This window comes from Drosophila miranda, chromosome 3 (assembly GCF_003369915.1).
Source record: "Drosophila miranda strain MSH22 chromosome 3, D.miranda_PacBio2.1, whole genome shotgun sequence".
Classification (NCBI taxonomy): Eukaryota; Metazoa; Arthropoda; class Insecta; order Diptera; family Drosophilidae; genus Drosophila; species Drosophila miranda.
In genome coordinates this window covers 3,545,705-4,067,770 of record NC_046676.1, presented here as the reverse complement: position 1 = coordinate 4,067,770, position 522,066 = coordinate 3,545,705, and the positions used below count along the sequence as shown (strand labels likewise).

Genomic DNA, 522,066 nt, shown 5'->3' with positions numbered 1-522,066 from the left:
GTTGTGTTGAATGTGTTTGAAGTTTGAGTGTCTTAGGTGTCGATCGAATATACATGTATGTTATTATTTATTATTTATTTATCGTTAACGGCGCTAGTTGGCGCAATATTTATATCGGTATTTATTTATTTATTTATCGGAGTATTTATTGGTCCGAAGCGTGGTGTTATTTATTCTTACTAGTTATTTCTTTGGGTATTTATTTCTTTATTTATATATATTATCTTAGTTTAGGAGTTTCCCTTTTTATACCCGATACTCAAAATGAGTATTGGGGTTTATTAGATTTGTGGTAAAAGTGAATGTGTGTAACGTCCACAAGGAATCGTTTCCGACCCCATAAAGTATATATATTCTTGATCAGCATCAATAGCCGAGTCGATTGAGCCATGTCTGTCTGTCCGTCTGTCCGTCCGTCCGTCTGTCCGTCTGTCCGTCTGTCCGTCTGTCTGTCCCCTTCAGCGCCTAGTGCTCAAAGACTATAAGCCCACTTCCGCCCCCACAAAGGACGAAAATCTGTGGCATCCACATTTTTAAAGATACGATAAAGCCAAAAACGCAGAATCGTAGAGGATGACTATATGTTCTAGAGTGTAAAATCTCAACCAGATCGTATAATTATTATAGCCAGAATCAAGAAAACAATTTCATTCTTTCTCGCTCTGTCTCATGTATGAGTTCAAGGATCTCAGAACCTATAAGAGCCAGAGCAACCAAATTTGGTATCCACACCTCTGTGATATCGGACCTTGACCGTTTCGTGTCCAAATTTCGCCACACCCCCTTCCGCCCCCGCAAAGGACGAAAATCTGGGGCATCCACAAATCTCAGAGGCTATTAAGGCTAGAGTAACCAAATTTGGTATCCGCACTTCTGTTAGATCTCACTATAAAACGTATATCTCAGAATTTCGCCCCACCCCCTTCCGCCCCCACAAAGGACGAAAATCTGTTGCATCCAAAATATTGAGGATACGAGAAAACTAAAAACGTAGAATCATAGATAATGATCATATATATCAGATTGCTGAATCTGGATCAGATCAGATCATTTTTATAGCCAAAAGGAACAAATCAATTTGCACTGGCTACGCAGCACCCGACGTCACGCTGAATGACAATAAAAATGAATTAGATAGACGTAAATTGCATGCTAGGTTAAGGAACTTATCATATGAAGAGCGCTTAAGAAATTATTTAGAAACCAGAAATAGAATATTTTCTGAACTACGAGTGGATGGTATGCGAGCACTGTCGGTGCGGGTGAGAAAGGCGAGATCCCGGTTTAAGCAAAGGCGAGCTATGAGGCGGCAGGTGATTGCTTTAGTAAAGCGTTGTTGCAAGAAAGACCCGAGAGTTTTCGCAGAAATCTCTATAATGGGCGAGTCCGTGCGAGGCCTGTTGGATTCAGGCGCTACACACAGCATGCTAGGGTGTAATGGTCAGGAATTCCTGGAGAAGCTGGGCGTGGAGGCTCGTCGATATTCTTCTATAGTGAAGGTAGCGAATGGGGAAGATCGCGCAATTGTTGGCCGAGTAGAATTACCGGTGAAATACAAGGGAGAGGTAAAAAGATTAACGTTTTTCGTATGCCCTTTCTTGGAACAGGAAATTTACTTAGGGGTAGACTTTTGGCGGGTATTCTCATTGGCTCCTGAGGTGATGGGAGAAGGTCCAGTAGGGGCATCTCACAGATTAGTGGAAGAAGTGCTGGCTGATCAAGTCGCTCACTATGTGGAAGGCCCGGAGAAGGAGATAGTGCAGGAAGAATGGGAGTTGTCAGAAGAGCAAAGGGCAGCCTTGGATCAGGTGAAGGCAGAGTTTCTGACTTTCGAAGCCGTAGGCCTGGGGAGGACGTCGAGAGAGACTCACAAAACTCAGTTGGTGGAGAAGGCCGAGCCTGTGAAGGATCGACATTACCCGCTGTCGCCAGCGATGCAGGAAGTGGTGTGTGGTGAGGTGGACAAAATGTTGGCTTTGGGAGTCATCGAGTACAGTGATAGTCCGTGGAGCAACCGTACCACCGTGGTGCGAAGGCCGGGCAAAAATCGTTTCTGTCTCGATGCCCGAAAGCTCAACAAAGTAACCATCAAGGACGCTTACCCACTTCCTAGCATCGAGGGGATTTTGTCGCGTCTCGATCAGACGATATATATCTCCAGCGTCGACTTAAAATTCGCTTTTTGGCAAATCGAGCTGGACGAGCAGAGTCGACCATATACGGCGTTCACGGTGCCGGGACGGCCTCTGTACCAGTTCCGTATAATGCCCTTTGGCCTCTGCAACGCCGCACAACGCCTATGTAGACTGGTCGATAAGGTGATTCCGGTTGAGATGCGTTCAAACGTCTATGCGTATCTCGACGACTTGCTGATTATAGCTGAGGACTTCCAAACGCACGTGAAGATTCTGCGACAGGTTGCCGAGCGTCTACGAGAAGCAAATTTAACGATAGGGCTTAGCAAATCTCATTTTTGCTATAAAAACATTAAATACCTGGGATTTATAGTGGGAGGAGGAGCGCTGAAGATGGATCCGGATCGTGTGTCGGCCATTTTGCGCATTCCCGAGCCGCGATCTGTTCGAGAATTGCGTAGTTTCCTGGGAACTGCGGGCTGGTACCGGCGCTTTATGAAAAACTATGCTGAGATGGCCGGTCCGCTCACAGACGCCCTGAAAAAGTCGGGAAATGGAAAGTTTAAATTGACGGAGGAGGCAAAACGAGCCATGGGGGAGCTAAAAGCTGTACTCGCTGGTACACGCGGATTTCAAGCGGCACTTCTACATACAGTGCGACGCCTCACATTATGGAGTAGGAGCCGTACTCTTCCAAAGGGATGACGAGCAGAACGAGAGGCCCATAGCGTTTTTCTCTGCCAAACTGAATTGCCACCAAAAAAACTACTCGGTGACAGAGAAGGAGTGTCTGGCAGCCCTCATGGCGATCCTTAAGTTCCGTCCGTACGTAGAGCTTATGCCGTTTACAGTCATAACTGACCACGCCAGTCTCAAATGGCTCATGACCATGAAGAACCTGGATGGTCGCTTAGCTCGTTGGTCCCTTCAACTGCAGGCCTTCGATTTCGGCATAGAACACCGGAATGGAGCGGACAATGTAGTGGCAGATACATTGTCACGCAGTATTGAAGAGCTGGAAGTGGATCCGAGTAGTATCCTGGGTTTTGAAACGGTGGAGTTTGAATCTGGAGAATATCAGGAGTTAAGGAAGGAAATAACAGAGAACCAAGACCGCTTACCTGATCTCCAGATTGTTGACGGCATGATATTCAAGCGCATGCGCTTTGAACGATTGGATGATCAACTGGAGGGCGCCGTCTGGAAATTGTGGGTTCCGAGTTCGCTGACGGTCGCGTTGATAGACAAAGCACATTCAGAAGAGAAGACAGCGCACGGAGGAATCGCGAAAACCTTGCACTTATCGCGTAGGCAGTTTTACTGGCCGAACATGGCGATAGAGGTGCGGGATTATATCCGACGGTGCACCGTGTGCAAGGAGTCGAAAGCGCCGAATTATCGGATGCAGGTCGGGATGGGGCAAGAAGTGGTCACTGAGCGCCCGTTCCAAAAACTTTATATTGATTTTTTGGGCAAATATCCGCGGTCAAAGAACGGTCAGGCGTGGATATTTATTGTAGTTGACCAGTTCTCTAAGTTCACATTCCTAAAGACCATGACCAAGGCCACAGCAAAGGAAGTTGTAAGATTCCTCGTTCACGAGGTGTTTTACAAGTTTGGAGTGCCGGAGATGATTCACTCGGACAATGGGGCTCAGTTCGTCTCGAAAACTTTTAAGGAGATGACCGATGCATTCGGAGTCACTCATATGAGGACGCCAGTGTATTCTCCGCAGAGTAACGCAGCCGAACGCGTGAATCGCACAGTACTCAGCGCGATTCGGGCGTATCTGGAAGACGATCACCGGGACTGGGATGTGCATCTGCCGGAGATAGAACTGGCTATTAGGAACTCGGTTCACGAGGCGACAGGCGTAACACCATTCTTTGCAGTCTTCGGGCAGCAAATGTATTTGCATGGGTCATGCTACAAGCTGGCAAAGCGACTGCGGTCAATCGGCGAGCATGACATATCGCTGCTGGAGGGTCAGGACAAGCGACAACTCATCCAAGAGAGGATTCGCGCTAGTTTACATCAGGCATACGAGCGTAGTAGGGTAAGGTACAACCAGCGAGCTCGGGTGTTTTACGCGAGGCCGGGACAAGAGGTATTCCGCCGAAATTTTGTCCTTAGTGACTTCGGAAAAGGCTTTAATGCCAAGCTCGCGCGCAAATTCATCCGATGCCGGGTAGTGAAGCCAGTAGGAGAGAACGCGTATGCTCTGGAGGACCTTAACGGCCGTCCCATAGGAGTGTACCACGCCAAAGACCTGAGAATGTAGTGAGGTGTGGGTGTGGCCTACATTGGGCGCGGAAGAAGAATGCAGGGCACGCCGGCGTGTGCTCAATAGTGTCCCGGAATCCGGTGGGCATTCCCCTCCTGGGACTGACGACATACTCGTGGTGGTGTTCCAGTCCCACCTGAACGATAGGTGGCCAGGGCTGAGGGCGACGCGGAAGTCCAGGGAGGCTCGATGGTGTATTGGGACATCGGGGGGAGCTGGAGCCGTTACTGGGGATATAAGGAAGAGAATAGGATTAGTTATATGTATTAGTAAGGGAAAAAGGGATAAATAGGAGTGAAAATATTAGAAAACGTGGATTGGATTATGGAAATCGTGGAGCGTGGACGGAGTAACGTCGAAATTTGAAATTGTGTGCTTAAAACAGAAAGTTTGAAGTGAGTACAGAAAAAGCGGGCGATAAAATATGTTGTAATGCAGAAAATTTTACTAACAGCCGGCAAGGAATATAGCCACCAGAACCAGGCCAGAAGGTTTCCTGGAGAGGAACACTGGAGTTCGAGAAAGTCGACTGCAGAGAAGAAGACTGTCCAACGTGAACCTGAGTGAGTTCGTTCCAGTTGCGCGTGTGTGAGCCAAGTAGCGCGGGACGTGTGAAGGGGGAGGGTGAAAGAGGACGATTTAGCTGCCAGGGCGATTCTAGCCACACCGCACGATCGTTGCATCGCCTTCCAGTGCGTGCCACACGTTTGGTCTCATTCACCAAGTAAAAACCCCGAAACCCTATTCACACACACACACACGCGCACACGTATAAACGGACCTATATAAATTTAGGGCTGACCGGCCACGGCCAGCGATCGCCCGCGTCGTTTGAACTTAAAGAAAAAAACATAATCCGCACTTCAAACACCGTTCCACATTAAATGTTATTTTGTTCCGTGTGTTGTCCTTTATTTAGTAATTAGTATTAGCTTAAACCGTTTAACGTAAAATCTTGGCCATTGAAAAAAAATATGTAAAAACACCAACACCTTTCACGAACCTAAATCTGCGATCAGCTGTTCAGTGCCAGAAGATTAACCCTTAGTGGGTGACGCGGGGGTCCCATCAGTCCACCGTATTTGGTCGAGCGATTTGTGGAAAAATATTGTTTATTGTTTATGTCCCGGGGACCCTTAACAAGATCTCTTGGTAGGTTAAGTCTCCGTAGGGGCCCGAGTTAAATTAACTCCCGTAAAACTGGATCCACTCATCTACACATATTCCATTACGTATGGGGGAGGGTATCCCTGTTGGTTGAACGAAATTTCAGCAGTTATTTCCTTGTTTGCCTTTGTGTCGAACGTTTTGGTGTTTCTTAGTGGTTAGTGATCATTTTGAGTATAGCTATTTATTAATGAGAAAGATGAAATTGTCAATTTACGATTATTAAAGCTTGGATATATATTGAAGCATGATGCATTAAATTTAAAATAGAGGGAGGATGCGTGGCGTAAGCCATGGATTAGGCCAGCCGTTACCGTACCAGCAGAGGGTGGCCAAAATGAACGTTGTGTTTGGTCACAGGTAGGGCGGGCGCGCGAAGTGATAACACCCAAGCTTCACCCACTTGATAGCCGTCTGTTTATGATTTTCTTTGTTGTTGTTAGGTTGTTTTTAGTTTTGATGTCCCGAGAAGTAGTATGTCTCCTTTTTTGTCTACATTTGGCGGGCAAGGGGAACTACCCAGCCCTGGGGTCGACAGCTAGCCGGCATTGCCCTCTGGGAAACAAGCCAAGTGTAACAAATGGCGCCCAATTTATTTTCGAATTCGCATGCATCTGGACTGACGCAGGTTCAGGTGGTATTACAACAAATGTCACTCGGGCTGGTAAAGGCAGATGCGGGGAATGAAAAAAAATAAATAAATGTTGTGGAGAAGACGACAGCTCGCGAAGTGCAGTTTAGCTGTCCCGGCAGAAGTCGCTGCTGCAGGCTTAAGGTGAGCGTAAAGCTGGTCCTTAATGGCGCGGGGTGATTGATGCTAGGGATGGATAGACGGAGGCAGTTAACGGATATATAAAATATGTGATAGGGACTTACCAATTACAGTTGAACATTTTGTCGCTATTCGATGTCGCAAGTGAACGTAAGTCACTGCCGTTCAACAAAAAAATGGACAGGGAGTTTGCGACGGACACATTGCCTGGTGGACTGTGATATCGAGTAAATCTGTGATGGAATGTGATATTGGAATAAGTTAGAGTAAGTCATGTAGGTAAATGTTCATTGTAGTTTCGCACCTGTTTGTTTAAAACAAAGCCGCTTTCGTGCTTTTGAACCTGTTGTCTGTCTGCCGAGAGGTGGTGAGGAGTAGGTGGCCCGGGAGTCGTAAAGACAACCCGCGATGCATCTGTTGTCATGGCAGATCGGTATGATGGATGACGGGAACAAATCACAAGCAAAGTGAGCTCATGCACCTTTGTGAGGCTTCTCGTTTATCGGCCATCGCTTAGAGCGATGACTAGAGTAGATGACAGGCCACACAAAGGTGGTGTTCGTAATTGTAGGATATCCGTAGGTCGATTGTCAAGTGGAGCGCAGAAACTGGAGCGGTTACTGGTCCCGGCTAGTCACGTGTCCCCCTCTTAATGAATCTTGTAAGAAGAAGAAGAACTGTTAGGAATTTTTGTTGTTAGGTTTTGTGTTGTGTTGAATGTGTTTGAAGTTTGAGTGTCTTAGGTGTCGATCGAATATACATGTATGTTATTATTTATTTATTCAAATATTTAATTGCATATGTATATCTCGTTAACGGCGCTAGTTGGCGCAATATTTATATCGGTATTTATTTATTTATTTATCGGAGTATTTATTGGTCCGAAGCGTGGTGTTGTTTATTCTTACTAGTTATTTCTTTGGGTATTTATTTCTTTATTTATATATATTATCTTAGTTTAGGAGTTTCCCTTTTTATACCCGATACTCAAAATGAGTATTGGGGTATATTAGATTTGTGGTAAAAGTGAATGTGTGTAACGTCCACAAGGAATCGTTTCCGACCCCATAAAGTATATATATTCTTGATCAGCATCAATAGCCGAGTCGATTGAGCCATGTCTGTCTGTCCGTCTGTCCGTCCGTCCGTCTGTCCGTCTGTCTGTCCCCTTCAGCGCCTAGTGCTCAAAGACTATAAGCCCACTTCCGCCCCCACAAAGGACGAAAATCTGTGGCATCCACATTTTTAAAGATACGATAAAGCCAAAAACACAGAATCGTAGAGGATGACTATATGTTCTAGAGTGTAAAATCTCAACCAGATCGTATAATTATTATAGCCAGAATCAAGAAAACAATTTCATTCTTTCTCGCTCTGTCTCATGTATGAGTTCAAGGATCTCAGAACCTATAAGAGCCAGAGCAACCAAATTTGGTATCCACACCTCTGTGATATCGGACCTTGACCGTTTCGTGTCCAAATTTCGCCACACCCCCTTCCGCCCCCGCAAAGGACGAAAATCTAGGGCATCCACAAATCTCAGAGACTATTAAGGCTAGAGTAACCAAATTTGGTATCCGCACTTCTGTTAGATCTCACTATAAGCGTATATCTCAGAATTTCGCCCCACCCCCTTCCGCCCCCACAAAGGACGAAAATCTGTTGCATCCAAAATATTGAGGATACGAGAAAACTAAAAACGTAGAATCATAGATAATGATCATATATATCAGATTGCTGAATCTGGATCAGATCAGATCATTTTTATAGCCAAAAGGAACAAATCAATTTGCACTGGCTACGCAGCACCCGACGTCACGCTGACTGACAATAAAAATGAATTAGATAGACGTAAATTGCATGCTAGGTTAAGGAACTTATCATATGAAGAGCGCTTAAGAAATTATTTAGGAACCAGAAATAGAATATTTTCTGAACTACGAGTGGATGGTATGCGAGCACTGTCGGTGCGGGTGAGAAAGGCGAGATCCCGGTTTAAGCAAAGGCGAGCTATGAGGCGGCAGGTGATTGCTTTAGTAAAGCGTTGTTGCAAGAAAGACCCGAGAGTTTTCGCAGAAATCTCTATAATGGGCGAGTCCGTGCGAGGCCTGTTGGATTCAGGCGCTACACACAGCATGCTAGGGTGTAATGGTCAGGAATTCCTGGAGAAGCTGGGCGTGGAGGCTCGTCGATATTCTTCTATAGTGAAGGTAGCGAATGGGGAAGATCGCGCAATTGTTGGCCGAGTAGAATTACCGGTGAAATACAAGGGAGAGGTAAAAAGATTAACGTTTTTCGTATGCCCTTTCTTGGAACAGGAAATTTACTTGGGGGTAGACTTTTGGCGGGTATTCTCATTGGCTCCTGAGGTGATGGGAGAAGGTCCAGTAGGGGCATCTCACAGATTAGTGGAAGAAGTGCTGGCTGATCAAGTCGCTCACTATGTGGAAGGCCCGGAGAAGGAGATAGTGCAGGAAGAATGGGAGTTGTCAGAAGAGCAAAGGGCAGCCTTGGATCAGGTGAAGGCAGAGTTTCTGACTTTCGAAGCCGTAGGCCTGGGGCCTTACCCGCTGTCGCCAGCGATGCAGGAAGTGGTGTGTGGTGAGGTGGACAAAATGTTGGCTTTGGGAGTCATCGAGTACAGTGATAGTCCGTGGAGCAACCGTACCACCGTGGTGCGAAGGCCGGGCAAAAATCGTTTCTGTCTCGATGCCCGAAAGCTCAACAAAGTAACCATCAAGGACGCTTACCCACTTCCTAGCATCGAGGGGATTTTGTCGCGTCTCGATCAGACGATATATATCTCCAGCGTCGACTTAAAATTCGCTTTTTGGCAAATCGAGCTGGACGAGCAGAGTCGACCATATACGGCGTTCACGGTGCCGGGACGGCCTCTGTACCAGTTCCGTATGATGCCCTTTGGCCTCTGCAACGCCGCACAACGCCTATGTAGACTGGTCGATAAGGTGATTCCGGTTGAGATGCGTTCAAACGTCTATGCGTATCTCGACGACTTGCTGATTATAGCTGAGGACTTCCAAACGCACGTGAAGATTCTGCGACAGGTTGCCGAGCGTCTACGAGAAGCAAATTTAACGATAGGGCTGAGCAAATCTCATTTTTGCTATAAAAACATTAAATACCTGGGATTTATAGTGGGAGGAGGAGCGCTGAAGATGGATCCGGATCGTGTGTCGGCCATTTTGCGCATTCCCGAGCCGCGATCTGTTCGAGAATTGCGTAGTTTCCTGGGAACTGCGGGCTGGTACCGGCGCTTTATGAAAAACTATGCTGAGATGGCCGGTCCGCTCACAGACGCCCTGAAAAAGTCGGGAAATGGAAAGTTTAAATTGACGGAGGAGGCAAAACGAGCCATGGGGGAGCTAAAAGCTGTACTCGCTGGTACACGCGGATTTCAAGCGGCACTTCTACATACAGTGCGACGCCTCACATTATGGAGTAGGAGCCGTACTCTTCCAAAGGGATGACGAGCAGAACGAGAGGCCCATAGCGTTTTTCTCTGCCAAACTGAATTGCCACCAAAAAAACTACTCGGTGACAGAGAAGGAGTGTCTGGCAGCCCTCATGGCGATCCTTAAGTTCCGTCCGTACGTAGAGCTTATGCCGTTTACAGTCATAACTGACCACGCCAGTCTCAAATGGCTCATGACCATGAAGAACCTGGATGGTCGCTTAGCTCGTTGGTCCCTTCAACTGCAGGCCTTCGATTTCGGCATAGAACACCGGAAAGGAGCGGACAATGTAGTGGCAGATACATTGTCACGCAGTATTGAAGAGCTGGAAGTGGATCCGAGTAGTATCCTGGGTTTTGAAACGGTGGAGTTTGAATCTGGAGAATATCAGGAGTTAAGGAAGGAAATAACAGAGAACCAAGACCGCTTACCTGATCTCCAGATTGTTGACGGCATGATATTCAAGCGCATGCGCTTTGAACGATTGGATGATCAACTGGAGGGCGCCGTCTGGAAATTGTGGGTTCCGAGTTCGCTGACGGCCGCGTTGATAGACAAAGCACATTCAGAAGAGAAGACAGCGCACGGAGGAATCGCGAAAACCTTGCACTTATCGCGTAGGCAGTTTTACTGGCCGAACATGGCGATAGAGGTGCGGGATTATATCCGACGGTGCACCGTGTGCAAGGAGTCGAAAGCGCCGAATTATCGGATGCAGGTCGGGATGGGGCAAGAAGTGGTCACTGAGCGCCCGTTCCAAAAACTTTATATTGATTTTTTGGGCAAATATCCGCGGTCAAAGAACGGTCAGGCGTGGATATTTATTGTAGTTGACCAGTTCTCTAAGTTCACATTCCTAAAGACCATGACCAAGGCCACAGCAAAGGAAGTTGTAAGATTCCTCGTTCACGAGGTGTTTTACAAGTTTGGAGTGCCGGAGATGATTCACTCGGACAATGGGGCTCAGTTCGTCTCGAAAACTTTTAAGGAGATGACCGATGCATTCGGAGTCACTCATATGAGGACGCCAGTGTATTCTCCGCAGAGTAACGCAGCCGAACGCGTGAATCGCACAGTACTCAGCGCGATTCGGGCGTATCTGGAAGACGATCACCGGGACTGGGATGTGCATCTGCCGGAGATAGAACTTGCTATTAGGAACTCGGTTCACGAGGCGACAGGCGTAACACCATTCTTTGCAGTCTTCGGGCAGAAAATGTATTTGCATGGGTCATGCTACAAGCTGGCAAAGCGACTGCGGTCAATCGGCGAGCATGACATATCGCTGCTGGAGGGTCAGGACAAGCGACAACTCATCCAAGAGAGGATTCGCGCTAGTTTACATCAGGCATACGAGCGTAGTAGGGTAAGGTACAACCAGCGAGCTCGGGTGTTTTACGCGAGGCCGGGACAAGAGGTATTCCGCCGAAATTTTGTCCTTAGTGACTTCGGAAAAGGCTTTAATGCCAAGCTCGCGCGCAAATTCATCCGATTCCGGGTAGTGAAGCCAGTAGGAGAGAACGCGTATGCTCTGGAGGACCTTAACGGCCGTCCCATAGGAGTGTACCACGCCAAAGACCTGAGAATGTAGTGAGGTGTGGGTGTGGCCTACATTGGGCGCGGAAGAAGAATGCAGGGCACGCCGGCGTGTGCTCAATAGTGTCCCGGAATCCGGTGGGCATGCCCCTCCTGGGACTGACGACATACTCGTGGTGGTGTTCCAGTCCCACCTGAACGATAGGTGGCCAGGGCTGAGGGCGACGCGGAAGTCCAGGGAGGCTCGATGGTGTATTGGGACATCGGGGGGAGCTGGAGCCGTTACTGGGGATATAAGGAAGAGAATAGGATTAGTTATATGTATTAGTAAGGGAAAAAGGGATAAATAGGAGTGAAAATATTAGAAAACGTGGATTGGATTATGGAAATCGTGGAGCGTGGACGGAGTAACGTCGAAATTTGAAATTGTGTGCTTAAAACAGAAAGTTTGAAGTGAGTACAGAAAAAGCGGGCGATAAAATATGTTGTAATGCAGAAAATTTTACTAACAGCCGGCAAGGAATATAGCCACCAGAACCGGGCCAGAAGGTTTCCTGGAGAGGAACACTGGAGTTCGAGAAAGTCGACTGCAGAGAAGAAGACTGTCCAACGTGAACCTGAGTGAGTTCGTTCCAGTTGCGCGTGTGTGAGCCAAGTAGCGCGGGACGTGTGAAGGGGGAGGGTGAAAGAGGACGATTTAGCTGCCAGGGCGATTCTAGCCACACCGCACGATCGTTGCATCGCCTTCCAGTGCGTGCCACACGTTTGGTCTCATTCACCAAGTAAAAACCCCGAAACCCTATTCACACACACACACACGCGCACACGTATAAACGGACCTATATAAATTTAGGGCTGACCGGCCACGGCCAGCGATCGCCCGCGTCGTTTGAACTTAAAGAAAAAAACATAATCCGCACTCCAAACACCGTTCCACATTAAATGTTATTTTGTTCCGTGTGTTGTCCTTTATTTAGTAATTAGTATTAGCTTAAACCGTTCAACGTAAAATCTTGGCCATTGAAAAAAAATATGTAAAAACACCAACACCTTTCACGAACCTAAATCTGCGATCAGCTGTTCAGTGCCAGAAGATTAACCCTTAGTGGGTGACGCGGGGGTCCCATCAGTCCACCGTATTTGGTCGAGCGATTTGTGGAAAAATATTGTTTATTGTTTATGTCCCGGGGACCCTTAACAAGAGCTCTTGGTAGGTTAAGTCTCCGTAGGGGCCCGAATTAAATTAACTCCCGTAAAACTGGATCCACTCATCTACACATATTCCATTACGTATGGGTGAGGGTATCCCTGTTGGTTGAACGAAATTTCAGCAGTTATTTCCTTGTTTGCCTTTGTGTCGAACGTTTTGGTGTTTCTTAGTGGTTAGTGATCATTTTGAGTATAGCTATTTATTAATGAGAAAGATGAAATTGTCAATTTACGATTATTAAAGCTTGGATATATATTGAAGCATGATGCATTAAATTTAAAATAGAGGGAGGATGCGTGGCGTAAGCCATGGATTAGGCCAGCCGTTACCGTACCAGCAGAGGGTGGCCAAAATGAACGTTGTGTTTGGTCACAGGTAGGGCGGGCGCGCGAAGTGATAACACCCAAGCTTCACCCACTTGATAGCCGTCTGTTTATGATTTTCTTTGTTGTTGTTAGGTTGTTGTTAGTTTTGATGTCCCGAGAAGTAGTATGTCTCCTTTTTTGTCTACATTTGGCGGGCAAGGGGAACTACCCAGCCCTGGGGTCGACAGCTAGCCGGCATTGCCCTCTGGGAAACAAGCCAAGTGTAACAAATGGCGCCCAATTTATTTTCGAATTCGCATGCATCTGGACTGACGCAGGTTCGGGTGGTATTACAACAAATGTCACTCGGGCTGGTAAAGGCAGATGCGGGGAATGAAAAAAAATAAATAAATGTTGTGGAGAAGACGACAGCTCGCGAAGTGCAGTTTAGCTGTCCCGGCAGAAGTCGCTGCTGCAGGCTTAAGGTGAGCGTAAAGCTGGTCCTTAATGGCGCGGGGTGATTGATGCTAGGGATGGATAGACGGAGGCAGTTAACGGATATATAAAATATGTGATAGGGACTTACCAATTACAGTTGAACATTTTGTCGCTATTCGATGTCGCAAGTGAACGTAAGTCACTGCCGTTCAACAAAAAAATGGACAGGGAGTTTGCGACGGACACATTGCCTGGTGGACTGTGATATCGAGTAAATCTGTGATGGAATGTGATATTGGAATAAGTTAGAGTAAGTCATGTAGGTAAATGTTCATTGTAGTTTCGCACCTGTTTGTTTAAAACAAAGCCGCTTTCGTGCTTTTGAACCTGTTGTCTGTCTGCCGAGAGGTGGTGAGGAGTAGGTGGCCCGGGAGTCGTAAAGACAACCCGCGATGCATTTGTTGTCATGGCAGATCGGTATGATGGATGACGGGAACAAATCACAAGCAAAGTGAGCTCATGCACCTTTGTGAGGCTTCTCGTTTATCGGCCATCGCTTAGAGCGATGACTAGAGTAGATGACAGGCCACACAAAGGTGGTGTTCGTAATTGTAGGATATCCGTAGGTCGATTGTCAAGTGGAGCGCAGAAACTGGAGCGGTTACTGGTCCCGGCTAGTCACGTGTCCCCCTCTTAATGAATCTTGTAAGAAGAAGAAGAACTGTTAGGAATTTTTGTTGTTAGGTTTTGTGTTGTGTTGAATGTGTTTGAAGTTTGAGTGTCTTAGGTGTCGATCGAATATACATGTATGTTATTATTTATTTATTCAAATATTTAATTGCATATGTATATCTCGTTAACGGCGCTAGTTGGCGCAATATTTATATCGGTATTTATTTATTTATTTATCGGAGTATTTATTGGTCCGAAGCGTGGTGTTATTTATTCTTACTAGTTATTTCTTTGGGTATTTATTTCTTTATTTATATATATTATCTTAGTTTAGGAGTTTCCCTTTTTATACCCGATACTCAAAATGAGTATTGGGGTATATTAGATTTGTGGTAAAAGTGAATGTGTGTAACGTCCACAAGGAATCGTTTCCGACCCCATAAAGTATATATATTCTTGATCAGCATCAATAGCCGAGTCGATTGAGCCATGTCTGTCTGTCCGTCTGTCCGTCCGTCCGTCTGTCCGTCTGTCTGTCCCCTTCAGCGCCTAGTGCTCAAAGACTATAAGCCAACTTCCGCCCCCACAAAGGACGAAAATCTGTGGCATCCACATTTTTAAAGATACGATAAAGCCAAAAACACAGAATCGTAGAGGATGACTATATGTTCTAGAGTGTAAAATCTCAACCAGATCGTATAATTATTATAGCCAGAATCAAGAAAACAATTTCATTCTTTCTCGCTCTGTCTCATGTATGAGTTCAAGGATCTCAGAACCTATAAGAGCCAGAGCAACCAAATTTGGTATCCACACCTCTGTGATATCGGACCTTGACCGTTTCGTGTCCAAATTTCGCCACACCCCCTTCCGCCCCCGCAAAGGACGAAAATCTGGGGCATCCACAAATCTCAGAGACTATTAAGGCTAGAGTAACCAAATTTGGTATCCGCACTTCTGTTAGATCTCACTATAAAACGTATATCTCAGAATTTCGCCCCACCCCCTTCCGCCCCCACAAAGGACGAAAATCTGTTGCATCCAAAATATTGAGGATACGAGAAAACTAAAAACGTAGAATCATAGATAATGATCATATATATCAGATTGCTGAACCTGGATCAGATCAGATCATTTTTATAGCCAAAAGGAACAAATCAATTTGCACTGGCTACGCAGCACCCGACGTCACGCTGAATGACAATAAAAATGAATTAGATAGAGGTAAATTGCATGCTAGGTTAAGGAACTTATCATATGAAGAGCGCTTAAGAAATTATTTAGAAACCAGAAATAGAATATTTTCTGAACAACGAGTGGATGGTATGCGAGCACTGTCGGTGCGGGTGAGAAAGGCGAGATCCCGGTTTAAGCAAAGGCGAGCTATGAGGCGGCAGGTGATTGCTTCAGTAAAGCGTTGTTGCAAGAAAGACCCGAGAGTTTTCGCAGAAATCTCTATAATGGGCGAGTCCGTGCGAGGCCTGTTGGATTCAGGCGCTACACACAGCATGCTAGGGTGTAATGGTCAGGAATTCCTGGACAAGCTGGGCGTGGAGGCTCGTCGATATTCTTCTATAGTGAAGGTAGCGAATGGGGAAGATCGCGCAATTGTTGGCCGAGTAGAATTACCGGTGAAATACAAGGGAGAGGTAAAAAGATTAACGTTTTTCGTATGCCCTTTCTTGGAACAGGAAATTTACTTGGGGGTAGACTTTTGGCGGGTATTCTCATTGGCTCCTGAGGTGATGGGAGAAGGTCCAGTAGGGGCATCTCACAGATTAGTGGAAGAAGTGCTGGCTGATCAAGTCGCTCACTATGTGGAAGGCCCGGAGAAGGAGATAGTGCAGGAAGAATGGGAGTTGTCAGAAGAGCAAAGGGCAGCCTTGGATCAGGTGAAGGCAGAGTTTCTGACTTTCGAAGCCGTAGGCCTGGGGAGGACGTCGAGAGAGACTCACAAAATTCAGTTGGTGGAGAAGGCCGAGCCTGTGAAGGATCGACATTACCCGCTGTCGCCAGCGATGCAGGAAGTGGTGTGTGGTGAGGTGGACAAAATGTTGGCTTTGGGAGTCATCGAGTACAGTGATAGTCCGTGGAGCAACCGTACCACCGTGGTGCGAAGGCCGGGCAAAAATCGTTTCTGTCTCGATGCCCGAAAGCTCAACAAAGTAACCATCAAGGACGCTTACCCACTTCCTAGCATCGCGGGGATTTTGTCGCGTCTCGATCAGACGATATATATCTCCAGCGTCGACTTAAAATTCGCTTTTTGGCAAATCGAGCTGGACGAGCAGAGTCGACCATATACGGCGTTCACGGTGCCGGGACGGCCTCTGTACCAGTTCCGTATAATGCCCTTTGGCCTCTGCAACGCCGCACAACGCCTATGTAGACTGGTCGATAAGGTGATTCCGGTTGAGATGCGTTCAAACGTCTATGCGTATCTCGACGACTTGCTGATTATAGCTGAGGACTTCCAAACGCACGTGAAGATTCTGCGACAGGTTGCCGAGCGTCTACGAGAAGCAAATTTAACGATAGGGCTGAGCAAATCTCATTTTTGCTATAAAAACATTAAATACCTGGGATTTATAGTGGGAGGAGGAGCGCTGAAGATGGATCCGGATCGTGTGTCGGCCATTTTGCGCATTCCCGAGCCGCGATCTGTTCGAGAATTGCGTAGTTTCCTGGGAACTGCGGGCTGGTACCGGCGCTTTATGAAAAACTATGCTGAGATGGCCGGTCCGCTCACAGACGCCCTGAAAAAGTCGGGAAATGGAAAGTTTAAATTGACGGAGGAGGCAAAACGAGCCATGGGGGAGCTAAAAGCTGTACTCGCTGGTACACGCGGATTTCAAGCGGCACTTCTACATACAGTGCGACGCCTCACATTATGGAGTAGGAGCCGTACTCTTCCAAAGGGATGACGAGCAGAACGAGAGGCCCATAGCGTTTTTCTCTGCCAAACTGAATTGCCACCAAAAAAACTACTCGGTGACAGAGAAGGAGTGTCTGGCAGCCCTCATGGCGATCCTTAAGTTCCGTCCGTACGTAGAGCTTATGCCGTTTACAGTCATAACTGACCACGCCAGTCTCAAATGGCTCATGACCATGAAGAACCTGGATGGTCGCTTAGCTCGTTGGTCCCTTCAACTGCAGGCCTTCGCTTTCGGCATAGAACACCGGAAAGGAGCGGACAATGTAGTGGCAGATACATTGTCACGCAGTATTGAAGAGCTGGAAGTGGATCCGAGTAGTATCCTGGGTTTTGAAACGGTGGAGTTTGAATCTGGAGAATATCAGGAGTTAAGGAAGGAAATAACAGAGAACCAAGACCGCTTACCTGATCTCCAGATTGTTGACGGCATGATATTCAAGCGCATGCGCTTTGAACGATTGGATGATCAACTGGAGGGCGCCGTCTGGAAATTGTGGGTTCCGAGTTCGCTGACGGCCGCGTTGATAGACAAAGCACATTCAGAAGAGAAGACAGCGCACGGAGGAATCGCGAAAACCTTGCACTTATCGCGTAGGCAGTTTTACTGGCCGAACATGGCGATAGAGGTGCGGGATTATATCCGACGGTGCACCGTGTGCAAGGAGTCGAAAGCGCCGAATTATCGGATGCAGGTCGGGATGGGGCAAGAAGTGGTCACTGAGCGCCCGTTCCAAAAACTTTATATTGATTTTTTGGGCAAATATCCGCGGTCAAAGAACGGTCAGGCGTGGATATTTATTGTAGTTGACCAGTTCTCTAAGTTCACATTCCTAAAGACCATGACCAAGGCCACAGCAAAGGAAGTTGTAAGATTCCTCGTTCACGAGGTGTTTTACAAGTTTGGAGTGCCGGAGATGATTCACTCGGACAATGGGGCTCAGTTCGTCTCGAAAACTTTTAAGGAGATGACCGATGCATTCGGAGTCACTCATATGAGGACGCCAGTGTATTCTCCGCAGAGTAACGCAGCCGAACGCGTGAATCGCACAGTACTCAGCGCGATTCGGGCGTATCTGGAAGACGATCACCGGGACTGGGATGTGCATCTGCCGGAGATAGAACTTGCTATTAGGAACTCGGTTCACGAGGCGACAGGCGTAACACCATTCTTTGCAGTCTTCGGGCAGAAAATGTATTTGCATGGGTCATGCTACAAGCTGGCAAAGCGACTGCGGTCAATCGGCGAGCATGACATATCGCTGCTGGAGGGTCAGGACAAGCGACAACTCATCCAAGAGAGGATTCGCGCTAGTTTACATCAGGCATACGAGCGTAGTAGGGTAAGGTACAACCAGCGAGCTCGGGTGTTTTACGCGAGGCCGGGACAAGAGGTATTCCGCCGAAATTTTGTCCTTAGTGACTTCGGAAAAGGCTTTAATGCCAAGCTCGCGCGCAAATTCATCCGATTCCGGGTAGTGAAGCCAGTAGGAGAGAACGCGTATGCTCTGGAGGACCTTAACGGCCGTCCCATAGGAGTGTACCACGCCAAAGACCTGAGAATGTAGTGAGGTGTGGGTGTGGCCTACATTGGGCGCGGAAGAAGAATGCAGGGCACGCCGGCGTGTGCTCAATAGTGTCCCGGAATCCGGTGGGCATGCCCCTCCTGGGACTGACGACATACTCGTGGTGGTGTTCCAGTCCCACCTGAACGATAGGTGGCCAGGGCTGAGGGCGACGCGGAAGTCCAGGGAGGCTCGATGGTGTATTGGGACATCGGGGGGAGCTGGAGCCGTTACTGGGGATATAAGGAAGAGAATAGGATTAGTTATATGTATTAGTAAGGGAAAAAGGGATAAATAGGAGTGAAAATATTAGAAAACGTGGATTGGATTATGGAAATCGTGGAGCGTGGACGGAGTAACGTCGAAATTTGAAATTGTGTGCTTAAAACAGAAAGTTTGAAGTGAGTACAGAAAAAGCGGGCGATAAAATATGTTGTAATGCAGAAAATTTTACTAACAGCCGGCAAGGAATATAGCCACCAGAACCGGGCCAGAAGGTTTCCTGGAGAGGAACACTGGAGTTCGAGAAAGTCGACTGCAGAGAAGAAGACTGTCCAACGTGAACCTGAGTGAGTTCGTTCCAGTTGCGCGTGTGTGAGCCAAGTAGCGCGGGACGTGTGAAGGGGGAGGGTGAAAGAGGACGATTTAGCTGCCAGGGCGATTCTAGCCACACCGCACGATCGTTGCATCGCCTTCCAGTGCGTGCCACACGTTTGGTCTCATTCACCAAGTAAAAACCCCGAAACCCTATTCACACACACACACACGCGCACACGTATAAACGGACCTATATAAATTTAGGGCTGACCGGCCACGGCCAGCGATCGCCCGCGTCGTTTGAACTTAAAGAAAAAAACATAATCCGCACTCCAAACACCGTTCCACATTAAATGTTATTTTGTTCCGTGTGTTGTCCTTTATTTAGTAATTAGTATTAGCTTAAACCGTTCAACGTAAAATCTTGGCCATTGAAAAAAAATATGTAAAAACACCAACACCTTTCACGAACCTAAATCTGCGATCAGCTGTTCAGTGCCAGAAGATTAACCCTTAGTGGGTGACGCGGGGGTCCCATCAGTCCACCGTATTTGGTCGAGCGATTTGTGGAAAAATATTGTTTATTGTTTATGTCCCGGGGACCCTTAACAAGAGCTCTTGGTAGGTTAAGTCTCCGTAGGGGCCCGAATTAAATTAACTCCCGTAAAACTGGATCCACTCATCTACACATATTCCATTACGTATGGGTGAGGGTATCCCTGTTGGTTGAACGAAATTTCAGCAGTTATTTCCTTGTTTGCCTTTGTGTCGAACGTTTTGGTGTTTCTTAGTGGTTAGTGATCATTTTGAGTATAGCTATTTATTAATGAGAAAGATGAAATTGTCAATTTACGATTATTAAAGCTTGGATATATATTGAAGCATGATGCATTAAATTTAAAATAGAGGGAGGATGCGTGGCGTAAGCCATGGATTAGGCCAGCCGTTACCGTACCAGCAGAGGGTGGCCAAAATGAACGTTGTGTTTGGTCACAGGTAGGGCGGGCGCGCGAAGTGATAACACCCAAGCTTCACCCACTTGATAGCCGTCTGTTTATGATTTTCTTTGTTGTTGTTAGGTTGTTGTTAGTTTTGATGTCCCGAGAAGTAGTATGTCTCCTTTTTTGTCTACATTTGGCGGGCAAGGGGAACTACCCAGCCCTGGGGTCGACAGCTAGCCGGCATTGCCCTCTGGGAAACAAGCCAAGTGTAACAAATGGCGCCCAATTTATTTTCGAATTCGCATGCATCTGGACTGACGCAGGTTCGGGTGGTATTACAACAAATGTCACTCGGGCTGGTAAAGGCAGATGCGGGGAATGAAAAAAAATAAATAAATGTTGTGGAGAAGACGACAGCTCGCGAAGTGCAGTTTAGCTGTCCCGGCAGAAGTCGCTGCTGCAGGCTTAAGGTGAGCGTAAAGCTGGTCCTTAATGGCGCGGGGTGATTGATGCTAGGGATGGATAGACGGAGGCAGTTAACGGATATATAAAATATGTGATAGGGACTTACCAATTACAGTTGAACATTTTGTCGCTATTCGATGTCGCAAGTGAACGTAAGTCACTGCCGTTCAACAAAAAAATGGACAGGGAGTTTGCGACGGACACATTGCCTGGTGGACTGTGATATCGAGTAAATCTGTGATGGAATGTGATATTGGAATAAGTTAGAGTAAGTCATGTAGGTAAATGTTCATTGTAGTTTCGCACCTGTTTGTTTAAAACAAAGCCGCTTTCGTGCTTTTGAACCTGTTGTCTGTCTGCCGAGAGGTGGTGAGGAGTAGGTGGCCCGGGAGTCGTAAAGACAACCCGCGATGCATCTGTTGTCATGGCAGATCGGTATGATGGATGACGGGAACAAATCACAAGCAAAGTGAGCTCATGCACCTTTGTGAGGCTTCTCGTTTATCGGCCATCGCTTAGAGCGATGACTAGAGTAGATGACAGGCCACACAAAGGTGGTGTTCGTAATTGTAGGATATCCGTAGGTCGATTGTCAAGTGGAGCGCAGAAACTGGAGCGGTTACTGGTCCCGGCTAGTCACGTGTCCCCCTCTTAATGAATCTTGTAAGAAGAAGAAGAACTGTTAGGAATTTTTGTTGTTAGGTTTTGTGTTGTGTTGAATGTGTTTGAAGTTTGAGTGTCTTAGGTGTCGATCGAATATACATGTATGTTATTATTTATTTATTCAAATATTTAATTGCATATGTATATCTCGTTAACGGCGCTAGTTGGCGCAATATTTATATCGGTATTTATTTATTTATTTATCGGAGTATTTATTGGTCCGAAGCGTGGTGTTATTTATTCTTACTAGTTATTTCTTTGGGTATTTATTTCTTTATTTATATATATTATCTTAGTTTAGGAGTTTCCCTTTTTATACCCGATACTCAAAATGAGTATTGGGGTATATTAGATTTGTGGTAAAAGTGAATGTGTGTAACGTCCACAAGGAATCGTTTCCGACCCCATAAAGTATATATATTCTTGATCAGCATCAATAGCCGAGTCGATTGAGCCATGTCTGTCTGTCCGTCTGTCCGTCCGTCCGTCTGTCCGTCTGTCTGTCCCCTTCAGCGCCTAGTGCTCAAAGACTATAAGCCAACTTCCGCCCCCACAAAGGACGAAAATCTGTGGCATCCACATTTTTAAAGATACGATAAAGCCAAAAACACAGAATCGTAGAGGATGACTATATGTTCTAGAGTGTAAAATCTCAACCAGATCGTATAATTATTATAGCCAGAATCAAGAAAACAATTTCATTCTTTCTCGCTCTGTCTCATGTATGAGTTCAAGGATCTCAGAACCTATAAGAGCCAGAGCAACCAAATTTGGTATCCACACCTCTGTGATATCGGACCTTGACCGTTTCGTGTCCAAATTTCGCCACACCCCCTTCCGCCCCCGCAAAGGACGAAAATCTGGGGCATCCACAAATCTCAGAGACTATTAAGGCTAGAGTAACCAAATTTGGTATCCGCACTTCTGTTAGATCTCACTATAAAACGTATATCTCAGAATTTCGCCCCACCCCCTTCCGCCCCCACAAAGGACGAAAATCTGTTGCATCCAAAATATTGAGGATACGAGAAAACTAAAAACGTAGAATCATAGATAATGATCATATATATCAGATTGCTGAACCTGGATCAGATCAGATCATTTTTATAGCCAAAAGGAACAAATCAATTTGCACTGGCTACGCAGCACCCGACGTCACGCTGAATGACAATAAAAATGAATTAGATAGAGGTAAATTGCATGCTAGGTTAAGGAACTTATCATATGAAGAGCGCTTAAGAAATTATTTAGAAACCAGAAATAGAATATTTTCTGAACAACGAGTGGATGGTATGCGAGCACTGTCGGTGCGGGTGAGAAAGGCGAGATCCCGGTTTAAGCAAAGGCGAGCTATGAGGCGGCAGGTGATTGCTTCAGTAAAGCGTTGTTGCAAGAAAGACCCGAGAGTTTTCGCAGAAATCTCTATAATGGGCGAGTCCGTGCGAGGCCTGTTGGATTCAGGCGCTACACACAGCATGCTAGGGTGTAATGGTCAGGAATTCCTGGACAAGCTGGGCGTGGAGGCTCGTCGATATTCTTCTATAGTGAAGGTAGCGAATGGGGAAGATCGCGCAATTGTTGGCCGAGTAGAATTACCGGTGAAATACAAGGGAGAGGTAAAAAGATTAACGTTTTTCGTATGCCCTTTCTTGGAACAGGAAATTTACTTGGGGGTAGACTTTTGGCGGGTATTCTCATTGGCTCCTGAGGTGATGGGAGAAGGTCCAGTAGGGGCATCTCACAGATTAGTGGAAGAAGTGCTGGCTGATCAAGTCGCTCACTATGTGGAAGGCCCGGAGAAGGAGATAGTGCAGGAAGAATGGGAGTTGTCAGAAGAGCAAAGGGCAGCCTTGGATCAGGTGAAGGCAGAGTTTCTGACTTTCGAAGCCGTAGGCCTGGGGAGGACGTCGAGAGAGACTCACAAAATTCAGTTGGTGGAGAAGGCCGAGCCTGTGAAGGATCGACATTACCCGCTGTCGCCAGCGATGCAGGAAGTGGTGTGTGGTGAGGTGGACAAAATGTTGGCTTTGGGAGTCATCGAGTACAGTGATAGTCCGTGGAGCAACCGTACCACCGTGGTGCGAAGGCCGGGCAAAAATCGTTTCTGTCTCGATGCCCGAAAGCTCAACAAAGTAACCATCAAGGACGCTTACCCACTTCCTAGCATCGCGGGGATTTTGTCGCGTCTCGATCAGACGATATATATCTCCAGCGTCGACTTAAAATTCGCTTTTTGGCAAATCGAGCTGGACGAGCAGAGTCGACCATATACGGCGTTCACGGTGCCGGGACGGCCTCTGTACCAGTTCCGTATAATGCCCTTTGGCCTCTGCAACGCCGCACAACGCCTATGTAGACTGGTCGATAAGGTGATTCCGGTTGAGATGCGTTCAAACGTCTATGCGTATCTCGACGACTTGCTGATTATAGCTGAGGACTTCCAAACGCACGTGAAGATTCTGCGACAGGTTGCCGAGCGTCTACGAGAAGCAAATTTAACGATAGGGCTGAGCAAATCTCATTTTTGCTATAAAAACATTAAATACCTGGGATTTATAGTGGGAGGAGGAGCGCTGAAGATGGATCCGGATCGTGTGTCGGCCATTTTGCGCATTCCCGAGCCGCGATCTGTTCGAGAATTGCGTAGTTTCCTGGGAACTGCGGGCTGGTACCGGCGCTTTATGAAAAACTATGCTGAGATGGCCGGTCCGCTCACAGACGCCCTGAAAAAGTCGGGAAATGGAAAGTTTAAATTGACGGAGGAGGCAAAACGAGCCATGGGGGAGCTAAAAGCTGTACTCGCTGGTACACGCGGATTTCAAGCGGCACTTCTACATACAGTGCGACGCCTCACATTATGGAGTAGGAGCCGTACTCTTCCAAAGGGATGACGAGCAGAACGAGAGGCCCATAGCGTTTTTCTCTGCCAAACTGAATTGCCACCAAAAAAACTACTCGGTGACAGAGAAGGAGTGTCTGGCAGCCCTCATGGCGATCCTTAAGTTCCGTCCGTACGTAGAGCTTATGCCGTTTACAGTCATAACTGACCACGCCAGTCTCAAATGGCTCATGACCATGAAGAACCTGGATGGTCGCTTAGCTCGTTGGTCCCTTCAACTGCAGGCCTTCGCTTTCGGCATAGAACACCGGAAAGGAGCGGACAATGTAGTGGCAGATACATTGTCACGCAGTATTGAAGAGCTGGAAGTGGATCCGAGTAGTATCCTGGGTTTTGAAACGGTGGAGTTTGAATCTGGAGAATATCAGGAGTTAAGGAAGGAAATAACAGAGAACCAAGACCGCTTACCTGATCTCCAGATTGTTGACGGCATGATATTCAAGCGCATGCGCTTTGAACGATTGGATGATCAACTGGAGGGCGCCGTCTGGAAATTGTGGGTTCCGAGTTCGCTGACGGCCGCGTTGATAGACAAAGCACATTCAGAAGAGAAGACAGCGCACGGAGGAATCGCGAAAACCTTGCACTTATCGCGTAGGCAGTTTTACTGGCCGAACATGGCGATAGAGGTGCGGGATTATATCCGACGGTGCACCGTGTGCAAGGAGTCGAAAGCGCCGAATTATCGGATGCAGGTCGGGATGGGGCAAGAAGTGGTCACTGAGCGCCCGTTCCAAAAACTTTATATTGATTTTTTGGGCAAATATCCGCGGTCAAAGAACGGTCAGGCGTGGATATTTATTGTAGTTGACCAGTTCTCTAAGTTCACATTCCTAAAGACCATGACCAAGGCCACAGCAAAGGAAGTTGTAAGATTCCTCGTTCACGAGGTGTTTTACAAGTTTGGAGTGCCGGAGATGATTCACTCGGACAATGGGGCTCAGTTCGTCTCGAAAACTTTTAAGGAGATGACCGATGCATTCGGAGTCACTCATATGAGGACGCCAGTGTATTCTCCGCAGAGTAACGCAGCCGAACGCGTGAATCGCACAGTACTCAGCGCGATTCGGGCGTATCTGGAAGACGATCACCGGGACTGGGATGTGCATCTGCCGGAGATAGAACTTGCTATTAGGAACTCGGTTCACGAGGCGACAGGCGTAACACCATTCTTTGCAGTCTTCGGGCAGAAAATGTATTTGCATGGGTCATGCTACAAGCTGGCAAAGCGACTGCGGTCAATCGGCGAGCATGACATATCGCTGCTGGAGGGTCAGGACAAGCGACAACTCATCCAAGAGAGGATTCGCGCTAGTTTACATCAGGCATACGAGCGTAGTAGGGTAAGGTACAACCAGCGAGCTCGGGTGTTTTACGCGAGGCCGGGACAAGAGGTATTCCGCCGAAATTTTGTCCTTAGTGACTTCGGAAAAGGCTTTAATGCCAAGCTCGCGCGCAAATTCATCCGATTCCGGGTAGTGAAGCCAGTAGGAGAGAACGCGTATGCTCTGGAGGACCTTAACGGCCGTCCCATAGGAGTGTACCACGCCAAAGACCTGAGAATGTAGTGAGGTGTGGGTGTGGCCTACATTGGGCGCGGAAGAAGAATGCAGGGCACGCCGGCGTGTGCTCAATAGTGTCCCGGAATCCGGTGGGCATGCCCCTCCTGGGACTGACGACATACTCGTGGTGGTGTTCCAGTCCCACCTGAACGATAGGTGGCCAGGGCTGAGGGCGACGCGGAAGTCCAGGGAGGCTCGATGGTGTATTGGGACATCGGGGGGAGCTGGAGCCGTTACTGGGGATATAAGGAAGAGAATAGGATTAGTTATATGTATTAGTAAGGGAAAAAGGGATAAATAGGAGTGAAAATATTAGAAAACGTGGATTGGATTATGGAAATCGTGGAGCGTGGACGGAGTAACGTCGAAATTTGAAATTGTGTGCTTAAAACAGAAAGTTTGAAGTGAGTACAGAAAAAGCGGGCGATAAAATATGTTGTAATGCAGAAAATTTTACTAACAGCCGGCAAGGAATATAGCCACCAGAACCGGGCCAGAAGGTTTCCTGGAGAGGAACACTGGAGTTCGAGAAAGTCGACTGCAGAGAAGAAGACTGTCCAACGTGAACCTGAGTGAGTTCGTTCCAGTTGCGCGTGTGTGAGCCAAGTAGCGCGGGACGTGTGAAGGGGGAGGGTGAAAGAGGACGATTTAGCTGCCAGGGCGATTCTAGCCACACCGCACGATCGTTGCATCGCCTTCCAGTGCGTGCCACACGTTTGGTCTCATTCACCAAGTAAAAACCCCGAAACCCTATTCACACACACACACACGCGCACACGTATAAACGGACCTATATAAATTTAGGGCTGACCGGCCACGGCCAGCGATCGCCCGCGTCGTTTGAACTTAAAGAAAAAAACATAATCCGCACTCCAAACACCGTTCCACATTAAATGTTATTTTGTTCCGTGTGTTGTCCTTTATTTAGTAATTAGTATTAGCTTAAACCGTTTAACGTAAAATCTTGGCCATTGAAAAAAAATATGTAAAAACACCAACACCTTTCACGAACCTAAATCTGCGATCAGCTGTTCAGTGCCAGAAGATTAACCCTTAGTGGGTGACGCGGGGGTCCCATCAGTCCACCGTATTTGGTCGAGCGATTTGTGGAAAAATATTGTTTATTGTTTATGTCCCGGGGACCCTTAACAAGATCTCTTGGTAGGTTAAGTCTCCGTAGGGGCCCGAGTTAAATTAACTCCCGTAAAACTGGATCCACTCATCTACACATATTCCATTACGTATGGGTGAGGGTATCCCTGTTGGTTGAACGAAATTTCAGCAGTTATTTCCTTGTTTGCCTTTGTGTCGAACGTTTTGGTGTTTCTTAGTGGTTAGTGATCATTTTGAGTATAGCTATTTATTAATGAGAAAGATGAAATTGTCAATTTACGATTATTAAAGCTTGGATATATATTGAAGCATGATGCATTAAATTTAAAATAGAGGGAGGACGCGTGGCGTAAGCCATGGATTAGGCCAGCCGTTACCGTACCAGCAGAGGGTGGCCAAAATGAACGTTGTGTTTGGTCACAGGTAGGGCGGGCGCGCGAAGTGATAACACCCAAGCTTCACCCACTTGATAGCCGTCTGTTTATGATTTTCTTTGTTGTTGTTAGGTTGTTGTTAGTTTTGATGTCCCGAGAAGTAGTATGTCTCCTTTTTTGTCTACATTTGGCGGGCAAGGGGAACTACCCAGCCCTGGGGTCGACAGCTAGCCGGCATTGCCCTCTGGGAAACAAGCCAAGTGTAACAAATGGCGCCCAATTTATTTTCGAATTCGCATGCATCTGGACTGACGCAGGTTCGGGTGGTATTACAACAAATGTCACTCGGGCTGGTAAAGGCAGATGCGGGGAATGAAAAAAAATAAATAAATGTTGTGGAGAAGACGACAGCTCGCGAAGTGCAGTTTAGCTGTCCCGGCAGAAGTCGCTGCTGCAGGCTTAAGGTGAGCGTAAAGCTGGTCCTTAATGGCGCGGGGTGATTGATGCTAGGGATGGATAGACGGAGGCAGTTAACGGATATATAAAATATGTGATAGGGACTTACCAATTACAGTTGAACATTTTGTCGCTATTCGATGTCGCAAGTGAACGTAAGTCACTGCCGTTCAACAAAAAAATGGACAGGGAGTTTGCGACGGACACATTGCCTGGTGGACTGTGATATCGAGTAAATCTGTGATGGAATGTGATATTGGAATAAGTTAGAGTAAGTCATGTAGGTAAATGTTCATTGTAGTTTCGCACCTGTTTGTTTAAAACAAAGCCGCTTTCGTGCTTTTGAACCTGTTGTCTGTCTGCCGAGAGGTGGTGAGGAGTAGGTGGCCCGGGAGTCGTAAAGACAACCCGCGATGCATCTGTTGTCATGGCAGATCGGTATGATGGATGACGGGAACAAATCACAAGCAAAGTGAGCTCATGCACCTTTGTGAGGCTTCTCGTTTATCGGCCATCGCTTAGAGCGATGACTAGAGTAGATGACAGGCCACACAAAGGTGGTGTTCGTAATTGTAGGATATCCGTAGGTCGATTGTCAAGTGGAGCGCAGAAACTGGAGCGGTTACTGGTCCCGGCTAGTCACGTGTCCCCCTCTTAATGAATCTTGTAAGAAGAAGAAGAACTGTTAGGAATTTTTGTTGTTAGGTTTTGTGTTGTGTTGAATGTGTTTGAAGTTTGAGTGTCTTAGGTGTCGATCGAATATACATGTATGTTATTATTTATTTATTCAAATATTTAATTGCATATGTATATCTCGTTAACGGCGCTAGTTGGCGCAATATTTATATCGGTATTTATTTATTTATTTATCGGAGTATTTATTGGTCCGAAGCGTGGTGTTATTTATTCTTACTAGTTATTTCTTTTGGGTATTTATTTCTTTATTTATATATATTATCTTAGTTTAGGAGTTTCCCTTTTTATACCCGATACTCAAAATGAGTATTGGGGTATATTAGATTTGTGGTAAAAGTGAATGTGTGTAACGTCCACAAGGAATCGTTTCCGACCCCATAAAGTATATATATTCTTGATCAGCATCAATAGCCGAGTCGATTGAGCTATGTCTGTCTGTCCGTCTGTCCGTCCCTCCGTCTGTCCGTCTGTCTGTCCCCTTCAGCGCCTAGTGCTCAAAGACTATAAGCCAACTTCCGCCCCCACAAAGGACGAAAATCTGTGGCATCCTCATTTTTAAAGATACGATAAAGCCAAAAACGCAGAATCGTAGAGGATGACTATATGTTCTAGAGTGTAAAATCTCAACCAGATCGTATAATTATTATAGCCAGAATCAAGAAAACAATTTCATTCTTTCTCGCTCTGTCTCATGTATGAGTTCAAGGATCTCAGAACCTATAAGAGCCAGAGCAACCAAATTTGGTATCCACACCTCTGTGATATCGGACCTTGACCGTTTCGTGTCCAAATTTCGCCACACCCCCTTCCGCCCCCGCAAAGGACGAAAATCTGGGGCATCCACAAATCTCAGAGGCTATTAAGGCTAGAGTAACCAAATTTGGTATCCGCACTTCTGTTAGATCTCACTATAAAACGTATATCTCAGAATTTCGCCCCACCCCCTTCCGCCCCCACAAAGGACGAAAATCTGTTGCATCCAAAATATTGAGGATACGAGAAAACTAAAAACGTAGAATCATAGATAATGATCATATATATCAGATTGCTGAATCTGGATCAGATCAGATCATTTTTATAGCCAAAAGGAACAAATCAATTTGCACTGGCTACGCAGCACCCGACGTCACGCTGAATGACAATAAAAATGAATTAGATAGACGTAAATTGCATGCTAGGTTAAGGAACTTATCATATGAAGAGCGCTTAAGAAATTATTTAGAAACCAGAAATAGAATATTTTCTGAACTACGAGTGGATGGTATGCGAGCACTGTCGGTGCGGGTGAGAAAGGCGAGATCCCGGTTTAAGCAAAGGCGAGCTATGAGGCGGCAGGTGATTGCTTCAGTAAAGCGTTGTTGCAAGAAAGACCCGAGAGTTTTCGCAGAAATCTCTATAATGGGCGAGTCCGTGCGAGGCCTGTTGGATTCAGGCGCTACACACAGCATGCTAGGGTGTAATGGTCAGGAATTCCTGGACAAGCTGGGCGTGGAGGCTCGTCGATATTCTTCTATAGTGAAGGTAGCGAATGGGGAAGATCGCGCAATTGTTGGCCGAGTAGAATTACCGGTGAAATACAAGGGAGAGGTAAAAAGATTAACGTTTTTCGTATGCCCTTTCTTGGAACAGGAAATTTACTTGGGGGAAGACTTTTGGCGGGTATTCTCATTGGCTCCTGAGGTGATGGGAGAAGGTCCAGTAGGGGCATCTCACAGATTAGTGGAAGAAGTGCTGGCTGATCAAGTCGCTCACTATGTGGAAGGCCCGGAGAAGGAGATAGTGCAGGAAGAATGGGAGTTGTCAGAAGAGCAAAGGGCAGCCTTGGATCAGGTGAAGGCAGAGTTTCTGACTTTCGAAGCCGTAGGCCTGGGGAGGACGTCGAGAGAGACTCACAAAATTCAGTTGGTGGAGAAGGCCGAGCCTGTGAAGGATCGACATTACCCGCTGTCGCCAGCGATGCAGGAAGTGGTGTGTGGTGAGGTGGACAAAATGTTGGCTTTGGGAGTCATCGAGTACAGTGATAGTCCGTGGAGCAACCGTACCACCGTGGTGCGAAGGCCGGGCAAAAATCGTTTCTGTCTCGATGCCCGAAAGCTCAACAAAGTAACCATCAAGGACGCTTACCCACTTCCTAGCATCGAGGGGATTTTGTCGCGTCTCGATCAGACGATATATATCTCCAGCGTCGACTTAAAATTCGCTTTTTGGCAAATCGAGCTGGACGAGCAGAGTCGACCATATACGGCGTTCACGGTGCCGGGACGGCCTCTGTACCAGTTCCGTATAATGCCCTTTGGCCTCTGCAACGCCGCACAACGCCTATGTAGACTGGTCGATAAGGTGATTCCGGTTGAGATGCGTTCAAACGTCTATGCGTATCTCGACGACTTGCTGATTATAGCTGAGGACTTCCAAACGCACGTGAAGATTCTGCGACAGGTTGCCGAGCGTCTACGAGAAGCAAATTTAACGATAGGGCTGAGTAAATCTCATTTTTGCTATAAAAACATTAAATACCTGGGATTTATAGTGGGAGGAGGAGCGCTGAAGATGGATCCGGATCGTGTGTCGGCCATTTTGCGCATTCCCGAGCCGCGATCTGTTCGAGAATTGCGTAGTTTCCTGGGAACTGCGGGCTGGTACCGGCGCTTTATGAAAAACTATGCTGAGATGGCCGGTCCGCTCACAGACGCCCTGAAAAAGTCGGGAAATGGAAAGTTTAAATTGACGGAGGAGGCAAAACGAGCCATGGGGGAGCTAAAAGCTGTACTCGCTGGTACACGCGGATTTCAAGCGGCACTTCTACATACAGTGCGACGCCTCACATTATGGAGTAGGAGCCGTACTCTTCCAAAGGGATGACGAGCAGAACGAGAGGCCCATAGCGTTTTTCTCTGCCAAACTGAATTGCCACAAAAAAAAACTACTCGGTGACAGAGAAGGAGTGTCTGGCAGCCCTCATGGCGATCCTTAAGTTCCGTCCGTACGTAGAGCTTATGCCGTTTACAGTCATAACTGACCACGCCAGTCTCAAATGGCTCATGACCATGAAGAACCTGGATGGTCGCTTAGCTCGTTGGTCACTTCAACTGCAGGCCTTCGATTTCGGCATAGAACACCGGAAAGGAGCGGACAATGTAGTGGCAGATACATTGTCACGCAGTATTGAAGAGCTGGAAGTGGATCCGAGTAGTATCCTGGGTTTTGAAACGGTGGAGTTTGAATCTGGAGAATATCGAATTTTGTTTGCTTTAATTTCGTACAAAACATAAGTACGCGATATAATGAATATTTACTGGGCTGCAGGGATCACAAATCAATTTGATTTACACTAGGATTCACACTCTTTCTCTTTGTCGTAAATTTATGATATTTTGTTGCCATTTCGATTTGTGTTTTGTATTTTACTAGCATATGCCACACACTGTCCCAAAAAATATATGTACTATATACAACTAGGATCACGGTTTGTTATAACGATACCTTAACTTATCGCTTGGTTCGCAGTACTCCTTGATAATTAGCTTACATAGGAAAATATGAAATACTATAATTATTGCACACACAGATACCCAAAAGAGCGTGGGCAGGCCGCCCAATTGATGGCCATGCTTGTGCAAAGCAATCAAATGTTGTTCATGGGCAGGAGCCTCGACCACTTCTTTAACATGAATGGCATGATGGAGTTCCTCCATGTGCTGTTTGTCCTCGGTTATGTATAGTATTGCTGTCAGCGGTTCAGTCAGTTTAACTGGGAAGTGTCGACGGCTTTGAGTGAGCAGTACAGGCTCATCTAGACAGCCGCCATCGCAGGCATAGTAACTGCGATCGGAGCGATCCAAAGCCACTTGGATGATCGCCTTATTATCATCCTTGACAATGATGGTGACATTAACATGTGTCTTGTTGCCATAGTTAAGACGTCGAAAGTGGAAGTCCCTGTGCAGGAATTTTGGATGGATATTGCACTCCAAGTGCTGATTGCTAAAGCGAAAGCTCCCAAAACTTAAGACCATTGCTTGTACAACACCTGAAGCACCCGCACGTATGAGATTGTGGCAGCCCTGTTTCTCGAGCGTCAGCATCCAAGAGGAGACCAAGGAATTCAGCTGCTGCAGGGTGGACATCTCCCGCCACAGGTTCTCCGCCTGCAGCGTGTGATAGGAATCATAACAGCCCTCGGCATAGGTCAGGGCCTTAGCTATATCCTCTTTTTTGGCCTAAGAGACGGCCGTGCCCATTTCCTCGAACTCGAAGCAACGCACCTGGGAGAGCACCGCATACATGGTGGCATTGATGCGGTCCCCGTTCAAACTATGCTCCGCCTTGGATGTGCTTATCGTAAAACCTGTGGCCCAGAGATCTGCCCACACATTGATATGCTCCTGGCGAAAGGTATTGATGCTGTACGACGAGCCCGTATTGGCTGCCTTTGAGCCCAGTTTCTGCAGGAGCTTTATCATGGCTTGCGTGGCCTGTTGCTCGTTAGCCTCGACAGTTGCCTTTATCTGCGCCTCAGCAACGGGCTTGGAGTAGTGTATCGCTACGGGATACACAATACGCACTGTTCCCCGCTTGCGGACCTGCAGCTTTGCATCTAGCTGAGGCTTCACAATGCTTACGACAATCAATTTACTGGGATCCTCTGCGACGGGCTGCACAATGCCCGTTAACACGTCCAGCTCGTTGTAGAACACCATACCTGCGGAAGCTGGCTCACTTAGCTTCAGGGTGCGATGCGAAAGCCTGGGCAGGTTAACGCGTGGCATTATCAGCTCGACGTCTTCAATCATGTTGCGAGTATTGGTGATCTGCAGCTCCTGCACGAGGATATTGGGCTGCGTGCGATGTGCGTAGTAGGTGTAGGAAGCAAAGTAGCCAGGGAAGCACTGAAACCGATGCACCATTCCCGTCAGATACTCGACAACGGTTGATTCCTTTTCGACGCCCACACTCTGCTGTGCCACGGACACAATCGGCTGAAAACGGATGGGCAGCTGCATGGCACGACCGTGCTTGATGTTCAGCGACGCATCGTGGGCTATCTCCAAACCGATGTAGCCGTTACCAATATATGGCGTGAAATCGCGCTCGCCCGGCAGCTTCGAGGGCGACACGTGACGAATGTTGGCATCGAATTCATAGTTCTGGAGTATGTACGGTGTCAAACGGTCATCCATGCACACGCTATGGGGATCCTTCTGCTCCGGTGCACTTAGAAATATATAACGAAAGATCGGCGGCAGCATATAGAAAACTGTGCACACGCAGAGGAGCAGCAAAAACAAACGGCGATACGAGGAAAGGGTGCCTTCGGCCAGACGCTTCAGCCGGCGCATCACATCCACCGTCTCGAATTTGTTTTTGGCTGAGCGGAACAACATCGTTATGGGTTGTCGATTGAGTTTTCATTGGAAAATTAATTTTAAACTCATTTGTTTAGGCTTAAAACCTAAAAAAACTTGAATATCAGGAGTTAAGGAAGGAAATAACAGAGAACCAAGACTGCTTACCTGATCTCCAGATTGTTGACGGCATGATATTCAAGCGCATGCGCTTTGAACGATTGGATGATCAACTGGAGGGCGCCGTCTGGAAATTGTGGGTTCCGAGTTCGCTGACGGCCGCGTTGATAGACAAAGCACATTCGGAAGAGAAGACAGCGCACGGAGGAATCGCGAAAACCTTGCACTTATTGCGTAGGCAGTTTTACTGGCCGAACATGGCGATAGAGGTGCGGGATTATATCCGACGGTGCACCGTGTGCAAGGAGTCGAAAGCGCCGAATTATCGGATGCAGGTCGGGATGGGGCAAGAAGTGGTCACTGAGCGCCCGTTCCAAAAACTTTATATTGATTTTTTGGGCAAATATCCGCGGTCAAAGAACGGTCAGGCGTGGATATTTATTGTAGTTGACCAGTTCTCTAAGTTCACATTCCTAAAGACCATGACCAAGGCCACAGCAAAGGAAGTTGTAAGATTCCTCGTTCACGAGGTGTTTTACAAGTTTGGAGTGCCGGAGATGATTCACTCGGACAATGGGGCTCAGTTCGTCTCGAAAACTTTTAAGGAGATGACCGATGCATTCGGAGTCACTCATATGAGGACGCCAGTGTATTCTCCGCAGAGTAACGCAGCCGAACGCGTGAATCGCACAGTACTCAGCGCGATTCGGGCGTATCTGGAAGACGATCACCGGGACTGGGATGTGCATCTGCCGGAGATAGAACTGGCTATTAGGAACTCGGTTCACGAGGCGACAGGCGTAACACCATTCTTTGCAGTCTTCGGGCAGCAAATGTATTTGCATGGGTCATGCTACAAGCTGGCAAAGCGACTGCGGTCAATCGGCGAGCATGACATATCGCTGCTGGAGGGTCAGGACAAGCGACAACTCATCCAAGAGAGGATTCGCGCTAGTTTACATCAGGCATACGAGCGTAGTAGGGTAAGGTACAACCAGCGAGCTCGGGTGTTTTACGCGAGGCCGGGACAAGAGGTATTCCGCCGAAATTTTGTCCTTAGTGACTTCGGAAAAGGCTTTAATGCCAAGCTCGCGCGCAAATTCATCCGATGCCGGGTAGTGAAGCCAGTAGGAGAGAACGCGTATGCTCTGGAGGACCTTAACGGCCGTCCCATAGGAGTGTACCACGCCAAAGACCTGAGAATGTAGTGAGGTGTGGGTGTGGCCTACATTGGGCGCGGAAGAAGAATGCAGGGCACGCCGGCGTGTGCTCAATAGTGTCCCGGAATCCGGTGGGCATGCCCCTCCTGGGACTGACGACATACTCGTGGTGGTGTTCCAGTCCCACCTGAACGATAGGTGGCCAGGGCTGAGGGCGACGCGGAAGTCCAGGGAGGCTCGATGGTGTATTGGGACATCGGGGGGAGCTGGAGCCGTTACTGGGGATATAAGGAAGAGAATAGGATTAGTTATATGTATTAGTAAGGGAAAAAGGGATAAATAGGAGTGAAAATATTAGAAAACGTGGATTGGATTATGGAAATCGTGGAGCGTGGACGGAGTAACGTCGAAATTTGAAATTGTGTGCTTAAAACAGAAAGTTTGAAGTGAGTACAGAAAAAGCGGGCGATAAAATATGTTGTAATGCAGAAAATTTTACTAACAGCCGGCAAGGAATATAGCCACCAGAACCGGGCCAGAAGGTTTCCTGGAGAGGAACACTGGAGTTCGAGAAAGTCGACTGCAGAGAAGAAGACTGTCCAACGTGAACCTGAGTGAGTTCGTTCCAGTTGCGCGTGTGTGAGCCAAGTAGCGCGGGACGTGTGAAGGGGGAGGGTGAAAGAGGACGATTTAGCTGCCAGGGCGATTCTAGCCACACCGCACGATCGTTGCATCGCCTTCCAGTGCGTGCCACACGTTTGGTCTCATTCACCAAGTAAAAACCCCGAAACCCTATTCACACACACACACACGCGCACACGTATAAACGGACCTATATAAATTTAGGGCTGACCGGCCACGGCCAGCGATCGCCCGCGTCGTTTGAACTTAAAGAAAAAAACATAATCCGCACTCCAAACACCGTTCCACATTAAATGTTATTTTGTTCCGTGTGTTGTCCTTTATTTAGTAATTAGTATTAGCTTAAACCGTTTAACGTAAAATCTTGGCCATTGAAAAAAAATATGTAAAAACACCAACACCTTTCACGAACCTAAATCTGCGATCAGCTGTTCAGTGCCAGAAGATTAACCCTTAGTGGGTGACGCGGGGGTCCCATCAGTCCACCGTATTTGGTCGAGCGATTTGTGGAAAAATATTGTTTATTGTTTATGTCCCGGGGACCCTTAACAAGAGCTCTTGGTAGGTTAAGTCTCCGTAGGGGCCCGAGTTAAATTAACTCCCGTAAAACTGGATCCACTCATCTACACATATTCCATTACGTATGGGTGAGGGTATCCCTGTTGGTTGAACGAAATTTCAGCAGTTATTTCCTTGTTTGCCTTTGTGTCGAACGTTTTGGTGTTTCTTAGTGGTTAGTGATAATTTTGAGTATAGCTATTTATTAATGAGAAAGATGAAATTGTCAATTTACGATTATTAAAGCTTGGATATATATTGAAGCATGATGCATTAAATTTAAAATAGAGGGAGGACGCGTGGCGTAAGCCATGGATTAGGCCAGCCGTTACCGTACCAGCAGAGGGTGGCCAAAATGAACGTTGTGTTTGGTCACAGGTAGGGCGGGCGCGCGAAGTGATAACACCCAAGCTTCACCCACTTGATAGCCGTCTGTTTATGATTTTCTTTGTTGTTGTTAGGTTGTTGTTAGTTTTGATGTCCCGAGAAGTAGTATGTCTCCTTTTTTGTCTACATTTGGCGGGCAAGGGGAACTACCCAGCCCTGGGGTCGACAGCTAGCCGGCATTGCCCTCTGGGAAACAAGCCAAGTGTAACAATAGAGAATCGTTCCTATTGCTGAATTTTGATATTCCGTTGAATAATGCTGGCTTACTAAAACCCCCAGCCCTGTCCACATAGTTGTATCCCATTGATGAATAAATTTACTCCCATTTATTGTATTTTGACTAAAACAAGGTTTAAAAACAAACAAGTTAACAAACAAAAAAAATCGCAATGTTGTCACGTCAATTCAGGAGAGCGTGGGATGACAAACATTTCCGCAATTCTATAAAATCCTTTTCCACAGGGTATTCAGAATGTTGCCTGAGTTGCCGACACATGAGTCTGGTCCATACAAATTAATGTTGACGCAACTTTTGTGCTGAATGATCAAGTAAGAACATGTTGCTGCAGCAACAGTTTTTACAAACCATACTATTTGAAGATTTTCATTGGCCAAAAGCAAAAATCGCGTCGTTTCCGATTCAAAACCGTTTCAGTTACGAAACTGGTTCCATTAATGTACAATATATTTGAACCTGTAGAAAACGGGCCCAACCAAACCCAACAATGAAAAAATAAGTTTATAGTAGATATTATACATGTGGTGTACATCAAATACATATTAAAAGTATCTTATCAATACCAAGTCTTAATACCAGTCTAGCAGTCCCCAATAATGTCTACAATAATACAGTCTACAGTTTTCGGCTATTAAAATGGCTCAGCCTGAATGGTATACCATCCAAGGTCCAATTTTTGCCGAACACCATTCTGAATCTGCTCCACCTCCTGAATATGAACATCACGTACATTTCCCGGTGGGTTCACCTTTTGAATGGTTGCGAAATGCAGTTCCAGTCATCACCATCTATCCAAGTACAGTAATTAAAGTACATAATTTAAAAGTATGGAATGGGACTCTTTGTTGCTAGAGCCTCAGAGCCTTAACTGATTTGAAGATAGCAGTTCGGCCATCGATACTGTGGACTGGATACAAGAGGTGCCACCCAAATATAAATTTTTTTAAAGTGAAAAATGGCAATGCTAATTTAATGGATTAATATTGATTGAATATGCCATTATACACCGTTATACCGAAAATATACCTTTAACTAGGTAGTTCGGGTTTTATAAAACATCGAAAATTTAGATATAAATTCTGAAAAAAAATCATACAAACAACTTCCTGCAGAAACAAATATGTACATATAGTGAATGCAGGAATACCATTAGTAATCTAAACGGGGAACTAGTGCGGAGTAATCCTGAAGTGTATATTTTTACGTCGAAATTTAGCTCATAATATTTTCGGGATACAACAGTATATTTAATAGGCTAGCAAAGTGACAAATTAGTGAAAAAAAATTGTTAATAATTGCATATCAACTTTTAAAGAGCAATGTGGTCACGAATATGATTAAAAACGCTTTTCCTGTCATAGCGATTGATAAAGGCTCAAACAAACAAAAATGGCATGTTGGCATTTTAGTAACGCGTTAAAATATGAAAATATACATATAAAATATAGCTCAAGCTATTCTTATATTGCCCGCAGAACGCAGATACAAATATTTTTGAAATTTTTGTTGCGAAACTTTTTAAGCGGAAAATGAAAATAAAAAGGCCCTACTGCAGTTCAGTTTGATTTTTGAATAACATTTAAAAAATTAACTCGATCAGTGCTGAAGTTAGCTTGAAATGGATTTTTCGTCATGGCGTGCGCCTGCCAGCCCACATGATCCTAAAAAAACTTCATAGTCAGAATGAGCGGCTCAGGGCAGCTAATGTTGGGTAATTTACACAAAGGACGAATCATATTTTCACACAAGTATAACATTTTTACTGGCATGTGCCATAGTACCTTTTACTCTACAGAAGATGAAATTATCTCACATATAGGGTTCTAGAAAGGCTGTTAGTTTCAAGCAGAAGTTAGCAATACAACATATATTCACAGGTCACAAAGCATTTATTTTCTTTTAATACATACATTCAGCTGGTCAAAAATCAAAAAACCTGATCGAAAATGGATAACAATGGATAACAGGTCTTCACAAAAATAAAAAAAAAATAAAAAAAACGCGGGGAAAACTAAAAAAAAAATTGTGCTTGCATATGATGTGTTCGGCACAGCTGTTCAACGATTTGGACTTGATTGGACTCCGGGAAATCAAAATTTGGCGGATTTTAAAAGTAGAAAATTTATATTTCGTTACGCTAGATCAGGCAAATCGTCCAGGCTGCTAGAATTGCCCGTGCCCGAGGCTCTGAAAGAACGAGGGCGAAATCGAAGGAAGAGAGAGAGAACGGCTGTATAGGCTGCAGCAATAATATAGGGTATAGCTCACTGACTATAGTCTAGGGATTATTGGCTAATATTAGACCGAACAGAAAGAATGATCTCAGTTAAAGAAAAATTCGACTTTGTTAATTTTCTAATACTAAAAATGTTGTATCGGTATTTTTTGAAAATGTGACGTATTTTCGGTATATTTCTAAGGGTCAGACCGTATATTTTATCCATAAATATTACCAACAACAAACAAAAAATAATTGCAAGGCGGCGGGCAGTTTAATAGCGAAATATAAAAATAAATGTTTATAGTTTGAGCACGTCCAGTTTAAAATCGAAAACTCCAAGATGGGATTCGTTTTGTCGAAATTTCGGGTTCGTATTTGGGCAAAAAAAACTTTTTGCATGCATATTAAAATATGACGTGCCCATGATTCTAATTATAGAAGGAAAAATCAACGGAGGAGGTTCTGGAGGCCCTGCAAGTACAGATCAAAGACCTGGAGAAATACATGATAAATACTCAAGAGAGGAAGCGGAGCTTCGTCACGAACTTTCTAGGAATCACAATTGGCGCATACATCGTTGGTTTTGGATTATGGTGTTGCTTTTACTTTCCACCGACATGGAAAGAGCGCATCGTGTACTTGGTACCGCTGCTCCTGTTCCCCGTTATGTGAGTAATGCAGTGATTTGATGATGATATCACAGAAATGACGCGCCAAATCTCTGATTTTTTGCACTCTAGCATCGTCTTCATGCGGCAGATGTTTACGTGGTACTTTCAGCGCAAGCTCAACAAAAATGGCGATAAGCTGGCCCAGCTGAAGGAGAAGAAGAAAAAGATATTAGAGCAGGTCATGGACAAAGAGACCTACAAGGTAGTGCAGCCCAATATGGCCACTGGATGTCAATTGCTTGTCTTATCGTTCTTTTGTTTAACAGGTGGCAGTGAATCTCCTGGAACGCTTCGGGGACAGGAAGTTAAACCAGTCGTTTAGTCGTTCCACCGCAATGCAGCCTCAACAAACGCCACAACCTGCAGCAAGACTGCCAGGAGCCAGTACGCAGCAGAGATTGTTGACTCCGTATAGCAGCGTCTACCGCAACGTCAACAACAACAATCTAAACAGCTCGACACAGTCGATGACGTCAGCATCTCCGAATGTGGGCGCAGTGCAGGAACTGCGTCGGCGTACGCCTTTTCCAGTGGTAGATCAGAACCGGTCACGCAGCGCAGTGGACCGTATTGTAGACTTCATTGTAGGAGACACTCCGATCCGCTACGGCATGATCTGCAAAGAGTGCGATGGCCATAACGGTGAGAATTGATTTGATTTGTTACGTCCGACACTCTACTGTCGAATTGTGTTGCTCCTCCAATAGGTATGCTGCCGGAGGATGAATATGTTTTCACTTCATTTCGTTGTGCCTTTTGCAATGCTTTGAACCCAGCGCGCAAGAAGCGACCAGTGGCTCCTCGACTCTCACTAAATCAGCAAACACCACCTTCAAACAATCGCATCGATAGCTCCGGCAGCGATTCATCAGATGACTACGACTCTGGTAGCGAAATTATTGCATTTCCCACTTTTTTTCTACAACAGATTTCTTGACAGATAAGGAGCAATTGTCGTGCCGGGTTTTGTTACAAGATGAGCCTTCGGATGACATTGATAAGGAGGATGTTGAGGCCAATCCCAATGTCCAAAGTGCAGCAACTGTGACCGAAATAGGAGCAATGGAGACTGAAACTACTGAGGCTGTAGCTGAGGAAGCTGCTGGAGTGGTCGAGGTCGACAGCAAAGCCGAAGCTGAAGAAGCTGCTGGAGCTGGCGACAGCAAAGCTGAAGAAGCATCAAGCTCCTAATCGATCGCCCTCATCAGCTTTAGGCGCGAGTTGAGCAAAGGTTTTACATGGTTTGCTTAATAGTTTACTAATTTAACACTTTGTTGGTAAGAAAAATGGAAAGATTTACTTCTGTTAGCCTGAATTTAAAAAAATATGTCAAAGTGCAGATATTAAACTGCCTCCTTTTTTTGCAAATCGCATCTAAAGCTCCTTTCAGCCGCTTTCTCTAATGGTAATCAACCAAGCGGCCACGCCACCCACCTATGCATTTGGCTGGCACCACACCCCGAGCTCGCACTGGAGCTGTCAGCTTAGAAGGAAATAGATAATTAAAATCTTGACAAAAATAAGGCGACAACTAATGGCATAATAATTTAAAACGCGCCGGGTGCCAAAAAAGGAAAATTTGAAAACAGTCGCGATATACCCAGCAGTAGCAGCAGCATTAGCACCAGCACCTTCCAATATCAGCTTACAAGCGCGAGAACAAACACATGGATGCTTTTGGTCCAGCCAGGGCTATGCCGCGCTGGGGACTGGCCACAAAGACTGCACTTTGCGAACGGTCAACCATTTGAATTTCGCTGTCTTTTATTTTTCTCTATTCTATTTTTTCCGGGCCATTGATCAAGGCTAACGAGATCGATCGGCTGGCGTTGGAGCAACGTACCACAACGCATTAGCCATACCAGCGTCGACCACCTACAAGTCGTAGAGCAGAACAGGCAGGCGGCGATTGCGGGACTAGACTGGACTGGACTGGCTATGCTGTGCCGCGCCCGCGCAAATTCCTGGCAATGGCTGGCGGCAAGCACAAATTATAAGAATTAAACTAAATCTGTTACACTGTTGCCAACAATTGGGTACGTCCGCCTGTCCACGTCCGTCTTTATAACATGTTCATGCACACATGTGCTTGTGTGTCGTGTTGCTGCGACCTGGGGCAATGGGTGCTGCCTGATTAGCTCAAATTTTGTGTAGCACTGCGGTTTTCATGCCATGTAATTGAGTTTTCAATCGAATTCTGCATCGGCTCTGTGTCTGTGACGTAGCCAGCCCAGGAAGTCGCCGCGCGCGTTGGTGCGTAAGTTGATTCCACCTCCACTTCCGCGGTTCGAGTGGACTGGCGCTGCGCATGCGTTTGTGGAATAGAAATCAGCTCCAACGCCGACAGAATAACGGGTTATGGAAGACAGAATTGCCAAAGGCGAAAGGAAAACGAGACTAGGGATGGAAGAACAAGTAAGGGAAAAGGTCTTGGACTCAAATCTATTTATTGAAATCAACGCATCTGCAGGACATGTACATACTTGGAAATATCATATCATATAGCCAGAGTATAGCCACATATCGCCCAACCCTAGCATAGAAGTGAACCTCAGGCCACCTCTCGAATACGTGTATTATACATTAAGCGAGAAGTAAGATCTAGTGCAAGTTCGCTGCACTGAAACCAGTTTCCAATGACATGGGCTGCTGGCACTGCCTTCCGGGCAGGTAGGCAGGCGTCGGCAGCATGTGGCATGCCAAGGCGATGGCCTCTTACACGATCCTATCCGAAAAGCTCTGAATAAAGTGATTCACGAACTGATCCCCAACATAGGCAGAGGCGAGACAAGGGCCGGTAATAAAAGTAGAAACAACAGCGACTGGCAAATGGCAATTGAAAATTGGCCATACGCCAACGCGCAGTTGTCAAAATACAAAACCAACCCAGAGATTTCTTTTGGCCAAACGGCAAGTTGGGGGCTTAGTTCATTGCTAATGACGGCATGTCTGTAACTCGATATTCATACCTATGTATGTAAATATTATATGTATACATACAATATTGTACACCATTCCTTCATACAATATATCTATGCTACTCGTAGAAGTTTGTCTGCACAAGTATGTGTTCGCACAGTGAGTGCTTAAGCACATTACCTGCATACTGCATTCATGTCCGTCTCTCGAATCGGCGGTACGTACCTCCAGCCGGCCCCGTTCGATTTATTTGTTCGCGCTCTGCAACAAAGACTCATAATAATCTGTTGGGCCAATCAAGTAAAATATGCGCGAGATCAGTCAACTACAAAAGCAACAACCACAGCCCCAGCAATTGCCGCGGCCGGTACGAGCCGCCAATGAAAGTGAAACCGATTCAGACCGAGAGACTGAGACTGAGAGTGAGACCAGACTCGACTCGGTTCTAGCCTGCACCAGCATCCGCTATATAAGCCTGATGGCTGCTCACCGCAGCAACAGTGCAGCGCTGACCAGGAACAGAACCTAATTGGAAGTTTAAGCTATCGACTCATAGTCCAATTTGGTCAAGGATTATTCCCTGCCAGCCAAAACCAATCTCGCGCCACTCGCACCCCCACACAGACATTCGTCCCGATGTTCTTCAAGCTGGTAAGTGGGTCCATACCTCCAGACCTCCTCTTCCAAGAAGCAACCAATCATCTCGGCTCTCATTCAGCTGTTCGCTTCCTGTCTGGCTTTGGCTCTGGCCAAGCCCCAGCATCCACCTGCAGCGCAGTATCCGGCCGGCGTGAACCCGCAGGACTGCCCCGGCTTCCCAATCTGTGATAACGAGCGACTGCACAGTCCCAAATCGCAGTGGGGAGCTCCGCAGAATCAATGGCAGCCGCAGCCACAATGGCAGCCACAACCGCAAACGTGGCAGCAACCCCAGTGGCAGCCGCAGCCTCAAACGTGGCAGCCGCAGCCGCAGCCGCAATGGCAGCCACAGCCACAGCCCTCTTGGAATTCGGCACCTGCGCCTGCTGCAGGCGGAGACAAATATCCCGCTGGTGTCAATCCCCAGACCTGCCCCAACTATCCGTACTGCGACGTGAATGCCGGACACGCTGGCGCTCCTGTGGCGGCTCCTCCGCTGCCAGGCTGGACAGAGCGTCTTTACCCGGCCGGAGTTTCTCCACACGAGTGCCCCAACTTTCCCTACTGCCACTAGAGCAATCTGGGGTGATGAGGATTCTATTGTCCCTATCGTTTTTATCTCTCTTCCCCGCAGCTTCCCCTAACGCTTCGCCCTATGTTCTCAATTAGTGAAAATTGATTGGAAATTCTGTTGTTGGCGCCGAATAAAATGCATGTTGGTCAAAGAATCAGAGCTTAAGATCTGGTTTTCCTCTGCCAGGCAACCAAAAGTGAGAAGTGAGTGGAATGATGCTGAGGCCATTCGCTTGCTCGAGCAAATTCCTGATCTTGCTGTAATATCGGGAGTGGTGTGGTGGAAAACTAGGAACTTCGAGTATCAGCTCGGAGTGCCGCTCTATGTCATGCAACCGGAATGTGGCGTGCTCCGCCCTTGGCTTACAACACGCGTCGTGTACTGGTTGGGCAGACCAAGCGTTGGCCTGCTGGCGGTTGACCTCAGATGGAGCTGGTTGAGTGAGTGCTTTGTGAAAGTCGTTCTTGCAAAACTCCGGCTTAATTGCCGCCTTTAGACGCTGCCCAAGGTCAAGTGCAACTGCAAATTATAATCTTGCATGGGACTGGTACGAAGTGGCCGAATGTGAGATGTGAGATCCAATCCAGAGCGTATACGTACAATCGAATTCAGTTTATTTACAATCATTAACTTAGGAATTGTATAATATTTACAGTCAGGAGGGTTGGGCTGGGTTTTATTGGTTTGGTGGAGCGTTTTTGTGTGGCTGACGACCTAGATCCAGCCGAGTCCATGGTGCGCTGAGCTCCAGCCCTTGTGGTAATCGTGATGATCCTCGTAAACATGATGGACTGGCACCTCCTCGTGATGCACATGGTGAACGGGCACTGGAAGGATCTCCTCGTGGTGGACGTGGTGAACAGGAACCTCCTTGTAAATGGGCACGTGCTTTACCACCGGAACATGAATCTTCTGTACATGATGGTGGTGAACCGTGTGAACCTTGTATGGAACATGGATCGTATGATGTTCGCTGCGAATTGATTGGAAACATGAAAGTGAAATCAGTCCAAGAGCTGGGAGGCTAGACTTGACTATCAGCAATTGGCACTCGTCGTTTCGCGTATTAGCTAATCAGATTGTCAACTTCAGTTGCTTGAACCCTGCCGATCGCAGTGAGCAATGGTCGATTGTCACTTGGCAGCAGGCAGCAGACAACAACCGCGACGATCGATGCTCGGAATTAGCAATTAAGTTAGCCAATTATGGGCGCATTATAATGAACTGAGTGCCAATGGCAGCCTGGGAAATTCCTCTACGGCGGAAAGTGAATCGGATCGTATCGGTGCTAATCAGCCGAAGTGCCATTAGCGTTCGATTGCTCAATAACCGAATGCATATTTCATATCTATCTCACTGCCAGCGTTTAAAAGCACATACGAATCGGAAATAACCATTTTTATCGACTGGTGCTGGTTATTTACGGATCTGGTACGAGTACTCGTATATAATTAGTGGATATACTCACTGTTTACCGAAGAAGCCTGGGCTGGGCGCACAGTAAACCACGGACAATAGGGCGAACATGATCTGAAAGAGGTGCATGAATAGGATGAATGAAGCTTTAACTGGAACTTTTCTGAGTTAATCGAAATCTTTGCGGATCTTCATATCTAAAGATCTTCCAGTCTGGAGTTTTATCATCGAAACATGAAAAACAGAGCCTCTGCACAGTTGTCCTTTGTATGTAGACCTCATCACATCTAACCACTTGTTTCAATCACTTGATGCACTTGATCCTTTCTCACATCACATCCTTTTGGTTACTGAACACTTACGAATGCTTTCAGGGCGGACATATTTGGTCAAATAAAATCACGAACTCTTCTACACTGGAAATACTAGTAAAGTATAATGCGAAAACCGAAGCACTGTCAATGCCTGTCGCTGACTGATAACCATAGGCTGGCGACCCATCTGTTTTATACTCGTACCCCCCAATGCAGGCGCCACAGCCGCAGCAACAGCGAGCCGAGTCGAACCACGGGCGGCGGCGACTGCGCTGCGCAAGACAAACGTGACGGGGACGCATGCGCAAGACAGCAGCAACGGCAAAAGTGGACGACTGTTAACAGATAGGTATGTATGTATGTACGTACGAGGTACATATGTATGTATGTTCATATAAATCTTTTTGACTCTTCTGGCCGCTTCTGTTTACGAGGGTTAGGACCGCGCTGGGCTGACGTCGCGTCGTCTGTCCATGCTTCACTTGCTGGCAAACGACAATGAAGCCGCATTCGGATGACGCAGACAATCGAACTTTGACTGTCGCCGGCAGAGACAATGATGTTGTACTACAGTTGCAGCTCGGTGATGTTTTGTGTAATATGATACAAATTACATTAATTTCATAATCGCGACTATGTGGCCAGGCCTTCTGCCCGCGTGCCGAAGTAGCAAAAGTAGCAAGGAGGGGATTGCATGGGATGGGAAGGGATGGGAAATCATTCCAAGTGAACGACCAAGTAGCACAGCCATATGCAGACATCACTATTGAACGGTACGGGTCACTTAGCGGCCTTCTGAAGACATCAGCACTGAACACCGAAAAGTGAACGTTGGAGAGACGGCATCGAATTGTCACATCGAGGTTGTCACACTAATCCCAGTCCCTTCCATATCAGGTTGAAGACATCTTGAGAGTACGACCTTGAACGTTACAATAACATTATAGTATATGTATGCATACATATGTACGTATGTAATATGGGTCAGCATGGAAATTACAGGAGAGAGAAAGAGCACAAAAGTACATACATATGTATGTACATATTTATGTATGTACATATTTACAATATATAGTCGCATCGTGTGTACATATTGACGTTATCAAATCACGAAACACGTACGAGACGCGCTTCACATAAGATAAATGAAATTAGCAATAAAACGCATTTCGGGCAATTACTTAACGGTAATGCCTCACATGATTTTAACAGGTGTTCGATTCGTAGATTCCCATTCTGTCCCTGATATAACATTAAAGTAGCTAATGCATGCTGAATGCTGCACGCTGCACGCTGCATGTTGCAACCAACTGTTGCAACTCTGTTAACAAAACTGTTAACAATCCCCACTGCTCCGCATGAGTGCGAATCGGTAAAGTTGGGAGCATGAGTGGAGTCTGCTCGGTGGTATGTACATGTAGGCCAGTGTGCCTTTCTGCGTCTGAGGGCGCACGGCGCCACCATTCCCATTCCCATCCTGCCCCAGCCCGCGCTCGGACGTTGCTGCATTTGTGGCAAATTGCTCGTTTCAGACATGGCCAATTGCATAATGGATATTTTTTGTTGTGATAAATACGCGGTGGCCCCTACCGCCCCTGGCCCGTGCGTGTCTATATAGTAGTCGTAGTCGTACTCGTACTCTTTCGCTTTCTGTGGACGCCTCCCGAGTGGCGAATGCAAATACTTCCTGCTGGGTGAGTTTTGGATAACTGCGAAAGTGGAACACCCGATGCTACGGACAGGAGCCCGAACTACTGGGAACTGGAACTGGGGGACTCGGTCATTGTGGGGCTGTGGCCTGCTGGTCAAACAGCTGTTGCAGCAAATGTTGCTGTCTATTTTCTGCGATTATGATCCTACAACACAAGAGCTGGCCAAAACTAGTTTCTGGGGAAAGAGCTTGGAATATAGTTAAAGATTACATATACTCGTACGCGTATGTTATGCACTGCCAAACGCTGATGCTGATCAAGAATATACATACATAAGTATGTATAGATTCATACTGGCGTCAAAGACGAATTACTGGCTAATGCTGTTTTATTGGACATGTTGATCATGGTGGGTGGTCAATTAGCTTATCTGTGATTATACATATTTAAATGGTTAACGTTTTCCACGAATCGGTCACAGTAAACGAAAACCTGATTATTATCTCATACTCATACGTTTGTTTGTACTTATAGTCGAGGCTTACATGATAGGAGAAAGATTGATTTGCAGAAGCAAACGAATTATTTGCAGCATGAATGAGTGGGCGACTACGCATTTTATTTGGTGAATGTCGATCAGCTGGGGCTTCCTGCTGGCCCACATTTGTCAATCAGCTCTTGACAAAATTTATGCGCCCTGGCAGAAACCGTTTACCCAATCGATAAGTATTACATGACGTGGAGGAGCCCCCAGTCAGCCAGCTAGTTGATCGTTCCTGCGGATCCGCCGTCCACCCACGATCAACCCACTCGCAGTGGTATCTGCCGCCAATATCTGTTTTTAGACACGCGCTGCGTATTGAATTTTCACGCAGAAACGCTAGAAACGGCGCCACCAAGTGGCTGCCATTTGCCCACTTGGCAGGCGCAATGCGTCCGTCAAAAGCGCCGATCGCCCTCTGAATTTTGAATGAATTTTGATGCGATTTTGGATTTCGGATAGGGTCGATGTCGATGGTGCCGGAGCTGAAGCCGGAGCCGAGGGACAAATGCCAAGCAAACCTCGGTGCTGCCTGTTGCATTCAAGTGATATGTAGAGCAGCGCCTCCCACAAAATATTCACACAAATAAATTATTTTGCAACATTTGTCTCGTCTGCCAATACCGATACCTGCTTCAATTTGGCAATCTTCGAGAAGTGACCCTTTTTGAGGGCGTGGCCACGGAGAACATTAGCGGCTGCTGTTGCTGTTGCTGTTGCTCCTTGCCTTCAGAATTCCCAAGAATTCATGATATGCAAATGAAAGAACCAGAATGAGCATGAGCTCATTTCTGAAGCTTCCAGCGAATCGAGGAGACTCGACTCCTCTGCCACGATCGTTCATCTTCCGCCAGCGCCAGCGTCGATGTCGATGCCAACAGCGACGCATGCGCACAGACGCAGACGCCGGCAGTGGCAGTGGCAGTGGCGATGGTGATGTCGACGCGCTGATGAAGAACAACCCCGGCCTGAATTAGACGACGCCAGCGAGCATGACAAGGTCGGCACTTAAAGGTGTCGCCAATTACACACCTCCTACAGCAACACCTACCCCTCCACCGCCTCCAGTCACCGGCACCCTTTCGTGCCCTTTGAGACTTTTTTTCGGTGAAAACACACACGAGTTAACGGTTGAGCAGCATCTGCTCGGCATCGGCTGCCGAAGACGAAGCCCAGCCCACACCAAATGCATGTGTGGCCAGTGTGTCCGTTAAATTTAAATTTCTCATCGCTTAGGGGGGCTAACAAAGCGGAAAAGAAAGATTCTCGGCTTCGGGTGCGATTCTAATTCGAGTGGAGTGCTCTACTAACTCCCGCCTTGCAACCAAAAACTCTGCCTCTAATTGCGCGCACACTCGAGCCATAATCACGCAAAGCAGCGTCTGCTTCCGTTAGCACTCTGCAGTTGATAGGTACATACAATATGAGCTCATATAGCGACACAAAAGCTCGAAAGAACTACTTACTGGGTTTCATCGATACTTACTATTCGAAAAGCGAAGCTGTTCGGTAGAAAACCCTATTATGTGCAATAATATGATAGAAAGATGATACATATCTACAAACTGAAGCTGTAAGTAAGTTGGGTTTCTGGGTCTGTGTGTGGGCATCAGAGAGCTTTCTTCCCCTATTCTCTTCTCTTCTCTTCCAGAGTGGACATGACTAATACCAAATACAACAAGAGCATTCGAGCTTCGCTTATCTTTCAGTTTCAATCCTCTTCTTACCATTTCGTTTTGAAACGTTTTTCGAGAGTCATTGCCAACTATTAGGCGGAAAGAAGACGCGGAAGACGGACTCCCAAGCAGCCAGAGGGATGGGCTGAGCTGGGCTGAGCTGGGCTGTCTTCCCCCTCTTTCCCGACTCATCCCCACATCGAATCATCGCCCCAAGTGGGCGCAGCGAGGGCAATGCTAATGATGATAATGATGATGACGATCTGCGGAGCCAAACTCCAGTGCCTCTCGTCTGCCCATGCCCCTCCGATGTCCCACCTGAGTTCGAATCTAAACGCTCCATACAACAAAAGCTTTGTGAGCGCTGCTGCTCTGCCGGTGGCTCTGTCACAGCGCAGCCGGCGGCGACGCTGCCGCTTTGCTTTCTGCTCTTTCGATGAATTTCAAACACAACTAAATCAGAATTTTTATTCGGCTTCAATTGTTTAGCGAGTGCGGATCGGCGGCGAGTTCGAGTCGCAGCGAAAGCAAACCAAACGAATCGAGACGAGACGAAAATCAGAATTGAAAGCGGGTTGCAAAAATATATTCCTAATCCAATGCAAAGCAAAGCAAACCCAGAAAAAACTGAGCTCAAGTCCGAAGCTAGTGAGTGTAGACCGGGCGGGAGAGAGATTTCTTGTCATTAGCCAAAAATACGCAGTGTCAAAGCGCAACGTACCTCTCCATTCGCCCTAATCGCAGTCGTGAAGCGGAAGGGCGTTAAAGAAGCTGACCCGAATCCAGGGCCCCCAGAAGAAAGTGGTTGAAACATTCTAGATACTCGTATATTTTTCTACGATAGTACACTTCGTAAGATTTGTTTTTTTTTTAAATTTTGAGACCGACATATTCGTTGCAACCAACAGCCACAAACCTTAGGACCGCTTCAGTTGGCCTCTAATTAATCATCAAGCCAAGCCATCAAAGTCGCCAAATAAAAATAAAAAATTATTGTTTTTTGGGGTTTTTGGCCAACTCGGGTCGGATCGGCTTGGATCGGCTTGGATCGGCTTGGATGATGACAAACGCTGGATTTACGCATTGATGAGCACTTTGTCATTCGAGTTTTTAATTATTGGGCAATTCTTGTTTCTAACCATTGGTCGAAAGGTCACAGGCACGGCACCCTCTGCCTCTGGAATGGGGTGAACTCATCGTCAAGGAAGTTCCTAGCCGATCCGAGCCGAAGCGCTTCGTTGGAGAGGTTATTGACTCTGGCTATCTCTTTCCCACTCGCATTTACAAGCCGCCCAATACTCATCCGCGTAATTATGTAGATTTAGTCTCTTCCGCAACCGTAGATTCTTCAGGCTTTTCTGCTGAGCCGAGCCCATAAATAAGCGGCAGAGAGGGTCCCACTACAGATCTTGGGGATCTTTTATAATGATCTGCATATTTTGGCAACATAATTAACGGTGAAAGAATGTGAAAAGTAGCGAAACGTAACGCGAAAGCCAGAAACACTCCAACACGAAAAGAAATAAAAATAAAAATAAAAACCACTCTAACACGCGACTGTGACTCTGAAGAAAGGCCAGAGAGAAAGAGGAGAAATAGTCGTAACGAAGAAGGTTTCTACGCGCCTCGCGTGGCTGCCTGTCTTTCAGTTCGCCATCTCCGGTCCGTCCTAACGGTGCGATGCAAACACAATCCTCTACACAGAATTTATAAAGAAAAACCTCTAATAATATAAAAGGAAGACAAGATTGATTACGAATCAAGGACCAAGTGAATCTGTACAAAGCAATACAGATAGGATATCGGTTCCACAAGTGAAAACAATTTCGAGGCCCAATGATTCGGTTTATGGAGAAACAGCACAGGCGGCGATTACTACCGATGCTCAGGACGCTCTACATACTCCTCGGCATCTGGCAGACCGCAGAGGCACTAACTGTCGATAATCAGTTGGTTTCCGCACGAAATGGTAAGTGCGATGACGCGTCGGGAGGGTTGGATAAACGAACCCTACATATCCCTACATAGAAGTACACACATTCATGTTGTAGATATACATAGGTGTAAAAGCTGCATTTCAAGCAATAGGCAGAATATCGTTCAACGCAGGACAAGCGAAATGATCTTAACCCCAATATCACTTAAGAGAAATTCACACCAGAGAAATAATTATGTACCCGGTGAGATATTCGTTAAATATGTGTAAATGTAACAACAAGGGGGAAGAGCTTCCAACCCCTTCAAGTTTATGTATTTGGAGTATTCTCAATACCTATCGATGGAATCAATGAACTTGTCTACCATACTCCCCAATCTGGTTGCGATCGGTTATAGTCATAATGAAATAAAAAAGAATACAAGTTTCACCGCATGCGTGACCATCTCCCTTTCTCTTCTCCTCTCTGCCACTAACTCTCTCCCAGTAAGATTCGTACTGGAAAATACTTGATGGTATGGTTGATATTATATACATATGTATATTGTCTTAAGGGGTCAACGGGGACTGCCGCACACTCGTTGATTGCAGGGAAAAGGAAAAACGAGATTTCCTAGGAATTGGTTGAAATCCGTCCCTTTAAAAACCATAGATCGACAACCAAGCCGTGGAGCATGTCAAAGCCACAGACATCACAATGAGAGTTTTGTTTGTGTGTTTGACCTTTTTGAATTATTCATGACACTCGCACACCGACAGCAACCAAATAGGAGAAGAAAGGAACTTATACGAGTCGCAGATGGGTTAATGGCAGTCAGCTGCGTCGCCGCGGCACGCAATGCTAATACAATTCCAATTTGAATAAAGAACAAAGCTAGGAGAATGGCAAACAATCGGAAAGCGACAATTGCAGAGTCGATAAAACTAACCTACCATAAAGTGGATGAAGTGGAGCATCGCCACCAGCTCCACTGAGTGGTGGCCTTGAAAGTGCAAGTGGAACTTGCTCATCAAATACCCATTTATCTGGTGACGCAATCCAAAGTCCACTGCTAGCTCGGCTTAGAGGAGGGGGATTCCTATTCCTACTCCCATTCCCATTTCCATTGCCCAACTGCAGTTCGCAAGTAGCAACCTTTAAGCGCAATAATTGTTGCATGATTGTGTTTTTATTTGAATTGGAATCGTCGGCAGACTGCTTCGAGCGGATCGCACTGGAGGCGATGCTGCCATTTGAGAAGACCTTCCGCACCGAAGACACCAACTCGCTGAAGATGTGCAAGGAGAAGTGTCTGCAGGCGGGCGAGAAGTGCCAGGCCATCTCATTCGGGTGAGTTCAAGCTGTCACACGGCGATTACCCAATCCCGATCCCAACCTCTTGGTGTCCCTCTTGGTTGCGGCCCTCTGAATTCGTTTCTGTTTGCAGTGTGCATCGACGCGGAAACGGCACATGTCAGTTGTCGTCGGAGCAGTACGGCTCGGGCGGCGGTGGGCGGCCGGGAGGCGTGATTTTCGATCCCGACTTTGATTTGTATACTCGCAAGACGAACTGCTTCGACCTGAGCGACAATTCGATTGCCCCCGGACCGGGTCCCAGTCCCATCAGCCCCGGACCGACCCCGGCTAACTTGCCCAATCGTCCGCTGGAGGTGGGTAACACTCCAGTGCTGATCGTGAACCCGACTCCGCACACGGACGAGCCCCCGCCGCCGCCGCCGCCGCGGCTGCCCACGATCTCTGCGCCATCTCTTCCGCCGCCCCCTGGTCTCGGCGATCGGTTGTACTTCTCGCACGACTTGTATCCCCTATACAAATACCCCGCCCTCTATGAGAACAACTATCCAGCTCCCAACGAAGACGTCTACATCCCAGGCGGCTACGCGGCCAACGCCCCTGAGGTAGAGGACCACTATCATGGCCCGCCATCCCTTGAGAATGAGGAGGTGAGGCCCACACCCCATGGCCCCCCACGCCCCATTTTCGGGCTGGGCTATGGAAACGGCTACAGTTATGGCAGCCCGGAACGGTACACACCACCTACCATGCGACCTCCGAGCGCGTCCTCGGATGAGCGACCACACTATGGAGCCAGGCCGCCTCGTCCTGACTATCCGCCTCCTCCACCACGGCCGTACGACAGCTCCACGCCTCCATCCTACGGACCGCGACCCAGTCCCAGCTACGAACCCCACCGTGAACCCAGGCCGGACTACACTAACCGACCCGATCCGCCGATGCAGTCCACACACGACGGCGACTATGGCATGCCAGGACCCTCCGCCCGCCCTCCACCACCTTACGATGAGTCTCCGCCACTGAGGGACGACTACGTGCGACGCAATGGAAGCGCAATGCGCCCTGGGGACGGGTATGGGGGATACAGCTTGGACGACGATAAAACCATTGCCACCTACTTCAATCCCGATGACTACATGCAGGGGAGCAACAGTAAGTGTGAAACGATGATAATCTGGAAGTTCTCTGGACTGAAAAGGGGCCATGGTAAAATTTCAGAACGACCTATGAGCGACAGAGATAGAGACCGCGATCGCGATCACGATCGCCTCGGTTATCCCATGGATGAGCTGAAGGGTAAGTGTCTAAGTCTGATTTCACTTATACCGACCCGTCCCCAATCCAAATTCACCTACTAATTATCGGATTCGCGCTGTCCCAGAAGCTAACCTACGTACCTGCACTTTCAAATAATCATGTAACAGACAATGACGCGGGTCACTTGACAATTACAAATATATGCTACTCGTAAAATGTAGAACTAACATGGCGCACAGCTAAAAGTCATTTGGTTTTGGCGTCCACACAGGTGACAGACAGTCGGACAGACAGACGGACAGCCGAGCAGCCACTCGATTGACCCACATTCTTTACCTTTTATTCGCCCAACAAAAATAAACCCATTAGCCTGGCAGATTGTCTACTCTCGTCTCTCATCAGCTCTGGTAAAATCGCGTCCGGTGTATGGGTGGTTCGATATTCATCCTCACTCGCACTTTAGAATTTTACGAATTCGCACTCTACAGCAAAGCAAAAGCTCAACAAAGTTTGGACTACTAGGTCACCCAATATGGTAAATACATATGTACATAGATTCATTTGACAGTTGCTCTCTGTATCGGAAGTACAAGACAAGTAAATCAGATGAGGGGAAAGAATCGATTGTGCATACATCGTATGTATGGGAGGTAAGTAAGTATGGGACTCTTCCTTGAATGCTTTTCCAAAATCATATATTGCTTTAGCAAGAGTATAGCAATACAGCAACTCATATCGGTGTAATCTGAAATCCCTAGACAAAATGATCTCATTTCTTACAGAGGGCATTCAGCTGTCAAGTGCAGAAGATTTATGATAGCTCTAAAAATTTCATCAAAGAACAATTCTGCTTAGCCATTTGGCTCAGCTTCCCTTCGAGCTTCCCGAGTGTGACGAAGTTGAGTGCATGAACATGAACTCCACCGAAGCAGCGGGTGGCGGTGACATAACCATATGCCAAGTGCCAAACGAATCCAAGTTCAAATGGCAAACTTGATGACGTTAACATGGTTAATTGCTGTTTCTGTGGTGGCGTGTTCGTTTGTTTTGTTGGTTAGTTAGTTAGTTCACTAACAGATCGTGGGACAGATCGTAATTCACACTTGAAGATTGGAGCACAGCACAATTTGGTTTGCTCGGAGGCGGAAGCAATGCTCCTACACATCAGCGCCTTTTTTTCGGCTATGCCAGGCCATGCCACGGAGTTGTGCAAGAGCAGCACACCAGAAGAGAATTGCACTATGCATGCACTTGAATGGCGATGCAGCTCCCCTGGCATTCATTGTATGCAAATCCCAACCATAAAGCCACAGAACAAAAACACAGAACCCCCCACTCGTGGTGTATACCAGTAGCCAGTAGTGACATTGATTCAGAAACGGAAATGCGCTCAAGCTCTCTTATACCTCTTGTACCTGAGCTTCTGCATGCATATCATATGTACCTGCATATTCTATGCATATGGCATCTAAAATGATTGATGGAATGGAGTGTTGTCTGTAAGCAGGTCTCGCACAAAACTAGACAAAACCATACGTTCAGCTTTGCTCTGGGAAATAGGTTTGAAAATCCTTTAAGACACCAAAGGACCCAAGCGGCGAATATAGTTCGTATATGGCAGGGCACTTAACTGATCGAAATATTCACATCCTTGAACTCGTTTAACTCTTTCTATACTTAACCATTAAACAAGTAGCAGTTAAGGTAGTTTGCTAAAATGTAATATAATAATGTAGGACGAGTAAGTACGAGTATTATGGCATCCCATCCTTGACTGGGGTGTGGGTCGGCGGGTCCAACTGGAAACGCTTGGCTGCATCTTGGATCTCGTCTCATCCATCGCATCTGCTGGCAGATCTGCCCAGGGCAAATCTCATTCATGCGATCTGTACCCTCGTATTTTCATCTGAACCATCGCTGCAGATAAGCAATCTTCTTCCAAAAAAACTCTCATTAAACTAGACTCAAGGCTTCAGACGATACTCACCCACAATGGAGCACGGCATGCGGAGAGGAGGGGTGAAGAATCCCCATGAAAATGCGAAACTTTAACTGAGAGCGGAGCGACAGAGATCAAGAGAGTTTAGCGGAGCGAAAAGCTCAGCTCGGCACTCGTATAAAACCGCAAGCTTGACCACAGCCGCTGTTCATTCGCGATTAGAATCACCGTTGCCGCGTGTCGTTCTGGGCCGGGCCCCGAAATCGTTCTCGTGTATCCGCCGTGTCCTGCATGCTAGCGAGAGGTCATGCTAGCAGGCGGCCTGCCACCGTGCTCCCGCTCTCGTTCATTGTTCTAATCATTTGACATTGCACAGAAATTAATTGGCCCAGAACGCCAGTTACTAATTACGTAATCAGTCATCAGTGTGCGACGCAGAAGCGAGCCAAATTATAAATTCAGTTTTCAATTTTCGAGGCTTCATTGGAATCTGTCTTCCTTAAAATGAGGTCACCCAGACTGGATCGAGTGCCACCGACTCCGGGTCTGAGTCTAAGTCTGATTCTGTTCTTGTTTCTGCTGTATGTCGACGACAGCGAAGCCAAATTTGTGAGTCCCACCAGGCACAGCGACCTGAGCAGCACAATTATCATTGTGGAGGATGCCAAAGGTAAGGTCGGGAGGTTAGCCACTTCGCCCACTCGGTCATTCCACTTGAGGTATAATTTTATTTTGGGGAGTTGTGGTGCGTATTAAAGTAATTTGCATAATTTCCATCGTGGGCCTGGGTTCTTTTTCGTGGAGACGTAGTGGCTGTTGTCTTTTTTTTCTCGAAGATAATCTGTGGCGAAGGCTGATGATATACATGGGTGTTGTGTCCGCCGTGGCACCGAACATGACTCGAACATAATTTACTGAAGCGGCAGCGGATGTGCCGGTGCCGCCAAAAAGAAAAACATGGCCCGAAACAGAAACATCAGAAACATGAAGCAAGCAACCCACTCCCAGCCCCGATCTTGGGTTCTGTCCGCGCTTCACTGACTTTCAGCGTTAAACAGTTTTTCTTACTCGCAGTTGCGTAAAGAGCCTCAGCATCTCCACATCCACCTCCACCTCCGCCTCCATCTTCAACTCCAACTCGAACTTTATTTCCATTGCAGCCTGCTTCCGTCGAGTGTTAGCTGGGAAGCGGATAGCGCCCCACTGGGTGCGTCGCTCCATCTCCTGTGAGCGGGTAGAGGAATGCATGCGGGAGTGCGGCCATGAGAGGAGATTTATGTGCGAGGGCTTCAACTACAGGCTGGACCCCTCCGGGCATGGCCAGGGCGATTGCGAGTTGATCGAGATGCCCTTGTCGCAGATGGATCTCTACTCCAGTGCCAATCGGCGGGACTCGAATCTGCTGCGGCATCCGGACTACGATTACTATGAGAGGGATCGCAATGCGCCGTCTAGTTGTCGGCGCAACGCTTGCCAGGACTGCTCAAAGGGTCCCTTGAGTAGCAATCCCATATACTTGAAGCCAAGCACTGGTCCAGGACCCAGCAGTAGCGGCAGCGGATATGGTGATCGCGATCAAGACCGCGACAGGGATAGGAATCATTTTCGGCCACCACCCCCGAGTAGCTCAGCTATTGACCATTATCGAGGGCCGTTGAGTCCGCCAGGGCCGCCGGGTCCGCCGAGGGCGCCGAGCAGCTCCTATGAGCACCGACCTTTCTCCTCTGATTACCATGGATCGCACTCCGCTTCTTCGTCATCGTCGTCGTCGTCCTCCTCTTCCTATGAGTTCTCCTCACATGGGTCTGGATCCACCAGCTCCGACTATTTTGGACACACACCACCCAGCAGCTACGGAAGCGATCACTCTTATGCAGATCGTCATGATCCCCCTCGCTATAGTCCAGTTCGACCAGATCGATGGGAAACGTTACCGAGCAATTCTGGATACGATGGTTCTGCGTACAGGCCACCAAGACCCGAAACAGATCGAGTCGACAAGTACCGACCGCCCTATCGGCCGGGCCCTGACTTCTCTCCATATCGACCGCATGAGCCAAGCCGTCCTATCCATAATTATCTCGATCGCGATGGATCTAGTGCAGGTCCTAGCCCATACAAGAAGCCCAATAAGTTTGTTCCGTATCTGATCGGGGGTGAGGAAAACTGGGGTAACTATGGCGGCAGCTACGGGGGCAGCTACGGGGGCAGCAACAGCAATAGTAAGCACACCTCCTACTGGGGTCTGAGTGAGTCGCAGCGACGCAAGGACCATGACTTCAACTACTTCCAGCTGGGGGCACCGCATCGCGAGTCCAACTCCGTGCTGGGTTACCCGGGCTCCAGCTACGAGGACGACTATCCAAAGCGGCGCAACGATTACAGACAACAGTGGACACGACGCCCCGGGCCGGATGGTAAGTAAAAGCGAAAGTGAAGGTGGAGGTGGAGGCCTCCCACCGATTGACAAGTGCATGAACATTCTTCGCCCCTCCATCAGAATGCTCGGCGAAGACCAGCGAAGGCTTCCGACTGCATAAAACGGCCATAAGGCACGCCTACAATGTGCCAACATTGACGGAGTGCGAGCGCCTGTGCTCGGACCAGCGGCCTAGCTTTAGCTGCCACACTTTCAGCTACCGGTACAACCAGGCGGGCAGGGACAATTGCATGCTCTGCGACAGGCCAGTCAACATGCTGGATTACTACGTGGACATTGAGCCGGATCGAGACTATGACATATACTCCATGGCGGACGATATGGATGTCTGCAGACAGCCGCTCCGTCGCCACGACAGCGGTGCCCCCAACACGGCGCTCTCCGATCCGCGAAATGCGCGTAAGTTTGCGGAAGGGCCTAGATGACATGACTGATGATCAGCGTATTGATGATCTTTGCAGAGTGTTTCTTCCGGGCCATCGACGCCACGCGGTTCTTCAAGTCCATTGTTCGCGACTCCCTCACCGTGAGATCCGTGGGGGAGTGCGAAATGGAATGCATTCGTTCCACCAAATTCACCTGTCGCGCTTTTGCGTACCGCTATGGCCAACAGAGGCACACGGGCATCATTGACAATTGCCAGCTAAGTGACTGGCCCGTGCGGGACATGGACAAGGAGCGGCACCTCATCCTGGATGCGGCCTTCGACATCTTCGAGCGCGCCAGCTACGGACACGGATGCGAGATTCAGCCCATCGTGGACGAGAAGCACAAGAAACGTGAGTAGTAGAGTCGATCCCAAACAAAGATCCACCTTGTAAAGAAACCTCTCCCATCGCAGTGTGCTATCTGGGCTATGGCTCCCCCGCCAGGCTCCTCCCACCAGCCATCAAGAAGCTGATATCAGTACCTTCGGAGATGGCCTGCAAGAAGGAGTGCATACGATTCAGGGAGACTACTCCATTCAAATGCTTTGCCTTTAGTTACGGGTAAGTAGAGTGGAGGCCGAATGTAGATCCGTATACAGTAAAACCTCTTTCAACCCTCGCAGCTCGCATGCTAGCTCCCATAACTGCGAACTCTCTGACCTCGACCAAACGGAGCTCAAGCTCGATGTTCACTACACACACACCAAGGAGCGGGACTTCTGGCTCTTTGCCTGGAATCCCTTCGACTGGACCTGTCGTGACAAGGTGAACACGATTGGCGGATCGCGAGTGAACAACGATCGACGAATGGACATCTTCCGGGAACCTGGTAAACTAAAGCTATTAACCTGTTGCACCTCCCCCACTCTGTAAATAACCCGAGCGGGCTCCAGATCCAGCTGCTGTTCCAAGGGAAATAGTCTGTATAGCCCAAGTTAGACCTAGTAATGTATTTGTACCTAATATTAATCTGTAAATTAGCTTGTAGCGGAGAATGCTTTGTGTATAACGATTACTAGCATGTACAGTTGGAACCTGACATAACACAAACCAACCAATCCATCATTGCATCAACCTACCAATCAACAGAAAAGACGAATCCAAATACCACCCAACTCTTCCCCGAATACTAACCAGCAGCTTGCATGCCAATTCCCACTCCCTATCTCCATTTCCATATCCATGGCTTTTCTAAATGCACTTCTCATTCGCAAAAGGCGATGTGGCCTGGCGTCATTACACGGTATCCGGCAAACCCTGTCGACGCAGCAGTCCCTGCGAGAAAAATCTGATCACGGGATTTTACTCCTGCGAGACGGACGGCTCTGAGGTTGGCTCCTGGGACTACTGTTGCAAGGCGGATCATCCGTGTGGCTACAGCAAGGGCTTCGATTACCCCTGGTAAGTAAGGGGCGTCCATCTCGCTCTTCCTCCCTCCCACTGTCGGCCTTCTCGCTTCATTCTATACCTTCCAGGTGTTTTGTGGGCGACGAGTCTGATCAGTGGCGCAAGTGCAGCGATCGGTACTATCCCGGCAAGAACGGAACACAGCCGACGCACTCCCACCTTGGTCTGGCCAGTCCCAAGGAGCAGCAAAAGCAGAAGCACCAGCCACACTCACACCAACACTCTCACTCGCAGCCTGCTACAGCGGCAAGCAGCGAATACAGCCAGCATCCACCTCGTCCTGGGGGATTGCAAAGTCTTAGCGATTTTGCCGCCGCCCGCCTCTGGCCCGTCACCTATCTGTACAGCGAGGGCCCGCCAAATGCCACGGAGTTTAGTAACTTTGTCGACTGCAATAAGGAGTCATGCTAAGATGTAGTAGTTCTCAAAGCAGGTCGATGTACGATGTACCAGAATCAGACTTAAGTGATATGTACGTGTACGTGTATACCCAACCAAAGGTACTCGAGCCGCGCGTTGGAGAACGAGACAAAGGAAACTTCTCACAGAAAGTCGTTGTGATCATCAATGAGATTGGATACCATTGTCGTCATATTCAAGCAAATCCAATTAACTTATTAATTTAATTTTCCTTGAATCTAACTATAATGACAGCTTGCGTGCAGGCGCTTTTTTTTTTTACTTATGCATACTATGAACATAAGTTTAGTATGAACATGTATTAATAAAAATTAGCTTTTATGGAAACACTTAGCCTCAATCCCTTCCCACACTTTGATATTTTAGGTGATATTTAGGTATGGTATCTTTCCGCACACTCGGTCGCACACTCTCGACTTCAGGTTGACGTCAAAGTATAGAAAACTAAAAATTAATATATTAATATAATAATATAAAATATTAAGAAACTCCGTCAGGTCCCCGTAGCGTATCCTTCCGACCTCGACTCCGATAGGTATTTGGAAATTGAATTGAATTGAGTTGAATTAATATGTGTAATAGTGATAAGACAACAGCCCATTCCAATGATCCCAACGATTCGTATCGAATTGAAGTCACAGCGGCGGCGCTTGCGATTAGATGATGGCTAGACGATGGCGGTTGTAACGAACTAGGCAGGTGTTGGGTAGTGGGAGAAGGGGGCACGCAGTTATTCCCGGCTGGGATGCTCGTCGGCTGATTGGCGTGGTGATCTTGCCCTCCTCTCACTTAATGCCTATCCTCATTATTACGAAGTTATAATTTGTTCGTGCTACGACGATAGTTAAGGAGGACCTAAAATTTGCATGAACACATAATTGGCCCTTTCTCCGACCTGTCTCCGAACGCTTTTCCTCGCCTCAGATCTCGTTGAGGCTGGATTGACCCTCCCTACCTTGGCCATTCCTAGGTCGCAATTTTTATGGAATAACCCCTCTGCGTTCCTATCTAAAGAAACAAATTTCTAAACTAAAACTAACCCTAACCCAAAAAAAAAGTAAGCATAAAAAAAGATTAAGGAGATTAATAGAGTCTCGATCATGCTCTCGTTGAATACGGACGCGTTCCAACATCGCTGTGAAAGACTTTGCAAAAGCAATAAAAACGGACAAGCCCACTACAGTGGCAACAACAAACAACTTACTTGTGCGAAAACGTTTAAGCGCGCGGTACTCGTGAAACTAAGTGCCGCTCGTGAATCTAAGCGCGCGGTACCAGTGGGAGTAAGCGCCGCTCGGGTTCCTTAGCGCGCGGTACTCGTGTGGGCCCCGTCGCTCGCGGGCCCCCAAAGCGGGCGCGACCTACGGTCAGTGCACGCGCCTACCTACAGACTAGACCTCAACTTCGTCTGGGTTAAACGCCCAAATCTACCTAACTTAAAAATGGAACTACGTTCATCTAAGTCCCTTACTAAAGTCTCTCGTAGCATTAACAAACCGTCAACTGCTGATCCAATGAGTTCTGCTACTGCCTCAGCTCTTAAAGCCCAGCTCACTTCAGAACTGACAATACTTAATTCTACGCAAAAGCAAGTTAACGACCAACGTGCTACGGATGGTCCCAATAACATTCCCCATTACCATGCCCCACAGCCAGCTGACGACCCTCATGTTTCTTGGCAGGACAGAGGAGCTCTCCCTCCTCCAAAAAGAAAACCCCACTCAAGTGAACGCAGTCTCCCAAGTAGTCGAATTCCTTCTTTCGCAAACTACTATGCGCCACTCGCGGACACTGACGACCCAACTGCCGACGGTACCGAAGATATGGACCTCAGCCCTCACAAGGAGTGTAATGAATCCCCTATAACCAAACGCAACCCTCTGCCTCCTCCAATCATCATACCCGGGGTAAACGACATCACAATGTTCTGGTCAATGCTGGATACGTTGGCAAGCCCCGAAAATTACCGTATAAAAACAAGCACTGGAGGACAAATTAGACTCCTATGCAACGACTCAACCACTTACCGCAAAATCGCCTCCGCGTTGATGGCTAAAGGCGTTCTCTGTCATAGCTACCAGTTGAAAGAAGAACGGTCATATAGAGTAGTAATCAAAAATCTTCACCACTCCACCCCAACTGATTATATTAAGCAAGATCTCATGGCCAAGGGGCATCTAGCCCGATTCATCCACAATCCTCTTAACAGAGCGACCAAGAAGCAGCTCAGCTTATTTTTCGTGGACTTAGAGCCAAATGAAAATAATAAAGAGATTTTCAAAGTATCAGACCTCTGCAGACAAAAGATAACTGTTGAGCAGCCACAACGCAAACAGGAGATATCACAGTGTCACCGTTGTCAAGAATACGAACACACCAAAAGATATTGCAACAAAAAATTTGTTTGTGTTAAATGCGGGGGTCCGCATGCCACCATAGAATGCTCAAAGCCACAAGACGTCGAGCCCAAGTGTGCCAACTGTCTTGGCTCCCACACTGCCAATTATAGAGGTTGTAGGGTCTACCAACAGCTTCTATTGAAATTGTACCCACAACCACCACAGTCAAATTGGGAAAACACTCATCAGGCGCAACCTAGGGGAAAGAATACTTCCGGGCGCACCCAGAAAAACTCTCGCTCGCTCTCGAGAAGCAGCAGACAGAGGGACATGCCACGCAACGATATGTCCATTTCCCAGCCAAAAAGTCAGGAATCCTATGCTGAAGTCGCTAGAGGAGCCCAGCACCGATCAAGGAGTATAGCAAGAGAACCAGGAAACCGGAACCCATCCCGTACTCGTACCCAACCAGAATCACCTCACAACACGCCTCTTGAGAACAAGCTAATGAATCTTGCAGATAAGCTAGACCAATTCATGCTAATGCAAAACAGGCTTATGAAAATGCAAGAGCAGATCCTCAACATTCTCTCAGCCACTAGCCTCTCAAAATGCCTTACCGTATAGGTATTTGGAATGCGTCGGGCATAGCCAACAAAAGCCTAGAACTCAAAAACTTCATTGCATCGAATCAAAGCGTTCTTCAAACTAATAGGATACGAACTCTACACTGCAAATCATCCCTCCGATAGTTTCAGAGGAGGATCTGCTATCCTCATCCGCAGCAGCCTCAAGCACTTCCCAATCAACCCCATTACAGATGGCCAAATTCAAGCCGCTAACATGGTGCTAAGCACCTCTCTAGGAGAAACAACTATCTCGGCTATCTACTGTCCTCCTGCTACCTTATGGACAAGTTCTCAGTTCCGCTCTTTATTATCTAGTTTTGGGCCAAAATACATTGCAGCTGGGGACTGGAATGCGAAGCACCAATGGTGGGGAAACCCTCGCTCCTGCCCTAGAGGTCGCGAAATCCACGACTATATAGTCTCAAGTGGAGCCAACATTCTTGCCACTGGCTCTGCAACCCACTACCCATACGACTCCAACAGATCGCCTAGTGCCTTGGATTTCGCTATCTACAAAGGCGTTCCCCATAGATTCCTGCACATATAAGCGAACTTCGACCTTCCCTCCGATCACCTACCGCTTCTCATAGAAATGCACTTATCCCCTGTCAACTACCCCACTAAACAGAAGCTCCTGCACAGTCGAGCAAACATTGAGATTTTTCAAACCCATTTGGAAGATCACATCCGACTTAACGAGAGATTCGAGTCTCCAGAAGACATTGACGCGGCTGTACGCTCGCTTAATAGCCTCATCCAGGAAGCAGCTCTCTCCGCAGAACCACCCACGTCCGAGGAGCGCTCGAACCGACCTGCTGCATCACCTGACCCTCACATCGAAACCTTGTGCGTATCAAGAGAAGACTAAGGAAAGCTTTCATAAGAACTCACGACCCAGACACTAAAGCTCAGATGCACAGAGCGGGCAGAAACTTAAAAAAGGCCCTCGCTGAGAAAAGCAGCAAACACTTCGACGAAATGCTAAAAAGAGCCGATACAACCGAAAGTAGCCAGGTCAATCTCTGGAAACTCACCCGTGGCATCAAGAGGCAGCCACTGTGCAGCTTTCTATTAAGAAACGACAACGGTACCTGGGTGAAGTCTGACTTGGAAAAAGCAGAAGCGTTCGCTAGAAATTTAGAGACCAGATTCACTCCAGCCGATGTAGCACCTCAAGATCACACGCGAGCACTCTCCTGGTACTTAGAAGCGCCCCTACAGATGTCGATACCAACCAAGCCAGTTTCACCTTCTGAAGTCCAAGCGGAAATAAAAGCTCTTGTGAACAACAAAGCTCCTGGGCACGATTTAATAGATGCCCGCATCGCAAAACTGCTTCCACGCAAGGGAGTTATGTTTCTAGTTGCACTCTACAACGCCATCCTTCGCATCGGCCACTTCCCCACCCAATGGAAGTGTGCAATGATTGTGATGATACTAAAGCCAGGTAAACCAACGTCAGCCCTAGAGTCATACAGACCAATAAGCCTACTGCCAGTTTTCTCCAAGATATTCGAAAGAATATTCTTGAGCAGAATGGTGGCAGAAAGCTGCGTCAAGGAAGCTATTCCACAGCACCAATTCGGTTTCAGAAGACAGCACGGGATTCCGGAACAAGTACACAGAGTGGCTCAACACATCCTCAACGCTTATGAAACTAAGCAATACTGTTCAGGGGTGTTTCTCGACGTGAAACAAGCTTTCGACAAAGTCTGGCACAAGGGACTTTTATATAAATTAAAGATTCTACTACCCGCCCCCCAGTATTCAGTCATAAAGTCATTTTTGGGAGAAAGAACGTTAATTGTCACAATCAAGGACGCTATTTCAGACATAAAAATTATCAGAGCTGGAGTTCCACAAGGCAGCGTCCTTGGGCCAATCCTGTACACATTGTTTACACGCGACATGCCGTTACCGCACGTCAACCCAAGCAACTTCCTGGTCGCCACTTACGCTGACGATACTGCTATTCTTTCGTCATCCACCTGCTACAGAGCCGTTGCTGAACAACTTCAAATCTACCTCGAATCCGTGGAAAAATGGGCGAAAAAATGGAACATCACAATTAACGAAACAAAGTCAGTTAACGTAAATTTTACTCTAAGAAGCAAGCACCCACCAGACCTAACCTTCAACGGAAATATAATTCCGCGCAGGAGCAGTCACTGCTACCTCGGTGTCCACTTCGATAAAATCCTAACTTGGGGACCGCATATCAGAGCTACAGTCATCAAATGTCAAAACCAACTCAAAAAGTTTCACTGGCTCATGAACTCAAAAAGTAAGCTTCCCCTACGCAATAAAGTCCTATTGTACAAGGCAACTATAATCCCTATATGGACATATGCCATTCAAGTCTGGGGATGTGCAGCGAAGACGCATCTGAATAAAATCAGAGTCATGCAAGCGAAGGCTCTAAGGGCGATGACAGGTGCCCCGTGGCTTGTTCGGACCACAATGCTGGAAAGAGATCTCCTCATCCCAAAAATTGGAGATCAAATAAACCATCACAGCAGTCGATACAACGATAGGCTCATTAACCATCCAAATGAAACAGCTAGAGGATTACTGCACCCCCAAATCCCACGCAGACTCAAACGTCTCCACCCATCGAACATAAAAAATATAAAAATTTGCTGAATAACACATCATTAAAATGTATATATAAACCTAATCATTAAACTCTTATAATATGTAGTAAGCCAATGCAAATATCACTAATATTAGATCATAGTTTAAGTAAAGCTGATTTCTAATAAAATAAAATTAACGAGGGGGAACGTTGTGAGTTGCTGCGGAGACCGCAACTCTACATTTATACCCGATACTTAGTCAGTAAGGCTCTCCTCCGGCAGACGCCGCTAATATTGAACGACACGACAAAGAGTGCGTGCGAGAGAGACAGAAAATCAGTCTGAGCGTGACGTCGGGCGCTGCGTAGCCAGTGCAAATTGATTTGTTTCTTTTGGCTATAAAAATTATCTGATCTGATCCAGATTCAGCAACCTGATAGATATGATCATTATCTATGATTCTGCGTTTTTAGTTTTCTCGAATGTGCAATATTGTGGATGCAACAGATTTTCGTCCTTTGTGTGGGCGGAAGGGGGTGGGGCGAAATTAAGAGATATACGTTTTATAGTGAAATCTAACAGGAGTGCGGATACCAAATTTGGTTACTCTAGCGTTAATAGTCTCTGAGATTTGTGAATATCCCCAGATTTTCGTCCTTTGCGGGGGCCGAAGGGGGTGTGGCGAAATTTTGAAACAAACTCGTCTCGGTCCGATATCTTAGGAGTGTGGATACCAAATTTGGTTGCTCTAGCTTTTATAGTCGGACAGACGGACGGACGGACAGACGGACAGACAGACAGGGCTCAATCGACTCGGCTATTGATGCTGATCAAGAATATATATACTTTATGGGGTCGGAAACGATTCCTTCTGGACGTTACACACATCCACTTTTACCACAAATCTAATATACCCCAATACTCATTTTGAGTATCGGGTATAAAAAAAAAAGGAGATTAATAAAATGCCTTAATAATAATGATAAGTAAAACGAACAATTATTTCATATATAAAGACTAACAACGGCCAGACCGAAAAGGGGGGAAGAAACAGAAACAGTGAGGGGGAAGTATATAAATTATTTGACTCTCTCCTCTTTACTGTCTTCAGTGGGACTTGAGTCAAACTGTTGAGTCTTTCTGTGTTTTTCTTTTACCCTCACCCGCAGATCCGCATGTCCACGGACGAAAGCGCTTTCCGGAGGAGACTCGGACCTGGAACGAGAAATGCGATAGGGAGTAGAAGCACACAAAAAAAAAACTCACTCTCAAATTCCACTATTTCCTCTCTCCACTTTTATTCTTCGAGCCTCATTTCGCTCGGGTATAAAAAAAAACTTTCTCGGCCCTTTTCTTTTCTTGTTTACGCACGCCCTTTGCGGACTGCCGATGTCTTTTTCACAGAAAAAAAAAACTAACAACAAAAAGATTATTTAAATTAACATTGAACACTTCACAACACCACATCTTATTTTTGCAGATTTCTGCCTTCCCGATCTCTATGGTCTTTCCCTTCCGCAATCGGACTGTTTCCGACGATGAAATCACTCGCGATGCCACTCGAAAGACCCCGCCAAATCTCGGACTGTTCTTGATTGCGCTCTGGCTACGCTATATAGCCCTTCCTTGGCTCGCTCTCCAACTAGATGATTGAGTTCTTTTTCCCCCCAAAAACCACTCAACTCCCGCTAGTGTGTCGTTGGTGCCCGTGACCTTGGGCCTGTAAACTTTTCACTGCTGCTTCGGCTGCTCCTCTGGACCCTTTTTGGCGTCCCTCGGACGCTCGATCTCCTCGACGCCTCGGCGTCTTTGCAACCTCGAAGCTGATCCGGGCCGGTTTTGAAACGAAAATACGGCGACGCGGCGTTCCTCTTTTGCAGTATCCACTGCGCCAATGGCCGGTCCTAGCTTGGAAAAACTAATGCCGGAATGACTCAAGCTTTTCTCCTCCCTCCGCGATTACTCGTTTTTGAAGTTTTTTCTGCTGATGAAGAAAACGAATGCTCGGGTCGAGCGCCAAAACGGGAAGAGACCGAATCCAAGCCCCTCAACAAGCTAGAAGACTCGGGCCTTCTCAAAGAACAAGGTGAAATGCCAGAGAAAGTTGACAATCTAAGCTGTTAGCTCTATCACCCTTTCCTATGCCCCTTTTCGAGTTGCGACACTATCGTTATAAATAGAAACTAGCGGACGAGATGTCCCATTTGCGAATTAAATGATAGGACTTACGGCTCTTTCTCAATGGTCAGCAACCCGATCGCCATTTGTCATAAGCGGCACGGCCTGCACATAACCTTACATTTAAATTGCCTCGAACTGTTGCCTGTGTGCATGGAACTCACTTTAGAATACTAAAGCCTGTACTAAACCATTTCGTTTTCTTCAACAGTAAAATAATTGTATAGCATGAATGCCACCATTGCATGGTGTGCAACTACAACTTGCCATATAATTTCTATTGTTTTATATTTTTAATCTATTGAAGTTTTAGGATTGTTATGGGAATGGGCTCTGGGTTTTTCTGCTTCATTCCAAGTCTTCAGTTCCCTGTTCATCTAGTTGTATTCTGGAATAGCAAAGAGGGTCCTTGAGTTTTTCTGCTTCATTCCTAGGAATATCGATTCCTGGTACAACTTACCTGTTCCCCCCCATACCGCAGGAGGGTACGCTGCCGAGTATATATTGCTCTGGCTTGGTGACGCGGACACCAAGGAAAGAGCTCCAGTACTTCCCGGCCGTGACTCCGGCAATCCCACTCGTCTGCTTCATTTTCAAGTTCGCGTAGAGTTTGATGACTGCGTCGCAGATGATCCTTTTATGATCGCTTTTCATCTCCTTATTCCTCTTGCGCAATTTTTTGCATAACTCCCTCGTTGTGGGGGTGGACAGAATCATCTCTAGCGCGGTAGGAATTGATTACGTCTCGGGCAAACCCCAGAGAGGTGAAAGCGGCTCCAGCGGCGCCGGTGGGGCAGCCATACTCAAGGCGAAGGAGGCATTCGAATCAGAGTCATCGAAGCTGTTGCCTGGGATTTCTGGATGGATACATAGAACGACCATTACATAACATAGCGGAAACACACCTACTGAAATTTGTAAAGAAAGGAGATATATCAAATCTGACAATTGTCAAGTGTGTATTATCACTAGACCTCAGAATTTGCATATGCCAAAATATGCAAAGTATATGCAAATTATGCAAAAAATTTAACAACAAAGTGCTATGTTAATCAAATCAAAAAATAATGTAAAAGCTATTTAGAAGTTAAGGTATTGAAATTTTATTAACTATTTTCTTAAAAGGCTTAAAAGTTATTCGAAATAATTGGTATTGCAATAAACAAGTAAAACTGACGTTTCTCTCCAAAAATTATTTTGTACACGGAAAAACTTTTTTCAACGTGACAGGAAGTAATCTGAGCAAATTTTTATTTAGTTATATTTTTATACCCGATACTCAAAATGAGTATTGGGGTATATTAGATTTGTGGTAAAAGTGGATGTGTGTAACGACCAGAAGGAATCGTTTCCGACCCCATAAAGTATATATATTCTTGATCAGCATCAATAGCCGAGTCGATTGAGCCCTGTCTGTCTGTCCGTCCGTCCGTCCGTCTGTCCGTCTGCCCGTCTGTCCGTCCCCTTCAGCGCCTAGTGCTCAAAGACTATAAGAGCTAGAGCAACGATGTTTTGGATCCAGACTTCTGTGATATGTCACTGCTACAAAAATATTTCAAAACTTCGCCCCGCCCACTTCCGCCCCCACAAAGGACGAAAATCTGTGGCATCCACAATTTTAAAGATATGAGAAAACCAAAAACGTAGAGTTTTAGAGAATGACCATATCTTAAAGACTGCGGAATCTGAATTGGATCGTATTATTATTATAGCCAGCATCAAGAAAACAATTTCATTTTTTCTCGCCCTGTCTCTCTCTAACACATACGTAGCATAGACGGCTTTGCTTGGAGTAAAACATTAGCTACTAGATCTCAGAGACTATAAAAGCTAGAGCAACCAAATTTGGTATCCACACTCCTAAGATATCGGGCCGAGACGAGTTTGTTTCAAAATTTCGCCACACCCCCTTCCGCCCCCGCAAAGGACGAAAATCTGGGGATATTCAAAAATCTCAGAGACTATTAAGGCTAGAGTAACCAAATTTGGTATCCGCACTCCTGTTAGATCTTACTATAAAACGTGTATCTCAAAATTTCGCCCCACCCCCTTCCGCCCACACAAAAGACGAAAATCTGTTGCATCCACAATATTGCACATTCGAGAAAACTAAAAACGCAGAATCATAGATAATGACCATATCTATCAGATTGCTGAATCTGGATCAGATCAGATCATTTTTATAGCCAATAGGAACAAATCAATTTGCAGTGGCTACGCAGCGCCCGACGTCACGCTCAGACTGATTTTCTGTCTCTCTCGCACGCACTCTTTGTCGTGTCGTTTAATATTAGCGGCGTCTGCCGGAGGAAAGCCATACTGACTTAGTATCGGGTATAACTGTAGAGTTGCGGTGTCCGCAGCAACTCACAACGTTCCCCCTCGTTTCATTTGTGACTGGTTCAATTCCAGACAAATCTTCAGCATTTAGATTTAATATATTATTTATTTTTGAAATGATTTTATTTATTAAATTTAAGGCTTATATAAAATATTAACTTAAAAACTATTCGAGCACTAGCTACTAGGGCCTTCAGCTCTGCTGTTTAATTGCTCCTGTCAGATATATTGGTTTAATATACATTTTTCTAAAAATTGGTAAATTAAATTAATGTTTTCAGGTTTAGTATGCTCAAGAAATGCTGAGGGCATTTTATCTTTAAAGAATTCTTTTCTTATCCTTGACCATTTTGTAAAATATATCTAAAAGGTGAGAGAGTGTCCCCACAAGGCGAACGTTTTGCGGTTTTGCCGGTTTCGAATCTCGGCAATTATTTAATTGTGGCAGTTTAAATTTTTGACAGCTTCAATAGTAGAGAGGCTATCTGTGCATATCGTAAATAGACCGGGGGTTTCCTTTGCGTATGGCGAAAGCCTCTGCAGTGAAGACTGAGGAAGGGGAAGGGGAACAACAGAAATAGTTCACAATAAGATCAAATGGTTTCCCGGGTCAGCTAGTACTATATATATTATTTATCATAATCATATATGTGTGTACATACATCCACATTGTCATCCCTTGATGCTTTTATTCTTGCGCGTCGAATATTATCTTGATCTTGAACTCTATGTTGAGCTCGAAGATTTCTTCTGCTCTTGTGTTTCAGAAGCACGAGCTCTGTATACTCGGTATATCTACATATAAGTACAAAACAGTCCATCACTAGACGCAGTTTTCATCCCTAAATTTCTATAGGCCAGACGTCAACGGCATCGGAAACCTACACGAATATACAAAGTAACGGACACAGAACCAAAGCCGAAAGCGGGCAGAAAGAGCTAGAGAGCGAGAGCGCCGACAGCGAAACACATAGGAGGGAAGAAGGACAGAGGCTCGGAATTACCGCTGCCTTAGGCCGACTGGAGTAGCGCTGCCTCAACGCTGCCTCAAAGCTGCCGCTGCCTATAAAATCGAGGCAACGTACAGTTTGTCTCGCATTTATAGAATCTTGTGAGAGGTGAACGAAAATGTATTATATAACGTAACTTTCTTGATAGATTAAGGAATTTACCGTATGAAGAACGGTTAAGAAATTATTTAGTAACCCAAAATAGAATATTCTGTGAATTACGAGTCAGTGGTATATGAGCTGTTGGTGCGGGGGAGAAAGGCGAGACCTCGGTTTAAGCAGGGGCGAACCATACTTGGAGAAGCTGGGCTTGGAGGATCGTCGATATTCTTCCATAGTTAAGGTAGCTAATGTCTGTCCGTCTACGAAAATGTTAATGAGGCCATTCTGAAATGGACACTAGCTACACGCGAAATCTTCCTCTATCTGGACTGTTTATAAGAGAGACAAAGCGAAATATTCGCTGTAGCATTGGGGCAAGTCTAAGATGGTTAGATAAATTAAAAAAAATGTATTTGCTTCCCTTCACGTCCTTGAAGTTCATAACGGGATCAGACTGTTTTTGTAGGATGCGGGAGCAATGCCAATAAGACGCAGAGGGGCCAATTTGAGTCGACAAACGATCAACCATGCGAGCTATAAGAGTACGAATTTCAGGTGAACAAATCGAAGAAAACAATGCAGATGAGCGTGTGAGCATGGCCTGAGATGAACGAAGTCCACAAAGGCAACTAGAACGGAGAGGAACGCGCAGATACATAGTCGACAGAGGTGGAGGAATTGACCAACAAAGCCAAAAATTTAATCAAGCATTTACATCATAATTATTTCTTCGATTAGCAGAACAAGGTTTGCCGGGTCACCTAGTATTATATATAAATATATTAAAGTTACTACATATTACATATAAAAACACCATGACAAACCTCAAAGTGCCCTGTAGATTATGTTCTAAAATGTTTCTTTATTTTCTTATGTTTTAAAATAATATTTTATCTTGTTTTATCTCGAATAATAATTTATCTTTGGTATAAAAATAAGAACGACGTTCACAATATTTAGACATAGTCTCAACGTCTCCGGCTTTCTTTCCGAGTCACGGACCAGTTCAGCTTCCTTCCTGGACCTGCGCTTCCTCCGGACTTGCGTCATAGCTGGAGCATTGACTCTGCCCGAAGGAAAAATGTTCATTTGGATTCGAACAGGGCAGCATATTCATATATGTATAAAGAAAGGATTCTTCTCACTTCAAACCACATTACTCAACAGACGTTCAGAGAACTGACAAGTCCACCATCCATTTTGAATGTACCCAAACCGCACGTTTGTCCTGTCCAATATTAATATTATCGAGCGCATCATTGGAGTCCTTAAAAGCCGTTTCCATTGCTTGAAACGCACTTTAAATTACCAACAAACATTTTTTTGCCAAATTACAAATGTATACTGTGCCCTGCACAACATTTGTAGAAGATGTGATGTCTCAATCAAGGAAGATGTTCGACCATATAGACACCGAAATAAGTGAAAATGAATTCGACGACACTGAAAATGGATCACATATATGTAAATGTATGTATGTACGTAATAGTTCTGACCTTTTCATATTTTTCCTCCTTTATATCATTCAATTTTCTTTATATATTATATATTAAAGCTATGTTTCATGATAAACTAATGGTAGGAAACTAATTATTTCGACAATTTATCCAAAATTTGGAAAAATTTGTCCAAATGTGCCTTTTGGCACTTTCTTCTTTCATTTTTTCGAAATTTTGCTAAATTTAGGTGGACTTTGTCGAAATTTCATTAAGCTGAGCAGCGCAGAGATTGTTGAGATCAATTTCATACAGGTCACACAGCTTTGCCAATTCCCTAACCAATTGCTGTGCGTTGGGCCCTCTGCCTGTAGCTCGAGTTTCCAATTTGTTCTTGTCCAGCTCCTTGCGGATGTTCGTCTTCCAATCTGCTCAAACCTAAAATTGTAGAATTTCATATAGTAGTGTTCTACTTTTTTGAGCAACACATACCTTTACCAACAAAATGCGTCCTTGATTGGCGGCCCAACAACATTGAGAGCGCCGCAAAGCTCTGCACACTCGGTCAACAACTCGGTCGCCCGAGCCAAGTCCGGGTTGTCCCTCATGATACCCACCAGGATTTCATCTTGAAGATATGATTTATGCTTTCCCCTCGAAATAAAGAACAAAGCGAACATACAAAAATTATTTTGTTGCTTTTACATTTTGAAGTCTGAATTAAATGGGGCGGGAAACGTCCGTCGTTACCCATATGTTCTGTTAAGCGCATGTTACAATCACAGACTGCACATTTGTGCTGTTTGCACCACACGAAAATTGTTATTGCCCTGGCCAATTTTTGCATACAAATTTGAAGTTGGGTTAAAACAAAATTGTTCATAAAGAATGCCCAAGTTAAACCACCCTGATGTTACTCAAGTGTCAAGTTGCATCAGTAAGATATCTCCTTTTTTCCTTTTGCAATTAAGTTTCGTTTTGTTGTATAAAAATCCGTTTACTTTTAAGAAAGCTGGCGGATTGTGAAAGGGTGAGCCCCAATTTATGTAATTTCAAAAAGTAAATCTGAAAACTTTTGTGAAAGTGAAAAACGGAGCCCGACTGAATAAAACTTGAATTCGTCAGTATATTTACGGTATATTTTTTAAATGAGACGGTATATTTTGGTATATTTCTGAGGGTCGGACGGTATATTTTAACGAAAAGTCCAATTATCACTGATTCTCAGTGAAATCAGTGATCACATTTTGGCTGATCAAAATAATAGGTACAGTGTCAGTAAATTTTGAATATCAAGTGAATAATTTGAAAATTCTTGGCTTTTTGGCAACTAAACATCCATTTCATTTAACTACAGTCTAATTATAAACAAATAATTATTTTTTTTCTTACAAGAATGGGCCGAAAGTCTTATTGTACAGCCCAATTGGCTCTTAGTCTGAAAAAAGAAGGCCAATCTCTTCAGGCCATTGCCAAATTAATGAAAAGGTCTCATAATTTTGTTAGGTTAGGTTAGGTTCAGGCGGCAGCCTGGGGGAGTGATGAAACCCTCCCAAGCTCACTTGGACCTGTAGAAGGTCCGTTGTGGTGCCGCATGGGCGTGTGCCCCTTCCCAGTGCCTAAAAACCGTGGAGAAACAGGCTGTTGCAAATTAAGGGCAGTCCCATCCGGAGGCTTGGATGAATCTGGACAAGGTCCCCGGTCTGTGAGGAAAGCGGCCCCGAGAATACGAAGACGACGATATACAGCTCGGCTGAGCGCTTCTTCGATCGATATGGCCATGTCAATCTTGAGATTTTACAGGAAACGGTTTGCTGCCATCTCCTATTGGCATTTTGCTCGAACAATTCGTGCGTGAGGAGCCTGCACGTAGCCAGAGGCATCGCTACCTGCTCCCTCTCCATAAGGAGAGGAATTGTAGTACCCTGCCTTGCTAGCTCGTCGGCGGAGTCGTTCCCCTCGATGTCCCTGTGGCCAGGGACCCATATAAGGAAAAGGTCTAACTGATCTGCGATCTCGTGCAGAGACCTGCGGCAGTCATTTACAGTCGCTGAGTTCGACGATATTGAGCCTAGAGCTTTAATAGCTGCTTGGCTGTCCGAGAAAACGCACACTAAGTGCGTGTCTAGAAGTAGTTTGGAGGCGATGGAAATGGCCTCCTTGATGGCTACAACCTCCGCTTGGAACACACTGCAGTGGTCCGGGAGCCTGAAGCAATGACTGATGTTCAGCTCGCTGCAGTAGACTCCGCCTCCCACGCGGCCGTCTAACTTTGAGCCATCAGTGTAGAAGTGAACCGCATTTGCGGGTCCTGGTTCGCCCATCTCCCAGTCCTCCCTAAGTGGGATTGATACCTGGAAAGGCGTCGAGAGGTGATCACTAGGGACACAATAATCTGTCCTCTCTGGTAATTGCGGGTGTCTCGTCAGGATTCCCGAGTGCCCAACCGCGGACGCTTTCCACAGTCTGGCTTCTCTCATTCTGAGTGCGGAAAGTGTTGCCACTTTCTTTCCCATGAGATCTATGGGGAGGAGGTCCAGCACAGTATCCAGGGCTTCCCCTGGAGTAGTGCGTAGCCCGCCAGTTATGCATAGCTCTGCCATGCGTTGAACTCTGCTGAGTTTATTGAGGCATGTCCTTTTGTCTAAGGCTGGCCACCATACTACCGCTCCATAGAGCATGATCGGTCGTATGATGGTGGTGTAAAGCCACCGAACTATATAGGGGGTCATTCCCCATCTTAGTCCGATGGCTTTCCTGCAAGTATAGAGGGCTACTGTGGCCTTCTTTACTCTATCCTCTATGCTCAATTTCCAATCGAGCTTTCTATCGAGGATTAGACCAAGATACTTGGCGTTGTTGCTGAAGATTAGCGCTTCCCCACATAGTCTTGGGGGAATCAGTGCCGGAACTTTGTTCTTCCTAGTGAAGAGCACCAGTTCCGTTTTAGACGGGTTGACGCCTAGACCGCATTTGTCTGCCCATTTTGACATCTTCATGAGAGTGCTTGTCAGGCACTCACACAGCGTCTGCGGGAATTTACCCGAGAATGCTATAGCAACATCGTCCGCATACGCCACCACGCGGCAGCCACCCCCCTCTATCTCCCGCAGCAGTTCGTTCACTGCCACGTCTGCCCCACGGAGGGGCGAGAGGACTCCGCCCTGCGGGGTGCCTCTACTGACAAATCTGGTGGACGTTGACGTCCCCAGTGATGCCTCAACCGTCCTGCATTGTAGCATCTGATCGATCAGGCTCACCGTCCGGGAGTCAACCCCCAGGTCCGTCAGTGCACCCGTGATGGCGGTCGGGAGGATGTTATTAAAGGCGCCTTCTATGTCGAGGAAGGCTACCAGGGTGTACTCCTTACAGTTGAGGGACGCTTCTATGATCGATGTGATCGTGTGTAGGGCCGTTTCGGTGGATCTTCCTTTCCGATAGGCATGCTGGGAGTCTGAGAATAGACTAGGCGGAATATTTACCGTGAGATGCATCCCCAAAAGCCGTTCCATCGTCTTCAGAAGGAAGGACGATAGACTTATGGGTCTGAAATCTTTGGGGGCAGTGTGCGAGGGCTTGCCTGCCTTGGGGATGAAGACGACCTTGGTGTGAAGCCAGGTTTCCGGGATATATCCATGGGAGAAGATTCCCTCGTATATCCTTTTGAGCCAATTAGTGGCTTTTTGTCCAGCGTGAATCAGTTGGGCAGGGATGATGCCATCTGGTCCCGCGGATTTGTATGGTTTGAAGCTTTTATTGCCCAGGAAATGTTCTCCTGGCTTAGCAGGTTCATGATAACACTTGAGGCAACGGAGGGAGCCGCGATGTAGTGTGGTCTGTTTTCATCGCAGCCGGGAAAGTGGGTGTTAAGGAGAAGATTTAGCGACTCATTGCTGGACGTTGTCCATGATTGGTCGGCGTTCTTCAGGTAGCCCAGAGTGGGTGTAGTCTTCGAGAGAACTTTGCGCAAGCGCGAGGCTTCCGAGTTATTCTCAATGTCGCTACAGAACTTACGCCATGAGGCTCGTTTGGCTTTCCTCAGTTCTTTATTGTAAACTGACAGACTGGCCTTGTAATCGGCCCAGTTCTGCTCAGCGTTTTCAGCCTTAGCTTTATTGAAGAGTCTTCGGGAGGCTTTCCGGAGTTCCCTCAGTTTCGGATTCCACCATTCAGGTTTCTTCCGGCCTCTGCTCTTGCTAGAGGGGCAGGATTTATCGAGCGCCTCATTGCAGGCGTCGGTAAATAGTTTAACAAGATGAGTCGTGGCTTCCCTGGAGATCTCCTCCTCAGGTGGAGTCTCAGGGAGAACACGACAGAGGTGGTCTGAGTACCGATCCCAGTTTGTCCGCCTAAGGTTCCGAAATTGAGCTGGTCTCGGTAGTGAAAAAGAGAATACGGTTTCCACGTACCTGTGGTCCGAGAAGGAGTGCTCTTGCAGGACCCTCCAGGATACGATGTTCCCGTGTAACTCATGAGAGGCAAGTGTGAGGTCCAGGACCTCCTTGCGGTTTTAAATAATGAAGGTGGGATCACTCCCCCTATTTAAAAGGACCATCTGAGTGGTCAGTAAATAGTTGAAAAGGTACTCACCCCTTTCGTTGGTGTCAGTGCTTCCCCACTGGCAGTGGTGTGCATTGGCGTCGCACCCTACGATTAGGCCGGTGTCCTTGGCCTCGCAGTCTGTGATTAGCGCCCTGAGCGCCTGTGGAGGGGGGTCTGGTTGGTCGTGACCCATGTACGTGGAGCAGATTCTCAGTGAGCACCCCTGGCCTTCGAGGCTCACTGCTGTTTGGTCTTCATTGCTGAAATTTGGGAGCAAAAATAAGTGCAAATCTCTTTTTGCAAGGATGCAGGTGCGAGTTTTACCTGCGGAGTCAGCTACGTATAGCTTATAGTCAGGAGTCCTCAGACCAGAGACCCTGTTTCCGAGGATCCAGGGCTCCTGAATGAGGACTATGTCGGCTCCACCCTTGGCTAGGTGGAGCAGGAGAGCAGCGCATGCTGCCTTACAATGGTGGAGGTTTATCTGCAGGAGTATCAGTGACATTCCTGAGGTTCACCTCCACCATTGTCCTGTCGTGGTCGCTCTCCGAAGAGTCCAGCTCCTCATCGACCCCGATGTGCTTGAGATCCCTAGTGAGATCGCTCACGTCTGACACGTAGCCATCTAGGATGTCATCCGACACCACTGATGCCACGTCTGACACCGCAGGCTTGATCTCCATACTAGGGATCTCCGGGGGCTCCAGGTCTGGCTCGACCGTCGGTTGCATGCCTTTGGAGTCGGACTTGTACGGTACTACGACTACCTTCTTGTAGCCGTAGTCCACAGCGCCCTCCGTGTCGTGGAGAAGTCTGACCGACTCCTCGTTCAGGACGAGGATGATTTGGCGCCTCTGCCCGTTGCTCTCCTCTACCTTGGCCACCTTCCAATCGGCTGTGGGAAGGTGGGGGTTGCAGACCTGCAGAATCCGGAGAATCTTATCCGGCTCTGCAGGCTTCGCCGAGACCCACGCTCTGGCCCTCGGCTTGCTGGGGATGTCCTCCCACTTCACGACCTCCAGCTGGGCTCCTGGGTAGACCTCCTTGAGCGACGCTACCGCCTTCGCGTAGAGGGCCGCCGAGCGAGCATCTTGGCAGGCGATGGCTTTCACCCTGCCTTGGTGCCACCCGGCGTCCTCACACTTGGGCGGTGGTCCTCCATTCTCCTCCAACTCCTGGAGGAAACGGTCTTGGAGCTCGTTTTCCACGAGGTGCCACTTGTCCCAAGGGATCTGCCCGTCTTTAGAGCCCCTGTCTAGGACTCCAATCAGGATTTTTCCCCTCGCCACCTCGGCAAACGAGCGGTTGCTCAGTGTCTTCGTCCTCTTGGCCTGTAGGACTTGTGTGGCGGTGTCCTCCGCCGAGCGTTGCCGCTTGCTTGGGGCCTTGGCTGTGGCCTTGCCAGCTTTGGCTGGCTGGTAGTCGGGCAGGACTGTCTTGGCCCATCGCCGCGATTCGATTCCCTGGGCAGACGCCAGGAACGCCGGGTCGTCGTTGCCCAGGATGAAGGCCGCACGTCTTTTGTCCTGGAACTTGGGCCTATCTTTCGAGGCAGAGGCGCCGCCTGCCGGGGTTGTCAAGGGGTTCCCGGTCCCAAGGGGTCCGCCAGCCGCGATATCGCTCTGCATGGTCGCCCCCCCGGTAACCGGGTCGCCCTTGGGGCCCCCCGACGTGGATTGGCCCAATTGGCTTTTCGGTCCTCTCCTCACAGCGCCTGCTGCCTCGAGACGGTGGACCGACTTAGTCTCCTTCCCCGTCTTTTTGGGCACTGGTTTCCCAGATGCGTTTGTAGAGGGATGGTCTTTTCCCTCCGGCACTTTAGGAGGAGTGCCGTGCTCCTTTGCGGTGTTTTTTGTTTTTATACCCGATACTCAAAATGAGTATTGGGGTATATTAGATTTGTGGTAAAAGTGGATGTGTGTAACGTCCAGAAGGAATCGTTTCCGACCCCATAAAGTATATATATTCTTGATCAGCATCAATAGCCGAGTCGATTGAGCCCTGTCTGTCTGTCCGTCTGTCCGTCCGTCCGTCCGTCCGTCCGTCCGTCCGTCCGTCCGTCCGTCCGTCCGTCCCCTTCAGCGCCTAGTGCTCAAAGACTATAAGAGCTAGAGCAACGATGTTTTGGATCCAGACTTCTGTGATATGTCACTGCTACAAAAATATTTCAAAACTTCGCCCCGCCCACTTCCGCCCCCACAAAGGACGAAAATCTGTGGCATCCACATTTTTAAAGATACGATAAAACCAAAAACGCAGAATCGGTGAGGATGACCATATCTTCTACAGTGCAAAATCTGAACCAAGGTGACACTGTCATATGCCGAGGGATGCATGGCCGAGGGGGTGCTCGGTCGCTTATATGCGGACTCTGGATACCTGCCGACCTCCAGTTTTAATAAGGCTTCCCGGGGCACGCGGGCTATGCCCCGGGCGACTAACCCCTTCCCGCCTACTCGTGGGATCAAATATGCCAAATTTAAATCTAACGAGGGGGAACGTTGTGAGTTGCTGCGGACACCGCAACTCTACGGATATACCCGATACTAAGTCAGTATGGCTCTCCTCCGGCAGACGCCGCTAATATTAAACGACACGACAAAGAGTGCGTGCGAGAGAGACAGAAAATCAGTCTGAGCGTGACGTCGGGCGCTGCGTAGCCACTGCAAATTGATTTGTTCCTATTGGCTATAAAAATGATCTGATCTGATCCAGATTCAGCAATCTGATAGATATGGTCATTATCTATGATTCTGCGTTTTTAGTTTTCTCGAATGTGGAATATTGTGGATGCAACAGATTTTCGTCCTTTGTGTGGGCGGAAGGGGGTGGGGCGAAATTTTGAGATACACGTTTTATAGTAAGATCTAACAGAAGTGCGGATATCAAATTTGGTTACTCTAGCTTTAATAGTCTCTGAGATTTTTGAATATCCCCAGATTTTCGTCCTTTGCGGGGGCGGAAGGGGGTGTGGCGAAATTTTGAAACAAACTCGTCTCGGTCCGATATATTAGGAGTGTGGATACCAAATTTGGTTGCTCTAGCTTTTGTAGTCTCTGAGATCTAGGCGCTAATGTTTTACTCTAAGCAAAGCCGCCTATGCTACGTGTGTGTTAGAGAGAGACAAGGCGAGAAAAAATGAAATTGTTTTCTTGATGCTGGCTATAATAATAATACGATCCAATTCAGATTCCGCAGTCTTAAAGATATGGTCATTCTCTACAATTCTACGTTTTTGGTTTTCTCATATCTTTAAAATTGTGGATGCCACAGATTTTCGTTCTTTGGGGGGGCGGAAGTGGGCGGGGCGAAGTTTTGAAATATTTTTGTAGCAGTGACATATCACAGAAGTCTGGATCCAAAACATCGTTGCTCTAGCTCTTATAGTCTTTGAGCACTAGGCGCTGAAGGGGACGGACAGACGGACAGACGGACGGACGGACAGACGGACAGACAGACATGGCTCAATCGACTCGGCTATTGATGCTGATCAAGAATATATATACTTTATGGGGTCGGAAACGATTCCTTCTGGACGTTACACACATCCACTTTTACCACAAATCTAATATACCCCAATACTCATTTTGAGTATCGGGTATAAAAACAGGTTCATTGACAGTAAGAGGGAGGAGAGAGAATATAAATGAGCGAAGGATCGATTTGAGAGGATTTTACATGGTTGAGAAGGAGGATTGAGATCGAAGTTAGTTCACATTATCACCGATAGGTGGCGCCACCAAGTATTAAGGATAAGGGACATATTTTAGAATTACCAAATTCGCAGCATGCTGCAGCAACATATGCTTAAGCATGTGCAGCTTGGCAACATGTTGAATTTAAGTTTGCATCATATTACATGTTAAATAAATACTTATAAGATATTTTATTAACATTGAATTGGGAAACAATTTCTGCTATGTTATTAACTGGTCAAGTTAAATAAATACTTATAGGATATTTTATAAACATTGAATTGGGAAAACAAATGTGTGAAGTTTCTGAAATTTACATCCTATAAAAAAACATAGGTTGGAAAACTGGGTTTCTAGATGTCCGTATAGAGGGTTGAATGGTAAGAGAACACAAATTAATGGAGATATATACAGGAGCACACAAAGAATAAAATTATAATAGGAAGACATAAAAATTAATTAAAGCTACTTATAATAAATATACGGCCGTCCCTTATCATTACTACTTGGTGGCGCCACCTATCGGTGATAATGTGAACTAACTTCGATCTCAATCCTCCTTCTCAACCATGTAAAATCCTCTCAAATCGATCCTTCACTCATTTATATTCTCTCTCCTCCCTCTTACTGTCAATGAACCTGTTTTTACGATTGGTCCCGTGTTGCGATTCAAACAACCCTCAAACAGGTAGGTCATCCCTTTGCAATGAATCTAATGTGATAGTTTAGAGGTATTTTTTAAGTGTTTTCTGAAAAACGGTTTCGATGCCCTTGAACCTTTCTACTTTCTCTATAATTTATATTCCTCCTTTGTGTACCTAACACTGTCCCATAGCAAAGCGCCTATATATTAACTACTCACAGCTAACAGCTAGTACATAAACTAGTAATCTTTCAACAACGATGGATGACCTCGAAATCATTTTTATCGATTCCCAACCGGAATCAACCATAAATCTAGACTCTCAGCCGAGCTCCGTAGACCTGTCCTTGATTTTTGGGATTAAGACCCAAACCTATCTCGAGAGCAACTTGACCTGGTTAAGTGACATTAAATGGGATGATGACGACGATGACCCAAGGAATGCAACGCCTAATAATGATAATCCATCATACATTTTCCCGGATGATGACAACATTTTCGATTTAGTAGATAATCAGGATGATGATAAAAGATCTCAACTCCAGGAACTACTTCGGGACGAAGATGATGATGACTTAATTGCTGCGGTAAAATTAGCTGAGGCGAAATTTTAATAATACGAATACATATTTATATAATAAAAATATTTTATGTATTTTTCTAAAAATAATATATACATATGTATATAATAAATATAACACATTTAACCACTATTTATTTTAAATGTTTTCTGTTTTACTTTTGATTGGTTGAATTTCACTTCCTCTTATTACAAGAGAATCATAGGATTCGTTTGAAACAGGTTTCTTCCAAGTGAGGATTACACAAAAAGAATAAGTGGATTTCAGGTAGAATACTGATGCTTTTGAATGAATTTATTGAGTCATTTTCACATCATATTATACTTAGTTGGTAAATTTATGTAAAGGTATTTATATTTAAAAACGCACAGATTATTTCATTTTTGAATATAAATTTTATATTTTTCGCTTTAATTCCATGTTATGCTTAAATAAAATATGCATATTGAAGTCAATTCTCAACCAAAACAGTTCAGTTCCTGGACATAAGTAACATCGATAAAATTATGATTTTGATTTTGAATAACTAAAGTTGTGGATTTTTAAGGTGTGTTTTTTCAGTTCATTGCGGGAACTAAAAGATGTTTTTAAATAACACAACTCGCAATGAAATGTCCTCATTTCGAAGTAAAAGTGAACTAACCTATCTCAGTAGCTTGCAGTTCTTATATAGGAAGTGATCAGCATATAAACAAAAATTCTATGCATTTTGTTCTGTTTATATAATTTTTTCATGTTGACGGTTATATAAGACCGAAAATGTAAATATAATATTTGAACCAATATACAGCAGTGTATCCATAATTCATCCCTTATTACTCAACAACCAATCAGACTTAAGACATCTGGCCATTACAGCTTTAAAACCATTTACTTATTATCACTCAACTACCAATCTGCTCAGATCATATTTGTATAAAATTGAATTAATGAGAGTATAAAAGATCATGCAATCTTTCAAATAATTTAGTATAAAATCATTAGTAGTTTGAATACTATTACTATAATTGTATGTAAGAATATTTAAATCTCTATATAGAAAATGATAAGCACTTAATCAAATATATACCTAGGCTTTCCTAGAATTACTTAACGAGACAAAGCCGGCGGTTGGATACACCAAGGTTGAGGACCTGTGCATAGGATTTGAGTACAAGATCAATGGATGTAAAATCAAAAAATCATCATTTGGAAATAAAGTAGTCCTTTATTTAACTGATAAGGACAACGAACCGCTTTGGATATTTTTACCTAAAAGTTATGTAACCAAATTTTCCACAAAAACGCCCTTTAAGATGTTGAAGGAGCATGGAATCTTACATCTTATATATAAAGGAAAAGAGATGAATAGATATAGCACTGCCCATTTCCAATTTATATGTAAAGAGTAAATAAAGATTTCCCATTATATATATATGTAAGAGAAGAAGAGACAACTATACATGTAAAGACAAAAATAAAGAAAAAGGTTAAGAATATACATATGTAAAAAAGAGATGGCTAGATATAGTACTTATCATTTCCAATACATGGGTAAAGAAAAATATAAGGGAAACAGAGCAAAGACGTGGATGTAAAGAGTCCTGCTCTTTGAATCATTATCAGTAATAGATTCAAGAAGTCAGCTGCAAGATGCATGCCAAACAAATAAAACTTTTTTTAATGCAATTCGAGGAGATAATCTTCGAGGAGCACGTACAAATTCTTGAAAATTTGATGAGCATTTTGGAGGATCTGGAGGAAAAGGAGCTTCAGTACTCCAAGTTTGGCTTTCATTATAAGCTATGCCCCTGGAGTGATGACGATGCAACGGACGGACCTGACACATGCCTGTGTCATACCCTACCAAATAAGAAAGCAGAAGCTATAGACCTAATGTTAAAGTACTATAACTTAAATAAAAGAATGTATCCCAGCTCAAAAATTCAATAAACATCTTAAATGTCTCTGAAATAATATTGTGTTTTATTTTAAACGAATTTTCTTAAACATTTGTATTATTAACTTATCATTATAGTTAAAATCATTTTTCTTAAATTGTTTTAAAAAACAATTTAATGTTTTTTTGCTGCTTTTAAATATTCCATATAGGATACAGTAATGACCGCATGTATTTGAAAAATAACCTTGCAGTGGTTGTTTATTAAATGTAAACTTTATGGAATTTTTTTAAAAATTCTTTATTTTGAGGATATTGACCATATGAATCAAAAAATTCGGCTGAATATTTGTTTTCAAAGTAAAAAGCAACCCAATGAGTTCCTGAATGGCTTGAAGAATCTGTGTTTGCTATTATTAAAGCAGGATATTTCGAAGTTACTTGAGGCAGCTGATCAGAGGGATAAACTCCTTTAAAAATTGTTTTTGTTTTTGAATGCTTGGAAAGCAACTTATCGATTTGCAATGTATTCATTTTTACAATAGAACACGAATATTTCTATGTTTATCAATATCAATCATTGAGTCATATTCACAGTATACCAGACAAGTAACTGCTTCTGTAAGAGGCTCCGAAAATCGTCCTTCAATTCGGATGGCTCCTTGTGATATTAAATTTGAGCATACAGTTGAATTGTGATGGTCTGCAGTTAGGTCAAATGCTAATATAAAACTATTTTTATCAAACATTTCCTTTGTAATTTGTAAGCCTAGATCATAATGTTTTATTCCACTTGATCTGAATAGCATATTATATCCTCTAGAGCTTTGAGCATTTTCAGAGTTCGAGAAATCAAACTCAAGTGCCTGCGATGGTACTTGTACTCCATTAACCAATAGATTAAAGCGTTGCATTTTAAAATGATCAAAATGGAAGGGGTTTAATGCCCGATTTCCAGAATATGATTTGTTTTTTACCATGCAAAAAGCCAAAAAATTGGGAAGCTGTCCAATAACTGCATTGTCAATTGATAATGTATTATTTCCTGGATATATTGTAAATGATTTTACTTGAACTTTGCTGTATGGATAAATGGCATTTTTAGTTTGTAAAACATGATGATGAGCCAATAAAATGCTCGGATTAATAGTTATGTGGTTCATGAATAGTTGGGCCTCCAATATTTTAAGATTTGATTCAGTTTCAGATACCATTAAATAAAATGCTGTTTTTTCAATGTTAAAAGTAATCCTCAAATCTACATTATTTATAAGCAGTTTTGGTTGATTAAATATATCTCCATGAACTTTTCCGAATAGTTCAACCTTATTACTGTTTTGAAAAATATTTTTGAGCATAATGGATCCATCGGTGTTAACGTATCTACCAGATATTAATTTACCATAATTAGGATAATAACCTTGAGTGGCTAAGTGACTTTCACTGGCATCACTACCATAGTTTAAAATCGTTTGCAAATACGATCTATAATGATAGTTATTATCACTCTGAGAAACCAAAATATTATTTAAATATACGGACGAACTTCTAAACATTGAATGCAAAATATTATTCACTACTCCAACATCGTTTCCTTCAATGTTGGTATTATCACTTTTTCTTAGTTGCACAACAAGTCTTAAGTAAACACTTGATAGGTCTCGATATGTTTCCCCATTTCCTAAGCAAACGAATTCAATTGAAGAAGCACTGTCCAACGAAGCTATGGGGTTATATGAAACTTCTTCTGTTCTCAGAATAGAGCTTTGTGTAGGATGTGGCTCAAAGAGATCCAATTCGCTTTTCATACATTCAATATGGTTTTTAGAAAAAATGTCTCTTATAGTTAATTTCTTTGTTGATTTTTTTTTTTGGGTCTCGACTGCGTATTTTTGCTTCCTTCTTTAGATGATAAATGAGATAGTTTTTTCCTAGACCTTCTCTTTTTATTCTTTTTACCTGCCCCATTCTGGAATCGGGTTAACTTATTAATGGCTTTATTTGACAGGTTTTGCAAAGCAATTTTACTTTGTTCTTGGATAATAGTTCTTAAAGGTTTTTGACCAAACTCATTTATTACTGCCTTTCCAGTCTCAGAAGCTTGGTTTTTAATAGCGTTTATCCCCGAAAGCAATAGTGGTTTTATGTAATTAAAAAGACCACTAAAAAAATTCCCAATTCCTCTACCTTGTTGGATAACTCTGGGTGAAACATAAAGACTTCCTATATGATTCAACCCTCCTCCACACTGATTTAAATAATATTGTTGATAAGATTTCGTCATGGTGGTTACTTCTACTCTGAATAAATTTTCATCTTTACAGTATTATTTATAGCATTTATTTTCGTTTTTTAAAGTGAAGGGTAACAAAAATTGGAATTGCTGAAGATTCAAATGGTACTTTATACCCTTTGGAATCGGTAATTAAGATCGAAATTTCTTTTGGAGACCATATTTCAATGGGATAATATTCAATATTGTTGAATTGTATAAGTTGCTCTTTTCCATTATAATGTAATACTCGAAGACATCGAGGTCTTTTATTTCCAACACATCTTGGTTTGATAATGTCAGTGTAAACAAAAATCAACCCATTTTGAAACTGTTCAGACTCTATTGACTCATTTGCATATCGAAATGTTTCTCCATTTACTAAGCTAATAACGAATTCTGTTGCTTCTTCAGATACGATTGAGGTATTCTCAGGCCTGCTTTTTATACATTTATTTAGATATAAGTCTGTAATTCCTACTTCCCAGTCATCGTTCATGTTTTCAGGAATATTTACAATGTTTGTAAATGCACACTTAACGTTATCATGATATACATTTAACGAATCATTACTAAGTAATGTCACGAAAAACTCTGTTACATTTACCATTTTTAGTTCTACGTTCTTTGCAGTTTATTAATTATAGGAAAACCAATTAATTTTGTTTTTTCCAATTTGCACGGCCTTACTGTTTCTAACAGCCCTCATCAACTTTTCTCGTCCACTTACGTATTTCAAGTCTTGAAATGGATTTGGTTCACTTTTATACCTCTTAAGTTTTACTCTTAGCTTTTGCTGTTTATCAGTAAGCTTCACTTTAGTCAATGCTGGTTTTTTTGATGCTTGAGTGTCTAAAAATGAAGTATCCTCAACTTTACGCTTATTAGGTTTTGAGTTGAAAGATTTTTCGGTCAGAAAATCTTCATCCTCGATGTCGTTAGGAAAATCAGAGAACTCATTTGTGATAGAGAGTTCCTTTTTTGAGGACCCATTATTTGTATTGTTAAGCATAGAAGTGTTAGGTTTTACATCTAACCAAACTGACTCGTCTTGTGGTTGTTTTCCAATGCTTTGAGGTGGTGAAAGTGGTTTGTTCTGCGTAGTTCGTATATCCATTGTCTTATTTCTTTTTTTATTTTGATAGTAACACAATTCTTGACGTATTTTAATCCATTTATTAAAGTCACTAGTTTTTTTATCATTTAAAATAGGCAAAAACGTTATATTTATTAAATCGTTTTTCTGGGCATTATTTACCAATTTTTGATATGCATTCGGATGCATTAAAATAACTTTGGTTAATTGATGCTTATTTTTAAGCATTGTTCAATATTTTTCCAAAAATTCCCGAAAGCAATGAACTGATTAAAACAGGTAAAAATCCTCCTTTATGGATGAGAACTTTTCTCTTAAATTTATTGACCGTTTTGGACATGAAATAAGACGTAATGCATTTTTATACTTTTTTAGAGCATATAGTTGCTTTTTTGATATCTTATGATTTCCTCGTAGAGTATTCAACACTATCTCCACTAATGCTTTTACTAACTCAATGTCACAATTACTTATAATTGCATTTCGAAGTTTATTATTTGCCCTTTTGAGCATATACAATAAATGTTTGTTCGCTTTCAGTCGATTTAGATTCTTTTTGTAAACCATTTTCATCTGAAAAGCAAACTGTATACTCAGAATTAAAAATATGTGTACGAAATCTAAGGAGATCATTTATTCCCTGAGTAAGATCAATAAGTAAATAACCATGTGGTTCATCTGTCACCTCCTTATATATTCTGAAGAGCTCCTGAGAATTTTCAGGATAAATTTGTCTTGCTAAGCATTGAAATTGTAGCTTATCTCTAGGATTTTTGAACGCAACGATGTATTTTGTGTTTAGTGAAATATCTCGAGTATGTGATGATTTATGAAATATATTTTGTGTGACCACCCATCATTAAGTCATCTAGTATTAAAAGAATAGGCTCATGATTTTCATTTTCAATTGTTTCGGGAACTCCTTTATAGTATTCGATGGTATTAAAATTTGGCTTAGCATGCTCCTCTCCATAACACCAAATTATTCGATTAATTGAAATGCTCAGCAAATCATTCCTTTTGTTTATTAAATTTTCTAAAAACGTTGTCTTACCAGATCCTGAAGGTCCGCAAATAAGCATTGTAAAAGGATGTATAAATTGCTTACACATTTTTGGGTTATGTTTTATTTATTAATATTTTATAAATGTTTTCTAACATCTAAGATATTCTAATTACGCGTCTCCTGATCGCGCTTTTTGGCGCATTTTTTTTCTAAGTGAGTATCAGATCCGCAATAATTACAATAAACAACTTGTGTGTATCCGCTTTTGTGAGGATCCTTTTCAAACAAACGCTTAAATGAATCCATTTTAAACAACTAGTTACTACAAGTGCTGAATATAAACTGAAAATCTAAACATATGAGTCACTATTACAGTAGATAGCGTAGTTAGAATTTTCCAAGATAACAAATAGCTTAAATAAATTATTTAGAGCACATCTAAGAGGAATTTTTTTGTGGATTCTACAGTTTGTAAAAAAATTTGGATAAAATGTGAGACTTTTTCCTATATCGATATCAATAATATTATTTGTTAAATACTTAGATAAAAACTTTTTTTTAATTTCACCACGTACAATAACGGTGCTAAATCTATTTAGTGGTGAAAGTATTTCACCTAAACTTAAATATGATATTTCACCATCTGACCATTCCAATCCATTTATGGTTTGACGATTAATATTTTGTTGTTTAATCATTTCATTATCCAATTCATTCAGATGATATGGTGGTTCGATATGAAAGAAGTTTGGTGTTACTGTTCCGGTTTGTATAAACGCCAATTCCTTAATAAAAAGTTGTTTATTATTTCCAAAGAGATATTGAAAATCAACTATAACGCTTGAATTCCTGTCGATTGTGTTCATGTTGGTTTGAGATTTTGTAATAAGCTGGATGAGTCGTTGATGCCTATCTCCTTTATATACAGCCCAATTCAGTAAGAGTTCTTAGTTTAACAAAAGCATTCAACCCAAATGGACACGCTTCAATCAAAAAGAATTAGGTCCACTAGAAAGAAGCAGGATCACGAAGTCATTTTCGGTCTCGAATATTATATAGTACATAATTTAAAACTTAAATGCGGTTTTTCAACTACAAGAAAATTCACTCCAATGATATGGATGCAGCAAAGCAAAAAAAATTTCGTCGGTTTAGATAAAGATGAATGGATGCAATTGGTTACATACAAGGAGTATATCCAATTGAAACTTGATCAGTATGATTTTTTGATGCCTGATACAATTATAGACCATCCATTATTGCCCACAATTAAGTGTAATTTTAGATTTCGAAAATCAGATAAGCAGTATGTGTTTATAATAAATCAGTTTGGAAATAAAATTGAATTTGATAGTGAGTCCTGGAGATCGTTTTTAAGATTAGGCATTTTTTTTACCACATTTTTATGTTGGAATACGATACTTAGGCAACAAATTATATACCTCTACTATAATAATATTATTCCTAAGTGTGCAGCCTTACAAAAATTTGATGTTCAACTAGCTGATTTAGACGGTACTTATGATAGAAATGTGCAAATAGATTTAACCCGTTTATGCTTTGAAATTTCCAAAAAAATGTGTAATCAAATAAAACGCGATGTTCTTGAGTATAAGCAAACACTTTTAAATAAGCAATCATCCCAACATAACAATAGAAAATAAAAACTATATTAAAAATGAGTAAGCAACAAGTTTTTAATGAAATACATAAGCCTGCTAGAAGAAATTTCATTCGTCGTAAATTCGTACAAAAGGGAATTAATGACACGTGGCAAATCGATTTAGTTGAAATGATACCATTTTATAAGGAAAACAAAGGATATAGGTACTTGCTGACAGTAATTGACACGTTCTCGAAGTATGCATATGCAGTTCCCGTTAAGTCTAAAACAGCTTTAGATGTTTTATCAGCATTGAAGAAAATATTAAAAATATCTAAACATAAACCTAAAAATATTCAGTCTGATCAAGGAAAGGAGTTTTTTAATGTAGCCTTCGGAGAGTTATTGAAAAAGAATAACATTAACCATTACCATACATATACACACCTTAAGGCATCTATTTGTGAACGTTTTAATAGAACATTAAAAAATCGTATGTGGAAAATCTTTAGTATGCAGGGTAATCATACGTGGATTTATACCTTGCATGACTTACTAAAAGATTATAATAATTCATATCACCGTACTATAAAAATGAGGCTATAGATGTAAACAAACAAAATGAAGAGTTTATTTTGAAAACAGCTTATAATATTTGTAAGGTATTTCCTAAACACAAGTTTTCCATTGGTGATCCTGTTAGAATAAGTAAATATAAAGGTATTTTTACAAAGGGCTATGATCCAAACTGGACAACCGAAGTTTTTAAAATTTTAAAAGTAAAGTCTACTAATCCTGTAACATATGAACTGGACTATAAGGGGGAAATGATCAAAGGCTCATTTTATGATCAAGAACTCCAAAAAGTTAAAGATGAAAATGCTTTCTTAGTGGAAAAAATACTCAGAAGGAAAAAAGATCAAGTTTTTGTTAAATGGTTAGGTTTCGATAAAACACACAATTCATGGATAGATAAAAAGAGTATATTAATATAATTAAGCACGCAAAATATTTATCAGATTTAATTTATTTTTGTGTATTTTTTACATTGAAATATAGTTTTAATTATACACAAATTAAAAAATAATAATATAATGTTAAATTTACTTATACCATATTTTGTGTATTATTACTAGCACCTAAAATATTTTTAATTTCATAGTGATTATGAGCTAATGTTGAAATATTATCAGGTAATATAAATCTTTTGTCATCCTTATAATTTAGACTTATCTTATTTACAATTTCAGTATAAATTTTATGACCTCTACTTCTAATAACTCTCTGTTGTCCATAATAAGTTTTTTTATGTTTAATGCATGTAGTAGTTTAAGTTGCTTGATGGCAACGAGTAACATTTATTTGATAAGTATGTTGGACTTAAAATTATAACAGCTCCAAGTTTTACAAGTATGTTTGTGAATAATTATATGCGTGTACGTCTGATGCGTGGCTGAACTGACAACTGACTGATCTCTCTCTCTTGCTATCGGCTCTCTCAGAGCCGATTACTGCTCTATCCCGACGACACGACGAAAACACGACCGCTTCGTGTCTCTCTCTTTCCTTCGTTTCCTACATTCGGCTGTCCTGACGGACCATTCGCCTCGGATGGGTCTAGCCAAGGTTTCATATATTCTGAAACTGTAGAGGTCTTATAGGGACCCTCAGTATCCCCAATCTTCTCGACTTCGTACCTTCCATGATTCTTTACCCTAACCACCTTATACGGCCCTAGATACTTTCCTTTTAGCTTTAATCCAGTACCATACTGAGTACGCTTGATAGCTACTAGCTCATTAACCTCATACTGTCTATCTAGTTTCCTTTTTAAGTCAAAACTCTTCTTGTTTTCCTGCTGTAACCGTGCAATGTTTTCAACTACTTCCTTTCTAATTTTTTCGCGGTCCTTGTTCAACTCTTCGATAAGTGATTCTTCCAATATTTCTTTTATTTTTGGATCCATTCCTATACGCATGTCTAGCCCAGTCAATATCTTGAAAGGTGTTACCTTGGTACTTCGCGGCTCAACACTGTTGATCATTTGCTGTACTTTTCCTAGATGCTTATACCAACTACCGGAATTACCCTGACACAATTTCGACAACATAGGCACCACTATCTTGTGCATCCTTTCGACTTGACCATTCCCACGTGGAACGCCTGTGGCAATCATTAAATGCTGTATTTTCTCTCTCTCACAATATTCACGAAACAAATTGGACATAAACGCTGCACCCCTATCCGTCACTATTCTGTTCGGATTACCAAAACTAGTCCCCTGAATTTCCAAACACTTAACGACCTCTTCAACACCTGTACTACGTGTAGAATATAACCAAACAAACTTAGAAAATCCATCAACGACAACCAGTATATAATTGTACTGTTTTTTAGTCATTTCCATTGGTCCAACGTGATCAATGTGATACGTTTGTAACGGCCTATCACCCTTGTCTATTGGTTGCAAATAACCCTCACGTTTTCCTGTCTTTTCATTGACAATGATACACTCGACACAACTATTTATTACGCGCCATACTTTGTCTTTTAACTTCGGAATATAATACGACTTTTCAATGATATCTTGTGTCTTTTTAACTGAAAAATGTCCTTGCTTATGTGCTATTGATATAATCTCATTTTCCAACTGAGCTGGTACTACGATGAGCTCCTTATCCGGATCCTTAAACGAAATCTGATTCTGAATATAATAATCCTCATATTCCTTGTCCTCCACAATACTTTTAACAGCCTTAACCCAATCGTCGGTTAGCTGAGCTTCTTTCAAACGATGAGCTATACTTTCGGTCACCATAAAACAAGATACACGACTCAACGCGTCAACGTGCCTCATCTTCGTTCCTGAGCGATGTTCTATAACATAATTAAAATCTTGTAGGTACATGGCCCAACGTGCTACTCTCAAAGGAACGTCTTTCTTTTTGATCGTCATTGTAAATGCATTACAATCTGTGACAATTTTGAACTTTATACCCAAAACGTATACACGCCATTTCGCTAAAGCTTCGATAATTGCCAGAGCCTCAAGGTCATAAGCAGGATATTTCTCTTCACATGGCTTAGTCCTACGGCTCATATATTGAACTGGATGGAATTGGCTGTCTTCCAAACTCTTTTGCAGTAACACGGCTCCATACCCCCATTTTGATGCATCAGTATGGATTTCTGTCTCCAACTTCTCCAACTTCAATGCTACCTTTAGTTGTTCAAACGCAACCTGATGTATCTCCTTAAATTCAAATTTAACATCCTTCCGCAGCAGATCTGTCAATGGTTTTGCAATAACAGCATAACCCTCAATAAACTTTCGGAAATAAGAAGTCAATCCTATGAAACGCTGCACTACTTTTTTATCAACTGGCACTGGGAACTTTTCGACTGCCCTCGTCTTCTCATCACTTGGTCTTATCGTATTCTTTTCTATTATATACCCCAGAAAATTAACCTTTGGTCGTATCAGCTGACACTTTCTCCAATTTATACGTAGCCCATTCATTTCCGCTATCTTCAGTACTTTTCTCAACTTTAACAAACCCTCTTCTATATCTTGACTACAAATAATAACGTCATCCATATAGACTGCTGCTTCATTATTCTTTACCAAATCTCTCAACACAGCCATTATAAATCTGGTAAACACCGCTGGAGAATTTGAAATTCCAAATGGTACATATAAAAATTCGAACTGACCATTCTGAGTCACAAAAGACGTATATTTTTGAGACTCGACTTCTACAGGCACATGGAAAAAACCATTCGTTAAATCCAACGTGGTGAAATACTTTGCACCCTGCAGTTTCTCCAACACTGTATCCATATGTGACATTGGAAAGTTATCGCGAACTATTTTCTCATTCAGCTTTCGGTAATCACAGCATAGTCTCTTGCTACCGTTCTTTTTGGGTACCAACACTACTGGTGATGCATACTCCGATGTACTTGGCTTTATAATCTTCTGAGCCAGCCACTCTTCCACTTGCTTGTCCACGATTTCCTGTTCACACAACGGTAATCGTCTCGGATGCTGGAAAACTGGTATCTCATCCACTAACACAATTTTCATTTTTATCGGCGCATCTACATTTCTCTGAGGTTGGTACTTTCCTACCATACCCCTAACCTCTCTAGCATGTACTTCACTGAGATGACCAACATCAATTGAAAACTCCTTCTCAACTTCGTCAATACTTGACATGCAAATGCCTTTATATTCATTAAACAATTCCACGCATGAGGACGATGCTACCTGATCAAGTTTCTTATCTTTATCCTCGCCACAAACTCTACGAACAAATCTTGTTCCTGTCTTAGAAACTTGCATGTCCACATGATCCAGAATAGTCCTTCCTAAAATGGCTTCAAAACCAATATCCTCGTCTGGAATGACATGAAATTCTACCTCCATTCCAATCTCATCGATTTTCACTGGTATCGAAAAGCTACCAAAAGTTACAACTTGACTATCTCCAATACCTGTTAAACATTTCTCCTGGCCGATCAGTTCAAGATTTCCGAATTTCAAAAATACCCTCCTGCGAATTAAACACAAATCTGCTCCAGTATCAATCAAACCTTGGAATACCAAATTCTCGTACTTAATATCCTTTAATTCCAAATCTGATGGAGTGAAAATACCTGACGGCTTATCAACGACTTCCTTATCTCGAATAATGTTCGTATTCGATCTCTTTTCTTGTCTGGTTTCGACCTTGACATTACAGCTTGCAGCACGGTGTCCTGGTTGGCCACATTTGAAACAACAAAAATCATTTTTGGGACAATCTTTCCTCAAATGCGATTTGTCTCCACACTTAAAACATTTCCTAAAATTCTCTGCCATCGACCCTTTCACCGAACTCTCACTTTTATTACTCAGCGGCCAATTCTTACTCATCGGCTTGGATCCGCCTCTAGCTTTCTGGTAAACATCGATCTGAAATTTAAGCTCCTTTAAGTTTCTAGCTTGGTACAGCATTGCCTTACTTGCCCTAGCGTCTGGTATACCATCCACAAAATATTCGATTAAACTCTCATCATCTAGTTTAATTGGCTTGGCTATCTCCATTAACGCATACAAAAACTCATGCAACGACTCTCCTTTTTTCTGCTGGCGCTTTTGCAACATTCTATGTACTTCTACGGACGACAGTTTAACACTAAACTCATCCAACAGAGTTGCCTTCAACGAATTCCAGTTACGAATATCACGCAAACTACGAACGAAAGATTTTGCTGCACCAACTAACAACTGCTTGGCATAAATGAATAATTGTAATTGACTCCATTGAACAGTAGCTGCGCATTCTTCTAATTCCTCTATCCATTGATTGATGTCGGGGTTATTAGAACCAGAAAATTGTGACACACTACCTTCCACGTCTTTTAGCGTAAACCAAGATTTATACTCTGCCTGTCGCGTACCTGGTTGAACTGCTACGGTATCATCCTCTGCTGTTACTACGGACTCATCCTCTGACTCTTCTTCATCCTCAACTGGAAAGCCGTGATGTATTAATAGTCTATCTTGCAAATCGCGCTTTCGTCCCGTCGTCTGCAACGCAAGCTCTCTTAACTTCTCTCGCAAATCTGCGACTCTCAGTGTCATTATCTCTTCAACTTGCATCGTGACGATTTAAATACAAAATAATTGATATTAGCTTATATCTAAGAAAATGTAATTAAATCAACTTAAACAACCTTATTACTGCTGGCCTGTTAACAATTTTCCAGTTAACATCGATTTCGAAAACGCCTTTAAAGTCGTCACTGTTAACGATCGCTTCTCTGTTAACGCTCACCTTACTATGGGTTTACCCTTGTTAACTCTCGCTTCTGCGCAGAACTTTCCAGACTCCAAATTTGACGCACACACACCACCACATCCAGATCTCGCTTGCCTGTCGATGTCGCTGTTGCCGTCCTCTCTTTGTTGCCTTGCCTTGCTCTCGCCGTTCGCCGATAACTCGTTGTCGCTTCCCGAATCGTCGCTGCTTCTGCTGTTACAAAATGAACTGCTGCTTGTCTTTTCTTGTAGTTGTAGTCTCCGTCCGACGCAGTGCAACACAACAACAATCAATGTTCTTTGATTCTTGCTGTTTGCTGCCGTCGTTTTGTCGCTTCTGCTTCCTTTGGAACGAACGCACTCAGATACACCTTCTTAATCTTTTATATCCAAAACAAACAGTACCTGCACACATACCTGTTTCAAACGATTCCTACTGGGTCAATCTAATAATATGAGGGAAAGGTTACAACCTCTATTCTACCTGAAATCCACTTATTCTTTTTGTGTAATCCTCACTTGGAAGAAACCTGTTTCAAACGAATCCTATGATTCTCTTGTAATAAGAGGAAGTGAAATTCAACCAATCAAAAGTAAAACAGCAAACATTTAAAATAAATAGTGGTTAAATGTGTTATATTTATTATATACATGTAGGAAACGAAGGAAAGAGAGAGACACGATGCGGTCGTGTTTTCGTCGTGTCGTCGGGATAGACCAGTAATCGGCTCTGAGAGAGCCGATAGCAAGAGAGAGAGATCAGTCAGTTGTCAGTTCAGCCACGCATCAGACGTACACGCATATAATTATTCACAAACATACTTGTAAAACTTGGAGCTGTTATAATTTTAAGTCCAACATACTTATCAAATAAATGTTACTCGTTGCCATCAAGCAACTTAAACTACTACAAATTGGGGGCTCGTCCGGGAATAAGCCCAAGACAAAAACATTTGCAAGTGAGATTTGTGCGTGTATTTGGAAATTTTGGCGAACACGAGACTGGTGACACAAGAGATCGGTCGCGGTGCGAAATTGAATTGCAGTCTGGCCTATAAGTGCGAGAGAGACACTTGTCGAAGAAGGCGCATTAGTGTGAGCAGACATTCAAGAGAGCTGGAGCGACAAAACTACGGCAGACGGCAGCAAACACAGCAAGAATCAAAACCTTCGTTGTTGTTGTTGTGCATTGCGTCTGAGAGGCTAGAGCTACAAGGAGACAAGCGGCACAGAGACGACAATCTGAGCGCGTTCGTTCCAAAGAGAGCAGAAGCGACAAAACGACGGCAGACGGCAGTAAACACAGCAAGAATCAAAACCTTCGTTGTTGTTGTTGTGCATTGCGTCTGAGTGGCTAGAGCTACAAGGAGACAAGCGGCACAGAGACGACAATCTGAGCGCGTTCGTTCCAAAGAGAGCAGAAGCGACAAAACGACGGCAGCAAACAGCAAGAATCAAAGAACATTGATTGTTGTTGTGTTGCACTGCGTCGGACGGAGACTACAACTACAAGAAAAGACAAGCAGCAGTTCATTTTGTAACAGCAGAAGCAGCGACGATTCGGGAAGCGACAACGAGTTATCGGCGAACGGCGAGAGCAAGGCAAGGCAACAAAGAGAGGACGGCAACAGCGACATCGACAGGCAAGCGAGATCTGGATGTGGTGGTGTGTGTGCGTCAAATTTGGAGTCTGGAAAGTTCTGCGCAGAAGCGAGAGTTAACAAGGGTAAACCCATAGTAAGGTGAGCGTTAACAGAGAAGCGATCGTTAACAGTGACGACTTTAAAGGCGTTTTCGAAATCGATGTTAACTGGAAAATTGTTAACAGGCCAGCAGTAATAAGGTTGTTTAAGTTGATTTAATTACATTTTCTTAGATATAAGCTAATATCAATTATTTTGTATTTAAATCGTCACGATGCAAGTTGAAGAGATAATGACACTGAGAGTCGCAGATTTGCGAGAGAAGTTAAGAGAGCTTGCGTTGCAGACGACGGGACGAAAGCGCGATTTGCAAGATAGACTATTAATACATCACGGCTTTCCAGTTGAGGATGAAGAAGAGTCAGAGGATGAGTCCGTAGTAACAGCAGAGGATGATACCGTAGCAGTTCAACCAGGTACGCGACAGGCAGAGTATAAATCTTGGTTTACGCTAAAAGACGTGGAAGGTAGTGTGTCACAATTTTCTGGTTCTAATAACCCCGACATCAATCAATGGATAGAGGAATTAGAAGAATGCGCAGCTACTGTTCAATGGAGTCAATTACAATTATTCATTTATGCCAAGCAGTTGTTAGTTGGTGCAGCAAAATCTTTCGTTCGTAGTTTGCGTGATATTCGTAACTGGAATTCGTTGAAGGCAACTCTGTTGGATGAGTTTAGTGTTAAACTGTCGTCCGTAGAAGTACATAGAATGTTGCAAAAGCGCCAGCAGAAAAAAGGAGAGTCGTTGCATGAGTTTTTGTATGCGTTAATGGAGATAGCCAAGCCAATTAAACTAGATGATGAGAGTTTAATCGAATATTTTGTGGATGGTATACCAGACGCTAGGGCAAGTAAGGCAATGCTGTACCAAGCTAGAAACTTAAAGGAGCTTAAATTTCAGATCGATGTTTACCAGAAAGCTAGAGGCGGATCCAAGCCGATGAGTAAGAATTGGCCGCTGAGTAATAAAAGTGAGAGTTCGGTGAAAGGGTCGATGGCAGAGAATTTTAGGAAATGTTTTAAGTGTGGAGACAAATCGCATTTGAGGAAAGATTGTCCCAAAAATGATTTTTGTTGTTTCAAATGTGGCCAACCAGGACACCGTGCTGCAAGCTGTAATGTCAAGGTCGAAACCAGACAAGAAAAGAGATCGAATACGAACATTATTCGAGATAAGAAAGTCGTCAATAAGCCGTCAGGTATTTTCACTCCATCAGGTTTGGAATTAAAGGATATTAAGTACGCGAATTTGGTATTCCAAGGTTTGATTGATACTGGAGCAGATTTGTGTTTAATTCGCAGGAGGGTATTTTTGAAATTCGGAAATCTTGAACTGATCGGCCAGGAGAAATGTTTAACAGGTATTGGAGATAGTCAAGTTGTAACTTTTGGTAGCTTTTCGATACCAGTGAAAATCGATGAGATTGGAATGGAGGTAGAATTTCATGTCATTCCAGACGAGGATATTGGTTTTGAAGCCATTTTAGGAAGGACTATTCTGGATCATGTGGACATGCAAGTTTCTAAGACAGGAACAAGATTTGTTCGTAGAGTTTGTGGCGAGGATAAAGATAAGAAACTTGATCAGGTAGCATCGTCCTCATGCGTGGAATTGTTTAATGAATATAAAGGCATTTGCATGTCAAGTATTGACGAAGTTGAGAAGGAGTTTTCAATTGATGTTGGTCATCTCAGTGAAGTACATGCTAGAGAGGTTAGGGGTATGGTAGGAAAGTACCAACCTCAGAGAAATGTAGATGCGCCGATAAAAATGAAAATTGTGTTAGTGGATGAGATACCAGTTTTCCAGCATCCGAGACGATTACCGTTGTGTGAACAGGAAATCGTGGACAAGCAAGTGGAAGAGTGGCTGGCTCAGAAGATTATAAAGCCAAGTACATCGGAGTATGCATCACCAGTAGTGTTGGTACCCAAAAAGAACGGTAGCAAGAGACTATGCTGTGATTACCGAAAGCTGAATGAGAAAATAGTTCGCGATAACTTTCCAATGTCACATATGGATACAGTGTTGGAGAAACTGCAGGGTGCAAAGTATTTCACCACGTTGGATTTAACGAATGGTTTTTTCCATGTGCCTGTAGAAGTCGAGTCTCAAAAATATACGTCTTTTGTGACTCAGAATGGTCAGTTCGAATTTTTATATGTACCATTTGGAATTTCAAATTCTCCAGCGGTGTTTACCAGATTTATAATGGCTGTGTTGAGAGATTTGGTAAAGAATAATGAAGCAGCAGTCTATATGGATGACGTTATTATTTGTAGTCAAGATATAGAAGAGGGTTTGTTAAAGTTGAGAAAAGTACTGAAGATAGCGGAAATGAATGGGCTACGTATAAATTGGAGAAAGTGTCAGCTGATACGACCAAAGGTTAATTTTCTGGGGTATATAATAGAAAAGAATACGATAAGACCAAGTGATGACAAGACGAGGGCAGTCGAAAAGTTCCCAGTGCCAGTTGATAAAAAAGTAGTGCAGCGTTTCATAGGATTGACTTCTTATTTCCGAAAGTTTATTGAGGGTTATGCTGTTATTGCAAAACCATTGACAGATCTGCTGCGGAAGGATGTTAAATTTGAATTTAAGGAGATACATCAGGTTGCGTTTGAACAACTAAAGGTAGCATTGAAGTTGGAGAAGTTGGAGACAGAAATCCATACTGATGCATCAAAATGGGGGTATGGAGCCGTGTTACTGCAAAAGAGTTTGGAAGACAGCCAATTCCATCCAGTTCAATATATGAGCCGTAGGACTAAGCCATGTGAAGAGAAATATCCTGCTTATGACCTTGAGGTTCTGGCAATTATCGAAGCTTTAGCGAAATGGCGTGTATACGTTTTGGGTATAAAGTTCAAAATTGTCACAGATTGTAATGCATTTACAATGACGATCAAAAAGAAAGACGTTCCTTTGAGAGTAGCACGTTGGGCCATGTACCTACAAGATTTTAATTATGTTATAGAACATCGCTCAGGAACGAAGATGAGGCACGTTGACGCGTTGAGTCGTGTATCTTGTTTTATGGTGACCGAAAGTATAGCTCATCGTTTGAAAGAAGCTCAGCTAACCGACGATTGGGTTAAGGCTGTTAAAAGTATTGTGGAGGACAAGGAATATGAGGATTATTATATTCAGAATCAGATTTCGTTTAAGGATCCGGATAAGGAGCTCATCGTAGTACCAGCTCAGTTGGAAAATGAGATTATATCAATAGCACATAAGCAAGGACATTTTTCAGTTAAAAAGACACAAGATATCATTGAAAAGTCGTATTATATTCCGAAGTTAAAAGACAAAGTATGGCGCGTAATAAATAGTTGTGTCGAGTGTATCATTGTCAATGAAAAGACAGGAAAACGTGAGGGTTATTTGCAACCAATAGACAAGGGTGATAGGCCGTTACAAACGTATCACATTGATCACGTTGGACCAATGGAAATGACTAAAAAACAGTACAATTATATACTGGTTGTCGTTGATGGATTTTCTAAGTTTGTTTGGTTATATTCTACACGTAGTACAGGTGTTGAAGAGGTCGTTAAGTGTTTGGAAATTCAGGGGACTAGTTTTGGTAATCCGAACAGAATAGTGACGGATAGGGGTGCAGCGTTTATGTCCAATTTGTTTCGTGAATATTGTGAGAGAGAGAAAATACAGCATTTAATGATTGCCACAGGCGTTCCACGTGGGAATGGTCAAGTCGAAAGGATGCACAAGATAGTGGTGCCTATGTTGTCGAAATTGTGTCAGGGTAATTCCGGTAGTTGGTATAAGCATCTAGGAAAAGTACAGCAAATGATCAACAGTGTTGAGCCGCGAAGTACCAAGGTAACACCTTTCAAGATATTGACTGGGCTAGACATGCGTATAGGAATGGATCCAAAAATAAAAGAAATATTGGAAGAATCACTTATCGAAGAGTTGAACAAGGACCGCGAAAAAATTAGAAAGGAAGTAGTTGAAAACATTGCACGGTTACAGCAGGAAAACAAGAAGAGTTTTGACTTAAAAAGGAAACTAGATAGACAGTATGAGGTTAATGAGCTAGTAGCTATCAAGCGTACTCAGTATGGTACTGGATTAAAGCTAAAAGGAAAGTATCTAGGGCCGTATAAGGTGGTTAGGGTAAAGAATCATGGAAGGTACGAAGTCGAGAAGATTGGGGATACTGAGGGTCCCTATAAGACCTCTACAGTTTCAGAATATATGAAACCTTGGCTAGACCCATCCGAGGCGAATGGTCCGTCAGGACAGCCGAATGTAGGAAACGAAGGAAAGAGAGAGACACGAAGCGGTCGTGTTTTCGTCGTGTCGTCGGGATAGAGCAGTAATCGGCTCTGAGAGAGCCGATAGCAAGAGAGAGAGATCAGTCAGTTGTCAGTTCAGCCACGCATCAGACGTACACGCATATAATTATTCACAAACATACTTGTAAGACTTGGAGCTGTTATAATTTTAAGTCCAACATACTTATCAAATAAATGTTACTCGTTGCCATCAAGCAACTTAAACTACTACATGCATTAAACATAAAAAAACTTATTATGGACAACAGAGAGTTATTAGAAGTAGAGGTCATAAAATTTATACTGAAATTGTAAATAAGATAAGTCTAAATTATAAGGATGACAAAAGATTTATATTACCTGATAATATTTCAACATTAGCTCATAATCACTATGAAATTAAAAATATTTTAGGTGCTAGTAATAATACACAAAATATGGTATAAGTAAATTTAACATTATATTATTATTTTTTAATTTGTGTATAATTAAAACTATATTTCAATGTAAAAAATACACAAAAATAAATTAAATCTGATAAATATTTTGCGTGCTTAATTATATTAATATACTCTTTTTATCTATCCATGAATTGTGTGTTTTATCGAAACCTAACCATTTAACAAAAACTTGATCTTTTTTCCTTCTGAGTATTTTTTCCACTAAGAAAGCATTTTCATCTTTAACTTTTTGGAGTTCTTGATCATAAAATGAGCCTTTGATCATTTCCCCCTTATAGTCCAGTTCATATGTTACAGGATTAGTAGACTTTACTTTTAAAATTTTAAAAACTTCGGTTGTCCAGTTTGGATCATAGCCCTTTGTAAAAATACCTTTATATTTACTTATTCTAACAGGATCACCAATGGAAAACTTGTGTTTAGGAAATACCTTACAAATATTATAAGCTGTTTTCAAAATAAACTCTTCATTTTGTTTGTTTACATCTATAGCCTCATTTTTATAGTACGGTGATATGAATTATTATAATCTTTTAGTAAGTCATGCAAGGTATAAATCCACGTATGATTACCCTGCATACTAAAGATTTTCCACATACGATTTTTTAATGTTCTATTAAAACGTTCACAAATAGATGCCTTAAGGTGTGTATATGTATGGTAATGGTTAATGTTATTCTTTTTCAATAACTCTCCGAAGGCTACATTAAAAAACTCCTTTCCTTGATCAGACTGAATATTTTTAGGTTTATGTTTAGATATTTTTAATATTTTCTTCAATGCTGATAAAACATCTAAAGCTGTTTTAGACTTAACGGGAACTGCATATGCATACTTCGAGAACGTGTCAATTACTGTCAGCAAGTACCTATATCCTTTGTTTTCCTTATAAAATGGTATCATTTCAACTAAATCGATTTGCCACGTGTCATTAATTCCCTTTTGTACGAATTTACGACGAATGAAATTTCTTCTAGCAGGCTTATGTATTTCATTAAAAACTTGTTGCTTACTCATTTTTAATATAGTTTTTATTTTCTATTGTTATGTTGGGATGATTGCTTATTTAAAAGTGTTTGCTTATACTCAAGAACATCGCGTTTTATTTGATTACACATTTTTTTGGAAATTTCAAAGCATAAACGGGTTAAATCTATTTGCACATTTCTATCATAAGTACCGTCTAAATCAGCTAGTTGAACATCAAATTTTTGTAAGGCTGCACACTTAGGAATAATATTATTATAGTAGAGGTATATAATTTGTTGCCTAAGTATCGTATTCCAACATAAAAATGTGGTAAAAAAAAATGCCTAATCTTAAAAACGATCTCCAGGACTCACTATCAAATTCAATTTTATTTCCAAACTGATTTATTATAAACACATACTGCTTATCTGATTTTCGAAATCTAAAATTACACTTAATTGTGGGCAATAATGGATGGTCTATAATTGTATCAGGCATCAAAAAATCATACTGATCAAGTTTCAATTGGATATACTCCTTGTATGTAACCAATTGCATCCATTCATCTTTATCTAAACCGACGAAATTTTTTTTGCTTTGCTGCATCCATATCATTGGAGTGAATTTTCTTGTAGTTGAAAAACCGCATTTAAGTTTTAAATTATGTACTATATAATATTCGAGACCGAAAATGACTTCGTGATCCTGCTTCTTTCTAGTGGACCTAATTCTTTTTGATTGAAGCGTGTCCATTTGGGTTGAATGCTTTTGTTAAACTAAGAACTCTTACTGAATTGGGCTGTATATAAAGGAGATAGGCATCAACGACTCATCCAGCTTATTACAAAATCTCAAACCAACATGAACACAATCGACAGGAATTCAAGCGTTATAGTTGATTTTCAATATCTCTTTGGAAATAATAAACAACTTTTTATTAAGGAATTGGCGTTTATACAAACCGGAACAGTAACACCAAACTTCTTTCATATCGAACCACCATATCATCTGAATGAATTGGATAATGAAATGATTAAACAACAAAATATTAATCGTCAAACCATAAATGGATTGGAATGGTCAGATGGTGAAATATCATATTTAAGTTTAGGTGAAATACTTTCACCACTAAATAGATTTAGCACCGTTATTGTACGTGGTGAAATTAAAAAAAAGTTTTTATCTAAGTATTTAACAAATAATATTATTGATATCGATATAGGAAAAAGTCTCACATTTTATCCAAATTTTTTTACAAACTGTAGAATCCACAAAAAAATTCCTCTTAGATGTGCTCTAAATAATTTATTTAAGCTATTTGTTATCTTGGAAAATTCTAACTACGCTATCTACTGTAATAGTGACTCATATGTTTAGATTTTCAGTTTATATTCAGCACTTGTAGTAACTAGTTGTTTAAAATGGATTCATTTAAGCGTTTGTTTGAAAAGGATCCTCACAAAAGCGGATACACACAAGTTGTTTATTGTAATTATTGCGGATCTGATACTCACTTAGAAAAAAAATGCGCCAAAAAGCGCGATCAGGAGACGCGTAATTAGAATATCTTAGATGTTAGAAAACATTTATAAAATATTAATAAATAAAACATAACCCAAAAATGTTTAAGCAATTTATACATCCTTTTACATTGCTTATTTGCGGACCTTCAGGATCTGGTAAGACAACGTTTTTAGAAAATTTAATAAACAAAAGGAATGATTTGCTGAGCATTTCAATTAATCGAATAATTTGGTGTTATGGAGAGGAGCATGCTAAGCCAAATTTTAATACCATCGAATACTATAAAGGAGTTCCCGAAACAATTGCAAATGAGTCAATAGAGTCTGAACAGTTTCAAAATGGGTTGATTTTTGTTTACACTGACATTATCAAACCAAGATGTGTTGGAAATAAAAGACCTCGATGTCTTCGAGTATTACATTATAATGAAAAAGAGCAACTTATACAATTCAACAATATTGAATATTATCCCATTGAAATATGGTCTCCAAAAGAAATTTCGATCTTAATTACCGATTCCAAAGGGTATAAAGTACCATTTGAATCTTCAGCAATTCCAATTTTTGTTACCCTTCACTTTAACAAACGAAAAGAAATGCTATAAATAATACTGTAAAGATGGAAATTTATTCAGAGTAGAAATAACCACCATGACGAAATCTTATCAACAATATTATTTAAATCAGTGTGGAGGAGGGTTGAATCATATAGGAAGTCTTTATGTTTCACCCAGAGTTATCCAACAAGGTAGAGGAATTGGGAATTTTTTTAGTGGTCTTTTTAATTACATAAAACCACTATTCCTTTCGGGGATAAACGCTATTAAAAACCAAGCTTCTGAGACTGGAAAGGCAGTAATAAATGAGTTTGGTCAAAAACCTTTAAGAACTATTATCCAAGAACATAGTAAAATTGCTTTGCAAAACCTGTCAAATAAAGCCATTAATAAGTTAACCCGATTCCAGAATGGGGCAGGTAAAAAGAATAAAAAGAGAAGGTCTAGGAAAAAACTATCTCATTTATCATCTAAAGAAGGAAGCAAACAGCTGAAAATCTTGTACTGAAGTCGTGGTATCATGTTTTGTGGGCCTTGTCCATTTTCTTTGGTTTCCCTTTGTTATTAAAGCACTTCAATTTTACCAATTAACTTATTTGTGCACCAGTAACGTAATTATATTCTAAATCGATTGTGTTCATGTAATGTGTTTCTTGTGTGGAAAGTACAACGCTAAGCGTCGTCACTGGAGGCGCACCAAGTTGAAGCTGTAAGCAGCTGATGTAGACGCATTTAATCCTGTGGAAATGCTAAATATCTTTTCAAGAATATAAAATACGCAGTCGAGACCCAAAAAAAAAAAATCAACAAAGAAATTAACTATAAGAGACATTTTTTCTAAATCAAAATGACCACCCATATTGAATGTATGAAAAGCGAATTGGATCTCTTTGAGCCACATCCTACACAAAGCTCTATTCTGAGAACAGAAGAAGTTTCATATAACCCCATAGCTTCGTTGGACAGTGCTTCTTCAATTGAATTCGTTTGCTTAGGAAATGGGGAAACATATCGAGACCTGTCAAGTGTTTACTTAAGACTTGTTGTGCAACTAAGAAAAAGTGAATAATATTTTGCATTCAATGTTTAGAAGTTCGTCCGTATATTTAAATAATATTTTGGTTTCTCAGAGTGATAATAACTATCATTATAGATCGTATTTGCCGACGATTTTAAACTATGGTAGTGATGACAGTGAAAGTCACTTAGCCACTCAAGGTTATTATCCTAATTATGGTAAATTAATATCTGGTAGATACGTTAACACCGATGGATCCATTATGCTCAAAAATATTTTTCAAAACAGTAATAAGGTTGAACTATTCGGAAAAGTTCATGGAGATATATTTAATCAACCAAAACTGCTTATAAATAATGTAGATTTGAGGATTACTTTTAACATTGAAAAAACAGCATTTTATTTAATGGTATCTGAAACTGAATCAAATCTTAAAATATTGGAGGCCCAACTATTCATGAACCACATAACTATTAATCCGAGCATTTTATTGGCTCATCATCATGTTTTACAAACTAAAAATGCCATTTATCCATACAGCAAAGTTCAAGTAAAATCATTTACAATATATCCAGGAAATAATACATTATCAATTGACAATGCAGTTATTGGACAGCTTCCCAATTTTTTGGCTTTTTGCATGGTAAAAAACAAATCATATTCTGGAAATCGGGCATTAAACCCCTTCCATTTTGATCATTTTAAAATGCAACGCTTTAATCTATTGGTTAATGGAGTACAAGTACCATCGCAGGCACTTGAGTTTGATTTCTCGAACTCTGAAAATGCTCAAAGCTCTAGAGGATATAATATGCTATTCAGATCAAGTGGAATAAAACATTATGATCTAGGCTTACAAATTACAAAGGAAATGTTTGATAAAAATAGTTTTATATTAGCATTTGACCTAACTGCAGACCATCACAATTCAACTGTATGCTCAAATTTAATATCACAAGGAGCCATCCGAATTGAAGGACGATTTTCGGAGCCTCTTACAGAAGCAGTTACTTGTCTGGTATACTGTGAATATGACTCAATGATTGATATTGATAAACATAGAAATATTCGTGTTCTATTGTAAAAATGAATACATTGCAAATCGATAAGTTGCTTTCCAAGCATTCAAAAACAAAAACAATTTTTAAAGGAGTTTATCCCTCTGATCAGCTGCCTCAAGTAATTTCGAAATATCCTGCTTTAATAATAGCAAACACAGATTCTTCAAGCCATTCAGGAACTCATTGGGTTGCTTTTTACTTTGAAAACAAATATTCAGCCGAATTTTTTGATTCATATGGTCAATATCCTCAAAATAAAGAATTTTTAAAAAAATTCCATAAAGTTTACATTTAATAAACAACCACTGCAAGGTTATTTTTCAAATACATGCGGTCATTACTGTATCCTATATGGAATATTTAAAAGCAGCAAAAAAACATTAAATTGTTTTTTAAAACAATTTAAGAAAAATGATTTTAACTATAATGATAAGTTAATAATACAAATGTTTAAGAAAATTCGTTTAAAATAAAACACAATATTATTTCAGAGACATTTAAGATGTTTATTGAATTTTTGAGCTGGGATACATTCTTTTATTTAAGTTATAGTACTTTAACATTAGGTCTATAGCTTCTGCTTTCTTATTTGGTAGGGTATGACACAGGCATGTGTCAGGTCCGTCCGTTGCATCGTCATCACTCCAGGGGCATAGCTTATAATGAAAGCCAAACTTGGAGTACTGAAGCTCCTTTTCCTCCAGATCTTCCAAAATGCTCATCAAATTTTCAAGAATTTGTACGTGCTCCTCGAAGATCATCTCCTCGAATTGCATTAAAAAAAGTTTTATTTGATTGGCATGCATCTTGCAGCTGACTTCTTGAATCTATTACTGATAATGTTTCAAAGAGCAGGACTCTTTATATCCACGTCTTTGCTCTGTTCCCTTATATTTTTCTTTACCCATGTATTGGAAATGATAAGTACTATATCTAGCCATCTCTTTTTTACATATGTACATATGTATATTCTTAACCTTTTTCTTTATTTTTGTCTTTACATGTATAGTTGTCTCTTCTTCTCTTACATATATATAATGGGAACTCCTTATTTACTCTTTACATATAAATTGGATATGGGCAGTGCTATATCTATTCATCTCTTTTCCTTTATATATAAGATGTGAGATTCCATGCTCCTTCAACATCTTAAAGGGTGTTTTTGTGGAAAATTTGGTCACATAACTTTTAGGTAAAAATATCCAAAGCGGTTCGTTGTCCTTATCAGTTAAATAAAGGACTACTTTATTTCCAAATGATGTTTTTTTGATTTTACATCCATTGATCTTGTACTCAAATCCTATGCACAGGTGGCGGACACCACTACTTGGTGGCGCCACCTAACGGTGATAATGTGAACTGCCTTCGATCTCAATCCTCCTTCTCAACCATGTAAAATCCTCTCAAATCGATCCTTCGCTCATTTATATTTTCTCTCCTCCCTCTTACTGTCAATGAACGTGTTTTTACGATTGGTCCCGTGTTGCGATTCAAACAACCCTCAAACAGGTAGGCCATCCCTTTGCAATGAATCTAATGTGATAGTTTAGAGGTATTTTTTAAGTGTTTCCTGAAAAACGGTTTCGATGCCCTTGAACCTTTCTACTTTCTCTATAATTTATATTCCTCCTTTGTGTACCTAACATAGCAAAGTGCCTATATAATAACTACTTATGAAGCCCTAAACGAAAAAATTTTGATCCATGTTTTACAAAAAGAAATTGTCAAACATGGAGGTGCCAGTTAAAGATATGGGGCTGCTCATCCTGGCACGGCGTGGGTCCACTTTTCCTGACAACGAACAGAATGGACGCTGAGCAATACATACCCAGATTGGAGACAGTTATGTTACCTTATGCTGAAGAAAACATGACTTTCCATTGGGTGTTTAAGTAATATAACGACCCAAGGCACACATCCAAGCTTTTGACCAAATTTTTTTAGGACTAAACAACAGACGTTTTAAAGTTGCTTCTTAAATTTTCCGACTTAAATCCAATCAAAAGCTTGTGGGGAGATTTACGAAACAAAATTAGCTAAGGTTTCATTTTCAAATAATCCAAAATTATGCGAGGCGTCCAAAAATTGTGGTATGAGACACCTGCCAGACGCTTATTAAAAGTACGCCAAAAATAATTATAAAGGTGACACAAAATAAAGGTGGATACATCGGATATTAACTATTGAATCCCACTTAGGCAACAAAAAAATAATAATAATCAGTTAACAAACTTTTTTCATAACAATACTTGAAGTGTACCTATTATTTTGAGCAGCCAGATATTGACTTTGAAGTACAAATGGATCTATTTTCTTTTATAACATTATCTTAGAATATAATTAAGTTGATTTGATTGCAAAAAAAATACTTAAGGAATAATTGAGAACTAATTTTAAGTTCAATATATTGCATAAAACCGTTTTCTGTTATGTTAAAGTTTACGTAGATGTGTGTACCTATTATTATGATCAAGTGTGTATGTCTGGATAAAATATATATCTTTATAATATACATACATACGTAATATTTAACTTACTACCACAAGGTATAGCTTACTTACAAGTCCTGGGCGTACTGGAAGAATTTTTGCGTGATTCGGTCGAAATCGGCGTCCTCTATCGAAAATCTTTCATTAAATCCCGCTGTAAAAATATTATCATGTTTATTATAACAATAAACAATATACATATTTATATTTAAGCTAACGTTTGCAGATTCATAAAAAAACTACTAAGAAAATCAGTTAGCGCGTCTTTTACACCGTAGTACACATAGCTTCCTGGAGCCACATTCCTTTTAATAACCCCACGTGGCGTGCATTTCAAAGTTCGAACATCTCGTGGTAGCCCTGGAATTTTTTCGGACTCTTGCTAATATTATTTTCGGACATCCACTGACCTAGGCGCTCATTAAAACTGGTTGATTCGAAATTCTGAACTAAACATTTGAAAGATCATTACATGGCTCTGGAAAACTAAAGTCTGCTGCATTTTCTTCAATAATATTAATGTTCGATGTACTTTTATTGATATGCTTCGATTCGCATATATATTTCCGGCATTTAAATGGCATTTTTTATTAATATTAGTACTCCCCTGTGTATAAAAAAAATGGTGCGCAAAGTGAGTTCCAGCGAAAATTGTTATATTCGTTGACGCAGGTTGCCTGATGCACAAGAAGATGGCTTGAAAAAAATATATACACAGAATGTGTAGATTGTTGTCTTTTTGGGGTCTTATACTGCTCCCAAACTCAAATTTTGTGCACTATACTATTAAATAAATAATAATTTACTTACCGATTTTTACTTTTTTTCACTATTTTTTGGACTTAACTCCCCACTTAACTAACGTCCTTCTGCTGCGGTTTTTAATCACAAAATAACACAAAACGAAAAAACGGCGGCGTAGTGCCGGGCCGCAGTTTGACATGTTCGTTCATGTTCTATTACGTGATCCGGCGTTTCTTGCGTATTGTGCCCGTTTTTAAGTCCGATTGTGATAGTTTTGCGGGACTTTGGTCGTTGCACGGTTTTCGTCCGGTAAATGCTCTTTTCTGAGTCCGTCTGCGAGCATTTTGTGAGACTTCACCCGTACCTAGCTATTTTTTCCGTTATGTTTCACTTTTCTGTCCATTTTTCACCCGTTTTTAAGTCCGTTTGTGATAGTTTTGCGAGACTTTGTCGTCACTCGGTTTTCGTCCGGTAAATGCTCTTTTCTAAGTCCGTCTGCGAGCATTTTGCGAGACTTCACTCATCGCTCCCGGACTTTTATCATTTCTAAGTCCGTTTCCGGACATTTTATGATAGTTCCGTTTTACTATCGCGCATTGGTCCACTGGGTCGATGTATCTTAATATTCCTCTTAAGCGGCTCGCCTTCTGTCCATGCTCTAAAATATATTTCTCAAATAATTTAGTAATATTAGGCATTGTCATTGTCAAAAATATAATTGCACTTATCCGCAAAAAGTTTCACGACGACAGCTCGACATCAACTGATTTTTGCGCTTTTTTTTGACTCGTGAGAGAGAGGGAAAAATAGGTCAATTTGTTTGAGTGTGTGGACAAAGATAGAGGGAGAGAAAAACTCAAAGACATTTGACAAAATGTCAACTATTTATATTATTTTTTGTCGTGTTAATGTAAGAATAAACGCTTTCTTCAGGCTGTTACATATATTTTCATTACTTCAATATACCCTGTTTCTCTTTGAGTACCTCGTTCACACTCATACACACACACACACAAAGGTTGCGCGCGGCAATGAGCAAAAGCAGAAAAATGGTAGAAGTCATAAACGCATGAAAATCAAACAATAGGAAGGTAAGTAAAGTATACATTCAAATAAGCCCTGTATATATTTAAGCTTTATTTTAGCATGATCCACCGCCACTGCTGCAACAGCCACTGCCACTGCTACAGCCACTTCCACTGCAACTGCCAATGCCAATGCCAATGCCACTACCACTGACAATGCCACCATTGCCACTGCAACTGCCAAGCCGCCAGTTCCGGGAAAATCCACGACGGTCAGCAAGGTGGCCTAGAGTTTCGAGCCCACCGCTTCAGCGGCGGTATCCACGGAAATAGCTCCTGTCTCTGGGGCAAGCGTCAAGTCTGGCTTAGCATCCGAGCGTACAGCCATCTTTGAAAACAAAGCTGGCGCTGGAGGGCCAGAGGAGGGCAGATGGTGAGTTCTGGTTGAAAACCCTTGGATCAGCGTGTGGTCGCAACTAATCTCATTGTCCTTTGCAGACTGTGCGCTATCAGCGCTCCGATCAGGATTTCTACTACAACCAGGACAGTTCGCTTAACTCGTCGCAGACCTCGGTCGGCATTGATGACTATTTAGATGAGGCTCTGATCGACGACTATGGAATCACTCAAAATGATGACAGCCATGATGACTTGGACAGCCACCTATCGAGGGGCGTAAGTTTTCTCTGTTTCCTCTTTTGTTCCACCTACGTATAATCCGTTTGTACAAAGCAAAGAAAACCCGGCCCCAACGAGTTGCCTTACTATTGGCGATCAGGAGATCATGGACCGCAAAGACCTATTCGACAAGCAGCGGCAGGAAATATTACTTGCGCCAGAGCAGGGGCAGCTCGAAAAAGAGCGCCAAAAGAGCAGGGCCAAAAAGGATTATCTTCAGCAATTGACATTTCAATGCCTAGGAAAACCTCCCGAAGAAGAGAAATCCTTAATCCCTCTTATCCCTAAGAGGACCTATGAAGTACCAGCCGACAGCAGCAGCTCTATTACAAGTAACCGGCCTAACCGGTCCCCATGTCTAACAGACAAAAAATTAATTTGGGCATTAATGTAATGTCAAAATTAGAAAGAAATGAAAAATATGCATTTTTCCAAAGAGCACAGTAATTTTTGATCGAGTTGAGTATACAATTAAAGAAAAGGTTGCCTTTTAACGAGAAGGTTTTTGAACTTCTCTCATTCCTAAACCCTGAAGACATAGTCAATGGCCAATTTTCATGACCTAAGATTTCCTCAACTTATTAAAGATCCGCAGGGTATCGATAGTGAATTTGTCCTCTTAAAAAATGATGAGGCTCTTTAGTTTATTAAAAACGCACAAAAGTCCTGGCCATTTCTGGTATACATTGGGACAAATAAAAGATTTCAACAATGAATTAAAATATGGAAAAATTTTAAAATTTGCACAAGTACTGCTTATATTGCCAGTTTCGAATGCATCATGTGAAAGAATTTTTTTAAAAACAAATACAAGAAATAGATTTAAGAATATAAATGTTTCAAATCTTTTATATGTGAGACAAGGTCTAAGGAAGAACAACGGTTGCGAGAATGTTGAAATGCTGTTAAAAAATCCCAGCGACATCGTTAGTGACGATAGTGATGTTAGGGATTAGTATATTATTAAGACTTTATTATTATTAATAAGTCTTATTAAGACTTAAGATTATTAAATGAAATGAATGAAAAAATTATTTCGAATAGTCCAATCAAGTAGGAAATAGATTCATCAATCGTATAAAATTATGATGGCATGGCTAAATGTTTTATATAGCTAGTAATATTCGACGGAATATCAAAAACGAGGAATATGTAAAATAGAACTTGAAGTCGTCAGTATATTGACGGTACATTTTTAAAATGAGACGGTATATTTTGGTATATTTCTGAGGGTCGGACGGTATATTTTAACGATAAATCCGCGGTCACACTGGCTCCGGAAAACGAAATTAAAAGCGAAAAGTATAAGATTGAAGAAAAATTTAATCTCGAAAATTCGTAGAAATCCGCGATCGTTAAAACTTAAAAACCATGAACGCCTTCCCAGGTACGTTTGCGTTTGACGAATATGGTCGGCCTTTCATTATTTTGCGTGACCAGGAGAGCCAGAAGCGCATCACAGGAACAGATGCCATCAAGGTAAATGAAAACTAGGATCCCATTGTCCCAAGTGGACAAACCTCCTTTTAAAAGGAATGAATTACAAGAAAAGGATTCCAAAAGGTCTTTCCCAGTGAATTGTAGTATTTTCTTCCGCATCAAATGACGCATCGCCTGCTGAATGTTCCAGATGTTCATTACAGCCGGCATTTTTATGAGAGACAGTAAAATGCATTCAGAAAAGTGTTCAACTTATCCTGCCAGTGGAGTGGACAGGGATGTTGGAAACGATTTTTTCCTTCAGCTATATTATTTAGTATAAAATGCATCAAACTGACGTCATTTTGTCAGTTTTGAGGTTAAAAAGCCGCACAGATGTTCGCCGTTAGAACGCCGCAGCGTGCCGCTAGCTGAGTCACGCGCACTGTGAAAACTTATGGTTGGTGAAAGATACGTAATTAATAATCTTTTCTGGGTATTGGTGTTATTTGCAGACGCATATCATGGCTGCACGTCAGATCGCCTCGACTGTGAAGACGTCTCTGGGACCGAAGGGTCTAGACAAGATCATGGTCAGCTCTGATGGCGATGTGACTGTCACCAATGACGGTGCCACTATTATGAAACTGATGGAGGTGGAGCACGAGATTGCCAAGCTAATGGTGCAGTTGTCGCAGTCGCAGGACGATGAAATTGGCGACGGCACCACTGGCGTTGTTGTCTTAGCCGGTGCACTGCTAGAGCAGGCAGAAAGCTTGATCGACCGTGGCATTCATCCCATTCGCATTGCAGATGGCTTCGAGCTGGCTGCTCAGTGCGCCATTAAGCAACTCGATGCAATTGCTGAACCCTTCCCCGTGGATCCTAACAATAAGGAGCCACTCATTCAGATAGCTATGACCACGCTGGGAAGCAAGATTGTGAACAAATGCCATCGTCAAATGGCCGAGATGGCAGTAGACGCTGTTCTCAATGTGGCCGATATTGAAAAGAAGGATGTCAACTTTGAGCTCATCAAGATCGAGACTAAGGTCGGAGGTCGCATGGAGGACTCGATGCTGGTGAAGGGCGTCATTGTGGACAAGACTCTTAGCCACTCGCAAATGCCCAAAGAGTTGAGAAATGTTAAGCTGGCCATCCTCACCTGCCCATTTGAGCCTCCCAAGCCCAAGACCAAGCATAAGTTGGACGTTACCTCTGCCGAGGACTACAGGGCGCTGCGCGAGTACGAGCAGGAGAAGTTTACGCTGATGGTCAAGCAAGTGAAAGACGCCGGTGCCACTCTGGCCATCTGTCAGTGGGGCTTTGACGACGAAGCCAACCATCTACTGCTGCAGCAGGATCTCCCCGCAGTACGCTGGGTGGGTGGTCCTGAGATAGAGCTCATCGCTATTGCAACTGGCGGTCGCATTGTTCCGCGGTTTGAGGAGCTGACTCCTGAAAAGCTCGGATCAGCCGGTCTCGTGCGTGAGATGGGTGAGTTTCGATGCTTGCGCATGTCTCGGACACTATAATTGATTTATGTTTTCACTTTTAGCTTTCGGCACGTCGAAGGACAAAATGCTTGTGATTGAGGAGTGCAAAAACTCAAAGGCAGTCACAATTTTTCTGCGTGGAGGCAACGCAATGATCATTGCCGAGGCCAAACGCTCTATCCACGATGCGATCTGTGTGGTGCGCTCGTTAGTCAAGGACTCGCGTATTGTGTACGGTGGTGGAGCCGCAGAGATCAGTTGCTCCCTGGCTGTGGCCAAGGAGGCCGATCAGCTGTCTACCCTGGAGCAGTACGCATTCCGCGCCTTTTCCGTGGCCTTGGAGAGCATTCCCCTGGCCCTGGCCGAGAACAGCGGTCTCCATCCGATTGAAACGCTGTCGGAATTGAAGGCCAGTCAGGTAGCTGAGAAGAAACCTAGCTTGGGTGTTGACTGCATGCTGACCGGCGATTCGGACATGAAGAGCCACAATGTTGTAGAGTCGTTGAACTCGAAGAAACAGCAAATCTTGTTGTCCACCCAGCTCGTCAAAATGATACTCAAGATCGATGACGTGCGATCCAAGAACGATGGTAGCATGTAGAGAACTTTCTGAGTGCCCTCGCCACGCAACACACATCGATCAGCACCCAGACATAGATTTTTCACACATCCCCTTCGCTTTGCTATTTTCTCACGAACACCCGCGAATCGCCTCATCTACTTATGTTTATCTGTATTAATTGTTTAAATTTATTAATCAACAACTAAATTCTTTTGAAAAGAACAAAAATTATATAATAAAGGAGCTATCCTTGGTACACAAATACACTAAAATTCAACTAAACTTTGGCTCAAACTCAAACTTTCCTGCCGTTGATGCTGGCCAGCTGTTTTCTGTTAATCTGATCAAAGAAGAGCAGTCCGGCCGCCCGCTCCACCGTCTCTGGTGGTACCTGGAACACATTCAATGGGGTGTCGTTGCTAATCACCTTGTTTGGCATTACGTATGCCTCCATGTGTAGTTTGTGATCGGCCGCCTCGCCCACGATAACCTTATAAAAGTGAGTGGGTACGGCAACGGTGTTGGACCCGATGACTTCGTACTTGACATACATTTTGCCGTCATCCTCCTTGTGGGGGAGGTACAGTGGACCCGTGCAGACATACACATTTGAGTAACTCTTAGTTAGCTTGCGCACGTGCATTTCCAGAGAGTTCCACGCGTCGCGATTGAACCCCTGGCCCACCTGGGGCGCCATGTTCGACAGGTAAAAGGTTTCCTCGCAGTGCTTCTGGTGCAGTCTATGGTTGCCAGCGGCAGCCATGTGACCACGATCAAAGCCAGACTTTCTATAGTCCGTGTTCTGTGATCGGAAGAAGGGATGTATGCTCTCATCTGGTTTGAAGTCGCATTTCGAACGATCCACAGAATCGTTTTTTGCCACTGACTCCGCTGTGAGGTGCTCAAACACCCAATGCGGAATACGATTGCGTCGGTCGTAGGAGAGCACATAGTCTGAATGGGAGCGCACGTTGTCCAGCCCTGGAAAGCCAAACTTCATGATCTCCGAGATTCGCGACGGCGTTGCAGTCAGGTTCACATTGGAGGCCACAAGACTAGCGGCTGAAACTGTCCCAAATGTCGGCAGTCCAGGCAAACGCGGAAAAACATCGCTGCTCTGCTGGAGACGTTCTGTTCGGGAGCCTAGGTAAAAAGCTCCCAAGGCAGTCGCACTGAGGGCCAACAAGCCGCGTACTCTAAGCCCACTCATATTAAAATTGTAATAGATAAAACGGAAAATATCAGAAGTTCCCGCTATTGCACAATTCAAGAGATGTTCAACAGCTGACCTAAAATATGCGATACTTATCGACAAATATATATCGGTTCAAGTAGGGATCTTTCGCGTGGCAGCACCCGGTGGAACGGTGGGATTTTTTGACAGATGTGAAACCTCGATTAACACTGGCAGCTTCTACAATCTACAAGCCGTCAAAGAGCAGCTAACGAGCATATAATACACGAGGGGGAACGTTGTGAGATGCTTCCGCGACCGCAACTCTACATTTATACCCGATACATAGTCAGTATGGCTACATTAAAAGACAAGGAGTGTGTGCGGGAGAGACAGAAAACGTGTTTGAACGTATCTGAACGTGTCGTCGGGCGCTGCGTAGCCACCGCAAATTGATTTGTTCCTTTTGGCAATAAAAATGATCCGATCTGATTCAGATTCGGCAATCTGGTAGATGTGGTCATTCTCTATGATTGTGCGCTTCTAGTTTTCTCATATCTTCAATATGGTTACAAAATTTGGTCGATCTGGTTTAATTCTCTACGAATTCTGCGTTTCTGCGTTTTTGGTTTTCTCGTATCTTTAAAATTGTAGATGCCACAGATTTTCGCCCTTTGTGGGGGCGGAAGTGGGCGGGGCAAAGTTTTGAAATATTCTTGTAGCAGTGACATATCACAGAAGTCTGGATCCAAAACATCGTTGCTCTAGCTCTTATAGTCTTTGAGCACTAGGCGCTGAAGGGGACGGACAGACGGACAGACGGACGGACGGACGGACAGACAGACAGGGCTCAATCGAATGCTGATCAAGAATATATATACTTTATGGGGTCGGAAACGATTCCTTCTGGACGTTACACACATCTACTTTTACCACAAATCTAATATACCCCAATACTCATTTTGAGTATCGGGTATAATAACATATATTTATGCTCCAGTTTCAAATTCCGCAAGATTTCTTCGTTTTCAAAACGAAAACATTTTCCTTGATGAAATGAAAAGTAAACGGTTTTTTATAAAACGAAACGAATCTTAATTGTTTGCCTTCTGCCATGACCGAGGACGACCTCACATGCTCAAACTGCAGCGGAAAGCCTGCAGAATATGACAGATCCTCCAAGATCAAAATCACCAACCCGCCATGAACGTCTCTCCGCAAAACCTAGGTGCTAGAAAGGTGAGAAATGTCCCCTCGTTGGCCGTACAGCGTATCCTTCAACAGGCCGGCACTACTCGGCAGAGCCGGATTACAAGCCCACGGTTCTCCTACAGAACCGCAGATGGATACGAACTCCATAGCTCAGGTTCTTATGGAACTGCAGAGGTTAGTAGCGGACCTCAAAACGGCAGCAACAGGTATCCTACAATCCCTCGACGAACTGCGTAACGCAGGTACACCCCTACCCCCACAATCTCTCTGAAAACCATAATGCTGTCGGGCCTGAGGATCGGATTCTGGAACGCCCGTAGCCTGGCTCACAACACTAATGGCTGGCTCTATTTGTTTAACTATACCCAGGGAAAAACTACACGCTCCACGGATACGAGTGTTACAGAGCTGACCACCCATCCAACAATTCCAGAGGAGGAGCAGCTGTATTCGTTCGGAAGGATATTTCCCACTACCAATTGTTCTGTGCAATTGGAGCACATTCAGCTTGCGGCGGTCATGGTTTCATTGCTGCAGCCTATTTGCCCCCATCGATTCCCTGGTCAAGCACTGATTTCGACAATCTTCTGTCGTAACTGGGGTGCAGGAGACTTTAATGTGAAGCACAGGCTTTGGGGCAATCACAGATGGTTGGCGCTGCATGACGCTCTAACCAATTGCTCGACAAAAATTCTAGCGACAGGAAGTCCCACCTTCTACCCACCGTTTCGGAGATCCATGCCCTCCTGCCAAGACTTCTCCATATATCGATCCATATTTCTATTCCCAGCAATCAGCTAGCATCCGTGAAGAGCATGACCCCAGCTCCGACCACCTGCCTCTCGTTGCTACATTAACGACAACTTGTGCCCAAATAATCCTGTTGCTAAAGCCAGGAAAGCCACCGGGAGACCTCAACAGCCATAGACCTTGTCGATCTTTTACAAAATGTTTCAGGGCTGCATCCTACGAAGGATACTGAAGTCGCCGCAGGTCCGAAGGCAACCAGGCAGACCCTCAAGGTGGCAACATTTGCTGTGGCTCTCGGGGGCTAGCTGTGTCTATGATGGCACAGACAATCTACAGCAATACTTCAAGCTGTTTAAAAACTGGGCCTGCCGATGAAATATCTCCATAAACCCTGATAACTTTTAGAATGGGCTCTAGCCCTGGTGTCTTACTGCTTGGGAAACTCGTGGAGCAGCGTAGGAATCACACATACCTCGGAGTTACACTGGATGCACGTTTAACTTTCGACAGTCATATCCGTAGCGTGAGGAGCAGAAATTGTCCAGAAAATGTTCTGGCTAGTGGTATATCCGTAGCCGGGACATCGCCAAGGACCTTAACGAAGAGCCATATTTGTAAGCTCTTAAGCAAACCTAATTTATTTGCAAGGCGTCTTGCGAAAACCAGATACCGGCGTAGGCTGGTCAGAATACACCCAGTCGACCTGCCCATCCTAGAAACCTGGAAATATAATTGCACGCATTTTTTTTAATCATCGCAATTATACCCGATACTCAAAATGAGTATTGGGGTATATTAGATTTGTGGTAAAAGTGGATGTGTGTAACGTCCAGAAGGAATCGTTTCCGACCCCATAAAGTATATATATTCTTGATCAGCATCAATAGCCGAGTCGATTGAGCCCTGTCTGTCCGTCCGTCCGTCCGTCTGTCCGTCTGTCCGTCCCCTTCAGCGCCTAGTGCTCAAAGACTATAAGAGCTAGAGCAACGATGTTTTGGATCCAGACTTCTGTGATATGTCACTGCTACAAAAATATTTCAAAACTTCGCCCCGCCCACTTCCGCCCCCACAAAGAACGAAAATCTGTGGCATCCACAATTTTAAAGATATGAGAAAACCAAAAACGTAGAATTGTAGAGAATGACCATATCTTTAAGACTGCGGAATCTGAATTGGATCGTATTATTATTATAGCCAGCATCAAGAAAACAATTTCATTTTTTCTCGCCCTGTCTCTCTCTAACACACACGTAGCATAGGCGGCTTTGCTTAGAGTAAAACATTAGCGCCTAGATCTCAGAGACTACAAAAGCTAGAGCAACCAAATTTGGTATCCACACTCCTAATACGTTTGTTCCAGATATCACTGTACCTGTATCGTCCAAGCCTCCCTGGTTCTCCAAGTATTTGTCATACTTAAAAAATAATAAATCCCGGCTCTATAAAAAGTACCAGAAGTCGGGCTCCACGTTGGCCTTAGCTCTATACTCCTCCGCTCGCTCTCTGTTCCTTGCCGTCAATAGTCAGTGTTATAATCATTACCTTTCACAATGTAGTAGTAATTTTCGTAGTGATCCTAAAAAATTCTATTCGTTCGTTAATTCTAAGCGCAAGTCAAACGTTTTTCCTCCGTCCCTTCATTACCAGAACAAAACAGAAGCTTCTGCTGTTGGTATTGCAAATTTATTCGCTAACTTTTTCCAAACAACGTACTCGTCTCATATTTACAACGCATCCACTCCGTATCCGTACCAGCTACCTCAAGCTAACAGTATTTTTCTGCCCTTTTTCGAGGAAAGCGTTGTTCTTGAAGGTTTGTCATCTATGGACATATCGTTTTCTGCGGGTCCAGATAAGGTACCAAGTTGCATCTTAAAACACTGTGCCCAGTCCCTTTGCAAGCCCTTGACCTTTCTCTTCAACCTCTCCTTGGCACAGTCTTGTCTCCCAGTAATTTGGAATGAGTCCTACATCATTCCGCTTCACAAAAAAGGTTCAAGATCAAACATTGAAAACTATCGTGGTATCGCAAAGCTTTCCGCCATCCCGAAGCTTCTTGAGTTCCTGGTCACCCGGCAACTGCAACATCTTTGTTGCAGCTTGATATCTCCGTCGCAACACGGTTTTTTCAGACATCGTTCAACATCGACTAACCTTCTTGAGTTTTCTAACCTAATCCACCGTGGTTTTCAAATTGGTTTGCAGACGGATGTAGTTTTTACGGACTTCAGCAAGGCATTCGATTCTGTGAACCATGCTCTGCTTATTCAAAAGCTCTCCTTATTAGGGTTCCCAACGAATCTTCTAGATTGGATTTTGTCCTATCTCTCTAACCGTACTCAACGTGTTTTGTTTTCTAACGTGTTGTCAAATACTGTTAATGTTACTTCAGGTGTGCCACAGGGAAGTCATCTGGGCCCGCTTCTGTTTATTTTATTTGTGAACGACCTTCCTCAAGTTATAACATACTCTACTACACTAATGTATGCTGATGATGTCAAAATCTGTCTTTCTTACTCTGATTGGTATTTGCACACACGCCTTCAACTTGATCTAAGTGAACTACTATTGTGGTGTTCAACTAATCTTCTTTTTCTGAACCTTTCCAAATGCAAACTTATGACATTTTACCGTCGCGCTCCTCATTTTGTCTCATATGTTCTAGGAAATCATGTCCTTGAGCGAATTTCGAGTTCAAATGACCTCGGAGTCCTTTTTGATCATAAGATGTGTTTCAACACCCATATAGCTGCAACTGTAAATAAAGCTAAGGGTGTTTTAGCGTTCATCAAGCGTTGGTCCAAGGAGTTTGACGACCCGTACGTTACGAAACAATTGTACATCTCGTTAGTACGTCCTATATTGGAGTATTGTTCTTGTGTGTGGAGCCCGCAGTATAAAGAGCAGCAGGCTGTTATTGAATCCGTGCAAAAGCAATTTTTAATTTTTGCCCTTCGGAACTTTAACTGCGACTCGGGTAGAATCTTGCCACCCTACCGGTCTAGGCTAAATCTTATTGACCTGCCGTCGTTGCACCATCGCAGAATATGCAATGGCGTAATGTTCGTGCACAAGCTCCTTCTTGGGACTGTTGACTCCCAAACTCTCTTGGGTCAGATTGACTTGGCCGTTCCATCCAGACCTACCCGTACTTTTAGGCCTATCCGTCTACCCATATGTAGGTCTAATTATGCTGATCATGAACCTTTTAGGGTTTTATGCCATAATTATAACTCCCTCTGTCTAACCCTATCCCCTGAACTGTCTCTTAAACTAATTGCATGCAATATTTATAATCATTTAAATTTAGCTAACTTTTAACTTATCTTTTTCTGCCTTTAGTAACTAAGTACCATTATTAACAGATAATTTGTTAATTTAATAAATAAATAAATAATATATCGGACTGAGACGAGTTTGTTTCAAAATTTCGCCACACCCCCTTCCGCCTCCGCAAAGGACGAAAATCTGGGGATATTCAAAAATCTCAGAGACTATTAAGGCTAGAGTAACCAAATTTGGTATCCGCACTCCTGTTAGATCTTACTATAAAACGTGTATCTCAAAATTTCGCCCCACCCCCTTCCGCCCCCACAAAGGACGAAAATCTGTTGCATCCACAATATTCCACATTCGAGAAAACTAAAAACGCAGAATCATAGATAATGACCATATCTATCAGATCAGATCATTTTTATAGCCAATAGGAACAAATCAATTTGCAGTGGCTACGCAGCGCCCGACGTCACGCTCAGACTGATTTTCTGTCTCTCTCGCACGCACTCTTTGTCGTGTCGTTTAATATTAGCGGCGTCTGCCGGAGGAGAGCCATACTGACTTAGTATCGGGTATAACCGTAGAGTTGCGGTGTCCGCAGCAACTCACAACGTTCCCCCTCGTTTTTCCTTTGCTTGTTGTATAAGTTGCTCTAACAGTAACTGCAAAAAACATAATTGTATCTGTGATAACATTTTATATTCAAATACAATATTCAAATTACCCAAAAAAAACAACATAAACAACATAAATTTTACACCATAACTAGGGCAACTTAGCTTGTGCCTTCTTTACTTTTCGGACTCGTGCAAACAGCTGACGTAGTCCGATTCGGTTATTGGAACGTTGGCAAACAAATTTTTTGAAAAAATACATTTCTGTTCATAGCAGCTCGGAACATACGCGGATGATCACAATATCTTTCACCTGAACTGCACTAGAATTTTTCCAGATTCATAATTTTCGTGGATTCAATAGACCAAGAATAGGTATCGGGATCGAGATATACTTACAACAAACTAATCATATGCATAAAATGAAATAGCTAGTCATATCAAATCGAATAACCAAATCGACGAATTTGACTTCCAAACTTGGACATTAAAATACTCTCCACGAGCATTATGAATCTTGGCGAATTTTAGCGCAATTCAGGTGAAAGATATTGTGGAGTTTTTTGTAAGTTAAAAGGATAGGATGGATCTACAAGAAGAGTTCACAACCAGCACTATTTACCGCCGTTTCCCTCAAGGTGTTCACCTAATTAAATAAGGGGGGCTTAAGTGGGCTAAGCCGATTTTGTCTTCAAGGTATATTGGTCAAAATGGGTGGATTTTACCTTGCATGCATTGCGTTTCTGAGCCGTTTTGCCTGTTGTCCATACCCTTTTTTATCTTCCATTATGTAGCAAATGTGTATTTCTGAGTGTCAGACGGGTGTATTTTATATTTTATCGACACTGACATCAAGCAAAGCAACCATTGTGAGGCTATCAAAATCTTCCAAGTGTTTTTGTGGACATCAAGGCAGGTGCTACGTTTTCGTAGGCAGTTTTTCCAACTGAACTGAACAGCGAATTTTTCCGTATCAAAACTTCAGTTTTATATCATTTCAATCGTTCTTTGTGCTTTAAGTTGCAACCATTAAGTGTAAAAATGCCATCAAGTATGAATAATAAACTGTAAGTAATGGTTCCAAGGTGCCATACAGAAGAAAGTGTGCATAAATCGATTTTGTAGTGCAAAATGAAAGATAATGTAAAACAGTGCGCCACGACCCCTTTCCAATTTGTGGCATGTAGCTATGGTTGTAGTGGTTTGTAGTGAAGTAGCTGGTGTAACCTGCTAACAAAATTACGGTTTTGGTGTTGGTTTTTTTTCTTATACACACTCACCAATCTACATAAGTGTTGGTACTTTTTAAGAATGTGTGACGCACACAGCAATAACAAATTAAGAAGAACAATGGAAGAAATGAGTAAAGAAATCTGCCAATCTTGTACACACAAATGATTGTAGCATGTTTCGTAAGTAAAGTAAATAATTCGTTTAAGAAAAACGCCTTTCTGCTTTCTGCTTTTTAACTATGTTTTGCGATATTTATTTTCTTTTCCAGTCATCTTTTCGTGGTCGCCTGCGTGGTTGCCACCCTGTTTACAGCGTCGGTCTTTGGGAGATCTATCTGTTTTCCTGTTTATTTTTTCTTATTATAGTTAGTTCGATTTATTCTAATTCCGTTGTCTGCTTATTCGAGATTATATAACAATTAAGTACTTTAGTCGCCAATCCATTCTGAACAATATGGCAACGCCTCGCACATGCTCCACACATATGCGCTGTTATTTTTTGTTTACTTGCTTCCCTTTCGCTTCTAATTGGAATTATGTGAACAGAAGCAAGCAATTGAAAGTCTCCTGACTTTACAGTTACAGACGGTAGAAGAAACAACAGCACTTAGGCTCCATCAGACTCGCGCTTTTATTATGTCACAAAATGCACGCACACACACGTACAATAAACAAGGGAAAATTCCATTCGATTCGCCATTGCACTTGATGCTTTACTGCGCGTGCAAGCGAGACAGCGAGAACATGAACAGGCAAACAACCAACAAAGAGCTCTCCCGATTTTAGGTCACCGCTAGCCAGAGCCAGCCCAGCGTGTTCGCTTCTAGATGCTTCGTTAAGGGTGTCCGGGGGTGGTGTTTCGATTTCCCGCCACCATAAGCAACCTCTCAGCTTACACGTTTTAATCTAATCATAGGAGCAACAAGTAATCGTTCTTATCGCTCCTGTTGTTTTGGGCCCGCAATAAAATATCGGGCTTCTTTGCTTTGTGACACTGCTTTTGTGTTAAATCTCCACGGTTTGTTTGCATATTTAGCCTCTTTTTATTGCGTCTTAAGCATGTTTGCACTCGGTGCTGAAATTCCCTATCTCGGAGCACAGCACTGCTCCTCCAATATTTGCGGACGCTGTCACGCTGTCATCTGTTTGACAATGTTACACATGCGATTTATCTAGAGATCTAATCTGCATCGGGTTCTACAATGCTTTGTTTATTTAGTTGCTGCACGGGGCTCTGCAGGGACAAATAGCCCATTTCTACCTGCATATGTATGTATCATATTTGTGTGCCGTATTATATTACTTGGCGGTGCCATGTGATTGCCGCAATAGGTTAGTTTTAAAACATGCCTTTGCTGTATCTCGAACAATAAAACGGAAAATGGCCAATGGTTTACCGTTTGCGTGTGTGCAATCTAGACATTGAGAGCCGTAATCGCGTTGAAACTTGTTTATGGTTGAGTTGGTTGTTAAATTTCGATTGAGTTGGCATTGTTTTTGTTATCGCAGATTATTTATATTGATTTGCGCGAAGCGTCGCACACGTGCTGCCGAAAAGCTCTCGCCCCAAATTTGCCACAAATAAATCTTGAGCTTGGCAAAAACAAAGCTAATTTCTGTATTTATTTCTCCGATATTTATAGCTCGAGTTTTCAAGTGTTATTTACGTAGAAGGGCCTACATTTGACGGCGTTTAGCAATGCAAACGTACTTAGAATTATTTCCACATTTTGTATTTGTCATTTCGGGAGGGGACTCTGTTTGACCTTGGAACAGACAGAGGCCTCTATTAAACCTGAGGAAAGTTCTTCGTACCAGCTTCCACTTCAAATAGTATGTGTACCTATTCATCGGCAGCAGGCCATTTATCTCATAAATGATGCCGCCGCCGTGTGTATGTCGTCAGTTGCCAGCCAACGCTCAACGCTGCGCCACGGGAAACAATTCAGCTTCAGACAAGAGAACAAACGCAAACGGAGGGAGAAAACTGAATCCGGATAAGATCTTTCGATGTAAACCCCAAGCCTCAATAAGGAACACCAGCAACTAATCTGTGATAAGAAAACCGTTAAGTGGAAGCCAACTGAAGCTGTGATTGCTTTCCGTACAAATAGCTACGCCAATTGCGCCCAGCCCATCCATCTCCATGACATCGACCAACATGCAGCCAGAGCGCCTGATTCAGTGGTACGTCCAACCCCTTAATAGGTACATATATCATTCGATGGCATTACAGTGAAACCCCATCTGTTTCTATCTTTTTGATGTCCATGCATCCGAGAATTGCATCCAGTGGGATATTACACTGTCACCGCTTCGCCCGCTCCTGTGGGGGTAAGACTCGGAGCTTTCGCTCTGACTGGCCATCATTCTCAATTTGAAATGCCTTGCCAAGTGCGCAGTTTGCCGATTTAATTGGTTGGCGGGCATGGATGAGAAAAACAAAATACTTTGCATATTTCCCCGTATGCCCGGTCAGCCGGCAAGCAATAATACATTCATACATATGTAGGTGGTGTGCTTGTTTGTGCTGTCCCGTTCCGTCCCGTCCCCCTTAATGTTCGACTAACAATCGAGAAGAACACAAAACACGAATGCGAATAGGTGAATAAAGAGAGCTGTCCGTCGACAGTCAACGTACCAATTTAATACTGTCATGGAATTGCTCTCTTTGTATAATATTCGACGTTGCGCAGAACTAACCAAATGTGTTCCAAAATCCACTAACAGTTGTATATCTGTCTGGGCTAATCTGTCTTTTGTCTGTCGTCCCCTCCACTTTTCTGTATAATACTGAACGAATAGTGAAATAAAGAGAGCTATCCGTCGACAGTCAAGTTAATCAGATTGTAATACTGTCATGGAATTGCTCTCTTTGTATAATATTCGAAAAGCGCCGACACATGTGCATAGTTTCGTAACTTGTACTTCGTCCAAACGGTGGCTGGCTTAACTACTTTTCTTCCTTTTCTGCAGGCCACAATAATACAATAAGGCTGGTTTTCATATTCAAGGTTCTTTCTGTATTCATAGCAAAAGTTATCTTCTTGATTCACAAAATACATAGTTTACAATTGTGTTGCCTTTCAACAATTTCGCCCCGCCCGCTAATAATAGAACGCCCTCAACTTAAATATTAGTAATGCATTGTTTGAATCCTTGAGTTGCCTTACAAACCGCCGCGTCCACGTCCGCCGGTGGGTCCGCCTTGCCAAGCTCCACGTCCGCCACCGCCTGGAGCACCAGGTGGTCCTCCACTACCTCGTCCTCCGCCCGGAGGTCCGCCTCTGCCCCGACCTCGAGCTGAAAATCGACCAAACGTTAATAAGCAAACTGAAGTGACGCGCCGCGAGGCAAAACAAAAACCGCCTACTCACCCTGTGCACGCAGAATGGCCGCCTTGCCTCGGCCGGCCGTTCCTCCCAGGCCCTTCCCCGTCTGTTTCTTGAACATCGGTGCGTTCTTTAACATGTCTGGAAGGATCAGAAAACGGATTTTCGAGCCACGAATGTAGACATTCTCCAAATTGCCGGTGCGTCCATCGCGGTAGGTGACTGTAATCTGTGTCATTTGGCAATTCATGTTGTCTTCGGCTTCGATGAGTTTGCCGCGGTACACTTCGCCGGTAATCGTCTCGCAAGTGATTATGTGGCCCTCGGCCTCATGTAAAACCTTAATGGGCACACCGATTGACATTTTTGCGTTATTTTTATGTGTTTTCCGAACGTTTTTAGCTTTTAATTATTGATTTTTCTGCAGTTCGACGCTGATGAAATATTTTTACGAATTTTCTTTTCTCAAACGTTTACGAGACGAGTGTCTGTGTGTGTATGTGTCTGGCGCGGTTTTGACAGCTGCCAGCCGCCATGTTGTGCGCGTGAGCGCAGGGTTGTATTAGCCTCACGACACGGCCCTATCGATATATTTTTATCGTTAGTCAGCCCTCGACTTAGATAAGGGCGCGAGCGTATCTAATCTTTGAAATATAAACACGTACTTGTTAATGCACATACATACGTACTTTTGTCGTGAGTGGAGATTATTAAATGAATTGCTTTCATATTGCTGATACGAGTACTGTCGTTGTGGCTATTACTTTGCCCTCAGCTATTGCGCCGTTAAGCAGTGTTTCTCGCCACCAATTAACTCCAAAATGATTTGGTAAATTTTGCCTCTACAAAATCGACGAAGGCACACTCCATTCAGTAGAGGGACTAAAACTAATTTTTTTATTTTTAATGTGCTCCTCTTCTCGTCCACAGCGACCCAATGTTTAGTAGTATTGTTAGAAGAGATTTTAATGATAGCGGAATTGCCGATGGCAAGTTCCGCACCATTTCGACTTCGTCTTGCGCCACGAACATGTCGAATGAGTCCTACCGCATCTCTCTTGGCGTAGGGCCTCTGTGGTGGTCCTGATGTCCCTGTCCACCACAGAACAGATCACGATAGGGCATCGCTCTTAACGGGTAAGCCCTGCAAATGGTGAAGGAGATTTGTGTTCCTCAGCTGAATTTGTTCATTTATTTCACAGGCTACAGCCGTAAGTCTTCGGTCGACTCGGCTGGTGGCAGCTTGTACGAGGTCAGCTCCCGGTCTTCGTCGCCCTCCTCCTCGTCAGAATGCTCTGACTCGGAGTCGCACAACGATATCCATTCGTTGTGCTCGGACGATGATTGCCAGGAGGTACTGCGCCAGATCTTGCAGCATGACCAACCGGTGCAGATTTCCATCAAGCTGCATGTGACCGAAGACCAGTATACGAATTGGATATCGATTTTGAACCCAGTCAACAACATGCTTTATGTCGCCTTCCCCAAGGATTTACCACCAGCTGGCTCCAAGGAGACCTTCCTCTCCTTGCTGGAGTTTGCCGAGGATAAGCTTGAGGTGGACGGCATTGTAATGGCCATGCGCAAAGACCATCCGGAGCGCACACGTTTGATTGAGGCATTTTTGTTTATGGGTTTTGAGCCAATGTCTAGAAAGGCACCACAGGCCCCACCATCGGCCATAAATGACAAGGATAACTACTATTTTCTCTACACCATCGAGGGGTAGTTCTACGGCGCGAGAAACGATTTCCGAAGCAAACCATAACCTTTACATTATTACAACACTAATATGTATATCCACAAACTGCAATATACGTAGCAGCATCCCCAGATATCACAACATATACATACATATGACCACTGACGACATATTGTCCCCAATGTGTTCAACGAAAGCAAACATTTTATTCAAATCTTGGTGTATATGTAACCGAAAATCGTTTTTAGCTCGTCTTCAGAGCGGCCCGAATTATTGTGGTAGTCGTTCTATAATTTCCACTACTAATCTATTTGCGCAAGCCACGTTAAGAGCAAGCTAAATTGTCGTAAACTATTACATCAAACTATAACCGAAAAATATCCAGCGAAAATGTAAAAAAAAAATTAAAAACTAAAAAATGTAAAAAAAAACAATGTATTAATCATAAGATTATTTGTGAATTAACCAATATTTTTGGATTTATGTTTTCACTTTTTGTTTATATCCATGTTTTTTTTCAATCAGTTTATTTCATTTATTACTTATATTTAACCATTTGGGAATGAATAATACAAGTAGTCCCATGTTTTTTGCATACTATCAAATATTTTATTTATATTTTTATTAACATTTTGTACACCGTTTTGCGAAGAGAATGAGAAACAGCTGCAAAGGAGCACTCAAAGGGAAACACACATATTCATGTATAAGCTAGTGCACCTACGCCAGTAAATACATACTATATATGCAAATACAATATTAATAAAACTATAAATCAATAGATTCAACAAAAAAATCAATCAAATGGGAGTAATTGTTTTCTTCGCACGTTATTGTTCGTATCGATAATAACGCAGGGGGCCAAATACGCAGTAAAATTCTCAAGTGGTTCACTTCTCATTACCTTAATATTACAACAAATCCCGAGTCAGCGCTAACGGGAATACCCGTAAAATAGTCCATTGAGATCGATGAGCCCAGTAGGATTGTCCTCTTCTAGATTGTCCTTAGTCCAGGCTGGGCTTGATTTTCCTTCAGAAGAATTTACTGCCTACGGAACTGATCGATCTGATCGCTGCACCTATGGAGACACCCCCTATTATCAAAAAATGGGGAGGGACAGTTTGTATCTTTCGCTTTGGATTGACCAATCCAAAGACAAAACCATAGCCCGCTGTGAACTAAGAATTACTCATAGGTCTCGTAGTTTCTGGAAGAGCATTCATTTGTATTGTATTTATATTCTTTCTTCCTATTGAAGTGTCGTGATTTATTTGAAGAAAGGAAATCATATCCACATAAAATGGAGCTGGTCATATTAAAAAGTTTTAGGTTTTTTTATAGCTTTTGGGAAATTTACCGTTTGGAACTGCAGTGATATCTTTTAAGCTTTTTCGGATTACCTTCAGATTTCGGCAAGTACAAATAATTTCTAAGCGTCCTAACAGATGAGATGGCCAGCGGGAAAATAACAATATTCTGCGTACATGCGTGCACGCATGTGTATACGAGTATATGTATGCACAAACGGTATACATATATATTTATTTATTTATGTGTCGCTTTAAAGTTTTTAAGCTCTAGAGCAAATTCCTCTGCTGTTGTACATTGGAAAATTCAACGACTCCATATTGTTATATACATAACATGTACATATGTATGTACTCCTCACAGCACATATATTGAGTTTATATGCGATAAAACTCTGACGAGCTCAACTAAAATATATGTACATATGAAGTTCCGAGCAGAGAGTCGTGTATACCGGGGTATATAACAGATAACGATATAACCTGGAATGAAAGAGTTTCCGAAAAATAGTCGAGTCTCGAACGTCAAATCGCTTGCACCACTCGACGCAGAAACTTTGTAAAGCTGACCGACAGCATACACAATATATAGCGATACAATGTTCAAGGAGGTAAGTGTTTGATGTGACCGGGAAAACGGAAAGAGATGGGACGGGACCTTATCTTATCAACATAGATAAGCGTTTGCTTGACTTTCAATCCTTTTTTTCGATTTTTTTTATTTGAATCACTTTGATTGTATTCGATCGCTGCTCCAGATTATTATATTGGCAACGCTTTTGGCGGCCGTGGCCCTGGCCCTGGCTATGCATCCGGTAGAGGAAAACCATCACCATCGTCAGCTGGCCCACCATACTCGCAACGGGCATCTGAAGACAGTTAAACATCATTCACACGATCAGGAGCACATCCAACATGGCAAGCTCGCAGTTCCTCCGATCGCATCACACGTCCACAAGCAGCACACCCAATCCGCGTCACACAAGAAGCCCGGACAGAGTAAGGCAACCAAGTCAGTGCAGGGCCAAAAGAAGCATCGACACCTGCATGCTCCCAGCAATCAACGATCGAAGAACCGCAACCAGTCGCATGATGGCAACCACCACCAGAAGCGCCACTCGGGATCGCGTCGCCATTTTTAGCCAGTAAATTCTTTGTACATAAGATGTATCCATAGGCCACAATAAAGCTGTAGCAGCAGTAGTTGAATTCACGAAAATTTGTTATTTCGCACAACCTTTTTTGAATGCGCGAAGATTGGTTGCGTTGGCTGTGTGTGCCGTAAAAGCATTGGCTGGGAAAAGTCCAAGCAAGTCCCCTGCTCCAGGTGGGGTCGGGGGTTTCAAATGTGTAATTACGCTTGGCCAACCCGGCTTTCTGTTTATGTTTCTTCGGAAGCGCTGGCAGTCTCGAAAGCCAGTTTTGGCGAGCTAAGTGTAGCAAAAATAATAAAGCATATATATAAGATGTTTTGCTTTTATTGCGATTATGCCGGGGCGGTGTTAATTGTTTCTGGGGTCAAAAACTTCATCCCAAATGCCAGTATTTTTGGTACGTTTACACAATTTCTTTGGTTACAATAGCGGTCAAGCCGCTAGTGTTCATTTAAGGGTGGTGTTCATAGAGTAGAGTGGGATTAGCCTTAGCCCCAGACTGGATAAATTGGTGGACGATAGTAAGTTCCGTAGGTGCGATATCTACCGTAGCCGCTGTATCCTCCGTACTTATATCCCCCTCCGTATACAGCGTAAGCTGGAATGGGAGCCGCATAGTAGCCATAGCCGATAGAGTCGGCAGTAGAGAGGTCACCCTCGGACATGGAAATTTTCCTCTTGGAAGAAACAAATCGATCTACGTTGAATTGGTCCGCATAGTGTGGTATAAACTATAATTTTGCACTTACTCCCACAGGTCCGGCATAAGTAGAGGATGCTAAAAGAGCCAGCACTGAAAGCACAGCAAATGTCTGTAAGCGAAACGGAACATAGAATGTTTTACACCCATTTACGTATTTACACCCTTTCCTCTCGTCATCAGACCTTTGTCATTTTTAAAGATTTAACGACCTGTTCCCGGCAAAGCTCTGTTTTTCAACTGTGATTGCAACCAACAAGCTTACAATATTTATAGTGTTCACAACAGTCCGGAGATCGATTTTACACATGATCATTGATTTGGCAAACACTGGGAGGTCTGGAATAGACGTTATCCCAATCAGGGTCATGAAGATACATATCTTGACAAGTTAATTATAATTAATAATTTTTTAGACATATGTATTCTCCGATGGGGCATTAACAAATTTGGCACAATGAATTTAGTACTCAAAAACCGGGTTGGTCTTGTTTATTCTGATTTTATAACAACGATGGCCCGGTTGACAACATTTAAATGCTTGTCGTTCACATTCAAAAAATTTATATTTGGCGCGCACCACTCGAATCCAGTTGATAGTATCGATAACAGAACTTGAATCGGGTAAGGACCTCTTTTACCCGGTTGACGCAAACATGTTGCTAATTCCATGTTCACATACCCTGGGGGAAATGGATGTTATAGAACTGAGAAAATATTTGTCATCCCAGGCTCTAATTAATGCAGAAACTAGTCAGTCTCTGTTTTTAAACGATATTTTGAAATTATTCTTCTTCTTACAGATACCAAGAACTGTTACTGGGATCAGGATTTATAAACAAGAATCTAATCAAATGCATGAATAGGCAAAACAAAAAAAATGCAATCTAAGACCAGGTCTTTATTAATTAAAAATGTTTATACCCTGGTTGACAACAAATGAGTCCAATTATTAGCAACATTGACGTCACAGCACTGCGACTGAAACCGTGTTTTTGTCAAAACAAAAAACATGCAAGTACTTAAAAGTAGTTAATTCTGATTAAAATTGATTCATCAATCATATAAAATGATCTGGGCAAAACTGAGAGATCTATATAGCTGGGAATATTCGACGGAAGATAATAAACGAGTATTTATTGGTGAATAACCGGTTGACAACATTGATAACCGGCAACATTAATTCTCATACCCTAGGGAAAAGGATGTCATAGAGTTGAGAAAATGTCTGTCATCCCAGGCTCCGTAGGTATCAGGATCGAGATAAATATATACAAGATACTAACAATATACATGAATATGTCTAAAGAATATAAATTTGAGAAAAGGTCTTTATAAATTACGATTCATCTTCATATGAAATTAACGAAATAGGGTGTAAAAAAGCTATACACGCATGTCTTCAAATACCAGCAACATTGCGACTGTTTTTTTTTGTTGAACTATTATGTTTATGCCTTTATTTTAGACAAAATACAATAAAAGTAAGTACTAAAAGCTAACCAATTAAAATTATGTGGGCATGGCTGAATGTGCTATATAGCTAGTAATATTCTACGGTTGACAACATTGATTACCGGCAACATTAATTCTCATACCCTGGGGAAATGGATGTTATAGAATTCAGTCTCTGTTTTAAAGGTATTTCAACGATATTTTGAAGGTAGTGGTCCACTTACAGAAACCAAGAATGGGTATCGGGATCGAGATATATTTACAAGACCCTAATCATATGCATTAATATGTCTAAAACATAACAATCTGAGATAATTTATATGTTAATAGCGTTTTAAAACAGCTTGGAAAAACTTTTTCTTCATATATATTAACGAAATAGGGTATAGCTGAGCCCAAACTCCGGTTGGCGTGACATTTCATACGCACATACGTTACATTCCATACTCACTTACGTTGCCACTGTTTTTTTGTTGACCTTTTTTGTTTAAAGAGAGTACTTAAAAGTAGTCAATCAGGTAGAAAATGTATTCATTAACGGCCCAAAATTATGTGGGCAGAACTAAGGGTTTTAGTTAGGCAGCATTATTCAACGGAATAAAGAAATTAAGCAATTGGAACGATTTTTATCTTACGTTTCATTTGTTTGACCTTTTTTGCTAAAACCTTTTTTTACGTAAAATGCAATAAAAGCAAGTGGTTAAAATAAGCCAGCTAAGTACAAAATTGATTAATTAATCAGATAAAATTATGTGGACATGCCTAAATGTTCTATATAGCTATTAATGTTCCACAGAAGATCAAAAATGTGGAATATGTATAATAGTACTTGAGCTCATCAGTATATTTACGGTATATTTTTAAAGTAAGACGGTATGTTTCGGTATTTTTCGAAGTGTCGGACCGTATAATTTTTAACGATAAATCCGCGGTCGCACTAGAAATGGCTGCCGCATTGAAAAAATTTTGCAAAACCGGGAAAATTGTTAATTGTTAATTAATTGTTGGTGAAGCAGTAAATTGAAGGTGTAATCTGGGTAAGTGCCGGTTTGGGAAGAGTGTCTCTTTTCATTTAAGACTAAAATATGTGTTTAAAACCACACCTTTGTGGCATTTCGGCGTGGTGAAAATCGCAAAAGCCGCTGGTGGCGGCGGCATCGACGTTTCGCTCTGAGAAAAAACGTGTACATAAGTACATGTGCATTTGTGTCATACTAAATGTTCTATCCTTTACCGAACGAACAGGACTGGGCATTGGTTGCAACTAAAGATGTCCATTCCGCCGTACATGATACCGCAAAATGCATGGGCCGCTCAATTGATGGCCCAGCAGGCATACGCGGCTGCACACGCACAGCAGGCACAATTGCATGCGCAGCAGCAGATGGCCAACCAGATACAACAAATACCGCCACCAGGAGCACCCTTACCGCCAGCCAGCGGCCATTCTAATGGCATACCAATTCCGGCCGGAGTCCAGGGGCAGTCTGGGCTGGGGCAAATTCCCACGCCAAAGCCGGACATACTTACGGAGGATAAACTGCAGGAGAAGGCGCTAAAGTGGCAGAATCTGCAGTCCAAGCGTTTCGCTGAGAAGCGAAAGTTCGGCTTCGTCGACACACAGAAGGAGGACATGCCGCCGGAGCATATAAGAAAAATTATACGCGATCATGGTGACATGACCTCGCGCAAGTATCGGCATGACAAGCGGGTTTATTTGGGCGCTCTGAAGTACATGCCACATGCAGTGCTGAAGCTGCTGGAAAATATGCCCATGCCATGGGAGCAAATCCGGGACGTACAGGTGCTGTACCATATCACTGGTGCCATAACCTTTGTTAACGAAATACCATGGGTTATTGAGCCGGTTTACATTGCTCAGTGGGGGTAAGACGTAGACGATTTCCTAAATGGGATTTATGCTCATGTCAAAAATGATTTTCTCACCAGAACAATGTGGATAATGATGCGTCGCGAGAAGCGTGATCGTCGCCACTTCAAGCGTATGCGATTTCCGCCGTTTGACGATGAAGAACCGCCGCTGGACTATGCGGACAACGTACTGGATGTGGAGCCATTGGAAGCCATTCAAATTGAGCTCGATAATGATGAAGACAATGCCGTGTACAAATGGTTCTACGACCATCGTCCCCTCGTAGACACGCCGTGAGTTCTATCCTAAGTAAATTGATTTCGTATCGTGTAATACCGCTGCGCCATTCTGACCACCATTCCAGCTATGTGAATGGGTCCACCTACCGCAAGTGGAATCTGTCCCTGCCTCAATTGGCTACTCTTTATCGCCTGGCGAACCAGTTGCTCACGGACCTGGTCGACAACAACTTCTTTTACCTATTTGACCCGAAGAGTTTCTTTACCGCGAAGGCTCTGAACATGGCCATACCGGGCGGGCCCAAATTCGAGCCACTCATCAAGGATAATAATGTTGGGTAACGACGGCATTTTCCAACGCCACATTTTGGTCCTTGCTTAAACCCGTTTTTCCTTCCAGCGATGAGGACTGGAACGAGTTCAACGACATAAATAAGGTGATCATCCGCCAACCGATTCGCACGGAGTATCGTATTGCTTTTCCCTACCTGTACAACAATATGCCGCACTTTGTGCATCTAAGCTGGTAAGTAAGTGGGAGAGAGGGAATGGGTATCTGTGCAACTACTGAATTTGCGCGTTGCTTGAGGCGTTTCCAGTTGAGAACTTCACTGGAAACGTTTCGCATCGCGGTAGATAAACGACACACTCCCAGCTTACTACTAATTTAGCGATTAAAGGGAGTTGCAATGAATATGTTCGTGACGATTGAACAGCATAAATCGTGGCTGCTGATACTTGCATACACTGGAACAGGGCGAGAATGCTTTTAGGATTCTCCGCCAAGATTTTACTATTTCGCATTAATTAATTTCGCATGTTTATGTTTTACTTTCAGGTATCACACACCCAACGTGGTCTACATCAAGACTGAAGATCCCGATTTGCCTGCGTTTTATTTTGATCCGCTCATCAATCCCATTTCGCATCGCAATGTAAATTCCAAGCTGCAGGAACCCCTGCCTGATGACGATGAGGACTTTACGCTCCCGGATGAAGTGCAGCCGTTCCTGCAGGACACGCCGCTCTACACCGACAACACCGCCAATGGAATTGCTTTGCTATGGGCTCCGCGCCCTTTCAACATGCGTTCCGGTCGCTCCCGTCGAGCCATTGATGTGCCGTTGGTCAAGTGCTGGTACAAGGAGCACTGTCCACCTGGCCATCCGGTCAAGGTGCGCGTCAGCTATCAGAAATTGCTGAAATATTATGTACTAAATGCTCTGAAGCACCGAAAGCCCAAGCCGCAAAAGAAACGGTAAGATATATATTTCAATTAAAATCGGTTCCGGAGGGTACAATGCATGAATCTCCTCAGCCGAGTCGATCGATCGATGTTCGTGTTTATCCTTCCGTGAAGGCACCGTTCTTGACAGACTCAAAGCTGTTGCTGGTAGCTAGTCATAGTCATATTCTAATATATATTCTCATTTGTAGATACCTGTTCCGGTCCTTCAAGGCCACAAAGTTCTTCCAGACCACCACGTTGGATTGGGTTGAGGCTGGATTGCAGGTGTGCCGTCAGGGATACAACATGCTAAATCTCTTGATTCATCGCAAAAATCTTAACTATTTGCATCTGGACTATAATTTCAACTTGAAGCCGGTCAAGACATTGACTACCAAAGAGCGCAAAAAGTCACGTTTCGGCAACGGTAAGTTGTTGGGATACTCGCAACTCTATAGGATTCTCTATAGGATATATCAGATTGATTGGAGTGTGTTTTCTGTATTTTAGCGTTTCATTTGTGCCGAGAGATCCTGCGTCTGACCAAGCTCATCATCGACTCCCACGTGCAGTATCGCTTGAATAATGTGGATGCTTTCCAGCTATCCGATGGCCTGCAGTACATATTCGCGCATGTCGGTCAGCTCACTGGCATGTATCGTTATAAGTACAAGCTGATGAGGCAGATAAGAATGTGCAAGGATCTGAAGCATTTGATCTACTACCGCTTCAACACGGGACCCGTGGGCAAGGGACCCGGTTGTGGTTTCTGGGCACCCGGATGGCGGGTGTGGCTATTCTTTATGCGAGGCATCACTCCCCTGCTGGAACGCTGGCTGGGAAATCTGCTGTCCCGTCAGTTCGAAGGACGCCACTCCAAGGGCGTAGCCAAAACCGTGACCAAGCAGCGCGTCGAGTCGCACTTCGATCTGGAGCTGCGAGCCTCTGTTATGCACGACATCGTGGACATGATGCCTGAGGGCATTAAGCAAAACAAGGCTCGCACTATTCTGCAGCATCTGTCGGAGGCTTGGCGCTGCTGGAAAGCCAACATTCCGTGGAAGGTGCCCGGCCTCCCCATACCCATCGAGAATATGATCCTCCGCTATGTGAAAATGAAGGCGGACTGGTGGACAAACACGGCCCACTACAACCGAGAGCGCATCCGACGAGGTGCTACCGTGGATAAGACCGTATGTAAGAAGAATCTGGGCCGCCTCACTCGTCTCTACCTGAAGGCGGAGCAGGAAAGACAACACAACTACCTCAAGGATGGTCCATACATATCGCCAGAGGAGGCGGTGGCCATCTACACCACCACAGTGCACTGGCTGGAGTCACGTCGCTTTGCGCCCATCCCATTCCCTCCGCTGTCCTACAAGCACGACACAAAATTGCTGATCCTTGCACTCGAGCGACTAAAGGAGGCCTACAGCGTGAAGTCGCGCTTGAATCAAAGCCAGCGTGAGGAGCTTGGTCTCATCGAACAAGCATACGATAATCCTCACGAGGCATTGTCTCGTATCAAGCGTCATCTGCTGACGCAGCGGGCTTTCAAAGAGGTTTGTCACAGCAATTTCTTGATCGATTGATCTTCGATCTATAGATTTTGACTTCGATTACAGGTGGGGATTGAGTTCATGGACCTGTACAGCCATCTGATACCCGTGTATGAGGTGGAACCGCTGGAGAAGATCACGGACGCATATCTCGACCAGTACCTCTGGTACGAGGCAGACAAGCGGAGGCTGTTTCCCCCCTGGATCAAGCCCAGCGACACAGAGCCCCCGCCGCTCCTGGCCTATAAGTGGTGTCAAGGTAGAAGCTAGATAAGAAAAAAAGTTTTTATATCCCAGATACCTGGGTATCCAGGAATCCAGACCGTGGGCATTTTGGGTGTGTGATTTGTGGCAAAGTGATATGCATTTGATCATCCCCTTGTTGCAAACCTCACGCCAAAGTTGATACCCACACCTACACTCTCAGATAATGATCATGTGAACTAAAACAGAAACGAAGGTGAAGCTAGCCCTGGCCTAAAGCAAGAACGATTTTATTTTCCTTCATCTAGGCATCAACAATCTTCAGGAGGTCTGGGATGTGGGCGAGGGCGAGTGCAATGTGCTGCTGGAGTCGCGCTTTGAGAAGCTATACGAGAAGATTGACTTGACCCTGCTTAACCGTCTTCTGCGCCTGATCGTGGACCATAATATCGCCGATTATATGACGGCCAAGAACAATGTTGTGATCAACTACAAGGACATGAACCACACCAACAGTTATGGCATCATCCGTGGCCTGCAGTTCTCCTCGTTCATAACGCAATACTATGGCTTGGTTCTGGACCTCCTGGTGCTGGGCCTGCATCGATCCAGCGAGATGGCCGGACCTCCGCAAATGCCCAATGATTTTCTTACCTTTCAGGACGCAGTCACGGAGACAGCACATCCTATTCGACTGTATTGTCGCTACGTCGATCGCATACACTTGTTTTTCAGATTCTCGGCGGAGGAGGCGCGAGACCTCATCCAGCGGTATCTCACCGAGCATCCCGATCCCAACAATGAAAACATTGTCGGCTACAATAACAAGAAATGCTGGCCCCGCGATGCTCGTATGCGTTTAATGAAACACGACGTCAATCTGTTAGTTTTCCAAGTACAAAAATACTTTTAGAGAAGTGTCTTATGTAATTTCTTATGTATTTGCAGAGGCCGCGCCGTCTTCTGGGACATTAAGAACCGCTTGCCGCGCTCTGTTACCACCATTGGCTGGGAAAGCACCTTTGTTTCGGTCTATTCCAAGGACAATCCGAACTTGCTGTTCAACATGAGCGGCTTTGAGTGTCGAATCTTGCCAAAGGTTCCTATAGCTCCAATCCATAATCCAGGTTCAGCTAATAATTGACTTTTCTTCACGTAGTGTCGCACCCAAAACGAAGAGTTCACACATCGCGATGGCGTGTGGAATCTGCAGAACGAAATAACCAAGGAGCGCACAGCTCAATGCTTCCTGCGTGTGGACGATGAATCGCTGGGACGCTTCCACAATCGGGTGCGCCAGATCTTGATGGCTTCCGGTTCCACCACGTTTACAAAGGTAACTATTTTAGACTCGTAGTACTAGAACTGTACGGTTTGGACGGTTTGAACGGTTCTATTGCTCTTCAGATTGTTAACAAATGGAACACGGCCCTCATTGGCCTGATGACGTACTTCCGCGAGGCTGTTGTCAATACCCAGGAGTTGCTGGATCTACTGGTCAAGTGTGAGAACAAGATTCAGACGCGCATCAAGATTGGCCTTAACTCGAAAATGCCCTCGCGCTTTCCGCCCGTCGTGTTCTACACCCCAAAGGAGCTGGGAGGTCTCGGCATGTTGAGCATGGGCCACGTTCTCATTCCGCAATCCGATCTGCGCTGGTCCAAGCAGACGGATGTGGGAATAACCCACTTCCGATCGGGTAGGTTCAATTTGAATGTGTCCAAGTGATGATTTTTTCCTAATGCCTTTGGATTTTCATTTGAAGGCATGTCCCATGACGAGGATCAGCTTATTCCGAATCTGTATCGCTACATTCAGCCGTGGGAGAGTGAATTCATCGATTCGCAGCGCGTCTGGGCGGAGTATGCGCTGAAGCGCCAGGAGGCAAATGCTCAGAACCGTCGCCTTACGCTGGAGGACCTCGAGGACAGCTGGGATCGGGGTATTCCTCGGATCAACACGCTTTTCCAGAAGGACCGCCACACTCTGGCCTATGACAAGGGCTGGCGCATACGCACCGAGTTCAAGCAGTATCAGGTGCTGAAGCAAAACCCCTTCTGGTGGACCCATCAACGCCACGACGGCAAGTTGTGGAACCTGAACAACTATCGCACGGATATGATCCAAGCGCTGGGCGGCGTGGAGGGAATTCTCGAGCACACTCTGTTCAAGGGCACCTATTTCCCCACCTGGGAGGGTCTGTTCTGGGAGAAGGCCTCTGGCTTCGAGGAGTCCATGAAGTACAAGAAACTGACCAATGCACAGCGCTCTGGTCTGAATCAGATCCCGAATCGTCGCTTCACACTCTGGTGGTCGCCGACGATCAACCGCGCCAATGTCTATGTGGGCTTCCAGGTGCAGTTGGATCTGACTGGCATATTCATGCATGGCAAAATTCCGACGCTCAAGATTTCGCTGATTCAAATTTTCCGTGCCCATTTGTGGCAGAAGATACACGAGTCCATTGTGATGGACTTGTGCCAGGTGTTTGATCAGGAGCTGGACGCTCTTGAAATCGAAACGGTGCAGAAGGAGACGATCCATCCGCGTAAGTCCTACAAGATGAACTCCTCCTGTGCCGACATTTTACTCTTCCCCGCCTACAAGTGGAACGTGTCACGACCCTCTCTGTTGGCCGACACCAAGGACACCATGGACAACACGACCACTCAGAAGTATTGGCTAGACATTCAGCTGCGCTGGGGAGACTATGATTCCCACGATGTGGAGCGTTACGCGAGGGCCAAGTTCCTTGATTACACCACAGACAACATGTCCATTTATCCCTCGCCCACGGGTATCCTGATTGCCATCGATCTGGCCTACAATCTGCACTCAGCATATGGAAATTGGTTCCCTGGCTGCAAGACTCTCATCCAGCAGGCCATGGCCAAAATCATGAAGGCCAATCCGGCCCTCTATGTCCTGCGAGAGCGCATCCGCAAGGCTCTGCAGCTGTACTCCTCAGAGCCAACGGAACCCTACTTGAGCTCACAGAACTATGGCGAACTTTTCTCAAATCAGATCATCTGGTTTGTCGACGACACCAACGTGTACCGCGTCACCATCCATAAGACATTCGAGGGCAATCTGACAACGAAGCCGATAAACGGCGCAATCTTTATATTCAATCCCCGGACGGGCCAGCTTTTCCTAAAGATTATCCACACTTCGGTATGGGCGGGGCAGAAACGTTTGGGTCAGTTGGCCAAGTGGAAGACGGCTGAAGAGGTGGCTGCCCTGATTCGCTCGCTGCCCGTGGAGGAGCAGCCGAAACAGATCATTGTGACGCGCAAGGGTATGCTTGATCCTCTCGAGGTTCATTTGCTCGACTTTCCCAACATAGTCATCAAAGGCTCTGAGCTGCAGTTGCCCTTCCAGGTTAGTGCCTAGGATGCGCAGCTACTGACATATGGATCTAACTAATACATTTTTTTATTTTTTTTTTTCAGGCCTGCTTGAAAGTCGAGAAGTTTGGTGATCTGATTCTGAAGGCCACCGAGCCCCAAATGGTGCTCTTTAATCTTTACGACGACTGGCTAAAGACAATTTCCTCGTACACGGCGTTCAGCCGTCTCATTTTGATCCTACGAGCCCTGCATGTGAATACGGAGCGCACTAAGATCATCCTAAAGCCAGACAAGACCACTATTACCGAGGCCCATCATATCTGGCCAACATTGACGGATGAGGAGTGGATCAAGGTGGAGGTGCAGCTCAAGGATCTCATTTTAGCCGACTACGGAAAGAAGAACAACGTGAACGTGGCCTCACTCACACAGTCGGAGATCCGCGACATTATTCTCGGCATGGAGATCAGTGCGCCATCGGCGCAACGTCAGCAGATAGCAGAGATCGAGAAGCAGACAAAGGAGCAGAATCAACTGACGGCGACCACCACGCGCACCACAAACAAACACGGCGACGAGATCATCACTTCCACCACATCCAATTACGAGACGCAGACTTTCAGCTCGAAGACTGAGTGGCGCGTGCGAGCCATCTCTGCCACGAATCTGCATTTGCGAACGAATCACATATATGTCAGCTCCGATGACATCAAGGAAACTGGCTATACTTACATTCTGCCCAAGAACATACTCAAGAAGTTCGTCACCATCTCCGATTTGAGAGCGCAGATTGCGGGATATCTTTACGGCGTAAGTCCGCCGGACAACCCGCAGGTGAAGGAGATTCGCTGCATTGTGATGCCTCCACAATGGGGCACGCACCAGACAATTAACCTTCCCAACACCCTGCCCACCCATCAGTACCTCAAGGACATGGAACCGTTGGGCTGGATCCACACGCAGCCCAACGAGTTGCCGCAGCTATCGCCGCAGGACATCACGACCCATGCCAAGATCATGCAGGAGAACTCCAACTGGGACGGCGAAAAGACGATTGTAATTACCTGCTCCTTCACTCCCGGCTCTTGCTCGCTGACCGCTTACAAACTGACCCCATCGGGCTTCGAGTGGGGCTCTAAGAACACGGACAAGGGAAACAACCCCAAGGGCTACTTGCCCTCTCACTACGAAAGAGTTCAGATGCTGCTGTCGAACAAGTTCCTTGGCTTCTTCATGGTGCCCGCGCAGAGCAGCTGGAACTACAATTTCATGGGAGTGCGGCACGATCCCAACATGAAGTACGAACTGCAGCTGGCCAACCCAAAGGAGTTCTACCACGAACTGCACCGCACGTCGCACTTCCTGCTTTTCTCGAACCTCGAGGATGGTGGCGATGGCGCCGGCGCGGATCGTGAGGATGTCTATGCGTAGGCGAATCGTTCAGGTGTTCGTGTTTTCGTTTTGTGCATACCAACAATTTATGATTTGTGTTTTCAAAATGTTAGCGACTAGGTACATTTCGTAATAAAATTAAATTCTTTTCTCACGAAGCAACATCGAAACGGAAGGAAGGGCTGGGGGTTGCCAAAGTTACCATGGAAATCAGTCGTATTGGTCGGTTGGTTCCTTCTTCATCCGTCATCCGCCTTTGCTGCTACTTGTGCGTATTTGAGTCCATTAACTGTACGGTACGCCGTTTGTATATTGTATACGCTTATGTAAAACTCAAGTTAATACAAAAATAAACTTCTCTTTGGGAGGTTTCTAGGTACGTTTGATTGATTGGTGACCCGCTCGCTCTCTAAGAGCACTTCCACAGCACAATGGCCAGATTGCCGGCGAAGAATAGGTACAGAATGTTCTCTGTTTCATAGGATACCTCAAAGCCGAATCCCTCGCCAACAACCACATGCCAATAGATGCCAAACTTCTTGTCCATGGTCTCCTTAATGATCTTGGCTGCTTGCTGAAACGAAACCAGGCAAACTGTGAAGCTTACCCAATAGGCTTGCCCCCACCACATACCTCGTAGTTTGACGAATACTTCTCGCACGCGGTGATGCTCAGTTCAATGGCCTCCGTTCGCATTTCCTCATTCATGTCCGAGTGCTGCGAGGAAAATCGAATACTGAGGTTAATCTTGCGAACATGCTGTAAGGTTCATTAAGTTGCTCTGCAAACCTTTACTAGAGGATAGACGTGGAGGATTTTCTTTTCACCCTCCTTGCCGCCTTCACCCTCATCGGCCATGGCTTCGATTGACTGAAACTGTCGACTGAACGAACCACGCAAGACTCCTCACACAATCACAGGGCGAACTAATGTAATAAAAATTGAGTTAAATTCCGATTTACATGTGACACTCGACCCAAGGTGAAAGGATGTATATATATATACATATATATATATGTATGTATATGTGTCTACTTCTGTTGGGTGAATGTTTATGAATTCTTGTTTTCGTTACTTGTCACGCCAGCACCAGGCCACTAGGACGGGGCTACTTTTGCTACTATGGCAATTCGTTCTTAGATATTGTTCGGTTCGCTGGCCCCCTTGTCAGGAGCGAGGTTCACTTACAACTGACGATGACTCTCCGGCGCCAGCTCCGAGCTGACGCCAGCTCCATTAACAAAGCTCTGGGAAGGCAACCGCAGAGTTCCGTAGAGTTTCAGGGTGCCAGAGAGTGGAGTGTAGTGTATGCCGGGTGGATGCATTAATAGCGCAGGCAATTTCGGTATGCGCTGCGTTTGCGCCAAGTCTGCATGTTAAACTCTCCCCTGCTTTCCCCCCACCTTGCTGCATCCCTCTATTGTTGCAAAAAAAAAACAATTTCCGTGCGGGTGCCCCAGCTAGACAGACGACGCGGCGTCGGCGTCTTCATCATCTTGGCGGCAACCCCAATTTTCGCAACGTTTCGCAGTGATAGTGGTCAACTAGGGAGAAAGGGCGGGTGAAGTCCCTCAACTGAAACTGAAATTGAAACTGTGCTTGGAAAAACCCACCCTGGACTCCGAAGAGATATGTAAAAGGGAACAGATTTGGTTCTAGATTTATTCAAAGTCCCAATATGGGAGTTCACCGGGATTTATGGAAAAATATTATTCTGGGCCCCAATCTTGGGAGCGGAGCTTAATTGACATCCCAAAACTCCTCGTCCTCGCCGGATAATTGGACCTCATTGAAGCTCTGCTCATCGGCATCATCGGTTACGGAATCGTCGTCCGAGTCCTCTATCAGAACGAATTCATTCTTGACCTGAACTGATTTCTTTTTTAGGATATCGCCAAGTATTTCTCTTGTAGCGCCAGTGCGATGGATGCGCGACAGTAGTGTCTCAATTGGCAGTTTATGTATATCCGAACAGTCGTCATCCTCGCTTTGGTATTTGCAGCATTGCTTAAAATTATTCAGCTCACATTTAACATCGTCCCAGATTCGTTGCTCCTGACTCCTGGTATCCACATGAAAGGGATAGGTGACGGCATGTATGAGCTGGTAGGGACTGGATGTCCCTACATTGCGAATCAGCGGATGCTCTAGCTCCAATTTGAGGATATCCTTGCGTACGAATATCGCTATCTGCGACACATGACCGACGGACTCATAGCCCTTGGGAGGATCTCCCACTCCCATTAGGTCGAACATGTAATTGGGATATTTCTGAACAATAGACATGCACCAGGACTTAAATTCTTCCCGTGTCCATTCAAACTTGTGATCTTCGTGACGAAATCCATTCGGCAGAAGGGGATTGAAGCGCGTAAAGATGACATTATAGTCCGAATTAGGCGTGCTGAATATAGCAATTTTCGGTTGCATGAATCCGAAAACATTCAATGGAATTTTGGTCAACACATCTTCATAAACGTGCTCAATGCTGTAAGTAAATAAATGCGTATATAAAATTATTATCTTCTGGAGCCGAATATTAAAAACGAGTAATATGATGATTGACTTTTATCACTTTATGTCTATTAATTTGAGGTCGCTGATTCTAAAAATACATTCATTTGTTTTGAAACAGCTCTAGTTTACGAGTTAGCTTTCACTCTAAATTCGCTTTTTCATAGCCTTAATTTGCTGTTACTTATTGAAATTTGATATAGCATAGTCTAGAAGTGTTTGTGTGAATAGTCCGAAAGAATATTTAAAGAATATCGTTTAAATGTAACAGAGTTCGTAAATGAAGCTTGAATGAATTACTTTGGTCAGCCGCTGGAAATTAAATATAAGCCTTGGGTTCCGCAAAAAGTATGCAAAACGTGCGTTGAGTTTCTGCGTTTGTGGACAAATGGAAAACGGAATAAATTTAGGTACAAAGCCGCTATTTATGTATATCTAGGACGTTGATATGCAACGACTGCATCTGTCAAGTGGCGATGCAATTACTGCACCATCAAGTGGCCCGTGTGACACCAGCTGTTATATGGGACGTACAATACCTTTGACCACCTTTTTATAAACCCAAGCAGTCCCATGGCAATATTTACCATGGTAGATATGTATGTGTTCAGAAAACTTTAGTTTTACGTCTGTTATAACAGCAAGATCACCCTTTCAAAGGGTTGGATGTAGCATAAGAATTAAGTTATACTTTCTCCACAACCACCTGGACTATTTTGACGTCAATCTTGAAGATCAGGATCTTCATACGATGGAGTGACGCTATCAAGGCTACTGGAACTCACACATGATGGCTGATTATTGTTGGAGCATTCAGAACAGCCCTCCTTCAGCCTTCAGCTGCAAAAAGAAACTTTTGTTCAACTAAAGATCTAAATAAAATAATCCTCTGAAATCATGTAACATAACCCAATCATCAGATATGCTGTTGTGCAGTGTTATTTATGAAGAATAGAAAATATTATGTCTCAATATCACTGCTGTAGTACTAAGTACATCTAATAAGATTATGATGTAAAATGTAAAATGTTGCTACAAAAATTCCAGTAGAAAATTTGTACAAATTTGTACTTGTCATGGAGCTGTCGAACCATCGATAGTGGCGCCACTCGATAGTTTTGAATGGAATGATTTAAAAAATCAGGTAAATAACGCAGCTAAATGGCTTATATCAAACGATTTTATCGTTCGTATGAAATGTGTCGGATTACGCTGGAGCCCTGTCGTATTTTATACAACACAACATTTTGCAACGAAATGCACAAACAGTGCGCGCGGCATTAAATTCATTAAAACTATACGGACTAGCTAAATTATTGTAGTAAATAGTAGTGTAAATATGCAGTGTATTTCTTACAGTTCCAAAGCGATAACAGCATCTGTGTCCCGCAATTCATCCGAGGAATCGGCGACGTTTCCTTGCAGAACCTGCACTTGCAGGAGACTCTGGCGTTTGTTAATATAGTCGGAGACCAATGGGTCTATTCGATTCATGTACTTCCTCAGCAGTGCTTCGTCAATGTCCACCTACGAAAACAGATAGAAGCAATTTCATGTTAAAAGAATTCGCGAATATAAATTGCGCGAATATAAATTTTCTTCTAACTTTTTTGAGTTAAGATTTAAATCAGCAACACTCCACATAGTGAAAAGGATAGTATATAATTGGGGAAATGTTTGTTATCCTAGGCTCCAATGAATGAAGATATCACAAGCTATCACAACAAAATTTTGCAGTTTATTGTCTTTTTACAGAGACCAAGAATAGGTATCGGGATCGAGATATATTTACAAGAAAATATTAATACAAGGTCTAAAACATCTCAATCTCAGAAAAGACCATTACTAATAACGTTTTAAAGCAGCTTGGAAAACAGAATTTGAGTATTAATTAAAAGAAATAGGGTATAAAGAGGATAACATTCAAGACACATTTTCGTTTTATGCTTTGAGCTTTTTTTTAACCTTATTTTAGACACAACCAAATAAAAGAGAGTATTTAATATAAGCCAATCTTGTAGAAAATGTATCTATCACTTGGATACAATATTGTCTTCAGAGCTGAGTTTCCTGGCTAGCTAGCAATATTAAACCAAATATCAAAATCGACTAATATGATTTTTGAATATGGACAAATGTCCGTCCTCCACGAAAATTATGAATCATGAAGAATTCTAGCTCCAGTTTAAATAAAGGGGGTTTCAGTGGTATAAGATCGTTTTTTCATCGGTATATTTGCGTTATTTCTGAGGGTAGGACGGTCACACTGCTGCTCTCTCCGCAACAACAACATGGGCTATAAATAAGGGTATGGACAATAGCCCAAAACAGCCAAGGCAAACTGCAAGGTTCGTACGAATCTCACCTCGCGTGTGAGAACAATATATCTTGAAGAAAAAATCGTCTTTTTCTCTTCAAGGTATATTGGGCAAATGGGGTAGACTTTACCTTGCATGCGTTGCTTTTCTGGGCCGGTTTGTCTGTTGTCCATACCCTCTTTTTCCTTCCATTATGTAGCAAATGTGTAGAAAATGTGTATTTCTGAGCTTGATAAATTTTATCGATATGTTGAAAAAATGTGTAATTACTAAAATAAGCTAAACAATAAAGTGAATAAAGCGATGAACTTTATGTGAAAATTAAACTTGTAAGACGCCGGGCCAACTAAAAATTGTAAGCATTTATTTACGGCTATGCGCGGTACAAACCTACAAGAAATGGTCTTGTAGAGGACAGAGAAAGAAAAGCTACAAAAAAAGAAGAAGAGAGCCAGCAATACGTGAGAAAAATAGCTACTGGAAAATCAATTCAATCGAGTTTGTGCTGAGGAAATCGAGTGGCAGCTATAATATATCTATAACCAATACTCAAGTGAAAAGAAAGAATAACAATATGCTTTAATGCTATGTGCTGTAATGCCGGGCAGAAAAATCAATTTTGTTCTCATTTGTCTGTCCGTCCGTCTGTCCTGTTATTTTTTCCCCATGTTTACAGACATTGAATACAGAATATAAATCTGCAGACTTGCACGCATTAACACATACTATTCGAATAATGAATAAAGCAACATTTCGGACATTTCCGAAAGATATTAAATTATTTGTTTTGTTTGTGTGTACATAATTATTACACACTAATTCAAACGAACACGATGTCGCTGTCTATTTTACATACCACTCTACGCTTTACTCAAATCTCAAGTGAAAAGGCATAGACAACAAGCTATAAAACGGAACTGGAAGAAAGCAATAACATTTTTACGCGTAAATCTAATCAACGTTCCTTAATACGCCTCGCGTAAATCTGCAACGAGACTGAGCTATAGCGTAGTCCGTTTGCAACCAAATCCAAGGAGGGGGCATCGGCATCACGATGGGCAAACGGCTCCCGTTGGAACGCCCACCGATAGACCGCAACATACGCAAACGAAAGCGAGCGTCGGCCAAAACCAGCGGCAGTGTGACGGAGAAATGCCTGCGCCTCAGCGCGGCGACAAATGGCAATGGATATGAGTTCCACGAGAACGACGACGAGGATTCCTCATCGTCGGGGTCTGCTGGCGGTGGTGAAGTGGAAGAAGATACATCTGTGTTGAAGACCCCGCAAGCTCAAAGCCTCCTGTTGGCTGGAGCTAGTTTTGCCAGTGACCACAACCACTCAAACTCAACCGAGTCGCCGCGTCCGGTATATACGTTGCGCCCATCTGTCGTCAATGGAACCATACTGAGGGACGTGCTCTCCAAGGCATGGCGTTTGGGGCGACCCATAGGTAAGTGGTGATCGACGGATTGGGTATAATGCAAATGGAAAGTGCGCATTTTAACTACCATATTTTTCTATAGGCAAGGGAAACTTTGGCGAGATCTTCCTAGCCTCAGAAGACACTGTCTGCCCCGTTAGCTCTGAAAGAGCCAAATTCGTCGTCAAAATTGAACCCCACTCAAATGGACCACTTTTCGTCGAGATTCACTGTCTGATCAACACATCTCAGACTAAGAGTAAGCATTATACACCGTAGGTTTACTGCTTGATGCTATGATCATTGTTTTGTTGTAGAAATAGCTGATGATCACGAGGATGCTGCCAACATTTCGGCTCGTAGGCATATTATTAGCAACGGCCCCCCGTCCGGAATACCCAGCTACATTGCCTCGGGTACACACTACTTTGGAGATGCTCGGTATCGGTTCTTGGTCCTGCCCCGCTTCGATCGCGACCTGCACTCGCTCATTAAAAACTCACGGGTGGAGCAGAAATGCTTGCTGGTCCTCGCTATCCACATAATTAATGTGCTAGAGCATCTTCACGACAAGGGCTATTGTCACAACGATATCAAGGGACAGAACCTAATGATATCCAAGTGCAAGTACCTCAAGCAGCAGGCAGTGCCTGCCGGAAAAGGCAAGGGGGCAAAGAGCGATGGCTACGACGAGCACTACGATGAGAAACAGCAGACGACAGACAGCGGGAATAGCTCGGAGCAGGAGACAACCGATGATGTAGTCAAGTTCAGTGATGGCGACGATGACTACTTCATGAAGAACAAAAAGTTGGCTTTAAAGCAAATTGTGGATGCCGCCCAGGAAGATGAGGAAGATGAGGACTTTGATGATGGCGCCACTTCGAACAGTAACAATAGCAACAGCCTGGACATGTACCACACGCCAGTGAACAAGAACAAGGGAAGCGTGCGCAAGACTAACATCGAGTTCAGCGGCTCCAATCCGGTGCGTTCGTGCCGTCGAGAAAAGCGCAACTCCATGTACGAGGAAATGGTCAAGTCACACTATCTGCGACCCACCAAACGCGTTAGCTACCGCGAGGACTTTAACGAGGATGGCTATCCCATAAAAAATAATGAGGATAAAGACGATCAGTCGCCAGTAACGTCCGATAACGATTCAGAGGAGTTTCTTCCACCCTCGGCGCGACGCGCGACAGCAGCCGTGGGTAAACGAGCAAGGCACGCACAAGCACATGCACAACCATCTTCGCCCTCCAAGTGCTCCATAACTACACGAGCAACGAGACATCAATCGAAACTTAAAAGTGAAATGAGCGAAGGTAGCAAACGGAGTGGAAGGCGAAAGCAGGACGACACCCAATCCCACGCAGAGTATCAGCTTCTCCCCGCCGAGGAAGAGCACGTGTTCCTTATCGACTTTGGCCTGGCCTCAAAATATCAAGACCGCGGTGTTCACCGTCCGTTTATTATGGACCAACGACGTGCGCACGACGGTACCCTAGAGTTCACATCGCGTGACGCCCACCTGGGCGCGCATTCGCGACGCAGCGATCTGGAGTGCTTGGGCTACAATTTGGTGTACTGGTCCGAGGGTTATCTGCCCTGGAAGGATGTGGCCCAGCAACAACAGCAGGAGAAAGTGCACCGTGCTAAGGAGCTCTTTATGACGGACGTCTCGGAAATGTTGCGTCAATTCTACGGCAAACAAGTTCCTAAGTATTTGGGCGAGTTTCTGAAACAGATTGGCCAGTTAGCATACCAGGAGCGTCCCAATTATGAGCGTTATCGCAACATCTTTAAGCGAGAGTTTCAGCGTCTGGGCCATGACCCCAGCCAGATGCGCTTAAACAGCGAAGAGATTTTGCTCACCCGCGTGGCTGTTAAGGACGAAATGTATGGCAACAAGTGCGATATATTTGAACTGAATAATAAGATTTCGACCAACGTGATGCGTAACTCAACGCTTAGCACTCCGTTCCAGGAGCACTCGATAACAAATCGTGTATCGCCCAAGAACCTGCGATCCAAGTCGAGCAAGAAGAATGTGAAAAAGAAGTTCTCATGGGCGGAGGTTATCTCTCAAGACCCCGATCAAATAGCCCGCGAACGGGCGGCCAAGGAGTTTGAACGGGAGGAGACCATATGCCCCTTGCAAATGCGTCTTCCTAAGCGCTATGAGGGCAGGCCAACCTATGCGATACTGACGGTTGAGCAGAGTCGACGCGATAAGGGACTGGTCGTGCAGGAACACAACGAAGGCGAATGCCATGATGAAGTCGATGCATTGACTCGCGAGCAGGACCAGGAGGAGGAGGAGGAGGAGGAGGAGGATAATGATGCAGCAGAAAGCACTGATGGAGAGGTAAATTCTGGTGGCATATAAAAACATTTATTTTTATGTTTTATCATTTTTATCTTTATAGCAGTATGCAGAGCAAGGCACGTCTGAGGAGAGCGATTACTCTGACCATTCTGAGCAAGCAGTTCGTCGACGCGTCGGGGGGGGAGCCTGCCGGAAAAGAACCAGCAAGCAAACCCAAACACAGCAGCTGAAACCCAACCGAGGTGTAGCACGTAGTAACAAAAATATAGCCTCGGCTAAATTTGCCGGCGGTGCTGTTAGCAAATCTCGGTCTACGCCGTTGTCAGCAGTGGCCAGTAACAAACGTGGCTGCGCCACACGCAAAGAAAATGCCACTGTGGCCTCTGCCACCGATGAGGTGGAGCGCAAACTGAAGTCAAGGCGGTCGCCAGAGGATCGACCCAAGCAGCGGCGCACGCGCCGTTGCCTATATAAGACTGAGTCAAAAATTGGCGAGCACGATGTAGAGAACAACTCGAGCTTGTTGGAAGTGCAGAATCTGTACAGCGAATACGATGATGAAAACAAGTACATCAAAAGGCGTAATGTCAACCCGTCCAGGCATTCTCGCAAATTATAGAGCTATAAATAGGGACCGACCGACCAACCGACCGACCGACTAGGCTAGGGGGACTTCAAACAAAGAATTAGAAAACTAGCAACCTAAATTCGTTTTCAAGTATTTTTAGTGGTTAACAAGGCACTACCCGATGCCAGATGAGGTGTTCAGAGGAACAGAACAAAACCTAATCATGCTAATACACGTGGACACCACTCGTCATGATTTCTAATTTTGGTTTTTAATTAATTAATTTGTTATCTTTAAGCATTCAGATTGGTACGCTCAGGCAGTCGGAGCAGAGCTATGAGAGCATCGGCTCAGCACAGCTCGGCTCCATGCGCAAGACGTTGTTGAATTACCCATTATACGATGTTGTAAAAAATATATGTACGGACAAAAGGTGTGCAGAAACAGTGCACCGTTTGGCTCCACATGGCCTTGATAGCAAATCATTCATGTATTGAATTTTTATTTGCCACTTTTCCGTTATTGTTAGGTTTCATTTCCCATTTTCCCTATTACATTTAAAAGGTATACTCTACTCAATAAAGTATTTAATATATATATATAGATAAAGGTTATTTCGTAATTATTATGATAGCAGTCTAAGATAGGATACAGATACAGCCGAAGTAAATAAAATATAATCGTGTTTCCTTAACAATTTCCCTAAAAAAACGCCACGCTTTTTTTACGCTGAGTTTCAATGCTTACCAGAACTATATTTTCAATCGTCTCAATTCGTCGTAGTAGGGGGAAGAACCGGATTTCAGAACAGCCAAATTCGACCACCTTCGCGATTTGATCCTGACATCCCATTAAAATTTGAATTGCCGCGCAGTACCTCTGCTCGTAAACTGGCGGCACGAAGCTTATAGTTTTCTCCGTCATTGTGGTGACCGTTTTGAATTCCCCGCAAGGCAGCTTATATGAAAACATTGTGCGTCTTCTATTGGGGATTTGTGTTTGGCGACTTCGATTGATTCACGTGCTAATCTTCGTTGCAATTATATTATGTGAAATGTTTTGAGGTATTCCTTCTTTGTCCTGCTAATCACTTGGTCGCGAACGCGTTGAGACGATTGATTGTTACACTTCCAATTACAGGTCCAATTCTGCTCATCTATTGGTCGTATTTCACTACTGTAAATGTCGGTATAGTATGAAAGCAAAAACACAACTTTTAATTTGCGTTGGCGTTGGTGTGATATGTGATCGCATGTGATAATTTCACAGTATGAATTTATCTGCTGCTGCGCTGCCGCCAGTTCGATGACAATACATACCTCTCACTCTTACTGCTTTTCCCGTAATGTTTTTATTTCTGGTCTCACACTTTTCTAGTGTTGTCATATGTGTGTTTAATCGGTCCGGTTAGAATAGTGGAATACGACCATTAGGTCATACGGCCAGGAAGAACATCAGCTATCGAAATTGGCTATCGAAATTTGCTAAATAAAAATAAACTTGATTTCGCAAGATGCGGTATAATTTGTTTTCAAGTGCTTTAAAATTGCTGAATAGGACTAAAAGCAATCGATGTTTGCTTACAAATGGACGCAGCTTGTCCAACGCCACTCAATCCGACGACACATCGTCCAACCCTGCGCAACTTCCTCCGCAGGAGAGTACGAAGAATATCAACAAGTCAGTGGATCAGCAGATGTCCCTGCACATTGCTGTGATTGGAGTCCCCAATGTGGGCAAGAGCACGTTCATCAACAACATAATTAACCACAGGGTATGTCCCACATCCGCAAAAGTACATACCACCCGCAAGTCGAACACGGCCATTTGCACAACCGGACAAACTCAGCTCGTGTTCTACGATACGCCCGGCTTGGTGACCCAGCGGGAAATACGGAAGCACCACTTGGAGCAGAGCTTTAAGAGCTCCTACCGGCATGCCATTCAGCATGCGGACGTCATCGCCGTCATGCAGGATGTCTCAAACAGCTGGACGAGAAAGGAACTGCACCCTACTGTCTTGGACACCTTGAAGGCCTACGCCAACCTACCCAGTTTCCTCGTGCTGAACAAGATAGATGCCCTTAAATCGAAGCGCGTGCTCTTGGACCTGATCAAGACTCTAACCAACGACACGCTCTCCGGTCAGCGAACTGGCAAAGGTGCGACGCGAGGTCTGGCAGCCGCTGCCACGGGTCAGATGGCAGAGGGAATTCCGCTAAACAAGCGACAGACCACTTGGGATCACTTTGATAATGTGTTCCTTGTCTCAGCCATGACAGGCAATGGCCTGAATGAGCTTCAGAACTATTTGATTGGACAGGCATTGCCAAGACAATGGAGATTCGCTTCGGACATTCACACAGATGCCAGCCCCGAGGCGCTCATTGTAGAAAGTGTTCGTGCCCGTTTGCTAGACTACTTGCCGCAGGAGATACCCTATAACCTGAAGTGCGAGCTAGAGTATTACAGCTTGGAGAAACGTATGTATACGATACAGGAGAAGTTCCATATAAAGTACGATTCTCATTGCAGATGTTGTCTACACGTCCGTTCAAGTACAATGTCCCACTGAACGCATTGAGCGGCTGATATGTGGCGAGTCCAATGGGAAATTGCGACAGATAACTGAACGTGTGACCTCCGATTTGGTGGAGATGTTCGGTCAGGCGGTTTCCCTGACCATTTCCACGGCCTCCAAGGGCAAGTAGACCGGCCGAAGCTAAAGAATACCTGTTGTTAAATTTTACTTTAATTGTAACGAATATATAAAACTTAGAGCTCATAATAGTTTCAAGTGTGCAACCAATTTATCCAGTTCAGCAGCTGGCGCTGGTCCCAAGCCCAGAACCGTCGCCGTTCCCGGTTCCAGCTGTGTTCGGCCAGCATCTTTCACCAGAGCAGCAACGACGTTCGCCTCCTGCGCTTGTCGCTCCAGTCCATTAAGTTGCTCGAAGTTTTCGACCCGTAACACTATCTTCGGTTGGCCCATACGACACCAACGCTGCAGAACAGCACTCTGTTCGGCTGTTCCGTTAGCCGCGTTCTGGTAGCACATGACGGCAGCGTGTGCACATTGGGCCGCTGTTTTGCCTTTGGTCATCTTAAGATCGCTGCGCACGACGAGCGCCAGCTTGGTTGGTTTGATGAACTTCTGCAGGATGCTACTTGACGTTGGCATACTTTTTACTCTGCTGGTCGACGTATTTTTGCATGCAGGCCCTGAATTCTTTAACTTTGTCCTGGCACGCACGCCAGTCACCGGTCTCGGCTATACACTCCTGCACCTTGTAATGTAGCTCAATGCAGCCTGTTTTCTTGAGCATCAACTCCACGGGATCCTTTTCTTCAGCGGCGGACATGGCGAGTGTTACATCTCTCCCTCAAAAATATAAAAATATATACTGACGAATTCGAGTTCTATTATACATATTCTTCGATTTTGATCTTCCCTCGAATGTTACTAGCTATATAGAACATTTAGCCATGCCCACATAATTTTATAGGATTGATGAACCTATTTTCTAATTGATTGCTTTATTTTAAACACTTGCTTTTATTGGATTTCTTTATAACGTTGAAAATTAAATTTAATAGATTGATGAAATTGAGAAAACATACCATTATATACCGATATACAGTAAATATACCGTCTCATTTTAAAAATTATATTGTACATATTCCTCGCTTTTGATCTTCTGTCGAATATTCCCAGCTATATAGAACATTTAGACCTGCCCACATAATTTTATCCGATTAATGAATCAATTTTCTGCTTGACTGGTTTATTTTAAATACTTGACTTTGATCGTTTTTGCCTCAATTTTGGTTCCTCAACAACAAAATAGCGTCTCGTATGATGAAAAACCGAACTTAGCCCACTTAAGACCCCTCTATTTAAGTAGTTCAACTACTTAAGGTAAATGGCGGAAAATATTAACGATTGTACATTTTTCTTAGGGATTCATGCCATCTTTCCTCTGAACTGAAAAACAACGATATCTTTCACCTGAACTGTGCTAAAATGATTCAATTTTCATTATTTTCGGTGGAATATTTAAATAGCCCCTTGGCTTGCAATAGGTTAATCGTTCTCCGTCACGATTGGAACCCATATTCTCCCATTTTTATATCCCGTCGAATATTACTATTTAGATAGAACATTTAGCCATGCCCACATAGTTTTATCCGATTGATAAATCAATTTTCTACTTGACTGGTTAATTTTAAATAGTGCATTGGATTTTGTCTAAAAAAAAGGTTTTAGCGGAAAAGGTCAAACAAAAAAAACTCGAGAGTACGGCTAATTCTGTTTTTACACGGTCTTTTTTTAAACGATTCGTTCGTTTTCATTCGTTTCATGTTTTCTATTTTTGAACTGGTATGGAAACCCTTTTTACACTTTGTTGTGGCGGACTCGGGAAAGAAAGTTTAAAGACAAACAAAACTGTTTTGAAATGTCACATCAAGGTAAATTTAGTGATTTTTGAAATCACTTCGACGCTATAGACAAGAAAAAGGCAAAGTGCACGTAATGCAAGTCGGAGTTAAGTATGGTGGTTCACAGAGCAATTTGACACGGCATTTTAAGTTGAAACACCCAGCTTCTATCGAAAAAATTGAATGGCAAGGAAGTGGAAGTACTGAAGCCAGTAATTCTGCCGCCACAACATCGTAAAATAAATTTACGAAGTTAAAACGTCAATGAATTGCATTTAAGCTTAAAACTAGATATTAGACTATAAAATTTAACTAAGAACAAAAAGACCAATGAACCAAAAAGAAGGTAAAAAAATTAAAAAGTATGGAAGTATGAAATGCGTATGGAAGTTGATATAACTTCTTCTTAAATATACCTTTGAAAATGAAATTAAATAGGTTGATCCTTTAAAATTTAACTAAGAACAAAAAGACCAATGAACCAACAAGAAGGTAAAAAAATTAAAAAGTATGGAAGTATGAAATGCGTATGGAAGTTGATATAACTTCTTCTTAAATATACCTTTGAAAATGAAATTAAATAGGTTGATCCTAGGTTGCGAATTACAAAAAATTAAATAAAATTATTCTTAGCTAAAAATCTATCGAGTGTCCTATCGCATGTATTTTGTGTTATCGATACTAATTAAAACTTAATTATAAATGTTCGAATCTTTGATACCCTGCAGTAAAATACCACAAATATAATAAATTGTTTTTTGCATTGATCTTATTTAATTGGTTATTTTTGCTATTAGAGAATAGATGTACTAACTGTGAGGATGACTGATCGCTCACATTGCCTGATTTGCTCTTATAGCCGCAGAGTTAGTTTGAGTAAAGACTAGTGGACTGGATGAAATAAACGACTTGATATTTGTCTGTTTTTGTCCTATTAGTTTCGAGTATCTTCGGATACAGTTGTATCCCAGATTTATGGATAATTCTCATGGGAGGCGGCCTGTCCATTGGCCTCGAAGTGGATTGAGTAAATGTTTACCCTCACAGCGAATCAGGTCAAAGACAGTTGACCAGACGGAACACAGCCACAGCTGGACAAATATGTGGAGGGCTGAGCAACTGTAAGATCTGGGTGCTTATAAATACGGCCTGATCGATTAGTAAGATAGTATCAGAGCTTAATTAAAGGCTTCTTTCGTTCGCAATCATGGACATGTCGGTGTTGTGGCTGTATCTGCTCCTGGTGTCCGTCCTGATGTTGTTCCTGGTGCCCACAGCCGAGTCAACATTCCTTCTCTGGGCCTGCATTTTACGGCTAAATATCTGTCCATTCCGCACCACCACCCCAGCCACGGCTTCGTCTTAATTGACTATGATGGAGACATGATGGAGACAGGACCCGTCAAATTGATAATCGATTATCTTTCTATAGATGCTAGCTATAAATAAATGCCAAAATCTATCGAAATTCGTTAAACCGAGCCAACTTCAAATAACTGTTAATAGACTAAAACTTGATAACTTTATTCTAAGCAGTCTTCTTCGCAGTGTCCTTCAAAACTTCGAGCTTATATCACCCAGGACAGCTCCTTTGATATTGCCATAATAGTCCCCAAAGTTGGTCCATGTGTAGTTGAAGTACATAGGACTTGCCCTGGGATCGTCAGGTTGGTTGGACGGCGGCACAGCAGTGGAGTTGATATGCTGGAGCTCCGCCATCAATAAATCGAGTACCTTGGGATATCTGAAAGAATGAAGGTATTGAGGGACAACCGAACAAGTACAGCAGATAGTTTCCAACTCACTGTTCCGCCAGATTGAATTGTTCGCACGGATCGTCGCGCACATGGAACAAACATGGGGCTGAAAATGCGGTCGCCACACAACTGGTGCCCTGAGTCGATTGCCCTTGGCAGGTGACTGTGGCAGCCTCTCGCAGTCTCTGTTGATCCGCCCGACTTGGAAGCATTTTCAGGCCAGTCATTGCTTTGCCACTCCTACTCTTGAGCACCAGGTTCCAGTCGTAGAGATGGGGATCTCGCTCCCCACCAGGTCCGTACCAGCCATCCCATCTTCCATTGTAATTAGTGCCCTGGATCATCTTCCAGTCGCCGACCGTCAAGGCGGCGCTGCCCCAGATGTCGTCGATGTTGTGGAGCACAGTCTTGCGCGGTGATGGGTAGGCATGGACCAGCGTCTGCCAAATGCTCATCCCATCCAAACTCTGACTGAGATTGGCATTGGCCAGAGCCGGTATGCCTCCAGCCGCCTCAATCAGCGTCGGTAGCCAGTCGCTGATGTGCATGGTCTCGTCGACAACGCGCTGCCTCTTCTCGAGAAGCGGTGACCAAACGAGACCTGCGGCTCTAACGCCTCCCTCCCACAAGGTGTTCTTTACGCCCCGCAACGGATAGTTCGAGGCAAAGTTCAGGTTGAATCCCTGGGCCGGACCACCGTTGTCCGAGGAGAAGATAATGATCGAGTTTTCCAACATATTCGACTTTCGCAGCTGGTCCACAATCAGGCCAACACTCTCATCCATTTTGGCGACCATGGCTGAAAGCGAGAAACCAAAACAACGTCGCACCATCAGGACTAGAGGTACTTGCGATCGAAGCACGAGACTCACCGGCGTATCTACGACGCTTGTAGTGGAGAATGTGGTCCAGCTTCATCACATCGTCGTCTGGCACCGGCAGTGGATTGTATGGATTGCCCGAATGACCTGCCGCATGCGCCACGTACAGGAAAAGTGGACCTTTCGCTGCGTCATGGTTGGCTATCACCGAGACGGAGTGCTTTGTTATCACATCTGTCGTGTACTGTCCGTGCAGATTGTAGGCTACATCCGTTCCGTTGCGCATGTCCAGCCCCCACAGGTTTTTCTCGACGGCCGTATGATCGTTGTAGTCATGATGGCCGGACCAAAATCCTACATGGCTGCTGAAGCCCCGAAACAGTGGCGTATACTCGAGTTTCCAATGTCCCAGATGCCATTTTCCAGATATGTGAGACGTGTAACTGGGGACCAGAGGGATCGAGATAAGGACAAGAACGTTCCGGGGATAAATTGCAAAGGACCTACCCCAAATCATTTAAATATTGTGGTAGAATCTTTTCCTTGAGTGGCAGTCCACGTGGCTCAGCCGCATAGAGCACCGTATGCTGCATACCTATCCAGGACGAAGGGATGGATTGGATTGAATAGTAATATGAAAGGACTTGGTGCACATACCCGTATGTATGGGATATTTTCCCGTCATTAGTGCGGACCTCGAGGGTGTACAGATCGGAGCGACATAATAACGATTCAGAATGATGCCCGAGTAAGCCAAGGCATCGATATTGGGAGTGGGAATCTGTGCTGAACCATGGAAGCCCACGTCGTTGAAGCCCTAAAAGTAGAGATAACCAACAGATAATTATTCGATTCAGGTTAGGATCAAGGGAACTTACTAAATCATCGGCCAGAATGAAGATTATATGCGGCTTGGGCGGATCATTGGCCGCCTCGGAGGTAATCAGCATGGGCAGCACCAACCATAACAGCACCAGAAACAGCATTGTTTGCGTCTCTGAACTGGAAGATCGGGTGAGATGTGCCGGCATTAGATGTCATTTGCTCACTAATTGATGTATTGCAGAGATTCGCTGTGTTCGAGGGTTCCCTTCCCCATCAATTAAAATCACGAGTACGGTACGCGACGATCTCAATTGATCGCCCCAGTCTACATTTTCCACTACGTATCGTATTGAGTGTGGCATTGATCGTCGTCCGGCGAACTTACCGTCACAGTTCGGGGAACGGGAATGCAACTGAATCAGCAATTGGACTGGGCTCGATGTCCAGTCTGGTCTGTTCTAGTTACTCCCAATGCCACACTTCAGCTGAAGCGACGCCTAATTGATTTGGTGACAGATTTCATGGCTGTACGAATGGGAATACGATTGTCTCTGCCAGTTGGAACAGGAATGGCTGGTTATATACCTGCCGCACAAATTTACATATCTGCACAGCACAGTCCAGAACAGAACGGCTTCTGAAGACTGAAGTCAGGTCCCATCCAATTAGCATGTGAATTGCGTTGTGTTGTGTCGCTGCTTTTACCGTTAATGGGTCAAATAAATGCCACACGGTAGCACCAGCAGCGTCAGCAGAAGAAGCAACAGCAGCTGGCTGCACAGTAAACCAGTGTGTTCAAATTAAAAAACCAAATCGGAATGAAAGAATCGGATTGATACGTCGATCTTTAGCTCAGGCGCTAAGGCGCTGCTAATGCCCATGCCCCAGCCGCAGTGAATGAGAGTGTATCTAGTATAGTGTTCGTCAAAGTTCGTTCACCACTAAAGCATAAGAGAAATTCCTTTATAAAAAATTATTCATGAGCGAGTGTTTTGTTTGTTTTGGTTAATATAGAAATGGTAATGAGGGTTTTTTTGTTGGTTGCTATACCCTTTAAAAGGGCATTATGGAATTGATCAGACATTTGCAGTCCAAATAACGAAGCATTTACATATATTTCAGCTGACATATGAACGAACGGTCATAAAAAATTCGTTGTCAAACGAACAGTCGAACTTCAAGGGTATATAAAATTCGGGACTTGGAAATGAGCTTCCTTACAGGCTTTACTTAAGAACTTTTTGCTGATCACTTAAATTTATGAATAAGAAGTCACTTTCGTTTCACATTAAAATTGGTGTACACCTTTCCAATAAAGCTTCACGTTCGCATTTAATTTCATTCACATCCAGACCAGACCGCCGCAACCGTTTATTCAAAGAGTTGGATCTGGTTCATGCGTGAATCCAAATGAGCTATGTTAACTTAACAGCTAACCTTACAGTATGTATGTGCAAAGACGCTCCCAGTTCATACAACGAAAAATTATCCCAGACATCCCATAGGCCTTCGGCTCTGGGAGCTTTGAGCTCTCTCATGGAGCGTTCTCTCTTTGCATGAGTGCATTTGAATGATTGCGTGCGGTAGGAAGAAGCGAATTATATTTTGTTTTCGTTTTCTGGGCTTTAGAGTATTAGTAAGCTTTAAAGAAGCAATAACTGTAACTGTTATTTTGAATATCCCTTAAAGGCTAATTTAATAAACGGATATTCTTTCATAATTGTCTGCATATTAGAATAATTGGAGCAATGGATAAGTAATCTGAAATTTGATGCGCAAATATGACACGAACATTTGTATAAGCGCATGTATCACCCGTAGCTGAGCCGAGAACTCCCAACAATTCGAACTTTAAAATTACCATCCCTACAGCACTGTTATCTATTATGATCATACACGGGGTTCGTATGCATGATGCAAGCGCAATCAATATGTTTTTTATCTCCTTATAAATTAATAAGATGACTACTTGGTATAAAAATACTGAGTTATAATATTCAATCGACTTTCATTCGATTGCCTTAATGCGGTACAAATTTGTCTTCATTGTCTTCTTAATTTTTTCAACCGGCTGAAACTTTTACGCTCCAAGTGAGGGAGGCCAGCTGTTGTCTCCTAATAAAACCATTTCATTCGTCGACCATCGATTTGGACCTTTAATTCGTACAAACACACATTATAGTTAATTGCATTTATATTTATATTATTATAGTACATAGCTCTCACTGGTTTCAACGGTGCATGGGATGAAAAAAGCACACTTAATTCAACTACAAACTCATAGCCGGTTATCCTTCACTACAGCCAGACGACTTTTGAAATATCCAGGCCCAACACATTTAATGTTAATGATACTAGATAGATTCAGTAGACAATGGAAAATAAATATAAACTAAACAGGACATCAATTCTTATGGAAAGCATCCAATCACCTAATGCTTTTTGTTTGTATTCAACAGTCCCACAGGGTTGGGAACCTGCCCTAAAGTATTTCAAGGTCCACGTGTCGAATTTCCGGAAATTGTGTCTACCAGGGGAAGAGAAGTGGATAGCTGTTGATCAATTTAAAAAGTCTTTTCAGTGTAACTTACCCGCAGATTCATTTCAATGCGATCGATCTCACCGCCCATCAGGTCCACAATGTTTTCGCCATGGGCGAGCAGGAAGGTCTCCAGATCGTCCACCTTTTGGAACCCACGAACAGTCTGAAAACAGAGAAGAAAACTTTACAAGAAATGATTAAAAATAGGTCAGGACAACGCACCGTTAGTAGCTTGGCGAGATCCTGCTTGTCCAGATACGAGCGCGTCAACTCGCGACCATCAAAGTCAAGCTCAGCCTGAGGGCAGATCCATGGAATTCAATAAAATGTCAGCGAAAATGAAGAAGGTCAGGGTCTCACCTTATAGCGCACACGAGCATTACCAATGTCAATGCCCTTGACATCATAGATGGCTCGGATCATTACATCAGCCTCCAACGCAGTGTTGATCTTCTCAAGACGGTCGGTTGAAATGGAGACACCCACCAGAGCATTGGCATTGGTGTATATAATGAAAGAGGCCACAGCGCCCAGAAGACCGCCAATGACAAGCGATCCTGCGGCGTCAAAAATAGGTGAGCCCGTATAGCTGCTCAGTCCCATGCAGGTGCCGGCTACTATGACACCAGTCACGGCAGCAGCATCCTCGCAGAGCACCACATTCACGCAGGGATCCTTGCCAGAAATAACTGATCAGTGAAAAGATATACATATGTATGAGAAACTAGCCTCCAGATGAGTAAGGAAAATGCACACCGTATTCCTTGAAGCTCACGTTATTTACACGGGCCGCACGCTTCAACTCATTTATGGCAACCATCAGGGTAGCTCCTTCGGAGACCAGCGATCCCATCAGAATGCAGTAGACCCAGAAGAGATCGGCGATGGGCTGTGGATGGAGAATGCCCTCTATACCATGATAGATGGACAGGCCACAGCCGACACAAAAGATGCCCACGCCTGAGATCAGCGAAGACACATAACGCATGTTCATGTAACCATAGGGATGGTCGGTATCAGGACTCTGCGAGGACTTGTAGATGCCAAACGCGAGTATAAGCTGGTTAATAAGATCCGCCAGCGAGTGAATGACCTCGGCAAACATGCTATGGGAGCCACTGTAAAACCATCCACCTGCCTTGAAGAGCAAATTAGCTGCATTGCTGGAGGAATCGAGTATGTAAATCGTTTATGTTGTCAAGCAATTAATTAATTCTTACATGGCAATTGCGGTGGCGACTACTTGAGCAGATTTCTCTGACTCTGTTTGATTATCCATCATAATTTTGGTGCGAGAACCAATCTCCCGACGATAGTCGCGCAGGCGGCGTTTCACAGTGAACAAATCTGTCGGACCATCCATTTTTAGCAATACTCTATTAACTTGACAAATATGTACAGTGAGACAGGAAGGCACTTACTCTGCTGGTACTGTTTGCGCTCTACCTCGCGCTTGAGACGCTCACGCAGAAGGTTCTCCTTGGAGCCCCATACTTCCACAGCTTTTGCCTCGACATCTCGTCGCCAGTAGACGGTCATGGGAGGCTCTTGTTCGTAGGGAGATCTCCTCTTGATCTTCGATAGAGACTCCAGGTCAGCAGCCGTTAACATAAAATCTGCAATTGCTCTTCCAGGAGTCACAAAGTTACGCTCTAGTGAGGCGCGATAATCAAAGCGAGCGCGCTTTGGTGTGGGTGTGACGGCAGGTGGAGTCTCTGCAGGTGGTGGTGTTGGACAGACCTTGGTGTCCTTAACAGGTGGCGATGACTTCGGAGCAGATGTGGGGGAGCTATGCGGGGTTTCGGATCCCGTGGTACTATCGGCTCCTCCTGTTGCACTTGCATTGGACTTTAAATTAATGTTCGTTGTGTCGGATTTCTCAAATACAATCTCATTGATCTTCGAGTCTTCAATTGTCGTGCTAATGTTTAGGATCCCCTTGGAAGTTTTCACCTCGAAGTTTTTTGTTTGTCTAGCATTCGGCTTGGCCTCAGTCGTCTCCTCCTTCGATTCTAGCGCCTTCTCTTTTTTAGTGGAATCGCTGCCTCCAGCAGTACACCGAAACTGGATGAACATGCCAGGACGAGTCCACGCTTGGGGCCTGATGAGTTCGGAGTCATTTTGCATCCAACTTTTGCCGGAGTCACGTCGCACAGAAAAGTGATTAATAGCTCTGCTGAACTGCTGGTGTCTTCGCTGCAGGACCTGCACGCCGCGAAACAGCATCCTGCTTTTCGCAGCAATGCTCTGAAAATACAAATACAATTTACAAATTCTTGCATGCTTCGATTATGGTATCTTTTCTTCCACTTACACGGCGCGCTATTTCAATATCACACTGACTGACTTTTGCTTTAATTCAGATGTTGTCTATTGTTGGCGTTATGATTCCACTTTAACCAAAAATCTACCCATGCAGAGCTACGAACAAAGCTTATCTGTACGAACTCCTTGTGATGCTAAAATTACGTTGTTCCAGGCGTCTTCAGGCGTCTTCTGAGCCTTGAAATTATACTTAAATTTTGTGATAGATTAAAATTAACAAATTTTTTACAAATTTAACCCGGAGATAAAGACAATGATGCTATCGATACAATATCGAGTGTGTACGATACCACAGTTCATACAACGATACATATGAACTGTTACCGCTTTCCAGCACTAGCGACCACAGCTGTTTTTGCCGGTTTTATAACAATCTTTTTCCGTTCCGTATTTTTTTGCTATATTCTGTTAATAAGATGTATCTGATAAATAAAATTGCCAGATTTTCCCGCCAGATAGCTCGCCCCCTTGTGGCGGCCCGAAATTTGGCCGTTGAGGCGCCATTAGAAGGCGGTAATGAAGTTTTGATCGAACGTTTGGAAGGTGCACAGAAAGGTATTACAGTACTTGGTCTCAATAGGCCTGCCGCAAAGAACTCTTTCAGCCGGCGAATGGTTGATACCTTTGGCGAAATATTGGAAGAAATTAAAAAGGATAATGGTTCGAGAGTGGTTGTCCTACGCAGTCTCACGCCGGGCATCTTCTGTGCTGGCGCTGACTTGAAGGAGCGTAAAGGTACAAATTACAATCAATGGAATTTTAAAGATTTTCAATAGTGTTATTATGATTCCAGGCATGTCCACCGAGGAAACCAGCGAGTTTGTGTCGAATCTACGAAACCTGTTCATTAGCATTGAACAATTGCCGATGCCCGTAATCGCCGCATTGGATGGCGCTGCTTTGGGGGGTGGTCTGGAAATGGCTCTGGCATGCGATATACGCACGGCAGCTTCAAATACCAAAATGGGTCTGGTAGAGACTCGACTGGCCATAATCCCTGGCGCCGGGGGCACTCAGCGACTTCCCCGCATTCTCTCTCCCTCGCTGGCGAAGGAACTTATTTTCACTGCCCGAGTCTTGGATGGAAGTGAGGCCAAGGAGCTGGGTCTGGTCAGCCATGTTGTAAGCCAGAACGAAAAAAATGATGCTGCCTACCAGCAGGCCCTAAAGCTCGCCGAGGAAATCCTACCCAACGGTCCAGTGGGTGTGCGAATGGCCAAACTGGCTATTGACAAGGGTATGCAGGTCGACCTAAGCACGGGCTACTCCATTGAAGAGGTCTGCTATGCTCAGGTGATACCCACAAAGGATCGCCTGGAGGGACTCGCCGCGTTTGCCGAGAAACGCAAGCCCGTCTACAAGGGAGAGTAAATGGAAATGCCACGGTCCTAACGTTAAGCTGAACAGTGCATTTATAAGTTATTCTGCTATTGTCGTAGACACACACAAACACATGGCCGAGCCCAATTTGCTTGGTTTTATATAAATCTAACGATTCTATCGAGCTGCCAAATAACTTGAATTACGGTAATTATCCAGCTATTTTTAAATCGGTCCGCTGACGCATCTCCTTTTGTTCATGCCAATGCTAATTACAGCCATTAAATACCACCCCACCGATTGACATCTACTTCTATTTCCATTGCATCCACAGCATGGAACTGGAACTGGAAATGACATGCAAAGCTCACCTTGATCATGTTGTCGCTTGAGCTATGCGGAAACAGATATTTCTTTGGAACCTCCCAAGTTCACAAATCATTTAGAAAGTATATATGTATTGTTATGGGGGGCCATAGATATATGTATGTACAAATCATACGTAAGTACGGGTCTGTAGAACAATTTCTTTTGTCGCTTGAGTCCGGCAACTGTCAGACTAAGGGAGTTGCTATTGCTGTGCCTGCATTTGTTGAATACTTTGTAATTTGCATAATGCAAATGCATAATGCGTACTGCTCTGACTCGTCTTTAGGGCGTGTTCGACACTTGTTATTTTCGGGGCCCGCTCGGACAAAGGCCGTTTGTCGCCTGTGGCAAGAAGCAATGAAAAATACAGCGAAGCCACAGCCATTACTGAAATCACTTTTTGAAACAAATAAACAGTGAGAATCTCAAGATGAGGCTGCAACCGGTTTCTCCACAGCATGTCAAGGAAGTTTATTTTGGCCGTCTCATCCCACCTCCACTAGCCCACATTTCTGTTACATCACAAACACTGACACCACCCACACATGATAGCCCAGAGAGCATCAAATTAAAATGCGGTGCGGGTGTTTGACATCGGGCAAGGTCAGTGCCGTTGATCGTTGCGCTGCTTGACATAGCAGCAGCAGCAGCACCGACAGCACTTCGAATCCATTGAGATCTGAAACGACAATCTTTAGAGCTAATGCCAAGCGCAGTCTGCATATTAATTAGTTAATTACTCAGCGCTGAACTCGTCCGATCTGAGCCGACCCCAAAAACAGTGTCAGAAGGCAGATCCGGAAATCAAATGCGGAAGCACATCAGTATATTAATTGTGATTATTCATTACCATGAGCGATAATAAACACAATACGAATTGGATTTTTTTTGTTGCGAATTTTTCGCCGAACAGTCTGAAATTTAATGTTGTTTGTAATTTTTCTCAGTTGGTCAGAAAAAGCGTGATTGGCATTGTAATGAAGGGGCAGATGGAGTCTTACATTTTATATTTGGGGGATCTTGGGATTAAACTGAATTACACTGTTTCCAGGTATTTGAGCAGCGAGTTGTCTCACTTGAATTAGATTGATGGGAGAGATATGTGTTCAGAAGCTGAGCGCTATATGTACGTATGTATGTAGATGTAGTGGAAAGGGTATTCTAATTGAGAATCCCCGGCAGGCCCCGGTAATACCTTAAGAGCCCACCCATCTAGCTTTCACAACCGGTAATTCTCCATTAATGTGATAAAACTTTATCAAGCTCAACCGAGATTGTCAATACGGACAGCCACTGTGGTAAATATTTTCAAAATTCACTACGCTCAATCGATAAGGAATCGTTAAGTCAACATTGCAGCGGCTAGAGCCGAAGCTCTTGACCTGTTTGCAATGGTCTTGTCTTCTCTTCGATCCACAAGCGGAACCTTTGAGCTTATCAATTATCCAAGGCTTTCCCATAGCGTGCGTATACGCAACATGACTTTGTCGTACGTCAAGAAGAACATTGTTCCCAAGCAATATAAGATTGCTCTGCGTATAACAGGTGTACTTTTGTGGCGTGTAATTAAAGATACACGATAAACGCTGTTCAATAAAGTCCCATGTCAGCTCCCCAGCTAGTGGAGAGACATTGTTGAGGGTATTAGATCATACTTTTAGTAGTACACTAGGGCAATTTCAACTTGAAATTTGTATTTTAAATGCCGCCATAAATCTGGGGCATGTGACAATCAATTAGGACCGACAATATTTGAACTCGAAAAATTCCAAATGCACATCACGTGAAAAATGCATTTCATTTACAGTCTGTGCCATAGCAGAAAATTTTCCACTGCCCCACTGTATGTAACTACAGCGGTTGACGACGAATTGGTAACGAATCTAACACATAATGCGGTTATCTAATCTAATCGTTATCTACTGATCCACCTAAAATTGCCGAAATCGGATAAATATTAGAGACCTAACGAAGCACGTTGTTTCCTTATTGGTTTATCCTTCCTAATGCCCGCACTTTTCTGGCATCGCCTAAGATCTGAAATAACAGATACGAGTATCTCTAGGCATCTAGAGAGGAAAAGAGTGGTTTCAAAAACTTATTTCGATTGTAAGTTTGACTTGAAATAGTGGCCTTATAAGCTTACTTTGACTCTAATTTGTTGTCTAAATCTGTAAGCAACCTGCCAAACAACAACAAAAATCGACGACAAGCCACTGCAACACCAATAAGCTACTTGAAACGAGTCAAGCACCAAGCCCGATGATCTGTCTAAAGGAGCAGACTGCAGAAGCGGGGAGGGAGAGAGGCAACCCCTAACCAACTAATAGGAGACCAGAAAGCGGTTCGAAATATCTCACAAATTCTTGAGTTTGCTAATGTTAAATGGTCTTGATACTGTCGTTAGTTGCTAGTAAACTGGTGTGACGAAATATGGACAGATTGATGGGTAGATAGATAGATGGGTGGTAGGCTGCAGAGTGGGCAGACTGTGTGTCTGTGCTGCATACAGGGTGAGCCACAGAATGGAGCATGACTTTGGACATTTCTCGGAAGAAATCCAATTAGATATGCTGCTGGATACCTGTGTTCATAATGTGGAACCAATCAAATTAATACTACTCGTATTTGGCATATCTCTGACCACATTCCTGAACAGCGTGTAATCTTCTTTAGATAAGGAGGAGTTTTACATCACCCACTTGTCCTCTGCTTACTTCTACGGCGCCTTCTACGGCGCCTCCTCCAACAGCTGCACGCACCACGCTGCGTATGAGTAATGGGACGAAGGCAGACCTGTCTGGCAGCCGAATGCCCAAATCTGAATGATGTGTAGAAAGCACCAGTACGCACGCTCAAACACTCGCACCGAGAGAGAGAGGCCGACTTCGCCCCACCTGCGTCACGGTATCGTTTATTGCCCATTGCGCTAATTGCACCAACCGACTCTCCTCTCCCATCTGGAGTCTCCAGTTGAGCTCTCGGCTGGCGGAATATATCTGAGTGTTCGGGGGGCTTATACATGTAGCCGCCACGGCGACGCCGCCGCAGCAACAAATTCAAGCACAAACATTGGCTTAATATCAGTCACTAAGCGATCGCCCGACTGTTAACAACATAGGCAGAAAAAATAGCTTGGAAACAAGCGTTTAAATATTACTTTGTTATGGTTTGATCGTGCTTGTTTCTCTTGATTGCCTCTGCAAATTCGCGCCATCAAGCACATCGCAGGCGAAAATTAACGCGTCGGTGTGAAAACACTTTTTTGTGAACTTTTCGTGTCAATGTTGAAGGCGACCTGTACCCCTTCCCACCAGCTAAACTAAATAAAGGAATTAAAAATAAATTACAATTAAGTTTCATAAACCAGCCAAAAGGTAAATATCGGGAGAATACCTGCCGAAAGTTGAGCAATTACTTTTTTGCCTTTTTTTGTTTGTCGCGTTATAATTTAGTAATTATTTATAATTAATTCCTGCACATCAACTTAGCTATCGGGAAATTATAATTGATAATTATCAGATGCATGTGACACGGAAAATTACCCTAAGACCAAGGCATTCCAAGCTAGTGGGGGCATTCCTGGAAAATTTCCTGCCCCCGCCTCAATTGCCAGTCATGGCAGGAACGGAACCCGAGAACAAATCATTTCACCAAGCTTTTATTTCGCGCCTGTGATAAGAGCCGAATTGGATGTCATAAAAGATTATTGACTAAGTTTTATCTTGGCAGCTACCTTACAGTGCCGCTAGTGCAATAAACTTCAAGTTTTATTCAGTTTCTGACAATGGTATTCCTCCCTTGACATCCCCCGCGGCTGTCAGTCAGAGCTGGCGAGGCAAGGCATTATCTCATCATCGCTCGTCATTATGATTGTGATTACCGATCGAGTACCCAATCAATTATTCGGCTCGGCTCATCCGCTTTGCATATCGAAAGTCGGTGCGATAAGGTCGCCAGCAAAAAGATTCGAGTACCTCGAACTGATCCGCCTTACAGCCATCTCGTCTGACACTGAGTTCCTTTCCCACTCACTAAGTATCTCGGGCACAGGCGCCCCTAGCCCCATGCATGCATGTACATATAATATATATGCACATATGAATGGTTGCATTGACAATCAGTCAGTCGTCAATCCGGGCGGACAACGGGTTTTCTTTTCGCTTCTTCTTTCGGCACGTGAAGCGAACGCGCAAGCAAAACAAAGCAGAAAACACACAGAAGCAAAACGAAACAAAACAGCAAAAACAGAAAACGTCAAAAACGCAACCAAAAGCTGTTTTGGCTTTACCGGAATCCATTGACCCAAAAGAGATCCTATAAACACTCAATTCAAAATTGCTGTAACCAATTAACGGCCCTTAGTCGGCGATACAGTACTTGAGAATGAGCAGGGAAGCAAACTCCGAGCGAAACTGGGAGAAACCCAACGGTGCTGCAATCGAGTTTGTGTAATAACGGCGAAGGCCATTCGGGAAACAGATAGACGCGAGAGGAGGCAGATGGGGTCTGCCATCTTTTTAGGACAAGAAGATAAAAATATACATCCTCGTATAATTTGACATAAATATCTGAGAATAAGGCTTTGATAAAAAGGAGCAGAATCTTAAAATAAATGTCACACATACTCGAATACACACTCCAATGGTTGGCGTTGGCCTCTTTCATTTTATACCTTCTGCAAATAATCTTTTAAAAGGAGGACCTGAATTATCCCTGAATTTTTTTCAATTGTATGGAAGAATAATAGGGAATAAGGGAATAAAGAATATTTCAATTTGACTTGCAAACACATACAACACATATATACAGAGCCCGATTTGAAAGAAATTTCACCTGAATATTCAATAAGCAAACAGTGGACAAGGAGCCCTAGGTTAAGTTAGGACTCAGATTCATCCATGCATCCAGAGGATAACAAAAAACTATTTTTGCTGGCTGAACTAAAAACCGCTTGGCAAAATCGAATATTCATTTTCGAACACAAAAAAAGGAACAACTAAAAATATCATTATTGCATTGATCATTAAACACTTTTAAAGAGGATGTTTTCGGGGGTTATTGATGCATATCTAATCTCAAACAAAATACTAAAATTATCTATGAGTTATTTAGATAAAGTGCTTGAGGAGAAATCAATTAGACATCGGCTTAAAAATGCATAACTATTTGATCCATGCCTTTATAGATCGTACTAGAGAAATAATTAACATTTACATTTACATTTATTGCTGATCAGATCCCAGACATGTCTAATAATAATGATCTAATCCCACTATCAAAATACATGTACATATATGCACATATGTATTTAGTTGTTTTGTTAAGATTTGTGTTTTGATTCGGCATCTACTTGTCTCTAAAATTTAGAAGAGTTTGTATCTGCATTTTAACCTTATGTACCGAGACGGTATGCACGATACGAATATGTTTTATATATGTACATCTAGATATGTATCTCAATCTGTGCATCTGTATCCGTTGGATACGGTTCGACCGGTACGGTCTAGGTATCATCCATTGGTTGCCGAATTGCCGAGCTGCTGTAAGGCACAGGCACAGGTACAGGTGGTACAGGCAGGGAAGAAATCGGTTGCTATAGGATAGCGGTTATATCCAGCAAAGACATCGGGCAGAATCGGCAGAATTGAACATTTTATTGCCATCTGGCTGGGATCACGTAACATTTTCCGTTCGATAAACAACTTTGAACTTATGGCAAAAAATAAAAATCCAATAATCTGCACAATTCTATGTCGGTTATACAGATGTGTAGAGATGGTATGGGTATGCCTATATAGCAGGCTAATTTCCGAAGCTGTTGAGCTGAGGATCTTTCCACTCTTTCTTTAACTTGCGTGGAAACAAAGATTATACAAATTAGCATATAATTTGTATAGCAAACACTCGAATCGAAATCTTTGCGTATTCCGTTTCGCTCATTAGTGGAACCTTAAAGAAAATACTGCTTCAGTGCCAGGGCACGAAGGCTTAACTTACCCAATATATCGATAGCTGATTAGCATGATCATAAATTCTGATTCGAGTTTATCTCCATAACTCCTAGTGACGCACTTAACACGAATTTGAATTAAATTATAGATCTAATGACCCAACCCAAGTAATTGTCCATAAAGCTAATAAGCGACAACTTTGGGCCGACTAACGACTGTGATAGCCAGAGAGCTAATCAATGGCCACATGTCCTGATATGTATGATTTAGTATCGATTAAGTGGAGCGGGCGCGTGAGGTCGTATAACTGCCCCCCAGAAACACAATTAGAAGTCGATCATAAAAATTTACCGTCGAGTTGTGTGCCGCTCCAATAAATGGGAATTTCATCGAGAGAACAACATATAATATTCGATCGTAACACATGCCATAGGCATCCATGGGTATGCATATCCCCAGAACAGTATGAATTGTGCTGCCCCTATTTTTGACGACTTCGAATAATCTTATCGGGCGACATAATAACAATAATATTAAACACGCCTTACTCTGATTACCGATTTCAATATTGTATGTATATATTGTATATTTAAACATTTTAATCGCTAATTCCCCAGAACGAAGTCCAAGTTTTTAGGGATAGCTGAGTTAGTACCGTTCATTTATAGAGATACCATGTGTATTTCATTGATGAGTCCTATTGCCTGGGTTTCTCTTCGTTCCGGCTCTGTTCTGTTCTGGCCAGCAAATCAGGTGAATGAGTTTGTTCTCGGGTCAGGTTCGGCTCAGTTTGGGAACGATAAGGTTATCGGGGAGTCATTTATAATTGATTTTAAAGGTAGCTTTGAGCATTTTATTATTATAGGCATTTGGCGAGTATTTGTTGTTTATTAATTATTGTTGCCTGTCTTGCTTTAAGCCGTTATCATTTTGGGACATTGTTACTCCAACCTTTTCCGACACTTTTCGGCGCCGTGGCACCAACTCATGCCAGGCCCACTCAAAAGCATTCCCGTACCTCATACCCGTAGCCGCTTATTTGAACTGATTATTCAGTTGCTTTTGGCCAGAGGACGCGTTCGGTCCTCAATCGCTCAAGATCTTTTCGGACCGTACTACGCTAGCTGAAAAGTAAGTTCCCGGACTCGAGGCTCCCAATAAGGAAATAAGGAACTAGGACTAGGGTCAGAGAAGTGCATTTAAATATTTGACAAAATGTTTCTTTAATTTAAAAAAAGTCTTTTAATTATTCCGGTGTTGCTTCAAAAAAAGTGTTACATTCTATATGTATGTGCCTTTAATACGATTACTTACAAATCCCAAGCGAGCACATTCTTCACAGTAATGGGACATGACAGATTTGAAATACTAGTACATACATATACGTGATATACGCCCTCTGATTTTTTAAATAGCATGCAATTATATTCTTGGGCCGAAGATCTGCAGATGTATTCCATATCACACATTGGATCATACCTCCTTCGATGCCATTTTCTAAAACATACAGTTATACATATAGTCTACGCACATATGTATGTACCATTTTAACTATCATATCATTCGTGCTTCTGTTTTGTGTCAATTATATCGTATATTCTTGGTCAAAGGACTTTTAACAAGCCATTTTATGAAAATTATTTGGAATAGATGAGTTCCACTCCGGAAACTTTTATAAACTAATTTATGAGCTAGGTTACTGCGGACTTATGGTTATTTATACCCCCATAAAATGTTGTTGTCCTTTGGAACAAATCGGAGGAGCCAACAACAATCCCATGCGCATTAACAAAGTATTGTAATTGTTTCATAAATTTTAATTTATAGTATAAGAGAGACGGAAAGGCTTATAAATAACACTCTGCCATGATTACGCTAATCTTAACCCACTCACAGAACATAGTCAAGTATTTGGGGGAATTCAAAAAATTAAATGACTCCATTGAGCGCTCAGATACGATATCGGGAGGGGGCTACCACATACCGCTGATTTAGAATCGCCTTTATGGCCAACAGTCAAAGTGAGTGAAATTATAGGCGGTCTTTAGGGCCATATGGCTATAGAGCCATAAAGCAAAATTTTATGAATGCAGTCCAGTGTTTTTTATTTGCGGACCCCCAGCCCCAGGCACCGATTCCAGTCGCTGGCGATAAAGATCTGCTCGTATCTGGAATCTTTTTGCTAAGGCTATTGTAATACTTGAAAGCTCCAAGCTGTCGATAAGATACGAACGGCATGCGCCTAGCAACCCTTCAATGGATTAGCACAAGCTGCAAAAGTACGAACGAAAGCGAATCTCGTACCGGGGGTCATTGATAGTCGCCTACTCGTGTCGATTCATCATGTGATTGAATTCCCCGTAATTACGATCAATTTCTCATTCAATTTCGGTATCTCTGTGCTTGTAGATGACAGATAATGCAGGATTTAAGCCAGATGCGGAGGTGTTTGCTTCGGCAGGCGACAATCCACCCGCCTATTCAACATCAACATCAGCGATCTCGTTAAACGACTTCAATTCGAAGTGAGTACTTGAACTCTCTGTAGATCATCTAGTATCTGGACCTTAAACATTTTACTCTCTCTTTTTCGCATGCAGAGCCAACTTGACAGAGAAGAATCAGCTCGCACTCTCCGAGGATCCCTATAGTCCCTTTGAGCATCGCGATCCAAAAGGAGCCAGTACTGGAGGCGCTTTGGCACATTTGCTCAAGAGTTCCCTGGGCACAGGAATTCTAGCCATGCCTATGGCCTTTCACAACGCCGGCCTGGTCTTTGGAATGTGCATGACGCTCATCGTTGGCTTCCTCTGCACCCACTGTGTTCACATATTGGTAAGCAAATCGATCTAAGACTTAGCACCTGATTTAGGCTGTTGACTTAAAAAATTACCAAATAAACCATTACCAGCCGAGCTGACGTATTTGTGAGTTCGCTGAAGTAGCTCAAGGTGCTGTCCCAAGTCATCTGTCAATGGAATTTGAAAGGCCTTGATAAGGCGTGCAACAGATAGTCCACTTACTGTATTCCACACCTCTGGAAGCCAGACATACCGCGATATGGTCTAATCAGAGAGAGATAAATACAATTTATAATTATATCAGCAATCAAGCTAAGTTTTATTGTTGATTTTATTTATGATCATGCATTTCCGATTATCGCAAATCCTTCAACACATAACTTCTCAGAATTTAGACGTACTTCACTTTCCAGACAGTTGTACAAAACCGAGTGCGACTAAAAATCACATTCAGATGCCAAGAAAGCCCAAGTCACCGGTCTATACATATTAATAATCCACTTGAGACATACAGATTTATAGCACAAATATTTTGTACAGTCATTTTTAACCTTTGTCTGTCTGTTTAAATAATGTTTACTACTAAGAGATTACTTTAACTCTCCAGATAGAACCGATGCTTAGCTTTCACTCCGTAGGATATAACGCCAGGTACCAGGCTCTCCTGTTAGCACTCCACCTTGGATTAGCCTTTTCTATTCAAGTTCACTCATGATAATAATCAATAATAGAAACAGAATACCTGGTTTCGATCCAACTGGTTTATTTGTGATATGAAGAGCTTATTTATCGTATATTTCTTTATTTCAGGTGAAAACTTCGCACAACATTTGCCGCGATGCTAAGGTTCCAGCTCTGGGATTCGCTGAGACGGCTGAGAAGGTGTTCGAGTACGGTCCCAAGGGCATGCGGCCCTATTCAAACTTTGCCAAGTACGTAGAAAAGTCAAATCTCACTGCATTAAGCAACAAAAAAAATTTGACAATAATGTGCATTGTTTCAGGCAATTTGTGGATGTTGGCTTGATGGCCACCTACTATGCGGCGGCCTGTGTGTACATCGTGTTCATTGCTACCTCCTTCCACGACGTCATCAACTTCGACTGCAACCTGAACTGGGATGTACGAATCTATATTGCCCTAACGGTTATTCCGTGTCTGTTAATCGGACAGATCCGGAATCTCAAGTGGCTGGTTCCGTTCTCGCTGATGGCCAATGTGTTCATTGTGATTACCTTCGTGATTGTCCTGTACTACATGTTTGACGAGCCACTAGTCTACTCTGATAAGCCGCTGATCGCCCCGGCCGCGCACATTCCCCTCTTCTTTGCGACGGTCATCTTCGCAATGGAGGGAATTGGTGTAGTGATGCCCGTGGAGAACTCAATGCGCAAGCCTCAGCAATTCCTCGGATGTCCTGGTGTTCTTAACACGGCTATGATAACTGTGGTCCTGCTCTACGCGATCATTGGCTTCTTTGGCTATGTGAGATTCGGGGACACGGTCCGTGGCAGCATCACGCTCAATCTGCCAGAGGGCTCCTGGTTGGGCGACACGGCCAAGCTTCTGATGGCAGTGGCCATTCTGTTCACCTTTGGGCTACAGTTCTACGTGCCTAACGAGATCCTCTGGCGCAAGATCAACCACAAGTTCAGCCCTGAGAAGCACAACATTACACAGATCATGCTGCGCAGTGGCATTATTCTGGTGAGCGGAGGCGTGGCCGCGGCTATTCCCAACCTGGAACCGTTCATCAGCTTGGTGGGCGCCGTGTTCTTCTCACTGCTAGGCATCTTTGTTCCCAGCTTCGTTGAGACCGTTTACCTTTATCCCGATCGTCTGGGTTGGTGCAATTGGAAGATGGTAAAGAATATTATTTTGGGCATTCTGTCCATCCTAGCTTTGATTGCTGGTGCCGTGGCCAGCATTGGGGAGATCATTGAGATGTACAGCGGCGATGACTAATGGGATCTCTAAAGTTCCCATCCCACCCATCGTACATGGACGATGGACGATGGACGATGGTAGTATTAAATACGATGCAGGTACCCCTACAGATGGAATCGAAAACTGAGACAGAGAGATGAGAGTTTGAGTTCAAAGCGCAGTCATCTAGCTCCGCCCCGCGGCGACAAGGCGGTGTCGGAGCCAATGCCGATGCCGCTGACTGCATGAATAAGATGATATTAATGTTTAAGTCTTTATGTGTGTGCATGTATAAGTGCCTCGTGACACCAAAACTGCTAAACTGCAATTCATAGAATTTATAAATGTTATTATGTTAAGTCTATAAAGAGAATGCTTCTGAAAATGAGATTGAAATTGTTTCCCTCCTCCGTTTACTTTCTAGAATAAAGGTCGGATAATCTGTTCATTGATCTGATGTTGCAATATATAAATATAATAATTAAGTTCTTAAAATCAAAGTACAAATACGTGGAATAGAATACAGCGGCGCGCAATGATATTATAGTTGAATTGTTGAATGCATATTTGTTGTGGGCTGTGGTGGCTGTTGGGGCAACTGAACTAAGAGCTACGTTCATACATATCTATGTATTTGTCTATGCAGAGTGAAATATTAAGTAATCTGTTGTCTTTGCTCTGGAACTGCAACTAATGATTGGAAAAGCCAAATCTCAAGTGAATATCTTGCGATCGTACATTCCGTTCAGTACCTTTTTTACTTCTTCTTCTTCTTGGAACTGCTGCTGGTGGCCACCACATCGTTCTTGCGCTTCTGATTGGCCTTGGGCTGGGGCGTTGGTGCTGGAGTGCTGTTGTGGCTTCCACTGCCACTAGAAACGCTGCCTTTCGGCGTCTTTTTCTTCTTCTCGGCGCGTTCCTTTTCCTCCAATTCAATATTCTCGCGTTCGATGAGCGTAATCAAGGTGTTGCAACGACGTTGAAGTTCGAGAGCTGTGCGCGACTTGATAAACCAATCGAAGCGGAACTGCGGCGATGCTCTGTCAAATTGCATCATATAACAAACAATAGAATAAGTAAGAGTTTCAGATTTTGCAGACTTCTCCACTTACCTTATAGCCGCTCTCAGCTCCTCGTAGACATTCTCCTTGTCAAAGCCAAGCTTGTGCAGCATGCAGACCAGGAAACGATCTTCGATCTCGGTATAGTTTTTCCCCTTGTTGTTGCCGTATTGCAGACGCAGCTGGTGGAAGGGTGCTCGATACCTTGACATCTTTAAAGAGATGTGATATTCATTAAATGTGATACATCTTTTACAAATAAATAAATCATCCGACATACCTTTTGATCCAGGGCCTTCTTGATCGACAGCCGTCGCTGAATCTTTCCCTCACCTCGCTCAATCTGTCCCATAATTCGTTCAATGTCCTGCAGCTCTGTGCAACGCTCCCAGAACACGGCGTTGTACTCAATAACCTCTTCGGGAGTCTTGCCCTCCACGTCCTTGGCTATATTGTCAATGTCATCACGTCCGTACTTCTCGTTGGCCTTGATGAACTGATTGAAGTCCCTCTTGGTCCAGGCCGTGAAGCCGTGGGAGAGAAGGTTCTCTTTCTCGATGATTTCGTCTTCGGTGAGGGGCTCGGCCTCGTCAATCTTTCGCTGTTCCTCCCTCTGAATTTTGTTGGCTTCCGAGCCGAGTTCTGTATTCTTGGGCACCTTGTAGTTGACAGTCTTTCGGAAATAGTAGATCTCTTGGTCGAGCAGCTCGAACAGGCGGGGCGGAAAGAACTGGAAGTCCTGGACAATAGGTTGCTTGGGTGGGCGTGGGGCCTTAGGGGCTTTGGGCTCGGAGACGCGGAGGGCTTCCCTGAAATAGGCGTCCACGGCATAGTTCGCCTTACGCTCACGTTTCGGTGGTTCAATCCAGTTTCCAAGAGCGTTCTGCTTCTGCTTCTCACGCCAATCCTCGCCCTCAAACTGATAGACAGACGAAGTGCCGGCCTCGCCATTCGTGTCCATGGTGAAAGTTCGCAACGAGCTCTCTCCCATGCTATCAAGTTGGGCCTTCTGCTCAGCCGTTTTAGCCTCACCGCGCTCCAGTATGACATCGATATCCTCGTCGGTGATGTCAGTTTCCTTCGAATTAAATACTTGGCTGGCTCCGAATCGAATAATATTAAGCATTTCATCTTTGTTAATTTGACTGGAGCGGTTGTCAACAAGGCGGCCACCCTGAATGACCATTTTGTCCAGCCTCAGCTTGACCTCGGCCCTCTCTACGATCTTCTCCTCTACAGTGCTCTCTGTGATCAAGCGAAAAACTCTCACTTGCTTCTTCTGACCGATACGATGTGCACGATCCATAGCCTGCAAGTCCATTTGGGGATTCCAATCGGAGTCATAGATGATGACAACATCGGCGGTGGCCAGATTAATGCCCAGGCCTCCAGCTCTTGTGGACAACATGAAGACGAATTTTGTACTATTCTCCATATTATATTCCTGGATCTGTCGGTTGCGGTCTTCGTGAGGCGTTTGACCATCCAGCCGACAGTAGTTATAGTTCTTCCAATGGCAATAGTCCTCTAGAATATCAAGCATGCGGGTCATTTGGGAGAAGATCAAAACACGTGATCCCTGTTCCTGGAGTTTGGGCAAGAGTTTATCCAGAATGGCCATTTTTCCAGAATTGTAAACCAGATGAGTGTCCGTGGTATATGGAGGGCCCGGCTCGGCTCCATCAAACAGATAGGGGTGATTGGTGCACTTGCGCAGCTGCATGAGGATATTTTGCAGACGCATCTTCTCCACTTTACCAGCTCCGTTAACAATGTCAATGTCCTTCAGCAGTACCTTGGTGTACCAATCTCTTTGCATCTTGGAAAGACCAACGAATATCTTCATTTCCTTCTTGGGCTTCAGACGCTTCTCCACCTCGGACTTTAGACGACGCAGCAAAAAGGGTTTAAGCACGGCATGCAGTCTCGTGATGAGGGCATCATCTCCCAGGCATGTGTTTGTGTTGAACCACTCATCAAAGTCCTCCGCCGAGTTAAATACATCGGGCAAGAGAAAGTTCAACAGGGCCCAGAGCTCGTGGAGATTGTTCTGCAATGGGGTACCGGTGATGAGCAGCCGATTAGCTGTTTTGAACTCCCGGAGTATCTCCGAAAGCTTGGATTTCTCGTTCTTGATGCGATGCGCCTCGTCAATAACCAGATAACGCCAATTGAACTTCTTGAATACGGACTTTTCACGTATGCACATCTCGTAGGATGTCACGCAAACATCCCACTCGCCCGGCATCAACACATCACGGATGAAAGTGTTGCGAGTGTCTTGGTCACCAATCAGGCAAACGGCCTGCAGCGATGGACACCATTTCTTGAACTCATTCACCCAATTCTGTAGCGTGGACTTGGGAACAATCACGATGTGGGGACCAGCTTGGTTTCTGCAGGATAATCAGAATGCTCTGAGTACTTTTGAAGCGTAACACATTTGGATAACTCACTTGAAATGTTTGAGATACCCAAGAAGAGAGATGGTCTGTAGGGTCTTACCCAAACCCATTTCATCGGCCAGAATGCCGTTGATGCCATTCTCGTACAGTGAGATCATCCAGTTGAGACCACGAACTTGATAGTCGCGCATTTCGCCACCCTTAATGTACGTAGGGGAAGCATCGAAACGAAATAGTTCCTTTGTAGCCGTATCCTCGGCCAACAGCTCTTCATCCTCCTCCTGCTCTGTTTTGCGATGACGATGACTACAGGGACAAACAGGTGGGCATAAGTACGCGTAAAGAAATATAAAATTATATGCATTTACTCAGCCAATTCCTTATCCTTATCTTTATCCTTATCCTTCTCTTTTTCTTTATCCTTGATCTTTTTGGGTCTGCCTTTTGGCTTTGTGGGACTCTTGGCGCTGTTTGTCATGAAATGGGTGAATATTTCAGCAGTTTGTTTTAGCAGAAAATCGAAGCGCCGACTCCGGTCGGCTTCAATCTTGTTGTCGAACTCTGCCTCCTTCTCCCCCGAGGAGCTGGTGGCCGCATCGGAAGTGGTTTCATTCTGCGGAAAGGCGAAGAACAATTATAGAATATTCTACGCTTCACCGACACCGCCTATGTCGTCACTAATCGTAAATATATTGAATTTCACTCAGCTTTCTACTTACAGAGTTCTCCTCGGTGGCGTCGACGGAGGCAGCACCTGTTTTGGACATTTTCTTAATGCCGGTGTGGTGCCTTTCTTTAATGTTCAATTAAAACTGTCCTTGCTTTCGCAGTGCACAAAAGGTTCTCGTCAGTTTGTACTGGGTACGTCTGTGCAAACTGCAAATTGTATGGGTCATTGAGTTACGTTATAGAACCATTTATGCAATTACGTTCATATAATCTGCGAAAAAAACACTTTCTTGAACACAAAATACACAAAAAACGCGCTTACATGCGATTTTTAGAGGGAAGTTGGCGTCGCCGGGTTGTATATATTTTTATATCGATATATGTTTAAGTGATATTTCTTTGGTTGAAAAAGATCGAAATCGGTATTTTTGTGCGATAGTCGGAACGTCTCTGAATTCGAAGGAAAATTTAACGATGTCCTTATATTTTTTACTGTTTGGGTACTGTAAATGTAGAACAATGGCATTCCATAAAGAAAACCTAATGGTTATGGTAATGATGATGCGTCGGTATTGGCTGGGAAGTTTCCTCTTGTAGGTGTCCATTCTCTCTGGAGCATCATCATTAGCAAGAGAGGCGGGCAAGGTGAGCAGATCGACTGAAATCACCTCATCCTGACCATACATCTCGATTATTTCCGTTCCCATACACGTTAAAAAAACTGGTATGTTTCGCCTGCTGAAACTTTTGCTGATATATTTGGCAGCTAGAATGGCAATGGAATGTATGACATAATATTTCCAGTAGATGTGCACCATATGTCAGGTGTAATGACGTATTTTCCAAATGATAAAACTCAAATCGATCATCTATAGGCCTATAGGCCGTCGTCCTCACGATAAATATTTTGTTTTTTCATACGTGGGAAAGTCCATCCCAGTCTCCAGTCGAGCAGCAATGCTCCAGTAAGGCAAACCACATAGGACGGCACTGCTATAGAACGTTAGCAGTGTTGACCGGGTGGCGATCTGGAATGGCACGAGAATCGAGAATTGAGTATTCGCTACCATTGTGTCGATTTGTTCCTTATTGCATCAGTAATTTGAAATTTCCACTATTCTCGTTGTAACCAGCTACGATGGCCCACTAGTGTCTGTATATAATTATGTTTATTTCTAGGGATCTTAAAAATACAATCTACATATGTCAAATATAACCAATATATTTTTTACATATGAAAAGTAGCTTAACTATGTTTTGCTGGTATTTATAAGAGATTGGTTGAGGGCATAATTTAAATATTAATAATTTATTTAAAAATATACAAGTTTACATACAATTCCCGAATTTTACGTACAGAATGGTTGGCCTAACAGAAATATAAATTAAACAATGCAATTTGCTTGATTAAAATTAAAGAGTTCAACAAAGCAACCGTGCCATCGTTCTCATTTTTTTTGAGTGCACACACACACGGAATGAAATGCAGCAAAGTATCAAAGTTGGTTTTGTTTGGAATACATATAATTACAGCCGGCAAATTTTCCGGCTTGCCGGCTTGCCACAACGCTGAACTGAAGTCGAATACAGAATTCGGCCCAAATCGAAGCTTTCCCATTCATTTCCCATTCTAGAAGTATAATAGCGATTCAATTTCTAACTGAAAACAGTTGTGCAATCTTGGAAGCATGACATTTCATAAAGTCATAGCCTATCCTAGCCACGCTCTTTATCGTGCTGGTGTGATTCGGGACCGCCGCCGTTGTGGCAACAGACAGATCGCTCTGATGGGCTGCAAACGCTCCCGTTGCTCCCGCTGCTGGAGAAGCTGAATGATGGACACTCGATTGGCTTTTCGGGAACATTCTGCGAAGTACGTAATCAAAGCCATTAGAAGCCTTGTTGCTGTTCGACTTAAATCGTTCAATGCCAAAGGCCCGAATGGCACGTGAGAAGCCAAGAACTTGCGAGCTGATGTAGGCCCGACGAACGGCTAGTGTGCTTCCATCATTCTGCTCGGTGTAGGTAACGATTTCATCGACTCTCTAAAAATCAAACATGTGATTTCACGTTCCCTTGCAAGAACTAGCAAGTGTACTTACCATTATCTTCTTCATGCCCAGATTGCGGGTGAATGTGGTGAAGGTCTTCCCAACCGGATCCAGCACCGAATCCTCAACAATCTTGACCGGCACATTGTTGTAGAACCGAGATCCCCATTTGGGCACCGGATTAGTCTTTGAGAGCAATCTCCGCGAGTATAACTTGCCATCCCGTACCTCCCGTTGGATAGTGTCTTCGGTGAGGACGTGTGAGCTGGAGGGATTCGGGTAGCGGTTCCAGTAAGCAACTACAACATTCTTCCAGCTGTAATCGAAGACTGCCTCAGTGCGGTAACTGGACGCCGTGATGACCATGACGGCGGCAATCAATTGATAAGCCCGCTCGTCGGCGCGTGCCTTACCGAAAACAAAAGTGAATTCCTCACCAATTCACGCCGGACTGCGTCCCTGAACTAAAATAAAGAGACAAAAAGAGAAAATCAATTGCATTCGCATGTTGCAGTTATAAATAGCAATCGGCAAATTGACAATTGCCTCGAGCATCGGGACCTACCAGCCTTTAGCCTTTGGTGTGTGCACAGCTCCAGAGTGCAGTGGGGGACCCCTTTCTTGGGGCACGATGTGGTTTTTGTTATGAATAACTCGTCCCCTGCCACTTTTTTTAGGCGCCCACAAGTCTGTGGCAAGAATTTTGTTGTGTAACTGCGTCACAGACAGGCTAACTCGAAAACTGTTCCAAAGGCCACTGCTGTCACACTTAGTGATGTAAAAAAACATCGAGGCATCGAGCATCGATGTTTTTCTGCCGATGTTTACTGATATTTTCCGATGTTTTTGCTGATACCGATGTTCAGTGATGTATCGATGTTTTGCAAAACATCGGTAGCTTAATTTCATATCATTGCGTATTTGTCTTTTGTAAGCAGCAACACAGCAATGCCAAAGTAAGTAAACATATTTGACTTAAAATGAATCAAATTTACTATAGATGGTATACATTTGTTTAAATATGAAACTGCGAACGCCGTTAACATCATTCGAAGGCAACCCGTTGTGTGTTTGGGAAGGGTACTGTTCAGTCACAGACATATACCTTATTAATATTACAGAATAGACAGTACAATCTCATACACAAATACTCATAAATACAATTGTCCATGTCACTTCATGTCAATGAATATGACGACACGAAATTTACCTTAGCAACTAAGAATAGACAATTGCACTTGTAAACTCGAACCCACCAAAAAGGGTGAAGCAATAAACTACTATTTACTCTATTGCTGCCAAGTAATGAAATGAAATGTAACCACCGCACAGAGTAAGGGAACCCTATCTAGGATACCCACTCCGCAGTCCAACTGGTTCAAGTTCTAGTTGCGACGACCAAACTGTAGACGGTTTATATACCGAATACAACCCAGCTTCCGACAACACAATTTTGTAGTTTTAAGATTTTTTGTATAATAATAACGCAATAATAATAATATAAACAAATGGGAAAGTTTTCAAACATCGATACATCGATGCATCGAAGAATAAATCCGAGGTATCAATCCAACATCGATGTTTGATTTTGATGTTTTTATTCAAATTTACATCACTAGTCACACTTTGCAAGAGGGAGTGGAATTATCGATATCGGAATAGCATAAACGTTCACCCTGCTGCTGTCACACATCTTTCAACTTATATTGATCGCCTTTTGTATTGATAAGCTGTCACACCTTGTTGTGCTAGCACACCGTGTAAAATTAATCTAGAAATATCTTATAGTGATTGATCTGCCTTATAATCCAGATCGCTTGAGATACATTTTATTTAAAATTTCGGAAAATAAAATCTAGTTATTCACAAAAATATTAATATTATATATATCGTATATCGATATCGATAGCTACTAGTTTTTCTTGTGCAACAAAAAAACAATTTGTTTTTTAATTGTTAAGTATAGCAATTTAAAATGCCGGTGGATTGGTTTGGTTATGCATATGCTGCGACAGTTGCGGCGGGCGGCATCATGGGCTATGCCAAGGCAGGTGAGTGTTTTCGTCGGAAGAGCGTAGTTCTGCCACAACATTCGTTTTAATGGGCCATGTACCAACCTCCTTATCTCTTTGTCATTTCACCAGCATCGATTCCTTCGCTTGGAGCTGGCCTTGCATTTGGAGCTCTACTCGGCTATGGAGCCCATCTAAATTCCCAGGATCAACCACGCCCCATGCTCCAGTTGGGCACGTCCCTGTTCTTGGCTGGGCTAATGGGTGCCCGCTGGAATCGTTCTGGAAAACTAATGCCTGCCGGCGTTGTCTGTATGATCTCCGTGGTTGCTCTAGTGCGAAACCTGGTGTCGTACAACCGCTACTTGCCGCTGCCTACAAGCTCTAAGGGCGCTTAAAGCGATCTAAGCTGGATTTCCAGCAGCTCGACTTGCCGGAGATTTTCAAATAATTGTTCCATTATATGTACTCATTCTTGCGTTATTTGATTAAAATTTTTTATTTTGGTGCTTGGACCTATGATACTTAAACATGGGGAGTTGTGTCATTTTCGAAAATAGCGATAAGATACAAGTACATGTTGACAGACCGGACGAAGAGGAGACCTGGAAGACCAGGACTATTCCAGAGACAGAGGAACAAAGAAGTACGAAGGGCCTGGGGCCGCTGCTATGGAGCTACCAGACGACACATGCATGATAGGGTTTGCCGAAGACGTTGCCCTGTTGTCGGTCGCAAAAAACCTGAAGGATGCGGATGGAATGGACAATCAAAGAGTGGGTCAGCTCCTTGGGGCTCCAACTGATCGACCACAAAACTGAAGAAGTCCTGCTGAGCAGCCGAAAAAGAACGGAAATAGTGGTAATAAATGTAGGAGCATGCAGGGTAGAATGCCTGAGAGCCATCTGGGACCTGGGAGTGATGCTGGATACACGCCTATGCTTCCGTGAGCACCTAAATCGAATGAGCATAAGAGTGGCGAAGCTGAAAGGGCACTAAGCCGGATAATGCTCAATACAAGGGGCCGAAACAAGGGGATGGCTCCTACTGCATAATGCCGGTCATTGCCGGGTCATTACCAATCGACCTGTTAGCACGAGAAGCTGCCGAAGTCTACACCGAGCAAAGGAAAGCCACTTAGTCGGCACAAAATACAGATTTTATCCGACGTCGGGAGCGGCACAAGATAATTGCCGAGTGGCCATAATCTCTCATCCCAATCGTAGAAGAGTGGTGCACGAGAAGGCATGGATATGTGAATATCTATTTGACCCAACTTCTAAGCGGCCATGGTTTAAAGCGGCTTTAAACCTTCACCGATTTGGGCACGAAAGCGACAGAGATTGTCCTGCCTGAAGAAATGGATCTCCAGAGGATGCGGAGCACATACTCTTCACTTGTTCCAGGTTCGAAGTCGAGAGAGAAAGGATGAAGGAAAGCTGTGGTCGAAGGCTGACTGAAGAAACGTTGGTGGGGATACACGAAAATGGGACGCGCTGTGCAACTATGCGTAAACTACGCGAGGATGCGCGAGTCAGAAGACGGCTACCAAGAGGGTTATATAGTGCCCTGCGGCGCAATGCCTCACGGTCGTTCGGCAGGAGCTACTGGCAACAAACCTTCTTATCTTATCTTCCCTATAACTACTGTCTACATATTGCATATTATTTCAAAACTAAAATTTTTCGAATCAAACGACTATTTTTTTAATTAAAAAAAATAAAGATCCAGTCCGGAGGAATAATGGCATCACCCTTACTATGCAATATTGGTTGACTTGACCTTGACCCCAGAAAACATTTCCAATGGAACCTGATTCTGTACGCATTGAAATATTTTAGAGAGCTATTCTTACTATTTTTATATCCCCACTTTAATCAAAGATGTGCAAGTATTTTCATGTACAGATTTATTTATTTTATGTACATACATATATGTATGTACATATATTTAGGCATACATTTTTGTTTCGTTTTGTGTGGGTGTGTGATTGATAAATGTACAGTTTCATTTATTAGCTACAACTAAAACTTATTTTGTATATATTTTTTTGTATCAAACATTATACTACGTAACTATAAAGTAATGATTGTTTAAGAATGTACGTCTCTAACAATTTTAATACAACAATGAAATGGAATTTTAAGTTTTCTTGTAGGCAAAGTGCGGCAAGGTATCAACGGACAATTCTCCACCTTTTTAAGCAATTTTCAAACAAAAAACGATAAATATATTTTAGTAAAGAGTACAAATTATATGTTTATCACATTGGAAAGTGGGATTATAATTATTTTTGTTCGTCTTGTTTGATGATTTGCTCAAAGAATAATTTAAGTAGTCTGCCAAAGTTGTGCGAATGAAATGTTTAAAAAAAAAAGGGTACTATTTTACAAGAATTCGCAGTAAATTAAATTATACCGAATCATTACATAATATATGCATGTACTGAGCAAAATTTCATACGCATTTTCGTATGAATATTCAATTGCTTTGTTGCGTTGGCGTTTAACAGACAATATTTTAAATTAGTTGTGGCTATATCTAAAAACAATCAATAGTTTTCCATTCAAATAATAATAATAATAAATTCTAGCTAAAACACATTTTAACTGCAAAAACTTGTTCCAATTTCGATGGCAGTGACTGTTACTAACCAATTCCAATTGCTGCCTGTACAGCCGTCATTTCGCTAGAACGGAAACAGCTTCCAGTTAACCACTATTTTGGAGAGGGGTGGGAAGGGGGAAATAAAAAAATGGAAAACGTAATTAGTGAAAATAGATCTAAAGCGGCTATATCACTTTTGTCGGGCGTGCAGAATCAATGAACATTTTCTGGATTTGTTTTATATTGTAATATGTATGTAAATATGTATGTATATTTGTTGCAGACGCCGCCATTTTGAAGTGTGGGTGTTGTATGTGCGTGTGTATTATTTATATTTCAGTTTTATATTTCCAATTCCATGCGCTTCCATTTGCCAAATTACTTTTTGTTGCACTCTCGCCTTCTGCAGCTTGATTTTTAGTATGCAAAAATGCGTTTGGTTTTTATTATTCTCTGATTCCATGCCATTTGTTGTTGATCTAATACTTAATTGCTACAATTCTATATATTTCCAATATTTCGATATTCCTTTCAATATGTATGTTCGAGTATGCATGTGTGGTGGTGGTGTGAGAAGGAGAGCGTGTATGTTTGTGGGTTTCTATGCTGGTATGTGTGCGCATGTTTAAATGCCAATTTGTTCCTTTTTGGATTTGCTTGTATGCATGTGTGTATGTGTGTTTGAGTGTGGGCGTGTGTCGATTTTGGAAAGATAGAGGCGAGAGATACATATGTATACCGGAATAGCAAAAAAAAGTATCAGCGATGAGATTTTGATCTTTCAAAGAAAGTTTGATGACAGTTTTTCTTCAAGCATGCTGTATGAGGTTCTGACTATGTGTCTAATGCAAATGTACGACATTGTTTTCATCAAGTTCTGACTGGTATCGGTCAAGGATGAAGAAGGATTAAGAGTCGATAATTCTCGTTTAACTTGTTGGAAATGTAGGAGCTAATTAAAATATTATATTTCATGCAAATTCAAGGAATAATAATTCAAGAACTACAACTGGGGCCACTGACTAAGCGGTCCCTATACTACTGAGTTAAATGTTTGTTTCTTGCAGATGTCAGATATGATCGATGCAATTTCCAACGCCAAGTGCTAAAAATATATTCCATGTTACAGCTAAATGGCTAATAGCCAATTACGTATGCGAATAGGGAGCTTCAAATGAGTATTGTTTATCATTTAATTTTCACTTATTCCTACTCCCATGTCGCCCTTAGCAACCAAGGTTATATTTTTGTATTTATTATAGGGCAGGCAGCGTAAAAACGGAAAATACTTTATAGCAAAGCTTTAGACTACTGCTAAGGAGGAAGTTAAGAACCGGATTGAATGCTGGATTGGTTTGGTTTGGCTTACCGCACGTAAGAAAAACGAATCGTTTTCGGTATCGGTATCGGTATCGGTATCGGTATCGAATCGGTCGGTTTGGCATATACATGTGTACATGTGTGTGTTGCGTGTTGCTTTGTTTTGTGTGTGTGGTATTGTGGACGTTGGTCGTTGGACGAACGACGAAGGACGAAGGAGCCGTTGACAATGTATGTTGAAAGGTTCTTGTTTTGGTTTTGGCAAGCAGCTGATCAACTGTGTTTTGGCTAGCAGTATTTAGTAGTTTATAGTAAGTGGTAGCAGAGTTTCTTGTTTGCCTCTTTCTCCGTATCAGCATCTCTGTCACTTTCTCGCGTTCACTTTATGGTTACATTACATGACTCGTGTGCGGCGTATTAGTTTTTGTGTTTTAATTTTGGGTTTCTTGGGCACAGCTGTACTTTCTGTTGTACTTGGCGCACTGTCCAACACCGCTGGCAGATTATTTGTGGTGTCGCCAATGTAGTTTGGCCTTTGTTGTTGTTGATTTTGTGGATGAGGTTGACTACTACTAATACTCGTATTGCTACTACTAGTTTTGTATGCTTTAATACTACTCCGAGTTGGCGTACGTTTCAAGAAGGCGCTGCCATCAAATTTGTCTTCTTTCTGCTGTGACTGCACTTGCGGGTGTTGCGGGTGTTGCTTGTTTGTTGAGCTGACGGATGAAGAGACGGATGTGATTGTGCTGGTGGCAGTTACTGCGCCGTCCAGTGTTGGTAAATGCAATGCTTGTAATTTTTTAAAGTACGCATCGAGAAATGATGATGTTGTTATCCCTTTGGCAGTTGTTTCTGATGTTGTTGCTGATGTCGTTTCTGCAGCAGTTGCTATTGCTGTTGTTGCTATGGTGGATTGGATGGGGAACTTACGTTTTTGCCGCTCAATCGCTTCATTGCTCTGAATGCCGGCAGTGGCTTCATTTTCCTCATCGGTTGGCTGTTGCTGTTGCTGTTGCTGTTGCTGTTGCGGCTGCCTCTGGTTCTCTTCGCTGGTGTTCTGTTGGTGTTGTTGTTTTGCTCCGTTGCTGTTGCTGTTGCTGTTGCTGGTTACACTATAATTTTTAATTTGTTTTTGTACCAAAGGTATTTCAACTATCGACTGTTGTGTTTGTTCTGTCTGTTGTGGCTTTTGTTCTGGTTTCAATTTTGTTGCATGTTGTTGTGTTTGTAGCATGTGTAGGTAGTATTCAATTTGTTTGCGTAATTCATGTGTGTAGACTTGGAAAAGATTCGGTGTTTGTGTGGTTGTTGTTGTTGTTGTTGGTATTTTTGTCGTAGAGGGAGCAGAGGGACCGCTAATGCTGCTGACGCTACTGCTGGTCCGCGTCTTCACCAAAACTCCGTCTTTCTGAAGCCATTGCCTCTCAGCGTCGTACAACGGCAAAATGCGATGCAAGTACCCAAACGCTTTCGCCTTGGGTCGCACTGTGGTCGTTGTCGTCGACTTCGTTGTAGATGTCGACGTACCAGCAGAGGCAGCGGAAGCCGAAGCGGCGTCCGAGCTCTGCTCGACTTTATTATCCTGCTGCTCCTCGCTACTAGTGGTGCCCTCATCCTGCTCTTGCTCCTCCTCATCATCGTTCTCGTTCTCATTCTCATTCTCATCTTCTTGCGACTCGGCTTCCTCGCTACTACTTTCAATGTCCCCCGTTGGCTCAGAGGTTGCATCTTTTTTGCTGTCGATTTTACTACGGTTGCATTTGTGTTTGGTGTTGTTGGTGTTTTAATTTAGTGTAAAGGTGTAAAGGTTTGTTCATTAAAATTTGTTTTTCTGTGTATATTCGTGTATGTACTTTGTACTCTAAATTTTTGTGTTTTAGTAAGTAGAATGCTTAGCTTACACAACAAAACTACTAAGGAACAGTCTTCTCAATAAACAAAACCAAATAAACTTTACTCACTTGTAGACTAAACGATAGTTGTTCCCATAGTCGGGGATGATGTTGGAGGGCAGAGGGGTGCACCGACCATCCAGACAGTGCTGTGTAGCGGTAAACATGTTTGGGTTAGTCGGGCCAAAAGCAGAGTGGGGCTATCAATCACAGGTGACTTAGGGGGACTTACATAACCGTTACCACAGGCCGAACCCTCCGCAGCGGGTCTGTAGGCCACGCAGTATCCCGTCTGGGCGTCGAAGCAGAACAACTGGGCACAGACGCGCTCGTCCTTGAAGCAGGCATAAGTTCCCCGGTCCCGCCGGCATTGGGCATCCAACGAAAGCAAGGTGCCTGGCAGAGAGCGTCCCAGAGCGCTGTCCTCGTGTGGGGCGTTGTGCAGGCAGGTGGCCGTGTCTCCACTGCGAACGAGAAAGAAACAGAGCCAAGTCAAGCACAATCTTCTTATCCTAGCCGTTCCTAAGATCCACTCACTTGAGAAAATGATGAAAGCTCTGGACCGTACAGGCGGACCATCTGAATCCGCGCTCAGTGTGGCGCAAATCGGACATAATGTATCCGTCCTCCCAGCGACAGCGCTGGGCGCCCGGGCCGCCTAGGTAGCTTGGTGGCGGCGAGCCGTCATGGACCGCTCCCAGTCTGCGTGAAAGAGCAAGAGACACATTTTGATTGAGGAGCGTGGACGGGTGGGAAAAATGTTAATTGATTAATTGCAAGCCGAATGATGTCAAACGGAAATGCAAACGAGTTTCAGTGACCAGTTTCCAGCAGCGGAAACTATTCGCTTTTTTTTTTAGTTTGCTTCTGTTAATGCTGGACAAGTGAACCCCAAATACACGTCTTTGATCAGGGACTTGGGATACTAAGTATTGAATGAATTGAAAGTTGTGCAGAATGAGTTCCGCTCGCCGGCCGGTCAAGGAAAGCCGCTAGGAGTACAATCGCCGCTTCCTATATTGCATATACATATGTATATATGTTCGTCTGGGACTACTTACAAGTGTCCCACTTCGTGGGCAGCCACAATGATGCCGCTGAAACCGCCGGTGTCTTCAATGATGGCCACGCTGTTCACCTTTTCCAGTCGCTTGTTCACTACGCAGGCACCGCCAACGTAGGCGAAGCCTTTTCCGAAAGAAAATACATGAAGAAAATTAGGCAATTGTTTTGCGGGCCATTTTCACATAGTGTAAATTTTCCTTTCTGTCCAACAGGAAGTTGACAATTTCCTTAAGGCAACGTCGCTGAGCTGTCGCAGTTATTAACCAAAATTATGATGTCTTGTTGCATATCGGCCATTTGTTTTTACTCTCAAACATAATTTTCTTGTCCGTAGACAATAACTGCAACAGCTGAGAGAAGGTCTCGAATTGTTATTCGATGTGTGAGAGCGATTACGTGTAAAATTAGTAGCTAAAACTGCAAAACTCCAGCTTAGATATGATTAGCCCATAACCAAAGTGGTGAAACGTTAGTGGTAGTATATGGATTTATTAGTGTTATTAACAGAAGCCCAATATAACTAGTTTGAAAAGTAATTTTTGTTATGCTTTTATCAAAACAATAATTAACTAGTTTGAAAAGTTATTTTTGTAATGCTTTTATCAAAACAATAATTAATTTGTATGGCAATTTGTGTCTTGCATCAATTCGTTCTATTGAAGCGCTGCAGTTAGTAGTATATTCATATATTTGTCTATGTTAAACCTTTTTTCAATTGTGGACTTTCTATATACTTTATTCATTAAACATCGTTGATACTTTTCATTCATATTTATTATTTATTTGTCAGCTGAAATTCAATAAATTGGTTATATTAACAGTTAAAGAGTACGCTTATGTACATATGTACATGCAGTTGACACAGAAGACAGAGAAGAGTTCGATAAAGTATATAGCATTTAGACGGAAGCCGACAGAAGATCGATAGCAGTGGGAAAGTTGTACAGTCTTAGGAGGGCTGAAGAAACCGCTGAAGAAAGGCTCAGCGCACATGTACATGTATGTATGTGCATACACATGTATGTATTTATTGATGAAAACATTTACAAAATGTATAGTTCGATACGGAATGCTTTAAAGAAATATAATTTACACAGAGAAGAGGAAGAACTGCAAAGATATCGTTCGCCAGCGCATGCGCACATTTCCTTGTTCTTGCTTCCGCACAGCAGCGATTACTCGAAAAGCGCTCGTTTAGCTCGCTTTGCCGGAAAGAGAGAGGTGGAGCAGTGTCAGAGGCAGAGTGGGTTGGATAGAGGAGGAGGGTGAGAATAGAGACAAAGAGACGTGCATGAAATTCATTAAATTTGCTTGATATTGTTGATGATGGAGCGACGCATTTTGGGCTTGGCGGGGACCGCCTTTAATGTTACTTATTTTAGCGCGTTTGCACAGCTCGTTGTGCTTATTTTTTGCATTTGCCTGTACAGATACATACATAGTAGATGTTGGCTAACGAAGTGAATGATAGTTGTGGGGTCTTTACCTGCGGTACCGCGATTACATTCGCCATAAGCGGAGGTGCGACGGCACATATCGAGTCTGCGGGCGAAAATTGTTCAAAAATGCGTAGAAATTTTAGATTTGGTTTCGGTTTCAGTTTCGATTTGAGGTTTCTGAACCATTTATTTCATTATCTCCTCTTGGCCGTTGATCGATTGTTGTTTTGTCGATCGGGGGGCGTGCCAAATTCGATATTGATTGTTTGCGCAAGCACACATAGCTTGAGCATTACTTAATATCGTTTCAAGAGCGGAGAAAGGGCCACGAGAAAAATCTATCTTCGACGCACCGAATCCTGAAGCAAAGATCGGTCTCAGAAATGTACGCAATACTCGTATCCCAGTTTTATAGATTCCAATCCAACTGCCGATAGGGAACCATTCAATCAATGCTGCACACTAATTTAGGGATTAAGTCTTCCATCTACCACTTGTTGTCTACAAATGATACCACATGGAGGCCTTTCCAAGTTGGGCGTAAAAAGTATATTTAAACGCTAGTATTGATGTAAATATATGATTCAAAGCGCAAACCAATGCAACCGTGAGCCAGGTACTGATATAAGATACTCGTACTAAAGAAGTCAACCGGTTTTACGATTAATGCCCGATCCGCTACTCAAATTAGTTTAACGCTTTGGAATTAACTATTTTTTTTACTAGTATGTTGTGTGTGTGTGTGTGTGTGCGTGTGTGCGTGTGTGTGCGTGTGTGTGTTGTGTAGTGGTAGTAATTTATTAAGACCCACACGCAAATTTAGGTGACTTTTTTTAGTGTGTCTTGTAGCTGGGGAGAGGTGATAACCAAAAACTAACTCAAATATGTTAAACACCCGTAATGACAATTGTTCTGAGTGTGTATCTTTGTGTACCAGTGTTTGTGTGTGTGGGTGTGTACAAGTCTAGGTCTAGTATTTTCATGGTATCTCTTTACCCGCTGTGCCCTTGGTGCAACGACCTCCTTTACGCCTGCGACACATATCATACCTAGACACAGGAAGACATTATAGGAATGTATCTTTAGGGGATATGTATGTCTCTAATATAGTTAATATACTAATAAAGAGTAAAAGGGGAACTGCGGATAGCTGCTCAGAGAACTCAGAGAACTGCCGTTGATCCTGCAATGAAAACCAAAACACAGGGCGACAACAATGACGGATCCCCCGAAGCACTTACTTAGTTATGGCCACGGCGATGTCGTAGACTGGCAGACGGCGCTCGCGAAACAGATATTTGCCCATGTCGGTGAGGGCGGCAGCCGAGTCGATGGCATCCCGTCCCACTCGATTGCGTTCCAGATAGGGGGTGGCATCGCGGCCCTGCAACAGTCAGAAGATAATGGTAAGGTTGGGGGTATTTTTATTGGATACGGGGATGCTGAGGAGATGCTGAAAGGTTAATATTCAAACCTTTCAAAGTTCTTTGAAAGTTCAGTTAAAAATTTACAGTCACTCCCAGTAGCTGACATTTCAGCTGGGCGAACCGTGAAATAATCTGTACCTCAGCGCCGTCCCGATGAAGACTTGGCGACCCCCATTGGATAGAAGCCCCCAAGGGAAGCTCCACTTTCGATTGCGCAACCGATTTGGCATTTGACTGAGAAAAGCCGCACAAATGGAAAGAGCTTCGAGCAACATATGTATTTATGGCCCATTTGTCGGTGGAAATGATGTTGGTGGCTACACTCGAAACGGAAATCAAGTGAACGTGAAAAACGTGCCGTTAGTGCTGTGGCAGCGATAAGGCCGTTGCAGAAGACGATCATCGCCATCATTGGGGATGACGATGTCTGATTATTGGCAAAGTCAAAGTCGTGTGGGTTTTCTTTCAATCGTATTGCATCTGATTGTTGTTGGAGGCAGGCCACTGCACACAGCACACAGCACACAGAAAACCAGTTGCAATTGTGCGTTGCATAATTGGGAGTTGGTTGCAGTTCGATTAATTTCATCAGTTACATCCCAGGGCAACTTTCAGTCGGCGACTCGTGAATGTACACATACTATACATAGTACATATGTACACACTCGTACATTGCAGATATCGTGACTAAAGGGGCGTTGTGAGATTTACTGAAGTGACAGCTACATAAATTATAGTAACACAATTGTCAATCATTTTGAGCCCTAGGCAAATCAATATGTTAATAAAATGGCTCCACGGCTAATCGTGTATGTGCCAGAACCAGTTGCAGTCGCAGCTCCTTCTCCCTGGACGGAGGTACTCAGCGTGCAGGTGATAAAACCAAAGTAAGGTGACAAACAGAGCCCGACTGACACATTTGATTTGCAGCCATTTTCCAACTGTACAGCAATCTCACAGATTGCTCACATCTGTATCTGGGTATCTGGGTATCTGGGTATCTGTGTGTCTAAGCCGGAGGACTGCAGCCTAAGCTAGAGCATTTTGATAAATTACCAACTAGTCGAGTAGACAGCAGACGGCAGACAGCAGATGTCTAGGAAATGAACAGAGTCTGACAAAGTGATCTATAAACAGACAACCGCAAACAATAACAAAATATTCAAACATCAAACGAATTCGAACGGATTCGAGTCTGCGAAGGCATCAGTATTGCCAAATAATATGCGGAATGTGTCCGCTCGATTGGGTGTATTTGTATCTGATAGTTTAGTGGGATTGCCGTGTACTCGTATCTAGTATCTATCCATTAAAAGCCCGCACTCAATGTCGGCTCTTTGCTGCTCTATTCCCATTCCCGCTCGGGTTTTGGACAAGATGACAGACTGATCAATTCCGAGTACGGGCACGTCGTGCTCCCCCTCCCCAATAATGAACAAACATCCAAAATGAATATTTGGCAATTCTTCAGACGAAACGATCAAGAATTTTAAATGTTCCGTCTCTGGCCTTGGGCCGAGTGGGAAAGGCAAACGCATGGGGTCTACGATTCGACTCGAATTTGCCAAATTACAAATAATTATTACAGAATTACATTTTGAATAGTTTATTAGAGCAGTTTGTTGCCAAACGTGAAGATGATTCATTGAGCAGCGCACCTTGGGATCAAATCTCTGGCACAGCAATTGCAAAGGAATGGAAAAAGGGTTTCGAATGTTTTAAACGCATGGGCATTTCACTCTAAAGATTTCCCAAATCCTTCACTGTTCAATCCACCCAAACATGCAAACTAGTAATTATACATTATACATTTGTTGTGCCCAGTCCCGGCGAGGGGTCTCAACGCGCCTTGTTCCCAGACTGGGCCACACACGGCCATCAATGTCACAGAAGTTGGCCTGGAAAAGACAGCCAAGACTGAGCTGCCGACTAGCACTAGACTGCCCGATGCTCGTACATAGAGTGTCTCCTATCCAGAGAGCCAGCGGGAAAGCCGTCGGACCATGGATGACCTGGCACATCTTTGATTACGGATTGCACAATTCGAGTGGCCACTGCGGCCCCGACTCTGGGGCGGCACTCCACCACGAACATAAGCCACTAGCTTACTTGGGAGCACCGACTTTTATATACCCTGTGCAGTAAAAAATTACACTCGGAAGGCCTAGCAGCTATGGCGGTCATCTGCCCATCTTTGAAAGGAGAATATTTGCACAATTTCGGCGAAACAGTTTAAAAACTGAGAGAACAGTTTGTACGAAAATAGACGGAATGTGATCAGGATATACTTCGTGTGGAGATGATTCCTAGTGGATTTCACAAACTTCTGACAAAGTTTAAAATACTCTCTTCAAGGATACAAAAAAACATTTTTCAAATAATCAGATTTGAAAGCAAAAGGCAAAAAGGCAAAAAACGTATCAGAGAAACTGTCAGTAGGACCTAAAATGTAACCAAACCATGGCAGACACCCAACCGGGACCGGTTTGCCTTTCCCCCGAATAAAAAATTACATAGAAAAACACATAAAATTAAAAATAAAATAACGTTTGTGCGACAGTTTCGCAACAGCCTTTTGTGCGTAATTAAAAGCAAAATGTATATTTTAATTTAATTTTCCAGCCGGTCTCGGGTGCCTTTCTCTGGGCTGGGCTTATAAGTCTTTTATAAAAACTGTCAATGGAATGGTCTGTAATTTCTATCATTTCGCAAGGCTTGCTAAACCATCTGACTGGGAGGTGGACGGTGTTCCACTAAAAGCACTCACACCCACTCACACACCCACTAAGCCCCTTCGATCCCCTCCTTCCAGCGACACTCGCTTCGGCTTTCGGCGCCCACACATCGGATACGTTGGACCTGGGCGACAGGCGGCCGATTGGGGCACCACCCACAGAGTCCGACAGGCTTTTGGGTCAACCAATGGGGATAAGTTTTCATTTTCAATACCCTGCAACTGTGATAAACTGGGCTTGCCGCTAGCAGGTAGGGGGTCCTAATCACGGAACCAAGAAAAAGGGATAAACTCAACTGAACTCTGCCTATGGATATGATCGATTGTAGATATGTACATTTGGCTTATGTAGACGTCCTCGTAGAGTATTCCCGGCAAGGGCTTTAAAGACAGAGTGTTTGCCAAAGGGGACGTTTTACTCTATTTTTTATTTGGTTTTCTTTGTGTCCAAGCTTTGCTTCAAGTTTCCATTTGCATTATTGCAATTTATACGTTTGTCAGGCACTTGCATTTTCGGCTACCGGCACTCTATACGAGTTCATATATTGTACCATATGCGAGTGGGGGAGATTTTCCCTGAAGCCAACATCTGGTCAAGACTGATTGTCCAGGTCTGGTCCGAGCCTGGGCCTGGGCCTGGTCCTATCCCGGTTTTCGCAGCGGCACAAGCTTCGTTAGCTGAGGAATTTGTTATGACAACTGGCAAATATGAGAACTGGCGAAGACAACAAGACTATTTCCATATATACTTTTTATTTGGGGCCTGCTGGGTGTGTCCCTCATGCATTGTTTGGCATTTCTGTGGCACTCTAGATAAAGTCACCGCGATAAGAGGGAATGGAGAATGTTTATTGGCGTCTCGAAAGTGGATGGGGATAGCCAGACGAACTGAACATTTTTGTTCAGGGGAGGTCTGAGAGGAAGTCGGAAGAGGAGTGGAGGCGAAGAATCAGATTGACTTCTTTTCTCTGCTGAAGCGGATCCATTAATCAACCGAGTGGAATTCCCTGGGCTGATAGCCAACTGCAGGTGATCATAACAAGTCATGGATATAGATTTATAAAGCCAACACTATATATCAGATCAGATCAGATCAGCTCAGCTCAGATCCAAGCCAAACCGAACCGAACCGAGTGGAATTGGCGTGGGGGTAGCTCTCAAGTCGGCTACCGACTGGCCTGAACTTTTATCAGTGACATTTAATTAACATTTTAATTAATTGCGGGCAACTTTCCGTTAGAAGTTAAACAGCCTCGCCCCTTCTTCTGCTGGCCCGGCTTACTGCCTGTACAAGTGTCGAACGCACTGGCGCTGCGCTTGCGCCACAATCATATTTCAATTTCAGCCAAGTGGCAGCTGCAGCGGTAGCGACAATATTGCGTATACGCAATTTATTAGGTGCGGGTCGTGGTTGTGTGGCGCTCGACTTTGGGTTGCGCAGTGCTGGGATTTGATAGGGGAGATTGAAGTTGTGAACGGCTTGATTCATTTCATACACCCCTTCATACCCAGCTGTACTAAAAATACTGTTTAATATTCCCCTGGCAAACTCAAATTTGAGTGCCTGCCACTCGATGAGAATTTTCAGACTAGCCGCTGGCGGATCTCGTAGCTGCGTTGCAACTCGATCTAAGCTCATTGTTCTGCCCCTCATTCATGGGTAGCACAGAGACTAAAAAAATGCCGGCACGTCATTAACTAGGCTGAACTGCAGTTGCTGTGGGCTGTTCTTAGCGCCTTGTGCAGTTGAGTTACGCAGCCCACGGCTTATTAATGTGGCAACGTTTTGTTGTCATTTTGTTGCGGCTCTATTTTCGTTTTGGGTTTTTCCAGCAAGAATCAATTAATCGAACAACTCTCATAGAACTGGCAGTCCGCAGTTGTTGCCTAAGTAATTCTCTTAGTTATTTGTCAATGAGTGATTAATTTATGTGGCTTTGGGTTGCGGTCTTTCTGTTAAATGGCTTCAAAATTTGAAAAGCCGCTGGGCGCTTTGTCTCTGGCATTGGGGTCAAGTTGTTTAACTTTTCAAAAATGTTGCTCTAGAGCACGAAAAAGTGAAGGATGCCCAGAGTTCAGCCCCCAAAAACCCTTCCGACTAAGTGTCACACACGTTCAGGGGATTAGTTTGGAGTCCTTGCCGCATTCGGCCACTCAATGTTGGCCAACATGCCTCGGCAGGTTATCGGACATGGATATCCCATAATTTGTTACCCAACCCAAATTCTGAGTAATTATTCGAGCCCAGTTTTTCGCAGGTTGGACTGGCCAGAGCGCAAATGCAATCCAACATTAATTAGCGTAGCAAAAAGTGCTTAGCGACGACTTCCCGACGACATACACGAGCATTTACGGATACTCTTGCTCGAGTGCACGGAGAAGAGGAAGTCATGTGTGTGTGAAATTGGGCAAAAAGGAGACCAAAATGTGTGTACGGAAAAATCTGATCTGAGTCAACTGCGGCTAAGGCCGAATGCAGTTAGCTTAGCGTGGCCCATTAGATTATGCAACTACGGCCAACACGCAGTACTGGCACTGGTGGCACTGGTGGCACTGGTGGCTGTTGCATTATTTATGCGGTCTGAAAATAATTTTTTGTGGCTGCAGAGTCGGAGTCAGAGTCAGAGTCAGATCCATAGCTAGAGCCAGAGACAGAGCTAAAGCCAATTGACGTACTTAGGGTAACCCGTCGACATCGTTGTCTCCTCGATGGCCTGCTCGTTGTTGTCGTGTGGGCAGCCGCTTGATGCAACTTGTGGCGTCTGTGTGCCGCAGGTGCCTCTCTGCCGATGCTATGCCTGTGCCTGTGTCTGTGCCAATTTTCCACTTTCGTGTGCCGCACTTTCGAGCCGTCCCACTCTCCCTCGATGGCTCCCTCTGTGGCCACGACAAATGGCTGTGGCTTCCTGAACCAACGCCAAACTGATTTGTGTGAGAAAGTCTAACCAGGCGGCAGTCTGGGTCTCAGATTGAGACAAAACGAAACGAAATGGTAGCAGAGACACGATGCTATAATGTTGTCAAAGTGTTTTATGGTTTTGCGTTATGCAATCAAATTAGTGGACTGTTAATAAGTGAAAGATGTTCACAGCGATCTATCGCTGGCTGCCTGGAAACGACAGCCAAGTGTTGGCCTTCTTTGGTGAGCTTTTCCTCTTATGAAATGCACACAGAAACTGTCCTATTGAATGTGGCTGTTACGTGTCCGTATATTTATTCCCAATACGATCTTAAACCAAAAAGGGAAGAGAACGTCGAACCCTAAACGTTCTGTTCTACTCCCAAGAGCATGCCCATTCACATCTAGAATGGATAGACCTCATCTTTTGGAGAACCGTTCAATGATACCAATATCTGTCCCCCAACCGGGGCCTGAGGAAACTGAATCTCTGAAACTCTTGGCCAGCTCGATTCGCGGGCCATAAAGCATTCTGTGGCTAATTTTTAGAAAAACATTTAGCAAGGCTTTGGAGCTGGCACGAGTGTGCCTCAAAACAAAGCCAGGAAAAAACTTGTTAAAATTTGTTGGCCGAGCTTTTTGCTGGCTACGGCCAAGCAAATAGCCAAATTGGTTGTTCACATTTTTTCCAACGAATCGCAGCGCATGCGTTGCATGTTTTGTTTCCAGCCAGATCCCAGATCGTGACCGTTCATTGGAGTTGACTCGGGAATTAGCTGCCTGGGTCGGGGTGGAGAAGAGCTGCTCCAATTTGAGAGACCGATTTTGGCGAGAGGTTAAAGTTGAGCTACCAAATGGATTGCTCAATTAGCCAAATGAGAGTGGAATGGCTGGGATTGTGTAATGAGCTGGCTCGAGGGTTGTGCCAGGGCATTGGATTGCCGTTAAGTCGTACTTACCCGGGAGATGATGATGCCAGCGATGCTGATGCGTATTCTGGGGCCCTTCAGCAGGCGGTAACGAAGATCGACGCCGTTCCAGAATGAGATGAAGTACCGCTTGACCTGCGTTTGGGAATAGGGAGGAGGCTAGCATTAGTCAAAGCTGGAGAACGGCGCTGCTGAGTACTCGTATCTATCAGCTGCGGTCCAGTCACATTCATCCTATCTGCTATCTGCTTTCATCTGGGCCGCTTCCCGGCCGCTGGCGAGTCTTGCGGCAGATTCTCGCGGATAAGAGCGCACCCAGGTCGGGCAGACCTATAAATCTCCACTGTGAGTGATGTGCATAATAATCAAATTTTGTGCGTCGGCTTCACTTCGAAGTGAATCCGAAAACGCAGAGATAGAACCACTGAGAACTGGCGATGGAGCACATTCGAGCCTTTTTGAGCTCCAAGCCGGTTCCAGAATCAACATTATGGTGGAAGAAATCTCAATTACCGCACTATCCCTCCTACATTGTTCATTAAGATCGTTTGCACGTTCTGTTCTGTACCATTTCTGTTCCATTTTACCTGTGTTCTTTGTGTCTGAAATACTCGTATAATCCTAATCCTAATCTGGACTCTCTGGCCGCTTGGGGCACCTGGATCTGGATAGGCTCACAGCCAGACCAGACCTATTTGTCATTATATATTCCATGTATACACATGTAGCTAACAAACCACCAACTGGCAGACCAGGCAACAAAGAGACACAGTCCAAAAAACAACTTTTACAATCTTCAGACTTCGAAATCCCCCGCGGGCTGGGTTGCGCTGGGTGCGACCGTATCGGAGTCGTGGCAGCGCCACGCACACGCGGAGACAATCCCAGCTGTCTGCAATCGCGGACAACTCCATTCGGGCTCTGACTTTTTAATTTCATTTTTCTGCACCCTCGTGCCTCTGGAGCGGCTCGCCATCGCTTACGCACCTGCAAATTATCGCCGCCGTGGAGCCGATAGCCATCGTAGTCGACGATAACCAAGACTTCGGGGTAGATGATGTACGGGGCCTGGCGCCGGGAACGGGTGCGGGTGCGGGTGCGGGACTCGGCGGTCTGGGGCTCCGCGTCCAGGACGCCCTCATCCTCGTCGTTGAGGTCCTCGAAGTCGGGACTGGTGGGAACGCTGCGCCGTTTGCGCCGCTGGCGCCGTTGCAGACGCTCGAGCTTCTCGCTGGCCAGCAGATCGTCGGGTTCCATGAAGGCTGCAGACGAAACGAAACCGGAAAACGTAAATTAAGCAAAATTAACAACAATCGAGTATCGGAATGTCTTTATTATGATATAAGAAGCTGGCAAGTCAGGTAGCCGAACATTTAACTGTATTTAGTATAATTTTTGGGCGCATTTCACAAAAGCCGACAGTGGAAATACCCGTATTTCCAATAATTATTATTTTTGATTTCTGAGAATATCGAATATTGCACGGTGAGGAAAATCATCCATAAAGTACATGTTTTTATAGTGGAGTTTTTTGGCTGGAATTTTGGCGCCACCAACCGGAGGGTAAATGCATTCAGCGAAGGGCGTACTGTTACATTGAACTCTTAGCTTCGTACGAGTGCTTCTTTTGTTTTATGTTATTCAGCCGCGAAGAATCTTCGAACAGGAAATGCTATCGGCCTCACGTTGATCTCAACTTGTTGCCGCGGCCCGCGATTTATGGGCCACGGCTTAGCGGAGTGCTTCTATGGCTGCTACGGCTTCCACGGGTGAATGCGCCCATTAAGAATGTACAGTGTGCCACACAGGGGCTCGGGTCAATGCTGCCCCAGGAACCATCCATCACCCAGACTTACCGAAGTCACTCAGTTGATCTTCTGCTGCGCTCGCCTCCCGCTTGTACACAATGTGGTGGGCCTCCTCCTGGCTGGGACTGAGCTCGTGCGGCAAGGGCTTAATCACCAGGTCGTGACCGATGCTGCCCTCCTGAAAACGACAGATTGGATTGGGGAAAAGGTGATCAGTAACGAACATGGCGAATAAATCAGGGAATTAGTCCAATCAATGATACTTGTAAGGCTTTAGATACACATACATATATACATACATATGTATAATTCAAAGCGGAAACGTTGTGAGGCGCGGCAAGGGCCGCGGTATTCAATCAGTATATATGTACATCTTTACACAACATATTTTATATGTCGATTATAAGATTTGATCCGATGGTCTGGATCATAGATGCGGCAATCTGGTAGGTAGTTTCATTCTCTATGATTCTGGGTTTTCTGTCTTTCTCGTATCTTCGGAATTGTTGATGTCACAGATTTACGTGCTTTGTGGGGGCGGAAGGGGGTATTGAAACGAATTTGGTTTTGTTTAACATCACAGAAGGGACATCTCTTATAGTCTCTGAGCACTAGGCGTCAAAAACGATGGACAGACGGACATGGCTATATCGACTCGACTATTGATGCTGATCAAGAATATAAATACTTTTTGGGGTCAGAAACGTTTCCATCTAGGTGTTGCACGCATCCACTTCCACCACCCATAGTCTTCTTTGAGCATCAGCTATAAATATGTGTGAATATGTAGATGCAATATAAATAAATGTATCCACCTTCCTTTGGAATTCAGTATATATGGTTTTTGTATCCACGCAAAAATCATATTATGTATCTTTGGTTTAAGTAAGTTAAGCACATACGTTTCATTCAAATTTGTCAAAGAAATCGCAATATCGAATCCATTTTGGGCCAGCCGTTAGACATTGACAAGTAAGCGCCGTATAAATAATTTATTACACTTATTTCGCTCAGCATTCTTGCTCCGTAGTCCCCATAGAGGTACGAGTGCATATGAACGCCAATATGAATATGAGTTGGCTTTGAATGACTTTGGCCAAGTCATAAAAATTAGCTGCAATTTGCATAGTTGCACATTTTATGCAAATAATCTGCGATCGACGATAAGAAATGTTTCCACACTCTTTGAGTTCTCGGGTTCGGTTTTATCGCCTCTGTAATTGCAATGATTAGTAGAGGGTAACAGAGTGAGCCAGACGGCAATATATACACGTACACGTACACGTACACATACACATACACATACACGTACATATGCATAAGTAGACAAAGACGCGGAGACAGACCTTGAAAAAGGTTAGCTACTTGTTTGGACACCCGAATGCCTTCGATTCAATTTGCTTATGAGTTTATTTCAGCTTTAATTGGCTTTTTGTTTATCAATCATCGATTTGCCAGAGGCCCAGCGACCATTGGCACCCACTCGGCACGAGGTGGTCCAATTAAATCTTGGAAATAATCTCTACATGCTATAATTAAAGCATTAGCTATGAACTAGAGCTGCTGCGAGAGGTTGCCCCCAGCTGAGATCATGCCAAATACAAAAGGAAGTGGAAGTGAGAGCTACCTGAGAACTGAGCTGAGTCAGCTTTAGATAAAGATACACTTTGATGACTGGTGTTGGGATACAGTGCTAGATGTACACCCTACATCTTTTAAGCAAGTTTGGGCCCAAAAATGGCTAATCAGGCACACAATGATTCGACTTCGCTCTCAATATATGTATGTGTATTTGACTATAAAATACAAAACGGCAAAGTTCAATGTCCCGCAACCGCGGCTGCGGCTAAATGTCAACAACGGCGACAGCACAACAGCAACTTGTGCCGAAAACAAATTGCAGGCAAAGCCAGGCCACAAATTGCCATTGATGACATGAGCCAGTCCAGGCCAGACCAGGCCAGGCCATGCCGAACCGGGCCGGGCCGGGCCAAACCGAGCGGTGCGAAACCTATCCAACCCAACGGCTACAAACTCTTCAACTTGAATGCAGTTGGAGCCTCGTTGGGAACTTGAATTATGATAAATATTTGAGCTGGCGACACTTGAATGGCTGTTGGCACACAGTGCGTATGATCAATGTGCGAGAAGCAGCTCCGGCCTTCGCATTGACAGCGAGCCGAAACGAAAGGATTGCCTTCCTTGTCCTGCAAGAGGCCACTTGTTGTGCGTGGGAGTAGGAAAATTCATTTCAACTCTGCATACAAATAGACAGACCTGTGGAGGCCAGCATCCTAGTACCGTCTACTTACTAGCATATCCCCGTAACATTCATAAGTGTGTAGCAATAAGTAACTCTTAATTTTCGCATTAATTCTGTCTTGGGCAACACTGCTCGCAATTATTTTTAAGTTTATTTAAGTTTTATTTGGCATTTGGCAGATCTTTTAATTTATGCGGCTGGCTGCAAGTTTTCTCGGCATGTGGCAATTGGCCTAATGCTGGCTAGCAAATTTTTCGTGTTTCGTGTTTTCTTTTGGTTTTGGTTTTGTTTCTGTTTTCCGCATTTCCACCAACAAGTGCAAAAACAGAAACAGAAACAGAAAAACAACCGCCAGCTAAAGTGTTTGGGCGTGTGCTTTATTTTTCTCCGACTTACCCAACGCTTTTTCACTCGGCCTGAGTTTGTCCCGCCGTCAGAGTTCTGGTTGGTACGCGGTACGTGGAACGTTATGTAATTGCCAAAATGAGGCAGGCTCTAATTTTCAAATGCCTGTTGCCTTGTTGCCCAGCTGCCTTGAACGCAATTTATGCGAAAAGTCCATTAATAAATTACCCCTTCCTATTCCCGACCCGATTCCTTCGCCGGGCCCAAGCGTTGAGAGTTCGGCTAAGTAATTGGCTTTTAATTGTGACGGAACACACCCGTGAAATCTCTCTCTTGGGTAATTGAAAGCGACTGCGAGAGATCTGCTATATGCAGGCATATCTGTTCAGGCCAATAGGAAGTGATTTTGCAATTAAACTTCAAGTGGATGGGGATTTCCTAGTGGATTGATTAAACCAAGAGTGTACTCGCGTTTCCCAACATTGGGTGCAGAAACTTCTCCCCCTCATACCCAGCTCTGTGTAGATTACTCATGAGTCATGACCAAAGGTGGATCGCAATTGAATGCCACTATCCAGCCCGGCGGTAAGTGCAAGTGCTGCAGGCCAAATTTCAAATGATGGGGAAAGCCAACAGCTGATTGCGGGAGAGTGAGGAAAATGGGTGGGGGGAAGCTGCGAATTGCTTTCAAATCACGCAGCTTACACTCTGCAGATGGCTTCGCGGCTTTCGGGTGGCGGCTCTCGATGCTTCGCCATCGGCTGGCCCCAAAATAAAGTTGTCGGAGTTGTCTTATTTATGTAATCACCCCCCCGACACGATAGTTGTATCAAGAGGAGGAGGGTCGATGTGGATATTACGTTGCCGAGTGATTTCTCGGTTTTGTACCTTTCGTACACCCCGGACAAGTGCGCGTATCTGTCAGATACAGATAGATACTGTTTGAGTGAGATTGACACTTGCAGAAACGCCCACAGATTGCGATCGAATGGCGGTGAATTTGATTGATTTGTGATGATATTTTCATTAGGTTTTGTTGTCTGCCGTTTTTTCCCAATCAAATATAAATTATTCTACAACATTTCGGTTCAACCATCGGGGCTAAAAACGAATAGAGATTGCACAATGTGACACGCCACAAAGAGTTCAGTGAACCAAAAATTTACTTACAATCAAAATTATCACCTTTTGGTATTTGTTTTTCTGGCTTTGCGGCGCTCGCTGCTGCTGCTGCTGCTGCTGCTGCTGTTTCCTCTCTGCCCAGAGCGTCGAAGCGCTCAAATGTGCAAATATCCGAATTCGGCAGACACCAGAGCCCAGACTCCAGCAGCAGCAACCACAGAAATGGCAATAGAAAAATCACTTTGTGGTTTGTAATTTTGGGAAATTAGCATAATTTGTGCAAATTCATGACACGAACAGTGGGGTGGCCCGACGCGAGGCCAGGGGAAGGAGTCGCAGTCAGAGTCGTCATTATAGTCATGACTATTGCGGTTTGTTGAGGGGTATTGTGGCTGGTGTTGGTGTTGCCAAGAGCTGGCTGCCACTTGCCACTTGCCACTTGCCACTTGCCACTACCACTACCACTGCCACAGCGGGTCATAAATGCCGGGAGACGTCAGAAAATGAATATTAATTGAAATAGAAGGCGTCTGACGAATGGCTGTTGTTAAAAACTGAATTGTTAAACTGAATTGAGTTGACTGCGTTTTTCCTTAATTCATTTTCTTAATGTCTATAATTGATTTTTGGGGCTAACAATTTTGCGTTTTGAATAAATGTCCGAATTGCCCGTAGACTTAAGCTCTGCTATTTGCTATTTGCTATTTGATATTTGATATTTTGTTTTTCATTATTTATACAACTCCGATTCAAATGCAAATAAACACACATTCCAAAGGATTTACTGTATTTACGAATTAAACACCATTTATATGAAAACATAGTTCGGCAGTCGAAAGCCTTGGTTTGTGGAAATATTCGTAGATTCTGGTCTTTCAGATGCTGATCTCGTCACGGCGGCATCAATGAAAATGCGTAAGAAAAAATATCAGTTGAGGTGTGCTGTTGGTTGTTGTCTTTTTTGTTGGCTATCATCTTGGTCAAGGTTAGATCTAATCGGCTCTTAAGATCGCTGTTCAATGCGATTGCATGTAGCCATAAACTACGGCATCAACAATGAGAACAAGAACAGGCACTAATACCCATATCGCGGGACATAGAGACAGACAGACACACAGAGATAGAGATAGAGATAGAGATAGAGATAGAGAGAGAGAGAGAGAGAGAGAGAGAGAGAGAGACCTGCCACGGGTGCCCCAACTGTGTTAACAGTTTGTTTACATAAAGCAGCTCGTTAAAAATATTCCGAGCCCACCTTCAGGCAGAAACCCACTCGGCTCGATATGGATTCAGCAACTGTATTGGCATCTGTACCTGTGTCTGTGCCTGTATCTGTATGGGTATCTGTATGGGTATCTGTATGGGTATCTGTGGTCAATGAATATTTATAAAAGAATCAAAAAGCAGCAGAACAGCAGTGGCCACCGCCCATGGTCAGTCTGAGCCCCAGGCGGAGCTCTAAGAACCTGGCCCACACAGCGGCTCCCAGCCGAATGCAGTCAAAAGCAATCAAAATTAATTTGCTCACAAAATGTATCTGCCACTAGAACGCACTTTGGTTCTTGCCTCTTTTTTTCGGTATACGCGTAATTTGTTCTGATGCCTGGTGTGGCGCTGGCAATCAGGTTCAATGCGAACTGGAGACAAGTCAAAGTGCGCTTTCAAGTTGCCGCTCCAATAGCTCCAGATACTTGCAAACGCACACGAGTGGTTCGATGGATCGGTGGCTGAGATGCCTGAGGTGGCTGGGTAGCCAGCCGGGCGTATGGGCGTATGGGCGTATGGCCTAATGAAGTTCGAGTCGCATGTCGGAGTCAAGTGGAGTCAGCATCAGCATGTAGATTGACTGGTGGACTGCTGTCCGACTGCAGGTTGTCCTTGCACTTAGAAGTTTCTCAAAAGTGAAGGCCTCTCAAGGTTATTCTCAAGGGTGTGCGACATTTTGGCATTCAGTTGGCATTTAGTTGGCGTTTAGTTGGCTGGGGTTAGTTAAACTGAGACTGAATCCAGAAGTATCTTCCATTTCGTTGCTCCCCTCAAATGATTAATGATATCCATTGATCCGCTTAATTGAAATTGGATCGCCATTCCTCCAAATTGAATTGGGTGGCTACTCCCCGTCCACGTCCCCGTCTCCGTCCCCGTCGCCATTTGTGCCCCAAATTTGGTTATCTAAAGCGTGAAAATTTCAGGCCCGTGCTCGGCAGCCCCTGTCCCCTGACATTAATCGGCTTATGTGATCTGCGATGTGTTTGTGAATGCCCAGACGTAACCGATATGGCCGCTTATTAATATGCAGCATGCAGCAAAGTCTTGGAACAGCACCCGCCTGCAATGCTGCTATCGCCTGGTGCTTGCCACACCAAGTGGCACCAATTAAAAAACATTTTCCGCGAGGAAATTGCAGCCCCTGCCCCAAAATAAACGTGGCGTTCGATTAAATAATACGAGTACGAACGGAGCCGGGCATAATTGAGAAGCGATTTGCTGGCCGCTGTTCGTCCGAGCTGTGCGTACGCACATTGCCAATAGAGTTGACGGAGTGGAGTGAGCACGACAGCTTTCGTGTCACGCTCTCATCTCTGAAAGTTGGCTGGACCCGGGGGAAACCTCTTGGGATCCGAAATCTGCATGTGATCGGCCAACTGAAATCGTCGGGCTGCTGCCTCGGACTTATGAATATTGGTAACACGCTCGTTGTTATGTCGACTCGATTTAGTTTCAGTTTTATTACATTTTCCTTTCCTTTCGGACAAGTGAGCCGCGTTCCTTGCGGCTATCGGGTAACCAACATCGAAACCCGAAAGACTTGAGCAACCCGAGCAGCCAAACTCGTCAGTGGGGGTTGTGCCGTCCACATGGGTATGTCCAGGGCGGGGCAGGGAACAGCGTTTTGCAAAACTATTTTGCATTCGTTTGCAGAAACCGCTGCCCCGAGTCGCACCAAGTGCTGGAACGCACGAGCAGCTCTTTGAGTTGTAATCAACCGAGAGTCAAAAACAGTGGCCGCGGACATAGCCATCAGCTTGAGTAACATTTGAAAATGCCGTCGTCCCATAAATTGCTGTTCTCAATTGACGATCAGAGGCCTCCCCGCCTAAATGTCAGGACGGCCGCAAAAGTCCCATAAATTGTGCAGGCCTAACACTTGGACGCGGCTGCCCGAAGCTAATGCAAATCAAATCGGCCAAATCAGCGGTCAGCCAGCTACAGTATTAGTATTAATACAGAATTTCCATTCAAGAAGATCAACTATCGCACAGACACACTCGCCAGCGAACACTCAACACACTCACTCTGTGTAAATATCAAGGCTAGCAATTAGCTGGGAGCTGAGCTGAGCTGAGCTGAGCTGAGCTGGGAAGGTGAGAATACCCCAAGCCGAAGAAGCTACCGCAAGATACCTCGGATAGAAACTCGTTTGGCACTTTGGACATGAATGTTGCTTAATGATGACGACTGCGACTGCTGTCTAATAGAGTCGGCCCAAGCGCTGCCAGCCGATTCCAAATGTCGCCTCACGAGCTGCTGCCAGCTCCCCAATAGTTCTACGTGTTGTCCCTATTGTTGCCATGCCTGTTTGCTCAAATGGCAGTACAGTACATGATATTTCAATCGTTGGCAATCGGTGGCCAAATGCCAAATGTCAAATGGTCTAAAAAAGAGCAGCGCATCGCTGGGAGTGGCAGCTGAGGGTTGCCCAAACATCTGCAGCTCAGGACAGCATATTAAAAGTATAAGTTCTCTCTCCTCGCACTGAGCGTGTGTAAAACCATCTTTACGTCGCACTTAAGCCCAAACTTCAATCAAAAATCGAAATGCACAGAAGACCTTCTTTTACCTGGGGCGCAAGCAACCCAAAGAAATTTCGAAAGCTCATTAATAGGCAGATGCCTATCTGGGGTGCCACAACCGACCATTGCATAAGCGCTCCGGCCACGCCACCTGTGGAAGGGCCCCTTGGCCGAAGTGCATTTCAGGGCCAAATTCTTCTGAGCACAGTGTGATTAGCAGACAAGAGGCAGCATCAGATACTCGTCAAACATCGCATTCATCAGCCACACGCACCGCATCGCCTAGCATCGCAATTAGCATTAATCAAGCTGGGTTACAGAAAACAGATGCTTTATTTATTCGAGGTACCCAAGATGGTGTGCCAGAAAAGCCGGAATTATAGTTTGTTCGGTGCTGGCTCCTTTAATTGGCCAAAATAGCTAGCCAAGAGCCCTGCCCCCGAAGTAATTGTCATCAGTTTTTCGGTACATGCCATTTGGGGACTCCTCTGTACCCGTGTGTAATTGACCATGAAACTACGGGCAATATTCGCCTCTAAGTGTTTCTCTTTTGTTTTCGACTGTTTTTGGTGCCACAATCTTCGGGGATTTTGATTCAATGTCAGCATTGATTAGGTCAAAATTGGCCACGTTACCTCGACTGGCAGTGGGTGGCTCAGATAATGGATGCGGCCAGTGAATCGAGTTGAATCATACTGATGTTCAAGTCCAGGTCAGCTGAGGGCATTCGCGGCGACCTTCAACTTCTGGCATGTACATGTATAAATCAAATTCGAGTTTTATTTTCGGGTCTCTTTTCCCACACACAGCACATCAAGATGATGGAATACCTTCGGTTGGAGGATGCATCGTTTACAGTCCCGTATTGTGGGAACCGCTTTGACCGAAGCTCGAAAAGAATCTGAGGCTGTCTTCAGCCCAATCTTGGTCTCTTCATAGGTTCAGTGTACTTTTGGCTGCTGTACCTTCCCTCCAGACCCCCTTCCGATATCAAATTCGAGTACCTTTCGAGTACCTTTCGAGTACCTTTCGTGTAAAACTACTGTAGGAGATCTGAAGTGTTCGGTGAAAACGCTTTGCAATGGGCTGAAGGCAAGTTCGTGTCTGAAGTCTTTCGTACAGTGGCTGCGATTGATGCACCATTGATAGATTAACTATACTCGAACTTATCGTTCGTTAAGGTGCACAAGTATATTCTGGAGTGCCGGAATCTGTGCCCAATCTGAAAATGAAATCTAGTTTTCAATCACGCTTTTTGAAACACCCTGCGCAAAATATTTTAAATACTTCTGTTGAGTTTGAGTTTGAGTTTGAGTTTGGTCTGTGGTAACAATTTCCTTAAGTAAGACGCACATTTTTTGGACAAAGTCTCTTGCGGCGGGCCTAATTAAATGGCCATAAACGTAGGTGAGTGAATGGGGGAGCACTGCGCAGCAGCAAGTTTATTTGTCGGCATTGTTTGAATAGTAGTCCAACAGACGAACAAACGAACAAACGATCGAACAAGCAGAAATATTACGCAATTGTCGCTGCCTCAGACATCTTCTGACGGTTTCTCGTTAATTACAAGCCGGTAACGGCATCTCGATAGTTTTGAGGCCCGTCCGTTTAAGGTCACATCAAAGCCGGAAGACGGCGTCTGACTCTGGCTATGGCTCCGGCTGGGGCTCGGGCTTGGGGTCGGACAGCGGCTAGCGGCTAGCGGCCGGCGGCCGGTGGCCAGCAGCTGCTGACACAGACCCCAGACCCCAGACCCAGCTGCGTTTTCTGCATTTTGGCCAATTGCGAAACATTTTCACCGGCTTTTGCACCTCGAAATGTCAGCGAGCAGGCATTTTTCATGCTCACATGAGTGCTTGTGTATTTTCTACATATTATTTATGAATTTTTCTGTGTGTCAGTCAGTGCTGCGGCAGCGGCAGCGCCAACAGCGGCTTCAACCTGGTCTGGCGCACTTGGCCATAACAAGTCGGTCAAGTCGGACCGGGCCAGAAGTTGCTGTTTGACCTTTTATTAGCTGTCTGTAATTATGATCAAAAATACATTTTTTCCTACCCAGCTTTTGTTTAACAAATTGAAATCCAAGCAGACGCTGTCGAAGCCAAAAAGTCAAAGAAAAGGAGTCAAAGAAAAATCTGTGCAGAGGCAAAGTTGAAGCCCGAAGACGCTTGGCGATGATTGTTGTCTATTGGCCTTATTGTCTGTCAAATTATTTGTTGGTCATTTTATGATTTGCTGCCCGTTTGTTCGTCTGATTATTAATTTGCTTGAATTGTGACATTCAGTTGTGCAATTCTCCGTGCAGGGAGCCTCAAAGGGTTTCTTTCGGTTCACATAACCAAAATGGAATGGATCCGTTCTCTCGCCCCCGCATAAAGGAAAACATCCTCCACACAAAGGCCGGCAATTAAGGCCTACTTCCTCTCCATGCCAGAGCTTGTGCTGATCGCTGGTCCTCATTTCCGCTCGGTTTAAATGTTAATTGCCAATTGTCTCATAAAAGAACGTCAGCAGAAGCACTGGAAAAATGAGGTATACAAATGGGACTATAAATTAAAAGACAATGTCTCTCAGCGATGGGAATTATATTACGCTGACCTTCAGCCGTTTCAGCCAGGAACAATTATTGCCGATCAGTCTGGGGCGGGCACGGAGTCGGAGACCATTCACTTAAAATATAGTCGAGATTGATATTCTGTGACTCTATCGGCACATTTATGCGATTGTTCTTATTCAGAAACATGAGCATTTATGGTGTAATATATCTTGGCCTTATCGCCCATACGCCATCGCAATTTTCACTCTTGTTAAATGGGTTCAAGGTGCGCGACGACAGCAACAGCAGCAGTTCTTTCCTAGAAGAAAACGAGTGTATTTGGCTGGGGGGAAGGGTTGATTATTTGGATGTACGTACGTACATCTGTAGTAATAAATACGCGAGCAAGGAACCAATACAGCATGTCCGATGGAGTTTGGTTCTTCAGTGCTTATGATCTACCATCCAATGTCACCTCTTAGATGTGCGATTCCTAGGTACCCGCCAGTCGACCCAAGACCCCTATTGCCAGATTCGACTTCGACGTTTGCAATTCACATCTACAGCTGCCGATTGGCCTAAACCGAACGGTTTTGCGGCGATAAATTAATGCTTAATCAGCAGAAATTGTCCAAATCCGCAAATTATCCGCCATCGTTCTGAATGTCCGACCAACGAGCAGCAACCAACACCAGCGGGCGTTTAATTGTAATGCTCGAACATGCTCGGGCTGTCCAGTGCAGCTCCAAAAGTGACCACAACAATGGCCGTCTGTCATAGCAGAAACAAGTACGTAGCAGAACGAGCACGTACAAGTACGAGTGCGACCAGAATAGAGCCCACGAGCACAAGAACAGAATCGAAACCAAATCGGAGGCAGAATCAAGAACAACTTAAGAACAAGCCTAATGGCCTGCGCTAATTGAAATTCCTGTGGCACGTCTCTCGATCGGATCGGCGTACTGGCGGTGTGACCTTGTGGGGCGTGTTGGGGTGGGTGGGGACTGTTGATTAGAGACCACTTATTAGAGAACACTTACCATTATCAGGTCGCCCGTTTCCATGTGGCGCCGCATCAAGATCGCTGCCATGTTCCGCTCATCCTGGAACACTTCACCAATCTCGTCTTTGTGGTGCTACAAAACAAGAGAGAAACAATTTGATACATATCATTTTGGTGAAAATAATGTCGTATCGAGCGTATAATCGTATAATCGAGCTAAGACTTGATCGCTCGCCCATCCCTGCAAGGGACACCTCATGTATGCCTAGCAAACCTTTTGGCCGGTCAGGCAATCTCTCCTTTTCCTCAAGTGGCCTCCCTCAAGAGGACTGCCTGTTCATTTTCATTAGTGGAAAATTGTAGAGAAAATTGCACACAAACGTTAGTCATGGGAGATTTCCATCGATTAAACGTGGATGTTCCAGTTTAAAAATGCGTTTTATTGAAAGGATGCTCCGATGGCGAATTTAACGGATAAATGTCCTTTTATTTCTCCTCAAAGAAGAGGTCTTTCCAGCGTAAAGAAATATGATTAGTCTATTATTCGTAAACTCTCGCCTAAGATATTTGAACATTTTTTTGAAGGTCTCGCCATTCCTGGCATACCAATCTGTGCACTCAGGCCCAGACTGCCACAGGTGGCCGCAACGAAAAACTTAAAGCAGTTTTCGTTTTGGGTTTTCGTATAACAAATGTATGGTTTGTTGGCCGCCGACCAGAGCGGCGCTGACCAAGACAAAACGCGTGGTTAGCGGCTAAATTTAATTAAATGCAGCTCTGGCCGGGCACGGAGAGAAAGAGAGTGAGCAGGAGGAGCGGGGAACTGGCGAGGAGCGTGGGTAGGCAGCGGAGCAGCAGTTGGCCGAGCTTTGATTAATGCCAGTGGTCAGAAAATGTGACGCCTCAGCATGCACGTCACTCATACGCCGTGTGTGCCGTTGCAGAGTCTAGAGTCCGGACTGACCATGAAAACGGCGCTGCTGGCCGGGCTTAAAGCCTAAGCTTTTGACATTTGGCCAACTGCTCTGGTTTCGATTCTGCAAATGTTTTTTCCAATCCTTTGACATCGAAGTTCGTTCTGTGTTTTCTTTTTTTGTGCGCTTGCCATTCAAGTCGATCGCTGGTCGAACGAGCATACCCCGGGGATATTAGTCTAGTATTAGCATAAATTTTGATTGCGGTGGTTTATCTTTAGTCGCGCTCCGGCCAAACTAATTAAATGAATTGCCGCTGCGTAGCCGGGCCAGTTCCAGGTCGGTTCCATTCAGTTAAGTTCTCTAATAAATATCGAAATAAATGTAATCTGACACTTGACATCAGCATCAGCATCAGCATTTGGCATTGGACTCAGTTTCAGACTCAGACTCGGCATAGGTCCACCATAAACTTGTCTTGCCGGCACTCTATCAAATTACAGACATAAATCATAACTGCCCCCTCAGCATAGAGCGTACTGTACAGTTACTAATCGCCGTATGCCGCCTGAATGGAGCAGCAAATGCAGCAAATGCATATGGAAAAGTAAGTCAAGTGCCAAAATCGAAATAAAAGTTAATGTCAGAGTCAGAGCCATTGGCCTTTGGCAGCGGCAGCGACAGCGACAGCGGCAGCGGCTATCGCCTGATGGGAGCTGTCGAGCATAAGAAATACTCAGATTAATCTACACGCTTGTTTGCCAGAGGTAACTCACACCTCAGAACTATTTCAGATACGCTAATACTCGTATGTATCCAGATGATCTCTCATTCGAATTTTCGGCCCAGGGCGCCTCCAGGTAAAGGCTCTGCCGCATGAGGAGGGGGAGTGTTGAGGGAGAGAGTTGAGGCATCGCTACATTTCGCAAAGAGGCAGCCTGTCTTCTTTCTTATCACTTATCCTTCGGACCCAGTAGCCAGAATTCAATTCATTCCGCTATTGCCTTCCCCGAAATGCGCTCGAGTGCGACAATTATTTATCGCTTCGATCGAATTACTGAGCTGTCCAGAACGGGGCGTGGCACTTGTTAAGTGACCGCCAAAGCGTGTGGACACGCAGCGGCAACAACAAATTCATGTGCAGCAAGCAGTTATGGCTTAATTTGTTGTTGCTGCCCAGCAAATGCTGGCTATTTTCTAGTTGGACACGACGACCTTGTGGAAAATAAGTTCAAAGCAACAAGTGGCAAGTGGCGACCCCCACGCCGCATACACTCGACTCGTAGACGTATGGCATATTGTACAAGACTCACGTATTTCGGCTGCCATGAATCCGAATCCGAGTCCGAGTCCGACTCCGAGTCGGAGCCGGTGCCGGTGCCGATGCCGGAGACCAAAAAGCAGCTCGAGTTGTCAACTCTTTGGAGCCTGGCCAAGTGTTTTGGCCATATTTATGAACTGTCAGTCGGCCACTTATTGCTCTTGACTCTCGACTTTGCATGGACCAATTTCCTTTGCCCAGCTGTGTGCCGCATGTGTGCTGACAATTGCTGTTCTCATTTTGACTTATTTTGTTCTCTTGCGACTGCAATTTTAATTAGTTGACTTGCATATTGTGAACTGTTGGCTGTCGCGCGTTTTTCCGTTTGGTTTTTTCAACTTTTCTACTTCGTTTCGATTGCAATTGAATCGAACCTACACTCACACTTACTCTTTTGACATTCTTGGCGCCGTAAATTGTTTAATTGAAAATGGCGACAAGACATTATGTAGATCGTTCAGCTCTGATTAGGCGGTGCCAGCAGAAATAATCTCCTCGCCCCACTTCATTTCCATTTCAGTTGATTTCAAATCCCAAGGGTTTTGCCAGTGGTTTTGCCTATGGGCCTACTTTTCATTGTGTGGCTCGTTACGGAAGAGAAAAGAAAGACACTTTCAACTCTGATTGAAGCCCATAGATGAGAGATTGTGTTTTTTCTCAGCTCTGAATGAATGCTGCGAGTAGGTGTCTTCGGCTTGCAGAATCGATTGGAAGTGAAGTGATTCACCAATGATGAATGATGTTTGAATGCTCTTTATTGACAAAAAAAAAAAATCACCTACTCCAATTCCTTGGAATAAAAGTGGTAAGATGGTTGTGGCGCACTGGAGCATCTCCCACTCTATAAAGTATTCATATGTATGAATGTACGAGTATGTACATATTTCTATGAGAACCCAAACATCTCTCTCTCTGCCGCTGGCTCTTTGTCGTTCAGACTCATAGTCGTAAAAATAACCCCCACCCCATCCATCCAGCATCCAGCTCTGAAGACACGTTCGGACTTCTGTGGTCTTCCTACGGATGGATATAGGTCACCAATTTATTGGCGAGTTGGCTACAAATAGGCTTGTGATAGAGAACTGGACATTTATAGGGTCTCGAAAAAGATATCCAATTCACGACCAATTTGTTTTAATCCGATTTTAGCGGCTACGAAAATAATTGGTCTCTAAGAGATCCACACAGCATTCATTCCTCTGCGCCAATCCATAAAATACATAATTTAAGCTCCTCTAGCCCCAACACTCCTCGCCTGAAGCTGAAAATGAAAGTAAAAGCCCAGAAACTGAACCACTTCCTGAGTGCCGCTTTCGAGTATACTCGATTTTTTTGCCTTGCTCTTAGCCATTTTGTTATGCAAATTAAGCCGAATAGTTGGCAGAAGAAAGACACAAATGACCCGGAGCAGCGAGCTTGGCAAAGTGAAAATTAGCCCCTGAACTCTTGTGGCGAGGCGAAAAGCGGAGAAGAAGGTTAAGGCATTAGTGCCAGGCCCTTAACCGAAGACAGCGCTAATTTCCCATTGTTTTCCTCTGCGGAAGGTGAAATGAAAGCGCAGGGCGTAAAGACTTTTCCGACTGTACGCGTATTCGTCGGGAGCCGAAACCGAACTGCTTTCGGTAATCTGGGCGCCCCCTACGCACCGCACCGCACCATACCATAAATCCGCGAGCCATTTAGCCAAGTTAACTGGCAATTAACGCATTAGACGACTTGTAGGCGTTTCTCCGCTCAAGCCGTCTGTTCGCTGTTTGCTGGCTTGCTGTTCCCGTTCGTTCGCTTTTTGTTGATTTGTTTGACGTCGTTACGCATACGCCGCATTGGTCGCACTGGCCGCATTGGAGCCTCAAAGCTTAGCCATGCGTGTGTGTTTGGCTGCCTGATTTGCTTTGGCAGTTATCCAGTTTATTACGCACCATTATGCACTGCAGACATACATATATCCGATTCGAGACCAGCACCGAGGCAAAATTTATTTGTTTTTATGGCGTCGGCTCTTGACGCCGATACAATACAATGCCAAGGCTGGGGCGGACCATTATTTGTCCATTATTCGGTCAATTAAGTATCCCATTGAGTCTTTGGCTGAGCTGAGATCTCCTGGATGCCTAGAGGACTGTGGGAGTCTGTCACTGCCACACTGGCACACTGCCCAAGCGAATCGGGTAACAGGCCTCCTCAAATCCCGCTTTGATCTTTCGCCAAACGAGGCCCATATCTGGATGAGGCTGCAACCCTCTAATGGGGAAGGCAAAAGGGAGCGAACAGGCTGGATGTTGGCTACAAAGCAACAAGCCGCGCAGAGCTAACATAGCTGCAACATGAGCATAACAGGAGCAACAGCAAGAGCAACCGCAAAAGCAACGAAAGGAGGGGAAAATGTCAGGCCACGGCAACAACTTGGCAACCGCATTATGCAACCGATTGTAGCCGCAGCCGCACAAACAGAGAAAGAGGTAGAGACAGAGAGACAGAGAGAGACGGAGAGAGAGAGAGCAGTTAGCTCTGAACTGCTTTCTAAGCCTCCAAAGTCTTTTCTGCCAGTTACCCCCTCTCTCTCTTTCCTTGTCAGTTTCTGCCCCTGCCACTTCTGCTGATTTTGCAACTTGCATCACCCGCGCATTCAGAGAGAGACAGCGAGAGAGAGGGACAGAGAGAGAGAGCGAACAAGAGAATGAGGGAAAGAGGGAAAGAGCGCCAGAGTGGGCTAATTTCAAATTCATTCAGCGGCCAAATCGGCCAAATCGGCCAAATCGGCCAAATCGGCCAACTCATTAATCATGCTTCTGGGCCGCCGACAACAAGTTGGAACCGTTTTGCAATGACAACGATACTCGTACATGTTGAGTGCAACTGCAGCAGCAGAGGAGCTGTGGCATGGGGCAGCCACAAATGCCTTTGCAGTTTCATTAAGGAGCAACTTACACACACAAGCCTTTTTTAATTATGCATCAACTATCTACGAGTAGTTGCCATTGCCAGCAGCCATCAAAAGTACATTTGGAAACCTCAATTCGTTCGCTTTCGATTCGCTGCGACTCGCTGGTGGTGGGTGTCTGGTGCCAGGGGAGGCAGGATAGAATTGGGGATCGCTTTTGCGATTTTAGCGCTCGAGTTTGTTGCCCAAGTCTTTCATTTGTGCTCCGACTTTATGGTAATTGTAAGGCTATACAATCCGACTACGAGTCGGAGCCCGAGTCTGACTCTGAGTATGAGTCTTGGGCCCAATGGCAGGCTGCCAAGCCTAAGCCAAGGGGGCACAGTCCACTGTGGGTCCACCTAGAGATAGGTATCGACTACCTTGAGTACCTTGCGGTCATGTAAGCCCAAATCAATTGTCTTCCGTCTGTGGTTTGGGCTGCGAGGGAAGTTGATCTGTGGGAACAAGTAGACAATCTCTCGATCTCTTGATGAAGCGAAGTCTTCGTGCTGAATACTTTAATTTGGAATTCAAGAAGCCCTTGTACTTGATTTTATTTCGAAACAGCTCTTAGCTGCGTTGTTTCTATGTTCAGTAGCAAGTAAGCACTTCCTTTCGAAGATTTCGTTGAGCGATCTCACGGTAAGGGGATTCCTTCTTCGATCCACTCATATTTTGGATCCTACTTGGTTCTGTTGTCCATCTACTTTCTCCTACGTATTTTCTTCCCACAACTTCTAGTGCACAGTTCCTACCTCCATTTACCCCACTGAGCGCTCCCCTTTTTGCCAGTTTCCATTCCGGGCATTCCACCTTATTTTCGGTATTTTGTGGCTGTGGCTGACCTTTGTGCGAGGCCTATCGCAGTCATCGATTGAATGCGGCAGTGGGAGTGCCCGGCAACGCCTTGTGTTTGCCTTTTGGTTTCGTTGCTCGTAATGCGGGAGAGGGGGAATGGGAATGGGAGTGGGAGTGGGAGTGGGAGTGGGAGTGGAAGTGGGTGTGGGAGGGACCAGGTGAAGGTAGGGTAGGCAGGGGGGGGCTTAGTTCGATATAGCACTGTGCAACAGGAGAAATTTCTCCGCACGAAATGGCTTGGTTTTGCGTTCGAGTGAAAAAGAGATTGCTCTCCGAAAGACTGTAATTATTTTTTCGCAATTAACTTTTTACTGCGAATCGATCAACAGAAACTGTATGCAAAAAATTTTCCTCACTCGGAGGTCGTTTCCGACCAAAATAAAGTAGAAACTGAGTCAGTTCTTGGGACCAGATATCAATGTTATATTATTTTTGGGTGCTTTTGCGGTTTGCCGGCAATGAATGGCCGACAGACAAAAAACACAACAGAATGCCAGAAATTAGAATAAATGGTTTTTCTTGGGCATTTTTTCGGTTCGCTGGTGCTCGGAAGGTCTCTGACAAAGTGCCGCCATTACCAAAAAAGAGCCAAAAAATCCAGCATGGAAAACATTGAAATTGTTGTAGTTATGTGGTCTATATCTTGGGGCCATTTGTTCGAGGCCTGACTGCAGCACGGCAAAGCACGGAAAAAACCCAAATACAAATAATTGCCAAGTCAGCGATACTCAGAGGAGAACAGAGGCCTTGCGTGGGTTGCCCAATCCAACATGCATCAAATACTGAAATAATACTCCTGCAGCTTGATTCGTTTTAATTAAAAGCAAAGACAAATCCCCAAAAAGAAGTGGCGGCAACATCGTACAAATCTTTCCGCATTTCACGGCGAGAGGCTTAACACTTGAATTATCACACATAAATCACAAAAAACAAAAACTAGGAAAACTGAAACAGCTTGAAAAAGTCCAAAGCTGAACAGACCACAGCCGCAAGAGTTCGGTCGGCGGGTTCATTTCTTTTTTCGTTTTGGCTGTCGTCTGACATGACATTTCACTTTCATTTCCGAAGTCTTGCGTCTTGCATTCAAAACTATTTTGTATGTGCTATCCTTTCCCCTCTCTGCGCCCTCTCTCCCCGCCAGCCACCCTTTCCCTCCAAGCCAACTGGCAATAAATGGTACGATCAATGGCATCGATTGCGCTCCATAGGAACACGCCCACAACACAGCAGGCAGCAGCCACAGCACTGGCATGAATAATGGACGACTGGGTTGCAGTACAATTACAGTATGTGTACAGGGCCTGCGGTGCCAAAAGAAAGTGAACTTTACTCGTAACTCCAGAAAAGTCACGTTCATGGCTCAAACCCAATGTTTGCAAACGAATTCGACTTGTATGGCACCTTGTAGGTGGAATCACCTGCTCTTAGCCATAAGTACATATACACAGATATATTTCTGAAAAGATCTTAATTGGGAACAATTTGAAAGAGAAATCCAGATCAAGGAACAACCTTAACGCGGCTCTTGGAACCGACTGAACCATGCTTTGTCCAACCAATTAATACCCTGTCTAGTTACCCTGTATCTAATTCAATCTGGAGATTTGTTCTCCCCAACTGAAACCTGCTCAGAAGTCATTTATATCCAAATCTATTATCTATACACAACTTAAGGTTCTCATCAACGGCATGATAATGGTATACCCTCTTCTGTTCAATACGAGTTGATTGATAAGTTGATTCCTCAAGCTCCTCAATGCTCCTGGCACACACTTGGACAAAAACCATACGTGATTAAAGCCAATCGGAATACAGACTAGGCGGATTTCCTAGGCGGATAATTTGTAACATTTCGTTTGTAATAAAACTTGTGTACACTTTTCATTCACACAATTACGTATAACAAATAAATTTAATTGCATTTGCGGTCTGAACAGTTTTGGTAGAGACACAAGAAGCGCGGCCTGCGTCTAATCTCTTTATCACTTGGCCAATTAATTTTGATTAGATACGAGTATGGGTACAGGCGCAGGCGCAGGCGCAGGCGCAGGCGCAGGCACTGGTATAGCTACAGATACAGATACAGATACAGATACAGATACAGGCAATAAAAGCAACGAGTGCCAAAGAAACAAAGGAGAGGCAAACGAAGAGAAGGAAAATCAAAGAAAACAAAACGAAATAAGTCTTTGGACGAAGCGCAGCTTGAAAAAGAGAGAAGAAACAAAAGAAACAACAGAGTAAAAATCTGCCTACCTCAAGCGGAAGTATGGCGAATCGGCAAATCAGAAAACGTACAAAAGCAAAAAGTGACTATGATCATTTTCTTATGTTACCCGCCCGCCGTGATGCAATCAATGAAAGTGCCGCAAAGACAGATACAATACGTATGAGGGGGAAGTGTGCAACAAGGCAATATGCCAGCTATTGGGGGCAGGGAAGCCAATGGCAGAGATTTCGAGTGAAATGCAACTCGGACTCACCTCCTCCTTGGGTATCTCCTGAAGGTCGAGGCCGTGGGTGGCATTGGGCTCGCCGCCCACGCTCCACATCCGCAGCTGGTGGGGCGTGTCCTTGAAGAGGCCCTTGGTTGGGCGCAGGGTGAGGTTCAGGTGGTGTCCGAAGGCGCTGAAGGAGACGTTGTGGGACTGGATGGCGCTGACATCGAGGCCGGACAGATGGTTGCCCCCCGAGGCCATGGCCTGGTGCTTCAGCTCGCTGTAATAGGAGTTCTTGCTGAGATCCTTTTTCACGTGGTGGGGCGGCAGGGCTGTGACCGCCCTACGGCTGTCGGAGATGCTGCGCCGCTGGCGCTGGTGGGGGTCGTGGTGCAGCAGCTGGACGACCTCATAGTGGGGCACAGCGTCGTGGCTGTCCACGTGGAAGACGGACTGCAGCTGCTCCGGCGACATGTATTTGTGCAGCTGAAACGACAAGGAGAAGGAAAACACTTGAGTTCGGTGAACAAAAATGCGTGCCCCGGGCAGTGGCAACAAATTGTAGCAATTGTTTGATGGTTAATTGAAAAATTATCAATAATTCAATGCAATAATCAAGTGTTTGTTGATCGTTGTTGAAACGGTCTCATGCGTTTATTCGGCTATTCGACTATTCGGCCTGTGTTTGCATTGGGCCGCCCCTCAAGTGCTATCTGGAGATTAACGACTAAGCCAAAGCCAAAGCCAAAGCCAGAGCCAGAGCCAGAGCCTCGGCTATACTCTGAGTATTCGTCTTCAAAAACTGGGTCAGGGTCAATGCGTTGTTTGATAGATTTCTCATAAAGTCACACACATGCTTTATGTGCTCGGAGTATATCTAAGTATTTCCGAGTCAAGCGAACCGCCAGAAACAGAAATTGAAAAAAAACAACAATCTTGTCCGTCTTGCGTGTACACTTTTTTCTTCTTATTTTTTGTATCTATATTTCGATTGTATTGTGTGGTCGCCAATAGTTCCCGAAATTGCGAAATGCAATTAAATATAAATTAATTTCATATTGTTATTAATGGATTTTCAATTTGTGGCCATTTGTTATTGCCTATGAATAGTCGCTGGCATTCACAGAGCACACTCATTCTGAAAGAGGATAGTTCTCCTTTCTGTTGGAAATCTGAGAGAATTATTGAATTATTATTGCTAAATGAATACTCATTCATGTCCGAGACGAATCATCCTATAGATACATATGTAGTTCCCCTGCCGTACGACCGAAGATAGCTCCATGCAACATGATTATAGCGTAATTCCAACTCAATCGATCCGAATGGAGCCTCGCTCAGAGCTATGCAAATCTTCACTGCATTCCCGCTTTATTTATCTGCCAAATCTGCATCTCACTTGCGACTACAATCAGCGAATAATCAGATCTGTTACAGGGCCAGAGCGGGGCTGACATTTCCTTAAAGAAGCGGTCAGAACGGCCCGGCAATGACAAAAGTCCAAGACAGCGAACTTCTTGGCTGGGCTGCAAGCGGTCCGCAATTTGGTCAAATTTCTTGCATTTATTTAGTCCGAAATGGCCCAAAATGAGTCAGAAATGGAGCTTAAGTGACGGCGAATGCAGACTCAAAAACCGAAGATGCAGACAAGGTAAACGAGATATAAGACTCACTTCTACAGCTACTCGTTCGCTGAGATGCCGCTGCTCTTGGCCATAACGGTACGGTCAGCATAATGATTCTTGTATAATTGAAACGCGAACCTCCGCAGTGGGCTTCCACTTGGAAGCATCATTTGAGGCAGGCAGGTGAACAAACGCCAGAAGAAAACCAAACGCAGGGGACGCAAACGCAGACAATGCCAAAGAGTTTTTACTTTCATTTGGAACGTGTTTCGACCACAGACAACAGTCGCACATGAGGCCAGGAGCCGAAGCCAAGCCAGCCAGCCAGCCAGCCAGCCAGGCAGCCAGGCAGCCAGCCAGCCAGCTGCTGCTGCAAATGAAGCAACTGTGGCCGCTACTGGCGAAGTCGTCGTTGTTGGCCCATTGAAAGTGAAACTGAAGCTTGGAAAAGGAAAACAGCAGACAAAAACGATGACGCGTTGAGCCACTCGTTGCCACTCGAGTGAGATTGTGATTGTTGCATCGAGTCGAGTGCAATCTTTGGTCTTGAATGCTCCGTTCGACACTAGGGCTCTTGGCCAGCACAACCAAAAGATGTGGAAAGTTTTGCACCTGCAACGAATTATCCAATATTCTTCAGTGCTCTCGCTAAACGATATGCAAATCCCGCTGTGCGGAACGGGAACGGCACCGGCAACGGCAACGGCAACGGCAACGGGAACCACACCCAGACACCAATCAACACTTAGCTCTGGCCCTTGTGGCCAATTAATTGCAATTAAAAACAAATGAGCCAGAGAAAAACTTCGATCAGCAATTACGAATTATGCAAAAAAGGCGGCATCCAATGAACAAGATCAGCCGCGGCGATTAGAGAGCCAGGGACGGAGCTCAGCTGGGAAGGGAACCCTGGGGAGCCTGAGGAAACCAATGAAGGAGCTCTGAAGATTTTTGGATAGTCCTGCACTACAGGTACTTAACATACACTCGAATGATCATGTTCAAATAAATTCAAATAAAATCTATCATTTTCAAAAATAACTGAAGCAAGAGCTTCAGAATGGTGGCAGACCCTACTGCAACTTGTCATCCGAATCGATTAGCTGGCAGTTTTTCAGTTGCTATTTGCGATCTGCGATTTACGATTTAGTAGATGCCACAGTCAGCGGCACCGGCACCGCCACCGACAGGCGCTGTTTACCCACCGATTTGTCCAGGCATAGGTTTGATTTTATTTTCGGTTTTTGCCGAGTGCAATGACGGATATTGTGAAATTGTTGCTGTTCGTAATTTGTACGGCTGGCTGTAGCGGAGCGGTCGAAGCGATGGCGATGGCTGACTCGGGCAATTACTGAAATTGTGTGAGATTACTCATACGCCCGGCAGACCACTCGAAGAGCGATACTCGCATATAACCGGCATGACGACGATGACGCCGCGACGGCGATGGCTATGGCTATGGCGATGGCGATGGCGACCAAGTGCAATCACAGTCAAGTCAAAGTAAAAGGTGTAGCCGCCATATTAACGCAAAAAGTGTGCTTCAAATTGGCTCTGGCTGAGGCCAATACACTTTTTATGGCATATGGCATATGGCCAGCGCCAGCGCCAGCCCCAGAGCCAGAGCCAGCACTGGCTAGAGTTGGTGTAAAAGCCACATTCAGTCTGTTGCAATGGTTTTCCTCTCTTTCTAGCCGGTCAAAGTCAACACCACAGCACCAGCAACAACCCCCAACTCGAAAAACAATCAAACAACCGATCGACGCACGAAAGAGTGTCACTCGACCTTTCGGATAGTCGCACACAAAGAAATTATTCACTTCAAAAGCAACGGCAACGGCAACGGCAACGGCAACAGCAACAGCTTGAAGATGGATCCGAGGACTGCGCAGGGTTGAGGGTTAAGGGTTGAGGGTTGAGGGTTGAGGGAACTGTTAACCATCCACCAAATTGCGATCGTGTGATTGGGCTTCGCTTCTTTCCATTTCCTTGGGTGTGTTGACCTTGCCGCCACGGCTGACAAGCGGCGGAAATTAGCAACTGCTTCTGTCGGCGCTAAATGTTCAGTACTTTCGGGTTTCCCCTCCCCTTCCCCCCCTTGTTTCGGGACTTATGGTTATGTCAAACATCAACAGAGTGTGAAAAGTTCAGGGTGTTACGACACCGCCGGCATGGATGGGTGGGGGGGGGGGGGGGGAGCGCACACTGAAACTGATGGCAATTTTGTGTCTACAAATATACTGCACACTGTACTGTAGGCCAGATCGACAGAGTGCTGAGTTTTTGGATAAGTATTCTTGGCCTGTTGTAGTTACAGAAAAGGAACGTACGAGTGTCCGCTGTGTAGAGCAAATAATTCAACTTAAACTCCATCAACTTCATTGTTTGTACGAATTTCGGTTCAAGCTGCCTTTCATAATCGAATATTTGACGTTCCGCTTGCGATTGCATAATCTCTTTATCTGTCGGCAATTACTCATGCACTGACATTCCACCCACCTCCACTCAGACACACACACGGACACAGTGGGGGAGAACGTGACCCCAGAACGGGACAGACACAGACACAGACGGAGACGGAGACGGAGGCGCAAGCCAAAGCCGAAACGCAACTCGAGCCGTTAAAAGTATCAGACAACTGCAGACTGAGACAAGAAACAGTGACAGCGGCAACAAACAAACCAAAAGCAAAGAATCGCAGGAGGAAGGCCACATCCTTGCGGACGCTGGAGCTTTTCATATCCTTCCGGATCCGTAGCTACGATTCGATATCGATGCAGCTTTTCTGAGCTGAGAGCTAAACCAACTAATACACATACATATGTACATAAGTAATTTGTATGATAGTACTATCAGCGATATATTTTCCTTGTTGGTTCCCTTGCCAGCTGCTCCGATTAGTTAGTGACTTATTTGCATAGAAACAGACAGACAACAGAATATCTAAGCTCTAAGCCCACTTTTCGGTACGGTAAAGCTTCCTTCTGTGCGTGGTAAATATCACAATCGTAATACCCTCTGCAAGGGTACTCTCATGAAGACAAACTGCAACGATCCTGCAGCAGGCACAGCGAATCGTGCCCTGGATGGAGCAAGCGACGCAAACAGTTCTTTATTTCACAATTAAAGGCTTAATTTATTTGGCCGGCCATTGATAGCCTCCGCCACGGAGGAAGGCGGAATGGGGTTTCTCATATATTTTTTCCTCATTTCTGACAGCACATGAAACATTAACAAGATCTGCAGCAGCAACAGCGGCTGACTCATGCATTTTGCTCCGATATTCTGGCTGTGATTTGCATGTTTTGCCTTGCTCGGCTGGGGGTCTCGTTACTTCAGTTTGAATAAGTTTGAATACTCTTCACGAACTTGTAAGGGAAAGCCACAACAAGAGCACGATTCTTATAAAAACATACTATCTGTCAGCTTTGCAGTATTTGGCTGAGGGAGCGTCTTTCTTTTTTCTGCATTTGGCATACGATATGTACATATTTTAGTGGAAACGATCGTGCTGCAAGGGTATGCCGTGCTTCGGCAGCCGAAGCTTGTTCTTCCTCCTGGTCATGCTTGGCTGCCATTTGAAGGGCCTCGTCATAGTTTTTGCTGTTGCTGCAGCTGTAGCTGTAGCTGTAGCGTGTCAACTTTAATTGCAGTGGAAGACGGAGACGAAGACGGAGACGGAGACGGAGACGGAGTCGGTTATGGGGCATCATGTTGCAAGCGCCGTTTATGTGACTACGGCAAGGCTATGGGTCGATGTCTCCACAAGCACGAACTTGCTCGGAAAACCAGCCAGAAGAAGTGATTAAGAAAATCTCTGCCAAAGCAATCAGCCATCGGGTCCATATGTAGATCAGCAAGGCGATAGTTGAGTCATCGAGAGCCGTCAATAACCATAGGGCTAGGGCTTTCTACCTCCAAAAAACACCCCAACGACGGCAGAAAAGTGAACGAAATAACAAAAACCACAGACAGACAAGCTTGAAGGGAAAGAGAGGGGGAAAGAAAGAGAGAGAAAAGAGATACTTGAAATAATTACAAGAACTTCTTACGCTTGACCTTGGGATACCGTTTTGTGGGCAAAGCTTTTTTTTTTCTTTGAGACAAACAAAAGCGCTGACCTGAGTCGGATTTCAATGAGACACTCACACAGACGCGCGCTGCCGTTGTGTTGGTGGCGGGCGAGCAGGCGAACGAGACTCTCTTCGGGTCGGTCCGCTCTGTTTTGTAATTGAATTAATGCACAGAAAATGTTTTGTTGTTTCTTGAAATGCTAATTACGCACAATGCGAATGACAATGAAGCCGCCGACTGGGGGCCGTTTGTTGCGGGGTTTTTCTTCGCTTTGTTAGCCTGTTGACTGTGGTAAGTGCCCCCAAAGGTTATTTGTATCGCATTGAATTGATTGATGAGTTCTGGGACTCGGCCTGAACGTGATCCGAGGCACTCGGCGTGCACTGGGAGTGCTGCTGTACTTACGTCTGGCTGGGCCTGGCATATCGTGATCGCCAGGAGTAGCGCTGTGATGAGGCCTAGTGTAGAGGACATTTTGCTGGGCAGCTCGCCTAGAGTGTGCTACAGTGTTTCCTGAAAACTGCTAACCTGAAAATGTAAGAAGTGGCAAAATCGATTAATAAACTGATTAAATAAAGGGGCGTAATCTAGTTGGTTTCTTACAATTTCTCCTTAAAGTTTTCTCCTTCTTACTTAAAGTGGTACTTCCCTTTTCGTACCTTATCCATTCTCTTCCACCGATTGCGGCATGCAAAACCTATTGAAAATTTCTGCCTTCCACCACCCCTGCTCTCTTGAACCACCCCCACACCTTTTGGTCATGCTCAAATGGACATTATTGCATTAAGCCAAGTACAGTAAGTACATGCCATCATCGACAGTGTTCGTCAACTGTTGCAACTGCATCGCTTCTACGAGTATGGCTGTTCAATTAATAATTGTATTTTTAGTAGCAAAACCTAGTTTTCGGACCCGTTGGCCGAGTAATTAATGGTTGCATAAAGCCAAGAAGCAAGCAGCAAGAAGCAAAAAGCAGCCTCGTGACGGTAAAACAATCTTGAATCGTCCGGCCCTGCTGATAGCTAATGATGCTGCTGTTGCAGCCTTTGCACATCCGCCCCGGCATCAAATGCGGCTAATTGTCAATAATGATGCAGCGATGCGTGGCAGGAGGCAAACAGCATCCCATTCCATGCCATGCCATGCCATGCCATGCCGGGCCATCGTATCCAAACCTTTTGACAAACCGACCAAGAAAACAAACAGAACTGACCAACAACAACTCAAGCAGCAGCAGCAGCAGTAGCACTGCTTCAGCAACTGCGATTTCATGTTGCAACTTCTCGGCGGCATTTACGACAAATTGCATGACATTTTATTTGCCCGCTTCCCCCTAAAGGTTTTGCACAACTTGCATGCAAATGATGCAAGATCTCTCATGGCCCGAATTCAATACAAAGAAAGTGTGGGCCCAAGTATCATTTGATTTTCCCCTCTGCCCTTCACCAGAGAAAACACAAACGATAAACGGAGGGGCGTTGGACATGGACTGCCACAGGCTACTGCTCTTCCGATTCTGAGCTCCAACCCAAGGTTAGAGCGAGAGTCGGAGCCAAAGACCTACACGTCTGCAAGAGAAAGTGAAATATCCCAAGTATTTAAGGTATTATTTCTGTTGATCACGAAAGAAAGGAACAGGAAAGAACAAAAGACTCAGGAAGCAAACTTCTTTAGTGCAAATATAACCATTTGCATTGCTGAAGGAAACCCGATACCGAGGTAAATCAGGTGCTCAATCCATGAACAAAACCAACCGAAAGTCGTACTACGAAAGTCGTAACCCGAAAAGTACTTATTTTGATTTATTAAATTTATTTCAGAATCATACTGTATCTATCCATCTATCTATCTGTATTGTGTCGAGCCATCGTTCTGGGTAGACTTTCGCGCAAATATGAAAATGAAAACAATTTAAAGGCATGCTGGAAGTCAACTCAAGTGTAGCTAATGAACACCGAATTATTGGGACTAAGCCCGAGGACAAAACGTGACGTTTACTAGTACAGTATCGCCTGTATCCAAGTTCCAAATAAGACAAGAAACAGAAACAGTTATGGGGTAAACAAAGGCAAGGTACTCTGCAGAAGCGGCTCAAGATGGCAGGCAGCTCCATTGAGTCGATCATTTGCATAATTAAGGTCGATTAGGGTCGAATCATTCGCCATATGCGTGCATGCATAGATCTGAGTCGCAGCCAGCTCAAGGTTATGGCTATGGCAAAACTATTTTTTGATTTGTATTCAATCTTGCATAATTGCCGCTCATATTTTTATATAATTGCTGGCATATACCTCCGCAAAAGGCGGAGTGAAGAAAAGATACGCATCATCAAATGTCAACCAGCTTCAAACAGAAGCAGAAACAGCCTTCCCCAAAAGTGTGGAAATGGAAATGGAATTGGAACTGTGCCAAAGACCATTGAAAGAGACAACAGCAGCCGCAGCCGCAGCCGCAGCCGCAGCGAGAGGCAGAAAGCAAGTTGCATCGTCAGCTTCCGCATAATTATGCCACCGACTACGAGTCGGCCAGCACTCGGCCATATATTTCAGTCTTTTTTCACTTTTATTTTTCGGCTGGCTTTTACCCCAGCGTCAGCGTCTGTTTCGGCTTTATGGGAATTTTTTTGTGTGGTTGATGGTTTTGGTTTTGGTGTTGGTTTTGGTTTTGCTTTTGCTTTTTCTTTCAGCTCCCTTGCTTTCTTAATGAATTTGCTGACACAACAATCTGCAGCGGGGCTGTTATATGTATGCGAGTCCGTCGCTGGCTGTTTCTGTTTTTAAGGGGCGTCAGCGTTTTACTTAAATTGACATTGACAGTCGGACTGGGCCAGCACCTCTCGCCTCCAGTCCCTTTCTTTCTCTGGGCCACGCCACCTTTTTCCCCCGCTCCAATAGACAGCTGACTTTCAGTTAATTCGGCTGCTGCCACCGCTGCTTCTGTTGGCGGATAGCCATCGTTTCAATGGTGAGCACCAGGGCCATTGACGACTACCTGGTGTGATTAGCTCTGCATTTCGCTTGATAATGAACTTAATTGATCATTTGCTACCTCGCACTAGTTCTGTCTCTGGGTCTGGGCAGAAACACCGCCCCCCAGCAGGGCGGATGAGCAATGCTGATCGGAATTAGCGCACTCCGCAGTTCAATTTCCCAAACCAAGACCCAAACCATTCCATACCCCACAAAGGCGACAAAACAAAGTTCAACTGTGCACATTTTGCACAACAGATAATATATGTTTCTCAGCTATGTACGTATGTATTTTGCAGACACAATTCGCTGCCAGTTGCAGACGGCGATTAAGTGGAGGTGGAGGTGGAGGTGGAGACGGAGACGGAGATGGAGGAAGAGATTACGTAAAATGTCTGTGACCTGAACTTTTTGTATTTGATCAACATTTTCAGCCTCTCTCTCTCTCTCTCTCTCTCTCTCTCTCTCTCTCTCTCTCTCTGTCTCTCTCTTTCCCTATCTCAGTTTTTGTGAATGTGTGTTTGGATAAGGGCGAGCGAATCTTTAGACCATTGTCTTGATCATTTTTATTAAACAATGGATGTGTGCTTTGGGAACTTGTACCTTGGGTCGGGTGTTGAAAATTTGGCCGACAACATCAGAAGCTGAAGAAACAGCTGTGCAAATGTTTTACATTGTTGCCCAGAAGCAAGAAAAAAAGCGAAACCTTAAAATATATGCTAACAAAATATTTGAATCTGTTTCTTCTGAGCACTATCTGAAGTCTGAGTTCGCTGACTGAAGTCATCAAAGATGTTGGCTTCCAAACCTGTTGCAGGGCCTTGGCTTTAGATGTTTGGAAATCTTTTGGCCGCAACATCTGTTTTCAGGCAAACTATTAATTTATGTAGATTATGCTCCTAGCCAAGAGAATCCACCAAAGAGAGCATCGTAAGCATGGGCTCACGCATAGCGGACCATACAGTGCGTATACGTAATACCATTAATTCAAAAGAAAGAGAGAGAGAGATAACAGTAAATAAATGCCTAAACCTGTTTGAAGAGATACTCATTAAGGGGCCATTAAAACAATGTGCAAATATTGAAAAATTGCATGAAAAAATGACGAAGAAGAAGAAGGCATGCAAAGAGAGGCAAAGTTGCGTATACGTAATATGGCAAAAATAATTAAATTTCAAGATGCGCAGGCAATGACAGCAGAAAAGAGGCAAAAACTAAGAAAAAAACAACATGCTGCATAAATCAATTATCTGGCCAAAGAACTGGCACCAACATAATTCGCACATTTTTTTATTTCGCTTTCAAAAATTGTCGGAGTTTCTGAATGAAAAATTTTTTGTGGCGGCTTATGTTTCGAGCTGCATTTCTCGCTTGCTGTTGCAATTACCGCTGCTCTTGTTATAATTTTCCAGCTGTTGTTACAACATGCAACAACAGCAGCCTAAGCTGATTGCGTGCTACGTCGACGTCAACACCAACGTCGCTGCTGCGGTTGAAGCCGGCAACTATCGGAAAAGTTGTAAACCGCATAAAAATGAAAGTGAAATTGAAATTGAAATTGAAGAAGACGTTGCCAGAAATGTTTGACTTAAGTTTAGATTTGATTTCATTTTGCTTTTGATTTTTTATTATTCCATTTTCCATTTTGTCTATATTTTGTACATTTTTTAACGTAAGCGTAAGCTGAACGGTTTTTACGGAAAATTACACATTTATATTATATTTGTATATTTTTAATTGATTTTAAAGTTGAAAAATTGGCACATTTCCTGTCTTAAGCTTGAATAAAAAATATACACTCGCAATATAAATAAATTTAGGCTTTGAACAAAGAATAATTTATCGAATATAACGCGAAGCTTGTTAGCTGATTAAATTATTTAATTTCTTTAGTTTCTATTGAATCGTTTGAACAAGACTACAATAAATACATCTCCCACTAAATAATAGCATAAAACCCTTTGGGGGGGGAAACAAATGCTTTCTGTGCAAGTGCAAAACAAACAAACTTGAGTACATTGACTACCCGGAGCGGAGCAACAGCCACTATTCCATATACGTATGTTAAGCAAATATGAGTAGCAGCAAACACTGACTGCTGAATGAATGTTGAATGGCAACAAAAGTAAAAATACGAACCAACAGGTTACTCGAGTTTCGTCTTCGAAACACAAGTAAATTAATGCCCGAAACAAATTGCATTTAACCCCTTGTGATGAATGAGACCTGCACTGGGTATTCAAAACATACCGTACATATGTACTATGCATGTACATATATTATATTTATATGGAATATGTCTCAAGAAACAGATTTATATAGAGACGTGTTAGGGCTGTTTGAATGACTTCCAAAGAATACCAATAGCATAGAAAGTTGCAGTAATCCCCCGTGGTCGACGGCCACCAGACAAAGGCGGAGGCAAAAGCTCAAAGCTTCTTTCTCTCTCCAGCTGGAGAGCTCGCCCGCTCTGCCACTCTCCAGCTGACTCTCTTGCACAGTCTTTCTCTTTGTTGAAATCAAAAACTGCAATAATTGCAATAGCAGAAACAACATTAAGGAGAGCAAAGCGTAGCGGGCAATAATAACTGTAGCAATATTACAAAATCGCGTTGGTCCGAGGCTCGAAAAGCACACCGAAATACCAATCCATACACCAACAAATACACACACACACACAGACACACACCACCGACAATGGGATAATAAGCCTACAACAACAGTGTGGCACGAAAAGTTGTTTCAGCGAAATAAAAAATATATAAAACAAAACCAGCTCCACTCAACCTCCACTGGAAAACAAGCCCATTTTGTGGGCCCAACTAAAACAAAAGTTTTTGTACATGTACTGGGTATGTATGTACATACATACATAAATATGTACATGCATATAGTATATCTGGGCTCCCCTCCCCGGAGCCGGATCCTGCTCTAGAGGTCTTGTTTATCCCACCCTCCCATGCCGATTGCTTACCAGAACTGTTGTTTCGCCCTCTGCGTTGCACAGATACGAGCATGTTCATATGTATGTTTGTAAAGATTAACGTATGAATCTTTGGAGTTCCATTCGGAATCCCCTCGGAATTGTTCTTAAAGATTGTACGAGTGTATGGGTATGTTCTCGATGTAGAAAAGTTCCATTGCCCTTTCCGAAGAAATGTATTTCTAACAGTTACCATAACGTTTTTTGTTTGACTAAGCAATTAGCAGGTCCGTCCATATTGGAATCGAAGCTCACGTATGAAGTAATAACTTGAACCAAAACTTGTCTGTAAATTAGTAAAATCCAACCAGGCAACTTTTTATTATATTTCTTATATGTATATCAAATTTTGATCCCCTTTTTGACTAATCTAGCGTAGTGACATGCCAGAGGAGATGTCCAGGAGGGTAAGAAGTCTGAGAACAGTGAAGAAGATCATGTGATGAATGGATTTGGATCTTACAAAAAGTACATACTAGGTAAAGGGTTAAATACATTTTCCTGAATAAAAGTATCAAAATTTTTACGATTACTTTCATCGATTTCACTTCGATTTCCGCATTTTTGAATCGGGTCTTCGAGTCACACCAGAATGGTTGTTCTCTATTGGTCATAAATTCCCTTGCTATCTCTTTTAGAACAGATCGAACTGGGAAATATTTTCCCAATAACTTACTGTATATTACAGCCTATTATATCATATTATGTCATATACCATATTATTTAATAGTATCTCTGAACTCACCTAAGTTTGTTTCTGTGTTTTATTTCTGGCAAAACCAGAGCTCCGAACCAAACTGATTTTTATTTAATTTCTAAGTTTTTGCAGCACTCTCATATGCAGCCACTAAGCACTGTGATTACCTGGTTGACTTGACTCAAGAACTCTTCCAAAAAAAATTTGAAAACGAATTTGCTACGAAAACGATAGGACAAACGCGCGACGATAGACAGAAGACAGCAGCGGAAGCGTATCGAAATCAGAGTCGGAACGGAACCGTGGCCGTAGCTGGAGCTGGACCTGGAGCCAGAGCCGGAGCACAGAACACACGCGAACGCGAACGGAACGGAAAGAAAGACGAGCAGCGATTAAGCTGGAGGCGGTCAGTGGGCAAAGATTAAATACGGCGTGAAATTCGCTCGCCAGCGGATTTTTTCTTGTTAACTTATTTGATTTTGTTGCTTTCTGTAAGCGAAATATATTTTTCACTCAATTTCGTTTCATTGTGATTGTATTGCTTTTATTATTACCTCTCAACCTTCTGAGCAAGCAGGCGGGGCAGGCAGAGCAGCAGCTCAGAACACAAAAAAAAAAATATAAACAATACGAGCCGCGACTTCAACAGCGACAGCGGCGGCGGTGAGAGCGACGACGACGGCAGCGAAACAGACGCAAAATTAAAAGCTGGGTGCGAGCGAGATGGAGTCGAAGATAACTTTAAAAGCAGATTCACTTTTTTGTATGCTTTTTTGCACAATTCGATTACGAAAACGGGTGCTAAGACAGAGATAGGGAGAGAACTTGACGCGGAGCTGCTGCTGGACGGGGACTGAACTGCACTTTAGAGCTCTCCCTTGACGTCACTTTTGTCACTGCACTGAACAGAACTCTGAATGGGATTCTGAATGGGATTTCGGGAGTATCCGTACAGCAGCGATCTGCGTAACCGTTAACTGTTGAATTTTTGTGTTTTTTTTTTTTTCTGTTGGTTATTTTGTCTTAAAATGTTTGTGGCCGTCTCGGAAACTGGTCGGCGCACACTGAAGTTAACGTTCGCTTGGGCCGCTCGACGGAGTCCAAAATTGATCCAAAGCTGACTGTGCAAACGGGACAGCAATAGCTACGCCGCTACGCGAGAGACAGACAGAAACTGAGAGTGGTGGGGAGCTTTGGGCCAAACCGTTGATCGTGGCTGGAATGGGGCTAGACGACACGCTGGCTCAAGCCAAAAGCCTTGAAAGCTTTCAATGAAAGCGAAAACAGAAAACACTTACATTTTTCGTTCCATAGTTCAAGCTTTGGACTCTGGCTTAGCTTTTGAGTCAAAGTCTTGAGTGAGACTCGTCATTCTCTCTTTTGAGTTAAGCGTATTGTTGCTTTTGCTGCTGCTGCCGTTGCTGCTGCATGATTAATGTTGTAAAGATTTGTTTCAATTAATCTTTACTGGGGAATCTTCACATTGAAAATTTAACTCCAAAACAGTTGACGTTGTTTAATTGGTGAACCAAAAGCAATATTAATTCAAAAACTGCCATTAAGGCATTGGCATCTCTGACACCTACTCCAGGAAGAACATCCCAGTCGTGCTCTACGGCTAACGGTAGAACCAGTGAGTACATATGTACAGTACATATGTACATGTACATATGCATGTATAAAATAAGAGCGTCATATCCGAAGAAATGGCAAATGAATATTCATTCATATGTACATAAAGCCTACACATATACAAAAATGTTCCAATGAGAGTTCTATAATCAAGGTTCAACCTATATTTTTGGATAGATAATGGGCTTCCTTACAATAACCCATTCAAGCCACTTCTCGTTCTCTTTGAGAAACCATCTAATTATGATTAATAACCAAGGTAATCGATAACAAAAAGCATGTTTCTGAAATCTTTTCATTCAAATCAGGTTCAATGACAGAGGTGATGTGAAATTATTTATGGTTACATTGATAAAAAAACACACTTGACTCCCACGTAAAGATCAACAGCTAAGGCATTCAAAGTGGGCCAATTAAAAAGGTAATTGTCACACATTGAGAGATCGATGTGAAGATCTCAATGAGCACAGTTCCGAGTGCACTGCAGGCACAGTGAACCCTCGACGCCGCGACACCGCGACGTAAGACCGGCAGCAGCAGAAGCAAATGGCTGTGTTTTCATTTTAGGTGAAACGGCAATGAACCGATCACTTGATCGATAACAACAATGGAGATGACTCAACGTCAACGTCTGACCGCATGCACACGGGCTGCTCCAGTGGCTCCGCTTCACAGCATGTCTTACAGGAGATAACCCCTCATTTGCATGCAAAAATCCACCATTATTACCATTATTACATTATACGAACCCAAGCAGAACACGTATCTCCGCTGAAATTCGGGTATAACATTTCAGGCGACACTTACCGCGGAGACAAAGATACGAATCTATTAATGAGCTGTGAATTCCTCCCCCATCAACACCACAGCCCCAAAGGTTTAACAGGTTTCGTTTTGGCAATTGAACCCATTACTTTTATGTGGATTTCGTGTTAATTACCTTGCATTCGTTGGCATTGTCTTAAATTCACGGTGTTTATTGGCCTAATCGCGCCTTTCTCACAGCCCGTCATCACATTTCATTTGACTTTATTTCCATTGCATAAAATACATTACTTGACACATTTTCAGGCTCTAAGCAATTGTTCTCCCTCCGTTTGTGGGTCTCCGAATTATTGAACCCGAAACGGCGGTTTCTTTTTTTGGTTGTGGGAAGTAGGAAGCACGGTGATGAGACTAAATCAGGAAAAATGTGCGGTTTATGAGTAGAGCAAGCCCACAACGGACCCAAAACTGCGAGAAAACATCACTCCCATGTCACTCCAAACATCACAGCCGATGTGCAATAACTCTCTATGAATGAATGGGCCTCAGTGTATATTCTGATAAAAGAATAACAACCTGTACATATGTCTTTCCCTGTTCTCTTCTGGCCATTTTGAAAAGTAAATGGGGGGAACTTTACAGAAGCAACACCCAGTCAGGCACGTTTATTCCCAAAGGTCCATCAGCCCCGAAACATAATACATATACATACCTAATACTGGTCTGTCAATTTTGTATGCCTCCAGCCGGGCATTAGTCCGTGTCAAGTCATGGGGTCAATGTCAATTGGCTACCATCCACAACCCGAAGCGAGGGAGGGAGCGGGGGCTAGTTATTGGGCAACCGCAGATGGGAAACTCATGAGAGATCCAACTTGTTGACCCCCTTCTCCCTCGATGTCTGAGCCCGTAGTATCGCCATCAAATAATATGTATATTAAGAGTTAACAAGGCGTGAACATCCGAAAATGAAACATACACAGCATTAAAAGATCATAAAAAAACAACGAAACCAAAATCTGTTAAAGACCAATTCCATCCAAATCTGAAATTTATGACTGTTCCCTAGTAAAACAAATAGAGAAAAGCGACACAAAAATTTGCATAATTTTCAACATTTCATACAGCGACGGATTTTTTGGATATATGTAGGTTTGGAAACAGATCCAAATCCGCCAGCGAAAAATTTTACGAAATCTTCAAACAAAAGGTTAGCTTCATTTAAATGATGTAATACTAGTCGAGCCAACTAAGCAAACTAATCAGGTTTGTGAACAAAATCGATTGAATCAAACTGAAAATACGCATGAATAGCGAGCAAGTGCAGCGGACTGCAGTCCGTTGAATTGTTCATTGTTGAATTTCAGAGGCAGCCGTACCAAACTACAAATAATTGCACACAAAATCGATTATATTATTATTACCATTATGTTGGGTAGAAAACAGCTGGCTACTGACTGCCAAATGCCCAATGGACCAACTAAAGCGTTTCGGTTAAAAAGGCGCCGCCACTAATACGTACAATCTGGCTCACAAACTGGGTCTGAACCTCTCTTTCTCTCTCCCTGTGTTCCATATCTCCGTCGCGTGCCCCTTTGGTTATAGTTTTAGTTTGATAGTTTGCCAAACAAATCTATAAATATGCATAAAGCACGCTGGGGGTAGACACACACATGGATTGGCTTGGCTCCTGGTCTTGCGAAAGCCCCAGCCACTGCTCCAGGCACTACTCCAGGCACTGCTCCAGGCACTTAGCCAGATCGGAGCCATTACATTACCACTCCGCGTCGTAGCTGATGTCTGAGTGTTGGCCGCAGTATTCGATTGCTCTTAGTGCAGAGCTCTAGGAAGTGACAAGGAGTTATTTGATTGTTTTCGTTTTTCGATTGCGCTTGCAATCATTATAAACTATTTTGAGTTGGAAAATCATTAAATCATGGCAGATTTGAGGACTGTGGTATGGCTCTTGATGCTTCTGTAGCTCGGATGATGTTTAGGGAGTTGGGGACCAGCCTAGAAAATATTCAGAGGCAATTGCAGTCGCTGCGGAGTGCTCGTCCATGATTCATTTTTTGGGACTTTACAGAAGCAGCTGCCATCCGTCGAGTCTTTCCATTAATCTTCAATGAGAAAAGTTCATTGGCAGGACGAGGCGCCGCATGCTAATTGATTCCTGAAACAGCGCCCCAATCCGATGATGATCGGTAGCAATTTGTTGGCCAATGGCCTATCATGTAATTACACATTGGACAACCAAATTGTGTTTGAGAAATTTGTTGAAAGCTGAAAACACACATGACCCGAGTGTTACATTGCTCGAAGTGTCACATCCCTCGGACCCCATATCTCTCCCCTACCAATGATCGACTGATTAATTAAGTCGAGAGCACAAAATGCACACTCAAACAAAAGACTGAAGCAACGAACTTGCGGCGGTCGACGCGTGTGATGGCTTTGGACAATGATTTGCACTCAACGGAATGCTGCTGGAACAATTTTAATGCAATTAGCACACTATTAATCTTGATCAGAATCGAATATCCAACGAACTTGCCATAACAACTGGGCAGGTAATAACGCAGTCACCACTCCCTCACCTTTCCCCCATTATCCTCACCAAAAAACGATTTGTTTCAGTTTTGTTTATCGATCATTGAGCTCAGCTGGACTTTATAAGCTGATCTGGCTGTGAGGCCTCCTTCTCTAAGCAGATTCAGTCAACATTACTGGAATTTATTGCCTCCAACAATTTCCTGTTGATGCATTTCCTTTCATTAGCAACAATTTAATTCAAATTAAAGAATTTGCTCAGTTGTTGATTGACAGGAAGAAAACTTTTGCAACCACTAAACCCATACAGCTTTAGATTTGCTTCTGGCAACGCGTCGTTTTCAGTGATCGGAACATACTCCTAGCCCTAAAGAGACCAAAGCCAGATACACACATATGTTCATATGTATGTATAAATGGTTGATATTCATGTTTACAAACTAATTTAATCAGACGACTGCACCCACGTTCCAAAAGTGTCATTAACTTCAAACCGAAGTTCCTTAGCCTTTTGGCTGAGTTTTCGCCGAATCGGACGAGCAGCTAAGACTCATTTAAATTTGGGTTAATCAGCGATAAAGCGCGCATTGCCATCGCCAGCATCGAAAACCGGCCAAACAGAGTGCGAAATAAATATTTACATTTACATATCTTGTAAAAATAACAATAATAAGAATCTTCAATTAATAAATCGGCTTTGTCTCGCACTGCTAATTGTTCGTCATTCATTTGCATGATCAAATTAATTGGCGGCACTTATGCAAAAAAAAAAAAAACAAGAAACGAAAAAAAACCAGAAAAACACTTCCTAGGCAATGTGCGGGACATGACAGATCCCAAAAAGATGACACCTCTCGAACGCGGCTCGGTTCAGCCCGGATCACCTTAGAGCCAAAGCCACTTGAATTGAGGTTCAAGTTTTTGCAATTGACCCAAAAATTAATTATGCATGCAAAATGCTAGTAATTGTAATCTATACGTAATGTTTCGCTCCCTCTATGATTGTGTTATTTCCGTCAACATTTCATTTCGTTCGTTAGATACAATTTGCAGTTGATTTCAATTGCTAAAAAAGGTCTTTGATTTGTATGGGAACCACTGCTGATTTCTTTTTGAATACACGGTCCAAATGTCATGAGCGTTCAACGGTGGGCCAAGGCTCAGCCAAAATCTGCAAATGTCTTCGAACCTTCAAACACCCAAACGAACCATTTTTTTGTTTGTTGATATTTACATACATATACATATACATATACATATACATATACATATACATATACATATACATATACATATACATATACATATACATATACATATACGATTAATTACCTAATAATAATATCAATTTCCACGGGCAATGAATATTTTAAATCGAGGGCCTTTTGTTCTGGATCAAATTGGAAGAGTTTAATTTTACAGTCCTTTCTGAACCAATTAAAATGTCATTTAAGATTTATATGATTTATAAAAATTTGTCACGTGTCGCAACCTTTAATACATATGTATGTACATACAAACAAATCCAACAAACCTAATCCCAAGGGAAGAACTCATAAATACTTTGAGTGGAAACAATTTTATTATCAATACAAAGAGACAATCAAATTACGAATTAATTTTTTCCCGCATGTAAACGAATTTATGGCTAATTTATAAATTGGTTTAATGCACTGCCGTCGATTTTTATTGCAATTTGCATCCAACTCATATTTTTCACCACATTAACGATACTCCGTCAGTGTGAAGTAAACCTTGACCAAGGCCCGTTCCTGGCTATCAAAACTGAATGTAATGAAGAGGGCATAGTCCCCAGATGGCAGGGGCAGCAGTTCCAAGGCTTTGACCGGGAAACGAAAGTGTTCCAGCATAATTTCAGCCTGCAGATAGGCCATTCGACGTAGAGTTAAAGTATAATACAATATATTGATAAATAGTAAATATATCACTGGAATCAAGCAACTTACAGGAAGCGGGCACCGGTTCACATTGGTTCGATTGGTAAAACTGTTGAATATGATGTTGACAAAGGGGTGATTCCGCTTCTCCAGATACTCGCACAGGTCCGACTGACAGATATTGTACAGGAATGGCTTATACCCACTGGCCCGCTTCAGCAACTGTATTCGCATCTGTAGGAAAATGAAAATTGAAATTACTTTGCTTATACACAGATCAGCGAGGCTTTGTAATGTCAGAACTGTCTAAATAACATGTAATATGTATATCTAAATCATTTGCTTATTTGATTCCGACGGCGTAAAATATATACTTGTTAAAATTTTCAACGAACACATTTTTCAATAGGTATGAAACGCCACTGAATTCAAGCAAACACAAGTCAAAATTATTCAATCATATAAATCGTTTTTATACATTTTTTTCTAGCATAAAAACAACGGAAAGAAACGCAAGATGTGTGTCTTCAGCTGTGCAGCGTGGGTTCTCTTTTACATATACGGGACCATTTGGCCGGCCTTTTACACATTCAAGGCTGTGTCGAATGGCACTCAAAAGGACCTCACGGCCTGGGCTAAGTATTGGATTGTGAATGCCTTCATTGCAACCTTCGAGGTGCTGGCCGATATGTTTATCTCGTGGGTTCCACTGTATGGCATCACCAAAATGACGTTGATGTTTTGGATTGGTCACACGGCGCCAGCTGCCAATGTGTGGATTTTTAATTCGATCCTGGGTCCATTGCTCTTCAAGCATCAGAAGCAGATCGATCACTTCTTGCAACGGGGCAAGCAGCAGATGCTAAGCGAGTTCTTCATTTGGGGAACGCAGATTATCATCCGCAGCCGAAAGACCGTACTGCCCGTTATCTTCGGCGTTTTTAAACGCTCCGGGAATTCCATTGGAATGTCGCAAGAGGCCACTGATGCAGACGGTTTGGAGGAATGCGAATTGTCAGATAACCGGGAAGCTGTCCCCAATATATATCCTGACCCCGAAATGGATGCTGAAAAACTGACTTTATCGTCAGCCGTAGGCGTAGCCGGTACACCGGTGGCTCACTCGTCTAAGGATTCATCTGGCGAGCTGGATAAGAAAAATGGCTTGCCTACGGAATCGTCCGGGACCTCTCTAAGCCGCGGCCAACGCAAGCGTTTGTTGCGTTCCTCCAATACGAAGAATGAAATTGAGGATCTACCGGCAGTGCCAATTCCAAATGATGAAGGTAACGAAGAAACAGAGGATCTGCTGGCCAAGTCACAAAAGGAGGGCAATGGCCAGACATTCAGACAATTTTTGAATCCTCGAAGCAGTACATTTTTATCAGTCAAAGCTTTCTACGCTATTCAAGCACAGTACCTAAAGTGAGAATACACACTCTATACTATATACTCTTTGGGTATAACTAAGCACGGAACATACATACACATGACCGCTATTGGGGTCACTTGTTGATGTCGTTGAATACCTTTAATTGTCGATTTCCGCACACCGTTCAATCGTTGTACACAATTATTTCAGATCAAATCGTCGTCAAAATGTTCGGTACTCATTCAACCAAAACAAAAAACTCAACTACGCAGAAACACACAATGTGAATCAAAAGCTAATATCAAACTCACCGAAACTGGACGCTTAGGCCAATGTAATACCTTGGCGATCAGGCTCATCTCAACCACATCCCTTTTTACTGCATAGAGACGGCACCGCGAAAAGTTTGCAAACTTTTCATCAACAGCAAAGCACTGGACATTTGTGAACTTGGCAATACCACGGACCTAAGAAGATCAGATCCGTAAATCGAAACATAACCAGAGGTGAGTGCTCCAAACTTGCCTGGAGAATGTGCCAAAGCCCAATCCAAACGAAGAGGTGGCCCCACAAAGTGGCCATAACCGAAGACAGGGAAAAACTCTTTATGACTGAACCAATCAGTCATCAAAACGAATGTGATGTGCCATCGAAAACCAATTCATGCGAGAAATAAAGCTGATACAAATCAAACATTATGGGCAATTATTAAAACCATACCAGATAATTACATGAGCTTTGCTTTGCTCTTGAAAGTGTATTTAAACAAAAACATATTTTTTAGGGAGAGCTTAAAGACTAGGTTTGTGTGGCTGTGTGACTGAATTATGGAATAGTGTTGAATGACTGGGAGCCTAATCACTGCCCTCATCTTCCTCTTCATCATCGTCCTCGCTGGCATTGCTTGCATCGTCGCTATCCTCCCCTTCGCTTTCGCTTTTCTTTGAGTTCTTATCCTTGTCCTCAGCGGTAGATTTGTTTTTCTTCTTTGGGATTTCCTTGACCTTTTCCTGATCGTCGCTGGTGGATTCATCATCGGAAATGTATTCCTTGCTCTTGAAGCCACTTCCAGAGGTATTTGCTTTCTTTGATGGCGATGGCTCAGATTTGCGTTTCTTGGTTGCCTTGCTGGTGCCTCCTTTTTCGTCCTCACTGCCACCACCCGCTCCGGACTTGTAGTTGCGCATCTCTTCCTGATAGCGAATCTTATCCTTGTTAGCGGCCTCTTCCCACTTGGACTTGTCCTTGAGCTCCTTCCACATTTCGCCGCCCTTTTTGGCTATCTCGGTGACTTTGATGCCCGGATTTTCGCGCTTAATGCTTTCACGGGTATCATTAAGCCACAACATGAAGGCGGAAGTCCCTCGTTTGGGCTTGCCGGTATCCTTCTTCTTGGTGGGTTTTTTCTGGGGAATAGACAAATATTGAATACAGTTCGCATTAAGATGTGATTTTTTACAATTTTCTCCTTCTCCTTATGTGTCTTCTCCTTTTTCTCGTTCTTTTTTTCCTTGTGCTTCTTTTTGGGCGAACCATCAGTACCACCATCTCCTCCGCCGCCACTAGCGTCACTGTCGTCGTCCGAATCATCCTCCACATTGCTATCATACTCCTCGGCCACGTCCGATTCGTTTTCGTTGGGTTTAAAATCCTCATCGGTGGATTCTTCATCGGAATCATCGCCGTCATCATCTTCCTCCTCTTTTTCTCTGGCCTCGGCCTTGAGGCGGGCTAGGTAAGCATCGGGCTCGTTCTCATTGTCAGAATCACCAAAGTCTACATCTTTGTAGCCACTCTTGTCCTTGCCCATATTGCTCACATGCAACTTCTTCTGTGTGATGAAGTCAAAGAGCTTGGCATACTCTTCCTTCTCAATGGACGAGAATATGTGCACCGTTCCGTTTTTCAGGGTGACTTCAAAGTCAAAGGAACGCGTGGATCCTCCACCGCGAGCGAAATTCACTGAGCTAATCTCCTCAAAGCGGATGTGCAGGGGCGGCTTGTGAATGTAGATGAAGCCACGCTCAAGGGGATACAAATAACCAGCGGCAGCCTTGAAGGAGCAGCCCACAGCTGCCGTGCCCGAGTGGCCTATGAAGTTTCCCGGCCCTGTAATCTTGCGGCCAATTAGCACCTTCATCACCTGGCCCATCACCTCGTACACTGGCCCCGACAACTCCTTCTCCAGCTTGCCTTCGTATTTGTCACGCAGCTCGGCCACCGAAAACGGCAGTTCAATGGTGGTCTCCTCGTCGGGTGCGAAGAGCAACACCAAATAATGATACCGCGTCTGTCCTTGCTTGATGGGAGGATCCAGTGAGAGCACGAAGAACATTTGCCGGCTGTCCTTGTGTGGTAGCATGAACAAGCGTAGCACCGAGTCCATGGGTATCTTGTAGTCAAAAGTCTTGCCATGCAGCTGAAAGAAAGTCGAAAAGATCTTGATGTCGTAACGACCGCGAGGTGTTAGAATCTGAATCTCTCTAAAGATGGCGATGGACTCGCCAGACGCTGAGATGACCGAAGCCTTGCTCATCACATTCTGATGAAATTTCTCAACTGGGTCATCATCTGCTGACTCCACAGCTGGAATGTGAAACCTCATCTCAAGGAGACCGACCGGGGCATCATCGTTTTGGTGGAACTCCAAAGTGACCTCATTCTTGCCAGTCACACACTGAGACACATGAGAGAGCGGCACCTCAAATATGGTCTTCGAGTCCTTATCGAAGCTCAAAACGGAGCCCATGAATCGAGCCGTGCCCCAGTTCCAGCCTTTGACACACATCTCCTTCTCCACCATTTCCTGCGAATAGGCATCCTTTATGAATTTTCCCAGTTTCTCGTGCTCGCTGTCCCGAAAGCCTGTGAAGCGATGCAGCGCACCGCTCTTGGTGAACACTCGTAGTCCCCAAGTACCCACAAATTTTTGAGAATTAATTAGATCAATATCATCCACGGAAATCTGCTCCACCTTGCCTGTCTTGTTATTTTTGAAGATAATGTTCTGGTCGGTAAGCTTGAGACGACCAGATGACTATCATGGGAAGGGATTAAATAAGTCAGACGAAATGTGAAAAAAAATTATTACATTTTTGCGACTCACCAGGACGCCGCGGACCTCGGCATTTATGTCGTTGTACTCCAAGGAATCCGTCATGTTTGATTCCCAGTGCACGATAAACTTAAAACAACAAACTAATTACACCAGCAGGGGAAATTCTTACAATTATATTCTTGACAAATCTAACACGAGCAAACGCCGCCGGCAACAAAATAACACTACTACCTACGCGCTCAATTTTAGGTTAGACGACGCTATCAGTGAACTAGTTTGAAACAGTGATGCGTGAATTCGCTTGTGAAATATGACATGTTCGCTTATATCAAATATCCAAGTGTATCACTGTGTGTACAAATATTGTTTATGCCAGGAAAATTCGATGGGCTATTGAATGGATTACATGTTAGAAAGTCTACTAATTTTCAAAGAAATCTATTTGTATTTTATTGTACCTGCTCATGGTAGTTCAATACCGAGTCAGAGCTGAAATGATGTAGCTCCCAGTTATTCATGTGAACCAATATCTTGTATCGATAGTAGTATCGATGGTAGCTCGATAGTTGCACGTTCACATTGTTTACATCGCGCCTCTTGCGAAAAATTAATATTAAATTAGAAAAAAAACTTAGTCCAGGGTTCCCAGCTATGCAACGTGGTAAAATCTCCTTTGGGAAAATCCAATTAAACATCAATCAACCTCCTGACGGGCCAAATGCAGATGCGAATGAAGACGGAAAAGAATCTGGCAGCAGTGGCGGAGGCGGCTTCAAGAAAATGGACAAACAGCAAATGATTCGACAAATTGAAGATGTCGCCGAAGATTTGGAGAGTCAGCACTTGAAGGAAGTGATGGGCATAAGTGGGTTTGGACGCAAGGCAGCCCAAGTGTTTGACATTAATGAGCAGATAGCCAAGGCGAAGATCACACGTCCAGGTGTGGAGAAGAAGAGAGAGGTGCCTGAGCAGGAGGAAGAAGATGTGATCGGGCCATTGCCACCGGCAGCAGTCGAGGACTCAAAACAAGGCTGCAAGGATGAAGCCACAAATAAGGTCGAAGACTCCGATGACGACTGCTCTTCTGATGAGGATTCCGATGATGAGCAAAGCCTCTCCAAACGTATACCCTACACACACGAGGTCCAAATGCAGCATGGCTCACGGGCTGTCTTGGCCCTGGCAGGCGATCCTTCTGGTGCCCGCTTGGTTTCCGGTTCCATAGACTACGATATGTGCTTTTGGGACTTTGTTGGCATGGACTCAAGCATGCGGAGCTTTCGGCAACTACAGCCATGCGAGAACCATCCAATTCGATCCTTACAATACTCAGTGACCGGGGAGATGATCTTGGTCATCTCTGGCAATGCTCAGGCCAAGGTATTGGATCGCGATGGGTTTGAAAAACTAGAGTGTTGCAAGGGAGATCAATACATATCGGACATGTCCCGCACAAAAGGCCATGTGGCGCAGCTGACCTCGGGCTGCTGGCATCCCTTTAATCGGGAGCAGTTCCTCACGGCTGCTCTAGATGGAACACTCCGCATTTGGCAAGGCTTGAAGGCCAAAGAACAATGTCAGGTTATCAAGACGAGGGCAATTGGAGGCCTTAGAACCAACGCCTCCTCCTGCAACTTCAATAGAGATGCGACTCTGATAGCAGCCGGGTGCGTGGACGGCTCCATTCAGACCTGGGATACACGCAAAATGTTTGTGAACACAACCCACTGCGTGCGAGGGGCCCACCAGAAAGGCGCTGAGATTACCTCGATTGTTTTTTCATATATGGGCCAGCAGTTGGCCACCAGGAGCAACGACGAGACCATGAAGTTGTGGGATCTGCGAAAATTTAAGCAGCCCCTGAACACTTGGAACAATCTGTATTCTCGCTACGACACCACTGATTGTTGTTTTAGTCCAGACGATCGGTTGTTGGTCACTGGCGAGTCCCTCCCGAAGGATCAGGCCGAAGCTAATCTCTATTTCTACAGCACCAAAAGCTTCCAGGAAGTTCAACGTATTCCCGTGTCGAACTCGCATGTGGTTAAGACGCTCTGGCATCCAAAGCTAAACCAGCTCTTTGTGAGCTGTGGAAACGGCACTATTAAGTGCCTGTACGACGAGAAACGCAGCATACGAGGCGCAACGTTGTGCGTGGTCAAGACACACCGCAAGCGGCAGCAGATGGAGATGGTGGGCATTTCGCAGATCATCACTCCTCACGCTCTGCCTCTGTTCCGACAGGAGAAATCCCGTTCCTCCCGCAAGAAGATGGAGAAGGCCCGGATGGACCCTGTAAAGTCGAAACGACCGGACTTGCCCATCACCAGCGGACAGGGTGGTCGTGTGGCAAGCTCGGGTGGTACACTCTCCTCCTATGTCATTCGCAATCTCGGCCTGAGCAAGAGAGTAGATGATGATCAGGATCCTAGGGAGGCCATTCTTAAGTACGCCAAGGATGCGGCTGAAAATCCATACTGGATAGCACCTGCTTATAAAGTAACTCAGCCTAAGGCCATATTCTCGGAAAAACTGCCCACAGACACAGAGCCGTCTACAAAAAAGCCCAGGACGGAGGCAGACAATTAATTAGTTACTAAGTAATGTAAATAAACCTTCCATATTTCAAGTTTAGTTTAACTTTTATTTGTACAAACTTATGAACTAGGTGCACCTGGATTGATCACACGGTCACTTCCTGCAAGCGATAGCAGTCCGAGGCGATTTTCCACTTGTCACCTTCGGCAGTTACAATGAACGCCTGCTGAAAATAACGGGTCGGCTGGTCTTGATACTTAACAGTGCCGCTGGCCATTACCAAGTACGTTAGCTGAATGCCCACCGCAGCATCTAGTATGGGCTGGGCATCCAGGGTGTTCATCTGATGGCTAGACGAAGGCAACTCCAGAAAATAGCGCTCGATCATTTGACGTCCATTGGCTCCATTTCCATTCCAGCTAAAGACTGCATTGTCAAGGTACAGACGTCCTAATTGCTGCAATGCATTATTTTTGTTGGTAATTTCGCATGGCATTGAAAGGCGTGAGCAACTGAACTTACATGGCGACGATTGTCGAAGGAAGCGTAATAGAGGCGCGTGAAATCCTCGGCTGTGTGAGCACAACGTTCAACTTTAATCTTTAGTTCCTGCAAACAGATTTATTAGTCAATTATTAGTTAAATATTTTACTTATAGCCGGCGCAGCCTTACGTTGTTCATCTTGTTGTTGTTGCTTATTTAGCTTGTTTCTATTAGTACAATTAGGTGTTTTGGGGGTTAAGCATTTATCGTTAAAATATACGGTCAGACCCTCAGAAATATACCGTAAGTATACTGACGAATTCAATATCTATTATACATATTCCCTCAGCCCTGCCCATAATTTTATCCGATTAGTGAATCAATTTTCTACTTGTCTGGCGTCTTTTAAATATTTGCTTTTCTTGGATTTCTTTATATCGTTGAAAATGAAATTTAATAGATTGATGAAATTGACAAAGTATATCATTATATACCGATATACCGTAAATATACGATCGGTTCAATTTTCACCTCAAAAAATACCAACAAGCATGTGCATTGGCTAAGTGTGGCCAGTTTATGGCATCGAAAACACTTACATCAATATGTAGGGATTATGTAGAAACTGTGTAGTTGCCATTTAAAAAATTAATTACAAAATGGTATTGGATGAAAAAAAAATGCGTATAACATAAGTGGTCATGAAATGCTACGTAAGTGTGTAGATTATTACGTAAATTGAAGACTTTTTGGTTGTCAACAGGTGGTATTTACATTTTTATATCCTATTTTCTTGACTGAATATTAAAATACTGTTTCCCGAGCTGCTAAATTTAGTTTAGATAGCTTTAAAACAGAGACTGTGCGCTTAACAGGACATGCAAAATTGAAACAATATCGTTAAACAAAATTTGCTAAAAAAGGGGCACCTTAAAACAAAACGACTTTTTATAAATTTGTGTATCGAGCTAGTAAACGGCAGAGAAGTTATAGCTGTTGTTCTCGTTGCGATAGATCGATATCAAAAATAGCAATTTTAAAATTCCCATTCGTACTCGGCGCGTTCGTTTTTATGTAAATTCAAATGATATATGGGCATTTCCGCGGTGAGCGAGCGTACGCTTTTGATGTAAAAAAAAGGTGGAAAACAAACATTTTTCCCCCGGTTTTTAAGCGGGTCAATAGAATTTTGTAAGCTCTATCTTCAGTACAAAAGAGGGGGCTTACCCCATTTTTATACCCGATACTCAAAATGAGTATTGGGGTATATTAGATTTGTGGTAAAAGTGTATGTGTGTAAAGTCCAGAAGTAATCGTTTCCGACCCCATAAAGTATATATATTCTTGATCAGCATCAATAGCCGAGTCGATTGAGCCCTGTCTGTCTGTCTGTCTGTCCGTCTGTCCGTCTGTCCGTCCGTCCGTCTGTCCGTCCCCTTCAGCGCCTAGTGCTCAAAGACTATAAGAGCTAGAGCAACGATGTTTTGGATCCAGACTTCTGTGATATGTCACTGCTACAAAAATATTTCAAAACTTCGCCCCGCCCACTTCCGCCCCCACAAAGGACGAAAATCTGTGGCATCCACAATTTTAAAGATACGAGAAAACCAAAAACGCAGAATCGTAGAGAATGACCATAACTTTTAGACTGCGGAATTTGAATAAGATCGTATTATTATTATAGCCAGCATCAAGAAAACAATTTCATTTTTTCTCGCCCTGTCTCTCTCTAACACACACGTGGCATAGCCGGCTTTGCTTAGAGTAAAACATTAGCGCCTAGATCTCAAAGACTATAAAAGCTAGAGCAACCAAATTTGGTATCCACACTCTTAATATATCGGACCGAGACGAGTTTGTTTCAAAATTTCGCCACACTCCCTTCCGCCCCCGCAAAGGACAAAAATCTGGGGCACCCACAAATCTCAGAGACTATTAACGCTAGAGTAACCAAATTTAGTATCCGCACTCCTGTTAGATCTCACTATAAAACGTATATCTCAGAATTTCGCCCCACCCCCTTCCGCCCCCAAAAAGACGAAAATCTGTTGCATCCACAATATTGCACATTCGAGAAAACTAAAAACGCAGAATCATAGATAATGATCATATCTATCAGATTGCTGAATCTGGATCAGATCGGATCATTTTTGTAGCCAAAAGCAAGAAATCAATTTGCAGTGGCTACGCAGTGCCCGACGTCACGCTCAGACTGATTTTCTGTCTCTCTCGCACGCACTCTTTGTCGTGTCGTTTAATATTAGCGGCGTCTGCCGGAGGAGAGCCATACTGACTTAGTATCGGGTATAACCGTAGAGTTGCGGTGTCCGCAGCAACTCACAACGTTCCCCCTCGTTTAATTTAAATTTTTAATATTTTATTATCGGGACAAAAGTATATGGAAGTTTTTTAGCCTCGGTTGAAATTTCCACGGAAATGCCCATTTTGTGATGCTGTGGTACAAATGTACATATATGTATGTATGTATGTATATGAGCGATTTTCATACTACCCTCCTCATATTATGGTTAAAAATAGAATCATCCACCAACATGTAAACGCTTCTTACTATTAATTGATATTAAAAGATTGATTTGAATATCAATCGACATATATCTGGTCAATAAAATTCAATTTCCTAATCTTGAAATAGAAAAACAGTCGATATCATTAAAACGAACTTTATTCTCTAATCATATATGATTTATTACAAAAGAGATACAATTTAAAGCAGATTTATCACAACTTGAAAGGATACCGTGAAGACTGAAGATTACCGTGTTGGAATGACTGAGGAACACTGGAAAATCGATAGATTTAAATAACTACGAGGCACTAAGGATAGAACTAAGAGTACGCCAAATACTATCTAAGCAAACTAATTGTAATCTTAACAGCCCTGTATACAAGCTAGCCCCCCTAGGAGTGATCTATGCACTTTCCGCTGCGTTTTCTTTTAGTGGTTGCAGGGGCAGGAGCTTGACCGTCTTGTAGCCACGGTCCCGGCGGAACCACAGCCAGTTGTTGCCATTAAAGTAGTCCTCGATGTGCTCTAGGCTGCGACCCTTCGTTTCGGGCTGAAATAGGCACATAAAGATGGTTAACAGGAAGCTGGAAAAGCCGAATACCAGGAAAACCCCTCGCATCTTTAACAACGACTGCAGAGCAGGGAAGCCCTTGGCAAAGATGAACAGGGCCACATTCATGGAGGCAAACACTCCGCCCGCCGTCCGACCACGAATCCTGGCCGGAAACAGTTCTCCAATCATGATGCCCGGCATCACCATCAGCGCTGTGTTGAAGACGATATAGCCCAGGAGGCAGCCACCAGCCACCAATACATCGTACGACATCTTTGGGTGACCCACTCGAGCATACATGAATCCGCTCAAAGCCAGGCAGAATACGCCCGAGCCGATGCCCGACAGGATCATAATGCGACGCCTCCGCACAAAGATTAGGATCGCACAGAAGATCATGCAGCAGACGACCCGTACAGCAGCCGTCCAGATCGCAGCCTGTTTAGAATCAAAGTCGGCCCCGAACTCCGACACAATATCGATGGCGTAAAATATCACAATGAAAGTGCCAGAGAACATCTGCAGTAGCGAGAAGACAATCACGATGACCAGGGGCTTAATAGCCACTCGCTGACAGCACAGCCTGAAGATATTCTCGTTGGTCTTGGTGGTGGCCCGCTCCTTGTCCAGGCGCTGCTTCATATCATTCACCTCCTTCTGGGCACTAATCTCGCTGCCCCTAAGGAAGGTTAGGGCTTGCAGGGCTTTCTTCTCGTGCCCGTTGCGCAGCAGCCAGGACGGGGTCTCCGGTATGCAGTAGATAGAGACCACAGCAAGAAACGGCAGTACGTTGGCACACCAGGCCACATTCCGCCAGTACATAATGGAACCCAGCGAGTAGACGAGCAGTATGCCGCAGGAATACGCTACATAGGGTGCTCCAATAAGCAGACTTCTCAGATTGGGTTCCGCTGTCTCGGCTATGTAAACCTGTGGAGTGGAGTTGACGGTTATTTAATATTAGGCAACTTAGAAGACAATAATTCTATTTTCAACACAAAAGGAAAACAAAAATGCCAATTGTTAAATTGTAGACGTGACCCAACTAAACCCTGACCCCACACAAGAAGAAAAACTTTTGCTGGTCGAGGACAAACAAACAATTTGATCAAATTGAGGGTCACAAAAGCATCAGCATAATAATCACTGAATCTAAATCTCAATCGTAATCTTCCGAATGGGGGAACTCTTGGATGGTAATCATAAAATCGTAAATCATGCCAGCAAACCATTAATGAAAACGAAATTCGCTCGGACGACACACACGCGCAACAGTCGACGCCCAAGAGCCATCCATCCCATTCCCCATCGCCCACCCACCACTCCGATGACAACAAAAGCATTATTGTAGACTAAGGTCAAGAATCCGGAACTACAGCGGTTGTGTGTGCGGAAAGATTTTGCTAATGCAAATGATGCGCGCGCCATTTCAAGTCGAGCATGATGAATGGGAATGATAGCGACAACGTCAGCGTTTATGAGTCCGACTATCCTTATCATTTTGGCCGCAAGATAAGTCACGGACATATCCATAAGGTACGAGTAAATAAATAAACAGCCGGCTTACATCGCATTATCATAGACACAATGGGGAACCGACCAGAGAATCCGCGACAATAGACGCTAAGTGAGCAATTGACAGCCAAACTTGGACAACTTGTCAGCAGCTGTCTTCTCGCGCTGTATGTGTGGGGTGGGGTTCAAGGATGAGCCATTTACGGTTAATGGGTCAGTCGAACATGCTCGACTTGTGTCAGGTATTATCACCGGGAAAAGTGAATGAACTCAAGAGAGCAGTCTAAATGAATCATACATAAATGGATCACTCACCTGTCCTGGTCCGCCCAGAATGCCAGTGGCAAAGCCGCACAGAAAGCGGGCAAAGATCATAATCTTAACGCTCTTGGCTGTGGCCAGCGTGCTCCAGCCTAGGAAGAGGGGAATCACCGACACCAGCAGAGTCTTGCGACGTCCCAAATAGTCAGCGAGGGGCCCGGACAGCAGCGAACCAAAGGGCGTGGCCAAACTATGGACGCTCGCTGAGGTTTTGGAGAGACAGGTAGAAATATATTAGATCGTAACCCGAATAGAAAGACAGACTCGAGATAGCCAAAACTTTGTTTGTCTTTGCCGATTAATAGTCAATCTGTTTAATCGCAAATATCTTGTCGCAGCTTGTGCGGCTGATTTTCGACTCAACATACCTATCCATGAGCCTGTGTCGACATCTATTGGTATCTCTGTGGTATTTCCATCACTCAGCTGGGGCAGCAATACCGCTGAGAATCCAATGGGCATGCCACAGCCGGCGGACAGCAACAAGACCGCGCAGGTGGCCAGAACCTGGTGGAAAAATGAATCCAAGGAAAATGTCAACCAAAAAGGAATCATTCTATCAAGGTCTCAGATGGTCAGGGCATCAATGCAACAATGTCCCATGCTTGAAACGTCTTGCACAACAATTGGCTTCAATGGAAGTTGCCCCACAGACGCCACACGCCGTTTGACGCAGCGGCGCTGCTGTTGCATGAGCATGAGCAGCATTTTTGATTTCTGGTGATAGTGATAAACGATCTCTCAGCTGATTCTTGATTGCCTTTGAACCTACATATTCAACTCAATTGTGATGCGGGCACGCTAAACACGGACACGCTGAAATTGAATGGCATTTCAGTCCCAATCGATTCTATTCAATTAGAGCGCCTTCATCACATGAGCGCCACATGTGGCCCCCACAAAAAGCGTTTCTAATCATTGAGTGAAGAAAGTTCAGTTCAATTGGGTATCTTATCATTTTGTCCTTCAGAAAATATATTGTATCTGCCGAGCATTCGCATGTCTAGGCCGTGCCGAAATGATCTTTGACAAGGGACTGACAAGATTATAAAATAAATCAGCAATAAAATAAAAAGGTGTAAACTCATCCAAACTTTGTCATTTATAACGGCCTGCTCTTTCAGCTTGTTCATTAAACTTCAACCCTCTGAAACCCAGAGTCACATCATCACGGTCTTTATTAAATCAACTCACCTGATTTCTCATTCCCCTTCGATTAGCCTGCTCGTAGTCCTGCTCATCGATGGTAGACAGCTTCCTAGAGTTTTGGTGGGCCAGTTTGCACTGGAAATCAGCTCCAGGCACGACATGATAGGCCAGTTTGTTCGGCATAAATTTACTATATTCGTCATCCCTGTTTTTGAAATAGGGAGGGTACGAAAGTCGTGGATTTGAATTCAGTGCAGATATCAGTACAATGTACATACATAAGTAAGATGTTAAAAAATAGGGTAAGCGGAAGTATCTTTGGAAGTCCGAGTATCTTTCAACTCTCTCCAAAGACATGTTCAGACTTCAATTACCAATTGATTTGTCTGTATGCCCCTATTGAAATGCAAACCGAAAAAGCAAAGAGTTTTCTATAATTTATTTTACAGATTTTATGGCAGCAATACAAAGCCTAAACAATTGGTTACACATTCATATATAGTATTCTCAGGTCCCTTTGTTCAAGGTCCCCCATTTTCCATTTCCAGCTTAAATTGCCATAACAATTGCAATTATTGGCAATTTCATGGGCACTTGGGGACAGCCTACAGCCCTACGACTGTCTGGTATGGTCTGTAATCGAGGCCATGGTAATTAGAACGCTTTTTACACGCCACTCGAATCGATCAGGTTGCACTTCCACCTTTTTCATTTGTGTTGTGTTCGCCAATTAATCCGGAACGTTTTATTGTTTAATCATTCAGTCGCTATCTCTTTCCAGCGCGAAAAAAGGGAGCGGATCAAAGAGAGGAAGAGCTGGTGAGATAAGCTCGCTTGAGAGAGTGCGAGTGTAACGACTCATGGCTCGCCTACGTCACAAATGTAGTGTTTGAGTTTGTTTTGACTCTTGCTTCGCGTTGATAATGCAAAATAAACGATAAAAAGCAACTCGGATTGGTGTTTATTATTATTCGATCTCTTTTGAATTGTTTGTATGTTATTTTGAGCTCCAAAAATATTCGCATGTATGGAATGGTATGGTATTGTTTTTTGATCAAATAAGTGTCTGGTGCCAAGGTCCCTATGAAGTCACGTAGAATGAAGCCGTAGCAGTTTCTTTTATTTTTGTTATAGTTTTTCATAAAATTCACAGTACGAAAATTTGTTTACTTCCTTTCTTCCCATACGTACAAACTACAAGCCTTGAGCAACTATTGTAAGACTAAGTTTTAGCACTGGCCACACCATAAATCGGTTCTTCGTGATACGCATAGAAAAATATAAGTGGAACAGCACCTTTTCGCCAAAATAACGAGCAAGAGGCAACAAATTTTCGGTGTACAGATAATATTGCATTATCGGAATGGTAAATCGTCAGACTTGACTTTGATTAAGGAAGTGTCGACAAAGCCGAAGGTTCAATGTGCAAAAACAAACTCCAGACATTGAAGCACGCCACATATGAGGGGAAAACAGAATACTTTCAGTTTTAATTGGTTTCAATGACACCTTAAGAAGCTTCTTGCTAACAAAGTCATTTTTTAAGCTTCGGATGATGGACTTTCTATTCTAGGTAAACCAGTTAAATCGCAGTCAGTCAGGTCTGTTTGGTTATCGGTTTTTTGATGTGTGAATTAAAAAAGTTTCTGTACGATGTTAGCCAATAATAGAAAAGATACAGTCGCCCACTGTTGACACCGAAAATTAGATAATTGATAACAGCTCACACGCAGTAAAATCGTGTCGCGACATGTGCAGCCCAGCCATTCAATCGATTCAAGCTCAAGCAAATTACTATGCTATTGCTTTATTGGGGCAACAAGCCAAGCCATTCGATGATGCTACGTCACTCAATCAGGAATGGAAATCAATCCTCATCATCGTCATTTGAGCTTCGGGTAGCCATGGCACGGATCCGACCCACCCGCCGTATGCGTAATAATAATTAAATTGCATCGCATAATGGGGTAGATAAGATAAGGCGGGCCAGAAGCGTGGGAATCTCGTTAATTTTCTTAGATGAAATTCTAAACGAAGCCACTGGGCTTATCAACCAATTATATGCGAGTAATTTCTGGGGTACACCAAACCAATTAAGGAATTTAAGGGGAAAGAAAAAGTTTGTGCAGATGTTGAATTGCACAATATTCTGAAATTATTTTATTTTATCAATTATTATCAATTATCTTTAAAGGAAAGGAAGCCAGCCCATTAAGGTTTTTAAGGTATATTTACAGCACCAAAACTCCTACGGCTATACCGTGATAACGTCTTCTCGTATATTGACAGATGATTGATCTGGTAATCGTTCAATCTCCCGATCGAAACAGGCTTTGATAACACCAGGCAGACACGATTCGTTTTACATACTACTAAATTTATGGAAAACTCGAAGTATTTGAAATGAATAATTTACTGGGAAGTACTTTACTTATCACTATGGATAACCGAACCATTTAGCACGTGTTTCTGTCTGTAAAAAACGCTACTATCTTATCGCATTGCTAAAAATGTACAGCAAACAAAATTGTTTATAATCATTGCTGAGCCAATAGATAGGGTATAGTAGAACTGAGATCTGTCCCTCTGAAGTACGACTATTTCATTGATCAGCCAAGAACCAAAAAACGCATCTGGCCGACGGAAACGGCGAATTTTATCGATAAGACTACTCGTCGAAGGGGGATTTCACATATGTGTGTACACACGAGGGCCACGCCACCCACATTCGATGAGTTAGCTCTGAGTTAGGAGAACCTTATCAATGGTGGAACAAAATACGAGTTATCTCAGACCTGGCCCTCCATCCGTCTGTCTACCTGAACCTGGCAACAGGTGAAGGCTATACCCGGTAAAAAGAACCGAAAACTTGTTTTGTTTCATACGCGTAAAGGTTTAAAGTCGAATGATGTATTTTTAGCTGGCCAGACAGAAAATTCTCATAGTTCTGATGAATATGCAATATGCATGGCACAATCGATACGTATATTCAATATTCTTTTGTTGTGTTTGGCTTGTATTACCTTTCGACGCTCATTTTGGCGGACAAGTGGTATTCTTTCTAATATGTACTTATGTAACTTGCACTTTTCCAGTCCCGATTTAATACGCCCGTTTCTAAAACATTTGTTTAACAAAGAACAACACGCGATCGGTGTTATAGTTTTCTATCGATGGGACAAACGAAAAAAAAATAACAGAGACACACTACACGGACAACAGAGAGGCACTCTGATCGCACCTACAATTTTTTTTGATTTGAGCAAGTGGTTCAAAAACAGCTTTTATTTATGAGAAGCGCTTGCCCGATCGCGACGATCAAAACCAGTGCTGCTACTTTAGCATATTTCAGGCTACATCTAGCTTTACGACGTGGAATTGCTTATAAAATTTTCGCAATGCTTATACATATGTATGTATCTATATACATATAAGCAATTTAGCATTTTTTTAAAAGAAATTCAGCTTTCCGAGCCTTTTAATCCTCTTTCCAGATGATATTGCGGAAATATTTAGCTTTATCTGTTTTTAGTAAATCAAAATGTCCAAGCAAGGCTTGCTGTATAATATATTTTTTCGAATCTACCTTTTAGTCAGTCTTAAATTCTGGCAGCACTGATCACAACACGCACACATGCAGGCCGATCAAATTCGCTCTCTTCTCTTTTCGCCAACGCTCTACGTCACATTATTGACAACAACAGCAATATCAACAGCTGATCTAGCCGACGACACCGTCATAACGGTTATTGTGCCGCGCGTGGGCTCCCGACACATTAAGTGAGCGCAACTTTAGAGAAAGAAAGCTTTTGCGGCCAAGCAAAGACCACAACCAGAACGCAGATTCGGGCTATTTTTACTAAAACCAACTGAAATTAACAAAATAGAACCGCATAGAAAATAGAATCCAGCTCTATATAATGGCTTTAGTATGATTTCTAATCAGGGACCTCTCTTTAGTGGAAATGATGTAAGTAGTAGAGCCAATCTCAAGAAACGAATGCAGTATATCTTAGAAAATCCTATATATCCGTTAAAAGTTTGTGTAGTCTTGAATATAGTACATATGCAGGTAGCATATACTTTGTATACAAATCTTAGTTTTTGGGTTCGGAAATGCTTCTTTCTGTTCGTTTAAACCATCTAATTCAACCTACCACGCCGTCTTCAAGATTATAAAGGTAAGGAAAAGGTGAGGTCGATTCTCCCGTTGTTCCCTCCAAGTTTCAGTTCCTGTGCGCCATAAGCTGTAGCTGCCAGATTAAACTTGCCCCAAGGTGCAGGTTCTGAGACTAAAAGACGAGTAGAAATCAATAAAAATCGTGCATACGTTCCCTGTGTTGCTTCTGAAAAGTGCACAAGAGTCATGGTCAAGGTTCTCTTAACCAGCTGTATCTCACTCTCTTGCTATCGTTTCTTCCTCGTCTTTCAGTTAGCACCCACACAAAATGAGCAAGTGAAAAAAGTGCCAGAGCGGAGAGCACTAAGGACACACGCGACAGGACAGCCAATCGAAAACAGCCCGAGGGTCCAATGAAGCTGAATAGGAAAAGCTTTTCATTCATAACAGTACACCCGGCAACAGACACAAAACGACGACAACAAACGCAGCAGCCGCCTGCTGAAATGGAGCGATGTGGAAATACTCGTATGTCGGTACTTTGAAAATTTCTATAGATAAGTCGCCCATTCAAATGGGAAAAAATATTGTGCGACTCAGCTGCGGGGCATGAAAGTATAGAAACTATATGAAACTGAGCTATTGTTTTTGCCACTTTCTGCTGCCACGGAGGTATGGGCTTCCGTAATCGGCTTACGCCGTTAGAGATTCATCTGCGGCCCATTTTCAATCATGCGCATCACACTCCACAGAGTTGAGCTTCTCATGATTCCTCCTGTTTCGTGTTTTATTTTTCTATTTCCATACATTTTTGCTTGGATAGGCTGTTGTAGCTGGCAGTGCTTTTCAGCTGTTTCTAATTTGCGCTAAGCTGGAACGCATGGGACGTACTCTCTCGTGGTTCTCTCTCTCTCTCCCGGAGGCAAAGCGTTTTCAGTGCCTAGGTCGAGGCAGCCTTATCGTCGTAGTGGGTGTGTGTGCGTGTGTTTGTGTTTGAAGGTCGCCGCCTCTTTCGGAGGCCGTCAAACAGTTATGTTATTGGCCTTTCCAGCAAAAATACCCAACTATGCAAAGGATGACGGCCACTGTGGGAGGATCATAGCTCATTTGCTGGTAGCTGTTAGTTATATTACCTTCCCACTACAAATAATGCATGACATTCAATAAAGATATTACCTTTTCAGATGATTTTGGGTTCGTGTTTACAACAGTGATCAGATGATTTGACTATGGTTAGGTATCATGTTTCTACTGTTCTTAGCGTTTAAGCGTAGTAGTTTTGCCCAATCTTACCAAATAACGCATTGTTGTGCCGGAGCGAGTTGCCTGTAACGTTTCAGGGACGCAACTCCCACAACAAAACGCGGCAACAAGAGGCATTGCAACGTGCCACGCGCACGGATTCACCCCGCCCACACATTCATAATTAAGTGAATTATTATTCAAGGACCAATTCAGTGGAAAGCCCCTTCCACCCACAAAGAGAATTGAGAGCTTAGCGCTGCATCGCACTCCAGCAGCACTGCCAGTCCCAGTCCCAATCCCCATCCCTACCCGCTCCGATCCCCGTTCGCAGTAAATCAAATTGCAAATCAAAAGCACCGCCCAGCCGCAGCAATACATGTTTATGGCTAGTGAGAGCAGCGTAGAGCTTTCCCTCTCAAATGCACAAAAGCTCTCTCCCTGCCAGAAAGAGAGCGAATACACCGCCCACCTTGCCCAATGCCAGTAGTTGGGTTGTCGTTAGTCCTGGCTGCTGCTGGGGCTTCCGTTTCGATTTAAGTCGCTTTTGAACGGTCCGCCTGTTTGGACGTTTCCCTGTGGCTATAACAATTTCGAGAAACGAGGAACTAAGTCTTACAAAAACAACAACACGAACCACAAACTCTACTGCAACAGCGTTGCAACAAAAATCGTTTAAGCTCGCAGCAAAGATTCTACAGCACAGGCCAGCAGAAGCTTAGAAAAGAAAAAAAAGACCGAAAAGTTTAATTGTGTAAGTAGCGTTTAATGGAAAGTTGTATATACTCGTACTCGTATACGTTTACGTATTTGTATTCGTATTTGTATAACTGTGAGAGTGGGCCATAGCCTTTTTTTTTTTTTTATTCATAGTAAAAATAGGATATATATATATAAAATATAAGAATATAAAAGTTAGGGGCCATAGCCTGTTCTGGTGCGTGTGTCCTTCGGGCCTTTTGTGCGATTGCTTAACCCAGAAAATATTTAAAACAATTAACAAACAAATCGTGACGAGCGTAATGAAAGCTACAGTCCGAGCTACGGTCATCGGTGCACGGTCCGCGGTCCTGGGCTGACGTTGCCAAACCTAATTAAATGAGATCGAATTGCGCAGCCGGGCCATTCTGTTCACCCTTCACCTTTATTCTTTGTTCCCAGCTAACTTCATTGTCTGGTCAATTATCTGGGAATTCAGCTTTATTATTGTATTGCTACACTGGCCAGTTTCAGGCATGGATGGATGAGGCAGGTTCCAGGAATGGCCAAATGGACATGAAATATCGCACAACAATTCTGCATTTCTGTAGTATACTTTTTGGAAAGTTGAACAAATGAATCAATCCGAATGATTCAGAATTAATCAGTCAGGTATTTATTCAGAAAAATTTGTAAATTCATTTTAAACGGAAATTCGTGCTTTTTGTCATGCTTGATTAATTTCCCTTAATATCCATTATCGTTCCCTGTATTTCAATAGGTTTGCGAATTCCATGTCATGGGCCCGCCCTCAGCTGCATCCCATTTGGGTCTAAATGTATAGTTCGGGCTTTGCAAACTTTTGCCACAAGTTGACTCTCCTCCCTACTATCGCTTTGAGGGAATGCAATGCCCAGCCCAGCCCAGCCCCCCCAATGGCATCCTCCAAAGTCCGCCCCTTGCCCCGGGCCATTCGCTGTGGCCTGAATGAACGCAAAATTAATTCCAGCCTCCCCCTCCACCCGCTCAATTCCTAGTGGGTTCACGGCTTTTTCTGGCAGAAGCTCGGTTGCTCGGTTTTACTGCCTTTCTTTCTTTCTTTCTCTGTCGTTCTAGCTCTACCTTTTCTTTTTCCTTATTTTGTTGTTACTCATTGTTATTGGAATGTCTATGTCGGGATTTTGTGTTTATTGTTGTAGTTGTCGTGGCTTTTGTACTAGTTATTGCTGTTGCTGTTGTTGTTTTTGTTACCTTAGAATCCTTGCCCTTGGCTTCTGAGCGCTCTCATCTCCTCTTCTGGCTTTTGTTCCCTTCCTGTGTGCCGTACCGCCTGGCTTCCTTCCTGTTCGACATGAACGTGCGTTGTTTCCTTCTCTCGCAAGCGTCTGTTCTGGCATTGGGCTGTCCCTGTCCCTGTCCCTGTCCTTGTCCCAGTCCCTGCTGGCGTCCTGTGCGTATTTGCTTCGACTTGAGCTCAAGTTTACTTCTTTTTTTTTTTTTTCGTATTTATGCAAATGGAAATCAAAAATAATAAAAACCATACCTAGTTATGTATGATATGGCTATACATTAACTTAAATACATATGTACATAAACAATATACATATACATATATATATTCATCACATTCAGTTTGTTATGTAATTTAACGTTCGTCCATTTTCGAAGCGACTCATACGATGCTATTCTTTTTAATGCCATTTGATAGTACATCTTACATTATTATTTATTATTTATGTATGTATAAGGAAGTGCAATAATAAAAATAGCTAATAATATACATATACATATAATAATAATTAATATTTAAAAATAATTGAGAGAACCAATCAAGTTCAACCCAACAAAATATTATTTTCATTATTTCGATTGGACGGTGTGTGAGAAAGAGAGAAAGAGAGAGAGAGAGAGAGAGAGAGGGAAAATTGACTAATCGGATTATTTGTATTCATTAATGCGGACGTGCGGGAAGTAGAGACGAACTCGAGAAGTGGAAAGCGAAAGAAATGTTGAACCAAGAAGGGTTAGGGTAGCCTGCTGTAAATGATGATGAACTTTGACCTTTGTGGAGTGGGCCGCTCGCACCCCTCCGACTCTCTCTGTTTCCCTCTGTCTCCATCGTCAGATGTTGGTGCATTTTGACGACAATGCAACTGCCGACATGTCTGTTTCAGTATCTGTGCCAGTACGAGTATGAATGTCTGCATGTGTGCGATTGAATTAGTTATTGACATTGCATTGACATTTATGTCCTTTGAAGCGTGTCTCGTTCGAGGCAGAGGGACGATAGTAAAGGGGGACAAGGGGCAGCCATTCACATGTATGCAAGGATATACGAAATCTGTATGTACAACTACTACCAAGCGAATGTTGCATTGGGAAATATATATTGTGACCTTGACTCCAAATTATGCAGAAACAATGTTTCCTAACCAAGAATATAACTTGTATATAGTATGTAGCAGAAGGTGGTTGTCAAAGTGTTTGTCCATTTGCTCAACATTCGGCAATCTCCTGGAACTGCTGAACGATCAGGCCGTGCAGTATTCGCCCGGACAGCTGGCATTCGTGGCAGGAACAGCTCTGAGTGCTGGTTACATGCCGATGCTGTAGGGCGGAGAGCTGCAGGGTGCCCTGGGCGTTCAGTCTGTGGCGCCTCTTTAGGGCCCGGCTCTTCCAGTACACGCAGCTGTAGATGATGAATGCTGGAGCGCAAAGCGAGGGTCGGGGAAGGGTAAGGAATGTTAGGAAAGAGATTCTGCTGTGCTGCAAACTCACCCACGCCCACAACGAGAATGTGCAGCAGCAAGGCCATGAAAGCAAGTCGAACAATTTGCTGATGATGCACCAGCTGCTCCAGCGGGACGTTGGAATCCGTACTTCTGCCACTGTTGCTGTTGTTGCACGGATGGCAATTGACAGTGATGTTGTGCAACTGCAAATGCAAATCCGGGATGGGTTCGGTGGAATCTGTGCCATTGTCAGAGCCATCCACTTGCAGCAGCTGCGTCTCATTTAGCCAGTCAAAGTCTTTCGAGGAATTTATAGAAAAGGAAAACTACCAAACCAATTCAAACGCATTTCTCTCGGGATTCCCAGAAAACTTACCCGTGATGTTGTCACTGGCTTTGCTCTTGCACAGTCGGACACACAGGATGAAGGGCACCAAAAGCACCCACTTGGCAGTCTTCGTGGCATCCTTGTTCATTCTGCTGTTCAACTGCTACTAAACGACCCATAGACTCGCTAATCCATTCCCGTACTGACCTGGCCCACCAGCCGCAGCCCATTACATCTAAAACAGCTGTTACTGCGCAGAGACAAGGCGTTTAAAACAAATTTATCCAAACTGTTTCCAGGTGCCCAACAAAGCGCCAGCTCACTCCAACTTTAGTCACTACAAGTTGCGCTAATTCTTTTTCGAACGCTCGCTGCACAAATTGCAAGATCAATTAAAAAGTAAAAGTCAGGGACTAAAGCCCATTGCCCGCACAGTCAGGTAAAGGGCTATCCGCTTTCAGCTATCCACCACAAAATTGTATGGCCCGTACCGACTCCGACCTATGTAGTGTGGCCTGGATCGTGCCGTAATGCAAAACCCACGGTCATTGTGTTAATGGGATGTGATTCTTCTTGAATCACAACGCGAACGCTCATTCTTTTTTAAATGGTTAAGTTAAGCACCGGTCTGATGTCCATGCCGCCCCTTTGGGGATGTCTGAAAGCAGTAAATCTGCCATTTGGGCCCTGCTGCATTTGCCGTAAACCAAATAAAACTATACCACTGGTGCTGAGAGATTACATTTCAATTGCAAATTTCGAGCGAGTGCGAGCAGTACACTCGCATTTGCTGAGCAATATACAAACAGCCATGCGCATGCAGATGCAGAGGAAAACCCACTCAGGTACAGACAGACTCGAAATTATGTGAATGTATGCAAAGGGGAAAACCGAAAAGAAGGTGCCGAAACTTAAGTGAAAAAACAGCGAACCGAGATATGAAGCTGTTTCCAGACATTAGTTCACTTTTTCGCTGTCAACCCCCCATCCCCATCCTCATCCCCATCCCCATCCCCATCCCCATCACAATCCCATCTTTACTCTTCGCGGCAGCCCCTTTCTATGAGTATTTTCTTGTTTTCCCCACGTTTTCCTCTAGCTTTTCCGTTTTAAATTCAGAAATTCAAATGAATTGCATTTGGAGTCCTCAAGGTTCAGTATAAGCAGAATCTTTATCCCATTAGAAGTTGTGGAAAGCTCGTTAATGGGAAATCTGTGTAAATGCTAATTCTGAAAATATCGGAAATATCAGAACTTACGAAACTTTACGGCTCACCATTGCTCTCATATTTTGCACAATTTAATCAAATAGTGATTTAAAATTTCATCTTCCCAAGAGAAAATCACTTGAAATGCCTCATAACGCGCTTTTTCATTGTGATTTAGCGCTGAATTTGCGATTACCAGGAAAATGACAGCGAAGGGCGACAGACGATGAAGAAGGCGATGAATATTTAATGAGGTGACGACGGGTAATCCAAGGTGTGAGTCAGGCTGCCTGACAAATGAGGAAGATGTTATCCGGTTAGAGGGACGGGAGTAGATGCGGTACATTTGCACGTATCCCCTGGGCTCTGACAATGGTCAGGCTGCTCTTGGCCAAATAAATAATCGATGTCGTTGGCTGACACCAGATATGGCAGCGGCGTGAGACCAAGCTCGGTATTGCCGCTCCCGAAACGACCATTGGAGGCTTGGTTGTCAAATAATACGGCGATTTAACAACCAACACTTGCAAAAGACTTACCCGAGCAAATAGCACCACTGATTGCTCAATTGTCGTTTTGCTGCTGAATGCAGATGCAGATGCAGATGCAGATGCAGATGCAACAGAAAATGGTAAAATGCTTACAGAGAAAAAAAGATGAACAGCTTGCTCTACGTGCCCAGGCCTGAATGAATACAAATGCTGGCCAACCACTGCATCATAACAGAACAGTCCTCAACCCTCTCCAGCACAGGGTCGTGGCATGTCCATCCCCCTCTCCTTGTTTGCTGTTTGTGGGCAACCTTCGTGTGGATCAAGTTCAAGTGCTCTGGGCTTGCCCCTTAATAATTGCCGAGACTTGGGCAGCAACAGCATCATCATCGTGATGACAATGAAGGTCTCTCGCGCCTCGTGTCTCGCCTTGGGTGCCAAGCCGAAAAAAATGTAACTTTCGCATAAAAACATCAAAAAGAAAAAAAGGCGGCAAATGCTGCGAGCGAATAGCAAAAAGTGGGACGGAAAATTTAGAACGCTGCTCATGTTAAATGTTCGCTACAGCTACAGCTACAGCTACAGCTACAGCTGCAGCCCCGACTGTGTTGCACATTGCCAAGGTCATTAGATGCAACTCCCCCTTCCACCAGCAGCCCGCCCCTCCACCCTTCTCCCGAGCTCTCATCAAGTGTAAATAAGCGCGAAAGCGGAAGCTCGAAATCATTTTCACACTCGAATTGACCAAACACTAACAGACCGCATTCAGAGCGGCGGGGCGAAGCGGGGAAGGATTGGAAGGGGAACCTTCCCCGCACACGTCAAGAGTAAAATAGTTCCACACTGATTTTTGATTAAGTATGATAAATAACCTGCAAGGATTTTTAGATTTTCCCAAAGATTCGAACTGAAACTTGTTTGGAAATATGTATCCGCAAAAAGCACATAGTAAAACCAAAGCAAAACCTTAATAAAAACCAGAAAGGAAGCAAACTTCGCCGCCCAACTTATACCCTTTAAGCTCCAATATTCACGTTTTTATTCGCACATACCAAAGAAATACACATACGTGGGTCTTTCCCAAATTCGACCTTCGCCGTAGTGGCCATCGCCGATGACCCCTTTTGCTCTGGACGAAACTTTTCCCACACTTCACACATCACACTTCATTTTTCCCCTTTCACGTCCCACGTTTCACGTTAAAGGGTAACTTTTTCTCTTCCGCTTGCCACCTCTCATTGTCAGATCGAGTGGCGAGTTGTCTGCCAAATGTTTCAACTGTACACAGGCAAAATCAACAAAAAGCTAAATGTTTTCCAGTTGTTTTTGTGTTGTAGCTGCATCGCATGCCTCAATCTGCCTCCGGTAATTACAGGACTCATTAGAAACTATTTGCTAAGCCAATTCCACAAGCAACGGAAACGACCAGTACAGAACTAGAATTTGGTCGAATAAAGCGAAAAGTGGGAGAGAACCGGCTCACCGGAGAACCGATCAACCACCACGAACTTGTTAGAGTTTACCTCTTTCATTATTAAAGGCTTTCAATGTAACTTACAGACGGATGTTATTTACACCGACTTTAGTAAAGCATTCGACTCTGTAAACCATTCCCTTTTAGCGCATAAACTTGACCTTTTAGGGTTTCTAGCTATCTTTGTTCTAGGTCTCAAAGAGTCCTCTTCAAAAACTCCCTCTCTTTACCAGTAAAGGTTTCTTCGGGAGTACCACAAGGCAGCCATCTAGGCCCCTTACTCTTCACACTCTTTATTAATGACTTACCTTCAGTATTAACATACTCTCGAGTACTTATGTATGCGGATGATGTTAAACTCTGTGTCCAGTACAAGGACATTTCATTTCATTCTCGCTTGCAATCCGATCTCAATAACTTTCAGTCATGGTGTTGTGCAAACTTGTTACACCTTAATGCCTCAAAATGCAAAGTTATGACATTTCATCGTTCTAGTCCTTTGTTGGCTCCCTACACCCTATTTGGTGGTTCTCTTGAGAGAATTACCCTGGTGGATGATCTGGGTGTTATGTTAGACCCCAAGTTAAAGTTTTCCGAACACATTTCTACCATGGTAAATAAGGCCATGGGCGTGCTTGGGTTTATAAAGAGGTGGTCAAAGGAATTTGACGACCCCTATATAACAAAGACTCTCTATACCTCGCTTATTCGTCCGATCTTAGAATACGGCTCCTGTGTATGGTGCCCTCAGTACAAAGTACACCAGGACCGTATAGAATCAGTACAGAAAAACTTTTTACTCTTTGCTCTGCGGGGCCTTAACTGGGATGCGGGTGTAAGACTCCCATCTTACTCTAGTAGACTACTATTAGTAAACCTCCCATCCTTAGTTAACCGTAGAAAAATGCTTGGTGTGATATTTATGCACAACTTGATCAGGGGTGACATAGACAGCCCTGATCTGTTGAGCCGCATAAACTTCACGATTCCTATTAGACTGACTAGAAATTTTATACCGTTGTTCCTTCCACTTTGTAGATCGAATTATTCCTTGCATGAACCGTTTAGGGTCTTATGCTCGGATTATAATTCCCTCTACCATATTATATCCACCACTAATTCTCTTCCTCTTATTAAATTATTAATCCTTACACACCTTTCTATTAATTAGTAACTGTAGTGGTATTTGTACTTTGATTGCATGCTTAGTTTCTTAGTAAGTTTAGTACTAATTTTCCTCGAATGTTAGTCTAATAGCTATCTTTCTTGCATGTTCGCGTTCGGTTCGGCTACGCACCGCGCGTCATGCGGCAGCGCCCCTCGGTCGGTTGGGCGGGAGGAGGGCTGCGTTTTGCCTGGGATCCGCGCGTAACAGCCTTCTGCTGGTGTCACACGGGCCACTTGACGGTGCAGTAACTGCATCGCCTCTTGAAAGATGCAGTCATTGCATGTCAACGTCCACAAATAGTGGGAGAGAACCGGCTAGACTTCTTAGTTTTCCACTGACCATAATTCAACCTGCGAAAATTGCATTTTGGTTTATTACTTTTATGCCCTATCTGGCAAGTTGCGGGAGGTCACCATCACCATCATTAACGCCATTAACCAGCTAGCTAGGTTAAAGATAAATTCGACGGCCTAATTACGAGGCTGTCAACAAATTGTGCTGGGGAAACAACAACAGTAGCGACAGACAGCTGCAGCCAAGAAAATGGCACATAAAAAGAAACACACAAGAAACGTGACCGAGCGGAATACCCGGAATACTGGGCAAAAGCACACCATCTCATCCTCATCTCGATAAAACACGCTGTTGTTGTGGGCACACTATACATATACGTATACGCAATATTTGTCAGTTCGCCTGCATGTACATATGTACATATGTACATATATGTATATACGGGCACTATCATATTTGTATGAGTCCCGGTAAATGTGTGCGTGGGTGACCAACAGCAAGTGCCATTGACGACGCGTTAGTTTTTTGAGCGCTCGGTCAAAAATTTGTGCAGTGGCTAAGACGTGACTCCGATTTTGATTAACGTTGATTAACGTTATAAAATGTACACAGACTTGTGTACATGTGTATGTAGGTGGATACCGTTCAATCAAAAATGATTCTTGCTTTAACTTTGAGGGGTTTCGTCTGTCCGTCTTTATGAGCACCTATGTAGGTCTCAGAGTTTCTAAGAGAAGACTCGCAATGAAGCAAACCCTCACGGAGGGCGAAAATCGGTGGCAAGGACAATTTTGACGATACGAGAAACCTTTAAAAACCCTTAAAATCAAAATCGAACTTGTAATGTTTCATTCTCTAGTATTTGTTATTCATTATTCTATATTATTATTGGAAACAACGAAATCTGTGTGTTAAATATTTTGTGTTCATTATTCCCATCAGCTGTCGCTCATAATCGCGCCACTTAATGCAGTTTATTTAACTAGCTTCTATTTTAAATGGTATTCAGATTGATGTATTCTCTCAGTAATGAAAGTTTCCCTCACATAACTTTACTGAATTTTTACTCGTACAGCTCTGCTGCAACAATTTATCGAGAGAATCTGCCCGTGGAAGCTCGGCCGCAGGGCAAGGCAAAGGCATCAGTTTGCCTAAAAGTTATAATTCATGCAGGAAATCGCATTAATCACAGGGAACATCTAGCAGCTGAAGTGGAGAACGAGATACAAATTTCTACGGACTATAAAATCAAAAACCCATCAGCAAGAGGAAATAGAGCAAAATTGGGGCAGAGAATAGAATGCAATTAACGGCAGCTTTGCCCGCAGAGACAGTAGGAAAAGCAGCAGCAGTTTCCACAGCATCGACAAGCTCATTGAGAAAATTCATCTAAGCAGCTCTGCGCGAAAAAGCAAACCACTCGAAAAGGACAGCAGTAAACCATGGACAAGAAATCGAAGAGTAAAGCTAAAATGAAAGGTCTAAAGCCTAACAAGGAGTCGAGCACTAGGCTGGATGTGGATCTGTGGGAGGTAAGTGGCAGTTGGAGCCGATATTCCACATTTCGCTATAATCGTTGCCCAAGCTCTTAGTAAAGATGAGAGCATCGAACTGCAGCCTCATCCGTCCCAGATAAACTTTCCGACTCGCCGACTTGCCAATGCTAAGATATGAATATTTTAATTTAAAAATTAGGAATTTATATTTTTTAAGTTATTTTTGTTGGCAACTGATCTGAATGGACGGTACTTAAATTGTGCCCCATCAGTACTATATTTTTCTGAAATAAAACTGCTTTTATCTGATAGACTTGGACTATATTAACAGCTACTCGGAAACTCAAAGGCTTATCAAAATTGCAAGTTCCTTCACAGCTAGCTGAAAAATACTCAAGTTATGACTGTTCGGAGTATATATATTTACGTTTTTTCGATATTTGGAGCTCCAGGTCTATCAGGAAAAGTCTATCGATTTCATTCATAGAGTGTTATCAATTATGATTGGTCAATAGGCAAGACTGAACCCGCTGAACTGCGACAATTGGCGGCGGGCCAAACGGTTGGCGGCTGTTCCCTCGACTGTCCCTCACCCCCAAATCCAAGTCTGCAAAAATATTATTTTTTGTGCTGTTCATTTCAGCAAAACGAAGATCGCTTCACCACCATCGACATTCCGGGACCAAAGGCACTGGGCAAGAAGAGCGCTGCAGAAGCGGTCATCGGAGGCGGGGGCGGAGGCGGAGGCGGAGGCGGAGGAAGAGGAAACGCACCAGTAGCGGGAGCAGCGGTGGGAGCTCTGCCCTCTGGGGTTGTCTGCCCATCTAATGCAACGGCCTTGGCCAAGGACGTTGTCTCAGCACCGAAGGCATCCAAAGCAGCCGCGCAAATGAGCACCACGCCCACAGCGTTAAGCATTGCTGGCTGCGCCTCTGGCACTGCTCTGGTCACACTCGATGCCGCGCTCGTGGAGGCTGCCGATGGCGGGGCAGAGCCGGAGCGCGGCAATTGGAGCGGTCGCTTCGACTTTCTACTCTCGCTTTTGGGCTACTCCGTGGGCTTGGGAAACGTCTGGCGCTTTCCCTATCTGTGCTACAACAACGGCGGAGGTAAGTGTCACCGATGCTGACACATACATATGTAACATTCTTCTTGTCCTCCGTCCCCTTTCGGGTAGTACATATTGCTATTTTTGAGTTTTTTTATAACTATCACCGTTAGGATATACTACATTTCCAACCAGGTATTGTAAAGTACTCTTAAAATGGAAAAGAAGAATAAAATGAATGTGCTTTTCCGTGTTTAGTCCGTGTGACTGACTATTGGTTACGATACGTTAGTATGGTTCTTTCCAATTGAAGATTGAGTGAAAAGCTCTCATAAGTTAAGTGCCATACCATTCGAAGGATTGTTAATTAGAAAAGTCTTCTTTCTTAATTAAAGGTTTTCGAAGCATCGGCCAGCCGAAGCGCGCATTCATTGCTTGATCGTACTTGTTCACATCTATCTGTTGTATCCTCTTCAGGTGCTTTTCTGATTCCCTTCACCATAATGCTGGTGATTGCGGGGCTACCCCTAATGTTCATGGAACTGTCGTTTGGCCAATACGCTGCTTTGGGACCAGTGGCCGTATACAGGCGCTTCTGCCCTCTGTTCCGCGGCCTAGGTACTGGCATGATCCTGGTATCGGCTATTGTTATGCTCTACTATAACCTAATCATTGCTTGGACGATATTCTATATGTTTGCCTCCCTGGGCACCACGCTTCCTTGGCAGAACTGCGAGCCGGCATGGAGCACGAAACGTGAGTATCTAAACTCCCTCTGGGGCTGGGGCTGGGGCTGGGGATGGGACTGCGGCGGGTAAGTGGATAATACGATGGTTACAATTAATTAATAGCCCAGGCCACTCAAGACAATAACAAATGGAACAATAAGTGACAGATTCTCATCTTTTGTTACGTTTTAGGTAATAAATTAACCAAATTGCAAGCTGTCAAAAGTGTAACTTTATATTTGTTTTGCCTCAGTTCTGTTCTTGTTTCTTTTTTCATTTCGTTTTCCTGCTGGCACGTGGCCTGGCTGGAAAAACACATGGCTTCGGGGCAGCTGAAAATGGGGAAGGGAATGGAGGGAGGTGCGCATCCAGGAGACATAACAGACAATGGGAATGACATACATATATGTACTGTGCGTACGGATAGAGATAAACGTAAAGCTAAACACAAACACAAGAAATTCAAGTGAGACTTTAGAATAGTTACTATTTGAAGTATACAACAAATTGAGTTTTTAATTTATTTTAAAATTCGATAATAGTTGGAGATAACCACTGATTGGGATAATACCTACTATGTACATATACCTGTGTATGTTTGTATGTTTTATATTTCTTCATAGGTAGCTTTAGCAATTTTTGTTCCAGACAATCAATAAAAAAAGATACTTACAAGATCTTGACATAAGGCAATTGTTTCTGTGCTTTCGCCTGCTAGTTCATTCATATTCTGGCAGAGGAGTAATATGATAGTGACAACATGTTTTCTTCTAGTCGTCTGTCCGTCTTTTTCCCTTTTCCTGATGCAAATTTGTTGCTCATTTTGAAAAGCTTACTTTTAAAGATATACATATGTATTATTGGAAATATGCTTTTACATAATTCAGTAATTAATGTCGGACGATATAGCTACATATAACTACAAGTATCATACGCATCAATGGACCTGCAAAGGTATCTAAAGTACATATGAAAACAGGCATGCATGTACATATGTATTTCTTTTATCTCATGAGCGCATAGGCTCATCGCGTTTGATTTCTTTGCACCGACATAGACTCTCAGATAGAGTCTTTAAACCATCCTGCCACACGAAACGCATAAGTCTTCCACGAGAGTTGAACACTGGCAGAGTCCGAGAGAGCATCGGAGTTTTATGGAGAAGAACAGAGCATAAGCAGACATTTTCTGGAACTTTGGTTTATAGTTTGGGTGTTATTTCTAAGTTTCTGATAGTATTTTTAACGTTTATTCTTCCAAACAAACATTCCTGAACAACACACAGTTTTATATAATTTAAATATACCATTGAGAAAAGGAGAAAAAGTAACTATCTACATACTGGTTCCTGATCTATGATCCGGGTATGAAATATTCCAGACAATCTCCACTTTCGCTTCTCATCTTTCGCTTTGCAACTATTCAGTTCGCTTCTTTTGCGTGTTCTTGTTTAACCTTTCTATGCGCCTTAGTCCCAGGCCATTGCACACACACAAGTGCATGCAAGCATATACATACGTGTATTCCTGAGCATAGTATACATATGGATATGTATATGTATATGTATATGTATATGAATGTACATAGAGCGCACAGAAACTCAACTGGCTGTATCTGTTTACCTGGCAGCAGGAACAACAATAACCATCGACCGATGCCATTGAAAGTTTTACACGTACACATCATACGCACACAAGCAGAGGACACGAACACCAGCAAATGTGCACACACACGAAGAGCGATGATTTAATACAAGTTTGCCTGGGACAGGGACACTGGGGACTGGGAACTGGGAACTGGGAACTGGGAACTGAGGACTGCTGACTGGGGGCTATTTCAGAGACTGAGAATCTGAGTCGGGCTGAGGACTAACATTTCTCTGGAGAAATTAGGAATCGATAGAAAGTGGATCTCTCCTGCTCTCCCCTAACTCGGTCCTATTCGCCGTCTTGTTCTCCATGGAACGGCAGCTGAAATCGTTAAAATGACACACAATTATGTCTTAACTGTTTTTGACATTCAATCGCCAGCTCTGGAAGAACGTACGGGAAAACCTTGGTACGGGCTCTCTCGCTTGAGCTCTTGAGATACAAGCAAGAAAAAGTCGAATGGGGCAGAGAGGGAGACTATAGACAGAGACAGAGACAGAGACACAGACACAGACACAGACACAGGAGGGGAGAAGGGGCTAGAAAGAGTGTCGTAGCAGACACGCAATTTCTTAAGGATTTCATTTATTGACACTTTTTGCGTCTCCTTCGGGTTCGCCTTCGCCTTCGCCTTCGCTTTCGCATCCATCCACCCACTCCCCCCACTGTAATCCATTCAGAGCATCTCTGACCTGCTCGAGAGAGCTCTGGCTGTCTTGTCGCTGTTGTCCTTGTCTTCATTCAAGTCTGTTTTAGATGACAAATGTTTACGTTTGGTGTCATGATTAAAATGTGTTTAACTTTGTTTGTCCATTGATTGAAAGTCTCAAACTCATGATCCGCCTCTTGTCTAGCTCTCCAAACATGTCTCTCTTCTTTTGAGTAAATATTTGGATACAAATACATATTTATGTATGTCTAGAGTATATGGTGTAGTAGATCTGCCTAATAACGTGAATGGGATAACATTATGTTGAAGAAGAGTAGAGGAGGGGGATAAGAGAATATTTAATTCTTTGACTGGAATACCTGATAATATCTCTTTAAATTGAAGCGGAAGATTGCTTAGATGAAAATAAAGCTACCAATATCTGAATCCTAAAGACTTCTTTCTTTACCATTCCGTACTCTATTCTTACGACATCCTCACTAATCGCTTCTCCCCCCAAGTGGCCCTTAAGCTTAAAGGTCGTCAAATTTGAGCCCAACGTTCAGTGCCACATGCGGAGGGAATTCCGGCGTGTAAATAGGGGATATGGATGTGGGTGTGCCACACCAACACACATGTAGACACTGTAGACACTGAAACTGTTTGGAACTCGACGTTTCCTGCATCCCTTTTTTCCCTCACTCAAATAAAATGCTCCATGATTCGTATGTGTGTGTGTGTGTTTGTGAGTGTGTAATCAAATTAATTGCAGAGCAAACAGATTCAGACAGAAACAAAATTAAACGGCTTGTAAACACTTTGAAGTTCTGCCAGCTACCCCAACCCAAGCCGCAAGAAGAAATTGTTCACATTTTCTATTCTGGATTCTGATGGATTGATGAATACAAGTTCGTGTGTGTGTGTGTGTGTGTGTGTGTGTGTGTGTGGTTAAGGGGGGGGGGGGGGGGGGATCTGAAAATCCATCAAACTTTTAGCTATAGCCCAAGTTTTGGTTTGAGGTCCGTGCTTGTCACTTTATCTAGACTTATCTGGTGACAGCATTGCGTATGAGTAACGTTGAATGCCTGAAAGCTGGAAAGGTCCTAGTAAAGCTACTTTAGAAAGTAGTCCAGTCCATGTTGTATTTTGGAGCTACTTAAAATCTAAAATGTTAGGGCGGAACCTTGAAAGCTCCAAATTAGATTCAATGGCCCACGCGTGCGCTCAGCTACTCATTTCTGTGGTCAACTGCAGCTCCGCTCCGAGCTAACTCATCGCATTAGCACATCACACACAGCGGGGTAAAAGGGGCCATTTGGACTATCTCGTGCTGCCCAATCCTGCCCAGCCTGGGCCCAACGTAGGCAGCACTTTTATTTTGGTTGATTACATTTTTTTGCACCATCACCGCACACAGAAGTCAAATGTCAGGCGCTGCTGCTGACAGAGCCTTGATATGTAATTTGAGAGCTCATGCCATGCGGAATAAACTTTGTTAAGAGGAAAAATTGGAGAAAATTGACCAGAACTAAGTTTGGATATGGAGCGAATTTAGATCAGATCGTGAACAGCCCGACAACAGAATATACGACGAGTATGCATTCAGTGCATATGATTATGGCGACATTTTTCCGGCAAGCCTTGTGTTAAATATACATTTTTAAAACCAAAAAGGCTTATGTTTTCCAGGTTAAGCAGAGCTGTTATAAGAAGGACAATTACAGAAAAATTCGTCCGAGTTTGGATAGAAATTATCCCGTTCGAGATTCGGCAGAGAGGCTCCCGTAATGGCAACTCTCCAACTTAGCAAAATTCCCAAGCCCATTCCAAATTCAAGTTCAAATCATGTGGAAAAAGAAAGCCAAGGGTCGAATACTGGGCGGGCTGTGGTTACAGCCTGAAGGTCATCCCTTTTCGACAAACCCTCTCACCCTCCCAGTGCTTTTTTATGTTTCCATTGTTGTCGGACGAGCAGTGGGGTAAGTCATTCATTGACCTGATGTTGTTGGGACTGCCACTGTCCCTTGCATGCTTTTCACTGATTTGCTACTTTGTCCTTTTAATTATGTAGCCGGACATAAAAAGTTGGACCTTGTGCCTTTCTCCTATGCCAGCGACAAATAGTTCATAAATATTCAAACGCCTTTGCCCTTTTCATGCATAATTCTGGAGCAATGGGAGGATGGTGGGATGGGAGCTGGGGGATGGGGGATGGAGGATGGGGGATGACTATCCCGCCTGTTCAACTTGTTGACAGCTTAAGCCTCTTCCAGATTGCTTCTCGTATGTCCAGGCGGATCAGTGCGAGGCCACCAACGGCACCTACTATCTACGCACCTGCTACAATTCAACCGTGGCCGAGGAAAATAACATAACGACCCTGGCCGTGCATGCTCTGAAGCGTCCACCAGCCGAGGAATACTTTAAGTGGGTCCCCTAACAGGATTTCTCTCTTCCTTGTTTTAAAGTGATTTCCCTTGGATTTTGCAGCAATTTTGTGCTAGGTCTGTCGTCCGGCATCGAGGAGACGGGCAGCATTAAGCCCTCTTTGGCGGGCTGCCTCTTCATGGCCTGGGTAATTGTGTTCCTTTGCCTGTGCAAGGGTGTGCAGTCCTCCGGAAAGGTTGTATACTTCACCGCTCTCTTTCCGTATGTCGTTCTGGTCATACTGTTTGTGAGGGGTGTAACCCTTCCCGGCGCCAGTACTGGCATATTATTCTATCTGACACCCGACTGGAAGCAGCTGGCCAATGCTCAGGTAGGTATTGATCCATAGCACGGACTTACATGACCTTCATTGTCTCCTGTTCTCAGGTGTGGGGCGATGCGGCGGTGCAGATATTCTTTGCCCTCAGTCCCTCCTGGGGTGGACTGATTACCCTCTCCTCCTACAACAAGTTCTCCAACAATTGCTACAAGTAAGTAAACCATTTCATTACTAAAGCATGAAGAGGAATATTCAATCCCGCCAGGGACTCCATGATCGTGGCTTTCTGCAATATTGCCACGTCGTTCTTTGCTGGGCTGGTGATCTTCTCTATCATTGGCTTTCTGGCTCACGAGCTGGATGTGGATGTGGGAAAAGTGGTGGACCAGGGTGCTGGGCTGGCATTCATTGTCTATCCGGAGGTCGTGACCCGACTGCCAATCTCCCCGGTGTGGTCGGTACTCTTCTTTGTAATGCTTTTGACCCTGGGCCTGGACTCGCAGTTCGCTTTGATGGAAACCGTGACAACGGCGATTTTGGACAAGTTTCCCAACCTGCGTCACTCCAAGATTTGGGTGGTACTGTCGGTTGCTATATTTGGGTATATCGGCGGGCTCGGCTTCACCACCAACGTGAGTATCAAACTGGTCGACTATCACCTCAAGGATCTAATATTTTTGATTTTATTGGTTTTTAGAGCGGCATGTATTGGCTTCAGCTGATGGACAAATATGCAGCCAATTGGTCTGTCCTACTCATTGCTATCTCGGAGTGCATTCTTATCTCCTGGGTGTACGGATCACAGCGTTTCCTCAACGACATTCAGGGCATGATTGGCAAGAGGTCCTGGTTGTGGAACACTTTCTGGGGCATCATGTGGCGCTACATAACCCCAGCCACTCTTTTGGTGAGCTTCTATTAGCGTTCGGTCTGAGAAACTTTATTGAGCTTTGTTCCGATTTCAGTTTATCCTGTTCTTCAATTGGGTCGAATACAAGCCGGCCAAGTATGGCCACTACGTCTATCCATTGTGGGCTGACACTGTGGGCTGGATCATCGGACTTCTGCCCGTGTTTATTGTGTTCCTGGTAGGTTTTCAGCAGATCTGGAAGGCTCCCAAGCACCTCAGCTTCCTGGAGCGTATCAAGTTTCTTCTTAAGCCCACCGCCGAATGGGGACCGGCAGGCAGACCCTGCGTCAACCTGCATGCCGAACGTTATCAGACCCAGAACTACGATGGTGTGACCAATGCACAGATCCTGGTCCATGGCGGCCCCTCCGATGTGCTGGCATACGAGGATGCCGAAGCTACTGCCAATGGCAGTGGCAGTGGAAATAACACCCAAAACGGCTACTGCGACGAGGCCATGCAACTCTGAGAGCGGGTGAAGGCATCCTCGTCGACGGTGGTGACCGTTGATGTGGATGTGGATGTTGATGTTCTGCCACTGGCAACGGTTGGCAAGCTGCCAGGACCAAGCATCTTGAAGTCCTCAGCGAAATACAGCAGCATTCAACAGGCGGTAGATGAGAATGGCAGGCACAGGGGCCAGACTCAGACCAGTTCCAGCAAGAAGCCACTCATCGTAACAGATACGGAAAAAAAGGAGAACAATCAAAAAGGTGAACAAAATTTGGCTAGCACTACCAAGGTTCTGTCTACTGGCACCATGAGCAGCGGACGTGAATGCATCACCATGTCCACATTCGCAGTGGCTGGTGAGAAAGACTCAAAGAAAGTAAATCAGCCGACACTTGGAGCTGTTGGGTCGGTCAAAGCGTCCATAACATCTGGTGGACCTCCCTTAGGCTTGAAGCCCATGGCTTCTACTGTTGCATCTCCCACATCTCCACCTGGAAATGTCTGTGCTGCTGTACCTCAAGTCAGGGCATCACCGACAGCAGCTATATACTCTGAAGGGGACGGAGCTCGAAACAAAACGACTTCATCAGTAGCGGTGGGTGCTTTTTCAGTCTCAGGAAGGACACAATCAACTCTTGGTACCCCAGAGATAGCTAAACTCAAAACAACTAAAGCAACTCCTGCTGGTATTGTATCAGAGGACAAGCCTAAGGCAGGGCCAACTATAAATCCCTCTGGAACGAAGCCAACTGCATCTTTGACAGCGGCTAAGCCAAACACTACAGCTTCATCGACAGTAAACGTTAGTGCGGCCAGCACCACAACAGTCAATGCCAAAATAAATGCAAATGCAGCTTTAAACGATCAGAAGACGCAAGCTGCCGGTATAACTGTGACGACAATTACACAGACAGCTGTTTGTGTTGCCAATGAGAGAGCGGATCCATCGCCAATTTCTGCCAAAGGAATGCCGATTTCAGTGATTTCAACAACAACAACTTTAGCGAGTACAGCAGCTGCATCATCAAAACCCCAAACAGTAAGGGCTATACCAGCGTGTAGTATACCAGGCGCCACAACACCAGCTACATTTGCAGCCCCAAAAGCAACAGTGGCAGCTACTCCCACAGAATCAAATCCTGCAGTAAAAGCTCCTGCCAAGAGCACTGCTACCAAGGGATTATCTTCAAAGCCGACTGCAGGTGCAACAACAGCCACGCCAAAAACAGCACCTCCTTCTTCATCAGTAACTGCCAAGCTACCCGCGGTCTCGGCGACCGACCCAAGGGAACTATCATCTGTCAAACAATCGGACATAGCTCTAAAAACAACGTGCAGCCCTGCTGCTTCCGATATTGCCCCACAAGCTAAAAACAAAGTCAAAACCATGAAACCAGGCACTGCGAGGCCAATGGCTACAAGTCCTACGAAGTCGACAGTCAAGCCAACAAAGCCAGTATCAACCAGTCCCACAAAAACAATAAGGGGAAAATCTGTAACTTCACCTGGAACCTCTGCTAACACAGGAGCATCAGTGGGAACCGCTGGTAAGACAGGAGCTTCTACCAGTAAGACCACTAGCAGCGGCAAAGCGAAAGCAAATTTATCAGCATCAACTAGGAAATAAGCAGACGAAGTGATCTCGTATTCTCATAAAACTAAAAATAGGTAAATGGGATAGAATGAATCTGTTGAGATCATACTATTGCCCAATATCGAATACTATTTTTATAAGTATATACTATATGTATGTATGTATGTATCTAACGAGCTAAGCAAACAAATTTTGTTAGCCCAACGGCAACCTAACCATATATGAATGTTATGCGTTTAGATGTTTATACATATATGTATGTAGATAATCGGAAAGAAAATATTTTAGAAATCTTAAATTTGGATTTAATTTTACTTTTGGGAGACAGGCAGAAATTAGGATGAATATGAACGGAGATTTCCAACGGGAAAGACAAAACAGAAAAACCTTCATGTTTCCTATGAGAAAGTACCTATTTATGAGAATTCTGTTCCTTAGTGCATACCTAATGAAGATATAATAGCATGGAGCGGAGATGGATGTGGATGTGGGTGTGGATTTGGAAAGACTTGATTGCCATTACGAACAAGTTAACGTAGAATTTAGTAGGCTAGATGAGGGAGATGAGATGAGAATGTCCTGTAGTTTGTTTATACTATGTATGTTTATATGGAAGTACATATGTACTTTCAGTACATCCATACAAATATATGAGTGTGCGAATTTGGAACCCAATTTGATAATGAAATCAAACGAAATTAATAGCAATGTGCAAAAGCAAACGTTTAAAGTTTTTAAACAAAAACAATTTATATAAAAATATACAAATAATGTAAAAATAAGAAAGCATTTCTTTGTTTGTGTTGTTTTATACCACAAATATTTTTAAAAATATTTTGGAAAGATCGATCAGACGGAGTAGAAAGGGTAACTTTGTATTTTATATACAGAGCTCCTGTATTGTATATGTATGCACATTGTACATACATATACTCGTATGTATCTCATAATCTCTGTAAATGTATATCTAACTATACACTCGCTGTACCCCATGTTTTCTTAGGCCTAACTAAATGAGAGACTCATGTACCTAAATGAAAATGAAGTTGCATCAGATCCAATCGATTTGCGTGCAGTTGTATGATTAAGAAACAAAAATATAGTTATAAATGTTTTATGTGTGCGAATTAGAGATACTAAACTAAAATCAAAATGCTCATAGAAAAACAGAACAAAAATAAAACAATAACTATTACTACAATTCAAGAATTTATATAACCATTGTTGTGTATTCATGTTTGAAATGTAATTTATTAGTTGCCCAATTTAACGGCAAAGAAACGATATATTAAATAAAATATACAAAATAAATAGAAAAATATATACACATATACATAGATATATATTTATATACATATATGTATGAATATTATATAAACATTTGCATGTGTTTATATGTATCTGCCTCTGCAGCTATTTATGGACAAAATTTTACGTTACGTTACATTTGTTTTATATATGTACTGATATTATTGAAATCTTCGTGTTATCCATTCTATAATCGTAACAGACATTTTTTTGTATTAATAATACATATATCATTTAAAAGTCAGCAATTTAGTTGAGTGTGTCTATCAATGTATAATTTTATTGATTAAAATACCTCTACCCGAAAATCCCAAAAAAATGTGTGATAAATAATTTGAACAAGCTCAACATAGTTTTCAATTTTACTATGTCAACACATTTTAGTCGTAAGTCATGGAAACAGGAATATTAAAGTAAACATTTTTGTTACTTGGATCCTTTGTTGTTGTTGTTGTTGTTGTTGTTTTGTTAGCGCAGTAGCTGTGACCCAAGCCTACATACATATGTACCTAGAACTTTTTTTTTATCAGACACATAACATAAGGAGAATATATGTCTATATTTATAAGTATTTACAGATGAATAATACATTGATGTTGCATGTTTGTTAATTGACATGGATGTGTACCTGTGACAAAGCCCAAGATTAAAATCTAAACCAAAACCAAGCGCGAATAGAATTATTAACAATAATATATATACGAGTATACATATACTGAAATGCATAATGGCTGTCAAAAAATATGAAAAGGCAATTATATATATTGTAAATAATATATTACATAATTAAAAAGATAATATCGAAAATCAAAAGCAATTTGCTCAAATCTTAAAAAGAAGAAAGAAAAACCAAATTCCTGTCAATTCAGATAAATTGTTTGTACATTATTTTTCATTATGAGTAGAAAATGTGGTGATGTAAGAAAAAAAATGTGCTACTTCCCAAAACAGAGTATATTCATATTTATACCAATTTTTTGGCCTATCAAGAGAATAGATATTGAATAGAATAGATATTGAAATGCATGTAACTTGATGGCGTTCCGAGTACAAGTAAATTCGAAATATTCATATCGATATCGACGTACCCACAGAAAAACGTGTAACATTTGTAACATCCCACCCGCTCAATGTACAATGTCTTGAAAGGGTCTTGAAAATGTGCATCGTTAAAGCTAATATACACATATGTATCCTATATTTTGCTGTTTCGGTAATCAAATATATATTATATATGTTATACGATGTTTAAAGTGTAAGCAAAAATACATATACTCCAATAATGCCAAACCAAAACGAAAAATATAATTTATAATGAAAATTAATAAAAATTAATGGGTTTTAACAAAAAGAAAAACTATTAATGGGTCAAGGCGCACAAGCAGAGGGCTGTAAAAACAAAATATGTACAAGCAGTGTCCTTGAGTCACAAGTACCGTTGAAGGACATTGCCGATTAAAGATTTTGCAAATTCGAATTATCGGCAGGAGATCTACTAGATCGGGTCTACAACCTTGTTTTGTCTGTAATTTGTTAGGACAAGTTGGCATGAGCGCTGGAGTTCCCAGCAGAGTAGGGAAAATTCCGGAAGGACCCTCTTAACTCTGTTAAAAGCGAAATAGTCCTAATCCAGGTGCCTGAGACAGTAGGAGAGAAGGCCTGTGCTACAAGTTACAACTTACAAGCTACAATCAGCTCAAAATAAGTGCAAAATCCGGCGACAACACGGCGGCGAGCTTTCAAGAGCTGGAAAGTCCTAGAGGACCACTCCTTCTCAGACCACAGAGCCACAAACTGTTGACTATATTTATCCAAATATATAGCACAACCTTGGCGGAGCTACTCCCCTCTAAATCACCAATATACCCAGACACACAACAGGTTCACGGAAGCATGAATCAAGGCTAGGCATGAAACAAAACCTAGGGTAGTCTGGTGGTCAAAGCAAGTAGATGGCCTACTCAGAAGATGCAGAACTCTTTTTCAACAGAGTTAAAAGTGATAACTAAGAGTTACACTGGTCAGACTACAAAGCTAGTCTACAACTACTTCAGAACTTGCTAGGCTACAAAAGATCCTCTCAAAAGCAGCTCTTTGGTGGGGTATCTCAAAAGAATTGGTGTAACATGGACAAAACTAGGCTAAAACTGACAGCACCTATAAATACCAACATGGCTACAACATCCACGGAAACGGCACTCCATGAAGTAATCTCTCTTTCTCGACAGCGAGGGAGCCTTTAACAACGTCGTACCAGAAGACAGTACGGAAGCCCAAGCGAATCTGTGAGTAGACCGTCACTTGGTGATACTCATATACAGGATAGTGACATCATCGATGGGAACCAAAAGGTGGTGTCCGTCTCACCGGTCCGTCTCGGTTGTATTATCCAGCCCTTGTTCTTTAGAACGTTCCCTTAAAATAATATTAATAGAGGGAACCGAAGAAAGAACAAAAAAATAAAAGAAAGTTACATAGCCCCTCCCATCAGGTAACCAATCTCTACCAAAGAATTTTCGCACATGTGGCTAATATCAGTTAAATCTGTTAAGGGGGCATGGTGCACATGCCAAGACCGCCTCAATATATCAATTCGCGTGCCAAAATTTAATAAGTGCTCTCCAGAATGAAGCCCTGTTTTAAGACCCAACATTTAATTACTGTTACATACAGTTACAGTTAAATAACCCCCGCTTGCATGCAAGTTCGTTGCAGCGATAGAGAACCAATTATAAGCCACCAACAAGACTGATTGCTGATAATAATAATATTTCAGTTTTGCATTTAAATTTTCTCATCGTCATACATATATTTACAAAAAACCTATGCATATATGTATGTACATATATTCTTTTTCCTATACATATAGTTGATCAAACCCCTAGCATCAAGCTATTATCGTGTTAAATCGTTTTATGAGAAGTTCGGAATTTTTGAATAATGTGCAATCATTGAGACGGCACACTTCCCAAGTGATGGCTCAGTAACTTCGATGGCGCATATCCTCACAAAACGCCAGACGCTGACAGGCTGTAATATATGATTATTATAATGAAAATACAATGAAGATTAGTTGATATTTAATTGGAGTAAAGTAATTACAATGGGGTACTGGGAGGAGAATATATTAAGGCTTAAGGACTAACACGGAATAAAAGAGCAGTGTTTACATGTTTGGGTGGGTAAACTCGAAATAACAACACCTGAATCCGCGCGGCTATACATATGACACAATCGACTGGATTTCTGTAACCCCTAACGCCAGGTTGGCGTTATCTTTTTTATGTGTTTAACTAGAACAACTAAAAGATCCAGCCCATCCAAATAGCCCTGGGCGAAAGATCCCCCATAGCTAGCCATGATCTCTAGAAAAGTTGACTAGTTTGTAAAACGCGTCACAGCAACCATCACACTAGAAAACCGCGACCCATTACACACAAAATTTGGTTTCTCTGCCTCTGAGAACTGGGCGTCAAGAACATATATCGGGTCAGAAATATAAATGCCAGCCCACCCTTACCCTTATACGCCTATACTCTTACTCGTACGTTACATAAATGTTCAAAATATTGTGGAGGGAAACAAGGATGATAGTTTTCCCACGGATTTGATAACCGTTACGGGCACCGAAGGCGAATTCCCACCTGTTCAATCAATCTACCTCCTCTTGCATTTACGGCATTAATTATTGTAAAATTAACCCGGCCAAAGAGAGGGGCACCCGCCGCTCTCTGCGATTCATTTCAAAAACGCATTCAAATTCGAATTTTGAGTCTTTGTCTCCGGGCGGTCTCGAACCTATGTCATCAAAAGAGTCTGCGAGACTTAACGCGCAGCACCAAACAGGGCTCTCCACAAAAATCGGAAATTTGTGAATTTTGTTGAGCAAGCAGTTCACACTTAAATAAACTGCTTGCATTAACATACCCTTTTGGTCAATTTGAAACTAGCCGCCAACATTTTTTTTAATTTTAAATTAAATTTGAGTTTTCACTCCATTCAATCCAGTCATAATTCCATTTTCATGGTTTAAAATGTGTGTGTTAATTGTTGATAGTACAAAAACTGTTTATGACTTCGTACGAAAACATTTGGAGCTAAAGATAGCAGCTAAGATGAGACGTAAATTGTTCTTTTTTCTGTTGTTGATTATTCTAGCAATGGTTTTATTTATGACGAAAGTCAGTGCCAAACGATGGGCTGATGGAGTAGATGGAGTGTGTGCCTAATCACTTTTTATAGTGTTAAATTATAGCAAGCTTAGCGATAGTTGATTCAAACAAGTAAATTCATTATTTTTGAGCTACCAGCTGATCTCAAAGCGTAGAGCTCTGAGATACACTACACACAATGCAGGCAGCCGAAACTGAGGTTTGCACATACCTATCTATCAAATGTATACCTCAAAGTATTAAAATTCAACTAACTAATCGCCAATTCCACAGCCCAAGCGAACCAAGAGTTATATTGATGAGGTATACCGACTTTTAGAGGAAAAGCCAGGGGTTGAAGAAATATTAATCATGAATCGTTCCGGTGTGCCGATCAAAACGTCAATGGAACGCCAAGACGCACTTCAACATGCCTGTCTTTATGAGAATTCGCGTGAAAAGTGTCAGGCATTTCTATCAAAAATGGAGCCAGCACAGCTCCTGACCATGCTGCGAGTCCGTACCAGATTCCACGAGGTCCTGCTAACACCTGATGGCAAGATAACCGTTTTGGTAGTGCATAATCCAAAGGATACACATCTTAAGGTTGAGGATCTAAATCGTCATTCCTCCAATTTTTAAATAATTACTCCTACATATATCTACGTTGTTAGCCATCCAACTTCTTAGACGTAAAACATTCTTCTCACTTTGTGAGCCCAAACACAACAAACTGTTGATTTATGTGACTACCTGAATATAAATGCAATCAAATAAGTAATAAATAGTCCTCAGAGCTTCAGCTTAAAAACAAAATATATTCCAAAAACAGATGACATTTTCTGACCAACAGAACGTAAATATATTCTTGTACTCGTATTTCTAAAACACATTTCATTTTCATACTCTTCAGTATGTACAACATAAACGTTAAGTTCTTCTAGAACTAATGTAAAATATTCAATTTGGTTGTCTGTTGTTTATTTAAATGGATTAATCCTTCAATGGGAAACACATCAGTGCAGATTTAGCTTGGACAACGTCAAGTCATTCTCGTCAATAGGGGACACCGATAGTTTCATTTTGTGCTCCTTGGCCATTTTGGATAACATTACAATGTCCGAGTTTATATAGGCACCCCGCAAAAGTCCCACCGACGATTTTTCGGAAGTCTCAAGCTCCTTCACAAGTTCTTCAACACTGGGATTACATTTGGTTTCATCCTTTACTTCTTTAAACTTCTGGCCTGACAACGCACGAGTCCAAATGTCCTGAGATGACTCTTTGTATTTTTTTATTTTCTTGTCCAGGTCAGTAATCTTAGCACTGATCTCATTGTTATCGGGCTGCTTGGCTTGAGCCCGCATAAAAATACACCGAGCATCCTTATATTCGCCTAAGGCGGACAGGGCGCAACCTTCCTGGTAGAGGGCCTTACAGGAAGGCTTATTTTCAGTGAGACGCCGCAAGGCTTTCATCGTGATGCACACGCGTTTGGGATTATGCAATTTATTGTAGCAGATCATCAAGTTTTGCTGGAAAAGTTTTAAAAAAAAACACATAAGTGGGGATGAGCCACGACGCTACAAGTTGCATAGTTACATTGAGAGTGATCAACAGAGCGATTTGCTTGCGCTCATCCTCATCATTGGCTAGGCGGCAATAGTTTAGAGAGGTTACCGCCCGCTCGAAGGCAGTGACGGCGTTGCGGTAGCGAAAGCGCTTCACACAGTCCTTGCCATGCATGTGCATGTCTAATGCCTTGGGGTAAACTATTGCAAACTTGTCCCGATCCACAGCGGCCATTGACGCGAAGGCATCTGAGTCCCCGATCAATGTGAAGTCAAGAACTTCGATTTTGAAAAGTCCATCTGAACGTGGTTTAATGCGCGGCGGGCAGCCTATCTCGTGAAACAGCAACTTATAGGATATAATAAACTCGGCTTTTTCATATGGGCGCATGGTAAGTACAGCAGCCTGGAGGCCTTCTAGCACATCGCAACCGGCACCGGTCACAAAATATAATTTAGTTCGGCGCATCAATGAGGAATCAAAAGGAGAACTCTCGCCTTCCCAATAACCACTATAGCGCACAGCGACACGTGCCTTGTCTGGCACCAGACCTCGGCCCTGGTGCCCCTCACGTGTGATGCGCTTAAAAATGTTCTCATTGATCGGCTCCATCAATTTTTTGAGTTCCTCAAACGATTGGGTCCATGGAGAAGCGAGCTCTTCTTCATCAACATCTGGAGCGTTATCACAATCTTCCATTTCGTCGACATTAAAATCATCATCGCCAGCCCCAAATGGCGACTGTTCTACCTCAAATTTTGAGCCAGAGCCAACGAGTTTTCTAGAAGAGTAAGAGGCAGCGTCTAGGTAGCACATGATTGTGCAAATGTATCAAATTTCGATGCTTACCCAAGTTGCAGTGGTTCCTTGAGCATTTGAGTGCAATATGAAAAATAATCTTCCATTTTTTCCACACTTTTTCCCAACTTTAACTTGTTTGGGTTAATTACAAAAATGCGCGCTAGGCAGTGACACCCTCAGAAATATACCAAGTATATACCGATGAAAAAACGACCTTAGCCCACTTATGACCTCTTTAATTAAACAGGAAAACTGCGGAAAATAATACTGTTTGTAAATCTTTTCTCTGAAATTACAAAAAAAAAAAACACACACACACGATACCTTTCACTTTCTTTATTTATGGTGGAATATTAAAAAACCGCCTTGGGCGACAATGGGTTAATCGTTCCGTCGAGGATGGGAAACCATATTTCTCGATTTTGATTCAAGATATGCTAATTTTAGCTACTCCCTTTTATTGAACTTTTTATATAAATAAAAAAATGTTGTAACGAAAAAGGTCGAACTGCCCACAAAGTTTTTTTTCTACACGATTAGCTACTTTTAAGTACTCCTGAGTACATATTTATGTAGATGTGCCAGTTCATAGAACGAATAGATAAAACCACACCATGAAAAACCAATAATTCATTAAACATTTCTAACGCCCCAAATCTGTCTGCGTATTTGAAAAGTAATTAAAAAATTTAATTTTGTAGTCTAGTATAATTAGAAAATCTTTTACCGTTTCTAGTCGCAGGCGACGGATAGAAGTGATATTTATGTGGGGAGTGCTGGTTCCGGCCAAGTGTTCTATGTACCCTGTAACGAACTTGGCTGGTGTCGGGGAGTGAGAGAAGGAGGCACGCGGATATTCCCGGCTGGGAGGCTCGTCGGCTAGTTGGGGTGGTGATCTTGCCCTCCTCTCACTTAATGCCTATTCTCATTATTACAAGGTTATAATCTGTGCGTGCTACGACGAGAGTTAATTTGGACCTAAAATTCGACTGAACACATAATTGGCTCTTTCTTCTACCTGTTCCCGAACGCTTTTCCTCGCCTCCGATCTCGTTGAAGCGGATTGACCCTCCCTTCCTTGGCCATCCATAGGTCGCAATTTTCACGGAATGACCCCTCTGCGTTCTCATGGGGCTCTCAGGGGCATCTGGCTAGCCGAAGGCAAACAAAAACTATATTCTAGAACATTATAAAATTTATTGAACCCTACATAAACAAATTTCTAAACTAAAACTAAACCTAACCCAAAAATAGGTACGCATAAAACAGATAAAATAGATGGAATTTCAAAATGACTTAATAATAGTGATAAACAAAATGAATAATTATTTCACATATAAAAAGATTAACAACGGCCAAACCGAAAGGGGGGAAGAAATAGAAACAGTAAGGGGGGAAGCATATAAAGTATTTGTCACTCTCCTCTTTACTTGTTCAGTGGGACTCGAGTCAAATCGTTCGAGTTGAGTCTTTTACATTTCTCTTTCACACTCAACCGCAGATCCGCATGTCCACCGACGAAAGCGCTTTCCGGAGGAGAATCGGACCTGGAACGAGAACTCCGATAGGGAGTGGCATAAAGCACAACAAAAACTCACTCACAAATTCCCACTTTCCTCTCTCCACACTTACTTTGAGCGACTCATTACATTAAAAAAAAACTTTCTCGCCCTTTTTCTTTTTCTCGTTCGCGCCGCCCCTTGCCGACTGCCGATGTCTTTCTCAAAAAAAACTAACAAAAAAAATTATTTAAATTAACATAAAACACTCGACAATACACATATTATTTCTTTTCAAATTTCTGCCTTCCCGATCTCTTCCCGACCTTCCGCAATCGGGCTGTTTTCGACGACCACTCGCGCCGCCACTCGAAATCTCAGACTGTTCTTGGTCGCGCTCAGTCTGCGCTATGTAGCCCTTCCTTGTCTCGCTCTCCCACCAGAAGATGGAGTTTTTTTCCTCTTCCAAAAACCACTCAACTGCCGCTAGCGTCGTTGGTGCCCGGGTACTTGGGCCTGTAAATTTTCCACCGCAGCTTCGGCTGCTCCTCTGGACCCCTTTTGCGTCCCTCGGCCTCTCGATCTACTCGACGCCTCGGCGTCTTTGGATCCGTGAAGCTGAACCGGGTCGGTATTGTAATGAAAATGCGACGACACGGCGTTCCTCTTCTGCCGTATAAACTGCGCCAATAGCCGGTCCTAGCTTGGAAAAACTAACGCCGAATTAACTCGAGACTTTCTCGTTTCTGAAGCACTTAGATAAAAATATATTTTTTTTTTTTCTGATAAAAGAAAACGAATGCTCGGGTCGAGCGCCAAAACGGGAAGAGACCGAAGCCAAGCCCCTCAACATGCTAGAACCTTCGGGCCCTCTCATAGAACAAGGGAAATGCCAGAGAAAGTTGACAATCTGGGCTGTTAAATCTGCCCCTTTTCGTGACCTCCCAAACCTAGCCCATAGAGGGTGTATGCTCTGCCACGGCCATTACGGTGCCGACCACTAGATGGCGCTGCGAACTAGCTCTCTCGGCTGATCCAAGCGTTACAAATACCCCCTGCCGAAGATCTGACTTAGTGGTATCACACAAGTCGGATCCCAAACTGCGCGGATCAGCTATTGTTTTAAGTCTTTCGCGTGGTATCGCCCAATAGACCGTCCTTGCAGATCCTCTAATTCATAGTAAGCATACCCTATTTTCTTGCGTATTCTGGCCTTCACATATGCTGGGCCCAGTTTGGCACTATAGCCAGCCTGGAAGTTACTTTGCTTGAAGTTCTTTCTGAACACCTCTTGGCCCACTTGATACGAAATCTCTCTTGATCTCAAATTGTAAATCCGTTCGTTTTTCGCCCTTTGCTTCTCCATTATCGTTAAAGCCTTGCTACGTACCAACTCTAACGAATCCTCCTTGGAAAACACTAGGGATTTATCCTCCAACAATCGAAGAGCTCTCAGAATTTTGTCTGTTTCCCCGGAGCTAACGAACTGTTGCCCAAATACCATATAATACGGCGAAGTTCCGAGGCTGGAATGGACCGCGGTTCGCAATGCGCAACAGATACTGCTCTGCTCCTCGTCCCAATTTTTCTGATCTGCCCTCACATATGAGCGAATGGCGGCAATTACCGACCGGTTTACTCGCTCTGACGCATTCGACTGCGGAGAGTATACTGCTGTGGCCGTATGTGATATCTTGTGCGCCTTGAGAAACTTCTGGAAAACTTCCGACTTAAATTGAGAGCCATTGTCCGATACAATGATCTCCGGAAAGCCAAAAGTATGAAACAGATCTTGCTGCAGATACTTGATCACAAGATCAGCCGTTAGTTTTTTGACAGCTTTCAGAAAGACGAACTTTGAATAGTGATCTAACACTATAAATATACCAATGTTCCCGTTTTTTGAGCGTGGATACGGGCCTAGAAAGTCGACGTATAGCTTTTGGAAAAACCTCTGCGACTCAGGTGCCACTCCCATCGGGGGTCGATGGACAGAGTTCGGTGCTTTAGTAGATTTGCACGTGTCGCACGCGAGTACATATGCTTTTACATCTTTGACTAAACTTGGCCAATAGAGAAACTGTCGCACTCGCTCTAAAGTCTTATGAACTCCCCCATGCGATGCTAAGGGATGGTCGTGAGCATTGGCTAATACCTCTGGAATAAGACTCTGTGGGATCCATAACTTCCAGATAAAATTATCATGAAGAGTACTCCCTGTGGCGAAATCACACTTCCTGTACACAAGACCTTCGACCACCCTCAGATCCGGCAGGTTAACGTCATTGGCTTTTATTCTGCTTGCCAGTTCTACATACTCGGCGGACTTAAAAGCTGGGGACTCGAGATCAACTGCTTGACCATAACCAACATCCACGGCCGCCAAATCTTCTTCATTGACTCTGGACAAGGCATCGGGTACAACATTTAAACGACCACTGCGGTGTTCAATTTTGAAGTTAAAGCCCTGTAACTTTAATGCCCATCGGGCTAGCCGCGAATGTAGATCCGTCTGAGTTATGAGCCATTTCAGAGATGCATGATCGGTGATAACCGTAAAATCATGTCCTTCAATGTAGGCTCTGAAACGGTTGATGCAAACGATTGCCGCCAGACACTCTTGCTCGGTCACAGAATAATTTCTTTGCGCCTTATTAAGTTTTTTCGACACAAAAGCTATCGGAAATTCGTCTCCCTCTGGAGTCTTTTTAACCAAGACGCCTCCAACTCCTGATTTGCTGGCATCGCAATGCACAAAGAACGGCTGGTTGAAATCCGGACTGCGAAGAACTGGCGCAGAGCACAACAATTTTTTAAGTTCCTCGAACGCTGTACGTCCTTCTGGTGTCATGACAAATCTGCACTTAGGTTTCAGCAAGTCAGTGAGAGGGGAAGCTATCGACGCAAAATTTGCTATAAATTTACGATACCATCCAACCATTCCAAGGAATCTCCGTAAGGCTTTCAGAGAGTTCGGTACTGGAAAGTCTATCATGGCCGAAATTTTCCCGGGATCCGTTCGAATGACACCCTCCCCGACGATATGACCAAGATACTTCACCGAACGCATACAGAATTTGCTCTTTTCCACGTTAAGCGTTAATCCGGCCAATCGAACATGCTGCGCTACAACTCTCAATACCTTTAGATGCGACGCAAAGCTATCGGAAACGATTAACAAGTCATCCAAGTAGACGAAGACTTCATTGCGAAGTTCCGCCGGGATCACCTTGTCCATCAATCTGGTCATGGTTTGCGACGCGTTGGTGAGACCGAACGGCATGACCTTGAACTGATATAGAGGTTTACCCGGAATTGTGAAAGCAGTTTTGTCCCGAGACCCCGGGTCCAAGGGTATCTGCCAATAGGCATCCTTGAGATCCAGACTTGAGATGAACATTGCTCTGGGGAGGCGACTTAGTATAGCGTCTATTTGCGGCAACGGATAGGCATCCTTTCGTGTAACGGCATTGACCTTCCGGCTGTCTAGGCAAAGTCTAACCTTTCCCGGTTTCTGGACTAGCACAACTGGAGAGGACCAGGCGCTATCAGATTTCTCAATAACTCCTAATTTGAGCATCCTGTCCACTTCAGAATACAGAAATTTCTCCACTGCTGGTGACACGGGAAAATGCCGTTGTTTTACGGGCTTGGCATCTCCTGCATCGATCGAGTGCGACAAAACCGATGTTCTACCCAAACCAGAGACTGCAAAGGATGGAAATCCCGACACCACCTTCTGCAAATCCTCTTTCTGGCTTAGAGTTAGTTCATGCGATTCCTGACAAATTTCTGCTACCTGCATCTCCGGAGGTAAAAAATTGAACGTAGACCAAAAATCGATTCCTAGATATAAGTCCTGGCTAAGCGACGGAATGATATGTAGTTCCAAGTCCTTCACAACCTTATCATAGGTGACTGGAGTTCTCAATCGCCCCAGATTGACTGCCGCTTGCCATCTGCAGTATGAGCAACTGAGATTCCCCGTTTAAATGGAATCCTACTGGTGATTATTTGTTTAGCCAAATTCCCATCAACTACACTCATCGCTGCCCCCGTATCTAACAACCCAAGCACTGGCCGCTCAAAAATGTTTACTTCTGCGTACGGACGTTTATCTAGCTCTTTGTACCTAATCGCATTTATTGATTTAGCTGCCTTCCAAAATGATCTCATCCGTTTGGAGTGTCTTGAATTGGATTTACGACGGAACAGTGTTTCTGCAGCCTCTGCATCTGAATGAGAATTAAGGAAATTGTGCCATAAATTTGTTGCTACACTACTGACGGACTGGACTGGAATGGTTGTATCTATAACTGCCTGGTGATGCTTTTCTACTGGCTGGCGTCTGGGTTCGCGGATTTTTGGCGACGCACACTTTGAAGCTGACGAGGCTGTGTGCTCGCCCTGCCGTTTTTTTTCTGACATTTTTCACAAGCTGGTTTGTAAATGTTTGGAATGCCACACCCATAGCAAAAGATCTTGCGTTTGGATTCGCAATCCTGGTACCGATGTCCTTCCTTATGGCAGTTCCAACATACCAAGGCCAACGCTCCTATTTCGCCTTCGCCCTCCCCTTCGGAAAACTCCGTTGCGTCATCAGACATGTGCTCCTCCACCAACTCAGCCACTTGCCTACGGAAAGGGACACTCTTTTGATAACCATAATTCCGTCTCACGTCATCCAGGAAACTCTCTCTTCGTCTGCATATTTCCCTGAGCTCCCCAACCGAAGTTATGTTTATATTGAGCAACTCGTGCCTTACTTCGGGCCTCAAATTCCTTCGCAGTATGTCTACCACAGACTTTTCTGGCAAGGGAGACTCTAAACTATCCATTAGCTGAACTATGGCGTCATAAAAAGCATCGAACCCTTCCTTTTCTTTTTGCTTCCGGTCCCTGATCGCTTCTCGAATGTCCACATCCGTGCGAGTGTCTCGGAACTGTTTCCTTAATGCCTGACAAAGCAAGTCCCATCGTACAACTACCACTGACCTCTGAAACCTCCAAAAGAATTCACGAGCCTTTCCGTCAAAGAGGATGCTAGCGTTGCTACATAGCACCGCGAAGTTGCTTTCCAGCGTTGAATGGGTAAGAGCTTCTACTCTATAGATAAAATTATCAACGCTAATTCCTTCCGCATTCCCGCTAAATCGTAGCTTCCAACCATTCATAATGTGTACGACCTTGTCCGGCCTTTGGGACAGGTCGGAAGCTAAACTTCTAGGAGTGTCTCTGCCCTCTCTGTAAAATCCTGTCGATTCTCGGCCTCCGCCTGCTTCCTGACCCTGCGAACTATGGTCCTGAGCTAAGTTTCGAGTATGATGATCTCGGCCAGTCAGTTGAAGATGAGCAGCGACATTGGTTTGTATTATTTGCGCCATCTGCTCCGACAACTGGGATAAAAGGTCGTTTTGCATGGCCCGCACTGCTTGGGTAATCATGATCCCTATATTCCCGCTATCCACTGGAGCCGACCCTGGGTTATTAACGGGTGCTCCCGCCGCTGGGGTGCCTGAAGCTTTTTCTTTGCCTCCTGCCTGCTGTTTGGCGGTTTGCATGCCCGAGCCCGATGCGCAGCCTTGCAAGTCAAAAGTGACTCTTCCACACCTAGGACATTTGGCATTTTCCCTCGAATATGGCACTATGCAAGCTTTATGAAATTCGTGGCCACACCTGGTCTTGTATAACTGCTGAGATCCAAACTCTTCTCCACACAGAATGCAGACGGACGGATCTACAGGTTCTCCCTCCATTATTAATACGTTCCCTTTATCTCCAACTGTTAACTTCCGCTTACTCTGTCACTCACTATCAACGAGATTCAACGATTCGAGATTCAAAACAGCTGACCCGCTCAATTCCCTTCGGTACTTCAACTAGCCTTTCCTTCTTCAGCGCTCACAACTCTCTGCCGGTCAATGACCTATCTCAACTGAACCAGCTGTTCCGCGTTTTATCACCCTTGTTCTCTCCTAACACCTTCGTTTGTGACACTTTTTTTTTTTTGTTTGCCGCTTGAGGAATTAAGACGCGTTTATTGTTGAAAACAAAACATAAAACAAATTATAAATAAAAAATAATATTTTGTAAAAACCGCAATATATAAAGAAATACAAAAACATTTATTTGCCTTCAAGCATAGCTTAGTTCCCCTGAAAAAAAAATCTTATTGGAACTGGTGTGAGAAGAAAGAACAAACATAATTTACCGCTACTTGTGCCGTGCTAATCAGCCCTCGCAACAACCAAATGTTTTGTTGCTTTGGCGCGCCGATCCGCAAGACAAAAACAACGACTGCAAGCTAAAGTGCGAGTAAATCGAAGCTAATCAGTTTCGTCTTCTTTACTCTCCTTCGCACTCTTGCTTCTGCGGACAGGTATGCTGGTTTTCCATCACCCGTGGCCAGGCAAACTCTTTATAAAGAGATTGTTCTGTCTTTCCAAGCGTTTGATGGCTAGCTCTGCCGCATACTATTGCTGAAAGTGGATGGGTCTTTGCCAAAACTTGTTATCCGTGGTCAGGGTAGACTTATCTAAAGACTTCTTCCCTGCTTTTCCAAACGTCTAACTAGTTGGGCTACGGACTCCATTACTGTAGGGTATTTAATCGCCTACTAAGCTCTACGTCTTCAGCCGTGGCTTGTCGATCGCTGCTAGCAACTTCTCAACAATAACTCCTATGCGACTGATTTGCAAAATTTAGCTGACTGTGAAGCTCGTTATTCTGGCCCAGATGCTGCAGCAACCGTAGTTTGAGAATAAAAGCGGACCAACGTATATGCTTCTCTTCTCAAGCTCACTACATAGTATCTAGTTTGCCAGAAAAATCGAAAGTGTTTTTGATGTGTGTTCCTGCGATATTGTTGACCACATCGAGATGCGGTTCTACCAATTATTTTGGGTCCCATTGTTGGGCGCCACTAACTTTATAATAATGAAATTAATAATTACTTATAACTGTAACGAACTTGGCAGGTGTCGGGGAGTGAGAGAAGGGGGCACGCGGATATTCCCGGCTGGGAGGCTCGTCGGCTAGTTGGGGTGGTGATCTTGCCCTCCTCTCACTTAATGCCTATTCTCATTATTACAAGGTTATAATCTGTGCGTGCTACGACGAGAGTTAATTTGGACCTAAAATTCGACTGAACACATAATTGGCTCTTTCTTCTACCTGTTCCCGAACGCTTTTCCTCGCCTCCGATCTCGTTGAAGCGGATTGACCCTCCCTTCCTTGGCCATCCATAGGTCGCAATTTTCACGGAATGACCCCTCTGCGTTCTCATGGGGCTCTCAGGGGCATCTGGCTAGCCGAAGGCAAACAAAAACTATATTCTAGAACATTATAAAATTTATTGAACCCTACATAAACAAATTTCTAAACTAAAACTAAACCTAACCCAAAAATAGGTACGCATAAAACAGATAAAATAGATGGAATTTCAAAATGACTTAATAATAGTGATAAACAAAATGAATAATTATTTCACATATAAAAAGATTAACAACGGCCAAACCGAAAGGGGGGAAGAAATAGAAACAGTAAGGGGGAAGCATATAAAGTATTTGTCCCTCTCCTCTTTACTTGTTCAGTGGGACTCGAGTCAAATCGTTCGAGTTGAGTCTTTTACATTTCTCTTTCACACTCAACCGCAGATCCGCATGTCCACCGACGAAAGAGCTTTCCGGAGGAGAATCGGACCTGGAACGAGAACTCCGATAGGGAGTGGCATAAAGCACAACAAAAACTCACTCACAAATTCCCCACTTCCCTCTCTCCACACTTACTTTGAGCGACTCATTACATTAAAAAAAAACTTTCTCGCCCCTTTTCTTTTTCTCGTTCGCGCCGCCCCTTGCCGACTGCCGATGTCTTTCTCAAAAAAAACTAACAAAAAAAAATTATTTAAATTAACATAAAACACTCGACAATACACATATTATTTCTTTTCAAATTTTTGCCTTCCCGATCTCTTCCCGACCTTCCGCAATCGGGCTGTTTTCGACGACCACTCGCGCCGCCACTCGAAATCTCAGACTGTTCTTGGTCGCGCTCAGTCTGCGCTATGTAGCCCTTCCTTGTCTCGCTCTCCCACCAGAAGATGGAGTTTTTTTCCTCTTCCAAAAACCACTCAACTGCCGCTAGCGTCGTTGGTGCCCGGGTACTTGGGCCTGTAAATTTTCCACCGCAGCTTCGGCTGCTCCTCTGGACCCCTTTTGCGTCCCTCGGCCTCTCGATCTACTCGACGCCTCGGCGTCTTTGGATCCGTGAAGCTGAACCGGGTCGGTATTGTAATGAAAATGCGACGACACGGCGTTCCTCTTCTGCCGTATAAACTGCGCCAATAGCCGGTCCTAGCTTGGAAAAACTAACGCCGAATTAACTCGAGACTTTCTCGTTTCTGAAGCACTTAGATAAAAATATATTTTTTTTTTTTCTGATAAAAGAAAACGAATGCTCGGGTCGAGCGCCAAAACGGGAAGAGACCGAAGCCAAGCCCCTCAACATGCTAGAACCTTCGGGCCCTCTCATAGAACAAGGGAAATGCCAGAGAAAGTTGACAATCTGGGCTGTTAAATCTATCATCCTTCCCTATGCCCCTTTTCGTGACCTCCCAAACCTAGCCCATAGAGGGTGTATGCTCTGCCACGGCCATTACGGTGCCGACCACTAGATGGCGCTGCGAACTAGCTCTCTCGGCTGATCCAAGCGTTACAAATACCCCCTGCCGAAGATCTGACTTAGTGGTATCACACAAGTCGGATCCCAAACTGCGCGGATCAGCTATTGTTTTAAGTCTTTCGCGTGGTATCGCCCAATAGACCGTCCTTGCAGATCCTCTAATTCATAGTAAGCATACCCTATTTTCTTGCGTATTCTGGCCTTCACATATGCTGGGCCCAGTTTGGCACTATAGCCAGCCTGGAAGTTACTTTGCTTGAAGTTCTTTCTGAACACCTCTTGGCCCACTTGATACGAAATCTCCCTTGATCTCAAATTGTAAATCCGTTCGTTTTTCGCCCTTTGCTTCTCCATTATCGTTAAAGCCTTGCTACGTACCAACTCTAACGAATCCTCCTTGGAAAACACTAGGGATTTATCCTCCAACAATCGAAGAGCTCTCAGAATTTTGTCTGTTTCCCCGGAGCTAACGAACTGTTGCCCAAATACCATATAATACGGCGAAGTTCCGAGGCTGGAATGGACCGCGGTTCGCAATGCGCAACAGATACTGCTCAGCTCCTCGTCCCAATTTTTCTGATCTGCCCTCACATATGAGCGAATGGCGGCAATTACCGACCGGTTTACTCGCTCTGACGCATTCGACTGCGGAGAGTATACTGCTGTGGCCGTATGTGATATCTTGTGCGCCTTGAGAAACTTCTGGAAAACTTCCGACTTAAATTGAGAGCCATTGTCCGATACAATGATCTCCGGAAAGCCAAAAGTATGAAACAGATCTTGCTGCAGATACTTGATCACAAGATCAGCCGTTAGTTTTTTGACAGCTTTCAGAAAGACGAACTTTGAATAGTGATCTAACACTATAAATATACCAATGTTCCCGTTTTTTGAGCGTGGATACGGGCCTAGAAAGTCGACGTATAGCTTTTGGAAAAACCTCTGCGACTCAGGTGCCACTCCCATCGGGGGTCGATGGACAGAGTTCGGTGCTTTAGTAGATTTGCACGTGTCGCACGCGAGTACATATGCTTTTACATCTTTGACTAAACTTGGCCAATAGAGAAACTGTCGCACTCGCTCTAAAGTCTTATGAACTCCCCCATGCGATGCTAAGGGATGGTCGTGAGCATTGGCTAATACCTCTGGAATAAGACTCTGTGGGATCCATAACTTCCAGATAAAATTATCATGAAGAGTACTCCCTGTGGCGAAATCACACTTCCTGTACACAAGACCTTCGACCACCCTCAGATCCGGCAGGTTAACGTCATTGGCTTTTATTCTGCTTGCCAGTTCTACATACTCGGCGGACTTAAAAGCTGGGGACTCGAGATCAACTGCTTGACCATAACCAACATCCACGGCCGCCAAATCTTCTTCATTGACTCTGGACAAGGCATCGGGTACAACATTTAAACGACCACTGCGGTGTTCAATTTTGAAGTTAAAGCCCTGTAACTTTAATGCCCATCGGGCTAGCCGCGAATGTAGATCCGTCTGAGTTATGAGCCATTTCAGAGATGCATGATCGGTGATAACCGTAAAATCATGTCCTTCAATGTAGGCTCTGAAACGGTTGATGCAAACGATTGCCGCCAGACACTCTTGCTCGGTCACAGAATAATTTCTTTGCGCCTTATTAAGTTTTTTCGACACAAAAGCTATCGGAAATTCGTCTCCCTCTGGAGTCTTTTTAACCAAGACGCCTCCAACTCCTGATTTGCTGGCATCGCAATGCACAAAGAACGGCTGGTTGAAATCCGGACTGCGAAGAACTGGCGCAGAGCACAACAATTTTTTAAGTTCCTCGAACGCTGTACGTCCTTCTGGTGTCATGACAAATCTGCACTTAGGTTTCAGCAAGTCAGTGAGAGGGGAAGCTATCGACGCAAAATTTGCTATAAATTTACGATACCATCCAACCATTCCAAGGAATCTCCGTAAGGCTTTCAGAGAGTTCGGTACTGGAAAGTCTATCATGGCCGAAATTTTCCCGGGATCCGTTCGAATGACACCCTCCCCGACGATATGACCAAGATACTTCACCGAACGCATACAGAATTTGCTCTTTTCCACGTTAAGCGTTAATCCGGCCAATCGAACATGCTGCGCTACAACTCTCAATACCTTTAGATGCGACGCAAAGCTATCGGAAACGATTAACAAGTCATCCAAGTAGACGAAGACTTCATTGCGAAGTTCCGCCGGGATCACCTTGTCCATCAATCTGGTCATGGTTTGCGACGCGTTGGTGAGACCGAACGGCATGACCTTGAACTGATATAGAGGTTTACCCGGAATTGTGAAAGCAGTTTTGTCCCGAGACCCCGGGTCCAAGGGTATCTGCCAATAGGCATCCTTGAGATCCAGACTTGAGATGAACATTGCTCTGGGGAGGCGACTTAGTATAGCGTCTATTTGCGGCAACGGATAGGCATCCTTTCGTGTAACGGCATTGACCTTCCGGCTGTCTAGGCAAAGTCTAACCTTTCCCGGTTTCTGGACTAGCACAACTGGAGAGGACCAGGCGCTATCAGATTTCTCAATAACTCCTAATTTGAGCATCCTGTCCACTTCAGAATACAGAAATTTCTCCACTGCTGGTGACACGGGAAAATGCCGTTGTTTTACGGGCTTGGCATCTCCTGCATCGATCGAGTGCGACAAAACCGATGTTCTACCCAAACCAGAGACTGCAAAGGATGGAAATCCCGACACCACCTTCTGCAAATCCTCTTTCTGGCTTAGAGTTAGTTCATGCGATTCCTGACAAATTTCTGCTACCTGCATCTCCGGAGGTAAAAAATTGAACGTAGACCAAAAATCGATTCCTAGATATAAGTCCTGGCTAAGCGACGGAATGATATGTAGTTCCAAGTCCTTCACAACCTTATCATAGGTGACTGGAGTTCTCAATCGCCCCAGATTGACTGCCGCTTGCCATCTGCAGTATGAGCAACTGAGATTCCCCGTTTAAATGGAATCCTACTGGTGATTATTTGTTTAGCCAAATTCCCATCAACTACACTCATCGCTGCCCCCGTATCTAACAACCCAAGCACTGGCCGCTCAAAAATGTTTACCTCTGCGTACGGACGTTTATCTAGCTCTTTGTACCTAATCGCATTTATTGATTTAGCTGCCTTCCAAAATGATCTCATCCGTTTGGAGTGTCTTGAATTGGATTTACGACGGAACAGTGTTTCTGCAGCCTCTGCATCTGAATGAGAATTAAGGAAATTGTGCCATAAATTTGTTGCTACACTACTGACGGACTGGACTGGAATGGTTGTATCTATAACTGCCTGGTGATGCTTTTCTACTGGCTGGCGTCTGGGTTCGCGGATTTTTGGCGACGCACACTTTGAAGCTGACGAGGCTGTGTGCTCGCCCTGCCGTTTTTTTTCTGACATTTTTCACAAGCTGGTTTGTAAATGTTTGGAATGCCACACCCATAGCAAAAGATCTTGCGTTTGGATTCGCAATCCTGGTACCGATGTCCTTCCTTATGGCAGTTCCAACATACCAAGGCCAACGCTCCTATTTCGCCTTCGCCCTCCCCTTCGGAAAACTCCGTTGCGTCATCAGACATGTGCTCCTCCACCAACTCAGCCACTTGCCTACGGAAAGGGACACTCTTTTGATAACCATAATTCCGTCTCACGTCATCCAGGAAACTCTCTCTTCGTCTGCATATTTCCCTGAGCTCCCCAACCGAAGTTATGTTTATATTGAGCAACTCGTGCCTTACTTCGGGCCTCAAATTCCTTCGCAGTATGTCTACCACAGACTTTTCTGGCAAGGGAGACTCTAAACTATCCATTAGCTGAACTATGGCGTCATAAAAAGCATCGAACCCTTCCTTTTCTTTTTGCTTCCGGTCCCTGATCGCTTCTCGAATGTCCACATCCGTGCGAGTGTCTCGGAACTGTTTCCTTAATGCCTGACAAAGCAAGTCCCATCGTACAACTACCACTGACCTCTGAAACCTCCAAAAGAATTCACGAGCCTTTCCGTCAAAGAGGATGCTAGCGTTGCTACATAGCACCGCGAAGTTGCTTTCCAGCGTTGAATGGGTAAGAGCTTCTACTCTATAGATAAAATTATCAACGCTAATTCCTTCCGCATTCCCGCTAAATCGTAGCTTCCAACCATTCATAATGTGTACGACCTTGTCCGGCCTTTGGGACAGGTCGGAAGCTAAACTTCTAGGAGTGTCTCTGCCCTCTCTGTAAAATCCTGTCGATTCTCGGCCTCCGCCTGCTTCCTGACCCTGCGAACTATGGTCCTGAGCTAAGTTTCGAGTATGATGATCTCGGCCAGTCAGTTGAAGATGAGCAGCGACATTGGTTTGTATTATTTGCGCCATCTGCTCCGACAACTGGGATAAAAGGTCGTTTTGCATGGCCCGCACTGCTTGGGTAATCGTGATCCCTATATTCCCGCTATCCACTGGAGCCGACCCTGGGTTATTAACGGGTGCTCCCGCCGCTGGGGTGCCTGAAGCTTTTTCTTTGCCTCCTGCCTGCTGTTTGGCGGTTTGCATGCCCGAGCCCGATGCGCAGCCTTGCAAGTCAAAAGTGACTCCTTCACACCTAGGACATTTGGCATTTTCCCTCGAATATGGCACTATGCAAGCTTTATGAAATTCGTGGCCACACCTGGTCTTGTATAACTGCTGAGATCCAAACTCTTCTCCACACAGAATGCAGACGGACGGATCTACAGGTTCTCCCTCCATTATTAATACGTTCCCTTTATCTCCAACTGTTAACTTCCGCTTACTCTGTCACTCACTATCAACGAGATTCAACGATTCGAGATTCAAAACAGCTGACCCGCTCAATTCCCTTCGGTACTTCAACTAGCCTTTCCTTCTTCAGCGCTCACAACTCTCTGCCGGTCAATGACCTATCTCAACTGAACCAGCTGTTCCGCGTTTTATCACCCTTGTTCTCTCCTAACACCTTCGTTTGTGACACTTTTTTTTTTTTTTTTTGCCGCTTGAGGAATTGAGACGCGTTTATTGTTGAAAACAAAACATAAAACAAATTATAAATAAAAAATAATATTTTGTAAAAACCGCAATATATAAAGAAATACAAAAACATTTATTTGCCTTCAAGCATAGCTTAGTTCCCCTGAAAAAAAAATCTTATTGGAACTGGTGTGAGAAGAAAGAACAAACATAATTTACCGCTACTTGTGCCGTGCTAATCAGCCCTCGCAACAACCAAATGTTTTGTTGCTTTGGCGCGCCGATCCGCAAGACAAAAACAACGACTGCAAGCTAAAGTGCGAGTAAATCGAAGCTAATCAGTTTCGTCTTCTTTACTCTCCTTCGCACTCTTGCTTCTGCGGACAGGTATGCTGGTTTTCCATCACCCGTGGCCAGGCAAACTCTTTATAAAGAGATTGTTCTGTCTTTCCAAGCGTTTGATGGCTAGCTCTGCCGCATACTATTGCTGAAAGTGGATGGGTCTTTGCCAAAACTTGTTATCCGTGGTCAGGGTAGACTTATCTAAAGACTTCTTCCCTGCTTTTCCAAACGTCTAACTAGTTGGGCTACGGACTCCATTACTGTAGGGTATTTAATCGCCTACTAAGCTCTACGTCTTCAGCCGTGGCTTGTCGATCGCTGCTAGCAACTTCTCAACAATAACTCCTATGCGACTGATTTGCAAAATTTAGCTGACTGTGAAGCTCGTTATTCTGGCCCAGATGCTGCAGCAACCGTAGTTTGAGAATAAAAGCGGACCAACGTATATGCTTCTCTTCTCAAGCTCACTACATAGTATCTAGTTTGCCAGAAAAATCGAAAGTGTTTTTGATGTGTGTTCCTGCGATATTGTTGACCACATCGAGATGCGGTTCTACCAATTATTTTGGGTCCCATTGTTGGGCGCCACTAACTTTATAATAATGAAATTAATAATTACTTATAACTGTAACGAACTTGGCAGGTGTCGGGGAGTGAGAGAAGGGGGCACGCGGATATTCCCGGCTGGGAGGCTCGTCGGCTAGTTGGGGTGGTGATCTTGCCCTCCTCTCACTTAATGCCTATTCTCATTATTACAAGGTTATAATCTGTGCGTGCTACGACGAGAGTTAATTTGGACCTAAAATTCGACTGAACACATAATTGGCTCTTTCTTCTACCTGTTCCCGAACGCTTTTCCTCGCCTCCGATCTCGTTGAAGCGGATTGACCCTCCCTTCCTTGGCCATCCCTAGGTCGCAATTTTCACGGAATGACCCCTCTGCGTTCTCATGGGGCTCTCAGGGGCATCTGGCTAGCCGAAGGCAAACAAAAACTATATTCTAGAACATTATAAAATTTATTGAACCCTACATAAACAAATTTCTAAACTAAAACTAAACCTAACCCAAAAATAGGTACGCATAAAACAGATAAAATAGATGGAATTTCAAAATGACTTAATAATAGTGATAAACAAAATGAATAATTATTTCACATATAAAAAGATTAACAACGGCCAAACCGAAAGGGGGAAGAAATAGAAACAGTAAGGGGGGAAGCATATAAAGTATTTGTCCCTCTCCTCTTTACTTGTTCAGTGGGACTCGAGTCAAATCGTTCGAGTTGAGTCTTTTACATTTCTCTTTCACACTCAACCGCAGATCCGCATGTCCACCGACGAAAGAGCTTTCCGGAGGAGAATCGGACCTGGAACGAGAACTCCGATAGGGAGTGGCATAAAGCACAACAAAAACTCACTCACAAATTCCCCACTTCCCTCTCTCCACACTTACTTTGAGCGACTCATTACATTAAAAAAAAACTTTCTCGCCCCTTTTCTTTTTCTCGTTCGCGCCGCCCCTTGCCGACTGCCGATGTCTTTCTCAAAAAAAACTAACAAAAAAAAATTATTTAAATTAACATAAAACACTCGACAATACACATATTATTTCTTTTCAAATTTCTGCCTTCCCGATCTCTTCCCGACCTTCCGCAATCGGGCTGTTTTCGACGACCACTCGCGCCGCCACTCGAAATCTCAGACTGTTCTTGGTCGCGCTCAGTCTGCGCTATGTAGCCCTTCCTTGTCTCGCTCTCCCACCAGAAGATGGAGTTTTTTCCTCTTCCAAAAACCACTCAACTGCCGCTAGCGTCGTTGGTGCCCGGGTACTTGGGCCTGTAAATTTTCCACCGCAGCTTCGGCTGCTCCTCTGGACCCCTTTTGCGTCCCTCGGCCTCTCGATCTACTCGACGCCTCGGCGTCTTTGGATCCGTGAAGCTGAACCGGGTCGGTATTGTAATGAAAATGCGACGACACGGCGTTCCTCTTCTGCCGTATAAACTGCGCCAATAGCCGGTCCTAGCTTGGAAAAACTAACGCCGAATTAACTCGAGACTTTCTCGTTTCTGAAGCACTTAGATAAAAATATATTTTTTTTTTTTCTGATAAAAGAAAACGAATGCTCGGGTCGAGCGCCAAAACGGGAAGAGACCGAAGCCAAGCCCCTCAACATGCTAGAACCTTCGGGCCCTCTCATAGAACAAGGGAAATGCCAGAGAAAGTTGACAATCTGGGCTGTTAAATCTATCATCCTTCCCTATGCCCCTTTTCGTGACCTCCCAAACCTAGCCCATAGAGGGTGTATGCTCTGCCACGGCCATTACGGTGCCGACCACTAGATGGCGCTGCGAACTAGCTCTCTCGGCTGATCCAAGCGTTACAAATACCCCCTGCCGAAGATCTGACTTAGTGGTATCACACAAGTCGGATCCCAAACTGCGCGGATCAGCTATTGTTTTAAGTCTTTCGCGTGGTATCGCCCAATAGACCGTCCTTGCAGATCCTCTAATTCATAGTAAGCATACCCTATTTTCTTGCGTATTCTGGCCTTCACATATGCTGGGCCCAGTTTGGCACTATAGCCAGCCTGGAAGTTACTTTGCTTGAAGTTCTTTCTGAACACCTCTTGGCCCACTTGATACGAAATCTCCCTTGATCTCAAATTGTAAATCCGTTCGTTTTTCGCCCTTTGCTTCTCCATTATCGTTAAAGCCTTGCTACGTACCAACTCTAACGAATCCTCCTTGGAAAACACTAGGGATTTATCCTCCAACAATCGAAGAGCTCTCAGAATTTTGTCTGTTTCCCCGGAGCTAACGAACTGTTGCCCAAATACCATATAATACGGCGAAGTTCCGAGGCTGGAATGGACCGCGGTTCGCAATGCGCAACAGATACTGCTCAGCTCCTCGTCCCAATTTTTCTGATCTGCCCTCACATATGAGCGAATGGCGGCAATTACCGACCGGTTTACTCGCTCTGACGCATTCGACTGCGGAGAGTATACTGCTGTGGCCGTATGTGATATCTTGTGCGCCTTGAGAAACTTCTGGAAAACTTCCGACTTAAATTGAGAGCCATTGTCCGATACAATGATCTCCGGAAAGCCAAAAGTATGAAACAGATCTTGCTGCAGATACTTGATCACAAGATCAGCCGTTAGTTTTTTGACAGCTTTCAGAAAGACGAACTTTGAATAGTGATCTAACACTATAAATATACCAATGTTCCCGTTTTTTGATCGTGGATACGGGCCTAGAAAGTCGACGTATAGCTTTTGGAAAAACCTCTGCGACTCAGGTGCCACTCCCATCGGGGGTCGATGGACAGAGTTCGGTGCTTTAGTAGATTTGCACGTGTCGCACGCGAGTACATATGCTTTTACATCTTTGACTAAACTTGGCCAATAGAGAAACTGTCGCACTCGCTCTAAAGTCTTATGAACTCCCCCATGCGATGCTAAGGGATGGTCGTGAGCATTGGCTAATACCTCTGGAATAAGACTCTGTGGGATCCATAACTTCCAGATAAAATTATCATGAAGAGTACTCCCTGTGGCGAAATCACACTTCCTGTACACAAGACCTTCGACCACCCTCAGATCCGGCAGGTTAACGTCATTGGCTTTTATTCTGCTTGCCAGTTCTACATACTCGGCGGACTTAAAAGCTGGGGACTCGAGATCAACTGCTTGACCATAACCAACATCCACGGCCGCCAAATCTTCTTCATTGACTCTGGACAAGGCATCGGGTACAACATTTAAACGACCACTGCGGTGTTCAATTTTGAAGTTAAAGCCCTGTAACTTTAATGCCCATCGGGCTAGCCGCGAATGTAGATCCGTCTGAGTTATGAGCCATTTCAGAGATGCATGATCGGTGATAACCGTAAAATCATGTCCTTCAATGTAGGCTCTGAAACGGTTGATGCAAACGATTGCCGCCAGACACTCTTGCTCGGTCACAGAATAATTTCTTTGCGCCTTATTAAGTTTTTTCGACACAAAAGCTATCGGAAATTCGTCTCCCTCTGGAGTCTTTTTAACCAAGACGCCTCCAACTCCTGATTTGCTGGCATCGCAATGCACAAAGAACGGCTGGTTGAAATCCGGACTGCGAAGAACTGGCGCAGAGCACAACAATTTTTTAAGTTCCTCGAACGCTGTACGTCCTTCTGGTGTCATGACAAATCTGCACTTAGGTTTCAGCAAGTCAGTGAGAGGGGAAGCTATCGACGCAAAATTTGCTATAAATTTACGATACCATCCAACCATTCCAAGGAATCTCCGTAAGGCTTTCAGAGAGTTCGGTACTGGAAAGTCTATCATGGCCGAAATTTTCCCGGGATCCGTTCGAATGACACAATTTGCTCTTTTCCACGTTAAGCGTTAATCCGGCCAATCGAACATGCTGCGCTACAACTCTCAATACCTTTAGATGCGACGCAAAGCTATCGGAAACGATTAACAAGTCATCCAAGTAGACGAAGACTTCATTGCGAAGTTCCGCCGGGATCACCTTGTCCATCAATCTGGTCATGGTTTGCGACGCGTTGGTGAGACCGAACGGCATGACCTTGAACTGATATAGAGGTTTACCCGGAATTGTGAAAGCAGTTTTGTCCCGAGACCCCGGGTCCAAGGGTATCTGCCAATAGGCATCCTTGAGATCCAGACTTGAGATGAACATTGCTCTGGGGAGGCGACTTAGTATAGCGTCTATTTGCGGCAACGGATAGGCATCCTTTCGTGTAACGGCATTGACCTTCCGGCTGTCTAGGCAAAGTCTAACCTTTCCCGGTTTCTGGACTAGCACAACTGGAGAGGACCAGGCGCTATCAGATTCCTCAATAACTCCTAATTTGAGCATCCTGTCCACTTCAGAATACAGAAATTTCTCCACTGCTGGTGACACGGGAAAATGCCGTTGTTTTACGGGCTTGGCATCTCCTGCATCGATCGAGTGCGACAAAACCGATGTTCTACCCAAACCAGAGACTGCAAAGGATGGAAATCCCGACACCACCTTCTGCAAATCCTCTTTCTGGCTTAGAGTTAGTTCATGCGATTCCTGACAAATTTCTGCTACCTGCATCTCCGGAGGTAAAAAATTGAACGTAGACCAAAAATCGATTCCTAGATATAAGTCCTGGCTAAGCGACGGAATGATATGTAGTTCCAAGTCCTTCACAACCTTATCATAGGTGACTGGAGTTCTCAATCGCCCCAGATTGACTGCCGCTTGCCATCTGCAGTATGAGCAACTGAGATTCCCCGTTTAAATGGAATCCTACTGGTGATTATTTGTTTAGCCAAATTCCCATCAACTACACTCATCGCTGCCCCCGTATCTAACAACCCAAGCACTGGCCGCTCAAAAATGTTTACCTCTGCGTACGGACGTTTATCTAGCTCTTTGTACCTAATCGCATTTATTGATTTAGCTGCCTTCCAAAATGATCTCATCCGTTTGGAGTGTCTTGAATTGGATTTACGACGGAACAGTGTTTCTGCAGCCTCTGCATCTGAATGAGAATTAAGGAAATTGTGCCATAAATTTGTTGCTACACTACTGACGGACTGGACTGGAATGGTTGTATCTATAACTGCCTGGTGATGCTTTTCTACTGGCTGGCGTCTGGGTTCGCGGATTTTTGGCGACGCACACTTTGAAGCTGACGAGGCTGTGTGCTCGCCCTGCCGTTTTTTTTCTGACATTTTTCACAAGCTGGTTTGTAAATGTTTGGAATGCCACACCCATAGCAAAAGATCTTGCGTTTGGATTCGCAATCCTGGTACCGATGTCCTTCCTTATGGCAGTTCCAACATACCAAGGCCAACGCTCCTATTTCGCCTTCGCCCTCCCCTTCGGAAAACTCCGTTGCGTCATCAGACATGTGCTCCTCCACCAACTCAGCCACTTGCCTACGGAAAGGGACACTCTTTTGATAACCATAATTCCGTCTCACGTCATCCAGGAAACTCTCTCTTCGTCTGCATATTTCCCTGAGCTCCCCAACCGAAGTTATGTTTATATTGAGCAACTCGTGCCTTACTTCGGGCCTCAAATTCCTTCGCAGTATGTCTACCACAGACTTTTCTGGCAAGGGAGACTCTAAACTATCCATTAGCTGAACTATGGCGTCATAAAAAGCATCGAACCCTTCCTTTTCTTTTTGCTTCCGGTCCCTGATCGCTTCTCGAATGTCCACATCCGTGCGAGTGTCTCGGAACTGTTTCCTTAATGCCTGACAAAGCAAGTCCCATCGTACAACTACCACTGACCTCTGAAACCTCCAAAAGAATTCACGAGCCTTTCCGTCAAAGAGGATGCTAGCGTTGCTACATAGCACCGCGAAGTTGCTTTCCAGCGTTGAATGGGTAAGAGCTTCTACTCTATAGATAAAATTATCAACGCTAATTCCTTCCGCATTCCCGCTAAATCGTAGCTTCCAACCATTCATAATGTGTACGACCTTGTCCGGCCTTTGGGACAGGTCGGAAGCTAAACTTCTAGGAGTGTCTCTGCCCTCTCTGTAAAATCCTGTCGATTCTCGGCCTCCGCCTGCTTCCTGACCCTGCGAACTATGGTCCTGAGCTAAGTTTCGAGTATGATGATCTCGGCCAGTCAGTTGAAGATGAGCAGCGACATTGGTTTGTATTATTTGCGCCATCTGCTCCGACAACTGGGATAAAAGGTCGTTTTGCATGGCCCGCACTGCTTGGGTAATCATGATCCCTATATTCCCGCTATCCACTGGAGCCGACCCTGGGTTATTAACGGGTGCTCCCGCCGCTGGGGTGCCTGAAGCTTTTTCTTTGCCTCCTGCCTGCTGTTTGGCGGTTTGCATGCCCGAGCCCGATGCGCAGCCTTGCAAGTCAAAAGTGACTCCTTCACACCTAGGACATTTGGCATTTTCCCTCGAATATGGCACTATGCAAGCTTTATGAAATTCGTGGCCACACCTGGTCTTGTATAACTGCTGAGATCCAAACTCTTCTCCACACAGAATGCAGACGGACGGATCTACAGGTTCTCCCTCCATTATTAATACGTTCCCTTTATCTCCAACTGTTAACTTCCGCTTACTCTGTCACTCACTATCAACGAGATTCAACGATTCGAGATTCAAAACAGCTGACCCGCTCAATTCCCTTCGGTACTTCAACTAGCCTTTCCTTCTTCAGCGCTCACAACTCTCTGCCGGTCAATGACCTATCTCAACTGAACCAGCTGTTCCGCGTTTTATCACCCTTGTTCTCTCCTAACACCTTCGTTTGTGACACTTTTTTTTTTTTTTTTTGCCGCTTGAGGAATTGAGACGCGTTTATTGTTGAAAACAAAACATAAAACAAATTATAAATAAAAAATAATATTTTGTAAAAACCGCAATATATAAAGAAATACAAAAACATTTATTTGCCTTCAAGCATAGCTTAGTTCCCCTGAAAAAAAAATCCTATTGGAACTGGTGTGAGAAGAAAGAACAAACATAATTTACCGCTACTTGTGCCGTGCTAATCAGCCCTCGCAACAACCAAATGTTTTGTTGCTTTGGCGCGCCGATCCGCAAGACAAAAACAACGACTGCAAGCTAAAGTGCGAGTAAATCGAAGCTAATCAGTTTCGTCTTCTTTACTCTCCTTCGCACTCTTGCTTCTGCGGACAGGTATGCTGGTTTTCCATCACCCGTGGCCAGGCAAACTCTTTATAAAGAGATTGTTCTGTCTTTCCAAGCGTTTGATGGCTAGCTCTGCCGCATACTATTGCTGAAAGTGGATGGGTCTTTGCCAAAACTTGTTATCCGTGGTCAGGGTAGACTTATCTAAAGACTTCTTCCCTGCTTTTCCAAACGTCTAACTAGTTGGGCTACGGACTCCATTACTGTAGGGTATTTAATCGCCTACTAAGCTCTACGTCTTCAGCCGTGGCTTGTCGATCGCTGCTAGCAACTTCTCAACAATAACTCCTATGCGACTGATTTGCAAAATTTAGCTGACTGTGAAGCTCGTTATTCTGGCCCAGATGCTGCAGCAACCGTAGTTTGAGAATAAAAGCGGACCAACGTATATGCTTCTCTTCTCAAGCTCACTACATAGTATCTAGTTTGCCAGAAAAATCGAAAGTGTTTTTGATGTGTGTTCCTGCGATATTGTTGACCACATCGAGATGCGGTTCTACCAATTATTTTGGGTCCCATTGTTGGGCGCCACTAACTTTATAATAATGAAATTAATAATTACTTATAACTGTAACGAACTTGGCAGGTGTCGGGGAGTGAGAGAAGGGGGCACGCGGATATTCCCGGCTGGGAGGCTCGTCGGCTAGTTGGGGTGGTGATCTTGCCCTCCTCTCACTTAATGCCTATTCTCATTATTACAAGGTTATAATCTGTGCGTGCTACGACGAGAGTTAATTTGGACCTAAAATTCGACTGAACACATAATTGGCTCTTTCTTCTACCTGTTCCCGAACGCTTTTCCTCGCCTCCGATCTCGTTGAAGCGGATTGACCCTCCCTTCCTTGGCCATCCCTAGGTCGCAATTTTCACGGAATGACCCCTCTGCGTTCTCATGGGGCTCTCAGGGGCATCTGGCTAGCCGAAGGCAAACAAAAACTATATTCTAGAACATTATAAAATTTATTGAACCCTACATAAACAAATTTCTAAACTAAAACTAAACCTAACCCAAAAATAGGTACGCATAAAACAGATAAAATAGATGGAATTTCAAAATGACTTAATAATAGTGATAAACAAAATGAATAATTATTTCACATATAAAAAGATTAACAACGGCCAAACCGAAAGGGGGGAAGAAATAGAAACAGTAAGGGGGGAAGCATATAAAGTATTTGTCCCTCTCCTCTTTACTTGTTCAGTGGGACTCGAGTCAAATCGTTCGAGTTGAGTCTTTTACATTTCTCTTTCACACTCAACCGCAGATCCGCATGTCCACCGACGAAAGAGCTTTCCGGAGGAGAATCGGACCTGGAACGAGAACTCCGATAGGGAGTGGCATAAAGCACAACAAAAACTCACTCACAAATTCCCCACTTTCCTCTCTCCACACTTACTTTGAGCGACTCATTACATTAAAAAAAAACTTTCTCGCCCCTTTTCTTTTTCTCGTTCGCGCCGCCCCTTGCCGACTGCCGATGTCTTTCTCAAAAAAAACTAACAAAAAAAAATTATTTAAATTAACATAAAACACTCGACAATACACATATTATTTCTTTTCAAATTTCTGCCTTCCCGATCTCTTCCCGACCTTCCGCAATCGGGCTGTTTTCGACGACCACTCGCGCCGCCACTCGAAATCTCAGACTGTTCTTGGTCGCGCTCAGTCTGCGCTATGTAGCCCTTCCTTGTCTCGCTCTCCCACCAGAAGATGGAGTTTTTTTCCTCTTCCAAAAACCACTCAACTGCCGCTAGCGTCGTTGGTGCCCGGGTACTTGGGCCTGTAAATTTTCCACCGCAGCTTCGGCTGCTCCTCTGGACCCCTTTTGCGTCCCTCGGCCTCTCGATCTACTCGACGCCTCGGCGTCTTTGGATCCGTGAAGCTGAACCGGGTCGGTATTGTAATGAAAATGCGACGACACGGCGTTCCTCTTCTGCCGTATAAACTGCGCCAATAGCCGGTCCTAGCTTGGAAAAACTAACGCCGAATTAACTCGAGACTTTCTCGTTTCTGAAGCACTTAGATAAAAATATATATTTTTTTTTTCTGATAAAAGAAAACGAATGCTCGGGTCGAGCGCCAAAGCGGGAAGAGACCGAAGCCAAGCCCCTCAACATGCTAGAACCTTCGGGCCCTCTCATAGAACAAGGGAAATGCCAGAGAAAGTTGACAATCTGGGCTGTTAAATCTATCACCCTTTCCTATGCCCCTTTTCGTGACCTCCCAAACCTAGCCCATAGAGGGTGTATGCTCTGCCACGGCCATTACGGTGCCGACCACTAGATGGCGCTGCGAACTAGCTCTCTCGGCTGATCCAAGCGTTACAACCCCTGCAAGCAATCTACGTGGAATCAAAGGATTTATTCTTCTCTTTGCCTGGCTTTCTGGAGCGCCAGTTCCTCTGACTAGGACTCCCTCCCTCGGATCAGCTGCAGTGATGCAGCTCGTTCGAGATCTAGTTCGAAAAAAAAACAATTCTACCTATTATGCAGTGCGGAAATGAGAATATTTCCCATTGGGCAACCAATTTTTCAGAAAAAGGTTTGTTTTTTTTCGTTTATATGAACTTTTTATTCAATAAGTGAACGCGAATAATTTCTTTTGGTTTGTGTATCAGTACAAAGCTGAAAACTAAAATGAGGAATGCATTTGCAATGGCCTGGTCATTCATTATGCGAGAAATATGCTATGACTATGTTATAAATATAATAAAGAATTCAATAAAGATGATTACAACTATTTTTTTAGCAATTTATTCATATCCTTGTTTTGCCTGGTCATCTTCAGGTCGACATCCTCGATTTTATAGTTCATGTTGTCCAGTAGCTCATTTTGCGATTCAATCTCAGTGCCCAAATCAGTTGCCAAAAACTTCAAGCGCGACAAATTGTCACACATATCTTCAAGATTTGAGTCCAACTGGGCTTGAAAAAAGGGTTGCCAGCCTGAGTCGTCGGCTGATATTTACTGCTGGATTCTCCGCGGATCCGACTTACTGGATGGTTATCGTAGGGCTCAGAGGGTGACATGGGAGCGGATGATCCCCCGAAGACTCCAGCGTTAACATTACTGTTGGCTTCCTGCGAGGATTGACTGGCCGTGGGCGAGGCCGTGGGCGAGGAGGCCGTGGCCGAGGTTGGCTGATCTCACGGAGATTTGATAACCGTTACACGGGCACCGAAGGCGAATTCCCACCTGTTCAATCAATCTACCTCCCTCTTGCATTTACGGCATTAATTATTGTAAAATTAACCCGGCCAAAGAGAGGGGCACCCGCCGCTCTCAGCGATTCATTTCAAAAACGCATTCAAATTCGAATTTTGAGTCTTTGTCTCCGGGCGGTCTCGAACCTATGTCATCAAAAGAGTCTGCGAGACTTAACGCGCAGCACCAAACAGGGCTCTCCACAAAAATCGGAAATTTGTGAATTTTGTTGAGCAAGCAGTTCACACTTAAATAAACTGCTTGCATTAACATACCCTTTTGGTCAATTTGAAACTAGCCGCCAAAATTTTTTTAAATTTTAAATTAAATTTGAGTTTTCACTCCATTCAATCCAGTCATATTTCCATTTTCATGGTTTAAAATGTGTGTGTTAATTGTTGATAGTACAAAAACTGTTTATGACTTCGTACGAAAACATTTGGAACTAAAGATAGCAGCTAAGATGAGACTTAAATTGTTCTTTTTTCTGTTGTTGATTATTCTAGCAATGGTTTTATTTATGACGAAATTCAGTGCCAAACGATGGGCTGATGGAGTAGATGCAGTGTGTGCCTAATCACTTTTTATAGTGTTAAATTATGCCAATAAAGATGATGTAGCAAGCTTAGCGATAGTTGATTCAAGCAAGTAAATTCATTATTTTTGAACTACCAGCTGATCTCAAAGCGTAGAGCTCTGAGATACACTACACACAATGCAGGCAGCCGAAACTGAGGTTTGCACATACCTATCTATCAAATGTATACCTCAAAGTATTATAATTCAACTAACTAATCGCCAATTACACAGCCCAAGCGTACCAAGAGTTATATTGATGAGGTATACCGACTTTTAGAGGAAAAGCCAGGGGTTGAAGAAATATTAATCATGAATCGTTCCGGTGTGCCGATCAAAACGTCAATGGAACGCCAAGACGCACTTCAACATGCCTGTCTTTATGAGAATTCGCGTGAAAAGTGTCAGGCATTTCTATCAAAAATGGAGCCAACACAGCTCCTGACCATGTTGCGAGTCCGTACCAGATTCCACGAGGTCCTGCTAACACCTGATGGCAAGATAACCGTTTTGGTAGTGCAAAATCCAAAGGATACACATCTTAAGGTTGAGGATCTAAATCGTCATTCCTCCAATTTTTAAATAATTACTCCTACATATATCTACGTTGTTAGTCATCCAACTTCTTACACGTAAAACATCCTTCTCACTTTGTGAGCCCAAACACAACAAACTGTTGATTTATGTGACTACCTGAATATAAATTCAATCAAATAAGTAATAAATAGTCCTCAGAGCTTCAGCTTAAAAACAAAATATATTCCAAAAACAGATGACATTTTCTGACCAACAGAACGTAAATATATTCTTGTACCCGTATTTATAAAACACATTTCATTTTCATACTCTTCAGTATGTACAACATAAACGTTAAGTTCTTCTAGAACTAATGTAAAATATTCAATTTGGTTGTCTGTTGTTTATTTAAATGGATTAATCCTTCAATGGGAAACACATCAGTGCAGATTTAGCTTGGACAACGTCAAGTCATTCTCGTCAATAGGGGACACCGATAGTTTCATTTTGTGCTCCTTGGCCATTTTGGATAACATTACAATGTCCGAGTTTATATAGGCACCCCGCAAAAGTCCCACCGACGATTTTTCGGAAGTCTCAAGCTCCTTCACAAGTTCTTCAACACTGGGATTACATTTGGTTTCATCCTTTACTTCTTTAAACTTCTGGCCTGACAACGCACGAGTCCAAATGTCCTGAGATGACTCTTTGTATTTTTTGATTTTCTTGTCCAGGTCAGTAATCTTAGCACTGATCTCATTGTTATCGGGCTGCTTGGCTTGAGCCTGCATAAAAATACACCGAGCATCCTTATATTCGCCTAAGGCGGACAGGGCGCAACCTTCCTGGTAGAGGGCCTTACAGGAAGGCTTATTTTCAGTGAGACGCCGCAAGGCTTTCATCGTGATGCACACGCGTTTGGGATTATGCAATTTATTGTAGCAGATCATCAAGTTTTGCTGGAAGTTTTAAAAAAAACACATAAGTGTGGATGAGCCACGACGCTACAAGTTGCATAGTTACATTGAGAGTGATCAACAGAGCGATTTGCTTGCGCTCATCCTCATCATTGGCTAGGCGGCAATAGTTTAGAGAGGTTACCGCCCGCTCGAAGGCAGTGACGGCGTTGCGGTAGCGAAAGCGCTTCACACAGTCCTTGCCATGCATGTGCATGTCTAATGCCTTGGGGTAAACTATTGCAAACTTGCCCCGATCCACAGCGGCCATTGACGCGAAGGCATCTGAGTCCCCGATCAATGTGAAGTCAAGAACTTCGATTTTGAAAAGTCCATCTGAACGTGGTTTAATGCGCGGCGGGCAGCCTATCTCGTGAAATAGCAACTTATAGGATATAATAAACTCGGCTTTTTCATATGGGCGCATGGTAAGTACAGCAGCCTGGAGGCCAACCGGCACCGGTCTCAAAATATAATTTAGTTCGGCGCATCAATGAGGAATCAAAAGGAGAACTCTCGCCTTCCCAATAACCACTATAGCGCACAGCGACACGTGCCTTGTCTGGCACCAGACCTCGGCCCTGGTGCCCCTCACGTGTGATTCGCTTAAAAATGTTCTCATTGATCGGCTCCATCAATTTTTTGAGTTCCTCAAACGATTGGGTCCATGGAGAAGCGAGCTCTTCTTCATCAACATCTGGATCGTTATCACAATCTTCCATTTCGTCGACATTAAAATCATCATCGCCAGCCCCAAATGGCGACTGTTCTACCTCAAATTTTGAGCCAGAGCCAACGAGTTTTCTAGAAGAGTAAGAGGCAGCGTCTAGGTAGCACATGATTGTGCAAATGTATCAAATTTCGATGCTTACCCAAGTTGCAGTGGTTCCTTGAGCATTTGAGTGCAATATGAAAAATAATCTTCCATTTTTTCCACACTTTTTACCAACTTTAACTTGTTTGGGTTAATTACAAAAATGCGCGCTAGGCAGTGACACCCTCAGAAATATACCAAGTATATACCGATGAAAAAACGACCTTAGCCCACTTATGACCTCTTTAATTAAACAGGATAACAAATTGAGTTAAACTGCGGAAAATAATACTGTTTGTAAATCTTTTCTCTGAAATTACAAAAAAAAAAACACACACACACGATATCTTTCACTGTAACAGCGCCAAAATGATTCAATTTTCTTTATTTTTGGTGGAATATTAAAAAACCGCCTTGGGCGACAATGGGTTAATCGTTCCGTCGAGGATGGGAAACCATATTTCTCGATTTTGATTCAAGATATGCTAATTTTAGCTACTCCCTTTTATTGAACTTTTTATATAAATAAAAAAATGTTGTAACGAAAAAGGTCGAACTGCCCACAAAGTTTTTTTTCTACACGATTAGCTACTTTTAAGTACTCCTGAGTACATATGTATGTAGATGTGCCAGTTCATAGAACGAATAGATAAAACCACACCATGAAAAACCAATAATTCATTAAACATTTCTAACGCCCCAAATCTATCTGTGTATTTGAAAAGTAATTAAAAAATTTAATTTTGTAGTCTAGTATAATTAGAAAATCTTTTACCGTTTCTAGTCGCAGGCGACGGATAGAAGTGATATTTATGTGGGGAGTGCTGGTTCCGGCCAAGTGTTTTATGTACCCCTGCAAGCAATCTACGTGGAATCAAAGGATTTATTCTTCTCTTTGCCTGGCTTTCTGGAGCGCCAGTTCCTCTGACTCGGACTCCCTCCCTCGGATCAGCTGCGGTGATGCAGCTCGTTCGAGATCTAGTTCGAAAAAAAAACAATTCTACCTATTGTGCAGTGCGGAAATGAGAATATTTCCCATTGGGCAACCAATTTTTCAGAAAAAGGTTTGTTTTTTTTCGTTTATATGAACTTTTTATTCAATAAGTGAACGCGAATAATTTCTTTTGGTTTGTGTATCAGTACAAAGCTGAACACTAAAATGAGGAATGCATTTGCAATGGCCTGGTCATTCATTATGCGAGAGATATGCTATGACTATGTTATAAATATAATAAAGAATTCAATAAAGATGATTACAACTATTTTTTTAGCAATTTATTCATATCCTTGTTTTGCCTGGTCATCTTCAGGTCGACATCCTCGATTTTATAGTTCATGTTGTCCAGTAGCTCATTTTGCGATTCAATCTCAGTGCCCAAATCAGTTGCCAAAAACTTCAAGCGCGACAAATTGTCACACATATCTTCAAGATTTGAGTCCAACTGGGCTTGAAAAAAGGGTTGCCAGCCTGAGTCGTCGGGCTGATATTTACTGCTGGATTCTCCGCGGATCCGACTTACTGGATGGTTATCGTAGGGCTCAGAGGGTGACATGGGAGCGGATGATCCCCCGAAGACTCCAGCGTTAACATTACTGTTGGCTTCCTGCGAGGATTGACTGGCCGTGGGCGAGGCCGTGGCCGAGGTTGGCTGATCTCTCACGGATTTGATAACCGTTACGGGCACCGAAGGCGAATTCCCACCTGTTCAATCAATCTACCTCCCTCTTGCATTTACGGCATTAATTATTGTAAAATTAACCCGGCCAAAGAGAGGGGCAGCACCCGCCGCTCTCAGCGATTCATTTAAAAAACGCATTCAAATTCGAATTTTGAGTCCTTGTCTCCGGGCGGTCTCGAACCTATGTCATCAAAAGAGTCTGCGAGACTTAACGCGCAGCACCAAACAGGTCTCTCCACAAAAATCGGAAATTTGTGAATTTTGTTGAGCAAGCAGTTCACACTTAAATAAACTGCTTGCATTAACATACCCTTTTGGTCAATTTGAAACTAGCCGCCAAAATTTTTTTAAATTTTAAATTAAATTTGAGTTTTCACTCCATTCAATCCAGTCATAATTCCATTTTCATGGTTTAAAATGTGTGTGTTAATTGTTGATAGTACAAAAACTGTTTATGACTTCGTACGAAAACATTTGGAACTAAAGATAGCGGCTAAGATGAGACTTAAATTGTTATTTTTTCTGTTGTTGATTATTCTAGCAATGGTTTTATTTATGACGAAAGTCAGTGCCAAACGATGGGCTGATGGAGTAGATGGAGTGTGTGCCTAATCACTTTTTATAGTGTTAAATTATACCAATAAAGATGATGTAGCAAGCTTAGCGATAGTTGATTCAAACAAGTAAATTCATTAATTTTGAGCTACCAGCTGATCTCAAAGCGTAGAGCTCTGAGATACACTACACACAATGCAGGCAGCCGAAACTGAGGTTTGCACATACCTATCTATCAAATGTATACCTCAAAGTATTATAATTCAACTAACTAATCGCCAATTCCACAGCCCAAGCGTACCAAGAGTTATATTGATGAGGTATACCGACTTTTAGAGGAAAAGCCAGGGGTTGAAGAAATATTAATCATGAATCGTTCCGGTGTGCCGATCAAAACGTCAATGGAACGCCAAGACGCACTTCAACATGCCTGTCTTTATGAGAATTCGCGTGAAAAGTGTCAGGCATTTCTATCAAAAATGGAGCCAACACAGCTCCTGACCATGTTGCGAGTCCGTACCAGATTCCACGAGGTCCTGCTAACACCTGATGGCAAGATAACCGTTTTGGTAGTGCAAAATCCAAAGGATACACATCTTAAGGTTGAGGATCTAAATCGTCATTCCTCCAATTTTTAAATAATTACTCCTACATATATCTACGTTGTTAGTCATCCAACTTCTTACACGTAAAACATCCTTCTCACTTTGTGAGCCCAAACACAACAAACTGTTGATTTATGTGACTACCTGAATATAAATTCAATCAAATAAGTAATAAATAGTCCTCAGAGCTTCAGCTTAAAAACAAAATATATTCCAAAAACAGATGACATTTTCTGACCAACAGAACGTAAATATATTCTTGTACCCGTATTTATAAAACACATTTCATTTTCATACTCTTCAGTATGTACAACATAAACGTTAAGTTCTTCTAGAACTAATGTAAAATATTCAATTTGGTTGTCTGTTGTTTATTTAAATGGATTAATCCTTCAATGGGAAACACATCAGTGCAGATTTAGCTTGGACAACGTCAAGTCATTCTCGTCAATAGGGGACACCGATAGTTTCATTTTGTGCTCCTTGGCCATTTTGGATAACATTACAATGTCCGAGTTTATATAGGCACCCCGCAAAAGTCCCACCGACGATTTTTCGGAAGTCTCAAGCTCCTTCACAAGTTCTTCAACACTGGGATTACATTTGGTTTCATCCTTTACTTCTTTAAACTTCTGGCCTGACAACGCACGAGTCCAAATTTCCTGAGATGACTCTTTGTATTTTTTGATTTTCTTGTCCAGGTCAGTAATCTTAGCACTGATCTCATTGTTATCGGGCTGCTTGGCTTGAGCCTGCATAAAAATACACCGAGCATTCGCCTAATAGCAACTTATAGGATATAATAAACTCGGCTTTTTCATATGGGCGCATGGTAAGTACAGCAGCCTGGAGGCCAACCGGCACCGGTCTCAAAATATAATTTAGTTCGGCGCATCAATGAGGAATCAAAAGGAGAACTCTCGCCTTCCCAATAACCACTATAGCGCACAGCGACACGAGCCTTGTCTGGCACCAGACCTCGGCCCTGGTGCCTCTCACGTGTGATGCGCTTAAAAATGTTCTCATTGATCGGCTCCATCAATTTTTTGAGTTCCTCAAACGATTGGGTCCATGGAGAAGCGAGCTCTTCTTCATCAACATCTGGAGCGTTATCACAATCTTCCATTTCGTCGACATTAAAATCATCATCGCCAGCCCCAAATGGCGACTGTTCTACCTCAAATTTTGAGCCAGAGCCAACGAGTTTTCTAGAAGAGTAAGAGGCAGCGTCTAGGTAGCACATGATTGTGCAAATGTATCAAATTTCGATGCTTACCCAAGTTGCAGTGGTTCCTTGAGCATTTGAGTGCAATATGAAAAATAATCTTCCATTTTTTCCACACTTTTTACCAACTTTAACTTGTTTGGGTTAATTACAAAAATGCGCGCTAGGCAGTGACACCCTCAGAAATATACCAAGTATATACCGATGAAAAAACGACCTTAGCCCACTTATGACCTCTTTAATTAAACAGGATAACAAATTGAGTTAAACTGCGGAAAATAACACTGTTTGTAAATCTTTTCTCTGAAACTACAAAAAAAAAAAACACACACACGATATCTTTCACTGTAACAGCGCCAAAATGATTCAATTTTCTTTATTTTTGGTGGAATATTAAAAAACCGCCTTGGGCGACAATGGGTTAATCGTTCCGTCGAGGATGGGAAACCATATTTCTCGATTTTGATTCAAGATATGCTAATTTTAGCTACTCCCTTTTATTGAACTTTTTATATAAATAAAAAAATGTTGTAACGAAAAAGGTCGAACTGCCCACAAAGTTTTTTTTCTACACGATTAGCTACTTTTAAGTACTCCTGAGTACATATTTATGTAGATGTGCCAGTTCATAGAACGAATAGATAAAACCACACCTTGAAAAACCAATAATTCATTAAACATTTCTAACGCCCCAAATCTATCTGCGTATTTGAAAAGTAATTAAAAAATTTAATTTTGTAGTCTAGTATAATTAGAAAATCTTTTACCGTTTCTAGTCGCAGGCGACGGATAGAAGTGATATTTATGTGGGGAGTGCTGGTTCCGGACAAGTGTTCTATGTACCCCTGCAAGCAATCTACGTGGAATCAAAGGATTTATTCTTCTCTTTGCCTGGCTTTCTGGAGCGCCAGTTCCTCTGACTCGGACTCCCTCCCTCGGATCAGCTGCAGTGATGCAGCTCGTTCGAGATCTAGTTCGAAAAAAAAACAATTCTACCTATTGTGCAGTGCGGAAATGAGAATATTTCCCATTGGGCAACCAATTTTTCAGAAAAAGGTTTGTTTTTTTTCGTTTATATGAACTTTTTATTCAATAAGTGAACGCGAATAATGTCTTTTGGTTTGTGTATCAGTACAAAGCTGAAAACTAAAATGAGGAATGCATTTGCAATGGCCTGGTCATTCATTATGCGAGAGATATGCTATGACTATGTTATAAATATAATAAAGAATTCAATAAAGATGATTACAACTATTTTTTTAGCAATTTATTCATATCCTTGTTTTGCCTGGTCATCTTCAGGTCGACATCCTCGATTTTATAGTTCATGTTGTCCAGTAGCTCATTTTGCGATTCAATCTCAGTGCCCAAATCAGTTGCCAAAAACTTCAAGCGCGACAAATTGTCACACATATCTTCAAGATTTGAGTCCAACTCGGCTTGAAAAAAGGGTTGCCAGCCTGAGTCGTCGGCTGATATTTACTGCTGGATTCTCCGCGGATCCGACTTACTGGATGGTTATCGTAGGGCTCAGAGGGTGACATGGGAGCGGATGATCCCCCGAAGACTCCAGCGTTAACATTACTGTTGGCTTCCTGCGAGGATTGACTGGCCGTGGGCGAGGCCGTGGCCGAGGTTGGCTGATCTCACGGATTTGATAACCGTTACGGGCACCGAAGGCGAATTCCCACCTGTTCAATCAATCTACCTCCCTCTTGCATTTACGGCATTAATTATTGTAAAATTAACCCGGCCAAAGAGAGGGGCACCCGCCGCTCTCAGCGATTCATTTCAAAAACGCAATCAAATGCGAATTTTGAGTCTTTGTCTCCGGGCGGTCTCGAACCTATGTCATCAAAAGAGTCTGCGAGACTCAACGCGCAGCACCAAAAAGGTCTCTCCACAAAAATCGGAAATTTGTGAATTTTGTTGAGCAAGCAGTTCACACTTAAATAAACTGCTTGCATTAACATACCCTTTTGGTCAATTTGAAACTAGCCGCCAAAATTTTTTTAAATTTTAAATTAAATTTGAGTTTTCACTCCATTCAATCCAGTCATAATTCCATTTTCATGGTTTAAAATTTGTGTGTGTTAATTGTTGATAGTACAAAAACTGTTTATGACTTCGTACGAAAACATTTGGAACTAAAGATAGCAGCTAAGATGAGACTTAAATTGTTCTTTTTTCTGTTGTTGATTATTCTAGCAATGGTTTTATTTATGACGAAATTCAGTGCCAAACGATGGGCTGATGGAGTAGATGCAGTGTGTGCCTAATCACTTTTTATAGTGTTAAATTATGCCAATAAAGATGATGTAGCAAGCTTAGCGATAGTTGATTCAAGCAAGTAAATTCATTATTTTTGAACTACCAGCTGATCTCAAAGCGTAGAGCTCTGAGATACACTACACACAATGCAGGCAGCCGAAACTGAGGTTTGCACATACCTATCTATCAAATGTATACCTCAAAGTATTATAATTCAACTAACTAATCGCCAATTCCACAGCCCAAGCGTACCAAGAGTTATATTGATGAGGTATACCGACTTTTAGAGGAAAAGCCAGGGGTTGAAGAAATATTAATCATGAATCGTTCCGGTGTGCCGATCAAAACGTCAATGGAACGCCAAGACGCACTTCAACATGCCTGTCTTTATGAGAATTCGCGTGAAAAGTGTCAGGCATTTCTATCAAAAATGGAGCCAACACAGCTCCTGACCATGCTGCGAGTCCGTACCAGATTCCACGAGGTCCTGCTAACACCTGATGGCAAGATAACCGTTTTGGTAGTGCAAAATCCAAAGGATACACATCTTAAGGTTGAGGATCTAAATCGTCATTCCTCCAATTTTTAAATAATTACTCCTACATATATCTACGTTGTTAGCCATCCAACTTCTTAGACGTAAAACATTCTTCTCACTTTGTGAGCCCAAACACAACAAACTGTTGATTTATGTGACTACCTGAATATAAATGCAATCAAATAAGTAATAAATAGTCCTCAGAGCTTCAGCTTAAAAACAAAATATATTCCAAAAACAGATGACATTTTCTGACCAACAGAACGTAAATATATTCTTGTACCCGTATTTATAAAACACATTTCATTTTCATACTCTTCAGTATGTACAACATAAACGTTAAGTTCTTCTAGAACTAATGTAAAATATTCAATTTGGTTGTCTGTTGTTTATTTAAATGGATTAATCCTTCAATGGGAAACACATCAGTGCAGATTTAGCTTGGACAACGTCAAGTCATTCTCGTCAATAGGGGACACCGATAGTTTCATTTTGTGCTCCTTGGCCATTTTGGATAACATTACAATGTCCGAGTTTATATAGGCACCCCGCAAAAGTCCCACCGACGATTTTTCGGAAGTCTCAAGCTCCTTCACAAGTTCTTCAACACTGGGATTACATTTGGTTTCATCCTTTACTTCTTTAAACTTCTGGCCTGACAACGCACGAGTCCAAATGTCCTGAGATGACTCTTTGTATTTTTTGATTTTCTTGTCCAGGTCAGTAATCTTAGCACTGATCTCATTGTTATCGGGCTGCTTGGCTTGAGCCCGCATAAAAATACACCGAGCATCCTTATATTCGCCTAAGGTGGACAGGGCGCAACCTTCCTGGTAGAGGGCCTTACAGGAAGGCTTATTTTCAGTGAGACGCCGCAAGGCTTTCATCGTGATGCACACGCGTTTGGGATTATGCAATTTATTGTAGCAGATCATCAAGTTTTGCTGGAAGTTTTAAAAAAAACACATAAGTGGGGATGAGCCACGACGCTACAAGTTGCATAGTTACATTGAGAGTGATCAACAGAGCGATTTGCTTGCGCTCATCCTCATCATTGGCTAGGCGGCAATAGTTTAGAGAGGTTACCGCCCGCTCGAAGGCAGTGACGGCGTTGCGGTAGCGAAAGCGCTTCACACAGTCCTTGCCATGCATGTGCATGTCTAATGCCTTGGGGTAAACTATTGCAAACTTGTCCCGATCCACAGCGGCCATTGACGCGAAGGCATCTGAGTCCCCGATCAATGTGAAGTCAAGAACTTCGATTTTGAAAAGTCCATCTGAACGTGGTTTAATGCGCGGCGGGCAGCCTATCTCGTGAAATAGCAACTTATAGGATATAATAAACTCGGCTTTTTCATATGGGCGCATGGTAAGTACAGCAGCCTGGAGGCCTTCTAGCACATCGCAACCGGCACCGGTCTCAAAATATAATTTAGTTCGGCGCATCAATGAGGAATCAAAAGGAGAACTCTCGCCTTCCCAATAACCACTATAGCGCACAGCGACACGTGCCTTGTCTGGCACCAGACCTCGGCCCTGGTGCCCCTCACGTGTGATGCGCTTAAAAATGTTCTCATTGATCGGCTCCATCAATTTTTTGAGTTCCTCAAACGATTGGGTCCATGGAGAAGCGAGCTCTTCTTCATCAACATCTGGAGCGTTATCACAATCTTCCATTTCGTCGACATTAAAATCATCATCGCCAGCCCCAAATGGCGACTGTTCTACCTCAAATTTTGAGCCAGAGCCAACGAGTTTTCTAGAAGAGTAAGAGGCAGCGTCTAGGTAGCACATGATTGTGCAAATGTATCAAATTTCGATGCTTACCCAAGTTGCAGTGGTTCCTTGAGCATTTGAGTGCAATATGAAAAATAATCTTCCATTTTTTCCACACTTTTTACCAACTTTAACTTGTTTGGGTTAATTACAAAAATGCGCGCTAGGCAGTGACACCCTCAGAAATATACCAAGTATATACCGATGAAAAAACGACCTTAGCCCACTTATGACCTCTTTAATTAAACAGGATAACAAATTGAGTTAAACTGCGGAAAATAATACTGTTTGTAAATCTTTTCTCTGAAATTACAAAAAAAAAAAAACACACACACGATATCTTTCACTGTAACAGCGCCAAAATGATTCAATTTTCTTTATTTTTGGTGGAATATTAAAAAACCGCCTTGGGCGACAATGGGTTAATCGTTCCGTCGAGGATGGGAAACCATATTCCTCGATTTTGATTCAAGATATGCTAATTTTAGCTGCTCCCTTTTATTGAACTTTTTATATAAATAAAAAAATGTTGTAACGAAAAAGGTCGAACTGCCCACAAAGTTTTTTTTCTACACGATTAGCTACTTTTAAGTACTCCTGAGTACATATTTATGTAGATGTGCCAGTTCATAGAACGAATAGATAAAACCACACCATGAAAAACCAATAATTCATTAAACATTTCTAACGCCCCAAATCTATCTGCGTATTTGAAAAGTAATTAAAAAATTTAATTTTGTAGTCTAGTATAATTAGAAAATCTTTTACCGTTTCTAGTCGCAGGCGACGGATAGAAGTGATATTTATGTGGGGAGTGCTGGTTCCGGACAAGTGTTCTATGTACCCCTGCAAGCAATCTACGTGGAATCAAAGGATTTATTCTTCTCTTTGCCTGGCTTTCTGGAGCGCCAGTTCCTCTGACTCGGACTCCCTCCCTCGGATCAGCTGCAGTGATGCAGCTCGTTCGAGATCTAGTTCGAAAAAAAAAACAATTCTACCTATTGTGCAGTGCGGAAATGAGAATATTTCCCATTGGGCAACCAGTTTTTCAGAAAAAGGTTTGTTTTTTTTCGTTTATATGAACTTTTTATTCAATAAGTGAACGCGAATAATGTCTTTTGGTTTGTGTATCAGTACAAAGCTGAAAACTAAAATGAGGAATGCATTTGCAATGGCCTGGTCATTCATTATGCGAGAGATATGCTATGACTATGTTATAAATATAATAAAGAATTCAATAAAGATGATTACAACTATTTTTTTAGCAATTTATTCATATCCTTGTTTTGCCTGGTCATCTTCAGGTCGACATCCTCGATTTTATAGTTCATGTTGTCCAGTAGCTCATTTTGCGATTCAATCTCAGTGCCCAAATCAGTTGCCAAAAACTTCAAGCGCGACAAATTGTCACACATATCTTCAAGATTTGAGTCCAACTGGGCTTGAAAAAAGGGTTGCCAGCCTGAGTCGTCGGCTGATATTTACTGCTGGTTATCGCAGGGCTCAGAGGGTGACATGGGAGCGGATGATCCCCCGAAGACTCCAGCGTTAACATTACTGTTGGCTTCCTGCGAGGATTGACTGGCCGTGGGCGAGGCCGTGGGCGAGGCCGTGGCCGAGGTTGGCTGATCTCACGGAGATTTGATAACCGTTACGGGCACCGAAGGCGAATTCCCACCTGTTCAATCAATCTACCTCCCTCTTGCATTTACGGCATTAATTATTGTAAAATTAACCCGGCCAAAGAGAGGGGCACCCGCCGCTCTCAGCGATTCATTTCAAAAACGCATTCAAATTCGAATTTTGAGTCTTTGTCTCCGGGCGGTCTCGAACCTATGTCATCAAAAGAGTCTGCGAGACTTAACGCGCAGCACCAAACAGGGCTCCCCACAAAAATCGGAAATTTGTGAATTTTGTTGAGCAAGCAGTTCACACTTAAATAAACTGCTTGCATTAACATACCCTTTTGGTCAATTTGAAACTAGCCGCCAAAATTTTTTTAAATTTTAAATTAAATTTGAGTTTTCACTCCATTCAATCCAGTCATAATTCCATTTTCATGGTTTAAAATGTGTGTGTTAATTGTTGATAGTACAAAAACTGTTTATGACTTCGTACGAAAACATTTGGAACTAAAGATAGCAGCTAAGATGAGACTTAAATTGTTCTTTTTTCTGTTGTTGATTATTCTAGCAATGGTTTTATTTATGACGAAAGTCAGTGCCAAACGATGGGCTGATGGAGTAGATGGAGTGTGTGCCTAATCACTTTTTATAGTGTTAAATTATACCAATAAAGATGATGAAGCAAGCTTAGCGATAGTTGATTCAAACAAGTAAATTCATTATTTTTGAGCTACCAGCTGATCTCAAAGCGTAGAGCTCTGAGATACACTACACACAATGCAGGCAGCCGAAACTGAGGTTTGCACATACCTATCTATCAAATGTATACCTCAAAGTATTATAATTCAACTAACTAATCGCCAATTCCACAGCCCAAGCGTATCAAGAGTTATATTGATGAGGTGTACCGACTTTTAGAGGAAAAGCCAGGGGTTGAAGAAATATTAATCATGAATCGTTACGGTGTGCCGATCAAAACGTCAATGGAACGCCAAGACGCACTTCAACATGCCTGTCTTTATGAGAATTCGCGTGAAAAGTGTCAGGCATTTCTATCAAAAATGGAGCCAACACAGCTCCTGACCATGTTGCGAGTCCGTACCAGATTCCACGAGGTCCTGCTAACACCTGATGGATCTAAATCGTCATTCCTCCAATTTTTAAATAATTACTCCTACATATATCTACGTTGTTAGTCATCCAACTTCTTACACGTAAAACATCCTTCTCACTTTGTGAGCCCAAACACAACAAACTGTTGATTTATGTGACTACCTGAATATAAATTCAATCAAATAAGTAATAAATAGTCCTCAGAGCTTCAGCTTAAAAACAAAATATATTCCAAAAACAGATGACATTTTCTGACCAACAGAACGTAAATATATTCTTGTACCCGTATTTATAAAACACATTTCATTTTCATACTCTTCAGTATGTACAACATAAACGTTAAGTTCTTCTAGAACTAATGTAAAATATTCAATTTGGTTGTCTGTTGTTTATTTAAATGGATTAATCCTTCAATGGGAAACACATCAGTGCAGATTTAGCTTGGACAACGTCAAGTCATTCTCGTCAATAGGGGACACCGATAGTTTCATTTTGTGCTCCTTGGCCATTTTGGATAACATTACAATGTCCGAGTTTATATAGGCACCCCGCAAAAGTCCCACCGACGATTTTTCGGAAGTCTCAAGCTCCTTCACAAGTTCTTCAACACTGGGATTACATTTGGTTTCATCCTTTACTTCTTTAAACTTCTGGCCTGACAACGCACGAGTCCAAATGTCCTGAGATGACTCTTTGTATTTTTTGATTTTCTTGTCCAGGTCAGTAATCTTAGCACTGATCTCATTGTTATCGGGCTGCTTGGCTTGAGCCTGCATAAAAATACACCGAGCATCCTTATATTCGCCTAAGGCGGACAGGGCGCAACCTTCCTGGTAGAGGGCCTTACAGGAAGGCTTATTTTCAGTGAGACGCCGCAAGGCTTTCATCGTGATGCACACGCGTTTGGGATTATGCAATTTATTGTAGCAGATCATCAAGTTTTGCTGGAAGTTTTAAAAAAAACACATAAGTGTGGATGAGCCACGACGCTACAAGTTGCATAGTTACATTGAGAGTGATCAACAGAGCGATTTGCTTGCGCTCATCCTCATCATTGGCTAGGCGGCAATAGTTTAGAGAGGTTACCGCCCGCTCGAAGGCAGTGACGGCGTTGCGGTAGCGAAAGCGCTTCACACAGTCCTTGCCATGCATGTGCATGTCTAATGCCTTGGGGTAAACTATTGCAAACTTGTCCCGATCCACAGCGGCCATTGACGCGAAGGCATCTGAGTCCCCGATCAATGTGAAGTCAAGAACTTCGATTTTGAAAAGTCCATCTGAACGTGGTTTAATGCGCGGCGGGCAGCCTATCTCGTGAAATAGCAACTTATAGGATATAATAAACTCGGCCTTTTCATATGGGCGCATGGTAAGTACAGCAGCCTGGAGGCCTTCTAGCACATCGCAACCGGCACCGGTCTCAAAATATAATTTAGTTCGGCGCATCAATGAGGAATCAAAAGGAGAACTCTCGCCTTCCCAATAACCACTATAGCGCACAGCGACACGTGCCTTGTCTGGCACCAGACCTCGGCCCTGGTGCCCCTCACGTGTGATGCGCTTAAAAATGTTCTCATTGATCGGCTCCATCAATTTTTTGAGTTCCTCAAACGATTGGGTCCATGGAGAAGCGAGCTCTTCTTCATCAACATCTGGAGCGTTATCACAATCTTCCATTTCGTCGACATTAAAATCATCATCGCCAGCCCCAAATGGCGACTGTTCTACCTCAAATTTTGAGCCAGAGCCAACGAGTTTTCTAGAAGAGTAAGAGGCAGCGTCTAGGTAGCACATGATTGTGCAAATGTATCAAATTTCGATGCTTACCCAAGTTGCAGTGGTTCCTTGAGCATTTGAGTGCAATATGAAAAATAATCTTCCATTTTTTCCACACTTTTTACCAACTTTAACTTGTTTGGGTTAATTACAAAAATGCGCGCTAGGCAGTGACACCCTCAGAAATATACCAAGTATATACCGATGAAAAAACGACCTTAGCCCACTTATGACCTCTTTAATTAAACAGGATAACAAATTGAGTTAAACTGCGGAAAATAATACTGTTTGTAAATCTTTTCTCTGAAATTACAAAAAAAAAAAACACACACACACGATATCTTTCACTGTAACAGCGCCAAAATGATTCAATTTTCTTTATTTTTGGTGGAATATTAAAAAACCGCCTTGGGCGACAATGGGTTAATCGTTCCGTCGAGGATGGGAAACCATATTTCTCGATTTTGATTCAAGATATGCTAATTTTAGCTACTCCCTTTTATTGAACTTTTTATATAAATAAAAAAATGTTGTAACGAAAAAGGTCGAACTGCCCACAAAGTTTTTTTTCTACACGATTAGCTACTTTTAAGTACTCCTGAGTACATATTTATGTAGATGTGCCAGTTCATAGAACGAATAGATAAAACCACACCATGAAAAACCAATAATTCATTAAACATTTCTAACGCCCCAAATCTATCTGTGTATTTGAAAAGTAATTAAAAAATTTAATTTTGTAGTCTAGTATAATTAGAAAATCTTTTACCGTTTCTAGTCGCAGGCGACGGATAGAAGTGATATTTATGTGGGGAGTGCTGGTTCCGGACAAGTGTTCTATGTACCCCTGCAAGCAATCTACGTGGAATCAAAGGATTTATTCTTCTCTTTGCCTGGCTTTCTGGAGCGCCAGTTCCTCTGACTCGGACTCCCTCCCTCGGATCAGCTGCAGTGATGCAGCTCGTTCGAGATCTAGTTCGAAAAAAAAACAATTCTACCTATTGTGCAGTGCGGAAATGAGAATATTTCCCATTGGGCAACCAATTTTTCAGAAAAAGGTTTGTTTTTTTTCGTTTATATGAACTTTTTATTCAATAAGTGAACGCGAATAATTTCTTTTGGTTTGTGTATCAGTACAAAGCTGAACACTAAAATGAGGAATGCATTTGCAATGGCCTGGTCATTCATTATGCGAGAGATATGCTATGACTATGTTATAAATATAATAAAGAATTCAATAAAGATGATTACAACTATTTTTTTAGCAATTTATTCATATCCTTGTTTTGCCTGGTCATCTTCAGGTCGACATCCTCGATTTTATAGTTCATGTTGTCCAGTAGCTCATTTTGCGATTCAATCTCAGTGCCCAAATCAGTTGCCAAAAACTTCAAGCGCGACAAATTGTCACACATATCTTCAAGATTTGAGTCCAACTGGGCTTGAAAAAAGGGTTGCCAGCCTGAGTCGTCGGCTGATATTTACTGCTGGATTCTCCGCGGATCCGACTTACTGGATGGTTATCGTAGGGCTCAGAGGGTGACATGGGAGCGGATGATCCCCCGAAGACTCCAGCGTTAACATTACTGTTGGCTTCCTGCGAGGATTGACTGGCCGTGGGCGAGGCCGTGGCCGAGGTTGGCTGATCTCACGGATTTGATAACCGTTACGGGCACCGAAGGCGAATTCCCACCTGTTCAATCAATCTACCTCCCTCTTGCATTTACGGCATTAATTATTGTAAAATTAACCCGGCCAAAGAGAGGGGCACCCGCCGCTCTCAGCGATTCATTTCAAAAACGCATTCAAATTCGAATTTTGAGTCCTTGTCTCCGGGCGGTCTCGAACCTATGTCATCAAAAGAGTCTGCGAGACTTAACGCGCAGCACCAAACAGGTCTCTCCACAAAAATCGGAAATTTGTGAATTTTGTTGAGCAAGCAGTTCACACTTAAATAAACTGCTTGCATTAACATACCCTTTTGGTCAATTTGAAACTAGCCGCCAAAATTTTTTTAAATTTTAAATTAAATTTGAGTTTTCACTCCATTCAATCCAGTCATAATTCCATTTTCATGGTTTAAAATGTGTGTGTTAATTGTTGATAGTACAAAAACTGTTTATGACTTCGTACGAAAACATTTGGAACTAAAGATAGCAGCTAAGATGAGACTTAAATTGTTCTTTTTTCTGTTGTTGATTATTCTAGCAATGGTTTTATTTATGACGAAAGTCAGTGCCAAACGATGGGCTGATGGAGTAGATGGAGTGTGTGCCTAATCACTTTTTATAGTGTTAAATTATACCAATAAAGATGATGTAGCAAGCTTAGCGATAGTTGATTCAAACAAGTAAATTCATTATTTTTGAGCTACCAGCTGATCTCAAAGCGTAGAGCTCTGAGATACACTACACACAATGCAGGCAGCCGAAACTGAGGTTTGCACATACCTATCTATCAAATGTATACCTCAAAGTATTATAATTCAACTAACTAATCGCCAATTCCACAGCCCAAGCGTACCAAGAGTTATATTGATGAGGTATACCGACTTTTAGAGGAAAAGCCAGGGGTTGAAGAAATATTAATCATGAATCGTTCCGGTGTGCCGATCAAAACGTCAATGGAACGCCAAGACGCACTTCAACATGCCTGTCTTTATGAGAATTCGCGTGAAAAGTGTCAGGCATTTCTATCAAAAATGGAGCCAACACAGCTCCTGACCATGTTGCGAGTCCGTACCAGATTCCACGAGGTCCTGCTAACACCTGATGGCAAGATAACCGTTTTGGTAGTGCAAAATCCAAAGGATACACATCTTAAGGTTGAGGATCTAAATCGTCATTCCTCCAATTTTTAAATAATTACTCCTACATATATCTACGTTGTTAGTCATCCAACTTCTTACACGTAAAACATTCTTCTCACTTTGTGAGCCCAAACACAACAAACTGTTGATTTATGTGACTACCTGAATATAAATTCAATCAAATAAGTAATAAATAGTCCTCAGAGCTTCAGCTTAAAAACAAAATATATTCCAAAAACAGATGACATTTTCTGACCAACAGAACGTAAATATATTCTTGTACCCGTATTTATAAAACACATTTCATTTTCATACTCTTCAGTATGTACAACATAAACGTTAAGTTCTTCTAGAACTAATGTAAAATATTCAATTTGGTTGTCTGTTGTTTATTTAAATGGATTAATCCTTCAATGGGAAACACATCAGTGCAGATTTAGCTTGGACAACGTCAAGTCATTCTCGTCAATAGGGGACACCGATAGTTTCATTTTGTGCTCCTTGGCCATTTTGGATAACATTACAATGTCCGAGTTTATATAGGCACCCCGCAAAAGTCCCACCGACGATTTTTCGGAAGTCTCAAGCTCCTTCACAAGTTCTTCAACACTGGGATTAGATTTGGTTTCATCCTTTACTTCTTTAAACTTCTGGCCTGACAACGCACGAGTCCAAATTTCCTGAGATGACTCTTTGTATTTTTTGATTTTCTTGTCCAGGTCAGTAATCTTAGCACTGATCTCATTGTTATCGTGCTGCTTGGCTTGAGCCTGCATAAAAATACACCGAGCATCCTTATATTCGCCTAATAGCAACTTATAGGATATAATAAACTCGGCTTTTTCATATGGGCGCATGGTAAGTACAGCAGCCTGGAGGCCTTCTAGCACATCGCAACCGGCACCGGTCTCAAAATATAATTTAGTTCGGCGCATCAATGAGGAATCAAAAGGAGAACTCTCGCCTTCCCAATAACCACTATAGCGCACAGCGACACGAGCCTTGTCTGGCACCAGACCTCGGCCCTGGTGCCTCTCACGTGTGATGCGCTTAAAAATGTTCTCATTGATCGGCTCCATCAATTTTTTGAGTTCCTCAAACGATTGGGTCCATGGAGAAGCGAGCTCTTCTTCATCAACATCTGGAGCGTTATCACAATCTTCCATTTCGTCGACATTAAAATCATCATCGCCAGCCCCAAATGGCGACTGTTCTACCTCAAATTTTGAGCCAGAGCCAACGAGTTTTCTAGAAGAGTAAGAGGCAGCGTCTAGGTAGCACATGATTGTGCAAATGTATCGAATTTCGATGCTTACCCAAGTTGCAGTGGTTCCTTGAGCATTTGAGTGCAATATGAAAAATAATCTTCCATTTTTTCCACACTTTTTACCAACTTTAACTTGTTTGGGTTAATTACAAAAATGCGCGCTAGGCAGTGACACCCTCAGAAATATACCAAGTATATACCGATGAAAAAACGACCTTAGCCCACTTATGACCTCTTTAATTAAACAGGATAACAAATTGAGTTAAACTGCGGAAAATAATACTGTTTGTAAATCTTTTCTCTGAAATTACAAAAAAAAAAAACACACACACGATATCTTTCACTGTAACAGCGCCAAAATGATTCAATTTTCTTTATTTTTGGTGGAATATTAAAAAACCGCCTTGGGCGACAATGGGTTAATCGTTCCGTCGAGGATGGGAAACCATATTTCTCGATTTTGATTCAAGATATGCTAATTTTAGCTACTCCCTTTTATTGAACTTTTTATATAAATAAAAAAATGTTGTAACGAAAAAGGTCGAACTGCCCACAAAGTTTTTTTTCTACACGATTAGCTACTTTTAAGTACTCCTGAGTACATATTTATGTAGATGTGCCAGTTCATAGAACGAATAGATAAAACCACACCATGAAAAACCAATAATTCATTAAACATTTCTAACGCCCCAAATCTATCTGCGTATTTGAAAAGTAATTAAAAAATTTAATTTTGTAGTCTAGTATAATTAGAAAATCTTTTACCGTTTCTAGTCGCAGGCGACGGATAGAAGTGATATTTATGTGGGGAGTGCTGGTTCCGGACAAGTGTTCTATGTACCCCTGCAAGCAATCTACGTGGAATCAAAGGATTTATTCTTCTCTTTGCCTGGCTTTCTGGAGCGCCAGTTCCTCTGACTCGGACTCCCTCCCTCGGATCAGCTGCAGTGATGCAGCTCGTTCGAGATCTAGTTCGAAAAAAAACAATTCTACCTATTGTGCAGTGCGGAAATGAGAATATTTCCCATTGGGCAACCAATTTTTCAGAAAAAGGTTTGTTTTTTTTCCGTTTATATGAACTTTTTATTCAATAAGTGAACGCGAGTAATGTCTTTTGGTTTGTGTATCAGTACAAAGCTGAAAACTAAAATGAGGAATGCATTTGCAATGGCCTGGTCATTCATTATGCGAGAGATATGCTATGACTATGTTATAAATATAATAAAGAATTCAATAAAGATGATTACAACTATTTTTTTAGCAATTTATTCATATCCTTGTTTTGCCTGGTCATCTTCAGGTCGACATCCTCGATTTTATAGTTCATGTTGTCCAGTAGCTCATTTTGCGATTCAATCTCAGTGCCCAAATCAGTTGCCAAAAACTTCAAGCGCGACAAATTGTCACACATATCTTCAAGATTTGAGTCCAACTCGGCTTGAAAAAAGGGTTGCGCCAGCCTGAGTCGTCGGCTGATATTTACTGCTGGATTCTCCGCGGATCCGACTTACTGGATGGTTATCGTAGGGCTCAGAGGGTGACATGGGAGCGGATGATCCCCCGAAGACTCCAGCGTTAACATTACTGTTGGCTTCCTGCGAGGATTGACTGGCCGTGGGCGAGGCCGTGGCCGAGGTTGGCTGATCTCACGGATTTGATAACCGTTACGGGCACCGAAGGCGAATTCCCACCTGTTCAATCAATCTACCTCCCTCTTGCATTTACGGCATTAATTATTGTAAAATTAACCCGGCCAAAGAGAGAGAGGGGCACCCGCCGCTCTCAGCGATTCATTTCAAAAACGCAATCAAATGCGAATTTTGAGTCTTTGTCTCCGGGCGGTCTCGAACCTATGTCATCAAAAGAGTCTGCGAGACTTAACGCGCAGCACCAAACAGGTCTCTCCACAAAAATCGGAAATTTGTGAATTTTGTTGAGCAAGCAGTTCACACTTAAATAAACTGCTTGCATTAACATACCCTTTTGGTCAATTTGAAACTAGCCGCCAAAATTTTTTTAAATTTTAAATTAAATTTGAGTTTTCACTCCATTCAATCCAGTCATAATTCCATTTTCATGGTTTAAAATGTGTGTGTTAATTGTTGATAGTACAAAAACTGTTTATGACTTCGTACGAAAACATTTGGAACTAAAGATAGCAGCTAAGATGAGACTTAAGTTGTTCTTTTTTCTGTTGTTGATTATTCTAGCAATGGTTTTATTTATGACGAAAGTCAGTGCCAAACGATGGGCTGATGGAGTAGATGGAGTGTGTGCCTAATCACTTTTTATAGTGTTAAATTATACCAATAAAGATGATGAAGCAAGCTTAGCGATAGTTGATTCAAACAAGTAAATTCATTATTTTTGAGCTACCAGCTGATCTCAAAGCGTAGAGCTCTGAGATACACTACACACAATGCAGGCAGCCGCAACTGAGGTTTTCACATACCTATCTATCAAATGTATACCTCAAAGTATTATAATTCAACTAACTAATCGCCAATTCCACAGCCCAAGCGTACCAAGAGTTATATTGATGAGGTATACCGACTTTTAGAGGAAAAGCCAGGGGTTGAAGAAATATTAATCATGAATCGTTCCGGTGTGCCGATCAAAACGTCAATGGAACGCCAAGACGCACTTCAACATGCCTGTCTTTATGAGAATTCGCGTGAAAAGTGTCAGGCATTTCTATCAAAAATGGAGCCACCACAGCTCCTGACCATGCTGCGAGTCCGTACCAGATTCCACGAGGTCCTGCTAACACCTGATGGCAAGATAACCGTTTTGGTAGTGCAAAATCCAAAGGATACACATCTTAAGGTTGAGGATCTAAATCGTCATTCCTCCAATTTTTAAATAATTACTCCTACATATATCTACGTTGTTAGTCATCCAACTTCTTACACGTAAAACATTCTTCTCACTTTGTGAGCCCAAACACAACAAACTGTTGATTTATGTGACTACCTGAATATAAATTCAATCAAATAAGTAATAAATAGTCCTCAGAGCTTCAGCTTAAAAACAAAATATATTCCAAAAACAGATGACATTTTCTGACCAACAGAACGTAAATATATTCTTGTACCCGTATTTATAAAACACATTTCATTTTCATACTCTTCAGTATGTACAACATAAACGTTAAGTTCTTCTAGAACTAATGTAAAATATTCAATTTGGTTGTCTGTTGTTTATTTAAATGGATTAATCCTTCAATGGGAAACACATCAGTGCAGATTTAGCTTGGACAACGTCAAGTCATTCTCGTCAATAGGGGACACCGATAGTTTCATTTTGTGCTCCTTGGCCATTTTGGATAACATTACAATGTCCGAGTTTATATAGGCACCCCGCAAAAGTCCCACCGACGATTTTTCGGAAGTCTCAAGCTCCTTCACAAGTTCTTCAACACTGGGATTACATTTGGTTTCATCCTTTACTTCTTTAAACTTCTGGCCTGACAACGCACGAGTCCAAATTTCCTGAGATGACTCTTTGTATTTTTTGATTTTCTTGTCCAGGTCAGTAATCTTAGCACTGATCTCATTGTTATCGGGCTGCTTGGCTTGAGCCTGCATAAAAATACACCGAGCATCCTTATATTCGCCTAATAGCAACTTATAGGATATAATAAACTCGGCTTTTTCATATGGGCGCATGGTAAGTACAGCAGCCTGGAGGCCAACCGGCACCGGTCTCAAAATATAATTTAGTTCGGCGCATCAATGAGGAATCAAAAGGAGAACTCTCGCCTTCCCAATAACCACTATAGCGCACAGCGACACGTGCCTTGTCTGGCACCAGACCTCGGCCCTGGTGCCCCTCACGTGTGATTCGCTTAAAAATGTTCTCATTGATCGGCTCCATCAATTTTTTGAGTTCCTCAAACGATTGGGTCCATGGAGAAGCGAGCTCTTCTTCATCAACATCTGGAGCGTTATCACAATCTTCCATTTCGTCGACATTAAAATCATCATCGCCAGCCCCAAATGGCGACTGTTCTACCTCAAATTTTGAGCCAGAGCCAACGAGTTTTCTAGAAGAGTAAGAGGCAGCGTCTAGGTAGCACATGATTGTGCAAATGTATCAAATTTCGATGCTTACCCAAGTTGCAGTGGTTCCTTGAGCATTTGAGTGCAATATGAAAAATAATCTTCCATTTTTTCCACACTTTTTCCCAACTTTAACTTGTTTGGGTTAATTACAAAAATGCGCGCTAGGCAGTGACACCCTCAGAAATATACCAAGTATATACCGATGAAAAAACGACCTTAGCCCACTTATGACCTCTTTAATTAAACAGGATAACAAATTGAGTTAAACTGCGGAAAATAATACTGTTTGTAAATCTTTTCTCTGAAATTACAAAAAAAAAAAAACACACACACGATATCTTTCACTGTAACAGCGCCAAAATGATTCAATTTTCTTTATTTTTGGTGGAATATTAAAAAACCGCCTTGGGCGACAATGGGTTAATCGTTCCGTCGAGGATGGGAAACCATATTCCTCGATTTTGATTCAAGATATGCTAATTTTAGCTGCTCCCTTTTATTGAACTTTTTATATAAATAAAAAAATGTTGTAACGAAAAAGGTCGAACTGCCCACAAAGTTTTTTTTCTACACGATTAGCTACTTTTAAGTACTCCTGAGTACATATGTATGTAGATGTGCCAGTTCATAGAACGAATAGATAAAACCACACCATGAAAAACCAATAATTCATTAAACATTTCTAACGCCCCAAATCTATCTGCGTATTTGAAAAGTAATTAAAAAATTTAATTTTTTAGTCTAGTATAATTAGAAAATCTTTTACCGTTTCTAGTCGCAGGCGACGGATAGAAGTGATATTTATGTGGGGAGTGCTGGTTCCGGCCAAGTGTTCTATGTACCCCTGCAAGCAATCTACGTGGAATCAAAGGATTTATTCTTCTCTTTGCCTGGCTTTCTGGAGCGCCAGTTCCTCTGACTCGGACTCCCTCCCTCGGATCAGCTGCAGTGATGCAGCTCGTTCGAGATCTAGTTCGAAAAAAAAACAATTCTACCTATTGTGCAGTGCGGAAATGAGAATATTTCCCATTGGGCAACCAATTTTTCAGAAAAAGGTTTGTTTTTTTTCCGTTTATATGAACTTTTTATTCAATAAGTGAACGCGAGTAATGTCTTTTGGTTTGTGTATCAGTACAAAGCTGAAAACTAAAATGAGGAATGCATTTGCAATGGCCTGGTCATTCATTATGCGAGAGATATGCTATGACTATGTTATAAATATAATAAAGAATTCAATAAAGATGATTACAACTATTTTTTTAGCAATTTATTCATATCCTTGTTTTGCCTGGTCATCTTCAGGTCGACATCCTCGATTTTATAGTTCATGTTGTCCAGTAGCTCATTTTGCGATTCAATCTCAGTGCCCAAATCAGTTGCCAAAAACTTCAAGCGCGACAAATTGTCACACATATCTTCAAGATTTGAGTCCAACTCGGCTTGAAAAAAGGGTTGCCAGCCTGAGTCGTCGGCTGATATTTACTGCTGGATTCTCCGCGGATCCGACTTACTGGATGGTTATCGTAGGGCTCAGAGGGTGACATGGGAGCGGATGATCCCCCGAAGACTCCAGCGTTAACATTACTGTTGGCTTCCTGCGAGGATTGACTGGCCGTGGGCGAGGCCGTGGCCGAGGTTGGCTGATCTCACGGATTTGATAACCGTTACGGGCACCGAAGGCGAATTCCCACCTGTTCAATCAATCTACCTCCCTCTTGCATTTACGGCATTAATTATTGTAAAATTAACCCGGCCAAAGAGAGAGAGGGGCACCCGCCGCTCTCAGCGATTCATTTCAAAAACGCAATCAAATTCGAATTTTGAGTCTTTGTCTCCGGGCGGTCTCGAACCTATGTCATCAAAAGAGTCTGCGAGACTTAACGCGCAGCACCAAACAGGTCTCTCCACAAAAATCGGAAATTTGTGAATTTTGTTGAGCAAGCAGTTCACACTTAAATAAACTGCTTGCATTAACATACCCTTTTGGTCAATTTGAAACTAGCCGCCAAAATTTTTTTAAATTTTAAATTAAATTTGAGTTTTCACTCCATTCAATCCAGTCATAATTCCATTTTCATGGTTTAAAATGTGTGTGTTAATTGTTGATAGTACAAAAACTGTTTATGACTTCGTACGAAAACATTTGGAACTAAAGATAGCAGCTAAGATGAGACTTAAGTTGTTCTTTTTTCTGTTGTTGATTATTCTAGCAATGGTTTTATTTATGACGAAAGTCAGTGCCAAACGATGGGCTGATGGAGTAGATGGAGTGTGTGCCTAATCACTTTTTATAGTGTTAAATTATACCAATAAAGATGATGTAGCAAGCTTAGCGATAGTTGATTCAAACAAGTAAATTTATTATTTTTGAGCTACCAGCTGATCTCAAAGCGTAGAGCTCTGAGATACACTACACACAATGCAGGCAGCCGAAACTGAGGTTTGCACATACCTATCTATCAAATGTATACCTCAAAGTATTATAATTCAACTAACTAATCGCCAATTCTACAGCCCAAGCGTACCAAGAGTTATATTGATGAGGTATACCGACTTTTAGAGGAAAAGCCAGGGGTTGAAGAAATATTAATCATGAATCGTTCCGGTGTGCCGATCAAAACGTCAATGGAACGCCAAGACGCACTTCAACATGCTTGTCTTTATGAGAATTCGCGTGAAAAGTGTCAGGCATTTCTATCAAAAATGGAGCCAGCACAGCTCCTGACCATGCTGCGAGTCCGTACCAGATTCCACGAGGTCCTGCTAACACCTGATGGCAAGATAACCGTTTTGGTAGTGCATAATCCAAAGGATACACATCTTAAGGTTGAGGATCTAAATCGTCATTCCTCCAATTTTTAAATAATTACTCCTACATATATCTACGTTGTTAGTCATCCAACTTCTTACACGTAAAACATTCTTCTCACTTTGTGAGCCCAAACACAACAAACTGTTGATTTATGTGACTACCTGAATATAAATGCAATCAAATAAGTAATAAATAGTCCTCAGAGCTTCAGCTTAAAAACAAAATATATTCCAAAAACAGATGACATTTTCTGACCAACAGAACGTAAATATATTCTTGTACCCGTATTTATAAAACACATTTCATTTTCATACTCTTCAGTATGTACAACATAAACGTTAAGTTCTTCTAGAACTAATGTAAAATATTCAATTTGGTTGTCTGTTGTTTATTTAAATGGATTAATCCTTCAATGGGAAACACATCAGTGCAGATTTAGCTTGGACAACGTCAAGTCATTCTCGTCAATAGGGGACACCGATAGTTTCATTTTGTGCTCCTTGGCCATTTTGGATAACATTACAATGTCCGCGTTTATATAGGCACCCCGCAAAAGTCCCACCGACGATTTTTCGGAAGTCTCAAGCTCCTTCACAAGTTCTTCAACACTGGGATTACATTTGGTTTCATCCTTTACTTCTTTAAACTTCTGGCCTGACAACGCACGAGTCCAAATGTCCTGAGATGACTCTTTGTATTTTTTGATTTTCTTGTCCAGGTCAGTAATCTTAGCACTGATCTCATTGTTATCGGGCTGCTTGGCTTGAGCCTGCATAAAAATACACCGAGCATCCTTATATTCGCCTAAGGCGGACAGGGCGCAACCTTCCTGGTAGAGGGCCTTACAGGAAGGCTTATTTTCAGTGAGACGCCGCAAGGCTTTCATCGTGATGCACACGCGTTTGGGATTATGCAATTTATTGTAGCAGATCATCAAGTTTTGCTGGAAAAGTTTTAAAAAAAACACATAAGTGGGGATGAGCCACGACGCTACAAGTTGCATAGTTACATTGAGAGTGATCAACAGAGCGATTTGCTTGCGCTCATCCTCATCATTGGCTAGGCGGCAATAGTTTAGAGAGGTTACCGCCCGCTCGAAGGCAGTGACGGCGTTGCGGTAGCGAAAGCGCTTCACACAGTCCTTGCCATGCATGTGCATGTCTAATGCCTTGGGGTAAACTATTGCAAACTTGTCCCGATCCACAGCGGCCATTGACGCGAAGGCATCTGAGTCCCCGATCAATGTGAAGTCAAGAACTTCGATTTTGAAAAGTCCATCTGAACGTGGTTTAATGCGCGGCGGGCAGCCTATCTCGTGAAATAGCAACTTATAGGATATAATAAACTCGGCTTTTTCATATGGGCGCATGGTAAGTACAGCAGCCTGGAGGCCAACCGGCACCGGTCTCAAAATATAATTTAGTTCGGCGCATCAATGAGGAATCAAAAGGAGAACTCTCGCCTTCCCAATAACCACTATAGCGCACAGCGACACGTGCCTTGTCTGGCACCAGACCTCGGCCCTGGTGCCCCTCACGTGTGATTCGCTTAAAAATGTTCTCATTGATCGGCTCCATCAATTTTTTGAGTTCCTCAAACGATTGGGTCCATGGAGAAGCGAGCTCTTCTTCATCAACATCTGGAGCGTTATCACAATCTTCCATTTCGTCGACATTAAAATCATCATCGCCAGCCTCAAATGGCGACTGTTCTACCTCAAATTTTGAGCCAGAGCCAACGAGTTTTCTAGAAGAGTAAGAGGCAGCGTCTAGGTAGCACATGATTGTGCAAATGTATCAAATTTCGATGCTTACCCAAGTTGCAGTGGTTCCTTGAGCATTTGAGTGCAATATGAAAAATAATCTTCCATTTTTTCCACACTTTTTCCCAACTTTAACTTGTTTGGGTTAATTACAAAAATGCGCGCTAGGCAGTGACACCCTCAGAAATATACCAAGTATATACCGATGAAAAAACGACCTTAGCCCACTTATGACCTCTTTAATTAAACAGGATAACAAATTGAGTTAAACTGCGGAAAATAATACTGTTTGTAAATCTTTTCTCTGAAATTACAAAAAAAAAAAAAACACACACACGATATCTTTCACTGTAACAGCGCCAAAATGATTCAATTTTCTTTATTTTTGGTGGAATATTAAAAAACCGCCTTGGGCGACAATGGGTTAATCGTTCCGTCGAGGATGGGAAACCATATTTCTCGATTTTGATTCAAGATATGCTAATTTTAGCTACTCCCTTTTATTGAACTTTTTATATAAATAAAAAAATGTTGTAACGAAAAAGGTCGAACTGCCCACAAAGTTTTTTTTCTATTAGCTACTTTTAAGTACTCCTGAGTACATATGTATGTAGATGTGCCAGTTCATAGAACGAATAGATAAAACCACACCATGAAAAACCAATAATTCATTAAACATTTCTAACGCCCCAAATCTATCTGCGTATTTGAAAAGTAATTAAAAAATTTAATTTTGTAGTCTAGTATAATTAGAAAATCTTTTACCGTTTCTAGTCGCAGGCGACGGATAGAAGTGATATTTATGTGGGGAGTGCTGGTTCCGGCCAAGTGTTCTATGTACCCCTGCAAGCAATCTACGTGGAATCAAAGGATTTATTCTTCTCTTTGCCTGGCTTTCTGGAGCGCCAGTTCCTCTGACTCGGACTCCCTCCCTCGGATCAGCTGCAGTGATGCAGCTCGTTCGAGATCTAGTTCGAAAAAAAAACAATTCTACCTATTGTGCAGTGCGGAAATGAGAATATTTCCCATTGGGCAACCAATTTTTCAGAAAAAGGTTTGTTTTTTTTCGTTTATATGAACTTTTTATTCAATAAGTGAACGCGAATAATGTCTTTTGGTTTGTGTATCAGTACAAAGCTGAAAACTAAAATGAGGAATGCATTTGCAATGGCCTGGTCATTCATTATGCGAGAGATATGCTATGACTATGTTATAAATATAATAAAGAATTCAATAAAGATGATTACAACTATTTTTTTAGCAATTTATTCATATCCTTGTTTTGCCTGGTCATCTTCAGGTCGACATCCTCGATTTTATAGTTCATGTTGTCCAGTAGCTCATTTTGCGATTCAATCTCAGTGCCCAAATCAGTTGCCAAAAACTTCAAGCGCGACAAATTGTCACACATATCTTCAAGATTGGAGTCCAACTGGGCTTGAAAAAAGGGTTGCCAGCCTGAGTCGTCGGCTGATATTTACTGCTGGATTCTCCGCGGATCCGACTTACTGGATGGTTATCGTAGGGCTCAGAGGGTGACATGGGAGCGGATGATCCCCCGAAGACTCCAGCGTTAACATTACTGTTGGCTTCCTGCGAGGATTGACTGGCCGTGGGCGAGGCCGTGGCCGAGGTTGGCTGATCTCACGGATTTGATAACCGTTACGGGCACCGAAGGCGAATTCCCACCTGTTCAATCAATCTACCTCCCTCTTGCATTTACGGCATTAATTATTGTAAAATTAACCCGGCCAAAGAGAGGGGCACCCGCCGCTCTCAGCGATTCATTTCAAAAACGCATTCAAATTCGAATTTTGAGTCTTTGTCTCCGGGCGGTCTCGAACCTATGTCATCAAAAGAGTCTGCGAGACTTAACGCGCAGCACCAAACAGGTCTCTCCACAAAAATCGGAAATTTGTGAATTTTGTTGAGCAAGCAGTTCACACTTAAATAAACTGCTTGCATTAACATACCCTTTTGGTCAATTTGAAACTAGCCGCCAAAATTTTTTTAAATTTTAAATTAAATTTGAGTTTTCACTCCATTCAATCCAGTCATAATTCCATTTTCATGGTTTAAAATGTGTGTGTTAATTGTTGATAGTACAAAAACTGTTTATGACTTCGTACGAAAACATTTGGAACTAAAGATAGCAGCTAAGATGAGACTTAAATTGTTCTTTTTTCTGTTGTTGATTATTCTAGCAATGGTTTTATTTGTGACGAAAGTCAGTGCCAAACGATGGGCTGATGGAGTAGATGGAGTGTGTGCCTAATCACTTTTTATAGTGTTAAATTATACCAATAAAGATGATGTAGCAAGCTTAGCGATAGTTGATTCAAACAAGTAAATTTATTATTTTTGAGCTACCAGCTGATCTCAAAGCGTAGAGCTCTGAGATACACTACACACAATGCAGGCAGCCGAAACTGAGGTTTGCACATACCTATCTATCAAATGTATACCTCAAAGTATTATAATTCAACTAACTAATCGCCAATTCCACAGCCCAAGCGTACCAAGAGTTATATTGATGAGGTATACCGACTTTTAGAGGAAAAGCCAGGGGTTGAAGAAATATTAATCATGAATCGTTCCGGTGTGCCGATCAAAACGTCAATGGAACGCCAAGACGCACTTCAACATGCCTGTCTTTATGAGAATTCGCGTGAAAAGTGTCAGGCATTTCTATCAAAAATGGAGCCACCACAGCTCCTGACCATGCTGCGAGTCCGTACCAGATTCCACGAGGTCCTGCTAACACCTGATGGCAAGATAACCGTTTTGGTAGTGCAAAATCCAAAGGATACACATCTTAAGGTTGAGGATCTAAATCGTCATTCCTCCAATTTTTAAATAATTACTCCTACATATATCTACGTTGTTAGTCATCCAACTTCTTACACGTAAAACATTCTTCTCACTTTGTGAGCCCAAACACAACAAACTGTTGATTTATGTGACTACCTGAATATAAATTCAATCAAATAAGTAATAAATAGTCCTCAGAGCTTCAGCTTAAAAACAAAATATATTCCAAAAACAGATGACATTTTCTGACCAACAGAACGTAAATATATTCTTGTACCCGTATTTATAAAACACATTTCATTTTCATACTCTTCAGTATGTACAACATAAACGTTAAGTTCTTCTAGAACTAATGTAAAATATTCAATTTGGTTGTCTGTTGTTTATTTAAATGGATTAATCCTTCAATGGGAAACACATCAGTGCAGATTTAGCTTGGACAACGTCAAGTCATTCTCGTCAATAGGGGACACCGATAGTTTCATTTTGTGCTCCTTGGCCATTTTGGATAACATTACAATGTCCGAGTTTATATAGGCACCCCGCAAAAGTCCCACCGACGATTTTTCGGAAGTCTCAAGCTCCTTCACAAGTTCTTCAACACTGGGATTACATTTGGTTTCATCCTTTACTTCTTTAAACTTCTGGCCTGACAACGCACGAGTCCAAATGTCCTGAGATGACTCTTTGTATTTTTTGATTTTCTTGTCCAGGTCAGTAATCTTAGCACTGATCTCATTGTTATCGGGCTGCTTGGCTTGAGCCTGCATAAAAATACACCGAGCATCCTTATATTCGCCTAAGGCGGACAGGGCGCAACCTTCCTGGTAGAGGGCCTTACAGGAAGGCTTATTTTCAGTGAGACGCCGCAAGGCTTTCATCGTGATGCACACGCGTTTGGGATTATGCAATTTATTGTAGCAGATCATCAAGTTTTGCTGGAAGTTTTAAAAAAAACACATAAGTGGGGATGAGCCACGACGCTACAAGTTGCATAGTTACATTGAGAGTGATCAACAGAGCGATTTGCTTGCGCTCATCCTCATCATTGGTTAGGCGGCAATAGTTTAGAGAGGTTACCGCCCGCTCGAAGGCAGTGACGGCGTTGCGGTAGCGAAAGCGCTTCACACAGTCCTTGCCATGCATGTGCATGTCTAATGCCTTGGGGTAAACTATTGCAAACTTGTCCCGATCCACAGCGGCCATTGACGCGAAGGCATCTGAGTCCCCGATCAATGTGAAGTCAAGAACTTCGATTTTGAAAAGTCCATCTGAACGTGGTTTAATGCGCGGCGGGCAGCCTATCTCGTGAAATAGCAACTTATAGGATATAATAAACTCGGCTTTTTCATATGGGCGCATGGTAAGTACAGCAGCCTGGAGGCCTTCTAGCACATCGCAACCGGCACCGGTCTCAAAATATAATTTAGTTCGGCGCATCAATGAGGAATCAAAAGGAGAACTCTCGCCTTCCCAATAACCACTATAGCGCACAGCGACACGTGCCTTGTCTGGCACCAGACCTCGGCCCTGGTGCCCCTCACGTGTGATTCGCTTAAAAATGTTCTCATTGATCGGCTCCATCAATTTTTGTTCGGAGCAGAACCCAGCCGATTAGCTGCTTGCCAAATAGCACCTAATTCTTGGCCCTCAGCCGCTTATTTTGTTTGTTACTTATGTCTATGTCACTCATTTGTTTGTTAAAGCTTTGCGCTTGCTTGCCCTGCTAAACGCTCTCTGCCAGCTCGCTCTTCGCTATCTCCGCTTTGCGTCTGCCTACCGACGTCGGCCGAGCGAAGCTGCGCTTAGCGATCGGAGCGGCAATGTAAAGGGCAGGCAAGCCACACTTGCAATTTGGATGTCACGCATTAAAGAACATATCGTAATTTTATTTCTGCGCCGAGTTTTATTTAATTCGAAATAATTAGTCGGCCGACTGGGGATAAAAAACATTATCTCCACATAAAATTTGGTGACCCCGACGTGATCTCTGAGTTGCAGTGTCAATTAATAATCATTCGTGATCGACATTCGTTAGCCCTAGCAAATTTTCGGCGGTTAAGCACAATTCGGTGCTAAAACACACTTACATACACCTACATACACGCATTGCTGGCTATTAATTTCTCTGTCGCGACAATTCGGTCAGTGCAGTGCGGTAGGCAGTGCAGCGAACTCACTAATACACACAAGCGGAGTACAAAGCGGAATCGGACAGCTCGCACAGCCGCACAGCTAAAGGCATTAGCTGTAATCCCTTTGCTTTCGGTTCCCACGTTTATACGTATACAGGGTGTCTTTTTCGGTCGTGCTGAGTGACTCTTTTAAAACCTCAACATGGCAGCACCTGAGCCTACCAATGTCGCGAACGCAGCAATGCCGAGTGATGTAGATTTCTACAAGCACAAGGCCGAGTCCATCGCGCGCCAACTAAAGGCCATGGATCGCTTTCTTACCAAGGAAGAGCTTGCCGAGTTAGATGAGGCAGAACTTCAAGCTCGCTTAGAGCAAATCGAGCGAATGAATGCGGATTTCGATGCCGCTCAAACGAGCCTTGAAAGGCTGGATTTCCTGCAGTTAGCCCATGATGCCCGGCTGGACTTTTCGAATGTTTATGTCAAGGTTAGGTCCAGGCTGTCGCGGGAGTTGATGGCTGCTCGCACGGTAAATGTTGCCAATTCAACGGCTCGGCATACTCTCGAGGGGAATTCGTCGTTGTTCGCCTATAATAGTATAGGCCGTTCTCGAATGCCCGAGTTGCAGCTTCCGCGATTCGGGGGGAACTACATGGATTGGCCAGAATTCCACTCGATGTTCTCGACAATGGTGCACAAAGACCATCGTATACCAATCATCGAAAAATTCCAATATCTTCGTGGATGTCTAGATGGTGCTGCGCTGGATACGATTCGTTCCTTGGAACTTTCTGAGGAGAATTACGACAAGGCGTTGAATTTACTAATGTTGCGATTAGATAATAAACTGTTACATTTTCAGGCACACGTCAAGGCTATTTTCGGGCTGCAAGGGGTGGAGAAGGGCTCGGCTATCGGCTTGCGCGCGCTCAGCGACAAAATCAATTCGCACTTGCGTGCACTTCAGACCTTGGCGACCCCGCAGGAGATATCCGATGGGTTGCTGATCTTCATCATAGGCACGAAACTGGACCACAAAACAAAGGAGAAATGGGAAGAGAACTTGCCGACGTCAGGATTGCCTCGGTGGTCAAGCATGGCCTCATTTCTGGAAGCGAGATGTCGGATGCTGGAGAATTTGGGATCAGCCATGGCAACAAGTCCTAGTCAACAGGTGGGAGAAGACAAACCTGTCACCCTTATCACCTCCAGTAACGACCATCCTAACCCCATATGTAACCATTGCAATTCCTCCGAGCATTACATATCTAGATGTCAGGCATTCCTGAATCTCTCTGCGTTTGAACGATACAAAGAAGCAAAGAAGAGCCGCTTGTGTTTGAACTGCCTCAACAAAGGCCATGAATTGCAGAGGTGCAGGTCAGGACTTTGCAGGCATTGCCAGGCCAAACATCACACGCTACTCCACATTCCATCGGGAACTGGTGCTTCATCTTCCTCTTCACCGGCCGAGGAATCGATCCAGCAAGAGGCCGCGACTGTGCTTCTAGCAAGCGGGTGTTCCAGCCCTCCCCCCTCGATCCAGAAATCTCAGCCTAGCCAGAACGTGTTGCTACCTACTGCCCTCGTCCATGTAACAGATCGTTATGGAGCACTTATCCCATGTCGTGCCATTTTGGATTCTGCATCACAGGCAAACTTTGTAACATCTAGACTTGCTGATCAGTTGCAGTTGGATCATCGCTCGTCTTATGTTCACATCTCTGGAATTGGAGATTCCATTCTACCTTCGAGCAAGTCTGTACATATAGTTGTACAATCCCAGGACGCAAGCTATCGAGCTTCCTTCGCTGCAATTGTCACCAACTCAATTACGGAAATGCAGCCTAACTTCGGCGTAGACGCAAAGGATTGGCCAATGCCGAATAATCTAAAACTAGCTGATCCTAATTTCTCCAAGCCCCAACGTATCGATCTGTTGATAGGTTCTGGTTTGTTCTTCGATTTAATGTGCGTCGGACAGATTCGACTATCAGCCCAATTGCCAACATTGCAGGAGACTAAACTTGGTTGGATAGTATCAGGAAGCATTGATAGCTCGGAGAATAAGCGTGCAGCTTTAGCCGCTTTTGAAAATTCCTCGTGCATCTCTATTGACGATTTTCGACCCACAACGCTGGAGTACCAAAACTTAGAGCAGCAATGCAGGAAGCAGCTGCTCGAGTGCCAGGTGCAAGTGGAAAAACTGCGATCGGAGAATCAGGAACTGCAGCGCGAACTTTTCCATATATTAAAAACCTACATATCCACGCCAAATGAAATTCAACTTTCAACAGTTTCTACATTGCCAAATTTCCTGCCATTCTATGCAATTACAGAGGTTCCCGATGATCAAGACGTAGTCACGACAAGCCGCCTTCGTAAAGAAGCGCCGATTGCTGCGTTCGACGATCATCCCAGCGTAGCCGCCAGCTGCGCCCAAGCAAGCATCTTCAAGAGGGCCGTTGGAAAAATAGCGGTTCTGCCCCTTCAGGATGGATCTGTTGAAAGCCTTTGCCTTCCAACGGGGGGTGAATGTTCGGAGCAGAACCCAGCCGATTAGCTGCTTGCCAAATAGCACCTAATTCTTGGCCCTCAGCCGCTTATTTTGTTTGTTACTTATGTCTATGTCACTCATTTGTTTGTTAAAGCTTTGCGCTTGCTTGCCCTGCTAAACGCTCTCTGCCAGCTCGCTCTTCGCTATCTCCGCTTTGCGTCTGCCTACCGACGTCGGCCGAGCGAAGCTGCGCTTAGCGATCGGAGCGGCAATGTAAAGGGCAGGCAAGCCACACTTGCAATTTGGATGTCACGCATTAAAGAACATATCGTAATTTTATTTCTGCGCCGAGTTTTATTTAATTCGAAATAATTAGTCGGCCGACTGGGGATAAAAAACATTATCTCCACAGAGTTCCTCAAACGATTGGGTCCATGGAGAAGCGAGCTCTTCTTCATCAACATCTGGAGCGTTATCACAATCTTCCATTTCGTCGACATTAAAATCATCATCGCCAGCCCCAAATGGCGACTGTTCTACCTCAAATTTTGAGCCAGAGCCAACGAGTTTTCTAGAAGAGTAAGAGGCAGCGTCTAGGTAGCACATGATTGTGCAAATGTATCAAATTTCGATGCTTACCCAAGTTGCAGTGGTTCCTTGAGCATTTGAGTGCAATATGAAAAATAATCTTCCATTTTTTCCACACTTTTTCCCAACTTTAACTTGTTTGGGTTAATTACAAAAATGCGCGCTAGGCAGTGACACCCTCAGAAATATACCAAGTATATACCGATGAAAAAACGACCTTAGCCCACTTATGACCTCTTTAATTAAACAGGATAACAAATTGAGTTAAACTGCGGAAAATAATACTGTTTGTAAATCTTTTCTCTGAAATTACAAAAAAAAAACACACACACACGATATCTTTCACTGTAACAGCGCCAAAATGATTCAATTTTCTTTATTTTTGGTGGAATATTAAAAAACCGCCTTGGGCGACAATGGGTTAATCGTTCCGTCGAGGATGGGAAACCATATTTCTCGATTTTGATTCAAGATATGCTAATTTTAGCTACTCCCTTTTATTGAACTTTTTATATAAATAAAAAAATGTTGTAACGAAAAAGGTCGAACTGCCCACAAAGTTTTTTTTCTATTAGCTACTTTTAAGTACTCCTGAGTACATATGTATGTAGATGTGCCAGTTCATAGAACGAATAGATAAAACCACACCATGAAAAACCAATAATTCATTAAACATTTCTAACGCCCCAAATCTATCTGCGTATTTGAAAAGTAATTAAAAAATTTAATTTTGTAGTCTAGTATAATTAGAAAATCTTTTACCGTTTCTAGTCGCAGGCGACGGATAGAAGTGATATTTATGTGGGGAGTGCTGGTTCCGGCCAAGTGTTCTATGTACCCCTGCAAGCAATCTACGTGGAATCAAAGGATTTATTCTTCTCTTTGCCTGGCTTTCTGGAGCGCCAGTTCCTCTGACTCGGACTCCCTCCCTCGGATCAGCTGCAGTGATGCAGCTCGTTCGAGATCTAGTTCGAAAAAAAAACAATTCTACCTATTGTGCAGTGCGGAAATGAGAATATTTCCCATTGGGCAACCAATTTTTCAGAAAAAGGTTTGTTTTTTTTCGTTTATATGAACTTTTTATTCAATAAGTGAACGCGAATAATGTCTTTTGGTTTGTGTATCAGTACAAAGCTGAAAACTAAAATGAGGAATGCATTTGCAATGGCCTGGTCATTCATTATGCGAGAGATATGCTATGACTATGTTATAAATATAATAAAGAATTCAATAAAGATGATTACAACTATTTTTTTAGCAATTTATTCATATCCTTGTTTTGCCTGGTCATCTTCAGGTCGACATCCTCGATTTTATAGTTCATGTTGTCCAGTAGCTCATTTTGCGATTCAATCTCAGTGCCCAAATCAGTTGCCAAAAACTTCAAGCGCGACAAATTGTCACACATATCTTCAAGATTGGAGTCCAACTGGGCTTGAAAAAAGGGTTGCCAGCCTGAGTCGTCGGCTGATATTTACTGCTGGATTCTCCGCGGATCCGACTTACTGGATGGTTATCGTAGGGCTCAGAGGGTGACATGGGAGCGGATGATCCCCCGAAGACTCCAGCGTTAACATTACTGTTGGCTTCCTGCGAGGATTGACTGGCCGTGGGCGAGGCCGTGGCCGAGGTTGGCTGATCTCACGGATTTGATAACCGTTACGGGCACCGAAGGCGAATTCCCACCTGTTCAATCAATCTACCTCCCTCTTGCATTTACGGCATTAATTATTGTAAAATTAACCCGGCCAAAGAGAGGGGCACCCGCCGCTCTCAGCGATTCATTTCAAAAACGCATTCAAATTCGAATTTTGAGTCTTTGTCTCCGGGCGGTCTCGAACCTATGTCATCAAAAGAGTCTGCGAGACTTAACGCGCAGCACCAAACAGGTCTCTCCACAAAAATCGGAAATTTGTGAATTTTGTTGAGCAAGCAGTTCACACTTAAATAAACTGCTTGCATTAACATACCCTTTTGGTCAATTTGAAACTAGCCGCCAAAATTTTTTTAAATTTTAAATTAAATTTGAGTTTTCACTCCATTCAATCCAGTCATAATTCCATTTTCATGGTTTAAAATGTGTGTGTTAATTGTTGATAGTACAAAAACTGTTTATGACTTCGTACGAAAACATTTGGAACTAAAGATAGCAGCTAAGATGAGACTTAAGTTGTTCTTTTTTCTGTTGTTGATTATTCTAGCAATGGTTTTATTTGTGACGAAAGTCAGTGCCAAACGATGGGCTGATGGAGTAGATGGAGTGTGTGCCTAATCACTTTTTATAGTGTTAAATTATACCAATAAAGATGATGTAGCAAGCTTAGCGATAGTTCATTCAAACAAGTAAATTTTTTATTTTTGAGCTACCAGCTGATCTCAAAGCGTAGAGCTCTGAGATACACTACACACAATGCAGGCAGCCGAAACTGAGGTTTGCACATACCTATCTATCAAATGTATACCTCAAAGTATTATAATTCAACTAACTAATCGCCAATTCCACAGCCCAAGCGTACCAAGAGTTATATTGATGAGGTATACCGACTTTTAGAGGAAAAGCCAGGGGTTGAAGAAATATTAATCATGAATCGTTCCGGTGTGCCGATCAAAACGTCAATGGAACGCCAAGACGCACTTCAACATGCCTGTCTTTATGAGAATTCGCGTGAAAAGTGTCAGGCATTTCTATCAAAAATGGAGCCACCACAGCTCCTGACCATTTTGCGAGTCCGTACCAGATTCCACGAGGTTCTGCTAACACCTGTTGGCAAGATAACCGTTTTGGTAGTGCAAAATCCAAAGGATACACATCTTAAGGTTGAGGATCTAAATCGTCATTCCTCCAATTTTTAAATAATTACTCCTACATATATCTACGTTGTTAGTCATCCAACTTCTTACACGTAAAACATTCTTCTCACTTTGTGAGCCCAAACACAACAAACTGTTGATTTATGTGACTACCTGAATATAAATTCAATCAAATAAGTAATAAATAGTCCTCAGAGCTTCAGCTTAAAAACAAAATATATTCCAAAAACAGATGACATTTTCTGACCAACAGAACGTAAATATATTCTTGTACCCGTATTTATAAAACACATTTCATTTTCATACTCTTCAGTATGTACAACATAAACGTTAAGTTCTTCTAGAACTAATGTAAAATATTCAATTTGGTTGTCTGTTGTTTATTTAAATGGATTAATCCTTCAATGGGAGACACATCAGTGCAGATTTAGCTTGGACAACGTCAAGTCATTCTCGTCAATAGGGGACACCGATAGTTTCATTTTGTGCTCCTTGGCCATTTTGGATAACATTACTGTTCGGAGCAGAACCCAGCCGATTAGCTGCTTGCCAAATAGCACCTAATTCTTGGCCCTCAGCCGCTTATTTTGTTTGTTACTTATGTCTATGTCACTCATTTGTTTGTTAAAGCTCTGCGCTTGCTTGCCCTGCTAAACGCTCTCTGCCAGCTCGCTCTTCGCTATCTCCGCTTTGCGTCTGTCTACCGACGTCGGCCGAGCGAAGCTGCGCTTAGCGATCGGAGCGGCAATGTAAAGGGCAGGCAAGCCACACTTGCAATTTGGATGTCACGCATTAAAGAACATATCGTAATTTTATTTCTGCGCCGAGTTTTATTTAATTCGAAATAATTAGTCGGCCGATTGGGGATAAAAAACATTATCTCCACATAAAATTTGGTGACCCCGACGTGATCTCTGAGTTGCAGTGTCAATTAATAATCATTCGTGATCGACATTCGTTAGCCCTAGCAAATTTTCGGCGGTTAAGCACAATTCGGTGCTAAAACACACTTACATACACCTACATACACGCATTGCTGGCTATTAATTTCTCTGTCGCGACAATTCGGTCAGTGCAGTGCGGTAGGCAGTGCAGCGAACTCACTAATACACACAAGCGGAGTACAAAGCGGAATCGGACAGCTCGCACAGCCGCACAGCTAAAGGCATTAGCTGTAATCCCTTTGCTTTCGGTTCCCACGTTTATACGTATACAGGGTGTCTTTTTCGGTCGTGCTGAGTGACTCTTTTAAAACCTCAACATGGCAGCACCTGAGCCTACCAATGTCGCGAACGCAGCAATGCCGAGTGATGTAGATTTCTACAAGCACAAGGCCGAGTCCATCGCGCGCCAACTAAAGGCCATGGATCGCTTTCTCACCAAGGGAGAGCTTGCCGAGTTAGATGAGGCAGAACTTCAAGCTCGCTTAGAGCAGATCGAGCGAATGAATGCGGATTTCGATGCCGCTCAAACGAGCCTTGAAAGGCTGGATTTCCTGCAGTTAGCCCATGATGCCCGGCTGGACTTTTCGAATGTTTATGTCAAGGTTAGGTCCAGGCTGTCGCGGGAGTTGATGGCTGCTCGCACGGTAAATGTTGCCAATTCAACGGCTCGGCATACTCTCGAGGGGAATTCGTCGTTGTTCGCCTATAATAGTATAGGCCGTTCTCGAATGCCCGAGTTGCAGCTTCCGCGATTCGGTGGGAGCTAAATGGATTGGCCAGAATTCCAAGCGATGTTTTCGACAATGGTGCACAAAGACCATCGTATACCAATCATCGAAAAATTCCAATATCTTCGTGGATGTCTAGATGGTGCTGCGCTGGATACGATTCGTTCCTTGGAACTTTCTGAGGAGAATTACGACAAGGCGTTGAATTTACTAATTTTGCGATTCGATAATAAACTGTTACATTTTCAGGCACACGTCAAGGCTATTTTCGGGCTGCAAGGGGTGGAGAAGGGCTCGGCTATCGGCTTGCGCGCGCTCAGCGATAAAATCAATTCGCACTTGCGTGCACTTCAGACCTTGGCGACCCCGCAGGAGATTTCCGATGGGTTGCTGATCTTCATCATAGGCACGAAATTGGACCACAAGACCAAGGAGAAATGGGAAGAGAACTTGCCGACGTCAGGATTGCCTCGGTGGTCAAGCATGGCCTCATTCTTGGAAGCAAGATGTCGGATGCTGGAAAATTTGGGATCGGCTATGGTAACAATTCCTAGCCAGCAGGTGGGAGAAAGTAAACCTAGCACCCTAATCACCTCCATTAACGATCATAATAGCTCAACATGCAAGTATTGCAAATCCTCCGATCACTACATATCCCGATGCCAGGCATTTATAGATCTCCCTGTTTTTTCTCGATACAAGGAGGTGAAGAAGCGCCATTTATGTCTAAACTGCCTCAACAAAGGCCATTCATTGCAACGCTGCAAGTCAGGGGCATGTAGAAATTGCCAAGCCAAGCATCACACACTGCTCCACATGCAGTCGGGCGCTGACGCTGAGTTGCCGTCGCCGAGCACGGAATCGACCCAGCATGATCCTGCAAGTGCCCTAGTAGCAAGCAAATATATTAGCCCTCCCCCCTCGAGTCAAAAATCTCTGCCTAGCCAAAACGTGCTGCTAGCTACTGCAATCGTATATGTCAGGGGCCGTTTTGGCCGTTAAAATTGCCGGTATTGGAGAGTCAATTCTACCATCCAGCAAGGCTGTGGACATCGTCCTGCAATCTCAAGACGAAAGCTATCGCGGTTTCCTCTCTGCAATTATCACTGCCTCAATCACAGGAATGCAGCCTAACTTCGGCCTAGACGCAAAGGATTGGCCAATGCCAAATAATCTAAAACTGGCTGATCCTAATTTCGCCAAGCCCCAGCGTGTCGATCTGTTGATAGGTGCTGGTTTGTTTTTCGAATTAATGTGCGTTGGACAGATTCGACTGTCAGACCAATTGCCAACATTGCAGAAGACGAAACTTGGCTGGATAGTGTCAGGAAGTATTAAAAACTCTGAGAAAGCCCGTGCGGCGCTAGCAGCCGTTGAAGATCCCCCTGTCATCTCCGCTTGCGAGACTAATTTGTGCGATATTGTAAGGCGGTTTTGGGAAGTCGATGGAGACTATTCGCCCTCATCAATTTCGGAGGAAGATGTTCATTGCGAACAGCATTTCGTCACAAACTGCATTCGCCTAGAGTCCGGAGCTTACTCCGTGCGTTTGCCAACCAAATTCAGTCTAGAGGAATTGGGAGAATCGTATCAGCAGGCGCTACGTAGATTTCTCAATTTGGAGAGGAAGCTAGCAAAAAATGCACAGCTTAAGGCAAAATATATGGAGTTTCTTCAGGAGTATCGTGATTTAGGACACATGTCGCCAGCTTCGCGGCAGTCAGACCTCCCGCAGTACTTCTTGCCTCACCATTGCGTCCACAAGCAGGATAGTACAACCACCAAATTACGCGTAGTGTTCGATGGATCTGCCAAAACAGCGTCTGGAGTATCACTGAATGATGCGCTTATGGCTGGACCCACCATCCAACCTAAAATTCTGATAACTCTGCTTCGTTTCCGCTTTTTTAAAGTCGCCTTGTGTGGCGATATCTGCAAAATGTACCGCTGTGTACGCGTTTCCCATCCCGATACGCACGTGCAGTGCATCCTATGGCGCAATGACCCGAAGGAGGAGATTCAGGTGTTCAAGTTGGAGACTGTTACTTACGGAACCAAACCTGCCGCTTTCTTAGCAATTCGTGCTATGCATCAATTGGCAAATGATGAAGAGTTGCGTTTTCCGCTTGGCGCTGATGTTGTTCGAAGAGATTTCTATGTCGATGATCTCATATCTGGAGGGGACAGCATTGATTCTGTCATCAAGATTCGTCAGCAGGTAAAGGAGCTACTTTCGAAAGGATGTTTTCCCATACGTAAATGGTGTTCCAATGAACCCGCTGCTTTGGAAGGCGTATCGGAGGCGGATCGCGAAAAGTTCCTTACCTTTCATGACGGGACTGAAGTAACCAAGGCGCTTGGTCTAGTTTGGGATCCCACCACGGACAATCTTCTGTTTAGCTTCGCTCACGACGGAACCGCTGCAGGCCCAATATCGAAGCGTTCGGTCCTGTCTACACTAGCTAGGTTCTACGATCCTCTAGGGCTCATCTCTCCCATCATCACAAAAGCTAAAATATTTATGCAGTCGCTATGGAACGAAAGCCTAAAATTGAATTGGGACGAAAGCCTGCCCCAGGATCTACATACGACTTGGATTGAGCTGACTTCGCAGTTGTCGATGGTTAAAAACTTTAAGTTTCCACGTTACGTGCTTCGGCAGCAAGCCAGATTAGAAATGCACGCGTTTTGTGATGCGAGCCAAGCAGCATATGGCGCCTGTGTATACATGCGTTCGGAAGCTCTTGGCATTGTGCAAAGTCATCTCTTATGCTCTAAATCCAGAGTCGCGCCCTTGAAAAGTATGACTATCCCCAAGCTTGAGCTGTCCGCTGCCCTCGTATTAGCCGAACTAGTGTCCACCATAGTTAAGGGATTATCAGCTCCATGCCAAATACATTGCTGGTCGGATTCGTCCATAGCCCTTGCCTGGATTCGAGAATCACCATTGAATTTTAATATATTTGTTTCTAATCGAGTTCAGCGGATTCAGGAGCTCACCGCTGGAATGACTTGGCATCACGTGCCCACAAAGTTGAATTCTGCCGACATCATATCACGTGGAGCCACGCCCGCTGAACTAATGGATAGCAGCCTTTGGATCTCTGGACCACCATTCTTGCGTCTTGAGAGCTCAGAGTGGCCTGCAGGCTTGCAATTGCCGACCGATGTACCAGAACGTCGTCATGCAGCATTGGTTGTTTCAAACGAAAGGGATGTATCGTACGATTGCAAATTTCAAAACTCATTCGGATCCATGCAGCGCGTCTTTGCTTACATATATCGATTCTACATTCTCAAGGACAAAGGCATAGCGCGGTCGAAGGGTCAACTTACCGTAATCGACATCAAAAATGGTACGCATTTGCTCATAAGGGCAATACAGCAGCAACAATTTTCGGAAGAGATAAGGGCCCTCTCCAGCAAACAGGCCCTACCCCCAAAAAGCACGATGGCCTCACTGAATCCATTTCTGGATAACTTTGGATTGCTGCGTGTTGGAGGCCGCCTCCAAAATGCCGAATTGGACTACGACGCGAAGCACCCGATCCTGCTTCCTAAGGGACATCCTGTCACTGTCTCTATTATTATCTTCTTTCACGAAAGGTTTCTCCACGCAGGAGCTCAAGGATTGCTCGGACTGCTTCGGCAAAAATTCTGGCCTATTGGTGGACGCAAATATGTTGCGGGAATCATTCGCAAATGTGTTAGATGCTTTCGTTTGAAGCCAGTGCTGAGGGAACATATCATGGGAAACTTGCCTGCGGATCGCGTAAGGACTAATCCAGCATTCCACACAACGGGCGTTGATTTTTGCGGACCCTTTTATCACAAGTCGGAAGTCAGAAGCAGGCCTCCTATCAAATGTTACATCGCTGTCTTCGTATGCTTTAGCACCAAAGCAACTCATTTGGAAGTCGTTCGGGATCTATCTACAGAATCCTTTCTGGCAGCATTAAGGCGTTTTATAAGTCTACGTCCCAAACCTCGAATCATCTGGTCAGACAACGCTACAAATTTTGTAGGAGCAAAAAATGAGCTTTTGGAGCTTCGGCAAATGTTCCTCAGCGATCCTCATACGTCGGCTGTGTCACATCTCTGCGTTTCTAGTGGAATCGACTGGAAATTCATCCCCCCTCGCTCACCTCATTTTGGGGGTTTGTGGGAGGCGGCTGTTAAAGCAGCTAAATATCATTTTCATCGCATCGTCGGGACCTACATTTTTACTCTTGATGAAATTCAGACCTTGGCTTGTGAAATCTCTGCTTTGTTAAATTCCCGTCCGCTTTATGCAATTACAGAAAGTCCCGATGATCTAGATGTGCTCACGCCAAACCACTTTCTCAATGGAGCCCCGAAAGCTGCATTCGACGAGCCAGATGTGGCGCATCTCCGGGTCAACCTACTTAGTCGATGGCAGCGGCTGTGTCAAATGAAGCAGGCGTTTTGGAGAAAATGGAGCACGGCGTATCTTTCGATTCTTCAGGAGCGGAGCAAGTGGCGGTCATCGTCTCCAAACATCAAGCTAGGAGCGCTCGTCATGATCAAGGAGGAAACGCTGCCACCATTAAGGTGGCCGCTTGGCCGCATTGAGAGCGTCATCCCAGGAAAAGATGGAACCATCAGAGTAGCCGTCATCCGCACTCAAAAAGGCCTTTTCAAGAGGGCCGTTGGAAAAATAGCGGTTCTGCCCCTTCAGGATGGATCTGTTGAAAGCCTTTGCCTTCCAACGGGGGGTGAATGTTCGGAGCAGAACCCAGCCGATTAGCTGCTTGCCAAATAGCACCTAATTCTTGGCCCTCAGCCGCTTATTTTGTTTGTTACTTATGTCTATGTCACTCATTTGTTTGTTAAAGCTCTGCGCTTGCTTGCCCTGCTAAACGCTCTCTGCCAGCTCGCTCTTCGCTATCTCCGCTTTGCGTCTGCCTACCGACGTCGGCCGAGCGAAGCTGCGCTTAGCGATCGGAGCGGCAATGTAAAGGGCAGGCAAGCCACACTTGCAATTTGGATGTCACGCATTAAAGAACATATCGTAATTTTATTTCTGCGCCGAGTTTTATTTAATTCGAAATAATTAGTCGGCCGATTGGGGATAAAAAACATTATCTCCACAATTACAATGTCCGAGTTTATATAGGCACCCCGCAAAAGTCCCACCGACGATTTTTCGGAAGTCTCAAGCTCCTTCACAAGTTCTTCAACACTGGGATTACATTTGGTTTCATCCTTTACTTCTTTAAACTTCTGGCCTGACAACGCACGAGTCCAAATGTCCTGAGATGACTCTTTGTATTTTTTGATTTTCTTGTCCAGGTCAGTAATCTTAGCACTGATCTCATTGTTATCGGGCTGCTTGGCTTGAGCCTGCATAAAAATACACCGAGCATCCTTATATTCGCCTAAGGCGGACAGGGCGCAACCTTCCTGGTAGAGGGCCTTACAGGAAGGCTTATTTTCAGTGAGACGCCGCAAGGCTTTCATCGTGATGCACACGCGTTTGGGATTATGCAATTTATTGTAGCAGATCATCAAGTTTTGCTGGAAAAGTTTAAAAAAAAACACAAGTGGGGATGAGCCACGACGCTACAAGTTGCATAGTTACATTGAGAGTGATCAACAGAGCGATTTGCTTGCGCTCATCCTCATCATTGGCTAGGCGGCAATAGTTTAGAGAGGTTACCGCCCGCTCGAAGGCAGTGACGGCGTTGCGGTAGCGAAGCGCTTCACACAGTCCTTGCCATGCATGTGCATGTCTAATGCCTTGGGGTAAACTATTGCAAACTTGTCCCGATCCACAGCGGCCATTGACGCGAAGGCATCTGAGTCCCCGATCAATGTGAAGTCAAGAACTTCGATTTTGAAAAGTCCATCTGAACGTGGTTTAATGCGCGGCGGGCAGCCTATCTCGTGAAATAGCAACTTATAGGATATAATAAACTCGGCTTTTTCATATGGGCGCATGGTAAGTACAGCAGCCTGGAGGCCAACCGGCACCGGTCTCAAAATATAATTTAGTTCGGCGCATCAATGAGGAATCAAAAGGAGAACTCTCGCCTTCCCAATAACCACTATAGCGCACAGCGACACGTGCCTTGTCTGGCACCAGACCTCGGCCCTGGTGCCCCTCACGTGTGATGCGCTTAAAAATGTTCTCATTGATCGGCTCCATCAATTTTTTGAGTTCCTCAAACGATTGGGTCCATGGAGAAGCGAGCTCTTCTTCATCAACATCTGGAGCGTTATCACAATCTTCCATTTCGTCGACATTAAAATCATCATCGCCAGCCCCAAATGGCGACTGTTCTACCTCAAATTTTGAGCCAGAGCCAACGAGTTTTCTAGAAGAGTAAGAGGCAGCGTCTAGGTAGCACATGATTGTGCAAATGTATCAAATTTCGATGCTTACCCAAGTTGCAGTGGTTCCTTGAGCATTTGAGTGCAATATGAAAAATAATCTTCCATTTTTTCCACACTTTTTCCCAACTTTAACTTGTTTGGGTTAATTACAAAAATGCGCGCTAGGCAGTGACACCCTCAGAAATATACCAAGTATATACCGATGAAAAAACGACCTTAGCCCACTTATGACCTCTTTAATTAAACAGGATAACAAATTGAGTTAAACTGCGGAAAATAATACTGTTTGTAAATCTTTTCTCTGAAATTACAAAAAAAAAAACACACACACGCTGTTCACTGTAACAGCGCCAAAATGATTCAATTTTCTTTATTTTTGGTGGAATATTAAAAAACCGCCTTGGGCGACAATGGGTTAATCGTTCCGTCGAGGATGGGAAACCATATTTCTCGATTTTGATTCAAGATATGCTAATTTTAGCTACTCCCTTTTATTGAACTTTTTATATAAATAAAAAAATGTTGTAACGAAAAAGGAAATAAAAATAATTAAAAAATTTAATTTTGTAGTCTAGTATAATTAGAAAATCTTTTACCGTTTCTAGTCGCAGGCGACGGATAGAAGTGATATTTATGTGGGGAGTGCTGGTCCGGCCAAGTGTTCTATGTACCCCTGCAAGCAATCTACGTGGAATCAAAGGATTCATTCTTCTCTTTGCCTGGCTTTCTGGAGCGCCAGTTCCTCTGACTCGGACTCCCTCCCTCGGATCAGCTGCAGTGATGCAGCTCGTTCGAGATCTAGTTCGAAAAAAAACAATTCTACCTATTGTGCAGTGCGGAAATGAGAATATTTCCCATTGGGCAACCAATTTTTCAGAAAAGGTTTGTTTTTTTTCGTTTATATGAACTTTTTATTCAATAAGTGAACGCGAATAATGTCTTTTGGTTTGTGTATCAGTACAAAGCTGAAAACTAAAATGAGGAATGCATTTGCAATGGCCTGGTCATTCATTATGCGAGAGATATGCTATGACTATGTTATAAATATAATAAAGAATTCAATAAAGATGATTACAACTATTTTTTTAGCAATTTATTCATATCCTTGTTTTGCCTGGTCATCTTCAGGTCGACATCCTCGATTTTATAGTTCATGTTGTCCAGTAGCTCATTTTGCGATTCAATCTCAGTGCCCAAATCAGTTGCCAAAAACTTCAAGCGCGACAAATTGTCACACATATCTTCAAGATTTGAGTCCAACTGGGCTTGAAAAAAGGGTTGCCAGCCTGAGTGTCGTCGGCTGATATTTACTGCTGGATTCTCCGCGGATCCGACTTACTGGATGGTTATCGTAGGGCTCAGAGGGTGACATGGGAGCGGATGATCCCCCGAAGACTCCAGCGTTAACATTACTGTTGGCTTCCTGCGAGGATTGACTGGCCGTGGGCGAGGCCGTGGCCGAGGTTGGCTGATCTCACGGATTTGATAACCGTTACGGGCACCGAATGCGAATTCCCACCTGTTCAATCAATCTACCTCCCTCTTGCATTTACGGCATTAATTATTGTAAAATTAACCCGGCCAAAGAGAGGGGCACCCGCCGCTCTCAGCGATTCATTTCAAAAACGCATTCAAATTCGAATTTTGAGTCTTTGTCTCCGGGCGGTCTCGAACCTATGTCATCAAAAGAGTCTGCGAGACTTAACGCGCAGCACCAAACAGGTCTCTCCACAAAAATCGGAAATTTGTGAATTTTGTTGAGCAAGCAGTTCACACTTAAATAAACTGCTTGCATTAACATACCCTTTTGGTCAATTTGAAACTAGCCGCCAAAATTTTTTTAAATTTTAAATTAAATTTGAGTTTTCACTCCATTCAATCCAGTCATAATTCCATTTTCATGGTTTAAAATGTGTGTGTTAATTGTTGATAGTACAAAAACTGTTTATGACTTCGTACGAAAACATTTGGAACTAAAGATAGCAGCTAAGATGAGACTTAAATTGTTCTTTTTTCTGTTGTTGATTATTCTAGCAATGGTTTTATTTATGACGAAAGTCAGTGCCAAACGATGGGCTGATGGAGTAGATGGAGTGTGTGCCTAATCACTTTTTATAGTGTTAAATTATACCAATAAAGATGATGTAGCAAGCTTAGCGATAGTTGATTCAAACAAGTAAATTTATTATTTTTGAGCTACCAGCTGATCTCAAAGCGTAGAGCTCTGAGATACACTACACACAATGCAGGCAGCCGAAACTGAGGTTTGCACATACCTATCTATCAAATGTATACCTCAAAGTATTATAATTCAACTAACTAATCGCCAATTCTACAGCCCAAGCGTACCAAGAGTTATATTGATGAGGTATACCGACTTTTAGAGGAAAAGCCAGGGGTTGAAGAAATATTAATCATGAATCGTTCCGGTGTGCCGATCAAAACGTCAATGGAACGCCAAGACGCACTTCAACATGCCTGTCTTTATGAGAATTCGCGTGAAAAGTGTCAGGCATTTCTATCAAAAATGGAGCCACCACAGCTCCTGACCATGCTGCGAGTCCGTACCAGATTCCACGAGGTCCTGCTAACACCTGATGGCAAGATAACCGTTTTGGTAGTGCAAAATCCAAAGGATACACATCTTAAGGTTGAGGATCTAAATCGTCATTCCTCCAATTTTTAAATAATTACTCCTACATATATCTACGTTGTTAGTCATCCAACTTCTTACACGTAAAACATTCTTCTCACTTTGTGAGCCCAAACACAACAAACTGTTGATTTATGTGACTACCTGAATATAAATGCAATCAAATAAGTAATAAATAGTCCTCAGAGCTTCAGCTTAAAAACAAAATATATTCCAAAAACAGATGACATTTTCTGACCAATAGAACGTAAATATATTCTTGTACCCGTATTTATAAAACACATTTCATTTTCATACTCTTCAGTATGTACAACATAAACGTTAAGTTCTTCTAGAACTAATGTAAAATATTCAATTTGGTTGTCTGTTGTTTATTTAAATGGATTAATCCTTCAATGGGAAACACATCAGTGCAGATTTAGCTTGGACAACGTCAAGTCATTCTCGTCAATAGGGGACACCGATAGTTTCATTTTGTGCTCCTTGGCCATTTTGGATAACATTACAATGTCCGAGTTTATATAGGCACCCCGCAAAAGTCCCACCGACGATTTTTCGGAAGTCTCAAGCTCCTTCACAAGTTCTTCAACACTGGGATTACATTTGGTTTCATCCTTTACTTCTTTAAACTTCTGGCCTGACAACGCACGAGTCCAAATGTCCTGAGATGACTCTTTGTATTTTTTGATTTTCTTGTCCAGGTCAGTAATCTTAGCACTGATCTCATTGTTATCGGGCTGCTTGGCTTGAGCCTGCATAAAAATACACCGAGCATCCTTATATTCGCCTAAGGCGGACAGGGCGCAACCTTCCTGGTAGAGGGCCTTACAGGAAGGCTTATTTTCAGTGAGACGCCGCAAGGCTTTCATCGTGATGCACACGCGTTTGGGATTATGCACAACATTTGAGTGCAATATGAAAAATAATCTTCCATTTTTTCCACACTTTTTCCCAACTTTAACTTGTTTGGGTTAATTACAAAAATGCGCGCTAGGCAGTGACACCCTCAGAAATATACCAAGTATATACCGATGAAAAAACGACCTTAGCCCACTTATGACCTCTTTAATTAAACAGGATAACAAATTGAGTTAAACTGCGGAAAATAATACTGTTTGTAAATCTTTTCTCTGAAATTACAAAAAAAAAAACACACACACGCTGTTCACTGTAACAGCGCCAAAATGATTCAATTTTCTTTATTTTTGGTGGAATATTAAAAAACCGCCTTGGGCGACAATGGGTTAATCGTTCCGTCGAGGATGGGAAACCATATTTCTCGATTTTGATTCAAGATATGCTAATTTTAGCTACTCCCTTTTATTGAACTTTTTATATAAATAAAAAAATGTTGTAACGAAAAAGGAAATAAAAATAATTAAAAAATTTAATTTTGTAGTCTAGTATAATTAGAAAATCTTTTACCGTTTCTAGTCGCAGGCGACGGATAGAAGTGATATTTATGTGGGGAGTGCTGGTCCGGCCAAGTGTTCTATGTACCCCTGCAAGCAATCTACGTGGAATCAAAGGATTCATTCTTCTCTTTGCCTGGCTTTCTGGAGCGCCAGTTCCTCTGACTCGGACTCCCTCCCTCGGATCAGCTGCAGTGATGCAGCTCGTTCGAGATCTAGTTCGAAAAAAAACAATTCTACCTATTGTGCAGTGCGGAAATGAGAATATTTCCCATTGGGCAACCAATTTTTCAGAAAAAGGTTTGTTTTTTTTCGTTTATATGAACTTTTTATTCAATAAGTGAACGCGAATAATGTCTTTTGGTTTGTGTATCAGTACAAAGCTGAAAACTAAAATGAGGAATGCATTTGCAATGGCCTGGTCATTCATTATGCGAGAGATATGCTATGACTATGTTATAAATATAATAAAGAATTCAATAAAGATGATTAAAACTATTTATTTAGCAATTTATTCATATCCTTGTTTTGCCTGGTCATCTTCAGGTCGACATCCTCGATTTTATAGTTCATGTTGTCCAGTAGCTCATTTTGCGATTCAATCTCAGTGCCCAAATCAGTTGCCAAAAACTTCAAGCGCGACAAATTGTCACACATATCTTCAAGATTTGAGTCCAACTGGGCTTGAAAAAAGGGTTGCCAGCCTGAGTGTCGTCGGCTGATATTTACTGCTGGATTCTCCGCGGATCCGACTTACTGGATGGTTATCGTAGGGCTCAGAGGGTGACATGGGAGCGGATGATCCCCGAAGACTCCAGCGTTAACATTACTGTTGGCTTCCTGCGAGGATTGACTGGCCGTGGGCGAGGCCGTGGCCGAGGTTGGCTGATCTCACGGATTTGATAACCGTTACGGGCACCGAATGCGAATTCCCACCTGTTCAATCAATCTACCTCCCTCTTGCATTTACGGCATTAATTATTGTAAAATTAACCCGGCCAAAGAGAGGGGCACCCGCCGCTCTCAGCGATTCATTTCAAAAACGCATTCAAATTCGAATTTTGAGTCTTTGTCTCCGGGCGGTCTCGAACCTATGTCATCAAAAGAGTCTGCGAGACTTAACGCGCAGCACCAAACAGGTCTCTCCACAAAAATCGGAAATTTGTGAATTTTGTTGAGCAAGCAGTTCACACTTAAATAAACTGCTTGCATTAACATACCCTTTTGGTCAATTTGAAACTAGCCGCCAAAATTTTTTTAAATTTTAAATTAAATTTGAGTTTTCACTCCATTCAATCCAGTCATAATTCCATTTTCATGGTTTAAAATGTGTGTGTTAATTGTTGATAGTACAAAAACTGTTTATGACTTCGTACGAAAACATTTGGAACTAAAGATAGCAGCTAAGATGAGACTTAAATTGTTCTTTTTTCTGTTGTTGATTATTCTAGCAATGGTTTTATTTATGACGAAAGTCAGTGCCAAACGATGGGCTGATGGAGTAGATGGAGTGTGTGCCTAATCACTTTTTATAGTGTTAAATTATACCAATAAAGATGATGTAGCAAGCTTAGCGATAGTTGATTCAAACAAGTAAATTTATTATTTTTGAGCTACCAGCTGATCTCAAAGCGTAGAGCTCTGAGATACACTACACACAATGCAGGCAGCCGAAACTGAGGTTTGCACATACCTATCTATCAAATGTATACCTCAAAGTATTATAATTCAACTAACTAATCGCCAATTCTACAGCCCAAGCGTACCAAGAGTTATATTGATGAGGTATACCGACTTTTAGAGGAAAAGCCAGGGGTTGAAGAAATATTAATCATGAATCGTTCCGGTGTGCCGATCAAAACGTCAATGGAACGCCAAGACGCACTTCAACATGCCTGTCTTTATGAGAATTCGCGTGAAAAGTGTCAGGCATTTCTATCAAAAATGGAGCCACCACAGCTCCTGACCATGCTGCGAGTCCGTACCAGATTCCACGAGGTCCTGCTAACACCTGATGGCAAGATAACCGTTTTGGTAGTGCAAAATCCAAAGGATACACATCTTAAGGTTGAGGATCTAAATCGTCATTCCTCCAATTTTTAAATAATTACTCCTACATATATCTACGTTGTTAGTCATCCAACTTCTTACACGTAAAACATTCTTCTCACTTTGTGAGCCCAAACACAACAAACTGTTGATTTATGTGACTACCTGAATATAAATGCAATCAAATAAGTAATAAATAGTCCTCAGAGCTTCAGCTTAAAAACAAAATATATTCCAAAAACAGATGACATTTTCTGACCAATAGAACGTAAATATATTCTTGTACCCGTATTTATAAAACACATTTCATTTTCATACTCTTCAGTATGTACAACATAAACGTTAAGTTCTTCTAGAACTAATGTAAAATATTCAATTTGGTTGTCTGTTGTTTATTTAAATGGATTAATCCTTCAATGGGAAACACATCAGTGCAGATTTAGCTTGGACAACGTCAAGTCATTCTCGTCAATAGGGGACACCGATAGTTTCATTTTGTGCTCCTTGGCCATTTTGGATAACATTACAATGTCCGAGTTTATATAGGCACCCCGCAAAAGTCCCACCGACGATTTTTCGGAAGTCTCAAGCTCCTTCACAAGTTCTTCAACACTGGGATTACATTTGGTTTCATCCTTTACTTCTTTAAACTTCTGGCCTGACAACGCACGAGTCCAAATGTCCTGAGATGACTCTTTGTATTTTTTGATTTTCTTGTCCAGGTCAGTAATCTTAGCACTGATCTCATTGTTATCGGGCTGCTTGGCTTGAGCCTGCATAAAAATACACCGAGCATCCTTATATTCGCCTAAGGCGGACAGGGCGCAACCTTCCTGGTAGAGGGCCTTACAGGAAGGCTTATTTTCAGTGAGACGCCGCAAGGCTTTCATCGTGATGCACACGCGTTTGGGATTATGCAATTTATTGTAGCAGATCATCAAGTTTTGCTGGAAAAGTTTAAAAAAAAACACATAAGTGGGGATGAGCCACGACGCTACAAGTTGCATAGTTACATTGAGAGTGATCAACAGAGCGATTTGCTTGCGCTCATCCTCATCATTGGCTAGGCGGCAATAGTTTAGAGAGGTTACCGCCCGCTCGAAGGCAGTGACGGCGTTGCGGTAGCGAAGCGCTTCACACAGTCCTTGCCATGCATGTGCATGTCTAATGCCTTGGGGTAAACTATTGCAAACTTGTCCCGATCCACAGCGGCCATTGACGCGAAGGTATCTGAGTCCCCGATCAATGTGAAGTCAAGAACTTCGATTTTGAAAAGTCCATCTGAACGTGGTTTAATGCGCGGCGGGCAGCCTATCTCGTGAAATAGCAACTTATAGGATATAATAAACTCGGCTTTTTCATATGGGCGCATGGTAAGTACAGCAGCCTGGAGGCCTTCTAGCACATCGCAACCGGCACCGGTCTCAAAATATAATTTAGTTCGGCGCATCAATGAGGAATCAAAAGGAGAACTCTCGCCTTCCCAATAACCACTATAGCGCACAGCGACACGTGCCTTGTCTGGCACCAGACCTCGGCCCTGGTGCCCCTCACGTGTGATGCGCTTAAAAATGTTCTCATTGATCGGCTCCATCAATTTTTTGAGTTCCTCAAACGATTGGGTCCATGGAGAAGCGAGCTCTTCTTCATCAACATCTGGAGCGTTATCACAATCTTCCATTTCGTCGACATTAAAATCATCATCGCCAGCCCCAAATGGCGACTGTTCTACCTCAAATTTTGAGCCAGAGCCAACGAGTTTTCTAGAAGAGTAAGAGGCAGCGTCTAGGTAGCACATGATTGTGCAAATGTATCAAATTTCGATGCTTACCCAAGTTGCAGTGGTTCCTTGAGCATTTGAGTGCAATATGAAAAATAATCTTCCATTTTTTCCACACTTTTTCCCAACTTTAACTTGTTTGGGTTAATTACAAAAATGCGCGCTAGGCAGTGACACCCTCAGAAATATACCAAGTATATACCGATGAAAAAACGACCTTAGCCCACTTATGACCTCTTTAATTAAACAGGATAACAAATTGAGTTAAACTGCGGAAAATAATACTGTTTGTAAATCTTTTCTCTGAAATTACAAAAAAAAAAAAACACACACACGATATCTTTCACTGTAACAGCGCCAAAATGATTCAATTTTCTTTATTTTTGGTGGAATATTAAAAAACCGCCTTGGGCGACAATGGGTTAATCGTTCCGTCGAGGATGGGAAACCATATTTCTCGATTTTGATTCAAGATATGCTAATTTTAGCTACTCCCTTTTATTGAACTTTTTATATAAATAAAAAAATGTTGTAACGAAAAAGGTCGAACTGCCCACAAAGTTTTTTTTCTACACGATTAGCTACTTTTAAGTACTCCTGAGTACATATGTATGTAGATGTGCAAGTTCATAGAACGAATAGATAAAACCACACCATGAAAAACCAATAATTCATTAAACATTTCTAACGCCCCAAATCTATCTGCGTATTTGAAAAGTAATTAAAAAATTTAATTTTGTAGTCTAGTATAATTAGAAAATCTTTTACCGTTTCTAGTCGCAGGCGACGGATAGAAGTGATATTTATGTGGGGAGTGCTGGTTCCGGACAAGTGTTCTATGTACCCCTGCAAGCAATCTACGTGGAATCAAAGGATTTATTCTTCTCTTTGCCTGGCTTTCTGGAGCGCCAGTTCCTCTGACTCGGACTCCCTCCCTCGGATCAGCTGCAGTGATGCAGCTCGTTCGAGATCTAGTTCGAAAAAAAAACAATTCTACCTATTGTGCAGTGCGGAAATGAGAATATTTCCCATTGGGCAACCAATTTTTCAGAAAAAGGTTTGTTTTTTTTCCGTTTATATGAACTTTTTATTCAATAAGTGAACGCGAATAATGTCTTTTGGTTTGTGTATCAGTACAAAGCTGAAAACTAAAATGAGGAATGCATTTGCAATGGCCTGGTCATTCATTATGCGAGAGATATGCTATGACTATGTTATAAATATAATAAAGAATTCAATAAAGATGATTACAACTATTTTTTTAGCAATTTATTCATATCCTTGTTTTGCCTGGTCATCTTCAGGTCGACATCCTCGATTTTATAGTTCATGTTGTCCAGTAGCTCATTTTGCGATTCAATCTCAGTGCCCAAATCAGTTGCCAAAAACTTCAAGCGCGACAAATTGTCACACATATCTTCAAGATTTGAGTCCAACTGGGATTGAAAAAAGGGTTGCCATGCCAGCCTGAGTCGTCGGCTGATATTTACTGCTGGATTCTCCGCGGATCCGACTTACTGGATGGTTATCGTAGGGCTCAGAGGGTGACATGGGAGCGGATGATCCCCCGAAGACTCCAGCGTTAACATTACTGTTGGCTTCCTGCGAGGATTGACTGGCCGTGGGCGAGGCCGTGGCCGAGGTTGGCTGATCTCACGGATTTGATAACCGTTACGGGCACCGAATGCGAATTCCCACCTGTTCAATCAATCTACCTCCCTCTTGCATTTACGGCATTAATTATTGTAAAATTAACCCGGCCAAAGAGAGGGGCACCCGCCGCTCTCAGCGATTCATTTCAAAAACGCATTCAAATTCGAATTTTGAGTCTTTGTCTCCGGGCGGTCTCGAACCTATGTCATCAAAAGAGTCTGCGAGACTTAACGCGCAGCACCAAACAGGTCTCTCCACAAAAATCGGAAATTTGTGAATTTTGTTGAGCAAGCAGTTCACACTTAAATAAACTGCTTGCATTAACATACCCTTTTGGTCAATTTGAAACTAAATTTGAGTTTTCACTCCATTCAATCCAGTCATAATTCCATTTTCATGGTTTAAAATGTGTGTGTTAATTGTTGATAGTACAAAAACTGTTTATGACTTCGTACGAAAACATTTGGAACTAAAGATAGCAGCTAAGATGAGACTTAAATTGTTCTTTTTTCTGTTTTTGATTATTCTAGCAATGGTTTTATTTATGACGAAAGTCAGTGCCAAACGATGGGCTGATGGAGTAGATGGAGTGTGTGCCTAATCACTTTTTATAGTGTTAAATTATACCAATAAAGATGATGTAGCAAGCTTAGCGATAGTTGATTCAAACAAGTAAATTTATTATTTTTGAGCTACCAGCTGATCTCAAAGCGTAGAGCTCTGAGATACACTACACACAATGCAGGCAGCCGAAACTGAGGTTTGCACATACCTATCTATCAAATGTATACCTCAAAGTATTATAATTCAACTAACTAATCGCCAATTCTACAGCCCAAGCGTACCAAGAGTTATATTGATGAGGTATACCGACTTTTAGAGGAAAAGCCAGGGGTTGAAGAAATATTAATCATGAATCGTTCCGGTGTGCCGATCAAAACGTCAATGGAACGCCAAGACGCACTTCAACATGCCTGTCTTTATGAGAATTCGCGTGAAAAGTGTCAGGCATTTCTATCAAAAATGGAGCCACCACAGCTCCTGACCATGCTGCGAGTCCGTACCAGATTCCACGAGGTCCTGCTAACACCTGATGGCAAGATAACCGTTTTGGTAGTGCAAAATCCAAAGGATACACATCTTAAGGTTGAGGATCTAAATCGTCATTCCTCCAATTTTTAAATAATTACTCCTACATATATCTACGTTGTTAGTCATCCAACTTCTTACACGTAAAACATTCTTCTCACTTTGTGAGCCCAAACACAACAAACTGTTGATTTATGTGACTACCTGAATATAAATGCAATCAAATAAGTAATAAATAGTCCTCAGAGCTTCAGCTTAAAAACAAAATATATTCCAAAAACAGATGACATTTTCTGACCAATAGAACGTAAATATATTCTTGTACCCGTATTTATAAAACACATTTCATTTTCATACTCTTCAGTATGTACAACATAAACGTTAAGTTCTTCTAGAACTAATGTAAAATATTCAATTTGGTTGTCTGTTGTTTATTTAAATGGATTAATCCTTCAATGGGAAACACATCAGTGCAGATTTAGCTTGGACAACGTCAAGTCATTCTCGTCAATAGGGGACACCGATAGTTTCATTTTGTGCTCCTTGGCCATTTTGGATAACATTACAATGTCCGAGTTTATATAGGCACCCCGCAAAAGTCCCACCGACGATTTTTCGGAAGTCTCAAGCTCCTTCACAAGTTCTTCAACACTGGGATTACATTTGGTTTCATCCTTTACTTCTTTAAACTTCTGGCCTGACAACGCACGAGTCCAAATGTCCTGAGATGACTCTTTGTATTTTTTGATTTTCTTGTCCAGGTCAGTAATCTTAGCACTGATCTCATTGTTATCGGGCTGCTTGGCTTGAGCCTGCATAAAAATACACCGAGCATCCTTATATTCGCCTAAGGCGGACAGGGCGCAACCTTCCTGGTAGAGGGCCTTACAGGAAGGCTTATTTTCAGTGAGACGCCGCAAGGCTTTCATCGTGATGCACACGCGTTTGGGATTATGCAATTTATTGTAGCAGATCATCAAGTTTTGCTGTCAATTTGAAACTAGCCGCCAAAATTTTTTTAAATTTTAAATTAAATTTGAGTTTTCACTCCATTCAATCCAGTCATAATTCCATTTTCATGGTTTAAAATGTGTGTGTTAATTGTTGATAGTACAAAAACTGTTTATGACTTCGTACGAAAACATTTGGAACTAAAGATAGCAGCTAAGATGAGACTTAAATTGTTCTTTTTTCTGTTGTTGATTATTCTAGCAATGGTTTTATTTATGACGAAAGTCAGTGCCAAACGATGGGCTGATGGAGTAGATGGAGTGTGTGCCTAATCACTTTTTATAGTGTTAAATTATACCAATAAAGATGATGTAGCAAGCTTAGCGATAGTTGATTCAAACAAGTAAATTTATTATTTTTGAGCTACCAGCTGATCTCAAAGCGTAGAGCTCTGAGATACACTACACACAATGCAGGCAGCCGAAACTGAGGTTTGCACATACCTATCTATCAAATGTATACCTCAAAGTATTATAATTCAACTAACTAATCGCCAATTCTACAGCCCAAGCGTACCAAGAGTTATATTGATGAGGTATACCGACTTTTAGAGGAAAAGCCAGGGGTTGAAGAAATATTAATCATGAATCGTTCCGGTGTGCCGATCAAAACGTCAATGGAACGCCAAGACGCACTTCAACATGCCTGTCTTTATGAGAATTCGCGTGAAAAGTGTCAGGCATTTCTATCAAAAATGGAGCCACCACAGCTCCTGACCATGCTGCGAGTCCGTACCAGATTCCACGAGGTCCTGCTAACACCTGATGGCAAGATAACCGTTTTGGTAGTGCAAAATCCAAAGGATACACATCTTAAGGTTGAGGATCTAAATCGTCATTCCTCCAATTTTTAAATAATTACTCCTACATATATCTACGTTGTTAGTCATCCAACTTCTTACACGTAAAACATTCTTCTCACTTTGTGAGCCCAAACACAACAAACTGTTGATTTATGTGACTACCTGAATATAAATGCAATCAAATAAGTAATAAATAGTCCTCAGAGCTTCAGCTTAAAAACAAAATATATTCCAAAAACAGATGACATTTTCTGACCAATAGAACGTAAATATATTCTTGTACCCGTATTTATAAAACACATTTCATTTTCATACTCTTCAGTATGTACAACATAAACGTTAAGTTCTTCTAGAACTAATGTAAAATATTCAATTTGGTTGTCTGTTGTTTATTTAAATGGATTAATCCTTCAATGGGAAACACATCAGTGCAGATTTAGCTTGGACAACGTCAAGTCATTCTCGTCAATAGGGGACACCGATAGTTTCATTTTGTGCTCCTTGGCCATTTTGGATAACATTACAATGTCCGAGTTTATATAGGCACCCCGCAAAAGTCCCACCGACGATTTTTCGGAAGTCTCAAGCTCCTTCACAAGTTCTTCAACACTGGGATTACATTTGGTTTCATCCTTTACTTCTTTAAACTTCTGGCCTGACAACGCACGAGTCCAAATGTCCTGAGATGACTCTTTGTATTTTTTGATTTTCTTGTCCAGGTCAGTAATCTTAGCACTGATCTCATTGTTATCGGGCTGCTTGGCTTGAGCCTGCATAAAAATACACCGAGCATCCTTATATTCGCCTAAGGCGGACAGGGCGCAACCTTCCTGGTAGAGGGCCTTACAGGAAGGCTTATTTTCAGTGAGACGCCGCAAGGCTTTCATCGTGATGCACACGCGTTTGGGATTATGCAATTTATTGTAGCAGATCATCAAGTTTTGCTGGAAAAGTTTAAAAAAAAACACATAAGTGGGGATGAGCCACGACGCTACAAGTTGCATAGTTACATTGAGAGTGATCAACAGAGCGATTTGCTTGCGCTCATCCTCATCATTGGCTAGGCGGCAATAGTTTAGAGAGGTTACCGCCCGCTCGAAGGCAGTGACGGCGTTGCGGTAGCGAAGCGCTTCACACAGTCCTTGCCATGCATGTGCATGTCTAATGCCTTGGGGTAAACTATTGCAAACTTGTCCCGATCCACAGCGGCCATTGACGCGAAGGTATCTGAGTCCCCGATCAATGTGAAGTCAAGAACTTCGATTTTGAAAAGTCCATCTGAACGTGGTTTAATGCGCGGCGGGCAGCCTATCTCGTGAAATAGCAACTTATAGGATATAATAAACTCGGCTTTTTCATATGGGCGCATGGTAAGTACAGCAGCCTGGAGGCCTTCTAGCACATCGCAACCGGCACCGGTCTCAAAATATAATTTAGTTCGGCGCATCAATGAGGAATCAAAAGGAGAACTCTCGCCTTCCCAATAACCACTATAGCGCACAGCGACACGTGCCTTGTCTGGCACCAGACCTCGGCCCTGGTGCCCCTCACGTGTGATGCGCTTAAAAATGTTCTCATTGATCGGCTCCATCAATTTTTTGAGTTCCTCAAACGATTGGGTCCATGGAGAAGCGAGCTCTTCTTCATCAACATCTGGAGCGTTATCACAATCTTCCATTTCGTCGACATTAAAATCATCATCGCCAGCCCCAAATGGCGACTGTTCTACCTCAAATTTTGAGCCAGAGCCAACGAGTTTTCTAGAAGAGTAAGAGGCAGCGTCTAGGTAGCACATGATTGTGCAAATGTATCAAATTTCGATGCTTACCCAAGTTGCAGTGGTTCCTTGAGCATTTGAGTGCAATATGAAAAATAATCTTCCATTTTTTCCACACTTTTTCCCAACTTTAACTTGTTTGGGTTAATTACAAAAATGCGCGCTAGGCAGTGACACCCTCAGAAATATACCAAGTATATACCGATGAAAAAACGACCTTAGCCCACTTATGACCTCTTTAATTAAACAGGATAACAAATTGAGTTAAACTGCGGAAAATAATACTGTTTGTAAATCTTTTCTCTGAAATTACAAAAAAAAAAAAAACACACACACGATATCTTTCACTGTAACAGCGCCAAAATGATTCAATTTTCTTTATTTTTGGTGGAATATTAAAAAACCGCCTTGGGCGACAATGGGTTAATCGTTCCGTCGAGGATGGGAAACCATATTTCTCGATTTTGATTCAAGATATGCTAATTTTAGCTACTCCCTTTTATTGAACTTTTTATATAAATAAAAAAATGTTGTAACGAAAAAGGTCGAACTGCCCACAAAGTTTTTTTTCTACACGATTAGCTACTTTTAAGTACTCCTGAGTACATATGTATGTAGATGTGCAAGTTCATAGAACGAATAGATAAAACCACACCATGAAAAACCAATAATTCATTAAACATTTCTAACGCCCCAAATCTATCTGCGTATTTGAAAAGTAATTAAAAAATTTAATTTTGTAGTCTAGTATAATTAGAAAATCTTTTACCGTTTCTAGTCGCAGGCGACGGATAGAAGTGATATTTATGTGGGGAGTGCTGGTTCCGGACAAGTGTTCTATGTACCCCTGCAAGCAATCTACGTGGAATCAAAGGATTTATTCTTCTCTTTGCCTGGCTTTCTGGAGCGCCAGTTCCTCTGACTCGGACTCCCTCCCTCGGATCAGCTGCAGTGATGCAGCTCGTTCGAGATCTAGTTCGAAAAAAAAACAATTCTACCTATTGTGCAGTGCGGAAATGAGAATATTTCCCATTGGGCAACAAATTTTTCAGAAAAAGGTTTGTTTTTTTTCCGTTTATATGAACTTTTTATTCAATAAGTGAACGCGAGTAATGTCTTTTGGTTTGTGTATCAGTACAAAGCTGAAAACTAAAATGAGGAATGCATTTGCAATGGCCTGGTCATTCATTATGCGAGAGATATGCTATGACTATGTTATAAATATAATAAAGAATTCAATAAAGATGATTACAACTATTTTTTTAGCAATTTATTCATATCCTTGTTTTGCCTGGTCATCTTCAGGTCGACATCCTCGATTTTATAGTTCATGTTGTCCAGTAGCTCATTTTGCGATTCAATCTCAGTGCCCAAATCAGTTGCCAAAAACTTCAAGCGCGACAAATTGTCACACATATCTTCAAGATTTGAGTCCAACTGGGATTGAAAAAAGGGTTGCCATGCCAGCCTGAGTCGTCGGCTGATATTTACTGCTGGATTCTCCGCGGATCCGACTTACTGGATGGTTATCGTAGGGCTCAGAGGGTGACATGGGAGCGGATGATCCCCCGAAGACTCCAGCGTTAACATTACTGTTGGCTTCCTGCGAGGATTGACTGGCCGTGGGCGAGGCCGTGGCCGAGGTTGGCTGATCTCACGGATTTGATAACCGTTACGGGCACCGAATGCGAATTCCCACCTGTTCAATCAATCTACCTCCCTCTTGCATTTACGGCATTAATTATTGTAAAATTAACCCGGCCAAAGAGAGGGGCACCCGCCGCTCTCAGCGATTCATTTCAAAAACGCATTCAAATTCGAATTTTGAGTCTTTGTCTCCGGGCGGTCTCGAACCTATGTCATCAAAAGAGTCTGCGAGACTTAACGCGCAGCACCAAACAGGTCTCTCCACAAAAATCGGAAATTTGTGAATTTTGTTGAGCAAGCAGTTCACACTTAAATAAACTGCTTGCATTAACATACCCTTTTGGTCAATTTGAAACTAAATTTGAGTTTTCACTCCATTCAATCCAGTCATAATTCCATTTTCATGGTTTAAAATGTGTGTGTTAATTGTTGATAGTACAAAAACTGTTTATGACTTCGTACGAAAACATTTGGAACTAAAGATAGCAGCTAAGATGAGACTTAAATTGTTCTTTTTTCTGTTTTTGATTATTCTAGCAATGGTTTTATTTATGACGAAAGTCAGTGCCAAACGATGGGCTGATGGAGTAGATGGAGTGTGTGCCTAATCACTTTTTATAGTGTTAAATTATACCAATAAAGATGATGTAGCAAGCTTAGCGATAGTTGATTCAAACAAGTAAATTTATTATTTTTGAGCTACCAGCTGATCTCAAAGCGTAGAGCTCTGAGATACACTACACACAATGCAGGCAGCCGAAACTGAGGTTTGCACATACCTATCTATCAAATGTATACCTCAAAGTATTATAATTCAACTAACTAATCGCCAATTCTACAGCCCAAGCGTACCAAGAGTTATATTGATGAGGTATACCGACTTTTAGAGGAAAAGCCAGGGGTTGAAGAAATATTAATCATGAATCGTTCCGGTGTGCCGATCAAAACGTCAATGGAACGCCAAGACGCACTTCAACATGCCTGTCTTTATGAGAATTCGCGTGAAAAGTGTCAGGCATTTCTATCAAAAATGGAGCCACCACAGCTCCTGACCATGCTGCGAGTCCGTACCAGATTCCACGAGGTCCTGCTAACACCTGATGGCAAGATAACCGTTTTGGTAGTGCAAAATCCAAAGGATACACATCTTAAGGTTGAGGATCTAAATCGTCATTCCTCCAATTTTTAAATAATTACTCCTACATATATCTACGTTGTTAGTCATCCAACTTCTTACACGTAAAACATTCTTCTCACTTTGTGAGCCCAAACACAACAAACTGTTGATTTATGTGACTACCTGAATATAAATTCAATCAAATAAGTAATAAATAGTCCTCAGAGCTTCAGCTTAAAAACAAAATATATTCCAAAAACAGATGACATTTTCTGACCAACAGAACGTAAATATATTCTTGTACCCGTATTTATAAAACACATTTCATTTTCATACTCTTCAGTATGTACAACATAAACGTTAAGTTCTTCTAGAACTAATGTAAAATATTCAATTTGGTTGTCTGTTGTTTATTTAAATGGATTAATCCTTCAATGGGAAACACATCAGTGCAGATTTAGCTTGGACAACGTCAAGTCATTCTCGTCAATAGGGGACACCGATAGTTTCATTTTGTGCTCCTTGGCCATTTTGGATAACATTACAATGTCCGAGTTTATATAGGCACCCCGCAAAAGTCCCACCGACGATTTTTCGGAAGTCTCAAGCTCCTTCACAAGTTCTTCAACACTGGGATTACATTTGGTTTCATCCTTTACTTCTTTAAACTTCTGGCCTGACAACGCACGAGTCCAAATGTCCTGAGATGACTCTTTGTATTTTTTGATTTTCTTGTCCAGGTCAGTAATCTTAGCACTGATCTCATTGTTATCGGGCTGCTTGGCTTGAGCCTGCATAAAAATACACCGAGCATCCTTATATTCGCCTAAGGCGGACAGGGCGCAACCTTCCTGGTAGAGGGCCTTACAGGAAGGCTTATTTTCAGTGAGACGCCGCAAGGCTTTCATCGTGATGCACACGCGTTTGGGATTATGCAATTTATTGTAGCAGATCATCAAGTTTTGCTGGAAAAGTTTAAAAAAAAACACATAAGTGGGGATGAGCCACGACGCTACAAGTTGCATAGTTACATTGAGAGTGATCAACAGAGCGATTTGCTTGCGCTCATCCTCATCATTGGCTAGGCGGCAATAGTTTAGAGAGGTTACCGCCCGCTCGAAGGCAGTGACGGCGTTGCGGTAGCGAAGCGCTTCACACAGTCCTTGCCATGCATGTGCATGTCTAATGCCTTGGGGTAAACTATTGCAAACTTGTCCCGATCCACAGCGGCCATTGACGCGAAGGTATCTGAGTCCCCGATCAATGTGAAGTCAAGAACTTCGATTTTGAAAAGTCCATCTGAACGTGGTTTAATGCGCGGCGGGCAGCCTATCTCGTGAAATAGCAACTTATAGGATATAATAAACTCGGCTTTTTCATATGGGCGCATGGTAAGTACAGCAGCCTGGAGGCCTTCTAGCACATCGCAACCGGCACCGGTCTCAAAATATAATTTAGTTCGGCGCATCAATGAGGAATCAAAAGGAGAACTCTCGCCTTCCCAATAACCACTATAGCGCACAGCGACACGTGCCTTGTCTGGCACCAGACCTCGGCCCTGGTGCCCCTCACGTGTGATGCGCTTAAAAATGTTCTCATTGATCGGCTCCATCAATTTTTTGAGTTCCTCAAACGATTGGGTCCATGGAGAAGCGAGCTCTTCTTCATCAACATCTGGAGCGTTATCACAATCTTCCATTTCGTCGACATTAAAATCATCATCGCCAGCCCCAAATGGCGACTGTTCTACCTCAAATTTTGAGCCAGAGCCAACGAGTTTTCTAGAAGAGTAAGAGGCAGCGTCTAGGTAGCACATGATTGTGCAAATGTATCAAATTTCGATGCTTACCCAAGTTGCAGTGGTTCCTTGAGCATTTGAGTGCAATATGAAAAATAATCTTCCATTTTTTCCACACTTTTTCCCAACTTTAACTTGTTTGGGTTAATTACAAAAATGCGCGCTAGGCAGTGACACCCTCAGAAATATACCAAGTATATACCGATGAAAAAACGACCTTAGCCCACTTATGACCTCTTTAATTAAACAGGATAACAAATTGAGTTAAACTGCGGAAAATAATACTGTTTGTAAATCTTTTCTCTGAAATTACAAAAAAAAAAAAAACACACACACGATATCTTTCACTGTAACAGCGCCAAAATGATTCAATTTTCTTTATTTTTGGTGGAATATTAAAAAACCGCCTTGGGCGACAATGGGTTAATCGTTCCGTCGAGGATGGGAAACCATATTTCTCGATTTTGATTCAAGATATGCTAATTTTAGCTACTCCCTTTTATTGAACTTTTTATATAAATAAAAAAATGTTGTAACGAAAAAGGTCGAACTGCCCACAAAGTTTTTTTTCTACACGATTAGCTACTTTTAAGTACTCCTGAGTACATATGTATGTAGATGTGCAAGTTCATAGAACGAATAGATAAAACCACACCATGAAAAACCAATAATTCATTAAACATTTCTAACGCCCCAAATCTATCTGCGTATTTGAAAAGTAATTAAAAAATTTAATTTTGTAGTCTAGTATAATTAGAAAATCTTTTACCGTTTCTAGTCGCAGGCGACGGATAGAAGTGATATTTATGTGGGGAGTGCTGGTTCCGGACAAGTGTTCTATGTACCCCTGCAAGCAATCTACGTGGAATCAAAGGATTTATTCTTCTCTTTGCCTGGCTTTCTGGAGCGCCAGTTCCTCTGACTCGGACTCCCTCCCTCGGATCAGCTGCAGTGATGCAGCTCGTTCGAGATCTAGTTCGAAAAAAAAAACAATTCTACCTATTGTGCAGTGCGGAAATGAGAATATTTCCCATTGGGCAACCAATTTTTCAGAAAAAGGTTTGTTTTTTTTCCGTTTATATGAACTTTTTATTCAATAAGTGAACGCGAGTAATGTCTTTTGGTTTGTGTATCAGTACAAAGCTGAAAACTAAAATGAGGAATGCATTTGCAATGGCCTGGTCATTCATTATGCGAGAGATATGCTATGACTATGTTATAAATATAATAAAGAATTCAATAAAGATGATTACAACTATTTTTTTAGCAATTTATTCATATCCTTGTTTTGCCTGGTCATCTTCAGGTCGACATCCTCGATTTTATAGTTCATGTTGTCCAGTAGCTCATTTTGCGATTCAATCTCAGTGCCCAAATCAGTTGCCAAAAACTTCAAGCGCGACAAATTGTCACACATATCTTCAAGATTTGAGTCCAACTGGGATTGAAAAAAGGGTTGCCATGCCAGCCTGAGTCGTCGGCTGATATTTACTGCTGGATTCTCCGCGGATCCGACTTACTGGATGGTTATCGTAGGGCTCAGAGGGTGACATGGGAGCGGATGATCCCCCGAAGACTCCAGCGTTAACATTACTGTTGGCTTCCTGCGAGGATTGACTGGCCGTGGGCGAGGCCGTGGGCGAGGCCGTGGCCGAGGTTGGCTGATCTCACGGATTTGATAACCGTTACACGGGCACCGAAGGAGAATTCCCACCTTTTCAATCAATCTACCTCCCTCTTGCATTTACGGCATTAATTATTGTAAAATTAACCCGGCCAAAGAGAGGGGCACCCGCCGCTCTTAGCCATTCATTTCAAAAACGCATTCAAATTCGAATTTTGAGTCTTTGTCTCCGGGCGGTCTCGAACCTATGTCATCAAAAGAGTCTGCGAGACTTAACGCGCAGCACCAAACAGGGCTCTCCACAAAAATCGGAAATTTGTGAATTTTGTTGAGCAAGCAGTTCACACTTAAATAAACTGCTTGCATTAACATACCCTTTTGGTCAATTTGAAACTAGCCGCCAAAATTTTTTTAAATTTTAAATTAAATTTGAGTTTTCACTCCATTCAATCCAGTCATATTTCCATTTTCATGGTTTAAAATGTGTGTGTTAATTGTTGATAGTACAAAAACTGTTTATGACTTCGTACGAAAACATTTGGAACTAAAGATAGCAGCTAAGATGAGACTTAAATTGTTCTTTTTTCTGTTTTTGATTATTCTAGCAATGGTTTTATTTATGACGAAAGTCAGTGCCAAACGATGGGCTGATGGAGTAGATGGAGTGTGTGCCTAATCACTTTTTATAGTGTTAAATTATACCAATAAAGATGATGTAGCAAGCTTAGCGATAGTTGATTCAAACAAGTAAATTTATTATTTTTGAGCTACCAGCTGATCTCAAAGCGTAGAGCTCTGAGATACACTACACACAATGCAGGCAGCCGAAACTGAGGTTTGCACATACCTATCTATCAAATGTATACCTCAAAGTATTATAATTCAACTAACTAATCGCCAATTCTACAGCCCAAGCGTACCAAGAGTTATATTGATGAGGTATACCGACTTTTAGAGGAAAAGCCAGGGGTTGAAGAAATATTAATCATGAATCGTTCCGGTGTGCCGATCAAAACGTCAATGGAACGCCAAGACGCACTTCAACATGCCTGTCTTTATGAGAATTCGCGTGAAAAGTGTCAGGCATTTCTATCAAAAATGGAGCCACCACAGCTCCTGACCATGCTGCGAGTCCGTACCAGATTCCACGAGGTCCTGCTAACACCTGATGGCAAGATAACCGTTTTGGTAGTGCAAAATCCAAAGGATACACATCTTAAGGTTGAGGATCTAAATCGTCATTCCTCCAATTTTTAAATAATTACTCCTACATATATCTACGTTGTTAGTCATCCAACTTCTTACACGTAAAACATTCTTCTCACTTTGTGAGCCCAAACACAACAAACTGTTGATTTATGTGACTACCTGAATATAAATTCAATCAAATAAGTAATAAATAGTCCTCAGAGCTTCAGCTTAAAAACAAAATATATTCCAAAAACAGATGACATTTTCTGACCAACAGAACGTAAATATATTCTTGTACCCGTATTTATAAAACACATTTCATTTTCATACTCTTCAGTATGTACAACATAAACGTTAAGTTCTTCTAGAACTAATGTAAAATATTCAATTTGGTTGTCTGTTGTTTATTTAAATGGATTAATCCTTCAATGGGAGACACATCAGTGCAGATTTAGCTTGGACAACGTCAAGTCATTCTCGTCAATAGGGGACACCGATAGTTTCATTTTGTGCTCCTTGGCCATTTTGGATAACATTACAATGTCCGAGTTTATATAGGCACCCCGCAAAAGTCCCACCGACGATTTTTCGGAAGTCTCAAGCTCCTTCACAAGTTCTTCAACACTGGGATTACATTTGGTTTCATCCTTTACTTCTTTAAACTTCTGGCCTGACAACGCACGAGTCCAAATGTCCTGAGATGACTCTTTGTATTTTTTGATTTTCTTGTCCAGGTCAGTAATCTTAGCACTGATCTCATTGTTATCGGGCTGCTTGGCTTGAGCCTGCATAAAAATACACCGAGCATCCTTATATTCGCCTAAGGCGGACAGGGCGCAACCTTCCTGGTAGAGGGCCTTACAGGAAGGCTTATTTTCAGTGAGACGCCGCAAGGCTTTCATCGTGATGCACACGCGTTTGGGATTATGCAATTTATTGTAGCAGATCATCAAGTTTTGCTGGAAAAGTTTTAAAAAAAACACATAAGTGGGGATGAGCCACGACGCTACAAGTTGCATAGTTACATTGAGAGTGATCAACAGAGCGATTTGCTTGCGCTCATCCTCATCATTGGTTAGGCGGCAATAGTTTAGAGAGGTTACCGCCCGCTCGAAGGCAGTGACGGCGTTGCGGTAGCGAAAGCGCTTCACACAGTCCTTGCCATGCATGTGCATGTCTAATGCCTTGGGGTAAACTATTGCAAACTTGTCCCGATCCACAGCGGCCATTGACGCGAAGGCATCTGAGTCCCCGATCAATGTGAAGTCAAGAACTTCGATTTTGAAAAGTCCATCTGAACGTGGTTTAATGCGCGGCGGGCAGCCTATCTCGTGAAATAGCAACTTATAGGATATAATAAACTCGGCTTTTTCATATGGGCGCATGGTAAGTACAGCAGCCTGGAGGCCTTCTAGCACATCGCAACCGGCACCGGTCTCAAAATATAATTTAGTTCGGCGCATCAATGAGGAATCAAAAGGAGAACTCTCGCCTTCCCAATAACCACTATAGCGCACAGCGACACGTGCCTTGTCTGGCACCAGACCTCGGCCCTGGTGCCCCTCACGTGTGATTCGCTTAAAAATGTTCTCATTGATCGGCTCCATCAATTTTTTGAGTTCCTCAAACGATTGGGTCCATGGAGAAGCGAGCTCTTCTTCATCAACATCTGGAGCGTTATCACAATCTTCCATTTCGTCGACATTAAAATCATCATCGCCAGCCCCAAATGGCGACTGTTCTACCTCAAATTTTGAGCCAGAGCCAACGAGTTTTCTAGAAGAGTAAGAGGCAGCGTCTAGGTAGCACATGATTGTGCAAATGTATCAAATTTCGATGCTTACCCAAGTTGCAGTGGTTCCTTGAGCATTTGAGTGCAATATGAAAAATAATCTTCCATTTTTTCCACACTTTTTCCCAACTTTAACTTGTTTGGGTTAATTACAAAAATGCGCGCTAGGCAGTGACACCCTCAGAAATATACCAAGTATATACCGATGAAAAAACGACCTTAGCCCACTTATGACCTCTTTAATTAAACAGGATAACAAATTGAGTTAAACTGCGGAAAATAATACTGTTTGTAAATCTTTTCTCTGAAATTACAAAAAAAAATAAAACACACACACACACGATATCTTTCACTGTAACAGCGCCAAAATGATTCAATTTTCTTTATTTTTGGTGGAATATTAAAAAACCGCCTTGGGCGACAATGGGTTAATCGTTCCGTCGAGGATGGGAAACCATATTTCTCGATTTTGATTCAAGATATGCTAATTTTAGCCACTCCCTTTTATTGAACTTTTAATATAATTAAAAAAATGTTGTAACGAAAAAGGTCGAACTGCCCACAAATTTTTTTTTCTATTTGAAAAGTAATTAAAAAATTTAATTTTGTAGTCTAGTATAATTAGAAAATCTTTTACCGTTTCTAGTCGCAGGCGACGGATAGAAGTGATATTTATGTGGGGAGTGCTGGTTCCGGCCAAGTGTTCTATGTACCCCTGCAAGCAATCTACGTGGAATCAAAGGATTTATTCTTCTCTTTGCCTGGCTTTCTGGAGCGCCAGTTCCTCTGACTCGGACTCCCTCCCTCGGATCAGCTGCAGTGATGCAGCTCGTTCGAGATCTAGTTCGAAAAAAAAAACAATTCTACCTATTGTGCAGTGCGGAAATGAGAATATTTCCCATTGGGCAACCAATTTTTCAGAAAAAGGTTTGTTTTTTTTCGTTTATATGAACTATTTATTCAATAAGTGAACGCGAATAATGTCTTTTGGTTTGTGTTCAGTACAAAGCTGAAAACTAAAATGAGGAGTGCATTTGCAATGGCCTGGTCATTCATTATGCGAGAAATATGCTATGACTATGTTATAAATATAATAAAGAATTCAATAAAGATGATTACAACTATTTTTTTAGCAATTTATTCATATCCTTGTTTTGCCTGGTCATCTTCAGGTCGACATCCTCGATTTTATAGTTCATGTTGTCCAGTAGCTCATTTTGCGATTCAATCTCAGTGCCCAAATCAGTTGCCAAAAACTTCAAGCGCGACAAATTGTCACACATATCTTCAAGATTTGAGTCCAACTGGGCTTGAAAAAAGGGTTGCCAGCCTGAGTCGTCGGCTGATATTTACTGCTGGATTCTCCGCGGATCCGACTTACTGGATGGTTATCGTAGGGCTCAGAGGGTGACATGGGAGCGGATGATCCCCCGAAGACTCCAGCGTTAACATTACTGTTGGCTTCCTGCGAGGATTGACTGGCCGTGGGCGAGGCCGTGGCCGAGGTTGGCTGATCTCACGGATTTGATAACCGTTACGGGCACCGAAGGCGAATTCCCACCTGTTCAATCAATCTACCTCCCTCTTGCATTTACGGCATTAATTATTGTAAAATTAACCCGGCCAAAGAGAGGGGCACCCGCCGCTCTCAACGATTCATTTCAAAAACGCAATTAAATTTGAATTTTGAGTCTTTGTCTCCGGGCGGTCTCGAACCTATGTCATCAAAAGAGTCTGCGAGACTCAACGCGCAGCACCAAACAGGTCTCCCCACAAAAATCGGAAATTTGTGAATTTTGTTGAGCAAGCAGTTCACACTTAAATAAACTGCTTGCATTAACATACCCTTTTGGTCAATTTGAAACTAGCCGCCAAAATTTTTTTAAATTTTTATACCCGATACTCAAAATGAGTATTGGGGTATATTAGATTTGTGGTAAAAGTGGATGTGTGTAACGTCCAGAAGGAATCGTTTCCGACCCCATAAAGTTTATATATTCTTGATCAGCATCAATAGCCGAGTCGATTGAGCCATGTCTGTCTGTCCGTCTGTCCGTCCGTCCGTCTGTCCGTCTGTCCGTCCCCTTCAGCGCCTAGTGCTCAAAGACTATAAGAGCTAGAGCAACGATGTTTTGTATCCAGACTTCTGTGATATGTCACTGCTACAAAAATATTTCAAAACTTCGCCCCGCCCACTTCCGCCCCCACAAAGGACGAAAATCTGTGGCATCCACATTTTTAAAGATACGATAAAACCAAAAACGCAGAATCGTAGAGGTTGACTATATGTTTTAGAATGTAAGATCTCTACCAGATCGTATAATTATTATAGCCAGAATCAAGAAAACAATTTCATTCTTTCTCGCTCTGTCTCTCTCTAACACACAGGTTTCATGGTCGGTTTTGCCAATTGCAAAATATGAGTTGAAGGATCTCAGAACCTATAAGAGCCAGAGCAACCAAATTTGGTATCCACACTCCTGTGATATCGGACCTTGACCGTTTCGTGTCCAAATTTCGCCACACCCCCTTCCGCCCCCGCAAAGGACGAAAATCTGGGGCATCCACAAATCTCAGAGACTATTAAGGCTAGAGTAACCAAATTTGGTATCCGCACTTCTGTTAGATCTCACTATAAAACGTATATCTCAGAATTTCGCCCCACCCCCTTCCGCCCCCACAAAGGACGAAAATCTGTTGCATCCACAATATTGCACATTCGAGAAAACTAAAAACGCAGAATCATAGATAACGACCATATCTATCAGATTGCTGAATCTGGACCAGATCAGATAATTTTTATAGCCAAAAGGAACAAATCAATTTGCACTGGCTACGCAGCGCCCGACGTCACGCTCAGACTGATTTTCTGTCTCTCTCGCACGCACTCTTTGTCGTGTCGTTTAATATTAGCAGCGTCTGCCGGAGGAGAGCCATACTGACTTAGTATCGGGTATAACTGTAGAGTTGCGGTGTCCGCAGCAACTCACAACGTTCCCCCTCGTTTAAATTTTAAATTAAATTTGAGTTTTCACTCCATTCAATCCAGTCATAATTCCATTTTCATGGTTTAAAATGTGTGTGTTAATTGTTGATAGTACAAAAACTGTTTATGACTTCGTACGAAAACATTTGGAACTAAAGATAGCAGCTAAGATGAGACTTAAATTGTTCTTTTTTCTGTTGTTGATTATTCTAGCAATGGTTTTATTTATGACGAAAGTCAGTGCCAAACGATGGGCTGATGGAGTAGATGGAGTGTGTGCCTAATCACTTTTTATAGTGTTAAATTATACCAATAAAGATGATGTAGCAAGCTTAGCGATAGTTGATTCAAACAAGTAAATTTATTATTTTTGAGCTACCAGCTGATCTCAAAGCGTAGAGCTCTGAGATACACTACACACAATGCAGGCAGCCGAAACTGAGGTTTGCACATACCTATCTATCAAATGTATACCTCAAAGTATTATAATTCAACTAACTAATCGCCAATTCCACAGCCCAAGCGTACCAAGAGTTATATTGATGAGGTATACCGACTTTTAGAGGAAAAGCCAGGGGTTGAAGAAATATTAATCATGAATCGTTCCGGTGTGGCGATCAAATCGTCAATGGAACGCCAAGACGCACTTCAACATGCCTGTCTTTATGAGAATTCGCGTGAAAAGTGTCAAGCATTTCTATCAAAAATGGAGCCACCACAGCTCCTGACCATGTTGCGAGTCCGTACCAGATTCCACGAGGTCCTGCTAACACCTGATGGCAAGATAACCGTTTTGGTAGTGCAAAATCCAAAGGATACACATCTTAAGGTTGAGGATCTAAGTCGTCATTACTCCAATTTTTAAATAATTACTCCTACATATATCTACGTTGTTAGTCATCCAACTTCTTACACGTAAAACATTCTTCTCACTTTGTGAGCCCAAACACAACAAACTGTTGATTTATGTGACTACCTGAATATAAATGCAATCAAATAAGTAATAAATAGTCCTCAGAGCTTCAGCTTAAAAACAAAATATATTCCAAAAACAGATGACATTTTCTGACCAACAGAACGTAAATATATTCTTGTACCCGTATTTATAAAACACATTTCATTTTCATACTCTTCAGTATGTACAACATAAACGTTAAGTTCTTCTAGAACTAATGTAAAATATTCAATTTGGTTGTCTGTTGTTTATTTAAATGGATTAATCCTTCAATGGGAACACATCAGTGCAGATTTAGCTTGGACAACGTCAAGTCATTCTCGTCAATAGGGGACACCGATAGTTTCATTTTGTGCTCCTTGGCCATTTTGGATAACATTACAATGTCCGAGTTTATATAGGCACCCCGCAAAAGTCCCACCGACGATTTTTCGGAAGTCTCAAGCTCCTTCACAAGTTCTTCAACACTGGGATTACATTTGGTTTCATCCTTTACTTCTTTAAACTTCTGGCCTGACAACGCACGAGTCCAAATATCCTGAGATGACTCTTTGTATTTTTTGATTTTCTTGTCCAGGTCAGTAATCTTAGCACTGATCTCATTGTTATCGGGCTGCTTGGCTTGAGCCTGCATAAAAATACACCGAGCATCCTTATATTCGCCTAAGGCGGACAGGGCGCAACCTTCCTGGTAGAGGGCCTTACAGGAAGGCTTATTTTCAGTGAGACGCCGCAAGGCTTTCATCGTGATGCACACGCGTTTGGGATTATGCAATTTATTGTAGCAGATCATCAAGTTTTGCTGGAAAAGTTTTAAAAAAAACACATAGGTGGGGATGAGCCACGACGCTACAAGTTGCATAGTTACATTGAGAGTGATCAACAGAGCGATTTGCTTGCGCTCATCCTCATCATTGGCTAGGCGGCAATAGTTTAGAGAGGTTACCGCCCGCTCGAAGGCAGTGACGGCGTTGCGGTAGCGAAAGCGCTTCACACAGTCCTTGCCATGCATGTGCATGTCTAATGCCTTGGGGTAAACTATTGCAAACTTGTCCCGATCCACAGCGGCCATTGACGCGAAGGCATCTGAGTCCCCGATCAATGTGAAGTCAAGAACTTCGATTTTGAAAAGTCCATCTGAACGTGGTTTAATGCGCGGCGGGCAGCCTATCTCGTGAAATAGCAACTTATAGGATATAATAAACTCGGCTTTTTCATATGGGCGCATGGTAAGTACAGCAGCCTGGAGGCCTTCTAGCACATCGCAACCGGCACCGGTCTCAAAATATAATTTAGTTCGGCGCATCAATGAGGAATCAAAAGGAGAACTCTCGCCTTCCCAATAACCACTATAGCGCACAGCGACACGTGCCTTGTCTGGCACCAGACCTCGGCCCTGGTGCCCCTCACGTGTGATGCGCTTAAAAATGTTCTCATTGATCGGCTCCATCAATTTTTTGAGTTCCTCAAACGATTGGGTCCATGGAGAAGCGAGCTCTTCTTCATCAACATCTGGAGCGTTATCACAATCTTCCATTTCGTCGACATTAAAATCATCATCGCCAGCCCCAAATGGCGACTGTTCTACCTCAAATTTTGAGCCAGAGCCAACGAGTTTTCTAGAAGAGTAAGAGGCAGCGTCTAGGTAGCACATGATTGTGCAAATGTATCAAATTTCGATGCTTACCCAAGTTGCAGTGGTTCCTTGAGCATTTGAGTGCAATATGAAAAATAATCTTCCATTTTTTCCACACTTTTTCCCAACTTTAACTTGTTTGGGTTAATTACAAATTACAATTATGCGCGCTAGGCAGTGACACCCTCAGAAATATACCAAGTATATACCGATGAAAAAACGACCTTAGCCCACTTATGACCTCTTTAATTAAACAGGATAACAAATTGAGTTAAACTGCGGAAAATAATACTGTTTGTAAATCTTTTCTCTGAAATTACAAAAAAAAAAAAACACACACACGATATCTTTCACTGTAACAGCGCCAAAATGATTCAATTTTCTTTATTTTTGGTGGAATATTAAAAAACCGCCTTGGGCGACAATGGGTTAATCGTTCCGTCGAGGATGGGAAACCATATTTCTCGATTTTGATTCAAGATATGCTAATTTTAGCTACTCCCTTTTATTGAACTTTTTATATAAATAAAAAAATGTTGTAACGAAAAAGGTCGAACTGCCCACAAAGTTTTTTTTCTATTAGCTACTTTTAAGTACTCCTGAGTACATATGTATGTAGATGTGCCAGTTCATAGAACGAATAGATAAAACCACACCATGAAAAACCAATAATTCATTAAACATTTCTAACGCCCCAAATCTATCTGCGTATTTGAAAAGTAATTAAAAAATGTAATTTTGTAGTCTAGTATAATTAGAAAACCTTTTACCGTTTCTAGTCGCAGGCGACGGATAGAAGTGATATTTATGTGGGGAGTGCTGGTTCCGGCCAAGTGTTCTATGTACCCCTGCAAGCAATCTACGTGGAATCAAAGGATTTATTCTTCTCTTTGCCTGGCTTTCTGGAGCGCCAGTTCCTCTGACTCGGACTCCCTCCCTCGGATCAGCTGCAGTGATGCAGCTCGTTCGAGATCTAGTTCGAAAAAAAAAAACAATTCTACCTATTGTGCAGTGGGGAAATGAGAATATTTCCCATTGGGCAACCAATTTTTCAGAAAAAGGTTTGTTTTTTTCGTTTATATGAACTTTTTATTCAATAAGTGAACGCGAATAATTTCTTTTGGTTTGTGTATCAGTACAAAGCTGAAAACTAAAATGAGGAATGCATTTGCAATGGCCTGGTCATTCATTATGCGAGAAATATGCTATGACTATGTTATAAATATAATAAAGAATTCAATAAAGATGATTACAACTATTTTTTTAGCAATTTATTCATATCCTTGTTTTGCCTGGTCATCTTCAGGTCGACATCCTCGATTTTATAGTTCATGTTGTCCAGTAGCTCATTTTGCGATTCAATCTCAGTGCTCAGACGCACTTAAACATGCCTGTCTTTATGAGAATTCGCGTGAAAAGTGTCAGGCATTTCTATCAAAAATGGAGCCACCACAGCTCCTGACCATGTTGCGAGTCCGTACCAGATTCCACGAGGTCCTGCTAACACCTGATGGCAAGATAACCGTTTTGGTAGTGCAAAATCCAAAGGATACACATCTTAAGGTTGAGGATCTAAATCGTCATTCCTCCAATTTTTAAATAATTACTCCTACATATATCTACGTTGTTAGTCATCCAACTTCTTACACGTAAAACATTCTTCTCACTTTGTGAGCCCAAACACAACAAACTGTTGATTTATGTGACTACCTGAATATAAATTCAATCAAATAAGTAATAAATAGTCCACAGAGCTTCAGCTTAAAAACAAAATATATTCCAAAAACAGATGACATTTTCTGACCAACAGAACGTAAATATATTCTTGTACTCGTATTTCTAAAACACATTTCATTTTCATACTCTTCAGTATGTACAACATAAACGTTAAGTTCTTCTAGAACTAATGTAAAATATTCAATTTGGTTGTCTGTTGTTTATTTAAATGGATTAATCCTTCAATGGGAAACACATCAGTGCAGATTTAGCTTGGACAACGTCAAGTCATTCTCGTCAATAGGGGACACCGATAGATTCATTTTGTGCTCCTTGGCCATTTTGGATAACATTACAATGTCCGAGTTTATATAGGCACCCCGCAAAAGTCCCACCGACGATTTTTCGGAAGTCTCAAGCTCCTTCACAAGTTCTTCAACACTGGGATTACATTTGGTTTCATCCTTTACTTCTTTAAACTTCTGGCCTGACAACGCACGAGTCCAAATATCCTGAGATGACTCTTTGTATTTTTTGATTTTCTTGTCCAGGTCAGTAATCTTAGCACTGATCTCATTGTTATCGGGCTGCTTGGCTTGAGCCTGCATAAAAATACACCGAGCATCCTTATATTCGCCTAAGGCGGACAGGGCGCAACCTTCCTGGTAGAGGGCCTTACAGGAAGGCTTATTTTCAGTGAGACGCCGCAAGGCTTTCATCGTGATGCACACGCGTTTGGGATTATGCAATTTATTGTAGCAGATCATCAAGTTTTGCTGGAAAAGTTTAAAAAAAAAACACATAAGTGGGGATGAGCCACGACGCTACAAGTTGCATAGTTACATTGAGAGTGATCAACAGAGCGATTTGCTTGCGCTCATCCTCATCATTGGCTAGGCGGCAATAGTTTAGAGAGGTTACCGCCCGCTCGAAGGCAGTGACGGCGTTGCGGTAGCGAAAGCGCTTCACACAGTCCTTGCCATGCATGTGCATGTCTAATGCCTTGGGGTAAACTATTGCAAACTTGTCCCGATCCACAGCGGCCATTGACGCGAAGGCATCTGAGTCCCCGATCAATGTGAAGTCAAGAACTTCGATTTTGAAAAGTCCATCTGAACGTGGTTTAATGCGCGGCGGGCAGCCTATCTCGTGAAATAGCAACTTATAGGATATAATAAACTCGGCTTTTTCATATGGGCGCATGGTAAGTACAGCAGCCTGGAGGCCTTCTAGCACATCGCAACCGGCACCGGTCTCAAAATATAATTTAGTTCGGCGCATCAATGAGGAATCAAAAGGAGAACTCTCGCCTTCCCAATAACCACTATAGCGCACAGCGACACGTGCCTTGTCTGGCACCAGACCTCGGCCCTGGTGCCCCTCACGTGTGATGCGCTTAAAAATGTTCTCATTGATCGGCTCCATCAATTTTTTGAGTTCCTCAAACGATTGGGTCCATGGAGAAGCGAGCTCTTCTTCATCAACATCTGGAGCGTTATCACAATCTTCCATTTCGTCGACATTAAAATCATCATCGCCAGCCCCAAATGGCGACTGTTCTACCTCAAATTTTGAGCCAGAGCCAACGAGTTTTCTAGAAGAGTAAGAGGCAGCGTCTAGGCAGCACATGATTGTGCAAATGTATCAAATTTCGATGCTTACCCAAGTTGCAGTGGTTCCTTGAGCATTTGAGTGCAATATGAAAAATAATCTTCCATTTTTTCCACACTTTTTCCCAACTTTAACTTGTTTGGGTTAATTACAAAAATGCGCGCTAGGCAGTGACACCCTCAGAAATATACCAAGTATATACCGATGAAAAAACGACCTTAGCCCACTTATGACCTCTTTAATTAAACAGGATAACAAATTGAGTTAAACTGCGGAAAATAATACTGTTTGTAAATCTTTTCTCTGAAATTACAAAAAAAAAAAAAGACACACACGATATCTTTCACTGTAACAGCGCCAAAATGATTCAATTTTCTTTATTTTTGGTGGAATATTAAAAACCGCCTTGGGCGACAATGGGTTAATCGTTCCGTCGAGGATGGGAAACCATATTTCTCGATTTTGATTCAAGATATGCTAATTTTAGCTACTCCCTTTTATTGAACTTTTTATATAAATAAAAAAATGTTGTAACGAAAAAGGTCGAACTGCCCACAAAGTTTTTTTTCTATTAGCTACTTTTAAGTACTCCTGAGTACATATGTATGTAGATGTGCCAGTTCATAGAACGAATAGATAAAACCACACCATGAAAAACCAATAATTCATTAAACATTTCTAGCGCCCCAAATCTATCTGCGTATTTGAAAAGTAATTAAAAAATTTAATTTTGTAGTCTAGTATAATTAGAAAATCTTTTACCGTTTCTAGTCGCAGGCGACGGATAGAAGTGGTATTTATGTGGGGAGTGCTGGTTCCGGCCAAGTGTTCTATGTACCCCTGCAAGCAATCTACGTGGAATCAAAGGATTTATTCTTCTCTTTGCCTGGCTTTCTGGAGCGCCAGTTCCTCTGACTCGGACTCCCTCCCTCGGATCAGCTGCGGTGATGCAGCTCGTTCGAGATCTAGTTCGAAAAAAAAAACAATTCTACCTATTGTGCAGTGCGGAAATGAGAATATTTCCCATTGGGCAACCAATTTTTCAGAAAAAGGTTTGTTTTTTTCGTTTATATGAACTTTTTATTCAATAAGTGAACGCGAATAATTTCTTTTGGTTTGTGTATCAGTACAAAGCTGAACACTAAAATGAGGAATGCATTTGCAATGGCCTGGTCATTCATTATGCGAGAGATATGCTATGACTATGTTATAAATATAATAAAGAATTCAATAAAGATGATTACAACTATTTTTTTTAGCAATTTATTCATATCCTTGTTTTGCCTGGTCATCTTCAGGTCGACATCCTCCATTTTATAGTTCATGTTGTCCAGTAGCTCATTTTGCGATTCAATCTCAGTGCTCAGACGCACTTAAACATGCCTGTCTTTATGAGAATTCGCGTGAAAAGTGTCACGCATTTCTATCAAAAATGGAGCCACCACAGCTCCTGACCATGCTGCGAGTCCGTACCAGATTCCACGAGGTCCTGCTAGCACCTAATGGCAAGATAACCGTTTTGGTAGTGCAAAATCCAAAGGATACACATATTAAGGTTGAGGATCTAAATCGTCATTCCTCCAATTTTTAAATAATTACTCCTACATATATCTACGTTGTTAGTCATCCAACTTCTTACACGTAAAACATTCTTCTCACTTTGTGAGCCCAAACACAACAAACTGTTGATTTATGTGACTACCTGAATATAAATTCAATCAAATAAGTAATAAATAGTCCACAGAGCTTCAGCTTAAAAACAAAATATATTCCAAAAACAGATGACATTTTCTGACCAACAGAACGTAAATATATTCTTGTACTCGTATTTCTAAAACACATTTCATTTTCATACTCTTCAGTATGTACAACATAAACGTTAAGTTCTTCTAGAACTAATGTAAAATATTCAATTTGGTTGTCTGTTGTTTATTTAAATGGATTAATCCTTCAATGGGAAACACATCAGTGCAGATTTAGCTTGGACAACGTCAAGTCATTCTCGTCAATAGGGGACACCGATAGTTTCATTTTGTGCTCCTTGGCCATTTTGGATAACATTACAATGTCCGAGTTTATATAGGCACCCCGCAAAAGTCCCACCGACGATTTTTCGGAAGTCTCAAGCTCCTTCACAAGTTCTTCAACACTGGGATTACATTTGGTTTCATCCTTTACTTCTTTAAACTTCTGGCCTGACAACGCACGAGTCCAAATATCCTGAGATGACTCTTTGTATTTTTTGATTTTCTTGTCCAGGTCAGTAATCTTAGCACTGATCTCATTGTTATCGGGCTGCTTGGCTTGAGCCTGCATAAAAATACACCGAGCATCCTTATATTCGCCTAAGGCGGACAGGGCGCAACCTTCCTGGTAGAGGGCCTTACAGGAAGGCTTATTTTCAGTGAGACGCCGCAAGGCTTTCATCGTGATGCACACGCGTTTGGGATTATGCAATTTATTGTAGCAGATCATCAAGTTTTGCTGGAAAAGTTTTAAAAAAAACACATAAGTGGGGATGAGCCACGACGCTACAAGTTGCATAGTTACATTGAGAGTGATCAACAGAGCGATTTGCTTGCGCTCATCCTCATCATTGGCTAGGCGGCAATAGTTTAGAGAGGTTACCGCCCGCTCGAAGGCAGTGACGGCGTTGCGGTAGCGAAAGCGCTTCACACAGTCCTTGCCATGCATGTGCATGTCTAATGCCTTGGGGTAAACTATTGCAAACTTGTCCCGATCCACAGCGGCCATTGACGCGAAGGCATCTGAGTCCCCGATCAATGTGAAGTCAAGAACTTCGATTTTGAAAAGTCCATCTGAACGTGGTTTAATGCGCGGCGGGCAGCCTATCTCGTGAAATAGCAACTTATAGGATATAATAAACTCGGCTTTTTCATATGGGCGCATGGTAAGTACAGCAGCCTGGAGGCCTTCTAGCACATCGCAACCGGCACCGGTCTCAAAATATAATTTAGTTCGGCGCATCAATGAGGAATCAAAAGGAGAACTCTCGCCTTCCCAATAACCACTATAGCGCACAGCGACACGTGCCTTGTCTGGCACCAGACCTCGGCCCTGGTGCCCCTCACGTGTGATGCGCTTAAAAATGTTCTCATTGATCGGCTCCATCAATTTTTTGAGTTCCTCAAACGATTGGGTCCATGGAGAAGCGAGCTCTTCTTCATCAACATCTGGAGCGTTATCACAATCTTCCATTTCGTCGACATTAAAATCATCATCGCCAGCCCCAAATGGCGACTGTTCTACCTCAAATTTTGAGCCAGAGCCAACGAGTTTTCTAGAAGAGTAAGAGGCAGCGTCTAGGCAGCACATGATTGTGCAAATGTATCAAATTTCGATGCTTACCCAAGTTGCAGTGGTTCCTTGAGCATTTGAGTGCAATATGAAAAATAATCTTCCATTTTTTCCACACTTTTTCCCAACTTTAACTTGTTTGGGTTAATTACAAAAATGCGCGCTAGGCAGTGACACCCTCAGAAATATACCAAGTATATACCGATGAAAAAACGACCTTAGCCCACTTATGACCTCTTTAATTAAACAGGATAACAAATTGAGTCAAACTGCGGAAAATAATACTGTTTGTAAATCTTTTCTCTGAAATTACAAAAAAAAAAAAAGACACACACGATATCTTTCACTGTAACAGCGCCAAAATGATTCAATTTTCTTTATTTTTGGTGGAATATTAAAAACCGCCTTGGGCGACAATGGGTTAATCGTTCCGTCGAGGATGGGAAACCATATTTCTCGATTTTGATTCAAGATATGCTAATTTTAGCTACTCCCTTTTATTGAACTTTTTATATAAATAAAAAAATGTTGTAACGAAAAAGGTCGAACTGCCCACAAAGTTTTTTTTCTATTAGCTACTTTTAAGTACTCCTGAGTACATATGTATGTAGATGTGCCAGTTCATAGAACGAATAGATAAAACCACACCATGAAAAACCAATAATTCATTAAACATTTCTAGCGCCCCAAATCTATCTGCGTATTTGAAAAGTAATTAAAAAATTTAATTTTGTAGTCTAGTATAATTAGAAAATCTTTTACCGTTTCTAGTCGCAGGCGACGGATAGAAGTGGTATTTATGTGGGGAGTGCTGGTTCCGGCCAAGTGTTCTATGTACCCCTGCAAGCAATCTACGTGGAATCAAAGGATTTATTCTTCTCTTTGCCTGGCTTTCTGGAGCGCCAGTTCCTCTGACTCGGACTCCCTCCCTCGGATCAGCTGCGGTGATGCAGCTCGTTCGAGATCTAGTTCGAAAAAAAAAAACAATTCTACCTATTGTGCAGTGCGGAAATGAGAATATTTCCCATTGGGCAACCAATTTTTCAGAAAAAGGTTTGTTTTTTTCGTTTATATGAACTTTTTATTCAATAAGTGAACGCGAATAATTTCTTTTGGTTTGTGTATCAGTACAAAGCTGAACACTAAAATGAGGAATGCATTTGCAATGGCCTGGTCATTCATTATGCGAGAGATATGCTATGACTATGTTATAAATATAATAAAGAATTCAATAAAGATGATTACAACTATTTTTTTTAGCAATTTATTCATATCCTTGTTTTGCCTGGTCATCTTCAGGTCGACATCCTCCATTTTATAGTTCATGTTGTCCAGTAGCTCATTTTGCGATTCAATCTCAGTGCTCAGACGCACTTAAACATGCCTGTCTTTATGAGAATTCGCGTGAAAAGTGTCACGCATTTCTATCAAAAATGGAGCCACCACAGCTCCTGACCATGCTGCGAGTCCGTACCAGATTCCACGAGGTCCTGCTAGCACCTAATGGCAAGATAACCGTTTTGGTAGTGCAAAATCCAAAGGATACACATATTAAGGTTGAGGATCTAAATCGTCATTCCTCCAATTTTTAAATAATTACTCCTACATATATCTACGTTGTTAGTCATCCAACTTCTTACACGTAAAACATTCTTCTCACTTTGTGAGCCCAAACACAACAAACTGTTGATTTATGTGACTACCTGAATATAAATTCAATCAAATAAGTAATAAATAGTCCACAGAGCTTCAGCTTAAAAACAAAATATATTCCAAAAACAGATGACATTTTCTGACCAACAGAACGTAAATATATTCTTGTACTCGTATTTCTAAAACACATTTCATTTTCATACTCTTCAGTATGTACAACATAAACGTTAAGTTCTTCTAGAACTAATGTAAAATATTCAATTTGGTTGTCTGTTGTTTATTTAAATGGATTAATCCTTCAATGGGAAACACATCAGTGCAGATTTAGCTTGGACAACGTCAAGTCATTCTCGTCAATAGGGGACACCGATAGTTTCATTTTGTGCTCCTTGGCCATTTTGGATAACATTACAATGTCCGAGTTTATATAGGCACCCCGCAAAAGTCCCACCGACGATTTTTCGGAAGTCTCAAGCTCCTTCACAAGTTCTTCAACACTGGGATTACATTTGGTTTCATCCTTTACTTCTTTAAACTTCTGGCCTGACAACGCACGAGTCCAAATATCCTGAGATGACTCTTTGTATTTTTTGATTTTCTTGTCCAGGTCAGTAATCTTAGCACTGATCTCATTGTTATCGGGCTGCTTGGCTTGAGCCTGCATAAAAATACACCGAGCATCCTTATATTCGCCTAAGGCGGACAGGGCGCAACCTTCCTGGTAGAGGGCCTTACAGGAAGGCTTATTTTCAGTGAGACGCCGCAAGGCTTTCATCGTGATGCACACGCGTTTGGGATTATGCAATTTATTGTAGCAGATCATCAAGTTTTGCTGGAAAAGTTTTAAAAAAAACACATAAGTGGGGATGAGCCACGACGCTACAAGTTGCATAGTTACATTGAGAGTGATCAACAGAGCGATTTGCTTGCGCTCATCCTCATCATTGGCTAGGCGGCAATAGTTTAGAGAGGTTACCGCCCGCTCGAAGGCAGTGACGGCGTTGCGGTAGCGAAAGCGCTTCACACAGTCCTTGCCATGCATGTGCATGTCTAATGCCTTGGGGTAAACTATTGCAAACTTGTCCCGATCCACAGCGGCCATTGACGCGAAGGCATCTGAGTCCCCGATCAATGTGAAGTCAAGAACTTCGATTTTGAAAAGTCCATCTGAACGTGGTTTAATGCGCGGCGGGCAGCCTATCTCGTGAAATAGCAACTTATAGGATATAATAAACTCGGCTTTTTCATATGGGCGCATGGTAAGTACAGCAGCCTGGAGGCCTTCTAGCACATCGCAACCGGCACCGGTCTCAAAATATAATTTAGTTCGGCGCATCAATGAGGAATCAAAAGGAGAACTCTCGCCTTCCCAATAACCACTATAGCGCACAGCGACACGTGCCTTGTCTGGCACCAGACCTCGGCCCTGGTGCCCCTCACGTGTGATGCGCTTAAAAATGTTCTCATTGATCGGCTCCATCAATTTTTTGAGTTCCTCAAACGATTGGGTCCATGGAGAAGCGAGCTCTTCTTCATCAACATCTGGAGCGTTATCACAATCTTCCATTTCGTCGACATTAAAATCATCATCGCCAGCCCCAAATGGCGACTGTTCTACCTCAAATTTTGAGCCAGAGCCAACGAGTTTTCTAGAAGAGTAAGAGGCAGCGTCTAGGCAGCACATGATTGTGCAAATGTATCAAATTTCGATGCTTACCCAAGTTGCAGTGGTTCCTTGAGCATTTGAGTGCAATATGAAAAATAATCTTCCATTTTTTCCACACTTTTTCCCAACTTTAACTTGTTTGGGTTAATTACAAAAATGCGCGCTAGGCAGTGACACCCTCAGAAATATACCAAGTATATACCGATGAAAAAACGACCTTAGCCCACTTATGACCTCTTTAATTAAACAGGATAACAAATTGAGTTAAACTGCGGAAAATAATACTGTTTGTAAATCTTTTCTCTGAAATTACAAAAAAAAAAAAAAGACACACACGATATCTTTCACTGTAACAGCGCCAAAATGATTCAATTTTCTTTATTTTTGGTGGAATATTAAAAACCGCCTTGGGCGACAATGGGTTAATCGTTCCGTCGAGGATGGGAAACCATATTTCTCGATTTTGATTCAAGATATGCTAATTTTAGCTACTCCCTTTTATTGAACTTTTTATATAAATAAAAAAATGTTGTAACGAAAAAGGTCGAACTGCCCACAAAGTTTTTTTTCTATTAGCTACTTTTAAGTACTCCTGAGTACATATGTATGTAGATGTGCCAGTTCATAGAACGAATAGATAAAACCACACCATGAAAAACCAATAATTCATTAAACATTTCTAACGCCCCAAATCTATCTGCGTATTTGAAAAGTAATTAAAAAATGTAATTTTGTAGTCTAGTATAATTAGAAAACCTTTTACCGTTTCTAGTCGCAGGCGACGGATAGAAGTGATATTTATGTGGGGAGTGCTGGTTCCGGCCAAGTGTTCTATGTACCCCTGCAAGCAATCTACGTGGAATCAAAGGATTTATTCTTCTCTTTGCCTGGCTTTCTGGAGCGCCAGTTCCTCTGACTCGGACTCCCTCCCTCGGATCAGCTGCAGTGATGCAGCTCGTTCGAGATCTAGTTCGAAAAAAAAAAAACAATTCTACCTATTGTGCAGTGGGGAAATGAGAATATTTCCCATTGGGCAACCAATTTTTCAGAAAAAGGTTTGTTTTTTTCGTTTATATGAACTTTTTATTCAATAAGTGAACGCGAATAATTTCTTTTGGTTTGTGTATCAGTACAAAGCTGAAAACTAAAATGAGGAATGCATTTGCAATGGCCTGGTCATTCATTATGCGAGAAATATGCTATGACTATGTTATAAATATAATAAAGAATTCAATAAAGATGATTACAACTATTTTTTTAGCAATTTATTCATATCCTTGTTTTGCCTGGTCATCTTCAGGTCGACATCCTCCATTTTATAGTTCATGTTGTCCAGTAGCTCATTTTGCGATTCAATCTCAGTGCTCAGACGCACTTAAACATGCCTGTCTTTATGAGAATTCGCGTGAAAAGTGTCACGCATTTCTATCAAAAATGGAGCCACCACAGCTCCTGACCATGCTGCGAGTCCGTACCAGATTCCACGAGGTCCTGCTAGCACCTAATGGCAAGATAACCGTTTTGGTAGTGCAAAATCCAAAGGATACACATATTAAGGTTGAGGATCTAAATCGTCATTCCTACAATTTTTAAATAATTACTTCTACATATATCTACGTTGTTAGTCATCCAACTTCTTACACGTAAAACATTCTTCTCACTTTGTGAGCCCAAACACAACAAACTGTTGATTTATGTGACTACCTGAATATAAATTCAATCAAATAAGTAATAAATAGTCCACAGAGCTTCAGCTTAAAAACAAAATATATTCCAAAAACAGATGACATTTTCTGACCAACAGAACGTAAATATATTCTTGTACCCGTATTTATAAAACACATTTCATTTTCATACTCTTCAGTATGTACAACATAAACGTAAAGTTCTTCTAGAACTAATGTAAAATATTCAATTTGGTTGTCTGTTGTTTATTTAAATGGATTAATCCTTCAATGGGAAACACATCAGTGCAGATTTAGCTTGGACAACGTCAAGTCATTCTCGTCAATAGGGGACACCGATAGTTTCATTTTGTGCTCCTTGGCCATTTTGGATAACATTACAATGTCCGAGTTTATATAGGCACCCCGCAAAAGTCCCACCGACGATTTTTCGGAAGTCTCAAGCTCCTTCACAAGTTCTTCAACACTGGGATTACATTTGGTTTCATCCTTTACTTCTTCCTTAAACTTCTGGCCTGACAACGCACGAGTCCAAATGTCCTGAGATGACTCTTTGTATTTTTTGATTTTCTTGTCCAGGTCAGTAATCTTAGCACTGATCTCATTGTTATCGGGCTGCTTGGCTTGAGCCTGCATAAAAATACACCGAGCATCCTTATATTCGCCTAAGGCGGACAGGGCGCAACCTTCCTGGTAGAGGGCCTTACAGGAAGGCTTATTTTCAGTGAGACGCCGCAAGGCTTTCATCGTGATGCACACGCGCTTGGGATTATGCAATTTATTGTAGCAGATCATCAAGTTTTGCTGGAAAAGTTGTGAAGGCGTAAGCCTCCACAACACTGACCACGACACCATCCCCTAAAGGGACCGCCCCGACGGCTTGTAATCTAATTTCATTATTATTCACTATTATCCGATTTTATTATTTCTATTATTATTAGTATTACCAAGACAAACAACAATGAATACTTATTTTCACCCATTAAAGTAAGAAATAGGCTAAGAAACCCCAAAACAGTAGGCCTTTTTACTTATTAGAACTAAGAGAACCAACACGTAAGAGACACGCACACTACGGCCACGCAGCGAAGAGAGACGCACACCACGGCTATACGAAGGAAAAGAGAACCAACCCGAAAGAGATACGCTCGTACGCCCACGCAGCCAACGCAAGGAAGAGAACGGCTATACGCAGACGAAAAGAGACAACATGAAAGAGCACGAAGCGGCAGAGAAGCCGCCGATCGGTATTACGCCCACGCAGCCGAGGAAAAGAGCCGACGGCGAAGCAGGCAATACACACCCGCAGCCATACACCCACGCAGCCGAGACCGGCAGCCGAAGGCGGCGCAACAGCGAAGCGGCAGAGAAGCTCCGAAAAAGAAAAGCAGAGGCCTGGCACGGTCCAGCGCGAGCCAAGCTCGAGAGTGATCTCGGAGGCCTGAGCCAGACCGGTTGTGCGGCGGAAGCCAAAATAGATGTGAAAAACTAGCCGTGACCGCGCCGTGTACGCAATAAGCCGTGTTCGCCCGCACGCGGTGAATAAAACCAGCTGTGACCGCACCCACGCGGTGTGCAAAGGAAGCCACCGAAGTGACGAGGACCCGCCGTGGGAGAACAGGACCCAAAGAAGGGACACAAGGGTGAGCCACCTCACGTATGTGAGCTCTGGGGGGGATAGATCGGTGCAGTAGGCAGGTATAAGCAGAACATTCCCGCAGTTTCTTTACATATCTATGCCCACATGTTGTTTATGATATTTTTTTTTGGCGTTTATTTCCCCGCTGCAGGCGCGGGATTTTAAGTAGGAAAATGATCCGAAAACAATAAAGACACCAGCCTCAACCCAATCTCTGTCTCAGAACATTCGCCCGTAGGAGTCACTCACCCCCCTCCCCCTCTCTTCCCTTTTCCCGGGAGGCCCGGCGAAGTGGATGTGAGTCGTGGATTCATGCGGCATTCACCAAGCTGGGTTTTCCCTCTCCTATACCTTTCTCCCCTGGGGACCCGGCGATGCTGGATGTGAGTCGTGGATTCACGCGGCATTCGCAAAGCTGGGTTCCCTCTCCTACACCCTCGCCCGGGGGACCCGGCGACGCAGATGTGAGTCGTGGATCATGCGGCATCTGCTAGGCTGGGCTCCCCTCTCCCACACCTTTCCGATCCCTGAACCAAACCCCGTCTCCCGCCACACATGACCCCCAACGCACGTCTCTGCAGCTCCCAAGCACGGCTTCACCCACGCCTCGTGGCCGGGCCAGGCCCGACCGTCCCACGATCCACCCCACGGGCGCGCTTTCGCCACGAGCGGCTCTCCCCTTAGGTCCTCACACAACAAATTTTGCTGTGGGGAAGGACCGGGCCCTGGACAGACTGAGAAGCTGTACCTCGGCCTGAGAACTTCCTTACAGATGGCGCCCGAGCAGGGACTCACGAGGGGAGAGTCGGTGAGCATAGGGAATAAGTGAAAAGCAGTTAAAAGTGAAAAGGGAACCAAGCAGCAGCCAACAATTAAAAGGCAAGACCCACAAAAGCAAAACAGCAAACGATGCTTAGGAGCCACGGATCAGGAAAAGCAGCAGGAGAAAAGGAAGGAAAACTTAAAATCAGTGATTAGCAGCCAAAAATCAGAGTCCCGGCGAATAGCCAGCACCAATCTTTGATCCCTCGACTTATGTACAGCTGAGGCTGGTTTCTCTAATACCCCCCAAGCAACAGCCGCCGGCACGTGTCCCAGATGGGCAGTCAGGTAGTTGTTACCGAGCAGTCAGACAGTCATTACCGAGCAGTCAGGTAGTTGTTACCGAGCAGTCAGGACAGTTAATACCGAGCAGTCAGAGAAAGATTACCGAGCTTCCACAGGGAACCATTCCCTGTACCGTGCCACGTATCCTTCGACAGGATCATCCAACCCAGTGCTGTGTATCCTAGTACAGGATCATCAATCGAGTACCGTGCCGCGTGTCCTTCGAACAGGACCCCCACCTCAGTGCCGTGTATCTTAGTATAGGAGCCCTGACCCAGTACCGTGCTGATAACGACTCACACCGGTGCCCCGATTAGTGGAACAGGATCAGGATGAACATCCGCTGGATAGCGTCCCGCAGGAAGGACGAGCTGCAGAGCCTAGCTAAGGAGTTTGGACTAGGAGAATCTGGGACTGTAGAGGACTTACGGAGCCGGATCACCGCATTCATCGCACGCCCTGGGCACCCCGAAGGCGTGCAGGCAAGGCTGGACGAATTGGCTACGCACTTTGGGAACATACCGAGCCCCAGGGACCACCGGAGTCCAGCCACGTCACCCGGGCCAGAGAGCCGGACGAAGATGGAAGACAGCAAGGAGGGACAAAAACTGCGATTAATTGTACCCGAGCTGCCCAGCACGAGCCAAGGATCCACCCACGGATACCGCGAGTCAGCAACCGAGACACCGGCCGCCCAGGACGAGCAACCACAACGAGCTGCCCAAGGACCACTCCAAGGAACCAGACCAGAGGCGTCCAGCAAGAACCACGAGCCAGTACCCACTACCGCTGGACCCCTGGCCACGCCTAGCCACCAGACAACCACGGAAGGAGAACAGCCACGTCTTCCTCAGGGACATCGGGTCTCACGCCCCGGAGGGGGTGAGATCTCGTACTCGTTACTGGCGGACAAACTCCGGAAATGGGGATTTACTTTCGACGGCCACGCGGACCCACTAGCGTTCATCGAAAGGCTCGAGGAGCGAGTGGAATCATACGGCGGGAGCCCAGAGCAGTTGCCGCGAGCCATCTCCGGTCTCCTTACAGGTAAGGCCGAAGGCTGGTTCTGAACTTTTCAGATGCAGGGACAGAATTGGACAGACTTTCGGAAAGAATTCCTAGAATTCTTCCTGCCCCTCAGATACTTCCAGCGGCTGGAAGACACCATACGAAGTCGGGAACAGAAGCCCAAGGAATCCTTCCGGGATTACCTTATCGAGTTGCGTCTGATGATGCAACGAGCCCAGTATACTCGGGAACAGGAACTCGAGCGGATCTACGAAATCTCCGTCCGGAGTATCAAATGGACACGCGCAGACAAGATTTCCGATCACTCACAGAATTGACCCAGCTCGTCTCGGCCTACGAAACCGCGCGGGACCGAGACGCACTCCGCAGCGTCGGGACCACGCAGAACCATCGACCCCGTGCCGCCTATACCGGCAATGGAACCAACCCACAACGAGGCAACACACACGAGACACCCGGGAAAACCGAGATCGCCAACCGAGGAATCGGCCAGGAGCAAGAGCAGGCGATCGATGTACAACGAGTCTGCCGGAACTGCAGGGAAAACGGCCATTTCAGTGGTGCGTGCACAAACCGACAGAAGCTGTTCTGTTGGGAATGTGGCCACCGAGGGGTCCGGACCATCAACTGCTGCCGGAAACCAGCGTCGGGAAACGAGTCGGGTCTCCGCCTAACTGGGACATGGACGGAGGCGCGCACCCAGGAACAGGAGAAACCCACCCATTAAGCATGACCGGAGGAAGGATCGCTGACCTGGTGGACATCAATGGGAGAGCATTTGCGGCCACCCTCGACACGGGAGCCACACGATCCTTCATCAGTGAGCGGCTGGCGAAGGAGATAGGGGCGACCGAGAACAGGCGAGAGGTGAGGACCAGGATCCGCCTTGCAGATGGAACCAGGAAGGAGATCAACCAAGCGATAGCAGTCACAGTGCGCCTGGATCAGCAAGAAACACAGGTATCTCTTCTTATACTCCCCACGGTATTAGACGACTTCATCTTGGGGCTCGACTTCCTCTGTGGCATCCGCGCAAGGATCCACTGCGGACGGGCATATCTGCAGCTGAAGTTGCAGCAGAAACCCGCCGGGACGATACCATCATGCACCGCCCAGCCACGCCCACGGTCTGTCACGTTTGTGGACTCCACTGCCATCCGAGACCAGCCGCAGACCAACACCCCACAGCCAACCACGAACCATCCAACCGCAGTGACAGCAAAGCCCTACCAGACAAGATCACGCAACAACCCCAGGACTACGCCACCACAACAGGACACGAAGGAAGCTACGACGGAAAGAACTGCGACACCGACGGAACCAACCATGGCCAGTTCCCCAGCACGAACCCCGACACCAACAGGACAACGCAACAAAACGAAGACTTTGGCAGAGACAGCTACGGCTCCACTGGATCAATCCAGGGCCAGCTTGTCGAACCAGGAGTCACCAACAGGACACAGCAGGAAACAAAGGACTTGGGCAGAGACAGCTACGGCTCCACTGGATCAATCCAGGGCCAGCTCGTCGAACCAGGAGTCACCAACAGGACACAGCAGGAAACAAAGGACTTGGGCAGAGACAGCTACGGCTCCACTGGATCAATCCAGGGCCAGCTCGTCGAACCAGGAGTCACCAACAGGACACAGCAGGAAACAAAGGACTAGGGCAGAGACAGCTACGGCTCCACTGGATCAATCCAGGGCCAGCTCGTCGAACCAGGAGTCATCAACAGGACACCGCAGGAAACAAAGGACTTGGGCAGAGACAGCTACGGCTCCACTGGATCAATCCAGGGCCAGCTCGTCGAACCAGGAGTCATCAACAGGACACCGCAGGAAACAAAGGACTTGGGCAGAGACAGCTACGGCTCCACTGGATCAATCCAGGGCCAGCTCGTCGAACCAGGAGTCACCCACAGGACACAGCAGGAAACAAAGGACTTGGGCAGAGACAGCTCCGGCTCCACTGGATCAATCCAGGGCCAGCTCGTCGAACCAGGAGTCACCAACAGGACACCGCAGGAAACAAAGGACTTGGGCAGAGACAGCTACGGCTCCACTGGATCAATCCAGGGCCAGCTCGTCGAACCAGGAGTCACCAACAGGACACAGCAGGAAACAAAGGACTTGGGCAGAGACAGCTACGGCTCCACTGGATCAATCCAGGGCCAGCTCGTCGAACCAGGAGTCACCAACAGGACACCGCAGGAAACAAAGGACTTGGGCAGAGACAGCTACGGCTCCACTGGATCAATCCAGGGCCAGCTCGTCGAACCAGGAGTCACCAACAGGACACAGCAGGAAACAAAGGACTTGGGCAGAGACAGCTACGGCTCCACTGGATCAATCCAGGGCCAGCTCGTCGAACTAGGAGTCACCAACAGGACACAGCAGGAAGCAAGGGACTTGGGCAGAGACAGCTGCGGCTCCACTGGATCAATCCAGGGCCAGCTCGTCGAACCAGGAGTCACCAACAGGACACAGCAGGAAGCAAGGGACTTGGGCAGAGACAGCTACGGCTCCACTGGATCAATCCAGGGCCAGCTCGTCGAACCAGGAGTCACCCACAGGACACAGCAGGAAACAAAGGACTTGGGCAGAGACAGCTACGGCTCCACTGGATCAATCCAGGGCCAGCTCGTCGAACCAGGAGTCACCAACAGGACACAGCAGGAAACAAAGGACTTGGGCAGAGACAGCTACGGCTCCACTGGATCAATCCAGGGCCAGCTCGTCGAACTAGGAGTCACCAACAGGACACAGCAGGAAGCAAGGGACTTGGGCAGAGACAGCTGCGGCTCCACTGGATCAATCCAGGGCCAGCTCGTCGAACCAGGAGTCACCAACAGGACACAGCAGGAAGCAAGGGACTTGGGCAGAGACAGCTACGGCTCCACTGGACCAACCCAGGGCCAGCTCATCGAACCGGGAGTCAGCAACAGGACCCAGGAATCACCAGGATATTCCAGCAAAGATAGCTGCGGCCCCGCGGGATCAATCCAGGGCCAGCTCATCGAACCGGGAGTCACCACGTAGTCACCCAACACGACAGACATCACGTAAGCCACGAACCCCGATACCACAGGACGAGATCACAGAAACCCCGACGACGGACTACCAACTGGAGCCATTAGCCGACGCCGAGATAGCTCGGGAACGCAACCCGTTTCGCCCAGCCGACTCGGATGACTACGAGAACGCGATCTTGGCCACCATTACCGCCCAGGAACTGGAGGACCTATCGCCGTGGCAGCAAGCCCTATACCCCACAACAAAACCCCACGGAACGAGCCAACAGGACGATCAAAACCATGATCGCCCAGTACATCGATGGAGACCAGCGGACATGGGACGAGCTGCTGCCCGAACTCAGCCTAGCCATCAACAGCAGCACATCGGACACCACAGGCTTCAGCCCAGCATTCATTGTACTCGGCCGGGAACCTCGGTTGCCTGGAGCCTTGTACGAAGAGGCGACCCCAGGACTAGGCGAAGTGACAGAGATCCCAACCGACAAGGCCAAGCGACACAAGGAAATCTTCGCCATCGTACAGGAAAATACCCAGCAGGCATCACAGACGCAGAGCAGGAACTACAACCTACTTCGACGCGAATGGAGACCCACGATCGGGACGCTCGTGATGCTACGCCAACATCACCTGTCCAAAGCGGCGGACAACTTCGCTGCCAAACTGGCTCCCAAATATGAGGGGCCTTACAAAGTAGTAAAATTTATTTCTCCCACCATAGCACGACTCCAGAAGCATCCAGGAAGACAACGACGAACGGCCGGACTAGCCGACCTCAAGGCCTACCACGACAACGAGCACACACTCACCAGCGAAGACAACGAAGACAACGATGACGACGACCCCAGCACCAGGAAAACCGCGAGTTCATGAGGGCTACTTATGGTAGTGCGCTGCCGTAATTTCCTCGCCCCGCAAGGGGCAACCGCGTACACACGCAGTAAGATAGCTTAACTCCCCTTAAGGGATTAGAGTAAGAAATAGCCAGAAACTAGAAAATGCACCGATCAGGGAAACCCAGGGCACAGGGCACCTCAGTGGCACAGGTCAGGTTCTAACCAAACAAGGTTTCTTCCCCCCACCAGATCCGACACGGACAACCCAAGGACGAGCGACGCACAGCCTCTAGAGGCAGAGGATGGCACGGAGGGGCATCCTAGGGGTGCGTCGCCGCCCAGCTCAAGGCAACCACGGTCCACGACCAGCCAACCACAAGCAAGACACCACTCCCCGACCCCGCAAGCAGAACCGGGCAACACCACGCAGCATGGACCATCAACAGGAGAACCCAAACGGCCCGATCCCGGACACCAGCTGGGACGACGGGTGGCACGCCAGACTGCAGGAGTGGGACGCGCAGGAGGAGGCGGCAGCCCCGGAAAGAGGGGAGAATCCCGATTGGCAGCCGCTGGACCACGCACCAATGAAGTGGCTATCGCCAGTTCCCACCGACCACAACGCCCCGAACCCGGAACCGACGAGCTGCACGGCCCGAGAGGCCGAACCAGGAAACCCGAGCCAACCAAAGGAGGACAGCGACCTGTCATTGGGCTTGGAAGAGGCAGAGGCGGGCGGACTGCTCACAGCGTTCGAGGAGATGCCCGAGCTAAACGCGCTGCAGGAGGAGCAGGAATGGCCAATCGCCCCAGTCGCCTGGCGGGTAAGCACGCCTGACCGCCGCATCCCGCAAAGCCTGCTGGAAGGCGCCAGCGCTCAGGCAAACGCGGCGCGGCCTAGAACACCACGACGGCCAACGCTTCCGCGTATGCATCAGCGGAAATTTGGTGCGCATTTCACCGCGCCCCACCCCGAAGTAGGAAGGGAGTGTGAAGGCGTAAGCCTCCACAACACTGACCACGACACCATCCCCTAAAGGGACCGCCCCGACGGCTTGTTATCTAATTTCATTATTATTCACTATTATCCGATTTTATTACTTCTATTATTATTAGTATTACCAAGACAAACAACAATGAATCCTTATTTTCACCCATTAAAGTAAGAAATAGGCTAAGAAACCCCAAAACAGTAGGCCTTTTTACTTATTAGAACTAAGAGAACCAACACGTAAGAGAGACGCACACTACGGCCACGCAGCGAAGAGAGACGTACACCACGGCTATACGAAGGAAAAGAGAACCAACCCGAAAGAGATACGCTCGTACGCCCACGCAGCCAACGCAAGGAAGAGAACGGCTATACGCAGACGAAAAGAGACAACATGAAAGAGAACGAAGCGGCAGAGAAGCCGCCGATCGGTATTACGCCCACGCAGCCGAGGAAAAGAGCCGACGGCGAAGCAGGCAATACACACCCGCAGCCATACACCCACGCAGCCGAGACCGGCAGCCGAAGGCGGCGCAACAGCGAAGCGGCAGAGAAGCTCCGAAAAAGAAAAGCAGAGGCCTGGCACGGTCCAGCGCGAGCCAAGCTCGAGAGTGATCTCGGAGGGCTGAGCCAGACCGGTTGTGCGGCGGAAGCCAAAATAGATGTGAAAAACTAGCCGTGACCGCGCCGTGTACGCAATAAGCCGTGTTCGCCCGCACGCGGTGAATAAAACCAGCTGTGACCGCACCCACGCGGTGTGCAAAGGAAGCCACCGAAGTGACGAGGACCCGCCGTGGGAGAACAGGACCCAAAGAAGGGACACAAGGGTGAGCCACCTCACGTATGTGAGCTCTGGGGGGGATAGATCGGTGCAGTAGGCAGGTATAAGCAGAACATTCCCGCAGTTTCTTTACATATCTATGCCCACATGTTGTTTATGATATTTTTTTTTGGCGTTTATTTCCCCGCTGCAGGCGCGGGATTTTAAGTAGGGAAATGATCCGAAAACAATAAAGACACCAGCCTCAACCCAATCTCTGTCTCAGAACATTCGCCCGTAGGAGTCACTCACCCCCCTCCCCCTCTCTTCCCTTTTCCCGGGAGGCCCGGCGAAGTGGATGTGAGTCGTGGATTCATGCGGCATTCACCAAGCTGGGTTTTCCCTCTCCTATACCTTTCTCCCCTGGGGACCCGGCGATGCTGGATGTGAGTCGTGGATTCACGCGGCATTCGCAAAGCTGGGTTCCCTCTCCTACACCCTCGCCCGGGGGACCCGGCGACGCAGATGTGAGTCGTGGATCATGCGGCATCTGCTAGGCTGGGCTCCCCTCTCCCACACCTTTCCGATCCCTGACCCAAACCCCGTCTCCCGCCACACATGACCCCCAACGCACGTCTCTGCAGCTCCCAAGCACGGCTTCACCCACGCCTCGTGGCCGGGCCAGGCCCGACCGTCCCACGATCCACCCCACGGGCGCGCTTTCGCCACGAGCGGCTCTCCCCTTAGGTCCTCACACAACAAATTTTGCTGTGGGGAAGGACCGGGCCCTGGACAGACTGAGAAGCTGTACCTCGGCCTGAGAACTTCCTTACAGATGGCGCCCGAGCAGGGACTCACGAGGGGAGAGTCGGTGAGCATAGGGAATAAGTGAAAAGCAGTTAAAAGTGAAAAGGGAACCAAGCAGCAGCCAACAATTAAAAGGCAAGACCCACAAAAGCAAAACAGCAAACGATGCTTAGGAGCCACGGATCAGGAAAAGCAGCAGGAGAAAAGGAAGGAAAACTTAAAATCAGCACCAATCTTTGATCCCTCGACTTATGTACAGCTGAGGCTGGTTTCTCTAATACCCCCAAAGCAACAGCCGCCGGCACGTGTCCCAGACGCGCCGGCGAAAACCACGCGGAAAAAAACAAAAAAAAACCCACGCGGCCAGCCACCTACGCGACAGAAAGAGACGGGGAGAGACGCCGAAGACACAGCACCGCGTGCCGGGAGAAAATGGCCGCGGACGGCGCCTAAAACTTTGGCACGCGACGGCGACAAAGCGGCACCAGCGACAGAGTAGCAAAGCAGCAGCAGCGGCGCAGCGGCAGAGCAGCAAAGCAGCAGCGACAGAGCAACGAGGCAGCGGCAGAGCGGAGAAGCAGCAGCGACAGAGCAACGTGGCAGCGGCAGAGCGGAGAAGGCGCAGCGACAGAGCAGCGAGGCAGTGACAGAGCAGCGAGGCAGTGACAGAGCAGCGAGACAGTGACAGAGCAGCCAAGCAGTGACAGAGCAGCGAGGCAGTGACAGAGCAGCCAAGCAGTGACAGAGCAGCCAAGCAGCGAAGCAGCGGTAGAACAACGGAGCAGCGAGGGACAGCCGGCGATCGCAGAGGAGCAGCTACATGGCAGAGGAGCCCTCGGCCACAAAGCCATGGCCACGGCCAATATAAGGCGGAGCAGGAACACCGGTCAGGACAGTTGTTACCGAGCAGTCAGACAGTCATTACCGGGCAGTCAGGTAGTTGTTACCGAGCAGTCAGACAGTCATTACCGAGCAGTCAGGTAGTTGTTACCGAGCATTCAGGACAGTTAATACCGAGCAGTCAGAGAGAGATTACCGAGCTTCCACAGGGAACCATTCCCTGTACCGTGCCACGTATCCTTCGACAGGATCATCCAACCCAGTGCTGTGTATCCTAGTACAGGATCATCAATCGAGTACCGTGCCGCGTGTCCTTCGAACAGGACCCCCACCTCAGTGCCGTGTATCTTAGTATAGGAGCCCTGACCCAGTACCGTGCTGATAACGACTCACACCGGTGCCCCGATTAGTGGAACAGGATCAGGATGAACATCCGCTGGATAGCGTCCCGCAGGAAGGACGAGCTGCAGAGCCTAGCTAAGGAGTTTGGACTAGGAGAATCTGGGACTGTAGAGGACTTACGGAGCCGGATCACCGCATTCATCGCACGCCCTGGGCACCCCGAAGGCGTGCAGGCAAGGCTGGACGAATTGGCTACGCACTTTGGGAACATACCGAGCCCCAGGGACCACCGGAGTCCAGCCACGTCACCCGGGCCAGAGAGCCGGACGAAGATGGAAGACAGCAAGGAGGGACAAAAACTGCGATTAATTGTACCCGAGCTGCCCAGCACGAGCCAAGGATCCACCCACGGATACCGCGAGTCAGCAACCGAGACACCGGCCGCCCAGGACGAGCAACCACAACGAGCTGCCCAAGGACCACTCCAAGGAACCAGACCAGAGGCGTCCAGCAAGAACCACGAGCCAGTACCCACTACCGCTGGACCCCTGGCCACGCCTAGCCACCAGACAACCACGGAAGGAGAACAGCCACGTCTTCCTCAGGGACATCGGGTCTCACGGCCCGGAGGGGGTGAGATCTCGTACTCGTTACTGGCGGACAAACTCCGGAAATGGGGATTTACTTTCGACGGCCACGCGGACCCACTAGCGTTCATCGAAAGGCTCGAGGAGCGAGTGGAAGCAGTGGAGCGAGCCCAGAGCAGTTGCCGCGAGCCATCTCCGGTCTCCTTACAGGTAAGGCCGAAGGCTGGTTCTGAACTTTTCAGATGCAGGGACAGAATTGGACAGACTTTCGGAAAGAATTCCTAGAATTCTTCCTGCCCCTCAGATACTTCCAGCGGCTGGAAGACACCATACGAAGTCGGGAACAGAAGCCCAAGGAATCCTTCCGGGATTACCTTATCGAGTTGCGTCTGATGATGCAACGAGCCCAGTATACTCGGGAACAGGAACTCGAGCGGATCTACGAAATCTCCGTCCGGAGTATCAAATGGACACGCGCAGACAAGATTTCCGATCACTCACAGAATTGACCCAGCTCGTCTCGGCCTACGAAACCGCGCGGGACCGAGACGCACTCCGCAGCGTCGGGACCACGCAGAACCATCGACCCCGTGCCACCTATACCGGCAATGGAACCAACCCACAACGAGGCAACACACACGAGACACCCGGGAAAACCGAGATCGCCAACCGAGGAATCGGCCAGGAGCAAGAGCAGGCGATCGATGTACAACGAGTCTGCCGTAACTGCAGGGAAAACGGCCATTTCAGTGGTGCGTGCACAAACCGACAGAAGCTGTTCTGTTGGGAATGTGGCCACCGAGGGGTCCGGACCATCAACTGCTGCCGGAAACCAGCGTCGGGAAACGAGTCGGGTCTCCGCCTAACTGGGACATGGACGGAGGCGCGCACCCAGGAACAGGAGAAACCCACCCATTAAGCATGACCGGAGGAAGGATCGCTGACCTGGTGGACATCAATGGGAGAGCATTTGCGGCCACCCTCGACACGGGAGCCACACGATCCTTCATCAGTGAGCGGCTGGCGAAGGAGATAGGGGCGACCGAGAACAGGCGAGAGGTGAGGACCAGGATCCGCCTTGCAGATGGAACCAGGAAGGAGATCAACGAAGCGATAGCAGTCACAGTGCGCCTGGATCAGCAAGAAACACAGGTATCTCTTCTTATACTCCCCACGGTATTAGACGACTTCATCTTGGGGCTCGACTTCCTCTGTGGCATCCGCGCAAGGATCCACTGCGGACGGGCATATCTGCAGCTGAAGTTGCAGCAGAAACCCGCCGGGACGATACCATCATGCACCGCCCAGCCACGCCCACGGTCTGTCACGTTTGCGGACTCCACTGCCATCCGAGACCAGCCGCAGACCAACACCCCACAGCCAACCACGAACCATCCAACCGCAGTGACAGCAAAGCCCTACCAGACAAGATCACGCAACAACCCCAGGACTACGCCACCACAACAGGACACGAAGGAAGCTACGACGGAAAGAACTGCGACACCGACGGAACCAACCATGGCCAGTTCCCCAGCACGAACCCCGACACCAACAGGACAACGCAACAAAACGAAGACTTTGGCAGAGACAGCTACGGCTCCACTGGATCAATCCAGGGCCAGCTTGTCGAACCAGGAGTCACCAACAGGACACAGCAGGAAACAAAGGACTTGGGCAGAGACAGCTACGGCTCCACTGGATCAATCCAGGGCCAGCTCGTCGAACCAGGAGTCACCAACAGGACACAGCAGGAAACAAAGGACTTGGGCAGAGACAGCTACGGCTCCACTGGATCAATCCAGGGCCAGCTCGTCGAACCAGGAGTCACCAACAGGACACAGCAGGAAACAAAGGACTTGGGCAGAGACAGCTACGGCTCCACTGGATCAATCCAGGGCCAGCTCGTCGAACCAGGAGTCACCCACAGGACACAGCAGGAAACAAAGGACTTGGGCAGAGACAGCTCCGGCTCCACTGGATCAATCCAGGGCCAGCTCGTCGAACCAGGAGTCACCAACAGGACACAGCAGGAAACAAAGGACTTGGGCAGAGACAGCTACGGCTCCACTGGATCAATCCAGGGCCAGCTCGTCGAACCAGGAGTCACCAACAGGACACAGCAGGAAACAAAGGACTTGGGCAGAGACAGCTACGGCTCCACTGGATCAATCCAGGGCCAGCTCGTCGAACCAGGAGTCACCAACAGGACACAGCAGGAAACAAAGGACTTGGGCAGAGACAGCTACGGCTCCACTGGATCAATCCAGGGCCAGCTCGTCGAACCAGGAGTCACCCACAGGACACAGCAGGAAACAAAGGACTTGGGCAGAGACAGCTACGGCTCCACTGGATCAATCCAGGGCCAGCTTGTCGAACCAGGAGTCACCAACAGGACACAGCAGGAAACAAAGGACTTGGGCAGAGACAGCTACGGCTCCACTGGATCAATCCAGGGCCAGCTCGTCGAACCAGGAGTCACCAACAGGACACAGCAGGAAACAAAGGACTTGGGCAGAGACAGCTACGGCTCCACTGGATCAATCCAGGGCCAGCTCGTCGAACCAGGAGTCACCAACAGGACACAGCAGGAAACAAAGGACTTGGGCAGAGACAGCTACGGCTCCACTGGATCAATTCAGGGCCAGCTCGTCGAACCAGGAGTCACCCACAGGACACAGCAGGAAACAAAGGACTTGGGCAGAGACAGCTCCGGCTCCACTGGATCAATCCAGGGCCAGCTCGTCGAACCAGGAGTCACCAACAGGACACCGCAGGAAACAAAGGACTTGGGCAGAGACAGCTACGGCTCCACTGGATTAATCCAGGGCCAGCTCTTCGAACCAGGAGTCACCAACAGGACACAGCAGGAAACAAAGGACTTGGGCAGAGACAGCTACGGCTCCACTGGATCAATCCAGGGCCAGCTCGTCGAACCAGGAGTCACCAACAGGACACCGCAGGAAACAAAGGACTTGGGCAGAGACAGCTACGGCTCCTCTGGATCAATCCAGGGCCAGCTCGTCGAACCAGGAGTCACCAACAGGACACAGCAGGAAACAAAGGACTTGGGCAGAGACAGCTACGGCTCCACTGGATCAATCCAGGGCCAGCTCGTCGAACTAGGAGTCACCAACAGGACACAGCAGGAAGCAAGGGACTTGGGCAGAGACAGCTGCGGCTCCACTGGATCAATCCAGGGCCAGCTCGTCGAACCAGGAGTCACCAACAGGACACAGCAGGAAGCAAGGGACTTGGGCAGAGACAGCTACGGCTCCACTGGATCAATCCGGGGCCAGCTCGTCGAACCAGGAGTCACCAACAGGACACAGCAGAAAGCAGAAAACTTCGGCAGAGATAGCTTCGGCGCCGCTGGACCAACCCAGGGCCAGCTCATCGAACCGGGAGTCAGCAACAGGACCCAGGAATCACCAGGATATTCCAGCAAAGATAGCTGCGGCCCCGCGGGATCAATCCAGGGCCAGCTCATCGAACCGGGAGTCACCAACAGGACACAGCAGGAAACAACGGACTTGGGCAGAGACAGCTACGGCTCCACTGGATCAATCCAGGGCCAGCTCGTCGAACCAGGAGTCACCAACAGGACACAGCAGGAAACAAAGGACTTGGGCAGAGACAGCTACGGCTCCACTGGATCAATCCGGGGCCAGCTCGTCGAACCAGGAGTCACCAACAGGACACAGCAGAAAGCAGAAAACTTCGGCAGAGACAGCTACGGCTCCACTGGATCAATCCAGGGCCAGCTCGTCGAACTAGGAGTCACCAACAGGACACAGCAGGAAGCAAGGGACTTGGGCAGAGACAGCTGCGGCTCCACTGGATCAATCCAGGGCCAGCTCGTCGAACCAGGAGTCACCAACAGGACACAGCAGGAAGCAAGGGACTTGGGCAGAGACAGCTACGGCTCCACTGGATCAATCCGGGGCCAGCTCGTCGAACCAGGAGTCACCAACAGGACACAGCAGAAAGCAGAAAACTTCGGCAGAGATAGCTTCGGCGCCGCTGGACCAACCCAGGGCCAGCTCATCGAACCGGGAGTCAGCAACAGGACCCAGGAATCACCAGGATATTCCAGCAAAGATAGCTGCGGCCCCGCGGGATCAATCCAGGGCCAGCTCATCGAACCGGGAGTCACCAACAGGACACAGCAGGAAACAAAGGACTTGGGCAGAGACAGCTACGGCTCCACTGGATCAATCCAGGGCCAGCTCGTCGAACCAGGAGTCACCAACAGGACACAGCAGGAAACAAAGGACTTGGGCAGAGACAGCTACGGCTCCACTGGATCAATCCGGGGCCAGCTCGTCGAACCAGGAGTCACCAACAGGACACAGCAGAAAGCAGAAAACTTCGGCAGAGATAGCTTCGGCGCCGCTGGACCAACCCAGGGCCAGCTCATCGAACCGGGAGTCAGCAACAGGACCCAGGAATCACCAGGATATTCCAGCAAAGATAGCTGCGGCCCCGCGGGATCAATCCAGGGCCAGCTCATCGAACCGGGAGTCACCACGTAGTCACCCAACACGACAGACATCACGTAAGCCACGAACCCCGATACCACAGGACGAGATCACAGAAACCCCGACGACGGACTACCAACTGGAGCCATTAGCCGACGCCGAGATAGCTCGGGAACGCAACCCGTTTCGCCAAGCCGACTCGGATGACTACGAGAACGCGATCTTGGCCACCATTACCGCCCTGGAACTGGAGGACCTATCGCCGTGGCAGCAAGCCCTATACCCCACAACAAAACCCCACGGAACGAGCCAACAGGACGATCAAAACCATGATCGCCCAGTACATCGATGGAGACCAGCGGACATGGGACGAGCTGCTGCCCGAACTCAGCCTAGCCATCAACAGCAGCACATCGGACACCACAGGCTTCAGCCCAGCATTCATCGTACTCGGCCGGGAACCTCGGTTGCCTGGAGCCTTGTACGAAGAGGCGACCCCAGGGCTAGGCGAAGTGACAGAGATCCCAACCGACAAGGCCAAGCGACACAAGGAAATCTTCGCCATCGTACAGGAAAATACCCAGCAGGCATCACAGACGCAGAGCAGGAACTACAACCTACTTCGACGCGAATGGAGACCCACGATCGGGACGCTCGTGATGCTACGCCAACATCACCTGTCCAAAGCGGCGGACAACTTCGCTGCCAAACTGGCTCTCAAATATGAGGGGCCAAAGTAGTAAAATTTATTTCTCCCACCATAGCACGACTCCAGAAGCATCCAGGAAGACAACGACGAACGGCCGGACTAGCCGACCTCAAGGCCTACCACGACAACGAGCACACACTCACCAGCGAAGACAACGAAGACAACGATGACGACGACCCCAGCACCAGGAAAACCGCGAGTTCATGAGGGCCACTTATGGTAGTGCGCTGCCGTAATGTCCTCGCCCCGCAAGGGGCAACCGCGTACACACGCAGTAAGATAGCTTAACTCCCCTTAAGGGATTAGAGTAAGAAATAGCCAGAAACTAGAAAATGCACCGATCAGGGAAACCCAGGGCACAGGGCACCTCAGTGGCACAGGTCAGGTACTAACCAAACAAGGTTTCTTCCCCCCACCAGATCCGACACGGACAACCCAAGGACGAGCGACGCACAGCCTCTAGAGGCAGAGGATGGCACGGAGGGGCATCCTAGGGGTGCGTCGCCGCCCAGCTCAAGGCAACCACGGTCCACGACCAGCCAACCACAAGCAAGACACCACTCCCCGACCCCGCAAGCAGAACCGGGCAACACCACGCAGCATGGACCATCAACAGGAGAACCCAAACGGCCCGATCCCGGACACCAGCTGGGACGACGGGTGGCACGCCAGACTGCAGGAGTGGGACGCGCAGGAGGAGGTGGCAGCCCCGGAAAGAGGGGAGAATCCCGATTGGCAGCCGCTGGACCACGCACCAATGAAGTGGCTATCGCCAGTTCCCACCGACCACAACGCCCCGAACCCGGAACCGACGAGCTGCACGGCCCGAGAGGCCGAACCAGGAAACCCGAGCCAACCAAAGGAGGACAGCGACCTGTCATTGGGCTTGGAAGAGGCAGAGGCGGGCGGACTGCTCACAGCGTTCGAGGAGATGCCCGAGCTAAACGCGCTGCAGGAGGAGCAGGAATGGCCAATCGCCCCAGTCGCCTGGCGGGTAAGCACGCCTGACCGCCGCATCCCGCAAAGCCTGCTGGAAGGCGCCAGCGCTCAGGCAAACGCGGCGCAGCCCGGGCGCAGCCGGATCCGCAGCCTAGAACACCACGACGGCCAACGCTTCCGCGTATGCATCAGCGGAAATTTGGTGCGCATTTCACCGCGCCCCACCCCGAAGTAGGAAGGGAGTGTGAAGGCGTAAGCCTCCACAACACTGACCACGACACCATCCCCTAAAGGGACCGCCCCGACGGCTTGTTATCTAATTTCATTATTATTCACTATTATCCGATTTTATTACTTCTATTATTATTAGTATTACCAAGACAAACAACAATGAATCCTTATTTTCACCCATTAAAGTAAGAAATAGGCTAAGAAACCCCAAAACAGTAGGCCTTTTTACTTATTAGAACTAAGAGAACCAACACGTAAGAGAGACGCACACTACGGCCACGCAGCGAAGAGAGACGTACACCACGGCTATACGAAGGAAAAGAGAACCAACCCGAAAGAGATACGCTCGTACGCCCACGCATCCAACGCAAGGAAGAGAACGGCTATACGCAGACGAAAAGAGACAACATGAAAGAGAACGAAGCGGCAGAGAAGCCGCCGATCGGTATTACGCCCACGCAGCCGAGGAAAAGAGCCGACGGCGAAGCAGGCAATACACACCCGCAGCCATACACCCACGCAGCCGAGACCGGCAGCCGAAGGCGGCGCAACAGCGAAGCGGCAGAGAAGCTCCGAAAAAGAAAAGCAGAGGCCTGGCACGGTCCAGCGCGAGCCAAGCTCGAGAGTGATCTCGGAGGGCTGAGCCAGACCGGTTGTGCGGCGGAAGCCAAAATAGATGTGAAAAACTAGCCGTGACCGCGCCGTGTACGCAATAAGCCGTGTTCGCCCGCACGCGGTGAATAAAACCAGCTGTGACCGCACCCACGCGGTGTGCAAAGGAAGCCACCGAAGTGACGAGGACCCGCCGTGGGAGAACAGGACCCAAAGAAGGGACACAAGGGTGAGCCACCTCACGTATGTGAGCTCTGGGGGGGATAGATCGGTGCAGTAGGCAGGTATAAGCAGAACATTCCCGCAGTTTCTTTACATATCTATGCCCACATGTTGTTTATGATATTTTTTTTTGGCGTTTATTTCCCCGCTGCAGGCGCGGGATTTTAAGTAGGGAAATGATCCGAAAACAATAAAGACACCAGCCTCAACCCAATCTCTGTCTCAGAACATTCGCCCGTAGGAGTCACTCACCCCCCTCCCCCTCTCTTCCCTTTTCCCGGGAGGCCCGGCGAAGTGGATGTGAGTCGTGGATTCATGCGGCATTCACCAAGCTGGGTTTTCCCTCTCCTATACCTTTCTCCCCTGGGGACCCGGCGATGCTGGATGTGAGTCGTGGATTCACGCGGCATTCGCAAAGCTGGGTTCCCTCTCCTACACCCTCGCCCGGGGGACCCGGCGACGCAGATGTGAGTCGTGGGTCATGCGGCATCTGCTAGGCTGGGCTCCCCTCTCCCACACCTTTCCGATCCCTGACCCAAACCCCGTCTCCCGCCACACATGACCCCCAACGCACGTCTCTGCAGCTCCCAAGCACGGCTTCACCCACGCCTCGTGGCCGGGCCAGGCCCGACCGTCCCACGATCCACCCCACGGGCGCGCTTTCGCCACGAGCGGCTCTCCCCTTAGGTCCTCACACAACAAATTTTGCTGTGGGGAAGGACCGGGCCCTGGACAGACTGAGAAGCTGTACCTCGGCCTGAGAACTTCCTTACAGATGGCGCCCGAGCAGGGACTCACGAGGGGAGAGTCGGTGAGCATAGGGAATAAGTGAAAAGCAGTTAAAAGTGAAAAGGGAACCAAGCAGCAGCCAACAATTAAAAGGCAAGACCCACAAAAGCAAAACAGCAAACGATGCTTAGGAGCCACGGATCAGGAAAAGCAGCAGGAGAAAAGGAAGGAAAACTTAAAATCAGTGATTAGCAGCCAAAAATCAGAGTCCCGGCGAATAGCCAGCACCAATCTTTGATCCCTCGACTTATGTACAGCTGAGGCTGGTTTCTCTAATACCCCCAAAGCAACAGCCGCCGGCACGTGTCCCAGACGCGCCGGCGAAAACCACGCGGAAAAAAACAAAAAAAAACCCACGCGGCCAGCCACCTACGCGACAGAAAGAGACGGGGAGAGACGCCGAAGACACAGCACCGCGTGCCGGGAGAAAATGGCCGCGGACGGCGCCTAAAACTTTGGCACGCGACGGCGACAAAGCGGCACCAGCGACAGAGTAGCAAAGCAGCAGCAGCGGCGCAGCGGCAGAGCAGCAAAGCAGCAGCGACAGAGCAACGAGGCAGCGGCAGAGCGGAGAAGCAGCAGCGACAGAGCAACGTGGCAGCGGCAGAGCGGAGAAGGCGCAGCGACAGAGCAGCGAGGCAGTGACAGAGCAGCGAGGCAGTGACAGAGCAGCGAGACAGTGACAGAGCAGCCAAGCAGTGACAGAGCAGCCAAGCAGCGAAGCAGCGGTAGAACAACGGAGCAGCGAGGGACAGCCGGCGATCGCAGAGGAGCAGCTACATGGCAGAGGAGCCCTCGGCCACAAAGCCATGGAGCCCTGACCCAGTACCGTGCTGATAACGACTCACACCGGTGCCCCGATTAGTGGAACAGGATCAGGATGAACATCCGCTGGATAGCGTCCCGCAGGAAGGACGAGCTGCAGAGCCTAGCTAAGAAGTTTGGACTAGGAGAATCTGGGACTGTAGAGGACTTACGGAGCCGGATCACCGCATTCATCGCACGCCCTGGGCACCCCGAAGGCGTGCAGGCAAGGCTGGACGAATTGGCTACGCACTTTGGGAACATACCGAGCCCCAGGGACCACCGGAGTCCAGCCACGTCACCCGGGCCAGAGAGCCGGACGAAGATGGAAGACAGCAAGGAGGGACAAAAACTGCGATTAATTGTACCCGAGCTGCCCAGCACGAGCCAAGGATCCACCCACGGATACCGCGAGTCAGCAACCGAGACACCGGCCGCCCAGGACGAGCAACCACAACGAGCTGCCCAAGGACCACTCCAAGGAACCAGACCAGAGGCGTCCAGCAAGAACCACGAGCCAGTACCCACTACCGCTGGACCCCTGGCCACGCCTAGCCACCAGACAACCACGGAAGGAGAACAGCCACGTCTTCCTCAGGGACATCGGGTCTCACGCCCCGGAGGGGGTGAGATCTCGTACTCGTTACTGGCGGACAAACTCCGGAAATGGGGATTTACTTTCGACGGCCACGCGGACCCACTAGCGTTCATCGAAAGGCTCGAGGAGCGAGTGGAATCATACGGCGGGAGCCCAGAGCAGTTGCCGCGAGCCATCTCCGGTCTCCTTACAGGTAAGGCCGAAGGATGGTTCCGAACTTTTCAGATGCAGGGACAGAATTGGACAGACTTTCGGAAAGAATTCCTAGAATTCTTCCTTCCCCAGATACTTCCAGCGGCTGGAAGACACCATACGAAGTCGGGAACAGAAGCCCAAGGAATCCTTCCGGGATTACCTTATCGAGTTGCGTCTGATGATGCAACGAGCCCAGTATACTCGGGAACAGGAACTCGAGCGGATCTACGAAAATCTCCGTCCGGAGTATCAAATGTACACGCGCAGACAAGATTTCCGATCACTCACAGAATTGACCCAGCTCGTTTCGGCCTACGAAACCGCGCGGGACCGAGACGCACTCCGCAGCGTCGGGACCACGCAGAACCATCGACCCCGTGCCGCCTATACCGGCAATGGAACCAACCCACAACGAGGCAACACACACGAGACACCCGGGAAAACCGAGATCGCCAACCGAGGAATCGGCCAGGAGCAAGAGCAGGCGATCGATGTACAACGAGCCTGCCAGAACTGCGGGGAAAACGGCCACTTCAGCTGTTCTGCCGGAAACCAGCGACGGGAAACGGGTCGGGTCTCCGCCCAACTGGGACATGGACGGAGGCGCGCACCCAGGAACAGGAGAAACCCACCCATTAAGCATGACCGGAGGAAGGATCGCTGCCCTGGTGGACATCAATGGGAGAGCATTTGCGGCCACCCTCGACACGGGAGCCACACGATCCTTCATCAGTGAGCAGCTGGCGAAGGAGATAGGGGCGACCGAGAACAGGCGAGAGGTGAGGACCAGGATCCGCCTTGCAGATGGAACCAGGAAGGAGATCAACCAAGCGATAGCAGTCACAGTGCGCCTGGATCAGCAAGAAACACAGGTATCTCTTCTTATACTCCCCACGGTATTAGACGACTTCATCTTGGGGCTCGACTTCCTCTGTGGCATCCGCGCAAGGATCCACTGCGGACGGGCATATCTGCAGCTGAAGTTGCAGCAGAAACCCGCCGGGACGATACCATCATGCACCGCCCAGCCACGCCCACGGTCTGTCACGTTTGCGGACTCCACTGCCATCCGAGACCAGCCGCAGACCAACACCCCACAGCCAACCACGAACCATCCAACCGCAGTGACAGCAAAGCCCAACCAGACAAGATCACGCAACAACCCCAGGATTAAGCCACCAGAACAGGACACGAAGGAAGCTACGACGGAAAGAACTGCGACACCGATGGAACCAACCATGGCCAGTTCCCCAGCACGAACCCCGACACCAACAGGACAACGCAACAAAACGAAAACTTTGGCAGAGACAGCTACGGCTCCACTGGATCAATCCAGGGCCAGCTCGTCGAACCAGGAGTCACCAACAGGACACAGCAGGAAACAAAGGACTTGGGCAGAGACAGCTACGGCTCCACTGGATCAATCCAGGGCCAGCTCGTCGAACCAGGAGTCACCAACAGGACACAGCAGGAAACAAAGGACTTGGGCAGAGACAGCTACGGCTCCACTGGATCAATCCAGGGCCAGCTCGTCGAACCAGGAGTCACCCACAGGACACAGCAGGAAACAAAGGACTTGGGCAGAGACAGCTCCGGCTCCACTGGATCAATCCAGGGCCAGCTCGTCGAACCAGGAGTCACCAACAGGACACAGCAGGAAACAAAGGACTTGGGCAGAGACAGCTACGGCTCCACTGGATCAATCCAGGGCCAGCTCGTCGAACCAGGAGTCATCAACAGGACACCGCAGGAAACAAAGGACTTGGGCAGAGACAGCTACGGCTCCACTGGATTAATCCAGGGCCAGCTCTTCGAACCAGGAGTCACCCACAGGACACAGCAGGAAACAAAGGACTTGGGCAGAGACAGCTCCGGCTCCACTGGATCAATCCAGGGCCAGTTCGTCGAACCAGGAGTCACCAACAGGACACAGCAGGAAACAAAGGACTTGGGCAGAGACAGCTACGGCTCCACTGGATCAATCCAGGGCCAGCTCGTCGAACCAGGAGTCACCAACAGGACACAGCAGGAAACAAAGGACTTGGGCAGAGACAGCTACGGCTCCACTGGATCAATCCAGGGCCAGCTCGTCGAACCAGGAGTCACCAACAGGACACCGCAGGAAACAAAGGACTTGGGCAGAGACAGCTACGGCTCCACTGGATCAATCCAGGGCCAGCTCGTCGAACCAGGAGTCACCAACAGGACACAGCAGGAAACAAAGGACTTGGGCAGAGACAGCTACGGCTCCACTGGATCAATCCAGGGCCAGCTCGTCGAACCAGGAGTCACCCACAGGACACAGCAGGAAACAAAGGACTTGGGCAGAGACAGCTCCGGCTCCACTGGACCAATCCAGGGCCAGCTCGTCGAACCAGGAGTCACCAACAGGACACAGCAGGAAACAAAGGACTTGGGCAGAGACAGCTACGGCTCCACTGGATCAATCCAGGGCCAGCTCGTCGAACCAGGAGTCATCAACAGGACACCGCAGGAAACAACGGACTTGGGCAGAGACAGCTACGGCTCCACTGGATCAATCCAGGGCCAGCTCGTCGAACCAGGAGTCACCCACAGGACACAGCAGGAAACAAAGGACTTGGGCAGAGACAGCTCCGGCTCTACTGGATCAATCCAGGGCCAGCTCGTCGAACCAGGAGTCACCAACAGGACACCGCAGGAAACAAAGGACTTGGGCAGAGACAGCTACAGCTCCACTGGATCAATCCAGGGCCAGCTCGTCGAACCAGGAGTCACCAACAGGACACAGCAGGAAAAAAAGGACTTGGGCAGAGACAGCTACGGCTCCACTGGATCAATCCAGGGCCAGCTCGTCGAACCAGGAGTCACCAACAGGACACCGCAGGAAACAAAGGACTTGGGCAGAGACAGCTACGGCTCCACTGGATCAATCCAGGGCCAGCTCGTCGAACCAGGAGTCACCAACAGGACACAGCAGGAAACAAAGGACTTGGGCAGAGACAGCTACGGCTCCACTGGATCAATCCAGGGCCAGCTCGTCGAACCAGGAGTCACCAACAGGACACAGCAGGAAGCAAGGGACTTGGGCAGAGACAGCTGCGGCTCCACTGGATCAATCCAGGGCCAGCTCGTCGAACCAGGAGTCACCAACAGGACACAGCAGGAAGCAAGGGACTTGGGCAGAGACAGCTGCGGCTCCACTGGATCAATCCAGGGCCAGCTCGTCGAACCAGGAGTCACCAACAGGACACAGCAGAAAGCAAGGGACTTGGGCAGAGACAGCTACGGCTCCACTGGATCAATCCGGGGCCAGCTCGTCGAACCAGGAGTCACCAACAGGACACAGCAGAAAGCAGAAAACTTCGGCAGAGATAGCTTCGGCGCCGCTGGACCAACCCAGGGCCAGCTCATCGAACCGGGAGTCAGCAACAGGACCCAGGAATCACCAGGATATTCCAGCAAAGATAGCTGCGGCCCCGCGGGATCAATCCAGGGCCAGCTCATCGAACCGGGAGTCACCACGTAGTCACCCAACACGACAGACATCACGTAAGCCACGAACCCCGATACCACAGGACGAGATCACAGAAACCCCGACGACGGACTACCAACTGGAGCCATTAGCCGACGCCGAGATAGCTCGGGAACGCAACCCGTTTCGCCCAGCCGACTCGGATGACTACGAGAACGCGATCTTGGCCACCATTACCGCCCTGGATCTAGAGGACCTATCGCCGTGGCAGCAAGCCCTATACCCCACAACAAAACCCCACGGAACGAGCCAACAGGACGATCAAAACCATGATCGCCCAGTACATCGATGGAGACCAGCGGACATGGGACGAGCTGCTGCCCGAACTCAGCCTAGCCATCAACAGCAGCACATCGGACACCACAGGCTTCAGCCCAGAATTCATCGTACTCGGCCGGGAACCTCGGTTGCCTGGAGCCTTGTACGAAGAGGCGACCCCAGGACTAGGCGAAGTGACAGAGATCCCAACCGACAAGGCCAAGCGACACAAGGAAATCTTCGCCATCGTACAGGAAAATACCCAGCAGGCATCACAGACGCAGAGCAGGAACTACAACCTACTTCGACGCGAATGGAGACCCACGATCGGGACGCTCGTGATGCTACGCCAACATCACCTGTCCAAAGCGGCGGACAACTTCGCTGCCAAACTGGCTCCCAAATATGAGGGGCCTTACAAAGTAGTAAAATTTATTTCTCCCACCATAGCACGACTCCAGAAGCATCCAGGAAGACAACGACGAACGGCCGGACTAGCCGACCTCAAGGCCTACCACGACAACGAGCACACACTCACCAGCGAAGACAACGAAGACAACGATGACGACGACCCCAGCACCAGGAAAACCGCGAGTTCATGAGGGCTACTTATGGTAGTGCGCTGCCGTAATTTCCTCGCCCCGCAAGGGGCAACCGCGTACACACGCAGTAAGATAGCTTAACTCCCCTTAAGGGATTAGAGTAAGAAATAGCCAGAAACTAGAAAATGCACCGATCAGGGAAACCCAGGGCACAGGGCACCTCAGTGGCACAGGTCAGGTTCTAACCAAACAAGGTTTCTTCCCCCCACCAGATCCGACACGGACAACCCAAGGACGAGCGACGCACAGCCTCTAGAGGCAGAGGATGGCACGGAGGGGCATCCTAGGGGTGCGTCGCCGCCCAGCTCAAGGCAACCACGGTCCACGACCAGCCAACCACAAGCAAGACACCACTCCCCGACCCCGCAAGCAGAACCGGGCAACACCACGCAGCATGGACCATCAACAGGAGAACCCAAACGGCCCGATCCCGGACACCAGCTGGGACGACGGGTGGCACGCCAGACTGCAGGAGTGGGACGCGCAGGAGGAGGCGGCAGCCCCGGAAAGAGGGGAGAATCCCGATTGGCAGCCGCTGGACCACGCACCAATGAAGTGGCTATCGCCAGTTCCCACCGACCACAACGCCCCGAACCCGGAACCGACGAGCTGCACGGCCCGAGAGGCCGAACCAGGAAACCCGAGCCAACCAAAGGAGGACAGCGACCTGTCATTGGGCTTGGAAGAGGCAGAGGCGGGCGGACTGCTCACAGCGTTCGAGGAGATGCCCGAGCTAAACGCGCTGCAGGAGGAGCAGGAATGGCCAATCGCCCCAGTCGCCTGGCGGGTAAGCACGCCTGACCGCCGCATCCCGCAAAGCCTGCTGGAAGGCGCCAGCGCTCAGGCAAACGCGGCGCGGCCTAGAACACCACGACGGCCAACGCTTCCGCGTATGCATCAGCGGAAATTTGGTGCGCATTTCACCGCGCCCCACCCCGAAGTAGGAAGGGAGTGTGAAGGCGTAAGCCTCCACAACACTGACCACGACACCATCCCCTAAAGGGACCGCCCCGACGGCTTGTTATCTAATTTCATTATTATTCACTATTATCCGATTTTATTACTTCTATTATTATTAGTATTACCAAGACAAACAACAATGAATCCTTATTTTCACCCATTAAAGTAAGAAATAGGCTAAGAAACCCCAAAACAGTAGGCCTTTTTACTTATTAGAACTAAGAGAACCAACACGTAAGAGAGACGCACACTACGGCCACGCAGCGAAGAGAGACGTACACCACGGCTATACGAAGGAAAAGAGAACCAACCCGAAAGAGATACGCTCGTACGCCCACGCAGCCAACGCAAGGAAGAGAACGGCTATACGCAGACGAAAAGAGACAACATGAAAGAGAACGAAGCGGCAGAGAAGCCGCCGATCGGTATTACGCCCACGCAGCCGAGGAAAAGAGCCGACGGCGAAGCAGGCAATACACACCCGCAGCCATACACCCACGCAGCCGAGACCGGCAGCCGAAGGCGGCGCAACAGCGAAGCGGCAGAGAAGCTCCGAAAAAGAAAAGCAGAGGCCTGGCACGGTCCAGCGCGAGCCAAGCTCGAGAGTGATCTCGGAGGGCTGAGCCAGACCGGTTGTGCGGCGGAAGCCAAAATAGATGTGAAAAACTAGCCGTGACCGCGCCGTGTACGCAATAAGCCGTGTTCGCCCGCACGCGGTGAATAAAACCAGCTGTGACCGCACCCACGCGGTGTGCAAAGGAAGCCACCGAAGTGACGAGGACCCGCCGTGGGAGAACAGGACCCAAAGAAGGGACACAAGGGTGAGCCACCTCACGTATGTGAGCTCTGGGGGGATAGATCGGTGCAGTAGGCAGGTATAAGCAGAACATTCCCGCAGTTTCTTTACATATCTATGCCCACATGTTGTTTATGATATTTTTTTTTGGCGTTTATTTCCCCGCTGCAGGCGCGGGATTTTAAGTAGGGAAATGATCCGAAAACAATAAAGACACCAGCCTCAACCCAATCTCTGTCTCAGAACATTCGCCCGTAGGAGTCACTCACCCCCCTCCCCCTCTCTTCCCTTTTCCCGGGAGGCCCGGCGAAGTGGATGTGAGTCGTGGATTCATGCGGCATTCACCAAGCTGGGTTTTCCCTCTCCTATACCTTTCTCCCCTGGGGACCCGGCGATGCTGGATGTGAGTCGTGGATTCACGCGGCATTCGCAAAGCTGGGTTCCCTCTCCTACACCCTCGCCCGGGGGACCCGGCGACGCAGATGTGAGTCGTGGATCATGCGGCATCTGCTAGGCTGGGCTCCCCTCTCCCACACCTTTCCGATCCCTGACCCAAACCCCGTCTCCCGCCACACATGACCCCCAACGCACGTCTCTGCAGCTCCCAAGCACGGCTTCACCCACGCCTCGTGGCCGGGCCAGGCCCGACCGTCCCACGATCCACCCCACGGGCGCGCTTTCGCCACGAGCGGCTCTCCCCTTAGGTCCTCACACAACAAATTTTGCTGTGGGGAAGGACCGGGCCCTGGACAGACTGAGAAGCTGTACCTCGGCCTGAGAACTTCCTTACAAAGTTTTAAAAAAAACACATAAGTAGGGATGAGCCGCGACGCTACAAGTTGCATAGTTACATTGAGAGTGATCAACAGAGCGATTTGCTTGCGCTCATCCTCATCATTGGCTAGGCGGCAATAGTTTAGAGAGGTTACCGCCCGCTCGAAGGCAGTGACGGCGTTGCGGTAGCGAAAGCGCTTCACACAGTCCTTGCCATGCATGTGCATGTCTAATGCCTTGGGGTAAACTATTGCAAACTTGTCCCGATCCACAGCGGCCATTGACGCGAAGGCATCTGAGTCCCCGATCAATGTGAAGTCAAGAACTTCGATTTTGAAAAGTCCATCTGAACGTGGTTTAATGCGCGGCGGGCAGCCTATCTCGTGAAATAGCAACTTATAGGATATAATAAACTCGGCTTTTTCATATGGGCGCATGGTAAGTACAGCAGCCTGGAGGCCTTCTAGCACATCGCAACCGGCACCGGTCTCAAAATATAATTTAGTTCGGCGCATCAATGAGGAATCAAAAGGAGAACTCTCGCCTTCCCAATAACCACTATAGCGCACAGCGACACGTGCCTTGTCTGGCACCAGACCTCGGCCCTGGTGCCCCTCACGTGTGATGCGCTTAAAAATGTTCTCATTGATCGGCTCCATCAATTTTTTGAGTTCCTCAAACGATTGGGTCCATGGAGAAGCGAGCTCTTCTTCATCAACATCTGGAGCGTTATCACAATCTTCCATTTCGTCGACATTAAAATCATCATCGCCAGCCCCAAATGGCGACTGTTCTACCTCAAATTTTGAGCCAGAGCCAACGAGTTTTCTAGAAGAGTAAGAGGCAGCGTCTAGGCAGCACATGATTGTGCAAATGTATCAAATTTCGATGCTTACCCAAGTTGCAGTGGTTCCTTGAGCATTTGAGTGCAATATGAAAAATAATCTTCCATTTTTTCCACACTTTTTCCCAACTTTAACTTGTTTGGGTTAATTACAAATTACAATTATGCGCGCTAGGCAGTGACACCCTCAGAAATATACCAAGTATATACCGATGAAAAAACGACCTTAGCCCACTTATGACCTCTTTAATTAAACAGGATAACAAATTGAGTTAAACTGCGGAAAATAATACTGTTTGTAAATCTTTTCTCTGAAATTACAAAAAAAAAAAAACACACACACGATATCTTTCACTGTAACAGCGCCAAAATGATTCAATTTTCTTTATTTTTGGTGGAATATTAAAAAACCGCCTTGGGCGACAATGGGTTAATCGTTCCGTCGAGGATGGGAAACCATATATCTCGATTTTGATTCAAGATATGCTAATTTTAGCTACTCCCTTTTATTGAACTTTTTATATAAATAAAAAAATGTTGTAACGAAAAAGGTCGAACTGCCCACAAAGTTTTTTTTCTACACGATTAGCTACTTTTAAGTACTCCTGAGTACATACATATGTATGTAGATGTGCCAGTTCATAGAACGAATAGATAAAACCACACCATGAAAAACCAATAATTCATTAAACATTTCTAACGCCCCAAATCTATCTGCGTATTTGAAAAGTAATTAAAAAATTTAACTTTGTAGTCTAGTATAATTAGAAAATCTTTTACCGTTTCTAGTCGCAGGCGACGGATAGAAGTGATATTTATGTGGGGAGTGCTGGTTCCGGCCAAGTGTTCTATGTACCCCTGCAAGCAATCTACGTGGAATCTAAGGATTTATTTTTCTCTTTGCCTGGCTTTCTGGAGCGCCAGTTCCTCTGACTCGGACTCCCTCCCTCGGATCAGCTGCGGTGATGCAGCTCGTTCGAGATCTAGTTCGAAAAAAAAAACAATTCTACCTATTGTGCAGTGCGGAAATGAGAATATTTCCCATTGGGCAACCAATTTTTCAGAAAAAAGTTTGTTTTTTTCGTTTATATGAACTTTTTATTCAATAAGTGAACGCGAATAATTTCTTTTGGTTTGTGTATCAGTACAAAGCTGAAAACTAAAATGAGGAATGCATTTGCAATGGCCTGGTCATTCATTATGCGAGAGATATGCTATGACTATGTTATAAATATAATAAAGAATTCAATAAAGATGATTACAACTATTTTTTTTGCAATTTATTCATATCCTTGTTTTGCCTGGTCATCTTCAGGTCGACATCCTCGATTTTATAGTTCATGTTGTCCAGTAGCTCATTTTGCGATTCAATCTCAGTGCCCAAATCAGTTGCCAAAAACTTCAAGCGCGACAAATTGTCACACATATCTTCAAGATTTGAGTCCAACTGGGCTTGAAAAGGGTTGCCAGCCTGAGTCGTCGGCTGATATTTACTGCTGGATTCTCCGCGGATCCGACTTACTGGATGGTTATCGTAGGGCTCAGAGGGTGACATGGGAGCGGATGATCCCCCGAAGACTCCAGCGTTAACATTACTGTTGGCATCCTGCGAGGATTGACTGGCCGTGGGCGAGGCCGTGGCCGAGGTTGGCTGATCTCACGGATTTGATAACCGTTACACGGGCACCGAAGGCGAATTCCCACCTGTTCAATCAATCTACCTCCCTCTTGCATTTACGGCATTAATTATTGTAAAATTAACCCGGCCAAAGAGAGGGGCACCCGCCGCTCTCAGCGATTCATTTCAAAAACGCAATCAAATTTGAATTTTGAGTCTTTGTCTCCGGGCGGTCTCGAACCTATGTCATCAAAAGAGTCTGCGAGACTCAACGCGCAGCACCAAACAGGTCTCTCCGCAAAAATCGTAAATTTGTGAATTTTGTTGAGCAAGCAGTTCACACTTAAATAAACTGCTTGCATTAACATACCCTTTTGGTCAATTTGAAACTAGACGCCAACATTTTTTTAAATTTTAAATTAAATTTGAGTTTTTACTCCATTCAATCCAGTCATAATTCCATTTTCATGGTTTAAAATGTGTGTGTTAATTGTTGATAGTACAAAAACTGTTTATGACTTCGTACGAAAACATTTGGAACTAAAGATAGCAGCTAAGGTTAGGTTAGGTTAACCCGGACGGCCCTCAGCGGGGCCACGCATAGGCCAATATGGCCCTTTGTTATCCGGATGGGGGGGTGTATGAACCGTCGCGGGAGTGTTAATGTGGTTTTAAAAGTCCCCGAGAATCGAGGTGTTTTTAGCATAGGCCAGCAGTTCCTGTGGCGTCCTTTTGGAGGCATCTTCCAGTGATGCCAACACTGGGGCGCCCAGGTATCTCCTCCTTGCCCTTGAGAGAGCCGGACAGTTGCAGATGAGATGTTCCAGGGTTTCGATAGCCCCAGGTTCCTCACATTTCCTACAACTGTCTCTGTTGGTGATGCCTAGCTTTGCTGCATGTGCAGCAGCCAGACAGTGACCTGTTAGTATCCCCACTAGCAATCTACAGTCCTTTCGTGGTAGGTGCAGTAGGTAGTGGCTAAGTTTCTCGTTGCGGTCCTTGCACATTATCTTCGAGGCTCTGCAGGTGGTGGTACTCCTCCACCTGCTATCAGTCTGTGCTCTAGCCTTCTTCTCTAGATCGCCTTGCAGCGTTCTGAGGGAGGCAGGCACGTTCTCGGTTTTCCTATTCTCCAGCCCGACGCCTTCCTTAGCTAGTACGTCCGCCGCTTCGTTTCCTTCGATGCCCTGGTGGCTGGGAACCCAATAGATCCGCACTGTCTTTGTCGTGCTTAGGATGTCTAATGCCTCCCTGCTCGCCAAGACACTTCTGGAACTGACCGCGGACGACTGCATGGATCTTATCGCCGCTTGGCTGTCGACGAATAGGTTGACCGCATCGTGTGCTCGTTCTGTAAGGAGAGCGACCTCCGCTGCCTTCCCGATGGCAAAAACTTCTGCCTGGAATATGCTGCATTGGTCCGGTAGCTTATACGACAGCCTTATCTCAGGGTCTGTACAGTATAGGCCCGCTCCTACTCCTCCTTCCATCTTGGAGCCGTCTGTGTATATATTGAGGTGCTCAGTTTGGTCCCTTCCAATTTTCCAGTCTTCAGGTCCCAAAGATGTGGTTGTTTTGACGTCAAGGCAAGTTTGGGGGGTCATGTAATCAGTTGATCTGGTCATGTCCCTGCCAATTGAACTGTGCCCGTATCCTTGTATGGATAGGTTTCCTGATGCTATAAGGCGTTGTGCTGCCTTTCCCGCAATCAGGCGAGCGTGAATGTCCAGGGGGTCGATTCCGAGTATAGTTTCGAGTGCTTTTGTTGGGGTTGACCTCAGCGCCCCTGTAATACAGAGCAGAGCCTGTCGCTGAGTCTTTTCCATAAGCTTATGGTATGTCTTCTTTTCAATAGCCTGCCACCACACTAAGGCTCCATACAGCAGAGTTGGTCGCACCACCGAGATGTAGATCCAGTGCATTAGAGCAGGTGACAGGCCCCATGTGCTGCTGAGCATCTTCTTGGATGCATAAAGCGCAATGGTAGCCTTCTTCACCCTTTCCACTACATTGGGCCTCCATGCCAGCTTGCTGTCCAGTACTGTGCCTAGGTATTTCACCTGTGATTTTGGAGTCAGCCTAGTTTGGTCAATTTTCGGGGGGGTCCATATCGGTACCTTGTACCTCTTGGTAAAGAGGATGAGGTCTGTCTTGTCCGCGTTGATACTGAGTCCTACCTCTTCCGCCCACTCACGTATCTCCCTGAGTGTACGTTCCATTATGGAGCTGAGGGTCGATGGACATACACCCGTAATAAGTATGCTTATGTCATCTGCATAGGCTGTTATTTTTGGGGCCTTCCTTTCAAATCTCTTAATGAGGTCGTCGACCACCAAATTCCACAGTAGTGGCGATAGGACTCCACCTTGAGGTGTGCCTCTGTGTGCCCCCTTCACCATGGAAGCGGTGCCCCACTCCGATTGCACCCGTCTACAACTTAGGAGGTTTTTGATCCAGACGTTGATTGCAGGGTGTATGTTATTCGCTTCTAGGCGACTTGTTATTGCGGTTGTTGCCACGTTGTTGAATGCTCCTGAGATGTCCACAAATGCTCCCAAAGCATACTTTTTGTTGTGAAGGGCGCTCTCGATGGTGGCTACTAGCGAGTGTAGTACCGTCTCCACTGATTTCCCCTTGGTGTAGGCGTGTTGGTTTATTGACATCAGTCCCCCTACCTCATTCCTGATATGTAAATCCAACAGCTTTTCTAGTGTTTTTAGTAGAAAGGAGGTAAGGCTTATCGGTCTGTAATCCTTGGGACTCACGTGGCTGCACTTTCCTGCCTTAGGGAGGAAGACAACCCTCGAGGTTCTCCATTGGATGGGGATATAGCCTGTACTTAGGCATGCTGAGTATATTGCGAAGAGCCATGGGGTAATAACCTCTTTGGTCAACTGCATCATGGCTGGGAATATCCCGTCCAGTCCTGGTGCTTTTATGGCCGCGAAGGAGTCTATGGCCCAGTGGATTCTCTTAGTGGTTAACAGACCTATTGGGGGTGCTGTTCCTCAGTTGCTAGGTCCTGATGCTCCTTGGCGTCAGTGACCTCGGTGCATCCAGGGAAGTGCGCCTCCATTAGTGCTGTTAGGGCTTCTTTACTGCCCTCTGTCCACTGTCCGTTGTCTAGTTTTAGTTGGCTCTGTACTGTGGGCTGCTTTAAGGGCAGCTTCCGGAGCCTAGCGGTTTCGGGCACTTTCTCAATGTTGGAGCAGAAGTTTCTCCACGAGTTCCTTTGTGCCTTACGTATTTCCTTCTTGTAGCTCCTAAGTAGGATTTTATATTCCTCATTGACAATCTCTTCGTTCACTTGTTTGGCGATCTTGAAGAATTCCTTGAGGTTGTTCCTTTGGAGAGAGAGATCTCGGTTCCACCAGAGTGGCTTGGACCTCCTCTTCGTTCTCGAGGGCTTGCACGATGCATGGTAGGCGTTCAGTAACTCGTTGGATAGGGTCTTTAGGGACTTCTCTATATCCTCCGCGGATTTCACTGAGCCCGGATTCGCGAGCTTCGAAGTAACAGTCTTTTTAAACTTTACCCAGTTTGTGTTTCGGGGGTTTCTATAGACTGTTATCTTCGAAGAGTGTTTGAATTCGCACTTGAACTGAATGTACTTATGGTCTGAGAAGGATGGTCTTTCGAGGACTCTCCAGTCAGATACCAAGGTACTCTTTCCCGTGACAAGAGTTAGGTCTAGCACGTTTGACGAGGTGGGACCCACGAAGGTGTGTTCCTCCCCCACGTTTGCTACATCTAAGTTAGTGGATAAGATAAAGTCTAGGAGTGACTCACCTCTATCGTTGGTGTCAGGGCTTCCCCACACATTGTGGTGGGCGTTGGCGTCTGCACCGATGAGGAGTTGGAGATTTCTGTCACCAGACTCCAAAGTTCTTCCGGTGGGGCGGGCCTGTCGTGTGCCATGTAGCAGGAAGCTGCCATTAGGCGCTTTTCCTCGCTCTCCAGCATCACCACCGTCAGGTCATCCGTGCTATAATGAGACATAAGATGAGCATGGATTCCCTTCCGTACGAGTACGGCGGTTCTGTTCCTGCTTACCGATGTTGAGTAGAGAAGGCTGTAATTTGAGGACTTTAGTCCGGCCACAGAGTTGCCTGACGCAATCCATAGCTTTCTATGTCGGCGGGCCCTTGCTCCATGGCAATGAGGAGCTCCGCCGACGCTACCTTGCTTTTATGGAGATTGAGTTGCAGCACCCTTAGTGTCATGGGTGGCTAACTCAACCTCGCACGACGGGTTGACTATGATTGTCAGGTCACCGTCACCGTCTTCCTCCTCCTCCGAGTCGTCCAGCGCAAGACCCTGGGCGGCCTCCACTATGGTCTCCAGACCTAGGTCCTTCTCGACCTCGCCTGCCTGGAGGGTGTGCGCATCTTTATCCTCGGGGTGGCGCTTTTTCAGCCGTAGGTATACGCTACCTACGCCCCACGCCATCTTCCCGAACTTGGGATACAGGATGTCCTCCGCCACCTTGCTGATCTGGAGGATCACGTGCTGGCCCCCCTCGTTGGGTAGTGGGCTACCGGCATGCAGAACCTTCCAATCAGCCGTTGGCACGTCCGGATTTTGCCTCTGCAGCAGCTTCAGTGCTCGCTCACCCTGGACAGCAATGGGGAAGAGCACCTTCGCCTTTGGTATGGACGGGATCAGCTCCCTGTCTACCACCTCCAGCTTGGCCCCCTCCCACAGAGCTTCCAGTAGGGGCACCTTCTGCACCAGCCACTGCCGCGTTGGGTCGTCATTGCACTTGAGGATTTTGACCCCGTTCAGCCATCCCGCTCCATCGAACGTGGGCATGGGAGCGCTAGGGTCCTCCTCCATTCGCGAGAACAGTGCCTCGACGAGCTGCGCGTGGACTAACTTCCACTGCGCCGCCGTCATCTTCCCGTTCTCATCGCTGCGATCGATCAAGGCCACAATGAGATGTCTCTTGGACACCTCGCTCATGGCCTTCTGCCTCGGCTTCCTCGTCTTCGGCTGGGGGGTGGCCACCTTGGGCCCGCGTTGCCGCTTGCTCGCCGGAGTGTCTTTGGCAGCACTCTCGATCGAGCGTTGCCTCTTGGTGGCCAACATCTCCTCCACCTTGTTGGCGAATCCACCGTTTGTTGCCTTCATCTGCGGCAGCTGCGCGTAGTATTCGCGGCCCTCCTGTACCCGTTGCTCAGCTCAGGCTAGCTTGGACTTCTCCTCTTGGGAGATATCCGCCTTGCCCTGGAGCCGGCTCAGTAACTTGAGGGCCGCCTTATACTGAGCTTTTGCCTTCATCCCCTCCCTGGAACGCTTCGGCCCTTCCCTACGCAGGGAGCTGGTGCCTGGTTCCGGCGAGCGGAGAAGGCTTTCCTCTTCGGTCTTGCTAAGGGATAGCACGCTCTCCAGGTCCGAGTCTGCATCGACAACGGCACCCGCGCGGCTCACCCTGCAACGCGTCGTTTTTGTGGCAGTAGTATTACAACTGACATGACCTGCTCCCGCCATGCCCGAGGTGTGACCGCTGGCGACACGCAGAGAGGATTGCTCCTCCCCGTGCCCGCCGGTGGTAGCAGTCACGCTTTCCACCGACGTTTGGGTTGACATCCCAACCCGTGTTTGCTCCTTATCTACCTCCATATTTGGCCCGAAGGTCCATACCGGTTAATGTTTTTCGGGGGGACCACCCCCTAGCGTTTTATGCCTGGCCGCCAGGCACCTCTAGCCATGGCCTTGGTTCAGTTCCCCCGACTTTAGATCGGGAAGACGATGGACCATAGCCTTAGCTAGACACTGCATTACCCCGGGCAAGGCAAGCGACAGTGCATTATCCTCGCCCGGGATAATGCAGTGTCCATTGCCCAGCCGGCACCCTCGTGGAGGGTTCAGCTAGAGGGTTTTTGCCAGCTGATAGCAGCTAAGATGAGACTTAAATTGTTCTTTTTCTGTTGTTGATTATTCTAGCAATGGTTTTATTTATGACGAAAGTCAGTGCCAAACGATGGGCTGATGGAGTAGATGGAGTGTGTGCCTAATCACTCTTTATAGTGTTAAATTATACCAATAAAGATGATGTAGCAAGCTTAGCGATAGTTGATTCAAACAATTAATTCATTATTTTTGAGCTACCAGCTGATCTCAAAGCGTAGAGCTCTGAGATACACAATGCAGGCAGCCGAAACTGAGGTTTGCACATACCTATCTATCAAATGTATACCTCAAAGTATTATAATTCAACTAACTAATCGCCAATTCCACAGCCCAAGCGTACCAAGAGTTATATTGATGAGGTATACCGACTTTTAGAGGAAAAGCCAGGGGTTGAAGAAATATTAATCATGAATCGTTCCGGTGTGCTGATCAAAACGTCAATGGAACGCCAAGACGCACTTCAACATGCCTGTCTTTATGAGAATTCGCGTGAAAAGTGTCAGGCATTTCTATCAAAAATGGAGCCACCACAGCTCCTGACCATTTTGCGAGTCCGTACCAGATTCCACGAGGTCCTGCTAACACCTGTTGGCAAGATAACCGTTTTGGTAGTGCAAAATCCAAAGGATACAAATCTTAAGGTTGAGGATCTAACTCGTCATTCCTCCAATTTTTAAAATAATTACTCCTACATATATCTACGTTGTTAGTCATCCAACTTCTTACACTTAAAACATTCTTCTCACTTTGTGAGCCCAAACACAACAAACTGTTGATTTATGTGACTACCTGAATATAAATTCAATCAAATAAGTAATAAATAGTCCACAGAGCTTCAGCTTAAAAACAAAATATATTCCAAAAACAGATGACATTTTCTGACCAACAGAACGTAAATATATTCTTGTACTCGTATTTATAAAACACATTTCATTTTCATACTCTTCAGTATGTACAACATAAACGTTAAGTTCTTCTAGAACTAATGTAAAATATTCAATTTGGTTGTCTGTTGTTTATTAATCCTTCAATGGGAAACACATCAGTGCAGATTTAGCTTGGACAACGTCAAGTCATTCTCGTCAATAGGGGACACCGATAGTTTCATTTTGTGCTCCTTGGCCATTTTGGATAACATTACAATGTCCGAGTTTATATAGGCACCCCGCAAAAGTGCCACCGACGATTTTTCGGAAGTCTCAAGCTCCTTCACAAGTTCTTTAACACTGGGATTACATTTGGTTTCATCCTTTACTTCTTTAAACTTCTGGCCTGACAACGCACGAGTCCAAATGTCCTGAGATGACTCTTTGTATTTTTTGATTTTCTTGTCCAGGTCAGTAATCTTAGCACTGATCTCATTGTTATCGGGCTGCTTGGCTTGAGCCTGCATAAAAATACACCGAGCATCCTTATATTCGCCTAAGGCGGACAGGGCGCAACCTTCCTGGTAGAGGGCCTTACAGGAAGGCTTATTTTCAGTGAGACGCCGCAAGGCTTTCATCGTGATGCACACGCGTTTGGGATTATGCAATTTATTGTAGCAGATCATCAAGTTTTGCTGGAAAAGTTTTAAAAAAAACACATAAGTGGGGATGAGCCACGACGCTACAAGTTGCATAGTTACATTGAGAGTGATCAACAGAGCGATTTGCTTGCGCTCATCCTCATCATTGGCTAGGCGGCAATAGTTTAGAGAGGTTACCGCCCGCTCGAAGGCAGTGACGGCGTTGCGGTAGCGAAAGCGCTTCACACAGTCCTTGCCATGCATGTGCATGTCTAATGCCTTGGGGTAAACTATTGCAAACTTGTCCCGATCCACAGCGGCCATTGACGCGAAGGCATCTGAGTCCCCGATCAATGTGAAGTCAAGAACTTCGATTTTGAAAAGTCCATCTGAACGTGGTTTAATGCGCGGCGGGCAGCCTATCTCGTGAAATAGCAACTTATAGGATATAATAAACTCGGCTTTTTCATATGGGCGCATGGTAAGTACAGCAGCCTGGAGGCCTTCTAGCACATCGCAACCGGCACCGGTCTCAAAATATAATTTAGTTCGGCGCATCAATGAGGAATCAAAAGGAGAACTCTCGCCTTCCCAATAACCACTATAGCGCACAGCGACACGTGCCTTGTCTGGCACCAGACCTCGGCCCTGGTGCCCCTCACGTGTGATGCGCTTAAAAATGTTCTCATTGATCGGCTCCATCAATTTTTTGAGTTCCTCAAACGATTGGGTCCATGGAGAAGCGAGCTCTTCTTCATCAACATCTGGAGCGTTATCACAATCTTCCATTTCGTCGACATTAAAATCATCATCGCCAGCCCCAAATGGCGACTGTTCTACCTCAAATTTTGAGCCAGAGCCAACGAGTTTTCTAGAAGAGTAAGAGGCAGCGTCTAGGCAGCACATGATTGTGCAAATGTATCAAATTTCGATGCTTACCCAAGTTGCAGTGGTTCCTTGAGCATTTGAGTGCAATATGAAAAATAATCTTCCATTTTTTCCACACTTTTTCCCAACTTTAACTTGTTTGGGTTAATTACAAAAATGCGCGCTAGGCAGTGACACCCTCAGAAATATACCAAGTATATACCGATGAAAAAACGACCTTAGCCCACTTATGACCTCTTTAATTAAACAGGATAACAAATTGAGTTAAACTGCGGAAAATAATACTGTTTGTAAATCTTTTCTCTGAAATTACAAAAAAAAAAAAACACACACACGATATCTTTCACTGTAACAGCGCCAAAATGATTCAATTTTCTTTATTTTTGGTGGAATATTAAAAAACCGCCTTGGGCGACAATGGGTTAATCGTTCCGTCGAGGATGGGAAACCATATTTCTCGATTTTGATTCAAGATATGCTAATTTTAGCTACTCCCTTTTATTGAACTTTTTATATAAATAAAAAAATGTTGTAACGAATAAGGTCGAACTGCCCACAAAGTTTTTTTTCTACACGATTAGCTACTTTTAAGTACTCCTGAGTACATACATATGTATGTAGATGTGCCAGTTCATAGAACGAATAGATAAAACCACACCATGAAAAACCAATAATTCATTAAACATTTCTAACGCCCCAAATCTATCTGCGTATTTGAAAAGTAATTAAAAAATTTAACTTTGTAGTCTAGTATAATTAGAAAATCTTTTACCGTTTCTAGTCGCAGGCGACGGATAGAAGTGATATTTATGTGGGGAGTGCTGGTTCCGGCCAAGTGTTCTATGTACCCCTGCAAGCAATCTACGTGGAATCTAAGGATTTATTTTTCTCTTTGCCTGGCTTTCTGGAGCGCCAGTTCCTCTGACTCGGACTCCCTCCCTCGGATCAGCTGCGGTGATGCAGCTCGTTCGAGATCTAGTTCGAAAAAAAAACAATTCTACCTATTGTGCAGTGCGGAAATGAGAATATTTCCCATTGGGCAACCAATTTTTCAGAAAAAAGTTTGTTTTTTTCGTTTATATGAACTTTTTATTCAATAAGTGAACGCGAATAATTTCTTTTGGTTTGTGTATCAGTACAAAGCTGAAAACTAAAATGAGGAATGCATTTGCAATGGCCTGGTCATTCATTATGCGAGAGATATGCTATGACTATGTTATAAATATAATAAAGAATTCAATAAAGATGATTACAACTATTTTTTTAGCAATTTATTCATATCCTTGTTTTGCCTGGTCATCTTCAGGTCGACATCCTCGATTTTATAGTTCATGTTGTCCAGTAGCTCATTTTGCGATTCAATCTCAGTGCCCAAATCAGTTGCCAAAAACTTCAAGCGCGACAAATTGTCACACATATCTTCAAGATTTGAGTCCAACTGGGCTTGAAAAGGGTTGCCAGCCTGAGTCGTTGGCTGATATTTACTGCTGGATTCTCCGCGGATCCGACTTACTGGATGGTTATCGTAGGGCTCAGAGGGTGACATGGGAGCGGATGATCCCCCGAAGACTCCAGCGTTAACATTACTGTTGGCTTCCTGCGAGGATTGACTGGCCGTGGGCGAGGCCGTGGCCGAGGTTGGCTGATCTCGATTGCCTGACAAATAGTTCTTCAGTCCACCGAATACACTCTTTAGACCATTCAGATGACGCTGGCTAAAGCGTAAGGTCGAGTTGATTTCATCCAATTGATGTGAGGTCTTTTCCAACTGCTCCCGTTGCTTGGCCAGCTCTATGGCCGTGGCCTTCCCAACCTCCTCGGTTTCGTAGAGCAGACCTGTTAGAGTTTTCGTGTGTGTGATCAATTAACAACGCCCCTTAATTGGCGAGCCTTTTCTGAAATTATTACCCAAGCTTTTTTCCGTCGAGTCTAGAGTACGTTGCTCTATTGCTCGTCTCTTCTCTGCGTACGCCTGCCTCTGAGCTGAGATTGAAGAGGTTGTAGAGTCCTCGTCATCATCGTTTTCGAACGGGTTGGTGCTGCGCTGCTGTGGTTTGTGGCTGCTAGCACTTGTTCGCTTGTTTTTCAGAAACAAATCATCATCGACATCCTCGAATCGGTCCACGTCATCAAAGTAATTGTGCACTGGCTGCAGATAATTATTAGCCATGTCGTTGGCAGACTACGCGAGCAAATCGAGCGAGAGGCAAATTTAGTTTTTCAATGTTTTGATGTAGTTTTTCTTTGTTTTTATTTTTATCTGTCTAGCAATGTCGCAATTTAAGTATATCGATAGTTGCTGGTTCATTTCGATCTGGTGGGCGGCGATTATGAATTGAACTACTATCGAATCATGCTAGGTTTATATACTGTACATGGATGCATTTCCCAAATCGACGTGATATTATTCTGGAGCTGGAGCAGATAAAGAATGTACGAGCAACATGATGGAACTTAAATACAAATAATTCGTCAGTATATTTCTAAATTTGTGACGTATTTTCGGTATATTTCTGATGGTCAAACTGTATATTTTATCAATACATAAGTCCGCAGTCGCACTGGTCGGCAGGGTGACCGTTTACGGTGTTTTTTTTTAATATTTTTAGGTATTTTTGAGGTCAAAATTGAACCGACGGTATACTTACGGTATATTGGTATATAATGGTATATTTTTTCAATTTCATCAATCTATTAAATTTCATTTTCAACGGTATATAGAAATCCAATAAAAGCAAGTAAAACCGGATAAAATTAGGTGGGCATGGCTAAATGTTGTATATAACTAGTAATATTCCACGGAATATCAAAAACGAGGAATATGTAAAATAGGACTTGGGACTCGTCAGAATATTTACGGTATATTTTTTAAATGAGACGGTATATTATAGTATATTTCTGAGGGTCGGACGGTATATTTTAACGATCAATCCGCGGTCATACTGCTGGTCGGCGTCGCAGTTTTTTACTTTTGTTTAAATTTTAAATTGAATAAAAATTGAATAATAATTTAGCAAATAAAATAGCCATTTAAATTCGTTGCGTCAAGTGTTTCATATTGTGTGACTAATACGTCCCACGCATAACATAACCCGCAAAAGAAAATAAACAAATGCAGTGTAATTCACAGCTTGTGGCCGCGTCATGTGTCATAGCGGTATTGATGTCGACGGCGCAGGCAGGACTGCAGCCAGGTGGCAAGATAATCGAACTGGACGAGGATAATTGGCACTTGATGCTCAAGGGAGAATGGATGATTGAATTGTGAGTTAGACAAAGAGACTCGCTGCTCTCCATCCATCCTTACCTCCCTCCCCGCCTGACGTAACGCAGTCGCAGTCTGGTGTGGGGTGTGCCTCATGCGGCGTGTAAATGCGGCAACAAGCTTGCAACAACAACCACGCCGGGCAAGCTGGTTTTGTGGAATGTTGCATACCGTTCTTTGTTTCTTTCTGTGCGCAGTGCAGACTCATGCTGGTGACGCAGTCCCATTCCAGAGCCCGTTCCTCCCACCAACCCCTCCCACACTCCCGCACTTCTCGAAGGCAACTGTTTTAATGTGTATTTTCAGCTTTGCCCCTTGGTGCCCGGCTTGCAAGAACTTGGGACCCACTTGGGAGCGGTTTGCACGCGTTGCGAAAGATGTCAAAGTGGAGGTGGCCAAAATCGATGTGACCACATCGCCATCCCTCAGCGGACGTTTCTTTGTCACAGCCTTGCCCACCATCTATCAGTGAGCCATTAATATACCCGTAGAACTGACCAAACAAACACTATCATCTAATGTGATCCTTTGCAGCGTCAAAGATGGCGAATTCCGTCCGTATCGTGGAGCCCGCGACGGGGACGCTCTGCTGTACTTTGTGAAGAAGCAGCAGTGGCAGAAAATTGAGCCGCTATCCGCCTGGAAGAAGCCCGATACCATACACATGTCCGTGCTTTCCTATTTCTTCAAACTGTCGCACACCCTGAAGGTACGTTCACCTGCTTGAGTGAATTGCGATGAGCAATCCACTGTGTTTATGTCTACTTCTCACACATCAGTTCATTGCATGCGGGATGCGGAAGTTTATCACCGCCAACTGACCCTTGGTGTTGAGAGCTGATTACGTTCCATTCCCATTTGCTAATTGACTCATAATTCTGGTCTTTGCTCTCTGCATTGCTTCGTGTTTGTTGTTCATATACTAATAGCACACGCAAAAACTCTTTAAGGACTTCAACGGACGCCTTCAAGAGGAATACGGACTGCCCACATGGGGCTCCTATGCTCTGTTTGCAATCGCCACCATCTTCGTTGGAGCTGCATTGGGACTGCTGCTAGTGTGCCTTGTGGACTTTGTGTATCCACCGAAGAAATCGCAGCGACAAAGCTTCTCCGAGTCTCAGGATAATCTAGCTGAGGGCGTTGAAGATCTGGCCACCGAGGAAATCGAAGATGATGGCGAGGCTGACGACGATGATGATGAGGAGCAGCAGCGTGACAGCGTCGACGAAGAAGAGCCGGAAGACGAGAAGGAGGACGATGAAGCTGATGACGATGGTGATGATGGTGAGCCGGAGAAGACCGACAAAGAAGTAGCGAAGCAGGGCGGCGATGCCGTGCCAGAAAAACTCGAAAAGACAGAGCAAGTGCGCAAGCGCAAACCTCGTAAGGCGGATTAGATCCAGTCGGTCTCAGTAATTGGACCAGCAGCAAAAGACTAACGAACTGAAATAGAATCGAGAAAAAATAGCATTTTTCAAAGCAAATTGTTTTCACATATACTTTCAGCATGTTAGGTCCTCTGCTCTGCGCACAAAAAAAAGATTTTCCACACTTAATACCAGCATTAAAAGCAAAGCCAGTTTCCACGTGCTATGGCACCTTAACATGTATTTCTTAAATATGGAAACTGTAAACGAAACGTAACAATAACTAACTTAAACCTTAGTCGTACACTTTCATTTTTGTTGCAAAAGCCTTGTGTTCATAATTGTTTTCCTTCTCGATAATGTAACAATAAATTCTCTAAGCATTTCATTATGTATTTGAATTTGAATCAAATTTCAAAAATGATGTATTAAAATGTATTAAAAAATAAATTTAAACACAAACCGTAATCACCGAATGTAACTTTTAATTCATTTTTTGTGAGCATCATAACTGAATGTCGCATTCAACCACAGGTGCATATGGCAAATCCCGGTAATAAAGGTCTTAATATCGAAGCTAGGATACTATGTACTTATGTATGTATAGACACGTTCTAGCCATTTTGTTAGGATCAATAATCGAAATTACCTTTTAACCATTGCCTTTTTGTTTAAAATCCATTTTTCTTTTTTAATATATTTTATCCAAGAAAGTCTCCACTAAATTAAAATTATTTATTTGTAATTTGTTCCTTTAAAAATAAATACAAAAATATTGAATGATATAAATGTTTCGATTTTATTTTCTTACATTTTCGTTCAGTTTATTGTAGGAGAATATAAAATAAGAAATAATCCCTGCAATTTCGATATAGTTAAGGGCTACAGATAATGGAGAGATAAGTGAGAGTGTGTGGGCCAAAGGTTTTTCAATTTCCAATAAATAGTATTTGCCAAAAGTAGGAAAAAACTGTCACTATTGCTTATAATAGTTGGTTTGTTGTGTCATACAAATACATATGTGTATATAATATTCCTATAAAAGAGTACAAAATGATCATACAAATATGTTTATATAAAAGGTGATTCATCTTAAGCGTTGATCTGCCTGATCTGCGTTGGCACTTGTGATTTAAATCGGAATTAACTGGTTTAATTACAACATTTTGATTGTTAACAAATAACGTTTCTTTCAACAAATTGCTATGGCTATTGTTCGGTTTTTCTGGGGGATCATCAGGATAAGGTACTTGTGGTGTGTGTGTATATAATTAATTTCATATATATTAAATATATATTTGATATATATTTGTTTGGTTGTAAAAGTTGTACTATTGCAGCGTATGGAGGAGTTTTTTGTGGGATAGTTTTGGCATCAGGATGAGGAGAAATAGGGATTGGTTTGTTTCGGGTGTGTGTTTTCAAATACTTTAAGTAATTGTCTGTGTGTGGTTTGGAAATTTTGCTGTTGTGAATTTTAGGCGCAGGCTGGCCTTCAGTTAATTCGTATTCCGTTCAAAATGATGTGATGTCAACAAGAAAAATTGTTAATTACTTTGAAATATTTAAAAATCAATCGTCGTCGTGCGCCTCAAATGCAACTGAAAGCAGACTCCCCAAATCTCGAGCATTTTGCATTATGTCATAGGGCTTTTGTGGGGCTTTGCTTTCAGCTTCAGATATTTGTTGTAAAATTAACGTGGTAACTTTATAACAAAGGCGCACTTCTGGCTAAATATACTACTACTAAATAACTAACTGAGGTATGAGTGTGTGTAGTGCTGTTGCTGGGTGGTTTGGTTGATTGAGTGGAAATTTTTGTTGTGATAAAAATTGGAGAATTTTGTAAACCGGTCTATTGCATAAAATTGCAGGTTTTTGTCCGTCGTCGCTCGGCCCCGTGCGTGCAACGAAGGCAGGCGTGCAACGAGGACAAGTAAAAAATGGTAGCAAACTAGTTTGGTTGGTAGTGGCCGCCAGGGCAGCGAAGGAGCGAAAAAGGACTCCTCCGGCTGCTAGGCCACGAAATCGAGCGGCCTGTTGAAGCCACCCTTGCGGTTCATATACTGGCGATACTTGCGCTTGAGGATTACGTGCACTTCACCGACATCATTGCCCTCGACCTTCTTGTTCTTAGTGGTGTCGAACGTGCAGAAACCCATAGTCTTGAGCATCTCAACCTCTTCCGGCGATTTACCCTCCAGATCGGCATCATTGATCTGGGGACGATCAGCAGCTGCTGCAGCAGCGGCCGCTGCTTTGTTCCGTGTGGTTCGCCTGGACGTTGATGGTCCCGAGCTGCTGTTGTTGCTGCTGCTATTTCCGCCGCCAGCAGCACCGCCGCCGCCGCCTCTCGAACGTGATCTGCAAATTGGGAATTTCAGCTTTGGTGAGTGACAGTTTCGTTCTGCAGTGGAAGATGATTACATTTGGGTCGAGAAAAGCTTGACAATTAATTGGGGCAGCCTGGAATCGCATTGCATCGGGCTGTGCAATTGGAAGTTTGTTATTTAATTACGGAAAGGAAATATGATACCCAGAAGAACGAGAACCAGTCCGGGCACTTCATTAAAGGGTCGAATGGAATCGTATGTCTATCATAGCTAGGGCATAAACAACATATTGACTAAACGGATCTAATGTGTTTCGTGTTGCTTTTTTGTATTTCGCATTGCGCTCTTAAATGACATTGTATAGAAGATAACAAAGATATCGCTTAGATCAAGTACATATATAAGGGTTTGATTAAAACGGAATGTCCGCCTAGGACATGTCCTCAATCAGGGCCGCGCGTAATTTGGTTGTCACCGCAGCCGGCTGTGCCTGATTCAGCTTAAAGACGCTCTCAATCACCGATATCTCTGTGGCTGTTGTGTTCATGCCCACAAAGGAGAGCCAATCGTTGACCACCATGCCGGCCGCGAGGACCTCGCTACCACGGTTCACCGTTCCAGCTACGAGGGGAACCTGCAGCAGAGAAGACAGCTCGTCCTGGTCCTGTATGCTCGTCTTGGGATGCACCATGCCTCCCTGGTTGCTCAGTACAGTGTAGGAGCCGACCAAGGTGTTGTCGGCAATGGTCTGGCGAAAGACCTCCACATTGAGGACGTCCCCGATAATCTCCTCTGTCTCCTTGTCCAAATCAGGGTGAACAAGGGCCACATAATCGTTGCAGGCCACCACGTTGCCCAGGGCTGAGAGACGCTCCTCCACCCGCTGGATCTTCACGGCGTCTGGCAGACTATTGCGCAGATGCTGCAGCTCTTCGTCTGTGGTCGAATTGGGCACCAGCAGCCCGTTGCGGTTGCCGACAGTGAGGCGTCCGATGATGCGACAGCCTCCCACATTTGCATGCACCACCGGAATGGTCTCGGCCAATTCGGCCTCGAAAGCACTGTAGAAGGTCTCGGAGCCGCCAATGGCGACTAGACAATATGTATTTGTGAGTTTGGTGAAGACGCCGATGTCATCGTTGTTCTCGAATTGCACGCGAAGCGCCATTTTTACTGTGTCTTTTAAATTCGGTTCTTCCTCTGTGTTTGTTGAGTGGAGTGGTGTGTATTCGGCTTGACTGAGCCCGAATCTACCTAGTTTCTAGATATGCTTTATACTATTTTCAGTGATTTTGTTCGACGTTGTGATGAAATTCGGTTAAATTTCACTTCACGTGGTAATTTTTTAGGGCGCCGACAGAGCTGTAAAAGAACCGATGACCTGCTCGATAGCTCTCTCGTGGAAAAACTATTGAATGCCCTATCGATATTTTGTAACTTTTCCGTGTTTATGCCCCACCACCCCCACTACCAATACATAATGTGTATGGATAAATAATATTGGGGATATTACTTTTTATACTTATCGTTTGGCTTGGTTTTTGGTACACTACACTTTGTTATTCACCTAGAACGCCGTCCTCCTCCGCGCGCACGATCTCTGTCACGGCTGCGACTCCTCTCGCGATCACGATCGCGGTCACGACGACCGCTGCTGCTGCTCTCTTTCTGCGCCTCTCTTTCTCTGGATCGGCGTTCGCGTCTCTTTTTTCTCTCTGTGCGCTCTTTCTCACGTCTTCTGTGGGCTGGAGAGGCGGGACTGCGACTTCGACCCATTTTTCCACACTTTCTTCTGCGTTTGTTTGGGGGTTCTTAAACGTTTAAAGTTATGCCTAAATAGAAGTCACACGAATAACTGACAGCCCAGAGTATGGTAATCGGCAAAAGTGCCACTCTCACCGTTGCTTTATGCTGTGTCTAGCATTATTTGGGCGACACCGGCATCGGGTAAAAACGCGCTAAACTTAAAACTAAAACGTAAAAAAACAACCTCACGGCGCGACGTTGGCGTCAGTGTGACCGCGGACGTATTGGTCAAATATACCTTCTCATCTTTTCATATACCAAAATATACCGCCTCATTTTAAAAATGTACCGTAAATATACTGACGACTTCAAGTTATATTTTACATATTCCTCTTTTTTTGTATTCCTTGGAATATTACTAGCTATATGGAACATTTAGCCATGTTTACATAATTTTATCCGATTATTGAATCTATTTTTAAATTGACTGGTTTATTTTAAACACTCGCTTTTATTGCATTTTGCGTAAAAAAAGGTTTTAGCGAAAATGGACAAACAAAAAAAGGTTTTAGCGAAATAGGTCACACAAAAAATAGAAAGGGGATAGTCGTTCCAGTGGCTCAATTTCTTTATTCCCTTGAATAATTCTGGCTAACCAAAACCCTTAGTTCTGCCCACATAATTATAGACTGTTGATGAATAAATTTTCTTCCAGATTGGCTAGCTTTTAGTCCTTGCTTTTATTGTATTTTGGCTAAAACAAGGTTTAAAGAAAATAGTTCAACAGAAAAAAAGTCGCAATGTTGCTGGTATTTGAAGACATGATGCGTGTATAGGCCTTTGTATACCCTATTTCGTTTATTTCAGATGAAGATCAAACGTAATTTATTAAGACCTTTTCTCAAATTGATATTCTTTAGTCATATTCAAGTACATTATTAGTATCTTTTATATATTTATCTCGATCCTGATACCTACGCAGACTGGGATGACACACATTTTCTCAATTCTATAACATCCATTTCCCCCAGGGTATGTGTTCATGGAATGGGACTCATTGTTTTGAACCGGTTATTACCGATTCATACCCGATTCAAATAAATTCCGAAATATACGGTCTCATCTTCAAAATATACCGACGAATTATTCATATTCCTCGTTTTTGATATTCCTTGGAATATTACTAGCTATATAGAACATTTTGCCATGCCCACATAATTTTATCCGATTAGTGAATCTATTTTTAAATTGACTTGTTTATTTTAAACACTTGCTTTTATTGCATTTGGCGTAAAAAGAGGTTTTAGCGAAAATGGTCAAACAAAAAAAACCTAAGAGAGAGAATCGTTCCTGTTTCTAAATTTTGATATTCCGTTGAATAATGCGGCTAACTAAAACCTTCGGCCCTGCCCACATAGTCATATCGCATTGATGAATACATTTTTTACAAAATTAACTACTTTTAAGTACTCCCATTTATTGTATTTTGACTAAAACAAGGTTAAAAAGCTTCACAAAAAAACAGTCGCATTGTTGTCCATCAATGTTGCTGGTATTTGAAGACTGTTGCTTTTCAGCGGAGTGTGGCCACTTGTACATATATTTTATATTATTTTATATAAAGATGCTGTTTTCCAAGCTGTTTTAAACCGTAATTAATTAATAAAATATTTTCAAATTGATAAGTCTTAGACCCTATTCATGAATTTTGATTAGTTTCCTATGTATATATCCTGATCCCGATACTCGTTCTTGGTCTTCAAAATGGCGTTGAAGTACCTTTTAAACAGAGACTAACCTAACTAGTTTCTGCATTCATGAGAGCCTAGATGACAAACATTTCCGCAATTCTATAATATCCTTTTCAATAGGTTATGGGATGCAGAATGTTGCCCATGCTCGATTTCATACAATTGAATGTTGCCGGAACCTTTGTGCGGGAATGATCAAGTAAGAACATGTTGCTGCGGCAGCATGTTGTGCTACATTTTTGAAGATAGGCGGAAAGAAAAAATCGCGTGTCCGTTTCAAAACCGTTTAAGTTACCAAAACCGATTCCTTTAAACCCAACCACATGAAAAAAGTGTTTTATTCATATATTATAATTCGCCTAATTCTGTTTTTACACGGTCTTTTTTAACACGGTTTGAAAATCAAAAATTTTAAATTTTTGTAGACGATTTTATTCCATTTAGCATGGTTCAAAATAAGACAACACAAATGGAAAACAAACGAAAAAAAGAAAGAGCATAAAGCGAATAGTACGTACATATGTACATACACAGAGAAACCTTTTTCGTTTCTTTGTGTATACATAAATACATACATACAAGCAAATTCACTGCTCGGAGCAATTTTAGATAGCAAAAATTTAGGGGAATTCACTTTTTGTGGAAATTTAAGGGGATTAAATTTTTGCAATAGTAATGTGTGAACTATCAATGCAATCAGAAAACCGCTTCCGTTAATGTGCGATATTACATAAAACCAATAAGAAAAAAAATTAATTCATTTTTAGTTCAAAACGCCACATGGTACAGAATTATCTGAGGATCTGAGGTTAAATCGTTACCCAGTATCAACCATAATAAAATGGACAAAACTGTTTTGGACAGTCGATATTGCCTATAGTGTCTGAAGTTTATTTGCAGCTGTGTCTAGGCAGTGTTGTCATTGCGACTGAATTTAGCCCACTTAACCCCCCCTCTAGTTAAACAGGTTAAAAGCTTGAGTTACACAGCGGTTAATAATACTGCATGTAAACTCTTCTTGTATATCCATTTGTTACCGCAATATCTTTCACCTGAACTACGATACAATTCTTAAAGATTCATAATTTTCGTGGAAAGTATTTTGATACCCACTGGTCGATAATGGGCTAATCGTTCTCCGTCCATGATTAGAAATCATATTCCTCAATTTTGATATTTGGTCATATATTTATAGCTAGCTAGGACCCTCAGCTGTGAACACATAATTTTATCCAATAGATAAATCAATTTTCTACAAGATTGATTAATTTTAGGGACTCTGTTTTATTGGATTGTGTCTTAAAGAAGCCCGAAGAAAAAAAGGTCAAAGCAAAAAACGAAGGTGATCGTCAGATGAAAATGGTATAAAAATTAAGGCAGCACTGATTTAAAAATGTGCAAGCACATTAAATTGAAATTTGAAATTTCATTATAGTTTGTTAATTCAGTTTTGCTTAAAAGTTAATATTTTGTTGTAAAACCTAAAAAGCTTAAAAAGCTTTCAGTCCGTTACTTTTGAATTTAAAATGAATGTACTTTCTCTACTTTTGAAGCCTTTATTTTTTTGAACTAAAGGCAATATAAGAATAGTTTTTAGTTTCTTTCAGAATTTCATATCGTAATAAAGACTGTTTTTCCAGCTTTTTAATTTTTTTGTTCTATCTATGTATTAAACGCTTCAACCTCCCCAACGAATAATGGGCGATATAAAATATGTGATTGTATGCTTTTTTCGATTTCAGAGTTTTTAATGCTGTTGTTTGGTTTCTGTTTTCTGTTGTGCTTCTAGCATATTTGGCGTAGGGTACGGCGGTGGCTTTGGCGGCGGGTCCTGATCCACACGGATCTCCAGTCCCAAGGGCGTGTAGAACGGCGACTTGTAGGAGAGTGCCGCTGCTGCCAAGGTGATGGGATCAGGATAAATTGATCGACCCCTGCAGTCTGTATGTGTACAAATTAAATAACTGCGGTAGCGGATTGTGTTTTTAAAAAAGTTTTTATTTTACTTCTAACTTCACTGATATAGATTTAAGTAGAGGGTCACAAAGGATTCCGGACAAAGGGTTTGCGCGATCTTAATTTTTAGCTCGACTTTGCGGTGTCGCTTCTGGATCAAGACTGACTTGAACTTTCTGATCTTTGCATCGTTGATCCCTTTCGGGAATAGTTTTTCTATAAACATTTCAATTGATTTCGCCATCCCGAGTATTGGATTTCGTCATCCAAAGAGAGAACTGTAAAATGCCTAAAGTGCAGGATCTGCAGAAAGCCGGGAGTGAGATTGTTTATGAGAAGCCGGGTGTGGGCAAACATTGGTTTTCCATTTAGGCGAGTGTCAAAGATTGGGATTGCGGCGGGAGCCCTTGAGATTGTACATCTTAGAAATCAATTAGGCGGAGGCACAAGATTGAAATTGTTTTCGTTTTGGAAAGCCAAAGATTGTTTACAACTCGTATAAGAGCTCAATAGAATTGGGTACGTTAACTCCCCCCATTCTTAAATGTTTCGTTCCGATACATTTTGAAGTTCTGATAGAGCTCTAATTTCTTCTGACAGTATTTGAATGTTGCTTTCCACTATTTCTTCTGACGGTATTCTTATTGATTTAATAAGTACAAATTTGGTTAATTTATAGCCGAAGTAAAATAACATTATCAATATCAAAATGATTAAGAATAATGTTGTTAATGGTAAGGCCGTATTACCTAATGTTATAAGGGGATTTAAAATATTAACATTATCAAAAGAAAATTGCTTATCATTCGATTGTATATAATCAACTAATTCAAAATCGCTATATCTATGATGCGATATATATCTTAGAATTTTACCCTTATCATTTATGTGGGTTATATTATTTATTACAATTGTGTTGTTGAATATAAGGAAATACGATCCTAACAAAGTAGTATTGTCTACGATATTTTTGCCTGAAACTAATATGGCACCATCCTGAATGATGTCTATTTCTTTGTTTTTTTCCCTTTTTTTAGTGCAGTTGGCTTTAAAGCCATTAAGTAAATTGGTGAAACAGGTCTTCTTTAAATTTATTTGTGCGTAATTGTTCAAAGTTTCACTTTTAAAATTATTCATTAAATAGTATTTCTCCTTACATTCACAAACTTTTTCACTTATAACTAACATTCCATCATTTTGTGAGATGGCTCTTGCATGGTAAAACTTGCAAATATCTTTAATTTGAGGATATTTTATGTAAATGATTATTAAATCAGCATTTCGAATTATTTTAACCGTTGCAATGTCCAGCAGATCAGACAGTTCAACAGGATGTTTTTCATGCTTATAAATGTCCTCTATTTCGTTTTTATTTAAAATTTTTGTATTGAAAATGTTTACTTTTAATAGGGTTATGGTATCAACTAAATTTAGTAGGTCAAAAGTTATTAATTTTAAACGATGCTTTCTCAGTATCGTTTCTTCATTGAAGATGACATTTTTTAATGAATTTGATAGCAATTCAATTTCTTTGAAAAATTTGGAATTTATTACAAATTGTTTATTATTATTTTCAGTTAATTCATTTACTTTATTTTGTATTTTCAAAAAGTCGTCATGAAAATATTTAATATTTGATGTTATCTTTATGTATAATTCTGTTTCTATTGTTGATTATAATTTTATGCGGTCGATTTTCCTTAACTACCTGCTTTTTGTATCGGGATTGAAGTTTATTTCTTTCCCCGAATTTCTTTTCATAAACTACTTCTCCTATTTTATAATCTTTTTCTCTTCTATCTTTGTTATGTAGCTTAAGCATTTTGGTCTGAGCTTCCTTACGTAATATTGGATTATGCTTGTGTTCTATTTTGTTATACAATATGTCATATGGCATTTGATTGGTCGTTGAATGTATCGTCAGGTTATATTTCAGTGCCGCCCTTATTATTATTTCTGAATAATCTGTTAGATTTAGTTCATCCTTGATGCACCGCGCTATTTCTGTTAGTGTGGAATGTACCCTTTCTACCTGACCATTTGAGGTGCTGTGTCTGGGATCAGCATAATAAATAGTTAAGTTACTTCTTTGTATGAATGATCTAAATTGTGCTGAAGTAAAGCTTGGTTCGTTGTCAGTCATTAAAGATGTTGCTAACGGAAAGTGTTGCAAAATTTCCATTACCTTATTTTCAATGTTTAATTTACTTTGAATTTCCTTGACCACCAAGTATTTGGAATAAGAATCTATACAAGTTATGAATGTTAGGTTTTGGGCATAGTATATGTCTAAGTGTAATTGATCTCCTTTTTTCGCTGGAATGGGAGCTTCCCCAATTGGAATTTTTACAGGGTGTCTGTGATATTTGTTTTTGTTACAGATCTCACAATTTTTTATATATTCTTTTAATTTTTTGTGCAGGTTTGGCCAATAATACAGCTAAGTTATTTGTTTGTAATTTTCGTCTAGTCCTCTATGGGCTCTGCAATGTGTTTCTTCTATAATTATAGCTTTATCTTCTGAATTTACTACATCTTGGAGGAACTTTCTCGTGAAGAGAAATTTATTTATTAAGTTTTTCTTTAGCTTATTTTGGATAAGGTATAAATCTTCTAAAGTGCAGTGTATTCCTGTGGTTAAGTGAGGCTGAATAAATTCTTTTAAAATGATTAGCAGATTGTCTACCGTATCAAATTCAATAATATGTCGGGTATTTTCATAAACTCTTACTAACTCATGAACTGTGAATCTCCCTTGCGCTAATATTAGCTGCTGTTTAAATTGGTTTAGAGGCTTGCTAGTCTCTTGAATGACGTTTTCAAAACTACTCTCTGCTGAATGCTGAGTATTTATGTCTGATTCTGATTCTGTCTGGTCGACATCACTATCTGTCATATGATTTATTTTAATCCGAGATAAAGCGTCCGCTACTACGTTAGTTGAGCCTGGCTTATAAATGATTTTTGGTGTGAAACTTTCTATGAAGTAATACCAACGTTTCATTTCAACATTTGGATTTTTTTGCGACATTGCAAAGGACAAAGGTTGGTGATCTGTATGTATTTCAATTCCACTCACTCCGTATAAATAATTTCGCAAATTTTTTAATGCCCATACAATAGCTAATAATTTCTTTTTATTAGTAGCATATAATTGCTCGGTTTTACTTAAAGTTTTAGAAATAAATGTTATGGGATTTCCATCTTGCGACAAAACTGCACCTATTGCTATGTCCGATGCATCTGTGGTTAATGTGAATTTTTTATTGTAATCTGGTTGTACTAATTCAATATGTGCTATTAAACTGTCCTTTAAATTATTAAATGCTCCCATTGCTGGTTCATCCAGCTGTATTAATGTTTTCTTGGATGCCCTTCGTGAAACTTTCCCATTTACTCCACTCAGATATTTTGTTAATGGTTTGGCAATTGTAGCATAATTTCGGACAAATTTTCTGTAATACCCTGTTAGTCCTAAGAAGCTTCGTAGCTCTCTGATATTTTTAGGAATTGGATAGGTTTGTATTGTGGAGATTTTGTCTGGATCTGTTTTAATGATATTTTGGGAAACAATGTATCCCAGAAATTTGGAAATTTAGAAACCTGACTCTAAATCAATGGCCGAGAAATACTTTGCCTTACCTAAATTGGCAAGGATTACTGAAGGATCTTGCATAGGGTATCTATCCGGTATGGTGTTTTCATTAAGTTTCTTAAAGTCTATTACTAATCTATGTTTAGGAGTTCCGTCCTCATTTACTCCCTTCTTTGGTACTACTATTACCGGTGAATTATATGGGCTTTTACTAGGTCTGATTATACCTTCATCTAACATTTTACTTATTTCGTTATTAACGAAATCGTTAACCGAATAAGCGTATGGATACTGCTTGCCATATACCGGTCTATCATGTTCAGTGTTAATCTCTCCTTTTATATCCGTTCTGAACGGTAACTGTAAATTTATATTGGCATGGTCTTCTTCGATGATAGATACCATTTTCTCTCTGAGATTTTCTAAATTGTCCTCTTTGTAGGTTATTGTGTTATACAATTTCATTTTTTTCAATTCAGAATTTGCATAATTTTGAATGTCGGATATTTCTACGACGGCGCGTTCAGGATTTTTGCATCCCAAACTTTTAAATTGTTCATTGTCGGATAATTCAACGACGGCGTGTTCAGGATTCTTTAATCCCAAACTATTCGAACTTTTAGTGTCGGATAATTCTACGACGGCGTGCTCAGGATATTTTAATCCCAAACTATTAAAACTTTGGATGTCGGATAATTCAACGACGGCGGGTTCAGGATATTTGAATCCCAAACTATTGACGGATAATTCTTCGTCGGCGTGCTCAGGAATTTTTTGATCCCAAGCTATATAAACTTCCTTCTACCTTTACTGAATCACTTTTCATTTCTTTTTCTTCTTCAAAATATTTTTTTATTATATATTCCTTCAACGGAAGGATGGTTTTTCCTTCTATAAAGGTTAATTTGTTTAAAGAAAGGACCTCGTCATATATTAGTTTCTCTTCATTGTCTTTATAACTTAAAGTCCCCTTTCCTGTATCAATAACAGCTCCGATTTTCTTTAATAGGTTAAATCCTATTAGTAAATCTGCCTCCATTCCATCTATTTCATAAAACACTTGTTTTGTGTTGAAAATAGTTATATTATGGAAATATTTAATTATTGAAAACCCATTCACTGTAGCAACCTTCTTATAAATTGATAATTCTTTTTTATTTTCGTAAATTCCCTTTTGTTATATAACAGGAAGTTGCTCCCGTATCTATCAAAACTTTTAGTTCTCTGTTTATTTTTTTATCTACTCTTTTTAAGTAGGGCAGACCTACTTCGGGGGCTGATCTAAAAAATGGTCCTCCTCAATGTTATTTATCCGCATTGCTTTATTAGCCGGTTGTTCCGACATTTCGTTTGGCTTTCGTTTCTGCGCCTGATTTTCGTTAGACTGATTATTCGGTACTACGTTTGCCCTAAAATGCTGAGCTTGGCTATAATTGTTATTATTTCTCCTATAATAACCGTTAGTATTCTCCCGATAATTTCTATTATTATTATTTCCCCTGAATTGATTGCTGTTCTGTCGGTTCTTGATTTGTATCGATTCGTCTACATCCATTGGTTCTGGGGCCTGATTTTGTTGTCTATTACCCAAGAAATAGGGTTGTCCCCATGACATGTTATTCCTCTGAAGATCCTTTTTTTGGTCGAATGGTGAACTATTAGTCCTTGGTTGTCGTTGGTTGAATCTTAATGTATTGTAGTTATTATTCCCTGAATTTCTGGGGCCACTGAATTGGTAGGCAAATTGGGCCCGAATGTTATTTGATTGCAATTCCTGTACCTTTGCCAAGGCATTCGGTAAATCTGGGGGATTCAATGAAAATAGGATTTCTGCAATGCCGCCGTTTAGGCCAGTGACAAAAATGCGTAAGGCATTGTCTCTAATTTTCTTATTTGATTCTTTCGTCATTTCACTGTCCTTTCCGTGAGTCATTGTTGTCTTATTTATTAACAAGGTCATTTTCTTGTTAACCTCGTTATAGAAATCTATTATTGAAAGGTTCCCTTGTCGGAGAACGCTTAACTCCTGTTCTATTATGTAAATTGGTCTCTTGTCACTGTAAACAAAGTCAAGTCGTGAAAGTATGGCATCAAAATTTAAAACTGTCCCGTGGTTGGTCAGTGCGTCATGTGCTGGTCCTGTTATTTTGTTTCTCAAAATTGTTAAGGCAATATAATATTGCTTACTTCCTTTCTTATATAACTTCACTGCAGTTTCTGCAGCTTCCCTCCATCCTACGTATTGGTTTAATCCACCATTGAAAATTGGTAGGGATTCTATTACCTTTAATGTGGTGTCATCTTTTATTGTCTCGTCTATTGTTTCTGCCTGATAATCTGATACCTGATCGGATTTAGTTTCTATTTGTTGTTTTAAATTTACAATTTGCTCCTGTACTTGTGTAATTTGAAATGCTATCAATTGTTTGACCAGATCTGCAGTGAGATCGGTCCTTGTTTGTGAGTTAATCATTTTTAGTTTTTCAAAATCTAAAGTTAGTTGATCCACCTTAAATTTTTCTTATATGTTTGTTTTTATAATCTAATATAACCTAATTGAACTTATATATTTATTAATACAACTTTTGCTCACGAACTATCCGGTAGGGGTCGTCCTTCTTAGTTTGGCTGACAGATCTTCGAACGGGTCTTCCTTCTTGATTTGGCTGACAGGTCTTCGAACGGGTCTTCCTTCTTAAATTTCTTTGTTTAACTGGGTCTTCTGGGGGTCTTCCTTCTTTGGTTTAGCTGATAGTTTCACTTTCTTTGTGTTTTGGTTTGGTTGGTTTTGTTTAAAAACTTTGGTTTTTTTGGTTTTTTTGTATTTTTGAATTGTCTTGATTAGCTTTTGTATTTATTTGTATTTTGTATTGTATTTGTATTTGTATTTGTATTGTATATTGTATTTATTTTTGCACACCCTAAGCTCCGGTTTGTTTCCTTTTTATCTCACTTTTTCTTATCTTATATCTCACAGTCACTCCGCGTTTTTATATCTGAAGGATTTATTCCATTAATTAATTGTCCTTCGGGTTTCGGCACGACGCAACACTTTTATTATTCGGTGCTTCTTATACAACGTCGCCCCACGTTGGGCGCCAATTAAATAACTGCGGTAGCGGATTGTGTTTTTAAAAAAAGTTTTTATTTTACTTCTAACTTCACTGATATAGATTTAAGTAGAGGGTCACAAAGGATTCCGGACAAAGGGTTTGCGCGATCTTAATTTTTAGCTCGACTTTGCGGTGTCGCTTCTGGATCAAAACTGACTTGAACTTTCTGATCTTTGCATCGTTGATCCCTCTCGGGAATAGTTTTTCTATAAAAATTTCAATTGATTTCGCCATCCCGAGTATTGGATTTCGTCATCCAAAGAGAGAACTGTAAAATGCCTAAAGTGCAGGATCTGCAGAAAGCCGGGAGTGAGATTGTTTATGAGAAGCCGGGTGTGGGCAAACATTGGTTTTCCATTTAGGCGAGTGTCAAAGATTGGGATTGCGGCGGGAGCCCTTGAGATTGTACATCTTAGAAGTCAATTAGGCGGAGGCCCAAGATTGAAATTGTTTTCGTTTTGGAAAGCCAAAGATTGTTTACAACTCGTATAAGAGCTCAATAGAATTGGGTACGTTAACTTACATGTATACAATATAATTACCCTTTAAGGTATAATTCATATCTTTATTTCAGAGCTGGATTACGTTTTAAAAATCATAAATTAAATACTTCTGTCCATAAAGTGAAAACGGAGAATTCCTGAGATCTTAATATATTCATTGAAAATGACATCGCAAACTATCAATTAGATCTATTTGATAATAATAGGTATTAATAAATAATAATAGGTATATTACGAAAGTGGCGTGTCCTGCACTGTCCCAGGATCCCAGTCGCTGGTCGTGGCAGAGGAAGGTTTTGCTTCCTCACGCTTTCTTCGCTTCCGCAAGTTATCCTGCTTGGTAAAAATTTGCTTTAATTATTTGTACGATTTTGTTGTTACAGTTAGAACTTACCCGTTCTCTTTGTTCCGGGGTTATGCTATGGGTGCGAGTCCGATTGTAAATACAATTTCCACCATTCTTCGGGCACCAAAAGTGCCCCTCGTGGGGACACAGCTCCAACAGCTGCCTGCCCAGCTCTTTACATTGGGAGAAGCTCAGCTCAAGTTCTTCCTTTCTGTACATATTGATAGCTCCGTCGCATAGTAGACGTACCTCATTCGAGTTCATCTTGTGGCCTATCTTCTTCCGCGTTAGCAGTTCTTTGTAGAGTTGTTGAAGCTTAGAGCTACCCGTGCCCTGCTCCTCTTCTGCCTCCGTCAGCGGTGAGAGCGGAGCTAGAGGCTGTTCCTCTTCTTCCATTACAGCGTCTACGCTCTCCTGGAGATCCGCTTCAAACTGCGTCTGCTGTTGCTGTTCTGGCGTTTGTTGCTTATGCTGTTGCATCTCAGATGGGGATGGGGAGCTTACATGTGCCTCTGCCTCTGCCTGTGCCTCTGCCTTTGCCTTTGCCTCTGCCTCTGCCTTTGCCTTTGCCTTTGCCTCTGCCTTTGCCTTTGCCTTTGCATTTGCATCTGCCTCTGCCTTTGCCTTTGCCTTTTCCTTTGCCTTTGCCTGTTCCTCTGCCTCTGCCTTTGCCCTTGCCTTTGTCCTGAGAGAAAAGGAAGGATCATTCCATGATCAAATAACCCGATAAACACCGATATCCTTACCTGCTGCTCCTTTGTAACGGAACTCCAGAAATTGAACATGTCCTTAGCATACTGTTCACTGACAGTCTGGGCAGTGTAGATTATATGTTTCCGATCGAGCTGGTGTTGGTATGGCAGACCGGCGTTAAACCCCGGAGGTGGAGGTGGAGCTGCGCTCGGCACATACGAAGAAGGGGCCAGACCGGTAGATGGCGTCCATCCGGGCCATCCAAAATTAATATTATACATTTCTTCACACACTTAACTTCACTTTTCGAAGATATTTCCAAGAATGGCATGAAAGACAGCGGGACACCGTTATGTGCACATATACATGATACGTTGCACACATACAGGACAACGGCGGTCAGAAAACCAATACGTGAGTCTCAGATTTAAATGTATGTGTGCGCCGTAAAAAACTGCTGCGATCTGGAGTACGAGAAGGAAAGAGACAGCAAAAGAAAAGCTCGAAAATGAGTGACATATACATATGTACATATGTGTGCCTGATAAAAAGCGGACAAGATCGTAAAAAGAGGATGCGAAGTAAGACAGGAGCAAGACAAAAGCACGAAAATCAGTGTTGTGTACTATTACTATTTTTACAATTTCATAATTTTATAAAATTATATGAAAACATTAATAAATTAATAGATAATAAATAAAATTGAAATAACCAAAAATAAAAATACATCAAATTCTTTACATGCCGACGGGGAATCGAACCCCGGTCTCTATTTTAATATTTTTAATAGAAAATATAGGAAAAATATATATAAAATAACAGAAAAAATACAAATTTTTACATCACGACGGGGATTTGAACCCAGCGCAACCACCACCCCGGGAAGGTGCTGAGGGGTGGCAGTACTACCCACTGTACTGCCAAATGTATTACCAAACAGGTAGCTAAAAGTTAAACTTGTAATATAGTTTTACAAGAGGGATGAAGGAGTGGAGTAAAGAAATTGTCAAGAAGAACAGTTAGGAACAGAAAAATTGGTATATGTATATAGAGCTGAAATTTGCAAGAATTCTTACCAGTTGCTACTGACCTTACCAAGCAGTAACAACGTGTTCCATTCCTTCCTGCGCGTAAGCGAGGAAATTGTTATAAATGCAATCGGCCGTCTCACTCGAAAGGGGCATTCCCATGAAATGGAAGTTGGTGTGGTCAATTTGATCTACAACCTCCAGCATTATGGGAATGCTCCTTTCGTCGTGATTTACGACGAAATACATTTGAAGTGGGACGTGCGTGGCAACAAGTAATATGCTATACTGGAACGTTGCCCTGGAGTACCCTGTGCTCTGGGATTTCGTTCACCTGCGCAAAGTAATCGCGGAGAAGTTCGAGGTGAAGGACACGGTGATGGAGCAGCTGTACTGTACTACCTGACCTTCACAGCCGAGCACTGGCAGGACACCGTGTATCCACCGGTCCCGATTTACACCCATGATCCCGACAATGTCTTACGGGCTCGGACGATTACGGAGCTGACACAGGTTCAACGGCTTGTGGAACGCGTTATGTCCTACCCGGGGGCCACCGGGTTCACCACCTTGAACCGCCTTAACAGCACCAACCTGGAGCTGCACGGATCGTCGATTGTTGCCCAGGTGCACCGAATAGTGCAACATATGGAAGTCGTGCCGGCATATCGGGAGGAGTTTGCGAGAAATCCGTATCGGTTCATGGCGACTGTCGTTGGAGTCGTGGAAAGAATCACTCCCAAACCGGGAACCGGCCCTGAGGACGTTGGATGACGTTGCCATGCGTGAAGAAATCGGTCCTTTTCAGGACCACCAAAAATTCATAGAGATGGAAATATTTTCATTTATTCAATTTACAATTCACATTTGCGAAGGCTGGAAAGGTTCTTGGTAAATTTGAGTGTCGGAGTACAGGATGGGTAATTCGATTCAGTTTGCAACTGTAGACTTAATGAGCTGTAACAAAATCAAGGCAGAACTCGGATTAACAATCCCCAGGAAACGTGTGAGCCAAATTTTACACGGAAATTTGAACCTTTAATATCAAAATAAAGTTGGCAAGTTTAAGATTGTGAGGCGGCAATCCTGGAAAATCAAGTGAGTTGAAAAATTCCGGTGGATAGTTCACGACATCCTCTTCATTAGTTTTCGTATCAACTGCCCTCATTTCGCCAGGAATGTCATCTGGAATTTTGAAATTTAATTCATTTACATATGGTTACATATTTACATTTTTTTTAATTTTATAGAATTTTGTGGCTTTTAGATTTCTTAATTTAGATGCAGGGCAAAGAGACGTTTACATTTCAAGATTTCAAGTGACATTTTACCACAGAAAATTTACATTTTACCAAAGACAATTTGTTTATATATATAAATAAGTTCTTTATAAATACCTATAAATACTTATAAATATTGAAAAATATTGACATTAATATTTATACGATACTAAAGTCACTCAATTGTTTGCCTTCCCGAAAACCCTCCAATAACACTTAAACTTTATGGTATGCTATTAAAGTTGTAATTGACTTGTAAGTATTATTACGAATCTCTTGTATGGGAATAAGTAGTTATTATATAGGCACTTTGCTATGGGACAGTGTTAGGTACACAAAGGAGGAATATAAATTATAGAGAAAGTAGAAAGGTTCAAGGGCATCGAAACCGTTTTTCAGGAAACACTTAAAAAATACCTCTAAACTATCACATTAGATTCATTGCAAAGGGATGACCTACCTGTTTGAGGGTTGTTTGAATCGCAACACGGGACCAATCGTAAAAACAGGTTCATTGACAGTAAGAGGGAGGAGAGAAAATATAAATGAGCGAAGGATCGATTTGAGAGGATTTTACATGGTTGAGAAGGAGGTTTGAGATCGAAGTTAGTTCACATTATCACAGCTAACAGCTAGTACATAAACTAGTAATCTTTCAACAACGATGGATGACCTCGAAATCATTTTTATCGATTCCCAACCGGAATCAACCATAAATCTGGACTCTCAGCCGAGCTCCGTAGACCTGTCCTTGATTTTTGGGATTAAGACCCAAACCTATCTCGAGAGCAACTTGACCTGGTTAAGTGACATTAAATGGGATGATGACGACGATGACCCAAGGAATGCAACGCCTAATAATGATAATCCATCATACATTTTCCCGGATGATGACAACATTTTCGATTTAGTAGATAATCAGGATGATGATAAAAGATCTCAACTCCAGGAACTACTTCGGGATGAAGATGATGATGAGTTAATTGCTGCGGTAAAATTAGCTGAGGCGAAATTTTAATAATACGAATACATATTTATATAATAAGAATATTTTATGTATTTTTCTAAAAACAATATATACATATGTATATAATAAATATAACACATTTAACCACTATTTATTTTAAATGTTTGCTGTTTTACTTTTGATTGGTTGAATTTCACTTCCTCTTATTACAAGAGAATCATAGGATTCGTTTGAAACAGGTTTCTTCCAAGTGAGGATTACACAAAAAGAATAAGTGGATTTCAGGTAGAATAGAGGTTGTAACCTTTCCCTCATATTATTAGATTGACCCAGTAGGAATCGTTTGAAACAGGTTTGTGAGCAGGTACTGTTTGTTTTGGATATAAAAGATTAAGAAGGTGTTTGGGGGCCTAAAAAGATACCATTTAAAAAGGAAACCCTTAGTCCTATTTCAATAGTGAAAGTGGTTAGTTCGATACAAAAAAAAAAAAAAAAAAAACTTAAAATGGCATCAAAAGTTAAGTGCAACATGTGTGATAAGTCCGTTGACTTTTCAGAGTTTCAATCTCATTATGAGAGATGCTCTGATTATCGTAATAATGTGGTGTGTGATCTTTGCTCTAAGTCCATCGACTTAATAGAGTTTGATAGTCATTATGAATCATGCTTGGGACCTAGGAATGCTTTTGAGATTCTTGTGAGCAAAGGATCTAATTCAAGTGATCTTCAAGGTCCTTCAACGTCAGGAGCTTCAAAACGGCCTCGATTGGATACTCCGATGGAACTAATGATTATTGACTGTTCAATTTGCGGTGAAAGTTACCCTTCGTCTAGGGAAAGACGCCATATGATGTCGGACAAACATAAGAATGCAAGAGCAGCTCAACTAGAGGAAAATGAAAACGTTATTTTAATTTCAACGGAGTCGCGATTTCCTTTAAAATCATATCGTTTTCACTCAAATAAAAGTGAACAGATTGATTTAAAAGAGTTTTTTCATGATTGCAAAAATGATATTATCAATTTATTGCGTCACTGCATGAGTGAGTACAGATCCATAAAATACAATTTAAAAGTATATGGATTATACGTTAAAAACACTGAAGATGAAAGCTTAACAGAAACAATGAAGCATTTCATTACTCCATACAAACCAATATATGAAAACGAGCTGATTGATGATCATCTAAATGATACCATAGAAAATTTGATAACTCTCAGCAGTGAATTCCAGGAGAAGGATTCAGGCTGGGCAATAAAGTGTTTTAAATATTTTGAACTTACCATGATAAAACTAGAGCATATCGCTGCAAACAGGTTTATCCAAGCTCCCAAAAAAATTAAGTCACGAAATGCACTCATAAATGTTAAAAATGACGATGATTTTTGTTTCAAGTGGTGTGTTTTAGCATCATTGGCCTATGAAAAACACCTTAAAACTATATATCAAACAGCAGCATTAAAAAAAATTTCCCGAGATAAGTTAACAATACCATCATCCTATCGATGCGGAAACATACGGCAAGACATCATTTATTATGAAGGAGTAAGATTAAATTTTTCCGGAATTGAGTTTCCAATAACAAGCAAAGGAATCAAGCGATTCGAATCAGCAAATGAGGATTTTAGCATCAATGTTTATGAAGTCGATGAGAATGGAAAAAACGTTGTGGGACCCACAGTGAGGACTAAGAAAATTCGGACTCACCACATAAACTTGATTGGAATTAATAGTGATAATATGCAAATGATGCATTATGCATATATAACGTGCATCAGAAAATTATGTTATTCACAACATAGTAAATCCCATAATACTGCATATTTTTGCGAGAACTGCTTGCAATTTTATAGTACAACAAATACTATACATGACACTAAAGAGTGTGGAAAAGTTGCTGCTTTGTATCCTGAACCTAATACCAAAACTGTATTCAAAAGTTTTTCTAAAAAACTATCTCCACCAGTAGTAATTTATGCTGACATCGAAGCAGTTTTGGAAAATTACCATATAAATCTTAATGATCCATCAAAATCATCAACTACTATGGCACAGAGGCATACAGCATGTGCAGCATCATTTTATATTGTACATAAATACAATGAACATCTAAATGAGATGTGGACATACGAAGGTAAATATTTTAACATTCCAGCAAAGGCAATAAACTCACAAACATTATGATTTCGTTATTTCAGGACCGGATTGTATCCAAAAATTTTGTCAAGCACTTAGGATGAAAACCGATGGACTTTATGAGAAGTACTGGAAGTCCTATAAAAAACCAATCTATCAGTTTAACATTTGGGATGAGGATTATCAGGAACACGGTGATTGCTATGCCTGCGAAAAACAAATTTCTGATGATGATCGAGAAAAATTCTTTGATCAGCTTACAGGACAATATGTAGGTCCTATTCATAAGCTGTGTAAACAGACATTTAGATTAAGCGATCCCTTTTCCCGGTAGTTTTTCATAACTTGTCTCGTTATGATATACATTTATTTGTTACGTCAATAAAAGATGAACTAAGACCCATTCCTTGCAATAAAGAGTTATATATTGCGTTAACTCAAAATTGTAAGCTCGATGAATCTTATCTTCATCAATATAAAATTAGATATATAGATTCAAATAGATTTTTAAATTCAAGCTTAGAAAAACTCGCTAGTTATATGAACATAGCGAATTTTAAAATTTTGAAAACTAAATATCAAAGTGAAAAATTTGATATGCTACGACGAAAGGGAGTATTTCCCTATGATTATTTGGATAGTTTTGAAAAATTTGATGAATCCCTGCTTCCTTCGCGAGATAATTTTTATAATTCACTGAATGATGAGGAATGTAGTGTTGAAGACTACAACTTTGCTCAGAAGGTTTGGAGCGCATTTAATTGCAAATCTATTAGAGATTATTTAAAATTATATTTGGAAAGCGATGTTTTAATTCTTGCTGATGTATTTGAGAATTTTAGGAGTCTTTGTTCCCGAGTGTACAGGTTAGACCACATTAATTATGTTACTGCTCCTTCAGTTTCATGGGATGCAATGTTAAAATACACAAGGGTAGAATTAGAACTTGTTAGTGATCCTGACATTTATAATTTTTTAAAAACTGCTGTTCGTGGAGGGTCGACCCAATGTACTCAACGGATTGCAACAGCAAATAACAAATATTTAAATAATAAATTTAAGCCTACCGAACCCATAAATTTCCTTTCATATATTGACGCCAACAACTTATATGGATGGGCTATGAGTCAACCCCTTCCATTTTCTAATTTTAAATTTCTAAGTAACGATGAAATTTCATCTTTCAACGTTCTTAGCATATCGGCATCTAGTGATGTTGGATATATTTTAGAAGTAGATATGCGATATCCTGATGATATTCATAATAAGCATAATAGTTAACCTTTTTGCCCCGAAAATAAGAGGAGGAAAGCAGACAAAACTAATAGCTGACTTAAGTGATAAAAAGAACTATATAATCCATTTGAAGCAGCTACAGTTATGTATAGAGCAAGGTATGATTTTAGAAAAAATATCTAGAGTTTTATCATTTAATCCGTCCTGTTGGCTGAAACCTTATATTGACCTCAATACATCTCTTAGAAAATTAGCTAGCAATGACTTTGAGATAAACTTTTACAAATTAATGGTTAATGCCGTTTACGGTAAAACAATGGAGAATGTAGAAAAACGTCGTGAGGTTGCATTAGTTAAGCATTATGATTCAAGACAAAACTCAGCAGGGTTTAGACAACGCATAGCAAGACATAATTTCCACAGTGTTGAAATCTTTGGAGATAATTTGGCTGCCATTGAATCAACTAAGTCCCGAATTTTTTATGATAAGCCCATATACATTGGAGTTAGTGTACTAGAACTTTCAAAATGGTTAATGTATGACTATTTCTATAATTTTCATTCTGTAAAATGTCCATCATCAAAAATACTCTATATGGATACAGATTCATTTATTATATCATCAGAAGAAGATTTTTATGATTTAATTAAATTCAATCCTAATCGCTTTGATACAACCAATTACCTAGCCTCAAACAGATTCGGTATCAATCTCGCTAATAACAAAGAGCTTGGATTAATGAAAGACGAAAATGCAGGAAAAATAATGACGTCGTTTGCAGGATTAAAAGCGAAAGCATACTCATATTTAATTGCTAAAGATGATAACACTGACTATAACGTAAAAAAGGTTAAAGGCGTAAAAAAGTCAGTAGTGAAACGATTAACTCATACTCATTATATTGAATGCATTAAACATAAAAAAACTTATTATGGACAACAGAGAGTTATTAGAAGTAGAGGTCATAAAATTTATACTGAAATTGTAAATAAGATAAGTCTAAATTATAAGGATGACAAAAGATTTATATTACCTGATAATATTTCAACATTAGCTCATAATCACTATGAAATTAAAAATATTTTAGGTGCTAGTAATAATACACAAAATATGGTATAAGTAAATTTAACATTATATTATTATTATTTTTTAATTTGTGTATAATTAAAACTATATTTCAATGTAAAAAATACACAAAAATAAATTAAATCTGATAAATATTTTGCGTGCTTAATTATTTTAATATACTCTTTTTATCTAGCCATGAATTGTGTGTTTCATCGAAACCTAACCATTTAACAAAAACTTGTTCTTTTTTCCTTCTGAGTATTTTTTCCACTAAGAAAGCATTTTCATCTTTAACTTTTTGGAGTTCTTGATCATAAAATGAGCCTTTGATCATTTCCCCCTTATAGTCCTCCAGTTCATATGTTACAGGATTAGTAGACTTTACTTTTAAAATTTTAAAAACTTCGGTTGTCCAGTTTGGATCATAGCCCTTTGTAAAAATACCTTTATATTTACTTATTCTAACAGGATCACCAATTGAAAACTTGTGCTTAGGAAATACCTTACAAATATTATAAGCTGTTTTCAAAATAAACTCTTCATTTTGTTTGTTTACATCTATAGGGCTCATTTTTATAGTACGGTGATATGAATTATTATAATCTTTTAGTAAGTCATGCAAGGTATAAATCCACGTATGATTACCCTGCATACTAAAGATTTTCCACATACGATTTTTTAATGTTCTATTAAAACGTTCACAAATAGATGCCTTAAGGTGTGTATATGTGTGGTAATGGTTAATGTTATTCTTGTTCATTAACTCTCCGAAGGCTACATTAAAAAACTCCTTTCCTTGATCAGACTGAATATTTTTAGGTTTATGTTTAGATATTTTTAATATTTTCTTCAATGCTGATAAAACATCTAAAGCTGTTTTAGACTTAACGGGAACTGCATATGCATACTTCGAGAACGTGTCAATTACTGTCAGCAAGTACCTATATCCTTTGTTTTCCTTATAAAAGGGTATCATTTCAACTAAATCGATTTGCCACGTGTCATTAATTCCCTTTTGTACGAATTTACGACGAATGAAATTTCTTCTAGCAGGCTTATGTATTTCATTAAAAACTTGTTGCTTACTCATTTTTAATATAGTTTTTATTTTCTATTGTTATGTTGGGATGATTGCTTATTTAAAAGTGTTTGCTTATACTCAAGAACATCGCGTTTTATTTGATTACACATTTTTTTGGAAATTTCAAAGCATAAACGGGTTAAATCTATTTGCACATTTCTATCATAAGTACCGTCTAAATCAGCTAGTTGAACATCAAATTTTTGTAAGGCTGCACACTTAGGAATAATATTATTATAGTAGAGGTATATAATTTGTTGCTTAAGTATCGTATTCCAACATAAAAATGTGGTAAAAAAAATGCCTAATCTTAAAAACGATCTCCAGGACTCACTATCAAATTCAATTTTATTTCCAAACTGATTTATTATAAACACATACTGCTTATCTGATTTTCGAAATCTAAAATTACACTTAATTGTGGGCAATAATGGATGGTCTATAATTGTATCAGGCATCAAAAAATCATACTGATCAAGTTTCAATTGGATATACTCCTTGTATGTAACCAATTGCATCCATTCATCTTTATCTAAACCGACGAAATTGTTTTTGCTTTGCTGCATCCATATCATTGGAGTGAATTTTCTTGTAGTTGAAAAACCGCATTTGAGTTTTAAATTATGTACTACATAATATTCGAGACCGAAAATGACTTCGTGATCCTGCTTCTTTCTAGTGGACCTAATTCTTTTTGATTGAAGCGTGTCCATTTGGGTTGAATGCTTTTGTTAAACTAAGAACTCTTACTGAATTGGGCTGTATATAAAGGAGATAGGAATCAACGACTCATTCAGTTTATTACAAAATCTCAACCCAACATGAACACAATCGACAGGAATTCAAGCGTTATAGTTGACTTTCAATATCTCTTTGGAAATAATAAACAACTTTTTATTAAGGAATTGGCGTTTATGCAAACCGGAATAGTAACACCAAACTTCTTTCATTTCAAACCACCATATCATCTGAATGAATTGGATAATGAAATGATTAAACAACAAAATATTAATCGTCAAACCATAAATGGATTGGAATGGTCAGATGGTGAAATATCATATTTAAGTTTAGGTGAAATACTTTCACCACTAAATAGATTTAGCACCGTTATTGTACGTGGTGAAATTAAAAAAAGTTTTTATCTAAGTATTTAACAAATAATATTATTGATATCGATATAGGAAAAAGTCTCACATTTTATCCAAATTTTTTTACAAACTGTAGAATCCACAAAAAAATTCCTCTTAGATGTGCTCTAAATAATTTATTTAAGCTATTTGTTATCTTGGAAAATTCTAACTACGCTATCTACTGTAATAGTGACCCATATGTTTAGATTTTCAGTTTATATTCAGCACTTGTAGTAACTAGTTGTTTAAAATGGATTCATTTAAGCGTTTGTTTGAAAAGGATCCTCACAAAAGCGGATACACACAAGTTTTTTATTGTAATTATTGCGGATCTGATACTCACTTAGAAAAAAACTGCCCCAAAAAGCGCGATCAAGAGACGCGTAATTAGAATATCTTAGATGTTAGAAAACATTTATAAAATATTAATAAATAAAACATAACCCAAAAATGTTTAAGCAATTTATACATCCTTTTAAAATGCTTATTTGCGGACCTTCAGGATCTGGTAAGACAACGTTTTTAGAAAATTTAATAAACAAAAGGAATGATTTGCTGAGCATTTCAATTAATCGAATAATTTGGTGTTATGGAGAGGAGCATGCTAAGCCAAATTTTAATACCATCGAATACCATAAAGGAGTTCCCGAAACAATTGAAAATGAAAATCATGAGCCTATTCTTTTAATACTAGATGACTTAATGATGGGTGCATTTAATAAAAATGTCTGTGAGCTATTTACAAAAGGATCACACCACAGGAATTTATCCGTAATAGTGGTTACACAAAATATATTTAATAAATCATCACATACTCGAGATATTTCACTAAACACAAAATACATCGTTGCGTTCAAAAATCCTAGAGATAAGCTACAATTTCAATGCTTAGCAAGACAAATTTATCCTGAAAATTCTCAGGAGCTCTTCAGAATATATAAGGAGGTGACAGATGAACCAAATGGTTATTTACTTATTGATCTTACTAAGGGAATAAATGATCTCCTTAGATTTCGTACACATAATTCTGAGTATACAGTTTGCTTTTCAGATGAAATTGGTTTACAAAAAGAATCTAAATCGACTGAAAGCGAACAAACATTTATTGTATGTGCTCAAAAGGGCAAATAATAAACTTCGAAATGCAATTATAAGTAATTGTGACATTGAGTTAGTAAAAGCATTAGTGGAGATAGTGTTGAATACTCTACGAGGAAATCATAAGATATCAAAAAAGCAACTATATGCTCTAAAAAAGTATAAAAATGCATTACGTCTTATTTCATGTCCAAAACGGTCAATAAATTCTAAGAGAAAAGTTCTCATCCAAAAAGGAGGATTTTTACCTGTTTTAATAAGTTCATTGCTTTCGGGGATTTTTGGAAAAATATTGAACAATGCTTAAAAATAAGCATCAATTAACCAAAGTTATTTTAATGCATCCGAATGCATATCAAAAATTGGTAAATAATGCCCAGAAAAACGATTTAATAAATATAACGTTTTTGCCTATTTTAAATGATAAAAAAACTAGTGACTTTAATAAATGGATTAAAATACGTCAAGAATTGTGTTACTATCAAAATAAAAAAAGAAATAAGACAATGGATATACGGACTACGCAGAACAAACGACTTTCACCACCTCAAAGCATTGGAATACAAACACAAGACGAGTCAGTTTGGTTAGATGTAAAACCTAACACTTCCATTCTTAACAATACAAATAATGAGTCCTCAAAAAAGGAACTCTCTATCACAAATGAGTTCTCTGATTTACCTAACGACATCGATGATGAAGATTTTCTGACCGAAAAATCTTTCAACTCAAAACCTAATAAGCGTAAAGTTGAGGATACTTCATTTTTAGACACTCAAGCATCAAAAAAATCAGCATTGACTAAAGTGAAGCTTACGGATAAACAGCGAATGCTAAGAGTAAAACTTAAGAGGTATAAAAGTGAACCAAATCCATTTCAAGACTTGAAATACGTAAGTGGACGAGAAAAGTTGATGAGGGCTGTTAGAAACAGTAAGGCCGTGCAAATTGGAAAAAACAAAATTAATTGGTTTTCCTATAATTAATAAACTGCAAAGAACGTAGAACTAAAAATGGTAAATGTAACAGAGTTTTTCGTGACAGTACTTAGTAATGATTCGTTAAATGTATATCATGATAACGTTAAGTGTGCATTTACAAACATTGTAAATATTCCTGAAAACATGAACGATGACTGGGAAGTAGGAATTACAGACTTATATCTAAATAAATGTATAAAAAGCAGGCCTGAGAATACCTCAATCGCATCTGAAGAAACAACAGAATTCGTTATTATGGAGAAACATTTCGATATGAAAATGAGTCAATAGAGTCTGAACAGTTTCAAAATGGGTTGATTTTTGTTTACACTGACATTATCAAACCAAGATGTGTTGGAAATAAAAGACCTCGATGTCTTCGAGTATTACATTATAATGGAAAAGAGCAACTTATACAATTCAACAATATTGAATATTATCCCATTGAAATATGGTCTCCAAAAGAAATTTCGATCTTAATTACCGATTCCAAAGGGTATAAAGTACCATTTGAATCTTCAGCAATTCCAATTTTTGTTACCCTTCACTTTAAAAAACGAAAAGAAATGCTATAAATAATACTGTAAAGATGGAAATTTATTCAGAGTAGAAATATCCACCATGACGAAATCTTATCAACAATATTATTTAAATCAGTGTGGAGGAGGGTTGAATCATATAGAAAGTCTTTATGTTTCACCCAGAGTTATCCAACAAGGTAGAGGAATTGGGAATTTTTTTAGTGGTCTTTTTAATTACATAAAACCACTATTCCTTTCGGGGATAAACGCTATTAAAAACCAAGCTTCTGAGACTGGAAAGGCAGTAATAAATAAGTTTGGTCGAAAACCTTTAAGAACTATTATCCAAGAACAAAGTAAAATTGCTTTGCAAAACCTGTCAAATGAACCCATTAATAAGTTAACCCGATTCCAGAATGGGGCAGGTAAAAAGAATAAAAAGAGAAGGTCTAGAAAAAAAAACTATCTCATTTATCATCTAAAGAAGAAAGCAAACATACGCAGTCGAGACCCAAAAAAAAAAATCAACAAAGAAATTAACTATAAGAGACATTTTTTCTAAATCAAAATGACCACCCATATTGAATGTATGAAAAGCGAATTGGATCTCTTTGAGCCACATCCTACACAAAGCTCTATTCTGAGAACAGAAGAAGTTTCATATAACCCCATAGCTTCGTTGGACAGTGCTTCTTCAATTGAATTCGTTTGCTTAGGAAATGGGGAAACATATCGAGACCTGTCAAGTGTTTACTTAAGACTTGTTGTGCAACTAAGAAAAAGTGATAATACCAACATTGAAGGAAACGATGTTGGAGTAGTGAATAATATTTTGCATTCAATGTTTAGAAGTTCGTCCGTATATTTAAATAATATTTTGGTTTCTCAGAGTGATAATAACTATCATTATAGATCGTATTTGCAAAAGATTTTAAACTATGGTAGTGATGCCAGTGAAAGTCACTTAGCCACTCAAGGTTATTATCCTAATTATGGTAAATTAATATCTGGTAGATACGTTAACACCGATGGATCCATTATGCTCAAAACAGTAATAAGGTTGAACTATTCGGAAAAGTTCATTTAAACAACCAAAACTGCTTATAAATAATGTAGATTTGAGGATTACTTTTAACATTGAAAAAACAGCATTTTATTTAATGGAATCTGAAACAGAATCAAATCTTAAAATATTGGAGGCCCAACTATTCATGAACCACATAACTATTAATCCGAGCATTTTATTGGCTCATCATCATGTTTTACAAACTAAAAATGCCATTTATCCATACAGCAAAGTTCAAGTAAAATCATTTACAATATATCCAGAAAATAATACATTATCAATTGACAATGCAGTTATTGGACAGCTTCCCAATTTTTTGGCTTTTTGCATGGTAAAAAACAAATCATTTTCTGGAAATCGGGCATTAAACCCCTTCCATTTTGATCATTTTAAAATTCAACGCTTGATTCTATTGGTTAATAGAGTACAAGTACCATCGCAGGCACTTGAGTTTGATTTCTCGAACTCTGAAAATGCTCAAAGCTCTAGAGGATATAATATGCTATTCAGATCAAGTGGAATAAAACATTATGATCGAGGCTTACAAATTACAAAGGAAATGTTTGATAAAAATAGTTTTATATTAGCATTTGACCTAACTGCCGACCATCACAATTCAACTGTATGCTCAAATTTAATATCACAAGGAGCCATCCGAATTGAAGGACGATTTTCGGAGCCTCTTACAGAAGCAGTTACTTGTCTGGTATACTGTGAATATGACTCAATGATTGATATTGATAAACATAGAAATATTCGTGTTCTATTGTAAAAATGAATACATTGCAAATCGATAAGTTGCTTTCCAAGCATTCAAAAACAAAAACAATTTTTAAAGGAGTTTATCCCTCTGATCAGCTGCCTCAAGTAATTTCGAAATATCCTGCTTTAATAATAGCAAACACAGATTCTTCAAGCCATTCAGGAACTCATTGGGTTGCTTTTTACTTTGAAAACAAATAATTAGCAGAATTTTTTGATTCATATGGTCAATATCCCCAAAATAAAGAATTTTTAAAAATATTAAGGAAAAATTCCACAAAGTTTACATTTAATAAACAACCACTGCAAGGTTATTTTTCAAATACATGCGGTCATTACTGTATCCTATATGGAATATTTAAAAGCAGCAAAAAAACATTAAATTGTTTTTTAAAACAATTTAAGAAAAATGATTTTAACTATAATGATAAGTTAATAATACAAATGTTTAAGAAAATTCGTTTAAAATAAAACACAATATTATTTCAGAGACATTTAAGATGTTTATTGATTTTTTGAGCTGGGATACAATCTTTTATTTAAGTTATAGTACTTTAACATTAGGTCTATAGCTTCTGCTTTCTTATTTGGTAGGGTATGACACAGGCATGTGTCAGGTCCGTCCGTTGCATCGTCATCACTCCAGGGGCATAGCTTATAATGAAAGCCAAACTTGGAGTACTGAAGCTCCTTTTCCTCCAGATCCTCCAAAATGCTCATCAAATTTTCAAGAATTTGTACGTGCTCCTCGAAGATCATCTCCTCGAATTGCACTAAAAAAAGTTGTATTTGTTTGGCATGCATCTTGCAGCTGTCTTCTTGACTCTATTACTGATAATGATTCAAAGAGCAGGACTCTTTATATCCACGTCTTTGCTCTGTTTCCCTTATATTTTTCTTTACCCATGTATTGGAAATGATAAGTACTATATCTAGCCATCTCTTTTTTACATATGTATATTCTTAACCTTTTTGTTTATTTTTGTCTTTACATGTATAGTTGTCTCTTCTTCTCTTACATATATATTTAATGGGAAATCTTTATTTACTCTTTACATATAAATTGGAAATGGGCAGTGCTATATCTATTCATCTCTTTTCCTTTATATATAAGATGTGAGATTCCATGCTCCTTCAACATCTTAAAGGGCGTTTTTGTGGAAAATTTGGTTACATAACTTTTAGGTAAAAATATCCAAAGCGGTTCGTTGTCCTTATCAGTTAAATAAAGGACTACTTTATTTCCAAATGATGTTTTTTTGATTTTACATCCATTGATCTTGTACTCAAATCCTATGCACAGGTCCTCAACCTTGGTGTATCCAACCGCCGGCTTTGTCTCGTTAAGTAATTCTAGGAAAGCCTAGGTATATATTTGATTAAGTGCTTATCATTTTCTATATAGAGATTTAAATATTCTTACATACCATTGTAGTAATAGAAACTATTCAAACTACTAATGATTTTATACTAAATTATTTGAAAGATTGCATGATCTTTTATAATCTCATTAATTAAATTTTATACAAATGTGATCTGAGCAGATTGGTAGTTGAGTGATTATAAGTAAATGGTTTTAAAGCTGTAATGGCCAGATGTCTTAAGTCTGATTGGTGGTTGAGTAATAAGGGATGAACTATGGATACACTGCTGTATATTGGTTCAAATATTATATTTACATTTTTGGTCTTATATAACAGTCAACATGAAAAAATTATAAAACAGAACAAAATGCATAGAATTTTTGTTTATATGCTGATCACTTCCTATATAAGAACTGTAAGTTACTGAGATAGGTTAGTTCACTTTTACTTCGAAATGAGGACATTTCATTGCGAGTTGTGCTATTTAAAAACATCTTTTAGTTCCCGCAATGAACTGAAAAAACACACCTTAAATATCCACAACTTTAGTTATTCAAAATCAAAATCATCATTTTATCGATGTTACTTTTGTCCAGGAACTGAACTGTTTTGGTTGAGAATTGACTTCAATATGCATATTTTATTTAAGCATAACATGGAATTAAAGCGAAAAATATAAAATAAATATTCAGAAATGAAATAATCTGTGCGTTTTTAAATATAAATACCTTTACATAAATTTACCAACTAAGTATAATATGATGTAAAAATGACTCAATAAATTCATTCAAAAGCATCAGTATTCTACCTGAAATCCACTTATTCTTTTTGTGTAATCCTCACTTGGAAGAAACCTGTTTCAAACGAATCCTATGATTCTCTTGTAATAAGAGGAAGTGAAATTCAACCAATCAAAAGTAAAACAGCAAACATTTAAAATAAATAGTGGTTAAATGTGTTATATTTATTATATACATATGTTTATATTATTTTTAGAAAAATACATAAAATATTCTTATTATATAAATATGTATTCGTATTATTAAAATTTCGCCTCAGCTAATTTTACCGCAGCAATTAAGTCATCATCATCTTCATCCCGAAGTAGTTCCTGGAGTTGAGATCTTTTATCATCATCCTGATTATCTACTAAATCGAAAATGTTGTCATCATCCGGGAAAATGTATGATGGATTATCATTATTAGGCGTTGCATTCCTTGGGTCATCGTCGTCATCATCCCATTTAATGTCACTTAACCAGGTCAAGTTGCTCTCGAGATAGGTTTGGGTCTTAATCCCAAAAATCAAGGCAGGTCTACGGAGCTCGGCTGAGAGTCCAGATTTATGGTTGATTCCGGTTGGGAATCGATAAAAATGATTTCAAGCTCATCCATCGTTGTTGAAAGATTACTAGTTTATGTACTAGCTGTTAGTTGTGAGTAGTTATTATATAGGCATTTTGCTATGGGACAGTGTTAGGTACACAAAGGAGGAATATAAATTATAGAGAAAGTAGAAAGGTTCAAGGGCATCGAATCCGTTTTTCAGGAAACACTTAAAAAATACCTCTAAACTATCACATTAGATTCATTGCAAAGGGATGACCTACCTGTTTGAGGGTTGTTTGAATCGCAACACGGGACCAATCGTAAAAACAGGTTCATTGACAGTAAGAGGGAGGAGAGAGAATATAAATGAGCGAAGGATCGATTTGAGATGATTTTACATGGTTGAGAAACAGGATTGAGATCGAAGTTTGTTCACATTATCACCGATAGGTGGCGCCACCAAGTAGTAAGGATAAGGGACGGCCGTATATTTACTATAAGTAGCTTTAATTAATTTTTATGTCTCCCTATTATAATTTTATTCTTTGTGTGCTCCTGTATATATCTCCATTAATTTGTGTTCTCTTACCATTCAACCCTCTATACGGACATCTAGAAACCCAGTTTTCCAACCTATGTTTTTCTATAGGATGTAAATTTCAGAAACTTCACACATTTGTTTTCTCAATTCAATGTTTATAAAATATCCTATAAGTATTTATTTAACTTGACCAGTTAATAACATAGCAGTATTTATTTAACATGATCACGTAATAACAAAGCAATATGATGCACACTTACATTCTACATGTTGCCAAGCTGCACATGCTTAAGCACATGTTGCTGCAAAATGTTGCGAATTTGGTAATTCAGTATAAAATGCGAGCGTCCCGTATCCTTACTACTTGGTGGCGCCACCTATCGGTGATAATGTGAACTAACTTCGATCTCAATCCTGTTTCTCAACCATGTAAAATCCTCTCAAATCGATGCTTCACTCATTTATATTCTCTCTCCTCCCTCTTACTGTCAATGAACCTGTTTTTACGATTGGTCCCGTGTTGCGATTCAAACAACCCTCAAACAGGTAGGTCATCCCTTTGCAATGAATCTAATGTGATAGTTTAGAGGTATTTTTTAAGTGTTTCCTGAAAAACGGATTCGATGCCCTTGAACCTTTCTACTTTCTCTATAATTTATATTCCTCCTTTGTGTACCTAACACTGTCCCATAGCAAAATGCCTATATAATAACTACTGGTATTAGCGAAATTAGCACATTCAGCGATTCATTTTATACCCGATACTCAAAATGAGTTCGATTCGTGGTGAAAATGGATGTGTGTAACATCCAGAAGGAAGCGTTTCCGACCCGATCTGAATCGGGGATCTCAGAGACTATAAGACCTATAGAAACCAAATTTGGTATCCACACTTCTGTGATATCGAACCTGCACAAGAGTATTTCAAAATTTCGCCCCCACCCCTTTCAGGCCCCGCAAAGGACGAAAATCTTTGGCATCCACAAATCGCAGACTATTAGAGCTAGAGCAACCAAATTTGTTATCCATACTCCTTTTAGATCTCACTGTTACAAGTGTATTTACAAATTTCGCCCCAAATCTGCGGCTTCGACAATATTAAAGATACGAGAGAACTAAAAACGCACAAAATTACCATATCTACCAGATTGCCGAATCTGGATCAGATCGGATAATATGTATAGCCAAAAAGGAACAAATCAATTTACAGTGCTACGCAGTGGCCGACGACACGTTCAGACACGTTTTCTGTCTCTCTCTCACACACTCTTTTGCGTGCATTATGTGCGCCCTTTGGCAGAGGGCATCCATACTGACTGAGTATAGGGTATCAATGTAGAGTTGCGGTCGCAGCAGCAACTTACAATGCTCCCGCTCGTTTTTATATTACAGATCTGCTAAATATCACATAGAAACGTTCGGTTGGCAGATGGATGTTGGAATAACTTAGAAATTTTCGGAACGGCAAAACCTTTTCGCTGGAGCTGAGCAAGTCCGCCAAGATTACAGTCGGCTCCTTCTCTATTTGGGTTAGAATCGTGTTGGGATACCACTCCAACGAATGCTGGAATGAAAACCTTATATTATGCCAAAAGCGCAAATTTTACAAAAAATCACACGCCTGAGGAAAAACGTTTGGACAACAGGCAAAACGGGCCGGAAAACGGCACGTATGCAAGGTAAAATAAATGCACCCTTTTGCCTAATAAACCTTGAAGACAATATCGAATCCTAGACATGAACCTAGTGGTCAGCAACGATCCGAGACGTGAACCATAGGATAACCATATAAGATAAGCACAATTTATTATATATACAGTGGCTGTAAAACTGCGATAGGGCAGTTTCGAAGTAAGAGAGATAGAGATAGCTGACGGAGGTCATATTTTTAACGAAATTTCTAGTTCTTTCTTTTAGGGAAGGACCTTGGTTTCATTTCGATTAAAATTAAATTGAAAAATAAAATAAGGAAATATTTGGCAATATTTGTTTGGATTCTTAAATTTTATATTCAATCCAAATGCCCGCAAGTTGCAACAGATTCAAAGCTAATTCGCCTTACTTTTAATGCCGGTGGCACTTATGTATGTAGGCGCCGGGCAGGAGTTTCGACTGGCCGTTGGTGGCGACACAAATAGGCCTGCGCCCGGCCAGTCACCTGTTTAACTGGAATAATTAAAATATAATTTCGGACGACGATTTTGTTCTTTGCCATGGACTCTAAGTGCTAGTGTTTTGCTACTATCCTGACACTCTCGAGGTTATATCTGTCGCTTCCCCATCTCTCTCCGTATCAACATTCTATCGCAAAATTTCTCAAAATTTTGTAAATTTTCAGTTTTTGCGCCGACAATCAGGAAGTATTTACGAACGGCAGCGTACCCGCCAGCGGTATGTCTGTATACGTAAAAAACAGGTGAGCCTAGTACAATCCTAGGAATGTATTCTTAAGTACTTTTAACTTTTGCACAATACATTCAAAATGTGTTTTAAACTATTCATCTTGTCATTTCGTTTGTTTGCTCTACGACATATAATAAAACGAGGGGGAACGTTGTGAGTTGCTGCGGACGCCGCAACTCTACATTTATACCCGATACTTAGTCAGTATGGCTCTCCTCCGGCAGACGCCGCGAATATTAAACGACACGACAAAGAGTGCGTGCAAGAGAGACAGAAAATCAGTCTGACCGTGACGTCGGGCGCTGCGTAGCCACTGCAAATTGATTTGTTCCTTATGGCTATAAAAATGATTTGATTTGATCCAGATTCAGCAATCTGATGGATATGGTCGTTATCTATGATTCTGCGTTTTTAGGTTTCTCGAATCTGCAATATTGTGGATGCAACAGATTTTCGTCCTTTGTGTGGGCGGAAGGGGGTGGGGCGAAATTTTGAGATATACGTTTTATAGTGAGATCTAACAGGAGTGCGGATACTAAATTTGGTTACTCTAGCGTTAATAGTCTCAGAGATTTGTGGATGCCCCAGATGTTCGTCCTTTGCGGGGGCGAAAGGGGGTGTGGCGAAATTTTGACACAAAACGGTCAAGGTCCGATATCACAGGAGTGTGGATACCAAATTTGGTTGCTCTAGCTCTTATGGGTTCTGAGATCCTTGAACTCATATTTTGCAATTGGCAAAACCGACCATGAAATCTGTGTGTTAGAGAGAGACAGAGCGAGAAAGAATGAAATTGTTTTCTTGATTCTGGCTACAATAATTATACGTTCTGGTTCAGATTTTGCACTCTAGAAGATATAGTCATCCTCTACGATTCTGCGTTTTAAGTTTTTTCGTATCTTTGAAATTGTGGATGCTACAGATTTTCGGCTTTTGTGGGGGCGGACGTGGGCGAAGCAATGTTTTGAAACCTTCTTAGTGACATATCACAGAAGTCCGGATATAAAATGTTGTTGCTCTAGCTCTAATAGTCTTTGAGCACTAGGCGCTGATAGGGACGGACAGACGGACAGACAGACAGGGCTCAATCGACTCGGCTATTGCTGCTGATCAAGAATATATGTATATACTTTATGGGGTCGGAAACGATTCCTTCTGGACGTTACACACATCAATTTTCCACAAACCTAATATACCCCAATACTCATTTTGAGTATCGGGTATAATAATTGTAAATAAGCTATATAAATTTCTTGTATATTATTCTAATATACATATAAAAATGGTTGGGCCGATTGATTAATTGTAGGATTTTTTCTTCCAGCCCTACAATAGATACGTTGGTCCAGATTCTGCATTACTTCGTCATTACTCTTGATTCTGCAGAACAATGGCTGTTGGTTGTCCCCAAAGGAGGTGTGGATTGGAAAAAGTCACATGGCAAAACTGGACACTATGTCAATAATAAGAAAAAAGTGCACCATACCGCCGTCTGTTTCCCTTACAATCGTTTGTTGCCTTGACGCCTATCCGGCTTTCTGAATTCTGTGATGCCGAAATGGATAAATGCAGTTGCTGCGACGAGGAATCCGGCAAATTACAAAAAATAAAGTTTTGTAAGTACATCTCCTCTCATTTTTGTAGTATTTTATTTTTATTTCTAATTGATTGTCGGAGACACTTGTGTACCTGGCCATGAAGGGCCGCAAAAAGTACACCGCTAAAGAGCTCCAACGGCTGCGCGGCAAGGACTCCGAAATCAGCAAGGAACTGAATCTGCAAACTGATCCTCGGCGAGTCACAGAAACAGAATAATCAGCCCAAGATCAATAATCTGGCTGGTCTACGACGTCCCGTCACAAGGAAGGGTCTGGCGATATCTGTTCTGCTGCAGATCTTCCAGCAGTGGACCGGCATCAACGCCATTCTCTTCTTTTCTACTTCCATATTCGAAGATGTGCGATGTCACACATCTGACCACCACTCAGGGGGCAGTGGCCATTAATGACAAGGTCGGTCGCCGTATTCTTCTGCTGATCTCTGGCGTCTTCATGGCTATCACAACGTTCATAATGGGCGTCTACTTTCAGATGAGTGAAAGCGGTCCAGATTCGGTGGTCGAGTCGTATCCAAGCATTCGAGACAGACCGAGTGTTATCTCAGTCAAACAGAATCGTACCCTAGCTGGACAGAACCCTTGGAAGATCCGAACATAACAAGTCATTGCTTGCCAGTTTAGACCCCATATCTAGCACTTTTTCTAATACCTTTTGTAATATTTTTGAGAATTTTGTAGTATTTTCTAGTATTTATTATTGAATCACCTCGTTGTGCTAATCCAATAGAGTAAAAATCGAGTAAATGTCATTTAAAGCCACGTCCTAGGCCATATCGAATACTTATTCGTGATCAGCATGAAATTCCTAATAAAAATCATAATCATAATTCAGCAATAAAAATCTCCGGTGTTTAAAAAATGTCGGGGGAAAAGGCATTTCAAAAAGCGGAAAACTGAAGTTTTTGCTTATTCCGGTGCGTAAATATGTATGTACGATATGATTTAATATCTAAATACAAAAAAGAATATAAATTCATAAAGATAATACGTATATGAATATGTATATTGTAAGTGCACAATTGTGGTGTTATATCGCTGTTGTAGTAGAAACTCGTAGGTCATCATTCTACTTTCCTACAACTTTCCCACCTCGTGCAGATAGGCGCCGAGAAGTTTGGTCTGGTAAATGAAAAGGTTTTAATCACTGCTCACAACGAAAACTATTCGTTAATTGGAAACCTACCCCTTCAATGTAGTTGTAAATGTCGATCTTTTCATTTTGAGAATGAGCACCATCATCGCAAGCACCCACAGGCACCAGGATGACATTTTTTCCAGTCGCTTCCTGCAATGTGAGGGTGACAGGAATGGAGCCGCCTTCGCGAGTCATGTCAGGTTCCACATTGAACACATGCTTGATAGCACGCTTCGCAGCCTCGTAGTGTGGGTGGTTGGGATCCTCAGTCCAGGGCTTGCCAGCTGACAGCATGACGACCTAAATGCGTAAGATCAAAAGCTGGTTAGCCTGCATCAATGTTTGGGGACATGTAATAAACAGACCTTCATCTTGTTCGGTGAGCCACGCTCCACCCATTTATCATTGATGTACTTTACAACGCACTCCTCAATGTGCTTTGGGTCTTGGTCGGGTACTAAACGAATGGAAAATTTGCCAATGACCTTCTTGGGTATAACAGTCTTTGCGCCCGGCTCATAAAAAGCACCTTCGATTCCATGAATGGACAAACTGGGAAACCGCCATCTGGCCTGAAGTAGTCTCGTTTTGTCGCCGTTATGCGGCAGCTGCTCGACACCAACGTCTTTCCTGCAGGAGATTACACCGATTACAGAGATTTACTATGTAGATGTGCAGATTAGATTAAATTACTTATACTCGGCCACTTCAAAGTCGATGTTCTCGTAGATTTCTTTCTCGTTTTTTAGCTGCGGAGCCACCTATTAGGTGTGGTATTGAGAACTTTAATAACTAGTCGCTAGTTATTTAATATGACCACTCACGTCACGATCCACTCCTGGAATCAGTATATTGGTGTCCTTGTCGACGAGTACGCTGAGCAGGTAGCAAAGATCTGGCATTGCTTCATGAACGGTTCCACCGAAAACTCCACTGTGCAGATCCTTGGTGGCACACTCTACCTCCAACTGGAAATAAGCCAAGCCACGGAGACCATAGGTGAGGCAGGGACGTTTTTTTCCCAACCAGTAGTTGTCCGAAATGCAAACGTAGTCAACATCAGCAAGGAAATCATTTTTGCGTTCCATCAAGAGATCGTCGAGGCCTTCGCTGCCACTCTCCTCCATTCCCTCGAACACAAACTTAACGTTAAGTGGCAGTGGAATGTTCAGCTTCTGGTATGCCTCGATCGCATGAATCCAGCACAGGACAGGTCCCTTGTCGTCGGATGCCCCGCGGCCAAACAGCTTTCCATCGACCTCAGTGAGCACAAAAGGATCGGTGTCCCAGCCGTCCTCCTTCAAGGCAGGCTGCACATCAAGGTGGCCATAGACCAAGACAGTCTTCTTAGTGGGGTCCTTGCCCAGAGTCCCCAGCAGCACCTTTGGCAACGGAATTATCTGGCCGCTCGGCAGGGTCTGCTTACCCACATCTGCAAGCTCGATTTCTGTGCCCAATGCCTTTAGCTTGTCAGCGGTCCAGTCAACCATGCGATCGATTTCGCCGCGCTTATCAGGCCAAGCCGAAACGGACTGAATCCCCACAGCGGTTTTTAGAGCGCCTATGTAATCGCCTTTCTTGCCATCAACGAAGCTAGAAAAAATGTAATCATTTTATGACCAACAGATATGGGCGTGTGAAATTAATAATAGGAAACCACATGTTCTATGAACTAGAAAAATATGGATAATCGTGCTTGCGGTTTCTTTTCTCTCTTTTCTCTTTTCTATTCACCCCTCGCCCATCACACATCTAACAAAGAAAGCGATAAAGAGAAGAAATTTTTGCAACGTATGTATTCCAGCCAGCGGTCGTCCGAGATAAAATGCAAATCACCCCCACCCATTAATGTACTCGTACATATAAAGATAGCGTGAAGCATATATGCACGAATATCTTTATGTTCGTGCAAATGAAATGGGAAAACAAGCATTTAGCCATCTTTTTCCTGTCGTCCCTTATCAGGCGTTCTCTTTTCTCTTATTTTTGCGGCACAGCGTCTCTGACGTCAAAAGCGGCAGGCAACAGGATTTCAAGTTATCCCTGCCACCCACACAATCAATCTTGTTTTTACTTACGCGAAGAATTGCTGAAGTTCACTGGGAAGCGCTGACATTTTTCTAATATTTTAATTTTTAACTTCGCCGTTCGCGTTGCGTTTAAATAGTTTTTCGAACAACAGCTGTGCAGTGTGACCGTGAACTTAACACCCAAATATACCATCTGACTCTCAAAAATATACCAAAATATACCCTTACATTTTCGAAATATACTGTTAAGACACGGCTCTTCGCTCACTAACTATTAAATATTTTCACAAATTAATGATTTTAAAATACGTTATAATTTGTATTGTGGGTAATTGTTAAGCGAGTCAAAGTAAAAGATTGGGGACAAAAAGGTCTGTACTCCAACTCTGTAAGTTGTAACTAACTAGAGCAAGCTTAGCGACGCCATAGAAAAGGAAATATAATGAATTATGTGTTACGAACCTTTTTTTCTTTGGGGCAAGGCCGGCTAGCCAGTCATCCCAGGGCTGGGTACTTGCTAAGCCCCCAGGTCGCACAATATACCAACGAATTGGACATCTCGGACAAATTCAACCAACAAAAGTAACCGACAAAAAAAAAACTGCAAACGGACTCTACTCGACAAACAATATCACAGGAACTTCCCCAGGTCCAGGTGTCGATGTCTTTACCTCTGACTTACCTGAGATCCGAATCATAACGCTCTGGATCGGCCTGCCATGTGCAGCAGTCTTCTTATCCTATCGTTGTTGTGGCTCCTCTTCCCCCCATTCGAAACAATTAGCAACTCATTGTCTTGCCTATAATTTTCACGTTAACTTCATACTTTTACATGGTATCATTACTAAACTATGCCTGCCTATTCATACCCCCCTCATCTTATCATTACGGGCGGTTTTATAAATAAATAATTAGGAATAATTAATATAATAAATATAAATAAATTACATATAAGGAAGAATATATGTATAAATTGATATGAACGGACTTAAATTAGGGGATTAACAATTACATATAAATGGAGACGTCTAACAAAAAGTGTTAATTGGAGTAAAAAAGTTAATTGATGATATTCTCTTGGTCCCTAGCAGGATGAGGGGACCGCACTATGTGGCCAGGATAGTTCCGCGAGACCAAAAAAAAAAGCATGCCAGGGTGGCGGAACTGTGCCCAATTCTCCATGGATTTCGCAAAAACAATAAATTTGGGGTTTTTATTTCTCCCCTTTTGGAGCGGACTCACTTTTACGTTTATTGGGTATTTTTTCCGTCCTGCTGGTCAGCTCTAAAGCTTCTGGTGTTTCCCTGATCCTGGTCTCCTGGAATCACAGATTTTTCGATAGAGTGATGGCCACTACTCCATCCTCATTCCACTCACTTTTTTTCAGACATAAAGCGTTACAAAACTTTCAATCGGCTGCACATTCGCGTTAGCCTCCGTTTCGGACTTTTTTTGAACTGATATAATTCCTGGCTTAGCTGCTCTATGTACATATCTCTCCCGAACCGCTGATTTGCCATCGTTCTCTTCTATTGCCCTTGAACCAGGCTCAAGGTCATGGTCTTATTCGGGATCTTGGCCGCTCTCTTTTCTTTGGGGGTGTGGGTGAGTTGGCTTCGGGATTCTCTTATGGGATGAGATCGGAAATCCTCTCTCATAACGGCTTCGAAGAGCGCGCGGCCCCCAAACTCTGTAAAAACATTAAGAGAAGTGGGGACTCTACATTTACAGTAGCGGAAAGTGAAATGTGTACAGTAAAAATAAATAGATTTTTTTGGTTTTATAAAGTTTTGGTTTGTTTTTCAAGAAAAAAGCTCATAAAACTAACTAAACTACATATATAAATGGCAAACGAAACACATTAAAAGTTTGAATCCAAAGTCCTTGTTTCTAAAAGAATCCTTAGTGTTGGTAAATAATATATATGCGGGGTGTTGTAACTTAGTAGCAGGTTTATGTTTATCACACGTTGGGGGAAGGATTGTATCGAACCCTTTAAGGTTCGTTACAAAATCAAAAAGTATTCACTTTGGTATTAACTTTTATAATTGTACGGAAAAATTCATTCTTGGTTTTTAGTCCGGAAATAAAATTGTTCTGTTATTATAGGTCCAAGTGAGCTTGGGGGCGGGAGGCTCTTATCCCCCCCCTCCCGGCTACCGCCTTAACCTAACCTAACATACGTTGTATTCTATGAATATTGATGAGTTTGTAAATATTTTTTTGTACCTCCTCGCTGTTCAAGAACTAGTTTTCTACGCGAAAGCTTGGTACCTCTTAATTAGCAGATTAATTCGATGTTTGTATGGTTATTCAACACTTTTTCAAATATTTCTTTCAATTCTGATAAGTTTTGGGTCTCTGTTTTCATTACTAAATGTTCATGATGGTCTAAAGATTCTCGATCGGATTGAAACCAGGAGCATTTCCCGGCCAGTCCATTGTCCTCATTCCCACTATTGATAAATATTATTTTAGCTAAGAGAACCCATCGTTGGAAAAATCAATCTTTTTGAATATATCATTACACAATATAATAAAACAGTTTGAAAAAATATGCCTGTTCAATCTTGCACGGTGGCAAGTAGCAGAATCGTCCTAGAAGATGAGGGCGTCAGCAAGCGGAAAGTTTTCCGCTGACATTTTTTTTGCACGGGACCGTCTTCACATATCCGTCAATTCGTGCCAGATAAACTCTAAAATAAAAACAAATGAGGGGGAACGTTGTGAGTTGCTGCGGACACCGCAACTCTACAGTTATACCCGATACTAAGTCAGTATGGCTCTCCTCCGGCAGACGCCGCTAATATTAAACGACACGACAAAGAGTGCGTGCGAGAGAGACAGAAAATCAGTCTGAGCGTGACGTCGGGCGCTGCGTAGCCACTGCAAATTGATTTGTTCCTATTGGCTATAAAAATTATCTGATCTGATCCAGATTCAGCATAGATATGGTCATTATCTATGATTCTGCGTTTTTAGTTTTCTCGAATGTGCAATATTGTGGATGCAACAGATTTTCGTTCTTTGTGTGGGCGGAAGGGGGTGGGGTGAAATTTTGAGATACACGTTTTATAGTAAGATCTAACAGGAGTGCGGATACCAAATTTGGTTACTCTAGCCTTAATAGTCTCTGAGATTTTTGAATATCCCCAGATTTTCGTCCTTTGCGGGGGCGGAAGGGGGTGTGGCGAAATTTTGAAACAAACTCGTCTCGGTCCGATATATTAGGAGTGTGGATACCAAATTTGGTTGCTCTAGCTTTTTTAGTCTCTGAGATCTAGGCGCTAATGTTTTACTCTAAGCAAAGCCGCCTATGCTACGTGTGTGTTAGAGAGAGACAGGGCGAGAAAAAATGAAATTGTTTTCTTGATGCTGGCTATAATAATAATACGATCCAATTCAGATTCCGCAGTCTTAAAGATATGGTCATTCTCTACAATTCTACGTTTTTGGTTTTCTCATATCTTTAAAATTGTGGTTGCCACAGATTTTCGTCCTTTGTGGGGGCGGAAGTGGGCGGGGCGAAGTTTTGAAATATTTTTGTAGCAGTGACATATCACAGAAGTCTGGATCCAAAACATCGTTGCTCTAGCTCTTATGGTCTTGGAGCACTAGGCGCTGAAGGGGACGGACGGACGGACGGACGGACGGACGGACGGACAGACGGACAGACGGACAGACGGACAGACAGACGGGGCTCAATCGACTCGGCTATTGATGCTGATCAAGAATATATATACTTTATGGGGTCGGAAACGATTCCTTCTGGACGTTACACACATCCACTTTTACCACAAATCTAATATACCCCAATACTCATTATGAGTATCGGGTTTAAAAATATAAATCCAGTTTTCCTAGCCAGGGTATGTATTATGATATCGTATCATTCAAAATTTGTTTCCATGATATTTTTGAATTTATGCCAGAATATCGGCCCAGTGTGCCTTGTATTTTCCGCTGAAATACATTATCATAATCGATTTGGAACCAGCGAGGTGAGAATGATAACTAGTGCGACACCGGTGCCTGATACTTGTGTACGATACAATGTGTAATGCAAATAAACTTCAACTTAGTTTCAAGTTCGCTTTTAATCGAAATCCATGATTTTGGCCTGTGTCGACAGGATGTTGAGCATTAATAATAAACTCTTTGATATATCTAAATAATTTTTCTTTATTTAAAATTTAAATTAGAAACTAAATTTAGATGAATAGACACTTTATACAACATTTTAAACATATTAACATATACCTACACGATTTACGATACACGATATAGGAAAAGCTTTAAATAATAGTAAAAATATGTGTAGATGCTGCAGCTGAGATGTGGTGGAGTGGTGTGGTGTACAGGAGTGCCGTTTTGCTTATGTCTAGAAAGAGTGCACTGGGCAGGACTTACAATACATGGTACATATATGGATTGAAGAAAGTATATTTTATAATCTCAAGTTTCAAATCAAAATCTTTGTGCGTCGTCATGGTTTGCTGAGCTGGTAGTAATTAGTTTGGCCGTTCAAAAATTTATGTGAACAACCTATCGCTTACAATTAATTATTTTACAACTCGTCAATAGTTTCTACTGCTGAACTGAATTGAAACTACATGTGATTGCAACAAATGTGAACTGTGGTGTCCTACTCGGGTTATTTTATGTGCTTGAATAAATATCTATAATGTGGGCGTGGCAGGTTGCGACTTAGAACAACAGTAGTGCAATGTAGGCTAAATTTGAGATAGTTCAACTAAAATCAAAAGACTATTAACCGTCGGAGCTGTTCTATTGTAGGTATTCAATTCTCCTCTTTGCTCACTGCTTCACTGTACTCCACTTCGGAGAACGGTTATCTATGCGTCTTTTCGCGGCTTAGAAGCGTTTCAGGAGCAGCGGCTTGTTCCTGTCGGCAAACGCCGTGTTAATCCACTTGATATCGGGCTTGGCAAAGCGCACCGTCTGTCCCTCCCCGCAGGAGTTCTCGGCGCTGAAAATGCCCTTGAGGCGGATACTCGACCCGCTGCCGCAGGCGAGCGCGCTCCCCAGATCGAATTGGCATGCATCAAACTTCGTGGCGCTGCATACGCTGGTGGCGTCCGCTGCGCACTCACTGCGTCCCTGCGACGATGTGTCAGTAACGTGCATGATTGCGCCTTCCTCGTGAACTAAGGGTGTGGAGAGTGAGTGGAGTGGATACATATGTATGTGTGGACGCATGTCCGAACTTACTTGACAATGCCTGCTTGCCCCAGCCGGAGGTCACGCACTGTTCCGAGGCCTGGGGATCCGCGTCGCTGATGCAGATTGGCTGGATGTGGGTGGCGAACTCCAGGCGTTTATCCAGTCGAATAATGGCCAGGTCGTTAGCAGTGCTCGAGGAGGCATATGAGGGATGGACGTCAATCGACTTGGCCCCGGTCAGCTGGAAGGGCAGTGGCTCGTTTGTGCTTCCCAGCTCCCATTCTCCGGCCTTAATGCGGATGTCGTTAACTGGCAGCCTAAACGTGATTCGATTCTCATTGATATTGAAGAAATATTGCATGTAACATTTTTGTTCTTACCCGTTGACGCAGCTGGCGGTGGTCAGGACGAACTCGTCCCCAATGATGGCACCGCCACAAAGCAGCGTTTTGCTAGACTCCCGCAGAATCATTGCCTGCCATGGGATCTCGGCAAAGTTAGCATCCAGGTCCTTAATGCCAGTGGGCTTAGTGCTTCAAAAGAGAAAACAATACGACTGTTGTATATTGCTGTTTTTGAGATTAATCAATTTGTTTTGCTTACCGCTTATTTCTGGTGGCGCACACGCCGGCCAAGTTGACTGGCCACGGGTCTACGTAGTTCGGATCGCGGCAACATTTTCCAGGTGCTCCGCTCTCGGCCTGCAAGCAGTCGGTGAGGGGCACTCGGAAGGCCGCTTCCATGGGAGATAGCTCGACGGGCGTTTCGGAGAGCACACCGATGGCATTGCAGTAGTTTTCGTCCGTACAGACCAAGGCAGAGGCGCACTTGGCAAAGTATTTTGGTACATTTACGGTCTGTGGCGTTGGGAAGATCTGCGGCGACAGCTGATCCTCGCCGCGGTACACAGGCTTCTCATTAGATGGTTCCGGAACACGGTCCGGCTCGTAACGTGGATTCTCGCGGTGAGGAATCTCATTCACCGATACGGGAGGCAAATACTCGTTGGTGGGGCGACGGGTCGATTGCGGCTGTGTCGGCTGTGGTCGGTAAGCGGGCTGCGTGGGCTGGGTTTGCGGGCGGATGGTAGTGGGTGGCGGCTGATAGACGGGACGCCGTGTTGTCTGGGGGGGTTGTTGGTACACCGGCCGACGAGTCGTCTGTGGTGGCAGGTACTCGTTAGTGGGACGAGTGGTGGGCAGTGGACGTAGGGCAGGCTGCGTTGTGCGGACGGCGGGCACCGTGGGATTGGTGGGCAGCGGGAACGTCTTGTCAGGCAGGTTAAATATGTATCCGTCTTCGGTTAGCGTTGTAGAGGGCATCCGGCAGCACACCTCGGGAGCGTAGCAACGGTTGGGCTGCAAGAAAAATTTGTGAAACAAAAAGGTTAGAGTAGGCTCGAGTGTATCGATGGGATGGGGGATAGGTGACAACGCACGCCATGTCACATAAGCTACCAGTTGGAGCCTCAGCACATCCAGCTACGTGCATGGTCGTTGTCGCGCTGCGGAGTCCGTGAACCAGCGCATTAAATTACAGCAGCAGAAGTTCTGCTCACTGGCTGACTGGCAACGGACTGCTACCTGGTCATTAAAGCGGCTATGCCGTCTGGCTGTGAGTTGTCTATGGCTGTGCGGTTTCATGATGCAATGCAATACGACACGTCGAGGGCGGGGACTTTGAAATGACTTTGACGCGACGCGACGCAGATGCGGTTGCAGTGGCTGACGCGAGTGGATACTGATTCAAGTTTGTCGGCCGAGTCTATTGTTCGCTGAAGTTGTCACATTTTTGTGGGGGGTGTAGGTGGGGCCTTCTTCGCTACTAGCATACTTGAAGGTGTTCTCCCATAGCTAATTATTGTGGAAGGAGCTGATGACCAAATAAGTGTTAAATTTTGATTCTGATTCTGATTAATAGAGATCTACTGTATGTTCATATTCATCGCCCTGTTAACGTTAACTGGTTAAATGATGTATAAATAGGCAATTAGTCACCTGGCAGAATTCAGAATACGGCTATATTTCGTCCATACATTCATACACACTTATCGTATGTGTGCTTTGAGAATGTATCAAGTTGCGGAACCATTAGAAATTACAATACAAATGCGAGATCATTTGCATATTTTTTAGCAGTCGAAATATTTACAAACTCTGTTGGCCGGTTCGAGTTGCTGCCTGCTTACGCAATCAACGCGATAATCATCAGCACCAGAACCAGCACCAGACCAGTAGCACCACCAGCGCCCACCACAAAAGAGTTGAATTAAACAACACCCCAAGTGCTCCCTCTCTTTCCTCGCTCCAGGCGGATTTTCACACGCAGCTTGAGCCCCAGTCTCGGCCCCAAGCCGAGATGTCAACGGGACACGACCTTGGGCTTATTGTTTCGCGCAATTTGTAGCTCGTAAGTCAGAGAGCAGCATCCGCCGTCGGCCGTAATGTAGGAGTAATGTGCTCATTTGTTGAAATTAAACAAAAAGTGATCCGTGGGTAGCTGATAAAGGCAGCAGCCGCGTGCTCATTGCTGACTGCTGATTGCCTGAAAGGCAAATTAATAATAATAATTATTAAAGTATATGCGCTTCCGTTTGGCAAGTCTTGAGCAAGTCTGATCTGTCCCGTCCGGACCGGCTGAGCTTGGCCCAATTTCCGATCATTAATGGAAACCACCATTATCATACGCTGTCCTTCTGCTCCGGCTGACCCGCTTAATTTCTTAACATTATCATTAGGCGCAACTGGCGACCCTCTGCGTAATTTTCATTAATTAAGAGTTAATCAAATGTTATCTTAATGTAGACATCACTCATCGCAGCGAAGAGGACCATACGCGCATTAAACTTTATATAACACACGAAATACACATTGTCCCAAAGGATGCCATACCTCAGCCAGAAATCGAAATAACGACCAATGACAATACCAGTGAGGGGAAATGGCAGGCCCAATCCTCGCCTCCAGATTTACTCTGCCCCGCTGTCGAGCTCCACCTGATCACCGATTACTTGGACTTGCTTGCCGCTGGTCTCTGCATTGCTTATGATCAATCATTTCGCGCCGAGATAACAACATCGACAACGAAAACCACAAGCTACTTGTGTACCAGCGACAGCTAAAATATGTAATCGCCAGAAACCACCAACAGCAACTCAGAAATGCTTTTAATAAATGTTGCCGGTGGTCATGCGTTGTCGTTGTATTTTTGGTTTTAGGTGCTTATGTCTCATAGATTGTGTCTGGCGCAATTTTAAAATCATGTTGCAATTACTATAGGCATATGATATACCAGAATGCCCGTGGATACTCGAATGTTTGAACATTTTTGTTTATGGCTTTACCAAGTTCATATCTGGGGAAAATGATATGGGCTTTGGGCGATGGGCTATGGGTTATGGGCTATGGGCCATCATCCAGTTGGATGAACTGAGTCAATTCTTGCGACTGTACCCCTTGGCAGTCGCTGCCTGAAGGACAGGCCAAGCTCCAAGCCTATCTGAAGCTTCGAAATTTATGGCGAAAATGTTTCACAGCAAAGACGAAATTATTTTTACGACCGCATTAATGTGCCACTAACACATCAATAAATTCCTAGAGCCTTGTTCTTCGCTTTTTCTGCCCGCAATTTATGCGCCTATAAAATTAGGCAATTTTCGATCTCTGGTGAAGAAGCTTCTGCGCGTCGACGTCGCTGTCGTCTCGGCCCTGAGTGCATGCAAGTCAGCAGTCGGTTGGAACACAAGTTTGCCGCTTAAGTCTTTTGTTTATGCGCCTGCACTGCAATTTATGCATAGGAGTCATAGACCAGGGGATCGGGTGTAAGTCAATAATTTACGACCAAACTGAATGGGCGTAGCCTTACCAATAATACTAATGAATAATCTCTGAAGACATAACAGCATATATTAAAATTTGAGTATAATTCAAAAATGTGTCGTTAAAACCATTCATTAAGTTATGGTATAACAAAAGCGACATTGACATTGTATTGATCTGAAGCCCGGAGACGCAGACCAATAAAATCATAATAGGACTAAAAATTTTTGTTAATTGTTATTATAGTAAAATTAAATAACAATAAAATAACAACCAAGCGAAGCGCCACGAAGGGTTACGTTACCAGCAAGGCAGATCTGCACCAGTGACAACATAAAAGCGCTGACAACGACTTTCTGCCCGTGGTTTGTCCCCATCGCGATGGGGGCTGAACTCGAGTTCGACCTAGACCTTGGGTTGGCGCTCGCTTCGTTTCCCGCTCTACGTCACCCTCTGTTGTTGCTCTGCGTCCACTTAATGCTGACGCTCCGACAATCACGACCTGCTCTGTTCATTTGTGTGAGCCTTGGTAAGTGTGCCCCTTCTTCCGACTGCTACAGTTTTCAAGTGGTGCATCAACCGACTAAATTACCCAAACTACCCCAAACCTGAGGTCACAACTACAATTTGTTATGTAGTTATGGGGTGATGATAATGCATTGCAAACACGGTACCACAGAAGAGACTTGAAGACGCTCACCTGATTGCCAGAATGAATATATCAGGCTTATCAGAGCTTAAAATTTGTCCAGCTAGACTGCCCTAAACCGGCTTTCTGAAAAAGCAGCGTTGTACACGCATTTGCGCGTAGGAAACGATACCCTAAATGGTAACTTTAATGCTGGATTTCACAAAATGTAAAACATGCAATCGAAGCCACACACGGCCAGCCAGATCTGTCGGCCAGATCAGCCAGGCCGAAATGATAAATGGCCGGAGTGTAAGTATGCCCTATAATATTCATAATTATCAGTGATTTGATGAGCCAGTGAAGGCTTGCGTGCTTCCCCGTTCATCGATCGAATCGACTCGACTCGACTCGACTCAACTCCAAATCCTCTTCCATTAAAACGATGTTCATGCTGGCTTGGGTATGTTATCGAGTCTGACAAACGCTTGGTATAAGGTCGCTCTGCATACTACATACATACATACATAGTACATAATACATGCGTATATATGTATGTATGTACATATGGTTGCTATTTCAGTAGCATGTAAACATTAATTGATCAGATATGAGCATAATCTGGCAAATGTGGAAGTTGAGAAGTTGGCCCACAATGTCCAAGTCCACCTAGTGCGCCGGACCGGTGCCATGCCATGCCGATTTAAGAATCAAGCTTAATGTACTGCCTTATTTGGAAGTCTCAATTCCTGTCAGTATCGTCCCAGTCTTGGCCTCAGATCCCAGCCCAAAACGACCTTGCGTGCATTCCTCGCATTTTCAACTGCTAAACGACTCAGGCCATTTCTCCTCCTTGCCTCTTGTAGGTCGGGAATACGACTTTGAGCAACTGGTTGCTAATACAGCTGTTGATGTTGGTCAGTTGGAGACTGATGACACTGCACCAGTGTGCATTTTGTAGTATGCCAAGCAATTGGCGTCAATGCCTGCATAACTTAACGAGTTCGAGGCAAGAGCACCTGAACGAGGGCCAACATGAAAGGCATTTTGGTCGGAGGTTGTCGACACTAATTTACCCTATTCTTTAAATCTCGTCGACCGTTTCAGTTCAGCCTATGTATGTAGTATGTTTAATCTGTACTCTTATATAAAATCCATGTTCGCTGGCCCTCTCTTAGTAAAGATAGCTTGATAGGGTATCAAACGGACTTTTTCTGACAACTCTCAAAAATCGGAGCTAGAAGCCCAGACAAAAAAGTGTGGGCAATACTTTAGCCGTATCCATTGAGACAAATCGTTCAGTGTCACACTCAGTGAAAGCATAGTATACCCGTACAGTGCCTGAATACCGAGCAAAAAAACTAAAACGATTTTGCTTTAAGTGCGACCTGCAGCTGCAGGGATGTCCGTCTGGGCTGCAACATATTTCACTTGCCGCGTTCATTTTTTCAGGCGTTGCATGCAACAACAACGTACAACAGCCGACCCGTTTTGTTGGCCATTGCATGTAAACAAATTATGCAATTGCAATAGCCAGTTGAATATATCGAGACTTCCCTTTGCCTCTCTTTGTTTCGGCCTCCCAGAGCCTCTCTTTGGCTGCCATACGCACTTGTATCTGGCGCTCTGGTAGGCCGTAATTTAACACTTTTTTGGCTTGAATGTATGTATATTGCGTTACTGGAAGGTAAGGTTCAACCGCATTCCAATTTGATTGCACCCGATGGCGTCAAGTTCGTTGCCTGAGTGCTGCGCATTAACATTTCCCCCTGTGGCAATGACAGTGCTATGTACGAGTACCTATGTATGTACATACATATGTACAATGTACATCCACATTGGATATACCACACGCACATATTTACGTGCATATACAACCGTTATGAGAACGATTTAGGTAATACACTTATCGTAACGACAGCATCACGTCACCCGTCTAAGATTGCCAAGAGAATAACCACCCACTCGGCGCGTGGGGTTTGGGAGAATCTCAAGACGAAAATCAGAGCGCTGGCGATTACAACTAATTGTGTGCTAATAAGCTGTCGGGGCTTTGTGAGATTGTTTGATTGTTTGGTTGTTTGGTTGTTGGGTCTTTGGGGCTTCCCCATGTGCTTGCTGTACCGCTGGGCTTGTGTAATGCGCTGGGATCGGATCGGATCGGTGTGGTCGACTCTGATTCCTCCAAAACGAGGTGCATCTGCTTCTGCTTCTCCTCAGATCGCTTTGTTTCATACATCAAAGCGGTTTTGCTCAGCTGGTCGTTTGTTATACTTCTCAAACCGATTGCATGGGGAAACCCTGCATACTAAGTATCGTGTTTCTTGTGATCCTCCATCTGGGTTGCCCAGATTTTTAAGTGTCAGCCAAAACTTACCCCTTGCTTCTTCACATAGTTGATGGAGCTGATCTCTCCGTTGCGGCAGTCCTCTGGTGCTACACAATCCGAGTCGCGTGGACAGGTCGCGAACGGCTGAGGTGTGGTAGTCGTTGTGGTGGTGGTGGTGGTGGTGGTGGTGGTGGGTGGTGCGCGGTAGGTGCAGCAAACGTTCGAGTCCGGCTCGCAGTTCTGTAAGACAAAGTGTGGCTGCGATGAATAATGTGCCAAAGCGCAAGCGGTAAAGACACTCGCAGATTGACTTAAAGATAAGACACCCACAATCAATCAGCAGGCAATGCGATTGAGCCACTTGGGGCGTACTTGACCAGTGCAGTGACCAGCAGCCATGAATCGCTTGCCCCCTGCAGCATTAATTGAGAGACTGCGACTGCTGTCGTCTTTGTCAAAAGGTCACCAAAGTGCAGCCAATTGCATTAATGATGTGCTAAGAAGTGTTCAGCCAGGTGCCTGGGGCTGTGGCTGGGGCTGGCGCTGACGCTCTGCAGTTGCATTTGCATTGAACTTTGCCGCCGCGTGCTTGGAGACGTTCTACCAAACCTTCGCTGATGTCTTGCTAATTTTTTGCTTGCGCTGCCTTCGCTCTTCGTCAACTGGCATTTAGCAACTGGACAATTGCAAATTAATAACTTTGTTGGCTGCGGCCAAAGTTCAATAGCCATACATACTCGTTCTTAGGTGTCCGTGTGCGGCCAACGGCAGCCCGAGTGTACGTCCGCTCTTAGAAATACGAGTAGTATATTTCCCCAGATGTCCCCAGTGAGCCGAATATAAAAGAGAACAGTCCGAAGAACCCGTTCACAGTTGCTCTGAATCTGCCACTCAATATATCAATCAGCCCCTGTACGAGTATGTTACAAATTAAACTGTCCACGTCTAATTTATTCCTGCCTTTATAGCCCAAAACAAGAAAATCTATAATCGGAAACCCATTTAAAAAAGCCGTGCGTAGTTCTGAAGAATGACCTTGAGTAATGAAGAGATTCAGCATGAGGTTTTATTCGAGCTAAGCATGCTAAATGGGTAATAAATGGGTATAAAGCAATAACTTAACTTTAAGCTCGGGTTTTTGAAAGTGCCTGGATCTGGTTTGTGGATGAATTGGGCATGGGATTGATGTTAATGCTGAGACCAGGGGGGGCATATCATTAGAGACATTTACCGCAAGTCTTCGAATCGATCGCTAATGGTAAAAAAGCGGATGAGGTTTTACTTGAGGCGGCTTCGCTTTTCCGTTTTACGGGACCGGAGCTGTAGCTGGAGCTGGAGCTGGAGACGTATCTGACATTTATCTATACTATAGATTGTTCATTATGTGTGTGACGCACAGGTTGATAAACCCATCAACAGACGGAACAACTGGAAAAGATCCCCACACAAAAAGCGAACTTTTTGACATCATCGTCTGAGAAATCTGCGAGATTTCATTTCTATTTGTGTTCCTTAATTGCTTGGGTGTGCTGTGGCCGTAACTTGCAATCGTTTCGATAATTATTCCCATCTGCTCACTCGAGTTCAAATATTTGTTCACATTCCTGGCTATTGACAAAATAACTTTGCTTGCTAAGCATTGCGCATAGCTCCAGCTCCCTATAAAATGAGCCATTTTTCCCATCATTTCACATCAACACGGATGAGGTGTGCGAAAAACCAGCGAATTTCCCGCGAATTTCTCGCTCCCCTTCCCCCAATTCTTTCTGCTGCACATCAGCAGTGAGTCAATGTCAAGATCGCACACGGCTTGGGATTGTTCAAACAAGTTACCTAGTTTGGCTAGACACTGGCTGATCGCTCTCCTGCCAGCTGGTCTGATCTGGTCTGTGCTGTGCTTGATCTTGTCTTGCTCGGTGGAACTAAGCGAGAGACGCCCACGGGTCGGGGTGACAATTGTTGGCTCAAAGACTTTTCGCCTGCTGTTTTGTCCACAATTTGTGTCAGCAAACTGTTGCAAAGTTTGATGGTGTGAGTGGATATTAGGCGATTGTAGTAGGAGTAAATAACGCCAATTGCCATTCAATTCGGTCGGGAGTGTATGGCGATGGTGCAATCCACTTCAGAGACCTAACAGAGCATGCATCTATGCAGCGTTCTGTGCAGCTGAGATGGTCGCCAATAAAAACGCATTTCTTGTCTAGATTGGACTTGCCAAACTTGTCGCTGCACTGCGCTCCGCTGTGCAGGTCGGTCATTGGGTCAAATGAGCACTCAGCGCCGCAAGAGTCGCCGTCGCAGCTCCTTAGCTTCAATAATTTTTAATTAAAAAACATAATTCAGAAGTTTTGCAATGTGCAGTATGCGGTGTATGTGAGAAATAAAATGCATATTTTATATCCAACTGCTACGAGATACTTCATTAGGTGTCCGTCGGCGTCAGCGTCGGCGTCGGCGTCGGCGTCGGCTAGCTTGTTGTCGGAGTCTTCACCTTGGGTCTCGTCTCCCATAATCATAAGAGTTGCCTATTGCGTCCCCAAGAATGTCAGTATGCCCAAAATGACTTGCACAATTTCACATCGTGGTACGAGCACTCGAGCACCCTTTTCCCGTCCTTCCCCTACTGTGCATCATCGGCGTCATCAGCTTCATATGCACCTCCAAACAGCAGTGGGGAGGAAGCCCACAAGAAAAGAGAAATCCGCAGCTCAATTGCAGACTATGCTCGCGCACAGGCACACGGGCACACAGTCACACAGGCACACAGGCACACAGGCACACGGGCACAGGTGGACGAGACAACCGAGCATCAATGGAGAAGCATTGCCCTGCGAATGTCTTGTTTGTGTTATTTATGAGCGCGAAGGGCTACGACGCCACTGAAAAATATGCAAAGCAGCGGCAGCTTTTTTACATACGTTTATGTGGAAGCGAAGCCAACTTGGCGAGGGGCAATTAAACATGAACTTCGCTTTTTACTTTCTGGGATTACGACATTCCCATCCCGGACTGGGCAGCGGAGCACAGAGCAGCGCGTACAAATGCGCGTATACGAGTATGTGATTCGGATTTCGGTAATGAAAAACCGGAAAATAACGGTAACTGTGCCAAACAACCCAGCTCGTATAGGCCCCACCGATCAGCCGCCGCAGATCAGGCTGGCTAATCAAGCAACAACTACGACTGCAATATTTTACGCGTTATCGCTGAGGACGGGATTTTAATTTTTTGATTGTAGGGCTGCTGCGGATCGGTCGAGCACGCTGGATCCGTTAGGGTCGGATGTCGGGGAGCTGGGGTAGCTTGTCAAGCGCAAGCTCATACTAAATTTATTGTTGTTTTTGCGTGGCTGGCAAAACCCAAATCAATGTCCATTATGCAATAGACAACTAAATTGAAAGCGAATAAATGAGTGCCCCAGGTTAGAGAGTGGTCCAGCGCACGACCGTTGCTAGGGTGGGATTGGGGCTTACCTGGATCTTGGGCAGTTGCTGTGTGTAGTATCCGTTTTGACATTGACCCTGACGCACACATTGCTGGCCTGAGGCGCACTTCAGGAACTCCTTTGGCGGCAGGTATGTGGGGCCCTGGAAGGGCGAGGCTTGGCGGCTGATGATGGCGTGATTCAGGAAGACGTTCGATGCGGCGTTCACGGAGAAATGGGTCTCCTGGTGCTCCTTAACGCCGTTCTTGTACTGCCCGTTGAGAAACATGTTGCCCTGGTAGTCGGCACGGGCCAGAGCCAGCGCCAGCATCGCCATGGAAAGGACGGCTGCGAACTGTTCTCGAAATCGGAACATGGCTTTTGCTTTCACTTTGCTCTGTGTTGCTACGAAAAACCTGCGGAGAAGGCAATATTTCGATTAACAGCGGCCAATAAGCTGCATTTGTATGTACCTAAGTATAAAGGCTAAGGGTCGAGTCGAACAAGAAGGTGCCAGTGACAATCAAGAATATACAGAGTGACTCGCGTAATCGATTGAGCAGTGTTTCGTCATCGTCAAGATGCAAACAGCGTCATGACAACATTTCGCGACGGGATCGTGAAAGCCCCATAAAAGTCGAAAAGCTGGATATGCGAAGCCACCCGAGTATTTGTCAGCTATGGAGATGGATGATATTATGGAGGATATTCCATAGATGATGGGGCAGACAGTCAGGCCCGAGATCGCGATATCGATGGCAAATGGCACTTGCTGCTCCGCCAACACTGAAGACGAAGTAGCTTGTCCAAAGGAGGAGCTTAAGTTAACTCAAGACAACTCGTACTGGCGCGGTTGGGTGTGAGATTACCGGTCCCTCCTCCCTCCTCCCTCCTCCCAGCTCCCAGCTATCCGCTATCCGCTCCCCACCGGTTCTCAGACATCTAAACACTTTTGCAAAATGTATGCATCATAGTACTACACATGCGTGTGTGTAGACACGAGTACGTGTGCAATTTGTCAGAGCTTCTTAGTCGGATAAACGACTTCTCTGGTGGCCCCGCTACTGCTGTCTGCTGTCTGCTCTGAATATCTGAAGATCTGAAGAAGCGTACGTTACGCAAAGGGGCGGCAGTCGTTTGGTGTTTAGAGCGTCAATTTCATAATTGACGATATTTTATTATATGTATAGCATGAGCCCCCTCCCATACGGAAAGACTGGCAGTACTGGCAGAGTTGTGATGACTGAATTTGAGTTGGTTAGCCGAGGAGCTTTGCTGGTGGTTTCCCACAATCAGATCCGGATAAGCATGATTTGCCAAAATCTATTCTGAGTCAGGCCGAGTTAAATCAGTGTCTCAGGTATCTTCGCTCATAAATCGTCAGCCTGATTGTTTTAGCCAGCAAGAGCTGGTGAAATTTGCATGTGACCATAAACAAAATCTCAACAAGAACTAAGCCGAGCTCGTGTCCAATCGCTAAATCGATCTCTGAGCCAAATTGCGGGATGCGTTCGGCGTGAGTCAAACCTAAAAATAGTTGGATATGAACAAATTAAATTGCTGGTTTTTACCAAACAAAATTTGCATAAAATATTTTCAGAGTTTCTTTGAGTCATTTGATTGACCAGACTATTAACTTTTGCCTTGGATTTAGAAATTCTGCGAATTTCTACTTTCTATTTCATGAGCTTAGAATTTATTGAGTTGCGTATAATATTTTTTCCTCATATACATATAAATATACATACATATATGTACATACATATGCGCAGTCAAAAATCTACCCGCGGCTACCACAAACGATTCATTGACACACTTTCAGCGGGAATTGATGGACGTCCAGACCGAGGGGAAAAACAAAAGACTCGAAAAAGCGACAAACTTTCTTGAGGCTCCAATCGGGGCCTGTTAACTAATTGAATCTCAAATCGCCATTGGCAAATAGCTTAGACCTTCTAATCCCATGTTCGTAAAACTCTTCTTCCTCCTTCAAGAACTCGTACGACGCATGTAGGTTTTATAGGTACTATACATATGTACATACATATATGCACATATGTACATACATACATATGTAGGCAAATTGTCTTTTGTTTTGTGCTGGTACGATTAGTAATTTAATGCCCATGCCATTGCTGTGTATAAGTTGCAGCATCTGTGGTGTCTGCTGCCGCTGTTCTGTGGCCGCTTTTCACATAAAATAAAACTGCAGATTTTTGCGCTGCTGTATTTTGCAACAGTGCAACAAACACACAAAACAATCAACTGCAAAGTTCAGATCGCATCTCCAACAAATAAATTTCCAGCACTCCAAGCAACGGTCGAAATGGTTGCATGAGACAGACAAGAAACTGTGGAATGGGGAGAGGGTAGAGGGGTGGACAGACATGGGTGGACATGCAGACAGGCAGAGGCAGGGCAGGGACGGGACTAGGCATCCGCAGAGAAGCGACAACTGCAACTGAATCAATGAAACTATCCATCAATCAATCAACTGCAGATGAATTTAATTTCTAGCCACAAAAGGCTGCTGCAGCACAATTTATACTCGTACTTATAGTAGCGGTATAAATTGCAGCATCTGTGGCTGATCCTATATCGAGGTCAGGGCACACTAGGGATTCGCTATTCTCGGACGTCCTTTGGATTTTCACTTCACCACCAATTGGCCAGTCACTTTTTCCGTTCGTTAAGAGTCTGCGGCTGTGGCTGAGCAGCTTTCATTGAACTTGGGTCTGAGCACTTTTTGCATATGGCACACCGTTAACTTTACTAAATCTATTGACGCCGTCGCTTACACTGAAAAAATCCAGACACCTCTCGACTCGAGCGCGCGTACGAACAGCTTGAAAATGATTGTGAATATTTTACCAAGATCGTCTGTTTTATATGTACCAAGCAGGCGCTGCTTGCGTTGCCGCCGCTACGCTGCCGCTGCCGCAGCCTCAGCCGTTCGCAGCAGCCTCAAGCAGCGCAGAAGAGGTACGAGTAAACGATACGCTTGCAGCTCAGCCAGCAGATGAGTCAACGCCAACGCCAACGCTGAAGCTGACGCCAACGCCAACAGCGAAGCTCACTCTCATGCTTACTTTCGTTTTGTTGTCTCTGAGAGTAAGCTCCAAAAGTTGGATCTCGGCGCGGGCGTGCTCTTGCTTTGCCCCTGGAAGCCGCAGCAGCGTGTTGAGAGTTGGCATCTCTTTGCTTACTGTATTTCACTATGCGCATTCCCAGCAGCTTTCCGCTTGGCCAGGGACTTAATTTGTTTTCGCCTGCTTTTGGCTTTGCCATTTCAGTGGGCTTTAAATTTTTATTAGTAGTATTTTTGGCTCTCTGGTTCCTACTAATGGATTTCGTTCTTTGAGCCTTGTCCAAATGATATTTAGTTTGCTGTGTGTGGAGCCTCAATATGTATTGTACTTTTCGATTTGTGGTGTCCGCAGAACACTTTTTGTGGCATTAAAGTATTATTATATTTCGAGTCTCGTAGTAAATTAAAGGCACTATAATGAAATGGCGGAAAAACAAATCCGGGTAGTTCTAGGCACTGGCAATCGTCAACAAATTGCCTTGCTGGGATGCTGCTGAATCATATACTAAAAATGCGACATCTGTCAAGGGTAAACGCTCATACGAAATTAGGCCCGAACACAGTACTCATATTTATATATCTATTTGTCTGGCTTGGGCTGGGGTGAAAAGTCTTGGACGCTATCAATAATACCTTGGTGTGGAGAAATTGATCCGAATCAGAGCGCTAAGAAATCCGAATCCGTTCCGAATCCACTAAAACAATGTTGCAATTTGCCAAAACAAATTTAATCAAAGCATCAGCGACAACTCAAACGTGTGGTCTATGTTGTACTCTGATTTGTTTTATGTGTATTTTTATATGTATTTAATGTATTAGATAATAGTTTAGGGGCACGCTAATTACTATTTTTCAGTTTGCTCAACATGTTCATATACGAATATGCAAGTAGCGAGATACATCCGATAGATACTATTTTTGCATTGGTGGAGCCTAGGCCACTGCCAAGCTCCAAGCCAAGTTTTATAAGTTTCATCATTATTTCGCATGCCGCCAGTTCGTACATGTATTTGTTATGCTTATCAAAAGTTAGTACAATTAATGGGCATTTACCAGCCAGATTTTGGATTTCGGGCGATGCTTGTAAATTGGAAAGCGGGTTAAGGTCACTGTCACTGTTGATCTGCTGCCAGCAGTGACGCCCCCAAGTCCTCTTCTTTTGCAAATCATCTCCTCGCAGGCACACACCGATGACATCTCCTATAATTCAGTTGTTTGATATACTCGTAATCATGAAGTATACGTACATATATATAAGTAGGTACATACATATGTAGGGTGTAAGGGCGTAAGATCACCCTTAGCGATCGTGATCGAAAGCAACCCAAAAGTTAGCTCTTGCTTGCGTATGCGGGAAGTGTGCTTCTAATTGAACAAGTCATAGTTGATCATGGTGGTGACATGCCCCGATGAGATTGCATTAAAAATCATATTTGCCAAATACACTGGCTTATTGTATGCTTGTGGTTTTTTCATCAGGTCAGTCTGGAGTCCATTGATACTACAATTGGACCACAACTGTTCGCTTCGGATCATTGGAGCTATGATGAAAGCCATCATCTTGTGTAATTATGCCAGGTGAATACGAGCTTGCCTCGGAAATCAAATGCCCGTTACAATTATTGCCTTTGGCTGCCTGAGATTTAAGTCAAGAGCGATTCAAATGTGATTTTAATTTGAAAAATTTCACAATTCGACACACAAGTGTCTCTCAAGCTACTCTCCATTAGTAAATATATTTCGAAATACTCGCTTTTAAGATCCTGACGACTGTCTGCAGGTATATCCCAGGAGTCTGGACATAAAAATTAGTCTGCTCTAGCTCTGATAGTCTCTGAGAACTAGGCGTCAATCGGGACTTACCATGTTGACTCAACTTCGTTTCAAGGTCAAATTGGTTCTTGTCGCTGTTGAGGTGCTTGCTTCAACGAAATCTCGCGCATCTATCATCTCTCGGATGGACTGTGACTGGGCCAGAGGGCAGCCACATAATTAGAAGGTTCATTCCCATTCTAATGGCATTTTCATGCAAGCTTCGCATTGGCACATTGAAAAATTAATGCTATTCATTCAAGCCGACCCCGCAGCGCCAAGGCGGAGCTGTGAGTCCATGCTGACCTATGGCAATGCGAACATTTACGGTTATTTGTTAATGCAGCAAATGACAGCAAACGCCTCGCAAAGTCAGTGTGGCCACCTTTGACGCATGCACAGCTGTCCATTTTTTAGCAGCTAACATTTTTTGTTGTGTTTATCAAATATTTCTTGGGCATTTTTACAAGCCGCCAAGATGTTCTTTGCAGCCTTGTAAGTGCTGTTTATTTGCTCTTCGTGCTCTTCGGGCATCCATATTTGTAATGGTATTTTATCATGCTTTTATAATTATGCATACGGATATTTGGGGCAATATCTATCGAGTCGTTGCATCCTCTAGTTTTGTATCGGAATAATCTGCTTAAAGTATCATAAGGAAAACAGAGGGCTTGTGCGATTTTCATATGAGATAAAAACTCGCAGGCTACTGTGCTTTTTCGCTGTTGCTATACGGTTTTATTGATTATTAGGATTTTGCATATTAAAGAGCTCTTTGTGTGAGTTCGCAAAATGTTCAGCATATACAACTGTCTATGTTAAAACTACCCATCGTCTTAATTGTCTAGACAGATTTTAGATCTCGGGTACATAGTTTACCGTTGTGTCCTGCACACAGAGTCATTATTTCTTCTTTAAGGTCAATGTCTCAACCAGCTTTTAAATTTTTTAATCTTATCTTGGTCGCTTAGGGGAAGGCCTACGTGACTATTAAGCGTTCATCTCTAGTCCACGCCTGCCAACATCGCTCGAGCTCTTAGCTTCATTATCTGTAGACAATCAGGGAGCCTACCGTCGCATACAGCTCAACGAGATATCGAATACGATGTTAATTGCAGTAGTTAAAATTAGATTTTAATTAATTCCAGTTTTACGAAAAATACAATTCCAGCTACAAACTCAGACCTAGCTGGATACTTGGTTCTAAGGAAAAGTCCGCAAAAAGAATCGACCCTGCCATTCTACATTCCAGCAGATGATAAAAAACTTCTGCTCCTTTAACCAATTTAAAAGGCGGATCCCCATCGTCTTATGGCAAACCTGCAGTTACGTGGTTTTGTGGTCAAGCTCCAAGTATGATTATTTGTGACGTGACTAGACTGCCAGCCCAGTGTCTTGGCTCTGGGTCTCAAGGTCGTCTGTTGACCGACCTTACTGGTTGAGTGAAACTGCTGCAAAGCAAAATAGAAGGAATGGTTTCTCCGCTGTTTTGTTGCTTTAACCTGTGAGGCAAGTTTTTCTAGGCTTAGTCATTTTATTATCCAGTGGATCATGTCTTCTTCTGTCCAGATTCCACTATACTGTCCGCAGTCCCATGTTAAAAGTTTTTTTTTCAGGATCGACCTAGTATTTTTTTACTTTATTCTATTTCTGTCCCTGTTTTTTATCCTCTCACAGGATACCATTTCTGTTCATACGATTGTAGCGTACAGAAGGAAGATCTCCTATAACCTATAAATAGGATATACCAGACATATGTACATTAGCATTAGTATCCAGCCAATTGGATTGTATATCCGTATGTTTCTTTGCAAACCAGCCTCTGAGTTTTTAATTTAATATCAAACAAAAGCAGATCTGAAATAGAAATAATTACTTAAGGGAAAAACGCTACCAAATATTTAAAATGGGTTTTCAATTTACTTGTAACTTTAAATAAAATATCTGATTCAATACATTGTAAATATTTTGTAATTTTAGTTTTAAGTGCAAATTTAAGGTTCGACAAAGTACGCTCTTCTGTATTTTTGTTGGCACTTTTATTGCTACGGCATTAATAATTTATACTTTGAAATTAATATGTTTTAATATGTTTATGCCGCCATCGCCTTACTTCAAAGCCAAGCACACAAATCTGGGAGATGCCAAGAGGTAATAGGTACATACATATGTACATATACATACATACGTATATGGATACAAGTGGACGCGGTGAAACCGGTTCCGGTTCATGAGGGCGGTTCGATGAGGGCAGCTGCGGACTTGCAATCATTTCAATGGGCATCGGGGCAGATTATAGTTCTTGCACAGTATTCTATTTCAAATTTTAGATGAGTTTGTTTGAAAATGCCGGAATTATGCTAATTTCAGAATAAGAGTTGCCCATTATGTCAGCTCAGCAGCATAAGCTCACTCATAAGCTGCGAGAGTTTACTGGCCGACAAAAGCGGAGCGCAACTTGTGGCTACCATATCTAATCATATGTCTTTCCGTAGCGGAAATAGGGAGCAGAGCAGATACAGACTGCAGCCAAGCATACGAGTATACGGCGGTGCCAAGATTCTTAAGTGAAGTAGCTTAGAGACATTTGTCAGCACTCTGATTAATGAAGCGGAGCTAAACTTGATCCGGCCAAGTGGGCCCGGGGTACAATCATATCATCGACGTCTTTGTATTGGTGGGGCGTTTAGCATGTTTTGAAAATCCATTTACAACTTGTATATTTTACGATGTTTTTAGCACTACATTTGCACAGTTTCCTCACAGCACTTTGCATAAATTCTGTGCCATGGCTTTGGATTAACATTTCAATGAAAACTATTAGAATTATTTAACTAAATGAGTCATTTAATATCAATCTCAAAAACAAACAAAAAATTCCATTGCAGTGAAGTCCACAGCAATATAGGGGCATTGGTTCCGTTTGCCATTAACATTTATAAGCATTGCCAGTCTAAATTAATTTTATATTGTAGTTTTCCATCTGTATTCTGTAGCCATCTCCCACGCAGCAGTGTTACTATAATCATTTCGATGCTTAAGGTACATATGTAAGTATAAGTTTTTACATACTCGAACATATTTTGTAATATATATACTTATGAGTAAGCTTCGTCTGATTAATTCGTATGTATGTTTAGTCAGGACATAATTAAAGACTTAACCTCATTTAACACACGTGAGCATTGAATGGAAATTGATATTCCTACAGGGAAATATTTATCAATTTGGAGGCCCCAGAAAAACATTAGTGGCCCTGATTTAAAGTCGCTGAGAGGGCTGTAGCATACCGTTCGACGATGCAAACGGACATTTTCAAATTTTCTAATTTAGGGCTGATTCATAAACTTTAAATCGACATTTCTTAACAGCAGAATCATGGATAATCTTTAACCTCTAGGTGGAGCCTGTGTGCAGGTTCTACATTCGGTACTGATCAGAAATAAATGCAAGAACCGAGGGCCAAGCCCCCCATTGGGTATGTAAGATGTAATGAAAGTTGTAGAAAATTACTAGTACTTAATATTCACGACCTGTACACCGGAGGATGTGTTGGTTCTTAACTTTTTTGTTTACTACGATGTCACATTGTTTCTTATTCAACTAAAGCGTTATTAATTGAAACAAAAGATTTTATTCAAAGATTTCAAGATTTGTATTCAAAACAAAACGTTGCTATTAATGTGAACTCATCAATCGGAACTTGCCAAGTATTTTTTGCAGCACAATAGTTTAAGGAATTTGGTAAAAAAAAAAAAAAAACACAAATTAATCAAGTTTCAAAGACGTCTAAAATAAAGATATTACCAGCTTAAATCCATTGAGAAGACAATAGAAAATCAGTGTATGTAGCCCGCATTCTAAGCAGAAAAGTAAAAGTCTTGTCAATATATTTTGTCTGTTTATGTTCATACCACCGAAAAAGGTATATTCATTTTTACAAACTATTTGGTACGCTGAGAAGGTTCCATCTGCATACTATATAAAGTAAAGTATTATGCATATTCTTTATCTAACAGCCGCCAGCTGTTTAACATTTGACCTTTTTATGTGCGCAGTAAAATTCTTAACCGTCGAAACCGTAGCTTAATATCATACAGCGGCCATTGGAACGATCGAAACAGAAATCGGTCGAAACAGAAACTGTAGTGAGGGGAAGCTGCTATGGAAACGATCCATCTGAAAGAGTATCAAGAGCTCGGCATCAATTTGGTAATTGTTTTCAGTGCTCATTTTATAGCTAAATATGAATTTTATAGATGGGCTGCTGGTATGCTTTGTTGATCAAAAGAGATGAAATTAATTTGTAATTAATTAATATTAATTTCTGCTCAGCTAGTCTCAGCATAAATTAACCGTGTCGGCATGCACTATGCTATCCAAATTAGTATGGACCGTTCACTGTGAGCTCCAGTGCCTGCTAGAGATGGTCTGAAGCGATGGTCCGTGTTGATCGATATACGTCTTCCTCAACCCGATGTGCTGTTATAATGGTGTCATTCGTTTGTACGAGTATCTTAGCTTTAGAACTAGAATCGACAAATTTCAGCATCGGATCGAAATGAATGGAATTTGCATAAAATTAAAAAAGCTGCTTAGCTTGATTATGTGTATATACCAAGCGAGTCCTAAAAGTTTATTAATTATAAAAATATATATACATTTATGTATACAAAAGTACATAGTATATCGTACCGTGTGAGAGATTTCTATGCAAATATGCGGGCTTCGGCGTGGCACCCAAGCAAAAGGCAAATTGATTTCAGAGTTGGGGAACTTCAAAGAAACTGAAAGTTTGCATTGGAAGACAATTTCATGGTGCGAGAACAAGCTTAACTTTGAATTGACAAAAAAATTAATTTAAATTCATAGCTGTATCACAAATGGAAATGGTCTCGACGTCTCTTTGTTTCTTTTTAGCGTTGAAAGGCGATTTGACTAATTTTTATGAAGGGAAGATCTTTCAAAATCAGCGTTACATGAACTTAATCGGTTATGATGTATTTTAGGGACATCAGGATTATCTAAAAAGCTATAAGAGTGCCCGGAACCTCGCTTGAGAGTATATTTTAAATAACTTTAAGTAGCATTATTCCAGCACTTATTAGCCTCCAATAAATCGCAATCGCAGTCACCATGGCAGTGGCAGTGGCAGTGTCAGGGGCTTTGATTGATGGAAACGAACGTTGAATACACAAGCAATTGGAAACAAATCTGAGGAACAGAAAGTATAAAACGGAAAGTGAATTAAAGAGCATTAAAAATGAAACAATGGATTATGACATCACGTCGATCGGCAGCACTTACATGTGGGTGGAAGATCGGCTTCAAGTTGGACTGATGCCAAAGAGGCCAGTAAGGTTGACATTCGATATTGAAATTTATTATTGTTAAACCTTTGCGACAGTTAAGTTTTCTTAATATTGAAAGCAATCCGAGTATGTTCTTTGCATATTATTAGACATAACTTATATTTAGCTGATGCCCCACAGTGACACAAAACGCTTTTGACTTCATTAGGCATTTTTTGACTTTATTCTTTCGCGCTCAGTTTTTACGGAGCATTTATTAGCATTTGATTATGAAAGACCTGAAATCAATAATGACGGCGAAACATCAATGGGCGCAATTCTGGTGTAATTGACGGCTGCTTGAAGTTTCCATGTAAGATTCTTTTACCTTTTACTTGTTCTGCTCAAAGAAATTCGTTTAGAAAACGGAACTGGAATTTGGAATTTATTAGATAAGTCACAGCTGCCAGGTCACAGCCAATATTATTTACAAGAAGAGGGCGTGAGATGCTGAAAATGCAAAAATGCTTCCCGCTGAGTCAAAGTGTGTGGCTTCACCTACGACTCAGAATGGCCACCAATGTGAACATCCAAGCCATCAACCTGTGGTTTATTGTGCGTAAATAATGAGTGGAACTAACAGCGGCACCTACCACCAGTCGCCATTGGAATCACCGATAGAATCATGATAAAATGCCTGAGCATTACTCATACGCCCCATTACTTGGATATGGTGGCCACATTATAAAAATGCTCATTTTACTAGATGAGAAAATAATACGTCGTCATCCGCAAGAATGTGGAGACAAAAAGAAACCACTAATTAATTGAGTATCGTCAAGGAGAGACGACTTGAAAATATTTTTGACACCGCGACGCTCCGCTAAGCGACCTGGCGCGGATCGGCGTCAGAAGTTTCGTGGAAGGTTTTGTCGTGTCTCGACTAATTCGCATAGATGCGACTTGAAAACTAATAGATCAGTTTCATATCAATCACACTTTATGATAGTTGGACTGGTTTGAGCACGCACACCGAAAACCTCACCTCAGCCACGAAGACAAGACTTTGGCGAGCACAACTTGTTTTATGCACGCAGGCGCTTGTTCGTAGACATCAAAATCTAATATCCAATAAACATTTCTGAGAAATTCATTTGGCGCCAGGTCAACCCCGAAATGTCCACTACGTACTACAGTTGGCCACATTCAAAAGACATAAATATATTTTTGCCGCGTTAACTAGAGTTACTGGAGATTTTTTCAACAGTGTCCCAGCCATCTTCGAAATATCGTATGTAAACCTACACACCAATGTACGTGTGTATTGTATGTACATGTGTCTATAATTAAGTTTGTACAATACATGGCACTGTCTCAACCTCTGAACTTTGCGTAATTGAATTGCCTATTAATGCAAAAAATGGTGCCGCGGGACCGACTACGCTAATAAGACTCTTTGAAACCAACTTGTTTGGTTAACAGGGGGAATACCGAATTGGGTTTGCCGGGGTGTTGTTAAAAACCAGTTCAATTGCGTGTATTAATACATTTTTATCATTCACATTAGCATTTGATACTTCAGTGGGATTCAGAATTGCACCTATTGAAAACTTGGTAATTAGAGTAGCTTCGAAATGCACAAATAAGCGAATTCGCCCAGTTATCCATTCGTCTATTAGGAGGTTTTCCACGTTTTCACGTACATAAATGCATGGAAGATACAATTCTACTAGTATACTAAAAATATGTCAACATAGCTATACCGGTATCATCGCTAGTACAATTCTTTCAATTATCTTGTGGTCAGATACTGAAACCTGGATTTCAAATGCGACATGTCGATGGAGAGACTCTTTGGTTTTGGTTTGGTGTGTGTCTATCTTTTGCTAGTGATAACCACTGAACCACGCCGCATGAACGTAGGCGGAACGACACTGGTGCACGGTCCACGCCATCCAAAATCAATTGTCGCTCGCTGGTCAAGCAGCGTATCTGTGTTTGACGTTAAAGGTGGACTGTGTCTGTGTCTGTGTCTGTGTCTGTGCCTGTAGATGCTCAGATGAGTGTAGATGAGTAGATGAGTGGAAGCGTAGTTGGAGCTGAAGTCATGTCACGCTTGACCTTGACGCCTCCTTTGGGTTAATGCCGGTTAACTCAAGTAAATGAATGAAGCGTAGCACTCAGATAATCGCAGTGGAAATCAAGTGACACGAGCAAAGCCGTGTACGTAATGTACATTTCATTTACATTACTTACTTTTCTGATTGAAAGTATTCCTCCGATACCAAAGCTGCGGACCTCGCATCTCGATGGAGCGATGCTTCTTCTATGGAGTTAAAATACCTCTTTTTTTTCCTGGATGTAAATATAGGACAATGAAGCTATGTATACATATACTGGATTGGATGTTATCTGAAAACGGACGTTCGGGCTTTCCAGCTTTCCAGCTTTTCTGCATATTCTGGGTTTCGTATCTATATTTTACATTGAACAACATATTTATTTTTATATATCTGGTAAACCAAAGCTTCGAGAATTGCCAAAACCGTTTACAACTGATATAGCCGCTATAACTGATTAGCTTGTTTTTGGAGATTCTAAAGATATGTAAGTACGTGTGTTTAGCTAGTAAGTATAATATTTCATTTACTAATACTAATGGTTGGGTCTGTCATTCCTTCCGAAAATTCTCAAGTGCCCATTTGCACCACATGGAGAATAGGTACAATATTTAAAAGATTAACGATGTAATAATATAATATAATATATTAATATGTAGTATGACGCTTCAGTAAAATGTTACGGATTGATTTTTGTGAAATAATCATAGCAAATGAAATTTTAATGATTTTAAGTAGTTATGGGGCTTTGACCGAGCTGATGAGCTAATTGAAACAACCAAAGCTAATTTTGGTAATATCTCAGCCGTCCTTCAGCCGTCATCTGAATCAATTAGCAAGGAGCTTGGCGCTTATTTTTATACATTTGTCGTCCCACTGTCAGCTTGAACGCCGTTCTACCATAAGGCCGATTTATTCAGTTATTTTGTAACAGTTGCCCAACCGACAAGTATCTTTCATAAACCAGGCGAATGAACCTAGCCGAAGACTCAAAAACAGACAAACAGACACGGAAAAATTTGCCAAGTCTCGTCGCGTTAAACAAAGCGCTTCCGTTCAGAATGACTAAAACCTTAGCTGGGCCAGGCTGGGGCATCTACAATGGAACTGGGGCAACATATAAACCATGGACCAACAGCCGAAACTGAATTCGCGTTGCTGCTGCTGCTGGTTTTGATGATAGTGATGTGATGTGCTTGCTTCAAGTTCATTTCAACGGCTGGTTGGGCAGCAATCGCTGTGAAACCTTCTCGAAAAAGAGAAAAAATTAATACTGTTGAAAATGTAGAAATAAACAACAACAACAACACTGTGCTGGCTGGTATGCTCGTCACACAAACTCTAATTTATTTGTTCATCTTGATCTATGAAAGCATAAAATTTAATGGAGCATTATGAAAGAGTTCGTAGAACAAAACCCAAACAAAAGCAGCTACCAGCCTCAGAAATTGAAAGGTGGGAAGAGACTGGTCCAACCCGTCTAGGTACAATGTGATAGCGACTGACAGCACTGACAGGGCGACAGGGCGACAGGTCGACAAGTCGGATAGTTGCACGTCAACGCGTCACTTTCTGTTGAGCATCACCAGCTTCGGGCAGCTCAGATGGAATTCTTCGCCTATACGCTTTGGCAATTGCAGATGCTTAATGGCAAATGGTCAGTGGCTGACCCGTACGGCGACGTGCAGATAGCAGACAGCACACAATTAAATTATCATTACAGACTTTGAGGCTATGCTATCGGCTTGATTGGCGCTATCGCAGTAAAATGATGCTCTACATTAGGCACACCTGGCGTTGATTAGAAAAAACATCGAGTGAAACGACTATTAGTCAGCGTAATTAAGTTCCGGCAGCTATACTCGTAAATGCAGCTAATTCATATTGCAAACTAATAGATGATGAACATGAAATGAAGCTGAAACGAATCCCGGTCTGGCGACGACGACTTTTCGTAGACGGATGTGAATTTCGGGGTTTTACCAGCGAACATATTCGGCTGTAACTTGTTGCTGCTTCTGCCTTTGTTTCTGTCGCTGGATCTACAGCTTTATTCTAGAACTTGTTGCTAGATAGTAGCGCGTTCGTTTCGCCTAAGTGTAAATATCCCATGACTGTGACGGTCTCGAAAATTTTTTAGCTTCCAGCATTGGCCTTATTTCATGATTGCTTAATCAAATCAACCGCAAAACTTTTGACTTGGAACAATGGAAAGAAGCTCTGAATCACTACATAACAATATGGAAAACCTACACAAAAGTAAAAAAAAACTAAAGTGGTTGATTGAAGGCATCAGTTCTTAGATTGTGTTATGTTGAGACTGTATTGTATTTTATTGGATCCGATGTACTTGGTAATAACCCGTACATACTCGTTCATTTCATGAGCCTTTGATGGTTGTCACAGGGGTATCACAGCAGAAATGTAACGGACTATGTGAACACAACAAAATTTAAAAATAATAATAATAATAATAAATTCTCTGTTTAAATAAAAGATCATTAATCCATGTTAACTGTCAGTAGACAGTTGAGAGGTGAAGCCACATATTGTAAAGATGATTTCTGAGTGCAGACAGCATTTGTGGGAAAGATCAGCTGTATTCCGTTGGCCATAAATTATATTTTACTCGTACTATCCTTGAAGGCCGTTTGTAACAGATTGGAAATAGCACCGCATTTTTCAGAAATTGGGTGGTTTTGCATTACGAGCAGACAGTGATGCAATGTAAAATATTCATTGGTAGCATAGATAGTTAAAAAAGACAACTTTTATTTTTGGACAGACTCAAATCTTTACGGATATTTTCGTTGTTTTTCAAGTTGTATAGGTTTCCCATTATCCGAGTGATGCCTAAAGTAAATAAAATTCGCCCACACATATTAACGAGCATTTAATTTAGTGTCATTCGACACTTTTACTACATGCCTCTCTTTTATATCTTATTATAATCTCATAAATCTCCTGCCATTTTAATTTGCTCGGTACCTTGCGCCCCATTTGCATAGCTTTTTGCAACAATACAATGAGTTAATTTGCTCCTTTATAGTGGCATACCGCTCGTGCTACATTTAAAATTTAACGTTCAATTAAATTTTATTGTTTCGAACATAATGAAGAAGTAAAATGTGCCTCCAGCTACCACGACCGTTCCTTCTCCAACTCTCGTTGCAGTTGTAGTGGAGTGCTGTGGAGTGGAATGCTGGGGAAGGGGCGAGGCTGACCTTCAACTCAGTTTCAGCCGCTTTGTATGCACTGCCCTGCACTTGTTTGTCCAATATTTCGGTTCTGATATCGTTTTCCTTTCTATATTGGAGGTATCATTTGTTAATTTGTGTAATTCAAACTCGCTCCCTACCATCGCAACCAAGTTTGCATTATATTTGTATATACAGTATATTCACAGAGGTTTTGGTTTCGGCTCACTAAACTTCAGCATCAAATGGCAAGGACATTTGCGGCACGTACCATTACTCAACTTCTTCGGCGTTATGAAGCATTTATTAAATCATATTAAAATCGCAATCCCAACTGCTAAGGTTGTTAATAATCAATTTATACTATTTAGTGGCAGCGTTGAGTCTCTCGAGTCTACAAATACATATCCATGAATGAATGAAAAATGAATGGTGCTTAATTAATTTTTCTTTAAAATCAGTATCAAATATCAAAAGAATTATCTTTTATATTAATTTGTAATTTATCGTAGTCCACCTGCAAGCTCCTGACTTTTCGCTGAGCTTGAACTCTGAGTTAGTTAAGCATTTGTCTTGGAAGCCGCGAAGGCTACAGGTCATATCCAATTAGAAATTTGTATGTGTTAGGAATACTATTATACACGATGTGTAACACCGCTTTTCAGTATATACATACGTCGCATAACGTATATGTATCTGTATGTATGTACATACATATATTCTTGATCAGCATCAGTAGGTCGATATCAGTCTGTCCGTCCTTCCGTCTTCTTTGAGCTAGAGCAAACAATTTTTTTCAGGCTCCTGGGATCTCTTCCGAATCTGTCACGCCCCCTACCGCCCCCATTAAAGGCATCCAAAAATTTGATGATAGAGCTTACGAAACAGAGTACATGGATACTGGAACATGCCATTGGATATATTTTATATTCATTCAAATCCAGAGCTTGTGACCTACCGAAAATTAATTAGAAAATCTGAACCACTTCCAGATGGTTTATTTATGGCTACTACGCCAACGGCAAATTAGTCAAAGGTAAAAAAACCTGGTCAAAAAACAGGTTTGGTAATTTATATGCTTACATATTCACTTTGGAATTGGTAATAACAACGTTGAAGACGCTCAACTGCTTCTAGAGCAATTGAGCATGCCAAAAATAGTTTCTCCCTTGTCTGATATATTGTATGTATATACAGCTATGTATGTATGTATATATAGCTGTACATACATAGTTCATACTTCCGATTGCGTGAAGAACGAAATCTTAGCAAAATTTATTAACTGGCTGAAACTCATTCTCGTCTGAGTCTGAGGGTCTGTCTATGCAAAGAAGCAGGAAGCAAACACAGTCCCCACATCGCATGACACGAGAATAATGATAATTTCGGCTTCATCTGCCGCAATGGAGCACTTGCTTTGCCTATTGTAATGGGCCGCCGGCGCTGACGCCGCCAACGGGAATGGCTGTTGTAGCGCACGATTTGACCTCAGTGTTCAAATGTTAATTGATGTTTCTCCACAACTGCAGCCCGGCTAACAGCTGTTGATATTCGCCTTGGTGCGTACCAGCTTCGGGTGCTGACGGCTATGCCTCTTAGCTGCCTCTTGATGTACCCTTTAAAAATTCCCTAAAGCTTCCAAACCAGCACATCATTTTTGATGAAGTATGTACATGCTGATATCAACAACGCAACGTTAAGATAAAATGATACTCAGTCTGTATAAATATAATCTTATGATTGGTGTAACCTATACAATATATATTTTCGTTTTCGGTAATAGTACGTAAACGCTGGAATTATCGGATCCGATGACTGCCGCACGCTCTCTCTCTGTGTTCTGGTATCGCTTTTCTCAGAAGGGACAGATTTATTAGTTGGTTAATGCGGAGAGGTCCGATTTCGGGACGGGCAAAATTTGGAAACACACTTGTAGCAGTGAGCTCTCTACAGTGAGCAAAAGGAAATACACTTGTAACAGTGAGTTCTGCAGTGAAAAATTACAAATAGTTTTGTAACAGCGAGAGCTCTACAGTCAGTTCGAATAGTCTGAGATTTGTGGATGCCCCAGATTTTCGTCCTTTGCGGGGGCGGAAGGAGGTGTGGCAAAATATTGAAACATACTCGTCAAGGTCCGAAATCACAGGAGTGTGGATGGTTGCTCTAGCTTTTATAGTCTCTGAGATCTAGGCGCTAATGTTTTGCGCTAAGCAAAGCCGGCTATGATGCGTCTGTGTTAGAGAGAGACAGGGCGAGAAAAAATGAAATTGTTTTCTTGATTCTGGCTGTAATAATGATACGATCCAATTCAGATTCTGCGTTTTTGATTTTCTCATATCTTCGAAATTGTTGATGCCACAGATTTTCACCTTTTGTGGGGGCGGAAGTGGGCGG

At 43.5% G+C, this 522,066-nt stretch overlaps 61 protein-coding genes, 8 long non-coding RNA genes, 1 other non-coding gene and 5 pseudogenes across 123 annotated transcripts; 29 read left to right on the top strand and 46 right to left on the bottom strand.

The window, feature by feature from the left end:
* Positions 1-31,429: 31,429 nt before the first annotated feature.
* LOC117188143 (uncharacterized protein KIAA2013 homolog) lies at positions 31,430-33,647 on the bottom strand. Its single transcript, XM_033391533.1, has one exon. It carries the CDS (start codon positions 33,577-33,579, stop codon positions 32,416-32,418), a length of 1,164 nt encoding a protein of 387 aa, XP_033247424.1. The 5' UTR covers positions 33,580-33,647; the 3' UTR covers positions 31,430-32,415.
* A 5,445-nt stretch (positions 33,648-39,092) lies between these two features.
* On the top strand, positions 39,093-40,910 carry LOC108160399 (endoplasmic reticulum junction formation protein lunapark-B). 2 transcript variants are annotated; one of them, XM_017294390.1, is made up of 6 exons: positions 39,095-39,233; positions 39,305-39,534; positions 39,607-39,739; positions 39,804-40,179; positions 40,245-40,424; positions 40,478-40,910. In XM_017294390.1, exons 1-6 carry the CDS (start codon positions 39,207-39,209, stop codon positions 40,726-40,728), a joined length of 1,197 nt encoding a protein of 398 aa, XP_017149879.1. In that variant the 5' UTR covers positions 39,095-39,206; the 3' UTR covers positions 40,729-40,910. The 2 variants fall into 2 exon arrangements, with proteins under 2 accessions (XP_017149880.1, XP_017149879.1); XM_017294391.2 differs by lacking the exon at positions 40,245-40,424 and having other exon boundaries at positions 39,093-39,233; positions 40,466-40,910.
* Positions 40,911-42,946: 2,036 nt separating this feature from the next.
* LOC117188007 (nuclear polyadenylated RNA-binding protein NAB2-like) lies at positions 42,947-43,828 on the top strand. Its single transcript, XM_033391122.1, has 2 exons — positions 42,947-43,107; positions 43,175-43,828. Exons 1-2 carry the CDS (start codon positions 43,093-43,095, stop codon positions 43,667-43,669), a joined length of 510 nt encoding a protein of 169 aa, XP_033247013.1. The 5' UTR covers positions 42,947-43,092; the 3' UTR covers positions 43,670-43,828.
* Positions 43,829-44,262: 434 nt separating this feature from the next.
* On the bottom strand, positions 44,263-45,748 carry LOC117188008 (histidine-rich glycoprotein-like). Its single transcript, XM_033391123.1, has 3 exons — positions 45,448-45,748; positions 45,138-45,199; positions 44,263-44,642 (listed from the first exon to the last, which is right to left on the bottom strand). Exons 1-3 carry the CDS (start codon positions 45,466-45,468, stop codon positions 44,384-44,386), a joined length of 342 nt encoding a protein of 113 aa, XP_033247014.1. The 5' UTR covers positions 45,469-45,748; the 3' UTR covers positions 44,263-44,383.
* A 3,992-nt stretch (positions 45,749-49,740) lies between these two features.
* Positions 49,741-60,719, top strand: LOC108160622. Of its 4 annotated transcripts, none has more exons than XM_017294738.2 (12): positions 49,741-49,916; positions 50,594-51,237; positions 52,399-52,534; positions 52,632-53,653; positions 53,720-53,797; positions 56,858-58,114; positions 58,198-58,536; positions 58,599-58,916; positions 58,979-59,126; positions 59,189-59,394; positions 59,783-59,966; positions 60,041-60,719. In XM_017294738.2, exons 2-12 carry the CDS (start codon positions 51,105-51,107, stop codon positions 60,381-60,383), a joined length of 4,164 nt encoding a protein of 1,387 aa, XP_017150227.1. In that variant the 5' UTR covers positions 49,741-49,916; positions 50,594-51,104; the 3' UTR covers positions 60,384-60,719. The 4 variants fall into 4 exon arrangements, with proteins under 4 accessions (XP_017150227.1, XP_017150228.1, XP_017150226.1 ...); XM_017294739.2 differs by having other exon boundaries at positions 50,588-51,237; XM_017294737.2 differs by lacking the exon at positions 49,741-49,916 and having other exon boundaries at positions 50,274-51,237.
* Positions 60,720-111,847: 51,128 nt separating this feature from the next.
* Positions 111,848-113,469, top strand: LOC108158324. 2 transcript variants are annotated; one of them, XM_033392443.1, is made up of 4 exons: positions 111,848-112,049; positions 112,104-112,416; positions 112,482-112,658; positions 112,721-113,469. In XM_033392443.1, the coding sequence occupies exons 2-4, from the start codon at positions 112,414-112,416 to the stop codon at positions 112,886-112,888; spliced, it is 348 nt and encodes a 115-aa protein (XP_033248334.1). In that variant the 5' UTR covers positions 111,848-112,049; positions 112,104-112,413; the 3' UTR covers positions 112,889-113,469. The 2 variants fall into 2 exon arrangements, with proteins under 2 accessions (XP_033248334.1, XP_017146053.1); XM_017290564.2 differs by having other exon boundaries at positions 111,854-112,049; positions 112,716-113,469.
* Positions 113,470-113,927: 458 nt separating this feature from the next.
* On the top strand, positions 113,928-116,400 carry LOC108160411 (T-complex protein 1 subunit epsilon). The gene is made up of 3 exons (XM_017294406.2): positions 113,928-114,140; positions 114,596-115,577; positions 115,639-116,400. Exons 1-3 carry the CDS (start codon positions 114,033-114,035, stop codon positions 116,175-116,177), a joined length of 1,629 nt encoding a protein of 542 aa, XP_017149895.1. The 5' UTR covers positions 113,928-114,032; the 3' UTR covers positions 116,178-116,400.
* Positions 116,309-117,436, bottom strand: LOC117188077 (endonuclease G, mitochondrial-like). The gene has a single exon (XM_033391384.1). The coding sequence runs from the start codon at positions 117,346-117,348 to the stop codon at positions 116,434-116,436; it is 915 nt and encodes a 304-aa protein (XP_033247275.1). The 5' UTR covers positions 117,349-117,436; the 3' UTR covers positions 116,309-116,433.
* Positions 117,437-123,991: 6,555 nt separating this feature from the next.
* LOC117187937 lies at positions 123,992-126,218 on the bottom strand. Its single transcript, XR_004472391.1, has 2 exons — positions 124,445-126,218; positions 123,992-124,391 (listed from the first exon to the last, which is right to left on the bottom strand). It is a non-coding gene; the product is annotated as an uncharacterized LOC117187937 (long non-coding RNA).
* Positions 126,219-126,354: 136 nt separating this feature from the next.
* LOC117187933 lies at positions 126,355-130,211 on the top strand (annotated as a pseudogene).
* Positions 127,394-128,258, bottom strand: LOC117187934 (small nuclear ribonucleoprotein Sm D3). The gene is made up of 2 exons (XM_033390930.1): positions 127,774-128,258; positions 127,394-127,699 (listed from the first exon to the last, which is right to left on the bottom strand). Exons 1-2 carry the CDS (start codon positions 128,090-128,092, stop codon positions 127,566-127,568), a joined length of 453 nt encoding a protein of 150 aa, XP_033246821.1. The 5' UTR covers positions 128,093-128,258; the 3' UTR covers positions 127,394-127,565.
* A 1,027-nt stretch (positions 130,212-131,238) lies between the features above and the next one.
* Positions 131,239-131,953, top strand: LOC117187935 (histidine-rich glycoprotein-like). Its single transcript, XM_033390931.1, has 2 exons — positions 131,239-131,351; positions 131,499-131,953. Exons 1-2 carry the CDS (start codon positions 131,340-131,342, stop codon positions 131,880-131,882), a joined length of 396 nt encoding a protein of 131 aa, XP_033246822.1. The 5' UTR covers positions 131,239-131,339; the 3' UTR covers positions 131,883-131,953.
* Positions 131,954-132,205: 252 nt separating this feature from the next.
* LOC117187936 lies at positions 132,206-132,871 on the bottom strand. 2 transcript variants are annotated; one of them, XM_033390932.1, is made up of 3 exons: positions 132,780-132,871; positions 132,644-132,706; positions 132,206-132,591 (listed from the first exon to the last, which is right to left on the bottom strand). In XM_033390932.1, the coding sequence occupies exons 1-3, from the start codon at positions 132,786-132,788 to the stop codon at positions 132,346-132,348; spliced, it is 318 nt and encodes a 105-aa protein (XP_033246823.1). In that variant the 5' UTR covers positions 132,789-132,871; the 3' UTR covers positions 132,206-132,345. The 2 variants fall into 2 exon arrangements, with proteins under 2 accessions (XP_033246823.1, XP_033246824.1); XM_033390933.1 differs by having other exon boundaries at positions 132,206-132,571.
* Positions 132,872-134,975: 2,104 nt separating this feature from the next.
* Positions 134,976-144,052, top strand: LOC108159332 (pre-mRNA-processing-splicing factor 8). The gene is made up of 15 exons (XM_017292528.2): positions 134,976-135,086; positions 135,295-135,936; positions 136,000-136,215; positions 136,287-136,499; positions 136,562-136,687; positions 137,000-137,419; positions 137,599-137,816; positions 137,900-138,951; positions 139,015-139,207; positions 139,461-140,034; positions 140,101-140,251; positions 140,312-140,488; positions 140,560-140,851; positions 140,918-142,533; positions 142,605-144,052. Exons 2-15 carry the CDS (start codon positions 135,320-135,322, stop codon positions 143,931-143,933), a joined length of 7,194 nt encoding a protein of 2,397 aa, XP_017148017.1. The 5' UTR covers positions 134,976-135,086; positions 135,295-135,319; the 3' UTR covers positions 143,934-144,052.
* Positions 136,734-136,911, top strand: LOC117188557. The gene has a single exon (XR_004472651.1).
* On the bottom strand, positions 143,956-145,060 carry LOC108159333 (dynein light chain 4, axonemal). 3 transcript variants are annotated; one of them, XM_017292530.2, is made up of 4 exons: positions 144,970-145,060; positions 144,684-144,820; positions 144,528-144,611; positions 143,956-144,468 (listed from the first exon to the last, which is right to left on the bottom strand). In XM_017292530.2, exons 2-4 carry the CDS (start codon positions 144,750-144,752, stop codon positions 144,304-144,306), a joined length of 318 nt encoding a protein of 105 aa, XP_017148019.1. In that variant the 5' UTR covers positions 144,753-144,820; positions 144,970-145,060; the 3' UTR covers positions 143,956-144,303. The 3 variants fall into 3 exon arrangements, with proteins under 3 accessions (XP_017148019.1, XP_017148020.1, XP_017148018.1); XM_017292531.2 differs by lacking the exon at positions 144,970-145,060 and having other exon boundaries at positions 143,956-144,215; positions 144,275-144,468; positions 144,684-144,899; XM_017292529.2 differs by lacking the exon at positions 144,970-145,060 and having other exon boundaries at positions 144,684-144,896.
* A 468-nt stretch (positions 145,061-145,528) lies between these two features.
* LOC108159530 (small RNA 2'-O-methyltransferase) lies at positions 145,529-154,452 on the bottom strand. The gene is made up of 4 exons (XM_017292902.2): positions 154,364-154,452; positions 153,792-154,220; positions 147,766-147,935; positions 145,529-146,382 (listed from the first exon to the last, which is right to left on the bottom strand). Exons 2-4 carry the CDS (start codon positions 154,014-154,016, stop codon positions 145,635-145,637), a joined length of 1,143 nt encoding a protein of 380 aa, XP_017148391.1. The 5' UTR covers positions 154,017-154,220; positions 154,364-154,452; the 3' UTR covers positions 145,529-145,634.
* On the top strand, positions 148,959-153,641 carry LOC108159528. Of its 3 annotated transcripts, XM_017292897.2 has the most exons (5): positions 148,959-149,081; positions 149,610-150,177; positions 150,251-150,406; positions 150,465-152,515; positions 152,577-153,641. In XM_017292897.2, the coding sequence occupies exons 2-5, from the start codon at positions 149,781-149,783 to the stop codon at positions 153,093-153,095; spliced, it is 3,123 nt and encodes a 1,040-aa protein (XP_017148386.1). In that variant the 5' UTR covers positions 148,959-149,081; positions 149,610-149,780; the 3' UTR covers positions 153,096-153,641. The 3 variants fall into 3 exon arrangements, with proteins under 3 accessions (XP_017148386.1, XP_017148387.1, XP_033246600.1); XM_017292898.2 differs by having other exon boundaries at positions 148,959-150,177; positions 152,580-153,641; XM_033390709.1 differs by having other exon boundaries at positions 148,959-150,177.
* A 2-nt stretch (positions 154,453-154,454) lies between the features above and the next one.
* On the top strand, positions 154,455-155,832 carry LOC117187839 (GTPase Era, mitochondrial). The gene is made up of 2 exons (XM_033390710.1): positions 154,455-155,527; positions 155,580-155,832. Exons 1-2 carry the CDS (start codon positions 154,558-154,560, stop codon positions 155,753-155,755), a joined length of 1,146 nt encoding a protein of 381 aa, XP_033246601.1. The 5' UTR covers positions 154,455-154,557; the 3' UTR covers positions 155,756-155,832.
* On the bottom strand, positions 155,775-156,244 carry LOC108159531 (peptidyl-tRNA hydrolase 2, mitochondrial). The gene has a single exon (XM_017292905.2). The coding sequence runs from the start codon at positions 156,223-156,225 to the stop codon at positions 155,827-155,829; it is 399 nt and encodes a 132-aa protein (XP_017148394.1). The 5' UTR covers positions 156,226-156,244; the 3' UTR covers positions 155,775-155,826.
* Positions 156,188-156,435, bottom strand: LOC108159532 (cytochrome c oxidase assembly factor 4 homolog, mitochondrial). The gene has a single exon (XM_017292906.2). The coding sequence runs from the start codon at positions 156,404-156,406 to the stop codon at positions 156,209-156,211; it is 198 nt and encodes a 65-aa protein (XP_017148395.1). The 5' UTR covers positions 156,407-156,435; the 3' UTR covers positions 156,188-156,208.
* Positions 156,436-158,987: 2,552 nt separating this feature from the next.
* On the bottom strand, positions 158,988-162,245 carry LOC108160908 (arylsulfatase B). Of its 4 annotated transcripts, none has more exons than XM_033391184.1 (7): positions 162,193-162,245; positions 160,941-161,064; positions 160,720-160,879; positions 160,570-160,657; positions 160,114-160,505; positions 159,290-160,040; positions 158,988-159,228 (listed from the first exon to the last, which is right to left on the bottom strand). In XM_033391184.1, exons 2-7 carry the CDS (start codon positions 161,046-161,048, stop codon positions 159,039-159,041), a joined length of 1,689 nt encoding a protein of 562 aa, XP_033247075.1. In that variant the 5' UTR covers positions 161,049-161,064; positions 162,193-162,245; the 3' UTR covers positions 158,988-159,038. The 4 variants fall into 4 exon arrangements, with proteins under 4 accessions (XP_033247075.1, XP_017150672.1, XP_017150671.1 ...); XM_017295183.2 differs by having other exon boundaries at positions 162,109-162,198; XM_017295182.2 differs by lacking the exon at positions 162,193-162,245 and adding an exon at positions 161,273-161,854.
* Positions 162,246-163,023: 778 nt separating this feature from the next.
* On the bottom strand, positions 163,024-166,013 carry LOC108160304 (zinc transporter 9). Of its 2 annotated transcripts, XR_001775404.2 has the most exons (9): positions 165,744-166,013; positions 164,851-165,676; positions 164,650-164,776; positions 164,186-164,592; positions 163,790-164,118; positions 163,652-163,726; positions 163,479-163,592; positions 163,320-163,414; positions 163,024-163,241 (listed from the first exon to the last, which is right to left on the bottom strand). XR_001775404.2 is itself a non-coding variant. In XM_017294217.2 (8 exons), the coding sequence occupies exons 2-8, from the start codon at positions 165,653-165,655 to the stop codon at positions 163,370-163,372; spliced, it is 1,902 nt and encodes a 633-aa protein (XP_017149706.1). In that variant the 5' UTR covers positions 165,656-165,676; positions 165,744-166,013; the 3' UTR covers positions 163,024-163,369. The 2 variants fall into 2 exon arrangements, 1 of the variants encoding a protein (XP_017149706.1); XM_017294217.2 differs by having other exon boundaries at positions 163,024-163,414.
* A 66-nt stretch (positions 166,014-166,079) lies between these two features.
* LOC108160305 (methylglutaconyl-CoA hydratase, mitochondrial) lies at positions 166,080-167,378 on the top strand. The gene is made up of 2 exons (XM_017294218.2): positions 166,080-166,489; positions 166,548-167,378. The coding sequence occupies exons 1-2, from the start codon at positions 166,171-166,173 to the stop codon at positions 167,123-167,125; spliced, it is 897 nt and encodes a 298-aa protein (XP_017149707.1). The 5' UTR covers positions 166,080-166,170; the 3' UTR covers positions 167,126-167,378.
* Positions 167,379-170,515: 3,137 nt separating this feature from the next.
* LOC108159485 (proton-coupled amino acid transporter-like protein CG1139) lies at positions 170,516-178,513 on the top strand. 2 transcript variants are annotated; one of them, XM_017292816.2, is made up of 5 exons: positions 170,516-170,820; positions 175,807-175,922; positions 175,998-176,232; positions 177,009-177,130; positions 177,202-178,162. In XM_017292816.2, the coding sequence occupies exons 2-5, from the start codon at positions 175,807-175,809 to the stop codon at positions 178,160-178,162; spliced, it is 1,434 nt and encodes a 477-aa protein (XP_017148305.1). In that variant the 5' UTR covers positions 170,516-170,820. The 2 variants fall into 2 exon arrangements, with proteins under 2 accessions (XP_017148305.1, XP_017148306.1); XM_017292817.2 differs by lacking the exon at positions 170,516-170,820 and adding an exon at positions 174,426-174,528 and having other exon boundaries at positions 177,202-178,513.
* Positions 178,514-178,567: 54 nt separating this feature from the next.
* Positions 178,568-182,675, bottom strand: LOC117185721 (chromatin-remodeling complex ATPase chain Iswi). 2 transcript variants are annotated; one of them, XM_033392427.1, is made up of 7 exons: positions 182,581-182,675; positions 182,309-182,465; positions 181,958-182,202; positions 181,641-181,895; positions 179,465-181,580; positions 179,236-179,396; positions 178,568-179,163 (listed from the first exon to the last, which is right to left on the bottom strand). In XM_033392427.1, exons 2-7 carry the CDS (start codon positions 182,354-182,356, stop codon positions 178,881-178,883), a joined length of 3,108 nt encoding a protein of 1,035 aa, XP_033248318.1. In that variant the 5' UTR covers positions 182,357-182,465; positions 182,581-182,675; the 3' UTR covers positions 178,568-178,880. The 2 variants fall into 2 exon arrangements, with proteins under 2 accessions (XP_033248318.1, XP_033248317.1); XM_033392426.1 differs by lacking the exon at positions 182,581-182,675 and having other exon boundaries at positions 182,309-182,574.
* A 1,085-nt stretch (positions 182,676-183,760) lies between these two features.
* On the bottom strand, positions 183,761-185,172 carry LOC108159487 (protein preli-like). The gene is made up of 3 exons (XM_017292818.2): positions 184,875-185,172; positions 184,361-184,773; positions 183,761-184,303 (listed from the first exon to the last, which is right to left on the bottom strand). The coding sequence occupies exons 2-3, from the start codon at positions 184,673-184,675 to the stop codon at positions 183,908-183,910; spliced, it is 711 nt and encodes a 236-aa protein (XP_017148307.1). The 5' UTR covers positions 184,676-184,773; positions 184,875-185,172; the 3' UTR covers positions 183,761-183,907.
* A 1,043-nt stretch (positions 185,173-186,215) lies between these two features.
* On the top strand, positions 186,216-186,851 carry LOC108160839 (transmembrane protein 14 homolog). Its single transcript, XM_017295083.2, has 2 exons — positions 186,216-186,360; positions 186,454-186,851. Exons 1-2 carry the CDS (start codon positions 186,285-186,287, stop codon positions 186,717-186,719), a joined length of 342 nt encoding a protein of 113 aa, XP_017150572.1. The 5' UTR covers positions 186,216-186,284; the 3' UTR covers positions 186,720-186,851.
* A 1,378-nt stretch (positions 186,852-188,229) lies between these two features.
* LOC108160508 (A disintegrin and metalloproteinase with thrombospondin motifs 5) lies at positions 188,230-237,357 on the bottom strand. 8 transcript variants are annotated; one of them, XM_017294549.2, is made up of 15 exons: positions 236,358-237,354; positions 230,066-230,188; positions 224,007-224,447; positions 215,545-215,640; positions 204,493-204,622; positions 203,624-203,898; positions 202,667-202,771; positions 195,889-196,031; positions 195,644-195,696; positions 193,205-193,331; positions 192,681-192,845; positions 192,376-192,607; positions 192,213-192,292; positions 191,182-191,999; positions 188,230-189,039 (listed from the first exon to the last, which is right to left on the bottom strand). In XM_017294549.2, exons 2-15 carry the CDS (start codon positions 230,132-230,134, stop codon positions 189,011-189,013), a joined length of 2,763 nt encoding a protein of 920 aa, XP_017150038.1. In that variant the 5' UTR covers positions 230,135-230,188; positions 236,358-237,354; the 3' UTR covers positions 188,230-189,010. The 8 variants fall into 8 exon arrangements, with proteins under 8 accessions (XP_017150038.1, XP_017150037.1, XP_017150039.1 ...); XM_017294548.2 differs by lacking the exon at positions 195,644-195,696 and adding an exon at positions 194,695-194,750 and having other exon boundaries at positions 188,231-189,039; positions 236,358-237,352; XM_017294550.2 differs by lacking the exons at positions 191,182-191,999; positions 195,644-195,696 and adding an exon at positions 194,695-194,750 and having other exon boundaries at positions 188,234-189,039; positions 236,358-236,883.
* Positions 237,358-242,818: 5,461 nt separating this feature from the next.
* On the bottom strand, positions 242,819-245,150 carry LOC108159682. The gene is made up of 4 exons (XM_017293176.2): positions 245,051-245,150; positions 244,837-244,992; positions 243,223-243,387; positions 242,819-243,135 (listed from the first exon to the last, which is right to left on the bottom strand). Exons 1-4 carry the CDS (start codon positions 245,105-245,107, stop codon positions 242,980-242,982), a joined length of 534 nt encoding a protein of 177 aa, XP_017148665.1. The 5' UTR covers positions 245,108-245,150; the 3' UTR covers positions 242,819-242,979.
* On the top strand, positions 243,458-245,274 carry LOC117187903 (receptor expression-enhancing protein 2-like). Its single transcript, XM_033390840.1, has 2 exons — positions 243,458-243,562; positions 243,644-245,274. Exon 2 carries the CDS (start codon positions 243,671-243,673, stop codon positions 244,580-244,582), a length of 912 nt encoding a protein of 303 aa, XP_033246731.1. The 5' UTR covers positions 243,458-243,562; positions 243,644-243,670; the 3' UTR covers positions 244,583-245,274.
* Positions 245,250-247,842, bottom strand: LOC117187902 (FACT complex subunit Ssrp1). Its single transcript, XM_033390839.1, has 3 exons — positions 247,632-247,842; positions 245,985-247,562; positions 245,250-245,931 (listed from the first exon to the last, which is right to left on the bottom strand). The coding sequence occupies exons 1-3, from the start codon at positions 247,683-247,685 to the stop codon at positions 245,380-245,382; spliced, it is 2,184 nt and encodes a 727-aa protein (XP_033246730.1). The 5' UTR covers positions 247,686-247,842; the 3' UTR covers positions 245,250-245,379.
* Positions 247,843-248,127: 285 nt separating this feature from the next.
* Positions 248,128-250,217, top strand: LOC108159680 (gastrulation defective protein 1 homolog). Its single transcript, XM_017293173.2, has one exon. The coding sequence runs from the start codon at positions 248,235-248,237 to the stop codon at positions 250,170-250,172; it is 1,938 nt and encodes a 645-aa protein (XP_017148662.1). The 5' UTR covers positions 248,128-248,234; the 3' UTR covers positions 250,173-250,217.
* LOC108159683 (NTF2-related export protein) lies at positions 250,207-250,901 on the bottom strand. Its single transcript, XM_017293178.2, has 3 exons — positions 250,795-250,901; positions 250,644-250,730; positions 250,207-250,578 (listed from the first exon to the last, which is right to left on the bottom strand). Exons 1-3 carry the CDS (start codon positions 250,801-250,803, stop codon positions 250,267-250,269), a joined length of 408 nt encoding a protein of 135 aa, XP_017148667.1. The 5' UTR covers positions 250,804-250,901; the 3' UTR covers positions 250,207-250,266.
* Positions 250,902-253,294: 2,393 nt separating this feature from the next.
* LOC108160817 (facilitated trehalose transporter Tret1-2 homolog) lies at positions 253,295-259,931 on the bottom strand. 2 transcript variants are annotated; one of them, XM_017295043.2, is made up of 5 exons: positions 259,694-259,931; positions 256,716-256,875; positions 255,890-256,028; positions 255,516-255,724; positions 253,295-254,615 (listed from the first exon to the last, which is right to left on the bottom strand). In XM_017295043.2, exons 1-5 carry the CDS (start codon positions 259,705-259,707, stop codon positions 253,536-253,538), a joined length of 1,602 nt encoding a protein of 533 aa, XP_017150532.1. In that variant the 5' UTR covers positions 259,708-259,931; the 3' UTR covers positions 253,295-253,535. The 2 variants fall into 2 exon arrangements, with proteins under 2 accessions (XP_017150532.1, XP_017150533.1); XM_017295044.2 differs by lacking the exon at positions 259,694-259,931 and adding an exon at positions 256,949-257,081.
* A 2,631-nt stretch (positions 259,932-262,562) lies between these two features.
* Positions 262,563-280,103, top strand: LOC108160729 (sodium- and chloride-dependent glycine transporter 1). Of its 3 annotated transcripts, none has more exons than XM_033391623.1 (11): positions 262,563-262,786; positions 263,260-263,403; positions 271,502-271,958; positions 272,566-273,031; positions 273,448-273,726; positions 278,270-278,423; positions 278,487-278,754; positions 278,811-278,914; positions 278,969-279,335; positions 279,401-279,610; positions 279,669-280,103. In XM_033391623.1, exons 3-11 carry the CDS (start codon positions 271,869-271,871, stop codon positions 280,080-280,082), a joined length of 2,352 nt encoding a protein of 783 aa, XP_033247514.1. In that variant the 5' UTR covers positions 262,563-262,786; positions 263,260-263,403; positions 271,502-271,868; the 3' UTR covers positions 280,083-280,103. The 3 variants fall into 3 exon arrangements, with proteins under 3 accessions (XP_033247514.1, XP_033247513.1, XP_017150402.1); XM_033391622.1 differs by having other exon boundaries at positions 263,194-263,403; XM_017294913.2 differs by lacking the exon at positions 263,260-263,403.
* Positions 264,354-265,995, bottom strand: LOC108160730. Of its 2 annotated transcripts, XM_033391624.1 has the most exons (3): positions 265,840-265,995; positions 265,510-265,761; positions 264,354-265,436 (listed from the first exon to the last, which is right to left on the bottom strand). In XM_033391624.1, the coding sequence occupies exons 1-3, from the start codon at positions 265,937-265,939 to the stop codon at positions 265,228-265,230; spliced, it is 561 nt and encodes a 186-aa protein (XP_033247515.1). In that variant the 5' UTR covers positions 265,940-265,995; the 3' UTR covers positions 264,354-265,227. The 2 variants fall into 2 exon arrangements, 1 of the variants encoding a protein (XP_033247515.1); XR_004472496.1 differs by lacking the exon at positions 264,354-265,436 and having other exon boundaries at positions 265,668-265,789; positions 265,840-265,927.
* On the top strand, positions 280,086-282,969 carry LOC117187753 (mucin-5AC-like; the record flags this gene model as incomplete). The annotated part of the gene is made up of 1 exon (XM_033390562.1): positions 280,086-282,969. A coding segment is annotated over one exon (1,608 nt), but the record flags the coding sequence as incomplete, so codon positions are not given.
* Positions 282,970-287,097: 4,128 nt separating this feature from the next.
* On the top strand, positions 287,098-287,935 carry LOC117188217 (dynein light chain roadblock-type 1-like). 2 transcript variants are annotated; one of them, XR_004472514.1, is made up of 2 exons: positions 287,098-287,364; positions 287,414-287,471. XR_004472514.1 is itself a non-coding variant. In XM_033391717.1 (2 exons), the coding sequence occupies exons 1-2, from the start codon at positions 287,319-287,321 to the stop codon at positions 287,759-287,761; spliced, it is 369 nt and encodes a 122-aa protein (XP_033247608.1). In that variant the 5' UTR covers positions 287,248-287,318; the 3' UTR covers positions 287,762-287,935. The 2 variants fall into 2 exon arrangements, 1 of the variants encoding a protein (XP_033247608.1); XM_033391717.1 differs by having other exon boundaries at positions 287,248-287,339; positions 287,414-287,935.
* Positions 287,936-287,957: 22 nt separating this feature from the next.
* Positions 287,958-289,680, bottom strand: LOC117188216 (inactive peptidyl-prolyl cis-trans isomerase shutdown-like). The gene is made up of 3 exons (XM_033391716.1): positions 289,541-289,680; positions 288,722-289,472; positions 287,958-288,654 (listed from the first exon to the last, which is right to left on the bottom strand). The coding sequence occupies exons 1-3, from the start codon at positions 289,594-289,596 to the stop codon at positions 288,136-288,138; spliced, it is 1,326 nt and encodes a 441-aa protein (XP_033247607.1). The 5' UTR covers positions 289,597-289,680; the 3' UTR covers positions 287,958-288,135.
* Positions 289,681-297,095: 7,415 nt separating this feature from the next.
* Positions 297,096-297,982, bottom strand: LOC117188191. Its single transcript, XR_004472508.1, has 2 exons — positions 297,203-297,982; positions 297,096-297,146 (listed from the first exon to the last, which is right to left on the bottom strand). It is a non-coding gene; the product is annotated as an uncharacterized LOC117188191 (long non-coding RNA).
* A 6,690-nt stretch (positions 297,983-304,672) lies between these two features.
* LOC117188234 lies at positions 304,673-305,653 on the bottom strand. The gene is made up of 2 exons (XR_004472525.1): positions 304,874-305,653; positions 304,673-304,817 (listed from the first exon to the last, which is right to left on the bottom strand). It is a non-coding gene; the product is annotated as an uncharacterized LOC117188234 (long non-coding RNA).
* Positions 305,654-312,298: 6,645 nt separating this feature from the next.
* Positions 312,299-313,279, bottom strand: LOC117188267. The gene is made up of 2 exons (XR_004472539.1): positions 312,500-313,279; positions 312,299-312,443 (listed from the first exon to the last, which is right to left on the bottom strand). It is a non-coding gene; the product is annotated as an uncharacterized LOC117188267 (long non-coding RNA).
* A 3,230-nt stretch (positions 313,280-316,509) lies between these two features.
* LOC117188262 (dynein light chain roadblock-type 1-like) lies at positions 316,510-317,211 on the top strand. The gene is made up of 2 exons (XM_033391821.1): positions 316,510-316,620; positions 316,695-317,211. Exons 1-2 carry the CDS (start codon positions 316,600-316,602, stop codon positions 317,040-317,042), a joined length of 369 nt encoding a protein of 122 aa, XP_033247712.1. The 5' UTR covers positions 316,510-316,599; the 3' UTR covers positions 317,043-317,211.
* A 153-nt stretch (positions 317,212-317,364) lies between these two features.
* Positions 317,365-318,916, bottom strand: LOC117188254 (annotated as a pseudogene).
* A 2,023-nt stretch (positions 318,917-320,939) lies between these two features.
* LOC117188243 (dynein light chain roadblock-type 1-like) lies at positions 320,940-343,105 on the top strand. Of its 8 annotated transcripts, none has more exons than XM_033391795.1 (6): positions 320,940-321,221; positions 321,271-321,582; positions 325,323-325,634; positions 334,422-334,733; positions 338,500-338,811; positions 342,564-343,105. In XM_033391795.1, the coding sequence occupies exons 2-6, from the start codon at positions 321,349-321,351 to the stop codon at positions 342,909-342,911; spliced, it is 1,518 nt and encodes a 505-aa protein (XP_033247686.1). In that variant the 5' UTR covers positions 320,940-321,221; positions 321,271-321,348; the 3' UTR covers positions 342,912-343,105. The 8 variants fall into 8 exon arrangements, with proteins under 8 accessions (XP_033247686.1, XP_033247685.1, XP_033247687.1 ...); XM_033391794.1 differs by having other exon boundaries at positions 320,941-321,196; XM_033391796.1 differs by lacking the exons at positions 320,940-321,221; positions 321,271-321,582 and adding an exon at positions 325,138-325,248.
* Positions 322,376-322,985, bottom strand: LOC117188261 (inactive peptidyl-prolyl cis-trans isomerase shutdown-like). Its single transcript, XM_033391820.1, has 2 exons — positions 322,862-322,985; positions 322,376-322,793 (listed from the first exon to the last, which is right to left on the bottom strand). The coding sequence occupies exons 1-2, from the start codon at positions 322,915-322,917 to the stop codon at positions 322,403-322,405; spliced, it is 447 nt and encodes a 148-aa protein (XP_033247711.1). The 5' UTR covers positions 322,918-322,985; the 3' UTR covers positions 322,376-322,402.
* Positions 329,456-330,155, top strand: LOC117188264. Its single transcript, XR_004472536.1, has 2 exons — positions 329,456-329,843; positions 329,893-330,155. It is a non-coding gene; the product is annotated as an uncharacterized LOC117188264 (long non-coding RNA).
* LOC117188244 (inactive peptidyl-prolyl cis-trans isomerase shutdown-like) lies at positions 330,507-352,844 on the bottom strand. Of its 2 annotated transcripts, XM_033391804.1 has the most exons (4): positions 352,706-352,844; positions 352,497-352,637; positions 331,142-331,751; positions 330,507-331,077 (listed from the first exon to the last, which is right to left on the bottom strand). In XM_033391804.1, exons 1-4 carry the CDS (start codon positions 352,759-352,761, stop codon positions 330,559-330,561), a joined length of 1,326 nt encoding a protein of 441 aa, XP_033247695.1. In that variant the 5' UTR covers positions 352,762-352,844; the 3' UTR covers positions 330,507-330,558. The 2 variants fall into 2 exon arrangements, with proteins under 2 accessions (XP_033247695.1, XP_033247696.1); XM_033391805.1 differs by lacking the exons at positions 352,497-352,637; positions 352,706-352,844 and adding an exon at positions 331,961-332,072 and having other exon boundaries at positions 331,142-331,892.
* On the bottom strand, positions 339,170-344,812 carry LOC117188256 (inactive peptidyl-prolyl cis-trans isomerase shutdown-like). The gene is made up of 4 exons (XM_033391815.1): positions 344,676-344,812; positions 343,871-344,607; positions 343,666-343,804; positions 339,170-339,601 (listed from the first exon to the last, which is right to left on the bottom strand). The coding sequence occupies exons 2-4, from the start codon at positions 344,228-344,230 to the stop codon at positions 339,222-339,224; spliced, it is 879 nt and encodes a 292-aa protein (XP_033247706.1). The 5' UTR covers positions 344,231-344,607; positions 344,676-344,812; the 3' UTR covers positions 339,170-339,221.
* LOC117188259 (inactive peptidyl-prolyl cis-trans isomerase shutdown-like) lies at positions 339,608-340,242 on the bottom strand. The gene is made up of 2 exons (XM_033391818.1): positions 340,099-340,242; positions 339,608-340,030 (listed from the first exon to the last, which is right to left on the bottom strand). Exons 1-2 carry the CDS (start codon positions 340,152-340,154, stop codon positions 339,640-339,642), a joined length of 447 nt encoding a protein of 148 aa, XP_033247709.1. The 5' UTR covers positions 340,155-340,242; the 3' UTR covers positions 339,608-339,639.
* On the top strand, positions 346,828-441,775 carry LOC108159435. Of its 14 annotated transcripts, none has more exons than XM_033391781.1 (12): positions 346,828-347,082; positions 347,132-347,443; positions 355,160-355,471; positions 365,833-366,144; positions 369,315-369,626; positions 373,876-374,187; positions 375,647-375,958; positions 380,209-380,520; positions 384,816-385,127; positions 390,393-390,528; positions 393,854-394,029; positions 441,270-441,766. In XM_033391781.1, the coding sequence occupies exons 2-12, from the start codon at positions 347,210-347,212 to the stop codon at positions 441,615-441,617; spliced, it is 3,078 nt and encodes a 1,025-aa protein (XP_033247672.1). In that variant the 5' UTR covers positions 346,828-347,082; positions 347,132-347,209; the 3' UTR covers positions 441,618-441,766. The 14 variants fall into 14 exon arrangements, with proteins under 14 accessions (XP_033247672.1, XP_033247671.1, XP_033247674.1 ...); XM_033391780.1 differs by having other exon boundaries at positions 346,829-347,057; positions 441,270-441,762; XM_033391783.1 differs by lacking the exon at positions 390,393-390,528 and having other exon boundaries at positions 346,829-347,057; positions 384,816-384,951; positions 441,270-441,760.
* LOC117188255 (inactive peptidyl-prolyl cis-trans isomerase shutdown-like) lies at positions 347,802-349,021 on the bottom strand. The gene is made up of 2 exons (XM_033391814.1): positions 348,437-349,021; positions 347,802-348,372 (listed from the first exon to the last, which is right to left on the bottom strand). The coding sequence occupies exons 1-2, from the start codon at positions 349,016-349,018 to the stop codon at positions 347,854-347,856; spliced, it is 1,101 nt and encodes a 366-aa protein (XP_033247705.1). The 5' UTR covers positions 349,019-349,021; the 3' UTR covers positions 347,802-347,853.
* On the bottom strand, positions 362,988-363,684 carry LOC117188260 (inactive peptidyl-prolyl cis-trans isomerase shutdown-like). The gene is made up of 2 exons (XM_033391819.1): positions 363,544-363,684; positions 362,988-363,475 (listed from the first exon to the last, which is right to left on the bottom strand). Exons 1-2 carry the CDS (start codon positions 363,597-363,599, stop codon positions 363,085-363,087), a joined length of 447 nt encoding a protein of 148 aa, XP_033247710.1. The 5' UTR covers positions 363,600-363,684; the 3' UTR covers positions 362,988-363,084.
* LOC117188245 lies at positions 369,985-371,578 on the bottom strand (annotated as a pseudogene).
* LOC117188247 lies at positions 376,317-377,910 on the bottom strand (annotated as a pseudogene).
* Positions 380,879-382,472, bottom strand: LOC117188246 (annotated as a pseudogene).
* LOC117188253 (inactive peptidyl-prolyl cis-trans isomerase shutdown-like) lies at positions 385,360-387,080 on the bottom strand. Its single transcript, XM_033391813.1, has 3 exons — positions 386,942-387,080; positions 386,123-386,873; positions 385,360-386,056 (listed from the first exon to the last, which is right to left on the bottom strand). The coding sequence occupies exons 1-3, from the start codon at positions 386,995-386,997 to the stop codon at positions 385,538-385,540; spliced, it is 1,326 nt and encodes a 441-aa protein (XP_033247704.1). The 5' UTR covers positions 386,998-387,080; the 3' UTR covers positions 385,360-385,537.
* Positions 390,897-392,648, bottom strand: LOC117188248 (inactive peptidyl-prolyl cis-trans isomerase shutdown-like). Its single transcript, XM_033391807.1, has 3 exons — positions 392,518-392,648; positions 391,699-392,449; positions 390,897-391,632 (listed from the first exon to the last, which is right to left on the bottom strand). The coding sequence occupies exons 1-3, from the start codon at positions 392,571-392,573 to the stop codon at positions 391,114-391,116; spliced, it is 1,326 nt and encodes a 441-aa protein (XP_033247698.1). The 5' UTR covers positions 392,574-392,648; the 3' UTR covers positions 390,897-391,113.
* Positions 394,222-395,982, bottom strand: LOC117188249 (inactive peptidyl-prolyl cis-trans isomerase shutdown-like). The gene is made up of 3 exons (XM_033391808.1): positions 395,845-395,982; positions 395,026-395,776; positions 394,222-394,958 (listed from the first exon to the last, which is right to left on the bottom strand). The coding sequence occupies exons 1-3, from the start codon at positions 395,898-395,900 to the stop codon at positions 394,440-394,442; spliced, it is 1,326 nt and encodes a 441-aa protein (XP_033247699.1). The 5' UTR covers positions 395,901-395,982; the 3' UTR covers positions 394,222-394,439.
* Positions 396,197-397,042, top strand: LOC117188265. Its single transcript, XR_004472537.1, has 2 exons — positions 396,197-396,504; positions 396,565-397,042. It is a non-coding gene; the product is annotated as an uncharacterized LOC117188265 (long non-coding RNA).
* LOC117188252 (inactive peptidyl-prolyl cis-trans isomerase shutdown-like) lies at positions 397,541-399,299 on the bottom strand. The gene is made up of 3 exons (XM_033391812.1): positions 399,163-399,299; positions 398,344-399,094; positions 397,541-398,277 (listed from the first exon to the last, which is right to left on the bottom strand). The coding sequence occupies exons 1-3, from the start codon at positions 399,216-399,218 to the stop codon at positions 397,759-397,761; spliced, it is 1,326 nt and encodes a 441-aa protein (XP_033247703.1). The 5' UTR covers positions 399,219-399,299; the 3' UTR covers positions 397,541-397,758.
* Positions 399,515-400,361, top strand: LOC117188266. Its single transcript, XR_004472538.1, has 2 exons — positions 399,515-399,822; positions 399,883-400,361. It is a non-coding gene; the product is annotated as an uncharacterized LOC117188266 (long non-coding RNA).
* On the bottom strand, positions 400,860-402,618 carry LOC117188251 (inactive peptidyl-prolyl cis-trans isomerase shutdown-like). Its single transcript, XM_033391810.1, has 3 exons — positions 402,482-402,618; positions 401,663-402,413; positions 400,860-401,596 (listed from the first exon to the last, which is right to left on the bottom strand). The coding sequence occupies exons 1-3, from the start codon at positions 402,535-402,537 to the stop codon at positions 401,078-401,080; spliced, it is 1,326 nt and encodes a 441-aa protein (XP_033247701.1). The 5' UTR covers positions 402,538-402,618; the 3' UTR covers positions 400,860-401,077.
* Positions 404,180-433,592, bottom strand: LOC108159434 (inactive peptidyl-prolyl cis-trans isomerase shutdown-like). Its single transcript, XM_033391803.1, has 3 exons — positions 433,462-433,592; positions 432,643-433,393; positions 404,180-404,919 (listed from the first exon to the last, which is right to left on the bottom strand). The coding sequence occupies exons 1-3, from the start codon at positions 433,515-433,517 to the stop codon at positions 404,398-404,400; spliced, it is 1,329 nt and encodes a 442-aa protein (XP_033247694.1). The 5' UTR covers positions 433,518-433,592; the 3' UTR covers positions 404,180-404,397.
* Positions 412,645-432,022, top strand: LOC117188257. 2 transcript variants are annotated; one of them, XM_033391816.1, is made up of 3 exons: positions 412,645-413,575; positions 421,691-423,282; positions 430,248-432,022. In XM_033391816.1, exon 3 carries the CDS (start codon positions 430,301-430,303, stop codon positions 431,033-431,035), a length of 735 nt encoding a protein of 244 aa, XP_033247707.1. In that variant the 5' UTR covers positions 412,645-413,575; positions 421,691-423,282; positions 430,248-430,300; the 3' UTR covers positions 431,036-432,022. The 2 variants fall into 2 exon arrangements, with proteins under 2 accessions (XP_033247707.1, XP_033247708.1); XM_033391817.1 differs by lacking the exon at positions 430,248-432,022 and having other exon boundaries at positions 421,691-423,489.
* Positions 441,776-441,814: 39 nt separating the features above from the next.
* Positions 441,815-443,524, bottom strand: LOC117188250 (inactive peptidyl-prolyl cis-trans isomerase shutdown-like). Its single transcript, XM_033391809.1, has 3 exons — positions 443,387-443,524; positions 442,568-443,318; positions 441,815-442,501 (listed from the first exon to the last, which is right to left on the bottom strand). Exons 1-3 carry the CDS (start codon positions 443,440-443,442, stop codon positions 441,983-441,985), a joined length of 1,326 nt encoding a protein of 441 aa, XP_033247700.1. The 5' UTR covers positions 443,443-443,524; the 3' UTR covers positions 441,815-441,982.
* Positions 443,525-443,672: 148 nt separating this feature from the next.
* On the top strand, positions 443,673-444,609 carry LOC117188263. Its single transcript, XR_004472535.1, has 2 exons — positions 443,673-444,056; positions 444,117-444,609. It is a non-coding gene; the product is annotated as an uncharacterized LOC117188263 (long non-coding RNA).
* LOC108159432 (synaptosomal-associated protein 29) lies at positions 444,576-445,624 on the bottom strand. Its single transcript, XM_017292703.2, has 2 exons — positions 445,244-445,624; positions 444,576-445,171 (listed from the first exon to the last, which is right to left on the bottom strand). Exons 1-2 carry the CDS (start codon positions 445,503-445,505, stop codon positions 444,591-444,593), a joined length of 843 nt encoding a protein of 280 aa, XP_017148192.1. The 5' UTR covers positions 445,506-445,624; the 3' UTR covers positions 444,576-444,590.
* Positions 445,625-446,264: 640 nt separating this feature from the next.
* Positions 446,265-448,446, top strand: LOC108160502 (thioredoxin-related transmembrane protein 1). Of its 2 annotated transcripts, none has more exons than XM_017294540.2 (4): positions 446,265-446,599; positions 446,907-447,068; positions 447,135-447,309; positions 447,530-448,446. In XM_017294540.2, the coding sequence occupies exons 1-4, from the start codon at positions 446,448-446,450 to the stop codon at positions 447,998-448,000; spliced, it is 960 nt and encodes a 319-aa protein (XP_017150029.1). In that variant the 5' UTR covers positions 446,265-446,447; the 3' UTR covers positions 448,001-448,446. The 2 variants fall into 2 exon arrangements, with proteins under 2 accessions (XP_017150029.1, XP_017150030.1); XM_017294541.2 differs by having other exon boundaries at positions 446,267-446,599; positions 447,551-448,446.
* A 299-nt stretch (positions 448,447-448,745) lies between these two features.
* LOC108160225 (U4/U6.U5 small nuclear ribonucleoprotein 27 kDa protein) lies at positions 448,746-452,337 on the bottom strand. 2 transcript variants are annotated; one of them, XM_017294075.2, is made up of 3 exons: positions 452,203-452,337; positions 451,871-452,135; positions 448,746-450,334 (listed from the first exon to the last, which is right to left on the bottom strand). In XM_017294075.2, exons 2-3 carry the CDS (start codon positions 452,077-452,079, stop codon positions 449,986-449,988), a joined length of 558 nt encoding a protein of 185 aa, XP_017149564.1. In that variant the 5' UTR covers positions 452,080-452,135; positions 452,203-452,337; the 3' UTR covers positions 448,746-449,985. The 2 variants fall into 2 exon arrangements, with proteins under 2 accessions (XP_017149564.1, XP_017149565.1); XM_017294076.2 differs by having other exon boundaries at positions 451,871-452,114.
* LOC108160224 (eukaryotic translation initiation factor 6) lies at positions 450,611-451,698 on the bottom strand. Its single transcript, XM_017294074.2, has one exon. The coding sequence runs from the start codon at positions 451,469-451,471 to the stop codon at positions 450,734-450,736; it is 738 nt and encodes a 245-aa protein (XP_017149563.1). The 5' UTR covers positions 451,472-451,698; the 3' UTR covers positions 450,611-450,733.
* Positions 452,338-467,526: 15,189 nt separating the features above from the next.
* Positions 467,527-469,821, top strand: LOC117188384. The gene is made up of 2 exons (XM_033392169.1): positions 467,527-469,416; positions 469,481-469,821. The coding sequence occupies exons 1-2, from the start codon at positions 467,787-467,789 to the stop codon at positions 469,750-469,752; spliced, it is 1,902 nt and encodes a 633-aa protein (XP_033248060.1). The 5' UTR covers positions 467,527-467,786; the 3' UTR covers positions 469,753-469,821.
* A 16,689-nt stretch (positions 469,822-486,510) lies between these two features.
* Positions 486,511-488,947, bottom strand: LOC108160511 (cytosolic non-specific dipeptidase). The gene is made up of 6 exons (XM_017294555.2): positions 488,830-488,947; positions 487,576-488,344; positions 487,445-487,512; positions 487,117-487,381; positions 486,800-487,051; positions 486,511-486,735 (listed from the first exon to the last, which is right to left on the bottom strand). The coding sequence occupies exons 1-6, from the start codon at positions 488,865-488,867 to the stop codon at positions 486,691-486,693; spliced, it is 1,437 nt and encodes a 478-aa protein (XP_017150044.2). The 5' UTR covers positions 488,868-488,947; the 3' UTR covers positions 486,511-486,690.
* A 4,360-nt stretch (positions 488,948-493,307) lies between these two features.
* Positions 493,308-507,018, bottom strand: LOC117188233 (inactive serine protease scarface-like). Of its 2 annotated transcripts, XM_033391748.1 has the most exons (7): positions 506,963-507,018; positions 504,214-504,580; positions 500,789-500,980; positions 494,569-495,323; positions 494,346-494,498; positions 494,014-494,282; positions 493,308-493,949 (listed from the first exon to the last, which is right to left on the bottom strand). In XM_033391748.1, the coding sequence occupies exons 2-7, from the start codon at positions 504,538-504,540 to the stop codon at positions 493,657-493,659; spliced, it is 1,989 nt and encodes a 662-aa protein (XP_033247639.1). In that variant the 5' UTR covers positions 504,541-504,580; positions 506,963-507,018; the 3' UTR covers positions 493,308-493,656. The 2 variants fall into 2 exon arrangements, with proteins under 2 accessions (XP_033247639.1, XP_033247640.1); XM_033391749.1 differs by lacking the exons at positions 500,789-500,980; positions 504,214-504,580; positions 506,963-507,018 and adding an exon at positions 495,404-495,425.
* Positions 507,019-522,066: the final 15,048 nt, after the last annotated feature.

Excerpts from the sequence above, each read along its gene's own strand:
- LOC117188251 (XM_033391810.1), bottom strand. The coding sequence starts at position 402,537 with ATGGAAGATTATTTTTCATATTGCACTCAAATGCTCAAGGAACCACTG. Across the intron at positions 402,414-402,481 it reads AAGGAACCACTGCAACTTGG|AAAACTCGTTGGCTCTGGCT; the intron begins GTAAGCATCGAA and ends TTACTCTTCTAG. Across the intron at positions 401,597-401,662 it reads CTCTGTTGATCACTCTCAAT|CAAAACTTGATGATCTGCTA; the intron begins GTAACTATGCAA and ends AAACTTTTCCAG.
- LOC117188256 (XM_033391815.1), bottom strand. The coding sequence starts at position 344,230 with ATGCGCCCATATGAAAAAGCCGAGTTTATTATATCCTATAAGTTGCTA. Across the intron at positions 343,805-343,870 it reads CTCTGTTGATCACTCTCAAT|CAAAACTTGATGATCTGCTA; the intron begins GTAACTATGCAA and ends AAACTTTTCCAG. Across the intron at positions 339,602-343,665 it reads TTGCGCCCTGTCCGCCTTAG|GCGAATATAAGGATGCTCGG; the intron begins GCGAATATAAGG and ends AGTTGCTATTAG.
- LOC108160508 (XM_033392421.1), bottom strand. The coding sequence starts at position 230,134 with ATGTCCTCTACACTAGGCCTCATCACAGCGCTACTCCTGGCGATCACG. Across the intron at positions 215,641-224,006 it reads AGGAGATACCCAAGGAGGAG|CACCACAAAGACGAGATTGG; the intron begins GTGAGTCCGAGT and ends CTTGTTTTGTAG. Across the intron at positions 194,751-195,888 it reads ATCGCCGTGGCCATAACTAA|ACTCGATATGTGCCGTCGCA; the intron begins GTAAGTGCTTCG and ends TTTCGCCCGCAG.
- LOC117187936 (XM_033390932.1), bottom strand. Across the intron at positions 132,592-132,643 it reads CTTATGCCGGACCTGTGGGA|ATCGATTTGTTTCTTCCAAG; the intron begins GTAAGTGCAAAA and ends AATTCAACGTAG.
- LOC117188261 (XM_033391820.1), bottom strand. The coding sequence starts at position 322,917 with ATGGAAGATTATTTTTCATATTGCACTCAAATGCTCAAGGAACCACTG. Across the intron at positions 322,794-322,861 it reads AAGGAACCACTGCAACTTGG|AAAACTCGTTGGCTCTGGCT; the intron begins GTAAGCATCGAA and ends TTACTCTTCTAG.
- LOC117188217 (XM_033391717.1), top strand. The coding sequence starts at position 287,319 with ATGCAGGCAGCCGAAACTGAG. Across the intron at positions 287,340-287,413 it reads TGCAGGCAGCCGAAACTGAG|CCCAAGCGAACCAAGAGTTA; the intron begins GTTTGCACATAC and ends CCAATTCCACAG.
- LOC117185721 (XM_033392427.1), bottom strand. The coding sequence starts at position 182,356 with ATGTCCAAAACAGGTGCTGCCTCCGTCGACGCCACCGAGGAGAACTCT. Across the intron at positions 182,203-182,308 it reads ACGCCACCGAGGAGAACTCT|AATGAAACCACTTCCGATGC; the intron begins GTAAGTAGAAAG and ends GCCTTTCCGCAG. Across the intron at positions 181,581-181,640 it reads GGGTATCTCAAACATTTCAA|AAACCAAGCTGGTCCCCACA; the intron begins GTGAGTTATCCA and ends ATTATCCTGCAG.
- LOC117188259 (XM_033391818.1), bottom strand. The coding sequence starts at position 340,154 with ATGGAAGATTATTTTTCATATTGCACTCAAATGCTCAAGGAACCACTG. Across the intron at positions 340,031-340,098 it reads AAGGAACCACTGCAACTTGG|AAAACTCGTTGGCTCTGGCT; the intron begins GTAAGCATCGAA and ends TTACTCTTCTAG.
- LOC108160908 (XM_017295181.2), bottom strand. The coding sequence starts at position 161,093 with ATGCCGGCACATCTCACCCGATCTTCCAGTTCAGAGACGCAAACAATG. Across the intron at positions 160,880-160,940 it reads TCATTCTGGCCGATGATTTA|GGCTTCAACGACGTGGGCTT; the intron begins GTAAGTTCCCTT and ends CTCTACTTTTAG. Across the intron at positions 160,658-160,719 it reads AAAATATCCCATACATACGG|GTATGCAGCATACGGTGCTC; the intron begins GTATGTGCACCA and ends CGTCCTGGATAG.
- LOC117188143 (XM_033391533.1), bottom strand. The coding sequence starts at position 33,579 with ATGTTGTTCCGCTCAGCCAAAAACAAATTCGAGACGGTGGATGTGATG.
- LOC108159485 (XM_017292817.2), top strand. The coding sequence starts at position 175,807 with ATGACAGATAATGCAGGATTTAAGCCAGATGCGGAGGTGTTTGCTTCG. Across the intron at positions 175,923-175,997 it reads TTAAACGACTTCAATTCGAA|AGCCAACTTGACAGAGAAGA; the intron begins GTGAGTACTTGA and ends TTTCGCATGCAG. Across the intron at positions 176,233-177,008 it reads CCCACTGTGTTCACATATTG|GTGAAAACTTCGCACAACAT; the intron begins GTAAGCAAATCG and ends TCTTTATTTCAG.
- LOC108159683 (XM_017293178.2), bottom strand. Across the intron at positions 250,579-250,643 it reads CCTTCGACAATCGTCGCCAT|CAATTAGGACGTCTGTACCT; the intron begins GTAAGTTCAGTT and ends AATGCATTGCAG.
- LOC117188077 (XM_033391384.1), bottom strand. The coding sequence starts at position 117,348 with ATGAGTGGGCTTAGAGTACGCGGCTTGTTGGCCCTCAGTGCGACTGCC.
- LOC108160839 (XM_017295083.2), top strand. The coding sequence starts at position 186,285 with ATGCCGGTGGATTGGTTTGGTTATGCATATGCTGCGACAGTTGCGGCG. Across the intron at positions 186,361-186,453 it reads CATGGGCTATGCCAAGGCAG|CATCGATTCCTTCGCTTGGA; the intron begins GTGAGTGTTTTC and ends TCATTTCACCAG.
- LOC108160502 (XM_017294540.2), top strand. The coding sequence starts at position 446,448 with ATGCAGTGTAATTCACAGCTTGTGGCCGCGTCATGTGTCATAGCGGTA. Across the intron at positions 447,069-447,134 it reads GCCTTGCCCACCATCTATCA|CGTCAAAGATGGCGAATTCC; the intron begins GTGAGCCATTAA and ends GATCCTTTGCAG. Across the intron at positions 447,310-447,529 it reads AACTGTCGCACACCCTGAAG|CACACGCAAAAACTCTTTAA; the intron begins GTACGTTCACCT and ends ATATACTAATAG.
- LOC108159435 (XM_033391780.1), top strand. The coding sequence starts at position 347,037 with ATGCAGGCAGCCGAAACTGAG. Across the intron at positions 355,472-365,832 it reads CAAAGGATACACATCTTAAG|CCCAAGCGTACCAAGAGTTA; the intron begins GTTGAGGATCTA and ends CCAATTCTACAG. Across the intron at positions 374,188-375,646 it reads CAAAGGATACACATCTTAAG|CCCAAGCGTACCAAGAGTTA; the intron begins GTTGAGGATCTA and ends CCAATTCTACAG.
- LOC108160224 (XM_017294074.2), bottom strand. The coding sequence starts at position 451,471 with ATGGCGCTTCGCGTGCAATTCGAGAACAACGATGACATCGGCGTCTTC.
- LOC108160622 (XM_017294738.2), top strand. The coding sequence starts at position 51,105 with ATGATTCGGTTTATGGAGAAACAGCACAGGCGGCGATTACTACCGATG. Across the intron at positions 52,535-52,631 it reads TGCCAGGCCATCTCATTCGG|TGTGCATCGACGCGGAAACG; the intron begins GTGAGTTCAAGC and ends TTCTGTTTGCAG. Across the intron at positions 58,115-58,197 it reads ACGACGCCCCGGGCCGGATG|AATGCTCGGCGAAGACCAGC; the intron begins GTAAGTAAAAGC and ends CCCCTCCATCAG.
- LOC117188243 (XM_033391794.1), top strand. The coding sequence starts at position 321,176 with ATGCAGGCAGCCGAAACTGAG. Across the intron at positions 321,197-321,270 it reads TGCAGGCAGCCGAAACTGAG|CCCAAGCGTACCAAGAGTTA; the intron begins GTTTGCACATAC and ends CCAATTCCACAG. Across the intron at positions 321,583-325,322 it reads CAAAGGATACACATCTTAAG|CCCAAGCGTACCAAGAGTTA; the intron begins GTTGAGGATCTA and ends CCAATTCCACAG.
- LOC117188249 (XM_033391808.1), bottom strand. The coding sequence starts at position 395,900 with ATGGAAGATTATTTTTCATATTGCACTCAAATGCTCAAGGAACCACTG. Across the intron at positions 395,777-395,844 it reads AAGGAACCACTGCAACTTGG|AAAACTCGTTGGCTCTGGCT; the intron begins GTAAGCATCGAA and ends TTACTCTTCTAG. Across the intron at positions 394,959-395,025 it reads CTCTGTTGATCACTCTCAAT|CAAAACTTGATGATCTGCTA; the intron begins GTAACTATGCAA and ends AAACTTTTCCAG.
- LOC108160817 (XM_017295043.2), bottom strand. Across the intron at positions 255,725-255,889 it reads CGACACAGGCTCATGGATAG|CGAGCGTCCATAGTTTGGCC; the intron begins GTATGTTGAGTC and ends CCAAAACCTCAG. Across the intron at positions 254,616-255,515 it reads TTCTGGGCGGACCAGGACAG|GTTTACATAGCCGAGACAGC; the intron begins GTGAGTGATCCA and ends TCCACTCCACAG.
- LOC117187934 (XM_033390930.1), bottom strand. The coding sequence starts at position 128,092 with ATGTCAATCGGTGTGCCCATTAAGGTTTTACATGAGGCCGAGGGCCAC. Across the intron at positions 127,700-127,773 it reads GGCCATTCTGCGTGCACAGG|CTCGAGGTCGGGGCAGAGGC; the intron begins GTGAGTAGGCGG and ends GTCGATTTTCAG.
- LOC117188257 (XM_033391816.1), top strand. The coding sequence starts at position 430,301 with ATGGCACGGAGGGGCATCCTAGGGGTGCGTCGCCGCCCAGCTCAAGGC.
- LOC117188008 (XM_033391123.1), bottom strand. The coding sequence starts at position 45,468 with ATGTCCGCCCTGAAAGCATTC. Across the intron at positions 45,200-45,447 it reads TGTCCGCCCTGAAAGCATTC|ATCATGTTCGCCCTATTGTC; the intron begins GTAAGTGTTCAG and ends CACCTCTTTCAG. Across the intron at positions 44,643-45,137 it reads CCAGGCTTCTTCGGTAAACA|CGAACATCATACGATCCATG; the intron begins GTGAGTATATCC and ends ATCAATTCGCAG.
- LOC108159532 (XM_017292906.2), bottom strand. The coding sequence starts at position 156,406 with ATGTCCGCCGCTGAAGAAAAGGATCCCGTGGAGTTGATGCTCAAGAAA.
- LOC108160225 (XM_017294075.2), bottom strand. The coding sequence starts at position 452,079 with ATGGGTCGAAGTCGCAGTCCCGCCTCTCCAGCCCACAGAAGACGTGAG. Across the intron at positions 450,335-451,870 it reads GGAGGAGGACGGCGTTCTAG|ATCACGTTCGAGAGGCGGCG; the intron begins GTGAATAACAAA and ends CCCAATTTGCAG.
- LOC108160511 (XM_017294555.2), bottom strand. The coding sequence starts at position 488,867 with ATGTCAGCGCTTCCCAGTGAACTTCAGCAATTCTTCGC. Across the intron at positions 488,345-488,829 it reads GAACTTCAGCAATTCTTCGC|CTTCGTTGATGGCAAGAAAG; the intron begins GTAAGTAAAAAC and ends CATTTTTTCTAG. Across the intron at positions 487,513-487,575 it reads TTCCAGGAGTGGATCGTGAC|GTGGCTCCGCAGCTAAAAAA; the intron begins GTGAGTGGTCAT and ends CACACCTAATAG.
- LOC108160730 (XM_033391624.1), bottom strand. The coding sequence starts at position 265,939 with ATGAACAAGGATGCCACGAAGACTGCCAAGTGGGTGCTTTTGGTGCCC. Across the intron at positions 265,762-265,839 it reads AGCCAGTGACAACATCACGG|ACTTTGACTGGCTAAATGAG; the intron begins GTAAGTTTTCTG and ends ATTCCTCGAAAG. Across the intron at positions 265,437-265,509 it reads CATTCTCGTTGTGGGCGTGG|CATTCATCATCTACAGCTGC; the intron begins GTGAGTTTGCAG and ends TTTGCGCTCCAG.
- LOC108159528 (XM_017292897.2), top strand. The coding sequence starts at position 149,781 with ATGGGCAAACGGCTCCCGTTGGAACGCCCACCGATAGACCGCAACATA. Across the intron at positions 150,178-150,250 it reads GCGTTTGGGGCGACCCATAG|GCAAGGGAAACTTTGGCGAG; the intron begins GTAAGTGGTGAT and ends ATTTTTCTATAG. Across the intron at positions 150,407-150,464 it reads CAACACATCTCAGACTAAGA|AAATAGCTGATGATCACGAG; the intron begins GTAAGCATTATA and ends GTTTTGTTGTAG.
- LOC117188260 (XM_033391819.1), bottom strand. The coding sequence starts at position 363,599 with ATGGAAGATTATTTTTCATATTGCACTCAAATGCTCAAGGAACCACTG. Across the intron at positions 363,476-363,543 it reads AAGGAACCACTGCAACTTGG|AAAACTCGTTGGCTCTGGCT; the intron begins GTAAGCATCGAA and ends TTACTCTTCTAG.
- LOC117188253 (XM_033391813.1), bottom strand. The coding sequence starts at position 386,997 with ATGGAAGATTATTTTTCATATTGCACTCAAATGCTCAAGGAACCACTG. Across the intron at positions 386,874-386,941 it reads AAGGAACCACTGCAACTTGG|AAAACTCGTTGGCTCTGGCT; the intron begins GTAAGCATCGAA and ends TTACTCTTCTAG. Across the intron at positions 386,057-386,122 it reads CTCTGTTGATCACTCTCAAT|CAAAACTTGATGATCTGCTA; the intron begins GTAACTATGCAA and ends AAACTTTTCCAG.
- LOC108160729 (XM_017294913.2), top strand. The coding sequence starts at position 271,869 with ATGGACAAGAAATCGAAGAGTAAAGCTAAAATGAAAGGTCTAAAGCCT. Across the intron at positions 273,727-278,269 it reads GCCGGCATGGAGCACGAAAC|ATTGCTTCTCGTATGTCCAG; the intron begins GTGAGTATCTAA and ends AGCCTCTTCCAG. Across the intron at positions 279,611-279,668 it reads TAACCCCAGCCACTCTTTTG|TTTATCCTGTTCTTCAATTG; the intron begins GTGAGCTTCTAT and ends TTCCGATTTCAG.
- LOC117188233 (XM_033391748.1), bottom strand. The coding sequence starts at position 504,540 with ATGTTCCGATTTCGAGAACAGTTCGCAGCCGTCCTTTCCATGGCGATG. Across the intron at positions 500,981-504,213 it reads AGCAACTGCCCAAGATCCAG|AACTGCGAGCCGGACTCGAA; the intron begins GTAAGCCCCAAT and ends TTTGTCTTACAG. Across the intron at positions 493,950-494,013 it reads GGGCAAGCAGGCATTGTCAA|TTCACGAGGAAGGCGCAATC; the intron begins GTAAGTTCGGAC and ends CCACACCCTTAG.
- LOC108159682 (XM_017293176.2), bottom strand. The coding sequence starts at position 245,107 with ATGGCCACTTTGTGGGGCCACCTCTTCGTTTGGATTGGGCTTTGGCAC. Across the intron at positions 244,993-245,050 it reads GGCTTTGGCACATTCTCCAG|GTCCGTGGTATTGCCAAGTT; the intron begins GCAAGTTTGGAG and ends TGATCTTCTTAG. Across the intron at positions 243,388-244,836 it reads GGCCTAAGCGTCCAGTTTCG|ATGCGAATACAGTTGCTGAA; the intron begins GTGAGTTTGATA and ends ATTTTCCTACAG.
- LOC117187903 (XM_033390840.1), top strand. The coding sequence starts at position 243,671 with ATGTGTGTCTTCAGCTGTGCAGCGTGGGTTCTCTTTTACATATACGGG.
- LOC117188262 (XM_033391821.1), top strand. The coding sequence starts at position 316,600 with ATGCAGGCAGCCGAAACTGAG. Across the intron at positions 316,621-316,694 it reads TGCAGGCAGCCGAAACTGAG|CCCAAGCGTACCAAGAGTTA; the intron begins GTTTGCACATAC and ends CCAATTACACAG.
- LOC117188255 (XM_033391814.1), bottom strand. The coding sequence starts at position 349,018 with ATGGAGCCGATCAATGAGAACATTTTTAAGCGAATCACACGTGAGGGG. Across the intron at positions 348,373-348,436 it reads CTCTGTTGATCACTCTCAAT|CAAAACTTGATGATCTGCTA; the intron begins GTAACTATGCAA and ends TAAAACTTCCAG.
- LOC108160304 (XM_017294217.2), bottom strand. The coding sequence starts at position 165,655 with ATGCTGTTTCGCGGCGTGCAGGTCCTGCAGCGAAGACACCAGCAGTTC. Across the intron at positions 164,777-164,850 it reads GCGCAAACAGTACCAGCAGA|ATTTGTTCACTGTGAAACGC; the intron begins GTAAGTGCCTTC and ends ATGGTCCGACAG. Across the intron at positions 163,727-163,789 it reads ATGCTCGTGTGCGCTATAAG|GCTGAGCTTGACTTTGATGG; the intron begins GTGAGACCCTGA and ends ATCTGCCCTCAG.
- LOC108159680 (XM_017293173.2), top strand. The coding sequence starts at position 248,235 with ATGCAACGTGGTAAAATCTCCTTTGGGAAAATCCAATTAAACATCAAT.
- LOC108159333 (XM_017292530.2), bottom strand. The coding sequence starts at position 144,752 with ATGGCCGATGAGGGTGAAGGCGGCAAGGAGGGTGAAAAGAAAATCCTC. Across the intron at positions 144,612-144,683 it reads ACGTCTATCCTCTAGTAAAG|CACTCGGACATGAATGAGGA; the intron begins GTTTGCAGAGCA and ends TTTTCCTCGCAG. Across the intron at positions 144,469-144,527 it reads AGTATTCGTCAAACTACGAG|CAAGCAGCCAAGATCATTAA; the intron begins GTATGTGGTGGG and ends GTTTCGTTTCAG.
- LOC117188216 (XM_033391716.1), bottom strand. The coding sequence starts at position 289,596 with ATGGAAGATTATTTTTCATATTGCACTCAAATGCTCAAGGAACCACTG. Across the intron at positions 289,473-289,540 it reads AAGGAACCACTGCAACTTGG|AAAACTCGTTGGCTCTGGCT; the intron begins GTAAGCATCGAA and ends TTACTCTTCTAG. Across the intron at positions 288,655-288,721 it reads CTCTGTTGATCACTCTCAAT|CAAAACTTGATGATCTGCTA; the intron begins GTAACTATGCAA and ends AAACTTTTCCAG.
- LOC117188244 (XM_033391804.1), bottom strand. The coding sequence starts at position 352,761 with ATGGAAGATTATTTTTCATATTGCACTCAAATGCTCAAGGAACCACTG. Across the intron at positions 331,752-352,496 it reads GAGCTCGCTTCTCCATGGAC|CCAATCGTTTGAGGAACTCA; the intron begins CCAATCGTTTGA and ends TTCTCCATGGAC. Across the intron at positions 331,078-331,141 it reads CTCTGTTGATCACTCTCAAT|CAAAACTTGATGATCTGCTA; the intron begins GTAACTATGCAA and ends TAAAACTTCCAG.
- LOC117188252 (XM_033391812.1), bottom strand. The coding sequence starts at position 399,218 with ATGGAAGATTATTTTTCATATTGCACTCAAATGCTCAAGGAACCACTG. Across the intron at positions 399,095-399,162 it reads AAGGAACCACTGCAACTTGG|AAAACTCGTTGGCTCTGGCT; the intron begins GTAAGCATCGAA and ends TTACTCTTCTAG. Across the intron at positions 398,278-398,343 it reads CTCTGTTGATCACTCTCAAT|CAAAACTTGATGATCTGCTA; the intron begins GTAACTATGCAA and ends AAACTTTTCCAG.
- LOC117188384 (XM_033392169.1), top strand. The coding sequence starts at position 467,787 with ATGGCATCAAAAGTTAAGTGCAACATGTGTGATAAGTCCGTTGACTTT. Across the intron at positions 469,417-469,480 it reads TGAGATGTGGACATACGAAG|GACCGGATTGTATCCAAAAA; the intron begins GTAAATATTTTA and ends TCGTTATTTCAG.
- LOC108159531 (XM_017292905.2), bottom strand. The coding sequence starts at position 156,225 with ATGCCAACGTCAAGTAGCATCCTGCAGAAGTTCATCAAACCAACCAAG.
- LOC117187902 (XM_033390839.1), bottom strand. The coding sequence starts at position 247,685 with ATGACGGATTCCTTGGAGTACAACGACATAAATGCCGAGGTCCGCGGC. Across the intron at positions 247,563-247,631 it reads CCGAGGTCCGCGGCGTCCTG|TCATCTGGTCGTCTCAAGCT; the intron begins GTGAGTCGCAAA and ends TTCCCATGATAG. Across the intron at positions 245,932-245,984 it reads ATAAGGAGAAGGAGAAAATT|AAAAAACCCACCAAGAAGAA; the intron begins GTAAAAAATCAC and ends TCTATTCCCCAG.
- LOC108159332 (XM_017292528.2), top strand. The coding sequence starts at position 135,320 with ATGTCCATTCCGCCGTACATGATACCGCAAAATGCATGGGCCGCTCAA. Across the intron at positions 137,420-137,598 it reads CCCAAGCCGCAAAAGAAACG|ATACCTGTTCCGGTCCTTCA; the intron begins GTAAGATATATA and ends TCTCATTTGTAG. Across the intron at positions 140,852-140,917 it reads AATAACCCACTTCCGATCGG|GCATGTCCCATGACGAGGAT; the intron begins GTAGGTTCAATT and ends TTTCATTTGAAG.
- LOC117188248 (XM_033391807.1), bottom strand. The coding sequence starts at position 392,573 with ATGGAAGATTATTTTTCATATTGCACTCAAATGCTCAAGGAACCACTG. Across the intron at positions 392,450-392,517 it reads AAGGAACCACTGCAACTTGG|AAAACTCGTTGGCTCTGGCT; the intron begins GTAAGCATCGAA and ends TTACTCTTCTAG. Across the intron at positions 391,633-391,698 it reads CTCTGTTGATCACTCTCAAT|CAAAACTTGATGATCTGCTA; the intron begins GTAACTATGCAA and ends AAACTTTTCCAG.
- LOC108159487 (XM_017292818.2), bottom strand. The coding sequence starts at position 184,675 with ATGGTCATCACGGCGTCCAGTTACCGCACTGAGGCAGTCTTCGATTAC. Across the intron at positions 184,304-184,360 it reads TGGGCATGAAGAAGATAATG|AGAGTCGATGAAATCGTTAC; the intron begins GTAAGTACACTT and ends TTTGATTTTTAG.
- LOC108159432 (XM_017292703.2), bottom strand. The coding sequence starts at position 445,505 with ATGGCTAATAATTATCTGCAGCCAGTGCACAATTACTTTGATGACGTG. Across the intron at positions 445,172-445,243 it reads CTCGACGGAAAAAAGCTTGG|GTCTGCTCTACGAAACCGAG; the intron begins GTAATAATTTCA and ends AAACTCTAACAG.
- LOC117187839 (XM_033390710.1), top strand. The coding sequence starts at position 154,558 with ATGCGGTATAATTTGTTTTCAAGTGCTTTAAAATTGCTGAATAGGACT. Across the intron at positions 155,528-155,579 it reads GTATTACAGCTTGGAGAAAC|ATGTTGTCTACACGTCCGTT; the intron begins GTATGTATACGA and ends TTCTCATTGCAG.
- LOC108160399 (XM_017294390.1), top strand. The coding sequence starts at position 39,207 with ATGGGATTCGTTTTGTCGAAATTTCGG. Across the intron at positions 39,535-39,606 it reads CTGCTCCTGTTCCCCGTTAT|CATCGTCTTCATGCGGCAGA; the intron begins GTGAGTAATGCA and ends TTTGCACTCTAG. Across the intron at positions 39,740-39,803 it reads TGGACAAAGAGACCTACAAG|GTGGCAGTGAATCTCCTGGA; the intron begins GTAGTGCAGCCC and ends TTTGTTTAACAG.
- LOC108158324 (XM_017290564.2), top strand. Across the intron at positions 112,659-112,715 it reads ACAGCCACCTATCGAGGGGC|CAAAGAAAACCCGGCCCCAA; the intron begins GTAAGTTTTCTC and ends GTTTGTACAAAG.
- LOC108160411 (XM_017294406.2), top strand. The coding sequence starts at position 114,033 with ATGAACGCCTTCCCAGGTACGTTTGCGTTTGACGAATATGGTCGGCCT. Across the intron at positions 114,141-114,595 it reads CAGGAACAGATGCCATCAAG|ACGCATATCATGGCTGCACG; the intron begins GTAAATGAAAAC and ends TGTTATTTGCAG. Across the intron at positions 115,578-115,638 it reads CGGTCTCGTGCGTGAGATGG|CTTTCGGCACGTCGAAGGAC; the intron begins GTGAGTTTCGAT and ends TTTCACTTTTAG.
- LOC108160305 (XM_017294218.2), top strand. The coding sequence starts at position 166,171 with ATGTATCTGATAAATAAAATTGCCAGATTTTCCCGCCAGATAGCTCGC. Across the intron at positions 166,490-166,547 it reads TGACTTGAAGGAGCGTAAAG|GCATGTCCACCGAGGAAACC; the intron begins GTACAAATTACA and ends TTATGATTCCAG.
- LOC117188250 (XM_033391809.1), bottom strand. The coding sequence starts at position 443,442 with ATGGAAGATTATTTTTCATATTGCACTCAAATGCTCAAGGAACCACTG. Across the intron at positions 443,319-443,386 it reads AAGGAACCACTGCAACTTGG|AAAACTCGTTGGCTCTGGCT; the intron begins GTAAGCATCGAA and ends TTACTCTTCTAG. Across the intron at positions 442,502-442,567 it reads CTCTGTTGATCACTCTCAAT|CAAAACTTGATGATCTGCTA; the intron begins GTAACTATGCAA and ends AAACTTTTCCAG.
- LOC108159530 (XM_017292902.2), bottom strand. The coding sequence starts at position 154,016 with ATGTTTTCATATAAGCTGCCTTGCGGGGAATTCAAAACGGTCACCACA. Across the intron at positions 147,936-153,791 it reads CGATTGAAAATATAGTTCTG|GTGGACATTGACGAAGCACT; the intron begins GTAAGCATTGAA and ends CTGTTTTCGTAG. Across the intron at positions 146,383-147,765 it reads GCTGTTATCGCTTTGGAACT|CATTGAGCACGTTTATGAAG; the intron begins GTAAGAAATACA and ends ATTTACTTACAG.
- LOC108159434 (XM_033391803.1), bottom strand. The coding sequence starts at position 433,517 with ATGGAAGATTATTTTTCATATTGCACTCAAATGCTCAAGGAACCACTG. Across the intron at positions 433,394-433,461 it reads AAGGAACCACTGCAACTTGG|AAAACTCGTTGGCTCTGGCT; the intron begins GTAAGCATCGAA and ends TTACTCTTCTAG. Across the intron at positions 404,920-432,642 it reads CTCTGTTGATCACTCTCAAT|CAAAACTTGATGATCTGCTA; the intron begins GTAACTATGCAA and ends CAACTTTTCCAG.